The following is a 570,527-nucleotide window of genomic DNA, read 5'->3' as shown; positions in this document are numbered from 1 at the left end:
GCAGTGGTTCCCAAAGTGGGGATCAGGAAGCATGAGCTGGGGGTGATTCTAAAATGTAATTTTAAAATTATAACACTGTATTATCTATTTTTTTATTGAAAGTATGCAGATGACCTAATTTTATTCAGTTATTTTGGGGGTCCCAGACTGAAAGATTTGGGATTCCCTGCCCTATTCTTTTAACATCCATTGAATCTGTTGTAATGCCATGAGTATTTATACCTGATAGTCCTGGTTCAGATTATGTGGTTTAGTCCTGTTCAAGATGATGTTTAAGCCTGATGTGACCTACAATAAGTGACACAGGTTGGTCTGGATTTAGTGCTGTTTTATGTGTGACAGAGCAATATTGTTTTATTTACTTGGATAGAGATTTCTCTTTAATAGATTTCGATTGAATAGTGCCATTGCAAGTTGTTTGTGGATATTGGATATAAATAATGCAATTGTTGTAGTCAGGCCCCCAGAAAAAAGGAGAAAGTATCTTGGCAGGTAATGTAATGAATAAGGGAAGTCCAATGCATCTATAAACCAAAAATAAAAGATCTAGATTTTATAATGATCCAGCTACATTATATATACATACATTTAACGTAAAATAATTAAACGGGAAAAGGTGACGTGATGAACAGCATCAACATTTCCTTTTTTTTGGTCTAGAGAAGTGAAAAATCAAGCCTATGTTCATTTTCAGCACATGGAGAGATCCCAACATCCATTAGAGCCACATTTTGAAACATATACGGAGTGGAGGGCCACAGACGACATGACAATGAAGTGAATCATTTGAAATGTTGCATTTGATGTAGTTTTGACGAGCCTCCACACCTGTAATAAGGCTTGGAACATACATACTTCTGTATCACATCAAATTGGCTGTTATTTAGGTTTATGATAGCAGAAATTGTACACTAAAAACTTCTACTTCTGGTTGTTTGGACCATTTTAGCAGGAAGCCTGATGGCAAACAAATATTAGCATTTGGCCCACGGGCCATAGTTTGGACACCCCTGCATTAGAGAGACCCCAAAAAACAATGTTAAGCCTGATGGGAAGAAGTTGATAGCACTTAGTTAGTTTCACATTATACCAGTTGACCTTTAATTGTGTGTATTTGTTATTATTTCTTCACATCATTATTAGTTTATCTACTTGCTCCGGAGTTTAAACAGATGTGATATTATTTGGATCTTATTTGGACTCATACAAGTACCTGGGTGTTCATCTGAACCACAAACTGGACTGGACTCATAACACAGACGCACTGTACAGGAAGAGCCAGAGTCGGCTCTACCTCCTGAGGAGACTCAGGTCTTTTGGAGTGACAGGGCCACTCCTGAAGACCTTCTACGACTCTGTGGTGGCATCAGCTCCTGTACGGTGTGGCCTGCTGGAGCAGCAGCATCACAGAGAGGGAGAGGAAGAAGCTGGACAAAGTCATCAAGAAGTCCAGCTCCGTCCTGGGCTGCGCTCTGGACTCGGTGCAGGAGGTGGGGGACAGGAGGGTCCTGGCTAGATTCACATCTATGCTGGACCATGAGTCTCACCCTCTGCAGGACACTCTGTCCGCTCTGGAGAGCAGCTTCAGTGAGAGACTGATCCACCCTCGCTGTGTGAAGGAAAGGTTTCACAGGTCTTTCCTTCCTGCTGCTGTCAGACTTTATAACAAACACTGTTAGTCCTGAACACGTGCAATACTGATTTAACCATGTGCAATACTGTTCAAGTGCCATTATTGTCCTACTCACACGCAATAATGTCACATTCATGTGCATATAACTGATGTAAATAGAATGTTTATTTTACCATTATTATTGGTATTATTTTGTCTTACGCTAGCTGTTTATTTCCCCCCTCCATTCCTTATTAAGAAATGAGAGGTTCTGTCTATAAGAGTTCTTCTATTAAAGGTCCCATAACATCCAAAATTGACTTTTCAGAGCTTTTAACCTTCTTACATTGCTATGTGTGCTTCATATATGTACCCAGAGTGTTTTTTTGATTGATTCCCGCAGTTTTTAGCTATATTACAGACTATCTCCTTTCCGCGAATCTCCAAACTGACGGGCGGTGGGGCAAGACCGCGTCATAACCACAGGCACGCGTCATCATTACCAAATTGGGGCCCCAAACCGCAACATTGCATTGGTCCAACACAAAGTTAGAAGCGGTTTTGCCAAATATAGGTCAATGCACACGCAGCATTATGCAGTAGATGTATTATAACATAAGTAATAGTTCTAGAAATAGCAGTAGACTTTTGTTAGAGTAATAGTAAAAGCATTTGTAGCAGTAGCAGCCTTGATGAGCTCTGGAGGTGCTCCCAGAGCAGTGATTAGTACCGTTTAGCCTCTGTAATTTGTGTAATTCTCGTTTGCTCTGACTCTGCCTGGTGTAAGAGCCCTCGGGAGAGCGCAGTAAGTGGCTGCCTGCCAAAGTCCTCCACAGTCACTTCATCCTGAGCACAGCAAAGATAAAAACGCCACTCACCTTTGGCTATATTACTGTTTTCATTTCATAGCAGGATGACAGCTCAGTTATACTCTGCCTAATATAAGGAAAGCATCAATTCAAAACATTATGTCATGGCTGTGTAAAGACAGAAATGCACAAACAGCAGCTCACTCCTAAGCCAGGTGCAAGTGAGACTGGATAATGGCATGTCTCATTCAGCCGGTGATCCATTTCAAATATTTGTCAGACTGAAGGCATCATTACAGAGCACAGCAGGAGAGCCATGTAATAATGTGTGTATGTATTGCTCCACTGCACACAAGTCTGCACAGGTCTGTCAGAATAACACTGGTCATCACAGTGTACTGGGATGATGCCTTCAGATACACTTTATATTCTGTTAATTAGTTGAGCTTTTAATTGTAACGCACACACACACACACACACACCTAAAATCAAAACTGGGACTAAACCTGGATTAGACCAGGACTAGAATAGGACCAAACCAAGTCTACATCAGGCCTAAATTGAGATTAAATATGTGCTCTCAAAACACTCTTAAAGACCTAATCTTTCACTGACTTAAAGTGTATATGACAGGTTAGAGTACACATTTCACTAAAGCATAGTGAACATGATTATATTTGAGATTTTACAAAGACTTTATAATTAAAAAGTTAATTTCTGGATGGACATGAGCATCAGATGTGACATATGTAGAGATAATTCCACAAGTGTTACCTAGCAACCATACTCTAAACAAGGGTAATAATCCATATAAAATACTCAATAGTTGATTTAACAATAAATCATATCTAACACCTCTAATTTGTTGAATAGTCCTTCAAACTGTCACAAAATTATCAGTAGTGTGTAAATTGTCTCTGTATTTTAAATGTTCAACTACCTGTATTTTTTTAACTTCTACGACTATGATAGATATTAAACAAAAGGAATATCCTAAACCAAACCATAATTAGAAAAAGTATGAGAAAAATGAGAACATCATACAGAGTTCGGCCCGCCTCGCCCACAGATGAACGTGTGAATGGGTGAGTGGTTCCTTGAGTGCATTGAAGGCCCTATATAAATATTACCATTTGAAACACACATCATATACATAATAATAACATAATATGCTTCATTATGACAGAATTATGGCTGGTGGACAAAAGTAGTTTTTACAGGTACACAAATCTGTTTCTCTTTATGAGGGTCTGCCACCTGCTTTTCTGCATGGAGCTGCTCCTAACAACTGAACTGTAACTTGACCTGAGACAAATGTTTTTGTCTCAACGGAGTCAATTAATGCCATACTGTGGAACATGCAGGCAGAGAGAGATGACCCTGCTCACTGGAAGAATACATATTTTTCTATGTATTTTGGAGCAATAAAAGCAGCCGTAATTAAATAAATGCTAGAAAAAAACATTTAATGTCAAACTAGGGGCCAAGTAACATCATGGACATGGACACAAGCAGGTAGACATAGTGCATCTGCATCTTTAAAGCATGACTAATCCACAATATTGGATATTTTGGGTGTACAGTGGCTTTATGGTGATCTTCTTCTGCTCTCCTATCCTGATTACGTTGGGTTAATTGTATTCATATTCATAGATTCGAATTAAGGCCAGGAAAGACTAATACCATCTGAAGTTTAGTTACTGTGCACGTTTCTTGTTCTGTGTTCAGCTTATAGACCAAACACAGGCTGAATGTGCTGAGTGACAGAACGACAGACCCACAAGGAGCCCATACCCTGACCACCACATGCAACCCAGCCCTGGAGCTGCCTTATTAGGGGTTGCAACCATTTGCACTCAGTGGTTGGAGGCGCTGACAGCTGAGTGTAATACTCTCTGTGAAACCTCTGCTGCTGCACACATGCTGAAAGAATGGTGTTACTGTGAAGAGGCTGCCAGCTCCACAGACCTGTGCATATTTGGCTCTGTGAACCACTGCCAGCACAAGTAATTCACACTGTTCTCTCAGCTAAGGGCCAACGATCCCCTCCTGAAAACTTTCTACAGCTTGTAAAGGCGGGCCTCATTTTCACTGGTGGGCTGGACTGTGTTATGTTGGTGAAAGCACATCCACAAGGAGCAGGCAGGGGTGAGGGAGAATATAACGTAAACGATAAAGTGGAATTAAATTTCCCACATAACTATAATCAGTAGGAGAAAAAAGGCTTACTGGCCTTGTGAAAGAGTTAACGTATTATTTGTATGTATACATCATATACATCAGGATGTTTTGATTGCATATTGACATATGGTTGGTGGTTTAAATATGTAAAAAAGAAAGACAAGAAAAACGCCTGTGAGTCTGGTCTGAACAGTTATTTCTTAGCGAAGGCCGCCCTCTGCTGGTGATCTTACAAAATACAATCACTTTTTCTTGGCGCATCAGAAAATGAGGTAGAATAACAGATTTCTCATATTATTCCATGACAAGCTTGTATTTATCTCCTCATAGAGGTAGAACATCTGGCCCTGGGGCTGCAGCTCATGTGTTTTTGCGTAGCACACTGAAGCTGTCCAGCAAGAACACGTGGGTTCTATTCCACTTTACTGGCTGTTTGTTTGGTGGATTCTTTCTGCCGAAGAGCGGCTCAGAGTGCCCACAGCCCTGTTTCCTCATGCACATTTCCAGATGGATTCACTGGAGCATTGTCTTTCAAGTGTGTATAGTGAATCAAAAGAAAATCTATATCTAATATAATACTTTGTCAACAGATATGTGGCTTACTATAATTTAATACATCCACGGGCTTTCTGAACAAATAAAGTGCTTAACCTACCTATATCTATGTATAAAATAATGAGAAAAACACAACTGAGAAAAAAAAAGACTTTTACTAGAAAATGATAACGGACAAGGTCAATTTAGTTGTTTTTTTGACAAACATCAGGCAAAACAATTGTAGAAACTAAAAAGTGGTACTCAAAAACATCACACAGAAAGTGCATATTTCCACATGAAAGAAAATTATATTAGTCAAGGAAAAAGTGTGATTCTTTCACTGTTTCCTCCATTATCAGATCTGACCGTGAAGGCGTTTAGTGCGCGACAGTGACAGGGCTCACACAGCCTTACGGTGGTACTCTGGTGGGGCCACCTCATAATCACTGGCATTGAACAGTGAAGCAGAGTTCTTCACCAGGTATCTGAAAGACAAAGGACAGGACAGTCAGCAGATTTAATTCACAATCACTGGGCAGAGACATAAGACAAGTACAGACTTCAGAAAGTCCTGGAGGTAACTAAGGAGCAGAGCGAGGCTTTTCTCATCCAGCGGCGTGTAGGCCAACATGGCTCCGATTCTCACTGAAAATCAAGGACAATACAATTAAAAAGGAGACATTTGATACTTTTGTTTTTCAATTGTTTTACTTTAAATAATGTGTTTATGGTGGAGACAACATGCACTTGTGCAGCAAGTTTCTTTCACTTTACATTTTAATGGTAGAAATCAGGTGTCTGACGCCCTCTGTTGGCAGGAGCTCTTTGTAGTTTCACTTGCTTGAATAAAAAGTTGCGTTTTTGTCTATTCAGAATAAGAGAACCTCACCAAACTGGATAACTTAACGTGAATATTTTTGAGAAGTCATTCTTATTATAACATATTAAAGGCACCAACTCTACATCACCACAGAGATGAGTTATTAGTAGTCAGCTTATTCAACAGATCAAGAGGGTCTTTACCGAAGAGTCGGAGTAGATGTGGCGCGCCGTAGATTTGTGACATGGATGTGTCTGGGTGGTTGGCCAAAATGTCCGCATACTGAGGTCGCTCAAACTTGTACAGGAGCTGCGTACCCAGCATCACATTGAAATATTCACGGATTCCAGCCACAACCTCGTTCACAGCAAACTCCCTAAAAAATAAAAATACACAGCTTAAAGTGGCTTCCCGATTCGACATTTAAAGGCCAGACGGACATGCTATGCTTTAATTGGCTTTTAAACATGTTTTTGGTCACGTAGACATTCGTATTTTCACATTTTCAAACTTTAAAAAACTGTTTCCAATGCAGTATTTAAGCGTTGGAGCGCCCTCTGCTTTCAACACTGGGAATGGACAATGAAAAAATAAATGAACCTTGTAAAACAGGATTAATGAAACGACACCAGTCAAGTTTTTGATAAGGAAAAGTTATAACATGGTTAAAAGCTCAAAAAATGTGTATGATATCTGTCCTAGAAATTACTTGCTGTCAGTGTTTCCTCTTGATTTCTTATAGTTTGCATAATCTTCAAGAATGCCGTCAACATTCTTTTTGGCTGGTAGATGGAAAAGCTGTAAAATTACAATATAAAAATATTAAAATCTGATTTGGTCACTGCTTGACATTCATATTCGAGTCATTCACCTGTTTTTGACGCGTTATCAAATCCCAGTCGTCAACGAGCCATGGTTTCAGTTCTTCTGGGATTTTCACTTTTACCTCAACACGATTTATAAATGTCTCCTCCTGTAGACACACAGTTTAATATTCAATGCATTTTCCAAGATCATCTGGGGAACTGAATGTGGGCGGAGAACCTACGCTCTCGACTGTGGGGTCGACGCGTGCCCTCTTCTTTCGTGGAGGGTGAGTTGGGTCGCCTCCTGAGCTGGTTCCTTCTCCGGCTCCAGGAGCTAACCAAACATAGATTAGTCACAGAACAACAACACGGATAATTTCACAGCCATTTAACTTTCATGTGCTCTGCATTAGGAACGGTAGCGACAAAAACATAATAACGCTTACTTTTCTGTTTGTTCTTTTTGGCTTTCCTGCAGTGGAAAAAAAAAGTTGAATTACTATTAACCCTTTGGAAACACTTTGTGATACATTTAGACATTTACAATTCAGAAAGATTAAGCACAGGAATTTACACATTTGGAAAAACAGTAAAAGTAGGAAATTTTTTTAAATGTGTTTGTAGATAATACAATAAATATTGTTTGGAGGATATGCAAAATTGTAAAAACAAGTTTATAGTTTATAACACTAATAAATGCTAAAGAAAGAAAAGTGGAGTGGATTAAAAATAGATATAATATTTCTGCTTTTTTATGATTCATTGTACAGCTAATTCACATTTGTCTGACAATAAAACCTCAACTAATACATTCAACAGTTAACGCATTTCTGTTGGCTTGACATAGTTTTTAATATTGTTTTCGATATACTTCAAAAAAAAAAAAGATATCTATATTGTCCACCCTTGAAACCACAAAAATGTATTAAAATGTAAAATAACGCTTCGTCGCTCTATGGTCGGCCATGAAACGTACGGTACAACTACGTGTATATTAAGCAAAACAAGTATGAGAGAAGTCAAAACGCACACTTCATTTTTCTGCGGGGGGGCAGGGATTTTCTTATTTGGTGCAGCTCCCCTCATTCTTCCCTCTACATAATGGTCTCTGTGAAAAAAAGAGCAACACAAAACCATATCAACAGTGTCCTTTTCATAGCAGTGAAATGAAACGTGTCGCACTAACTGATTTGCCCTCTGAAGCTCTTTTTGTTTCTGCAGGTTACTGTCCACATACTTCAGAACACGGCTTTCAGGAACCCATTCGTCCCAGCTAAAAATGAAGGTCAAGACAGAGTCAATAATCAACAAAGCAGACGCAAGTTTGGCATGTAGTGTATATGCGAGTGGACCGGTACCTACTTTTTGTTCCACCCGCTGTAATGAATAAAATATTTGATCTGCTTATCCTTGACGTTTATTTTCACACACTGCGGGGAAAATAATCGTCACAATCAATGATTAGACAAATGTATGCATCACATGTATAGACCAAGCGCAAGTGTTTCTCATACATTCTGCTGAGACTATGGCGGCGCACGCAAACCTTATTTGAATACATTTCTTTATATTTATATCTGTTCTTCTTAACAGTACAGTAGGGCTGCAACAAGTTAATCAATTATTGAAATTAAAATGTCTTTAACTGGTCTATACATAGGTTCCAAATTATTCTATGAGCTGAGGAAATACATTGAGATGTAACTGAGGCGTAATTCCATTAAAATGATGTGTAAATTGTGTAAATTCAAGTGTATATCATGAAAACACGCCGTTGTCAATAATTGTGCATCAGGATCAGCTTCATCTGGGTCAAATCTAGAAAAATATTTTCATCACGTCACTTTTGCGTTCTAAACCAACTAATTGATTAATTGAAAGAATAATCAATTAATTGTTAAGCAAAGTGATCGTTAGTTGCAGCCCTACAGTAGTTATTTTTAAAATGATGTTACGGATGTTCAACAAGCAAAAAAGAATAACTAATAATAATAATAATAATAAATATAGACGCAAGCGGCAATGATCGGCCCTCGCCACGCCACCGCAAGAGGAGGGGGCGCTAACGCGCCCCAATTGTCCTTTTATTACGCCTACTGCTGAATCTGTGACGCTGTCACATCTTCTCCCCTTTGTTTTACCATCAAAAAGCAATTTTATTTTGAATTCTTGGCAAAATGTGCGGCTTTGCCGCACAGACACCTTGACTCTTAGAATAAAAATGTGGATAACTTTTGATGGTCCACCCCTGAAGATGAGTCTCACCAAATTTCAGGTTAATAGGGCTGACGCCCTAAGAGGAGTTTGTGAAAGTCTAAAGCGTAAACATGTTCTGGCGATTTCCCCATTGGAATAACATGGAAGGTTTCGGTCATCGTTACGGCAAAGCCATAACAATTATGACATGGGTCTCATTGACTTTTTTGATGGGGATGCCAAAATTGAGTTGTGTGTCAAATTTCATATAATTTCGCAAAACTAAATATTTAACCTCCATATAAAATCTGTAGGGGGCGCTGTGGCTCCAAATTAATTTATTTCACTTCAAGTAGGTTTAGGGCAAAGAGTTTAACAACTGATTCTAAATTTGACGCAATTCGGACTTTATCGGCGCAAACGGCAGAAATGTTAAATTTGGGAGATTTCTGAAATTCTTGCTACAGTTTGCGGCTTCGCCGCACAGAGACCGTGACAGGTATCAATGTAATTTGGATAACTTTTGATGTCCCACTCCTCAGTAGCATTTTCACCAAATTTCAGCTTTTTAGGGCCAACGCCCTGGGAGGAGTTCGTAAAAGTACGACGTTTGGAAAAACTCCGAAGTCATGTTTAGCCATTTTTGAAGCAATATGGCCGACATTTGGTTGGGCGGACGGCGTTGCCGTAATAATATTTTTTACTTCTCTTGTCACCATCTACCTCTGCGCCAAATTTCATGATTCTACGATCAGATTTTTTTTGGGTCATTTCCCATCTCTCAATGCATTTTTGGTACATTTGGGGGCGCTGACGCGCCAATTTTTTTTTATTTTAGAAAAGGGAGCTAGCCAGAATGTAGAGGCACGATTTTTAGAGGTGTGAACATTTTTGTGACTTTTCGTCAATGTTCACTGGGTGAAAAATAGGGGGGTTGGTCCCGAGAAGAAGAAGAAAGAAGAATATTCCGATGCGAAAACAATGTTTCCCATTTTTCAAATATCATAAACTATACATTTTCGTAACGCGCTCGCGCTTTCCTACCTCATGGTGTGGGTCCCTGGTCACTGACGGGTACTTTCGTTAATTTTGAGTGGGCTCCGCCCACTTTGTGTTTTTGGACCTCTATACAGTAATAATGTTCAATTTTTGCATTACATGCTTATATGCACGGAACATGCAAGAGATGGGGAACGTATTCGTGAGCTACTTAGGGCAAATGAGTGCTTTATATGGGGATGACGACCGGGCCTAACTAATACAAAATTATTGTCCAGCTCGTTAACTTTTAGGGGCAAAATTTGTTGGGGTGCTACTAACTATTATTTATGAAGTCGACTTGTCAGCAGTCATTGTTTCAATTAGTGGTCAAACGATTTATATTGTAAATGCAGAGTTTTAAAAATTGTTTATGGTTTTTTGGGACATTTTGTTTTAATAACGCCACTGTCTTTGTTATTAAAAGGTCTTTTGTCATGTGATTTAGAGTCTGTAGTCCAGATAATGATTGCCATCATCAAAATAAGATCATGATCATTGTTGACTAGTCACGATTATTCCAATAAACCGTTGCAGTCTTGAAAATTAGACTATGGGGGGCCACCACCTCCTCTATGAGTAAGAGACCCTGAAGCATTGAACCTACCTTAGCTTCGTAGAGCAATGGCCCATGAAAACACAGCACTCTTTCACCTGAAATAGAACATTTTCACAGAATCAGAGCAAACCACAACATTGCAGTGACATTAACTACGTGGTTGCACATCAAGAGTCGTTCTAAAAGCCATTCATTGACTGCCATTCGCCCCAATGCAACTGATTATTATACACAGGTAAATAATGTATCACGAAGAGGGCTCTGCATCAGTCGAAGCTAGCTGTCCTTGTACACACAATGAGGCCAAGCTGCTGTTGCTAACGACGATCAACACAACAACGCCCCGTTAAGTGCAATATACATAAACATATTCATTCGGAGCAGGACTTCAGTAGTGATTAAAAATACTATGGAAGAATAGGCTGATTTTGTACACAAAGAAACAATAAGCTGTGGACTCTCGGCTCTCAATGGCGGATCGTTTGTCTCGAGAAGAAGGCAGCTGCCAAACGCACGGTTCAGCGCGCGCACGGGCCATTTTAACGACACGGTTGGAAAATTACCTTCTTGAAATTTAGGTTTCGGGTCCTGTTTCGGCGCCATTCACAGATTACACTATCAAAATAATGAAAAAATCGCCTGATCCCATTACAGTCTGAAACGGCGCCGCTCACTATAAACGTCATCGCCGACGCGCTGACGCAAGCGCGACGCGACAACGTACATTAGCCTCCCCCGGCCCGCCCATCCATGGGCCCGCCCCCCCTCCAAAAAGGAAAAACCTCGTCACAATAAAAGGCAAATCAATAAAATATATATACAGTCATAAATAAATACCTCCATGGAAGTTCACCTGCAATGTTTGCAGTGTATAGATCTGAGGAATGGACTGATAATAAAAAATGTAGAACTGAAAGTTAAGTTTGAGTGTAATGAGAAGTTCTGTTGTGCACAAGTAGCAAGGTGAAGTTTTAAGAACAGGGCTAGAATTGTCAAGGGTTATAAATTTACTTATAAGTGATAATATTGAATTAATATTTTGAGTGTAAGAAACCAGGTCATTTTTCAACATTGAAAGAAATATCAATGTACGATCTGAGTAAGAATGGCTCAAATATAAATCAGAGGTAAAGCAAAGGATATTCATCCCTTATGAATTAACCAATTGGAACAGACACATTTTTAAATATTAATTATATAATTACAAAAGAAAATCACATACATAGACAGCAATGCATATTCACAAATCAAATATATGCTGAAAATATATAGTAAATAAATAAATCTTGTAAGCACAACTCAAATAACACCCTAAGTGTTCAAAATGGATGAATGGCTTGGAGTTTGACGTCCATGTCTTCTTTGAGGCAGCAGGAAATATACTGAGATAACAATGGGATTTGCATCACAAAGTAAAGCAGATGTGTTTGCCCGTTAGCCTGCACATGCAAAACTGACACTGGTTTCAAGAGCTGGAGCAACTGTGAATTCACCCTTTAACTGGAGCAAGTGCTACAGTCCCAACTCCCTCTTGTTCATTGGGCTTGACAGTCTTATTGGAAAAAGTTACATTGAAAGGGGCATTAAAGCCAAATGCCATTATGAAAACTTATCATTTAAATTTTTGCTTCAGTAAGCACACACTTTGGAAAAAATAACAATCTTTTGCATACCTAGTGGATAATATATCTAAGGCAGAAGGAATGCGTTTAAAAGCATCTACCCAATTACTTGTATCATAAATATGAGAAAAATAACTTAAAAATCAAGACTGACGGAAAAATCTACAGTAACATGACAATAGTTGAATCAGTCACATGATAATAGTTGAATAAGTCACAAATTATATTATTAAGTGAATGATTTAGTTTGCTTCACATTCTTCATGTAACATGACGCTTTCTTTGAACAACTGTGTGCAGATTATAACATACTAAAATAATGCCATTGACATGAAACAAAACAGTAAAAACTGAGTAGAAAAGGTAGAATAATTATAGGGTCACATGGGGAGGTGTGAAAAAGTCTTCAGTGTTCACAGAAAAATATCAACTGAAGTAACTTACAGGACAACAAGCGTCCTAGGTTTATATACACGATAAGTCCGATTGAAAATAGATTTACTCTCTGTACATAGCACTGTATTCTTTCTTCCTCTTTATTTACAAAGACCTCCGGAGTTCATTCAGTCCTGTGAGTTCTAGTCCAGAGAGATCACGTCTGACATGGATCCATAAATAGCTGCTACTGCAGCAGCAGCTTCCACAGAAGAGCGTGACAGTCCGGACATGTCCCTGTCCCTGTCTCGCTCTTTGTCCCTTTCCCTCAGGCTGCTGGAGGACACCAGGCTGGAGCTGCTGCCGCTGTTACTGCTTCCGTTTGTCACTCCTAGAGAGCTGCTCCCAGAGCCCGGCTGCTCGCGCATCATCTGAGTCGAGCTGTAAGGCAGGAAGCGGCTCAGCAACAGCTCGTGCTCCTCTGAGGTGGACGCAGACGCAGCTGCTGCGGCCATCACCATGTTGTAATGCTACAGAACAGAAACAGGTTTGTCACATCTAACTTTAATAACAGCTCACTTTGACAGAAAGTGCGGACAGAACGTACCTGATTGTCACCTTGAAGGAAGGAGAAGAAATTTAATTCTGTGGGGAAAAGAAAAACATCAGATTAGATCAGATATTTCATTTCCCACTACTACACACATCGTTTGAATACTATTAGGCTAATTTCATCACTTCATCCACATTTAATCTCCACTCTTATTTATTATTCCACCTTTTCAACTCGTTCTGCATCAGGATAAGTTGGAGAAATTGGAAGCACCTGTAGATCTAAAACCTAAAGATGAACTAGAGCCTGGTACATTGTCCAAATAAATCAGAATCGGGTTTATTGCCATTTGTTAATGAACAAAATTCACAAACATAAGAACTTGTCCAGGTGATCCGGTGCAACACAAACAACAAAAAATTTAACACTGAATACAAAAATGGCATGATAAGTACATAATAATATAAAGTTATGTAGTGCAATAAGAAATGAACAGTGCAGTGAGTGGAAAGTGCTTGGACAGTGTTCATGAGTTCAAAGGCAGAGGGAAAGAAACTGTTCTTATGACGGGAGGTTCTGGTCTGGATGGACCGTAGCCTCCTGCCTGAGGGGAGTGGCTCGAATAGTCCGTGTCCAGGGTGAGAAGGGTCGGCTGTGATCCGACCTGCACGTCCCAGAGCCCTGGAACGTACAGGTTCTGCAGAGATGGTAGTTCGCGGCTGATCACCTTCTCAGCAGAGCGTACAATGCGCTGTAGTCTCTTTTTGTCCCTGGCTGTGGCTCCAGCGTACCACACGGTGATGGAGGAGGTGAGGATGGACTCAATGATGGCCGTGTAGAACTGCACCATCATCTCCACTGTCAGATTGGCTTCCTCAGCTGCCGCAGGAAGTATATCCTCTGCTAGGCCTTCTCAGTGAGGGAGCTGATGGTGAGCCCCCACTTGAGGTCCTGGGTGATGGTGGTGCAGAGAAAGCGGAGGCAGTCCACAGTGGAGATAGGGGAGTCTGAGATGGTGAGGGGGGGGGCTTTGACTTTCCTGAAGTTCACAATCATCTAAACTGTCTTCTCGGCGTTGAACTCCAGGTTGTTACCGCTGCACGGACATCAGCCGGTCCACCTCCCTCCTGTAGACAGACTCATCTCCGTCCGAGATGAGCCCGATGAGGGTGGTGTTGTCTTAAAACTTAATTAGTTTTACGGAGTCGTGGCTGGAGATGCAGCAGTTTGTCTACAGGGAGAAGAGTAGGGGAGAAAGTACACAGCCCTGTGGAGCTCCTGTGCTGATAGTCCGTGTGTCGGAGACATTCTTCTCCAGCCGCACGCACTGCGTCCGATCAGTCAGGAAGTCAGTGATCCACCTGCAGGTGGAGTCAGGCACGTTGAGCTCGGAGAGCTTGTCCTGGAGTAGAGCAGGGAGGATGGTGTTGAATGCAGAGCTGAAGTCCACAAACAGGATCCTGGCATAGGTTCCCGGGGAGTCCAGATGCTGCAGGGTGAGTGGAGTGCCAGGTTGATAGCGTCGTCCACAGACCTGTTGGCTCTGTAGGCGAACTGCAGGGAGGGGGTGTGGGACTAGAGGTGGGGGAGGACCAGGCGCTTAAATGACTTCATGACTACAGACGTCAGCGCCACAGGTCTGTAGTCATTATGTCCAGTCATCCGGGGCTTCTTGGGGACAGGAAATAAGTGAAACTGTGGCTCAGTGGTTAGTTAGTGATCAATAATAGTTTCTTCAATAGTTTCATACTTTCATTTCACTTGAATATTTTAATAGTAGGAATATCAAGTTTAACCGTTTTTTTCCAATCATTGCGGTTATTTATGGCCACAATAGGTTATCCGTGGGTTTTTTGGAATCTGTGGTTAACCACAGAAATGTCTCCAGGCGCAACACGAGTCACGGCGGCGTGCGCAACTCACGTGTCTTTGAGACAGAGCCCGGCGCTGAACCACCGGTCCGTTACACACTAGTGCGAGCAGGCTTTTAGATAGAGACCAGTCTTCCCGTATTTTGGACGGGGTATTTTAAAATGTGGACGTGCATTTTCGAGTGCAGGGACGGCCATATTATTAATAAATCTTAGACAAAAAGGGAATAATATCATTAAATCGGGCCAGGAAGCATTTGACAATAGTCCACCATTACAGTTTACTGTTTACAAGTGAAAATTGACATGCTGCGCGCTGATTAGTCGACAAAATTTGTGTGCTTGGCTCTGATTGGCTGCCAAGCCGTGGTCCGGAGAATGCCGAAGCTACTTGTTTTTTTGCCTAGTCGCCCCCGTACCCCCGGACAAAATTATTTGGACAGGGTTTTCAAATCCTATTTAAAAGCCTGAGTGCGAGTGAATAGTCTGTGCTACAGTCAGCGTGAGTAGGTTTTTTTAATGCTGCTGCTTACACGAGGCAGATCGGAAGCAACCGCTCAGCGCAAGCTGAGAGTGGAGCCACGGAACGCACGATCGCTCGCTAATAAATGAAATAATGCTTAAAAGAGCTACCATGAGGGGCCAATAAGCGCGCATGCGCACACGCACACACAGCTCTATTAAAGAGTAGAGACGTTAAGTGTTAACTAAATTTTCCTCTCACGGGAATATTTGCAAGTTTAAACATAAAAAATACAATATAAATGTGTATTTTCTTTTTACTGATAATCTTGAATAATCGTGAAATCTTATTTCTCCGCATAATAATCGTGACTCTAAAATGTATATTGTGACATGCCTACGTAATAGATAAACAGAATAGACTCAAACATGTATCTCAGTCCACATGGGCACGTACCGGGCAGGTCGTTGGCTGTGTGGTAGTAGTGGCGGTAGTCCTGGATGAGTGGGGGAGGGGGAGGGATATAGCTGTTCTCCACCGGGGGCATGCTGGGAGCCCTGCTCACTGGAGAGCCCTGATGCAGGTTCAAAACTCTAGAGAGAAAAACACACAATCAGACACAGAAAGAATGATTGAGTCTGTCACATATTGACCAGACTTACCCCTTGCTGATGGGCGGAGACACGGGCGACAGGGAAGGACAGGGCCTTTTCAGAGGCGGCTCGTCCTCTTCTTCTGACGAGCTATCCAGCGTCAAGTCAATAACATCCACTTTCTTTTTGTTGTCATTCGACCTCCTCTGCTCATGGGCTTCTGTCCGTGACAAATCTGCACAAATAACAGCACAATGTCAATATGGTGTGTACAGTGTAAATGACACGATGATTTACAGATCTTACCTGTTGCCCCGCCGTTGAAACTAGCCGATACTTCCTGCACCTCTCTCTTAGACCTCATTGGACACCAGTTTCCATCTTCTTTGAACTGGATCTCATCACAGTCTGAGCAACTACTCAATATTTCCATAAACAATCTGTATAAATGATTATGAGGTTTAACTTTAGTATTTGTCATGTTACATTTTGGTAGAACTCTTTGTTTATTTACTTCATATTAGGAGTGCAACTTTTCAGGTATCTCACAATTTGGTTTGATTCACAATTCAGGACTATATCACAATTCTAAAAATAGATCGCACGAATTCTTCTGCTGCAGTACCAATGGACTGGCCACTGGGGCCGCTAACGACATGTTGAGGCTAGCAATACCTTATCCAGATAATATAATAGATCCATGGCTCTTACCCATCAATAATAAGGTGTTCATATGGAGCCTTCTTGTCACACACTGGGCATACCCATGTGGGCTTTTTCTCATTCATCTGGATGTAAAGAGTGGCATCAAAGCACTGCAAGTGCGAACATGTCATTGACCGGCAAGGGATGGTCAGTCGCATCTTTCCCAACTGAGGAGAATGAAATATTATTCAATACAGTAACAACACACAAACATTAGCAGTAACCTTAGCATTAGCAAACAACGTGAAAAGATGGAAGGACATTGTTGGGACTAAGGGAAGTGTAATTCTATAAAACAAATTTAGGCCAATTGCTATACTGTCCCAATATTCCCAACCATTTATTCAATCCAGTTATTTCAAAATGTTTTGATTTTTGTTTGAATATCTATATTGAATGTTGATTGATGCTGGTCTCTGCCCTCTAACTGAGTCCAAGATGTTAATTTAATGCAAGAAAAGTGAGTAAAATATTGTATTTACGGGACATAGCAGTGACACTCGAAGACTGGTGGTGGCAATCTCACTCTCTGGATCAGCGGTCAGTTTCTCTTTGACTTAGGGGGGAAAACAGCAGTTTAAAATATTATTTTAGGTACAGAGCTCCTATATTAACATTTACGGTTAGAAACATCCTCAGATACAATGAGTAGCTTCTATCATTATACAATAACAGGGTTAGAACATAAATATTAGAGATGAAAAAAGACTTACTGAGAGCTCTTGAGTGGTCGGGGTTTCTAATCCCTTTGGCCCGTAGCCTTTGCAGCAGCACTGCAGATGACTGCTGCCTCACCAGATAAACAGCCATAGAAAAACTCTGAACAAAACACAAATGAAAGTCAGCACAAAAGTGATGTGGACCCTCTCTGTAGTGAAAACTCACCCTCCCGATCTCCGATGTCCACGACACCACTATAGAGTTGGGAACAGTGGTGGACAGCCGCACCAGAGATGTAATGTTAATTGGGCGACTGGGTCTTTTTGGTTCAACACCATTTTTGGTTGGAGGAAGATATCCCTAGAAACGCAGATTATGGTTATGTAGACATGTAGAGAGGAAAAGGCATGAGGCATAAGGACTACACGCTTCACTTACTGGGAGGTTACAGGGCTTTCCATTGACTTTGACACAGAGATTGGGGGGAAAGTGATCCTCTTGTGGACAGCTTGTTTCTGATAAGCAAAACCTGAACATTCAAGGGTCATGAGGTCAGATATACAAAAATGATCGCAGCAACTACTACCGGTACATACTCGTACTACGTGAGAGAATAGCCAAGATTTGTACTCAGGTAAGGGTAATGTTACATTAAAATATTATTACTCAAGTAGAAGTACCAAGTAGTGACTCAAATAAATACTCAAGTAAGAGTAAACAAGTATAGGATGTATAGGAAAAGTTTGGATGTAAAAGGAATTTTAAAGCTGGATTTATGATTTATAAGTGAATGTTATTGTAAAAAATATGAAATATTGCACATATATCATTATATTTCTATGCATAATAAGACACACTAAAATCAGAAAGGTATAAGTGCAAATATTTGAATACTTTAATATTCAATTTCTCACAGCGGGAAATGTAACCAAAATGTTTACTTCAAACTAAATATTACTTAAGAAGAAGTAAAATGTTGGTGTCTGAAAACAACTCTGAAAAGTACTGAGTAACATTTAAATGCAAGTATTAATCTCTGTATGTTCTGCTTAATGCATAAACGTATTCATGTTTCAATGTTTCAATGAAATGTGATAATTTATGTGCTGCACCCACCTTAACTGCACTTGAACCACAAAGTCACATTTGGTCCCAGATATGTCCCTAAATAATAAAGAAGCAGGTACATTTAGTCCATCCCAAATCGGTTACATGCTTTTGTTTACAATGGCATAAGTGTTTTACTTACATGGAGCTGCTGATCTGTTGAACTTGCTGTGGAGTCAGTGCAAAAGCATAACATGCCTCCTGGAAACGCTGACTACTGTCTGAAGCTAAAAAAGTAGGTTTCATAAAGGAACAGAGGAAAACTCAGATTCAGTGTCATATGAGGTTTCACTAAGACTACAGATGTCAGTCTGATATCCAAGTAACTATTTATTAGTCAAATATTAAGAAAATCTTCTTTTTCAAAAAACAGCCTTCAATCAATGAGAATCAAGAAAGAGGTCATTCACACTAGAGATCTGCGAGCTGGTAGAAATAAACACGAGCTGTAAGTGGACTGATTCAAGACTTACCCAAACTGGTCGGTTTAATCAGCTCATCCAACAGGTCGTAGAAAGGCAGCCTCTGGAGCTTGACGTCTGGGTGAACTGGGTGCAGAGCAGAAGGCAGGTGCGGCAGGCCCAGCTCATGCTTAGGTCCAAGCAAAGACACTGGAAGCAGAGGAGACGGCGAGCCCAGCTGAGCCAGGCCGGCAGACAGACTGGCCGCAGAGTGGACTCCAGGCAGCACCAGGTCCACTGGAGAAACCATTTTAGTGGGAAACCTCCGTCTGTATAGCTCCTTAATCTTCATCTGTACAGCAGGACTGCAGCCGGCCTTGAGTAAGTGAAGGGCTTTGGTCAAAAGTTCATGTTTGCGTCCGTGCTTATTTCGGCCTGCGTATCCCAACAGCACCTGGAGCTCCGAAACTCGAAGGCTCATTACCATTTGCTGAGAAATGAGAGAAGCTCCAATTTAAAAAAGGCCAAACTAAATGTGTATTATTGCTCTAACAATATTCCTTTTGGTTATTCACAGTTTTCTATTGTTATAATGTAGTAAAACTGTATCCTTACTGTAAACACACATACACATTTGGATATGCACTTATTATCATAACATCTAGCAGTAAAAACAAACAACAAAATTAGCCTATTTTTTAAGTAAAACAAATAGAAAATCAGAACATGTGGACTGGCTTAGTCTTTAATTGGCTCATACTGAGATTAGTAGAGTAACAAAAGGACCAATTGAAGACAAGAGGTGGAATACTCCGTGTTTGACAGAACGCTCGGTCTTAATGCTTAAACAGATCAAATAGTTCAACAAGCTACATTCAATTCTTATGCAAAGTCCACACGTTTATGATCGAGCAAAAAAACATAATAATCATTAATTTGGTCATTTCTTACAGCGGATAACCTAAATGCGCCAGATTTCCAGTGATTAGCCAGAGCCCATTTGACGCACACCAGTCTCAGATTAAATACAAAAAAGTGTCAGTGGGCTAATAGTTAATGGACATTAAGTGGAGGACAAAAATATAAATGTGGTACTTGTATTTTACCTTAAGTTTCGCTTAGCATATCAGATGCTCCTGAAGAGACTAACGGATCGTCTCAACAATAACAAAGCTAGTGCTAACAAGCTCGCTGTCGGCTAACACCATGCCTGGGCTTTATTTTATCAGTTAATATCGGGAGAATTGGTCCATTTTCTTTTTTCATAACTCCTTAATGTTTAGATGCAATGGCCACAGGGACTGAAATCCCAATAGCACTTCACAGGACGCATATTTTTCAAGCTAATGTGAGGCATCGCATTACCTTCAGTTCCGTACTCTCCGCCATCTTGTTACATTGATGCGCATGCGCAAAAGCCATCCTCAAGGGACGCCCCAGCAGTTCTCTAAAAGTACAACAGGGGGCGCCATCCCCATGCGTAAGTCTTACCTGTCTCAAAAAGCCCTATCCTTAACTGTTCACAAAACCTTATTGCGATACATTTGCTACAAACGAAAAAACACGAAAATAAAATAATAAACAATGAAAATAGGCTACTTAAACAACTCAGATAAAATAAAAGACAGATTAAAATAAAACGAAGCCTCGGCCCGGACGAAATGCGGAATATTTAGAGATCCCATGAATGTCTCTTAATTCTTCAACTTCAATTCCTTTGTGCAACACGTCATCATCTTCACCCCCCCCCCTCCCCCATCTAGTGTGTAACACATTAGTCTAAACCTAAAACGTTTTTTGCCTATAGAACAAGTTATATAAAAATAATAAGTTGAAATAAAAACATACTAACAATCTTTAATAATAGTAAATCACAACAAGACTTTCATTAGTTAAAACAATTTATTCTTTAGAGATTCAAACAAATCGATCATTAAGAACGCTAGTGATATGCTCATCTCTTCTTTACAATTAGCTGGTGGACCTGTGTTGTAGCCTCAAAGGAGAGGCATTGGTTTGCTATTTCGGTTGAGTCGATTTTGGAGGAGGTAAACGTCACGTAGTAGAGTTCATTTAGTCTTTTTTCTGTAATAACCTTTTATAAAGTGCATTCAATATTTTCCCCTCAAGTCTTCGCAATTTTCTTGCCAGAGACAACAAATACAACTAGAGAGAGAATGTGTTTATGTGTGAGTGTATTTGTGAGTGATAAAGAGAGAGAGAGAGAGAGCAGCTGTCACAACTGAAAATCAAACAACAGACTAAGGCCTATAGGCCCAGTGTTACACCGTACATACTGTATATCGTCATTGCACTTTGCCACAAATAATAAATATTGATGATAATTTAGTGTATTAAAACAGAAATAACACTGTAAGTGAAGAATAATGTGGTCACACAAAAGGTCACAGGTAGGCCTGTTACAGTCCGTTTTAGGGGTCTCTCCGGGCGGACGTGCGTACTGCTGTGCGTCACGGCGGCATCAGAGGAGACTTGAATGTGCAGGAGCCAGCGCAGTGTCGTGGGGTCAACATCTTACACGAGAAATGATGTAACGCGTCGTGAGCTTCTAAGGCAAACAATGGCAATTAATAATGCACTTGAATTCAACAGTGGAAATAAATATGCCACAGTCACTTGAGTTGCCGTCAGGCGTGGTGCATTTGTGGTTCATGGTTTTCTCATGAATAGGCTAATTTAGGATCAACCACTGAGCCATGAAACATGCAACAATAGATACGAAATTGCTGGGGAAGAAACTAAAGAAGACTGTATGTGCTCGCTGTGGTATGTGCCACTTTTTAACTTTAAACACAACGGAAACACATAATAGACTAAATATAAATTAGGACACTACCGATTGAAAAAAAAGTCTGGTTTGGGCCTACATGAGTGAAGTGGCTTAAGTGATTCTGAAGGATCGTGTCTTACCTCTAACGATATGCAACTGTTGCACCATCTCCTCCCGATACGACAGCTCCCTCTTCATCTGGTCCTGGAAGTTATCTGCACAACACCAAGCTGTGTCAATTAAGGACAAATGATTCAGTAGCTTTTGTAAAGGAAAAATTTGAAAAAACAAAAAAACAAACACGAATAAATTAAAATAGCCTAGTTGTCTGTTAATAGTGGGCCAAAAGGCGGAGCTGTTCACTAACTCGACTAACTAACAGTCTACAGCAGTGTTACGTGGGGCCTGTCCATGAATAGCTCACAAAATGCAGTTTGTCTAAAACTATCTACACGGCCCGTGGGTTGTTAGGGACTGATTCAATTTGAGAAAAAAAATATTACTACTGACTATAGACTATGCTTTTGTTTGAAGGCCTCTTAGAAAAGTGCACAACAGGTTAATGACATTGACACATCATCATCATTATCACTATTATCACTATTATTATTATTATTATTATTATTATCACAAGAGGGAAAATCAAGGTAAATATCAATCAAAATTAAACTTAAATCCAACAACCCTGCAGAAAAGAAGTTTTGTTCATAGACAGAATAAATAGCAGCTATGGAGAGTTAGAGCTATTCGTACTGGTGGCGGGTTTGTACCTTTCAGATTTTGAAATTCCCTTTCCAATTTTTTCCTCAGTTCCACCTGCTCCAACAGTTGCTTCTGTAGTTCCTCTGAAAAAGAGCAAACTTACTATTTTTGTTTTGTAAAACAACAGGCTGCATTAAAGATGATTGTAAAAATATACACACCATCTTACCTTTTGCCAGACTCTGCATGTCTCTCTGTGTAGCCACTGCTCTGTCCGTCTCTTCTCCTAAAAAAAAAAAAAAAAAAGTGTCTTCGTCATATTTCTGTCTAATATACATTAAAACTATAATGAAGCGCCCCGACTGCTCACCTTCGTCCTGCTCCCGCTGCGCCTCGTCCCCGCTATGTTCATGAAAATATTTGGTCTCTATCTCCTCCACCGTGGAGGACGGCTCCTCTTTACTGGTGCTTTCATCTAACAATAGTGCAAACACTGATATTTTACTTTGAATGTGAAGCTTTTAATAAGTGGCAATAATACTAATAATAACAATAATAATAATAATAATAATAATAATAATAATAATAATAATGACAATAATAATAATAATAATGTCTCACCAAGTGCACTGGAAATCAGTGGAGCGCTGTGATAAGTTTTTGCCTGATACGGGCTGCTCCTTTGTTGCGGCTCTGCTCTGTCCGCTGAGTAAACCTGCGGGACAAAGAGAGCTTCAGTGCCTTGGCCACATAACACCAGTCCAATTATTTCACCAGGAGGCCACATCCGTGGGCCTTAAATCTGGAAGTGTTTTTGGACAGTGGATGCCCTTACCTCTGCGGATGCGGCGAGCACGTGACTCTCCGGGTGTAAGTGCTTGCTGTGAGCCTCTGTTCTCGCGGCCTCGTGCGGAATCATGTCTTGCTTGTGTTCGGGGACATTGGATCCCGGGGACGTGTTGGGACACACCGATGGCACGAGTAGGGGTTCTTCATGGTCTGCACCTTTGTGCGTCTCCACGTCCACATCAGCTTCTCCTTCACTTTCCACACACGGAGACGCAGATCTAAAGCTTGAGCTCTCACTCAAAAAGTCTGGGGACATGTACCCCGGACGGCACGCGCCTCGGGGCCCATACAGCCTTGCGATGCAGTCTGTGTCTTTGATGACAGGTCGGAATGCAGACACGTAGCTGAGTTTTCGGGGCGCAAGTGGGGTTACAGAGCCCTCAGTGGATCTTGCCTCGTCACCGGACTTTTCGTCCTCGTTGCGCAAAGATTGCGTACTCGAGCACCTGTCATTTTCAACGTGCGCACTGTCCTTGGACGTGTTAGTGCTGCGGTCACTACAGTGCTCCACGTCAACTTCTACATCGACGTGTCTGGGTGGATGTCCGTGGGGTGGCGGGTAGGGTGGCAGGGGCCAGAAGACGGGGAATGGCGGGTATGTGTCCTTGGTTGCCCCGTGCCACAGAACCCCGGGGAGCGCAGGCCGCTCCAGACCCTCGTCCTTTTTGGGGCACAGGCCAAAAGTGGGAAAACCATAAGGGGACGGGAAGAGTGGTGGTGGAATCTTTTGCAACATTCCGAAACCTTTGCTGGGCACGGGAATGACTGGATAGCTCCGTGCGCCTGAGCCTCCCCGGGTCTCATCGCAGTTCAAGATTTTGGTCGGAATCTCTGGCGATCCCCGGGGCACGTTGTGGTTTTTTAACGAGGACTGGGAGCAGCTGGACGGAAGGGTTCTCTTCCTGCTACCGCCATTAAACATGGCTTTGACGTCCTCCCAGGCGTGTGCGACATCTGTGGGAGAGGTCTTGTCAGACAACTTTAGATGTCTTCGCCATGAGTTGAAGTTGGCTGCGTCTGGCTGGGTGTACTTGGCATCGGGCGTGCGGTGAGAGTGAAAGATAAACTTGTTTGGGGAGAAGTACATGTTGCAGTAGCAGCACTTAATGCACTTGGCTCTAGAGCTGTTGTACCGCGCGGGGATGAAACTGCCCCTGCTGCCCCACGCGCACTCGTGGGATACGTCAAACGCAAAGTTTTCTGGGAGTTTTGGAGGAGAGTGCGCGCCCAGAAAGGACTTGCACAGACGCTCGGCCTCTCGCTTCGTGATCATGCCGCAGCGCCGGGACGAAATGGGCATTGCTCCCGCTCTGCGTAGGATCTCCAGCTGAACGGGCGTGCACTGCACGCACGTGATGCCCAGGGCCACGCGGCGATTGTGTATTTCGTTATAACTGTAGTTTTTAAGCAACGTGTTGGAGATTTGTGCCAGACACAATCGCTCCTGTCCATCTATGACCAAAGACACGATGGGTATTCCGTACAGCACCGTCTCGCCCACTTGGTTTGGTTTCAGGCCGGTGACGGGGAACGAAGCTTCTTTTGAGCCTGACTCTGCGCTGTCCCGTACAATGGAGTCCATCCTGAGGCCCAATGCTGTGTGCGATACTTCTGTTAATTTTATGGGCTGTATAGACAATGGCACATTAAAATAGCAAATCATTTTTCGAAATCTTTTTTGTTCAGTAAATTTAGCCAAATGTCCAAATATTTAAAAACCAAAATATCATACGTCCAACCAAGTTTGGTAAGATTATTTAAAAATAACAAAAGAATCTACAAAGTATTGTGATATACCAAATTAAAGGTTATGTTCAATAATAAGATTATTGTGCAATTATAATAATAACACAATACAATTGCTCTGTCTGGTCAAATAAAATAAATAAATAAATAAGGTATTGAATTACATGTCTAACGCAAGGCTTTTTCCCTGGGCATGTGTACTGTCTTTAGCACAAAGCATGAAGTATGCGCTGTGTTAGGACTCACCTTGAACGCGATGCGGTTCCTCTCCGTTTGAACAGTGCGGTCACACTGTGTGCAGCGCTGGACGAGGTGTAGATGTCCGCACAGCAGCACCTCCCGCAGACCTGTCCTCGCACGCGTCTCTGTGTGTCTGTCCGCTGGTGTGCGCACCATGTGATGTGTTTATGCAGCGGCAACAGGGTTAGATCCACATGGCAGGCACATGGCACAGCCCACTCTCACTGTCATCAAGTGACGCGAAAAACTTGAAGCTCTCCACTCCGCCCGCCCGCAGCAGCAGCCTGAGGTCTGAGCACTGCTGCGGCTCAGCTTTGCTTTTCAAACAACGTTCATTATGGCCATTGTATCCATGCCGCGCGGAGCCTAATCAATTCTCTTACGCTTATTGACAGCGTGCGTGTCGTGGGATTTGGCAATGTGCTGGAGCAGCGGGGAGTCTCACACTTTGTTGTGCGCGTGGATGAATGGTCGGTGATGAATGTGCCACACAGGTCCATGTCACGTGCTAAGTTCCCACGGATTTCCACGCTTCCTACACTCACCCTGACAAAGATCAGCTGCTCCAAAGGTGAGCGTCTGACGTGACCTCACTGCCCTTTACCTAGCGCGCACGCGTTCAGAAGAAGGGGGAGTAGATCCCTCAGCTTCATTGCAGATTATTATTGTGATTTCTCCCAAATTGATTATCTTAAATTATAGATTTAAATTTTCCACATCGCTCTGTTCCGGATCTGAAATCACCACTGCCCCTGTGTCCACCACACGTATAAAACGGCTTAATTAAAAGCCACTAATCGAACTAAAGTTACACGGTTGCCATAAACAATACGCCTGAGGCCATATGGACACAATCCTGGGCCTGTTTAGATAAAGGTTACTGTTGAATCGCAGACGGAGCCGGTTAAAAGTGTGTCTGTGTTAATCACAGCGCGCCTCAAAGTCTGATAATCACCTGAACGCTCCGTTCACAGAAAAGTGGCGACTCGAGGGAAATCTTACCTGACTATTTAATTGTTTTGAGGCTATGATAGTCTTTTTAATCTAAGATTCATTTTTGCATTCTTGAATAATTACATAGGGGTTGATTAATAAGGTTGACATTTATGCAGGGAGCGATGCAGGCTTAACAAGTGGATATAGGCCGTGTTCGGTTGTAAATAAGGAAAAAGGGGGGTGGCGTTATTTTGGGGGTCAAGAACGCTGACAAAATTAAATTTGTTAACAAAATGAAAATAATAATATTTATGCTAAGAGCAGCCCTGGAGTTGTCAACTCACATTAGGAATTCAGATTCCTTGGCTGTCTTGAGATTTACAAATTTGACAAGAAAAGTAATAATAATTTAGAATCTTTACATCTGTTCTTTTCCCGATTGATCAGTGACCACAGAGTTGTAAAAAGGAGGAGTACACTTTATGCATCACTATCATTTGATGTGCTAAAGGCTGCTGATGTGTAAACAAGACAAGTCACCTCCTGAAGAGTGTGAAACAGGCAGGGCACAGCTGCTGTCAGTGGGCCGGAGGTCCTGGAGGTCCGGAGCCCCTGGGAAATGGAACAAAGGTGCTAAAAGCCAGTGACAATGTGGAAGGGTTACTCCGCAGCCGCAGCAGTGCATGCATTCATAAATCCACTCATACACACAGAAAGCAACAAACAACCAGCTCCAAATCTGCTCTGTATAATTTTTTGATACAAATAAAATCATTTTGTAATTTTTCATTAACATTTTGTCGGTGACAGAAATATACTGTGAATAATTGTTTAAAATAAATCAGATCATAATTGGGGTCTTTTCATGGCCATTGGTTTTGTCTGTGTGTATGTATAATTTATTCAAGTAAAAATGATCTAACTAAAACAATAATGATTTTTAAATTATTATTATCAATAATGTTATGTATCTTGAATACTTTTTTTGTGTTAAGAAGACAAAGGAATACATCATAGATCTAGAGACTAAGTAGGTTTAAGATTTAATGAAAATAGATAATTCTGCCTTTAAATGATGTGGAGTGCAGTGTGCCTCATAAAGAGATGATCAGATCTGTCTTTATCTGCTGCAGTGCTGTAATGAGGAGTCAAGTGCGGAGGGGAAATTAGTCTAATGCTACAGTGGTGTGTGGCCTGGGGCAGCAGCGAGAGGCATCAGCACCAAGAGGTGATGTGAGCCAGGCTTTTGTGTGGCCAAACACATAACAACTATTAGGAGATGACAGTGCTGCACCGGATTCCAGCTGTGGAGCTCACATTTCCATACAGATAGTACATGTGGGGGAAGGGCGGGGGTGTCGTGCTCGCAACAGTCTCTGAGAAGCTGTCCATGGTCCTGAAACAGCACTGCACTTATATGGTAGACTTATAAGAACAGTGCTGTTTCAAGACCACCGGTTTTCTTTTAGATTAGAGTATTACTGAAACCATCCCACACCTCCCATTTCCTTTTTGGAATCCCAGAAGTAATATATTAGTTTGTATGATGCCTGTGTGTGAAACATGAGATTCAAATTAAACTTGATGCATAAGGGTATTAATGAGGAGCTGTCCATGGTGTCCTTTGTTGAGACCCCACCACACGTTCATTCCACTTTATGTTGTATAGAGTAAATTAAAACTCAACTTTAATATTAGATTTGAAATAGTTGTGTTTTTGAGGAGCTGTCCAATGTGTTGAGTCTTCCCTGTGCTATGGTAGTCTTTTAAAGGACAAACATAATTAGACATGAGGCAAGAGACTGTAGCTTCAAGTCTCAATGTGGAGCTGTCTAAGGTGCTGAAATCACATCACACTTCCCATTTCACTTTATGGGGTACAGATTTAGGGTAAAGTTAAAGTCAATAGTGATATTAGATTTGCTATATTTGTGTCTTGTCTTGTCCACGGTGCTGAAACAGCCCAACACCTCCAAATTACACATCAGGTTGGATAATAATAATAATAATAATGATAATGATAATGATAATAATAATAATAATAATAATAATAATAATAATAATAATAATAATGTTAATCTTGATAAAAACATTTAAATAACAGATTTTTGGATCTTAAATGGAAACCGTATGAAACTTGCTCTACACCAAACACGAGAGCTAGGGTTAAAGACTTTGCGATTTTAATCCAGATCAAATGCAATGGCGCAAAGGTGGCAAAGAGCCTTCACTTAAAACCTTTAAAAAAACAATTTAGATATACTCAAATATTATGGCCAAATTGTTAAAACATACTACAACAACACAAAACAATTGAGAGATGTGATTAAATAATTAAAGAATCACATTGTTTTCCTCAAGTTAGTGAAATATGGGGCAAGCAATTATTGTACCTTGGAGGGCTGATGCAATTATGCATGAAGAGACAAAGGATAGAGAATGTTTCAAGATTTTTTCTCTATTTCAACACAAAAACATATTTTTATTTCTTCAACTCAGAAAAATGATGCACTGACAAAACATTATAGTGTTTGGATACACACAGGCAGATTTGACATTGGAATCATCAGTGAAAAGATGCTTATACCTTAAGACATACCAGATCTGTTAATATGTGCAGCAGATTAACCCATTTCAAATGGTTGATGGTAATGTATGTAACACCAGCATTTATATGAGTAATATTTCCGACGTGTGTCCAAAATGTACATTTACTGAATGTAGATGAACACTGGTTCATTGTAAGTGGTAATGTGGGAAAATTGCCGGTGCTGGGAGGAAATAAAGAGAAGGGGGAAATGTTTCAAAGCAAATTGTTGTTAATGGTTGGTTTATACAGATAAAATATTAAACTATTTATTAAAGATGAGCCTACTAAATGCTAAAAATGTGTTTCTATTTGTTGAAAGAAAGAACATTGTTATCAGTGGATGCAGCAGATGTTCTCGGGCCTAATCCAAGAGAGAGAGACGTATGTACTGAAGGGGGAAAACAGGGATTGATTGAAGATGTTTAGAAGACTTTCATTTGATTTTTCAATGATTCTGTTATGTGTAAAAGATAAAATAAACTAAAGAAATCTAAAGTGTAACATCTAATAAATGTGGGAGCAAACAGGGTACTCTCTGTTTAAGCCACTATCACACAAGTGATAGTGGCTTAAACATGGTCCCTCATCTGCCTGAAGAGTGGGTCCTGCTCGACTCCGACGGTCCCTCATCTGCCTGAAGAGTGGGTCCAGTTCGCCTCAGTCGGTCCCTCATCTGCCTGAAGAGTGGGTCCAGCTCGACTCAGACGGTCCCTCATCTGCCTGAAGAGTGGGTCCAGTTCGCCTCAGTCGGTCCCTCATCTGCCTGAAGAGTGGGTCCAGCTCCAGTCTCCTCGTGTCCGTCTGTCCGTCTGTGAGAGTCGGATCTCTCCTTCACTGGAACTCCTCCAGGTTTCTACGCTTTTTTCCCAAAGAGGTTTTTTTTGTAGTTTTTCCTGGCCGAGAAGGAGAGTCTAAGGACAGAGGACCCTGGGACATCGTCCCTCGCCACCACAGACATTGTCTGACTTCATCGCCACCACAGACATTGTTGATTCATTTCTCCCTGTGGCCCTCAGAGGCAACTGTTGTTGTGATTTTGGGCCTTACAAAAATAAATTGATTTGATTTGATTTGATTTGACAAGTGCAATCAAGATGTTTATATGTATTGCTGGTATTATTATTGCTAATTTAACTAATTCGATTTTATTATGAACATGACTTGCTCCAGTGTGTGCAGATTGGAATGCTGCCGTGACCCAGAAACCAGTTGTTCTGCAGAGTGTGAAGTATGTCCAGGAGGGGCCAGGTTAATAATAGTCCTGGTGAATTTAGTGGACAGCTACATTTGTTGGAGCCAAGACAATGGTGTAAATAAAGCCAGAACATCTGTAAACAAAGGTACAGATGTTAGCCAACACAACAAGTTAGTTAAAGGCCCCCCAAAGACAACAGTCAACACCTTTTCCAATGCCTCTGAAAAAATAATAAAAAATGGGCTTTCTTCTTCGGCTCCTTTGACCCGCAAGCCAATTCCATTGTATTATCGAACAAATCTTGTTGTCTATATATATATATATATATATATATATATAGATAGATAGATAGATATATTTTATTGTTGCCAACTTTGGCTGATGTTTGTACTGTATATTACAGTATCAACAGAAAACATGTGACTAGATTGTCCCTCTCTTGAAGCTGAAGTATCTACACAAGGAAGTAGGTTTTTAAATTCATGTAACTATCCTAGCTCTCACAAACCCTTTGGCACATCGTTAATGTTCTCATGCATTCATTTTAGGCACATGCACGATTAAAGAACAGCTTTTTTCAAACGGTGAAGTGAAACTGGGGTAAATTACACATTTTGAGAAGCCATATTCCAAAGCTGGGCTACATTGACAGCATTCTTGTAGACCAAATATATATCTTCATATATCATATATAAAATGTCTTGTCTCGTTGAGTGAGAATAGTTTCTCGTTCCATGACTAATACCAGTGAATGAAAGGACAGTGGATGTATTTAAGTGTGGAACCAAACAGGATATTTGAAAACCGTAAGAGGCTTTGAGGCAGTCTTAGTAATTAAACCTGGTGAGAGGAGCACGTTTAGAGCTCACAGTTACATACGCATTTCAAATATTATTCATTACCCCTTAAATAAAGGCCTGGTTCAGAAATCTCATTAAGTTTGGGATAATTGTGTGTGTTTAATTATAAGCTGAAGCAGGAGGGAGCAGAAAGGAAGCAACATTTTTGGAGAAAGTCACTGCACATGACCTAGATAACAAAAAGAGGAGCAGCCCAGCTCAGAATAGCCCTGACGACTTCACTGTGGACTGGGTAAGAGCAGTGTCTAAGATAATTTTATAGATTAAAATACTGGATCTGCGATGTGAAAAGAAGCTATACTGGTGTGTGAAAAGAAAAGGAAAGAGTAAAGATGTAACAACAATATCCAAATGTATATTATCTAAAATGTCAGTAATTTCTTCATATTAAAGTGAGACTTCTCATGAGTCTGAAATGGTTGGCACGTTCTATTATTTCCCCCCGCCACTACAGTTGCTTTTGTAGTTATAGCAAAGTGTTTAGTTTGTTTCTTTGTTCATTCAATGACTAGTAGCACATATTTTCAGGCTCATAGGGATACACTCTTCAGAGATAAGAGAAGAGAAGCTTAATTTGTCCCACAAGGGGAAATTTGAATGTTGCAACGCACAGTTCAAAAACAGCAGCAGGAGAATTGAAACATACAAACATCAATCCAGATGAATTAACCATTCAAGGTACCACTTTATAATAACTATTCCTTAATTAGCTTTAACCATGAACAAAGACTTTCATAATTCACTTCATTCATAATTACCAAATAATAACATATAGTTTATAAAGAATGATACAGTTTTAATCAAGCAGTTTAATCAAACTATTTGTGTATTAATGAATTAAGTCTTTGTGCTGTACAACACATACAAAATACAAAGCAATAAGTGGCTCTGAATATGACCAAGTACAGTGCAGTATATGGAAAGAATTGATATTAGGTAAAGAGCGACTGTTGTTGAGTATCACATGTGAACACTCCAAAGTGCATTTGATGAGGAAAATTATTATTTAAAACTCTAGATATGAATTTACATTGGTGCAAATGTCAAAAAGGCTGTGTGTGATGTCATTACTAGTAGCTGAAAGTAAATCTAATATACAAAAAGGTTCTGCGTGTGTGTGTCTGCGTATGTTTGTGTGTGTGTTTGTGTGTGTGTGTGTGTGTGTGTGTGTGTGTGTGAGCGAATGGGGGAGAAAGCAAGCCAGACAGAAGTAGCATGTAGATTTCAGTCCAAAATTCCTGGGGCAGACCTTTTTAAACAAATGCATTAGTTCATTTAAACAGCGCGGCACAGCGACACTCCACGGCCCTCCCTCGGTGCAGTGCGGCCCGCTGGCTCCAACCTGCAGGCAGCCACCGGAGCTGTCTGCCACTCCCTGCTTCATTAGCAAACAAAATATAAGGTTTCCAGTCCATTAGCAATGACTTTAGGAGTGAAAGCACATAAGACGGGACTCACCTCATCAACAATGCATCGCAGTAACGGCTGACGATGAATGAGGGAGAGAGACCGCAGCCGCCTGTGTGGAGAGGGAAAATCATTAATGCAATAAAATGTGGTCCGATTAATCAAACGCCTCAAAGTCTTATGGAAATATTACAGACAGAGAATTTCTATTACATCTAATGGAATCTAATCTAATGCCGGCAGTTAAAGGCTCGCGCGTCTATTTATTGGGAAACATAATTTAGGAAGTTTACAGGGAGGAAGCGGAGTGAGACGCACACCGAACTGGCTTTTCTCTGCGCCAACTCATAAAGACACACATTATAAACCGCAGCAGAAATAACACCGGGCGATATGTAATTAGTACGTCACAATCAAAAGGAGCCCCTCGGATGGGATCGGAGGGGGAAATTATTGTGGCAATCTGTGTCCATGTGCCGACAATACCAATATGCAAAAATGCGCTGATGTTAACAACAGCAGAGAACACTATGTTAATTTCACTAACCTCTGTTTCTGCAAATGTGGGAGAAACATGCAATCTTTTGGTAAATGACTGAGTAAATGAGAAAAGTGTCTTTAACTTGAGTCTGTGAAAATATTCCCCTGTCGCACGTCTCCAGATAGAGTTCGTTTTCAATTAAAATCTCATTTGGTGCAAAAGTACAGATGAAATCATGTTGTGAATCCACTCAGAGGAATGTTAGAGCAACATACTTATGGAACTGGTTCACTAAAAGAGGCAAAACTATTACAAAACAAAGGTCTAGAATATACTAGACCACAATCTGACCATAAATAAATGACTAAACAAGTCTTTTTCACATTACGGTACTCTTTTTCAGTCAATCACACTCAGCTTTTTTGTTGAAACCCAAACACCTTGCACCTTGCATTGATCACAGGCTGTTTAAATCCATCTAGTATTTTAATTTGACTTTTCAGACCATTATTGTACTAGTTGTAAATGTTTCAAGTTCTTAACTGTGTTTTGTACTCAGATGTGAACTCAATGGGACTTCTTGATCAAATTAAATAAATAAATAAATCTAAAGAAGGATCCTATGGTAACTGTGTAACTGTCTTTCCCAGTGTGATGCCACTGAAAAGTATCAATATACTTTTGCCAGGTTTCGGATGACATCACAACAAAATAAATCATGTTCACTGGAGATGAGCTAACCTTTGTTAATCTGCAGATTTCGGTTCCAAAATAACCACTTCCAGGGCCTTTTCAGTAATATAAATGATCAGATTCAACATTAGTGTCTTATGGATCTTACATCAACACATCAATGTGGACCTAGAATAATAGTTTCCTTGTGTCCTGCCACCATCTTTAGACCTAAATACATGAAATGTCAGTATACAATGCTATATATAAAAACAATGATTTCCTTTCAGCTCCACTAACACCACCGCCTTCTTTGGACTTGTTACACGGCCGGCACTGTCCACAGTAAATTACTCTCCTATTTTGCTAAGCCTTCACTGACAAAGCCTTAAAGCTGTTATTGATTCATTCTCTCAATTAAATAAAGCTGTGCTCTTTGGTCGTGTAAATACCCAGAGACCTCATCCAGCACAATATCCATTCTTCTTACAACGCCAAAATTATCAGTCTGCACGCAAAATTAATTTGCCCAGCATTGCTGAAATAACTATAATTGCAAACTACAGCGAGAGAGAAATTGGATTGGGCTTTAATATACATTTCCAGGTGTATTCTCCATTTGTTCAAGTCAATAACATTTTTCATTAAGACGTAATAAAAAGAACTGCTCCAGCTCTTTGCCGTTCCCATTCAAAGATGAATCAGAGGCACACTTTGCAACTGCTACTTTCTCATTGGTTTAAGACGTGAGATTAATATTCGGCAATCAGCTATAAAAATGTAATTTACATATTTATAGCCACTTGAGCCGAAGCTCACAATAGGTAAACTGTCTTAACATGATTGTCTGTAAATGGCGCATTTTCACATAAGAACATCAACAGCTGAGTGAGAACAGAACATTCTACTCTACATTATTATTATTTTTATTGGCTTCCATCAAATAATGTCTGAAAAATACCACTTAAAGTTTCCTTTCCGAATTTATTTGAGTCTGTTTACGTGTATGAAAAAGGACAGGACAGAGAGTTTTTAATCTGGTAAAATAAAGGTAACATAAGTGTGTGGTTGTGGTGAGTGTTTGCAGACTGATTGTGGACACAAGTGTTTAGAGTGTTTGTAGAGATGTTTAGCTGTGTAGCTGCGTCTGGTTGTGTATGCTGGTGTCTGTTCTCAGCGTATCTCTGTTGGAATTAGTGGTTGGCTGAAAGCCCGCGGCGCTCAGATTTAGTCGTGACCCTGAACAAACTCTCTCCCAGAGGTTGGCCAATGTTATCAGCACATTTCACAAGTTTGCAGAGGCAACGGACAGCCCCAACCTCAAACCTCATCTCCGACATAATGGAAAGCAGAAATCATAGAGCTCAAATCCAGAGAAATAAGGACAGAGAAAAGAGCTAAGGGAACGGCACTCAGCCCTCACAAGAGAAATGAAAAGGTTAGCAATTATAGAATTAGCCCCATAGCTACAGGTCACTTCTTTTATCTGTTCTATTGTCCTTTTGTATTTTGTCTTTGCCCAGGTGAGCAAGGTCTTAAACCTGCAAACATCAAAGTCGGTCAGAGCGTGTTTGTTGGTGGCTGTGTGCACATTAGAGCACATGATATCAGATACAGAGTGTGAGCAGTAGAAGTCATTACCTCCTGACACAAAATCTAATGAATCACAACATGGGGTGGAAGAATTAAGGACTTTTTCTAATCAATGACAAGATGCAATGGCAGCCTCTCTTTCACAGCTCTGCCACAGGCAGGCCTGTCCTCCAGCACATAGCATGTACGCTCGTGCATGCTCACGTGTACGCTCGTGCACGCTCACGTGTACGCTCGTGCACACTCACGTGTACGCTCGTATACACACACTCACTCGTGCACACTCATACTCACTGTTGGGACTGGAGCTTGTGAACAGTCTGCTGGGACAATACTCTCTATGCTGGATGCCGGGCAGAGCAGTGAAGCGCTGGACTGTGCACAGTTCAGAGCTGTGTGGGCTCTCTGGGTTCAGACAGATGCACAGAGCTGTAGAAATGACAGCTCAGGCCTGAGGATGTGTGCTGCCATGCGCCTTGCTCCTGTCTGCCTCTCTCTACCACAGCCTACAGCCTGCAGGTGACGTGTCTGTGGCGCCATATGGAGCAGGGAAAATTAACAACGAAAGGAAATTCTCCACAGCAGCGGGAGGTCCTGCTAGTCTCTCCTCCAAACAAAATTTAAAGACGTAGAGGAACAAGAGAGGGGGAGTGATAAAATTAATGGGGTTCAACATTTTAACAAAACACCGTCGGCAATGTTTGCTTAGACAAACACAAATTCCCTTCACAGTTTTTCCACATTCTGCTCCAGTATTATAAATCAGCGACCAGCTTAAGTAGTTTGACATGTTCTATAAATGTACATTAACCCAGTCACTGCCAGAGCCATGTTGGTGAGGGCAGGTGAGTGGCCCTCAGCCTAAGGGTCTTTTCACAGCATCAGCCCCCACAGAGCATCTCCTGGTTTGGGTCATTGATTACAAAGAGCCCCCTGGTTTTGTCTGACAGATGTGAATCCATGCTATTTAATTTGGAGAGTTACTCTCACAGGGACCACCATTAGCCATCCAATCTGACCACAAATAGTGTTCCATTAAGCAGCGAGTTGGAGGAGCTCTACTGTGGAGTCTCCTGACAGTGAGGAGCAGAAGCACATCGAGCTGAATGTTAAATGCTGGTTTGTTTAAACAAAAGGGAGATGTGACTTTGTTTTAGAGAAACATAAAGGCTCCCCTTGGCGGTGCTCTTCAGGCGCATTACAGCTCAAACTGTCCTTGTTTAGTGTCTAAAGAGGGTGGGGTTGGTACTTAAAATGTTAATAAGTGCAATTCAGTTTTAATTTAACAGCCTTCTGCATTCCTAATTACTCCACTAGCTGTGAATAAATGAGGAAGGGAACTCATCTCTGCCCTGATTCCAACACAAACACATGGCTCCATTTCCAATATGGACAACTGTGAGGAAGTGGGAGGATGGCTTTGTTTGTGGCTTCTGCTATTATTTTCTCACTAGGCCTTCAGTTCTTACGAGTTCTTCTTTCTAGTAGTTTTATTGATAAAGACGGCACTTTAAAAGTACAACTTTGAAAGAAAACAGTGCAAACACAAAATTTTATAAATTGGTTGCTTCCTTTTAAAACATTCAACAATAGGCGGACACTTCCCTTCAGAGGCTGTGCATAAATTACTTTATGTAATCATACAATGTAGATTAGCATGATAATGGTGAGTGTTAATAGATGCAGGAGGCAGGAGTGACAGCGCTCTGAGATGAGACATGCTTGGGGCAGTGGCTTGTGCTCAGACGGCGATGGGGAATCTCCGCTGAGTCTCTTTATTACCACACATGTGAGTGACACGTCTCCACGCGCCCCAAGGCTGCTGCAGTATTTCCACAAGTCTATAGGCCCCTGCACCCATGGGATACACTTTAATTGTGAACAAAATGCTCCTCCATTAGACAGAGTGGAAAACATCTTCTGCTGCAAGGGCCCGGCCAAGAGAAACAGGCAGGAAGACGCTGCTGCTTCAGGAGATGCACAGTAAATAATTCAGCCTAACACCGGCTAATATTTCAAGCTGTCTGAAAACAAAAAAGCAGTAGTTAAAGACATCCGTGCCGATAAAGGACAGGTGTCAATTCTGGTTGTTTTAGAATATATTTTGTTTCAGTCTTAATAAAAGATTTACATTATGCAGGAGTTGAATGAGTTAAACAACCAAATGATCTGTGTAAACTGAAGGGTCTCAAGTTCTCTGTGAGTTGTTGAAATGCCGAGCTCAAGATCTGGATGGATCTCTGAGCGCCTGCCAGGTTGCCAGTTGATGGATGGGTCAAATGCAGGGAATGAAATTCACTTAAGAGGAATGATCAGAACATACCATAACCATAAAATACATAAAACTGCAACAGGGTGGATTACTGTCTCACCACAAGAGGGTCCCGAGTTATAGTCCTGATCTTCCTTTGTAGGAAGATAGCATGTTTCTCCACATTGGTGGGTTTTCTCTGGGTGCTTTCTTTGATAGGTTGTCCTAGCAACCCTAAAGGATGGGGCAAATGCACAGAATATATTTTCCTTTCAGGTACAAAAAACATTTTTTTATACAAAGCTAAATTGTATTGCTTTTGCATTGCGTTGTCAAAGTCAGCAAAATGTCTCATGACACCTATCCAAATATCAATTAAGATACTGACTTAAACAAGCATAATGTACTTGTGTATGTGTAATGCATAATGTATCTATCTATTTTATCGTATCTATTTTCTTAAGAATTGGGACTTCGCTGTTGTGGAATATCCAAGGCAAATTTCCCTCAGGAGACAATAAAGTTTATTCTTATTTTATCTTGTCTTTGCAATTGAATGTTCGATTCTGCAGCTTTGGGCAAAATTATTTGTTCAATTCATTTACGTAACAGAGAGGTTCACTAGGTCACATCTTTCTGACAAAGAGGTACAACCAAACACAAATTCAGATTCAGGAAACTTTATCACCAGCTCTTTTGTAACATCCACAGGTTGACCTCTCACATGAGCATGCACCCCACAACAGCATCCTGGTTCCTCTGGAGTCTACCGTTGAACCAGGCCTCTCAACCAGGAACCTCCACACTCACCCTTTGATGGCTCCGGTTTTACAAAGCTACATTCATGAGCAGATCTGGGGTCAGCATCAGCGCAGGCTGCCTCTGAGTGAGAATTAATTAAAGCGTGCCGTGTGCTGACTGACGGGCAGCTTTTGTTGTGTGGCGCACTGGAGGAGGCAGTGTCCCCAGAGCACAGCGGCCTCTGGAGGTCCTGCCATTGTTTCGCTGCGGGGCTGCAGTCTGATCAGCAGCGGCATATCAATGAAGCTGCTGTCATGTTTGTGCAAATGGTAATTACAACATTCACATTTCTGAGCATTAGAACAATGCCATCTTGGGCAGAGAAAGTACAGAGCAAGAACGTCCAGAGATTTGGGACATGTTCTGCACGAAACAAATAAACTTGGCTGCTCAAATTATCAAAATAAAGTTGACAAAAGTTAACAAGACGCTTCTTTCAAACCAGACTCTTCTATGTGCTGTATATAACCAACCGAGAGTAGGACCATTGATTTAAAGTGGGTTTAAGCAGAGTTTAACCTGCTCCTTCAGTCCTCTCACTGCGTCCGCCGAGACTCTCACCACCGTTTAGTGACACATCGCAGTTTAAAGGTGCAACACAGAGTCAGGGAACAGGGGACAAAATAGTCAAGCCAACTCAGAGTTTTAACTAGCCTGGTTCCCTCTGGCCCACACTCATTACTTGCTCAGTCCATTTGTCCTTGTAGCTTTTCACACAGACGCGCTTCTGTTCACAACTCACCACAGCCGCAGCCATTAGGTGTAAATGGAGGTGTGGAGGCTGGCTCTCTGCTGGGCACATGTTCAACCTGGACACGAAGGCCAGCACATCCATTAAACTGAAGCTTCAACACTGTAAGCGTCCATCTCAGTACCATCACCGCAAAGTCTTGGAGAGCCGGCTAGGTCAGCAAACCCAGTCGATATGCTTTTTTTATTCCCCATACAAAAACCTTGCTTGTATCAAATATATATACTTTTCAACTTCAAAATAAAACACAGAAAACTGGAACACTCAAGGGGACATATTATGTAATGTTATGTTAAGATTTTAACCATGTTTTAACAGTGTTCCCTCATTATTAGTTCTATCCTGCAAGGTTTATGTGCTCAGAAAATGTCTGTTTTCACTTACCCTCTATCGCTGCCCATTGTTCTCTACGGTACTTACTTGTGATTATGGTTATGTAGTTTTGAACAAGAAATCAATAGGCCTGTTTATATTCTATGTCTGTTTTGGATCAAAATTGCTGTTCACATAGAACAAAATGCAAACTGATGTTATGGTTTAATACTAAATACTCAAGAGCAAACCATGCATAATGTATCCTTCGAGGGTCCATCCAAACTTGTTCGTTTGGTCCTGGTTCAAGCCCAGTTTAGATCTGAAATAGACTTAGGTGGGTCTGGTAATAGTCTTGGTTTAATCCAGAATGTTTTCCAGATTTAATCATACTTTAGTGTGAACAGCCTATAGCTCTCCAAGAATTTATGGAATGTACATAAACATTAGTCCAGTTTAGCAAACCAAGTTGAACCTGATGTTTAATCAATGAATGTATCAAGTAAAAGGTACTGCAAATATCTTCACTCAAGTCACTCAAGTGATTTTTCAACAGTTACTTTTACAGCAAACCACATTTTTTCTTAACAATCTGTAATGTGTGGCTGTTTGGTTGATAACACTCAGATTTTATTTTTGTCAACATATTTGTAAAATCCCAAAGTTGCACAGAGATCAGCAGCCTCAAGATGAAAGCAGAAGATGAAGGCAAGGCAAGGCAAGTTTATCTGTAGAGCACATTTCATACACAAGGCAATTCACAACAGGAAAAAAATTACAGACCACATACATAGCATTCCAGACACTCTTTCCAATAGTTATTTGACATTGCCAGCATGGCAGGTGTCCCCGGGATGGACACATCACTTTTAGATTGATTCTTTCCCATGCACACGTCTGTGCTGAGCGTATGTATCGTTTATGACGACTCTCTCGTCAACGCCTCCACCTTATGTGTGGCGCTTTGTATCTTTAACGACGGACCCAGTCTCGTTTGCCCCTTCCCTAGATTTAGCTTTCACTAAACTAATTGTCCCAGACAAAACTCAAACAAAGCTTGAAGGCACAAGTAGCACTGTCTTTTTCATTTTGTCAAAGTAGCTGTCAGGAGCATTATGGTGGTGTTTTTAAGTGTCTTTTAGGCTGCTAAATGTTTTGTCAAATAGTAGAAAGGAAATTACGCCCCCTATCTGTTCTTGGACCCATCCCAGGTGTGTAATAAGTCAAATGCCCCCTCGTCCTTGTTCACTCTCCTCAGATCATGTTTGCGGATCTCAATGGCCTCCCTTATCCAGCAGTTGTATTCAGCACCGCACAGTCCTTATTTTTCCCATCTGTGATATTGGATGGGTCTTGGAGTTGGACCGAATTCTTTTGAAAAAACAAAAAAAATGTGTATGTCGACAACAGAATATATACCAAAGAGTAACTAAAATGTGCAAACTTAGTCAACAGAGCTATGTGTGTGATTTGTACTTTACATCTGTTTTATAAAATGTAATTTTTATTGCATCAAGTATTCATTACAAATGCATCAAGGAAGGTTCATTAAAGTTAGTGCATAATTAAGTGTATCTGAATGATTAGAATGATTTTGTAATGTGACTCCAGCTCACATACACATTTATTCTTACCCCCTGCTATGCTAAGCCAACATGACTACAAATCAAGACTGCTCATTTCTAAAAGCTACATTTTATCTTCCCGTACAAAATGTGTTTGCCGTCAATTTTTTTTTAACCACAAGGTCTGTAGCAGTGTAGTTTTTTCCATGAACAGAAATTTTCACATTCAAAATGTGTAGTTGGAGATGTAATCGCTAACTTAGATTCGGGAGCAGGACCACGCCTCAACCTCTTACCTCCCCAGCAACCACACCTCCACTCTTTAACCACGCCTCTTATTACCCAGAAGGCCTATATATGCAAAGGCCAATCCCAGCATCTCTTGTTGTCTCTGCTCTCTCGACCCCACCCTCCCACCCCATGTCTCTATCATCGTCACCTTAACACATAACCATCCATGGAGGGGGGGTTCTGAATCGGCTGGGCTGATTACCCGAGACAGAGCCCCCATCCTGAGTCTCTACCCAGCCATCTCATCGATCTCCCTCTCTCATCTCATCGCTCTCGCTCCCGCTCTCGCTCTCGCTCTATTGCTCTCTCTCCCGATATCGCTCTAGCGTTCTCTCTCTCTCTCGATATCTCTCTCTCTCTCGCTCTCTCTCTCTCTCTCGCTCTCTCGATATCTCTCTCTCGCTCTCTCTCTCTCGCTCTCTCTCTCTCTCGCTCTCTCGATATCTCTCTCTCGCTCTCTCTCTCTCGCTCTCGATATCTCTCTCTCTCTCGCTCTCTCGATATCTCTCTCTCTCGATATCTCTCTCTCTCGCTCTCTCGATATCTCTCTCTCTCTCTCTCATCTCATCGAGCTCTCTCTCTCTCATCTCATCGAGCTCTCTCTCATCTCATCGAGCTCTCTCTCATCTCATCGAGCTCTGTCTCACCTCATCGAGCTCTCATCGATCTCTCATCGACCCATCATGACTTATCAATAAACATTCTTTCGTATTTCATTGTTGTGGCATGGTCCTTGCTAGTGAACATCTGTTAGAAAATGTGACGAAGAAGATTTCGGCCAGCGCAATGTCAAGTCCATTTTATTTAGAAAGCACACTAAAATTACTTTGGCCCAAGGTTTTGACAATTTGCTTAACATTAGACCCTGAACTAAAAAAAAACATCTTTAAAAGCCTTAGGGAGCATGCAGACAGAAGACAGTAGACTGAGGCAGATTGGAGCGGGGCATAGCTGGTGGAGTCCGGGTCAACGTAGCCGTTAAGCTAACAGCAAGGACACTCAATTACCACAACTGCTCTCTGCACTGACCCCTCAATTAGTGTGTAACTGTAACAATCTGCCAGCGAGCACACCCATTCATCAGCCACTGACCGAAGCAGAAAGCACACCCTCAGAACACTGCACCAGGGTCGAATTAGAGCTGCCCTTTGGAACTAGCCTCCTCGATACTAGCTTTGGCCCTATAGACTCTGTGATGGGTGCAGTCCCAATACAAATGCAATGCCACAGCCAATCAGCATCATAGGCTGGGAGATTATATGGGAGGTGAACGTATTTCCTTCTATGTTTATGTCTTGGGTGCCAAAAAAGTAACCGTGTCTAACATAACAACTACAATTCTGTGACAAAAATGAACACAATGGTGTTAAGTACCGCTCATAGTCGCGTGGATACCATACATGTCTGCTATGTTGAAAGGGCCGCAGTATTGCAAGCTTGACTCCCGCTCTCAACAATTTACTGCATGTCATTCCCCAGTCTTATCACCATTTTACACTGTACTGTCCTGTCAAATAAATCCTACGGGCCGAAAAATCCAAACAGAATGGCAGGACAATGAGTTTGGGCTAAAAATAAGGTCAAACAATGCATTCGTGCAAGTTTATTTGTCATATGCGTTAGTAAAAAGTTGCCTGAAATTAAGCTAAACAAAATGTTGGTTCTGGCAAAAAGAAAAAAAAAGAAAAGAAAAAAGGCATTACCAACGACATACTGTGTGAATAGATGAATAGGACAATGATTTTGCCATTTGCAATTGCAGTTTGCCACCACCATATGTAAGTGAGGAGAGAATGAACAAAGAAGCAGCACTTTGCGACAAAAAGAGACCGTTGTTCATTGTCGGCAGCTTATTTAGTATTTTATTTTGTGTAAACCCGAAAGTAAGAGCCAAAAGCAGCACTCTGATTGGCCACACTTGGGCGGTCCTGATAAGTTTCATTTTGCCCACACCTGAAAATGTTTAGCGTGAGATCGACAGGCGGATCGGTGCAGCGGCTGCAGTGATGCAGTCGCTGCATCGGACCGTTGTGGTAAAGAGGGAGCTGAGCCGAAAGGCAAAGCTCTCTATTTACCGGTCGGTCTACGTTCCTACCCTCACCTATGGTCATGAGCTTTGGGTAGTGACCGAAAGAACAAGATCGCGGATACAAGCGGTCGAAATGAGTTTCCTCCGCCGGGTGGCTGGGCGCTCCCTTAGAGATAAGGTGAGGAGCTCGGCCACACGGGGGGAGCTCGGAGTAGAGCCGCTGCTCCTCCACGTCGAGAGGAGCCAGCTGAGGTGGCTCGGGCATCTGTTCCGGATGCCTCCTGGGCGCCTCCCTCGGGAGGTGTTTCAGGCATGTCCCACCGGGAAGAGGCCCCGGGGAAGACCCAGGACACGCTGGAGAGACTATGTCTCTCGGCTGGCCTGGGAACGCCTCGGGATCCCCCCGGAGGAGTTAGAGGAAGTGTCTGGGGAGAAGGAAGTCTGGGAGTCCCTGCTCAGACTGCTGCCCCCGCGACCCGGCCCCGGATAAAGCGGCAGAAGATGGATGGATGGATGGATGAAAATGTAGTAGTAGTTAGTAATGTGCCAAAAGGTTTGCGAGAGTGGGGACGAGTTTGGCATATTTAAATACGTACTTGATGTGAAAATCAGTATTAATTGAATAGAGATTGATTGATTCATCGATTTATTTATTTATTTAAGGGTAGCCCCTTGAGATTTGTCCATCTCTTTTAAGAGGGGGTCCTAATGATTGACAAAAATAATAATTACTAAAATATTTTCGAACCTTAAACACAACAGCATATTGCAAACATGTTCTATCCTCAAAATATCTGTTATAAACTTATTTGCAGAAAGAGCACCCGCACAAATGGGACACAACACAATCATCCATAAAAAGCACATTAATCAAATACATAATATGTAAAAAGAAAAATACATAAAGCCAGCACTATGGCCTAGTGAACAGTTTAGCAGGTTAAAAGGAAGCTGAATGTGGCCCTCTTAGTGAGTGTGGGGGGCCTTGAACCTGTGACCTGGTAACAAACTGTAGTGAGTGTAGAGTGTGTGAGCTGTCTGTGGAAATCAGTGATTTTTTTCTCAGATCACAGTTGAGACAAAAACAGACTTCTATTCGAGACCCTCTTCTGCCTGATGCCATCGAAAACGTGCCACATTCAATACATTATAGCTGTATTAAACCGTGCAAACCTTGTTAAAGGTGTACTTGTATCACCTGCTTTTCTCCTTGAGGATGCTAATGCTTTGCCTGCAATGTTCCACAGTATGGCTTTAAACATATCTAGTTCCATGAGGTCAAGTTGTTGATGCCACCAAATTACCGGTAAAATCTGTGAAATGTTGACCTTGCTCACAGTAAAAATGCATGATAAAAACACCTGTGATTGACTAAATGCAAAATAGATAAGTTTAAGATAAGATAATATAATATAAGATCAGTTGCCATTCTGCCTACACTCCTTGCCCACCAGAAAAGTTAGATATTGCACCTTTAATTGTACTTGACCAACAATGTCCAGAAACAATGCAGTAAGTAATCTTGGCGTTGGAGTAAGTAAGTCCCAGATAAGGTCTTGGCAATTAATGGTGGCTGCAGTCATAGCCCAGCGTTCCCCACAGTGCCAGTCTGTCCTGTCCATGTGCTGTCACCACGGCCCACTGCAGCGCACTCGACTTACGCCTCATGCTGTGGTTCCCATTGCACCGCACTCCACACGCCCCGCACTGATGATTTAATTATGACCCAGGCCCATGCACTTGCTCAGGTTGGGTTTCCAGACAGGGTGAAGCCAGCGGGGCAGACTCTGGTTTCCAGCAGCACACAGCTACAAACACTCACTCCTCAGGTCTGGAGCGGGTGGGGTCTTTGGCCCTGAAGCCTGGATTACTCGTGACAGGTAAAGCTGACCAGGCCACCGTCCACTTCACTCATATGCTCCTGTCTGTCTTTGATTAATGTTGCTGCAGTATAATGATATGGCATTATTTAACTGTGAGGAATAGAGACTCTTCAAAACCATTGGTGACGCTTGTCTAAAATGGTCGTCTCAAGACAATAATTGCAAATTGTAGAAATTTAACAAATGTATTTATAACTAATCCCTCAGTCATACAGTTGACAGAATTACATTTTCTTTTGGCTATGGAAAACATGTTTGAAATATAGATATTAAAAAAGCAAATTTAACTGTGAGGAATATTCTTCACTGTTATGGGTAATTTTACAGTTCTTTCACATTTACCTGATACTTAATAACTAATTACTCCTGCTATTTAACCAAAATGTATTATATTTTATTGGAATTGGAATACATATTGAGGTTATACATTTTTTACTCATTACACCTACAGTAGAGGCTAGATGTTACAATTTAGGCTTAAACCATCTTAAAACTGATTAACGTGGTTAAAAGCAGCATCGCAAAATCCAGTTTGCAGTGCTTTTTTAAATTTTTTATATTTGAGACGTTTCCACACTGAGGTTCAGAATGGAGGGAGTGGACTGACTGATCTGTGTGATCTGTGGGCCCCAGGACACTGACCCCTGAAACTCTCCTCTGCATCTTATTTACATCAGCAGTGGCCGGGCCCCACGTTGACATTAAGTATTGACAATGTTTCTAAAGAGAAGCTCAGCAGTGTTTCAACAAACCACATCTCTTCCACATTATTCCTGAGACAAATAGAGAAGAAAAGCTCAAGTTGCTCAAGTTTCCATTTGTTCAACCTAAAGAGTTTAAGAGTAAATATGTTAAAGAGTGCGGCTATAAGCTATAAAATAACCCAGTGTATTATACATCATTTGAAAGTTAACAAATGATAGATGATATGCATGGAAGAAATGTAAGTAGTGTTCAGGCAATACTACTGTATTTACAATATATGTCAAATATAGATTTATTTGATATAAGAAATAATTGTTGATTTCAAATGCATATAGCAAAGATGCATTAGTTGACACAGTAGACACTCCAAATTCATTACAGTTATTGCCCTACTGGTCAACAACAACTATGTGAAACTTTATAGCTCTGGGTCAAAGTATATTGAAATGGTGCATATCATAATATAGTTGTGCTTATAAATGTGTAATAGTGCACTAATGTACCCAAAAGTGCAAACACATTTATTCAAACATGTCAAATGAAGTGGGAAAGTTTCCACTGACTAAAAATTCAATTCTGCCAAAAAATTATGAAATAGGACTTGGTGACTTACCACCTTACCTCTCCATTTCTCCTCTAGGTGGTAAAATTGAAATGCTGATTAGAATATGATTTACCTGCATGCCCCATTGTGCACAGCTTCCCCTGCGCTCTCTAGAGGCTTTACCTGGAAGTGTATCTTTGTGAAGCTTAGATTCTAGTGCTGTTTTATGACAAATCGTAACACTTTGGATGTAATTCATAAGAAAAAAGTGCCAAAGTTAATAAATAAGTTAGCTTCAGAGTTAGCTTTTTTAGGGCCTATACAACGCAAGGTCAGAAATAACTGAGAATGGGCTCATTTTAAGAAGAAAAGTGGGAGAACCTAGAGATACCCTGGACTCCTGTCTTATTTGATAAGAATTTTAGTTTGCTGTTTTTTTAAACAGGGAGAACTTGAGTGAAAATGTGGATGAACCACATATTTACTGAAACAGAAATCCAATTTAAAAATTATAGCAAAAACTAAATTAAGATTTGTTGTCAAAGTGAACGCTGCCAGAAACAGGCATTTGTGAGCTGACAGCAGCTGCACTGGGGACTAACTCCAAACCAGCAGCTGTGATTGGATTTCAACACTCACATAATGTTTACAGCAAATGACAGACATGTTTCTTTTACAACTCTAAATAACACATACCCTTTGTGAGGGCCCTTGGAGCAATGCTATTTTAATTACAAAGACAAGTGCATTGGAAACAGTGAAAAGTGTGGATTCGGACTGACACCACCAAAGCAGAGCACAGCCATTCCTCTGAAAGCAATCTACTGTAGCACCTCTGCGAACAAACTGAATCAATTCTACTGGATTAGTTAATAGTTGGGGACAAAACACTAACAAATCAGGAGTTGATGCTGAGAAGACTGCCATAAACACAGTGCTATGGATTTTGTGCACATCTTGATTGTGCGAGGAGCGGCGGTTGTTGCATTATTGACTTTGTGTATGGCGGGCAGCAGCAGTTAGACCCTCTGCTCCCTCTAATTATGGCGTCATAAACAGCACAGAGCATTAGCAGGACCCACTCGCGGCTTTGTAAAGGGTTCAGGCCAGTCAGTATCAATCACTGACAACTGAGAAAGTCAATACGTCTCCACAGGCAATGTAACAGCAGGAAGAATCACCCAGCAGAGACATTTATCAGATCAAAGGTGACAGAACTGTTCTTAATCCATTTGATAAAAAGTTTTAAAAGGGTTATATTTAAGATCCACAATGAAACATGAGTGGACAATTAAAGAGGCAATGGAAACGGCTATAAATGGACATGGATCGATAGATTTGAGGTTTGTTAATAAAGCAGCGCGAATAAAATGGAGGACAAATGCGTGGTTAGCCAAAGGTGGGTTGGTGGGTTAGCCAAACCATGCCCACAAAAATGTTTATGTAATAGCATTCATCTATTTATACTTTTGGATGATTAAAATTAATGTACAGTATGAACTCATTATAAGGGTCCTCCACCTGCTTGTCTCCTTGAAAACATTCCAAAGTATGGCATTAAACAAATCCTTCTCCATGTAGATAGCAGATAACGCCCCAGTCCAAGTTAAAGGTCAGATCTGTGGAGAGGTGAGTCCGCTTACAGTAATAACGCATGTTTGTTCTCGGTATTTTTGAGAAATAAAACATTTAATGAAATATAAAGAAATTTTCCCAGCAAACCCATGACATATTTACGTGGTGTACAGTACCTTCCACCAGAAAAGTTACACAGTGCACCTTAAAAGGGACAAATTGAATAGCTTATTGATTGAACGTAACAGTATATTAGCAAAGAGATAACGGGAGAGGCCGGTGGATTTGTTTGGGAAGATGGATCCTGGTGAAGAAGGTTGAGGGGGCTGATGGCTTTGAATGCTGCAGATAATGAAATAGCAGGAAGAAGGAAGGGAAAGAGAGTGCAGTGTTTCCCAGAGGAGACTATGATGGCCCTCCATAGTCCAAACAATGCTGCTAAAACACACTTGTAGTACTACTAAATTAGTCGAGAGTAAAAGGTGGAAGGCTTTGATTGGCTGACAGCAATGGACAGATGCCAAGAGCTACAAAGAGGTAAGAAATAAACTTCTGAATGTATACTTCAGAAAGAAAGTGACAGTTTTAGTCCACTAGCATTATGGACACGTTTACTGTTAAAGCACAAATACAAATACATTTCATTTCTTATTCCTTGAGCATCAACTTCTCATATTCAGCGATGCAGTGGCCATTAGACTCTTGCTACTTTTACTTGTGTGAACGCTTGAGTACTCCAGGCTGTGTACGTACAACAGCAACGCGCATTCACGATATGATGGCCACCATGAAGCCATTTGGATTTTCCACAGTGAGGGCAATAAAATGTAATTACAACATGTTTTACTATCAACTTCAGACAGAGGCGCAACAGCCGAGGCAATTTCACGCCGCCTGTAAAAACTCAAGGAAGGCCGAGTCATGGATGAGCGACAGAGAAGACTGGCCCTAATAGCTCCACAGAGGGACAACACTTCTACAATTCACACATCAAACACAGCAGATAAATATTTATACTTCATGCAGTCCTTGGGGAGAAAGCCTTATTCCACCAAGTGTCAATATCTGATCCTCGTAGCTCGTAATCATTTTTCTTTCAAAGCCTGGATGGTGATATGACATCGATACTGGCTGTCTCACTCCATTGTGGCCAGTGCAGTTAGAACGGATGTCACTCGTCCATCAGAAACGTCGATCGATTCTTTAGGTTGTATAGGGTGGGCTGAGTTTGACCCCTCCGCTGCTGGGGACACTAGGGACCCAAGCCTTTTAATTGTCTAATCTAGGCCAGGGAGCGTACAAGTCCAGGACAGAGGAGCCGTGATCCCACCAAAGTCTACAATCAGTCAGAATTAAGACCTAAACCCCCGGCGTGGTGAAAGGGGAAGTGAAGAGCGGGCGGCAAAAATCGATACGGAACTGCTCATTTTGGAGGGACATTTGTGTCACAGTCAATAGGAGTTAATAGGCTGGGCTGTGGCGTGGAGGTGGTGGGCGGGGCGGGATGAGTGGGGGGGCTGACAGCTTAATACATACTGAATGACACTGGGGGGAAAAGGGGCGGAGGCCTGATGGGCCCAGGCTAAAGTTAATTATAAAACAGAGCTAGTGGTCTTATATACAGCAGCGAGGAGTTAGCCACGCTCTAATGTGACAAGACTTTAGGTTTCTGTGTGGACCGGGTCACCGCACAAGACGCCATGAGAACAAACAAGATCCCCACCACACAGTCAACATTTTCTCTTTTGATACTTTTCGATTGTCTAACACAAACAACCACGTCTCACAACAAAAAGGTTTGGTCAATATGGAAGAATGGCACAATCTTCAAACAATGAATGTACAGGTCTAACAAATACAGAGGGTTAGAGAGTTTAATTAACTTGAATACCGGTACATGAGTGTCATCTCATACAAGTCTACTGTGCAAGTGACACCAATGAGCAATTTTATAGAGAGCACCTCACCACAAACAGGTTTACTTTAAACCATCTCAGATCCCTAATCCATTGCATACATACATATGAGAAGATCTGCGTAACCAAATCTTAGCATGTGAAGGAGAGAGAAAACTGACTGAAGTCAATTGGTCATACAGCATGAACCATTGGAGTGACCAGTCACTTTTGCCGTTCCACTTGAATGCATTCACATTTCCTCTGACTCTGTTCTGACACATCCTCAGCCTGTGCCCCATGGCCTTTTGTGTCAGTCATTGCCCTCTGAACTCACAGAGGATGGTTCAGTTAAAAAGGAGGCCTCAGATCCGGATGGAGGAGCAGCTGCTGCTGGAGCTTTGCAGCAGAGACATGTTTCCAGCTACAGCAGCCCTGGATCTGACAAGCATTGGCTTTTAATAACTTCATTAATTGGGGCCAGAGGTCACACTGTTTAGTGTCATACAGAGGGATTCCCCTAATTAGCGATCATTGAGACCTCATCTGATTGTTGTCATCTCTTAATTTCCCACTAATTAATAATTAACTCCAGTATACAAAAAGTTCACACTACATTTTTATTACCTGATTGACAGAAAAGGGCCAAGTTGAAGATTAACCCAGTGATTCAAATAATGACGTGCTGAAAAGCCAGAATACAGTTTGAAATGTAGAAAATAGACTTTTCAGAAGTGAAGGACTCTTCTCTAAGAGAGACGGCTGGTGAAGAGCAGCTGAAGAAGAAGGTCCTGGCTTCAATTGACATTTCAATAAGTGGAACAGAACGTTTGCAATCCACCCAACTTTTGTGAAGCGATTACTGCGTCGTGCCGGAGGCGGTGCATGCTGCTGCTCCCTGGAGTCCCCACGGCTCAAACAGTAATTGACTAAATTGTAGAACACATCGGGGCCATTTACAAATTTGCCAAAAATGAATCGTTTAAAATGAAATGAGGGTGACTCAAATTAGCAGGCAGTCTGATTGAGATGTGGCTGTGGGAATTAAGAAGGTGATTCTGAGCCCAGTGCACAGAGAGGAGCAGCTGTGAAGAGGCCAGACTTAATCTCACTGTTTCACACAATGTTCAACAAAACTACAGCGTATTTACAAATCCCAACATTTACAGTATATTTAAAGGGGGCTTATAGTAAAATAAAGTTGCACTCACAACTAAATGGCAAATGACATCAAAGCATTTCTGTTGTCACTTCACTGTCTTTGGGCTCAAAAGATCTTTCAGCAAGTGTTTTTGAATTAGATTTGACATTACGCTGTGTTCGTTTGTGTCTGTGTCATTATCTGTGCAAATGTCCTGAATATTAAGAGCACTAACGGAGGCAGTGCCTGGCAGCAGCTCGGCTTTCATTTTAACTGCTCTTTTAGTTAAAGTTCCATGTTCAATAAAAACTCAATTGTAAAAATCAAGTAAGATTTTGTATGCAACACCCCTTGTCTGCATGTAAGGGTTTAAAAAGTATTTAGCCTCTGTGCTTGTATGCAAAGAAGGGAAAAGAGGCCTGTGTCATTTCTAACCAAAATCATTTATTGCATAATTTCTCACAATCATATTAAAAACACAATTAGACAACATTTCTTGTTTTATTCCATACCATACAGAGAGCAGAAGGCAACTGATGATGATTGGTCAGGGCTTGAGAGGGCGGGGCTTAATGTTAGTGTGTCGAGAGAGCTAGAAGCATTTTCTAATGCCCAAGTACAGCCGGTACGTTTTTTGGCAAGGGGGAAAAATTACAACCTGGTGGCAATCCTGGATAAATCATTGAAAAAAAAAGGTAAGAGGTATATACTGTAGCAACTTGATATAATGTCAGTTACTTCTGGCTTAAACACCCGATTCAAAATCCATTCCTTTTCCAGGAATTGCAGCTGCATTTTATAAAGTTTTTACATCACTGGATCTTTACATACAAATACTGTCCATTTCAGTGATACTTTGAGAATGTCCACAAATGTGATCAGGCCATGTCATGACAGCAATCGGAAACACGCTGGAACAGTTCTCAACAGATATAACTCAGGATAACATCATTAATTTGTTCCATGCAGACTCAAGCTCGCTGAATGTCCATCCAGACCCAAACCCCTGACTCCCTACATAGTCACTATTTAGTGGAATATTTAGAGCCACCATTCACGTGATTTGAACACTTGGCTACATCTTCCTTGCCGGGCAATGATCATGTGACTCTGGTGGCTGGGTATAAAAAAATAGCTAAACTCTGATTTATGTAATAAACACTTAATTGAAATGCAACTGAAACACACATTTTTACTGTGATAGTAGTTTGCTTATCAAATTTTGAGTGCACTACATTTCAGTCTCTAGACATTCAGACACCAGTAAAATGTCCTAACCGCTATATAGTGCCCTAGTGTGAACATTCAGACACAGCCTTGGAAAGTATAGTCCTCGAAAAGGGGAGTTAGAGAATTGTACTCTTAACAAGCTTTAGTGAACAAAGGAAATGTCCCTTGTCTCCACCTTTAAATCTCAAACACACTCAAAGCCACAGGCCATGTCTCAGCAATGTCCAATTCATTTTTCTTTAATAAGAAAAATGTTAGTTATTGATCTACAATTTGTTCAGCCCCGCAGCCTGCCACTCCCATCACCTGAGCTGTCAGAAACACTAAAACAGTGCTCTCCGCAGCGTGCAGTCTTTTCAGTAGTAGCAGCAGCAGGTTTACACTGTCGCGGAATGTCCAGAGATAAGCAGGTCCATGTTCCACCATAGCACAATGTCCCTTCAGAAGACAATAGGAGATTCCCTGTGATCACAAACAGTATTCATAATGCTATCAAACTTCTTAATGTGGTGTGGATCGGGACAGTGACGTGTTTTCTGGTGACTTTTGCTCAACATCTGCTTTTAATTACTCAATTAGCACCATCACCTAGTCTCCCTGACATTGATCCAAATGGTGGATCATCGCCGGAAGTCACTCTTTTCAAACCAAGCATTGAGAGCAGACATGAAAAATGCATATCAGAAAATGTATATGGATACTTGCTAATTGAACCAATTAAGGAAAGTGGTTTGAATGAGAGGGGCCCTGTGTGGCCCCGGGGCCGAGGCAGTGACACGGCTGATGGACGACCTCACAAAGCTGGATCCCAGTCATTTCTCAGACCCTTTTTGTCTCAGCTATGTTCTGAGCAGTTAATGCTATGGTGTTGCTGTCATTTTAGTGCTAAAAGTTAAAGTTATGTTTTAGCAAATAAGGACCTAGTGAAAGAACTGAAATCTGATATCTGAGAGAAACACTAAAGTGATATATTTAAAAAAAGCATTCTGTAAACACAGTGTAAAATATGGTGAAAATTCATCATATTGTAGTTATCTACCTTAACCTAAAGTTAAACCAGTGCGACACCCACACAGAAAGAGTGATGTGGCCCCTGTGGTTGTGATTTTTGCAAACTGTGGGTGCATAAATAAACATAGGCTAAAATACTCAGAGGACACTGACTGGACTGGCTGGGGGGGCAGCTGTTATTAAAAGGCCTATTTATCACTGTCACGGCTCGGGTCCCATCCCAGTGCCCCCCGGCGCTGTCACAGGGCCACACTGCCCCCCACCCACACCCCTCCAAACACCTCTGTACACACTATAGTACATGTACACACTGTCTGCTGCAGGTGAAAGTAAAAGCACTCCTCTAAAAACCTTAATAAAACACCGGAGACAGTCAAGAGGTAAAGAGAGGTAAAACAGCTTCTCAATTTGACCCATGTTCTTAGATTTCTTCAGTTCATTTTCTGCTCTGTTACTTCATCGATTGCATCCACAATTATCCACTTTCCTAAATCGCTGCTTGCTACATTCCCGTTTGTTGGACAATAAGTACAGGAGGCGGGAGAGGTGGAGGTATCACTCAGCCAGAGGGGACAGGCCGCTGCTTCAGCTTCTCATTACTAGACAAACACGCAGAAAACACTCCTCCAGAGCTCTTTATGTATGAATGTATGAATGTTAACATAAAGATACTAGACATTTGTAATGGGTAAATGGTCCTCTGAATTTAACCCATTCTTCAATGCCATAAGGGTACAACACTTGACCACCCTCTAAATCTTGACTCTGAAACCGAACCAAGATACAGTATATCGCAATCAAATCGGAATGATTGATTTTGAAAGGTCACAAATTTCAAAGACTGCAAAATCAGAATCCAATTTATTGCCATTGTCAGGGAACAAACTAGAAACTAGCTTCAGCGTTAAGAAGCAACATAAATAATAATAATAATAATAATAATAAATATAGCCGCAAGCGGCAATGATCGGCCCTCGCCACGCCGCCGCCACGCCGCAAGAGGAGGGGGCGCTAACGCGCCCCAAATGTCCTTTTATTACGCCTACTGCTGAATCTGTGACGCTGTCACATCTTCTCCCCTTTGTTTCACCATCAAAAAGCAATTTTATTTTGAATTCTTGGAAAAATGTGCGGCTTTGCCGCACAGACACCGTGACTTTTTGAATAAAAATGTGGATAACTTTTGATGGTCCACCCCTGAAGATGAGTCTCACCAAATTTCAGGTTAATAGGGCTAACGCCCTGGGAGGAATTTGTGAAAATCTAAAGTGTAAACATGTTCTGGCGATTTCCCCAATGGAATAACATGGAAGGTTTCGGTCATCGCTACGGCAAAGCCATAACAATTATGACATGGGTCTCATTGACTTTTTGATGGGGATGCCAAAATTGAGTTGTGTGTCAAATTTCATATAATTTCGCAAAACTAAACATTTAACCTCCATATGAAATCTGTAGGGGGCGCTGTGGCTCCAAATTAATTTATTTCACTTCAAGTAGGTTTAGGGCAAAGAGTTTAACAACTGATTCTAATTTGACGCAATTCGGACTTTATCTGCGCTAACGGCAGAAATGTAAAATTTGGGAGATTTCTGAAATTATTGCTACAGTTTGCGGCTTCGCCGCACAGAGACCGTGACAGGTATCAATGTAATTTGAATAACTTTTGATGTCCCACTCCTCAGTAGCATTTTCACCAAATTTCAGCTTTTTAGGGCCAACGCCCTGGGAGGAGTTCGTAAAAGTACGACGTTTGGAAAAACTCCGAAGTCATGTTTAGCCATTTTTGAAGCAATATGGCCGACATTTGGTTGGGCGGACGGTGTTGCCGTAGTAATATTTTTTACTTCTCTTGTCACCATCTACCTCTGCGCCAAATTTCATGATTCTACGATCAGATTTTTTTTGGGTCATTTCCCATCTCTCAATGCATTTTTGGTACATTTGGGGGCACTGACGCGCACATTTTTTTATTTTAGAAAAGGGAAATAGCCAGAATGTAGAGAGGCACGATTTTTAGAGGTGTGCAAATTTTTGTGACTTTTCGTCAATGTTCACTGGGTGAAAAATAGGGGGGTTGGTCCCGAGAAGAAAGAAGAAAGAAAGAAAGAATTAAAGCCGCAAGCGGCATCCAACGGCCCTCGCGGGCCGCCGGCCTTCCGACTCTGCTCTCTGCATTTTACAGAGATGGCGCTAACGTAATTGTCTAAGAACTAAGACAGCGACACATTGTACATGTACAATGCTGTGCTTAACCAGTGCAAATGAACACAAATGTGGGTCGAATGTGCGGCTCCAGCGCACAGAGACCGTGACACTTGGAATAAAAATATGGATAACTTTTGATGCTCCGCTTGTGTAGATGATTTTCCCAAAATATGAGCTTGATCGAGCTATTGCCCACAGAGGAGTTCATTAAAGTGTGAAGCATAGGGCCACTCTGAAGGCCAAATAGTCCAAATTCTGCGAAAAGTTTGCGGCTCAGCTGCACAGAGACCGTAAATGTTATCCATAAAATTTGAATAACTTTAGATGCCCCACTTGTCTAGAGGACGTACAGCGATTTTGAGATTGGTGGGCCAAACGCACTAGGAGGAGTTTGTTAAAGTGTGAAGCGTAAATGTGAACATTTCAAGGATTTGGCGTTTTTCCCATTTGTGACAGTATATTTGCAGCTCCACGGCACAGAGACCGTACCACTTAAAATCAAAATATGGATAACTTTTGATGCCCCGTTTGTGTAGATGATTTTCCCCAAATATGAGTTTGATCGGACAATCGCCCTAGGAGGAGTTTGTCAAAGTGTGAAGCGTAAAAATGTGGTGATTTGAGCGATTTTGCGATTTTCCCATAAGGATAACATGGGATGTTTCTGTCATCGCTACGGTTACGCCGAACAAAATATGACTTTGGCTCTCATACTTGTATGATCAGGATGGCAAATTAGAATTTAGTGCAAAATGTCATGTCATTTGGAAAAACTCTATTGTTTATAGGCCACTCTGAAGGCCAAATAGTCAGAATTCTGGGAAACGTTTGCGGCTCCGTCGCACAGAGACCGTAAAAGTTATCCTTAAAATTTGGATAACTTTAGATGCACCACTTGTCTAGAGGACGTACACCGATTTTGAGGTCGGTGGGCAAAACGCACTAGGAGGGGTTCGTTAAAGTGTAAAACATAAAAATGTGGTAATTTGAGAGATTTTGTGGTTTTCCCATAGGGATAACATGGGAGGTTTCTGTCATCGCTACGACTACGTCGTAAAAATTAAGGCATTTTTGTGATTGGCTTTTGTGATCGGGACGGCAAAATAGAATTTTGGGTAAAGTTTAGAAAATTTTGGTAAAACTAATTTTTGACCTTCAATGTTAATTTAAAGGTCACTCTGTAGGGGGCGCTATCGCGCCCATTTCAATTTTGTCATCATAAACTGGTCCAAACAAGAAAGTTTAACAATTGATTCAAATTTGGTCCTAATCGGACTGGTTTTGATCAAATGGGAGCAATTTTTAGATCGGCAATATTCCAAAATAAGTTGTCCAACTTTGCGGCTGCGCCGCACACAGACCGTAAGAGGTATCTCAAAAAATTGGATAACTTTAGATGCCCCACTTGTCCAGAGGACGTACGCCGATTTTGAAGTTGGTGGGCAAAACGCCCTAGGAGGAGTTCGTCAAAGTTTGACGTGAACAAAATGGCTAACACAGCGTGTTTTCATTTTCAAAGGAAGATGGCGGGCATAGGGTAAGTCTGGGGGCGTGGCTACAATAATATTTTTTTTTGTCATCACGAGAGGAATGCGTGTTCCGAATTTCGTAGCTTTACGACAAAGTTGACCTAGGGGCGTCTCCCATAGGCGCAATGTATTTTGACTTTTGTCGGTGGCGCTGTCGCGCCATTTTTTAACGAAAAAAAAAATGGCCCAGAAAAAACAAAATTTTTCGCCGATTCTGAATTTTGGGCAAAGTTTGGTGAGTTTTTGAGCATGTTCAGGGGGTCAAATTAGAGCTCAAAGCGCAGATGAAGAACAAAAAAAAAATAATAATAATATTTTTAGCAAAAACAATATAGCCGTTTCCACTATAACAACAAATTATACATCGTTTGAAAGCTCTGAGCCTTCCCGATGCCGCCATGGGGTGGAATCATCATTACGAGCGCTTACGCGCTCGTCACTCCCTATTCCGTCGGGATGCCCCGCCCACTCCCCATAGACTTCCATTGATTTGAGCAGATACAAGCATGGCCCATGCCTGCGGCATGGATTCTCGCGTACGGGACGATGCCAGGAGTGATTTTGGAGGAATGCAGCGCTTCGCGCTGCTGTTGTCAACGATCATTGTTGACTATTTCTGTCATAGCAGGAGTAAGTATGCATGATCCATGCCTTCGGCATGGGCTAGTTCACTGTACTTGCCAGGGGCGACGGGGTACCAAACATGCGGGCTGTGCCCGCATGTTTGGTCAGACAGTTGCAACGCTGCCTTTGGCAGCGTTGCGGGAGCAATAGGCCCTCCGCCCTGCTGGGGCTCGGGCCTAATAATATTCCGATGCGAAAACAATGTTTCCCATTTTTCAAATATCATAAACTATACATTTTCGGAAAGCGCTCGCGCTTTCCTACCTCATGGTGTGGGTCCCTGGTCACTGACGGGTACTTTCGTTAATTTTGAGTGGGCTCCGCCCACTTTGTGTTTTTGGCACTCTATACAGTAATAATGTTCAATTTTTGCATTACATGCTTATATGCACGGAACATGCAAGAGTTGGGGAACGTATTCGTGAGCTACTTAGCGCAAATGAGTGCTTTATAAGGGTAAAGTAATACCAATGTAAAGTGCTCGTTTAGCTTCGCCCGTTTACAACGGTAATGTTCCATTTTCCTACTACTAATTAGTATGCACGGGGCGTGCGTGAGTGGAGGAGTGCGTTAGTGAGTGTTTGGAAGTGGGCGAGCGTTTCGCGCTCGATTTCGTGCGCACTACGTGCGCACTTTCGCAGCCGTGCTTCGCACGGCCTTACGCGATTAATAGGCCTCTTGCCAGCTTGTGACGCTCGGGCCTAATAATAATAATAGGCTGTAATAATAGGCTGTGACTTTCCTGAAGTCCACGATCATCTCCACTGTCTTCTGGGCGTTGAGCTCCAGGCTGTTACCGCTGCACCAGGACACCAACCACTCCCCGTCCGAGATGAGCCCGATGAGGGTGGGGTCGTTTACAAACTGGATCAGGTTTACGGAGTCGTAGCTGGAGGTGCAGCATTGTGTGTACAGGGAGAAGAGCAGGGGAGAAAGTACACAGCCCTGTGGAGTTCCTGTGCTGCTATCCGAGTGTCTGAGACATTCTTCCCCAGCCGCTTGCACTGCCTCCGATCCGTCAGGATGTCAGTGCTCCACCTGCAGGTGGACTTGTCATCATATCCTGTTTTTAAACCTGCCGTATATATATACGGCAGGTTTAAAAACAGGATATATATATATATATATATATATATATATATATATATATATATATATATATATATATATATATATATATATATATATATATATATATATATATATATATATATATATATATACATATATATATATATTTTAGACAGACATCTATGTTGGGAGATTTACCTTGTGAACAGCCATAACACAAGATGAAGATTATCAAAGTTAGAATCTGCTCATTTAAGTTTCAATACATAAGTTTTTACAGTTTATAAGTTTAGCCATTCATCTCTCTTTAAGTTAGTGCTCCTGAATGGCATTAAATCATAAAATGCAAGGCTTATCCTAATACAGAAAAAATTGCAATTAGCTATTTTCAAGAACGTTCAACCCAATCAAATCAAACCATGCCATCTCCGAACAGAAAGACCCCACACAATCAGAAATGCTGAATCCATAGTCTTTTTGCTGTGCGACGAGAAAGCAACCATTACACCATGCTGCAGATGAGAGATTGTCAGCCTTCAGATTAACATATAAATATCATACAGGATTTAGGAGAAATCTCATAAATCTCCATGTGCAACATCTGAATTCAGCACACTCTTTCCCAGAACCTCATCCTCTCCCCACCATCAAACTCACCCACTCACGATTAATGAAGTGCTTACTTAACCAATTTGAACCTCTAATTCCTATTAATTCACTGTAATAGTCCTCCTTTCTGCCCGAATTAACAGCACTCCGGCAGAAAGTCACAACTCTCGGCAGACCAAAAGACCTCGCCAGCACTTTCCTTTCATAAATATCGAGTATGTATATGAATGTTAAAATGCATAACCCTGGTGTAAGACCCCTATCAGGAGCTCTTTACACCTGTGTTACATTTCTCCTTCAATCAGCAGCTTTCCCTGCGCCGCCGTCCCTCGAGGAGCCGCACCATTACGCGGGGCCCAGCTCATTTGCAGAGAGATTGGAGCTCACTCTGTTTGCATGCAACATCAGGGCCAATGTATTTAATGCAAATCCTGCTCCGGCACAGAGCTCGGAGGAGGTCACTGCTTATTGTGCAAGAGCAGAGCTGACCGTCCAGAAGACACAAGGGAAGGAACAGGCAAAAAATATTACTGTAGTGCTATTTCTACATCTTGTGGGATGCCATATCAAGAGGAGAGTATAGTGGTCATGGTCTAAAAACAAGATGGGCAATAAATTGGTTCAGAAAAGTGTACGTTTTGCTTCTTGTATTATAGTGTGTAAAGTAATTATGTACAGTACATAAATGGACATTTGGAGTGAATGAAAATATAAGCTACCGGTAATTTAATTCTTGTTTCTAATTCTAACCAAAATGAATCTTGTCTTTTAAATCTAATCTTTTACAACATTTATACTAGTTTTACTTTTTGCTTTACCGGACAGGACAGCTCAATGTGAAATGGGGGAACCTCCCGCCACAAGAACAATTTCTTTCCCTCTGCTGTTGGACCCTTGAACACTTCTTAAACACTTGTCACTTTAACTATAATTAAATTAATCACTCACTGCGCTGTTGTTCATTGGCAATGGCAATAAACCTATTCTGAATCTGAGAGAGAAGGGAGGACATGCAGTAAATTGACGGAGCCGGGATTCGAACTCCGGCTGCCCCTGGAGCCACACTATACTAGTTTCACATTGACAGACCATGGCGGTTGGTATTACATTACATTTCCATGCAACATATCATTTTTAACTCAAGTAAAAATCTTGGCAACTTGTACTTTTATTGGAATAATATTTGACCAGGTCTGGTTTATTCATAGTAATGAAAGGCAGGCCTACTTTGTCTAATCTGTCAAGTATTTACTCCAAAAATTGTATAGCATAACATTATTCAAATCAGCAATAGTGTTAATAGAAAACCATGGAAAACACCTAACATTATTGATACAATGTTATATATTAAAAGTCTTATTATGCCACGCCTTCTGAATACGATTTATTTTTTGGGCCAAGCAGAATTAATATAGATCCTCCTTTTTGGAAGATGGCTAATAACTGCACTAAACGTTTGTAAAGGCAATTTATAAAAGGTAGAATTGACAACCTTCAATTTAGCAAGAAATAGCATGCCATGAGTTTAATACTGAGATCATATTATACCGTGACATTTGAATACAGACATGACAGAAAGCACTGATAGCAATGCTACAAAGATGCTTTCTGAGCAAAAATAAACAAATACATAAATGGTTGGTTTCGACTTGGAGACGGAGCGGAGCGGGTGGCGGAGGTGGCTGACTGCGCACCAGCAGGGGGTAAAAGATAGCTTTAGGAAAAGAGGGGGTGGGCAGAGGGGGCATGTTTTTAAATGAGCTGCAACTTTAAATACTGCATAATATAAAATAATAAAAATGTGGAGTTCATTTGGCTCCAGCAGTAAGTTTAGAAAAGACCATTAAAGTCGTTCCATTGTTAATGTCAACAGGGTAAGCATTAAGTATGCACGGAGTAAACACAAAAGGGCATCAGCAGAATGAAGAATAGAGCAGCTGACAGCCAAATGAACACACAATCCACATTTAACTACACATTTAAGAGTGTGATGTTTTAAAACGCAGCTTTGGAATTTCACATTTCAGTCACTTCTGACCGTGAATGATGAGCTTAATGCAGTTGGTGGTATTGCTAGTTCTAGAAAAGAAATGTGGACTCATCTAATGAACACTGCATTTAAACAAGAGGCTGAAGCAACCAAAAACGTTTCCAGATTTACTAGGGTTTTTTCTGTCTGGCAAGTTTCCTTGTCCAGTCAAGCAACTTCACTAATTGCTGAACGAGCCTTTCTGATAGCTCATTGCTTGAACTTAATTGTGTGTATTAACAAGGCAAACAGATGTGGAGAAAACCAATCAGAATCAACACACAGCTCTAGCGTGGTAACAAAAAAAGATGTATATATGATCGGTCTAAACTGTGAAAAGGGCAATCTAATTGAGACTTACAATGTGCACGTTGAAAAAAACTTCCTTTTGGGCTTAAAAATGTCTTATGATGAGAACTGCAATGTGACTGAAATCAGTAGAATTCATCACCAGAAATGAAAAACTAACCCTAACCCACTGTGACAGGTGGAGAGTACAGGTGTCATCGTTGTGCTCGAACACAATCTGAACCACATATTTGTAAGCAGTTTTCTGTCGCAGTTGTCACATTAATATTACAATGTGACATTTTCTAGTGAATCTTGTGACACCAGTGCATTGGCATTGTGATGTGACAAAGGCTTCCTGCTGCGTTCACAGCCCCTCAGACACATCGCCGCTGGCCTTCACCAACCAAAACCATAATAACCTCTCCCGAGTTAGCAGCAGGGGTCGCTCTCATAATTATTACTTCTACCAAGCCTAAAATCCAACTGACATCCAATAAACTGGATTTAATTTTTTAGAAAGTTTGGTTATTCCATCATGTATGCACAACAATTCAAACCAAAGCTCCATGTCACTGCTAACATGAATCAAAACGAAAACATGAAAATAAGGATCGGCAAAGCAGTTAGAGCTCCAAATGTTTTATTTTACGCCACATGAGACGGGAGAAAATTGGGAGCTGCTGTGCGGATCCTTCTTCTCACGTTTTAATGCTTGCTTAATAGCAACTCTATAATTTGCATTATTCTATTTGCAAACAAATACTAAAGACAACAATGGCACAGTAGAGAAGCTCCCATGAACAGACTAGATGTTTGCTGGTTTGAATACTGTCACTCTGGGCAATACACTTTACCCATGGCCCACTTCAGTTAAAGTAATGTGGCTGGTTGAGAGAGGACATAAATCTGAAATAAGAGAAAAAAGCCAACTCACCAAGCAGTGTAACTAAGGCCCTGAAGAAAATGGAGACAAAGATTATATCATAAAAACTATAAAAATGTTTCTTTTGCACTGGTTAACAATTGGGATGGAACAAGAGAGAGAAGCCGTAGCACCAAAATGCAGTGCTACAATGAGAGCAACATTCTAAAATGAAATAAATAAAAAACTGTGAACTGAACTGCATCATGTATTTATTATATATTATGTCAAAAATAAATAATCTCGTTTTGTTCACATAAACCCAATCTCATGCGTCATCTTATCCAGTTCACATAGATAAGAAAAAGGTTTAAATGTTTTAAAATAATGACTTTTATTACATGAAGGGTGCCTTGGCTTCACCTTTTTCTTGTAAATAAGACAGAAATTTCGACATCGCAACTGATTCATATATTATCTAGGCCTAATTAAAAATGGCCGAATATAATAAAATGCTGTAAACACTTAGGAGCAGGCAATTTTGAGCACTGCAGAAGAAAAAACATATGAGCCAATTACAGCTGAAAGGTTGATGAGCAGTGCCACTCAGCCTCTGTCCCTGCTCTGCCGTGGCTTTACTTACCTAGATGGTAAGTAAAGGCAAGTATTTAAAGATTTCACCTTGACACAACTTATTCCCAGTTTCAGTGTGCAATTAAACACAACACAAGCATTCATTCTCCCTTCATTAGGACATCACAAGTTAATTTAAGCACTCCATTCTCGTCAATAAGGGACTGGAGCCAGCTGCCTATTAAAATGCATCAATCTGAGACCAAACACAGATCTATTTGGTTCATTTAGCTGTGCATTTCCAGGTCAGAGATCCATAGAAAGACTATTCCATTACAAACCATGTTCCTATTTTAAAGGAGATCATGTTAAACTGTGTTATAACAGTGTAATTGAAAATCTGCTGCTTGCTACAGTGAAATGCCACTTTGAAGAGGCGGGGTTCGATCAGTTCTGCAGTTTTGAAAAGGGAGTCAACAGACCTGTTACTATTACCATGCCATTTTAGTTTCAATCAGAATGAACACAATATTAATAATGATCCAGACATATGTTTTAAACCTTAATACTAAAAAATATAATTATAGACGTAAACACTGGAAAAAAATGTCTGTGTTTTTCAGCTTTTACTCCAGTTCCCCGGCAAATTCTGAGATGTGACATTTTCATTAAATATAAACATGAAAACATCGATGCTATAATTTTGGTTAAACTTCAATAACACGTAACCTGCTTATGTTTTATTTAACCGAAGGGAGGCATGACAATAGCAGATCATTCCGTTCTGTTTTATTTACTTTGTAGACAGCGTTCCAACAGTTGAAGTTAGTGATCGCAGCCCGGTGCAGTAAGAGAGGTAACACTGATCCCCGTCTGGGCTCAGAGTGCTGCAGGTTTAATGGCTCCGAGGTGACACCCTGAAAACCACCCAAGGCAGTCACACGGCGGGACCCGGTGTGGATTTCAACCCCACTGCGAGTCACTGTGCTTCTGTCTGTACGGCCGGGCCATAGGGTCAAATAGGGAGTCAGACATGCTTCCCTGAGCATTCCCCATGCACTCTCTAAATTGTGAAACAAGAAACACGAGGCGCTCACCTTTTCACCACTGTGTCTAAATGTTCTCTTTAATGCAATTAGAATGATTAAGAGATAGAAGTGCTGTGCTGTTCGCACCATTTTACACATCTATTATGCAGAGTGGCTTCCTCCCCAATTATTGCTAATTTGAACTTCCCAACATAGCACCTTTTCCTATAAGTGAAACTCAAATATCAAAATACACATTTTAACGTTTGACTTACTGTCTAGTAAGAGTTCAATATGGCTTCCCCACTCTCCAGTAAAATCCCTTTTTGGAGTTAGAAATAATATATAATTGATAATTAAAGTCTTCATGGCAAAGGTTTTGGCCCGTAGACTTTATTAGAGAGGACAGCTTAGCGTTATATGGAGAGGAGAGAGAAAGGAAGACATGCATTCAATTGTCAGGATTTGAAATCACAAATGGTGGCACATGTGTGTGCTTCCGTCTCAACCACCGGGCAGCACAATACTGCTTGTTTTCTTACAAACATTTAATGGAAAACATCTAAATTTAAGATGGAGCAGAGGTCAGTTGGATCAAGTGCAGCTCGAGTCAGAGGGCCATTGATTTGCATGTTCGACAAGAAAATTCATCCTCTGGTTTCATTGTTGTTCAAATGAAGAGGCTAGACTCAAAAAGGTTGCTGATAAATGCCATTAGTAGTAAGCGCGGAGAGGGCAAGGAAATCAATAGGGTAGTTTGTCACACTGCCACACGGACAAGACCCTGTGTGGCCCAGGGAGAGAGCATGGTCAGCAAACACATTACCAAAAATCAAAGAACACCAACGCCTGCAGGAGACCCATAGGCAATTTCCATGAATAGTGACCATCTGTTGCATTAGACTAGTCACCAATCCATCCATAAATAGAAGTAAAATGTATAAAAAGATAAGAGCCGTGGTGGTCGAGGAACAGCACACTAAGTGTAGCCGGCCGAGGTGCTGGGAGTTCGAATCCTGACTCTTACAATTTACTGCATGTCCTCCCTATTTCTCATCCCCCATTTCACACTGTATTCTCCTGTCTAATAAAGCCTACAGCCCACAAAATCTTTAAAAAGAGAAGAGCCTCTTCTATTATGTAACGTGGAGAAGCTCCAGCCAAATGTCTCTTAGATCATCATTGTGAATGCCAATCATAGATTAATTAACCCTAGGAAAATGGCAAGTCAAAGCTACCATTATAGAGATATATGGCAATGAATTGTCATTTTCCACTGTCATAATCAAAATTGATTTTTTTCTTTGTGTGTATTAACTGAGCATCCCTGTGAAACGGCTTTTAACATTTCATTGTGCAGTCTGTGAAAAATAAAGGGACTCAGGGATTCACCTCACATGTCTAATGCATAGCCACTTCTTTATATCACAAGCTATATGAAATCAAACTTTTTGTGACATCCTCAACCGAACCTTTTTTGAAGCACTTTAAAAACTAATGTTTTATTATAAGCAGCCAGAGAAAAGGGTATTACATTTGCATTACAGGTAACAGATTGCTTCTAAAATGTCATGTATTTTTTTGAGTAATTACGATTGAATTGTTTGAATGAACAAAAACTGTAATCTTGACATACTTATTCAGAGCTAGAGTCTTACTATTATTAATTCATAATATTTGACCAGACAATAAATGATTATGAATTTAAGTTTTTCACCCCTGCCATTGTGCAAATAAAAAACATGTGTTTCTGTGTGCACATATTAGGAGGTCAAGGGTTGTTGCTCCAAATGTAATACTATGTACCCTATACTGCGCTTTGTAAGACTGAAACAGGAGACGCATGTCAAAGGCCAGTGAAAACAGGAGGAATTCTCAAGTTTCTCATCAAATTTTAATAACAGATAGTTACCTTTCAAACAGGGTCAGTGTTGTATGCCAGTGTAATAACATGCATAACTGACTTGAGAACAGCATCAGCTTTAAACTTTAAATTATTGATCAAAAATAGCAGCAGACCAAGAGATTTTAATAAGAAGCGCCTTCTTGTTCTTTGTAGGCAAAATACACAGTGACAGGCCCGGCTGAGGTCAGGACGGTCTCTGATGCCCCGATCACCATCCAGCAGCCGATACCGTACGCCAAACAGGGAAGACCTGGAGAGAATCAAAAAGTGTAGTCAAATAATCAAATTATAACGTCTGTCAAGCTTGGTCATTGTGCCGTAAAAAAGTCACAACAAAATCACACAAACTTGCAGTGTAAGTTTCCAAATAAGTGACAAGTAAAGTGACATTCCTGAATTGTACTGTTCATTTGACAAATCACTCAGTTTTTCCGATATTAGAATCTAACTTAAGCTTAATCATAACCTTTTATTAAACCAATCCTTACACAGATCCTTACACAGCAATAAAAGCTGTATTCATGGATTTCAGAGTGATGCAAAAACACCACTGCAAACTTATGAATAGCTGATCGCTTTGTGTTTTTTAACCATACATCATTTTTTGTTTATCGCACGATCATCTCAAGTGACTGATACTTGCCCATGTTGATAACTTTGAGAGCGGAGAAGAACCTGTTCTCGAAGTCCAGATTCTGTTGTGGGGCTTTGGAGCAGTGGTACTTTATGAAGGGGAAACAGCCAGTGCGGAGGATGTGATAGTTGCAGCCTTGCACAGTCCAGTTGAAGTTTGACATGCCAAACTGGTCATTGAGCACGGAGCTGTACCGGACACAAAACGATGTCCAAGGAGGAAGTTTGCGCTGCTGCAGATGGCAACTCAGGACCTCCGAAGCGAGGGGACGCGGCACAGTGCGGCCAAATGAGCTCGGAAAGAGGAGAACTTTGAGCAAACAGCCATGGAGGATTCTTAGGAGCTCCTTCATAATATATTAGATTGGGATTGCCCATCTGGACTAGGCTGTACCAGCCATATGATTACAAATGGTCATTTATACAGACCGAATGACATTGAGGACATCAAGAAACATTTGAAGTTGACATTAGCATTAGCTTGGCACAGCTAAAGGGCATGCATGGAACAGAAGAAAGGCGAGTTTACGCGCACGGCTACATGAGACCAGTGAAGATGTTCGTTAGAGAGTTAGATTTAGATCAATAACTTGAAAATGTGGTCGAACAAGTCAGATTGCAGCTGGCGTGAGCGTCTATGGAGCATATGTTTGTATATGTACGTCGAAGCTTTACTCCCGGACAGAAACATGACACTGCACGAGCGTTCCCTTTGAATTAACAAAGTATTCGTGAAACAAAAAATATAGAATATAACTTTAGAAATCTCAAATAATTGGAAGATTGTAGACATTTTTTTCAGAACCACAACAGTCATCATTTAAAACATGCAATATGGCACTAGCCTCTGCGTGGAGTTTGCATGTTTCGCTCTGCTTCTGCGTGGTTTTATTCTGGGAACATCCTGACAGGTTACACCAGTGGCATTGAAGGATGGGTCAAATGTAATTGAGACACATTTTCCAATAGGGGGACAATAAAGTATAGATTAAAGTTTTATTTAACTTGACCACCATATTGCATTATTCAAGCTTGGCTATTATTGTATATGGTAAACAAAAAAAGCATCCCTTCCCTACCACCTATGGATGCACTGAGAAGTGAACATTAGTGAGCATTTAAGTTTGTTAGCAGGTCAATAATAGCCGATTTGAGTGCAAAATGAGTCTGAGTGAAGGTGTAAAACAGTGTATTCACAAGGACTTAAGTGAATAAAAAGATTAAAAGCTCAGAACAGTCAGGATCTAGAATAAAATGTATCACCGTATTCAGTTCACCATGTCCCTACAATAGCAGTGCGACATTACTTTTATTTGATACTCTGATTTACTGATGTAAGCATTAAAAATAAAAAATGTCAGTTTAAAATAATCAAACAATAATAAATAATTAAAATTTGCAGTATGCACACTACATTGAGACAAACCGACAGTGTGCATCCTCCTGTCTGCAGCCCTGAGGCAGCACCCTGCTCTACCACATGAAGGACTCTCACAGAAACTACATTAAGTGTTGTATGCTGTGGATGGAGCAGGTGCAACCACTGATCGAGGAAATACAGGCCAAGGTGGTGATTTAAGTTTCCCTCCCACAAGGCCATGCACATCAAAAGAATTAGACAAACGCACAAAATAGCCTATGCATGTCTTTACTATTGGAGGTGCGAATTTGATTTTCTTTTGGTTTTATTTGTGAATGCGCTCAAAACAAGAGAATTAAAAGGAGAATAGAGGTCTAAGTGTTGTTACTGACCACACCACGCTGCTTGTTCTGCAGAAAATCTTCAATATCCTTAATCAGTTCCTACAAGAAACATTTAACGCTTTATTTTACAGTAATTATTCAGTCTAGAAATGACTTGTCAACCTCCTGTTACTAACATACTGTAGCTGCCAATATGTTGACTGAAGCGCAGCCCTTCTGACACAGACAGCGAGGGATCATTAAGTCATTAGCACACACGCACCTTGAAATTGGTTTCTCCTTGTGTTCTGGAGGATGATATCTCCTGATGGATGACTGACAGGTTGTGAGCAAAGGTCACTAGTGCTCCCTCGGGACTCTCAGACACTGCTCTGCTCAAACAGCCAAAACAAACGAGTTTAGTAATGAGCCCAACGCACCTCATCTGATGCAGGTTCAATATAAGTTTGGACAGAATCACCACAGTCTCTCGGGGTTGGCTTAGAGCTATTACAGGGCTGTGGGAGTAGAGGATCTGTGTGATGAATATGGTGAATAACTTGCAGCTTAAACGCCGCCAGGCTTCAGGGGAACGTTTACCATATAAAACCAGATAAAGCCTTTACCCAGACTCTCTAAAACCCTCTTTTGTCATGTCAGAGGCTCACATAATACAGAATGAAAACATACAAAATTACACTTTTTTTCTTGGGTTTCAGTGTCGTATCCACTGAAAAGTAATCTTAAATTTTAATTACTCTCAGACAATCTTAGATAACCCTCAACTCCAAAAATGTATGTAGTTTTTGTTACTGATAAGGCAAAGGGACCATTAAGTATTTATTGATTAAATATTATGATATTGTAGTTGAGCTCTTTGAAATTATTTGAGAACTTACATCATTCCAATCCGGCGTCGCTCAGAGCTGTCAAAAAGTGCAAACAGTGTGCCTTGTTTCTTCTGGACAGAACAAAACATAATTATCGCCGTAGGAGACCTTCTGAGAATCACCCCTCTATCCCATGTATAATACCTGAGGGTTGAAACCAATGCCTCGGACTTTACACATCTGAAAGAACACACTGCGGTACAGCATGGACAGGTTGGCGTGGAACAGTTTGCTGCTCAGGACAGCGTACCGTTTCTCCATCAAAAATAAATAAATAGGAGAAGCAATTGAAAGCAAAAAGTTTCACTAGACACTGGGCAATTGCCCGTAACACTAAAGACAACAACAGCAAGGCACAGACAAGCACTCACTCGCATCATTCCAGAGTGAATATATGTAAATAAAGAATATTAACTATAATAAATAACTATTCTTGCATTTTTATAGTGTTGTCAGAGGTGGGATATACATAATTAAAAACATATCTGAATATCGCAACTGTTGTTTTGGAGATTAGAATATTGAGTCATGAACAATTGAATATGAATATTGATCATCTATAATTAGAACTATTAAAAAATTAACTCAAAAGTTATATTTCTGCTCTTTTATGGTCAATTCTGTTCATACACGTTTTGTGTTGGACTCAACCAAGGCATATTTTAGCACAATCCTGATGCATTGTCAAAATATTGTCGGAATAATGTTATAAATTCTGAAAAAAATCATGAAAAAATATCTAATCCAATTTAAATACATTTAACAATCTTGCCAATATTTAACTCTAGTCCCTGGCTTTGTATCAGTGCTCACACAGGCGCGTGAAGGCTGATGTTTCGGCTGTCACACTGTGCGTCCAGCCGGCTTTAATTGTGTTTGTAATCTGCTGGCCTCTAATGATGGCCGCTAAAGCCATTACCGCTGCAGTGTGCACCAGGCCACCAGCTAAATGAATGCTTGATAAAATACTACAAGCCGCAGATTAACAAGCGTAAACTGCAGCACAGTGCTAATAAAAATACTCTTTTGTTTAAGGCCTGGCACCGGGCTGATGAGGTGTTCAAGCATGCACACACATGCATAATTAAAATGATATGAATTATTAATGTGTTGATTATTTAGACTCATCTATCAAAATGATAATGAATGCACCACCTAAACACCAATTGAGCTCATTGCATAATTACAGTATTTAGTGGTATTTAACCAAAAGGTTTATAGCTTTCCCAGTACTAATTCTACTGAACTTTAGTTGTCCAGCTCTCCAACCAAGCAGGGAATGAGTTTGACAATCACAAATACTACACATAATGAATTATAACAATTATATTCATGTACATCATTTATAACTTCTAAAACATTAGATCCCCTTGGTAAGAGATTTATAGGCAAGATATAATGCAATAAATTAGTTTTACTTTTTGTTTCAACTGACTAAACTATATTCATTTATTTTGTCTTTTAGTCTGTGAAAAATGTCTGGAAATCAAGTTTTTGTGTCTCATCTTGTCTTGCTTGATTTGCATCTCTTCCAGCTCACAGATAAAATAGAGATTGAGAAATAAAGAAATACCTTAATTAACAGTATGCTATTGATATTTCACAATGGCTGGACGTAAACCCTTTGGCAAATCAGGCCACATTCAATGATTATAGTAACAGTCTAAGATGGGTGAGAAAATTGCTAAAAAGTTGTTGATCAACGGAAAGTTTGTTTGACTTTTAAAAAATGTGGGAGGTCTACCTGCTTACTACGTGCTATGGCAGATTTTGCTCCCCCCAAAAAAGACCGGGCAGTAATAGAATTTTTTGACATTTCATTTTCGGAATGAAATGTCAGAATGAAATTTCAATGTCTTTAGGGGAAGATTAGAATAGAATAATCAGATGACCAAGTAATTGAACGTTTTTGGTGTGTGTCTGCATGCACGAAAGAAATATGATCATAAATGTTGTTTTTGGAAAAGAAAGTCGAATCTTTCTCTTTCATTATTGTTTTTGCCAAATTACTCCTTGTCCAAACCTACATGGGTGTGAACAATCAGATGTAACTTTTCCATGACATTTCAATAATCTGATCTGAATCAGATAATGATCTGATTTTTTGGCCGCATGTTGCGTGGAATCTGGAACTGAAAGATTTACTTAATTCACATGCACTACTTAATAAACCGTAGAAAGACAGAATAAAAAACATACCATTTGGGCAGATTTTTCTGTGTTTGGCATTGGAACATCAATGGAATTTTGACAGCTGAGCATGCCTTGACTGTTGTGCAGTAATATCTGGGTCATGGCCAGGTGGTCGCTGTAGGAGAGATGGAGGTCAAGGGCCCACACCTGCAAAGGGACAAAACAAATATCTCAACAATTACAGAGAAGCAGAGGTCAGAGTTCGTCATGTGCAGGCACTACCGGAGGCAAAGGGGAGCACACATGGTTAAAAGTGTATTCAGACGATGGATAATATCGACATATTTGACAATGATAAAGGTAGAGACAATTTTGTTCTTATTACTTACTGCTAAATTTAAAAAAAAACACCAAGTTGAAAAAAACTAAATCAAAACTATAGTTAAAATATTAGCTTTGCAAAGAACCTTTTATAATAAGAATTTACATCAATACTTAACAAGTGACCTAGGCAAGGCAAGGCAAGTTTAATTGTAGAGCACATTTCATGCACAAGGCAATTCAAAGTGCTATTCTTGTGGAGACCTATTCTTGTGGAGTTTGTTTGTTTGCTTGTTTATTTGGATAGACAAACATTAGCCATTGCTCCAACGTGTCATCAGCTTAAAAAAAACACATTACACCCAGTTAAAACATTTCAGAAAATCAAATTTCAATTGTTCAAATGTAGAGGTTAGTTTGGGTCTTAGGTCAGAAAGTCTCCAAGACTACAACACAAACACAAATGGCGCAAGTACAAAGCTGATCTTTCTTCCAAGCCCATTGCCCTCAGCTACTTGCTTGGCTCAATGCAACGAGACAGTGTTCAGATATGTATAGTAAATGGAGTCATTATAAGTATATTAAGGGGTCAGGTGTGGCCGTAGCCTTCTGCTTAAAGAGGGCTAATTTCTCCAATAATAACCTAATAGCTGTGCCCTCTCTTCAGAAGTGCCACATAAATCACAGAGGAAGGAGTTGTTAATAACTAAGTGGCAGTAGTGCTTTTCTTGTGCGGTTCCTATTTGTCAAAGTAAACGCTGCTGCCACTGAATGCAAATATCCGCCCCTGAAGAGTGTGGCTAGGTGCTCCATCTCCCCCAGTGTGCATGAATATGGCCAGGGTGGCTCCTCATAAAGCTCTAGAGAGATATTTTATCAAATTTGAATGTATCTTGGATGCACTAACATTCATCTATTTTGTACATATTCCAAAATGTCTGTAGTGTTTTCAAACAGCAGCAAAGGGTAGAAATGTTCAGTGTCAATGTTCAGTGTCATCATTTCGCCCCCTTGAGAGAGGTCATTCTGTCTCATTCAAATAAACAAATACGTTTATGTAGTAGTCATTTAACAGACAGGTTCCCAAACTTTTCAGGCCAAAACCCCCCAAAATAGCCATTCAACTGACCGAGGACCATCGCCGTGAAATACAACTGACATGGTTATAATTCCAAGTGTTAAAAACGTGGTTAAAAACTGACAAGCCCCACACCAAGCAGCAGATTTTCCCCAGGATTACTCAAGCATGCATGAACTAATCAAAATACAGATTCGAGTTACTTATAATGAGAGACCACGGTTATCACACACACACACTTTTGGGAATCTCTGCCTAAACAATCGTCTGCTAACTGTAATTTACTTTCGCTAATGGACAATACATGCAGAGGATGTATCTGCTTATTTGTGAATTTCATTTGCTGTTGAAGTTTACATGTTATATTTCAGCAAAAAACAAATGATGATAACATTAAAAATAAAAATGACAAAGGCCTGTATTGAATGTGTATGCATATGACCGGCTGGACATGGTAGCGCTGCTTCATCAGTATGCTCTGTGCTTCCCCCAGGCCCGTCCACAGATATGAGCACTCGGTCCACGGCTAGTCTCTAAAAGCCATCCTCCGCTGTCCCATTGTGGCTCTTAACAAAGCTGTGGGAAATGTAAGCCTGGATTGTACCTGTTTTCTATGGCCGGCCGTTCTCATTAAAGCGCCTGACGCTGCAGCTGGGGCCCCGGTGGTCCACAATGTGACGAGAGACTGAAGGGCAAACATATGTGACCCACTTCTGCACAGCACATAAAGTGAGCTTTTAGCAACAGGTTTGAATCTAAATTGATGTTTAAATGCAGACAGCTTTGCCCATGTCTGTCTGAGCCATGGAGGGAGATGGGCAAGAATGTAATGTTCTGATCTATTCAAGTACAGCGTTTAGTCTGCTCTTAATTATGCGGCAGCTGAAAAGCATTCATGTCTGGGCCAGATTGTGAGTAAAAAATTATTTGAATGATTTGATGGCTCTCATTATATAATTTTTAACAGTTTGGAAGAAGGTCGCTTTCTGTCCTTGCAGCATTTTTTTTCCCAAAAAAGATAATTAACACAAATGAATAGTAGTTCAGCTTTATTTAGTCAATCTCTAAATATGAAAAATACCACAAGGTTTTTAATCACCAAAAATATGACATGAATATATGGTCAGTGATGTCGTTGTCGATAGTCTGTCTGTGGTAGTATTACACAAATACTGTGTTAATCATTTCTGTCGTAAAATGTACGATTAGAATAATACAGTATGTTTAATTTAAAAAGTAGAGGTATTTACTGGTAATGCATACATTTTACTACACTTAAAAGAGCCATATCTTTTCTGAGATGCAGCTGTGTCACATTAGTGGTGTCAATCAAACAGGAAAGAAATGTCCCTTATGTCAATTGATCTATGTTTTGTAGTACATAGACTAATAAGCTATCATAGGACCAACTATACCTTATTTCATTCTTCCCCCCCTGGATCAATATTCTGTCAATGTAGTCACAAGTCGAGAGCAGAGGTTAACCATCATAAACAACCCTATCTTCTCTATCGTCAATCACAGGTGCAGCAGAATGAAATGCTGAAAAATGTGATCTAGTTTTCATGGCATCTTAGTGGAGGTTTTAGTGTCTGTTGGCTGGTGAGAAGCCGAGAGAAGGCGGGGTTAAACACCGACGGGGCATCTTTGTACAGCTGTTAAATCACTTTAGAATGACCTATTGTCTGAAAGATATCGCTCAGTGTTTGGGGGGGGTGAAAGGGCAGGTCTTAAATGGTGGATAAGTGCACTGATACAATGTGCTCTGACACTTTACTAGACAGTCCTGAAACACTGTTTGGCTTCCTCTAGTAGACCTCTGGGGAGCAGTCTGTGCCACTATAGATCCTTTATCCCCAACAACTACTGATATTATCCAGCTGTACTGTCAAAACGGAGCATTGTTAAACTTCATGAGGGGAAAAACCTCGACCAGACGGTACAGTATTACAAATGAGAAAAAATATGTTTTGTATGTGGTTTTATACTTCAGAATTACAAAATATCATATGTCACAATGTCACAACCATTGACTCTTAGTAAGTAAATTATAGGATGCAGTTAACAAATAATTGGCATTATTGTCATTAAAATTAGAGGGTTGTTGTCAATCTGTGTTCATTTTTTTCCTTTCAAATAAAAACCTGTCTACCTACAGACTGCTACAGTGAGGGACCAAATGACCTTGTATTGCACATAAGCACATCATAATGTAGCACTTCACAGCCAGTATCTTGTTGAAGTTTATATGCTTTTGTTGCAACGTTTTAGTCATTGTCTTTGTATCCCCTTAGGGACAAGTTGAAATTGGTTGTCTGTTTTACATTTGTTTGTGAGTCTCACCTTGTGCTGTTTGGAGGCGCAGAGTGTGAAGCTGGCCAGGACGACTGACATGTGTCCTATGATGCCCTTCTGGAGACAGGCCTGTCCCACACGAGCGCAGAGGGACTGGACGGTTTCTGGGCACAGAGATCTTTGTGGAACACAGGAGCCCAGGACCTTCAGACCACAGGGGCTCCGCAGCTGGTCTCCACAGGACAACGTGGAGATTTGTCCCCCTGGCTCCAGCAGCAGGTCCACAGTCACACAGTAGACGCTGTCCGAGGGCGGGTAGGCCTCCACAACACCACCTGCACAGGTATAACAACAATCAGAATCAGAATCAGAAAAGGTTTATTGCCATAGGAACTTGCTTTGGTGATTTGGTGCAACATAAAACAATGAACAATGATAAAACAACCTATATAAAATCAAAAGGGGCATGCATTTAAGAATAACTATTTAAATCTGCTATAGGATAAAAATTAAAATAGGCTTACAATGTACACAAAATACATAACAAAACCAACCATAACCTATAGTTTCATCATCAGATTGTTCCATTATCGGAAATATCTTAACAAAAACGTTGAATCTGCATCAGTCTCTATCAAAACAAAGTCTTAAATATATAATATACACAATTGTGTTAAAATTGTGGTATTATTCAAGCACACAAGCGGGATGAATGCCAATTGATGCAACTACGGTCATTTTGCCCAGGGACACAACGTCAACAGACACTGGAAACTGGATTGAACCATCAACTTTGGAGTCAGTGGATGAACACTATCAACACAAACACTGCTTCCCCGAAAAGGGAAAGGACAGCGCATCAATGAGTCCTAGTGTTTTGTAATAAGCTGAGTAGTGTAGTAGATATTAAAATATTTTAGAAACCTGATACTGAGGAAAAGGCTTGATAGCAATCTAAATACCACAATGCTAATGAAAAACTCTTTGAAAAAACTAAAATTTGTAACTTCAACACAAAATATATGATACAATGTGGTTTTATACTAGTTCTGATAAAGCTTAATGTCACATTCTGTCCTGTTAATGAGACTTCATTTAGTATCTATACTAATCTAGTTTCGATACTAGTTTTAGTAATTGATTAGTATCTGATTCTCTCTGAACAAAATATCTAGAACATTTTCTAAATAATGATAATTTGAATGTATAACTAGGATAACTATACTGTACATGCAGACTATAAACTCAGCAGTAAAAATGCAGTATTCCAGTTACACTGCTGGTGGGTAGATTCTATTGAGGGCTGGTGAGAACAGTCTGACCTTGCCTGAGATAGGTCTGGAGGAAGCCGGTCCAGGTGGAGTGCTGGGAGGTCTTAGTAGGATGAGCGTGTGAGGAGAGCCACTGTGGGATCTCCTTCAAGAACCGGAGAACCACGGGCTCCTGGAGACAAGAACATAGTACAGCTACGGGTAAAGACTAGGTAAATCATTTTGTCTGTTGCAGTTAAATGTGTTGTTTGTTCAGTGTCACAGAAGTCACAACAACAAAATCTGACATATTGACATCTCTATATGTAAGTGGCCTTGAGTTATGTGGACGCCTGGCCAGTTATCCTTGCAGAATGCGGGCTGAGGCTCTGTTGGATCGTCCGTGAGTGACAACCTATTATCAGAGGACCTCAGGAGTCTAATGGGTTTAACTGGGAACACGGAAACAGCACCTGCCCTCAATAACGGCGCGTCGCCCGGGCAGCGCTGGATAGTAAAGCCATCTGTTTGCGGATCAATCGGCGAGGAGCCCGGATCAATTGCACTCTGCTTCTGTAACCAGCAAACGCCACCATGGCCTCGGCACTTCATTACGCTGCTCATTTTTCTCTCCTGTTTTAGAGTTCAAATAGTTTGGTTAATGAGCTGCACTTCACCTTCATCAACAATATTAATGTCTGTTTGTGCACTAAAAACACAGTCTCTATTTCCGGAAAGGTGGATTGAAATTATTCTGTGAAATTGGAAAGTGGTGGATGTTGCCTCTATAATCTAGTCTGATTTGCAATTAATAAATATTTAACTATTTTGACCCATTAAGTTATACTAAATTAAACCAGCTAAGATGAGATAATTGGAACTAAAACAGGAAATCACAACTAAATTATATTTTGTTACCAACACATTTTCAAACAAAATAAATACAAAAATATAATTGCAGATTTGTATAGTACAAAGTACTACATACTACTATAGTTTGTAGTAGTATGTAGTAAGAATACAGCTGACACTAATAATATAAGATTCAGTCAGACTTTAACAAATGTTTGTGTTGTACAATAAAATCTATTGTACAATAAGGTCAGACAGAAAAATGTGTCTAATTGGAAAGTGTTCTTCAGTGAGTGAGTACATTTCAGGCTTGGATAGCAACATAAAAGACTGTATGTTGTTTTGTAGTACTATTTCTTCAGACACATTTTCTTCAATGGCTGCAATTGCAAATTTCAGGTGTCACAAAACAAGTTTAAAGGTAATTGGGAAGTGTCTGTTAAAATGTGTTAATGGAAAAATGTTGTGTGTTGGTTGAATGAAATAGAATGATGAACCTTGTCACTACAAGAAATTATCTGGTCCAATGTTTCTTCATTTGGATAATTACAAATAATTGATGTGATGTGATTGAAGTGTTACCCTAAAATAAAGTGTTACCATAATTATTAATATAATATATATATATATATATATATATATATATATATATGTCAATTTATATTGACATATATATATATGTCAATATTTTTCATATATATGTGTCAATTTCTCCGAACTTTTGGAAATTGCACTGTAAGGACAGACAGAGAAACCAGACGGATTAGTCCAAGTGGAAAGTGTTCTTGGATGGGAGCATTACTTTGTTTAGAGTATAGACCGCTGTGCTTGGCTGGAGCTGGAGCTGGGGCTTCAGATTATGCTGTTGATATTCCAGTCATGACACAGCCATCATCATATTCAAGCACTGGAAGAGGCGAGGTCAACCGCTCCATAGCGATTCCCCCTGCACAAGCCATGAAGCACACAATGGTGCGGCAAAAAGTGTAAAGGAGCGCTTGTCATTTTGAATGGAAGAGCAATCTCACCCCAGGACTTTGCCTATCCGCCGCACAGAAAACAGCAGGGCTCGGAGACAAGAAATAGAGGGGTCTCGCCATAAATTATTTGGACTTAAACTGTGTACAGTGGAGTAAGATGGGATTCATGCTTTGCTTGGTGTCCACATAAAACCAGGCAGTGTGCTCGTAAATAAAAAATATGTTGTCCCCGGCATTTTGATTGCTATTTCAAGCCATCATTACACAAAGAAGCAGTGGGAAAACTCGAGGCAGTCTTGTGAATAGTACATAATGCACCGGCTCAAAAACAAGCAGCTTCAATTCGTGTCAACAATGGCTAATTTGACTTTTTCTAAAATCCTTCTTGGTGGTGTTCTTTTTCACAATGTTTTGCTTGTGGCTGACTTGCGCACAAGGCCGTCTCCTGTGTACCACAAGCTCTTGACCTCGAGTGATTCACAAGGACAGAATCAAAGCACTTGTCAAAGCGTTGGGTTTAATTAGCACCAGGCAAGCACAACAGTTAAGCCTCACATGAACAATACTTAGAGGGACAACATCTGTCAAATACCTTCTTTATTTTCCTCTTGTACAGATTATCAAATGACCCATTTCCAGGACTGGTTTAAGCTGAAATAGGTGGTGCCGAGGGTGTAGCGGTACACAGCGTGATAAAGAAAAGTCCATCTGTTGACACTATTAGGAGTAATTTTGACCCTCTTGTGCCTAATGATCCGTGCGGCTGTGTGAAGGGTTGCCGCGGGCGATGACTGCAGATCTACATGTCTTTAACCTCTCTCTGTGTAAATGCTCAAAGAGGCCCCGGGGCATTGTGGCTCCGGGTTGGGGCCCCATGCGCAGAATGGAGAACTCTCTGTATTTGGAGTGATATTCTCTTTCTCCGCCTTTTACTCGTTCTTTTGTAAGTGCAGGCATTATTTTCAGAACACATGGCGTTTATGTGAAGCACACTCACGCTGAGCATATTAAAACAAGCAATAATTAACAAAGTGTGTGTCGGTTTGAGAAATATGTCTTAAAATAATGTACTTAAAATAAGTACATTTAAGTAATAATACAAATATTAAACCTACAGAGAAATAATGCATTGAGATAAAATAACGCATTTGTATCTTATTACTAATACATGGCATTATAATTTTCATAAGCATCTGAGTTATCGCTTCCAAACAGAGTGAATTGAGGTGATCTATTCTCTTCATGGAGAGCCATAGCTAAAGCCATTAGGACTTGTTTTTCTGCAACTATGGTATTAATGAGAATTATAGCTCAAAATACACTTTAATGTTTAGACATCCTTCTAGACATTCTGCCATGAAAGCAGATATTAGAGACACCATTAAAAATGCATATCTTTGAATGTAATTAACAGCTTAGCTTCATAATTAGTCAATAGATAGAACACTTGTCGTGAGCAGTGTGAGAGCAGAGAGCAAACACAGAGGCACAAAGACTCTGGGAGAGATCTGTGCTTTGATTAAAAGAGTAGAGTAGAATAAAGGCCAGTTAAAGTGTTGTGTCCATATGGCCCCTAGGCCCCGAGGCTGCCGCCCACACCGGGGCCCAGGCTCTCGTCCCTCTCCACGGGACCCCAGCTGCTCAAACAAACCCCATTTATGTCCCTGCTTTGCCACAATTACAGGCCTTGGCCGGGGTTCAGCCACTCGCCGCCATAATTAACACTACGCATCCCGACAACTCCAAGACCACGCAGACCTACGTATAAAGAAGAAGGAACGGAACGCACACTTGGTGACGCTTCACAAGAAAAAGAGGGAAAAAAATGTCTGGCTTTGTGTTCCAAGTCCAAAGTCATTAGCCTCTAATTGGTTTACCGAGAGCGCCCAGTTAAAATGGGAAAATGCAGTAATTAACAAATGACAGGAAATCAAAACCTACAGAGTAAAAAAGGGATATTCTCTAAACCCGATTACACTTCCCATAAACTGATTGAGAATTAAATATCTAAAACATTAAATTGTCCTCATTTGAACAAAAGTTGATACTGAACTGATAAAAATTTGGTTTTATGTTTAATTTAAGACACCGAAACACCATGCAGCATATTGACAAATGTCTTCATGAGGCATGTGCACTGTGCATGAGGCCACTCTCTGTATTGATTTTTGTTGTGGTGAGTTTCAGGATGGTCTTGTGACCCCGTAGTGACCTCATTTGACCCACAGTGACCCCTGAGTTCATTTTAGCATTAACTTAGGTTGGTTGGTTTTAAATCTCAGAATGAACATATTAGTGAGTGGATAATTGAATGTATAAATAAATGCATGTAATTTTAATAATGTGAATCAGCTTATCACTACTCGATCACTTTATATTTAACCAAACCCATTTAGAGCTGTTACTACCCAGCTCAGTGTAATGGGGATGTCAAGATTAATCAATTTCATTTAATTAACTCTGATTATGTTCTGTAAGGCACTTTGTGTACAAATTGTGCTTCACAAATATAATTTGCCTTGCCGTAATCAATTTCACAAACTAAGCATAGGATTTCTAAATAGTTTAAGTAATAATAGCAACATATTTGATTTTTTTCATTTATTGTGACTACAAAAAAATCCAACACCTCTTTTCGAAAATCGCCCCACTACTTTTGATATTAATCCTTCATGGCAGTACATTATATTCTAATTTCACCTGAATCCCTTTGCTCCTCCAGGCGTCAGGGCCGTAGCGCTGGTACTGGCTCAGGGCCCATGAAAAGCTCTTCATATGACTCACATCACACAGAGCGGTTCCTTCTACTTCACTGTCCATTTTAAACAGCCATCGTGTCACATTCAAGTTCTGCACCATGAGCTCTGCCAGACACTCGTGGAGCTGCAAACCAAATGAAATGCATTAGTCCGTTTGTACAAATTATAAAAGTGCATCTCACCAATAAAAGCCCTTTTGAGACTTTTTTGAAGAGCTGAACAATATTATTGCAATTGAATCAAAATCACAATTTGAAAGTCCGCAATTAACACATTGCAATGGCTTAACTTAGTTTCAACCCCTTTTCAAATATCTTCAGAAATGCATGTGATTCTTGTTTTAGTTTTGTCTTCTCCCAGATGTTAATTCTACTGGATGTGTCTAAAATGTGCACCGTAAACTTAATATTGATTTAAAAACATATATCACAATACTAAAAAAAAAACAATCTCAATTAGAATATTTCCCAAAATTGTGCAGCTCTACTTTTTTTGTTTTAACATAACTTTAAAACACTGTTCATTTCTGAAGTGTTTTGCAGTAATGAAGTGGTTTTAATTTATATTTTTTATACATTTTTTGGGCTATCCTCCTGTTTTATGCACCCAGATTTTGGTAGATCCCTTCTTTCACCCATCCATTTCACCTAGAATAAATACATTCATTTACATAAATATTGCTCTAGTGTTGTAAGTACTTCCTTTATTCCTTATTCCCTCCTCCTATTTTTTAAACAATAATTACTTAAAATGTACACTTTTATTTGAGTTTTTTTGTCTTTCATTAGATTTATTCCAGCAAAGTTCCCAATTTCAGAAATATTTATATCAACCTTTTTATTATTTGTAATTTGTCATTTTTATTCACGTTCAACAAATATGCAACTTGACATTCAAACAGTCATGTCTACCGTACAATTCTGACCTGTCCCCCAGCTCAATTTTATACTATAGGGATTTTAAAATGTTGAGATGCAATGTGAATACGACCGATTGAGTCAATATCAACAGAGGTCAGAGATTTGCTCTGGAGACCTGTGATAAACATCTGAACCTGGTCGAGTGAGTAGACGTCCTCTGCACCGGGGGGAATTTCAACACCAGCCTCTCTAAAGATCCTCCTCGCCCCAGACTTTGTCCCATACAGCTGTGCAACTGCCGGCTCAGGGCCCATCAGCGGGACGCCCAGTTCATCTGCTACGGCCAGGTCGTCGACGTGTGCCACTCCGGGTACAATGTAGGCGCGCTTGCCCTGGATGAGGTGTCTGATCCTCGTCAGAGTGCGGGGGCTGTACTTGAGCAGTGACGACAGGCACATGCTGTGGCTCTGACGGGAAACACAGACATGTCAGGACAAGGCTGCGCAATTTGAAGAAAATGTATTCAGATTTATGTTACCAAATCAGAATTCAGTTCACGATGCACATTTTGAAACACATAGAGGCACTAAAGTATCGATACTCGGGTTGAAACGATTAATCGACTAATCATGACCAAAGGACAATAAAAAAAAAAAAAATGATCTAGACTATGAAGACTCTAAAACAGACAAATCTAAAAAAATTAAAATGTCAAAAACAAATAAACATATCAGGATTTTTTTCAATGAAATTTATTCGTAAATATATTTATCTATTTAAAATCTTTAATTATTGCTAATTGCTAAAATTGTACAGTAAGTTGCAACTCGATACTGAAATAAATTCACTAAATGTTTTATCTTTAATCAAACTAGTAAAGGGCCACATGGTAATATTAAACAATCTAAATATATGTAATGTTTAATATTGCTATTTGTTGGCTAAAACAAATAAAAAATTTAACTGTGCTACTGTGTCAACACTACCAAGAGCATTACTACCGGTATTCTAGGAAAGACTGGAAAAAAGAATCCCATATATTTCTGAACATTCTTGCATTGCAGTCTAAAGTCTGAACTACAGGACAATAATCAAGTGATATCTTTTCACAAAAAAAAAAACACTATGGAACATTTTGCTATTTGCAGAGGACATCCTGTTACCAAAAAACAATTGCAGCCTTTCATTTTGTGATTCCGTCAATTCAAATTGCGATTTCGATTTGATTACAATGAACTGTGCCGCCCTACACGAGAACACACTTTGCCTCTGATTTATCACTGTGTACACACCAGATCGGAGATTGTAGCTGCCAGCGGGGATCTGACCTCTCCAGGTTGAATTGATAAGATCTGCCTGTGGGACGCTGTTCTATCCTTCACTTCTCTAATGTGCGCTACAATGAGCTCCTTGGGAATACAACTAATTACTCCACATCTGTATTTATTTGATCCACATGGAATTATCCTTCTGTCACTGCTACAATACGCTGCCAGCCACAGGAGCAGCAATTCATCTCGGCAACACGTCTGGCACACTTTTAACAACCGAACAGCAGGAAAATCTATATCCATAAATGAGAGGGAGCGTGTCAAGTTGTGCTATCAATTTACAGCGAAAGGAAAAACCACTTTAACATAAATGGTTAGTGAGAGTTGAGGAGAAGAGGCAATAACAATACTATACATGAATTAATTGTAATGTAGGCTTATGTAGAATCAGGTACTTGCACAGACCGACAAAATAATTTACTCTACTACCCCCTAGAGGCCATTTTACATATTACATCTTTGTGCTTTGACGAGACAGAACATGTTTTCACTGAATTTAATATAAGTGATAGCTCAAATGATATTAATAACTCAACTGGAAAGTAGTCAACAGCCTCCGGAGTAAGGATTATGAAGCGTCTTTTGGACAATGAGTTCTCAGGGGCCCCGGCTGTGCCCTCCTCTTGTGGTCTGTTACGTTTTAACAGACTGGAGTAATACTGCGTTACGTCTTCATTCAGGCGCAGTGGACACACGTAGATTACATCAATAATTTCATCTAAAAATATGTCAATTATGAAATACAGATCAGAATGAGCACTTCACACAGGTTTATGCATACAAAGACTAGTTACACACAATCCACATTTGAATCGAACATAGATATCACTTCTACTGATCAAAAAACATCGCAAACTAAATACAGTTACATCAATATGTTTATGACAATACTACAAGCATAAAGTATCATTTGTTTATGCAATTTTGTATTCCGCTTGCACCATAGTCTCCTTATTAATAGGAAACACTGAGAATGCTTTAAAAGACATTAGTTACATGTATTACTTGTGTTCGCACCTCTTATTTCACACAGTCTTCCTAGCTGAATGTTCTGGAGCACATCAAAGTCCCTCAGGCTGCGTCTCTGATTCTCGGAGTATCCTGAAGGAACAAAGTCATGAAAAACATATATTTTTAATGGTTGAAAATATCTATGGAGAATCTGGGCTGCCCCAACACACACACACAAACTAACTTAATAGCATTTAGACTAATTCCACTGGGGCAGCTAATGGTTCATTTAGTCCAATAACTAGCAGGTGGCAGCACATTGCAAAGTCCACTACTGAGCTCCAGCGACATCCTCAACATCCTTTCCGAGTGTGCCAGGATTTGGGCCTGACGGAGAATCCTCAGCTGAATCAAGGTAATTAAATGATTGGATTCATGCTAATTAACAACAATGGGGTTCAACTTTCTAATTATCCTTGTTCACACAGCACTCTCTGTAGCCACCCCGAGTGCAAATAAAGCATTCCATCTGCTAGTAATTAGGCTTAATAATTTTAGACAATCGTTCAATGATTTACAATGCCTGATTACAGTCTAAATGTGCGCGCAGCGGTGAAATTAGAATAAGAACGGATCATAGCGTGAGATCCCTGTCTGGAGAACGAGAGTACGGTGCTATAAAAAAAAAAGGCCTCTGAGTCTCTTCTAAATATTCAACATAATCGCTTTTCATTTGCCTAATCTACAAATTAGACGGATATTGGGGTGTAATTGTTGTGTTGCCGGTTTTGGGACAGTCGTCACGCTGAGAAACTCATTTGAAGGATGCGGATCGGGGCAGAGGACCACAGTTCCCGCCCCACTAGAGAACGGGGCAAAGTCTGGATGAGACCTACCTAATGACGGGACGTGGATAATGGTTCTCTTGGAGGCCTGGATGTGGTTCCAGTTGGCTGCCAGATGCTGTGAGGAAGAAGGGGAGTGATCAGAGTCAGAAGATACAAATTATCTCTCTCTTTCTCTCTCTTTCTCTCTCTCTCGCTTTCTCTCTCTCAGGGCGAACAGCAGCGAACCAAGCATAACATATCACTTTAATTAAATTAGGCTATTACTTTACAAAACATCTTCTCACAATCAGATCTATCACAAAGGTACATGAGGCTACAGGCAGGGAAGATTAGCAGGCTTAATTGACTTGGTGTGAATGTTTGAACAGAAGACAAAGATATAGAGCATGTAAACAGGTGCAGACCAAATTAACTGGTGGTCACGGATTAGAAGAATGACAACAAGAAATGACTGCGCACACACACATCTACACACCTAAAAATTGTGTGCGCTATGTAGGTTGTTAATCTAATATAATTGTAAGAGACCAACAACCAGTGATGAAAGCTTATTGACCAAAACAAACACTTAAGAAAATCAAACCATCATCCTATTTATTTCAGGGGCTTTCTAGTCAACAAAATAAACTTTGCCTAAATATTTCAGATCCTAAATTGCCTTCACAATAAAGAATGAATCGGCTTTTACATTTTAAAATGTCACTGTGATCAGCAGATGGCATTTGTTTTTTCATATGGGACGTGAAAGACAAACTGTGACACTACACCCAGGTTTAGACAGTTGGAAGGTGGAAAGTTAGAGAACTACAGAGGATTTCACCTGTGCTCTGCAGCGTTGATTCTCTAACTGGCTGAACCTTCTTGCTTGCAGGGCCTTTCTTACTCGACACATCTGAGCGCGCATGAGCCAGGATAAAGAGATGGAACCAACTGCCCACTTGCGTCTGCAGTAACGAAGGTAGGCAGAGCGGGCAGTGAAGCGCCTCCAGCAGGACTGAATGTGAACAGCAGCAGCCTCGGTGCCTCCTTCTCCTTTGAAGCGTTGACCTGGACGTGACAGCACTTTCAGAACATCGTCCTGATTGTGCAGCGCAGAGAGGAGGCTGCTGATCGGCAGAGTTCCTCTCCACTCACTGTCCCAGCTGTAGGCCAACTCTACGAGCTGCTCCCCCTTTACAACAGCCACAGGCACAGCATACGCTTGCAGCAGCTGGCACAGGTGCTTCAGAGCGTGGTCCACACGGCTCCTGCACAGGCTGAAGCTCTTCATGAAGACACAGAAATCATTTTCCGATGCTTTGATATGACCCAGTTTAATTGTAAAAGTCAGTTTACTGGTATTTTCAGGAGGTTCCTCTGACAAGACCTAAAAAAACAAAACAAACATTTTAAATCAGTTTCAATTGAAAATAGAATATGAAAGCAACAACGGGCCTAACTTTTGAGACACTCTCCCTGTCCGTGTGTGCTGTGCTTTTGGAGGTGATGGAGGGAGGAGGGGTCTTGGCTGCAGACGGAGACGGGATAGGCTCGGTTTCACATTGTAGTGGCCTGGGGCACCTGAATTCAAAGTTTTTTATTCCTGGAGAGACAAACACAAATGAAGCATAATAGTGACATTAAATTAAGAAAAACTACAATAGTAAAACGTATGCTCAAACAGACCGATCTTGGAGCTTTTCAAATCTTCTCCAAAGGGAAGTGAAGCTTCCTTGTGTCTGCCTGACTGGTGTCCTCCTGGGCAAGTTTTAAGACCATGTAAGAACCTGTGTTGTAAGAAAGGGCACAAAGTGGATGTACCTGCTTTTGCATCTTCACTGGTCTGAATTCTCCCCACTGGAAAAGACAGGCTGCAGAGTTTGGACTGAAAACATAATTAAAAAGGACGTCATGCATATCAAGAACAAGGTGTGATATCTCCACAAGAAAACAACTGTTTAAAATGTTAAGACAAAAAGAAGTGTTAAAAGTGTTGCCAAATACAAAGTAATAATGTACTATTTATGCTAGACATATGGGTTAACAATGCAATTCAATATCCATCTTTAAATAAAATGTTTCAACATTGTATTACATTTGTATTACAGAGATGTAAGCACAAATAATAACAGTACAAAAGTACTGTATATGTTTAAATCCAGTCTTCAAAGCTTAAATCAAACTCCCTGTTTTTGTAGAACATAGTTGTATTAAACCCTGTGCACATGCTCCATCCTCCTCAGCCCACTGAGCTCTCTGACAGACCACAGGTAGGGCCAGGTGCTACCAATCTCCCCTCAAAGGCACACATCTGTCTCAAGCAGCTTTAGAAAAGGTGGTAGCCTTTGTAAAATCGCTAGAATGCAGAAGCTCATTGTCTGGCGTGGGCATAGAATGGTACTGGCCTGAGCGGCGGGCACAGAGCCAGTGCGGAGCTCCGGCTGTCTTATTGGCATGCTGGAGCAGGTAGTGCTTCTGTCCAGAGACAGCTGTAAACCAGCAGCCCATAGCACAGCAATCAGGCACCACTTTCTTTACAAGAATGCTGATGTGCCGCAATCTGCTACTTTCTGCTTCTGTGGCCAGCTCTTCCATCTCTCCTAGATCTGGGTGACAGTCCTGCCTTTGTTTTTCATGTAACAAAATCACAAAACAACGCTGGAAAGAAAGTGTGGAAAAAAATTGCTGAAATTGATGCCGACCTTTCCAAAGATCAATGTGTTACTTTTGACAGGTACAAGCTGTCATCACTAAGCTGAATGACCTTTATGTCACCTCATACTTTTCATTAACTCCTCTCAGTGTGACACAAGGAGACGCTGCCAGTTTAACAAGTTTTCACAAGCCACAATACTTCCCAATCACATTTGTAATGATAAATCTTTCAGTTACTATGAACAAAAGCTGGGGACGTGACTGCCTGCCTGCTGCTGCAATACCACATTATGTATTAGTACAGTGATTGTAGGAGCAGGATAACTTGTGGTTTAAAAAAACAAACAATAATAACATAATAGTACAATACATGTGTTCATTGCATTGCATAATGTATGTCACACCCAGTACCTTTGCATACAGTGAACGGGCCTGGCAAATCTTTTGAGGGCGCAGGTCTGGAAAACACTTTAGTTGTGGTTCCCTGCGTGACATGTCTCTTGGTTAATATATTAAAAATAAACTATAATACTCACAAAGAGACAAGAAAGCATATTTTAGACAATGACTGCTTACCATTTAGGAAGGAGGCCTCTGGTCTTTGAGGAGTCTTCAGTGTTTGGAGGAACCAGCAGCTCATCTTCAGCTCGTTTCTGTTGACAACTGCATGATTAGTCTTCCAAACTTTTGTGCAATCATTTAAAAAAAATAAAAACACACAGTTACCTTAATTTCATGTTCTGTATTATGAATTGCTGTCTCCAATTCTTCAAGGTTTAATGTTTTTCCCAACTCAGTGTCATTGAGTTTTTGGAGGTCCCGTTTAAGTTGACGTAAATCATCTTGAACCTGTGAAAAACGAATATAAACACAAGCACTTTTCCTTAAAATGTGTCATTACAGAGTTAGCTTTGCTAGCACTGACTAATGATAACTTGTAAGATGGTATTCTCAGCACCTGTACTAAAGCTGTCCCCGCATTATCCTCGGTTCTATATCTTAGAGACATTTTATAATAAAGATATTGAAAAACGGAAAATAGGCTACTACTATCAAATCAGGACCAGCTGTAGCATTTTATCAGAAGTTTGCCCTTCAACCTCACGTCCGCGGAGTTTGTCAACTTTAGTTACCATGGCAGCGAAAGTTATAAAAAGTTTTTTTTTTTTTGCCTTTTATGTGATTCTTCTGCAATTTTACATTAGATTGATAGTTTGTCTGCATCTGATAAGCGCAACTAAATAAAAGATAGCTATTAACATGACTGCGAAGAGTTAATTGTTTGTTAAATCTACGCAAACAATGCTCAAAGTGCTAGAGAGACTGTGCTCTGCTGCCGTGGCGGCCATCTTGTAATGGTGAAAGTAGCAAAATTCTTAAAAAAATAAATAAAAATACATTAAGGGTTTAAACTGACATATAGCCAGTGGTATGTCTGAATAATGAAAAGGAATATTCACCCTAAAAATGCACCGTGGTATATTTTAAGATCTAAATTACGTTTGTGTGTCAATATCAAATTTGACAAAACATTTTAAATACCTAAAACGGTCATGTTATAGCTACAAACCACCCCAGATGTACATAACATGCATGTGCATCATTTGCGAGAAAAAGACACTTTCTATATAAGAATGAAAAAATAATTGCAAATTATTCCGAGAGATTTTAATAAGGAACAGATCAAAAAGATAAGATGATAGTAGTTGGCTTTTTCAAAATGAAATAAATACAATTCTAGAGGATTTTGATTATTTATTATTTAAATGCGAATGTGTTTACTCCTCCTTGAACCGACACCTTAACGTGGTGGAGGGGTTTGAGTGCCCGAATGATCCCGGGAGCTATGTTGTCGGGGGCTTCATGCCCCTTGTAGGGTCTCCCAAGGCAAACAGGTCCTAGGTGACGGGTCAGACAAAGATCGGTTCAGAAGCCTCTTATGACGACGACACAATCAAGGCAGTTCACGTCGCCCGGATCGGCGTCACCGGGGCCCCATCCTGGAGCCAGGCCTGGGATGGGTGCTCCATGGCGAGCGCCTGGTGGCCGGGTCTTACCCCACGGGGCCCGGCCGGGCACAGCCCGAAAGAGCGACGTGGGGCCGCCCTCCCGTGGGCCCACCACCCGCAGGAGGATCCATAAGGGGCCGGTGCAGAGAGATCTGGGCGGCAGTCGACGGCAGGGGCCTCGGCGACCAGATCTCCAGACACAGAGACTAACTCTGGGGACATGGAATGTCACCTCGCTGGGGGGGAAAGAGCCTGAGCTTGTGCGGGAGGTTGAGCGATACCGACTAGATATAGTCGGCCTCACCTCCACGCACAGTTTGGGCTCTGGAACCCATCTCCTCGAGAGGGGCTGGACGCTCCACTTCTCTGGTGTTGCCCGCGGGGAGAGGCGGCGGGCTGGTGTGGGCTTGCTGATAGCCCCTCAGCTCAGCCGCCACGTGTTGGAGTTTACCCCGGTGAACGAGAGGGTCGCGTCCCTCCGCCTTCGGGTGGGGGACAGGTCTCTCACTGTTGTGGCGGCCTACGGGCCGAACAGCAGTGCAGAGTACCCGGCCTTCTTGGAGTCCTTGGGAGGGGTACTGGACAGTGCACCGACCGGGGACTCCGTTGTTCTACTGGGGGACTTCAACGCCCACGTGGGCAATGACAGTGACACCTGGAGAGGGGTGATCGGGAAGAACGGCTTCCCCGATCTGAACCCGAGCGGTGTTCAGTTATTGGACTTCTGTGCTAGCCACGGATTGTCCATAACGAACACCATGTTCAAGCACAAGGGTGTCCATCAGTGCACGTGGCACCAGGACACCCTAGGCCGGAGGTCAATGATCGACTTAGTTGTCGTGTCATCAGACCTCCGGCCGCGTGTCTTGGACACTCGGGTGAAGAGAGGGGCAGAGTTGTCAACCGATCACCACCTGGTGGTGAGTTGGATCCGCTGGCGGAGGAGGAAGCCGGACAGACTTGGCAGACCCAAGCGCATTGTGAGGGTCTGTTGGGAACGTCTAGTGGAGCCCTCTGTCAGTAGGGTATTCAACTCGCACCTCCGGGAGAGCTTCTCCCATGTCCCGGGGGAGGCTGGGGACATTGAGTCCGAGTGGACCATGTTCTCCGCCTCCATTGTTGATGCGGCTGCTCGGAGCTGTGGTCGCAAGGTCTCCGGTGCCTGTCGTGGCGGCAACCCCCGAACCCGGTGGTGGACACCGGAAGTAAGGGATGCCGTCAGACTAAAGAAGGAGGCCTATCAGGCCACTCTGGCTTGTAGGTCTCCGGAGGTCATCGACGGGTATCGGCAGGCCAAGCGAGCCGCGGCTCGCGCTGTCGCAGAGGCAAAAACCCGGGCCTGGGAGGAGTTCGGGGAGGCCATGGAGGAGGACTATCGGTCGGCACCAAAGAAATTCTGGCAAACCGTCCGGCGCCTCAGAAAGGGGAAGCAGTGTCTCACAAACACCGTTTACGGTGCGGGTGGAGGCCTGCTGACCTCGACTGGGGATGTCATCGGACGGTGGAAGGAATACTTTGAGGATCTCCTTAATCCCTCAGTCACGTCTTCTGAAGAGGAAGTAGAGACCGGGGACTCGGAGGCTGGCTCATCCATCACCCAAGCTGAAGTCACTGAGGTTGTCCGCAAACTCCTCGGTGGCAGGGCTCCGGGGGTGGATGAGATCCGCCCTGAGTACCTAAAGTATCTGGATGTTGTAGGACTGTCTTGGTTGACACGTCTCTGCAACATCGCGTGGCGTTCGGGGACCGTGCCTCTGGACTGGCAGACCGGGGTGGTGGTCCCTCTGTTCAAGAAGGGGGACCGGAGGGTGTGTTCCAACTACAGAGGGATCACACTCCTCAGCCTCCCGGGTAAGGTCTATTCCAAGGTACTGGAGAGGAGAATCCGACCGATAGTCGAACCTCGGATTCAGGAGGAGCAGAGTGGTTTTCGTCCCGGTCGTGGAACACTGGACCAGCTCTATACCCTCCATCGGGTGCTCGAGGGTTCATGGGAGTTTGCCCAACCAGTCCACATGTGCTTTGTGGATCTGGAGAAGGCTTTTGACCGTGTCCCTCGGGGTGTCCTTTGGGGGGTGCTCCGGGAGTACGGGGTCCGGGGCCCTTTGCTCAGGGCTGTCCGGTCCCTGTATGACCGGAGCAGGAGCTGTGTTCGCATTGCCGGCAGTAAGTCAGACCTGTTCCCAGTGCATGTTGGACTCCGCCAGGGCTGCCCTGTGTCACCGGTTCTGTTCATAATTTTTATGGACAGAATTTCTAGGCGCAGTCAGGGGTCGGAGGGTGTCCGGTTTGGGGACCACAGGATCTCATCTCTGCTGTTTGCAGACGATGTTGTCCTGATGGCTCCATCAAACCCGGACCTGCAACATGCACTGGGACGGTTTGCAGCCGAGTGTGAAGCGGCTGGGATGAGAATCAGCACCTCCAAATCCGAGGCCATGGTTCTCGACCGGAAAAAGGTGGCTTGCCCTCTCCAGGTGGGTGGGGTGTCCTTGCCCCAAGTGGAGGAGTTCAAGTATCTCGGGGTCTTGTTCACGAGTGAGGGAAGGATGGAGCGTGAGATCGACAGGCGGATCGGTGCAGCGGCTGCAGTGATGCAGTCGCTGCATCGGACCGTTGTGGTAAAGAGGGAGCTGAGCCGAAAGGCAAAGCTCTCTATTTACCGGTCGGTCTACGTTCCTACCCTCACCTATGGTCATGAGCTTTGGGTAGTGACCGAAAGAACAAGATCGCGGATACAAGCGGTCGAAATGAGTTTCCTCCGCCGGGTGGCTGGGCGCTCCCTTAGAGATAAGGTGAGGAGCTCGGCCACACGGGGGGAGCTCGGAGTAGAGCCGCTGCTCCTCCACGTCGAGAGGAGCCAGCTGAGGTGGCTCGGGCATCTGTTCCGGATGCCTCCTGGGCGCCTCCCTCGGGAGGTGTTTCAGGCATGTCCCACCGGGAAGAGGCCCCGGGGAAGACCCAGGACACGCTGGAGAGACTATGTCTCTCGGCTGGCCTGGGAACGCCTCGGGATCCCCCCGGAGGAGTTAGAGGAAGTGTCTGGGGAGAAGGAAGTCTGGGAGTCCCTGCTCAGACTGCTGCCCCCGCGACCCGGCCCCGGATAAAGCGGCAGAAGATGGATGGATGGATGGATGTGTTTATGTTTTGTTTTTGGTTTTTTTACCTGCAAAGGTAGATTTACTCTCAAGGGATTCAATTTTCAAATCCATCCATCTTCCATCTTCTGCCGCTTTATCCGGGGCCGGGTCGCGGGGGCAGCAGTCTGAGCATGGACTCCCAGACTTCCTCTCCCCAGACACTTCCTCTAACTCCTCCGGGGGGATCCCGAGGCGTTCCCAGGCCAGCCGAGAGACATAGTCTCTCCAGCGTGTCCTGGGTCTTCCCCGGGGCCTCTTCCCGGTGGGACATGCCTGAAACACCTCCCGAGGGAGGTGTTTCAGGGAGGTGTTTCAGAGCCCAGGAGGCATTTGGAACAGATGCCCGAGCCACCTCAGCTGGCTCCTCTCGACGTGGAGGAGCAGCGGCTCTACTCCGAGCTCCCCCCGTGTGGCCGAGCTCCTCACCTTATATCTAAGGGAGCGCCCAGCCACACGGCGGAGGAAACTCATTTCGACCGCTTGTATCCGCGATCTTGTTCTTTCGGTCACTACCCAAAGCTCATGACCATAGGTGAGGGTAGGAACGTAGACCGACCGGTAAATAGAGAGCTTTGCCTTTCGGCTCAGCTCCCTCTTTACCACAACGGTCCGATGCAGCGACTGCATCACTGCAGCCGCTGCACCGATCCGCCTGTCAATCTCACACTCCATCCTTCCCTCACTCGTGAACAAGACCCCGAGATACTTGAACTCCTCCACTTGGGGCAAGGACACCCCACCCACCTGGAGAGGGCAAGCCACCTTTTTCCGGTCGAGAACCATGGCCTCGGATTTGGAGGTGCTGATTCTCATCCCAGCCACTTCACACTCGGCTGCAAACCGTCCCAGTGCATGTTGCAGGTCCGGGTTTGATGGAGCCATCAGGACAACATCGTCTGCAAACAGCAGAGATGGAATCCTGTGGTCCCCAAACCGGACACCCTCCGACCCCTGACTGCGCCTAGAAATTCTGTCCATAAAAATTATGAACAGAACCGGTGACAAAGGGCAGCCCTGGCGGAGTCCAACATGCACTGGGAACAGGTCTGACTTACTGCCGGCAATGCGAACACAGCTCCTGCTCCGGTCATACAGGGACCGGACAGCCCTGAGCAAAGGGCCCCGGACCCCGTACTCCCGGAGCACCCCCCAAAGGACACCCCGAGGGACACGGTCGAAAGTCTTCTCCAGATCCACACAGCACATGTGGACTGGTTGGGCAAACTCCCATGAGCCCTCGAGCACCCGATGGAGGGTATAGAGCTGGTCCAGTGTTCCATGACCAGGACGAAAACCACTCTGCTCCTCCTGAATCCGAGGTTCGAATATCGGTCGGATTCTCCTCTCCAGTACCTTGGTATAGACCTTACCCGGGAGGCTGAGGAGTGTGATCCCTCTGTAGTTGGAACACACCCTCCGGTCCCCCTTCTTGAACAGAGGGACCACCACCCTGGTCTGCCAGTCCAGAGGCACGGTCCGCGAACGCCACGCAATGTTGCAGAGACGTGTCAACCAAGACAGTCCTACAACATCCAGATACTCAGCAGGCCTCCACCCGCACCGTAAACGGTGTTGGTGAGACACTGCTTCCCCCTCCTGAGGCGCCGGACGGTTTGCCAGAATTTCTTTGGTGCCGACCGATAGTCCTCCTCCATGGCCTCCCCAAACTCCTCCCAGGCCCGGGTTTTTGCCTCTGCGACAGCACGAGCCGTGGCTCGCTTGGCCTGCCGATACCCGTCGATGACCTCCGGAGACCTACAAGCCAGAGTGGCCTGATAGGCCTCCTTCTTCAGTCTGACGGCATCCCTTACTTCCGGTGTCCACCACCGGGTTCGGGGGTTGCCACCACGACAGGCACCGGAGACCTTGCGACCACAACTCCGAGCAGCCACATCAACAATGGAGGCGGAGAACATGGTCCACTCGGACTCAATGTCCCCAACCTCCCCCGGGACATGGGAGAAGCTCTCCCGGAGGTGCGAGTTGAATACCCTACTGACAGAGGGCTCCACTAGACGTTCCCAACAGACCCTCACAATGCACCTGGGTCTGCCAAGTCTGTCCGGCTTCCTCCTCCGCCAGCGGATTCCAACTCATCACCAGGTGGTGATCGGTTGACAACTCTGCCCCTCTCTTCACCCGAGTGTCCAAGACACGCAACCGGAGGTCAGATGACACGACAACAAAGTCGATCATTGACCTCCGGCCTAGGGTGTCCTGGTGCCACGTGCACTGATGGACACCCTTGTGCTTGAACATGGTGTTTGTTATGGACAATCCGTAGCTAGCACAGAAGTCCAATAACTGAACACCGCTCGGGTTCAGATCGGGGAAGCCGTTCTTCCCGATCACCCCTCTCCAGGTGTCACTGTCATTGCCCACGTGGGCGTTGACGTCCCCCAGTAGAACAACGGAGTCCCCGGTCGGTGCACTGTCCAGTACCCCTCCCAAGGACTCTAAGAAGGCCGGGTACTCTGCACTGCTGTTCGGCCCGTAGGCCGCCACAACAGTGAGAGACCTGTCCCCCACCCAAGGCGGAGGGACGCGACCCTCTCGTTCACTGGGGTAAACTCCAACACGTGGCGGCTGAGCTGAGGGGCTATAAGCAAGCCCATACCAGCCCGCCGCCTCTCCCTGCGGGCAACACCAGAGAAGTGGAGCGTCCAGCCCCTCTCGAGGAGATGGGTTCCAGAGCCCAAACTGTGCGTGGAGGTGAGGCCGACTATATCTAGTCGGTATCGCTCAACCTCCCGCACAAGCTCAGGCTCTTTCCCCCCCAGTGAGGTGACATTCCATGTCCCCAGAGTTAGTCTCTGTGTCTGGAGATCTGGTCGCCGAGGCCCCTGCCGTCGACTTCCGCCCAGATCTCTCTGCACCGGCCCCTTATGGATCCTCCTGCGGGTGGTGGGCCCACGGGAGGGCGGCCCCACGTCGCTCTTTCGGGCTGTGCCCGGCCGGGCCCCGTGGGGTAAGACCCGGCCACCAGGCGCTCACCATGGAGCACCCATCCCAGGCCTGGCTCCTGGATGGGGCCCCGGTGACGCCGATCCGGGCGACGTAAACTGCCATGTTCTTATAGTCATAATAAGAGGGTTCTGAACCGATCTTTGTCTGACCCGTAACCTAGGACCTGTTTGCCTTGGGAAACCCTACCAGGGGCATGAAGCCCCCGACAACATAGCTCCCGGGATCATTCGGGCACTCAAACCCCTCCACCACGTTAAGGTGTCGGTTCATTAATGATATTTTGTTTGGCGCTTTCATCAATGACAGCCTCATTGACCACGGTGTAAATAGTATTATTTTGTCCACTCCGAACTTTATTTTCCGGGGGAATAAGTTTAGACTTTTCCTTAAATATCGTCGTCTTGTTAAGTCCAAAAGTGCATGTGTAATTAAAAAAATAATTAATTCATCCAAATAAAATAAACAACTGTTAGCATGAGTTCTAGTCAGAACATGGCTGCTGGAAGTGGATGTTGGTTGCCATCGTGAATGTCTCTCTAGCGTTCTATTTAGGGCTTTTTAATATGTTTATTTAAAATATATTCAAACTTACAACGCAAAACACAAATACACACAAAAAGACATGTTTACCACCCGAATTTTTATGCGTTAACAAGTCTACAAACATGGTCTATTTCTGCATGTTTTCCACATACCGGAAATGACGTAGTACTATGTCGAGTTGAAAGGTCATCGATGCTAACGCTAGGCGGCTAACATCTGCTACCGACTTTCTTCCAGATGTCATAAAACCTCAGGATGTCAGACACAGAAGAAAATACCGCGATGTCTGATCCGTGTGTCCTCATCACCAGCTCCGATGACACTTTTAAAGAAGATGAATTAATAAAGCGTATGTATTTCTCGTGTGCATCTTCAGAGGAGGCTTGTAATCTCAGCTAAAATGTTCAGTCAGGTTCTTTCAAGCTTATTTTTTTGGGTCAGATTGATTTAGATGCTGATTTTATAACCGAATAACAAGGTTCTCTCTAAATCGCATTTGTGGTCTTACAATAAACAGCTGCGGTGTATATTTATGGAGCACACGGGACTGCAACGATTAATTGGAATAAACGTGACTATCGATTTAACATAATCGCTATTTAAATAGTCGTTAATTGTTATCTGGACTCTACCGACTGCATCCCTAAAATATGATATGACAAAAGAGGTATTAATTATAAAATGGCAACAAATTAATAAACGATTTGTGCATTTTAAAATCTCGATGTGCTATAGAAATAATTACTTTACTCATTTTAAAAATAAATTGCTTGCTTGTCTACCGCTACTAGTTGCAGCCCTAGAATCACATGACCTATACAAGTGAAAATTTGCCTGTAACGTTATGAATTTTCTTTCTTTTTTTAGAGATTCTGAACTCAAATACTTTACCCGAGCCCACAAAAACGGACAAAGGAGTGGTCTGGTACCCTTGGACCATCAACAACAAATATTACACAGCAGAAGTGTCCCTGTGTGCTGTCCCTAACACTTTTCATATGTCATTAGAGATTTTCCAGGCTACGCAGGCGTTCATCGCTTATTTTGACAGTTCGAAGGTAATTTTGGATGCATGCGATTTATGAACACGTTGTACTTTACATGTTATATCTACCTTTTTCCATTTTACAGAAAGATGGACTTGACAAGTTGAAACCCTGGATATCGGTGGTAGAGGAAATAGCTCCAGAGGTTCTAATTCTAGTTTGTGATAAAGTCTGTGAAAGTGGTAAGTTCTGAAATGCAGTAGGATACAGATTCATGCAGATTGTGATTAATCTCGCAATATCATTTTCACATTTTTACTTTAGGTGTTACGCGGCATGAAGCACAACAGTGGTGTTTGTCTCATTCATTTGAACTGATAGAGCTTAACCCTCAGGATCTGCCAGATGAGGAGGGTAAGACTGCCTTTTATAACAATTTAAAGCTATCAAAATATATGTTAATACATTTTAAAGTTCTCTTTTGTTATTTTTAAAGATGATTTCCCAGAATCCACAGGGGTCAAGCGTATTGTTCAAGCACTTAACGCTAATGTGTGGTCCAACGTAGAAATGAAGAATGGTGAGCGTTGATTTTTATATTACTTATTTTAGGTACATCAACATTACTACACACTATATCATAGTATTGATGTACCTTAGCAATATTGACTCACGCAATAATCGATATTGTAACTAACTAAAGCTATCGCAATAACATCAAAATTGCATTCAAAGTGAAAATGTTATACATTATTTTTCTTAATTAACCTCGACTTGGTCTTTTATTTTGTCTCTGTTTTGTTTATTTTGACGCAGTTTGACTAATACATTTTTATTTTAATATATAACTGAAATTATTGTCAAACTCTACATTGAAATATTGAAATTATGTCATTATCACAGAACTTAACCGTCATGTCAGTAATTTCCAATATTGAGCAGCCCTCATCAACATGATCTGTTGTTGCAGGAAACAGCCAGGGTCTTGGTCTGATGAGCAGTTTAGTGGCTGTGGCAGGGAGGCACAACGCCACACGGAGCAGTGCAGAACCTTCTGTCAGTTTATTCTTTATCTCTAAACTGTTTCATTGAGTTCTTGAGCTTTGAACACTAAATATCCCCTAATTCTGATATTAGCGCTCAAATTTACCAATAGAGGGTGATGTAGATGTCGAGGCGCACAAGGAAAAGGAAAGTGAAAAACCTACTGCACAGGAGGAAAATGTTGTTGGTAAGTGAACCTGGAATCTTTTGACTTGAATAATCTGAACTTTTCATCGGTCCGGCTGCTGTCTTTGCACTGTATATGTTTTTTTACACAGATGCAATGACTGACTTGGACATCCAGGAACTTGCCGATCTCACCGCGGGAAATCCAGATGTGGATAACTTTGAGCGACTCTTCACTAAACTCAAAGAGATGAAGGGTAAAAACAAAACGTGCATGGACCAGAGAAGTCATTAAAATAAGAGATCCTATAAAAAGCCAACATTTTAATGATAAACTTCAACGCACACGTTCAGCAATGATTTATTTTCTTTCGCTTGCAGACAAGGCTTCATCGTTACCTCATGACCAGCGCAAGGTTCATGCAGAGAGAGTGAGTGGAATATTTTAACGGATACTGCATTGTATTCAACCTACTGCTAACAATTTTTACCAAGGTGGTGATTTGTGTTTCCTTTCCAAATGTGTTTTATGTAGGTGGCAAAGGCGTTTTGGATGGCCATTGGAGGTGACAACGACGAAATAGACAGTTTATCCTCAGGAGAAGAAAGCTAAAATGTGGCTCGTCTTCGTCCTGAGATTGGGTCTGGTCCAGGTTCTGCGCATTACTGCTTTAGCCCCAGTTAAGTCCAGCTGATGACAACATACACAAAAACAAATCATCAAATGTATCTATCAAATAACATAACCCTTTTTAATTGTACGTATAAAAAGAATGGCTATTTCCCCCCATATGAAGGAGTCTTGTTAAAATAATCACAAGAGACTTTATTTCTCAATTGAAACAGTAAAACTGAAAACAATGTTTCTTCTCTCCATCTGTAATATAACCAACAATGCACTGGAAATAACAATTTGGCTGTTTGTAGTTCATTAACGTGTAAAGTAACACTTAGGGGTTGGTGATAAAGACAAAAAATGAATATCTCAATATTTTTTGGGAGTATACCAATATTCAGACAATATTGTTTATCCAACAGAAATGTGTTAAATATATGGTTAAACTTATTAGTTGAGATTCAATTATCAGGCAGATGTGAAATGACATTTTTAACATTTTGTTTATATAGTTGATGGAAGTTTATGTAAAATGATGACATATTAAATGTTGTGAACACAAACTATTCACATCCTGGTTAAATGGTTTTTAGTATTATTTGGCTTAACAACAAAATCAGCATATTGTCTTTATTTTATTTGATAAATTGAGCTACTTAATTAAACCACTTCAAAAGAGATTATTTTTCACTTACACTTTCCTGGAATTTGAAATTACAGTAAAATGTATGTTTTCTGTTCTTATGTGTCATGACCTTTTCAAATCCAACACTATTTAATTAATAAATATTATAAAACCCCTGTTTGTCAGGTAATGATTTAGTTTTGGCGTCTGTCACACTTACAGTAAATGTTCAAGTATAAACTTTAACAATTAAGACAAAATATATACAGGTGTAACTTAAATTATTCTCACATTTGTTTTGCTATTGATGTTATAGACACAATAATAAAGATGCTGAATAGATATTTTTAGTGAAGGCATAAAGTAGAGATTACAGTTTATCATATTAACATCTTAGCCAAATTGTATGATTTCAACAATACATTTTTATTTATTTAAGTGTTCTCAACTCACGTGCACGGTTATCAAGACACTGGCCTCATCCTTCATCCTTCTTACACCCTGCTCAGCTCTGACATGGTATTATAGACATTCAAAAATAAAAATCTATATTAAATAATCACTAATAACAATCAATGGCAAAGCAGATAATATGATGCCATCAAGTGGTAGCATGAAGTTACTGCACCCCTTATCTCAGTTCATTTTTGGCGTGAGCCTTTTGATCATTTAAAACCATTGTGCTTTGTTTATATTAACAATCATGACTTTTTCTTTGTGTGCTTTTAGTGTTTTAGTATTTTTATTATATTTTACTCGGGTAAAACTGCTCCAGCGAGTCTAAAATTAGATTGTTAACAGTTTGCCATTGGGCCTATGCAGTTAAAGACATACTGTGTACTCGAAAAGACACACTTCACAAAGTAACAACTTTCATTTTACAATTTAGGTAAATCCTTTCTGTCAGTCACCCTGGCTCCAAAACTAATGATTGTGAAATTAGTTTGGGAGCAATAATGAGCCCCCCACTAAGACCCACTGTATCCATATGCATGAAATTAGTTGTGTTAATACATGCTATGAATCGTGGGTAATGCAGTGTATAATTTAGAGTGCACGGTTCCCGCTGCAGCTCAGCCCTGTGGCGGTGTGCGTGTAAATGGCCATGTATGGACAATTAAGCATTGCTCCTAAACATTAAAAGTTGCTTATTTGAGAGAGCTGCAGGCAGTGGTGCTCACTCTTTCCATCGTCCCCTAGTCTTGCCATTAGGATATGCAGTTTCAAACTTTCAAGTCTCAGAATCTCATCATTTAAAAATACGATTGTCAGCTCTGCTCTGCGAACACAATCCAAATGACCAAATGGAGGACCTCAGAGGAACCCGTAAAGAACGTCAAAAGAACCAGGGTGGAGGAACCGGAGACTGCTCATTATAAAGGTACGACTGGTGTGTTTGAATGTATATTTTATAAGGTTGTCTTTTTTACTTTACACCATTCTTTTAATCACTTACATTAAATTACAAAGTGGAAATCAGGGGAATGATTCAAATGATTTAACTTGCTTTGATAATTGTTCTATTTTTTTCTTGATGTAGTTACACTTTTTAGCCACCAGAGGAGGCAATGCCACTTCTGTCACACGAGCGTTCAAAAACACTTATAGATGCATGTTTTTATCAATAAAAAACGTTCAATGTTGTTCTGTAGAACATTTCAGGAGTAGTGGCCACATCTAGATGACCATTGGAGCAAACAAAAAGCTCTGAGATGTCAATGTGTCTATATTGAAAGGAATATAGTTGTTTGTGTACAAGTGAATCAATGTGTACAAAATCTATAGTTTATTTACTTTGTTGTCCATGCGCTGCACTGTACATATTCATAGTCAGAGCCACTTATAATACATAATAGTGTTTTACTGCTTTATATTTGTGCTCTACATGCACAGTTTGTGTTAGAATTAAGTCTATTTTTAATCATTATACATCTTTGTTTTTATTCCATGTTTCTATTCTCCTGTGTTGCAACAGTGCAATTTTTCCAGACATATAAATATATATTATATTAAAATTAAATGTATATTTCCTTTATGTAGGTCTACACTCACAATCATGTGTGCATGTGCAGCTTGTTTTATGAAGACAAAAGCATCAGCAGAGAGAATATGAAAAATTCTAAACGTTAACAGTTTTCACTTTTTCCATTAAAGTTAGAGGGGTGTTTGGCAGGTTTTGGTCTTCCTACTCTTTTTAAATATCAACTTTTTATGATATCCATAATTTATCCATATTTTCCACTTAGTTGCGCAAATTAGACAAATAAACAAACAAGCAGGTGACAGACTCCCACTGGAGAATGTTCATATTGCACACTGAAAAATACTGTTTTACTCAATTAGGTCTAGACTTAAACTTTAAAGAAGTCATTCATTCATTCTTCAAGTGAAAAAGCTTTGTCATAATGTACCAGCTTACCTTTTGCTCGTATGTCTATCTATTCTATGAGATCAAATTAAGTTCTAGGTTCCATCAAAGAACGGACATCTAACACATCTTAGCGTCTTGTCTCAGCGAGCCTTCAGCCTCTCGTCATCTCTTTTTCATTCCGAACAAGGAATGACAAGTTCCTGGCATTTCAACAAAAGAGTCTTGTGTGATACTCCGCCGTGTAAGACAGACACTTTGACATGAAAACAAATGAAATGCAAAGAAGCGGCTTGTTTTGTAAAAGGTCCTATATTCTGCCATATCGACTTTATGTTTCTCAAACACTCAAACTCACGTTGGCTCAAAGCACTCACTTCCATTCCTTGATCTCATCAGGTGGTAATTCAGCCGTGTTCCTTGATGTTTTTAAAGTTTGACTAACTTCGTATAACTCATTATTTCATTGCTCACTTTCCTTCACTGTACAGCTAAAAATGCTTTTCCACATCCAAATCCACTGTATTTAAATAGCACATTTTATAAACATACAACAGTTTCCAATGTGTTGTTCACATAAGATAAGATAATCCTTTATTGTCCACATATGGGGAAATTTCATTGTTGCGACGCAGGTAGATACAGAGGTAGATACAGAGGAAAAGAACAGATAACTTATAGGAAGTTTGAAAAACACTCTCAATAGAAGATCTCTTAATGATCCCCAAATAGTTAAAAACAAGTAATAGAGTAAAATATAAAATAAGATAAAATGATAAAATAAAATAATTAAATAATTAAATAATAAAAGCCTGATTTCAACTGCTTCACTTCACTTTATGTTCTCACAGAAATCAGGGCTCAATAATGTGTTTACTTTGTTTTTAAGTGAGAAAAAGGGCATTCATTATTCATTCTAAAGCAAGTGTGCAAGATCAAATGAGGTAATACAAAAATGGCAAGATAAATTGTTTCAAAGTTTTTTATTATTTTATTGCTCAGCATCGTGACGTTTCCTTGGCAGACTTTCACCAGACTTGAGCAATATGAAGCAAATGAAAAAAGGTTTCCCCTTATTAATTTATTTGTATTCCTTATTTTATGTCATAAAACATGATTGACCCATGACAATTTGTCCAAACATATTTTACAGGACATAAATAATGTAATAGAACAATAGAATGGAACAATTTAATACTATAATCAAATCTATTATCTCAGCATGTAGAGAGGTCTGCAATGCAATGAAGGAAATGATTGGTGGATGTTGGAAAAGGGAATTAGATCGATTTACAATATGTACAGATCGCCTGCATACACCTAAACACACAGATTCATAAGTGTAACAACTACTATTTAAATGTCCACCATAAAGCTTATAAACTCCCATTGCGAATCAGTTTGTATGTTACATTACCTCTGGTTCTGTTCTGATTTTTTTTTTAAATAAATCAAAACTAATAGTAGCATGATGAGCGACATGCGGCCCCAGGCCACCGCGCCCCGGCTCCAGCCAGTCCCAGACAACGGTCCAGCAGTGCAGTGGTCAGTCAGGCTAAGACACAACAACTACTGCAACGAAATGAGCCAAAACCTCATTAACTGTTTAATTTGCGCCAATAATGGTAGGATTTTGTAATGTCAGCAGCCAATAGAGTCACAATATATTGTATTGTATAAAGTGTTTTTTCATGACTAGTGCATATCCAGTTAAGACAAATTCAGTTTTCTATATTGATCATGGTAACACTCCCTGGTCGTAGCTTCGCATGCAGACCAAAGGAGTTTTTGTTTGTGCTTACAACATTGCTTGGCAACAATAGGCCCTGTTCAGTACTTTATACGTAATAAATGTAACAAGAGGCTGTTGATTCTGCTGCTGCGGTGTAGGATTATGGCAAATTTAAGTGCATTTGGCAGGTTCTCGTGTTTCTCTAATTGGTGGGACAGTCCCTTGTTTATCATAGTTTTACATCAGTGAAGTTTCTGTTTGTGAAGAAAAATCTGAAAATAAAAGTTAAAAATGACAGGAAGTAGTGCTCTGTCTATGTCATCAATAAGCCAAGGACAACAGCGTACTAGCAAAATTTTTTGAAGAATAATGAAATTAAATTTAAAAAATGTATCCCGTATTATTTTTGCAAATCATAACTATTGTGTATTTTAGATTAATTTTGTGGAATTACCTCTACCTCTGCCACATCTGCTGCTCAAGTCAAACCAAGAATTAACAGTTTAAACCTGCACATAACTGCCAAACTGAGGAAAAACAGGCACTTTTTTTAGTCAAATCTTAAATATAATCTTATGTTCATTACGTTATAGTGAAATGTATAGTCTAACCTGTCATATGCACTTTAGGTAGCTAAATACAGTACATGTTTTTCTTTCATGTCCCATTTAAAGCTGTTTTTTGTATTCAGTCTTTGTCTTGCATAAACATTGAACTATGGAAGTTTATGGCCACTGAGCCTGAAAAATAGCTGTATATTGTGTTGTCCTAAACATACCACAATAGACGCACTCAACAGAAGAGTCCAGCAGAAATAACAACACGTTTTATTTGTATAGCTCTTTTTGTGACACTCAAAGACTCTTGACACAACACTCATTTTTGTTTGTTGCATGTGTGCTCTGGGCGGTGACAAGGAGACAAGACACAGCATGTCCACTGCTCTCAAAGAACGCAGGCCAATACGAGGATTACATTCAGTTTGAGAGGCGCCTGCCATTACCTCGGCTCTGACTGTCCCCCAGGGCACTTATTACTGCATGTGTATTCATTGCTATAATTGCTTTGTATAGTATTTTCCCCAGAATTTAAAAGAGCAGAATAATTATCGCAATGAAAGCAGCAGTGTGAGTAAACGTAAGTGTAGCTACAGAGATCCCGCCTTGCTAACTATACTTAAGAAAAATAAATACAGAAATAAATGAAGTATAGACTGGAGGCAAAGTGAAAGAACAAAAACATTTTCAAAGATAAACTGGCTGCAGATCAAAATACTAGAATTTTAAGTCTTAATAACAAGAAATGTGCAACAATTTGGAATATCCAGGGTAGAAATTTCAATTAGTTTTTCTACAACAGAGGATGGAAAAATAAAATGTCCATCTTAAATATTTGTCCAGAAAAACCTTAAACTTGTGGAATCAAAAACCTTAATTATAACTTCCTATTACATATACAAATAAGATAAAATACAATAGTAAATGTCTTTAAACCCACCTTTGTCACTCACATGTGTCTGAGGGTTTTTCATTTGCCAAAACCATCTTGATTTGTCATATTTTGTGAGTTTAATCCCAGTTTCTCTATTGAAATTGCCTTATGTTCCACTTTTATTTCCAGTTGCCTCCATTTCAGAAAAAAAAAAGTTTTTATTTACATTTTTTACAGGGTCTGATATATCAATAAGTATTGCATTAAATGTATACATCTTGCATTTATTCAGTTACTGTGATCTTTTTGTTGCCTCTTCACAGATCTGACCTGTAACATTGGCATCACATACTTGTATCATTGATGTTAATGCCATACTGTGGAACATTCCCGGCCAAGTTTTAACATCTCCTTGGAGACAAGCAGTTTTTCTCCACCAGAAAAGTTACCATACATAGTGCTGTTTTAAGTTGGTTGCCCTCCCAATTGCAACTATTCGTTGGTTTCATCTTTCTGTTTTATGCAACGTTGTGTGGACTTTTTCCCAATCAAAATATGTTTTTTTCCCCTTTTTTAAATTATTATTATATTCTTAATCGCTTTGGCATCTGTCCTAATTGCTCATAATTCTGAAAACCATGGATGGTAACTGAAGAATATCGGGCCTCTTTCAGGGATCGTTTAATTACATCTGCGTCACCCCAAAATAAACAGATCCACCTTCATACGAATGTTTGATGTTTTGTGCTGACTCAAGCAGCTTAATTCTATGTACACTTTTGTGGGTGTATAAGTTTCCTGAACAGCTCTTTGTTGTCTGTTGTCTTCCCATAATCTCTGAAGGACATGAAGAGGCACTGATGATGAGCCGTCAGAACTGCGCCTGAGGGAGTGTGTGTGTATATGTGTGTGTCGTGTGTTTGTCTGAGGCGTTCGTGAACCTCGGTCGGTGGAAAGACTCTAAAATAAATCCTCTGTATGTCAGCCTGTAATTACACTGAGGAGGGCGGGTTTTGGTTTGGGGAACAAAATACTGTTCTCTCCGCAGTGAGCTACTTCAGCGGTGAAGAGGACAAGGCCTGTGCGCCATATTGGCTTTTTGCTCATGAAAAGAAGTTGTGCTTTGTTTTTCTATCATGCGTATTTGAGTAATTCAGCAAATTCAGTCCATCTCTTTCTCCAGAGCTCAGAACGCTTTGTTCCACCAGCTGATGTCATATCGTCCTGCTCCTGGAAGTGCTCCTCCATGTTTCTAAAGTCCATACATCTTCACCTGATCATTGCAGTTCACCACACTAAGGCGTGTCTTGTGTATAACTTGCAGCTTCACGGATTTTATTCTAATTTTAACGGCTTTGCTTGGAAACATGGATTGGATTACCCTCACATGTGTTTCATAATCTGAGTTGTAAAATGACGGAATACAGAAAAAAAACGAAACTGGAATGAGTAAATAACCATTACAATGCCAGTCACCACTTTCGCCTGTAATAATTCAGATGTGGGTAGTTACATTTGCTTGAGTAACTTTTTGAAGACATTGTAGTTCTCTGAATAGTTTTTAGACTGTATAATTTTACTCCAACTTCCTACTGTGGGTAAATCTACAAGTGACAAAAGCTTTATGTTGACAATTATTACATGATTTGAACATTTGTGTTTCTTGCACTGCTCCATTAGATATGATACATTTTGTTCTTTGTATGAAAAGATCAGATTTTCAGTATTCGTTATTTTTTATCCTTTCAATTACATAAACTTCAAATAAATGTTATTTTACATCCAGCAATTACCCATACAGTTAAAACACAGACACAGACAAAAGTTGCTGTTGTTTATGGCAACTATGGTTTTTGAGTCAAAGATCAGGGGACTTTTTGTTTGCATGTGATTGCATGTCACTTCATAGAATACACGTTTGCTCAAGTGACTTTTAGTTTCCTGAAATGCAATGTTGTATGTAATAGTGTTTTAAAGTCTGACGAGATGCGGTATAAACTCTCAAACTTTTTTTTAACTTGGCCTAGAGTGAGCAGAACCTGAAGGAGTTCCACAGTTCAGTTTGTTTTGTCCAGTCATGAGGAATGAGGACTAAGAATAAGAAGATTAAATTGAGCTTTTTCCACTAAGATACCAGTGTCGGCAAATCCTTCATTACAAAGCAAAGGCAAATGTAGCTAAACTCACACAGCAATTGAGAAATTAAAGTAGTGTTGAAAAATGTTGACAATAGAGCAACAGAATTCTCCTGCCACATTCCAGAGGTCTGTGTCTTTCTGCCAACACTGTGTTGGAGCAGAGGTCTTCCTAAACCAGTCCAAATGCCTGGCTTTTCCTCTGCAGTGGTCAGGGACGTTCTACAAAACATATTAGGAAAAGCTTTGGAGCTCAATATGATAGATAACTTTCTCCTTTTCATTTACAACCAATCAGCCATAAAAGCATCTTAGAAACTTGGAGGTCCTTCAATAGCAACAATCTAAAGTTATGGTGAATCATGTACTGTAGTAACATGGTCATAGGTGGGTAGAATATAGAAGTGTATACTCAAAATAAGCAAAATAGAGCAAAAATAACTACGGTAAAGTTCAAAGTACCAGTAGTGGTCCTAGAAATACATTTTTAGGTATCTACTTCACTCAAGTACGGAACTTTTACTTTTGTACTTTGTTACTTTCCCCCACTGGCGCTGTTTACACTCTCAAATGTGTTACTCATGTAGGAGTAAAAAGGAGTAAAAAATTTACTCAGTACAAGCACCTCTGATTATGTCAACATAGTACACAGCGCCACTTGCAGGCACCACGATGCTACTACATCAACTGTTTGGGTTTTTTTCAACCTTTTTCCCCCTAAAAAGTTTTAAAGAAGCCAAGTGTCAAAGAATGTATTTTGTACAAAGTTGGCAGAGGCTAGTGCCCCCTCCTCACAACCCCAACCCAGTCATTATGAAGGAAGCTGGTAAACCACATCCACCCTGGCTGCTGCGTTTAAGATTCCAGCGCGCTTGTAACACTCCCTCATTTTTGAGCACATTCCAGTAGATCTGAGGTGGTATGGTTCTGCAGTGGTCAATGTCAAGCCTGTAGGAGACATCAGGAGGACGTTTAAAGGGGGACGCATCAGGGGGACATCTATACTCAGACTCTGATCCTCTCCGCAGCAAAGGCTCTCGGGACCTCAAGGACAACTGGCTAATAAAATCCAGATGACTCAATTATGAAACGTTGCTTGTGAAAATAAAATACTTTGACTAGTCAGCATGACACACAGCGATCAAAAGTCAGTCTAACTTTACATAATCAAAGCAAACCAATAACTTTTTTAAATGCAAATACTTTATTATGAATGTGTGATTGCTATTTGTTGTTTGACTGGATATTAATAGTATATAAAAACTATACATCAAATCCAGGTGTATTCATCGTTACTGTGTCATTTCTCAGGTCGGTATTGAAAGATTTATTGTCTTAATACATTTATATATATAATATATATAAGCCAAAGTGCATTTTCCATTTTTTCCTCTAGTCCATATACACATTGCACCATACATAAATAATGACATTGTAAAAATGACTCCATATTTACAAGTACAATATATATTTCATATAATATATAAAACTTTATATTAAATCTAGGTAGCAGATATTTGGACAGTCTAGTTGTTATCTGTGATTGTTGAGGAGGATCTCGAGCCAGCAGGGGCAGGAGGTGATGAACTGTCTGGAGTAGCAGGGGCCCCAGCCTTTAGCAAAACTGATCCTCACACTGTTGGGATCATAGGGCCCATCCAGGTCTGTGTCCGTGCTGTGGCGGAGCAGACACGAGCGCTCATAGTCAAACACTTTAATGGAGTATCCAGGCATGACCTTCCGCACCACCAGAGTCCTGCTGCTCGGTACATCCAGCGTGGGCGAGTTGACAAAGATAGGGTGGTGGCTGCGGTTGTAGGCCCACACTCCATCGGGCTCCTTGCTCAAGAGGATGCCATAGCCGATTTTCCCTCGTGTCCGCTGCACGGTGCTGCTGCGCTGCTCCAGGCTGAGCTGGCCCAGGCAGAAGCCTGTGCCTTGAGGTAGATCATAGAAGATGTTGACGGAGTGCTCATAAACGGTGTAGAGGCGGCCCACTCGAGTGCGGTGTTCCCAATAGGCCACGTTACACCAGTGGACCTGCTTCGGCGCATCCGGGGACAAACTGGCATCTGCAACACAGACAACCACATTCATTAATTTAGGTGTTAAGGAACTTAAGGAAGTGTTATTTTTTAACTAGCTCAAAGAAAAACTGTATTCAAATGTTAACGTGAGCTCATGAGCTCAACGTGGCAAGAGGCTGAAAATACACAATTATGTTGTGGCCCTCTGCTCTCACAGAGTTGGAAAATGAATGAACAGATGTTGCAATATTGTGAAGCACTAACATTTTTAGACTAATTCGTTCTGCCTGTGCCACCAAGGGGCACTGCGAGAAGTAGTAAACCATTTCTAAGTGTAATGCATATTGTATTCAAGTTTCTCTGAACTACAGTCTTTCGGAAGCTTTCAGCTGCTGAAGCTGCTCGTGCAGCTGGTTATGAAGAGCCTCTTTGGACTAAATCAGTTTGCAGTGACAAGCCTTAGCCCTGCAGCATGACTTACAGTTCCCTGAGGCTTTAGGCCTCTGTGTGCACGCTTCACATTGTATGTAGAACATGGACTGTGTAAGAACCACGGGCCTGGTGCACATACAGCAGAGAAGTCTCAAGGCAGGCACAACTGCGACAAGCGGGAGGCCTCTCCTCTTTTCCTCTTCTTCCCTCATTCCACAGAAAATGGAGGGGGTCTCCGCCCCTCCCCCGTTCCGCACCCCCGCTGTGGGCCCGGGGACAGCATTCAGCTCTCTGACAACTTAGCACAAGCCTGTGACCTGCTGACCCTCCAGCCTTCATGCTATCAGCTCCCATTAACTCACACACGCACTGATGCCATTATTTTGCTTCACAGAGTCTATTGGCACAGAGGATTTAAGCCAGGCCCACGGCCCCATTCCTTTCAGTCTGTGAGCTCTCAAAGCTTAATGACCAGCCGGCCTATTAACAACCGCCTTTAAAGTGGAGACGCACAGTTCAACGCAACAAACCCAGCCTCACCTTTAGCTAACTCAGGCTTTCTGCTGTGAGTTTAGGCTCAGATTAACCAAATACAGAGCAGACCTGACGTCAAGTGTTGTGGAGGGGGAAGGGGATGGGGGAGGGGCCTGGGTTCATCTCTCCATTCTATGTGCCATTAGCGAATTCCACAGCACTCCTCCACTGAGCTCTGCTTTACTGCTGCGGCCCCACACAACTCAGCACTGCGTTGTTTATGGCCTATTGTCTCAGATCACATGAAGCCCTCACATCAGCGTGAACTCACTTTGACAGGATAAATGGCTTTGAATACAGAGAAGTAAGAAGTTCAATACTATAGCAGCCTGAGCGTAGGAGCAGGAAGACAACATGGGGACAAAGGTGAGACATGAACCTAGACTGAGACAATGAGCAGGTCTGGGCCAGGCCTTTTCCTGAAAAGGTCTACGTGTGACTCTGCGCGGCTCCTTCTCTGGACTTCCCTTCACTGCTCGGACTCATTGTGCTCAGAGAACTCACAGTCTCAACAACTATCCCCAAAAAACAGTTTGACAGAACCACTATTGCCACGCCAACTTTTTACAAACTTCACTGAAAACCTTCTTAACTATTTATTATGTGTAAAGAGATTAATATTTTGTTAATGAGAAAAGAAGCTAAGCAGCCGTTCTGACTGAAACTGATCGCACACCCTTAAGTAGATTTAGTTTTAAAGTCTAAAACACAATCAGAAAATGTTAGGAGAGATTCCGGGGCAAAACACATCCTTAATTTTACACCCATTTCTTCTTTACACCATTTTATTTCCTGGTTCTGATGCAACTTTGCTTTTTACAACATCTATCTGTGCATGCTCTCATCAAACAGTTCATATGCTGAGATAAATTAAGATGCAAACCTTGATCAATCTAGTCAAACTCTATTTTAGGATGATGTACATGTGAGGGCTTCATTGGGTGTACTCAGTTTAGATCTAGGAATCGGCAAAGTCTGGAAGTAATTACCAAAGTCGTGCTCTACTTAACCTCACCACCTCTAACAGCTCCGTTTACCCATTAGAATGAAAAGTGCATGTTATTGCTGTTATTTTATTCTCAATAGGCTGTGCTTTTAGTGTCAGTCAGAGACACCATCAGGCTCCTCGTGAGGGTACAAGAAGCCACCACAGAGCTTCACCAACCCAGGAGTCTGTTCAGCTTAGTGACCGGAGAGGTTTCACATAGGATTTAGTGTTTAGTGTTAGACTGTCAGAAAACAGGGTCATAAATAATTGTTCAGAAATGAGTCAAAAGTTGAAAATTAACAGTCCATCATCGCTACAGGTAGAAGTATGTGGGGTTGTCAAACAATTAATAACAAGATTCTAATAGTTCTGTTAATACGTTTGAAGTATTATGAGAATACAGTACGGTAACATAGAGACGCTATCATTCGTTTGCGTCAATAATTACATTTTATAGTAGGGATGGGACAAGATCTCACTAGATAAAACAGCCACAAGATTGTACACACATGAGGAAAAAGTTGAGATTTTTTGTTAATATTTGGCTCGGACATAAAAACACTCTGTAAGTTATAGCTCTTGAAAAGCTGACGTTCCAAAAGCAGTGCTACAACATAAATTCTTAACTGGATTGCACTATTTATTAATTATAAATTGTGTCAAAATGTTGTCTCGTTCTCCTGTCCCATCTCATCTTCTGGAAATTATGCCTGGTCTCACCCCTATTTAAGTATACAATTATGATTTCACACACAATCGTGCATCTTAATGTTAAATAAAAAGATGGCTGAGTATTGAAATTCGTGTTGAGTATCGAGCTTTATCCTTTTACTGTAGAGAATTGTTTTAAATAGATCAGAATGCAATGTGTCGTGCATGGACAATAACAACAATTTTGTGGTCCAAAAGCATAAACTACTCTCCATAATATTGGACATGCAGAACTATGCAAGTATTTGTGCTGAAAATATACTTTAAGTCCCTGATGTTAAGAAATTATATGTGTTTAGTTAAATTTTCAAAGTGTTCAGAGTTTCCATCGTTTGCACCTACAGTCTGCAGGTACACACGGATGAGAAACTTCTACCACTTTAAATAGAAACATTTTAAATAGAAGTGGATAATTACCAACACACAAGCTCATTTATTGGCCGCGTAACTCCACATGGGAATCAAGCCTTGAGCAGAAGTTCATATTTACATATACAAAAGGAAATGTCTACCTTCATGTGCACTATGGAACTTTTCTGCAGTGTAGCATTAAACGTATCTGAGCTGCATTTATTTAACTACAGCTGTTGTTACGGCACAAAAATACATTGATTTGTAATGTGAGCGGGTTCGCAGCCTGTAACCTGTAACCTGCTGGTGTCTACATTTTCAGAGTCACAACTGACCATTGAAAAAAAGCCCAAAACAAGCACCTTCAGCTGAACAAGCACTAATGAGATTGTATATCTATTAATAGCACATTTAATATCAATAACAGCTTTAAATATGAATGAATGGTTAACAGTCTGTATTTCAGTCATTACTGGTGCTAATATCACGAAACAGAACTGAGGAAAAGGCTAAAAACCGCCTCTTTAATGACGTAGAAGTGCCCCAAAAACACAACCCGCGACTGTCAAAATTGGCAAGCAACTTTCCAAAAAAGAAGCCTAAAGTCGCTATAAAGAAGCTGACTTGGCAAAGATATATACCATTAATGCCATACTGTGGAAAATTCAAGACAAAGCAATAACATCTCCATAGAGACAGGAGAGACGCAAGTGGGCTTAAAGTGGTGTTTATATTTCTTATCCGGTCTTCTGCAATAAAGTATGATCATTAACTACACATTGGTTGAACAATAACATCCCATGTCATTTGAATCTATGTGTTCATTGCATTTAAAAGCACTGGTTGTATGTGCAGTGTTTGAGTAGGTTTCAGAGCTCTTTAAGTGAGAGCCCAGCACATTCCTGAGCCCCCTCCCCTTCATGGTGCCTCCCTGCTTCCTCCTCGCTTTCACAAACATTGGCTTGTGGTCCAGAAAGTGGGTTGTAATTATTCTATTATGGTGGCCATCTAGTTTCTTGTTGTTTCTTATCCTGTATACCTTTGTGCCGATCACATACTGTATATTCTACGAATCATTTTCTTTAGTTTTTCGTTTCTAAGGCTTTTCTAATGTCTTCTGCATCAAAGATTATTTTTTACGGCCTAGTCTGTTACATTTTGAACTGGTCTGAGGTAAAAAAGTGTTTGGAGTTTTGGTTTAATGTCATCTATTTGTACCTTCAGACCTACAGTAGCTGAAAATAAAAGCTTCAGTAAAGTAGTTATCATCACAGTTAACAAAGGAAAGAGGTCAGCCTAATTTGATCAACCCTGCATTGCACCAATTCATTATTTGTCAAAATTGTGTGAAATTATGTAGTTTTTGTATCTTTTACTACCGTGTAGATAAATTATTAAAGTACTTTTATTTTATTTTTAAAAAATGTACACAGTAGATTAGGGTAGATAACTAGTTTTACAGATATTGTGAGAAGAAACGTAAAAATTCTACAATTATTGACACTACAGCCAATAATGCCTCCTTCCAGTCGTCCTTTATAGTTAGAATATTAGTCCTTTTTCCCCTTTGGTTTCTCTGCTGTGCTTTCTTTGAGCTTTAGAAGTTATAATTGTGATGTTGCACTATGTTGCTATTACCTACCTGGAGCAGAAAAACTTTTGATTTATAACTTGGAAATATAACAACACTGTCCGGGTTGCTAAATGAAATTAATTTGATGCATATTTCGAGTCATTACTGTAAATAAACCGTATTTCAGTCTTAACCACTGGAACAGACACTCATAAGAAAACATCTCTCCCATTTCTCAGATGTATGAAATCAAAGTGTCTGAATGACAAAGTTAATGTTAATTACATTTTAATTTACATTTTTTGGAATTACAGGTTTTCTTAATTTCTCTATATTTTTTGTTCTATTATATTGTGACCTAAATGATCACTTTAACTGAATAAACTTAACATCCTGACCAGAGGATGTCCAAAATAAGCCTCAGCTCCTCCTGAAAAATGAGTGTGCTTTATGAATGAGGCGCAGGTTTGTGGGCGAGGGCTTTGACAGGAATAGGACCTGTCAGGAGGACTTCTGTTTCAATCACAACACAAGACAACAGTTCGACAGGCGCACTTCCTCAGCTCAAAACAGCCTCATTAAAAATGCACGACTTGGCGTTTTCGGCTGTCAACATCTGCAGAAATTATGAGTATTTCAAGGCTGATGGGAATTCCACTCAGATTGGTATGAATAGCACAGACTTGAACTTCTGACCCGAAGTTTTATTTTGTTGAAGGGAATACTAGGGAAGGTATTGAATTGCTGCTTTTTAAAAGGTGCTGTACCTGGTTTTTAAAACGTGAAAAACAAATTAAAAAAGGTTTGCAGTGAAAACAATTCCTCATTGTCCTCTCGCATTCCAAGCATCCTAATTATTCATGAGTGAGTTTTATAAGCACTTTTCACAACTGTCAGAGGCCAGAGCGAAGTTTGGGCATCACGGTAATGCTATAACAACTGGCATGCTAACAGCGCACTTCCTTGTTTCTCAGGCGATAAAGATAAGATATTCCGTTATTGTCCACACATGGGGAAATTTCATTGATAGATAGACAGATAACCGATTATATGAAGTTTAAATTTTTTTTTAAAAAAACAGCCTGTAATTAGATGTAGACAACACAGCTGTCTCATTTTGACCCAAAGAGCTGCTTTTATGATTTAACAAACATGTGTACAGCCACAAAAGAGCTGCAAATACTTGTCAATGCATCATGAAGAAATCTGGACAAAGTGTGAATAACTAAAAACAGACAATATTTTAAAAAATGTCAATATTATTTTAGTAATTCTAATGTATATGTGAAATATTGTAGGTTCCACGCATTAGAAAGCAGTGCCTAAAGTTGTAGAATTTGCTGTTTAACACAGACCTGTTTATGGTTAATCACTGGGCCCACATGAAACAAAAACAAGCAAAAAGTTCAAAGTTAGCATAAATTTAAAAAAAGTTAAATTAATTATTCACAATAGCTTTAGAAAGTGGTGCCGCTATTCAACTCCAAAGACGTGACTATTATCATTTTAAGGCCTAGGAGTAATATGGTAAATTTGTGGAGCCAGTCGCTAACAAATACTGATACATTTGTGGATTATGAGTTTGGACATTTTTCCCATAGTTATGTCCATGGATTTCAGAGTGATACAAATCTAGTGCGACTGCCATGGCATTTACTGATGAAAAAAAAACAACGTTTTATCAGTCACAATAAATCTGTGCCGTCTGTAGAAGGCAGTGTTGTTTGAAGAAGATGAAAGCAGCACATGATCCCTTATCTGTGGAGCTGCGTCTGAACATGGCAGACTGCTGGACCATGACTGTCTGGAGGCCCCCAGTCCCACGCTGTCCCACGAACGCTGTCACACCAGAGTCCCACACTGTTCCACGCTTTGCAAAGTTCTAAGGCTCAGCACATCAGGCCACCACACACTAGTACCACTTCCACACGTTCCCATGCTCTTTCTTGGTTGACTGAAGACATGCCCTGTGCATCGATAGGTCAACTAAAAAGGGGCGCGACGTGGCACTGGTAAAAGATGTCAAAATGTTTAGGATGTAACTACTACAACGACTTCAAAACAGCATTTTTATAGGTAAAAGGCAGTTTAAAATGTCATAAAAAATTCTGGTTTCTACTGTGGTCCAAAGAATTCCTTCTGATCTTAATAAAATAACTACTAAAATTGCACACTATCGACCCATAAAACCACTAAAGGTGTAGAGCCCCATTACAATTAATGACAGTCAATGACCTTAAAGGTCCCATAACATGCAAAATCGACTTTTCAGAGCTTTTAACCTTCTTACATTGCTATTAGTGCTTCATATATGTACCCAGTACTCTGGGTACATACCCATATGTACCCAGAGTGTTTTTTGATTGATTCCCGCAGTTTTTAGCTATATTACAGACTATCTCCTTTCAACGAATCTCCAAACTGACGGGCGGTGGATGCAAGACCGCGTCATAACCACAGGCACGCGTCATCATCCCCCCTCACCCCCGCCCCCTTCCCCCCGCCGCCGCGCTGCTCCGGCTCCCGTGTCTCCCCATACAATCCCCAGAGTTTTTCTGCTTCGAGTTAAGACGAAACACGGCTCAAAGAGGCCCAAAACTTCATTAATGATATCGCACTCTTTACTATTATCACAATGGTGAAGGTTTATGTGGCAGTTGATGCAGCAACCGGGAAAATAAACGGAGAGAAGTTCTATCCGATACCGAAAAACCAGGAAATAAGAGCGCGATGGACATAAGACTTTTATGTATATGTATATATATATATATATATATATATATATATATATATATATATATATAGATCTATAGATATATCTGTTCTGCGCACACTGTAGAATTAACACCAGTTTTATTTAGTCTCAAAGTAGAACTCTTTCTCACTCACTCGCGCGGAGAGGCGCACCGCGGAGCTAACAGGGCACACAAGCTCTCTGAGACTACGTCACGGGTGGGCGGGACACACATGCTCTCTCTGAAACTACGTCACGGGTGGGCGGGGCACACACGCGCTCTGAGACTACGTCACGGGTTGGTCGGGGGAGCCAGATCGCTCTTCACAAGGGTGGGGGCGAATATCAAACCAAGCCGTTTGCATTTCCGGGTTGGTGAGGGGGTCCAAGGTCTGGGTGATATTTTTTAACTATTATGTTAAGGGTGTTGCACAACCCTTATTCTGATCAATTATACACTTAGGATAGACTACAAAACGTGAAAAAAAGCATGTTATGGCACCTTTAAAGGAAACATATTATGCACTTTTATGAGTTTTAAACCTTTCTACAGTGGTGTTTCGTTACATGCATGTTTCAGTAATCCTGTATTGTCCTGCTTGAAACTGAATTTCTCTTGGAAATTATTAAGTACATCATCTATCTATTTAAAGTACATTGCAAAAAGTAAAGTACACAAGTGCTGGGCGATATCAAAATATGATGGCAAATTGAGATCTCAAGTAAATGTATAGATACTTTTCCTAAGCCTAAACTATAAAATAGTACAAAATTAACAGTAATAAAAAGTCAAATTAAATGCCATAAGATTTTTTTCTGAAGAAATAAACTGATTAATTTATCTGTAAAAATAGAATATATATATATATATATATATATATATATATATATATATATATATATATATATCAGATTATCAGTAATCTCCACCTTATCACAGACAAGGCCAGTGCCTAACTATGACTATTGTTCCTGGAGCCACACAAAACTAACCGTTTGGCATTCCACAGATTCATAGATTTCTGTTTGTTTCTATAAGCAAGCGCTGACCTGGGCTCAAGAACAGGCTTGTGAAGGAGCAGATCGCAGCAGTTCTTGAATCTCTGCTACAGAAGTTCAATGTTTGCCTACGGCACACAATGGCTCTAAATGTGCTATTACATCTTTATTGAAAACAGTTATTTGACAATTCTTGCTGAGAAACAGGGAAACCGTTCAAGTATTTGCACTCTTTATCAATGGCTCTAGTGTACATTTGTGTATTACTTAAGGGAAAGTAGAGACCATCCTCTCAGGACATGACTGCGACACAGCGCTCACAACAAGAGCCACACTGAACTGGAAACGACCCCACTGGACTGGACTCGCTGTGGACATGACAAATGACACAAGTCCCTCAGGTCCCCAGATTCTCTGCCCCTTTAACATTCCACTGTCCCCTCTGTCAAAGGCCCGATTCACGACTGCTTTTTAAAACAGGATGTTTGTCTGAGGCCTCCTTCCCCTCAAATAAACAATCCACACAACCTGATTCGGAGCGGGTGGAAGCACTCCGCTCGCATTATTTCCACATCCGTATCCTGGCTCGTCCCAACTCCCTGTGCGCCCCCCAGTGAGTCTGCAGGAACCTGGGGACCTCCTGCCTACATGAGGCTGGATTAGGGTATCCGCATGACAAAATAATTATCTGCAAAACTAAATTGCACTGAGGGAAAAATACGCTATGCATTTTGGAATATGGCTTAATGGCTACAATCCAGTCCAGTCGACCGAGGCAGGATTGATAAACTAGGTCAACCAAAGGCAAAAAAGGCTGTATCCTCAACAACACGGTGCCTATAAATCCAAGAGCAAAATATTTTACAATTGCTAGTAGTCGACTCAAGAAGCAATTGTTTTTATTTTACTTTAAGACTTTTTAAACACCAGATAAAGTCTATGTTTATAAATAAAGTGTATTATGGGTGAAAATCAGAAATGTTTTTTCTTTTTTTATATTTTCATTTAATGCCACTGTGTTTGTTTAAAAAAAAAAGGTAACAAATAAAAGATGCAAACTACTCAATTTGATTAAAGATTTAGTATTTAATTATGTAAACTTTCTGATCTGGGGGATTTTCAGAGTAAGAACAAAAAAATAATAATAATAGTTTACAACCCTTAGTTTCAGATTAGTTCGATACTTTAAAATGTTTCAAAATGTATCATCCAATTTCTTTCCTTTGTGAAGCAGCTTAATAAATAGGTGAATTATGATGCAAACATGGTCTCTTCCTGTCTGTGACCTGCACTCAAAACACTTTCACTGTGGTAATGACAGATCCCTGCGGCCCGATGGAAACGTGCTATATTTGTGAGTGCTGATGATCACATGAGGACAACACAGGGCTGTCCTGGTGTCACACACAGTGGGAATGACATGATGAGGTGGTCGTAGCTGCCCTGGGATGCTCATTCAGGAAGTACAGACAGCTGCTTCAAACCCACCACGAGGAAACAGGTGCAGGGCAGACTTTCACGCAGCTGCCGGTCGCACTGCCTCCAAGAGCATCATACACAAATGTTGTATATGTTCTACTCTAATCTAAGTGCCCGGTTAATCTCCAAGCTACCGGTAGATGTATTTATTTTCAACCAAGTAAATGCCATTGAGATCGAGATCAATTTTGTGTGGGTGACGTAGCCAAGTTACAAGGACATTTTACGTAGAGACACAGGAATTAAAATAATTGTACAAAAACAACAAAGCTACATTTAGAGTCACAAATAATGTTCATAGGAGTTTTGCCAGAGGTGGGCAGTGTATAAATATTTAGAAAGTATTGTGAATGTTGTTTAGGATATACCAGTATGCGGAAATTTGAACATTAGTTTAAAGTAAAAAATGCTACAAAAATAAATAAAATTGTTAAATTCAAATTATTATCTATTTTGAAAAATGTTTTGTATCAATTAGTATCTGTCTCAAAAGAAATACATACACATGTTTTGGCATGGGGTCCACTGACTCACTTCTGACTCTTGTCAGAGAGAGAATAATATCCCTCTGTTAACCTTACAGCAGCAATGCATCAATGTGTATCCTGCGGTAATAACAGATGAAGGGCCTCTGAATGTGCTTGGAGCTAAACTTCATCATTAGTAGAACAAGCTCATGGACTAAACAAACCAGTTCCGTTGTTTCTCAGTGATTGTGTGACACACATCACATCTCGGGGATTTCTGTGGTCTTAGGCGGTGAGAAAGGTTGACTTCAACTATCTTCCCCGTGTCCCCTACATGTGCTTCTAGTGAGGAACAACACACAACACACAACACACACACAGTCGGACATTAAGGTGCCTTTATCGTGATGGCCTCTGGCTCTGAGTCTTGTGATTTCAACCAGTCATTATTATTGCCAGTCATCGATAAGTGAATGCTTCGCCAAGTGAAAATAAAACTAAAGGTAAGCTACTGTCACAGCACATAAATGTAGATTACTCATTCCTCATGCCTCTGGGGCAGCCTTTTGGATTTTTTTTTTAAAATCTACATTTTCTAGATCCTCAATCACAATTCATGCCGTTAATATTTGTATGTAGCCATTAAGACGCCACTATAAAGCCGTTTACTTCATTGTGAAGTGCATGACAGAAACTAAACAGTAGCCATAATGAGTCTGTGGTGGAATTAGTGGTGGCCTTTATTTGAAATCCTTTTTAAATAATAAAAAATCATCTCTTTTTGTAGCATTTTACTAAACACGATACTCAATATTAAAATGTTCATTATCTTCAAACAATATTCACGGTATTATCTAAATTTCAATATATTGCCCACCTCTAGTTTGAGTTATTGAATCACACTATGACAAAATCATCAAAGTAGCATATCGTCACAGATTTTTTTCCCTCTTTCGTATTTGGTTAGGGTTAGGGTCTTAATTGTGTGTTTTAAGTTGATGGCAAAAACAACCAAGTAGAACAAGACCCACATGGTCCTGATATCGAGCCCTGACATCAAACTTGTACCAAAGTTAACTTGTGCACAGAGTAACAGAGCTGATAGTGATCTGACAGATACCAGAGCAATAGAGATCCTCACACATCCCCAGAGGAATTGTGGTCGACTAAACCCGCAGGTGTTGACTCCAGAAGTGTGTCGCCGTGCTACAGTCACAGTGATGACAATGATGAAGCAGCTGAGGTTCATTCAGGCACATAAAGTAGAGCCAGCCCACTGCACTGTTCATGGCAGCAGCAGCTCCACACAAACACCAGTGAGTGAGTGGCCACACTGCTCTTGCACGACTTAGAGTAGCTTGGATCTGATTACAGTTTGATCCCACTCAAATATTTGTGAAAGAAAAACAGGAGGAGGGCCCGCACACGCCTCAGAAACAGCTCCCCTCACAAAGGACGCTTTCTCTGTCAAACTCCCTGTAGTAATGCTCTTTAATAAGGAGAATAAAACACATACATGAAGAGAGCGCTGTCAGAAGAAGACAACCACACAAGCTGGAGGAAAACTAAAGGGCTCTAACCTGAGCAAGGAGCTTAAATGACCTGTTTCCCTTATAAATGCTCAATCTCCCATAAAAAGTATACTTTGATCTAATCATCACAAGTATTTGATGATAATGAAAATACTGATGATTTGACACATTACAAATTAAAAATGTAAAATGTATGAGTAATGTTTTAAATCAGGGGTGCCCGCATCCAGCCCTCCCCCCAGACGTTTTAATCCAGCCCGCCGATCATAAACCACTTACGCTTAATGCGTCCCACGTGTGGGGTCAGTTTGTACTCCAAACCCACAAGTAAAAAATGACTCTAAAATAAAATGAAAAATTAATAGGACTTTTAGATTGATTCCGCCGGGACATTTTTGCTTTATTACAAGTCCCTAAAACTCCTTTTTAGTGAATTTACCTTCAGCTTTTAAAAGAGAATTGTCATAACTAAAAAAGGTAATATGTCCATATTCCTGCTCCTGATATATATATATATATATATATATATATATATATATATATATATATATATATATATATATGAATATGGACTCAGTCTTTCACCTGCTGCAGATTTGTGCAACAGTGTCAACATATAACTATTACTACGCTAAATAAAGCAATTTATTTCTTATAGTTTTTATAGTTTTATTTTTTACGTTATGTTCGGCCCGCGACCCAGCCTGGGCGGCCCAAAATGAGTTTGAGACCTGTGTCTTAAATGCATTTGTAGAGAAGACCCTTGTTTTTCAACCAGTGCACAAAGGAGCACTTATGTGCCTTAATGTATTCCCAGATGTGCTTTGATTTTTTTTTTTGTAATTGAGTAAACAGATTCATACATAGATGGAAAACAATAATATACCATTTTGCAGTGTCCCGAGCAAACCATAAAAGAAAGCAAAACCATCTCTATTGCCAAATTTAAAGAACCCGACCTTTCCATGGCCAATATTTGCCACATTATATACTACTTTTTTGGGTTATGTTTAAGTAGGCTGTGTGCCACGGAATATTTTCCGGCAAAAAAGTGTACCGCAATTGAAAAAAGGTTGAACAACAAGTAGCTTTGCTTCAGGTTTTTGGAGCAGAATGAGTATTCATATATAATTAACTGCTTTGCTTTTCCATTAATAATACATTTAAATTACAACGAAGTCTGATTTATTGCACATCCCTAATTCCTAATATCTGAACATACACGACAATGGAAAAATCTCCAAATTGACAAATATTGAGTGAAAACATTCACAGCTCCCACTCCCACAGAGCAAACAGGACTCTGGTGCACTCACTGCATCTACCCTGGCCTCATCACTGATCAACACAAACAAACCTGAGCCCCTTATTGGGACCAGCTGGAGGACACACCCACCTGAGAATTCCCCCGGTGAGCTGTTGGGCGAACTGGCCGGCTCGCTCTCCGAGTACGACACAGTGGAGTCCGAGCGATCTGTGGACAGAGACTCGTGTGAGGAGGACAACTGAGGAACTTACTGCAGATGCATGTACTCTGCAACATTAGCCACAACAAAAACATAACATATTTAAAAGTAACTTAAGTTCTGATTAAATGATTAGAACAAGCAAGCTGAAGGTTTATGGACAGAAAAATACTTGTTTTTATGTTGAAAGAAAGTGTTTATTCAGAAGACACAGACTCACCAAACTGTTTTACTTCAATATGCGTAAATTAAACTAAATATGTTGATGTTTTTGAGGTGAAGCCATTAGAATATAGTTTAACATTGTGGCATGGTTCACACATTGTTATTATACTGCAGATGTGTACTTCTAACCATTGCACTTTTTTAAACCTTTTTTATTCCTATAATTTATTTACTTTACTTTCTTGTCTATTTAGGTTCTATACTCTCTTTGTTTAAGTGCGCTTTACGGCCATCAAGTAACATCGGTTGAGCAGTTTTGTTTTTAGGTTTAAATGTTCTAAAAAGTACATTTAGAACAATTTAACACCTAATAATAAATGAACAAACAAAATCTATATTATTGAATAGAAATATTCTAACAGCAGCAAGAAGGAAATTGAGACTGCGGGTAAATACCATTCAGTCTCATTTCCAGGCATAACCAGATTACTGGCCGAAACCAAAAACTATATTTTCTTTGGGCTTCACTTAACAAGGCTAGATTTAAATCGGAATATAGCGCATTTTTTAGCAAAGCCAGACACCCAAAAGACAACAGCGCAGACCAGAGGAAAACTAGCAAGGAATATTGTTAAAATCTCAATAATATTATTGTTTTCTTTATATTCTGTCACTCTAAACAGTTATATCCAAAATACAATAACATGCAATCAGAAACTCAATTAAAACACATCCATACAATTTTACTGGTGGTTATTGAGATTGAACTAGCCAAAATACAAATTATTTGTCTATTATCGGTATATTAAGTAAACGTTCAAATCATAAAGCTATTAACTTACCCAGTGGCTTGTGGTCTTCTTTAAGGGCAAGTCTTGAATAAGGAGGTGGAGGTGATTCTGCAAAACCACATTTGAGTGTTAGTAAAAGATAAAAGTGCAATAGAATAGGGACATTTTTGTAAATGCATCTGAAAACTAGAAGGCAAGATCTCAACTTTTTTTAAACACATACTTTTATTTTGTGCACACTGGCAGAAAAGCAAAAGTCCCCAAGGAAGTGGGGCCCAGAGGCACGCTGTGACCTCAGCCAGGGAAAGGAGAAGAGAGAGAGAGAGCAGAGAGCTGCGTGGCTCCTTTAAGAGTGACCGCAGTAATTGCCAGGATCTGAACTCAGTCACTCAGATCCACAGAGTCAGCCTGGCGCCAGCACTATGCAAACGTATATTATCACCACTCCTTCACCTAAATAGCATGGGGACCTCCTCAGGACAAAGGCCTTTGAGCACAATGCAAAACTGATCTCATTCCTTAAGTGGTACTGCTGACTAAAGAAAGACACTTTTTGTCTACTTCTGTCAAAAGAGTTTGTACATTTAACGATACAAAACAGAGTCTGGCGTCATGATGCAGATGTTAAATCAGTGCCCTCATGATCATGTTCTGAAATAGGGCTGCAACTAACAATTATTTTGCCATTTATTCTACTGACTCTTTCTAAAAAGCGATTAGCTGTTTGGATTCCAAAAGGCCCGTGACAATGAGATTCATAAAAATCTGACCCAGATGCAGATAAAGTGAAGTTCATCCTGAGTACAATTACAAACATATCATACAATCATCAAATATGTCTTTTTGGTGTAATTACTAATTATTAAACTTCTTCCCTAAGCACATGGCATGTTTTGAAGTATGTTTATAATCTAGATAATAATAATAAATTACTAAATTAGTAGACAAATATCTTGATTAGTTGTGATTAATCATTTGCCTTGTTTCAGCCCCATTCTGGCCTAAAATCAGGGTTTGAGTTCGAAATTGTGGTCTTCCTTTTGAATCCCATGCATGAGCGAATGGCAGCTATGTGTACAGGCCGCACTCTTTTTCACATCTACAGAGCCAACTAAAGTAACTCTCCACTCCACAGTGATAACATTACAATCCTAAAAAGAAAAAGTATTGAATAGCAGTGAGCCTGATCAGCTGATGAGTGGAGTCCTCCTTTTCCTTAGATGTTCCCTGATATAGTTGGACTTCTGACTCTGAAGTGGTGCTCGCTGCCAGCTGGCTCTAGTAAATATGGATGTTATGGAAATTCCAGCCCCAGTGCCAGTGAGGAGACAGAAATACTGACACACACATCTCTACACATGATCCCAGGCTGACAGCGGGTCACCGGGGTCAAGTGACCCGTGTGCTGGGGTGTGCCAAATCACTGCCCCCCCTCACCCCACTGCCAGGCCAAACCAACCATCCTCCTGCAGCCCACTCTGAGCAGGGCGGATTTAGAATTTAGAAAGACCCGAGCTGTGGACCTACTTCTGATTCCTGTAGTTAAACAAATATGACGCACTTCTTGTGTGACCCATGTCAACCAACACAGCAATGTGATTGTGGTAACACTGCTGACTCCAGGGTCTTGGGTTACAGAAAAGATTTTAACAGGAGATCAACTGCAGCCAACTAATACAAATGAAGGCCTACATCAGGAAAAGACCCTCAAGTCATGTTTTTAGACATGAGGTTTGATTGTGAATCGGCTTGTGCGTGTGAATTGTGCATGTACGTGTAAATAAATGTAGCATAAGTCACATTGAAAATCAGCTCCATGTCCTACCTGGGCCACAGAGGCGGCTGTAGTGATAGGGGTTGCAGCACACAGTGGGACTGTCCTGGACGCCGAAGCTCGTGCATTCACACAGTGGTTTGAGCTGGGCCTGGTGCTGGAGGTCTGCCCAGCGGTACAGTTTACACACAAGCAGCGGCGGGGACGCGGCGTGTCCGGCCAGCCGCAGCTCTGTGCGGGACACCAGCACACAGTCGCTCGGCAAGCTTCCCCGAGACTCCACCGCCTCCAGCAGCGTGTCCAGTGCCCGCTCTTTCAGCCGCTTCAGGAGGCAGTGCGTGGCGGTTTTGAGCTCTTGCTCCAGCAAAGCGCGTGGCATCGCTTGCTGCACTTCGTGCGGGCTCCCCCGGGTGAGCTGGCACGAGCCCGGGTCCCCGGAGAGCTCCGAGTGGTCCCTGTCTTTGAACAAGCAGCACGTGACGGTCCGGCTCTCGCTGTCCTGGCCCGGGGAGCCGAGCGCGCCCCCGCCTTGGTCCGCCGTCACCCCCGGGGCGCTTCTGTCCCCCGCGGGCCACACAGGGGAGCTGCTGGGGGTCATCGCTCTGAACTCCGTTTTGGGAATCTTCTCCGGGTTGGTACCGCAAAGCTCGTCACCGTCACCTTTCCCATTGTCCTCCTCTCGGTCTGGGATCAAACGGCTTCTCCAGAGTCGCCGGACAAGACCTGAGCGTTTCGTCCTGAACATACGACAACTTCAAACCTAGAAAGGGCGTTTATTCTCGTGTAATAAGCCTCTTCTAAAACAACTGATGTGGAGACAGTCGGTGCCAAACATGAATGAGAGTGGAATGCCGTGCAGCGCGTGCACAGCCAACGCGCGAGCAGCGGAGACTCCACATGAAGTGGAGTTAAAACAGAACGGTTGAAAAATCAAGCTGTAGCATTGCGATTCACACACAACCAGGCATAAAGAAACGACTTAAAGCGATAAAACATGCCTGTAAAAGCACAGTCCACACAAAAACGAACCAGAAAAAAAAGAAAAAGAAAAATGGAACCACATCCAAACCAAGTGGGCCGGGGCGCAACACGGTCCGAGATTTAAAGCCTGCTCCAAACTACTTTGTTCGGCACGTAGAGCGGATCGAGGTAGGACTTCGGAGGGTTTAATCCTTCAAAAGAGCAGTAAACCCGGCTCGGGGGATCAGTAAGCCCCGGGAAAATATCTGTGTCTCAATCCCGAAACGTCCAGCTTAGTTCTCCACCAAACTACAGCGCACAGCCTCTTCTTTCAGCGTTTTCTCTCTTTTCCTTTTGCCCCTCTTCCTCACACTCACGCGCGCGCACACACGTACACACACTCACGCGCGCGCGGGGCCCCCAAGGAGAGCGGTGGAGCCATTGGCTGACTACCATCATGTGCTAGTCTAGACACTTTGGCGGCTGGGAGCTGCACTGACTGTTGCGCAAACAAGGTTTCGAGTTTCTTAACTCTTAAAGGCGAAAACACCAAACTCAAACCCAACTTTCAGCAAAGCGAGCAGAACATCTACGAGTGGAGTGATCCCGTGCTATACGTGCAATAGACCTATAGGCTGTAGTCCATAGTTTTATGAGGAAAGTTGGTTTGATCTCAAAAATGAATTAACTGCTTGAACAAGAGTTTTCCCGCTTCTTTGTTAAAAAAAAAATCTATGGAGAATAATGTTCATGATTGCACACACAAAAGAAGCCTATGGACTGCAATACCAATGTGCGGAATTGTATGTTTTATAGACTGCTTAATTTGAGGGTTTTGGACAATATCTTATCATGGGATACTTGTTGCAGTCAGTGCTCAGTAATAATGAATGATAAGGAAGAGTTAAAGTGTAACTCCGTGGCTCCGTGGCACGCCTACACAGGAGAACTTGATCCACTCAAGCAAAGGTCCAGTAGTTAACAGTTCTGATTGGCTGAAAGCACTGAAGACCCGCCCCCCACGACAAAGTCCCAACCTACACTACAGTGATGAATGAAACACAGTTATGAAGAGGCCGGCAAATATGATTTAACCAAAAAAAAGAAAGAAAAACATGCGTATAAACTTAAAACTATAAAATATAAATGGAACCAGAGGTAAAGAGAAATCCTGTGTATGGAGTACTATAAACTAGGACTCTAGTCATGACTAGTAAAGGTGCTGGAAAAAACCTTTGCTCAAATGGATGGGAACACACCAGAAAAGGACAGTTAAAATACAATTTTGAGTTAGTATTAAATAAACAAATATGAACATCGGAGAGAGAAAATATTAAGTGTCAAAGGACAGAATATTTATTGGGGATCACAAATTGAATGGTCAGTCCTGTGGTTTGTGTTTTTCTATTCCCTGTACTATATAATGTTGGTCCATTGATCTGAAGGTCAGTGGTTCAAACCCGCCCTCGGCATAGGAAGTTCAGTCCCAGCTCCCACAGGTACGTACATACTGTTGTTGTGTCTTTGGGTAAGACATTTAACCTGCCTCACCTTCAGTGTCTGTGTACACTGTGTGAATGTATGTGTGTGGGAGTGGTTCCATGATGTAAAGTACATTGCCCATTGGAGGTAGAAAGTACTTAGTAAATGAGACAATTTTCCATTTTAAATCACAGAAAATATGCCTTTTTAGACATTTTACTTTTATGTTGATTTAACTAGGTTTGTCCAACGTAATAATACAATAGATATAGCCTATAAGTCAATAAATGAGCCATGGAACATCCACCATAACGGCTGTGTTAATATTCAGATAAATAAATACACATTTGTCACATTAAAGAATGCTCACTAATTAATCTCTCCGAAAACTAACTCAGAATTTGTTGTGGAGTGACGATCTCTATTGGTCCCATTCACAATAATGTATTTAGTAATGGTTGGTCAAGTAGGTTTTTTCATGTTATTACTGACATGACTAACTTTTGGGACTGTTGATGAAGAATTGTCCCATTGGACTTTAGCTCTAATCTCTCAACAGCTCTGGTTGTTATTCCTCACAGGGAGCCCCTCACTTCCCTGTTCAAGGATGCTCATTATGAGACCTAATCTAAAGTCAGGGCCCTGATAACTGCTCTGGCGTCACTTGTGTAAACTGTCCTGACTCCTGGTTAAAAGCCGTAGTTGATAGCAGTATCAGCAGACAGACGCTTTGGGGAGACAAAGTATCCGGCTCCAAGTGACCTCCCAAAATAGATGAGTGCCTCAAGACTGGGGGCCACAAGACGCTCAGCCACAGACCTCAGAAGGGCGAGGGCCAGTGCAGGAAGAGCATGTCATCAGAGCACTGCTGCTAATGCCACACAGATATACACCACAACACCCAATGTCCAGAGAGGTCAGACATGCAGCCGCCTCAGAGGGAGCCATTCACTGCAGCTGATTAAGGACATGGCTGCCTCCAAGACTCTGCTCTTGTGGGCAAAGACCTTCACCACGTCCATTCAAGACACTGCTCAAACCCAACAATTTTCTAGCTGAGAGACAAGATCACTTATTCTCAAAGTGCACATTTGCAGGGAATCCATTTCCTTTGTAAGAAGTCTAGTTGTGAACAAAATGTTGGGAATTGCTGTTAATTAAATTAATTTAATGTTTCACTACTCGTATGACATACAAAAGAAAAAGGAAAATGCAGTATAGTCTAGATATTTGATTTAAAAATGCATAATCTGCAATGCTCATGCACAGCTCATGGAAATTACTCATAATAAAATGTAGAGGTCAGTCATAGGGATAGAAAGAAATCATGTTGCAAGAAACAACTTCGATAGACCTCAGTAAAACAGTTTCATAAGATTTAGCTATGCCCCGAGAATGGGAGTGGTGCTCATTACACCCTTAAAAGAGTAACCAACTAGACGTGAATGAACCGTTTTGATATCTCTGAGGAAACTGTGCATCGCCATCCAGTCTGGCTCTCGGAGCCTGCTCTGAGCTCACATCCAGCAGCCAGGCCCTGCTTTAACCGGGCCCTGCTGACAGAACTCAGCAGGAAGGAGTGCTTTAAACCTTAAAGGTGCACACAATGCAACTTTTTGGGTGGCGATTCTGCCACCTAGTCTCTATGGATATGTTAATGCTTTGTGTAGAATAGTAGAAAAAGATTGAGTTGATTCAGAGTCTAGTCCAGATGACTAGAACTGAATATTTTTCTACAATGGAACACTCCTGGACAAATGAGGAATTACAACGACATCTTTGTGTAGAATATTTTACAGTTTGGCATTGAACATATCCATTTAAAGCAGTCGATGCTTGAGCCTGGTTGGTGGGGTGGGTTATGACTCCTTAAAGATTGTAACTAAACTAAAGAGGTTACTAAAGTCGTCTGCTTCTTCTGAGACTTCTGACTTCACTGTCATTGACTTTATCCACCAGTCACTCAGAGCATGACAAAGGCTGGCCAGCCTGATTATAGAGCTGAGTTTCACAAAAACAGTGAACTACTATCTGAAGATATTGCTAAAATAGCCAATTGTCCGAAGATTTTATTGTCATATGGCCCAGCCCTAGGGTCAAAGAGGGCTTAGGGTCAGAGTTGTTACTGTACTAACAATATTGATATGTGAGCACTTTAGTGACTGCATTATTCAATGTAGAATACGATCCAATACCAACATTAGCTCCCACTTCACTAACCGCTTATCCTTGATTGCTTGGCAAAGTGGTAGCACCTCGGGCAGGCTATAGCGTCGCAGAGTCTTCCTTCATATGTTTACTTTCTAAATAGCCCTATGCTTGGACTTACATCAGTGGAGACAGAATATCTAAGAAAACGAGGAAGGAAATCTGCAGAAAACAAAGGAAAGGGAAAGAAAGTCTTTCTGATAGAGACTGCCCCTCACTGTTCCTGATTACGGCAGAGCAGCGGAGAGCATGGCGCCATCAGAATGAGCAGCCCAGCAGCCACAGGCCAGACAGAGGAAGACTGCAGTGACGCGAAAACAGCTCAGACCAGGGCTTTTTCACTGTTTATGTATTTAAGATGGCTGTTTTTGATTTTGTTAGGCAGGGGAAGAAAGACAAATACCCCATGTATTTGGTACTGAATTTATGCAACATACAACTAAGACTAAAAAAATATGCTGTAATGTTCCCATGATGTAGTCAGAAGTACAGGCAGTGGTATGTGTTTTGATAAGTTAAGTTAAATAGGCAATTGCATTTTTTTTAAACATCTTGTTCTCATTACAACTGAACTCAACTCTTTATGTTTCTAGGCACTATTATTTAGACCTAAGTCACACTCTTCATTAAGTCAAGCTGCAGTTCTGGCCATGGTAACTCTATCTAATCTTCACTGACTTGTAAAAACAGACTACCCAGGCTACCCAGACAGGCTGGGTAGGAGAGACCAGAAAATGAGGAGTGAAGTTTTGAGACAGGAAGAGAATGGCGTCAGTAAAGCAGCAGATAAGAACCAGGGCAGCTCACACAAACAGCGGCAGATCTGCACCAGCCCTTGGCCCCTCACTCTGGCCTTCACTTTGGGCCCCTCTGTACATAAGAAAGTGACATTGCCTGTTTATAATTACATGCTTCTTATTCCATAACCCAGTGGTCCCCATTTAAATCAAATTGAAGAGAGAGAAGAGAATGGTCAGTAGAGCACTAAGGGTTATTGAAAAGTGTCCCTCCCAGAAGCTGGAGCAGGTCGCCTATCCCAGACCTCTCTCTGTTTATAAAACACGATTTGTTTAATACTAAGTCTGTTGTCCCAGCCTGACTTGTCTCTATCTCAATTAGCGCTTTCAAATGTCTTTTATCAAACTGTGGGCCAGGAAGTCTGCAGCATATTTTACTCCTGAGGGCAGATTGGGTGATTTCCTTGTGCATAGACAGGACCCAGTTTGATAGCAATGTCTACAGTGGCTAGAATCAAGCTCCCGCTCACAGATAAGAGGCTGAGAGCAACATAGGGTAACTCCTACAAATACATACTTCTCAAGCCTTGGTCATGCAAAAATATTGACAGATATAGACACTAGACTTTGAATCAGGGAGTGAATAAAAGCTTTGACAACAGGAGACACTCTGGCGTGGTCGTGAGACTGGCTGTTGTTCTGCTCCTCTGAGCTAATGTTCACCGCAGGCTGCTGACCTTTCCTCTGGACAGACAGCAGATCTGTGGAGTGGTGCCACCACCAGTGGCTGGGATGTGCAGTGAATACAGTCTGCAAAGATAAACAAGGCCTTGTTTAGCTAGTTCTTTGTGGCTGCTGAGCCAGCTGATAACTGTGAGGGGGTTGGCGGCACTAGGCCTGGAGAGGCAGACAATGTGGCTGCACAATATTCTCCCTCAGAGCCACCTTTGCCACAGCGCTGTTGCCTTCATCAAAGAGCATCCCACCATCGCAGGTGTGCCTCTTAAGATAGGTGATGCCATAATGGAGGTTTTCCCCGATGTCCATAAACAAAATGTCTCACATTTTGGACACATTGGTCTGTATAAATGCTGAGCTTAGTATGATTTATCACATTTGTAATGATAATAAGTTTGAGGACCCATATTTTGACAATGTTTTCTAAGTGTGGATTGTTAATCTAGCCTCACTGGGGTGTGCTTGCTTGTGGTCCTCCTGCTTCTCCTTGTGCAGACTTGTGTAGACTGTCTACTGGTCTCGGCTCCACCCTTCTGTCCACGCTCTGCTGCTCCCCGCTGCTATCACTCCATCAGGCGCTGTGATAGTGAGGAGCCTGGCGTCTCCACTTGCCCACAGCCTGCTGAAGCAGACATGGAACAATTATAAAGACACTTTCTCTTTGCTTCTCTTCAAAGTACTTATTGAATTATCTTTGCATGTCCAAAATTGAGACAGTACAAACACCCTCAAACATCAAAAACTCTTTCTAATTAAAGAGTATTAATTTAATTGGGTCTCAGAACATGGTGGTCAGACTTGAAAATGGATTTTGGCTTGTGCACACTGCACATGATGCTACTAATGACTACTGCCTACTTTAACAGAAGAATAAGTAGTTATACAGTTACAGCCCAACATAATTCATATTATATTCAAGCCAAATTGTTCTGGAAGGACATTTAGTAAACATGTTGTATCAAGCTTTTAACCACATTTCCCTTCTATTCAACTCTAGATTTAACTCAAAGAAGCAGTATCCATGCTTTGAGTGGCTCAGTGGTTAGAGCTGCTGAACATATGTAGCACAATTTGCCTACTTCAATTAGAGATCAAGCAAGTCACAGAAAGTACGAAACCAATGTGCATTATGAAGAAGTTCTCATCAGAATTTCAAGGTTTTTTGGATGATCAATAATCATGATTATTTAGGTCACAAGAATCATAAAAGTAAATGTGTACTGCTTTATATCTGTCTATTTATGCCACATTAACTTTACTTGTCATTGTCGGTGTAATCCCTCATTCGTCCAGGCGTGTTCCATAGTAGAAAAAGCTTCAGTTGTAGTCATCTGGACTCAGTTAAAAAAAAATAGACGTTTCGACTCTCATCCAAGAGTCATTGTCAAGCTTGACAATGACTCTTGGATGAGAGTCGAAACGTCTATTTTTTTCTAACTGAGTCCAGATGACTACAACTGAAGCTTTTTCTACTGATTTACTTGTCATTCAAAAACGTTTGATACAAAGCTGCTCAATTAGAGTAGAGAAAGTGTTGTTTCTTTTATATATGTGAATTAAATGTGTATGAAGGATTCTACAATTTAATAATAATCATAAGACTAACAATTTATATTGTGACATTCTTAACAAGGACTAACCCCCCCCCAAAAACACCAGAAAAGGCAGCACAGTCCGTAGAAGTTTGACAACCACTTTTTAAATGTGTTCCCTGTTACCCATTTCTTTACCACTTGTTTTAGTTGTTGTGGAGCCAGGGTTTGAGAACTTCTACTTTGCACTTTACAACACATTTCCCAGTAAATATGATAGATCCTCCAGGCATTCCACCGCACCTCAGCAGCAGTTGTGTGAAGAGGGGATGGGTCTGTGGAGATAGGGGCAGCGCACTCAGTCTGGGCCCAGCCACATTCCCACACTATCTGTTCACCAAACTGCATCTGAGCCTCTTATCGCTGGCCCGGCAGGAATTCTCTTAGAGGCACCTTTCCGTCTGCTTCCCTCTCTCACCCCTCACGCTCCCCACTGACTACTCTTTTTTCTTTTCTTCCTGTAGGTTTCTTAAAGTCACAGGGCAAATAAAGCCTCTGATGTTTGTTTTGATACAATCTGCAAAATAAATTAGAAATATCGGTACATCGCAAAACATTTCTTAGATATTTTCTTGCTTTTACAGCGTTGAAAAGACAACTTGGTGGCATAACTACCGTATATTCTGGACTATAAGTCACACCTTTTTTCATAGTTTTGGCCGACTTATACTTATAAACTTATACTTATACTCCGGAGCGACTTATATGTGTTATTAGGCCCGAGCGCCACAAGCTGGCGAGAGGCCTATTAATCTCGTAAGGCCGTGCGAAGCACGGCTGCGAAAGTGCGCACGTAGTGCGCACGAAATCGAGCGCGAAGCGCTCGCCCACTTCCAAACACTCACTAACGCACTCCTTCACTCATGCACGCCCCGTGCATACTAATTAGTAGTAGGAAAATGGAACATTACCGTTGTAAACGGGCGAAGCCCGTGCAAAAAGTGCGCACTAAACGAGCCCTTTACATTGAGATGACGACCGCGAAGCGGTCGTCATCCCCATATAAAGCACTCATTTGCGCTAAGTAGCTCACGAATACGTTCCCCATCTCTTGCATGTTCCGTGCATATAAGCATGTAATGCAAAAATTGAACATTATTACTGTATAGAGGGCCAAAAACACAAAGTGGGCGGAGCCCACTCAAAATTAACGAAAGTACCCGTCAGTGACCAGGGACCCACACCATGAGGTAGGAAAGCGCGAGCGCTTTCCGAAAATGTATAGTTTATGATATTTGAAAAATGGGAAACATTGTTTTCGCATCGGAATATTATTCTTTCTTCTTCTCGGGACCAACCCCCCTATTTTTCACCCAGTGAACATTGACGAAAAGTCACAAAAATGTTCACATCTCTAAAAATCGTGCCTCTCTACATTCTGGCTATTTCCCTTTTCTAAAATAAAAAAAATTGGCGCGTCAGCGCCCCCAAATGTACCAAAAATGCATTGAGAGATGGGAAATGACCCAAAAAAAATCTGATCTTAGAATCATGAAATTTGGCGCAGAGGTAGATGGTGACAAGAGAAGTAAAAAATATTATTACGGCAACGCCGTCCGCCCAACCAAATGTCAGCCATATTGCTTCAAAAATGGCTAAACATGACTTCGGAGTTTTTCCAAACGTCGTACTTTTACGAACTCCTCCCAGGGTGTTGGCTCTAAAAAGCTGAAATTTGGTGAAAATGCTACTGAGGAGTGGGACATCAAAAGTTATCCAAATTACATTGATACCTCTCACGGTAGCTAGAATTTCAGAAATCTCCCATATTTAAAATTTCTGCCGTTTGCGCAGATAAAGTCCGAATTGCGTCAAATTAGAATCAGTTGTTAAACTCTTTGCCCTAAACCTACTTGAAGTGAAATAAATTCATTTGGCGCCACAGCGCCCCCTACAGATTTTATATGGAGGTTAAATGTTTAGTTATGTTTAGCGTAATAAAAGGACAATTGGGGCGCGTAAGCGCCCCCTCCTCTTGCGGCGTGGCGGCGGTGTGGCGGCGGCGTGGCGAGGGCCGATCATTGCCGCTTGCGGCTATATTTATTTGTTATTTTCACACTTGCAGCCGCATTTCATACTCCAGTGCGACTTATGTTTTTTTCTTCTCTATTATGCATTTTTTGGCTGGTGCGACTTATACTCCGGTGCAATTTATAGTCCGGAAAATAGGGTATTGAACTACGCCAACTATGCCATTTTTATTCTGGATTATTGTTTTCAGAAACTGTATTTCCTAATTTGTCAACTGATAGCACTTTTCTGGATTTGACTTAGCTATTGCGGGGGCAGGAATAAAAATAAGTCGACTAGTCACTATGGACATAGTCTTGTAAACATACTGTACTATCTGCCAATCACAGTCAGCTCCTAACCAATAATCTCTTAAACCATTGATGTAAATGCTTTCTCTTGCTTTTGCCCCATTTCCACCGTAGCAGCAGAACCCAGAAGATAGAGAGGCTGACCTCTCTCTTCTCCTCTTTCCCTACAAAATCTCCTCTTATTCTCCTCCTTCAATGTGCTAATACATTTTGGACAAGATTCAGTCTCAACCAATGGACTCTGCAAAGTGAAGTATCACTGACTTGGTGCTTTTGAGCGTGAGAAAATAGACTCCTAAATAGACTTTTGAGCCGTTGAACTCTCCAAACATGATCAGACTGCAGTGATGTGCACTTCATTCAACACAGCAAATCCTGACCACCCAGGGGAGAGGTTGTTCTGGGAGACAGTGCAACAAAGCTTCAGAAAAGCAAAATCTCTGAAAAACGCAGCTGCTTACTGGCCACATTTTTATCCTAATAAGGTATATTTTTCTAAGAGCATTAATGAAAAACAATGTAAACAGAACTGATGAATAACTAAATATCTCACACTAGACTTAGGTTCGACAGATAATGTGGTAAAAGGTCCACGATAGTTTAAGAGTTTAATAGAAAACAATGCAATAGCAACAGAACAACAAAACCAAAGAGAGGACACAGCGTCAGGTCTTGATTAGGTATTAACTCCTTGTCTAGCCAGCCAGAGAGCAAGTATGGATCCCACCCAAATTAATTCTGGTCATTTTCTGTAACTACATACAATTAGGTTTTCTTAAAGTCTATAAAGAGCATTGTGTGATGCCACTATCACTCAGGAAGTAATTTCATATTTGCAACAGCTCCTGTGGTAACCAACAGCCCCCTCTGCTGTTGAACCAAAAAAAAAAATTTTCAAAGGTAACTTTAAAACAGCTAACTCTCTCACTCTTTCCAACAGAGGACTCCAAAGTCCTGTCAAGTCTGCTGAAATGTTCTCTTTATTTGTCCACACTGACACCCCCTCACTCCTCCTCACCTCACATGCTGAAACTGAACTGTTTCTCGGTTCTGTACAGTGTGAAAGATTGAGTCATATCTTCCTGACAGAAGAGGTCAAAGGTTAGCCCCCTCCTCTCTCCCCTGTGTGTTCACTGCCCCCCGCTGTCCTGCCCTTTTGGTGGGCCCCTTTCTCCACACATCCAGCCCTGCATTCCACAGACACCGGAGGAACCTTCAAATGCTGCACAGGCAGAGCCACAGAGACACGCAGCTCATAGGGGCCCAGCTGCCGAAAGTCTTCACTCAGGGACCCAGGCCGACTGAAAGGTTCTGTAGCTCAGAAATGCAGTGTGAAAGCACAACATCATCCTGATGACAGGGAAAAGGTTTAGAAGGTGCACCTCCAATTCAAAGACCTGCATCTCATGGCCTCATGTGAGTCTGCTGTAATAGGGCCAACACTTTCATCTTCTACCGCTTGTTCCAATTAGGGTCGCAGGTGGAGCCTATCCCAGTGACTTTGGCCTTAGGTGGGGTATTTTAATACATAATACCTAATAGATACATTGTTTATATTTTAATTAATCTGCACATTCACTTAATCTCTGGATCAATTCAAGCTAGAGTATCAATCCAGTTTCAATGGCATACCAAAAAGTTTGTTTTTGGTATGCCATTGTATTATTATTGGATTGAAACAGAAATGACTGGTAATGCCCCTCTCTGGCGTTTATCATTGAGTAGATGAGGCTTGTTGGAAACTGACCTCAGTAAAAGACATTTTCCTGACCACTGCATGTCTTTGGATGACTCTGGGCGGCTGCACTGATGCTGGGGGGCTGCACTCTGCTGAAAAATAATAGATTAGCCCATAGGAAGGTGACTGATGTGTGATACTTTGAGAACCATACATCACATTAGTATTTTAATGTCTCTATAAATCAGGTCAATGAAGTTTGATGCACTAGACACAGGTTACACAAGCACAAAGACATGTTTGTGTATTTTGGCTATATTTCACTATCTTCTTCCAATATCTTACAGCTATGGGGAATTTTTTCAGACCAGAATAAACTGTTAATGTGAAATAAGGCACATGGGGTGTGTCCTACAATGTGTGAAATATGCTCTGTGAACTTTTTCTTCACGTGATCAACATCTCTGTTCACATCTGGATGGACTTAACTCAAGAATCCAAAAGATCAACATGGGCATGGGCCGGCTGCAACTTAATTATTTGGAAGACTCAATTAAAAGTATAAAAAAGTAATATATCCAATTCAAAATTCCAGGAGTACACATGTTTATATATAGCTCCTTTAAAATGTTGTAATAAATACATTCTAAATTTCAAATGGAATGGAACATAATATGATTTCAATTAAGGAACTGGGATTAACCACATAATGTAAAAATATGAAAATCAAGATGGATTTGGCAAATAAAAAACAGTCAAATACATGTGAGTGTCATCAGAGGCTGTTTTAATGACATTTACAATAGCAATTTACATGATTTTTGTTTATTTAATACAAGATTATGAAGGACACTTTTTGGATTAAGGTAAAATAATTAATTTTATGTTTCACTGAACACGTACTTAAGGATTTGTTGAATCCAACCATAGTGTTTCATTTTGCCCACTGATATATAAAATATTTTACACAATTTATACCTTATGTAAAGCTCAAATTAAATTTCAAGGCTAGAATTCCCCTTTCAACCCTTTGCAATATATATATAATAATATAGCAATTCAAATGTGTTGCTGATTTCTTTTTGTTATAAATATTTATAATCCTCGAAAATGTTCAATGTTACTTTAACTTGGCTTCCAGTCGCTTCCATTCTGTTGAGCACATACATAGTCATGCACCTGTCGAATCAATACATTTTATCGGCGTTTTCGAGTTTTGCTGTTGCAAGATGAAGAGTTTGCTTTGAAGGAGGAAATCTGCTGCCGGATGTGACGTCTTAATGCGGAAGTAAACAATCCCTGCGCGCACGCCACCGAGCGCAGTGCATGTTCTCCTTTGTGTTCTCTAAAAACAAGCCACTGAACAAATATAATAACCAAACAGTTGTAAATATGGGTGATATTCATATCAATGATTCGTTTGCATCGGCTCTGTTAGTCATTTAAAGGTACACGTGGCTCGCTAAGAGATTTTCCGTAGCTCAGACCTCTGACTTTCCGCTTGAGGAATTGTTACTTCTGTGGGCTTGAAGATGCATAGCCGTCTGCAGGAGCTCAAGAAAGAAGCAGAGACCCTCCTCAAATTAAAAGTGAATCTGCAGGACCAACTCAACAGGCTCAAGGTAAGTTTAACTTGAGTGGCAGAACTATTGTCTGCCAGTGCGAATTAACATATTTACTTCACTGCTGCTATGTCCACAGTTTGAGGAGGGCGCGTTAAAATCTATGATCAACGCGATGTCTGAAGAAGGAGAGTCAGAGGAGCCTACGCAAGAAATTCAGGTAAAGGAACTAATCACATTTCATTAAATCAATTGGTGTGGTTTTACAACATTTACTAGTGGCTAGAGCAGTGGTTCTCAAACTTTTCACACCAAGCATCATCTAATGCACTGCCATCATAAGGGCCACATATGCCAAAGTAGACTAGACTAGACTAGGCTTAAATAATAATGAAGGGATGTCACGTTGATAGCTAATATTAAGTATTTTAAGATGATTACTGTTCTACAACATCTTTAAGATGATTTTATTTTTCATTATAAGACCATAGTTTTGGATGTAGGGGTTGTCAACCAATCCACTTTTGAAAGGTGGGCCTTCCGAGTACCACCTGAACCCGTATTATATCAGTCCTAAATTGGCTGAATCTGATCTGAAATGAGACTAAGCCAAGTCTAAAATAAGACTAAACCATGGAAGTTGGTAATAAATGATGATTAAGCCATAGGAGGACTCCTATGAGTTGTCTCAAACTGCAGAGGGCCCGTGTACCACAATTTGAGAAACACTGGTCTGCATCGACCGATAAAGGGTGCATTCTCACTTGCACTTGTTGGGATCCAGTTTGAGCCCAGTTTAAATCTGAGTTGTTTGTGCAAATCATCTATATTTTCCTTTTGAATGTTCCAAAAAATCCCATAATGGTTCTGTTTCAGGCCTGCATAAATCCAGACGATGAGAGGGAAATAAACCAGACCAAGCTACTGCTGAATGCTGGAGTGGACAATGGCATGGAGGAGGATGATGAGGAGGAGGAGGAGGAGGAAGAAGATGAAGACGAGGACAGTGAGCTGGCCCCTGAGGAAGAAGAGGATGAGGAGGATGATTATTGAGATTCATGTGAAGGACTTCAAATCTGGAAGCCTGTTTTGCCGTTCAGATACTAAAGAATGCTGAATGTTTAATTTATTTCAAGTAACTTAACAAGTGTAAAATGTGTGGCTCTACAACATGAAACAATGTTTAAGATACAAACAATGTTAGGCCAAAGTATGTTTCGCTAAAACTGCATAAGTTAGTGCTGGCACAGAAAATACATCAGGGTGTAAATGTCAGTTGTATATATTATACATGAAAAGAACAAAATAAATGTTGCTTTTTGTATTTGTTCGTGTTGTTAATGTTGACAGGAGCTGAGGGGTAAATGAGTAATGCCATGCAATCAATTTCCGTCTGTGAACTATTCAGCATTTTCAGAGCTGAGTAACAATGCCGTGGGCCTCACAAAAAGAGCAGCTTTCACACTGACAGCAGACTACAACAGGTTATATACAATGGACATATTCATCTTTCTACTTTGTCCACGGCTCATTCACTTCGGCCTGGGCTAAGTCAGAACACACTTCTGTACATGCTCTTCTCTCCCTGCACAGGTAAGTGAGGTTGCTTTACAAATCCAATGCATAATATAATAAGTACCGGTAATTTGCTCCCTACTACAGTAACTACAGCTTATGTTTTTATTCAACATTTTTATATTTGGATGGCAGTAGCCCAGTTGGTACAGAGGTTACTGTAGTTGTGTGTCAATGTTTTAGTGCATTTAAAGGATTTTGAGTGAACCAATAAACTTGAATCTTGAGTATTAACAATATTACGTATAATATTTCAGAATCCACTTTGTGCTGCTATTAACCTAATTTTTGTACAGTGGTTTCCAACATTGTTTTGTTTCGGTTATACCTCAACTTGGGTATTATTAGGCAAAACAAATAATAGTAATATATTGTAGATTATCCCTATTATATATGTATATGTATATATATTTATATATGTATATGTATATGTATATATATGTATATGTATGTATATATATATATATATATATATATATATTGATTATTTTAGTACTAGTAGACTAAAACCTATTGTACATTGAGACTTTTTAGATACATGCAAATGAAGGGTCAGAAATTGTTTATTCTTTTTTGACATTAATATTGCTATATTACTATATTCTTATAAAACATGTGTTTATGGGATTATCAGAATACGTAAAAATCATTTTTTATACCCAACTAGTTGCGATTAGTTAATTAGCAGTCCTACTAAATTCCTCCAAAACATTCTTATGGAGGAGAAATCTACTACAAAGAACATATCATATTTACTTTTGAAACCAAAATTGATTTCAAGGACGTCCAGGTAAGACCTTGTGTTCCCTTGGAGGTCCTCATATCCCTGGTTGGGAGACAATGCTGTGTACACGGTCACTATCAAAGATGAGGTCAAGTTCACACTGTGATGCAGTGTGAACACAGCCATTGCCTATGGGTGAAATGGTCATTTCTATGGATGTGTTTGTCCAAGCAAAATTAGTGCACACCTCACTGATTTTCAAAAGAATCCCCCGCCCCTCTCACAGCCGTCCCAGTGTTTTTGATGCATGTCTGTTTGCTGCACCTGTATGCACAAAGCCACTGTCATGAAGTCTCTAGAAAATGATTGACTTAACTATAACTTGTAGATTTGAATACATAACTATAGTATGAACACGAAGGATGCTCTGGTAATGTGATTCGTCCTAAAGACATGCATGTGTTAGGTAGAATTGGCAACTCTAAATAGGCCCTATGGACAGGTGTTGGAAATTAGCATATTCTGCCAAATACACTTAAAACATTGCATCTGGTTTGTCCAATGTAAATGCTATGTCCTTAAATAAATAAATAAAACAAAAAAATCTTATTTCAAAAGCCACGGTTGATTCGACGAGTGGCCGTGATCCAGGCTGTGTGTGGCAGAAGAAAAAGAGAATAATTCTCACACCAGATTTAGTTCTTCAAATATGATTAATTGCACAACCCAGTTTACTATACCCAGCCTGCTTGTGTTTCCAGATCAGACCGTGTGTGTTCACTGAGCCCCCGGAGGAACATGTCCACCTCTGTGCTCACTCTGGGCCATGTGTTTATGCTGGTGCTGTGTCTGTCTGCGGCTGAGGACTTCGACTGGACAGACAACCAGCATGGCTCCTTCTATTATGGCACTTTTCCAACTGGTACTGGTTCATTTTATCCTATTTTGCACATACTGTCATCTCCATTTGGCTTTAATAACTTCATATCCAAATTCCCATATTCACATTCTTGTACCCTTTGCTTCTTTATCTCTTCTTTACTGTCTTATGGCCATTTCCTGGTTATTTGCGAGTACACATTTTAAAATCAACTTAAAAATATCATTATATTACCCAAAAAGTTTTATTAGCTACTCCCTTGAAGTCAGGAATTATGTATAAGTTGTATGTCAAGTTGTATATCTACATAAGAAATATTAAAAAGGTGAAATTGCAAAGGTCAATCCTGCTCAATTATATCAGTGAGAATTATTCTGTAATAATCAAACAACACCAAACACAAGCATTTTAGGAAAATTAGAAAAAGGTTCAGTTGTAATCATCTGGAAACTGTTTTGGAAACTCATCCAAGAGTCATTCTCAATCTGTGGATCTAGACTAACTAACTTGGATATTAAGCCCCGCCCACCAAGCAAAACCTCTTGATTATAGACTGTCCTTGTTTTGTTTTTGTGAGTAGGCAGAATGAGGGATTACACCAGCTATTTTAGGACTAAACATTTATCCTACCATCAATTACACACGCCTGTAAAATATTGGGTCTGATCCCAACAATTTATCATCTTTATATTTCAGAGATGATTTAAAAAAATGTATAATTGATCAATTTTCATCAGGATTTTCATGGGGAGCCGGCAGTTCTGCCTATCAAACCGAAGGAGCCTGGGACAAAGACGGAAAAGGACTCAGCATTTGGGATGTGTTCGCCCACAAGAAAGGCAAAATCCAACAGAACGAGACTGGGGATACATCTTGTGAAGGCTACTACAAAGTCAAGGTAGTTCTTTAATCAGTCATATTGTTTAGGAAGGAATGGCTCCTTAATAAAACTTTGGTGGTTATTGGGTTTAGAAAAATAGGTTGAGTGGATAATGCGGCTTTCGACAATTTTCTGCAAGGTCTGTCTCTCTTTCATCCCTGTTCCCTCCAGGTTATACTATCCTGTCTGATAAAGCTTATGGGCCAAAATCCTTAAAAAAAGAAAAGTAATAATAATGGTAGATTCTAATAATACGAAATGCCTCTTACTGTCCACTGATCTTGCCGTACAGGATGATGTCAGTCTAATGAATGAGCTTAAGCTGAATCACTACAGATTCTCCATCTCCTGGCCTCGCCTCATCCCCACAGGCATCAAGTGTAAGTTTACATTTTGAAAGCTATTTTTTATGTTTTTTATTGGCATAGTGTCTTCACAGCAAGACAGTCTCTTTGTATGTGGCTTTTCTATGTGAAGCTTAGAGTTGTCAAAACTTTGATAACCAGATACTAACCCATATTTTTATAGCGTTCTTTTGTATCAGAATCTGAATTGTATTTGCTCTCACTGTGTCAGCTTAGGTTTCCTTCATGTTCTTTTCCCCCAGCAACTAAAAATACGCACAACATAGTTCAAAGTTCCCTGGTTGATTACTGCTCCTGACACTTTGCAGAGGAGAAATTTAAAAATGAAGTAAATCTTGATCTTACTTTAACCTTACTATTCACAGCTGATCACATCAATGAGAGAGGAATACAGTATTATGATAATCTATTAGACACACTGCTGGAGAATAACATCACTCCCATCGTCACTTTGTACCACTGGGATCTGCCACAGGTCAGTGCTTTGGTCATCCCGTCAGATGCACTCTTGTCCTCCAACGCATCCTTCTATAACAACTGTCTTTTAGGTCTTGCAGGAGAAATATGGCGGATGGCAAAACATCAGCATAATCAACCATTTTAATGATTTTGCCAATTTGTGTTTTGAAAAATTTGGCAATCGAGTGAAGCACTGGATCACCTTCAACAATCCCTGGGCAAGTTTAAATCTCTGTTCTACACACTTGTGCTTGTGCAGATAGTACTATTCTCATGCTTGTGATTTGATTCAGTCTGTAGCAGTTGAAGGCTACGAGACAGGTGAACATGCCCCTGGGCTAAAGCTGAAAGGCACCGGGGCTTACAGAGCCGCACATCACATTATAAAGGTAACACTAAATAAACTTCAGATGTTAGCTAAGTTTCAATGACTTACGACTTATGACTACGGTAATACATTTGTTTGAAAATTGTTCTTTAGGCACATGCTAAGGTCTGGCACAGTTATGACACACAGTGGAGAGGAAAACAAAAAGGTTGGTTAATGAATATGTAATGAGTACATTTGAGTATGTTATATGTGTAGGTGCCTGTGAAGAGAACAAAACGTTTTTGTGGACAGGTCGGATTGGCATCTCTCTGTCCGGAGACTGGGGAGAGCCAGTGGACATCTCTAACCAGAAGGACATTGAAGCAGCAGAAAGATATGTGCAATTCTACTTAGGATGGTTTGCCACACCAATCTTTCACGGAGACTACCCCCAAGTCATGAAGGACTTTATAGGTAAATCTGTAGCTTATGTGCTCAAGAAGAGCAATCCAAATGCTATAAACATTGTCATTCTTCTTCTGTAGGCAGAAAAAGTGTCCAGCAGGGCCTGGGAACATCTCGCCTCCCAACCTTCTCTCCTCAGGAGAAAAGCTACATAAAGGGCACTTGTGATTTTCTGGGCATTGGCCACTTCACCACACGATACATCACTCAGAAAAACAATCTTCCAGTCCGCGGCAGCAGCAGTTACTTCCTGGATCGAGATCTGGCTGAGCTGGTAGACCCGCGCTGGCCCGACCCTGGCTCTGAGTGGCTGTATGCTGTACCCTGGGGTTTCAGGCGCCTGCTAAACTTTGTCAAGGTTAATATGACTATTGCTCTATAATGATACAACTGTAGCACAGAGCAAAATAACCATTTATGCCTATCATATTTGCATGTTTAGAGTCAATATGGTAACCCCATGATCTATGTGACGGAGAACGGTGTCTCAGAGAAGATGCAGTGCTCAGAGCTTTGTGACGAATGGAGGATACAATACTTCAAAGACTACATCAATGAAATGCTCAAGGGTAAACACTGTGATAATATGAAGGTGAATTTCATTAAAAAGTCTACCATATGCCTTTTTAAAATATTGGTCACAGCTCTCAAAGATGGAGTGAATGTGAAGGGATACACCGCCTGGTCTCTGCTGGATAAGTTTGAGTGGGACGAAGGCTTCACTGAAAGGTTTGGTCTCTATTATGTCGACTTCCGAAACAAAAACAAGGCCCGCTATCCCAAAGCCTCTGTTCAGTTTTACAAACGTATCATCAGCTCCAATGGCTTCCCCAACCAGAGAGAGGTGAGAAAGCACTCACATGTGAGCTATGCTAAATCTGCCTTTATAGACTGTTGTATGACACAATGTAATGTGTGGTGCAGGTGGAGAATTGGAGGAGGAAGGCTGTGGAAACTTGCTCTTCAAGCAACCAGCTCTTAGCTGCAGGTGATTCTATTTCTATTGTTACATCTAGTAAAACCAGCCGGGGTAAACAAACAAAGATTCTGAGTTAGTAGAATAGATTTAAGTAAATCTAATCAGACTTGATCTGAATATGTGCTTTTACAGCATTTCAGTAATTACAATATTTTAGCATTACAATCTTGTATCTGAGACATCTTTTTTGTTTGCCCCTGCAGCTGCAAGAAAGAACATGGAACATACAGAATTGCCAAAGGTTTGGCCTGTGCATGACGAAGTGTAGACTAATGGTACATGTTTTAAAATGTGTTTAATTTAACCAAGTAAACCATTGAAAATTCTTAAATGGTGACCTCTAACAGAGATTAATGCAGAATTATAGTTTAATTTTATACAAGAACCACAAAGATGACACATATTATAAATTACCCAGTGAAGCTTCTTTTGCATTGTGCTGCTTTGTCCAGTTCTCAAAGGGTTAAACTGCACATTTTCTTCTTTTATTAGAGGACCAGCGGAGTACTGCTGCCAATATTCTTAGACTTATACATGGTAAGGAATAACTCAACTTGGAAATGGAAAAAAAACTGTTAACCCTTTGAGTGCTGTGCTCACTGCTTGCTTCCAAAGTGTAATTACTTATGTGAACTTACTACATGATAAAGTTATCTTTTGTGTTTGCAGATCCATTAACAAGCCACATGGAGATGGTGACAGAAATAGTGGTTCCCACTGTTTGTACCTTATCTATTTTGATCAGTGCCGTTTTTCTGATGTTTCTGTTAAGGAGGCGGAGCTAAGGAAAACATTGATTATGAGCCAGGCAGTTAAATTGTCCACATTTGAAGTGATTTAAATGCTTGTTAACAAACTAGCATTAGACACTAATCTTGAGTGACTTGTAAAATGTTTATTAAAATGCTGTGACACAAACATTACCAACTACTGTAATTTGTCCTGCTATATTTGACATTTATTACATTTATAAACATGCTTGTATAGTAATTTATGCAAAATTGACCATACTGCAACACACTAACGTAGAAAAATAAGCAGGATCCTCAGATACTCCATTTACCGTTTCATTTTCATAATCTGTAAAAAATAAATAAATATCAAAACGTTAATTTACAAATCTCTAGCATGTTACTGATGAAACAGAAAATAATAACCCGTTTCAAAGATGACGTGATCCACCAGAGGGCTGTCGCTGAGCTGCAGTAATGTTCTGACCTCACGAGGGCCGTCGCCACTGGAAACTTCAACACCCCACATTACAGGATGCTCTCTGAAAGAAAACACATTACAACCACTGATATCAACTAAAATGTACATTTGAGTTTAAAATAACTCACTTCTGGTAGAAATGACTAATCAGAGTTGGAGTGATAGGCAGCTTGAAGTTGTGGCTTTCATCGTATGGATTTGTTTTGTAATGCTGCAAACATGATCTATGTGTAAGAGAGTACACAATACATTATTATGAGCAAATAAATACATATTTACATCAGTGCCTGGATCCTTATATCTGATCTTACTGTGTCAGAACAAACATGCGATGATATGGCAGACCCAGGAATGTGGTGCAGGTCACTAATATCTCCAGCAGGTGGTGCAATTTCCTCAGTCGGACGACCTGCTCCTGAACATCCACATCTGTGCTCAGGTAATAATGCTGTCAACACAAACCATTATATCATATGTTTTTGCGTGCTATATTTCGTTTTTATATTGTGTTAGCTGATATTAAAGTTCAGCAAATAAAAAAATCCATACCAAATGATTTAAAGTTGTCAACTCTGCACCTGAAAAAATGAAAACACAAATCACACCATGAATGAATAAAGCAGATACAATAGGGTGACACGTAGTAGCAGTTATACACCCTTTAGCCATCACTATGTGGAGTCTATTCTCTGTGGCATTTGCTTGTTCTCCCTGTGATAGTGGAATTTCACTTGGCATTTGTCAAGCTATAAACACAGACAGTGGCCCAAATCTCTGTGCTGTACTCTTTATCGGTGGTGAAAAGTGAACTGGAAATTTGAACTCAAGTAGTACAGTTACATGGCTAAAAACACTACTGCTTCCAAATGTAAAAAGTATAAAATGACTAAAATGTCATTCGTTTACAACATTTTAATAGCATTTCAGATCAGCTTTTTATACACAACTTAAATGTATTTATTTTATTCAAAGTTGAATTATCCTCTTATTTTCTGAGTTTTGGCCAATCAGAGCAGGCCATGTGGTGCTGTTATTTGTGTTTGGAGAGAGAGGGGCAGAGACAGCAGTGAGACGTTCACATTATTGGGATGATTGGCACGTGTACTTTATTGTTCTCAGTAACTCCTGTATTTGAAATGTAGCCAATTGCAATAACATGGCAATGCCCAATAACAAGTTTGAAAATCTACTTAAAATGTAGTTACTTTCCATCCCTCCTCCTCATCAAGGGACTGGGAAAGATTCTGCCAAAAGATACAGTATGCCTCTGCAAGTTTACTTCAGCAAGATTGAAGGACGGGTCAAAGTCCATGCAAGACAAACATAATCTAGCTCATTACCGATGAGATAATTGATGTAGTCCTTCCTCATTTTGTCCAGGCCCATCTCCAGCAGCATTTGCACCGGTGTGAAACCGGACAGTTGAACGTTATCAATCTTCTGGCGGTACGACTTCAAGATGAGTTTACTGAGGCTGCTGTCATTGTCCCTGTGGATCTGAACAAGTCAAACGCAGAACAGAACAAGATTAAAACCCCTCGGACCATGTCACACTCTGTACAAGTCACACTCTATGCTTTTATTCTCAGCATTTTGTAAAGTATGGGTCATTTGATTCAGCTACAATGCTATTTAAAAGAGGAACTGTTTATTTACTGTTATTAACTGTTTATTTACCCATGGTTTGACATCTCCGTATCTTAAAGCATCAATTACAAGCCTCAAACAGTCACCAATGTCCTGATATGACGTCACACCTGGGAAGGAAAAGAAAAGGATATATGTGACAAGATATTTAGTTGGAAGTTCTACAAATTAACTATTTTATGTGTGTCATTATTCCAATCTTCAAACAGATTTATCCCTGGGGAGGTAAATGAAGCGTTAATACAATTTAGTATTGGATAATACTTTCCCTTGTAGAATAATTTGTTTGATTTTAGGTCCTACATTCCAAAAGAAAAAGCTGGACTTACTCTTACTCAGCCTGACCCACAGCTGCTCGATAAAGTCCAGATCTCCTCTCTCCAGCCAAGAGGTGAATGTGGGTGTCTCCTCCTCAGGCTTCAGGTTCTGGGCCTGAAAAAGAAAAAAGATGAAACGTTCTGATTCTAGTCAGGTCTATTTTTCACATGTCATGGAATTCATTAGTGACAAGTGGTAAATGCACAAACTATGCAGTAAATGCACGATTTCACTATATAACATGATCAGTGGTGAAATTAAGTCATTTAAATTGGGTACCTTGGTCGATTTGACCGCCTCGTCTTGAGTTTTTGCTGTATTCTGATTCTGAAGCTCTACATGAAACACAACACGGACATTGTAAATATCCGTTTCAGTTTAATAAAATAAATAATTCGCCATCTGAAAACAGTTACCCTCCAGGTAGGTCTTGGTCAGATCGACTGCTGAAGTCGTTTCCACTGGCTCCAACCATTCAATCTCTCCAGTTCTTAAACCATCTGCAAGACTCTTTAAAAAGATTGATTCCGATTGAGAGGTTTGCAACATGTAACAAAGCTCTACCCATGAAACAACAATTAAAATATAAATAACCCTGACCCATTAAGCAAGGCATCATAAACCATACGTATGATAAAAAAAAAAAAAAAAAAGTAGAACGAACAAAACCAAACCTGAAGAAACTCCAGCTCCTTGAACATTTCAAACATGGGACTTCTCATGTCGCCAATGGCAATTTTGATGTTCTACATAAAAAATATACAGGAATAATGTTCAAACAAACATGCTGTAAGTAATATAATAGCACTGTTACATCTTTTTCATCTGCCTGAATAGACCTAACAAGTGTTGGATGTAATCTTTCCCATGGGTCATTGATTATGTTCTATACGTCCATTTAAACTGAAAAAAGCAAAGATCACAGTCACGTACCAGTGTAGCGGTCGAGGACATGGGCAGTGGAGTTTCCAAAATACTTCCTACATCGTTCCATTTGAAATCCACTGTTACATTGCTCTGGGACTCAATAGTTGTGTTTTCAACAACTGTGGATCCGAACAAGTTATATCTGGCAGTGCCTTTTAGTACCACCTGAAACCAAGCAAGTTCATATTTTAACAAACATCTCTTACTTTTAACGACCGATAAAAAAAATAATACACGATTGGCCCTCACTGAAGACGATTGGTGCTTCTTTCTGTGCTCTTGTTTGACTTCTTCCAACGTCATGACAGATTTCTTGTCCATTGTGGTGCCTGGAATAAAACACAATTTAGGAAAAATCTGAATCAGGTTAAAAAAAAAAAAAAAATTTAAAAAAGAAGTTTTTTCTGTCCCAACTGCAGGACAGGACAGTTATAGTGTGAAAGGAGGAGAGAGAGGGTATAGACAATTGGCAAATGTCAAGGGCAGGACTTGTTGCCATGGTCGAGGAAACTGCTGTTGTGATTTTGGGCATTACAAACATATATTGAATTGAAATAGTGGTAGCAACATGCGCGAGTGTGAGTTCAAATTCCGGCTTTGACAATTTGCTGCATGTCCTCGCTTCTCTCATTCAAACTAAAGCTATCCTGTCTAATAAAGCCTACGGCCCAAATAATCATTTAAAAAAAAAAAACACACAATTTTGTATATACCTTTGCATGTAACAGAGTATAATTTGGTTCCTGTGACTTTGCTTCCGGTGCAAACCATCTCAGCTCCGAGCCAGGTGGTCCCCGCTGGGTCGGACATGTCACAGCGCACCCACAGCGGCGCTAAGACTCGGTCGTCCACAAGAGCTATGCATGGGTTCTGGGCCAAGGTGTAGAAAGAAAGCAGCTGTCTAAAAATAATACAAACATTAGTAGTCATGGAAATAGTGAATGCTTGTGAAGGGTTAGTCACCTTGCTTGGTTAACACTGAGGGGCTGCGGCCCTGGTTCAGTTTTAACAAGACTCGCATCATGTTCGACGTCTCCATCATGGCCGTTCTCAGAGCAGTTTGAGGTGTCTGAGGTGTCTGGTGGCTGCTGTTCCGAGTCACACTCAATTTTGGGAACCTAAAAGTAAAAAACAGAATAGATGACAATAAGAGCTGCAACAATTACAAAGACAGTGGCATTTTCAAATATAAAAGCCAACAAAGAATAAGCAATGAATGATTTTCAACTAAACAAAGACTTCAGTCATCATCTTTATTTGGTTAAAATGCATTTTAAAACATCTTACTGTACTGCTGAAATAATTGTTTAACTAATTACTAGCTAATCAAAAAAAAAGAATTAAACAAATTGCCCGGTACAAAAATAATACGTTTCTATATAATCTTCCATCTTATAAAAGGGAATCCTCAAGCTGCTGGATATGTTACACATAAAAAGAAAGCTACAACCCACTTATTTGCAGTCAAATCAACCATTTTGGATTCAGGGTAATTACATAAAAGAATGATTTAGGAGGCTTGAAATGTAAAAAATAAGATAAAATAAACAACAATTCCCCAAAGCATACCATTTTCTCACAAATATAGATGGCTTGGTTATTAGACGTCAGCATATTTATTGGAGCGATTTCTTCTCCGTGCACCTTCAAAATCTGAACGTCCTCCTAAAACAGAATATCAATTACAGCAATTATGATGAAACGTATATGTTAAAAAAAATGCAAATAAACTACAAAAGGGTCTACCTCAAACTGGTGGTGTGTGTTGTTTTTCTGGTCGTGAATGGACCTACACCGAAAATGTCAACCGCAAATACCATTATGGCCAACCAATTATACAGTTTATGACACTCAAGCGAACGTAAACTCACCAAAGAACGTCAATAAACTTCTTTGCGCCATTGAGGGTCCTGGATCCCATCGTAGCTCCAGAAAACAGTAACATAAACAAACTTTTACTTGATATTTCAGCTGCGCGCGCTATATCCAGACTCCGCCTCCGTTATCGGCAACACGTGACCGGGTCAAATGTCAAAATCACAATTTAAAATAAATGTATAATTATTTATAATGGGGGATAACGCATATAGTGCAAATGAATAGTACTTTCTAGAAATAAATTAAAATTTAAAGATATAAAATGAGACTGGACTCGCACTTTTCCCTCCGCGAGCCAACTGAAAATAGTCCTAATTTTCTGACGCAAATAGAGGTCTTATAAATCTGTATGGAATTCTAACCCTGTATGACTGTTATTTTTATTTGCTGTATACCTATACATATTAGTTTTTGGTGTGACTTATCTTGAATTTAGTAAAAGACGACGTTCTTATTTAGGCGGAAGTGGTGTACGTTTAAGCGGATGCATAAAGCTTTCAGGACGCTGCACACACTTCCTTTTTTCTGTGGCCGCCATAGCGAGAGGAGCGTGGTCCCGGCGAGCCGAAAGCCTAAAACCTGAAAATGGTGAGATAGTTTTATTAGAAGTTACACAGTGAAACTGATTGTGATAGTGCAGCGTGTTGGTTAACTGTGAATTCGGCAGATGTACAGCTCCGAGGTATTTGAACTGTTTAATGAGCTGAAGACTCCTCCGGACTAGCTAGGCGAACACGCGGAGCCATTTTGAAAGCCCTGCCTGTGTGAACTCCATACACGTGTTTATTATAGACGTGTCTTTGCTCTTTACTCTAAAGCCATCTAGGATCAGCTTTAAGTAATCGCTGCATATGCGTTGTGTATAAGTTGTTTTTACCACTCGTGGAGTTTTTATTTTGCCTTAAAGTCAGGTTTCTGCCTTTTCAGTAGGCCGCCATGACAAATCTGAGAATGTTGTAAAATCACGCTAAACTAAACCAAATATGCGGAGCTTACATTTCGGGTCTACTTTTAATTCATTTATATTTATCTGAGCGGTTGTTGATACCTCTGCTTTTTCTTCCAGGCCTGTGCCCGACCCCTGATCTCGGTTTACTCCGAGAAAGGAGAATCTTCTGGCAAGAATGTTGTGATGCCTGCTGTGTTCAAGGCACCCATCCGCCCCGATGTGGTGAATTTTGTGCACACCAACATGCGCAAAAACAGTCGCCAGCCATATGCAGTCAGTGAGCTTGCAGGTATGTCATTCAGATGAATTGCCCATGTAATGTGCATGTTTCTTTTTACGAATTTGAGACTGACTCAGTATGTTTCAGGACACCAGACTAGTGCAGAGTCCTGGGGAACTGGAAGAGCTGTGGCCCGTATCCCCCGTGTGAGAGGAGGTGGTACTCACCGCTCTGGACAGGGAGCTTTTGGAAATGTATCCTTTCTGATTATCATCCCTACTGTAAATGTTCACAATGACACGCTATGATGGTGTAATTTGCGTCTTATTCTGTGTTAGTGACAGAATGCCTTCTGTCAAATGCTAATGCAGACGATTGATGAACACAAACTCTGAGCTTGTCCTAAGACTACCACAAAACGCTCCTTAACTCTAGTTTAGATGTGTCGTGGTGGACGCATGTTTGCTCCCACCAAAACCTGGCGCCGCTGGCACCGCAGAATTAACACCACCCAGAAGCGTTACGCCATCTGCTCTGCTCTGGCTGCTTCTGCCATCCCAGCACTTGTCATGGCCAAAGGTGGGCCCCAGTTTCCATGTAAAACATTATTTCTACTCTTCAAACCTGTAGATGTCAGCCTTGCAGTGATGGTGTAATTTGCGTCTGAGGCTGTGAACAGTGACAGATGCCTACTGTCGTTTTGCTGTCACAAGTTTTTGATGATTAAGAGTTCTGAGCAAGCACTGACCATTGCTGTGTAATTCCTGGACTTTGAACTTTAGTTAATACTGTTAATGTTGTCAGGACATCGTATTGAGGAAATCCCAGAAGTTCCACTTGTGGTTGATGACAAAGTTGAGAGTTATAAGAAGACCAAAGAAGCTGTGTTGCTCCTGAAAAAACTTAAAGCCTGGAATGACATCAAAAAGGTAAACTTGTTGCTATTAGGTGTTCATTTTAAATTGTGATTTTCAGTTCACCCCTAATGTATAATTTTGGTCTGATTTAAGGTGTACGCCTCCCAGCGCATGCGTGCCGGTAAGGGTAAAATGAGGAATCGCAGACGTATCCAGCGTAAAGGGCCGTGCATAATCTACAACCAGGATGCAGGAGTCACAAAAGCCTTCAGAAATATCCCAGGTACCTGCTCGTCTAGCTGAGAGTAAACAACTCAATCATGAACACGGAGTGAATGTTAAAATTGGTCACCCAGGAATCACACTGCAGAACGTGAACAAGCTGAATCTCCTGAGAATCGCTCCTGGAGGTCACGTGGGCCGCTTCTGCATCTGGACAGAAGGCGCCTTCCGCAAACTGGACGAGCTCTACGGCACATGGCGCAAGCCCTCGTCACTCAAGGTGGACTACAAGTGAGTACCAGTCCCGCGGGGATGTTAGAAACCGACATCCACTCTGAAGTCAGACCAACGTTGATTTTTAGGCACTTAAGATTTAAAATTTGGTCGGAAATAAGTGATCTCTTAATGTTCATGCGCAACCTTTATGCATTCCCGAGACATGCAATGATGAGCTTCTACTTCGGTCCGTGTTTTTGAAATATTGTGATACTATCTGAAGTTCTGAGTCATGTTTTTGCTGCTCTAGAAAGACATGGGTTATGTAAAGAGATGCTTAAGTTTTATGTATTGTCTTTCAGCCTGCCTATGCACAAGATGACAAACACAGACTTGAGCAGGATTCTTAAGAGTGAGGAGATCCAGAAAGCACTTCGCGCACCAAAGTAAGCTCTTGTCCCTTTTTCAAAATCGCAAATATCAATCTATGATGAGTTTCCACTTCAGGTCCGTGTTTCTGAACTCTGATTATAAGGAAGTCCTGAGCCATGCACACGCTTGCCTTGATAGAATGCCACTGACGTTTCTTTAACGAGATGTACCATTTTTCTTTGTAGCAAGAAGATCAGTCGCAGAGTGCTGAAGAAGAATCCTCTGAAGAATCTAAGGATAATGCTCAAGCTGAACCCTTACGCCAAGACAGCCAGACGTCATGCCATTCTCCAGCACGACCCTACGGTAAGGCCACGACCTTAGAAGTATTCATGTGTCCATAAACACTGGGTTGACTTTTTTGTTGTTGTAGATCAAGGCAAAGATGCTGAAGCCCAAGAAGAAGAGGGTGATCAAGAAGACGTCGGCCAAACCCAAGGCATAAATCTACAGTGGTTCAGACTAAAAAATTAAACTGGTTTCAAACGTATCCACAAGACTCTTTATTTTACAATAGCAAACTTTTTGTCAATGAGAAAATATCAAGCACACAGGTTAAGCGGCATCTGTCATTTAAAAATGTGAATCTTCAAAAAACATGGCTTGGAGCAGGCCTAACTAAGCCCAGAGGAATTTCACTTGGCTTGTTAACATTAAATCTGATTGCACCTTGAAACAAAAGGACATGACATTTTTGGGTGAGTTTATGGGACCGGTCCATGTGTTGGCGTGGAAGGCTGGTTCAGTCCGATAGTGCTGCACAGCCAACCGGCAAAGTCCACCTGCTGTGCCTCTGAGTCCCTGATGAACTGATGAACCTGAAGGAGAAGCAGATGAATGTGGATGAGTTAAATGTGAAGACTTGCTATTGCTCCTGAAGGAAGTTCAATGTTAACTTCACCGTCAGCTGCTTGAGATCTGCCCTCTCTGCCGGATTCTTGATTAAACTGTAATCGAGGAAAGTTTACAATCGTACATTTCTTAAATGAGACTGCCTTCTAATATTCTAATTCATACAATACCATTTATTCACAAAATCTTGAAATTCAGTGCCAAAAATTCCTGGAAGCTTTGGTGGGTTCTACAAATGGAAAAAGCATAGTTGGTAGAGAATTATAAATCACAAACCATAATTTATCTTTGAGTGAAATAGGCCTCACCTCATTAACTATATAATCCAGAAGCTCAAATATTGCCATTGGAGGTCTACTGTCGTGGCCATATGCTGAAAGACATTTTGTGCAAAGAATGTTGAGAGAAAAGCTTGACATAATCAAGTTGTTCTTTGACAAATACATTTTAATATTGTATCTACCATCAACGGTTCGGTTCAATTACCACGAGCCCCTTTACTTCCTCCGCAAAACACATGACAGCTGTTCCCCACTAGAGGTCGCCAAAGTAGCGTTCTGCCCTCACATAATGGCTTCAATCTACGTGAACATCTGTATCACATCTAATCCAACATATGCTTCAATTATCCATCTTTCCTAATGCTCTTTCAATTATCATTTCATTATCGTGTATTGTTTGTACAACCTCTAAGTATATGAGTCATTTTTGTTTTCATTTTTCAGTCACACTCTCAGTCCAAATATTCCTGTGTTCCTAAAATATTCAGAAAAAATATGCTGCTATTATTTTATCCCAACCAACAGAGGCCCGACTTACAGCCTGGTCTGCCTGGTGGTCGTGGTCTCGGGGAGGACTCGCTGGACGTGGCCTCTCCTTCCATGGAGACCCCAAATATCTGCTCTAGCTCGTTAGTGTCTGGAGGTGGGATGGGGAACCGACCGATGGCCATTTCCACCAGCGACAGCCCCATGCTCCATATGTCTGACTGTACGGAGTAATGAGTGCCCTGCAAACGCTCCGGCTGCACAAGAAGTCACAAAAACACTGATGTATCAATCCGATATTCAAATATACATAAACCTGAGCAACTATCTTAAAAACTACTACTGGTACTACTAAAAAAACAATAAATATTAAACCTGCAACCAGCAGTAATTTTTATAGTCAACTAGTCAGAGATAGATTTTTGATGAGTCAACTTGTCAAGCACTTATTTATATTGTACATCGAGCCTACATTTCTAACCAAATAAAAGTTGAAATATGGCAAAAGAAAGCTTCTAAATAGATAATAAATAGATTTCTTGCAAATAAGACATAGAGTCTCACTAGTTTCACAATAAATCTAGGAAAAAGTAAAGGCTTTTTATTAGAATATTGTAAATATGTCAAATAAATACAACTACAGAAAACTACAAAAAGGAAATGAAGGATAAAGGCTACTTCTCGTGAACATCTTTCTAATTTGGACACAGAAATGTATTTGAATCTAAAGCCTTATACAACAACTGTAATTCATACACTCACAGACATATAAGAGCGTGTGCCAACGAAAGAGTTTGCCATGGAGTCGATGAGCTGCCCGCTGACCCCGAAGTCACACAGTTTGATCTCCCCACGAGAGTTCACCAGAATGTTAGAAGGCTTTACATCTGAGCGAGGGAGGAAAGGAAACGGTCATACCCCGAAAAACTAAACCTGTATAACATTGTACTAACGTCAGGACTCACCTCTGTGCATGATCTTGTGTTTCTCTCTTAGATACGACAGACCTTTAATCACCTGGGGAGATTAAACATAGTATAATCTGTGGCGTTTACAGTTCTGTCAGTGCTTTACAAAGCTCTCACACTGTCCATGTTACCTTTCCTTGTATGACTAGAACAAATCCAAGTGTAATTCCTGATGAATCCAGTTTAACTTAGGACTAAACCCTAAACCTAATTGTGTCATGACATGTTGTAGAGGTCTAATAATCACAGTGGGTTATTGCCAAAGATCATCAAATGTCGGTTTGAGTTGAACTTGTATAGTTTAATCACCTCAGAGTCACGACACATATAGTACATATTGATATTATAGTACACATCTGGTGCTTGTAAGTCATGTAAGTTGCTTTTTCACTCACTGCAATGCTGACTTTGCCCAGGATCTGCTCTGGGATTTTCCCTGCCTTCTTCAGAGACTGGTCCAGGGAGCCTCCGTCCTGTGATAAAAGAGGAACAACAATGACCTTCTCACTCTCTGGTGCGCAGATGAATAATGAGGTAACTGAGGTGTAGTGTACCATGTGCTCCATGCAGATACTGATCTCTCCGTCGCTGTAGAAAGCTCCGTAGAAGCCCACGATGTACGGGGAGTTACACTCGTGCAGAACCTGCAGCTCTCGGATGATCTGGTTCCTGATCGCAGGTTTGATCTCCAGGTGAATCAGCTGAAACAATTCAAGTTCATATTTAGTTTAAGATAGTGCTAATCATCACTTTACTGTGTTTCATATTGTGTGTGTTTCATACTATATGAGATGAAATACAATTCACTGCTCTGTATCCGTATCATATTTCAAAAGATGTAAGCAAAAAGTGTTGAATAACAGTAATTTAAAGATATATGTTGTTCCACCTGCACTTTAGACTTAAGAACTTGTACATCCTAGACATGTGATACTGTGATATCAGAACTAATTTTAGATAGTGCTCATTGATCCAAAGGCCCAGGATTTGTAGAAGATTTGTTTAATTCATACATGTTTGAGTAATCTTGCATTCAGTTTTTAATGTTTAATTATTTTAATATAAAGGATCTTTTGGCCGGTAGGTTTTATTGGACAGTACAGCTGAGCATGAAATGGGCATGAGAGAGAAGGGAGGACATGCAGCGAATTGTTGGAGCCGAGATTCGAACGCAAAACACTGCGGCCGGCTGCAGGTGGAGCCTGGCATATGTGCTGCCACCTTAACCACTAAACCACCAGGGAGCACTCAGATTATCTTCTTCTCTAAAGCTAAAATCACTCAGTTGCACTAGCTCTCTCTTCACTCCGATGTGAAGAGAAGGCGTTTCTTTGTTAGATCTGTCCTTCATCTTCATCTGATATTTTTGATAAAATTGCCTTTAGTGAAAAGCATGTACTTCTACTGCTTTGGCCCGGTCACATGCCCTGACTGACAACAAAGATCTCGCCGAAGAAGGTGATGAAACATTAAAATCCGAGCCCTATGACTGACCTTCCTGGCCATGATAAGTCCTGAGGGTCTGTGGGACACCTTGAAGACCACTCCCCCGTTGCCTGCTCCCAGCTCACAGATCTTCTCGAAGTCGTCGTCCTTCAGTTCGCCCACTTTCTGCTTCTGCGTCAAGAAGGCCTCCAGCCGCTTCCTCTGCTGCTCGTCCAGCTCCAGCTCCTCCAGCTTCTTCTGAAGAGACTCCAGGTTTGCTCTAGGGACAAGCACAGTACAGTCGAAACATGGCCGCGTAGAGCTTGTTTCCTTAACTACGATTGATTCAACTCTGTGTTTTCTCCATATTATGCTAAATTTACAAGTTAATGATATTGCTCATAAGTTGTGTTTCATTCACCCATGTTTGAGAAATCCTTAATTTTCAGTGACAATATTCCTTTATTGTCCCCATGTGGGACAATAAAGGAATATCTTATCTTATCTTAAGAACTAAAACGCTCTGTTCCACCAGTAGATGTCATGAAGTCTAGTCTATACAGCTTCACCTGCATTTTGCAATACCAGCTATTGTTTTTAATCTTATTTTACCTTCTTCACTCTAACTGTAGCACCCTCATTTGGCATTAATGATACCGATATCGGTTGGCGTTGGATCTTTTGAATATGTGGCCAGAGGGAGAAGGAGATAGTATGACAGTTACATGCAAGTTAATTTAATGAAATGACCAAAGAAGAGAAGAATGTGCTGTTAGAAAAACCTTCTATCACTAGAGTTACTAAAGGTGTATAGTAGCTTCCTCTATTCCTCCATAGCACAGAGGAGAGGGAGCGCTTCACACTCAAGGACTCATATCCATGGAAACAAGAAGAGACTGAGAGCTGTGGGCGGCGGGGGCTTTTCACAAGCTGCACAAGAGGAGAGAAAAGAGGAGTGAAAGGAGAAGAGGAAAAGAGAGAAGAGCAAGAAGAAGACACCAGGAGATGAGAAAGAGAGGAGTGCAGGAGCTGGCGAGAGGGTTAAATGAAGAGCGGTTAGATTTAGGAGAAACTTCAGTTGGTGAAAAGTTTTAGCCCTAAGATTCCCTACTACTCTTAGCATGGAAATATCCACACAGCAATTAAATAAACGTCACATTTAAAAAACTAGGATAAACTCAGTATTTAGTTAGACAGACATACTAAAGTGCAATATGGTCCAAACCGCAGAGCACAATGTAGAGGAAAAGAAACCCAAATATGGCCTGCAGAGTGGCTCAAGTGGGTGGTACAGTTGTTGTCTTATAACCAGAAGGAGGCGACCAATGCATTCTGTTATTATGTTCTAAGGTTCAGTTGTAGTCATCTGGACTCTGTAGTCCAGCTGAACCTTTTTCTACAATGGAATACTCCTGGACACATGAGGGATTACACCGACATTATGTCCTAAGGCAAAGACACGGGTGCAGACTGAACAACTTGAAGCGTCCAGAAAAGCACTATGTGATAGACATTATTATTATTACTGAAGAGAATGGGGCAAAGACTTGCCCCTGCTCCATACACAGCTCTATTGTCTCGGTTGTGGATGAGCCGCAGCATAGGAACTCTTTTTTAAAACTCTTTGAGCAATTATTTATCTCTGACTGGTTTCAGCTTGTCAGGAATGTGCTCATCCAAATTCTTAAACAGATGCGTCAAACTGTTTTCTTTATAAACTACTACTAAGCTAATGATGAGAAAACACCATTATAAATGGTTAAAAGCAAATAAAAGTTAATTTGATATAAAATGTCCCATTTAACATTCAATCAGCAAAGCTACAAACCAGTCTGCCAAGGGCTGCCCAGTCCAAAGAATATTCCTTCAAACACAGTACAATACTGGCAGTGTTGCAGAGCAGACAGATGGTGGTGGGTATATCACCAGGACTGCAACAATTATTCTGAATAATTGTGATTAGTTGAGTAAATGAGGCCTGAGTCAGTGAAAAACAAGCAGGTTCTGTTCTGCAGCGAAAGACAGAAAACCTCCACATCAAGAGAAACCACAAAGCACTATGACACTCACCACTTCACAGTGAGTGACCACTGCACCGACTGTACGCCTGTTTAAACTGGGCACAAGAGCAGATTGTCTTGCTAAAAAATATTGTTTAGTATTTGAATCTTTGTTTATCGTTAATATAAATAAATAAATGTCAACAAACAGAGACGTTCCTGTTTAGCGCTGACGAAACTGAAGATAGACTTTACACAAAGCACCAATCATGTGCAAGTTGCAACAGAGCATTAGATCATCAGAGTAAAGGAACTTGATTCAACTGAAAAATGCACTGTTGTTTCATTCCAGTTTAAGATGATTTGTTCTGTCACACCTTTGAACCTGTTTTTTCTGAGTCTGTAAAGTTGGCTTTTACTGGTCTTTGGGTGTTTTGTTTTCAACTGCTTCTTTAATTACTGTACAGAAGGTTTCATACACGTCAAATTAATGTTTAAACATTTTGAATTAATAAATGAACCCTATGAAAAAGAATGGCAAAGTAGAATATATACCGGTACTTAGTGGGTTGGTTATTTGATGCTGTTGACCTGAAAGACTGAAAGACTTTGCAGACAGAATGTTGATTGTTTTTGCACTACATTGCGTAATCAAACATTCTTTAATATCTATAGAACAGAAATATGACGAGCTGATGAAACACTACAAGCCTGAGCTGCTAGTGGCCATCACCAGGGATGCCATTATGTAATGCTCTTCAGAAGTGCTGCTGCCTGTTGCACTGGAGGACACTGCACCACAAATGCACTCATGTATCCGGCGGTGGAAAGAGTAGAAAATGTGTATGTCAAAGTACAGTTACATGCCTAAAAATGCACTCAAAGTACTGCTACAGGTAAAAGTCAGCTACAATGGGGCAGCAGTGACTGTAGTGTCCTTGGGCAAGGCACTGGTGTATGAATGAGAGTGTTTGTTGGAGCCAATGCGGCACCGCGGAGCATACAGAATCATGTATTGTACGTTCATAAACATGCTCCTTTCCGACCAAATAAACAGACCTAGTCAAAATACATGTTACTCGTTAAATTTGAAGGAAACTTTAAATGCATTTTAGGTCATCCTTTTGATAAAACTTGATCAATATCACATTTTTTTATAACATTGTTTTAAACTGTAATTCACTTATAACAATAAGAGCAGGCGATGCAAAGCTGCTTTATGCGTTTGTAATTATAGAAAACAATACAGGCCGGGGAGAGGCAACTGTGCGTTTGGTTTGGACCATTCGAACTTGCGCTGTACTCAGTAACTCCTGATGATTTTAAATGTTACTAATTACAATTAGATAAGACTTAAGACTAGACTTAAACTCCATTTACGAGTTAAAGTATGTTTAAAAATCTACTCAAAAACATACAATTAGCCCACTCAAGTATATATACTTACTATATGGTAACTTGAGTATTTGTATAGTTTCCTTTCCACCCCAGCATGTATCACATCCATTGTCAGTAATTTTATAACATAAGCACCATATTAAGAGGCTGCACAAGGACAATGTTCATGCTCACAAATGTGCTACAAAGATCCAAATGTAGGTGTACTACAGCCCTAGGCAAATACAAATAGATCTTATATTGACCAAAGACGATTATTCACGTTAATAATTATAATAACACATTATGAGTCATAAGCAAATTACAAGCACATTTCCTCACAAATGGGAAGTGCAAAATCAATATCCTTATTTGTAGGAAAAGGCTATGATCATTAGTTATTATTAGGCTATTATAAATGACATAACTGCTCATCACTGTGGCAGATAAAGTGAAGATCATTCTGTTGGGTTTAGGCCTGCAGGAGCCCAGCGCATGGACGTAAACACCGTTAAATGTGCGTTATGGACTCACTCGGACGCTCCCGTGCCGTTGATGGTGTGTCCATCGGGAATGGGGTTGAGCTGGATGGGCTCGGGCTTCCTCCTCTTCTGCATGGCTCAGATGAGGCGTGGACTGGTGCTGAGAGAAAAGAGTAGCACAGGTTTAAGCACAGAGAGGATCTGAGACGCTGTCATGCGCCACAGGTTTAAGCACAGAGAGGATGTTCTGCTGTTGGAGAGATGTGACTGTGATGTGGATGCGCTCGGACATGAAACGTCACAGAAATACAGCGGCTCTTCCGGAGAGTCGATGGCTTTGACCAGCGCGCCCTCTGCTGGCTAAAACCAAACATTGTCATTATGTTTGACGTTCTTAAGTTAGGACCATTTAGGACCACAATACAACTTGGCTTTAAGCTAAGCTTTATACTTTGTTACTGTATTTCAAAGGACAAACATTAAATGGTGGAAAAAATTTGATATTTTCAAATGAAAAGGCAACTAAAAATCAAAATCAAGAAACACAAACGTTAAAATCATTGCTTGTTGTCATAAAGCCTATTTCACTTTCGACTCACTTACAATGGGAAGAATAACCAAAGCCTTTACTCAAGTTAGAGTACGGTTATCCTGTTAAACTACTCAAGTGGTGTCTGAAAACTACTGAATGTAAATGTATTACCTCTGGTATTATAACCTCTACCTTTTTTAACAAGGATGAAGAAGTAGGTTCTTCAATTGGCAGATAAATAATATATTAAATGTAAAATGTCATGCATTCTAAATTATGATTATGTAATTTCAGAGTTCTTGTTATATATATATATATATATACAGAACACACTCACGGTCACACACAAAAGAAAGAAAGACAAGTTTGATAGATTAAACAAATATTTATACATATATACATTATACAATATACATAGTTTAAAGATTATTTTATAAATGTATGCCAAAATTACAAATATTGCCCAAGTGTTAAAAGTAAACTATAAACAAGAGATTGTTTTAAATGAATGTTTTATTAAAAGGACCCATGTTTTGTCTGTGGTGAGAACAATTATTCCAGTTCTCCAAATGTCACCCTCAAAATAATATGCAAAAGATCTCTGACCTCTACATTGAAATTAGATTGAGAGCGGTAAAACTGTTCAGTGGTTTATTGTTGTTTGTTTGAATAGTTTTCCAAAATATACTGTTTACATTAAAGAGTAGATTAAATACTTTGTCATATTTATTTTTTATTATATCTTGAATAACAAATTTAGTATATTTAAGATAAGATAACATAAGATACTCCTTTAGTGTCCCACATGGGGAAATTTCATTGATGCAACGCAGGTAGATACAGAGGTAGATACAGAGGTAGATACAGAGGTAGATACAGAGGTAGATACAGAAGAAAAGAACAGATCACTTATAGGAAGTTTGAAAAACATTCTCAGTAGAAGATCTCCTATAAACAAAAACTCCCATAGACAAAACCTCACATTACCCAACAAGGGATGGAGGGGAAAAGATAATAAAAAACAGTAATGTTGAGGTTCACTGTTCCTGTCAAATAATATATTAATGTAATAAATAAGTCTTTTCAGGTATTTTCCATAAAACAACAGATTTCCCACACATCACCATAGATCTGATGGTTCGGTTATGCTTATGTTGTACTGAGGCGAACTGTGGCCTCCTGTTTGTTCTGATAACTTGCTCGGCGTCTAATGGAGAGGTGAGGGATTATTTCCTCTTCTGAGATGTGGAGAGTTCATCTGGATCAGGTCAAAGCTCTGCCCACTGGGACCACTCACACTCAGCACAAGTGCAACTATACTTTGTGATAAAGTGTAGAAAACAAAGATCCAAAAGTTTGTGTGCCGCGGCAGGGGACATGCTCAGGGTCACATACACTAGAACAGACTGTGTGAGCGTGCAGACAAATGTACCGGACCTGTTCTTCATTCAAATAAGAGTCAAGAGTTTATTTTGTTTTTTCCCTGCAGATTATTAACTTCCAGCTCCCAAGACACTCTGTCCTTCGTTGCCTAGGAAAAACACCACCTGGAGACAGCATAGTTCATCGTGCCAAAACCTTACATGATTTAGTAAATTTGCACTGTTAAACCGTTCTGTTTCAAATAACATTACAGTCAAATGGTTGTAAACATTAGCCAACAGTGTTTACGATATGGTCTCATTTTTTTAGTTGAAAGTCAAACTGAGCTCTAATTGATCACAGGCTCCTGAAAATGTTGTCATTTTACTTGAGTTGTTTAACTATTTATAAACGTTTTTTTCTGTGTTTGCTAATGTATGCATTGTGTTATAGTGGTAACAGTGGACTATCCTCCATAGAAATAGACGCAGCTCAACCCCAATGTCATGGCAAAGTATCAGAAACGACTTGAAATACGTGGCCATACCTGCTCGCCAATGTCTGCTCTCGTCAGCTCTCAGATATAGAATGTTGTTAACTGTTGCCGTAACTACCCGTGCGGTTATTCAAAAGTAACGCATGGCAGTTAGCATTAGAATTCTCATTGACCATGGGATAATTCAAGACATTTTCGATTTTTTTTGTGTGCAAAAAGTGCTGTTTGAAAAAAAAAAAAAATGTGCTTGGATTTTCAAAATGCATTTTCAAAAGCCTGGTTGTTGACTGAGGTTCAGGTTTGACTGCAGATGTTTCACACTGGTCTCTGTTCTGCTCTTCACTCCGAGACTGATAAATGGTCTAGTTAGCAATGTTTGCTGCAGATCAACCCCAGACTTGTTCTGTTGTTGTGTTCTAGGGCAAGACGCTGTACATAAGTCAAACTGTCTATTGGTTGAAGGGCAGATTGGCAGCTGAATGCCTATGTTGATTTGCCCCAAGGCAGCTATGGCAGCAGAAGCAACTACCATCCTGAACTGTGGCTAAATGAATAATGCATAAAAAATGTTTCACAATAAGGGCCAATAAGTTTGTGCTCTGTATGGTGACATGACGAGCTGCCCGGTGGTCACTTAAAGGCGGTATGGACGAGTTTTCGGCGATTTGAGAACGCAGGCGGAAGTGCGCATGCGCACTCCCCTGTGCGGACTGATACAACACACACGTGCGTTTGTTTATTAGCGCAACGGAGGCATCGCATCGCTCGTCTCCCGTAGATTTCTGTCCACTTCTGCGAATCGTCAAGGTGGTATGGACGATTTTTTTCAGCAATTTTTTTTTATCATATTTCCTCTTGGCGTGGATAAATCATTAGTCCTGCCACGTATCAATCATAAAACGCACCTACCGCTCACCTGCAGCAGCGTCAGGCTCGTCCCCACGTTTCCGCGTGCCTAAGCGCATGGATCTATCATAATATAATTCCCTCAGTGTACGGGGCAAGTGAAAGACAGTTCGAGCTGACGCAGAAGTGGACAGAAATCTACGGGAGACGAGCGATGCGATGCCTCCGTTGCGCTAATAAACAAACGCACGTGTGTGTTGTATCAGTCTGCACGGGAGTGCGCATGCGCACTTCCGCCTGCGTTCTCAAATCGCCGAAAAATCGTCCATACCGCCTTTAAAGAATAAAAAGAAACAAACTTTCTCAACAGTTGAAAAAAGGAATAGTGGTTCTTAATCAAAGCTTAAGATTTTTCTATGTGAACTGTCACTAAAAATAGCGGACCTTCATCCCTGGGCATTCCGGTAGCATTATTTGAATCCAATCATCTCTGCAGGAACAGTATGTAATCTTTTTTTCACAGATGAATGAACATGAAGCTTGGAAGAAAAAAATAGACAGTAATTACGATAATTATCCTGTGCATTTATGTTCTCAGAATGTACGTCTGAGAACAGGCCAGGAGCTGTCCATGGTGCTGAAAGCACCTCATCGTGTTAGGCTCATCTCAGTTCCATGTGAAATCTGGGGGAAAATTACATAATGTAGAGTTAAAATTAGTTATGTTTGTGTCCACTGTACAATACTGGGACACACACATTCATATTATATTCTTTCATAAAGACCATTTTATTTTTTCTTGTCTCTGGTTGACATTTAATTGGACTATATAACTATTTCAAAAATGTACAAACAAACATCTGAATAGCGGCAACTGGATGCAAATTATACAGATAGGCTGCATAATAATAATAAGCATAATCATACACTAATGCCTTTTAGGCTATTTGTTTTGCTTTAATGAAGGAATAGAATCGGGAAATGTCACATTACAACTGTCTGGCAGACTATTAAGAGGACACACCTAAGAATATTTTTTAAAAATCAAATAAGCCGCTTGAGCTCAGCGGACGTCGTGCGTGCCCGTGACGTCAATGGAGTTTAAAGTGGGCCGCGCACCAGGAGCAGCAGCGCCCAGACTCACAGAAAGAGAGAGAGAGAGCGACGGGCAAGAGCCGGACAGAGCAGCTGCGCTATCTACACCTCACAGAGCCCACGGTGCGCCGCTCACGCCGCTCACGCCGCTCACGCCGCTCACGCCGCTCACGCCGCTCACGCCGCTCACGCCGCTCACGCCGCTCACGCCGCTCACGCCGCTCACGCCGCACGCCGCACCGGAGCGTCGAAAAAGCACCGGAGCCCCCGTGCCAAACTCTGGATTCCCCCCAAACCTCCGTGTTACCTCCTGACGCGCGTTTGGACCTGTTGTTTTTCCGCAAGAGCCACAACTTTCCCGCGTCCAGCATTGCGCGGTGAGAATTGAAAACTCTACATGAATTCATTTGGTTTCATTTTTGTTGTTGCATGTTATATTTTGCGAATTAACTGTGATGATAAAGAAGATTGTCGTCGGTTCTTTGTTTGTGTGTGCATCTGTGTGAGCCGGTGCACGGCGCTTGTAAGAGCCCATTCTGATGGTGGTGTGACAAATAGTGCTTTCTATTTAATTAGGCTATTGGCGAGTCCGTCCGTAGTGTGTGTTCGCCGTGCCAAAGAGCGCTGTATCATCCAGAGAGAGGAGTGTATAATTTACTACTGTCGGCTCACGGGACTTTTCTACAGTTTTTTGGCGTCCATTCATGGTTCGGCAAATGTTGGAAATGTTCAAACCAATGATTGACTGCGGGCAGACATAGTGCACAATGGATTATTTGTTTATTTCTAATTTGTTGTTTAGACTTTATTGTACTGATTTACATGGTCACATTTCTGCATTTTCTCCCAAGTCTAATTTTCTCCGAAGTTTGTTATCCCTATGTTAGTATAAACAGTTACTTAAATGCAGTAAAGGTGATCCATCCTAAGAGATTCACAAAATAGAATCTTTTAAAATTGTGGGCTGTTCAGCGTTGCTCTCCCTGTGTTCGATGTCAAATGCTCCAGTAGATGGCAGTAGAGTGAAGGCCAGAGGGCACGGGCAGATCAAATTTATATTAGTTTTGGAGACAGTTAGAATTTGCGTAATCACAGTCGGTTATGATGGAAGGAGCAGGATTTGGTTGGTTACACGTAGTACACATTTGTGGTCTGGACAAGCAGCTGCCCCATGTTTAGTGGAGCACACAGGGGGCCCCTCCCTGGTGCAAGGGCCCCGGCTGTGGGTCCACTCTCATTTCATGGCTTCCCCGCATTACACTCATTTGTCATGTCATTTTCAAGTCATTTTTCAAAAATGCTACTGGGCACGACGGGAATGCAGCGGCGTTGACTGATGTTTGCTGCACAACAATTATATTATGTTTATTTTATGACAAAAGTACTTGGCTGTAAATTTGTTTCAATCCCATAGTTTAAAACAGCTATTGGCATTTATATTGCCAGCTGTTTCTTACTGGATTAATATCAATGTAATAGTGAGCAGTAATCATAATCATACATAAAAAAAATCCCCTATAAATCTTTAGTTCTTGTGGTTGGGAGAGTTGGCGTTTTAGAAGCAGCCTGATCAAACAAACGAAGAACATGAGTTGATCAGATTAATTTCTTTTCTTCCAGTTACATTAAAGATTTATATGCACAATTATCATTTGCACATTGCTTAGTTTAAAGTAGAGTGTAATTTAAATGATAATTAAAACATAACTTTTCCTTTAAAAAAGTGCAAAATGTCATGCGAATACATGACTTGGAGCAAAGTAGCGCAGTTTTCACAGTGGCACAGAATGTATACATTAAATTGAAAAGTCCTGCACTTGCGATGAGATTTGCAATTCATGTTTTCAAGTCCACATCCTGGAGCTTTAAAATGTAAACGATGCACTGATAAACTTTTCCATTGATTACAGAGAACAGTCTATTTCCTAATTAATTTCAGTACATTATTGCATTTGGATCACAATTAAAACTGCGATTTCTGTTCGATTGCAAATGAGCTGTGTTAGTTTTTGAGCACGGAAAGTTGTTATAATTGTTTGACCCGTGACCCTCAGACTCTGGGGAAGTTAAACTGGGAGAGCACCACAGTCTCTCCTAATGAGCAACACATCAGGTTCACTCCTACTAAGAAAGTGCTCATTCTCCCAAAGTCTGGTCCGTAATTTTCCTTCTCCTGCTGTGATTTAAGAGCGTTTCCTCAGAAAGAAGCGCGAGGTCACGGCAGAAAACAAGCGGTTCAGCTCCAGTGGCCTCAGCTCGGAGCCAAGGACAGGAGCGAGCGGTCGAGTGCGCAGAATTCTGACAGTCTAATGAGAATGAGCATCACATCTTTGTCCTGCTTTTCTCTAAAGTGAAGGAGCTCTGAAGGGCGTGTGATTGGTGAACGCGTGCGCAGCCGACAGTATGCTGTGGCTTTACAATCTGTACACCTCTCAATGCCGGGCCTAATCAATATGTTTAATTAGAGCTGATTAATGAGAGTGTGGCTGTGGATGGCTTACAGCTCTCGCGGAAAACAAGCACTTCCCGTGGCAAACTGTGATAAAATGCATTACTTTGGTAAATTGTGATTAGACTGTAATTTGTAGAGAATATGCTAATTAATTTTCTTGTGTCTTTTCACTACAAAAGGGTTTCTACAAGGACACGGAATTAGTCACAAGACAATTTGGCTCACCGACACATATTGATGCAGCCAACAAAAATGTCCAGTACTGTATGGATTTAACATAGTATATCGTACTGCTGTTTAACAAAATACAAGCGCTACACCTGGACCAAACCAAAAGAAGGTGTAAACTAGGATTAAACCAAGTACCATATAAACCAGATGAAAACTAGGACTTAGCCAGGATCTAAACTAGGATGTAACCAAGACACATTTCCAGAATGCGATTTATGTTTTGAAAAAAGGATTCTGTTTGAAGTTTACCAAGTCCAAACCAAGTCTAATCCTGGTAAACCTGGTCAAATCATGTAAATATTTAGTCTTGACACTGGACCCGACATTGACATTTAAGAAACACGTGAAACAACAAACAAAGACAATTCATTTTAACGTGCAAGATTTTAGACATGTTAGACCTTTTGTGACACTTTAAGCTGCCAAGTTATTTTGAATATTTTATAACCACCTGGTCACTTGCTGCTGGCACAATACTAAAACAAATCTCTTTTGATTAAAGCTATAAAAATCTACCTCATTTCACCGTTGCATTGTTTTAGAGAAATATACAGAATTTTTTAGACTGCATGTTTTCTGCATGGACTGTGAAGGGAATGAGCACGAGGGCCACGGCTCGAGGGGACTGTGAGGTACCACACAGGCCCACCACATTTGGACAGACTGTGATCTCTGTGAAAGGGACTAACTATTGGAATGGTCCTCCTCTGACAATAAGAGCATGTCCATAAGTGTCACAACTTTAAAAAAAATGTATAAAGGAAAACCAAATCTGTGAGCACTTTCAACTAAGCTTTAAAGTATTACTGTTTATTATATTTGTCTTTGTGGTACCTGTGCTGGTAACGTGCAACAAAAATCAAAACCAGGACTAAAGACTTGATGAAAGACATTAATTAGGCCTTAACAATCACACAGACTTTCTCTTTCTTGCTCATCAAGACATTCATTGTCAGAGAAAGTAGATTTAATTACACGCATTTAGTGCTTCATCATTTTCTTCTGTAGGGTCACTGTTCTCATAATGGTGGGTCAAGTATGAAGTATTGCATGTCCATATGGTGAGTGCATCTCCACTGCAGGGCACCGGCTGTTGTGAGTGAGCGCGGGGATAATGAGAGGACCTGGGCTGGTTCACACTTGGACAAACACAATCGTCGGCTCAGCACTGAACCTGACACTAATTTTGAGCGCTACATGTGAACGCGGCGACATGTCGAACAGCAGCCTCCAGTGGCAGACATTTCATCTAGAGTTTGGTGTTTCTCAAAGTGTTCCCTGTCAGAGCCCTTCAAAAGTATGACTCCGATGACCTTTATTCTGCAAATGAAGCTGTTTTGCCTGGCTCTTGACTGATAGATCTTATTATTTTAACAGAAGTACGTTGAACAGGCTGCAAATACCCCGGAGCTATAGCAACTACATTAAGTAAAGCTAATGAAATCTGTAGAGGCGGAGTTCTGAGAGCGGTGGCATTTACATCTATGTGTCTGGAGGGAGTATCGTATAGAGCCCCTGCAAACAACACCACGCCTCATATCTGTAATATAAACATTGGACTGAGCTGCAGTGCGAGTCATCGAGTCATTTCCAGCGCTTCAGAGTTAAAGTGCAAAGTGTTGCTAAATTTTAGAGGCCAGACTTTTAAAAAAGCACCGTTTGCTGGCATTGAAACTAAGGGGGCATCTGCAATTTAGATTCAGCATCAATTCTATGTTCGCCATCCCAGAGGTCTCCATGTCTGCATCTGATTAAGCCTGCATGCATTTAATTAATAATTGGACAATGCATGGCATTGATGTTGGTCACCCAGGGCCCGACGGGAAGGAACTCAGCTACAGACTGTACAGTAAAACAAGTAAGAGTGCAGATTTCAGCTCCTCTGCCAGATGTTCTGGCAGGACAGGAATCACTAATCAGATTAATTGGGATTTTTTTGAGACCAATGAAACCAATCAATAATTTGTGCTATGTGCAATCTAAAATATGCAATGTTAATTTTTAATCAACCAATTAATGAACCAAAACAGGTGAAGGATAACTTTTAATTTTTGGTTTTATTGAAAACAAAAATTCCTCGTAGTTTTTTGTCTTACAAGATCCAACGTAGTAGTAGTAAATCCCAAATTCACATTGGTAAAATAACTGCTAGTGGCAGCCCTCCTCAGGTGTGTGGGGGATTTACTTGCTAGTGCTCATAATCTTGGGCTTCAGTGTAGCTGATTTTTGGGCTCATTTTTGGGGTCTCAGCCAGTGAAATTCACAGTTGGTCTGATTTCATTCGCTCTCCCGATCTCTAGGACGGGTGGGTTTAGCGTTGGTCTTGAGCAGTGGTGTAGTGGTCGGGGTCTCCCTTTCTCAGGCTGCTTTGATTAATGCACTCTTCAGGCCTTTGCTGTTTGTGTTAATGACAGAATGTCCCTTGTGAGAGAGGGGTGACTTTTTGCAGATACTGCTGTGTTGTGTTCCCTGCACCTGCCACTGCCACTTGTTTTGTGTGAAAAATCCTCTGCCATAAACCCCACATCGCGGACATGACTAGACTGTCATCAGCATAGCGCCGCAGAAATACAGTGTGGAAATGAGCTGATAGCATCGTGGCGTGTTTTCATGCACTGCGGTGATAAGGCTATTATTCACCATTATGGCTGAGGCAGCACAAATCCATTCTCATCGCAGGAACAGGCGTTTCTACTGAGTTTACGCTGAATTACTCACACAGATGACTTGTAGTCTTTATGGCTAATTAATATGTAGCATCAGACAACTTGATCACTTAGAGGATGCAGTGTACAACCATGACTGTGGAACTAGAGGAATAAACTCTGGAATATATAAAATAATCACAAATAAGAGTGTTTTGAACAGAACGGCTAGGTTAAACTTTAAAATTCAGATCAGAGCTAATTACATTTCAGTTCAGTTAATATGACTTACTGTTTCGGTCTCGATCTTGGTCCAGGTTTAGGCCAATCAAAAACAACTCATGTTGTTAAGGTATATTCACGAGAGATAGAGATAAATAAATGTATTTTTAATTGCAACATTTTTGCAATGGGAAAGCGCAATAATCGTGTGACTGAAAAAAATAAATACAATCAGATCAGTGCATTTCTGGCAGTCTAAATATTTAATGCAAAGCACATAAAAGTTATCTTTTATTTTATTCAAATGAAGCAGTCCTATGCCTATTAATCTATGGACTCAAGCGAGCTGTAGCTATAGCTACGCACTCATTATCATCCTCTCTTCAAATAATGTAGTTCTTACAGTGTAATGAGTGAACGCTGATAATTGGTGTTATGAATAGTTCTTTTGTGGTGTCGGTGATGGAGAGAGGGCTCAGGTGCCTACTGTGTGCAGAAGGACCTTATCAGGACAATTAACATGTAAGACTCACATGTTACTCTCTGAGAGGGAATCTCTAAATGATCATGATTATTATTAGTTTAGCTGGTGCAGTTTTTGGAATCATTATCAATCAAACAAATAATCTTGACATTCTTAATATACGATAAACAATTCCCTCGAGAATGAGACAAGATCCTATTTTGACAGAATTAAAAAATGAATTGTTCAATTTAACAAGAAACACTGCCTTTTGGAACTACAGGCTCCTCGAGACGTGAAAATCACTAGCGTTAATCCTTTTCTGTCCTAGCCATTGTTAAAACAATGTGGAAAAAACAAAAGATAAGAGATGCACAATCTACTGTATTTTGTAAGCATCTGAGCATGATATCTTGTCCCATCCCTAATCTTTATTCAACATGAAGAAACAGTTCAACCTTTACTTTATATTTAACCTCAACATAGAATAGTCAGATCACAAAAGTTGCATTCATGATTTCCTTTGCAAACAACATATGCACCCGCTATGGTGTGTTATCATCTGCCAACCATTAACAAAGATCCAAGCTTTTGTCCCATATCACTTAAACCCCAACATTAGGCCCGGGGACGAATCTGCTGTTTAGTAAATTCTGTAAACGTATAGCATCCTCTGTCAGTTCCTTGCAGCAGCTTGGCCTTTGTCCAATACGCTTTGATGGATCTGCGTTCACTGGTGAGGCGTTTGAGGCCTATAGCATAAGCCACATGCGCTTATTCAGCAGTGTGTACCTTGCAGTGATCAATGCACCGCCGTCAGGACAGTGAACACACCACAGATTGAGCCACATCTGGGATTTGGCTCTTGAAGAACTGCCCTCTCAACAAGCTACTCATGAATAAAACATGCCCCACAAATGTCCCATTGCAGCCATTTGCATCCTGGACTCACGGACAATGCCGGGGGTCAGGGTACACTCACTCGATACTTAGAACACTGACACAAGACAGGAAATAATGAGTTAGGTTTTGCTACTTATGTTTTCTGTAAAGCAACAATGATATTTTGAGTTTCCCCAAGGGTTTTTTACTGTGTACCAGACAACAATACACACTATTGTGTCGTTTGACCCAATGAGAGCCTTAGTGGAAAGAAGAAAGTAAAACAGAGAACTGAAATCCCAAAAGGCACAGCAGAGTTTAACTTTCTTGTGGTAAAATAAGGTCCAGATTACACAGGAAACCTCCATATACACTATCTTAGCATTTAGCATTAATGTGGCATATTATGTACCAAAAAAGAAAGATCCTGGATAAAATAATAAAAAGGATCACACATCTGAACAATTATGGTGCAAGTTACATCTTTAGCAAACAAACAGCTGCTGGGATGAAGCTGTTTTTGAAGCGCTTCGTTTTAGATGGAAGAAGCTGAAAATCCTCGATCACAAAGGGTGCGACCCAACATTTACAATAGCTGTGGCCAAGCGCTGGTTCTGCCTTGAGTACAAAAACTGCAGCTGGTGTCTCCAATCACTTTACTGGACCATTTTACAATTTGACAACCCTACTATGGATTATCCTATTTCTAATACTTTTTAACTGTCTTGAGTTTGATATTTTTATTTATTTTTGCAATGAAAGCTTATATATTTGCTAATGGACCCAATTTTCCGTATTGCACATTTATTAAATTGGGCTGTGTTTTTTTTTTTCTTACTTAAATAAGAAAGAGATAATTATTTCCTTAAATTCATTCTATTGACATCGCATGTATTTCACCAGGCTTAGATGTTCCCGTTTCTCATTAAATTTGTATTTACTTTGTTGGATTGTATAGCGCTATTGCCTACATTGTGATGTATGATACAATTATATGAGCACATTACACGCTGCACTGAATAAAGAATAATGTAATATCACAGCTCTAATGAAGCGATGTCATACACCTCCCCTTCTATGTCTTTTATTGTCACTGTCCAAAGACACTCAAATTCATTATTAATTCTGAACAAATCCACCTCACTTTTCTCTTTTTAATATATTCGGTCTAAGTAGGTGTATTTTGCTGGAGTGGATTCAAGGACAGTTTAAGGGTCACAGTGGCAAAGAATAGGCATATTTCTTTCATGCAAATCCGGAGATGGAGGTGAACCCGAGATCAGGTAGTTTTACATGGGCCTGCTGTGCGCATCATTTATTTATAGAATTCAAAATTACATGTCATTTTGGGTTTTGCTCTGAAAGGTCAACAAGTGGTAAAATGAAGCAGCGATCTAAAGCAGGGCTCAGCTAAATGGCTTTTAGCAGGACATGAGGAGTTAAAGAGGGAGAGTGTTGTAGACTCTCCTCCTTGAACCGACACCTTAACGTGGTGGAGGGGTTTGAGTGCCCGAATGATCCCGGGAGCTATGTTGTCGGGGGCTTCATGCCCCTGGTAGGGTCTCCCAAGGCAAACAGGTCCTAGGTGACGGGTCAGACAAAGATCGGTTCAGAAGCCTCTTATGACGACGACACAATCAAGGCAGTTCACGTCGCCCGGATCGGCGTCACCGGGGCCCCATCCTGGAGCCAGGCCTGGGATGGGTGCTCCATGGCGAGCGCCTGGTGGCCGGGTCTTACCCCACGGGGCCCGGCCGGGCACAGCCCGAAAGAGCGACGTGGGGCCGCCCTCCCGTGGGCCCACCACCCGCAGGAGGATCCATAAGGGGCCGGTGCAGAGAGATCTGGGCGGCAGTCGACGGCAGGGGCCTCGGCGACCAGATCTCCAGACAAAGAGACTAACTCTGGGGACATGGAATGTCACCTCGCTGGGGGGGAAAGAGCCTGAGCTTGTGCGGGAGGTTGAGCGATACCGACTAGATATAGTCGGCCTCACCTCCACGCACAGTTTGGGCTCTGGAACCCATCTCCTCGAGAGGGGCTGGACGCTCCACTTCTCTGGTGTTGCCCGCGGGGAGAGGCGGCGGGCTGGTGTGGGCTTGCTGATAGCCCCTCAGCTCAGCCGCCACGTGTTGGAGTTTACCCCGGTGAACGAGAGGGTCGCGTCCCTCCGCCTTCGGGTGGGGGACAGGTCTCTCACTGTTGTGGCGGCCTACGGGCCGAACAGCAGTGCAGAGTACCCGGCCTTCTTGGAGTCCTTGGGAGGGGTACTGGACAGTGCACCGACCGGGGACTCCGTTGTTCTACTGGGGGACTTCAACGCCCACGTGGGCAATGACAGTGACACCTGGAGAGGGGTGATCGGGAAGAACGGCTTCCCCGATCTGAACCCGAGCGGTGTTCAGTTATTGGACTTCTGTGCTAGCCACGGATTGTCCATAACGAACACCATGTTCAAGCACAAGGGTGTCCATCAGTGCACGTGGCACCAGGACACCCTAGGCCGGAGGTCAATGATCGACTTAGTTGTCGTGTCATCAGACCTCCGGCCGCGTGTCTTGGACACTCGGGTGAAGAGAGGGGCAGAGTTGTCAACCGATCACCACCTGGTGGTGAGTTGGATCCGCTGGCGGAGGAGGAAGCCGGACAGACTTGGCAGACCCAAGCGCATTGTGAGGGTCTGTTGGGAACGTCTAGTGGAGCCCTCTGTCAGTAGGGTATTCAACTCGCACCTCCGGGAGAGCTTCTCCCATGTCCCGGGGGAGGCTGGGGACATTGAGTCCGAGTGGACCATGTTCTCCGCCTCCATTGTTGATGCGGCTGCTCGGAGCTGTGGTCGCAAGGTCTCCGGTGCCTGTCGTGGCGGCAACCCCCGAACCCGGTGGTGGACACCGGAAGTAAGGGATGCCGTCAGACTAAAGAAGGAGGCCTATCAGGCCACTCTGGCTTGTGGGTCTCCGGAGGTCATCGACGGGTATTGGCAGGCCAAGCGAGCCGCGGCTCGTGCTGTCGCAGAGGCAAAAACCCGGGCCTGGGAGGAGTTCGGGGAGGCCATGGAGGAGGACTATCGGTCGGCACCAAAGAAATTCTGGCAAACCGTCCGGCGCCTCAGGAAGGGGAAGCAGTGTCTCACAAACACCGTTTACGGTGCGGGTGGAGGCCTGCTGACCTCGACTGGGGATGTCGTCGGACGGTGGAAGGAATACTTTGAGGATCTCCTTAATCCCTCAGTCACGTCTTCTGAAGAGGAAGTAGAGACCGGGGACTCGGAGGCTGGCTCATCCATCACCCAAGCTGAAGTCTCTGAGGTTGTCCGCAAACTCCTCGGTGGCAGGGCTCCGGGGGTGGATGAGATCCGCCCTGAGTACCTAAAGTATCTGGATGTTGTAGGACTGTCTTGGTTGACACGTCTCTGCAACATCGCGTGGCGTTCGGGGACCGTGCCTCTGGACTGGCAGACCGGGGTGGTGGTCCCTCTGTTCAAGAAGGGGGACCGGAGGGTGTGTTCCAACTACAGAGGGATCACACTCCTCAGCCTCCCTGGTAAGGTCTATTCCAAGGTACTGGAGAGGAGAATCCGACCGATAGTCGAACCTCGGATTCAGGAGGAGCAGAGTGGTTTTCGTCCCGGTCGTGGAACACTGGACCAGCTCTATACCCTCCATCGGGTGCTCGAGGGTTCATGGGAGTTTGCCCAACCAGTCCACATGTGCTTTGTGGATCTGGAGAAGGCTTTTGACCGTGTCCCTCGGGGTGTCCTTTGGGGGGTGCTCCGGGAGTACGGGGTCCGGGGCCCTTTGCTCAGGGCTGTCCGGTCCCTGTATGACCGAAGCAGGAGCTGTGTTCGCATTGCCGGCAGTAAGTCAGACCTGTTCCCAGTGCATGTTGGACTCCGCCAGGGCTGCCCTGTGTCACCGGTTCTGTTCATAATTTTTATGGACAGAATTTCTAGGCGCAGTCAGGGGTCGGAGGGGGTCCGGTTTGGGGACCACAGGATCTCATCTCTGCTGTTTGCAGACGATGTTGTCCTGATGGCTCCATCAAACCCGGACCTGCAACATGCACTGGGACGGTTTGCAGCCGAGTGTGAAGCGGCTGGGATGAGAATCAGCACCTCCAAATCCGAGGCCATGGTTCTCGACCGGAAAAAGGTGGCTTGCCCTCTCCAGGTGGGTGGGGTGTCCTTGCCCCAAGTGGAGGAGTTCAAGTATCTCGGGGTCTTGTTCACGAGTGAGGGAAGGATGGAGCGTGAGATCGACAGGCGGATCGGTGCAGCGGCTGCAGTGATGCAGTCGCTGCATCGGACCGTTGTGGTAAAGAGGGAGCTGAGCCGAAAGGCAAAGCTCTCTATTTACCGGTCGGTCTACGTTCCTACCCTCACCTATGGTCATGAGCTTTGGGTAGTGACCGAAAGAACAAGATCGCGGATACAAGCGGTCGAAATGAGTTTCCTCCGCCGGGTGGCTGGGCGCTCCCTTAGAGATAAGGTGAGGAGCTCGGCCACACGGGGGGAGCTCGGAGTAGAGCCGCTGCTCCTCCACGTCGAGAGGAGCCAGCTGAGGTGGCTCGGGCATCTGTTCCGGATGCCTCCTGGGCGCCTCCCTCGGGAGGTGTTTCAGGCATGTCCCACCGGGAAGAGGCCCCGGGGAAGACCCAGGACACGCTGGAGAGACTATGTCTCTCGGCTGGCCTGGGAACGCCTCGGGATCCCCCCGGAGGAGTTAGAGGAAGTGTCTGGAGAGAAGGAAGTCTGGGAGTCCCTGCTCAGACTGCTGCCCCCGCGACCCGGCCCCGGATAAAGCGGCAGAAGATGGATGGATGGATGGAGTGTTGTAGACTGACCTCTGCTTCTGGCGAGGGCTCCAAAAGAACACAAATGGAAGGGAAATGTTCAGTAGCTCAGTTTGGACGAGGTGGTGCTAAATACGGTGGTGTAAAAGTCCTCTCATCCACTGCTGTTACGAAGCTAAAAACAACTTTTCAGCTTGATGTTTAATAGATTATTTTGTGGAATATGGGCATTATGTAAGAATGTCAAGTATATCGTTCATAGTAACAAATGCTACAAAATGAGCAGTTTAAGAATAAAAATGAGAAACATTATGTTGGAAACTTTCAAATAAGGGTATACATTTACATTTCTACAATTGTGTGATTACTTTTACAGACAGCTCACATTTGCCTGGTAATTAAATCTCAACTAATACATTTAAAGACATTTCTTCTAAATCTATTTTTTACTTAAAGGAAATTATAATGTGCTGTGGCTGACTGGGAAGTGTTTTGATTTTTAAGTTCAATTTTTAATGTAATGTTTTGGGATTTTTACCAAGAAGTGCAGCTTGTGTGGCTCATCGGACAGAAGTAAGAGTGAGGCTTAGACGAGAGCTTTCCTGTTGTGTCAGTTGTTCGCCTGGCTCCCACTGACCGTGTTGCCCGGGCCGCAGAACACAGAGGAGCGACTTGTTTGTCCTGAGGGCTGTTACTCCCCTCAAGCTGCCCTGACACTGGATCTGATGATGACCATTCCCAAACGAGTCTTCTTCTTGAGCTGTGCTAAGATATTGTCAGAGCTTTTCTATTATTATTGTATTTAACTGCTCAATGTGCTTGAATTAAATACTCCTCGGGGACAAATAAAGTGGTATTGATTGATTAAATGTAACAATCCCGATAATGATAGTCAAACATGTCTTTAAATGTATTTGTCGATGTTTAATTATTAGACAAATGTGAAACGTCTGTAAAATGATTCGCAAAAGTGCACCAGAGTTTATAACATAACTTTTTACTTTTTAACCAGCTGTATATGGAGCATTTTTACTATAAAGGATATACTTTCCAAATTTGGACATATTGCCCACCTTACCCAAATCAAGTGACACTGTGGCAAGTATGATAAAATCCTCCTATCTTATACTCATTGTTCTGTAAGATTTATTTCAACACAAACCTTTAGATAGTGTGGCTTTAACCTCCGGCTGATGGATATTTAAATAGCCACATAAAGCTGTGTGCAGAATGAGGATGAGGTGGCCTTCAGTGTTGCCACGGTGTCTCCTGGAGCAGTGGAGCTTGGCCCCTCGTGTCTGCTTCACACACCACTTCCTGCGACATTTGGGTGCGCTTTCTCTCTGCTCGCCTTCTCACATCGCGGCCCTGACACAAAATAAATGAAGACACAGAGAAGACACAGAGTTTAGAGTGTGCGCGGTGGTGGCGAGGTATGGAACTATTGGCCTGTAAAATTGCCCTGGCAGCCGTGCTGTTGTTTCAGCATTTCATGGCGCACTGCTCGACTGCTCCACACACTCGGAGTCTTTCTTCACCCTTTTCATTTGTTTTTCTGTCCAGCGCTTACTCGCCCGCGTTTACACCGGCTCTGTGGACTCCATCTGGTCCAGGAGTGTAAGAGTAATAGCCATGTAAATAAGAATGTAACAATAACCCTAATATCGTGGTAGGATATTGTATCGCCAAAAGTCTCACAATGATATAGTGGGCGGTCACAATATATTAAATTAAGAGGTGGGCAATATATAAACAAAAATGTTATGATATTGTGAATGTTGTCTTGAACATGGGCAAAATTTTAATATTGGGTACATCATTTATAGTATACAAACAAAACAATAAGAGATGATTAAAAATACAATTTAAAAAAGTTGATATATCTGCACTTCTGGAATACATTTTACAGTAACATCAACTAATGTCTTTAAAGACAGGTTTTAACACAATTCTGTTGGATTGACATAATATCATCTGACTATTGTTATTGGTATACTAAAAAAAAAAAAAAAAAAATTGTCAACATCGACCACCCCTAATTGACCCTTTGCTAAATTTAACTTCTGACAAAAATAAATAAATGATTTTTATTTATCAATTTTATGTCGTAAGTCTTGGAATATGACAGTAATGAGTCACACTAAAGGTGTTTAAAGCCGTTTTTAAAGAAAAAATAACAATATGCAATATACAAAAGCCTCTTAGAATATCACAATAAATGTTGTACAGTGAGATGCACATTGTGATAATATTGTGGTTTTGGATATTGTTACATCCTTATACCGGTTAAGAATGACATTGCTTGTTGTTTGGGTCAATTCTTTAATGTAAAAAAACAACAACAATATTGTTAATAAAAATATATCATTCTGGGTGATCAACTGTATTTCCATCAGGGATGTTTCTAGCTTTGCTGCCTTTACTAGAGGCGTCTTTTGCGGCTCTAATTGACAATTATTTAATTTAATTGTCATAGACACAAAAAGTCTGTTTATACTTATCATCTTGTTAAATGCATCTAATGCTTATGATAGCAAATTAATTAGTTTATGGGGCTGTCTGCACATTCTGCTCGTGTCAGGAAATGACCATTTTCACTGAAGGTCCTTGGGCAACACTGTTACATGCAATTGTGTGCACAAGTGTTGCAGCTGTTGTTGAATATCAAGTATATATTTATAGTAACAAATGCTACAAAATAAATATTAAATTAAATTAATGATGATAAAATTGATGGTGATATTTCTGCTCTTTTGTGATTCATTTGACAGACATTTATCTAATGAATAAACCTCACATGTTTTAACACATTAATTGATATCATATCCTCTGAATAGTGTTATCAGGATACTTCAGAAAAAGAAAAACAAAATCGAGTTATTGATTTTTGACTTTGTGGCCAACCTTGTTGTTTTATAATTTTGCTCAGGAATTATGGGAATAAAAAAATCAAATACTTACCATAACCTTCATGCTTTGAAGATGTTTTTGCTGAATGCTGGTCACTGACTGAGAGAGACTTGTGAGTCTGTACTAGAGGACAGTGAGGGGCCCCTGCGTTTGTGACACGATGACGCCTCTGGATCATGCTTCGAGCCATCGCAGGGTGTTGTTTTACTAATTAGCTGTTAAGAATTGCCCGTCTGAAACTGCCGAATGCTGACACGTTAACTCTATGCCATTCTCTGTGTTTTTCTGTTTGGATAATGATTAAAAACATAACACAGACATCTTCCGGCCCATAATTTCCCATAATGATTTCTCACACAATTAATGATCGCCACTTTTGCACTAGAACTTCGCCTTTTAAGGATTGGGTAAAGTGCTTTTTTAACCATAAATCTGCTGTTTTTGGAGGTTTTAATGAACTATATTTGCTATCAAATCAAATCAATTTATTTTTGTAAGGCCCAAAATCACAACAACAGTTGCCTCTGAGGGCCACAGGGAGAAATGAATCAACAATGTCTGTGGTGGCGAGGGAGTCAGACAATGTCTGTGGTGGCAAGGGACGATGTCCCAGGGTCCTCTGTCCTTAGACTCTCCTTCTCGGCCAGGAAAAACTACAAAAAAACCTCTTTGGGAAAAAAGCGTATAAACCTGGAGGAGTTCCAGTGAAGGAGAGATCCGACTCTCACAGACGGACAGACGGACACGAGGGAGACTGAAGCTGGACCCACTCTTCAGGCAGATGAGGGACCGACGGAGGCGAACTGGACACACTCTTCAGGCAGATGAGGGACCGACTGAGGCGAAATGGACCCACTCTTCAGGCAGATGAGGGACCGTCTGAGTCGAGCTGGACCCACTCTTCAGGCAGATGAGGGACCGACTGAGGCGAACTGGAGCCACTCTTCAGGCAGATGAGGGACCGTCGGAGTCGAGCTGGACCCACTCTTCAGGCAGATGAGGGACCGTCCACACAGGGCAGGGACCACTTCACCAGGAGAGGGACATCTGGGTCCACAGGTTCTCAGGAGTGAAAGAAAGAAAAAGAAGGCGGTGAACAGTTTGCAAGTGGAATCAAAAAATAAATATTCAGAACAAATTGCTTCCAAAGTGCTTTCCACAACAGACTAACAGACCCAATTAATACACAATAACATACCATACAAAAAGATATGGTTGTGCAATTAATCAAGATTTAATCATCTTAGCTTACAAGAGAACTAATTTAAACAGCACCATTGCACAGCACAATCTCTAAAATATACTCTATTATTCGTATTTCTAGTAAGTTAGAACTAGAACTGCCTAACATACTGTATTAAGGTTGTTAAAAATATTTTTTGGGGGGATATTTTAGTCAATTTGAAATGTTAGTATTGTGACAAGATTACTACATATACCATCTTAACTTGACAGCCCATCTGTGACCGTCTGACATTCAGTTTGTGATTGTGGTTTTGTATATTGGATGAGCGTGTTGACTGGCATTAGTGTGATCCGTCTGAAGCTGTTATTCACTGCTGGCTGCTGCTTCTCTCTTTTGCCTCATCTGAAATTCATAAAGCCATGGTGGGACAGGACTGTTGAATGACGTGATTATTCAATGATTTTTACAATTAATTATCATTATACCAGATTAATAACTCATCATGACTTGACATTTTATTTATTATTTAAATATAATCTAGTATATAAATTAGGTTCCAAGTTGTGTAAGAAGTCAATAGAGGGAGGTCTGACATTATTGTGCTTGTCTCCATGGTTTTCCCAGAACAGTCTGGTAGTGTCACCTGCTTGTGTCCATGGAGATAGATAAGTTTAATGCAATACTGTGGAACCTTCCAGGCAAAGAAATAGTATCTGCATAAACCCACCACCAGAAAAGTTACATGCCCCTTTAACTCCACTTGCTATTCTGTATGTATATTTTGCGTGCACCACTTTATGCTTCTTTTAGTTGTTTAATCACTGCACAAGACGTAACTTTAGAAGACAAAGAATGTATTTTCTTTCAGGCCTAGTGTAGTGTAGTCACATTCTGAAAATGTCAAACACAATTTCCTTTCTTAGGAGAGGCTTGAGAATGAATATAGATTTTGATTCCACAACGATGAATGAAACACTCCCTTAAGTCTAGCATAATTGTATACACTAAATCAAAGATTTTTATTTCATATTATCATGCTGTCTCATACTAGCTCTGACAAAGACCAATACCTTTCAAAAACTATACAGGCCAACTTAGTCCAATTTATTATTATTTCAGAACCGTAACCAGTTCATATGAATATCTAGTTTTCTATTTTAGTATTTAGTTATAGAGCTTTTCATCGAATGGCAACAACTTTTTGTGGCTGGACATGCCTGACGTCCATAAAAATGGCTCGACATTTTTTACATACAATCCAAGATGGAGGCTGCCTGGGCCTTTCGGTGCCCTCTCTTTGTTTTGTCTGTTTTTATTCCTAAATTGTGTCGCTGTATGTTCTCACTTCTTTGTTCATTGTTGTATTGTTTTGTGTTGCATCAATCACCAAGACAAGTTCCTATGTTTTTGAATTTTGTATTTTTGTTCATTGACAATGGCAATACACCTATTCTGATTCTGATTCTGATTCTATAAGAGTTCTTTTATAAGTTATCTGTTTTTTATTATTATACTTCTGTGCCTAATCTGTTTCTGTAACTAATCTGTGTTGCAACATGGAATTTCCCCATTGTGGGACAAATAAAGGTTATCTTATCTTATTTTATCTTAAATACATGATCAAAAACAATGTAAAAAGTGAACAAAAGAGCGGTGGAACAACCTGATGAGCTGCTGAGTGACTACTGGTAAATACATTGATCACACTAGTATCAGCATATTTTTAAATCAATGCTAAGATTAGTATTTAGCATCTTGAAATTTCCATCGGTTTAACATTGGGATAATTGAGATATGACGACGCAATCCCGAGCTCCAGAGATATATATAGAGAGAGAGAGATACCATGTGACAGACTTTGGAGGAAATCTGAATGAATCTTTGTGGGCGCTCTCGGCCGGCAGCGTGTGCCAGCTCACGGTAAGGCAAGGTTATTTAGATGAAAGATGTTGTAGAGATTAGTGAGGCCTGCCCGTGCCGCCGACATCCAGCGTGCCGCACTGTGTGATTTATGAGCGCTGCGATATCAGTGGCCGGCGCATGAATAAACCATGCGCTGAACGAGACGCCTGTTAAACGATGCAGAGAGGTTCCCAGGTGCTTCAGTCTTCAAGAGGAAACTTCTAAAGTCGGGGTTCTATTCTGGACACTTGTTGGTGCTGTGAGCTGAGGAGGCGGGCAGCTCTGTGACACGACATGATCACCGCTCTAGGCCGCAGACATGCTAAGGAAGAAGAACATTTTCAATAGCCTTATGAAACAATCCTCTTTTTATTGTATTGAACAGATTTAGAGAAGATCCATTTGTCACTTATTCTACTGTCTACTGATGTTTTGAGTTTGATCGATTTATGACTTTTGATATTGTGAGTTTATTGTGAGGTTGTGCAAAAAAATCGAAACCCAGATTTAGGGCTGCAACATATCGCAAGATGTTTATATCTCAATAGTTAATACAATAATCACTGTCACAAGAAAATAGATATAAGTAACGCCACTAAACAAGCTACATCTGACTGAAATTAAAATTTAAAAAAAAGTTGAAAGTATTTTTCTTTTTTAATTTGAAATTTTAGTCTTGATTCAGTCTCTATTTAAAACTCTTAGTCATGTTTTTACAAGTAATTTTAAGTAGAATTTTAAAGACTCTTCTTTATTTTAATTGTGTCAAAAAAATTATGTTTAAATATCATAATAATATTGTTATCGCATTACAAAACTTATATCATATTGTGCAGCTCTACCAAGACAGACACATACGATTTTATAGTCTAAATAAGGCGCCTCAAAAATAAATAAAAAATAAACAAAAATAACTGTAATAGAGCCCCCACTTTGAGAAGCTCTGTTCTACTTTATTGTTGGAGGACCCTTTACCATTTCTATTTGATGTTTCTACTCAAGAATCACCCACTTCAACTTTAAACATAATTTAGAGTGTTCCCAGTGTACAATAAGGCATTGTTCCGTTTAAATTTAAAGATAATCACAAGAGACAACACATATTTAAGATGTTTCAAGGGTTTTTCAAAAGCATGGCTATATAACGTGAGGAGTCTTGGTGCTATGGTGACCAGCTCCATCTCCAGGGAAACTGACAACTGCTCAATATTTAAATGTTCTGCATGCTAATATGTGAACATGGCACTCTCTACTCTGTCCTCCCTGTCCATCCTCACACTCACAGTCACGGATCAGAGCCCCCAGAGCAGAATGAATCTCATCTGCAATGGGCTGTGTTCATGTTTCTAAAACATTTTTAAATAGGTGAAATTGCTCAATAGTAAAGGTTTCTTTTTTCTCTTTTAATGGAAATGTCTCATGTGTTCAAAATTGGGTCCACAAATTCACAGTCTTTATCTTGTAGATTAAAGTTCAGTGAAAATGAATTACATTTTATAAAAGGCCAAAATTAGTACAACCAGATCAAAAACGTGCATCTTCATCTTTAACTATAGAAGTTTGACCTGCCTTTGACCTCTAATAAATAAGAAGAATAATGCTGGAAAACGCTTGCACAAGTTGTGAAGATAACTCAAAAGCTTCGGCCTGACTTAGAAGAAGTGATATCTTAAACATTTGAGCTCTTTGACTAAACATTACTACTACTAGGGGTTTACTGTGGGTTGTCCATATCACAGATTAACACAAATCACACTGTTTTTTATGACACTATTTTTTAATGAACGATGAAACGTTAGCTAACTAAAGTAAAAATAATAGGATGATTTCCAATACAAACAACATTGAGCTTTTCAGGAGGCTAACAACAACCAATTTTAATGTTAGGTCTAAAAAGCAGACTCTTATTGGTGGCATCAAAATCCTGAGTTTCCGAGATAACATGCTCATGAAACCCAAGCACCCGAAGACCTCATGAATACACCATATGTCACATGAAATTTTTTTTTTTTGTGTTGACATTGGAGGAATGTTTTAGTGGGCTCTGTGAGGACGTCTGCATTATCCCGACCCCATAAACTGTGAACATCTCACTCGCTGCTCTCTGAAGTGACATTTATGTAGAGAAATAGAATCAGAAAAGAGGGCAGTTTTTACTTGTCGTCCACTTGTCGGACCATTTTATGAAACCAGGAAGACAGACTGTTAAACTCGGAGCCAAAACTACATTTAGAATAAAAAAGGTTTGTAGGATTGATGCTTTTGTTTATTGTGTCTTTGTCTTCTGTAGTTTCAGGCCACTGGTGTCTCAACATCCCTTCTTCAAAGTTACTATGCATAAGTATTGCTATAATAAATATAGTAGTGTTGTTAAGGATTTTTCACTTGGGGATGAAGAGTGTTTTCTTATACTCACAACATTGTGCTGGTTCCGGATATTCTTTGTATTGTACACTTAATTTAACATCACCTTTTGGTGATGTCATGATTAGGCTATTAAACAGCAGTTTGTAAATTACGTATTATTTTAGTTGTATTTGACCCGTGTTGGGGCCGTGTGGGGCTGGGAGAATTTGGAGCAGGGATTGGGGCTGTGTGTGGTGCTCTGGCTCTAATGAGGCCTGACTCCTAATGACTCCCGCCGCCGCACGACAGCCAGCGCCAGAGGTGGCCCTGCTCATCTCCTCTTTGCGCATGGGTACACCTGTAACCTTTAGATCAGTGCAAATTAGATTGCGCCAGGAATCCTTCAGTAGTCATTACAAAACTGATTCAGTGGATGGATGGAACCTCATAAAAATTGCATATAGAACCTCCTGTTGAATTTGGAGCAGCCAGAGTGGGCAGACAAAGACAGGAGCACTCAGAATCCCTCATGTGATTGGGCATTCTCTGACCGCTCCGAGCTAAAAACACTAAACCGAATGATGTTTCCATTGTCTGTTGTTGGGTGTTAACTTGTGAATTATCTGGAACGACGATGTTCTGGCCTGACTCCATGATGGGAGCTGGCTCCTGACCGCTGCCAGGCTGTCATTCTGCCGAGCGCTGGTCATCTTGAGGACAGGCGCCTAATTGCACCGCACTTGAATCAGTCACTCAGTGAAAGCCCATGGATTTCATCATGTATATGTGTTGGGGGTATGTAGAGACATAAATGTCAGAGTGTGTGTGAAGCATGGTGGCCGTGTTGGTGAGGTCCTTATCCTTATATGCACCACATGCACTCTGTCAACAGCCTGTACTGTAGATCCATCACAGTCTCAGAGATGCTCCTTCAGCAGTTTGTCAGCAGGATGAGCCGCCGCGGAGACGAGGCATTTTGTATTTTGTGTAATCAAAAGGACGAGGAACTGGAGAAAAACTCATTTAGGACAGATCCCATCTCTGGGGAGCACTTTGTGTGGAACACATTGATGTGAAAACTGAAACAAACTGGTTTAGTGAATATGAGCAGGAGGAGGCCTGCGCGCCTCAGCGATGAGCATTTTATATGGGTCTGGTTTTGCCGATGTTTTGTTCATATGCTGCTGAAAGAATTCCAACCATCCACAGAGACGGGCCTGGTAAAAGCACATGCCCAAGCAAACAGCTTTCTGCATTTCACAAAGTAAATGTCTTCATTTCAATTCAGTACCTTATCATTGCCAATAAATAATAATCCCATCTATCCTACACGTATTATATTGTCTCATCCAATAATGTTCTAAAAATGTATACATGATGTAATCGTGTAATCCCTCATTCGTCCAGGAGTGTTCTATTGTAGACAAAATTCAGTTGTATAGTCTGGACTCTCATCCAAGAGTCATTCTCAATCTGCAAATAGAGTCTGGGAATCAGGAGGGCTTACACAGAGTAGGATAAAAAAAAAAAACAGACTCAATTCGCAGATTGTGAATGACTCTTGGAAAAGAGTCGGATTGTATTGTTTTTCTAAAAACATTTCCAGATGATACAGCTGATTTCTTTCTACAATATATGATGTAACATTCATTTTAAACTGATGCATAATCCCCTTTTCCTATAGACGACAGTGAAAGTGAAACAAAGATAGAGGTTGTGACCCTGACCTGCAGGGATCATGGTGATGGGCTGCTTACATGCACAGTATTAACATAGCCATAATGCTGTTGCTAATGAGCTGCGATAACTGCTTCTTGTAGGTGCAGTGATGAGCCTCTTGTGTTGTTTGGATAGCTCTTGAGTTAATGTAGCCCCATTAGCTGTGTGGAGGCTGGACTACACCGCCATTTTAAAGCTGAAATTAAGTTTCGTCCTGTAATTTTAAAGATTAATGAACATCTCTGCTTCGCTTTTTCATGCGTTTATAAAATAAAATGTGTTCCTGTGGAATAATTTCACTTTCCATTTACACCGCCTTTTGGCAATAACGGAGCGTTTTCAAAATGTCCAACACTACACGTTACAGCTTATTTGGAAGGAAATTGAATTGTGTGGTGAAGTAAAACTGACCACTTTTGTCTGTTTTGGATGAAACAGCATCAGCATACTGGCTAGTGCAGTCACAGTACATTATTAGACAACACTGAGCTTGTTTCTAGCGTGTTTCTACTGAAGATGCAATTTTGTTTTGTCAATTTTGTAATCATGTTCTAAATGTATTCTTTGTAAAAATCATATTCACAAACATCAAAAGAATAATTGCTAAATCAATCAATCAACCAAAATAGTGGTTAGTTACTTGTTCTAATACAGATAAAACTGTTCAGGAATGGTCCAATTTTGTCCTATTTAGGTGTTATTATTTCTGTATAAATGGGATTGTTGAAAGGATCAATTTGTAGTATCAATTTGTACTTGCTTAACAATTTTTTGATACACTCTGATTATGTAAACATGAATGAAACCAAACCCAACTGCAGGCATGTTTTTGATGAGGGATCGCCATTAAAACATGTTTTAAATCTCCAAAGAGTCAATTTGGCACATTGAGAGGTTTGAGTTTGCATTGACGTATTAGTACGGGGGGAAAAGGGGCTTGTGTGTCATCAGCAGCTCATTATTTTTCTTCTCCCACAGATCAGCAGCCTGTCGTCACCCCGCTCTCAGCACAGCGCCTCCTGTCACTTGCGCAGACACAGCGCAGGAGGAGAGTAGGTGAGTTTAGGCCACGTGCCGGGATAATGGTCTGTCACAGTCTTCTTTGCCCTTACAACCTCTAACAGCCACCACTCACTTTTCAAACCACAAGCCATTGAAAAAGTGAAGTGAACGCCTCCCGGTCTTTAGCGCGGGCTGTAGAATAAGTGCAAGAACAAGTGAAAAGTCTGACACTAGATTCCCAACTACAAAGAATTTAAATTGCTGCAGTTGGTGGGGGGGAACGGTGTGTGATGCATATGAGCAACAGAGCCAGTTCTCAGGATCAATTAAGTATTTATCTATCCATCTATTTATCACCCACTCCGAGTCATGTGCCTAACTTATGTTGTAGTTTATCACACTTTATGAAGCAAATAACTAACCCCTACAGTAGAGATTGATGGATATTTTTGGTAACCATTCACCTGAAAGTGCACCAGGATGAGAAAGACAAAAGCTATTTTTCAGTTCACTTTTCTCCCGTTGTTAGAAAAACCTGCTGGGAAGATTGAACATTGACATATTCTTTGACGCCTTCTTTAGAGTTTTCCATGAGAATATAAAATGATGTCAACATTTAAGGCACTAAGAAGGCATACCAGTTTTAGTAGAGGGTGCTGTATTAGGGGTGGCTGGTATTGGTTAAATTATAACATTGGAACAGTATAAAACTACATTGCTTCATGGGACGTTGTTGTTGACTTTGTTTATGTTCCAGTTTGAGACATAAAATACATCTACTTTTAGCTATAGTTTTAGTTGACAAAAGGTACCGGTTTGTCATTTTATTCATCGTTTTTGTCATTATGATTACATTTTTTTTTTTTTTTGTTGTTTTAGTCAGCAAAAATATATAAGGCATTCAAAAAAATATGATTAAAAATTTAAGTAGATTAAATTAAATGTATTCACCAGTGTTCCAGTTAGTCCGACATAAAAAATAAGGGTGTGAGGAAAAAGTTAGATGTGTAATTAATATCGTAAACTTAAAAACAACACTTACAGCCAAGGCTAATTTGCAATTTCCATCCTTTGAAGGGCTTTTACAAACAAGGTTGACTCACATTTAGAATCAGAATCGGAAAATGGTTTGTTGCCATTGCCAGTGAACAGAATACACAAACTAGGAACTTCCTTTGGCATTAAGATGTAACAATTCATAATAATAAAAGTATATAAATAAAGAATGCATACAATATAACATTTACTAATATTAAAATAAAATTGAACTTGTATACAAAGGCAGATTATCTGATATGTCATCACAAATGTTTTTTAGTCAGTCCAGTTTCAGATCGGGACACAAGGACTTCCAAAGTTTACCACCTTTGACTGTCCAAGGGATAGGTTTCTTAATATGTTTCTTAATTCTTAATTTCCTGACCATAAACAATACAGACTTTTAATGTTTCCCATACAAAAAACGTAAATGTCAAAGAAGAAAAATAACATTTATTGCACAAAAACATCAAACCACCTGCTTCTACTGACAGAGGTTTGGATTTTAGACCTCGATTAAACAGACCGAAGCGTAACTGAAAATTAGAAATTACTTTCATCTCAATCTCGATTAAAATTCCATTAATTACACAGCCCTAGTTAGAATGCACAGACGCTTGCAGTTTGATGTATTAATAAATGTACTTGTTACGTACCTACACCTGTACACCTGTAGTAATAACACTTTACACAGGTCGTCGCTGGGACACCTCGCTGGAGAGGCTGGTATGTAACAGGCGTGTTAATTAATCGTCCTGTTAGGGAAATGAACACGCCTTTAGCCCCTGTCTGCTCCGATGAACTGCTGCTCAGAGGAAGTCAGGCCTCATCGATTTCCCTTCACGTGTTGCTCAACTGCATACAGTTATCAATGCAGCAGATTAGCCCAACATGTGAATGCCAGTGTTATTGAATAGAGTCACTCACAAATATTGAGCGTACTTTCCATAGCACTTTCAGCACAAGCAGGGCAACCGTGATCTATGAAGAGTCACGATGTTAAGAATTCCTCCATCTTTAAATGTCCACCCTGTAACCCTAGCCCTTTAGTGTGTTAGTACTGCATTTGGTGGTGGTTAAGTTACTTCTGTTGTTGCATGTGTCGAGATTGTTTGGTTAATCAATAATCGAGATTTTTTAGGTAATTAATTGTAATAATACATCAAACTTGTGCTTTTTTGTGCTCTTTGACTGTGAAAGATAATCATAATCGTATTTTGATTATTGTAATTATTACCTGGATTATATAAATTCAAAAACACACAACAAAAGGCAAAGACAGTAGCATTATTAAATCAAAATATCCAAAAAGAATAAACAGCTTCAAATGTTCATGATTAATACAATTTTATTCATGCGTATTCTCCATCTAGAAGCCTTCAGTCTCCATGTTTCAACCTTTATTTGGTTGATAATGTATTTTAAAAGTTTCTATCCACTAAAGAAATAATTGTTTGACTAGTGTGGTGGCTGGATCAATGCTCGTTTGGGGCGTAGGGTGTAGACAAAGGATTCACGTTGACAAAGCTCTGCAATCTTTTCAAGGTAGTTTATTTACAGAGAAAGCAGTGTCAAATACAGGACAGCAGAAAACAGCGCCCGGGTCTCCGATGATCAGGGACCCCCCTCTCTGGGCGCACCTCCCTTATATACTGAAGATGCACAAAGACCGATAAACAATATCTGACAGGTATGACCCTATCCATGTACCAACGGATTAGCCAATGAGAGAACAAGATGTAAAGGTATCCTTATTTGGGTAGCACCAGGGGAAAGTTACAGAAATGAAGTCATGCGTGTGTATGCCGATGTTCAAACCTATATCTCCTTTTTCGGCCTATAGCTTCGCCTGGTGTACTCCTAGCAATAAATTACAACAGGCCTCAGTACTCCTAACATCTTGTATAAGAGTTTAAACAAACCGAGTGGGATGGAGGAGAACAGAATGTACAGTTTAGATACTTCACTAGTCTATTACTAAAATAATCGTTAGTTGCTGTCCTACTTTTTTGGGCACTCAAAAACACTTAGAATAATTGTGACAAATTTAGAAGCAAGAGTAAGTAATTTCAACTCAAGAAAGTGCATTTTTATATCGCTGTTTACTTGATCATTCAGAAAGTTGGATTTCACAGAATTTTACCAATCACACTCGACAAATGCTCTGAGCTACTGTAGTCACACCCCTCAACTAATCATTGGAATTTTAATTTTAGTTACAAATTGTCTTTTGCTTTCATACTTTTCACCATCAAACACCCAACAAGTAAATTCCAGACATATTGTGAGCAAAAATTCGGACACAGCGGTTCAGAAATGCGGTTAATGTCATGCCACCATAAATCTTTCTTTCTTACTTTGTTTTGTGTCAAATTTTCATGTTGTCTCCGTTGTTTATCTTTTGTAGCAACAGTGAGGTTGGACCCATGATGGCAGTGAATCCATCACTGCCATGCAGTGGATCAAGCACGCAGCCTCTTCTATACGTCCATACGTCTAATGAAATCAGCCCTAAACAAATCAGCCGGCTGTCAGAGTGGAGGGGCATTTAATCTGAGCCCCTCGCTGCGCTCGTCCTGAAGGTCCCACTCAAGGAGACAGTGTTTACGAAAGTCTCAAAAGCTACACTTCAGACATATTTTATAATGAGTGACTTAGTAGTTGAGTGGTATGATGATATTGGTAGCCTTTCACATTTTTTATCTAGCTTGTTCGGATTGTTCGGCCCAGTATTTGGACATTTTATTGGGCAAATAAATATATTAAAAACTCTCCTAAAAAATTAAGATTTTTGTACGATTGTTGGATTTTGTAAGCATAAAACCAGTATTTTCTTAGGGATACTCAAATAGTGATACTACACTGAAAAGCCTAAAATATCTTGTTTTTTTGTAGTTGGTAACTTTGAAATGTAAAAAATACAGCACAAACTGACACAGAATGCCTATTGTCTCTTACTGTTACATTTTTGATTAAAAATGTACCCCAAGCAATGATCTGTGTCCTGCTGTAAAGCGCCATCTTGTTATTGTCTTGACAGAGTAAAACATGCGGCCGTGCTGTCTCCTGCTGGCCTTTGTGCTGGTCCACGGGGCTTCGGTGTGGGGCCTCAACCCTGACGACCCCAACGTCTGCAGCCACTGGGAGAGGTGAGTGAACATCCTCTACGAAGGCAAGGTCGCCCTCTCACACACACACACACACACACACACACACACACGCTCACAACCAAACTTGGGCTGTGTTTTGTAAAGTCTTTACAAAGCATTATTGATTGTCACTGCTGCGTGGTGGTGCGACCGGCGAGGGGAGGAGCTGCGCCTCAGATGAGATACGCAGGCAAATTGATCAGCGTACTCTCACTCCAATCTATCACCACTGCCAGCCAGACGGAATAATTATTAGTTGCTCTCGCTACTGTCATTTGTGAGAAATACGCCGGAATCATTTTGGTCCCGGATGCAAAGGGGAGGAAAGGAAACGGTGAAGATATATTGTTCAGATTATTGGCTGACCGAGGTGGGGTACTTAGGGAGAGCGGCTCCACCTTGTTGCTGGTAAAATGAAATCCCTGAGGTGCTCCAATATTCCCCGCCTGACACCGATCGCATATATCACTGGTATGATTCACCAGAGCCCCTCTCCAGACCTGCTTGTGCATATCAAAACAATGGTATTGTTACTGTCACCGGAGTGTGCTGATGTTGTTGACTACACTTGTGTCTTGCAGCTACGCAGTGACGGTGCAGGAGTCGTACGCTCACCCCTTTGACCAGATCTACTACACTCGCTGCACGGACATCCTCAACTGGTTCAAATGCACCAAGCACCGGTATGAAGAAGCTCTCTGTTCTATTGCGTTCATTATCCATTCGTTATTCATTATCAAAGGCAGGAAGATGATGGCCTCCTTCCAGATCAGAAAGTTCCACATTGCTCACAAACATTATAATTTACATACAAACATATTAAATTAAATGAAAATTACAAATAGATCCCTAGTTCCATTAAATAGTCTGTCTATGAAGCAGCGTTGGGACAACAGCTCCTCCTCTGGGTGAAGCATTGAAAAAAAATAAAAAATATATTTGAACATAGGAATGATTTAAATTCTGACACAAAGAATTAATATAAAAATACAAGATTAATTTCACTTGATATATATATATATATATATATATATATATATATATATATATATATATATATATATATATATATATATATATATATATATATATATATATATATATAGGTTCCACAATGAAAAATACATTGACATTTGATATTTGTATTGCGGCGCACCTCTTCTGCTCCCTCCATTTGTCCTGCCCTTCAGCGCTCACCCTGACATGTCGCTGTGGCTATATTTTAGGATCAGCTATAAGACGGCTTACCGGCGGGGAGTGCGCACCATGTACCGGCGCCGCTCGCAGTGTTGCCCTGGTTACTTCGAGAGTGGCGACCTGTGCGTCCGTGAGTATCCTTTCTCTACTCTGTCCCCTCATGACATTTCAGCCGATGTCCGCTAGACATTTAGAGAATAGGAGCAAACATTGGGATTGATTGTTGCTGCGGGTGGCTTGTAGTTAAAGTTACAAAAGTCTATGGCACTCACCCGCCTCCGCCTTGGCTCCCAGTCTAGGCTGCTGCTGTATATAATGAAAAAGAGTATGCCTCAACTCTCCCACAAGTGTGTAATTTGTGCCTTTAAAGGTCCTGTATTATGTAGCATTCAGGCTTCAGACACCTTTACATTGACATTTTACACATAATGCAGCGGTGTTTCCCATAGGTTGGGCATTGTATCATAATAATATTCATTTGATCTTGAGGAATCCTGTATTCAGAGGTGGGTACTACTCAGTTACATTAGTAACTTTTTCAAGAAATTTTACTTTTTGATACGATACTTACTTGAGTAACAGTTTTGGGTCTTCTTCCCACTGTGAGCAAGTCTACAAGCGACAAATATTTGTATATACATAACATAACAAGATTACTATTGCAATAACACATCATCATTATCATCATAATGATGATGAACTAACCTGTCTCTGTATTTGCATCGCTCCTTCAGATATGATTTAGTGTTTTCATATTTTTTGTGTCTATCCTTTGAAATACCGGATTTTGTGCTTAAGTCCTTCAAGTCCTTAGTTAAAATGAGACAAAAAAGATCTCCTCCACTGCACTGACGAAGTGAGACGTACAACAAGAAAAGGACTATTTTACACAACTCCTCTCTTTACTGCTCCAGCCAGACTAATGTAATTGAAATGGTATAACAATGAGAGAAATTAACGAGCTGAGATAGTGCAAGTTTAGACACAGTGGATGGCTCCCACATAAAACTACGAGGCTTGAAAATTAAACTGAGCTGATATCGGAAACACAATCCCTCACTGTTGGTAATATTACTTCATTATTGGTCAGCGTTATTCTTGATTCTCAAAGTGAATCTTTAAGGCAAACGAACACACTCGGCAGCAGTATTCTCAGCAGTTCATGTTTTATTCTCTGTAATAGCCGCCAATGGCACATGAATAGTGGATTGCCACATGTCTTGTGCAACACTTGGCTCTGTGGATGTGTAGCGAACTTGGGATTTGATGGATAGACCACTGCAGTGTCAGTTGACTTGGAATGGATAATAAACCAGACACGGAGTTCATAATATCCAGGAGGTCGTATTTATGCATGGCGGGTATTTTAACTTACTGGGCCCTTACAGTAGGACTAATGCAACTAATCACAACTAAACAGGTTTGGTAATCGAGTAGTTGTTATCTTTACTCAACACAAACCCTTCAAAAATGGCCATGCGCTGAGAGAACAAAAAGAATATCTCTTTGCTTACATGTTTTAGTAATCTATGATGGTTGAGGTTCATGTATCACACACATGTTTAAGATTATAAACACTTTTGTGATTATGCCAACCAATCCTGTAATTAGAAACAGTTCAAGTTTTTCTATACTTTGGCAGCTGAGCTATAATTTCACTTCCGAGAGGGACAATAAACTTGAATGAGGTGGTAAAACATACACTGAAATGTACTTCCAAGATATATTTAGAGGCGACACAGTAACGAAATGCAATTCAAAGATTGTTGGATAAGAGCAACAAAAAGGGCAGTGATTCGTTGATTGCGATTTAAAAAAAAGCTAATTAAAAATAAACGCTTAATAAAGGTATGTGGTAATCTTTCAAACAAGGATATAAGGATGTCACAATATCAGAATGTGGTGTTACGATTATTAAGAAACAGCACGATTTTATAATTATTCATGATTATTGGCTCCATGGCTAAACAACATTGAAAGCCTTCATTTACTTTCTTTCACATGTCTAACTTTATGAAATCAAACTTTCTAAAGAAAAAAATAATGATATTATAAACAGCGAGATTAAAAGTAATTCAGTTTAGTCTGATTTTATGGATTGAACTGAAATCAGGGCCGCTGCTAGCCATTTGCTGTGCAGAAATACTCAGTGGTGCCCCCATTCCCCCAGCCCACTTCGAATGTGTGAAAAGTACGTATTGGTTTGATGTTTATAATGCTAAATAAAGGTGACTATTTCTGATTTGTTTAATTTTTTTTTAATATATACTAAATATTGCATGCATCACAATCCTAATTCAGGCCTTAATGTCTTTGCTCCGCCCCTTCTGCAGCGTAACATGAAGTCCTTCTCTTGCTCTTCTACAGAACCGATCGAGGCTCTAGAAAACACTACAGGCTGAAAACTATTGACACTTTCTGTTGCATTTATGAAAACACGATTTAGACATGAAGTTGAATCACCTTGACTTTGCGCTCGCCCTCAATGTCAGCTCCGCGGAGGCGCACCAGCTCGACACATCACACGTCTTGTTTCATCGCGGTTTCTAATTGAATATGATGCCAATTTTCATCATCTAAAGATCGTTTTGCTCCTTGAGGTGTGTATAATGCGTATGCTGATCAGAATTGTTCCCAGCTTTGCCCCTGATCTGTCTGCGTCTGTTTAAACTGTGGTTTGTGTAGCTGCCCCAGGCATCTCAAACCATGCAGAGAGAGAGAGAGAGAGAGAGAGAGAGCTTTATGACACTAGAGTCCAAGGTACTTTTGAATTAATAAAGAACTAAATACAAAGTAGGCCTACTGAAGGCTTCCTGTTTAATTGCAGAAGGAACAGAGCAGCTGCTGCACAAATACTGTGTCATTCAGTCCAAACTGCCCGGTCAGATTGGTGCCCCTCAGATCATTTATGTGCCTAATGGTTCATTGTTGCTGATATTTCAAGATTATTAGGTTAATCCATAATAGGGATTTTTCAGGTCACAATATAATCGTAAGAACCAATTTTAGAAGCAAAATTATGTTTTTTCTGTTCAATATATTGCCCAAAAATAGATCAAAATGTAAAGAACTTTTTTATCTGGCTGTTATTGTCATATTTATTTTGTCTTTCAGAAAGTTCAGTTGTTTAAAGCTGCTCACAAACTTAAGGAATGGAACCATGTTAGACTACAGGAATGTAAGAAAATTACAAATTTCACTTTCGTTTTGACACATTCTCAATAATTGTGAATAATTGCTGAATTTCATTCTTACGATTATATTGTGACCTGAATAATTAGGATTATTTATTAACTGAATAATCTTCATATTTAGGATATAAAGTGACATTTCTGCACTTTTGGGGGTAATTGGTTGCTGGTTTCTAGGACATCCGTTGTGGCAACCCAAACTAAATAAAAAAGGGAAATCATGAAAAGTCACCTTCTTTCTTACCTTCTAATATTTATCAAAATCATTATGTCCTGTTCATTTACCCCCTGGGATTTCCTTAACTGTTATTTTGCTGCTTCCCTTTGCTCTAACCGTGTTGATTGTGCAGCCGTGAGCGCGTGTTTTTTTGAGTAGGGGGCTTACCTGGCGTGCCCCTCCAGGTGAAGTGGGACGCTGACTTGATGGGGGCCGAGAGGGCACTTTTGTTTTCCGCTGGCTTCGCAAACTCCTCCAGCCTCTCTAATCCCCACACTCTCACTCAGGATTAAGAGATTTGTCGTCCCCAGGCTGTTTTGCATGCAGCGACAAAAGGGGGCATTATAGAGTAAATCGACCCAAAATTAACTCCACTCCTTCTATTTCCAGACACTTGCTTGTTTACTGGATGTAATGTATACCTCTTGTGTATCGTTAGCACACTGTGGCAGTTAAATTGAAGGACTATTGTAGTTAATAAGTCAAAAAGGAGGTTTAATGTATGATTTAGCTCCCAGGCATGGACAGGCGCAGAGTTTGCGTGTACCTGGAGCAAATTCAAAATTGAACATTCACTTGTGGCACTTAAGCATTTAAACTGAAATCCAGGTGGAAATAATACCCAAAAATACCATTAGGTCCCCAAGGGTTAACTAAAAACTACACAAATTGCATGCCAATTATTGATTGTAGCCTGGTTGCAAAAGAGACCAAAACAAAACGTGTAATTGTTCTCAACCTGGAGTTAGTGAATGTTGACATTTTGCATATTTATACTATTCAGCTGTGTTAGCTTTAATGTTGTTGTAATATAACTCGTAATGTTGAATTGTAGCTTTGTCTGCTGGGCCCATCCAAAAGTAACAGATACAAACCATACCTTTTTTGTTTTATAGTCTTCCCGTCTCATAACCAGATCTAACTTTAGTAACACCTGTTTTATAACAGTAGTTTTTGACCATAGTGCGTGGACTCAGGCATCTGGCACTCTGGCTTTAGAACTCTTTCTGTGCCACCGTGATTGGTGCATTATTCAGTTGTTGTTTTTGACCTTTTCGACTGCTCCCCTGAGACTCTGTAGTTTACACAGTCAAAGATTTAAGCGTGAAATGTTAAAGTTGAGACAAACATTTTAAAAAGGGGCCCAGAACTAAGAAACACAAGGATTCAAGCTACAATTTGGAATTTTATCTATGCCAGATGCCTTGCAGAGAACCAGCTATATGTTACTGATACAGTTGTTTTTTTGAGCAGGGAGAACCTTCAGCAAATTGTTAGAGCCAGAAATCAATCTCATGATTCATCTGGGTCGGCGCAGAGCCTAGCATATATGCTGCTGCTTTGACCACTGGACCACTGCAGAGCACGATACTCGATTCTGTTGTATTTTTGTTTTCTCTTTTTATTTTGCAATAAAAGCTGTGACTGAAAGAAACTCTGATAGAACCCTACCAGATTCTATCCCAAACAAAGTTACTTCCTGTCTTGTTTTTGCTCCTCCATGCCGCGGTCAGTGCCTGGAGAGGGCATGAGGCCAGTGTGTCTGAAGTTTGTTAAACAGAAAGGAGCCTGAGGCGCACTGTGGTCCACGGAGCTGGGGGTCAGCCAGGTCAGAAGAGCCTGGCCTGGGCCCCAACAATGAAAATATTGATCATCTCTCAATCTCTCAATCATCCTTCGATTAAGCTCCACACAGCAGCAGGTGAATCCCCAGCACTCGGGCCGCAGCTAATCGCAGAAATGCTCCTCAGGCAAAAATGGTAAACTGGAGATCCAAAGATAATTCTAAAGATTGTGAGATCCTGGCAAAGGACTGTCTAATTGCAGAGGACGGATGGAGCGAGCTTGAAGATTTGTGCTGACGAAGGCACCGCATCGACTACCTGTAATCAATGAGTCCACAGGATTCAAAGAGAAAAGGAGACAAATTCAATGTCACTGCCGCCGTGAGTAGATTTGATTTTGTTTCAATCAGCAAATTCTGATCAGCACGAACAGGGACATGCAAATGCGTCACATCCTTTTAAAAGAGCAGAGGGAAAAAATATGGAAATGAAGTTTGGAATACGGTGAGGCTTCTCTTGAGATCTGGACCGGTGTACTGAGGGGATGGCATAATAAAGTAGAAGGTAGGTCTTTCATTTTAATTGAAATTCATGAATCACTGTGCTTAACTCCTGTCTGAGAAATTGTTCGGAAAATGGAGTCTTTCATCGAGATAAAAGGCTAATCTAACTCATTACGCCAAGGTGTTATCAGCACATGGAACAATGGAACTAATTGGCGATTGTCAGCCAGTGTTAATACATTTAATATTCTTACCCGTCTGATAAAATAGTTCTAGCGTAAGTATAGTCCTCATTTTTAAGCATGACTGTTCAGTTTATGGCTCGATTCAATTTATGACACTTGTGGCACATTAGAGCAGAGCGGCAATGTAAGACGGAGTGATTCTATATGGCTTCTTCCCGCACTCCCACCCTGCACGGAATCATTTATTTTAAAATCTTTGAAGCGCTTAAAAAACGCAACAAAGCTGCAAAAAAAAAAATGAAAAAATGAAAAAGATATCAAAGGAGGCTAGTCCCTTTTCTGCCCAGATCTCATCATCTCACTGATCATCAAATGTGCAAGCCTCAAACTTTTCTCTCTATGAAAACTTGGCTAATCCTGAGACCGGAGTCATTTAGGGGAGGACTGCATGGCTGTGCAGTCCAGTGTGTCAGGACAAGTCACACAGGAGTCGTAGTTGGAGCAGAGCATCGTCACCTGAAGTTATGATCGCACTCGCTGGCCCACGATGATAAAACTTACGGAGGGAAATGAGCTGCTGCTTTGACTGGTGATGGTGGGCCGGCCGCGTTGAATGTAATGACTGAAGATGGATCAGAGGTCACCATATTAATGCAGACCCCAGCGCGTGGACCTCAAGTGCTAATTAATGTAGCTCAGAGCTGAAGCAGTGGTGACGAGATCTGGAATGAATTATACAATGAGTGAAAACCATGACGACAGACGACCAATTATATAATTTATTCAATTCTAATGATATAGTTTGGTTTATATTCAGTATATGATGTCACAATCAACGTTTCACTGTTTTCAATCATGTTACAATGTTGTTGGCCCTCAAAAGAGGAATTTGTATCACAGACTTAATCCAAGCATTGAAATTGAAATGGAAGTGTTGCCATAATAACAAACTAGTTTTCTTGACATCCAGACTTAAATAAAAACTGCTAAAAAACAAAGCAAAATTGCCTAAAAATGTAAGTGTCATAACAGCGAAATGAGACTCCCCTGAAAAAAAAAGATTCCAAATCTCAGTGCTCTGTGCTGCAAGTAAAGGTTTATAAATGAATACAATCTTTAAGTACATAGGTCAATAGGTACATTGTTTTGTGGTGGTAGTTGTCCGGCAGAAGCAGTAGCCACTTTAGTTGTAGCAGCACTGATAATAGCATTAGACGTAGGATGGGCAGTGATCAGTTAAGGATGCGGTTGGCCGCCCTTGGACTATCTATGTCCGTGCAACTCCGATTCCCATCAGGCCGCTGTCTCTCTCCTGGTGTCTCCATCCTTCTCCAATAAGATCTCTGTCTCGCCCTGGCCCGCTGACCTTGGAATGCCTCAGATTTATTCATGCTAAGTGCCTGTGTTGTGCTACTACCCGTTCTGCTTTCACAAAACTGGCACAGTAGCAGAAAACTCCATGTAGGTCACTTTATTAGGAGAACCAACTTCCAACTTGTGAAGGTGCTCCCAGGAATACTAATGCCTGTTCGATCAATGGGCCACAGTGTTGCTCAATATGAATAATCGAGAAAACGGCAGTGCTGGACGGTACGTGTTAGAGCAGCTGCCTGTGACAAAATGCTAGCGGATCAAATCAGAGGATTTACTGGCTGTTGGTCTGCAGCCCATGGCTGATAGCTCGCTGTGCAGAGGGAAGCCATGCCACAGAGCTCCTCCACCAGCCTGCTGCATCACATGAGCTGCATTATCAACCCAGGCACATGAGCCAGAGCCATGGTTGAGAGGCAGGCAGTGGGTATTACCTTCAATTTAGTAGGGGCATTTCCATCCATTTATTTATTTATCCACTTATCAATCCACTATCTATCCATCTATAGAACTGGGAGAAATGACAAAAGAATATAATGTTTTTCTTTTTTTACGGTACATCCACTGGGTCACTTAATATGTTTATGAACTCTTCCTGGGCCTAAAATACATCCATCCATCCATTTTCTACCGCTTATTCCCTTTCGGGGTCGCGGGTGACTGGAGCCTATCCCAGTGACTTCGGGCCTTAGGCGGGGTACACCCTGGACAATGGCCAACTTGTCGCAGGGCTGACACAGAGACATAGACATTACAGACAATTATTCACTCTCACATTCTTTCACTAGGGCCAATTTAGAGTCACCAATTTTTACCTAACACATGCATGTCTTTGGACGGTGGGAGGAGCCGGAGAACCCGGAGAGAACCCACGGTAACACGGGGAGAACATGCAGACTCCACCCAGAGAGATCATGTGATGTTGGTCTGGTCCGGGAACCCATGATCTCCTTCTTGGGAGGCAAGAGCGCTAACCGCCTTTGCCACCGTGCACCCATCCTAAAATACAATTGATGCATAATTTAAACAGTAAAGACCGTGATCCTTTGTTCCATTCCTCTTCAGCCACGGAGAAGACTTTGCATTTTGTTAACCTTTTGAAATATGTCAGCAGATGTGTAACAGACTAAACAACAGAACGACAGGACCACTCACAGGAGAACATTACTATTACATCTATCTTAAGAAAAAAGTGCTTTCAAAAACTTACCTTTTTTATTTACATAGTGTTAGTAATATATATATATTTTTTAAATCAATGCCAATTTACTATTAAAGGAAATGTTTTAATTGTCTAGTGTTTGAGTGTTTCCACATTTGATGAGCTATACAAATACTGATTAAGCTGTTTCAGAGACTCATTTATGCTACTATATACTATACTTTAGAGCAAAACATGTGGCTGATTGGGATCATCGAGAATGGAGCCAGTCAAAATCTTCAGACCATATTTTGGATGTATCTTCACCAAAAGCTCCTCCATGCATTTTCAGAAGAAGAAAAATACTGTTAGCCTGCCAAAAAAATGCTGTACCATGTGGACTATACTGTAATGACACTGTACAGTACGTTTTTGATATTAATTGTTATTATAAATTGTGTTTTATATAGTGAGTTTAAGTAAAGTTGTCTATTTATCCCCATCTTGGTGCCAACCACATTGCACCGTTGAGCTCACCTCCAAAATATGTTACATATATCTGAAGTTTATTACACTTCTTGAAAGCTTTACTGCAGCAATCCCTCTCTACAAACAAGTGCAAAAGAAGAGCACTGTCAGTCGCTGAGCATAGGGACTATATACAAAGAACATCCATAAACAACACAACAACATTTTCCAATGATTTGCATTGACCTCTTCGAGTAGATATTTGTAGTAGTCTTCTGTGCTACATGCATAATGCCTAGTGGGTATTGTAACCAACATGTCACTCAGCAGGTCAGCTCTGGTGATTTAGTAGTTCCTTTTGCGGAGTCAAATTGTACGAGGAGAACTTTATTATTTAGATCTTCAACAGTTTGGAATCAGCTGTCTTTGAGTATAAGGCAAATTATAACAGATAGTCTTTTTAAAAAGACTCTAAAACAAAAATGTATGAATGAACTGTATTTAATATTAGGTGGTATTGATTCAAATTGAATTGTACTTAAAGTTATTTTCTTAACATATGATTGCGTTTAATCTGTTCTGATTTTATGTCAAATGAACCCAAGGAAGACTAGCGACCACTTGTGGAAGCTAGATAAATAAATACATAAATCTCAAGGGAAGAGTAACTAGAAATGTTACTCAAGTAAAAGTACTATAGATTACATTTCTATAGTTCTCAAGAGGAATACTTTGAAATTGTAATTCATTACAGAATACTGAAATTCAATTTTTTTAAATTTTTTTTGCATATTATGTATTCAGAGTACTGTATTCAGAATTTAAAACAGCTTTTCGCTTTTGTTTCACAATTTGTTGCTTTTTATGTGATAAGAGGACGTAGGACGAGTACACTTCCTCAAAATTTGTATTCTGAGCATATATTTTTGGTCCGTGTATTTCGTGAAAATGTAAAATGTACCTCTACCCTCTATCTCCCCATTTCACACAACTGTTAGTAACTAGAGTAAATGTAAAGAAGTACTGTCCACTTCAGCCTGGAAGCTGATGCTAAAATGCTTGTTGTTGTGCCTTGTGTGTGCAGCTCTGTGCTCAGAGGAGTGTGTCCACGGCCGCTGCGTCTCTCCCGACACCTGCCAGTGTGAGCCAGGCTGGGGAGGTCTGGACTGCTCCAGTGGTGAGTCCTTTACCCCCACTTCACCCTTAAAGACTCTGACAGTGAATCCTACATCTGTTTGTATGCACATCTATCTCAAAGCTGCTTAGCTGTGTGTCCTCTCTTCTATAGCAAACACAGCCAATGGAACAGGTAAGGCACAATGAATTCATTCTCATTTGCTGGAAGTGGTTTGCCTGATGAATCTAGCGAGTGGATGAATGCCTGGTGCTCCTGTGTCTGCCTGGAGTTCTGTTATAATGGTCCTAATCATGATTAGGCTGGTCCGGCGCTGGTGTAGTGTAGGAGAGAATCGATGTCAAGCGCAGTCATTGTCCTGTGTTTACTGGGAGACTTCCGCAGAGCTAAAGAGGAGTTAGTCCTATCCAGTGTGTAATCTGCCTAATGTTTGCAGGTCAGACTTTCCATAAGCTCTATTCTTCATATTCAAAGGCACTGTACCTGATTTTTACTGTATTAAAATGCGTCCTAATTATTCACTTCAATGACTTTCTGAGCACTTTTCACTACACTCACAGGCCAGAGCAAGTTTTGTTGTCACCTTAGAGCTAAAAAACATTAGCATGCTAACAGTGCACTTCCTTATTTGCAGAGAATAAAACGCTCCATAATTAGATGCAGAGAAACTGTAGTCTCATTTTGACCCAAATAGCATCTTTTTACAGTATATTTGTACTGGAGCAAAACAGACATGAAAAGAATCAGGCAAAGTGTGCTCGGAATTTATCAAGATTCCCAGCTCTTGACCCAGTCTCTGTTCTCTGCTTCTGCACCCCTGACCCAGAGTTTTAGCGGCAGCTGCCAGCATTAAACATTTATGGTCGTTTGCATATTCAGAAATGAGTAATGGGAGCAAAAATAATATCAGCCCTGTTACTGTACAGATCTATGCGTTTTCATTTGCACAAGAGCCATTCCCTGATTAGTGCTGGTATAAATCAGCCGGGCCAGAGAAGGCAGAGTCAGAAGGGACAGAGCTTTGTGCTGTGGGGCTGGGGCCCCCGGGGGACACTGTGGCCCCTGTGGGTGAGCTGTGCAGGTGCTGGACTAATCCACCTTAACAGAACCTAGTTGATGATTGAGAAAAGACATTATTCATAAGTGTAGATATCCATCCCAGGCAGGAGTCCAGGCTTTCTCATTTGGAAGCTTTCATCTGCAGAAATGAGGAATGCGTGCCAATTTTGAAATTAAATCTGCCCTCCTTTCCCGTTGTGTAAATGGTTCAGCTTCTTTGGCTTGTAAATTTGCACAGGCTCACAGATAGGTGCGTCGCATTAATCTTTATCAGATAAAAATCAATGTCATGGTTTATTTGCACTTTGTTTTGATAAAGATGAAGTGCGGTTGAGAAGTAGATGTGCTTTGAGTGCCACCGTGACGATAGTGTAGGATGCTCGGAGGCCTGAAGCAGAGCCCAGTACTTCAGCGCTCTCCTGGAGTTGTTTCAAAGTCCTGCTTTCGAGCGCGGTGCCTCCGGGAAAGCTCCTTGTTGTGAGCTGCAGGTAGAGCGAGTCAGCTGCTGTCCACCGGCCCAAATAGAACTCTTCCTCGCACTCAGCCTGACTCTCACCCTGAGGCACCACAGCTGACCCCAGATCACTCCCCAGCACAGGGGGACGTCCCGAAGCAAGTGCTAAAGGCTCGCAGTAGAGAACAGGAGCGTTGTGTTGTGAGCGTCTGTCTGTGGTAATTTAGAAAGCTGTTGCAATGAATGACTGATGCCTGCTTACTGTTGTGGAAAATGCCTCACTAATCATCGTGACATGACATGACAAGTTTTTCAAGTTTTTTTTTCTTTTCCCTAGCCTCTCCAGCCAGACTGAAACACAGTATTTTCAAATTTCCCATTTTAAACTTTGAATAGGTGCTACCTGAGTAAAAAGTTGAAATGTCTTGAAGTTGTATATTTTAACAACCAAATATTGATCACCTAAAGAGCATCTAGGGCTGGTAACTCTAAACTGATACTATTTAATGCACAGGGACCGTATGCAAATTCATTATACTTTATGATATATTAATTGCACCAGATTTAGCTTAAAACGTTCTAGTATATTATATGTATAACTATATAACTTTTCTAGCCTATTTGTTGTGGCTTTAGATATTTTAAGCCTCTGTAAATACCATTGTGCGTCACTGTCTGTTGGGTAATACAGATATATTTAGTGCAGATGTGGTATTTTGAGAATTCCCTTATAAATATTTGAAACTGAGCAGCACTGAAGTGACAAGGGCCCCTAAGCCAAATATGGCTTCATACTCCTTTTAATGAAGTTGCAAAATCTAAGAATGATCAGTACAAATAACCACATTTTTCCCCCTTTTATGTAAAATGCCTTAACATGCAGGATATTGAGTCTAATTTGTCAAAATTGTCCTAGGGGAGGGCACCCAGACACCTTATTTAACATACGATGGGACTTTTATTTCACCATGACGTGTACGAATCAGCCCTTCAATAATAAGAAATGTTTTGTCCGGAAAGTGTGAGAGACTCAGAAACTCAATTGTGCTTACACTTGACCCTTTATTATTATAGGCACTTTGTAAAATGCCATAAAATACAGGAAATGACTTCTGATTTGCCCAAAATGTCTTACAATTGTCCAACAAAGCACACTTCACTAAGTCCATTTCTTGTGATACTTTTGATCATATTCTCAACATATTACATTCATATTTTGTTAATGTCAGAAACTACAGTTGAAATATACCTTTGCTTGTTTGTTGTACTGAATACAAACAGAGTAGTGCAGTGTTCAGGCCAAGTCAAGTATAAAAGTGCTGGAAAAACTAGCGACTGTACCTTGAAGGTGCTTAAAAATGCTTGAATGTTTTTTTAAAACCCAGTTTAAAGGCAATGTGACTTCTGTAGTGGGGTGTCCTGCTTGATGTTATTGCTTTGCCTGGAACGTTCCAAGGCATGGTATTAACGTGTATTGTATTTACTCAGTTTCAGGCTAAAAACATGCATCCATGGAGATACGTATGTTTAATACCATACTCTGGAACATCTAATTCAATTTAGGGTTGAAACAGGTTAATTGATTACAAAGAAAACAAGCAACAATGACAAGCAAAGCATTAACATATCCCTGGAGACAACTAAGTGTCAGTGCTTCCAACAGAAAATTAATCTGAAAATGGAATTGAAAATATCTCAACTGTTCCCAGCTCTTTGAGCTCCCAAATTGTGCATTTCCTGAATGTGGCAGAACAATGGCTGGACAGACTACTTTTGACCCATCCAATCCATCGTGTGACATGTCTTTTCTTTCTGTGCTTGTTGCAGTGTTTCTGATCAAATACAATGTTTTTCTCCTTTGTATCAATATACCGGTCGTTCTTTTGTTTAGAAAGAAACAACAACTCTAACAAATCCAAACCAAAAGACCAAAACCTCCTGCTCCCTGTCGGATTGTAAATGTAAATGTAAAAATGGATTGCGGCTGAAAATATTTGGCTCAATAACATGGAGTTGATTTCTTTAAAAGAGGGTTTGCAGATAGAGTTGTTCTGGTGGGACGGTCTGTAGTAATTTACTCTCTGATGTGTGCTGCCAAACTGGTGATGTTATTGATCGCTGTTTGCAACAAATACGGTGTATGCAGCTGTGCGGTATAAAGGAAGAGAGCAAATCTAATATTTTTGTAGGATACGATGTGGTTATTGAATAAAAACTTATAAAGTTGTCTCAGCAGAGCATTATGAGTTTCTTGGATTTCAAAGTTTGCAAAGTTAGATATATTCCTTGCGCATCGATTGTTGAATTCTTTAAGCATCGCTGATTTCATTTATGGGATAAACCTGCCAGGAAGGTCAGCACATATCTACGTAATAACTACTTTCATACCTCCACAATGGCACCCATCGCAGGCTGTAAGGTATATTTAGCTCTTGTTTTTAAAGACTTAACGCTCAATGAAGCACTAAGATTGATTTCGTGTGCCTCTGTCAGATAATGACACGTTCCCGGAGTCTGGGAAAAAGAATAGTTCACAATTATTGAACTTTAGGAGCTGGTACTTTCTGCAAATTAGCTCGCTGTTATAGTGGACGCGCCCACATGTGCTCAGGAATGGCGGAGATCAATGTGGCGGTAGAATGTGGAGTTTAGCTTTGTAAATCCCAAAGCATCCTTTTGTTGTATAGGAGAAATCTATCACACTTAATAGGCAAATGTAATGTGTCTGGTCAGGCGTGGCGTGAGGTAACATATTCCTCCCTAATGCATTCAAACAGGATGCTCTTTTGAGGCCGCTGCACGCTCCAATAAGTGATGAATGTGGCCCATTACGCCATAGTCTAATATACACCCAACACAAACTTTACTGTTAATAATTACACTTAATATCACTGACCCAGTGCTTCAAAGCAAAGCTTGTTCCTTTTTCCCTTTATTTGTGATATTTTCATGCTTCATTAGAAACAACTGCACTACTAACAACAGTAAGAGCAAGCACACCAAAATCATTGGCCTCTTTGCCTCATTTTCAGAAATGGGATCAACGGAATATTTTCTCTTTGCAAATAATCAACCCATTTACCCATGTTACTCTATCAAATTATTGTATTCTATTGTATTTTTTCCTTTTCTTTTTTTACGATATGGGATAGGCTAAGCCAACTACATAATCAAAATAATAAATCAATTTATGTTGATTTAAATACAAAAAAGTATTAGAAATATCCCAACTTAATCCCAACTAACTAGATCCAAAACATATATAATTGAATGTGTTTTACGTTCGTCTTAACACATTTTCATTGGATTGGCCTTGATGGGAGAAATTATCAGTATAAACATTTCCAGACTTTAAGGTTTATTGGACAAGAAAATAAGCTGAGTGAAATGGAGATGAAGAGGAGGGACAGACATTTTCTTTTCCTGGACTCGACCTCACAGAGCTGATGTCTGACATGCGTGCTGCTCCCAAACCCCTGGGCTCAGATTAAAACACGGTTGTGATATAATGTGGTATCAGTATTGCTGATTTAGTGGTGCTGATGATGATTTTGCCATAGCAAGAGCTAGAGTTTTCACAATACAAAAATAACAATTCAATTTTGATGATAAGGAATACGCTTGATACGTTATATTGATTTGATTCAACAATGATTACAAAAACACATTTTATTTTGGCAACCCAAAAAAATAGCAGGTTCATTAAAGTTACCACACAATCTGATAAAAATCAAAACCATTCTAAAACTATTCAGGAAAATGTCTAATTAGGTCTTATTTATGTGGTTTCTGGAGTATCGATTAGTTTCTGGGTATTGATTTGTTTGTTTTTGTCAAGAAATTACACATAAATCAATGCTATTCCTTAACAGTCAGAGAACAAAATTCAACTTAGAATATTAAACGACACAGAAACGTCAGTCTTTTGCATGGCTTGCAAGGAAGCGGAAGGCTTAGTCGAGTCAAGCTGTTGTAAGCAACCTGAACGACTTTCCAAATTCACTCTTAGCGTTTCTCCCTCTTACAAGTCTTTTATTAGAATTTCACACATAAAAGGCGGGTCACTCTTCTCATTGGTCAGCTCCACATCAAGCATTTTACTTTTACAACTGTCTCTGGTATTGTCTTTAGAGATAAGAGCCTTGTCAGTGATAACATTTTTGGTCAGTTGACTGGTCAAACAGTTTTTTTGATAATAGTTTCTTCTTTTGTTGACGTTTTGATATAATAATGTTTCTGTCCGTACAATATAAAAAGGTCTTTGCGCATGTGTTTCAGAGTCTGTGTCGTTCAGTTAACAATTATATTATGATCAAAATCAATCGTTGTGGCCCTACTATTTACAGTCTGCTTTCAGAAGTGTCTCTCAGGTGCCTTTAGAAAGAATACAGAAAGCATACAACTTACTGCTGTCACAAATATTAATGTCTCAAGCGCTGAATATTTCTTTTACTCAAAACATTACTCGGAGCGCCTTTTTCCTCTGCGCCCAAATCATAACAGACACTCACCCCAACGTAGCTACTTACAACTGCAGCTAAATAACTCTTGCAGTTTTTGCGGCAGCTCTAAATCCATAAAAATCCCAAAGACTCCCCATAAAGTTTTAAAGAGCAGTCTGAATTGATTCCACTCTTCGTTACAGCAGCATGTAAAGACAGACATTTTCTGGAGAACTATAAATATTCTAAGTGTTCCATTCGGATGGGGTTCAGCGCTGCTTGTATCTGTCAATGAGTGCTGCCTGCTCCGTTTTCATAGATCAAAGCCGCGGGGCAGTGCCGTTCCTCCGGGAGCAGGCGGACAAAGCCGTCTACGGTGCGGCCGCCATGAGACTCTGTTGACTGTGCCGTGTTATTTTCCACTGTCAGATAAGCAGCCAGTGCACTCAACTGTGACTTGTTTCTGTGGCAGGATTGAGATGTCTTTGCAAAGGGGTGGTTCCCTGATAACTCTGAGAATACTCATGCATTTGAACTGTAAGAGGCAGAACTGGGATTTTAAAGACCTGATACGGGAGATTCCATGAGACAATATTACAACAACGTGCCATGTCACTGTCAGTTTTTTATACACTAAACACTGTTGGTTTGTAAATGTAGAGATTTGCACAGCATGTGATTTTCAATACAGAATATAGAGCTAACATTTTGCAAAATTGTAATTTATTTTCAAACATAATTCTAGTTAGCGTTAAATTAAATACAAACATTAATTTACTAAGCCATTGATTTTAAAAATAAATGATAAATTCGAAAGAAATCCAGAATCAGTCCAGACACAACATGTCAGAATCAGAATCAGAAAAGGTTTATTGAGCGTCTGCTTATGATGTCATAAAGCAGACACTATTATGTTCTTGTATTTTAGGATTGTAGGATTTTTGACACGTTTCCACTCCTTGACACTTTCACAGATTTCAACAAGTTATACCTCTTTACAATCGTTTTCACCGTCTTATTGCTGCTGTTGCTTTTGACATTTGTACTTCTTGTACTTTTTTCAGTATTTGCTTATATTTTTTCAACTCCTTAACACTTTCACCAATTTCAACAAGTTATACCTCTTTAGGATCGATTTCACCGTCTTAGGGGAGATATTGCTTTTGACATTTTTACATACCAGAATATTTTTCAGTATTTGCAAAAGTAAATTGCTAATGTTAACACTAATGCTAACACTAATGCTAACGCTAATGCTAAGAATTAGCATTGGCGTCTCTACAGGGAGGAGGGGGTGCAGCCGGGTCACCGAGGCTCTCTCTCTCTCTTTCTCCCTGCTCAGGTCTGCGTTCAGCACGATCTTGCAATTTGTCAGGACAAACAACTATTTGAGTCGCAAACTACGTAATCATCAACTGTGAATTACTGAGCGTCATTGGTATGCCGCAAAACGCAGCAGAAAACATGGAGGGGCGGGAAGGCTGAATATTTTTCAACAAACATTGAACATTTTCAACAACACATGTGTCTCTGACACACATGTGTTACACACATGCAGTACTTTCACACACATGCAGTACCTTTTCCACAAATATTGCACATTACACTTCTTTACACAACTAAACTACATGTTGTTGTTGTTGTTGTTGTTTTATGGCGGTTGGTATCCAAGCGTTACATTGCAGTTCCCAAACATAGGAACTTGTCTTGACGTAACATAAAACAATGAATAATAAAATAATGATAATAGCGACGTCTGTAGAGTCAAATATGGCATGCGTAAATTAAGAATTTACTAATAAAATAAGGTAAAAAATAAACTTGTCTCAGCATGTGCACAGATAATACGGAAATAGTGCAGAACATGAACAGTGCGTGAATAGTATTGGTTGAATAATTACAGGGATAAGAGCAGAGGAGAAAGTACACAGCCCTGTGGAGCTCCTGTGCTGATAGTCCGTGTGTCTGAGACATTCTTCTCCAGCCGCATGCACTGCCTCTGATCCCTCAGGAAGTCAGTGATCCACCTGCAGGTGGAGTCAGGCACGTTGAGCTGGGAGAGCTTGTCCTGGAGCAGAGCAGGGAGGATGGTGTTGAATGCAGAGCTGAAGTATCCTGGCATAGGTTCCCGGGGAGTCCAGATGCTGCAAGATGGACTCTGTAATAGGTTCTGTAATGATAGAAATACTTATATAAATGCTGTTATCATGAGGTGAGAAATGTTATGAATTTTGTTCTGAATTATACAAGGGCATATATCGAGATCTCGATATATGCAGCCAAAGATTAACTTTTACTGATGACTTGAGCATATTTATTTACTATTTGTTTCTCTATTTTACATGATCAATACAGTGTTGGTAGGCTTTATATGTCGTATATGCTAGTATTCTACATAAATTATTCAGTATGAGAGTATCATCTGTTATACAGGCTGAGAAATAGATTTTCAAAGTTAGGGGCCAGGGGGGCCCCCTATCTAAAAAAGTTAGGAGCCCCCCAGCAATTTCAGGGGCCCACAAGCGCAAGATAAATGTGTTGTTTTAAACCTCTTTATTAGCATGTAAAACAAGTACTTTTATCTTTTATTTGATATGAAGGAAGAGCACAAATACTGAATTCCTATAAACCAGAGATCATGATCTTTCAATACTGTTTAATTTAAAGGCGTAATGGATGATTTTTCGCCGATTTGAGAACTGAAGCGGAAGTGCGCCTGCGCACTCCCCCCGTGCGGACATACAAAGGAGCATCGCGGCTAGAAGTGCGTTTGTTTATTAGTGCGACGAATTGCATCGCATCTCTCGTCTCCCGTAGAGTTCCATCTCTTCTGAGTCAGCTCGAACAGTCTTTCTCTGGCTTGATTTTGTCCCGTACACTGAGGGAACTATATTATGATAGATCCATGCGCTTAGACACGCAAAAATGTGCTGCTCTCCTGGGGACGAGCCGACGAGGCTGCAGTAGATGCGTTCTATGATTGATACGTGGCAGGACTAATCGGGAGTCCACGCCACGAGGAAATGAGACTCAGATTTGGGCCAAAAAATCATCCATTACGCCTTTAATATAATAAGGTTTCTAAGATACAAAATAAATACTGTATACAACATTTGACACAAGGAGATCTTATATGTTCTGCAGCAGGAATAAATAAAATCACAGTCTACAAAATAACGCAGCGGCCAATCAGATGCCCGCTTTCATCGAAATTAGGTCACGGCAACCGCTCGGCCAATGAGAAGCGAGACTACAACGACGAAATGGCATGTTTGTCAAAATGAAATGTAAACAATGAAAATGCCCCAAATATGGACAAATTAGGCCGGGGTTATTTTATTACTTGGTTTACGGATCCGGCGCACTTAGATTATTGATTTATACAATATAAATAAAATTAATTATTATTTTTTCTTTTTAATAAAGTACCGCCAACAACGCAAAATAGCATTAAATGAAGGCCGTGGTTGCAGAGGTCAAATGGCCCAGCAGTTTCAGGAACCGCGGCACTGCCATGTAGCCTCATGGCTAACCCTAACCTTAACCCTAACCCTGACCCTGACCCTAACCTTAACCCTAACCTTAACCTTAACCTTAACCTTAACCCTGACCCTAACCCTAACCTTAACCCTAACCCTAACCTTAACCCTAACCCTAACCCTGACCCTAACCCTAACCCTAACCTTAACCCTAACCCTAACCTTAACCCTAACCCTAACCCTAACCCTAACCCTAACCTTAACCTTAACCCGGCACGGGGGCATACCCGGAAGAAAAAATATTTTGAAATTGAAATTATATTTACATTTCGCCCGCCTGTTCAATATATTTCATTTAAAAATCCGTAAACCAAGTAATAGATTAACTATGGCCTTACTAGTTAAATCTTGATTTTTTTCTAGGAATTTCGATACAGGGGCACAGGGGGCCCCCTCCAAATTTAAACCCCGTGCCCGCCGGCAATTTGAGGGGCCATGGGCCCCGGGCCCCCATCTATTTCGCAGCTTGTTATATATGTTGAACGTAGAACAGGCAGTGCCTCCGCTCCACTTAAGCATGTACATTTTATATTTTCCACTGTAAACGGAGAAGAAGAAATTTGATCAAAAGTGTTTATTATGCTTTAAAGTACTTTATGATCCCTCTTCATTCTGACTTACCATCAGCATTGTATTTACAAATGACATTTTTAGCAGTTTCATCCGTTTTTGGGGTTTTGCATCATAATCACAGTTTGTGTGTGGGCTAAAGGGGAAACAGGGTGTTATGAAAGAAGCAGACAAAAAAAAGAATCAACAGTTTTGTCATAAGCGCAGTGAATATGTTTCTACTATTTGTAAAGCCAAAGCATCTTACATCAATTCACTGCAAAATCTTGGCAAAAGATTAAATCTTTATTGCAAAACTCAACTCTTTCTTTACCTAATTAAATTATTAAATATGATATTAGTCAACATTAAGAAGAAGTATTTTTATGTTGCCTTTAACCAGCACTTTGCTGACTCTGGAGATATTTTTGATGGTTCTGCTCCATCTATTGCTGTTACCCCAATACATGAGAATGGGGCTGATGATCAAGTATTTCCCTCAATCCCTTTACACAGTATGAAGTATAAAATATGTTGCTCTCTATGGATCCACTGGAGCTGACATCTAAAAACCTAGGTTGCTCATATTATCAGCTCCACTATAGTAGAGTGTTAAACTTTAATCTCACAATTAAACTTTGCATAAAGGAGCCAGAGAAATGTTATGATTTTTATGATTATTGATGTTTATCTGGTTGAGACAATGCATAATTATGGACATACAAGAGACATGCAAACATATAGCTGTGGGCTTGTATCCATTTGTCCCTGCATTCATACGCCTGTTTGCATAGACACTTCTTGCCCAATAACACTACATTATTTGACTGAAAGTGAACCACCAACCAGCAATACAAAGGTGTTTACAACAAAAGGTTTGAAATGAGCATCACGTGGGAACTTTAACACATGGATCAAGGTCTTATATACTGATAGTGTGGACCTCCTTTGTGTTTAACATGAATCCTTTGCTTATGCTTTAGTAAGTAATGTGCTCTTGAAAAAAGAAAAAGAAAACTCACACAGGCGGCTTGATTTGACATGAGAAAAAGTACATAATCAGATTAGAATATCTACCGGTAACTCATTGTAAGTATTCAGAATTCAAAGTGATACAAATAGACCTGGCCTAAATGAACAGCGTCTGAACCGAGCACCGCATCTGCCGTGACGTATATGTTAGCTATAAATCTGATCTCAAGTCTTCCTCTGTCTGATGGGGCCTGTCAAACAGGCTGACGGCCCTATCACTTCTTCACAAATGAAATATTATGTTTATATTAACCCACATTCCCATTCTTTGATAAAGCTTTGTGTGGATCTTCTTTTTATGCCTGTACTGTACGTAGGCCTCTTTGGTCTCTATGCAGATGTCTGGCATAGAGGAATTTGGTCCCATTCCATTAAGCAGGATTTATTGTCCCCTGGAGTGTGCTGCTCCATTACCTTTGGGAGAAAAGAGTGTGCATGCACCCACATTCGCACAGCCGCACTAAAGAGCCTGATGTATATGAAGGCTGATGCTCGCGATGATAAAATATTTCCATTTGGATCATTTTTGGCGGAGTGCGCGCGTCCCGCTGGTCATTATGTCCACGGTGCTTGTCATTAGTGAGGAAGAGAGTGGAGAGCATCTGAAAGGCTCTGAGTGGAGATGCATAGATGAGTTGATTTAATAAGGACATTAAAAAGTCTTATCTGCTGTCCTTAAGAGAAGGTCAGTGTGTCTGAAATATCTGAAATGCTATGATAACAGTTTGGAGCGATAAAAAGCTTCTGCATACTGATGTCAGCACAGACTTTAGCTTCGTTTTACCTGGCCATATTCTCTTGTAAATACAGTTTGTATAGTCATTTTTGATCAAATTTTTTGGATGACCTTTATTTAAAAGAGTACTATTTTACTTTTCTCCTGGGTTCAGTTCAGTTTCCAGAACCTTTCTTCTTGCCCATGCAGGTAGAGTTGGTGTCCATTCATGACATGGGAGATTCACAACCTGCTTGTCTCCATCGAGATGCAATTGTCATGACAAGAATTAGGGCTGGGCGAAATGACAAGAAAAGAGAAAGATTTTTAAATTTATTTTTTCCTCATTATATTGATCCATCACAATTTTCAATTCTATATTTTGTATATGTCTTATTAATTAAAATATAAATGGATGGTGGTCGAGTGGTGAGTTTGAGTCTCGAAAATTTACAGCATGTCCTCCCTTCTCTCTCATCACCCTTTTCACACTTTCCTCTCCTGTCTAATAAAGCCTACGGGCCAAAAAACAATAAAGACTTTTAGTCATTGCAATTTAACAAAGAAAATTATCAATTTTCTTTGGGAAGTTTTCCTGCACTCTCACTCTTCTTGAGTCCCTTCTACGTCGTGTACCGGTGTATCTTGGTAATGTAGTAATGCAATAATTAGTAGTAAGAATATTGATTATTTTCTCAACATTGCCCACCCAACTGTCCAATCTGATGGACATGTGGACAATATTTTTTAAATTATGGTTATTTTAAAATTATTTTGTCTTTTATTTGTTCACTATTATACTTATTTTATTAATTTACTTTGTGGATCAATATAGTTTGTCTAAATATAAAGTATTTACAACTATATATCTAATTTGAGAAGAAGATGTTTGTTTTTGTGTTGTTTTTGTATGCAGAAGACAATCCAGAAATACGTGGAACCACATAAACCAGCAAGGAGTATTTGAGCAATTTCATATTCTCTTACATATTATCATCTTATGCAAGAATTCTGATCTGACCATATATTTTAGCCCCACATGTTTTTCTCAAAACAGATGATAAAAAAACACAGTGGCACATCAGCATCTCATATGAAGTTTAGCTTCAGTGCCGTGTGTTTTGGTTTTGTAGTTTACAACCAAATCTAACCAACAACATAGGCCAATCCTCCTGCTGTCTCAAATCTGTTGAAGGTCAACAGTTCCTGATGGTTTGTCCCTGCAGAAGTGGAGTGATGCATCAGAGGAGGAAGCAGGCAGAGTAGTGTGGTTCTGAATTGAAAAGGGGAAAGAGCAGGTCTAAAAGTCGGTTACATAAGCCATAGGGGAGACTTTCTTAACACTAGCCTGACCACCCAGAGGTGTCCAGAAATCAAAGGGGTGCAGCATGTATGATGATTGAAATGCAGCTTTCAGCTGATGAATCTGTTTCATAAGTGTGTCAGACAGCAATGACTGACACATGAGTCACATGAGCTAAAGTGACATGGTGCTGTCTTGTACCATGTGTTATATTATCTCATAGCGTACAACAGCACTACAGCTGTGTTCGTAATTAGATTTGAATGATTTGGATGCAAGATAAGGCTCACTGTGAGGACATGCTGTAAGCATCATGTTGCCTCACGCTGATCCATGCTCCTGTGGTGTTGCATTGCAGTGTCCTTGTTCTATTCAGAGCATATTAGCAGTCCTGGTCTGCTCCTCATGCACCTGCTTTCTGCTGTTTAACCCTGGACTTCATCGGAGTGTTGCAGTGATTACAGACCGTCCTGAGGGACATCGATTGTCCTGCTCCTCCTAGGCCAGCCCCACACAATGCTGACGAATGAACTCGTGGCCCTGCCAAGTCCAATTAACTGTCAGTGCCGCATCGACGAGCTCCTCCGTTTGTTGAGAGTGAAGAAAAACAAACTTTTAATCAAATTTGCCTGGGGGCCCTTGGGTATTTGGGGCTGTGTTTTGCATTCCTGTGTGCTGTGAGGACTGTGACTCTCAGAAGGTTACAGTTTCACTCATGTTGTATGTGTCCTGCATTGGAGTTTAAAGCGCCTGAAGGTTCCACTGAGGAGCACCACAGCTCCACTCTGTATTATTCACAACATGACAGAACAGGGACCAGAGCAGCCTCCTCTGAAGCCTGCACACAGAGCCATGTGTTGTTTTGTCATGTGTGATCAGGACATTACTACACGTTTATGGACTGAGTCTGTTCTGTCTGCACTTACACATCCACATATACCCTCTGCTAATTCTACCAAGGTCGAGATAAACAACTCTAGTTTCCCCTTTCTCTGATTAGGCTAATGCGGACATTAAAAGCTCTGAAATTCAATTAAAATGTTGGCTTTTGCAACAGAGGAAATGGGAAAAGGACAGAATGCACAGAGACGCTATCACAGTGCGAGAGGGCACTATTGAGAACAAAGAGGCCGCAGCATCTAAACAGTGACGAAAGGGCATCTGGATGATAAGCATCAAAGAAATGTAGAGGAAATGTAATCATTACCAAAAACAAGAATTGAGGATCCAATCACAGGTCCAGAATGAGCTGCCTAGACTTCTGAGGGAGAATCTCTGAGCCACTGACCTTGTTATTTGCAGAAGTTTAGTCAAAAACATCCTGATAACTAGTGCTTAATCTCAGTAACAGCAACAGAAGAGGGAATCTGCTGCTGAAAACAACACTGTGGGGTGCTGCGGGGTCCAGTTGTCACTCTCTTGCCATGTGTAAAGGTGTGTGAGCTGAGGACGTGAAAAGTAAACCAGACATTCACACAAATACTAAATAGTTAGATTTATGTAACTTTGTGAGCAACACTTAAGGCTTACATTTATAAACTGTTCTTGATTCCCTAAATAAAACCATATCATTTTTAGTAGTGGTTTGCTGATATTGCATTATTATTTTACAGTAATATCATTAAAATGCAACAGAACTCAGGAAATACATTTCTTGACATTTCTTAATGAAACCTGTCTGCTGCATAGACCTAAAGCTCTGTGGTTCTGGTCACAGTTCTTTAGTGCTTCCATGATTTCAATGCAGCATCTCTCTTCTTTAAGTAAGCTACTTCACTAAGGTCAGGTATGATTTGCACTAAATTGTTATTTATTTAGTTAAGCCCAGTGAGAATCAGAATCAAAATCAGGGAAAGGTTTATTGCCATTGTAGTGAACAAAATTCACAAACTAATGAACTTGTTTCGGCATTAAGGTGCAACATACAACAATTAATAAAAATAATGATAAAATTATATCATATCAAATCAAATAAGGCATGCATAAATTAATGCATGTTCACAACATTTACAGATGGTCGGAAGTAGTGCAAAAAGTGAACAGTGCAAGGAATATTTATTGGTTTGAATAGTTGTTAAAGTGGCTGTTGTTGAGTGTTCATGACTCCAGCGGCCTGAGGTTCTGGTCCGGATGGACCGTAGCCTCTTGTCTGAGGAAAGTGGCTCAAATAGTCCATGTTTGGGGTGAGAAGGTTCGGCTGTGATCTGACCTGCTCGTCCCAGAGCCCTGGAGACTTACGTATCACCTTCTCAGCAGAGCACACAATGCGCTGTTTGTCCCTGGCTGTGGCTCCAGCGTACCACACGGTGATGGAGGAGGTGAGGATGGACTCGATGATGGCCGTGTAGAACTGCACCATCCTCTGTTGGGCCTTCTTGATGAGTTCATGGTGGGCTCCCACTTAAGGTCCTGACCGATGGTGGGGCCGAGGAAGAGTAAGTTGAAGGAGTCCACGGTGGCGATGGGGTAGTCTGTGATAGTGAGGGGGGGCTGTGACTCTCCTGAAGTCCACGATCATCTGGGCGTTGAACTCAAGGTTGTTACCGCTGCACCAGGACACCAGCCGGTCCTCCTCCCTCCTTTAGACAGACTCCTTTCTGTCCGAGATGAGCCTGTCGTCCGCAAACTTGATCAGTTTTACAGAGTCGTGGCTGGAGGTGCAGCAGTTTGTGTACAGGGAGAAGAGCAGAGGAGAAAGTACACAGCCCTGTGGAGATCCTGTGCTGATAGTCCGAGTGTCTGAGACATTCTTCCCCAGCCGCATGCACTGCCTCCGGGGCAGCCCACTCATTTCTGTACTTCATCCGATATGAAATTCATGATAATTACTTTTTGATGACCTCAGATATTATGTTTATAAGTTCACCAAAACATATGAACGTAATGAAAATAATGGATTCCACATGCAAATCTAGCACAGGCCAAAGCCCGCTGGTACAAGCTGTTGTTTGAATTATTAAAATGGATAAAATGCTTTTTATATGCTAACAACTTTCTGCAGTTAAACAGTTGTAATGGTATGTCGAAAATATCCAAATCCATTCTCAGAGTTACATTTAATTTGTCTAGCAAAAAGGTTTGATAATCCATCATGAAAGCTGAAAATGTTAACTATCTGATGTCAGATTACAGGTGGTAATCTATGAAGCTCCATTGTGTTTTTAAAGTCTATTCACCTTCACCAGAAATGCTGATTATTTCAGTTCTGACATTTCCTTCATTAATGATAAGACACTTTGACATTATTGGGCCATTGTTTACAACTTGCTTCAAACTGCTTCACTCCTCTGAGCTGCATCAGCCCGAATTAATGCAGCTTCTTTTAATAAATTGTATGCATGGCAATCGGACTGTATTTTCAGTTCTACATACTGTGACAAAATAATTTGGAAACAAGTATTAAAGGACACATATTATGCATTATTTGTATTGTTACAAGCCTTGGAACATGCTCTTGAGTACCTTTAGTTTGAAAAAAATAAAAATGCTTATAACAAACATTCCATTTGGATCTCTGCTGTTCTCTGCTGGGAATTACACACAATTTAAGAAACATGTCAACGCATGTGTACCTGGCCTCTCACTTCCTGGTCCCAGCACCCAGTTTTACTGATCTTGATTGGATGATAAAAATTCATAGAATACTTCTGGCGAGGATTTATGGACTTAAAAACTAGCTTCAAAGATTCTTAGAGCCACATCACAGATCACAAAAACAAGGGATTTTGACGGTCAGGGAGGTGAAGATTTTCTATCCAGGATTCATCAAACTACCGTGAATGAATCTAAAAGCTACTCCAGGTATGTTTTTGATGAGGAAACAATACAAGAACATATTTAAATACATATTTGCATAATATGTGTCCTTTAAGTTTGAAGATGTAGACAATTTCAAACTTGACTAAAATGTATTAATTGAATCCCATGAATAATGTTTTTTTTAAATACATGTGGCCAGATACTCATCATGTCGTACCATCTATTTTATTGTTGACTAAAACTAGACTGAAATGCACTGGTGGAGGGTCTGCCACCTCCTCATCCGTTCTCATCTTCTCATCTATCCCCATGGAAACCAACAATTGATGTCACCAAGCCAAGTTACAAGTTAGATCTGTGGAGAGGCTACCCCCACTCACAAGAATGCATGCAGCATGAAAACCTTGATTATGATGTAATACATTATACATATATATATATATATATATATATATATATATATATATATATATATATATATATATATATATATGTGTGTATATATATGTGTATATGTATATATATGTGTATATATATATATATATATATATGTATATATATATATATATATATATATATGTATATATATGTATATATATATATATATATATATATATATGTGTATATAGAAATAACATAAATCCAGAAACAAGCAGGTGTTCTTTAAAAATAACAATTTGACTTCCGATAAAACAAAAAATAAAAACTAAAACTATAGTTGTTTAAAGAAACACTTCTTTACCATGAAAAGTTGACCAGATGAAGCAGTTTTTAAATGAAATGCAATAACAGGACCTCCAGGAGTTTGGTGCTGTGTCCCATAGTGAATCCTTCATTAAAAGCTCTGTTGAGTTTAGACTGATGAGAGACAGAATTTGCTGACTTCCTTGTTCACTCTGATGAGGCCCTCTGGAGAGACACTCTAAACATCAGCTAGTATTAGGATTCTGGGATTGACTTGTGCTCGGCCGTCCTGTGAATGACAAACTCGCCCTCTGCTCTGAACAAAACCTGGGTTAACGTCTGCAATCGATATCTGCATTGGTCTCCTCCTCTCAAATAAGGTTTTGGATGGAAATTTTTGTCTTTTGTCCTCGAGCAAGTCAACTCAGAGGTAATCAAAACTGACTGATCTATGTTTTTAAATGCAGTTGGCTCACTGGGAGTTGGTAGGTAGGCACTGTACAGATACACATTTCATTCCCTGGTTAATGTTTTAAAAGAGACATATTGTGCTAAATGACCCTTTTCAGTTTCAGTTATGTATATGTAATATTTGTTCTAAAAATATTTACCTTGTCCTCCTAAAGAGGGGGGGGCAAAAAAAAAAAATTACCTGGACTTCTGTACAACTTCTGGTTGATTCACACACTTAATTTCCCTTTGAACATCAAAAAAACACTGTTGTTATTTGGGATTATTACACAATAGATTACAACCTGGAAATCTGACTTAAAAAAAACAGAAACCATCACTTCACAAGACTTGCACTCATGACAACACCAATGATCTGTTTGCATGCCATTTACAAATATTGTCACTCGCATAAAGCATGTTTAAAGGTGTACTATGGATATATGATCATTATTGTGGAAGATTGCAATCAAAACTCAACTTTAAAACTCATAATAATGCCCAAAATGTCCATTTAAATATTCCTCACACTGCCGGGCTGCTGTTGTATACTTTTCTCTTCCCTTTGACTTTGAGAACTGGGGAGAATAATTCATGTGCCTACAACTTTCAGAGAGGAGAATCGCAGCTTCATCTCAAATGAACTCTGGAATTTTTGTTTCTCTCTTTTTAAGCAGAAGTCTCCAAAGGGTCTGTATTATGGCCGAGTAATCTGCACTGGCTGCAGTTAATCAAAGACTGTGTTTTGCTGCCTCTGTCCTCTCATCTTCAGATCTACATGCAGCCGGTGGCTTACTGATAATAACTGTGTATCTCTGGTGTCTACAGCGACAACAAGAATGTTCAGCATGTAATTGTTGCACACATCATTAACAGAAAATCCAAGCTCAAGGCTCAAATTGACCATATTTGACCAGAAAAAACACTATGGCATTTTTGTGTTTTATGAATATTGTGAGAAAACTCATCCCAATTTTATGATTATTTAAGATGAATTTCACTAAATAATGGTCACTTTCTTTCGCAGTATCTAATAGATCACCATTCCTCTAGTAAGTGAACTTTCTGAATGATAAATTAAAGTCAATATGAGATACACAGCCAAGACAAATGTATGTTTAGTATTGATTGAAGGGAATTGATTTTTGCTTCTAAATTTTAAATATTTAGATTATCATGTTTGTGACCTGAAAAGTCCTGACTATCCATTAATCAAATATCGGCAAATACTTGTCCCGACTCTTTTTATTTTCCACATACTTAGGAAGCATTGGTTTCATATTTCAGCAGGAGCGGGTTCAGACCCACAACAATATAAATACTGTATCTCATTACTGCTTGCTATGCACAACATCGAAGAATTCTGTCCTTTGCTGTATAAGTATTTCATAATGGGCAACTTGCAAGTGATGTGGGGAAGTCTTCTTATTTGATGTGGAGTGGTGCAACTCTGTCTGCAGAAATAGATGAGCAACGTTTTCATCCTCATTTTCGGAAGATAAATTTAGAGACAGAAATTAAATATACAGTATGGAGTAACTGAAATGACAAGCAGACTCTGATAGAATGATTGTAGCTGGCGAAACAGATTCAGTTGTAGTCATCTAGACACGGTTTTAGAAAAAACAAGACATTTTGACTCTTATCCAAAAGTCATTCTCAATCTGCGGATCAAGTCTGTGAACTCGAAATGCTGAAAATCTACTACAAAATGCTGCTGTACACTAGCGGTATATTGAAGCTTAAACCTCCATTCCTGTTTAAAGAGGGATTTGCTTTACTGTCTTCAAAAGAGTGGTTTGGGGCTTTAAGATGAAGATAGCCTGCGCTGTGTACTCCTGAATTAGCATGACTTCTGTGTTGATACTGCCTTTTGTGCAGTGGCTATTTAGTCTCACCTGTAATGCTCATAACATTCCTCACTGCATTGGACTGAATTCACTACATTGCTCTGTTTTTAAGTAGGCATTTTGTCCTTAGGATGAACCAGTTTTCATCTTTAAATGCTGCCCAGTTTAAAATAAACAGGGATTTCAGACTTAGGGGATAGAGACTCCGTTCCTTCTTGGTTCTGTTTCCCTTTTGTCCATTTTGTCCTTTTTGGCTCTTTTAACTTGAAACGTAACTTTGACTTTTAACTTGAAATGGCATGATTAAAATTAGATTTGTGATAATATATATGCTTTGAAATATGTTTTCAGTTCACAGCCAGCAATTTAAACATGTCTACAAGCATTAAAATCTGAGAGAAGACCAAACTATATAATATATAATTTTTTGTACATAACACATTGAATATTATTAAAATTGTTGTCTTTATTGTTTGCTAATTTCAATATTTAATGAGTTAATCTTGAAACTTTATTCTATACAAATATATCCTGCATAAAGTTTGACTTTTCTCTCCAGATATCCGTCCGAGTTGGCAGTATTGTGAAGCCTGCACAAACCTTCTCTGAGATTTATGAAGCATGAGGATCATTTGCATAATGTGTGATCGTTAAAAAGTAATTATGGCTGTGTTGCGAGTTGTTCCTCATTGTTGGGTTAATTCAGCAGGTAGGACAGCCTGTTTTTAAGCTAAATGTTTTTATGGTGAGATCCATCCGCTGTTGCCTGTCATAAAGTGTTCAGCTGCCTGGAGGAGGCTTGAACATGGATGTTTTTGCATAGATCTTCCTCCTCTGCTGCTGCATATGGCTCCTTGCTGGTCTGCATTGATCAATATGGTTTAGTGCACTCTGACTCCGCTCTGATTACTTTCTGCAGCAGGTTCAGTCCCTTATTTACAGCCACGCGCCTCATATTTATGAACAACAGTGTTACGGAAACAAAATCTGAAGACTCACGGTATATAGAATATTCATAGACATGGTGTTTGAGGTGTTGGAATCCATACAAATATTAGAGCCACTACTGTATCAGTTCCACCAAACATGCATAGTTAAATAAGATCGCATTGTGTTGTGATACAGACCTAAAATAAATGTATTAAAGGTACACTTGAATGTATTCATCTGAATTAATCACCATTGACTTCACGGTCACAATTATGTTTCCATAAGCAGGCCTCTGTTAAAAAAAAAAGAGGAATTAAAAAACAGGTTTGGACACCCTTGCTCTACAGAAGTAAAAGTGTGATATACTTCTATGTAAATGTGCCCATTCTTGACTAAAAGCTTTCAGCAATATGCCTTTTCTCTTACGCCCCTGTTACCTAGTCAGATATACAGAGTTCACCCCCAAAAAAAGTGCTGGCTCAGAGCCTCCTGGTTCTGGACCCGGTTTAGTCTTGGTTTTGTCCATGAAGACTGTGAAAAAGGCCACGGACATCTACTCTCTATTCCCCGGGGGTGAAAGCGAGTTCTTTGTTGAGTGTGATATATTGCTACAGAAAATATCATGATGAATGATGATATTGAAACTACTTTATACCACTGACACAATCATCTTGCATTTTGATAATCCTAGTAAATCTTGTACATTTAGGATGTTTGATTTAGTAATTTAACTCAATAGAGTTTACTTAATGTCATAAAAATAAAAAAAATTGCCTAATTTTTTGGAGTTAAAACTTGTCAACAAATACTACTGTTCGGTCAAAATCTTGTCCAAGATTGTAGTTTGGTTGTGTGTAGGTGCTACTTTAAGAGCTCTTTATGTCTATGGAAGAAAAAGGCATTTGTAGAACGCAGCCTTTGAAACTACAGCATCCCATATAGTAAATCTATAGAAGCAAGTTAATTCATGTTGTTCGTTGGATCATGTTGTTGTTTCCAGATTAAAGCGTACATGTTGAGAGAGCAAACTGTTTTTATCTCTAGTGTCTCGCTTATGACCAAAAATTACCACAAAGGAAAACACACTCTATTTGTGTATATAACGTTCAGAGGTACACTATGTAACTCGTCTGCTAGGGTCTGCAACCTTCTTGTCTCAATGGAGAAGTTATTGTTTTGCTTGGAAGGTTCTACAGATTGACAAATCCTTTCTTTCGCCATGGAGACAAGCAGGTGACACCACTAGGCCAAGTATTATTATTTTTTGCAATAAAAGTATCTGTAACTGCAAATGCAAGTGCACCATGGCAGTAAAAACAAGCAGAAACTCTTGAAAACATCAAAATGTGACTTTTCTGGTGAGAATGAAAAGTGAACCATGAGTAGTGAATTGCCCCGGGACGGGAGTAAACGTGATCATATTTTGTATGATACAGCCGTGTCTCTCTCCTTTAATCCAGTCACACTGACAACTCCCCCAAACTCCCAACTTTCCCAACTTTACCTTCATAAAAGAGTCTCCGTGCTGTTCCGTCCTCTTTTGCCTCAACAACGGGGTCATTTTTGTAGTTATGTGTATATTTGTTTACTTTTAATCTTCTTTAAAAAAAATATGATTGCTCTGGAGAATGGTCCATGGGAAAATACTCATATTAATTTTGTTCAAATCTGGATGATAAATGCATGTAGAGGCATTTTTTTAATCGATAAACTTCAATTTACGCATTCAAAACAGACCAAATCTCAGACATGAGCATCACCCAGCGACTAGATTTACTTGAGGAGCTCTGAGCTCTGAGTTTGCTGAATTACAGAAAGATGGACGATTTGGACGGGACTAGATGGTGAATTTAAGCTGTTCAGCCGAGATGCTGCGTTCAAGGGAGAGTGGCGCGGTCAGTATCTTTGCTGTTTTTCTATTTCTCCCTTTGTTAAATCCTAAAACGAGGGACACATTAAATCTACAGCTAACAATGCAGCTTCTGTGCAGTCCATTTTGTCATTATTCATTCATAGTATAGGCTAATAGTAATTGCTAATAGCTGTAATTTCTCTACAGTTTTAATACTCAGGCTTAATTATTTGATTTGCAATAGAACAGGCCTATTTCTGTCACTGCTATTGAACGCATGAACATCTACAAAAACTAATGAATTGAAACGTCTGCTTTACATCTGGCAAATTGACTGTTCGTTTGTGTCTCTATGTTGCTGGCCCTTGTCCAGGGTGTGCCCCCTGAGGCAGGCTCCAGTCACCCGCGACCCCTAATGGGAACAAGCGGTAGAACATGCATGAACGATAATTATCATAATCATAATAATAATAGTAATACGTTAGTAATTTGCTTCTTCTGCCTCCATCCCAGCTCTTCAGTTGTGTTTCCTTTAACAATGATGATAAATGTCAAAAAAAGTGAAAACTGTTTCGACCAGCTGTTCCTAGCTTTTTTTTTTACATTTCTAACAGATAATCAGTGCAAAAGCGCAATTATTCCAAACTGTTGCAGATGAGATAGATGGAAAACATTATTTAGAGGTGTTCTGCAGAAGTGGTATGGAGTACGGACAATGTTGTAACATTAATTTAAGTTTTTATAGCCCGAAAATCACAATTGCAGCTGCACAGTTTATTTGGTCAAAAGATAAAGCAATTCAAACCATCTGAAAATCAAACTATAATTGTGGAGTGCCACTCACACGGAGAGTGGCTATGAAATCTGCACTCGCAAGAACAGGCGTCCATGACGATATCAGAGGCGGAAGAAGTACTACATTTTGTTACTAGTACAGATACAGGAGCATGAAATTTTACTAAAATAAAAACATATTTCACACAGATTTTGAGAACTGTTAAAGTGTTAAATGTGATCCTTTTGATAAAGAATTGTGCAGATATTTGGTCCTCAAAGGTTGATTCAGATACATTTCTTATTTTTTTCTTTTGCTTGCTCAAAGCTGGTACTTGAAGTCAAAACTTTTAGCCAGTATGCCAACATGAACATGCTAAAAATAACCCCTAAAACCTTCTCAAAAGTCCTTCACACTTTTCTGTTCAGCTAAAAAATGTAGTGCAATAGGCATTACAGATACCTGCTCCCAAATGTAGTGAAGTGAAAACAAAAAGTATCCATTGTAAAAAGAAAAGTACATGTGGCAATCGGGCGGTACTATAAATGTTTTAAACTACTTTACATTAAATTAAATAAAGAAAATAAAACCAACAACACCACCGGGCTTACACCCGGAAAAGTAACCAAAAGTACACATAGGTTCGTTCTTGATTATCCAGAGGCAGATTCCAGTTTCATGACATAATTTATTTAACAGGCTACTAATTTAATAAATACTTTTACAACACAAGCTCATTCAGTAGAGGTAATCACAGTTTGTATCGCAGTTCGTTATGCGTGGATGTATAGTCTTTTAGGAGTTCAGTGGACCTGGACAACACAGGGCACAGACGTCCATAACAACAGAGGGCAGGGCAAAGCAACGGCTCCAGCGCACACTGCCGCTCCAGAGAGTTTATGTACTCGGTTACATCTGGGAAGAGATCTGGTTTACGCTAACCTGAACACTAGGCACCGACATATCAAGCTCAGGACGTACCACAGTAGCTGCACGGGACCACGCGTTGTGGGGCTATGACAGCGAGACCACAACAATCCCGAGTCAGCAGAGATCACATTGGAGCGTTAATGAAAGTGGCGCCAGGCGACAGGCCAGGGCACTGAACCACAGAAACTATGAGTAAAACTGCTCTCCTGCACTTGTAGGCTGCAAACACAGCACCCACAGGCTCTCTTCCTCGTCTCTGGTGACTTTAACCACGCTTCTCCCTCTTCTGTTCTACCAACATACACCCAGTATGTTACCTGCCCCACCAGGAACAATAGGACATTGGACTTGTTTTTTGCCAACACCAAGGAGGCTTATTCCTCTTCCCCCCTCCCTCCCCTGGGCAGCTCGGACCACAACCTTGTACATCTGAGGCCTGTGTATGAACCCATCGTGCGCAGGCAGCCTGTGGTGTCCCGTGAGGTGAGGATGTGGTCTGCTGAGAGCGAGGAGGCTCTGAGGGACTGCTTCAGCACCACTGTCTGGACTGAGCTTTATGACCCACATGGGGAGGACATCAACACCATCACAGAGTGCATCACGGACTACATCAACTTCTGTTTTGAGAACATTGTTCCCTCACGGACGGTGCGGTGTTTTCCAAACAACAAGCCATGGATTAACCGTGAACTGAAGGCTCTGCTGAAGGAGAAGAAGAGAGCCTTCAGGTCAGGGAACAAGGAGGAGCTGAGGACTGTGCAGAAGGAGATGAGGAGGAAGATCAGGCAGGCTGAGGCCGGCTACAAGAGGAGGATGGAGGAGCAGCTGCAGCAAAAGAACATTCAGGGAGTGTGGAGGAGCCTGAAAACCATCTCGGGCTTCAAAATCCCACCTGCCCAGATAGAGGGGGATCTACAGTGGGTGAATGATTTAAATGCTCACTTCTTGAGGTTTGATCGGTCACCCGCCCCTCCCCCTGCACAGCTGCATGTTCCCTCTTCCACAGCTGGACAATGCCCTGCATCTGTTCCTCTTCGCTTATCTGCCCCGGACCATCAGCTCCCCACTTCGCCTGGACTCACCCATACCCCCAGCACACGGTCCCCCTGCCAACCACTGACTGTCACAGCAGCACAGGTGAGGAGTGAGCTGAAGAGGATTAAAGTGAGGAAGGCAGCAGGACCTGATGGCATCAGCCCCAGGCTCCTTAAGTCCTGCGCAGATGAACTGTGTGGAGTTATGGAGCATGTCTTCAACATGAGCCTGAAGCTGAGGGTGGTACCACAGGTCTGGAAGACCTCCTGTCTGGTACCTGTGCCTAAGACACCGCGCCCCAAAGACCTCAACAGCTTCAGGCCAGTGGCTCTCACGTCCCACTTGATGAAGACACTGGAGCGGCTGGTCCTGGACCACCTCCGCTCTACCGTGAGCTCAGCCATGGACCCGCTGCAGTTTGCATATCGGTCTGGCATCGGAGTGGAGGACGCCGTCATCTCCGTGCTGCACCGCTCTCTCTCTCACCTGGAAAAGCCTGGCAGCTCTGTGAGGATTCTGTTCTTCGATCTTTCCAGCGCCTTCAACACCATCCAGTCGCTGCTCCTGAGGGACAAGCTGGAGACGGCTGGTGTGGAGTATGACCTGGCAGAGTGGATCCTGGACTACCTCACAGACCGACCCCAGTTTGTGAGAGCCCGGAACTGTGTGTCTGACACTCGGACCTGCAGTGTGGGGGCGCCCCAGGGCACTGTCCTCACGCCCTTTCTCTTCACCCTTTACACTGCAGACTTCAGACATGACACGGACAGCTGTGTCCTGCAGAAGTTCTCTGACGACTCTGCCATCATCGGACTCATCACGGACGACGATGACGAGGAGTACAGAGGACTGGCGCAGGACTTTGTGGACTGGTGTCAGCGGAACCACCTCCTCATCAACGCGGGGAAGACCAAGGAGATGGTGGTGGACTTCCGCAGACGCCACCCCACTGCCCCCTTACCAGTGAACATCCAGGGACGGGACATTGAGAGAGTGGACTCATACAAGTACCTGGGTGTTCATCTGAACCACAAACTGGACTGGACTCATAACACAGACGCACTGTACAGGAGGAGCCAGAGTCGGCTCTACCTCCTGAGGAGACTCAGGTCTTTTGGAGTGACAGGGCCACTCCTGAAGACCTTCTACGACTCTGTGGTGGCATCAGCCCTCCTGTACGGTGTGGCCTGCTGGAGCAGCAGCATCACAGAGAGGGAGAGGAAGAAGCTGGACAAAGTCATCAAGAAGTCCAGCTCCGTCCTGGGCTGTGCTCTGGACTCGGTGCAGGAGGTGGGGGACAGGAGGGTCCTGGCTAGATTCACATCTATGCTGGACCATGAGTGTCACCCCCTGCAGGACACTCTCTCCGCTCTGGAGAGCAGCTTCAGTGAGAGACTGATCCACCCTCGATGTGTGAAGGAAAGGTTTCACAGGTCTTTCCTTCCTGCTGCTGTCAGACTTTATAACAAACACTGTTAGTACTGAACACTCGCAATACTGACCTAACCATGTGCAATTCTGTCATATGTGCAATTGCTGTTGGAATTCATGTGCAATTACTGTGAAATTCATGTGCAATCTATGTGCTGTCGTGACACATATTCATGTGCAATTACTGTCGGGATAACATGCAATGGTATTTATGTATTTATATATTTTTATTTGTCAATGGGAGTTTTTATTTATTTATAGGAGATCTTCTACTGAAAGTGATTTTCAGACTTCCTATAAGTGATCTGTTCTTCTATATCTACCTCTGTATCTACCTGCGTTGCACCAATGAAATTTCCCCATGTGGGACAATAAAGGAATATCTTATCTTATCTTATCTTATCTTAACTACATGATCAGATCCTATTAACGAAAGGACAATAGCTACCTGGAGAGCGGAGGTACGTGGAGCAACACCCAGACCCAGGAAGTGCGTAGGTCAGAGGATGAATGACAAAACTGATGCGCTTTTTATTGGTCAACGGCCCTAGTGATTAGCCAATAGGAAGAGCCCCAAGTGGCACAGTCTGCCCGCAGACCATACTGCCACATACAGATAAATAAAATTGTTACTACGATTCGGCTCATTCTTCTTATAACTCTGATTGAGCCGGCACATTGTGTCACTGACTGCAGAGTGCAGCCCCTGTGCCCTCAGCACCTGTAGCACTCACACTGCTGTTTCAGATTATTCAGTTCATATCCTCAGGAACAAAATACCCACAAATTCTATGCTTTACTAATGTTTAATGGACAATGTTTTTACTGCTTCGAGTTGCAAACACAAATTTAGAGCCACAGAAGCAGCAGCCGGTCAATTTGCTGCCATCAACTCTTTAGAATACTGTGCACAATAAATAGTCAAAGTATTAGATGGCAAATTAAATGTGGCATTACTTTGACATAGATGTATGCTATATATGTATACTTGTATGTATTTTGAGTTCTTACAAATACCAATAACCACAATTAGCCAAATAATCTTGACTAATGGAGTAGGAGGATCCAGGCTCATTCCTTGTGCATCTCATATGGATGTGACTGCGTGTGATAAAAGGTGCAGCGTTTGGCAGTAACAGTAAGGAAATGTTTGAGCAAGTCTCCAAATGTAAAATTCCCTGCCTATGGATATATGGCGCTTAAGGCTACATGACTGTTGAACCCAAAATGAATAACAGTTTTTGAAAAGGAAAAACAAATTACAACAGAGCGGTGGCCATGTGTAGGGGGTAGGTGAAAACAGTAATTTTCAGAGCAATGACGCTTTGAATACAGGACCTTAATATTTACGCAAACATGCTTGAAGTAATGAAGTAGTAACAGTATGTAACTTTCTGGAGGTGGCACGTCACCTGTCAGCACAGATTCGAACCTGGGTTTGAATCTGGCTCTCGACATCTAGTCTCATCCTCATTTCACGCTGTAATATCCTGTCAAATAAAGCCTATGGGCTAAAACAAAATAGGAAATAGAAAACAAAAAAGTAAAATCATACTTTATAGCCAAAGGAACAGCATTTCCATAGAAACAAGCAGGTGGAGGTTCCTCCAGGCCAAGTATGAGTCTGGTTTGTGGAGATGCAAGCTCACTCACATAAAGATGCATGTTTTTCTTAGTTTTTAAGTACAATAAAATCATCCTAAATGAAAAACATGCTTTTATTTTAGTCAATATTTTTTGCTAAAAAGTTATTTACTTATTTACTGGGGCTTTAATGATGAAGCATATGGTTAAAAGCCTCTTAATAGTAAAGTTTGATAGCTGAAAATACATTAGCACAACATCAATTTTGATAGAATTTCTGAGCCTGCGGTGAGACTAATTAATATGTGTGTGTCGCGGTAATAAATATGTGTAAATTTGCCCATTAACCTCTCTTTTCACGACTCATTTACATGTGAATGTTTGTCCAGTAAACACAAACACAGCCATAATAACTTTACAGTTGCCAATGAGAGAACAGAGGCCGTGTTTACAATGTTGTGGTAGCACTTCATGTGAACGAAAGAAACAAAGCATCAATATGCACACATTTACAACAGTCACAGCTCAGACAGGCCACTGCAGATCACAACTCTTCACAGATAAGATTTATTTTAATCCTGATTTGTCCATAGTGAATATGGACAGCTGTAGCAGCGTGTGCTGATGTTAGCTGACCAAAATCTTCTCTCTTCTCCACACTGACACAAGTCCTCTCTTGTCACTGGTGTGATCTGTGCTGGAGTTTACTTTTATTCTTGAGTTTGAAGCTGAGTTTTGAGTATTTATATCCAGCGCTGCCTCAGTCAGAGCCATGACTGGTCAGAGCGCACACAAACGTCACTCTGGAGCCACATTCAGCCGCGCTATGTCAGACACACAACTACTGCACAGAAACACGCTAAATATTGGAGAATCAATCTGTCAGTTAATTGTATTAAATGGTTGTAGTCCAGAGAGTCTAAGCTTTCAAACAATATATAACATACTCAGGTGGAATATTGGTGGAATAGTGCCCATATTGTCTGATAATCTCGACAGATATATCAGTCAGGCCCTGGTAAAATCCGTTAACATTATTTTTATTTAGGATGAACAACTTTGTTACGAGGCCATTTTACTTTGACACATTTTACTTTGATACATTTTCCAGTCTCGTCATACTCTTGGTTGTCCTGACGCCCCGATGGCACGGCTTTGACCTCCAGAGCTTCGGAGACCAACCAAGTCCATAGACTGAACTTGCAGTATAATAATGTGATCTGTGATACTCCTCTGCCACTTATAGAGACTGTTTTGTGTTTGCGTAGCTACATGTTGTGAATCGGATCAAATTTTCTGACTTTTGTTTGTAAAACCTGAACACAACCCGCTTTCCTAACCTGTTATTGTGAGAGAAGCAGCAGTGCACATGGATAATTGATGTCATGTAGATTATGCGAACAGGGTTGGTTTAATAAAATCTCTTTCAAGCCGGCAGCAGTGCTCCCGCAGCCCAGTTTCACCCTGTATCTGTCTGCGTTTTATTTGTATGTCGAGCGTTCATTAAACACTCGTCTTCACCGGGAATGAGAGCCCCACTGCGTGCAGAGGGCTAATTGCACTCACACCAACAACAGCCACGCATTTCACTTGTACATCTGCCGCAAGACCGTAAACCAGGCCAATCACAGCTCTAATGAGGTTACCTGGATGGGCCACTACACATAACTACTGCAGCAAATGAGATATTAGGTGCAAGGGGTTAGTAGATTTAGGGTTTTGAAATTATAGTATGTACTTGTAAAAATATATGTTATGTATTGTCAAATAGAATCGCAGAAGACTAGAGCCTGTTCTTGGGTGTGTATCGAAGATTATGATGATGAATATTATTTAAATGTTTATGCTATATATTGCGATCTCTCTGGTTGGAGTCTGCATGTCCGTCCCGTGTTACCGTGGGTTCATATGAAGAGATGCATGTGTTAGGTAAATTGGCACCTCTTAATTGCCACTAGTGAATGAATGAGAGTGAATTGCTGTCTGTGTGTCTATGTCTCTGTGTTACCCCTGCTACGAGCTTGTTCCTGTCCAGAGTCAACCCGCCTAAGGCCCAAAGTCATTGGGATAGACCACAGTTAACCGTCAAGAAGTTTAAGCTTTAGTTGCTCTTAATATCCTGCAATGAGTGTATATAGAATTCCTTTCTCACCCTTCGCGGACGGTCTCATTCATTTGTCTAAGCTCTTTCTTCTAGAGGGTTCTTCAGTATCTATGCTGTCCCTGCACTACACTTTTCTGGACTGAGATGTCTGATGTTTTCCCAGGGATCTGCTGAAGCTTCTCCTCCAGTTTGGGGGTAACTGCCCGAGAGCTCTGATGACCACGAGCACCAGTTCATTTTCAGTCAAATCAGTTAATTTCTTTGATACACATACTGATATAAGGTTTAGATAAAATATTGATCAAAAGCATCAAAAGTCACCAGGTCATGTCCTGGTTCAGTCAAGGATTAGCAACGATTTTGTCCAGTCCCAGGGAAGTTTTAGTCCTGGTTTATTTTGGGCCCTAGTTTGCTCCGAGGTTAGTCCTAAATATAGTCTATATAGTCTATATAGTCTGAGTTCAGACCTGATTTAGTCCAGATTTAATATCCTGCAAGATGTTTAATAAGCAGGCTAATTTTGTCCACTACTGCAGCTTTGGAACAGCTTTTTCAGATAGAAAAGTGGAGCAGGATAGACCGCCATTGCACAGCCATTCAGCTCTCATCTCAAAACATCATCGTTTGTGTTGATAAAATGTACAATTATTACACACACAGACATCGTGCAGTGGTCTAATTTTGACACCTACTGTTGCTTTAAGGTGAAAAACAAAATTGACCCGTTTACAAGAAAAAAAACTAGAGTCATGTTGGTTTTGAGTTAGATTTTGCCTTCAGTTTTCCCCCACCGCTGTAAGCCTCAGGCGGGTTCCGCTCAGTTCTGCAGTTGAGGATTTAGTGGTTAAAGTGCACAGGTTCCAGCGCTGAGAGAGTTGGCTCAGATTTGAGATTAGAGGCCTGTCCCACAAAAAGACTTTTCCAGATCTTTGCTGCTTAAAACTGAAACTCTGATTCTCTAAGTTTAGGGTGATAAAATAGTTTTCCTTCCATTTTATAACTATAAGAACTATTTTATCTACCTTCCTGTCTCATTTTGGTCAAGATGTACTGTAGTTCAAGTGCCCACTATCTGGTTGGTGAGTTTGCCTGGAGAAACCGTCTCTACTCTAGATTAATGGCTCTTCATCTGCCGAAACAGTTCTTCATCTGCTGAAACGGTTCTTCATCTGCCTCGAAGAGCTGTTTCACCTCCTGAGTGGTTCCGGCTCCACAGTCTATCTGCAAATTGAAGCGCGTCTGCCTAACCATCTGTGAGAATCTCCTTCACTGTGGAACTCCTCGAGGTTTCCACTTTTTCCCATAGAGGTTTGGTAGTTTTTCCTTGCAGAGAAGGGTCTAAGGACAGGAGACGTCGGGACATTTGCTTATTTCCCTATGAACATTCTTGAATCTGATTTTCACTGTCGCCCTTCGAGGCAACTGTTATATGCAAAATATGTCAGTGTAATGTGTATTTGGTGTAGTTCTGTCCGCTTGCACCAGCCCCAGTGTCCTCTGCTGTCTCGCTCGGCGCCACATTGGCTTGATATGAGCGTCTGACAGTCTGCCCACATTGCCTGCTGTTGCCCCCCGGCCTCACTCCTTCACCCTCATTACAAGTATTAATGGAGAATAGGAAATCAATATGTGCAAATAAAGTGTGTTTTTTTTTAGTCACCGTGACTTTGTTTCAGAGTGTCCAGTCTTTGTGTTTTCCTTCACCTGGGTCAGTGGATTGGCTCAGTCTGTGGGTTTACAGAGCAGGAGAGAGAGAGCCTTGACTCTGAGAGAGGAGAAAGTGTGAACAGTCTTTGTGTGGAACTGACGAGATGGTTCCTTTGCTCACTTCAACAGGCTTTACAGACATTTGGTGTTTTCCAGACTGGTACCAGAAGTTAATAGAATGTAATAATTCAGTTATCAACCACTTGACATGTGGGCAATAATGACACAATTTATGTTTTTGGTATTATCCTGATAACGATACAATATGTTTGCTATCCACCCTAAATGTGCTAATACTGTAAATGTAGCACCCAAAACATTGAGATATGTCATAAAAAAATAAATGGTTCAATTTACCCAATCAGCAGTATCACTTTGTACCCTTGTTTGAAGATTACACAGCAAGTTTGTTTTATTTTTATTTTCAACCCGCCCTTTTTGCTAACTTGACAGAAGACAGAATGAGATATGATGCTCTCTGAGTGAAGTTCATTCAACCTGGGATTGCTCTTATTGAAACATTCCCAAAAAGGTGGAACATTCTGGAGAGAACATTCAAGCTGTTTGGGCGAAGCATCACAACATCGGAGCAAGCTGAGAAATCAGCTTTTGATCTAGTTGAGAGAAAAGCACATCGGCATCACCATCTTTGTTTTGGTTTATTTCAGTGTTACACTGTTGACGTCGACCACGGGCTGGCTAAATGTTTTTCTTCTGGAACTTTTTCAGTGCCTCCCGTATCAATCACTGTCTTGAACATCAACAACCACATAGAATAATATTTTTCATAAACTACAATTAAAAATATTTCTTTGAAATGTCATCTGGTGATGTACTTTTCTATACTGTCTCCCTGGGCATCAATAACTCCTTTTTCAGTCAATCCATTTTTATTTTTTACAATACCACAGAGAACCACAGCCCATCTTCTGTCAGCAAACATACAGCATTTTGGAGCAGAGGTTAACATTTTTGAGGAACATATTTTTTTTTTCTTCTCTTCTCTCGAAAAAAACAATATAATATTTTTTTTTTCAAAATTCAAAAATGAAAAAAAAAGCCAGGGTTTCTCAGCCAAGTTGTCTTCGGGTCGATATTGGCAAATGTTGCAAGGCTGGTTTTCCTCCCAGAGACAGCAGGGGGCCACTACAGACACATCAAAAGCCCCGAAAGTACACATTACATCACAGGGACTTACGAAGACGAGAAAATGTTACTTAGTTCTTATTTATGCTTGTCTTTCATTTTCATGATTCTATTGGCTTTGGCAGGTTTCTGTTTGAGCTGCACATTGTTATATTATATTAATAATGTGCCTTGTTTTGCTCTTCCAGCTATTTCTTTTGAAGCGTAATGTTGACCTTTTCTTTTTCTTTGTTTTTCAACATGACTCAGCAGCAAACCATGTGGGAGAGTGGGGATTGACACTGACCCTTGCATGTCTTTTTGTCTTTTCACTTTTGCTTGTAAATGTTATCCACTAAATATTGATGAACACCCCGAGTCTGCTTGCCCACCCATAAAAGTCACCGCATGCTACTGTCAAGATGGTTTGGGGGTGGTACCTGCCCTCGACCACATTACGTGAGGTCAAAGCCTAGTTAAGAATGCTCACCGAGTGTTTACTGTTGACCCTTTGCCTATGGCCATAAAAGCAATAATCATCTTGACCATTCCATTGCCAGGCATAACATTTAAATTTGTTTTCATTAAAGGCGAAAGCATTGCATTTGATTCCATTTAGCAATATACCGTAAAATAGCTTTGTGGATCGATTCATGTAGCCTATATTTCTGTGACAGGCATAAGCAAATAATAAATCATAACGGCTTCATGATGTAGGAGACATTTTGAGGACATTGTTTTAAATTTTCATCGCTATAGTAACAGTCCTAATTTGACATAATTCTAAAACCCATAGTTAGTGGTTGATGGTGGTTATTTGTTGATAGTGGCTTATGCATTTGATCCGGCTCTCATTCCAACTTTTCCTCTTTGGTCAAATCCAGAGTGTAGTGAGTCAGCAGTCACACTCGGGGCCAAACTGACCAATCAGAGTGAGAGAGTGAGAGGGAGAAAGAGAGAAAGAGAAGGAGAGAGAGAGAGAGAAAGAGAGGAGTGATCTAAAGTCAACTTGTTCAAATGTTTAAGCTGCTGAAAGTGGTACAGTACAATAAACGCAAAGTCTTTGAGCGCAGATAGTACAGTGTGACCCCCTGCTAGACCCAAAAAATTATCAGTTAAGATTTTTCTAGAATTGGCCCTGAAGTCTGAGAACCTGGGTGTCATTTATAAAGCAGTATGTGGAACTGACTAAACGAGTCTATTGTGATGCAAAAACACAGTGCTGGCTCAGAGTCTTGATCCATCCTCATTTTGGAACCAGAATTCAAATGATCAAATCAGAGCAACGGAAAACAGCCAGGACAAGCTTTTTAATCCCCAAAATATCGCCCTGAAAATCAAAGGAAAAGTGCTTCCTGATTATCCCCTGAAGAGGCAGCAGAGCCCACTTCACATGCTGCTTTGAGGAAACACTGGCCTCGCTCAGTTTTATTTGTTCACCACCTCACAATCAGTAACAGAAAACTGTCACGAGGTGGGATGAAATGTTTAATTCATAATTCAATATGGAGACCCTGATGAAGTTAGGAACAAACAATTAATGTTTGCTTTGATTTTTCTTTTAAAGTATCACTTGTTTTGAGTCCATTCATGTTTTTTTCACTAGTCATTTAGATTACAAAGACCTCATTGACACTGTCTTCTGACGTAACTCCCCAGCGACGGCAGCAGGTGCACAGATGAGATAAAAATGATTTAACGTTGATTAAAATATAACTTTAGTGCTTAGCCGACAGAAGCAGAGGTGATGGAATGACCAAATAGAACAATGGATTGAGTGTTTGAGGTGAAAGATGGTTCTGCTGCTGTGGTGGAGACAGAAAGCAGAGCAAAACAGAGGAGAAATATTAGTTATGAGGAAAAAATAGCAGCTTGTGATTGGCAAAGGCAGTCAGGGTACAGGATATTGGAACGAGTTTAATTTGCTCGTTTGCAGTTTAATTTTAGTGATGATTGATAACTCCCTGAATTGATTGAATACTAATAACTTTAGTTTAATTAAATATAATTTGCATAAAAATAGGGTTGGGCTTTATTCACAAAAATTATACCGCAATATTTTTACTCAGACGAAATTATGGCAAACCAACATACATGGCTCTAAACGTATTAGTATAGGTGTAATCATCAAACAAATGTGAAAATATCTGCTAATAATCAGATATGAATATTTAGAGATATTATGAAACATCACCATATATCTTTATGTGAAAGCTTACGACACATTTTATTTTTTATTTTCAATCAGCTCTTTTTGTAGCATTTTTTTCTTTTGCTATAACATTTACACTTGATATTATCGTTTTGCATATCTCCGAAACAACATTCACAATATTATCTACACTTCGATATATTACTCACCTCTACGTAAAAATAAGTACGTTTTGGAACAAATGGAAACATTTTCTTTTAAAACACATACGCCTTCATGTTAACTGTGTCTGTGCTTGAACAGTTTCTCTGACTGGGCCTGAATAAGTGTTTATAGCTGTGTGTCTCACTATTTGCTGGGCTCAGGGGCGCCAAATTGGGGTTAAAAAGACTCTAAGGTGCACAGAAAAGATCAGACCACTTTTCTGCCAATAGCTGTATTTTAGTTTTGGAGTATTCATTACATTGTATGGGGCCCTCCTTTTATGTTAAATAATATTCCTCTAGTTTGCGTGTGTGACAAATAAAAAACTTTTCAATCATCCCCCTTTCATAATGGTTCAGTCCGCTCCGCTGCTTCGGGCCCTGAGCTGCCGAACCTGCACTAGAGGGAATCGAACGGACAGAGAGGAGAGCGGGACAAATGTGCTTTATGGCGCTTTGTCACTAAAAAAACAGATACATGGAGCGCTCCCTCCCTCCATCTCTCTCTCACCTGGAAAGCAGGGTGGAAGGAGCAGCTCAAACACACAGACAGATCGTGGAGCGGAGAACAGTTCAGTGTTCACCACGCTATCAGCCACCTCAAACCTCATATTCAAAGAGAAATGATCATATATGTCAAATTAAATTAAACGTGCATTGGCAGCAATGTGAGGCGCGACATTGCAGTAGGGAAATGCACAAAGACGAAGTCATCACCTCTCAACCAGACTAAATCCCAAACTATCACCATCATCAAAGCAGCATAGAACTGAGGCTTAGACGTTCTCCTGACAGGAGTTTGTGCACCTCTAGTGTTTCCTCTGCACAGTCCAGTTAAATCGGGATCTCACGAGGTTTGTGTGCCCGTCAGGTCACCCTTCATTCACTCGTATTAGTGCTCACTTTTAATACTTTTTGAGATTTATTTTGGATATCACGGATCCAATTGTTATTGAGGTACGGAACAGGCCAAAAGTTGTCCAGTGCTTTTAGGATTACACATCAATCTTGACATTTGATTGACTGATCGGTGCCTAGGGATAGCGCTAGCCGAGCAACACAGCTACATATTATATATCTTAGTCATTGAAACTAATCTTTGATGCTGATGACACTAACCTTTTCACTAGTCATTTAGATTACAAAGACCTCATTGACACTGTGAATGTAGAACTAAATAAGATAAAAATGGATGGATGTGAATAAATGATCACAAAATCTAAATAAGACAAAAGTAATGATGTTTGGTAATCATAAAAACAATCCAGAATCACAAATAACGAGCCTTTCAATAATAAATAAAGCATAAAACAATACTTAGATCAAAATGCACTTTGTATATTATGTTGGTCATTAGTTTTCCCTTACTTCACGTATTGTGTTGAAGAACGGGGAAACAATTATCAAAACTCAACTAACCAATTATTCATTGCTATATACAAAAAATAAGAGGATTGTAGTTGTTTTTCTAGAACACACTCATGATTTTTCCATTCAGTCCAGTCTCCAGACAAAACCTGATCTAACATTTAACAAACTCAAAAGATGATGTTAACAGTTTTATTTAAAATTCTAGTCTACCACTGTCTAAATGAAACAACTTACGTGAGACAATCCATTTGGAAAGTTGAAAAAAAACGTGTGGGGAGCCCAGTATAAAAAGCTTTCCGGGGGCCCAGAATTTCTAGCGGTGCCCCTGGCTGTGCTACTTGCAAAAACAAAGTTACATCTTTGCACCTTTAGCTCAGATATATCGTGCAGAGTGCATTGGGTACAACATGATCACATGAGCCGTGTGTCCGGTGTGTGCTGCTGCTGCTGCTGCTGCTGCTGCTGCTGCTGCTGCTGCTGCTGCTGCTGCTGCTGCTGCTGCTGCTGCTGCTGCTGCTGCTGCTGCTGCTGCTGCTGCTGCTGCCTCTCTCTCCCTGAGGACAACAGCTCAGAGCGGCTCCACGGAGATGAATTAGGCCCGGTCCAAACCACGCCCACGATCACTGTTATACCAATTCAGCACTCCTGGCCTCACCACTATTGGCATTTCCTCGTGTATATTTAGAAATCCATTTGTCTAGCTCAGGAGGATGTTCTGTCGTTAAATTGTGTGCTTGTCATGGCTGGCTGCCGTGCGCATTAATAAACAGTAAGAATGTGGCAGGATTGTTGCAAACTGTATGTTCTGTCTAAGGGAAGAAGTGGGAGATATAAACAAGCTCTTATTAAAATACAGGCATACATGCGATAAAGACATGATTAATTAGACTATCAAGTATATTGTTCACATTAAAGGTGCATTTAGAGGTGGGCGGTATGTCAAAATGTTGATGACGTTGTGATGTTGTTTTGAAGATATGCAAAATTAGAATATTGAGGGTATAATTTATACATTTTCTAATGCTTGTTCCTATTAGGGGTCGCGGGTGACTGGAGCTTATCCTAGTGACTTTGGGCCTTAGGCGGCGTATACCTTAGACAGGGGCCAGCTCGTCACAGGGTTAACACAGAGACAGAGACAGACAGACAACCATTCACTCACTCATATTCACTCACTAGGGACATTTTAGACTCCTTTCAGAGAGATCATCCAGGAATCGAACCCAGAATATAATTTATTGTAATTTAACAAAAGTTTTACACAATTAATTATAATTGTCTCATAATTAAACCTCAACTAAAATGATTCAATACATGTTTTAAGCATTGACACATCTCTGTTGGATAGACATAATATCGTCTGCCAATTGCTATCGGGATACTCTTGACTTATTTACACAAGTGGATTAGCCAATCAGGGACACAAATGGGACCCTGTGTGTCCATATCAAAACAAATATGGCCAAAAAATAAAGTAAAAAATCACAGGAACTGAAAAGCATAATGGATTTCTGCAGAATCCATGTTGTTAGTCTGAGGTGAGAGAATTTTGGATTTGGTCAAAAATGTTCAATTATGAATTAGTTCTTCCTTTTCCCATGTGATGTTGAAGTTTAGTCTATAACAGACTGCGAGAGGCGAGGATCGTTCTCAAGGTCTATATTTGATGAAAATGGGGAAAAACAGGCAAAACAGTAACATTGTTCGTCTTGCAGCTGAGATTCAACTTTCCACAAGATTTAGCTGTGTTTTATATCGCTGTTTCTTGGGTCTGATAAATGGCATGATGTCAGCTTTAAGATTGTTTATACCAGTCCACAGATAATCAGAAAGTACACAAAAAGTCCATATATAGCCAAAAAACAAAGGAAAAAAAAAATCACAGGAACTGAAAAGCATTATGGATTTCAGCAGAATCCATGAATGTTGTTAGTCTGAGGTGAGAGAATGTTGGATTTGGTCTAAAATGTTAAATTATAAATGAGTTACTTATATAAATAAACATGACTGCATGGCTCTGTCTGAGTTTGGCCTGAGACGCAGTGGTGGTGGTAGTGGTGACCAGAACGTATTCAATATGCGGGAGAATCATCGATCTGGATCCCAGGCAACAGATTTTTTGCAATAAAACCTTTAGTTAAATAGATAAAATAAGTTTAAATGGTGTTGTTTTGATGGACCCCCTCCTCCCATCACCAAAAAGTTACATAATGTACATTTTACTAAAAAAAAAAGAAAAAAAGAAACATGCATGTAATCTTTCAAAAATGATGTGACATTTCTGAAGTTTACTGTCAATTAAAACAAGACATTTACAAGCAGATTCTTAACACATTTCTGAAGTTGTGTTACTCATTCCTCTAACTCGGAGCGCCACAAGACTAGAATTGAACTAGTGTACACTTTTACATCACATCAACGCGTCTCTTTCTATCTAAGCGGCTGCTTCATTGTGTGGAAGGCCTGGTGAATAGCTGCATTCTGAGTTGAGCTTTTATTGAATAACTCCTATTACAAATAGCTCACACTGACTGAATAGCGGGTATTACATAGTCTCACGTCAGCTAAATGGTCTAGAGAACAGCTACATTGTTCCTTTGAAAAAAAATATAATTTTATCATTTAAAGTCTATAAAGCAAAGTGGCTGTAATGCCATCTGCAAGTTGTGCTGGTGTTAATTCTCAGGATAAAGTCTTATTTAAACGTTCAGATCTGTCAGAAAGAGGAACAAAGCCACCGCTGGAGAAAGAGTCTGAAGTGAAGGTGCATTCTTCTCATAAGACAATTAGTCACAGCTTTGTCCTGCCCTACACCCGGATAACTGTTAAAAGTTACATAAAATGTTCAATATGAAGAATGTAGGATTTTTAGTTTTAAATAATTTTGAATATCGAGTAAAGTTACAATTTTTAATCAAAATTCACACGTATGCTTGTAAAACCCAAACGTTTTCTGGTTGAGGGTCCGCGACCTGTTGTGTCTGCGTAAGTTTTCCCTACAACTAAAACATGTACAAAAGTGTGCTCAAAAGAAAACTCCAGCAATTAGACATGTGTCATATTCGTATTTCTGATAGACTCTAAAAATGCTGCCTAATTGTCTAACCCTAACCCTATTGACTTAATGTGATAAAAAAATATTGAGGTTGGCTCCGTGTCTCAGCCTTTTCTTCAGTTCTGTCTCAGATTAGCACGAGAGAGGAGGAACATGGCCCTGTTGGCATGCACCTGCTCTTATTCTGTGCTGTCAACAGTGTGTTAATAATAGTTATGTGACTGTCAGTGGCACAAGCGATGGGCCAGGTGCCAGCATTTCCACTAACAATAATACAGGTCCCAGTTAAGAGCTGGCACCACCGCCTCACTGCAGCAGCAAACTACTGGATCATTTTTATAGACGTCAAGTCCTGCTTCTCAGCATCTGCATGCTCTGAGCCGTGTTTTGAGCTGAATAAATAAGGTATGAAACAGCTGAAGGGTCATTTGAATTCTGGGAGATATTTTGTTTGTTCTGTTTGTGTTTAAAAGAGCTTGTCTTAGGCCATCATTTTTAATTTAGTTTTGAGAAGCTTATGGCAGCTTTCAGCATAGCATCCTTTTCCAGAGAAGTGGAAGAAACTCTGCAGCTCATGCCAACTCTAAGAGAAGTTGAGCGTGAAGCAAGCTGCTCAGAGCACTTGGTTTAATCTGCACAACGGCCTTTGAGGGACTTCAAAGCTGAGTGCTCAGGCCATTCTCTGGACGTCACCTCCTGGAGTTGGCTCCTGCTCTGTTTGTTCCAGTGAGGATTAGACTGCACCTTGTGTGTGAGTTTATCCTCTCCACTCTGGTTATGTGTTGGAGGATGTGGGAGTCCCAGTGGAGCCTAGGTGAGGGGCCATCTGACCTGAGCCCTACAGTAGCTCTGTATGGGCGGTGAGGCCCCCTCCTGGGTCCCAGGAGCCCACTCCTCTGTTTAAAAGGTCTGAGAGTCGCGCCTGCTCTGTGCTGTTTGTTTGCCCGTAGCTCATCACGAACTCTGACTCTGTAATCACAGTTAAATGCTGCCAGAGTGAGAGAGGCTGAAGTTTAAGAAGTGGAGTGTCGGAGAGACAGGAGGATAATGGGCTTTGCTCTGTGTGCTCTGGCTCTCACTGCCAGCCACAGCTACTTTAAAACTTCAGATGGGAGCAATGTTGAGCTGCTCAGCTCTGAGAACTCACAGCTGGATGCTGCTTTGCTGCTGCTGCTGCTGCTGCTGCTGCTGCTTTTCTGACATCACACTCAGATGTTTGGAAATGCTTTGGCTCTCAGGCTGTAGCTGATGTTCTGAAGTGGGCAGACTTGATGTTGTCCAGCCTAGGCCATGCACAGAGGCTTGAGCCAGGCTGAAGCTAAAGTGATTGGTTCTTCATTAGTGGTCCACACCTTGCTCTAATGTGCTGAGGCCGTATGTGAGGCAGTAGCAGGACCTCTGGGAACTATCCATGCCAGACCAGAGGGTGTGCAGCGCATTACAGCAATCAATATGAGATCTGTGAATAGGGTTTCTCTTGTTCAGCCCCGGTCACAGGTCTGTGTGTGGGGAGCCTGATCACCCCCCGTTGTGTACCTGGCAAAAGCTCTGCCTCAGAGTAGCTTCATCAGCCCTTCGCTCGGTTCATCACAGTTCCAGCCAAGTGAGCGCTCCCGCCTTTTCAGTGTGTGTTGAAGACAAGATCGATGGGAGAATATTGTGGATCTCAAGCCGGGCATTTATTAATGTGAGGCAGCTCTGCTTGCAGCGCTGCTGATGGAAGAGTATGCAATCACTTAAATCAGCGGCCCATCTTCTGACGAACAATTACCACAGCAAGAGGAAAGGCTCCCCTTCTTGCTGCATAAAAGCTGCCGTTCATTTAACCTTGAGGATTACCTATTTGTCTGCACTTTATGGGACTTATTGAGTTTTTCTAAACACACCCGTGAAAAGTGGGAATTGCCTGTTTTATATCTTTCCCCTCAGGCACCACTTAGGAATGTCACTGAGCTATTTACATGAACCTCTTTAAAGCACCTATAACTAGCCAATTTTCCTGATTGTCGATAGTACCACACAGCAGGGACAGCTCATTCGACCGTCCACCTTCGCTGAGGAATGGCACAGCAGACTCGTCAGACCTGCTCCATTACACCAAACTGCACTTTCCACATTCAATACTGGGCTTAGACACCCGCTGAAGTCAAACATAGCACGTTCATGATCTGAATGTGCTGACGGCTGGCCATTTGTGCAACTTAATATCCAGCTGAAATGTGTTAAATGAACAAAACGGAATGTTCTTGTATCGGAAATCTTTGCATCTCCTCTGACAGAAGTGTGAGGGGAAAAAAACACATCTCTGGCAGATGAATTTGACTGATGTTGGAGCATTACATTTCTGTCACAGTCTCCACGCTCTTTACTGCTCTCATCAAATTTGATCTTCCCATTTTTCAACTTAATTATGGTTCCAATATGAATAACTTCCATACATACTAAGTTATTTTAACATATGCATAACATCTAATTCTTTACAACTCAAAGGTTCTCTTGAAATACACATATTAAAATGCATACGCGAATGCCACTGTGGAACATGCTGGCAAAGCAATAACATATCTATGGTGACAAGTAATATACAGAGTAGACTTTTAAATGGCTAATGAAAGCGGCTTTGTATTTGGTTATCTTTGGTCATTTGCATCACTGAAATCTACTAATTGTACATAGTAAATGTGGAAATGGAAATAATCTGTTTTTAGTCGCCAAACAAGAATATCTGTAGTAAGCGAAATAAGAAAGTGGTCATTATTATGGTGCTAAATATTTCCCCAATGTTTCAATCAGATTAATTAGATAAAAGGTTTTGTGTTTTGGTGACGACAGATCTTCTGATCAGATAAGTGAGTTTCTTGCTGAATAAAATGCTTCATAATTGCTTGGAAACTGTTTTAAAACTTGAAACTAGTTTTCTTAAACAACATTCCAACAATTAAGGAAATGACAAAGTCAGATCAGTGTAATCCCTCATTCGTCCAGGAGTGGTACATTGTAGAAAAAGAGTCAGTTGTAGTCATCCGGACATCTAAGAGTAATTCACACTGACGAGGACCTGTCAAAATACTGTAGACAACCGGTAAATTGAACCTTGCACACATGTGAAATTAAACAAGCCATGCATTAAGCCACAGTTAAGCACAGGTAAATATCAGCTATCGACATTTGTGCAATAAAATCTGATTTTTTTTTCTTCGTTTGTGAAGTTTGGGTTTTATCCACACTCACACTTTTAGTCAGAGTTCCACGTATTCTTTTATAATTGAGAACCCTGATCTGTTGAGAGGCAAAATTTCTTCCAGGTATTTTTGACCAATAAAAACACCCATGATGAAATAAAAAGCGAAAGCATAGCAAAAAGATCTCCAGGTAGCAGACCCCTGAACAGAAAAGTTACATGGTTAACATTTAAATTGCTTTTTATTCTCTACCATTATAAACATTATAGCAACAGTGACAGAAAAATGGCTGCAATTTTGTACTAATCCATTTGTCAGAAGCATGCAATTGTGTAAATCAAAGTAGAACTTAACAAGACATTATGAGACATTGATACAGATACATACTGTATAATCAGAGTGCTTGGTGCTGATGCTGAATAATGTGTGTATCATGAGCATAAATCATGAGCGTTGTTTATCTATTATTGAATTAGAGCAATGCACGATTATCAATTTGTCAGCAAACATCATCAATGTAAATGTAATTAGTTTGTGTGACTTTGAGGTAAATATTCAGAAGTGCAAAAATATTCTTCATGAATCCTTCTGTATTTTTAGCTTGTGTGTCTGGGCAGTAAATTTGCAGAATATATTTTTTTTCACAGTTGTTGGTCCGTCTGCTCATTCATGTCAAGTCCTTGTGCTGTGACCTTTGCCCTGGTTGTCTGCGCAAACATGTGAGGGGATTGTTTTTTTCTGGGGTCATGTGCTGATTGTCACCTCTACACCTCTGAGTGGTACCTAATAAATCTAAAAGTCTTAGAAATGCCAGATTTCTATTGAGAGCCTTTTCTGTACAGTCTGTTTCTGGCCGACATTGATTCTGCACAGTGACTGGAGAAAAGTGTACATCTTGGCCAGTTACTATGTTTATGTTATTGTGAGAAGGGTCAGGTCTTGGTTTGGTCCTGGTTTGGTCCTGGTTTGGCCCCAATTCAGTTGTGCTGTAGATTGGCTCTGGTCCTCCTCTATTCCTGGTTTAATCCCAGTGTAGTCCCAGTTTTGATGTGACGTGTGTGTGAAGACAGTCGATTACTAGAGCAATTGATCACTGCACAAAATCCAATATTCAAATAAATGTTATATTATTTTTCCCCTTTGCCAGTTCCTTGGGGAGGCAGTTTAAAGTAATGTAATTAAGCCCTAATCTTACTTTACCTACATGTAATTACTGCATAAGGCTCAGTAGCTTAACATTGTCTTGACAACCTGATTGTGGCCTTTGTTAGATTAGGCATGTTCTAATATGAGGACAAGAATCTTTAAGTGTTTCTGTTCTAATGCAACCACCGTTTTAACTTCTTATTTGCCCTTTGTGAACTTTTTTACCGATTATGAGCTGGTTGACATGATCTATACTTACGCCTCTATGAATAATGTTTTCAGAGAATTAATTTCTGTGGGCGTACACTATTAATGATCCGCGTCTGCTCTCTTTAACCTGACAAATGATTTCAGATGTTTTCAAGGGTAAGTCTCATTTGTTCCTAACCTCTTTATGTCTGTGTGACCCTGCAGGTTGTGAGGCGGACTTCTGGGGACCCCACTGCACCAACCGCTGCCAGTGCCAGAACGGGGGCCGCTGCAACCCCATCACCGGTGCGTGCATGTGTATCGACGGCTACCAGGGGTGGCGCTGTGAGGAGCCGTGTGAGCTCGGCTACTACGGTAAAGGCTGTCAGCTCATCTGTCAGTGTCTGAACGGGGCGACGTGTGACCATGAGACCGGGGAATGTCTGTGTACGCCCGGTTACACAGGGGCTTTGTGAGTATATGTCAATGTGTTTTTTGTATTAAGAACTTAAACATACACGTTTTGTATTCAACTATAACATACTGAGATCATAATTTATAATAACCTGTATGATAGAAAACAGGTCCATCTTCAGTTCAATTTCTGCAGAACAGTCCAGTCTCTTCATTGTGGCATTTCACCATAGCAAGCTGCAGATTTTTTATTTAGGTGTGTTTTTATTGCTGAAAAATGGCTATTTGGCATTTTCCAACCCTATATGTGTGACCCGAAGTCTGAATCTTTCAAATAATTAGAAGTGTATGGAGAGCAGAAAACAGAAATTTTCGGATCACTTAAGCCTCAAATGTCACACAATTCAAGATTGCTCAAACATGCTTGAATATATCAATACAACTTTGAGTAAGCTTATGGTGCGTAAACACAGTTATTTTTTAATTAAAAGTTCATAAAAGTGCGATAACCTACAAAATATTTTGGCAAACAGAAAATCATCTGCCAGTTCCAGACTTGGACTTGTGACATGTTTTCTGAGTCTCTTCTGGGGCTCATGGGTCTGGGTTTTCTGAGTCTCTTCTGGGGCTCATGACTCAACATAAACATAAACACTAAACTCTGACTTGCAAGTTTGTGATGTCAGTGACTTGACTTTAGGTTAAGACTTGCACTTCACTCAAACTGCACTACAATGATAATGAGGACTTGAGCGTGACTCAGACTCAAAAAAATATGACTTGACTGGCATCTATGCTTGTTTCTGAATATGAAAATCTCATTTGGAAATGGATTGCACAATTTGCATTTATGTGTGACAAACGTTTATGCTTGTACAGTAGTTTACATTGAGACCATTATGTGTTAATGTTGATCTGAGCACTAATGCGTGTTCCATGGTGTATGAGACAGCTGTGGAGAGCGCTGCCCCTCTGGGAGTCACGGGCCCCAGTGTGAGCGCCGCTGCCCCTGTCAGAATGGAGGGGCCTGCCACCACATCACTGGAGACTGCTCCTGCCCTGTTGGATGGACGGTACTTACACACTTAACTTGGAGGGGCTGGAATTAGTGCTACATAGTTACATTTAAAAGTGAAAATGTTAATAATATATAAATGTATGTATTTATATAAAGGATATTTGTAGGCCTGTAGTCGACTAAAGAAATTATTGATTGAATAAAGACAATCTCATTGATTTGTGCATTGCTTTGTTGATTAAAAGGGGGCTTGGCACTGGCAAAAACTCTCAAAATTATTAGTATCTCCAGCAAAAACAACTTGGCATCTTCATAACTGAAAAGAGAGAACAGATCAAACTGTCCAGTCACTCCCAAAGCTGCAGCTAACACACACTTCTGCTATGATCCATATCAATCCATATAGGCCAAACTGAATAATAAATTAACTAATAAAATGACACCATCCCCTGATTAGACTGGTTGGACACGAGCAGAAGATGTGAGGTGGAGGTTGAATACCAATGAACATTAATACAAAACCACTGGCCTGATGGTAGCATATATTTAAAAACAAAATAAATTAATCTGAACCTTTCATTCATCATTAAACCAATTTTATAATCTTAAAATTAGCTACCAACCTGGAGTGTATGGACGAGGTGAACATGAGAATCTTTTATTACTTAGTTGATGAGACCAAGCATTATATTTGGATTGGTTGAGTAAATAGTATGAAAGAAATGATACCTGGGTAATTTTGTGAAATTGTTCAGTCTGATGGGAATTGTTAATAACTTTTATCTTTACTTTATTTTGAACATCAAGTACTTGTAAGTGTATGTTTTGTTTAGTTTTTTTAGCATTGCTTAAATTGCTAATAGGTGAATTATGTTATTTTTCAGGTGAAAGTCTCTAGTTCTTGTTTTGCCTGGAATGTTCCACAGTAAGGCATTAAACTTAAGTGTGTTCACAATACCAAGGTTTCAAACCCTATTTTTATATTAAGGAATGGACTCGAATTTGATACCACAATGATGACAAGTATTAGACAGTAGACAGTAATTTCCTCCACAAAATAATAGTAGTTTCTTTATGTTACCACCTATGCTTATACTTGTTCTGATTAACTCTAGATCATTTTAAAACTGTTCAGGAAATGCTCAGATTGGTCCTGTTTTTAAGTTTTTATACTTATAAAGTATCTAGTTTTGTTTCCAGTTTTACGATTAATTAGTACTGAATCTGATTTTTGATACTTTTGAATGTTAAACACATCTATCTCCATGGAGACATCACCAGGCTGAGTTACAAGTCAGATCTGTGGAGAGGCAATCACGCTCACAGTGAGAATGTATGTTTTTCAAGGTATTATTTAGCAATATATCGGTCCAGGAGTGTTCCATTGTAGAAAAATATTCAGTTGTAGTCATCTGGACTCCGCTTTAGAAAAAACTAAACGTTTCGACTCTCATCCAAGAGTCATTCTCAATCTGCAAATTTAGACCGGGAACTCAGATATTTATCCTATTCTGTGGTAGGCCCTGCCCACCGGCATCTTGTCCTTAGGGTGAACCAGGGAAGAGAAAGAGAGAGACTGGGACAAAAGGGAGACGAATAGCCCATCAAAGGACTGATAATAAACAAGAGGCTAGTTTAACATGAAACAAAGATGTGTAGTTTAGGTTGAAACCAACAACCTTTGTCATCAGGAGGGCCCGGTGGGCCCGGTGGGCCCGTGGGCAGGGCCTACCACAGAATAGAATAAATATCTGAGTTCCCGGTCTAAATTCGCAGATTGAGAATGACTCTTGGATGAGAGTCGAAACGTTTTGTTTTTTCTAATCTTTTTCTACAATTTAGCAATATAATAAATTGAATATTATAAAATGTAATGTCATATCTTGGAACATTCCAGGTAAAGCAGGTGGCGTACTCTTCTCTAGAAAAGTTACATAGTGCACATTTAAACTTTTATATTTAAAACAAAATAGCAGAAGTTACAAATGTCCTGCACTAGCATGTTTCTTTACCATTAACATTAGTGACAGTGCATAATAGTTTGTAATCAGCCTAGATGAATGTCTTTCTCTTGTGCCCAGGGTTCTGTGTGTGCCCAGCCCTGTCCCATTGGCAAATATGGCATAAACTGCAGCAAGGACTGTTCGTGCCGTAACGGAGGTGTGTGCGACCATGTGACCGGCCAGTGCCAGTGTGCTGCGGGCTTCAGCGGACGCAGGTAGCTCGCTGTGATCACTGCTGTTGTGTTCTCTTTGGAAATGGGCCACACAATGCAAGGCAATGAGTATTTCATGCAAAGGGATGCTTTTACACTTCCACACTGACCTATTCTCTTTGTTGATTCCTAATGAGATACAAACCTGGCTCTTCATTTAAAGGTCCTTTTTCAGGCTTTCTGAAAACCCATTTGGACTTCAGAACAATATCAGCTTCAACTTACAATTACCGAATGTATGGAAAACATCTTTGTTTGGGGGTCCATGACTCATTGTCAGATATTCTTTGAAAAGGGGGCAACAATGAAAAGTGAGGCATGAGAATAGGGCGCATTAGTAGAAAGGCAGTTACCAACGTCATGCCAACAGACAGATAGATGGTCTATGTGTGTAATATATTGAAATGAACAAACCTGGTGACAATGTGCAGGCTTTAAAGTGCTCAAGAATACTGACATGTTTCCCTAAAACAAATTGTTCTCAGAATTAAGGATTAGTTAATCATGCTTGCAATAATTTCGGTGTTGTTTGCTATTAGCATTACAGCATTGTGTATGATGGACAAATTGAGAATAATATAAAAGCTTTAAAAGAAGAGGAAGCCCTCAAATGGCTCACACCCGGAGGAACGACAGGAGTAAATACCCATTAGGAACTTTACGTCTGGACAGTTGGTACGTAATAGGATGTTTATATTTAATCAATCTCGTATTTCTTTGTGGACTGTGAGGTTCTGTGTCCCGGCCCGTCTATTGATCCCTCCATAGGCTGCGAGCTGTTTGGATTCTGCTCATTAATTATAAGTAATGAGCTTATATTAGCGTCTCATTGGAGAGCGCAGCTCCTTTGCCTGCTGGAGGTGCCCAGAGCTCTCGTCTTTATTAGTTCAGCTAAAGCAATCGTGTGCAGGATGAAAAGACTTCCTCCTAAAGACCTTGCCTTTACTTTATAATTTTGCAAAATTGTCCTCATTCATTTTGTCAGTGGAAGATGAGCAAAGCTGGCAGGGATAATATAAGCTTGTGTTTGCCCCCACTCTTGCTTGTAGAGAGGATAATAACACATAGATCTAAAAAAAAAACAAAACACCATGCATTTGATCATGTTATTGGGTTGTTTGTAACCATTTTGTTAGGCCTTTGAGATAGATTTTCCTCTGGAATGCACTAGTCAGTTTGTTTAGAGCCGGGAAATCCATTGTCCATTGTCACTGGTCTCAGTAGAATAGAGAATTATCTGTTCATTTCCCTCTGAGTGCTTAGGGTCTGAAGCTCAACTGACATTTTCAAGTTTTCAACCATGTTATAATGATAGTTATGTCAAAATATATGTGAAGTTACTTTTGTTTAATTGATACCTATTTAAGTAACTCTCTACCTAGACACACCTAGAACTGAACCTGCATGCTTTAAGGCCATACATTTTCCCTGAACAGTAATTATTTCAGCTCATAAATTGACTTCACTAAGCAAACGTCTTAATCAAAGTCATGTTGCTAATTGCGCTACAGATCTATTGTCCCCACTGTTGACTAATACATATATTCTGTGTGACTGTGTGTGCAAGAGTTAGCCCCCGGATAGGCTTTAGTTACCCTCTGACTGACACCTGGGTTTAAACTACTTTCTATTGTCTGATTTTATTGATCTTTATGTTATAGTCATTTTAATTTTACATTTCTCTTACATGACTCCACATGTAAAACAAAAATGCAAATGGGTGTCTATGTATGTGTATGTACATGTTCATATTTGTTATAGGAGCACAAAAAAGCACTAATAGTTGAAATTGAAAGATATGACCGGTCCATAAAACGCTCATCATCAGAAACACAGCGATTGGGGGGATGCATCCATGGACATTATGTGGCCTGATACTTTGGCCGCTACCAAAAAAAAATCTCTCCAGTTTTTAACAATGTGTCTGACATTTTGCCTGTCATTACTGTGTGCTCTCTCAGGTGTCAAGAGGACTGTCCTGTGGGCACCTATGGCCCGCAGTGCAACCAAAAGTGTCAGTGTCAGAACGGAGCCAAGTGCCACCACATCAACGGGGCCTGCATGTGCGAGACAGGCTTTAAAGGGCCTAATTGCCAGGAGAGGTTCTGTCCGCCCGGTCTGTACGGCCTCATCTGTGACAAGTACTGCCCCTGTAACAGCAGCAACACCCTGAGGTGAGTGAAGCCGCCAAACAATTCAACTATTCAAATTCAGAGAAAAAATTGTCCACAGCAAATAACAAAATGTGTAGTTTTGACTTCTATTTTGATTATTAGTGGGTCATTACATATTGCGCTTGATATGCATTGATAGACATTTCATTATCACACATTTTTATTTACAATGATATACATTTTAGACATAATAGATATTATTGCTTGGATTAATATTATTAATCCAAGCAATAATATCTAAGAAAACTCAGCTTAATAAAGGGAAAGCAAAATCATTATCGTCTTTCATTTTTCATTTTCAATTTTAATTGTGCATGATGAGAAAAATAGATCAAACCATTCATAGATATATTAAAACCAACTCAGTGTTGCAGATTTAATATGCAAATAAATCTCCAATTAGAAAAAAGATCTTTCTTTTTCCAATGTTGGAGATATTACTTTTTCTCGCTGTCTTTTCTCCATAAGACACTCATTCTGAAGTCACCTCACAGCTGTGTCATCCACTTCGGCTTTTAATCGTGACCTTGACTTCATTCATAATTTCTCAGCAGCAGCATTCATAGTTAATGCCGTGTTAATGCTCTGATTCCGGCTGGAACTATAGAAGTCAGTACAGCTGAAGGAGACAGAAAGGTCTAGTTATTGGAGCCCTGATGAATGAAGGGCGGGAGGAGCAGACACGACCCTGGTTTGGGAATGAGCTCAGGGGCTGTTGTTTTGCTGTGCGTGACTTTAGCTGCCACCCGCTGTCCGGAGAGTGCACCTGCGCGTCGGGATGGACAGGCCTGTTCTGTAATGAGAGCTGTCCTCCTGGGTTCTACGGAGAGATCTGCTCTGCGCCGTGCAGCTGTGCCAACGGGGCCGACTGCCACCCTGTCACCGGCTCCTGTGTCTGCGCGCCTGGATACATGGTGAGTTCATCCATGAGAACATATTATAATCTATCATGCTATCATTTTAACGGCGCTTGTCTCAATGAAGGTCTAATTATGCAATGCACAATATTGGACAAAAGGGATGTTATTACTTTCACTACAATGATTTCAGTCATTTAAAAACAAAAATGTTCATGCCTTATTTTACTTCTCAAACTCTGCCAAAATAAAACTTAACAGAGACAAAAGCAAGACTAGTCCAGGATAATTTAGGACTTAAAGTGGCACAATAATTAGATTGCCTATGATCCTGAATACAATTTTTTTTTATTATTTGCGAAGAGTGAGTCTGGTCTTCCAAGTTAAACTCAAATAGTACCGTGCAATCAGATTATTCTATTTGCGTGCATTGTTTTTAGTTTCTGTGACATTTTTTACCTGTGTTTTTTCTCTCTCATAAATAGCCATGTTTATTTTGATGGACGATACATGTGCTTTTTTGGCTAATCATGTTTGGACATTAAATTGCTTGGGACATTTGCTAATTTCCTATAAATATTGTTTAATCTGCTATTCACTGTTGCCCTTCAAGGCAACTGCTGTTGTGATTTTGGGCGTTACAAAAATAGATTGAATTGAATCTGAACGGATGTGAAAACGGTGAACAAACTGATATAGATCTGTAGTTAAATACTGAGAAATATCATTCTGGATTTTCCAGACAAGTATAATAATATTGAGGAACGTATTAGACATACACATCATGGTGAGAAAAAAAGTCACAACCTGGACTCAACCAAACAAATACAGTAGGTACGAGCCTCCTACTGGATAACTACTGGCTTCTCATTTCTGAAACGACCACGTTGAAAGACAAATTCCATCGTCATGGAAAATATGTAAGTGTGAAGGGTCAAATCATTGGCATTGAGGAGAGAAAACGTCTAAGAAGAAGCAGAAACCGATCTACTCCAGATCTGAACCCCAGTGAGAGTGTTTGGGACGAGCTGGAAAAGACTTTGTGCAGTGGTCACTCTCTCCATCATCAATACAAGATCAACTGTTGAAAAATAATGCAAGACTGGATGGAAATAAATATTTTAATATTACAGAAGTTTATGCTACATGCTGTCTCCTCTGAGGTTTGACCCTGCGATCCACTGATCCACTGGTAGATTGTCCACACCAGGCAGTAAAGGCTCGTAGTGCGGGCAAGATGTTACCTTCATTATCATACAGGGTGTGACCTGGACACACCCTGCAAAACAGTGGCAGTGCACAAAAAATACAAATATATTTCACTTTGATATGAAAAAATAAAATAAGCGTTTTGTTTGTTATTGTTGAAATATTCAGTTTGTTGCAATATTGATTATTATGATACAGACACATGATACATATTTCAGGCCACTTAGAATGCTCCAAAATATTTTCCAAGCAACCAGGCCAAGTTACAGGTCAGGGATCTCATTTATAAAACGTCCGTGTGTACAGAATGGGGACCAAACATCATGTACATTTTGAAAAAGACGTACGTGGGAACTCACAAGGTGCTTGCTCATTTTGTTTCATTTAAGCAGAAGTTTATCTAAAGCAGCTTCTAGTCTTCAAAACGCTGCTGTCATACGCACTAGACATAAATGTTTAATACAGACTCTCCTTAACTGGTTTATTTGCACATGTATTAGGGAGCGCATGTGAGTGCATGAAGCTGCATGTGTTTGAGTGAGCGTTAGGGCTGCATGTCCTTAGTCGTTTAGGTGATGAATTGGTTGATGATGTCTTAGTTTTTAAGATATAGATTCCTTTCTAATAATTTAAGCAAATATACAATGTAACTATATTTTTGGCATGTCCCCCATTGTACAGACAATACAACATATGTAAAGCTAAAACAAACTACATGTAATGCAGTCATTCAATGTATGCAGTTATTATCATTGGCACTGAGCAGGTTCATTCACATGATACACATGCTGTAAACACACCGGATCCTAAACTCTCACAAACAAACTCTCATTCACACCAGTATACAGCACTGGTTGGTGAAGGAATGTTTTTTTCAAAGGCGGTATTACAAACTGATAGATATTGTTAAATTATCTCACACAATAATACATATTGCAAGAAACTAAATATATTGTAACAATACTTTTCTCAAACTGACAGAAGTGTACTTCAAAAAATGATTAGTAAAATGTAATTTTTAAAAAAAAAAAAAAATATATATATATATATATATATATATATATATATATATTAAGACAATAACATTAATTGCATGTGTGTGTCACTTAAGTATATCAAACTATTGTAATTATTGAATATAACATTTTTTCTCACATCATGCAGTCCTAAAGGCGATATACTTTATTTATCACCAATATTGAACATGATCTTCTCTCCAAAATACATTTTGCACATGTTTCTCAGTGCAGTAGTTTAATCACTGAAGCCATTAGCAGCTGTCAGCCTTTAATTATTCTGTTTGTGCATTTTTTATGTATGTGTCACTTTAATAATCAATGTAACCTTGTTCGTGATATTTGGAAGGTTGATCCTGCCCAACAGACTTTGCTAGGCCTGTTTCCTTTTATTAGTGACCGTAGTAAAACGTTTTCATCACTGCGCCGGTGAGCCTTTTGTGCGCGCTATAAGGGAAGGTATGACACGTTATTATCGCATTCTACGGATGTGTTCTGCTGCTCTGCTCCACGGCACTGAGCACATTAATCTCCTGTATTTCCTTTGCCGACTATTTTACTCATGCGCCAGGCTTAGTTAAAATCTATTCCCGCGCCATCCAGAGGAAATTGAATCTTCGACCTAAATACTTATGTTTCCATTTTAGCCGTGCCAATAACCCACATTGTCCCCCTTTAACAACTGTCAAATTAGTCGAACAACTTCAATCAGTTTTCCCATTGTATTTGTGTCGAGCAATCTGAAGTCACAGGGCAGCAGAGAGGTTGCAGTTCTGCCAACATAACGTTTGAGTGGAAATTGGCTATGTCTTGCGGCGGGCCACTGTGGTGAATTGACTGTGTTTTAATTTGCTCCACCTGTTCTGCGCCGGCTGCTGGGAAGGCCTGCCAGATCCATTAAAGGGAGCTGGAGGGCAGTCAGATGGGAGCAGACACGCCGCGCTCCCACGATTGGTGTTTGTTTCTCTTGCCGAAGACAAGGCGAACCTCGCAGTACTTTTTAGACTCTTCAAGGGGACACTGGATGGATAAATATTTATTCTATATTAAATTACTTTTTATTGTTATTTATAAATAGATAAATACAAAGGAACTTACTCATTTATGAATCAACTTTGTAATCAAATTTCTTTATTCACACCTAAAAACATATATTTTTTTATGTTTAAGGTAGGTTGACAATGCCATTTTATGCTTCTTTATTTTGAATGAAGGACTGAATTTATTAAAACGTGAAAAAATAATGTCATGTCGCAAATGATAACATCGCAAGAGCCACAGTCAAAAGGAAAATTGCTCTGTTCATAGACTCTTAATGAACATTTAATGAGGTATCATCTTTGCACCCGTTTAAACCTCGGATGAACCCTCAGTCAGTTGGTCTCAGGACAAGTTCACATGTTCAAAAATGTCCTCTTCGCTGTGACCTTTGCCTCAGACACAACCTAAGTGACACTGAAAACGATGGTCAATGCAATGTCAACTAAACAAAAGCAAAAGCCACAATCTTGTGCTGTTTAAAGGTTGAAATTGCGAATAAAATTGTCATCATTTTTTGCAGAGTTTACTCATTATTTAAAACACCTTCATGTAACTTTGTAGCTACAAATTCAAGTAAATAAAAGCATGTTGTTTTTGTTTTTTATGTTTCTGTGAGTGGGCGTGCATCCATGCAAAACTGACTCTTATATGGCTTATAATAATCCACAGTGTGGCATAAAAGGTCATATGGCATATATCTATAAAGAATGTTTCAAAATATGGTTTTAACTTTCTATTTCCATGGAATTTGTTTGTTTACAGTGTCACTTTTGGGAAAACACATTGGCAAAAGTACTGAGTCTTCTTTAAAATCGCAATACCAATTAAAAACCTTATTATAGTTGTAGGATCTTACTATGTTCATCCCAAAGTGAAGAGCTTAAAAGTCAATATCCAACAAAACATATAAATGAGATGAAGATCTAATGTGGCCCTTTAACCAAAGACAAGAGTTAAAGTGTTTGTCGTGTGCAATATGTGCACTCAGCAGAAACAAACTGGTCCAATGAAGTTGATCCAAGAGCAATAAACACGTTTCGGTTACTGTGCCTTCAAGCTCTGAGTTCAGCTTAGGACTCTTGATCCTGCCGTTATTTCCATCTCGTTAAACATGTACGACCACAGTTAATTCTATGTCTACAAGAGTGGTAGCTCCTGCTCTGAAATGAAAGCAAACCAACAAACGCAATTGACAATCCTCCTCCTTTATTTAGCATGATTAGAAATGATTCTTATTTCATTTTAGCCTTCATGGAGTTATTACTTGAATCTCCACCTCAATTGTCCTTTTATTTATTTGGCTATAAGAGCCAATTATTCCAATCTAGTAAGAGTTAATTTCATATTAAGTAAGAGTAAAGAGTATTCAACATTCTGTCCTGAGTAAATAATTAGGGATAATATCTAGTTTATGTTTTAGTTTTTGCAGACTGACATACAGTCTATTTGTGCCAATTCTGGTAAATCCAAGATACAAATAAAAACCTATCAGTGTAATAATTATATTAAGAAAAACAGGATACTGATAAGAAAGTACTCTTATACACATTCCTTCACTTTATCCTTAACATTAACTGTGGCTTAAGATCAGGAACTTGTATTACATTAGATACTTTCTTTCTTCTTCATACAGAAAAGTCTCTCTTAACAAATCCCTTCCCCTCAATCACAGCGATGTTTAGTTCCTGCCCTCACCTGCCTGCGTGTTGTCACAGTGCTGGCACGTGACCATTAACTCACAGCGGGCCTCTCCAAATATCTGTGACGAACGTGATTGGTGCACGGGGCCTTTCCACAGGGGACCTCTGATAGGGTTAAGCCTCCTACTGTCGCCCTGTTCTGTCCGTCTCATTGGGGGGGCCAAACAAGCGCAGTGTGGGGCTGCCAGTGCTCCTACACGCTTGATTTATCCCCTATAATTGGACATACTCTTTTTGACTGCGACAAAGTGATTACATGTTACCTTGTTCTCCTCCTGTCCCTCACAATCACAACATTTCGACACTATAGCTGAATTATATGAAATACTTGTGTGTGCATTGTGGACATCGGATCCTGTTGATGGTGAAAACACATTTGCTTTCATCTCTTCGGGCTCTATCCTCATCGAGTAGCTCACAGGTCCGTTGTGAATCTTGAATTTTAAATGGCGAGTCACTCTTCCAGCAGATAGATGAAGTGTTGAAGAGTGATTGGTAATTAGCGCTGCCATTTGCATGTAGTCTCGACGGAAAGCGGCTTGATCAATGCTGTGTTGGCTGCAGAAAATAGCGCTCAATTGACATTAAGATCCTAATAGGCATGAGCGCAGTGGCCTGGCCTATGCTCTGTCAGCTGAGGTCTTATGCCGCTCCCGTGGACTGACAGGCTGTGTATTAATAATGATATCTCTCAAACACACTTCTTCCCAACTCGCCTCACAAGGAATTTGAATCAGTCGACTAATGAGAGGGTTGTCTATCCCCAACCAATACCGGGCCGACCAGGAAAGTCTACCCAAGTCGAGAGTCCGAGCTAGTCATTGACGCAACCCGATTCATTTGATTAAATATCTCGGATGATAACCCCACCTCCTACAAGCTCCACGGCCGAGATTATACCTCCACTTAAAAACTGTAGCCCGAGTGCTATTGTGGGCAATCTTGAATCTGTCATTTTCTCCAGAACAAAGGTTGTTACGAGCGATTGATAAAAGTTTTATTTGGAGACGAGCGCTTTCATGTGGTGCACGGGGAGGAGAGAGCCTTTAAGAAGTGCGGAGCCGCCGGCGTCCACTGCCACTGCTTCTGTCTGCCACGTTTAAAGCCAGTTCAAAATGATAATGAGAGAGTTGGTCCCCAGTGCAGAGAGGAGCGGACCGGAGCCAGCGCTATGGCTGGAACCACTAATTGGAACTCTAAATCATTGTGTCACCTGTCAGTCAGCGCCCAGCTTTGAAAGGAGAAGAGTCGGCGGGGGGGCCAGGGAGCGGCTGTGATGTGCATTGGAGGTCTGGAGTCAGGAAGAGGAAAGCTGAGGACCTCTACCGCGCTGTCTTTAAAATGAGTCATCGCTAAAGTGGTAATGAGAGGGCAGAGGAGATCAGCTTCATACACTTACAGGACTAATACGTATGTCCATGTGATCTTTCTAACATATACTATATACACGTGGATCCAGCTAACTAATGCATGTTATTTCATTTGAACTAGGAGAGAAGACATTAAAACTAACTTAAAGTGTTCATTAATCATACATTTATGCACTCAGCTATTTCATAGTCATAGAAAAATATAGCATTCTATATGTAGCATTCTGTTATTTGACTATATGGCCAAATATTGTATGTAATTATTTGCCACAAATTGATATTCATCTCAACAAAATGTTTAATTACGTACCTACAACCTTCAAAATAACTAACATAAATCCTACATTTACATCTAAAAACCTTGATGGAAGTTGTTCTTTACGTTGTTCAAATCATTTTTTGAAATTAATCATTGACTGACTAATTGACTAATGATATCTTACACCTGCACTGACGTAGATCCTACATTTAGCATGCCAGCGCCTTTCACCTTGTTAATGTAAGAGTCGTCCTCACAGCCTCCAAACGGTCTCATGTCTCCTGCCCCCTCCTCTCTCCCTGGTGGACTGAAGAGCCATCTCCAGCAGCTCTCACATTTCTCCCTCACACGTCGCTTCTCACCTCTCCGAGACGCCGCCTGTCATCTCCGGACAGGGCCATGTGTCCAGAAAACTATAACGCTGTCAATACGCTTTTACAACAACGCCCCGGGCCACCGTACAAAGCCCACGAGCCCACAGGAGGAGCTGCTTAAATTAAATAAATCAGACGAATATGATTAATAATCTAGTCCAGCCTGACAGAGGGCAGATTAAGCAGTGAGGAGCAAGAGGCGCGCAGCTGGAAACGGAGAGAGTATAGAGCGTCAACTGATGAAAGACAGACCCCCGAGATCCACAGAGGAGAGGCTCAAGAGAACATAAGACTGGCTTAAAGATACACTAACTTTTCTGTTGGAGGGTCTGCCACCTGTTCGTCTCCATGGATATGTTATTGCGGCTTGGTGAGATCACTTTCAGTAATCCATGTATCTGAGAGTATTTTGACAATTAATCGAATAACTTCTGGATAGATACGTTTAATGTGAATAATTCCAGGCAAAGCAATGACATCTCTATGGAGACAAGGAGGGGAAGATAGAATGAATGGAGGACAAGAAACAGGCAGTGGACACTATTTTTTCGTCTTATCATTTAAAAATGTGTTTATCGAGTCAGGTAGAAGTGGGAGATATTATAATGATTTATAATAATACAAATGTTGTGTTAAAAATGACCTGAAAAATAAAAATAAATGTCAAGGGTATAAAGTAATAGTTCTGCACTTTTCTGGTTAATTTTATGGTCCAGTCATGTTTTGTGCTATACTTAAACATCAACCAAGACACATTTACAAGCACAATAGCTCACATTCCTGATGCTGTGTCTAAATATTGTCTGAATATCCTCATCGAGAGACAAAAGAATATTAAGATTATTTTTTGCCATCAAACATATTTGCTCTTACCAACACCCATATATATATATATATATATATATATATATATATATATATACACCAGTCTAGGCTCGCAGGCGGGTCAAGTGTCTTGCCCAACAACAACGACAACACTATGCACGGCCCAGAATTGGAATTGACCTATTGATTGTTGACACAACCTAAATCCTTTCTATTGTATAACATATTTTCATTGCAATCTGTGTTCAATTTCATTTGTATTTATTCATCATATGTATTTTTTACAACGCCAATGCTGACATGATGGATACATACGGGCTATTTTATGAATGACATACATGGTGGTCTCACGGTATTGCCCTTAGGTTTAAACACATCTGTCGTCCCCTTGCTCAGTACAGCCCAGCACACGGCACATCTCAAAAACACAGCCAACTACAAGGGGCAGGCGGCCATGTTGAGTGTTGTTTTGATCTTGTTTCTATGTAGAGCCTTAAGTGTGTTCTCTGTTTTGCATTTGTGCCATCCTCAGGGAGAAGACTGCTCCACGCTGTGTCCGCCCGGTCTGTTCGGCCCCAGCTGCACCTCCACCTGCTCCTGTCACAACCACGCCTCCTGCTCCCCCACCAACGGCTCCTGTATCTGCAGAGAAGGTACGGCTCACGCCACCGATATCAGGACTAGGGTTGTCCGAAGCAATCCATACTCAGAACTAGATACGTATTTGAACAATTTACATCTACTTTATATCTGCCTTCCAAGATCTGATGAAATATGGGCATTGGCAAGTTGGTGTGGCCTACTTTGTTACTTGCTCCTGCCCAACACTGAAGTTAGGATATGGATTAATTTAGGTAAAGGTTTGGGTGAAGATTAAAATTGGGCAAGCAGTCATATTTTAAGTCAATGAAATGTCCACATAAAGCTGTGTGTCTCTGTGTGTGTGTTTCTGGGTGCTTAGGCTGGCGAGGCGTGGAATGCTCCCTGCTCTGCTCCAGTGGCTTTTGGGGCCTGGGCTGTAACCAAACGTGTCTGTGTGTGAACGGAGCGGCGTGTGACCCTGTGGATGGCACATGTACCTGCTCCCCGGGCTGGCGGGGCGAGCACTGCCAGGAGTCCTGCCCTGTGAGTGCACACTGCCCTGCTGGCACATATACTCTGCTGCTCAATCACTTTATGTGATAAAATGTAAATATATGATTATATTTGTGTGTTAAAAGTTATCTGCATCATTAGCCTGGGGGGAGGGAAAGGCATGTTTTTCTAATAACATGTGTGAAGATGTTGTAGAAGCAGCCGTGAGGAATGTTCCTCCCATCCTGGGGACCAGATGGGTAGAACATTCACCAAGGTTTTTATCTCTAAAGATAATACCAAAGAGTCGTAAAAGACAAGTGCCTTAATGTGAAGCTGACCAATGAGAAATGTGACCCGCCTCCTTTTTATGTGTGATTTTAATAAAATGACTTGTAAGAGGGAGGAACGCTGAGAGTGATTTTGGAAAGTCGTTCAGGTTGCTTACAACATCTTGACTCGGCTAAGCCTTCCTCTCCCTTGCAAGCCACACAAAAGACTGACGTTTCTGTGTCGTTTAATATTCTAAGTTGAATTATGTTCTCTGACTGTTAAGTAATAGCATTGATTCATGTGTAATTTCTTGACATTTTAAAACATTGCTCCAGTCCAAATCATTTTTGCAGAGTGGTTTGAATGTCAACTACAGTCTAAAAATAGGCCTTTGGCAAAAAAAAAATTGTCAGGAACTAAAAAGCACCTGTTAACCATTTAACTGTCTGAACAACTAGTTCATTTAAAAGTGGTTGCAGCAGTTTCTAAGCACTTTTCAACTTTCAGGGGCCAGAGCGAAGCCTCACAGTAAAGCTAACAAACATTATGCAGCACAATCTGTTTTATGCTCATTGAAATTAGATGCTGACAGCACACAGCAGTCTCATTTTTACCTGGAAAATTACTTTTGCAATTGCTGTACTGGAGCAAAACAGATTTTATTGTATTACATGACATACAGTAAAATGAGATTCTCGTTTGACCCTTTGCTTTCCTCAGGATGGAACATATGGTTTGGAGTGTCGTGAGCGTTGTGACTGTGGCCACGCAGACGGCTGTGACCCTGTCAGTGGATACTGCCGCTGCTATCCCGGCTGGACAGGTAAGCCTCAACGTCTAAATATACCAATGTTTTCTATCAGACTCCGGTCTGGGTTAGGTCCAGGACCCACAAGAATTAGAAAGTGTTTAAAATCAATGCGCCCTGTTACACTGACCGCCGAACACTGCGGTCGCGAGTCCGGGAGCCGCGTGGGTCTGTGGAAAGTCTATCTTTACCAGAGACTACAGCGGACAGGTGCAGCTTCCAGGTCATTAGAAAGTGTTCTTGCATGAAACCGACTGCAGTGGACCGGAGGTGGTGCAACAAGCAATCTGCAAGTGACCCGCGCAGGGCCCGAACCGCACCAGCACTGGAGTCAGTGCACTGCTGCTGTGTTAACATGAGGTTTTCACATCGTCTGAGTGTGTTGGTAATTAAATGATGCCTTTGTTTTCCTGCTGAGTGAGGGATGCTGGAATTGAGCTAAATCAATTTATTTAGTGGAGCGCACTACTCATGCTTACTCTGTATCTTTATTATGTGTTCACTGCTCTGACATGACACATCCTATTACTCGAAAATCATGTCGTATTTGCTTTAATATTAATTAAAACTTCACTGTTTCCTCTCCACTTAGGGCTGGTTGCCATTAGTTAGAATACAGTGAAAACACAATTTACATATCCCTATCCACCAAAGTTCAAACTATGGACAAAGGTGAACAAATGAACCTAAAACACACACTAATCTGAGGACAGGCCTGTGCAATCAGTTATACAGGAGGGAGACAATTCTAATGGTATTTTGGGTTATAAACTCACACAGAAACAAAGCCTCCTCTGCAATTTTATTATAATCTAATGTAATAGTTTAATAGGTTTTTTGCTTCAAAATATGTGCAACATAACACAAGGCTTTATAATCATATAATAGCATCTAAATTAGGGACAATAAAAAGTCTATATTTTTGGAGAATGTGAACATAGCCCTGCATGTCTTGTCCAGGAGCAGTTTTAGCTTCAGCTGTGTCAGGCAGTGCACTTGCCTGACCTGCCAAGACCACATGCTTTGAAAATAATTTACAAAGAAGTTTTGATCTGGAATCCAACCCAGTCGCTCCAATTTCCAAAGGGAGTGATTGACAGGCGGATTAACCAATCAGACAAACACATTGTCCGTTCGTATCCAAACAAACATGGTGGCTTACGAGGAAAAAATCAAAATAACACAGACTGAGCAACGTTGTCGACTTCTGCTGAGTCAACAAGCAACGCACTAAATCTGAGGTAAATGAAGTTATATATTTTGTTCTGAATGTTCCGAAAATATTTGAGAGACATGTGACACAAATTAGCGGCGGTGATTGGACCGGTTCATGCTTGGAGAGTTTTTTTTAAGCCTCCTAATGGTCCGATTCCAGACCCTGAACAGAATGTAGGAGGGACTGGCTGGCCAGGCCAGCAGTGCACAGCGCACAGACCAGTGAACAGCGCCCCTAGAGGTATGGTCAGGTCCATGGTCCCTGCGGCCACAGGACAGACCACTCTTTTGAGTACAGTACTTCCCCTGCTGGAGGCTCGAGTCTCGATTCTTGAGCAGACGGAAGTTTTGCTATTTAATGAATCTCGTCAATAAATGAGTCAATAAATGCACATCACAGTAACGGAGCAGGTTCTGAGCATTCTGAAAAACAGCACCATGCTTTAAAATAATCCTACACTGACCCAAACAAAGCACAATGCATCAGCTCCACGGTGGTCTGCTGTTCGCATTGAAGCGCTCCTCCTCGAGCCGGGTAAAAAAGTAAATGTGGCGTGCAAAACCCAGCGAGAAGATGCAGTCCAAACGAATACTATTTAATCTGCCATAACCCTCTTCCATGTAGTACAATAAGCACGCACTGTGTGTCGGTGCCTTAAAACAAAAGACATGAGAATCAACTGTGAGCTGAGGCCAGGCGCTTTTCAAGATGCCCCTTTTTTCATAATATTGGGCATTAATATAGACACTCATACTGTCACTGTTATTTTTTGTTGCTATTACAACCTCATTGTACATGCATTATTATGAGCCTGTGGGCCATACCGCACACCGCAAACCATGGTTACCGCAAGGGAAATGGTTTAACTGCCACAGCCCTATCTCCACTTTCTCCGGCGCTTCCGCTCTTCAACCTTTCCACCTCCTTTGCTCCTCTTTCTACCCTTCCTATCCTGTATCCATTTCCCCCATTTTCTTCTCAACAACTTCTGCCCCCTCTCTTCACTCATTCTTCTATTCCTCCTCTGTTCTTTGTCTTCCTCTCTCTCCTCTCCATGCTTTGATCCGCTCGTCTCTCACGCTCATCTGCTCCTTCTGTCCTCTAACTTTACTTTGCTCCTTCTCTTTTCGGCATGTTCTCTTCCTCTACTCCATCTCCACACTCATCCTCCTCTGCTCCTTCTGTGCTCTCACTTTCCTCTGCTCCTTCTCTCCTCTCTCACTCATGTTCTCTGGGTTTCCCTCCTCGGCTTCCTCTCAACTTTCTTTGCATCCGCTCTCCCTCCTGTGCTCCCTCTCCTCACTCATCCACCTTTTCGTCCTCTTTCTCTTCTTTGTAACAGTTTGGCTTTATTATGTATAGAGCTGAACCAAGCGGCTCTGAAAGGTGCATGCTCTGAATCTCTGCGGTCAGGGCCATCTGTCTGCTGTAATTGAGTCACCAGGGGGGGCCGGGCGAGCTGGGCCTCACAAACATACATTGACTTTAAAAAGAACATTATTCTCCCACATCTCCCACTGTAACATTACACGCTGCAAGTTTTTATTCGTTTAAAAAGGTGCACTGTAACTTTTCTAGTGGAAGAAGTGATTGTTTTGCCAGAAATGTGTTCACCTCACCTTGTTCTCCTTTAATAAATAGTTTACTTTGGTCTTTAATGGAAAACTCAAAAGCCATTTTACATTGCAGAATCCTGTGAGCCTGCAATTATTTAAATGTGTCTGCATTTTTCTCCAGCATGTTCATACTTTCTTGAATTAAAACATTAACACTTAGACAGACAGACAGGCCATTATTGAGTAGAAGCTGAGTAGACAATGGGAGCTTTCTAATGGGAAAGTTCAGAGTTTCATAAATGTATTAATCCAATCCATATGTGCTTTCTAAAAGGGAAAAGAAAAAATATATTGACGTTATGCAATGTTTTTGTACATATTTGACTATTATTAAAATATAAATAAAATATGAAAATTAATTATTAGAATAACAGAAGTGAATACAAATAACCCAAAAATGTAAAATCTTTAAATTAATACAATCACAAGAGAGTTATGGAGAATTTCTAACCACAAATCCTGAGCTCTCCACCAGTGATTCATGAATATTTTTAGACTACTGCACCATCCTCTTGACAGTGTGGCAGGAAAAGATAGAGTTCTTTTCCAAGCTCCGCTTCACCAAAAGCTCAGTCGGAAAGCCCTCTTTGGAACACATGTATTCAGACGTTATTCTTTCACTACGCATATGCAGTGGAGGTACGCTCATTCTGTAGCCACGGCTGCCCTGGTGGTAGTCTGCATCATCTATCCTTCCCATCACTACTAATCACACCTAGATCACATATGGGCAAAGTAGGTGACATTTTTAACAGAACGCATTGGGAGTCAGAGCTGCAAACAAACCGATCTGATCATAGAGTGCATCGGATTTGTCTTTTTGACCAAGCTAATGAATACAAATGCTAAATTAATTGTAGAACTATATTTCAACATGGATTAATTTCTGGGCCTTGCTATGGAATTTAAATCTAAATATATTTGTCAATTATTAGCCACAGCAGTTGGACTCAAAACAAACCATAGTCAACCTTCCCTAGAGTCTAAGCCCTGGAGAAGATGGCTATTCGCTCCAGCTCAAATTCCTGCTGTAAACAGTGTCACACCAGGACCAGAAGCTGTTAGTGCCTTCAGCCTTTTTTGCTGTCACCACTGTGTTGTGTTCTCTCCTCGCCTGCGCTCCACGAACTGTCAGCGCCCTAAAGCCGAGCGTGGACGTGTCGAGAGCGCCTCACGTGACCTCACAGCAGTTACTCTTCTGTCGTAAGCCTGACATCACCCAGTGCTTTGACTACATATAGGCCTCCCATGAAAGCAGGTGCTAAATAGAGCCCTTTTCTCAAGCTGTCTGAATGTGTAGAGTGAATGTTTACATGCGCAGAGACAGACAGTCTGAAGGGGAAGGCGGGTGCTCCTCTGCTTTTGCTACAAATTGGACGAAGGGACCGTGGCACTCCTCTGTGAAAAGGCGGCTTTTGAAAAGACCCCGGTTGTGGCGCAATCGCTCTTTCTTCTCCGTCCAGCCGCCTTGTGTTTGTCACCAATCGAGTGGAGAGAGTGCGCTGTGTCCACCCTCCCGTCTCCCAGTGAAGCCTTTTTTCTGCCTGGACCAGCAGAACCTCAAACGCGCTTGCACCAGCCTTGCCCTCGTTTTGAAGTCGCTGCCTTGTCCCTCTGACTAAATCACGTTGGCTGTGGCCCCTCCTCGCCCGCCAGACTGCTGCTCTCCTTCTCCCTGCGCCTCTCCGTGCTCCGAAGCCTCCCTGGTTACTGTATAACTTTAGTCCCTGGGGTTTCACACAGGTTTAATTCAAAGGTAGTGCTCTAATGTGGCTTTAATGGGCACGCTATTCTCAGATATTCAAAGGAAATTTCAAATGAGGCTTCAAACTAAAGGCTTCTGCTTGAAGGTTCAGGGTAGAGAATATGTGTGTGGATGAGCTCATGTGCTGATCTTCTGTTCACTTTATTTCTTATTCATCGTGTGTGGAGGGACATGTGACTTGCCTGGGACTGGGGGTGTCACAACTTAAAATTTAGTGTTCAAATTATTACAAGAACAAATATCGTAATTGTAATATTTGACAATTATTGACACCAAAACTTGACATTTTGATTACACTGACATCATGTACTTAACCTACTGTTGTTTCTATTTTCATTGTAATTAGTATTTTTAAAGGTTAAGGAGTCATTTCCCTTTAACTTTATGGTCCGTCATAGTGGAAATTTGAATTTGGTCATTACAGCACCAACAATAACATGTTACACTCAATAAATAAGTATTAAAGTATTATAAATGTTCACAGTATATTGTCAAAGAGGAACTAAATTAAACTTTCTGTATCTTCTCCTTTTACAGAACCTAATTTTATTTTTATTTTTTATTTTGCAAGCACTTTTATGACAATTTTGTTAAAAGAGAACGCCCCAAAGTTCATTAGCATTCGTTTTTCTCTTCTGGGGGTAAAAAAAAGTCGTCTTAACGTGACATAGAGAATCCTGAGACGTGCCATGAACCCCTATTGAGCCAATGTTCTCTATCGCTCGCATACAAAAACAACTTTAAATCAAAATAGGATGTCGATAGTCGTGCGATTGGGCCGTGCCATGTTTTCAGGTTTGGCCAGTGCACCCTGAGCCTCGTGCTCGTCTCGGCTGTGCACCAGAGCAGCCTTCCTGAAAGAGAATGGCAGACAAGCTGTGGTTCTCAGGAGACCAGACCCTGTTAATCAACACAGTGCACTGGCAGCGCGCCCTGCTCAGATAAAAAATAAAGCGCATTTGGAGGGAAGTGTGCGAGAGGTCGGGCTGATCTAAAACTGCAGGAGAGGAGCGCTTCTTCGAGAGGAGGAGAAGAGACGGGGGTTTCTGTGCAGTGTCTGAAACCATTCGCATGAATCAGTGCATATTGTTATTTATGAATGCACTTGTCATAATATTAAGAATCTTTTGTGAAATGAGAGCTGTGAACCAGCTTTAAACCTTGTAGCTCGGTAGGTTTGCACTTATACCTCTGCGTATGGCATTATGGTATTGATTTTACGGTGTCCTTGAGCAAGACACTTTTCTGGTGCGACTGACTGTTGTGCGATTGTGCATTAGTCAGCAAAGCCACTTGTGTAGAATGGCAGCTGCATTAAAAAAATGACATCAACATTGGAGAAAAACATTGTTATCAGGATTAATTTATGTTTTTGCTATGTTTATAATTTATTGTTAATTAAGCAAAAAGTACATTTTTTGCTCATTATCTTCTTTTTTTGCATATTGACTATTATTTGATTTAGTTTAGTAATTGTTATGTAAAGCATTTGTGTAACTAATTTGCATACATTTATCACGTATAGAGAGACTGCAGGATTGTTTCATAACTACTTTACTGCTCATATGAGTGAATAAATCAGATCAAACATGTTTCATCTTGTTTTATAGGCAAATCGCCACTACAATTATTATTACATTATTATTTTATGTATGGTATATGTCTTGTATATTCTAGATAACAGTGGTAGAACGTAACAACAAATACTGTACTTAGGTATCTGTATTTTCCTTTAGTACTTTTTTACTTTTAAATTTGACAGAAGGTATCAATCTGTACTTTCTATTCCACAACATTTGAGTAGAGCTGAGGGTTATTTTTAACATGTTCATGTTTCTGTTGAAAAAATCAACTATTTAATCTTTAAAATCAAGAAAACAGCTTTTGATACATCTCAAAATCCGTCTGAAATACATTTACTTTTAAAACAGGTACTTCACTACTTTTATTTGAGTAATGATTTGCTCCTGTATCTATTATTTTACTAAAGTGGGACAATTTAGTACTTTCTCCAACAATGACAGATTTTTAAAAGAAACAAATGACTTCATAAATACGCTGTTGTTCCCTCTTTATCTTGATTGATCAAGTTAACGGACTGCAAAAGAATCTCGCTAAAAACATGCTTTTGTTTTTGTGCTCAAAGTGTCATGAATACTTCACTAAATGAGTTCTGTACTGCATATATTCTAGTCCACTATAAAGGCTGTACTTGAGGTTAGACAGTGACTGAGCCCCTGTGTACCTAAAGTGAATGCTGCTTTACTATGTGTTTTTACAGATGGCGTGTTCTTAGAGTATGTCCATCTGTGATCCCTTGCGCTCTCGGGGCATTCTGAATCTGCTTACTTATATATTTGGGATGTGCCTGCAGGGATCCACTGCGACAGCGTGTGCCCACAAGGCTTCTGGGGCCCCAACTGTTCCATGAGCTGCTCGTGCCAGAACGGAGGCTCCTGCTCCCCAGAGGACGGCACCTGCGTGTGTGCACCTGGATACAGGGGCACCTCCTGCAAGAGAAGTGAGCTCACAGCACTTTACAGCACTGTACCTGCACCGATGCACTGATATCTTCACATGTTACTAATGATGACGACAGTGCATGGTTATGTACACGGGTTAGTGCAACGTGAATTCAGAATATTAAGCTATTTTTAGTTGTTTTGACTTTTAGACTTTCTAGTGTGAGAGCAGAATTTTGGGAAAAATCTGTAGTAAACAAGAAGGAGTAAACATAAAAAATTAGAACTCAGCGAGCTCTAAATTTGACTGAAGCCCCCGAGAAAAATATTGAAAGCATTTTATCACTTTAAAAATCGATTTACATGGGACCAATCAATCTTTATTTTTATTGCACTTTAAAAACAATCCAGTTAAAAAGAGTACAGTACACATTAATGATCAGAAAACACAGAAATGAACTAGAAACACATGCCCAAAACACAAATGTACCAACACACTGTACAGTATAATAGTTTATAACATTTCAGAAAAGACTTGTTTCATGAGCTGACTCCCCTTTTTATATGGATCCACTGACAATGACAGAAAGCTTGGAACATTACCACATGGAAAGATGAAACTTGGATACATTATAAACCGACGCACCGACGACTAACAACATCATAGTCAACATATGCAATAAGGGAAACTTTTTTTTGACAAATTTCAAAGACACTGGACTAAATAGACCTTTATTTTGGACTTAATATGCTTAACCACATTTTGTTTCTCTCTGGTCCTGCCTGGTTTTGTTTTTGTTGTTTTATGAAGGAAAAAAATGAACAAAAGAACTCAAAATAGATCACTACTTGCACATTTAACTTTTGATGTGTTTTATGTTATATTTTTCAATGTATTTCACACTGTTTTCGCTCAAAGATCTGCTTGAATAGTTTAATAAGTGTGCGTTCATATAATTGCACGTTCACCTCATCAAAATGACAGTAAACTAATCCTGGACTACATCAGCGTTAAACAAGGACTAGAACAGGACCAAACCAACCCCCCTAAGATACTTACACCAAATGTTTACCTTTTCTCTGGAACACATGAATAAAAGTTAAACACAGTGAAGTTGCCCTGATGGCGCTGACCTTGCTGAGGTCTGTGGAGATGCGCTGGAGGACGCCCCGGCAGCGAAGGCGCCTCCCCCGTCTGTCTGAAGTGCAGGACGGCAGACTCTTCATCAGACGAACCCTTAATCACCACATCTCTGCTGCTCCTCGGGCCTCCTCCAGAGACACGCAGCACACGGTGGACAGGCCGCAAAGAACACACACACACACACACACACACACAGACACACAGACACGTATGCAGACAGACAGGCAGAAGGAGGGACGGACAAGTTCAACCTCGCAGTGGGAAAAGCCCCTGTCTGCAGTATTTTGCATTAGAGACACTGATATCCCCCGTAAAGAAACTCGCACTTACATAAAACTTGACTGTACGGTTCCGAATGCTGAACAAACTGCTCCACAAATTGTATGAGAAAAGTATATAAATATAAACAAGTCTGAACAAAATATATGGGAAATCTCTTCAATCCTTCTATGATAATGGTTTCTTTTATCATTTTCATCATAATTTTTGTATCTTTCTCTGTCTCTCTCTCTCTGTCTATCTCGCTTTCATTAATCTTTGCCTTTCTATCTGTGTTTCTTCCTCTATCTCTGCCCGTCTGTGTACGTTGTTTCTCAGTTTTCCTTCTTGTTACTCTCTCTGTTCTTTTCTCTCTTTTTCTGCCTGTCTTTTTGTCATTCTTTCTCCTTTCTCTCCTCTCTTTTTGCCCCCCCCCCGCTCTACCTGTCTGTTCTCTCTCTTCCTTCCTGTTTCCGGCAGCTTTTTTCTCTCGTTCTCTGTCCGTCTATCTTTCATAATCTCTTTCTTGTCTTTCCCATTGTTTGCCTATCTGTCTGCTTCCCCCTGCCTTCTTGTTTCTCACTCTTTCTTACAATTCTGTCTATTCCTCTCTGGCGTTGTCTCTCTCTCTCTCTCTCTCTTTCACGCTCTCTGTGTCCGTTTGTTTCTCTTTCTCTTTCTGTGTCTTCCTGTGTGCATATATCTCTGCATCCCTCTTTTCTTTTCTAGTTTGCTTCTTTCTCTCTCTCTGTCTCCCTCTTTCCACTTGTCTGTTTGTCTGTGCAGGTCTTTCTTTCTCTCTCTCTCTCTCTCTAAAATACGATAAACGATAAAACTGCCTCTGACACTATGACCCCAAAGCAGGAGAATCCTTAATCCTAAATGTAAAAGATGCAATAAATAAGCAGTAGAATGAAACACCTTAGCAGCTTATTTAAAAATTCCCCACCAGTGCAAGAAATGTAAACATAAATATTGAGCCCCAAAGATATTGTTCCATCTATCATTTCTTGAACGATGAGTTGATGTAGAAATGATTGGGCTCTCTCTCGCTCGCTCTCAGTGTTGATCATTTCTGCAGTGGAAAATGCACACTCACATTCCTGTAAACAGTGATTTGTATACACAGTGCCCTGCTGTTTGTTTGAGTGCCGGAGCCGATGATTACTGCTCCAAATTCAGTTTACACACCACAGCTCTCAGGTGGAAAACACTGTGCCAAGTGCCCTTTTGTCTTTAAATCTGACCAGTAAAAAGTTTTTTATCAACCTCTTGTAATTCAAGTTTCTCTTGCATTTTTAGTGACAGAAATGTCTGCTATAGTAATAAGTAGAGTATGGTAATAAAATAGTGAGTAAAAATCCACAAGCTATTTTTTCTTATATATTTTTCGTTAATATTATGTTAACACTTGTTGGCAGTATTGTTGTTATCAAGTGAATCTATACCCATATATTAATCAATATTTACTAGGATCCATTCTTATTTGTGTAACTGTTCTTCATTGTTCATTACACAACATTCTATTTTTATTTAATTTTTCCTTATTTTGCATCGGTGGCCATATGAGCAAATGTTTCACAATCAGGTTATTTTTAGGAACAGTTAATTTGGTTAAGGTTAGGGCTTTAGGACTTTTGCCCCTGGATGAAGTGCTGAACATTTAGGACGTTCCATAAAACAACATGTTGAATTAGTCTTAGTTTAATTATGCATAAAATCTGGAAAAGTAAAATAACTTGTAGTGCTGAAATAAGTATGAAGTGCAAGCTTTTCTTTTCCATTGAAATGCATAAAAGTGTGGTGTTGTGACACTGTTGACACTGATGAATTGGCTCCTCTTGCATGTCCCATGTCCTGCAGTAACTAACGAAGACAGGCTTGTTTCTGTTCTCTTGCTTCTGCTGCCTCTTCTACTTCGACTTCTCTTTCCTGATCACACTTTGATCATTCTTCCTCTCTTGGTACTTGTCCTGCTCCTTTCGTGTCCACGTCTTCTCAGCTCTGGGACTAAAGACTTGCTTCTCGTGTCTGAGATCTGGTTTGTTTGTGCCGCAGTCTGCTCCCCGGGGTTCTACGGCCACCGCTGCAGTCAGTCATGTCCCCAGTGCGTCCACAGCACCGGCCCGTGTCATCACGTCACAGGACACTGCGAGTGCCTGTCGGGGTTCACTGGATCTTTGTGTAATCAAGGCAAGTCCCCAGACGACCCCAACCGTCTGCGCTTCTTCATTTATCTGGATACATATCACCACTAGGGCTGCGCAATTAAAATCGAAATAACTTCCCAAACCTCATTTGTGATCTGGCACATGCATACACTGCACACAGGACACAGATGATTCAAAACAGATTATATTATTAAAGAAAAATTCCCTCTTCACCCTCTGCGGATGGTCTCGTCCCTTTGTCTAACCTCGGGTCCTCCACCAGAGGCCAATAATCAATAGTCTGGCAGTGCTGATGCTATGCGCTTGCCTTCCATGAATAATGAATAATAAATGAAATAAATAGTGTTTATATTGCCTTTTTACAATTTTAAAAGTGCTACAGTCAAATAAAATCACACAAATACGCTTTTTGGAATAAAAATGCTCGAGATGACTTGATGTGGCTGGTCACTAGGGAGGGCATCCGGATTAAATATACATTGCATTGACTCACACTGGTCGTTATGCATTTTCAAATCATCATTTGTCAGTTCCAGCTTCATAATGTGCCCAGATATGCAAATGTACTGTACTTTAAATCACAGAGACTACAGGGGTCTTTTGAATTCTCTTTCAAACTCCGAGCCCTGTCGTACAAATAAAACTTTAATTGGTTTGTCGAAACGAAGAGAAGAGGGGAATGGAGAGGCTGCTAATTTGTCTGGCGAGTAATTACGGCAGGGTGCAGCAGCGGGACGGAGGCGGCCGCGCTCTGAGCTCGGCTGGACTCCGCCGCACAACGTGACCAAAGGCACATGAGCGAGCGGGATCCCAGGGCCGCGGGGAGGCTCGGGTGCACTGGGAGAGAGCAAAGTTTAACACACTACAGTCTAATTCACTGCCTTTATGCTAAAAATAAACACATGTATTGTTTTAAAATGACTAGACGCACATCAGAAATGACATTACAATACATATTTTGTTGAATATATATGTACAGATATCACTCTTTTGGAATCCACATATGCAATATACTACATTAGAGGTTGGCAATATTGACAAAATTATCAGACAATATTTTCACAATGCATCTAGAAAAGGAGGAGTATAAATGGACTATAAAATTAACCAAAAAAGAGCAGAAATATCACTTTATACTCTCGTTTGGAAGATTACACTTGTATCTTTTTGAGCTAATTTAAATATCACACGATGTACAATGTACTCAATATTCAAATTTTACATCTCCAAACAGCAATTGCAATATATAAATGTTTTGATACATCTCATACCTCTACACTACATTTAATAATGTTACTGAATCATCAACTAGGTAACAAAAAGCACAACCTAAAACATGCACAATAGGGAAAACCCTTTCGCTAAGGTGGTTCTGACCAAGTTCAGTTCAGTTCAAGATCTAGCAATGGGATGGGTCAAATGCAGAGAATACATTTACCTCACAAGAGATTCATAAAGTATACCAACATAATTTAACCTTAACTAACAATTAACAATCATGTAATTAGGCCCGAGAGCTACAAGCTGGTGACGGGCCTATTACAAGTTACACTCTGTTTCAGCTAGTGACACATAATGTAAAATAAAGTGTGAAAAAAGGACATTAAGTACATAAGTAAATTATTTCACCACATTTTCCAAACTAGGCATCGGATTAATTGGGAATTAATAATGAATTTGAAGAAAAGTGGGCGTCTCTTTATCCATAAATCACTGCTGGAGAACTGCAGTTAGTTGGGTGTCGGGAACAGTGCGCAGAGGCAGGAAGAGGCGCTCACATGTAATAATTAAACAGAGGAGATGAAATGAACCTGCGCCTATCTGATCTCTTCTCCGCAGGGCTATTCTCCGAGCCGCATCCTAACACCTGCCCTCCATTTGTCCCTCCATCCGCCTCCAAAAGCACAATGGAGGTTTCACTGGAGATGACATGTTTTATTGAAGAGTTGCGTAGAGCAGTGAAATATTCATTTCATCTAATATGCATGGAGCGGTGTGTGTACATGGTCTATTTTAATTTTGTGGCACATCAGTCATTCTTCTGGCGTGAAAGGAAATGGGGCAGTTCTGTTGACGCGTGTCTAATAAGCGTTTAATGTCCACTCAATACAGTATCATATGGAAGCTTTATGGCTGGAACTCATTGAGCGTTTGGGGATCAGCAGTGGAGAAATTGTAGTTGTTCACTCTGAAAACACGTGCTACAAGTGTTCTTTCTGGTGTCGATCCAGAACATCATAATCTTGGAGTGCGCTCTCTTTTGTCTCGGTTTGGCCCTGGTTTGAGCCCGGTTTAGTCTTGTTGTAGACTTGCATTGGTCATGTTCTAGTCCTGGATGAGTCATGGTCTTTAGTTCAAGGTTTAGTTCCAGTTTAGTCATAATTTGAATACGTTGCGTGCTTGTCCGTGGAGTAGTTGCAGGCCACAGCAGCAGAGCTCACCTCACAAGAAGGTTCCAGGTTCATTTCCCAGATTGTGTGGGAGTTTGCATGCTCTCCTTGCACCTGAGTGCTTTTGTTTTCCCATAAGCCTAAATCACACACAACAGGCGATATAATTCAATAATGGATGGGTCAAATGCAGAGACCAGATTTGCCTGCAAGTAGAGGTGGGCAATGTCTCGAGTGTGTCGTTTATAGTAAAAAAAAAAAAAGCTAGAAAAAGAGCTGAAAAAACTAAAAAGGTTAAAGAAAAAGTTATTTCCCATTTTTCTGAGATTTGAATCTCAACTAATGCATGTTTTAACACTGTGTGATTGACACAGAACAGTCTGACGCCATAGAAGATATCGAGATACACATTTTTGTCAAGTTGTCCAACCCTGACTGCAACGGCAATAAAACCGCCTTCTTCCTCAATTTTAGGGCTCGATAACTTATCAAAAACGAATTAATTACAGACTTCGCCCAAAGACTTTCTGCTTCACACCACATGCGTTTACTGACAGAGGATCGGCTGTAGACCTCTGAAATAAAAAGACCCAAGAACATCATTAACGATTAGAAATGACGCCATCCAGATCTCTGTTTGAAATCAATTAATTCCACGGCTCCATCTTTAACCCCAAATTAATCCCTGCTTTCTCTCATTCTGCGCTCCAGTGTGTCCCGCGGGCAGGTACGGCCGAGTGTGCGCTGAAATCTGCCTCTGCACCAACAATGGCACGTGTAACCCCATCGACGGCTCCTGCCAGTGCTTCCCCGGCTGGATCGGCGAGGACTGTTCTCAGGGTTTGCTCTCTCTTACACGTTTTACCTCATCTTTGTTTGCTTTCACCACTAACTCCTGCCTTCCAATTACCTCGGCACACATTCGTCATCTTCATGACCTCCGCTGCCTGATACCTCCAGCTGATGTAAAAGGCATAGCTGGCTTAAATGATTGTTGTAATACATTATGCTGTTTGATTTATGGCACTCCGGGCCAAAGATCGTTCGCCGAGCTTTGAGCTGTCAAAACCAAGGAAATTGATGTGTGCTATTCGTTGCATTAACTACTTTAAGTAAAATAACTCATGATCAGAAATATGTCATATTAGTGATATTCTGCTTAGGGTGATTAGGTCTGACACGTGTGGGTAACAAAGGTGAACAAGGGAAAAGGTCAGATAAAGTTTGCTGTCTGCTTTTTCAAATGGCCCTATTTGTGTTCAGACTAAAATATACCTATAAACCTGAAGACGGGACACTGTAAAATGTTACTAAAAACAATGATAAAACAAAATCAAACATTTAAATAAGCTGTGATATTTTGTTATTCAATGGTAGATAACATCTAATAACCTCTTAATAACCTCTTAAGACATGTTTCATATTCATTTTGATCCATTATTTTCATGAACTGGGAAAGATCACAGTTTTATTATGTCCACTGTACATTATTTTTAAGTTAAGTTATGCAAAGTTTCAGACGACGTCATAACAAGCCCTGTTAAGTTTTTGGCACAGGCAAAATGACTAGTGTTTTATACAATGTGTAAATTGTGGGATGTAGTAGTTTAACCAGAGCAAGAGGATGGACATAAGATAAATGATCATTTAATGTTGTTTTTTGGCAGGACCATAATAGATTCTGACTCCTGCCCTCCATTAAATTGTACAATCTGAAAGCAACCAATTGTACTATACATACTTGTTGATTACAATGATCACATTTTTAAATGACTGTAGCCTTAAATTCATATTTTCTCATAATCCCACGTGGATGGAAATGTGATGTGCTGTGGAGTGTGTCGGGACAATATGGGCTAAGTGTGGTGTGTTTGTGGCCCCTGCAGCCTGTCCCTCCGGTCACTGGGGCCCCGACTGTCTGAACTCGTGTAACTGTCACAACGGAGCCCAGTGCAGTGCCTATGGCGGCGAGTGCAGGTGCAGCCCGGGCTGGACGGGACTCTACTGCACACAGCGTGAGTCTGGATGCACACTGACATCTAGTGGCTGCTGCTCAAAATGGGACAGAATATATATCAGTCGCGTTATTATTTTTGACAAAAGCCATAATATATACCCGCCAAAAACGTAATAATGTGTTATAACATTATTGATAAAGTTTTTAGTTTTGGGGACAGTACGTTTCAAGAATCAGGAGATTTATAGGTATTTACAGTTTGAAAACACATAGTTGTCTTGTAATTCTTGTTGCCCTCATGTTGGAAAGGAACATAACAAGAAATCACCTTTTCTGGCAAACTGCTAGTCCCTGTGGAAATTCTTTTGCTTTGCCTAGAATTTTCTATGCATGGCATTTTAATGTATGATACTCATTTCCATGGAGACAAGAACGTGATGCTAAGTTGCAGGTCAGATCTGTGGGGAGCTGAGTCCATTCACACTAAGAATAGATGTTTTTCAGCATTTTGAGCAATAAAAATGCTTGTATTTGAATATACAAGAGAGATAAGGTAAATGTCATACTGTGGAACATGCATAGAAATAACATCTCAGGTAGTAAGCAGGTCGTAGGCTCGTGTCAGAAAACTTTTTACAACAATATATTTTCTTTGAGTTCTTCTCCCATATGTCAGAAGAGCACACTTTACGTTAGTCATTACAGATTCCAGTCATTCTTGCAGGGACAGTATAGACATCATCTCCAACTCCACTAATTCAAATTCCATCATCTGTCTACCTTGAGCGATGTAGTTCATTGTCACATGCATAGAAATGTCATTTTCTAGATGCTATTTGCCTGTCAATCCATTGCCATTGTTTTGTGCTGAAACCTTTGATTTCCATCCAATCATTCTTTTTGACCCTCCCAACATTTCCTGCAGAGACAATCATTGATTTTCATGACCTTGACTATGTCTGTTTCTGTGTAGCTCATCTCTTTCTCTTTCTTCATATTTTCACCCAGGCTGTCCCTCTGGCTTCTACGGCCGCGACTGTGCCGAGGTGTGCCGGTGCCAAAATGGAGCGGACTGCGACCACATCAACGGGCAGTGTGCATGTCGAACTGGTTTTGTCGGTACCAACTGCGAGCAGAGTTGAGTATAAGCCCGGCAAATTTCAGTTTTGGAGTGACTGCGTGTGCTCATAAACGCCTGGCTGGGCTGGCTAAGTGCTTTCATTTGATGGGGGTGGTAATGCAGGCTCTCCTCCTTTGCAGAGTGCCCGGCGGGGACATTTGGATATGGGTGCCAGCAGCTCTGCGAGTGCCTGAATAACGCGACCTGCGACTATGTGACGGGAACGTGCTACTGCAGCTCCGGGTATAAAGGAATCCGCTGTGACCAAGGTGATTCAATTCGATTCACTTTCCTTACGCCAGCACAGAATCACAGTCACAGTCGCCTCAAAGGACTTTACAGACTTGGATATAGAACATTCATATAAAGATGGCTTTCAACAGTAACCGCCCACTTCGAGGTTCTGGAAGTACTTTTCCATTCATTTTTCACATAATCATTTTTGGGTACTTGACTTTTTTTTTGTAAATGAGTTTTTTGTGTTTCAACTCAAAGAGTATATTGTAAAAGCAGCATTTTGTGATAAAATAAAGCTGCTTCACGCTGTCTGCATTTAAGAATAAAGTCTTTTATTTCTCTTCAAGCAGGAAGTAAGAACCAAAAAAGCAGCTCTCTGACTGGCTGCACTTGGGTGGTCCACCCCAGTTTCACTTCACCACTTGAAAAAAGCTCTTCTAAAACTGTGCATGCACCTGAAGTGAATCCATGTGGATATTTATGATGTACCAAAGGGCTTGTGAGAGCGAGAGAGTGGTGGATCAGCGATAACTGATGACCACAAGACCTATAATTTTATTTAATATCTGTTAATGTTATTATGTGCTTTTTGGACTGAAACCAGCTACATTAGTCACCACTTATTTGGTTGGCGCGTCTTTTTCGAAAAGTGTATGAATGGGAAATGTACTTCCAAAGCCTTGGCGGCTTCAAATTGGGTTGGACTGTTGAGCTCCATAACCCACACAGCCAACAAGCGAGAAGTGTTTTGCCCAAGAACACAACGGCAATTAGCGTTGATTAAACTGCCAACCTTAACTAAGCACAAATTACATGGTTCATAGTTGTATCTCTATTAGTAGTTTACCACGTTTTACAGACATCCTTCAGCGTTAAATCAGACATGTAATTAACATTGTAGGCACTTGAGGAGCAATCAGCGTTTGACCTCGCCCTTTTCACACCGTGACCTTGTTATGCCTGCAGCAGCTTTGATGATGGAGGAGCAGAACCCGTACACAAAAATCAGCCCAGCGCGCAGCTCGGAGCGCCAGTCCGCGGGTGCTGTCATGGGCGTCATCTTCCTCCTGCTCATCGTCATGGCGCTGCTCAGTCTCTTTGTGTGGTACCGGCAGAGGCAGAGGGACAAAGGCCAAGAGATCCAGCCCAGCGTCTCCTACTCTCAGGCCATGCACATCACCAACACCGACTATTCTTTGTCCGGTACGACTGCTCAAATATGTATGAAATCTGCAGCATTAGCACCTGGTTATGACTACAAATAGGGCTAAACAAGACAGCACTTCAGCGATATGAACACTTTAGCGAGGTGATATGAACACTTCGGTGATATGAACACTTCAGCGAGGTGATATGAACACTTCAGCGAGGTGATATGAACACTTCAGCGAGGTGATATGAACACTTCGGTGATATGAACACTTCAGCGAGGTGATATGAACACTTCAGCGAGGTGATATGAACACTTCAGCGAGGTGATATGAACACTTCGGTGATATGAACACTTCAGCGAGGTGATATGAACACTTCGGTGATATGAACACTTCAGCGAGGTGATATGAACACTTTGGTGATACGAACACTTCGGTGATATGAACACCTCAGCGAGGTGATATGAACACTTTGGTGATACGAACACTTCGGTGATATGAACACTTCAGCGAGGTGATATGAACACTTCGGTGATATGAACACTTTAGCGAGGTGATATGAACACTTCGGTGATATGAACACTTCAGCGAGGTGATATGAACACTTCGGTGATATGAACACCTCAGCGAGGTGATATGAACACTTCGGTGATATGAACACTTCAGCGAGGTGATATGAACACTTTGGTGATATGAACACTTTAGCGAGGTGATATGAACACTTCGGTGATATGAACACTTCAGCGAGGTGATATGAACACTTTGGTGATATGAACACTTCGGTGATATGAACACTTTAGCGAGGTGATATGAACACTTCGGTGATATGAACACTTCAGCGAGGTGATATGAACACTTCGGTGATATGAACACTTTAGCGAGGTGATATGAACACTTTGGTGATATGAACACTTTAGCGAGGTGATATGAACACTTCGGTGATATGAACACTTCAGCGAGGTGATATGAACACTTTGGTGATATGAACACTTTAGCGAGGTGATATGAACACTTCGGTGATATGAACACTTCAGCGAGGTGATATGAACACTTTGGTGATATGAACACTTTAGCGAGGTGATATGAACACTTCGGTGATATGAACACCTCAGCGAGGTGATATGAACACTTTGGTGATATGAACACTTTAGCGAGGTGATATGAACACTTCGGTGATATGAACACTTCAGCGAGGTGATATGAACACTTTGGTGATATGAACAGGCAACTCTGGATTTTGAAGCATTTCTGAGCCAAAGCCAGAATTACATGGATTTTAGAACATGATTAAGAGGCCTAAACAACAGGGTTAGAAGGTTTTGTACATGCTGAGGTGTGTAGAATAAGTAAAACGTTATTTAAAAAAAAAATATATATATATATATATATATATAACTCAAGTTGAAGTAAAATATAGTGGTTCAGAGTAAAAAGGGAAAAGAGAAACTATTGCTTGAGTATTGAGCAAATGTTTGGATGTAAAATGTATTAAAGTCTGATTTATGAGTTGATGAAATCGAGCCGACAAAACATGAAATAAATAATATATCTGAAGGAGCGATGCAAGAAACACAAATTTATATTGTCAACAAAAAGTTTTTGTCCCTTGTCAACAAAAGTTAGTGTCATTTGTAGACTCACAGTGAGAAGAGGAACCAAAGAATACTGTTGAATCAAGGCCGTGGTTGCAGAGCCGCGGCGCGGTCAAATGGCCCAGCAGTTTCAGGAGCCGCGGCACTGCCATATAGCCTCATGGCTAACCCTAACCCTAACCCTAACCCTAACCTTAACCCTGACCCTAAACTTAACCCTAACCTTAACCTTAACCTTAACCCTGACCCTAACCCTAACCCTAATCCTAACCCTGACCCTAACCTTAACCTTAACCTTAACCTTAACCCTAACCCTAACCCTAACCTTAACCCTGACCCTAACCTTAACCCTGACCCTGACCCTAACCCTAACCCTAACCTTAACCCTGACCCTAACCTTAACCCTGACCCTGACCCTAACCCTAACCCTAACCCTAACCCTAACCCTAACCCTAACCCTAACCTTAACCTTAACCCTTACCCTAACCTTAACCCTGACCCTGACCCTAACCTTAACACTAACCCTGACCCTAACCCTGACCCTGACCCTGATCCGGTGCGGTCAAATAGCCCAGCAGTTTCAGGAGCCGCGGCACAAAAAACCCATGCAGTTTCGCCCGCGCGCCGCGGCTCTGTAGACACTCCCTTCAATCAAATACATCTTTACTAGAAATAAACATATGGTGTCAGAAAGTACCATTTCCCTCCATTACCAAGTTTAAAAGTAAATGTAACTATAGATAGATTCTAGAATACTTAATACTAATTTCAATACTACAATGATTATAGACGTGTTTTAATATACAAGCCTATTATTCAGTAACACAAACACAAAAAATAATCTGCATAAGCATGAACAAAGACTGAGTTCATAATGAACAAATAGTTAGGGTATTAAACAAGTAATTTAATAAACTTCAATCTTTCTTTCTAGTGTCTAGTTTTGATTCTAGTTTTAGCATCCATGAAATTCTAGCTAGTTTCCGGCTTCCAGTGACAGTGAAAAGATATCAAAATAATTTGGATAACTTTTGATGTCCCAACAACACCAACGCCCGAGGAGGAGTTTGTAAAAGTACAACATTTGGAAAAATCCAGAGTTATGCTTAGTACATTTTGATCCAATATGGGCGACACTACGTAGACGTAATCATATTTTTTACTTCCCTTGTCACTATCTATCTCTGCCCCAAAGTTCACTCTCTCGGTGCATTTTTTGTACATTTGTAAAAAAATAATAATAATGTTAGAAACCAGAATGTAGAGAGGCCCGATTTTTAGACGTGTGCAAATTTTCTTGACTTTTTGTCGATGTTCACTGGGTGAAAAATAGGGGGGTTGGTCCCAAGAAGAAGGGACAAGAAGAAGAAGAATGTTCCGATGCAAAAACAATGTTTCCCATTTTTCAAGATTATGCTCAAATACTCTTTATGGTTTCTATTTTGTGACCACAATTTACGATTCAAACAAGAAGAGATGAAATAGTTTGCTTTAGTGCACATGCCTAAATAATGATCCTGGAGGGTTCACAACAATATTAAAGTGTATACACAAAAGCAACATTGAACAATGTTTTCAGTATTGTTGGGTTGTTAAGGAGACACTCTTAACATTCATCACATATTTAATATCCTGTATGATTACCCATATGTTCTATGAGCAGTCTTCACATCTATGTTTAATATATTATAATGGTCTGCGTGTAGTTTTCTATTATCTCTGAGGTAGAATAAAAGGAACTGAACTGAGCTCATTATTACAGTCTGATCAGCCAGAGCAATTCAGAGTCTCTTGATGGAGCAGTTTTCAACTTCAAGAAGTACAAAACTAATATATCTTGACTTGAAACTCCAAGTAACTTTTTAGCAAAAAAAAAAATTAACCCAAATTGCACTGAACAATTATAAAACATCTTTACTGTGAGTGGATTTGCTTGTCTCCCAAATTGGAGGAACCCTGGTCCAGTGGGTGAATTCATACTTAACTCACACAAAACAAAACTAGAACTTAACACAGAACTAATCCCAAACTAGCACAGTACTGCACTCAAACCAGGACCTTTATGATAGGCTGGGGTTTGATTTGGGATGGCTGCCCAGGTTAAATAGCTGAGGTGTGCTGTGATGACCCTGTGTTTCAGAGTGTGGCAGCACTGTGGCCATGCGCCCCAGCCCCTCAGAGGTCATCCCCGGGCAGAACGACAGCGAGGCTCCGTGCTTCTCTAACCCCAGCTACCACACTGTGGCTCAGTGCAACGTGGTGTCCACCATCTCCAGTGGTCTGGACGGCACCCTAACCCTGAAGGTCACTCCAAGTGTAAAGATCATGTCGTTTAGGAAAGCATCAGAAAGCAAAGCTAATAAAGACATTCACTAATTGTTGTACTACACTATCCACTGAAAAGCAAAAATGGACATTAGACATAATTTCTTGACTTTGCCAAACAAATACGATACAATAGATACACAGCCTAACATTTAGTAGGAGCACCTTTAGCTTTGATTACAACACACACTCACTGTGGCATAGTTTCAATAAGCTTATAAATAGTTAAACATTTTTATTCCATCCAGTGTTACATTATTTTCTTTATCTTGTATTGATGATGTCAGAGAGTGACCACTGCACAGAGCCTTCTCCAGCTCGTCCCAAACTCTCTCACCGGGGTTCACATCTGCTGTATATTAGTTTCTGCTTCTCTTTAGATGTTTTCTCTGCTCAATGCCAATGATTTGACCCTTCTCAAACGCACTGACACCTTTTCCATGACCACGGGATATGTCTTTCCACATAGTTTTTTTCAGAAATGAGAAGCCGCTCACTGCATCAGTTGGGTTTAAATACTGTGTTGCAGCTGAAAGATCATCACCTGCAGCAGTTATCCAGCAGGAGGCTCGCATTTATTTATTTAGTTGAATCCAAGTCCACTTTTTTGGACAGCCAGTATATTAACTGTGTATTATGTAACTTTTCTGGTAGAGGGTCTGTCGCCTGCTTGTTTCCATACATATTTAATTGCTTTGCCTTAAAATGGCATTAAACGCGTTGCAACTATTTATCGACTATTGTCATATTTTAATCATCTTAATTGTTAGCCTCTAAAACACATACAAAAAGACCTTGAATAAACAATTACTGATTTGTATTAATCATACTTTTTATTCGTATATTCTCCATCTAGAACCCTGCTGACGCCACAACAACTTTTATTTGATTGATAATGTATTTAAAAAGTCTCAATGTACAAAAGAAACAATCGTCTGACGAACTAAAACCAATCAACAGTAACAGCCCTACTTCATACACAAACAGTAGAAAACAAACGTTCATACTAGTCTAAATAAATGCGATTGAATGCTGTACTCTCTCCACACTCCAGACTAATGTCCTGTCCTCACGTGTCTCTCTCCACAGTCGAGCACTCTGAAAGGCAGGAGTGGATCTGAATGGAGAGCCTACTGCAACCTCAGCGACATAGGTCAGTGTCTGCTCTCTTTAGGGACACTGCGCTCTCATCCATGCACCACATTAGAAACACAGCTCCAAGGTCAGCGGCTTATAGGCTGGTGGACATAAGCCTCCGTGAATGAAGATGAAGCCAGCCATTCTTGTTAGACACAACCTTTGCACTGAATTTGATAAGATATTCGAGCGGAGCAGTGGAAGCGGCGTGCCTGGGTGAATAGGGGCCACCAAAAGCTCATTAGCTTCAACTAGTGGACAAATCTCTCTATGATGGTGTGCACGAGGTCAAACGCTGCGCTGCGTCTGCCGAGGCTGACAGTAAATTTAGTCTAATAAAATATTTACTCAGGAGAGTGCTGCGCGTATGAGAAAAGTGTGTGGTCTGGTCAGTCATACTAATTCTACTCAAAATGTCCTCTCTGTTAATACAAGTGCAAAGATATGCAAAGTCCACCAATGACACACACAAGCAATGCAGGTGAAGTGTTTTCATAATATGCACACTAAGACTGGTTAGAGCATGATTTGAACTGCCAACCTTCCAGTTACAAGACAACTGCTGAGAATATTGTAAAAAAAAACACAGATGAGATAACCACTAAACCACTAAACGGCATGATATAATATTTGTTTTTTTCCATCCCTCTGAAACCCATGGATAGAGCAAGAAACGCCATTTTACGTACTGGTAACAAAGATAGCATTCTTTTAAATGAGATGTAAAGCCCAAGCTATAAGACACCTTTTGACTCGAGCTGCCCTTCCTGTTACAACAAGCCACAATACTGGGAATGAGTTGAAAAGTTTTACCCTAGTTTGCTACTTACAGTAACATTTAGGAACAAGTGTGGAACAAAAATGTCAGAAAAACAAACAAGAAATAGAGCTGAGCGATATTATAAACAATCCTCTGTTTAATGCAGCTTTATGTTCAAACCTAGACACTTTCCTCACCCACTCCTCCTACTCATAAACTTCTGTCCTGCTTTGAGCAAATGACAGATGGATCTAACCAATTGCAGTGAAGTGTGTACTCTAAGAAGAGGATTATGACTTTCTTTTACCCCTTAATGACAGATGATACTAATTGCATGAAATGTGATCAAATCTAAATTGTAGAAAAAAGATTGAACGTAGTTTCATTCATCTGGACACTGTTTTAGAAAAACATTCTCAATCAACGGATTTGGTCTGAGAACTCAAGTGTTTCACCTACTCTGAGTAATCCCTGCCCTCCGAGCGGAACATCCTGATGATAGCTCGCTCATGGCTTCAAAATGCTGCTGTACAATCCCGGAAGATGGAACCTTAAACCTCCATTCCTGTCTCTTTTAAAACATAAACAAAATGTTCTCCTCTTTCAAACTGTCTCTTCACCTGCTTAGAATCTTGACCTGACTGTTTTCAAAAGAAGTGGTTTGTTGGTTTAAGATGAAGATACACAGCGGTCTGGGGTCCTGAAATTGCTCTTCACGACTTTTCTCACTGCATTGGATTGAATTCACTACATTGGTCTGTTTTTGTGTCGGCGTCTTGTCCTTAGGAAGAACCAGTTTTCGTCTCATGTTGCCCGGTTTGAAATAAACAGGGATTTTGTGCTATCTAAAATCCTTTTTCGTTTTTCAGACAGTCCAGACAAATACGGGACAGAGACTCTTGGTCTCTTGACTTCTTGGTTCTGTTTCCATTTTGTCTTGCTTTTTGTCTCTTTTCACTTTGTTAAGAGCCTAAGTGGGGTAACCATAGGCTGAGAGAGCATTCTGGACATGTTTATCCTCCTTCCTCTCACCCTCTGAGCTGGTGGATACTTCAATCAAGAAACAAGAGCCGGAAGCGTTCTCAGAACACATCAATGCTGTGGAGCCGAATATCAGGTTTACAAGGAAAGACGCTAAGGTTGAACTGCTTGGCCTTTCTTGATTGTTCCTATATCAGAAGAGAGGACAGGAACTCCAGATTGAAGTATATAGGAAACCTACACAAACAGATCAGTACCTGCTCTTTGACTCTAACCATCACCTACAACATAAGCTGGGGGGAAAGTACTTTAAAACACAGAGCCCAAGAAGTGCCCTAATCTGTAGCTTGAGACTCTTTGTTGAGAGTCGAAACGTCTTGTTTCTCTCAGTGTCCAGATGACTACATTATGACTACTGTATTTTTGGGGAGTATTGCCCGCCCCTAATAGCAGCTTACTTCAGAGATTTGAAAATAAACTAGGTCTGAAGATTGTTGGGATTTGTGCTCATTAGATTGGGCAGTTTGTGAGTGTCTATAACAGTTACCACAGACGAATTCCTCCCACATGTGACATCTTGTGCTTCCTGGTGTGAAGCAACATCCATGTACACATCAAACACTATGCCGTCTCACACTCTGCTCTGCCGTCTGGAAAAGGCCCCGCGGCGTCGATATGATTATGAACATGCAACATTGCACACAATCATATTTATAACTAAATGTTTCATGTGTTGCAGATGTGCAACAGGGGGATACCACCATACAGAGGGGGGCCAGGAAAGGTACAGTATATTTCATATTAATGTGAGAACACAACTAATTTCATCAGAAGGCAGACTGAAGTTGTTACTAGTTATTGCACTGAATAATACTTAGCTGTTGTAGACATAATCACGCTTAGCCTGTTTGACATTCAGTGGTAGTGTTAAAATACATAAATTATCAAAACACAGCTTCTCAAAGTGTTTCACATTAGTCCTTCATTAAACATGCATAAGTAAAGGAACATTTAAGTTTTAAATCGCACACAAGCTGGAGCTGACTGGCACAGCCTCTCCAGTCACCACCAACTTCTACATTTACACAGTTCACACACATTCATTCTGCCAGTAATAATGACATTTACTGGATAACTGCCTCTCCTAGTCGCTGTAAGCTACTGTAGCTTAGCATGGGACAAGATTATCATGACAAAAATAATTGTGAGTAATGTTAATGCCATAATAAATATGATTAGTTTAACATGTTGTGTATATTAATCATAATTTGAATATGAATATGTTCCATGTAGGGTATTGTCCTTTCTTATAAGTGAAAATGAAAAGATGTATGCACAATCTGGTGGTATAATGGTGATTATCTTTGTTGGCAAATATACGCGATTATACATTTGCCACAAACGATTATTGTCTTCCCTTTTTATCGTGATGAACTATGTTATTGTTTTTCGTCCCATCCCTACTGCGGCCACAGATGTCCAGGGGCTGATTGGCAGCCACACAAAGCGCTGGCCTCAGTGGTGTGACAAATTGTTTCAAATAAATTTTGCAAAAATCGTCTTTATTTATATATACATTTATTATAGAACATTTTATAAACGCAAACTCTTTCCAAAGTGCTGCACGAACACTAAACAACAAGAAACTACAACAGGTAAATTAAGCTCAATTTGATCTTACTAGTCCCAAAACAATAAATTCAGTCAAATCAAAGCAAATCATGAGACCATAAAATAGCAATAATAACACTTACGAAAAAAAAGAATACATGAAAACAACAAAAACTTAACTTAAAACACTGAGAAGCCTATATGATGGATGCAATATGCTTCATTTTAACAAGAAAGAACAAAACCTTTAAAAATACATGCAATATGTCATATCAATCCGTATTTTCCGGCTCTGACACTTTGCTGAGTGTCTTCTCTACTCTCATCCGCATTTCACGTTACACTATTCTGTCTAATACAAGAGCCTGTCTGAGTGGATTGAACCAGCAAGCTTTTGGTTAGTGGACACTTTCATTATATTCAGCAAGTGCATGTAACAGCTTAGCATTCACTCTCTGAGATTTCACCCAAACACTTGACCGGACCACTGAATCCAAGTTATATAGCGCGCTACACTTCCTTATCACCCAATTTAACTTTTACGAACAGTCTTTTCATAATATTGACAATAGAAGTCTTTCACAGTATGTTCTGGTGCTGGCTTTGTATCAATTTGACTGCTGAGTTCCTGCTTCAGTTGAAATTCTATTCCTGTGCTAAATCCCATGCTCATATCTTTGTGATTTATGTGTAAAGTGGGTGCTCCCTGGACCAGAGCACCGAGGGCTCAGGTTTTGTTCCAGCAGTAATTGCTCTCTGTGGCCGCGTGCCCGATCCGTCATTTACTCTCCCACACTGAGCGCCCAGCCGGTGGCGAGGGGCATGCCGGGGTCTGCTGCCCGCTCTAATGAGCCTCTTATCAGGAAGATGAGACCAGCCCCTAAATCCCCCTCCTTTGGCTCTGAACATCTCACACCTTCATTAGTCACCTGTTGGACACAAAAGAAATACAACTAGACCCTTTTTTTCTCTTGGACAGTCTTTCATGTTTCTGTGAACAGGCCATTTTGTGCAGATTTATGGAAATGTCCCTTTAGTTTCATCCCAGAGTGAATTGGCACAGGTGAGGATGAGCTCCAAGGTTATAATCCCCAATATGATTTTAATCAAGGGAATACTCTAATCCTAAACACAGAATTTTGTATTTCTATTAGATTTGTCACCATTTGTAGGCCTGGATTATGACCAAACTGACAGTGCATTCATGTTTCAACGGCGTGCACATATTACACATTTCATGTCATGTCATGTCATTTGTAAATGAAGTTGCAATGCACCTACACCCCTGCAGACCCGGGCTTGCCTTTCAGAGGTATTATACACAAAAATGTAAGGTGAAACATTGTCATGACTCTCCATACATGTATAATGTGACTAATGCTGCATTCATGTGGTCAGCAATATGTTTTTCCAAATAAAGAAAATGCACATAAATGGTAGCACAACTTGGAAAATCAACTTCACCTGTTGTGTGGAGCTGGACAAAAATCTACAGATTTGTCAGTTTATCTTAAATATTTGCGTTCTTTGACTAAACTGCTACATTTAGGGGTTTCCTGTCAGTTGTCAATCTTTTATTTGGAAATGGATTTGAAACACACTACTACCTTGTAAAACACACATATATTTGTATGTAATTGTATTGTGCAATGTGTGTGGATTTATAAAGGTAGTAATTAAATACTTTCGTCTGTGTGCAGATTACATTAAAGGCTCGTGTTCTCTAAACTCGGATAACCCCTACGCCACCATCAGAGACCCCCCAGGACTCTGTAAACTCTCAGAGAGCAGCTACGTGGAGGTGAAGTCCCCGTCCCACAGAGAGGTGCCCTTTGGAGGGACAGCCACGCTCCTGGGCAGTGCCACCAGGACTGTGTATGAAGTGGGTGAGTGAGCCTGTGGCCTGGATGGACCGTCATCTTTATTGGTTGTACCAGTAAAAGGATGTAACGGCATCCAATTCTAGTGTTACCATTATTGTTTGTTGGCACTATGACCAAACTACATTCACAAGAATAGCTTTATGAAACCAAACTTTGTCTTATAAACAGTCAGATGAAAATACTTTACGTGTAGTTTTACTTTTTGGAACATAGATTTAACTGATATTGTAATCGATTACTCACAGTTATAATTTTTTAGTTCTTATGATTACATGTGACTTGAGTAATCGCAATCATTCAAGGTTTAATCAATTCATAGTTTGATCCCACTGAAACCTGTCTGAACGCCTCTCTTACACTCCTGTATTTCTCCGCTCATGTTGTCATGACAGAACCGGCAGTGAGTGTTCTCCAGGGACCTAATGGGATGGCCACGGGTTTCTCCCAGAGCCCTTACGACCTGCCGCGGTCCGGAGCCCTCCAGAGCCACCTCAAGAGCCACTATGACATTCTGCCTCTGCACCACAGCTCTGCCACAGACCCCCCTCCTTCCCTGGCCCCCGAGAGCCCCAGCTCACTGCTCTAGACCTCCTCCAGCCCAGCAGTGAAGCCCTCTCCCCTCCCCCTGACGCCGGCGCGTCCTCATGATCGTGAGGAGCAGGAGGACCAGGACACATACCAGCGACCGTTACTGTTGGCTAAACCTGCTGCCCGCTGAGCCCCAGTGCGGAGCTCCTCCACTGGACCCCAGACTCCTCGCCGAGCAGGCAAAGGGTCGCACACGAGCTGGGAGTTTCCTGTGTTATAGGCTCTCAGTGCAAGGGCCGTCAACTGTTTCTAATGTTCTCAAACAGACTTCATTTTCTCCATAGGGTATGAAGAAAGGTAGATTTATAATATATTCAGAGATTATCATTAATCCATGGGAGGAGGAGCAGATTTTTAAATATCTGAAGGGAAGAAAACCGGATCAAATGCTGATATTGCATCAACAATCCACCTACAAAACTCAAAAACTGCAAGTCAAGACTGTCCCACACTCCAAAAATACAATGTTTTCAATGTTTTTTCTGCTCTCTAAAATGTCTAGGTTTATGATTAATGGATGTTAAGAAAGGAATTGTATTCACTTTTGTGTTTTATTAAGAGTTTGTTTATGAATTTATATAAGTGATGGTGAATTTTATTGATGTGACCCTAGAATAAAAGATAAGCATGAGCAGATAAAGGAAACCCACTGTAGATAACTCACAGATTATTACGTGAAATGGTCAGTGTCATTTTGTGCAGCCTCTTTTAGTTTAATAAGTCTTTTCTCTCTTCTTGAGTCCAAATGTTATTATTAATAATATGGTTTCATCTGTGCAGCTCAAAGAAAATGGTATGTACAAAGTAAGATATAATATTTATGTTTTGATAATGATTATTTCAGCTAATGTTCATAAACTGTGAATTACATTTCATTCTCAGTAGAAGCAATAACATGTTGACAATCGTCTGTTAACATTAGAAAGTCCACTGTCTGTTAAATTTTCTGTTGTACTCCTCGCTGTCATGACAATGTGCCTTCTTTTGGCACATACGTATATTTCACATTAAAATAAAATCTATAAGCATCTTCATCTCAGTAGATTATACTTTCCTGGCCTCTAAAGTGACTACATGAGTGAAGAGAACTAATAGTAAAATAAAAACTGTTCAATTTAATTATTAAACATCAATACGGGTAATTGAATGTCCAGAATGCTTGTGAGAATTCAGTTTTAGCAAACCCAGATCAATTAAACTATTACACTAACTGTTATTTTAGATGAAAATACAAGGGATTTTATGAAAAGTCTCCATTGTTAACTGTGAAATGAATGTGTCAGGGGAAAAAAAACGTGTGGAGATGTGTGCTCATTCATTTCTGCTGCTTACTTTGTTTTGTGAAATAGCCAATCCTTAAATTTTGAATAATCACTGTTTAGTCACAATGTACTTACTGATCACAGTGTAACAGGCTCGATGTAATGATGTATCAGATTTTACAATAATATAAATCATCTAAAGCCATTTTTTTCCACGTACTGGTTGTTTTGTGCCACATGATGGTGCTGTCACTGACCTTGTTTGCAGAGGTGGGTATACTCGGTTACATTCACTAGAAATGGGTACTTTTGGTACAGAGTAGTTTTGGACTGCATACTTTTACTTCCTACTTGACAAATGTTTTGTTTGAAGTAACAGTACTTTTACTTGAGTAAAAGTTGTGGATCTTCTTCCCACTGTGAGTAAGTCTATAAGTGACACAAGTTTTATGTTTACAATATTAAATTATTTGAACATTTCTTGCACTGCTCCTTCACTGAAGATTAGTTTCTCGTTTCTGTGTCCATCCATTGAAAATGCCAGATGTTGTACATTGTATTGTTTCATCCTTCCAAATACTTTCACTTCAAATTATAAATCACTGCATGCTGACAGTTACTCTTACTTGAGTACATTTTTGGCTACTCTACCCACCTCTGCTTATCTGATCTCTTGGTCCTGTCCGCCTCAGTCAACCATGCATTTGTCTGTGGGATGTGACACCCGATGGACATGACCACCCAGCTCCAGAGCAATTCTACTGCTCCAGCCACCTCCAGGAACCTCCAGAGCCTGACGGGGCCTGACGGAGCCCGATGGAGTCCGATGGAGCCTGATGGAGCCTGATGGAACCTGATGGAACCTGATGGAGCCCGATGGAGTCCGATGGAGCCTGATGGAGCCTGATGGAGCCTGATGGAACCTGATGGAGCCCGATAGAGCCTGATGGAGCCTGATGGAACATGATGGAGCCTGATGGAACCTGATGGAACCTGATGGAGCCCGATAGAGCCTGATGGAGCCTGATGGAACCTGATGGAACCTGATGGAACCTGATGGAACCTGATGGAGCCCGATAGAGCCTGATGGAGCCTGATGGAACCTGATGGAACCTGATGGAACCTGATGGAGCCCGATGGAGCCTGATGGAGCCTGATGGAACCTGATGGAACCTGATGGAACCTGATGGAGCAGAGGACATTTCATCAGAGGCCAGGTGATGTTTGCTTCCTGGTCTCTGACAGAGGAAATACATGATCTGTGAGAGTGAAGTGTTAAAGGTTATACTAAAGCAACTTTTTTGAACATTTGTCATATCGTTTCCTCATCAAAAACATGCCTAGAGTTTTGTTTGATCCCTGCATGTGCTGTCACCTTCTCCAGATCTGAAAATGGTCTGTTTTAACTTGTGACATCATTAAGTGGTTGCCTAATCCGGGGTCATTTCACATTCTGATACTTATGGTGCTTGAATTGCCTTCACTAAAATACATTTCAATTTTGAACGTATTGTTTTCTTTTTTGTTTCTTATTAAACTACTTAAATCCCTGGGGAAAATGGGAATTTTGCTATTTGCTAAAATCAGGACTGAACTACTTTTCTTTGTTTTCCATAGATATAAGTCATGTTTCAGAAAGTAGTCCAAAATGTCTAAATGATGTACAGGTTATTTAAAGATTGTATAAGGCAAGGCAAGTTTATTTGTAGAGCACATTTCATACACAAGGCAATTCAAAGTGCTTCACACAGCAAAAATGCATTAAAATCACAAAGAAATTACAGAAACAGAAATACAATAAAATTAACTAAATTAAAAATAATAATAATAAAAAAAACACCTAGCCACAAAGGGTAACGTGTTTTCGGAGTCCAACTCCCTTTTAAATCAGTCCAACTGATTGTCTAAACTAATTAAATCACATAAAAGAGAAGAGTGCAAATAAAAATCCTTTCAGTCATATGCGCAGCTAAACAAAACTGTTTTTAGCTTAGATTTGAACATTGTCAGAGTAGAAGCCTGTCTCACATCTTCAGGAAGACTGTTCCAGATTTTAGCTGCATAAAACTGAAATGCATATTCCCCATGTTTAGTCCTGACTCTGGCACCAGCAGGAGGCCGGTCCATGTTTAGTCCTGACTCTGGCACCAGCAGGAGGCCGGTCCATGTTTAGTCCTGACTCTGGCACCAGCAGGAGGCCGGTCCATGTTTAGTCCTGACTCTGGCACCAGCAGGAGGCCGGTCCATGTTTAGTCCTGACTCTGGCACCAGCAGGAGGCCGGTCCATGTTTAGTCCTGACTCTGGCACCAGCAGGAGGCCGGTCCATGTTTAGTCCTGACTCTGGCACCAGCAGGAGGCCGGTCCATGTTTAGTCCTGACTCTGGCACCAGCAGGAGGCCGGTCCATGTTTAGTCCTGACTCTGGCACCAGCAGGAGGCCGGTCCATGTTTAGTCCTGACTCTGGCACCAGCAGGAGGCCGGTCCATGTTTAGTCCTGACTCTGGGCACCAGTAAGAGTATACATTTCCTAGAGTAGACTTGAGTAGTCTATTGTACTTATTCAGAGACGTACAGTCCTCTACAGGGCTCAACAGGACAATCCATGAATTTTGATTAGCTCAATTCTTATTACAGACTATGCCAATCTAATATTGTTCAAAACAGAACAATAGCAGAAGCTAGGAGCTTGACCACTAGAGGGGGCACTGGTGTTTAGTGAAAGATGGAACATGGAGACATTCTTCAAAGAACATTATGTTGAATTAACTTTTCATGGGGTCTATGTGACTGCCAATTCCTCTGATTTGTCCAGTTTAATCAACAACACTTCTTTAGACATTGTTGTGAAATATGTGTGAATCCCGGTTTTCAAAATGTCTAGCCTTCAATAGGATTAGATGTAAAGGTAAATTAGGAGCGCTAAAAGGTTGAAATTAGGGCGTTGAATAATAATTATGGATCCCAACTTAACACATAAATATGACAAATGTAAAATGTGTAAATGTATGTATAAATGAAAATAAACAGTTACAGTATATCAAGGACGTAGGGACCTACCACACCAGAAAGTTTTTTAAAAGATATTTACAAAACACATGTGAACATCAGAGGGAGGGGCAATCAAAATGTTTTGTATATATGATGTTGTTATATTTCAGGGTTATATTTTAAAATGTAGACTTCTAATTTATTCTTTGTATTCCCCCTTCCAATTCCAATTGTTTATAGATGTTTTCTTTTTCATCTCCTGTGCTGTGTGACACACTTAAGCCAGCAGAGGGCGGTGGAGTCCATACCATGTATTGTTCGAGGATAATTGAATCCTTACAAGAGATATAAGTAGATGCAGTCTCTGCAGAGCAAGCGGAACATGATAGATCACTGTCTAGTTGAATTTGGGCAGCATCAGAATAAAAGTCAAACTGTTCTTTTAAACAACAGCATATTCAGCACAAACTCAATGAACCTGTGGAGATTTGAGCCGGAGTTTAGCCCAGTCTCCGCAGGATGGATGTTATTGCTCCATCTGTGCAGCGGGGTACATTCCAGTGCTGTGTCGTGTGCGCTCAGACGCTGCGCTCGTGCCCGTCTCTGTGACGTAGGTTGTAATGTGTCACGTGACCAGCGTAGCTCTGGATAAAGGCGCTGCTCGCTGTGGATGTGGATGTAACAGTGACACGGTTGAGACGCCCTGAAGATGGAGACGATTATTATTGTTTTGTCGCACACGCACCGTCAGTAAAAGGACGCAGCAGAGAAGCGCACATTCACGGACAAAGCTGAGGGCGACGCGCCTCAACACCGTCTCACTAGAGATTCAGAGACGTGAGTACACTGACTAAATATTTCGCATTTACCTTTTATTGTTTGATTATTATTTTCATCCAGGCCTGTCATTTTCTATTTAAGTGTCTGTTTTGGTCTTTGCTATGACCGGAACAGGCAATTGTCTAATTGCATAGACCTAATTAGAAGATGACCGGGTTCATAGGCCTAATATATTACAGCATAATCTGGGCACAAATAGGCTTGTTTGTATAGGTTACATATGTCTATATGGCATTATTATGTTACATTTAATGTGGTCTCTTTTAAAGGGTATTTGATATCAGCCCTTGGCTGTGGTTAATAACTGCGGTGTTATTGGTCAGAGCTGGTCATATGGACGTAAGCTTATCTCAGCCCTGATGCTCTGTAAGATGGCCTCTAGTGTTTATGAAAGCATCAACATTATGCATAAAGCTGTTTTATATCCCATGTCTCAGAGGCCATAGTGCTTCATTCCCGTGCCTGGCTCAGTGTTGTTGTTTGGGTCTGTTGGACATTCTTGTGTGTGTCTGGGCGTGTGTGGTTTCCCCACAGTCACGCAGGGGCTCCCCTGTCAAACGCGAGGAATGCCAATCGCTGGTGAGGACTTGACGCCTAAAGGGATCCAGATGTGAGGAAACCTACACACTATCCCTCCCCCACAGCCTCCTGGCCTGGACTCAGAGTCCCCCGAGTCCAACACGGCTCAGGGCAAAGCTGCGTGTATCTGGAAGAATCAGAATGTGAAATACAACTTCCTACTTTCAATTATTCAAACAATGAGTTGATATTCATGTTCACCTCAGTTCTGCCATAGTTTTAAATCTCCAATTCGGAGGTGTTAATGTGCTTGCCAGTGGTGGAAGTGGCCACATTGGATGGCAAGAGGAAATCCTGCTGTGACCTTATTTGGATTATGATGAAGAAACGTGTGAATGAAAAGAAAAGACTTGCAGAATAGCCTCTGGTCCTGTCTTGATGGGAGACTCTCAAAGATCCTGCTGACAGTGGCACTGAAGCATGATTCAGATATAGAGGACACAGTAGACCTCACTTCAGAGATAAAACAATGTCCAAACACGACAGCTGTGTTTCAGTTCTTTAGTGAGGTATTTTATTTTGTCAGTGTATTGTTTGTTTCTAATGAGCTCCACCATTGGCCTGAAGCTGAAATGAGCTCCAACTAAATCTCGTTTAGATTAAGTAGGATGAGATAAATGTGCTGTGTAATGATGAGGCCCGTTAGTTTCACTGTGTTTAACCACACTCCTTCTCACTTCACGTCTTCATCCGAGAAATTCTGCTGCCTCCACGATTGCTGAGGTTTTAAATGTAGTTGTCATGGTGATGCTGGTACCATTTTAGGCCCGTACTTCCTGTTGAGGAGGATGAGCAGATGCAGAGACGTGGTGGGATTACTAGACATTTTTGCTGCATTTGTGTGGTCAGATGTCCATCAGATCACATGTCCATCAGGTCACATTAGCTCTTACAGGGAATTCAGTGAATCACAGTATCCTTTGGGGACCTACATTCTACGATGGTGAAGCCTTCTTTATCCCACTGGACTATAGACATTACACTGGTCAGGCCGAGGCTCGTGGTCCAAAATCCTTGCTGTATCAGAGAGAGTGTGAAGGAGCTGAAGGTGCTCGCAGCTGCAGTGTTCTGTGATAAAGCCTCTACAGCTGCTCTGGCTCTGGTTCTCTGTTTTTCCACAACACAGGCCTGCAGGGAGGGCAGTAAACAGCACCTCAGAGTTCTAAAAGATACTTCCTCCCTTTTTTTTCTCTTACAAAAGCTTGTGTTTCGTTTTACATAACTTCCCCGGCATTAGCGAGGTCACTGCGCTGCAGCCCTCCATATTTTACAGTGAAGTATGTGCTCTTAACTTAATCCAGATGTGCACAATGTAGTCTTATTTTTAAACGCTAATGTATGGATAGAGCAAAGCACAGAGGTGAGTAGATAAGAGCCAAAAAATGACAGTTACATTCTAAAACAATATAACTCAAGTAGATGTGAAATATGCCGTTGTAACTCAATATTAAGGAGGAGACATATAATAATAAAACTAAAATAATATGTAAAAGTATTAATTGAGGCTTGATCAAATCTGCCCGAAGGATTTAAAGTTTTTGAACAGTAGAATTAAGAATGCTTTATGCTTTGTATGTCATATGGAGAGTATGAAGCTCGATTAATGTTGTGCCGTGGGTTCCAGTACAGGCTTTACTGGCAGATGACAAACAGTTGAGTCGTGTGGAGGAAGTTAAGAATCCATGGGTAAAATCTGTACTTACAACATGAAAGGAGCAAATCAAAACATAACTAAGATGCTAGAATCTTAAACTGGTTGCCTTATGATCCATGTTTTGCACCAAACAGCACAGATTTGAGATTTAAAGTCTGGATAACAAAAGGTATACATGTTTTTCTAATCAGATAATAAAAGAAAATCACGTGAAAAGCTTTGATATGTCATTATGAGTTATTATAACCAAGAAATTAAAGCAACCACTGGAATACTTTGATTGAAATATTTGTTAAAGCTTATAAATCAGAGCTTTCAATGGGAGTAATATCTAAATTACATAAGTGTATTGATGATTCACGCAGCCACTCTTTTAATACATAAAAAATTATGTGAAAGAGAGGGTAAATTTAATTTGACTGACGGAGAATGGGAAATGATATGTTCTTCTCAGGGGAGAACCACAAAATCACAGGCTTGGAGGGAATTTGGTTGGGAAAATGTGTCATGTTTTTTCAAAACACCATGTCAAGAAAACTCTTAACTGAGGCAAACCACTATCACGTGTTTTGGGATTGTCCTAAAAATATTGGACTGAAATTAACAATGCATTGCAGACTATTTCGACACCATCATCACTCTCAATTTTAGAACTATGTACTTGGGCCTCAAAACTCCTGCTATGGACACAATAAATGGATACCTTTGGAATGCACTTTTGGCAGCAAGAAAAAAGGCCATCACAAAGAAATGGCTGACACTAACATCATCACCGATCAAGGACTGGACTGAAATCGTGACTGACATCAGACAAATGGAAGGACTTAATTCAATATTTTAATTTAAATGTGCCGTGATTTTGTTTGTATTTATGTTTAGTTGATATCTACTTGTCTTCTTATTTTGATTACGCTTCCCTGTGTGTGTGTGTGTGTTTATTTATTTGTCTATTTGTTTTTTCTAATTATTCATTTATTTATTCATTCATTTATTCATTTATTACATATTGCCTACCGCTAAATGATGCCTAATGATAACCTTTTGTCAAAATATCTGAAAGTGTTTTAAAATGGCATACAATGAACTAACTGGAGCTTGTGATGTGTGCAGCTGGGTGGTAATGGGCCATGATGGAGGATAAAGGGCCCCGTGTAGCCGACTACTTTGTGGTGGCTGGCCTCTCTGACTCGCCCACACCTCTGGAGGAGGGCTTGCACTGGGATGACGTGTCCCCCCGGTCAGTGCAGTCCAAAGCCCCCATCACAGATGTGGCGGTGGTCATCCGGTCGCTGGGTGAGGAGGTGCCGCCGGGCTTCACCTGTGTGGAGACCACCCCCTCCGGCCTGTCGGCAGAGCTGAATGGGGCCAGCCTCAGGGGCCCGCAGATCTTCTTGTGCTTTAAGCGTGGACGAGATAAGCCGCCGCTGACAGATCTCGGGTAAATAATCCTCAGTGACCCTCCACTAGAGCCACTAATCACTGCGGCTCTAATCTGCAGCACGTCTCTGCTCCAACAATGCAGCCAAACTGTTCGCTTTCCTTTTGTTCAATATTCTGTGTATATTAATCAACTGAGTGATATTTTATTATTTACAATTTACATCAAACACTTAACATGGCAATGATAATATTATAGTTGCATTATTGAGTTTCGCCCAACAAAATTTTCTTCTTTGAATTTCATTTAAAAATAGCCATTTTGTCAAAAGCTAAATTAGAGCTGACACATTTTTACAAGGGCTTATATTTAAAGTAGATCATTACTTTAGTTTATTCCCCATTTAACCTGCCTGCCAGTGGTAGCTTCCATGTATATTATAGAGCTCAGATTGTGTAGTCACACCTCATAATTTTCAGTTAATAATGTTTAACCAATGGTGATTTTAAGATGCTAAATACTAAACTTAGCGTCTGTTCAAAAGTATTCTGACATAACAGAGTAATAAGTGTATTTAACTGGAAGTTTTACCCAGCAGAAATTGCGTCGTTCCGCCTCATATTTGTTTAGTTTTATGAAACACAATCATGTTTATTATTGCTGCCAAAAACATGTCAATTCTTTTAAATTAAGAAAAGCTTTTTGGCATTTGATCTGGAGCTCTTTGTATTATACAGTTTTGTCTAAATGTAGATAAACTCGTGTGTTGCGTCTGTCAGGATTCTGTACGAGTGGAAAGAGAAGCTGAAGCCCGGCTGTCACATCATTCAGACCACTCCCTCCGGTCGCCCCGCCAACATCAGCAGCTCCTCTTCTCAGCGCATCTACATCACGTACCGCCGGGCCCCCAAGAGCCAGCCCCACACCTCCCTGGCCCTCACCGATGTGTGCATCATCGTCCCGGGCAAAGGAGAGAGCCCCCCACACACCTTCTGCAAAGTGGACAAGAACCTCAACAGCAGCATGGTGCGCCCCGATCTAAACCATGATTATTATCATATTCATTACTGTGTATTTATATCATCTACAACAGGAAATACAGTATAAATAATTAAACAGTCAGTAACGAGGAGGGTTTTCCTTTCCAGTGGGGATCTTCCGTCTACCTTTGTTATAAGAAGTCATTGGCCAAAGCAAACACAATTGCATACAAAGCAGGTAAAGTGATCATTTTGCAATATGAATATACTGACAAATACACTACATGAAATTAAATATACATTATTTTTGCTTTCATGTTTAATTAATGATAATCCAGAATCAGAGAAGTGTTTTGAGTCACACTTGAGGCTCTGCGGGGGAATTGTTTAGCTTCTTATTGTTTCATAGTTTGATTCTCTGAACTTCTATCCATCTTTTTAATCCATCTTTCTGTCTGGGCAGGTCTGCTGTGCCGTTACCCTGAGGAGGACTACGAGTCGTTCCCTCTGCCTGAGTCCGTGCCCATGTTCTGTCTGCCCATGGGGGCCACTATCGAGTGCTGGCCCGCTCACACCAAACACTCCCTGCCTGTGTTCTCCACCTTCGTCCTTACTGGAGCGTCTGCAGAAAAGGTCAGTGGCAATGCATTCTGTTATTATTGCACAGATATTCTCAGGAGTGTTATTTTTCATTATCTATTATTTTTCCACCGGGAGAGGAGGATATCTTATGTCACAAGCCTATGCGTGCTTAGAGAGGCATACAGTACATGTGTATTGTATTGTTATAGTCCTTAGACATAGTATATTTCAGTATTTTTCCGGCCCTTAGAGCTCAGTGGAAAGGGTTGTACAACAATTTGGAAAAACCAAAAGCGTTTTTCTAATCATTTCAGTAATAACAATTAGGGCTGGGCAATATTGACAAAAAAGGAGCACCGCGATATTTATGGTCAGACAATATTATGTCAATCCAACAGAAATGTGTTCAAACATTAGTTGAGGTTTACTTATCAGGCAAATGTGAAATGTTTATTTTTTATTTCTATTCAGCTCTTTTTGTAGCATTTTTTACAATACATGATACACTAAAAATAACATTCACAACCTCTACTAACAGGTATTGTTTGTAACTATTGTTTGAGTCCACAGACCTTCTTGTTCTACATTTTGTCTGCACAGAAATCCAGGAATTACTTGTTCTTGCTTCCCACGTTTTACGTTATAAAATGTGAAATACGAACGTTAAGAGCTCCCAAAAGTAATTCTGTGTTCCTGACTGATGAGTTTATTAATTCAAATGCAGATGTGTTTCTCGGAATACCAGACCATGTTAATCCATTCTCAGCTCTGACAAGAATCCTAAAGTGGCCTTGTCTTAGCGCAGAATACTAAAGAGCATTTTCCTTTCAAAGCGCTGTGGCGTGAAGGAGATTTCTCTGCTCATCTGTTTAATAATGGATCGTACAGAAAATAGACTTTGCCTGACTTTGCAATCTGTCTGCTGCAACCTATTATCATAACCAAGTTTGGATATTGTCACAAAATTATTTTACAATCAACCCAATAATTATTATGTTGCAGTGAAATGACAAATATCAAACAATAACAATTATATCAGATTTGTATGTAAGTTGACTTGTTTACATATGCACCAAAAATCTGATTATTATCTGAAATCTGGAGTTATCAGATGATTGAAATGTCATGTAAACAGTGACAGATTTCTTCAGATTGTTCACACATTTTTGACAAGGCAAAGTATGCAACAACAAAAAGAGCAAATTTATGTGGCAAAGACAAAAATGAAAGAGAAATAATGAATTGTTCCTCAGTTGCTCTAAAAATCCATTGACTAATTTGTTAAGGCAGGTTTTCTTTGTGCATGAAAACACCACAAATCTGATCTAATTATTGGGTTATCTGATTGGGTTATCTGATTATTCCATGTAAATCCAGTGACTATTAGACGAATGAAAGTGAATTAAGATCATTGTTCTAATTGTGAGTGGATTCACGCTGTTGCAGGTGTACGGAGCAGCCATCCAGTTCTACGAGCCTTACCCGGAGGAGTATCTGACCGAGCGGCAGCGTTCTCAGCTGGGTCTGTCCTGCTCCGGCCTTGGACCTGACGGGAGCAGCCTGTACAGCAACAAGAGCATCTGCCTGCTGTCCCACTGGCCCTTCTTCCAGTCCTTCAGGAGCTTCCTCACATTCCTCTACAGATACTCCATCTCTGGACCTCACGCTCTGCCCATCGAGAAGTCAGTGCTCCTACACTCATCTCCTTATTACAAAAACAGTGGTGGAGAGTAATATTATTTGATACTTGCTACATTTAGTTTACTTAAGGTACTTTAACTTCAGGAGAAAAGTGGGAATAACTTTTATTGACCTATAACTAAACTTGGACTAAGCGTGCTAGAATAGGACCAAATCCTGTCTTTATATTAGTTACATTCCACATTGAAAATACCTTGAAGTAAAAAGATGAAGTACTATGTTAACATATTTTTTATACTATAATTGGTTACAAATGTTCACCAGTTCATAGCAATTAAAATACCATTGTTGGGGCTAATGTGGCTACTCACTTTACATGTCTTATTGATCCCATAATCACTTTTTAATGAGGAAAGTTCCTTCTAAACTTCTGAAACAAAGAAATAAATATATACCCTTGCGTTAATGAGCGTTTATAATTTGATTCCTTGTATTTTCTCCACAGGCACATCGCTCATTTTATGCTAAACGTGCCATTTCCCTCAATTCAGAGACCTCGCATTCTGGTTCAGGTGGGATTCACCAACATAAATCATCAGGTTAATTTCAATCCCGGGGTTGAAAAGTCGTAACATTTCGTGTCTTTTCCGCAGCTTTCGCCCCACGACAGTCTGATCCTGAGCCAGCCCGTCTCCTCCCCGCTGCCTCTCAGGTGCGCTCCAGTCTTTTCTCTGCCTTTGCTTGTTCTTTGCTCTTTCTGACCGGTGTTTGTGTGACAGTGGAGGGAGCCTGTCCACTCTGCTGCTGAATCTGGGGCCAAAGAACGCAGCGACTCTGCTGGTACTGGCCGTCACGGAGCACAAGATCCTCGTGCACTCCCTGCGCCCGGCTGTTCTCACTAGTGTGACCGAAGCCCTGGTCTCGGTGAGTCTGCGATCTCAGATTTTCATCGATAGTACACTTAATTCTTAAATATTCACTATCCAGAAACCTTTATTTGGTTAATGTACAATAGAAATATTTGTTTGACCTGTCGCTGACTTGTTGACTATGTTGACTTATGCAGAATGTTACTTTATTGTCTGTTAAATGCAAAAGTGTAGTGACTTGAAGCATAGTCCGTCTCTTCTGGTTAGACCTTAGTTATTTTATTACGTGGTTTACGGATTCGCCACACTTAGATTATTGATTTATACAATATAAATAAAATAAATGATTGGCAATTTTTTTTTTATAAAGTACCGCCGACAAAGCAAAATAGCATTAAATTAAATGTAAAAAGCGGTATTAAGTCAAAAGACAAGAGCACGTGAAGCAAAGCCCGTCTCCCTGCCTGCTGCGCGCCTTCATATCGCAAATACACATTTGAAACCCGTTTACCACATTTTTTTCAGCGCGTTTTGCCGTGACTGGGTGGATGGGGGAGGATGCACACTTAAGCGTCAGTTCTGTCTGTCTAAAACACGCTAAATCTACTGTTAAACGCTCCTGCGCGCCGCGTCTCCCCCCCCTCTCCTCCCGTGGTGCGTTTTGGGAAAACCCGGAAGAAAACATCTTTTAAAATTGAAATTATATTTATGTTTCGTCCGCCTGTGCAATATATTTCATTTCAAAATCCGTAAACCAAGTAATAAAATAACTGCGTCCTTAAGACAGAACAAATGTATTTCTAAACACACACATGCTTCTGGACTATATCTCCCCAGAAATCCTATAGGGCCTGAGTAGTTTACCTTACGTAATGCTCAGTCCATGTGAAACGCAGAGACCCTCTCTTCAAATAGGCAGAGTTTGCTTATATTTGGCTCCCGGCACTATATTTCACAACACACACGGTATGCTTTTCTTTCTTTTTTTTATCCTAACGCGTGTCATTGTGTGTGGCAGCTGATCTTCCCGTTCCACTGGCCCTGTCCCTACATCCCCTTGTGTCCCCTGGCTCTGGCCGATGTGCTGAGCGCCCCGTGTCCGTTCATCGTGGGCGTGGACTCTCGGTACTTCGACCTGTACGTGCCCCCGGCGGACATCAGCTGCGTGGACCTGGACACCAACACCATCTCACAGTAAGCACCTCCCCTCAGTCCCAGGAGAGGCTAAAACAATCCACGCCGCAATTACTTTCGACCTCGTCTTCGCAATCACCGTGAATGATCGTTTTGGGCGTTAGACGTGAAGCTGTAAAATCATTCTCCCATGATTTCAACCTCAGCAAACCTCAGCGGAGAGCATACTTTACTTACATTGCACAATCCAGTTATAGAACGAGTCGGATTGAGAGAAGGAGAGTCATTTAATCATAATGAAAAATGCACAGTAAATTATGAAAGATAAAGAAAACAGTACATAAATAATTGTATCGGGATGTCAAGATGAAGAAAACCTGTTCATTAATAATTGTGATGATTTGGCTCACAATATAAGAGCAAAAAAAGAGATAACCATGACTATTTTAGAAACCAAATTAAGTCATGTCAGTTCAATAGTATTGATTATAGTATTTAAAATGTACAATGCTTTTTTATCGGACTGTTTAAACTTTATTTCAACAATCAGAAAGTTTGTTTTCATAGAGCCAGTCGCATGCGGGCAAAATGGTAATGTAAATTGTCAAAATGAAGGATTTCAATCTTGAATTATCATAAAGTTGTGATCTTTCAACCCACAATAATCTTTACACCAAATTTTGATATCGTGACATCCGTAATTGAAGTAATGTTAGTTAGATATTAAGTAATATAATGAAGTACCAGTGTGTGTTCTTTCACTTCCATCCCGAGCCCCTGCCTGAGCCCCGAGCATCCCGCTGTAACAAATGGACAGTTTTATCCCCAACAAAAAGAAAAAGTGCGTCTCTGGCCTCGCTCTTATGTAACCCTTTTTTCACTGCTCTTAGTGCTCTGAGTTCACTGCTGTCCCACATTCATCTAAAGCATGTTTTACTGACATTAGCCAGTGCAAATGTCAGTAAATGTTCTCTTTTATTATCTTTTCCTCATGTTTTGTTTTGACTTTGGGTAACTGAATCCATGTGGTGTGCTCGCAGAAAGGACGACAAGAAGGCGGTGACTTGGAAGCTGTTGCCGCGGAGAGCGTGCAAGCACCTCCTGAACAGCCTGAACAAGCTGTACCAGCAGCTCCTTCAGGGTGAGGCGCCGCACTCTCAGCAACCATCGCCCTGCTCGCTGTGCGGTCACCATTACCAGACAACTCAAGATAATATGACGTGTTTGCAGCATCACAGACCGCACTGAGGCCAAAGCTAAACACTGAGTCATTTGAGCTGGATGTAAATCACTCTTCCCAAACCTGTTCAAATATCTAGCAAAGGAGAAAGTACGGGAACACTATCTTAATCTTAATAGCCCTAAAAAGCATGAACAAAGATTTAATTCTTAATGAACCAATAGTTTATTAAGAATTATTAATATACAGGCTCATTAAAACTACTTAATAAACACCCTAAGACCTAACTCCTAACCCTTATCCCTTAATTAAATCGTTTCTAAGTCTGACTCATTCCTAAAAAACAATTTGTTCCTGTTTTATTAAGCCTAATTAAGATGTAGTTATAACAAAGTGGTACAGAACGTACAAATAACTGCTCTCAAAAGTAGTGGAATAAGCAAAAGTAAAAGTTGTAAAGGAAAAACAACTGAACATTGTAGATAAATACGTTTGTTTCCACCACTGCACCGGGGTATACACTGTACTTTCCTCATACTGTGCACTTGTACAGTACATTGTAACACGAGCCGGGAGCAGAGGTGACTTGCCAGATGCTTTTTTGCTGGCTGCTACAGAATGCTAAATGTGGTTTTCTAACAGATGGATTCCATTTCCCCAATTTTACACCCTGTGGCCACAGTTCAAATGGTGGAATAATAACCAACACTTTCTTCATAATTTACGATAGAGAAAGAAAAGTGCTCTGCTGTTTTCTTTTGTTTTTAGTCCAGACGTGGGAATATGTGTCTTTATAATATTTGTGGGAGGACAGGGTGAATGGGAGGAGGGCTGATGATGTAAGAGGTTTCTGTCTGTATTATTCAGCGTTTTGACACAGGGCTGTTGTTGTTCAGGGGGTCAGCTGAACCGGGACGACCTGCAGACGGAGCACACCATGACAGAGTGTGAGCTGGAGGGCGGCAAGAGTCTCCAAACGCTGGAGCTGGAAATCCAAGAGGCCTTCCTGCGCTTCATGGCGGCCATTTTGAGGGGCTACCGCGCGTACCTGCTGCCCATCACCCAGGCACCCTCGGAGAAGACCACTGACGCCAGCTCTCTCTTCGACTTACAGGGTAGAGTGTGTTCTTTTTGTGGTTTTAATATGGTTGGTGGTATGATTCCCCGCACGCTTGTGTTGTTTTCCTTGGGCAAGACGCTTCACAATCGTTGCTTGCATTTTTTGTTGGCGAACGGGATGTAATTTTTCATTCTAATACATTGTTTTCATTATATACTGTGGAAAATAATTAGTTTAATCAGACTTTGAATTTTAGCTGCTGATGAATTTCTTTAACCATGATGAATTTTGCAGTATATATTTTCTATGATTTTTTTCTCAATTTATTCACTATTATATTATTCTTTTATGCCTTTTATGCCTTGCTCTGCTAAACTTACTGTGAATTGGGAATTGAGGGTTTGATAATCTATGCATTGAATATGAAATGTTTTCATTCAGAATTTTCAAAAACACAAAGAAAACATAAGCTGCTATATTTAGTGACTGAAATTCAAAATTGAATGTTTTTTCAGGGTTAAAAATTCTGACCAATTATCTTCCATATAAGGACAATATGGCAAAAATGTATCAGGATTTCCACTCCAGTGCTGTTTTACACTCACAAATCTAATCTTTTCATTCTTAGTCCAAACTTTACTTTGAACAACATACTTTTACTGCCCCAGTGTCTTGATTTTCACAGAGACCTGGTTAACAGCAGAAATGCCAGACTCTATTGTAGGTTTGGACAATTTTCATCTGCTGCGGGCGGACAGAACGAGAGAATCCGGGAAGAAAAGAGGTGGAGGTCTGGCGGTGTATGTGAACACGAGCTGGTCCAAACCCGAACACTGCACAGTGAAGGAGCAGCTATGTAACAGGGATATTGAACTATTGGCTATTGGCATGAGGCCATATTATCTGCCCCGGGAGTTCTCACATGTGATTTTGATCGCAGTCTATGTGGCCCCGTCTGCCAATGCTGAAGATGCTTGTGAAGCACTGCTCTCCTGCACTTGTAGGCTGCAAACACAGCATCCACAGGCTCTCTTCCTCATCTCTGGTGACTTTAACCACACTTCTCCCTCTTCTGTTCTACCAACATACACCCAGTATGTTACCTGCCCCACCAGAGAGAATAGAACATTGGACTTGTTTTTTGCCAACACCAAGGAGGCTTATTCTTCTTCCCCCCTCCCTCCCCTGGGCAGCTCGGACCACAACCTTGTACATCTGAGGCCTGTGTATGAACCCATCGTGCGCAGGCAGCCTGTGGTGTCCCGTGAGGTGAGGATGTGGTCTGCTGAGAGCGAGGAGGCTCTGAGGGACTGCTTCAGCACCACTGTCTGGACTGAGCTTTATGACCCACATGGGGAGGACATCAACACCATCACAGAGTGCATCACGGACTACATCAACTTCTGTTTTGAGAACATTGTTCCCTCCCGGACGGTGCGGTGTTTTCCAAACAACAAGCCATGGATTAACCGTGAACTGAAGGCTCTGCTGAAGGAGAAGAAGAGAGCCTTCAGGTCAGGGAACAAGGAGGAGCTGAGGACTGTGCAGAAGGAGCTGAGGAGGAAGATCAGGCAGGCTGAGGCCGGCTACAAGAGGAGGATGGAGGAGCAGCTGCAGCAAAAGAACATTCAGGAAGTGTGGAGGAGCCTGAAAACCATCTCGGGCTTCAAAATCCCCCCTGCCCAGACAGAGGGGGATCTACAGTGGGTGAATGATTTAAATGCTCACTTCTTGAGGTTTGATCGGTCACCCGCCCCTCCCCCTGCACAGCTGCATGCTCCCTCTTCCACAGCTGGACAATGCTCTGCATCTGTTCCTCTTCGCTTATCTGCCCCGGACCATCAGCTCCCCACTTCGCCTAGACTCACCCATCCCCCCAGCACACGGTCCCCCTGCCAACCACTGACTGTCACAGCAGCACAGGTGAGGAGTGAGCTGAAGAGGATTAAAGTGAGGAAGGCAGCAGGACCTGATGGCATCAGCCCCAGGCTCCTTAAGTCCTGCGCAGATGAACTGTGTGGAGTTATGGAGCATGTCTTCAACATGAGCCTGAAGCTGAGGGTGGTACCACAGGTCTGGAAGACCTCCTGTCTGGTACCTGTGCCTAAGACACCGCGCCCCAACGACCTCAACAGCTTCAGGCCAGTGGCTCTCACGTCCCACCTGATGAAGACACTGGAGCGGCTAGTCCTGGACCACCTCCGCTCCACCGTGAGCTCAGCCATGGACCCGCTGCAGTTTGCATATCGGTCTGGCATCGGAGTGGAGAACGCCGTCATCTCCCTGCTGCACTGCTCTCTCTCTCACCTGGAAAAGCCTGGCAGCTCTGTGAGGATTCTGTTCTTCGATCTTTCCAGCGCCTTCAACACCATCCAGTCGCTGCTCCTGAGGGACAAGCTGGAGACGGCTGGTGTGGAGTATGACCTGGCAGAGTGCATCCTGGACTACCTCACAGACCGACCCCAGTTTGTAAGAGCCCGGAACTGTGTGTCTGACACTCGGACCTGCAGTGTGGGGGCGCCCCAGGGCACTGTCCTCGCGCCCTTTCTCTTCACCCTTTACACTGCAGACTTCAGACATGACACGGACAGCTGTGTCCTGCAGAAGTTCTCTGACGACTCTGCCATCATCGGACTCATCACGGACGACGATGACGAGGAGTACAGAGGACTGGCGCAGGACTTTGTGGACTGGTGTCAGCGGAACTACCTCCTCATCAACGCGGGGAAGACCAAGGAGATGGTGGTGGATTTCCGCAGACGCCACCCCACTGCTCCCTCACCAGTGAACATCCAGGGACGGGACATTGAGAGAGTGGACTCATACAAGTACCTGGGTGTTCATCTGAACCACAAACTGGACTGGACTCATAACACAGACGCACTGTACAGGAAGAGCCAGAGTCGGCTCTACCTCCTGAGGAGACTCAGGTCTTTTGGAGTGACAGGGCCACTCCTGAAGACCTTCTATGACTCTGTGGTGGCATCAGCTCCTGTACGGTGTGGCCTGCTGGAGCAGCAGCATCACAGAGAGGGAGAGGAAGAGGCTGGACAGAGTCATCAAGAAGTCCAGCTCCGTCCTGGGCTGTGCTCTGGACTCGGTGCAGGAGGTGGGGGACAGGAGGGTCTGGCTAGATTCACATCTATGCTGGACCATGAGTGTCACCCCCTGCAGGACACTCTCTCCGCTCTGGAGAGCAGCTTCAGTGAGAGACTGATCCACCCTCGATGTGTGAAGGAAAGGTTCCGTAGGTCTTTCCTTCCTGCTGCTGTCAGACTTTATAACAAAAACTGTTAGTACTGAACACTCGCAATACTGACCTAACCTAATACTGATGTGCAATTCTGTCATATGTGCAATTGCTGTGAAATTCATGTGCAATCTATGTGCTGTCGTGACACATGTTCAATTACTGTTGGGATCACATGCAATGGTATTTATTTATCTATTTGTCTATGGGAGTTTTTATTTATTTACAGGAGATCTTCTACTGAAAGTGTTTTTCAGACTTCCTATAAGTGATCTGTTCTTCTATATCTACCTCTGTATCTACCTGCGTTGCACCAATGAAATTTCCCCATGTGGGACAATAAAGGAATATCTTATCTTATCTTATGATGGACATTAGAGAGGTCAATTAAAAAGCCACTGAACCTCTGATGATCTGCATTTGATTCAATCACGATTAGCAACTGAAGTCAATGACTTTCACAGCCTTATCAGATAGTACTTTCAAATAGCCAGAAAATCTATCTGATGAATAACTTGGAAGACCAAATGGACCTTTTTGAAGTTGCACAGCTTTAATTAAATCCCCAGACCACCAGAGTTAGGGGAGGGTTTATTTCAGGAAGAGGAGAGCATCAAACATATCTTAAGCCCGTGACGCGCTTCACTACTTTGTTAAACATAATAGCATTGACCTAAATAAATTGCATTGAAATATATAAATGGGAAACAAACATTTGTGCTATTTAAAGCTGTCTAAATCACGAACATAGAGACGTTAGGCTAGAGAAAGCAGCAGCAGCAGCAGCAGCAGCAGCAGGATTAATGACACAATGTAAGCGCATCTATCTGCTCTTATGTAACAAGTGCTTTTATCCAACACTCCATTTCCTGTAAATGTGGCGCTCTGATTGCCCGAGGTTGCTGAGTCATGAGCGTCGTTACAAAAGGCTTTTTTGTCTTTCTGCCGCAGGTTTCTTGAAAAGCCGCGATCGCTCCCATCAGAGATTCTACTCATTAATGATGAAGACGCAGATGTTCAGTCGGTTCATCGAGGAGTGCTCGTTCGTTAGTGACAAAGACGCCAGCCTGGCCTTCTTCGACGAGTGTGTAGATAAGGTCAGGACTCACACTAACCCAGGGTTTACAGCGTTGCTCGGCATCACGGGGAGAATGAAACCTTTGCGGCATGATGTAAAATATTTGTAAAAAGTTTGGATTCATTGATAAGATTTCATGCTTATTTCTGGGTTTCTGGGCGAATAATATTTAATACAGATGGGGGCAGCTAAAATGAACAGTACATATTGAATAATGCAGATGTTCCTTGTAATATAGCAACTTCTATTTAGGGTTTAGTCACTAATAGAGATGATCAGGTTTAACAATGTGAAAATACAATATGTTCATAGGTCCACGGGATATGTTGAGGTGGTTAAAGCATGTTGTAGCTTAAAGTGCATGTGACAGGCTAGACTAAACATGTCACTATAAATTTAGTGAACATGATTATATTTAAGATGTTACAAGAATGTTGCCAATTTTACCTCAGACAATTTGAAAATTATGGTGATATTTATAATACTTCCTGTTGCAGATGTGACAGAGGTCATTCCTAGCAAGCATATTGTAAACAAGGGTCAGATTTGACATGGTATTCTTTGATTCCATCTGAAAACACTTTTTTTACTAACTGTCAGGAAAAGGTTTTAGTTGCATCTAAATTGTCTGTATTTCTGATGGAAAGTCACTTATTGAGAGAGAAGGATTCAGTTTTAGAATTCAGCTCTACTTCCTGTAATATTAAACTTTTAGGTTTCAGGTCTTCACAAATTGCAACTGAACTAATGATAACTATTTAGCACAGGGACTATCTCACCAAACAAAACATCAATTGAGAGCATAAGAGCCCATCATATGCACTTTAAATTGCGGGAAGAGAGTGGATTTATATTAACGGCTATAGAGATGATTGATGATTGTGAGGTTGGTTGTCTGACCAGTGATAAATTGGGACTAAACCCAAAACTAAACAGGGCAAAACCAAGTCCACATCAGGTCTAAAAATGTGGACCGAATAACAAAAAGCGTGAATGCACCGAATTTCATTATTTCTACTTTTTCTTAATTGACTTGAAAGATCTTACACGCTTTGCCTTGCTAATCTTTCCCTATTCTACTCTTCTTTTACTGCTAACTTTTGTGGATTATTAGTTATTCACCAATGGAAGCAAGGTAAGCCCTGACAAACACTAAGATAATGTATGTTTTTTTTGTCTCAAGAGCAAAATTCACCCTTGCAACACACTTCTCAAAAGACAAAACATCCTGCTCCGCTTCCACTCTTGTGCAATAGGAAGCATCTCTTACATCCTGCCCAAGTGTCCACACTCGGACTCTTGATGTGGTTTTTGAAGAAAAGGGGAAATATTGGTCCAAGATGCGTCACTTGAGCTTGCAAAACGTGTGCCAACAAAAATCATGAACGTTTTGATGACCTCAGTGGAGCTGTAGCAACTCACTGCCCCGTTTGTGTAGTGACATTAGCTACTGGGGGAAAAGGTTGAGTCATCCTTTTATAATTTAACAGTTATGGCTCTTTTGACCCCTGGTTTGATCTTTGTTCAGCTTTAATTTGAACGCTGTTGTTATTAATTAAAGGGATACACACTGTTTTAATGGAATTTAGTTCATGAAAAGTATATTGTAATTGTATATTGCAACACAGTTAACAATTAGAGAAGTGGTTCTCAAACTTTTCACATCAAGTACTTAGAGATGTATTTGGCCTTCCGAGTGCTACCAGTTCTAAACCGGGTCTAAAGCAAGACAATTCTGGGTCTAAATCAAGTTTAAAATATGACATCAATAATGCATCATTACTGTTGTCGTTCTAATCAATTGCTAACCCAGAGGAAAATAAAAATGTGGATAAAATTGACTTTTAATTAAGAAAATACCCATACCACCAGAGGTAACTCACACTGAAATAACCACCTCCGCAGCATCTACATAAAATGAAAGTATTGAAGTAAAAGTTAAAACTGGCTAAAGTTAAAACTACAATCTACTTCTAGTATCAGCATATCGCTCAATGGATGATGTAACAATTTATTTTGGGACTCAACGTTTTATCGTGTGTACATTTTCTTTGCAATAGTGGTGAGAATTGTGTTATTTATTTATTTGTGTTATACCGTGAGATTAGAGCTGAAGAAGGTTGAATAAGTAAGTTTTATGGCTAATTACCGTATTGTTTCATTCATTTTTTATTAGTTGCAGCTCATGCCTTTTAATGAAACGGTACTTTTAAAAAACATCTACGGGGATTATCCTGCCGCTGGTTATTTATATTGTAATATTTTCTGATATATCATGCTTAAAGATGCGTTTTTGTGACTTCGCTGTGGGCCTCAGTTCTCGGAAAGGCCTGTGTTTATTCTGCTATTGACCTGCAGATCATGACTGATGGACGGCCTGAAGTCAGACCTTTATTGAACGTGTCTTCTTGTTCTGATGTAGATGGACAGTGAGCACCCAGAGGACACGAGGCTCATCGATCTGGACGAGTCTCACTACAGTGAACACACCGTCTACATTAACCCGCCGGAGCTGCCCCCACTGCCAGAGGGACAGGAGCACCCTCTCCACTACAGGTACAACACACTACCGGAGAGTCTGAGAATACACAGTTTGTCTATGTATTTTTAGTTAAAACCTCAATAAATCAGACTTGGATATCAATAAATCGTTATCTAAAAACCTAAAAAAGCGTGTCTGTAAGAACTACTTTAAATGGAGCTGCATGTTAAGAGAGCAAAAAAGTATTCTGTCAACTGGAGAATTGCTATTGAATCTGCCTGAACGACTGATGTATTATACAAACATCTTTTAAAACTAAAAACATGAGAAAATTGATTTAATCTTTAAGAGAAATGTGCAGTTTGAATAATAAGGCTGTGTCCTCTTGGTTCTGTAGTTACTCTGGTTTCCCGGTGCTGGAGGTGGATCTGCTGCAGCCGCTGGAGGGACCGACTCCTCCGTCAGTGGGAGCCTGCAGTCGCCACATCAGCCCAGCGAGTCCTACTGCCATCTTCAGACGCTCCAAACAGGTCAGTCCAACTCAGGTCAAACTGAGGTCAAACTCAGGTCAAACTCAGGTCAAACTTAGGCTAAACTCAGGATAAACTCAGGTCAAACTCAGGTCAAACTCAGGATAAACTCAGGTCAAACTCAAGTCAAATTCAAGTCCAACTCAGGTCAAACTCAGGTCAAACTCAGGTTAAACTCAGGATAAACTTAGATCAAAGTCAAGTCAAATTCAAGTCCAACTCAGGTCAAACTCAGGTCAAACTTAGGCTAAACTCAGGATAAACTCAGGTCAACCTCAGGTTAAACTCAGGATAAACTTAGATCAAAGTCAAGTCAAATTCAAGTCCAACTCAGGTCAAACTCAGGCCAAACTCAGGTCAAACTCAGGCCAAACTCAGGATAAACTCAGGTCAAACTCAGGTCAAACTCAGGATAAACTCAGGTCAAACTCAAGTCAAATTCAAGTCCAACTCAGGTCAAACTCAGGTCAAACTTAGGCTAAACTCAGGATAAACTCAGGTCAAACTCAGGTTAAACTCAGGATAAACTTAGATCAAAGTCAAGTCAAATTCAAGTCCAACTCAGGTCAAACTCAGGCCAAACTCAGGTCAAACTCAGGCCAAACTCAGGATAAACTCAGGTCAAACTCAGGTCAAAATCAAGTCAAATTCAAGTCCAACTCAGGTCAAACTCAGATCAAACTCAGGCCAAACTCAGGTCAAACTCAGGCCAAACTCAGGATAAACTCAGGTCAAACTCAGGTCAAAATCAAGTCAAATTCAAGTCCAACTCAGGTCAAACTCAGATCAAACTCAAGCCAAACTCAGGATAAACTCAGGTCAAACTCAGGTCAAAATCAAGTCAAATTCAAGTCCAACTCAGGTCAAACGCAGGTCAAACTCAAGCCAAACTCAGGTCAAACTTAGGTCAAAATCAAGTCAAATTCAAGTCCAACTCAGGTCAAATGCAGGTCAAACTCAAGTCCAACTCAGGTCAAACGCAGGTCAAACTCAAGCCAAACTCAGGTCAAACTCAGGTCAAATTCAGGCTAAACTCAGGCTAAACTTAGGTCAAGCTCAGGCTAAACTCAGGCAAAACTCAGGTCAAACTCAGGCCAAACTCAGACAAACTCAGGTCAAACTCAGGCTAAACTCAGGTCAAACTCAGGTCCAACTCAAGTCAAACTCAGGCTAAACTCAGGTCAAACTCAGGTCCAACTCAAGTCAAACTCAGGTCAAACTCAGGTCCAACTCAAGTCAAACTCAGGTCAAACTCAGGTCCAACTCAAGTCAAACTCAGGCTGAACTCAGGTCAAAATCAGGTCAAACTCAGGTCAAACTTAGGATAAACTCAGGTCAAACTCAGACTAAACTCAGCCAGGAGGTGAAAAAGTAGTTCATGAAACATTTCCCACAATGCACCTGTGTCTAGCAATGGTCACTACACAGGTCAGTATAGACCACAATGCATTTTGATAGTGTGAAACACTACTCAGGCAGCAAAAGAATGAAAGTAGAAGTGTTGTTAACCTATAATGATCCCACAATGGGGACATTTCAGTGTTGCAAAGCACAGTTAAAGAACAGCAAGAGAAAGACTCATGTCATGAAAACCAAGATAAAATATAGCCACAAGCAGCAATCATCATTCTGCACCACGCCGCCGCCTGAAACGCATGAGGAGGTCTGAATGAGGCGCTATAGAGTCTACAAAAAGAGTGTGTAACTATATAGTAAATGAGAGGTTAGGGACTAGTGTTGGCATTTAAACGCATCTATTGACTCTTATGTCCGTTTCACTTCTCAGGAGATCAAACTGGCTCAGAGAATGGCGAAAACACACTCGTCCATGCCTCAGATGTGGTCCAAGTGCCTGCTGCGCCACTGTTACGGCCTGTGGTACATCTGCCTGCCGGGGTTTGTGAGCAGCAGCGCGTCTAAGGTGCGAGCTCTGCGCACAGCCTACGATCTGCTGAGGAAGATGCAGGACAGGAACCTACAGGCCCCAGACGAGGTACAGTCTTCTCTCTTCTGTGTCTGTGGATGAAGCTGGGCAGTGTGTGACTGTGTTGCTGTATGCAGGTGTGTTACCGCGTGCTGCTGCAGCTCTGTGGACAGTACAGTCAGCCGGTCCTGGCAGTGCGAGTGCTGTTTGACATGAAGAAAGCCGGGCTCCAGCCCAACGCCATCACCTACGGCTACTACAACAAAGTGAGCGCTCGGAGAAGTGATTTGAACTGAAATAATGTGAGCTGTCTCCTTAACTGTGTGAGTGTGTGTTCAGGCTGTTTTGGAGAGCACTTGGCCCTCCAGCACCAGAGGGGGCTACTTCATGTGGAGAAAGCTCCGAAATGTTGTCTTTGGTGTAGTCCAGTTCAAACAGGCCATGAAGAAACAACCCAGTCTACGCAAAGACCCTCAACTTTCAGGTTCAAACTTTTATGTTCTCTGCCAAGAAAAACTACTAGTCAAATTTTTACACTTTTTACTTTTTTTTTTTTTACACTTATTGTTTAGACTATACAATATTATCTGTCCCTCGTTTTATTGTTGTTTTATTGTCCTTTTGGTGTTTTGTGCATCACTTTAGAAACGGTTTCTGTTTGTAAAATATGCCATATAAACAAAGTAGATTAGTTTAGTTTTAGTTTAATAGTGTTTATCATTGACTTATGCGATTCAGTGTAGTAAATAATGCGCTGTTTTACATCTTTTACATCTTTGCTGATATGGTCTTACCGCAGTGTCTTACCAGTCCTTCTGTGTTTCCAGACGGCAGTGACCTGGACACAGTGAGCCACGGCAGTGTGGACAGTGCCAATGACTCCGCTGAACGCATCTCCATCGACACAGACTTCACTAAAATCGACTCCAGTGACGATGGCTTCAGCACAGGTCATTCAACGCATTTAGTATTGTTATGATATAATACTTTAGCTGTATTTATAAAAACTACTCTGTATCCTGAGCAAGTTTTCTGACTACTCCTTCTTTGTGACCTTTTAGTATAAGTCAAAGTATTTTATAGATACTATATATAGAACAAACATAAAACAAAATTGAACAAAAGATAACAAAGCAAATGTAGTAAGGTTTAAAGCAACTGACATAGAAACACACATTTTCAAAATATCTGAAAGTCCTCATTGAACTGCCTTTTGTGTTGTAGGTGGGCAGTCGGATCAAGGCTATGACTCTCTGTCCAAAGAAGAGGAGCGTCTGTGTGTGCGGGACAGTGACGGTGCTCTGACAGAGGACAGGGGGCCGCGGCAGCCTGGTGAGCTTTGTTTCCATCTGCATCTAAAATACAAGATCTACAAGAGCCATTACTAGTTGCAGACAGCACATGTTTAGCTACAAAAGATATTTTGTAGGAGATTAAACATGTTTGCATTATACAGGTTACAGATTGCAAATAACTGATTTTTTACCACTTTGTTTTGTCATGTTTCAAGAGCAATATTATCTGAGTTTACGTATACCTAAATATTTCAATTGATATTTTCCCTATAGGTAACGGTGGCAGACCTGTGTGCGCTGACACTGCTGTGAATGCGCTGTCATCCAAACTAGAGCGGCCCAGGTCTCTGGAGCTTTGTGGCGGACTGGAGTTCACCGTCAGGGTTTCTGCGCCTCAGCTTGGCTCAGTAAAGCCAATCAGCACAGACAGACTGTACCAGGTCCAGGAGGAAGTGGAGGTGGACAAGGCCAAAGAAAGTGTTCCGGATGTGGAAAGTGAGAGCTCAGAGGACCTCCAGGGGTTAAGGACCTCCACGACGACATTGTGTGAGCCGAGTACAAGCACTAAAGAGGAGAATGAGCCCTCCACCAGCACCATCTCCCTGGGCCAGTCTCCCCACGTTTCCCCCAGACCCTCCATGCTGCATCGCTCTGCCTCAAACCTGCCACTGCCACCCAAGACCAAAGAGAGGCTCAGGCAGTCCCCGTCTCTTCCTTTGGGGGAGCTGAGAGAAAGGCCCTCCCCTCTGAAGTCCCCCTCGTCGCCCACTCCGTCCACGGCCTCCTCCTTCTCCATGGACTCTCTGTTCACGCCCACTCTGGACATCTTCAAGAGCAGCGTGATATCCGCGGGGAAAGGTGTGGCGGAGAAGGCGAGCCGATTCTACTCACGCCTGTCGTCTCAGACCTCATTATCACAGGTTTGTTTACGGCTATTGAGGGATAGAGCAGTTCCTCTCAAAGTCCTTTACTCCTGGTTCAGTCCAGTCTTTAGTTCTGGCCTACTACTGCTTTGTGTGTATACTTAGATATAATTTGTTTTCAACCAGGTTTAGACTTGATTCAGAAGACTAGGTTTATAATTGGTTTAGTTTAGTTCTAGTTCAAACCTTAGAGTGCATTCACATTTGCCATTATTTGGTCTTAAATATAGCAAATTTTAGTCGTGATTGGTTTGGTCCTGTTATAGTCCTTAACTAGCCCTGGTCTATTCCAGGTTTGGTTTCAGTTTTAGGCCTGGTTTAGGCAAACTTTTGGTGCAGTGGATGGGTACGTTTGAACTAACCCTTAGTTTTGTTGTAGTTCTGGTTTAGTCAAAGTTTAAACATGTTTCAGACTTTGGGTTTAGATTTAGTCCTTTCTAAGATCCCGTTAAGACCATTTTTTACGCCGTAGGTGGTGGCAGAGTTTTTACATAATTTTCCTACATTTCCCAATCCCCAGGACGTGAATGTGGATCGGCTGAGTGTCTCCTCCCTGACCTCAGGAGACGCAGACTGCTCCTCTCTGCTGGACACTGAGCTGTGTCTGGACCCAGAGGGGTTCACGTCCCCTCAGCACCTAACCTCCCGTGGGCACAGGCGCAGCCCCAGCACCCCGGACCGCGTCTTCAGGCACAACTCCTTCTCTGGTCAGTGGAATGATTTGTTTTATTTTTGTGACTGTATTTATCCAACCACACAGCAAAATCACCATAAAAACTAAATATTGTCTTGTATTCAAATATGTGACTTATGGTACATTTTGAATTTGATACAGTTAAATACCAATGTCACCACATCTTAGATCAGTAGTTCTTAGTATTTAGTATTTGTACATTTTGTCTGTCCATAACTGTGAAATATTTTGATCGATTTTTGCAATGGCATCATAATCCTATCCTTGGGAGTAGCATAAAACCTATTTTTTATTCAATTTCTTCTAGGTGGTTTAGCTCTTGCCGCCAAGTCTCACACTCCAGATTCCTCTCCTGAAACCAGCCGCTTCCATGCCTCCCCCAGCTTCTCCATAGAGGTTTGAAAACACTGTCTGTCATTGCATTTGAAGTCCACCCTTTTGCTCTCCTAAACGCACTTGCTCATCGTGGTTCTCAGGTGCTGATGTCGAGCTGCAGCCGCTGTAAAACCTGCGATGGCCTGGTGTATGACGAGGAGATCATGGCCGGGTGGACAGCCAACGACTCAAACCTCAACAGCTCGTGTCCTTTCTGCGGCACGGCCTTCCTGCCCTTCCTCAGTGTCGAGATCAAGGACCTGAGGCCACACAATAGGTACATTTTTGTATTTTAATGTACTTTTACGTCGATATTTTGTTCTTAAATGTTCCTTCATACTCAATCATTGTTAAACTTCCGGTATGAGGTGTAGGGAATCCTTATCTTAATAATAGGGCTGTCATTATTTCAGTAGTCGACTAGTAAGCAATTATTTTTTCAATTAGTCAACTCGTCCAATTATTATTTCCATTAAATCATTTTTAACCAAATAAAGGTTGAAATAGGGTGACTGGAGGCTTCTAGATTTAGAAGAAGAAAATTTACAAATAGTAGTAGTAAATCTGAAATATTTTATTCTTTTTTGACATTTTTACTTAAATGTCTTTGTTAAAAAAACATTTCAGAGTCTGTATAGTAGATAGATATAGATAATAATTACCATTATCAAAATACAATTGCAATTATTTCATATGATTATTTTCTTGATAAATATCTGCTTACAATACAAACGCTGCTACGCTGCACAACTACTTCCACAGTGTGAATCGATAATTGATATTGCAAACGATCTTAAATGTTTAATATATAGCTGTTATTTTAAACACATACTATCGCAAATTAACATAATGAATATTATGTTCTGTGTGCCTGTATCCCTTTAGTTGTACAGTTGATTAATCGGTTGATGGTGTTTTAACCGTGCAAAGTTTGTATCAGTTAATGTATTGATTTATTGGGATTATAAGGAGGACGACAGTAACTTGAAATATAATTGTCATTATCAAGTAGAAAATTGGGATTTGGGAGTGAAATGTGACGACACGCCCCAGTTTCTAATCAATTTTGACTCATCCCCTGTGTTCAAATCTATCTTTATTAGCCCATTAATGTAAACCCTGCATCTTTTCTTCCACAGCTCCCTTTCTAAACCGAGCGACATTGTTCTGGAGGAGGATAAACCCACATCCTTCAACCCTCAAAGTGTGCCCTGTTCTGCCGCTCAACCGTCCTTGGTGACCGTGCCGTACCTGAGTTCACTGGTTCTGTGGAAAGAGCTGGAGAGTCTGCTGGTGAACGACGGGGAACAGGCTCTCTCCTCCCCGGGTGTTGTGGACCACCACCCCATCGTCTTCTGGAACCTTCTGTGGTACTTCAGGAGGCTAGAGCTGCCCAGTAACCTGCCCGCTCTCGTCCTGGGCTCGCAACACTGTGTCCATGACGATCAGGTAGAGACACCGCTTCGTATGAAAATCATATCTGTAATTCCAGTGGAAAAGAAAGAGAATATTATCAGGGATTCATGAGAAAAAATATAAATGAGGAGCGCTGCGTGGGTACTGAAAGTCCAGAACAAGGTCAAATTAAAACAGGTGCTCAATTGGAGAGGGGTGATTTGTTGCAAAAAGAGAAACTTGTCTATGTGGGTATGAATTTGAGGCAGAAAAAAACTATGCGTAGAAAATTCCCACAGACAAAAGATCCAAGGCACTCTGTTTAGAGAAATAATTAAAAAGCCTTTATTCAAACGTGCTAATTTTAACCTAAAAGCCGTGTTTGAATAAAGGCTTTTTAGTTATTTCTCTAAACAGAGTGCCTTGGATCTTTTGTCTGTGGAAATTTTCTACTCATAGTTTTTTCCTGCCACAAATTCATACCCACATAGACAACTTTCTCTTTTTGCAAAAATGATCAGGGATTAGATTCTAAAATGTGCTAATCGCAACATCCAAACTGGGGCTAAACTGGGACGAAACCTAAGGGTTCATAGTTGTTATTTGGTGCTAAATTTTAGTCCTGATGTAGACTTGGTTTGGTCCTGATCTAGTCCTTGTGTAGTTCTGATCTTGTCCAGCTTTAGTTTTTGGTATTAGGAAAAAAACAATGATGTAGTGAATTTGCTGGTGTGAAAATAGCCTAAAGACTAGACCAGGACTAAACCAGGTCTAAGCCAGGTCTGGAACAGACAAGTGACAACACAATTTAAGGCACATTTTTTGAGAGACTATTAATGGGATTTGGATTGTCAAAATCCATATAAAAACAGACATAGCATTTTATGAAGATACATAGAAGAAATATGTTTAGAAAATAATGATGCAGAGTAGTGTCTATGTAACTGTAGAATGCTCTAGACTGTATCTATTTGTACTCCTCAGGTTCCCCAGAGCTTTTTGGCGGAGGACAGTAAGCAGGTGCTTGTGAGGATTATGTGGGACAACCTGGCCCTTCATCAGGACACACTGCAGCCCTGTTATGTCCTCTGGAACACACACTGTGAGTTACAGCTGGGATGCCACAATGTAAAAGAAAACTAAATATTTAATGGGGGCTTTTACAATTGTTTTCTTCCTGAATGTAACGAAAAAAATGTAACGTCCAACTTTATGGGCTTATGGGTCTGGCCCGGGTGTCGAACCCTCAACCTTCTGGCTGTGAGGCGAGAGTGCTAGCCAGTGATGACATATAGTACACAAGTTTATAGTTTTTGCAGTATACTTTACAATTAAAATTAGATATTGCAAAGTCTTCAAACTCAGGATTATACTGTGACATCTGTTTTCAGAATGAATTGGAACCGGTAGAGCTAACTTAAGCATGATGTAATTGTTCTGTGTGTTTTAGGCGCTAACTCCCTGGTGCGCTCGGGTGTGTGTGGAGAAGGCCAGCTCTTCACCGTGGAACTGCTGCAGGGAATCGTCCGTAGTATTAAGAAGAGCGATTTGTTCCAACCAATGAGCCAGATTCTACAACTACTGGGCCCTGAGCTGGGCTTCCGCCGCCAGAGGTGAGAGAGCCAGCTTATCATTGCCACTTAGCAGCAAAGTATGGCTTACTTCAGTGTTATTGAACATAAAAATATGTGCCACAAAGTACCACATATTATGCAGTCATTTGTCATGAAATAAACAACATATTATAATATCATTCAAATTATATAAAAAAAATAATTGTAATGTAATCCAGTTCAAACATAGACCTTTCAAAATCAATTATTTGGAATTTCAACAACACTAAATGTGTTGAGTCAGCTCTTGTTTACTATCACAAAGATATACTCTGGGGTCAGAACATTTCAGAAACAAGAACACAATTTTACCCATCCATTTTTATTCAACTAGACTGAATCAGGTGAAACAATTGGTGGACAACAATGGAATTGTGAATACAAACTAATTCCACTTCTTCTGTTGTAACAGGAGCTTGTACAGAGATCTACTGTTCCTCGGTCTGGTGTCGTTAGGAAGAAACAACATAAACATCAGTAAGTTCACATGCTTCAAGTTGTGTGCCTGTATTAGACGCTGGAGATATACTGTTGTATAAATAATGGGTAATGTAGAATTTCTTGTTTTGTAGATATGTGAAATCACAATATCAGGTTTAGTTTATAATATTTATTCTCACAAAATAATAATTCACGACACTCATTCCAGCAAACTGCAGTGTTATGATAGCAGGCATGTTTGATAGCACATTTTTGGATGGATTGCTAAAATATCATCTGATCTATCTTCTTCTTATCGTGATAGTCAAAAAACCCTTGTCAGAACGCAGATCTCACCCTTCTGACCTCCCTATCCCTTGGTTGTCTCCTTCTGCAGATGCTTTCGACAGAGAGTACAAACTGGCTTATGACCGGCTCACACCGGGTCAGGTGAGGCTGACGCACAACTGTGACCGGCCCCCAGGAGCGGGGGTCATGGAGTGCAGGAAGACTTTTGGAGAGCCCGGGCTGTAAAACTCAGGACCTGCTCGAGCGCTAAAGCACAACACGACCAATGGACAAGTGCAGCCACTGCCACACGCACGTACACTGAGCCACGCTGGGCCATGCGACTGTAAATACATAAAAAAAAAAACTTTGCATTGGAGTAAAATGATTCCATGTTTGTACAGGTACTAAACAGTCTATTTTAAGACTGTGCTTTTGTCAAAGTTGTAGCAGGTATGTGCAAAAAGTGCATTCCTGCCTGGTACTGACGACCCTGTGAAGACTGTTGTTGAACTTGTGTTTTCATGACGCACTTTGCTCTCAAAGCTTTTCTGTTTCATGTTATGCACCCAATGCTGAAGTGACTTTAATAAGCAGCTGCAATACAGACTGTAGATGAAATACATTTATGTAAACACAGGAATTCTTCAACCCCCTTTTCTGTCAGACGGGACACATAGATTTGTTTTTAACTTCAAAGAGTTGATTTAGTTGTTCCCATTTGAAAGCAATATATTTACTGAAGAGTTTGAATTCTGTAATACACACAGTTTTGAGGGACCACCAAGGAGATTTCCTTTGACGAAGTACAATCAACCAAATCCTAACTGTATTTATTGTTTTAAATAAAGGAGACACTATTTTGGTAAAACAAATGATTTATTAATGCTGTAGTGGTCTGTACAGAGTATTCCATCAACTAAGTTAGAACTTGTCTGTTTTCTTTTCTGTGATATCAGTTTTGGATGTGTTCACTCTTATCCACTAAGCACTCAAAACACAACATTTAGCCTCTTATTAAAGTGAAAAGTTGACATTTCATGTATTTTGCACTGAAAATATGAAAGGGTTCACATGTACGCCCTGATTCAGAGTCACTCGTAGTGATGTTGACTTGGTGTTTGGTCTTGTTCTGATTCAGGTTTTCTGTGTAACTGGAGGTTCAATGGACTTGATGCTGGATGAAACTGGAGTTGTCACACTTCAGTGACAGTGGACCACTTTGTGACTAACATGATATCTACATGTTTACAATATTTGTTGTATCTGCAGTAATATTTATCACTTGTAACACACATACTTATTTGTAAAAGTTTTTCATTAAAGACAAAATCCATTTCCCCCTGTTTGAAATAATTATTGCAAAACAATAATCATATTTATTCTATTAATGAGTTTCAGAACTTGCCATAGAAAGGAACATTTAAAACTACAGTAAATATTGTTTGAAAGGTGAAAAGTCCTCAAAATGTTAGCTCTATCAGGAAATTAAATTCTTTGAATAAGGTTTTAAATCATATATTCAATTTAAATAAATAAAATATATTACAATATATATTTATATCACATATAAAGTCCCAAATATACTTGCTACTTGTAATCATTGTGGAGTCTATAAATGTAACCTCTACAAATTATCTTGAGAATGTGGACTCCACACATACTCTTGTTTGCTGTTGTACTGAAAAGGTCTTGTGTCTGAACAGTATTTGGCTGTCGGTTCGGGGCCTCAGATGGACACAGGGCAGATGATGATGCGGTCCTCCAGCATCACACTGAGCACCAGGAAGATGAAGTAGAGCAGGAACATGGTGAAGCCCAGGAACTTATTCATCTTCCACTTGCACCACGCAATGGAGATGATGACAAACAGAAGCATGATGAACAGCAGCACAATGGCACAGAAAAGCCCGTTACTGCTCACAGCCACCGGCGCAAATCCATGAATAAACGAGTACATCAGCCACGGGACGGGAAGTCTGCAACAGATATACTATAGTTATAATACAACCATTGAAATATGAAATATTAGCTGCTGATTACACAATGTAAGGTTCATGTCTTGTATGGCTGAATCAAAAGTCAACCAAAATATACTTGACATTTTTAAAGCAGAGAGAATGAAATATAAGACCTAAATAAATCTGTCTGTACACGTGTTTTGGGAAATCGATTCCTCCTGATTTGAAGAATGTTGTGCAAAATTGATTTGAATTACTGCTATGACAACGGAGAAATTCCTTCAAATCAGGGAGGAATTTCTATGCCTGAAAACCATAATTAGTAACAATAACTTTTGACCCCTAAAAACATTTTGTGAATGAATTTGATTCCTTGTGTTTCAAAGGCAATGGAGATATTTTTGCTGCCATTACAGGCAAGTGGCGCCATCAGATCAAGTTACAGGTCAGATCTATGGAAAACTATAGTTAGAGTGATGTTTCCATACTGACCCCACAGTGATGTCGAAGATGTTGCTGCCCACAGAACTGGACACAGCCATGTCGCCCAGGCCTTTCCGAGCCACAATGACACTGGTGATAAGGTCAGGGATGGAGGTGCCCGCGGCCAAGATGGTCAGCCCCATAATCTCCTCTGAGATACCGATAGTTTCACCCACCTACACCGGGCAAACAGCAGAGGAAAAACTGGCTTTATTGTTGGACAACGGAATATATTGATATTTTTATTGACAAAGCTGAAAATAAAAACATTCGTAAATGCAATTTACCATCCTTATCACATTAAAGAAAAGTATAGAATAAAAATAATATATATATTGTTTTAACTAACTCCCTAGTAAGAAAGAAATATTATAACAGGAACTATTTCAACCCAAACACCTTCAATCCATGTAGGAGCACATTTTCCCTGCACGGCTAACGTTTATTGAGCTTTACAAAAAAACATAGAAATATACATTTCCAACATTCGTGTATTGAGTTTACTCAGTCAGAGTGTCTTTTATATCTTCCCCTCCTAAACAATAAAGAAGATACAGTAGTTAGTGTCTACCAGAAACGCTATTTGGGCCTTTGGGATTATGTACAGCATATACATCTTGTAATAACAGAAAAACTATATATGTAATTGTAAATGTAAGAAATGAAAATTATTAGATCTATTGTAGAGTTTGTTCCATTGAGTCAGAACTTAAACAGGAAGCAAAAGGCAGAAATTTACCTGGGAATAATTGATTAAACCCACATAATTCACCTTCAATTGATCATATATATGTGTGTGTATATACATATATATATATATATATACACATATATACACATATATACACACATACACACACATACACACATACATACATACATACATACATATATATATAGAGTTTTGTTTACCTCAAACATCAGTACATTTGTATTACCTGATGGGCCCACCACACCATAAGGTAAGAGAAGATGGCAATCCACATGATAGACCCCAGAAATGTCATCACAAAGAACCTTCTGGATTTCTGCACAATAAATAAGGTAAAAATAACACATCACACTTAGTGACTGTTTTGCCGTGAATCTGCTGCTCACCTGGTTTCGAACATCAGGCACAGTGAGCCACAGGGGGAGCACTATGGGCAGCAGGAACAGGTATGTGGCCTGTTTGCGCCTCGTGTCGGGCCACTCCAAAGACAGAGGCTCCTCTTCTTCCTCCTCCTCCTCCTCATCCTCACTCGACTCGCTGTCCTCCTCACTCTCACTCTCGCTCTCCACACTGTCGCTGGAGTTGTCCGAGTCCTCAGAGCCGCTGTCTGCAGGAACATCGTCCTGCAGGAGAAACAGAGCGCTCTGTCAAGGCTCCAGAGACGTCCAGCGCTGGGGAGCGAACAGTGACCTCCACTGATATTGGCACTCGAGGCCTGTAACGTAACTTTGTGTGGTCAACACCCAACCTAAAATATGTAGTTATCCAGCGTGACGGTTGTTATATTTCCTGTCAATCTGAAACCCAAAGATATCAACCAACATCACTGTGGAGATAAATGCTACTCTTGCATTCTTCAGTTATTGACAGAAAAGTTTTGCTCAACCATTATGAGATGTTCAGAGTCAACAATGGTCAGTAAATAGCGTTAGTTATTACATCAAATTTTATTAACAGATGCCCGTCCTGCTATTTTTCCTGGAATGGCACGGATGGCACCGTCATGGTATCGGTGCATTCTTTTCCTGAAATGAAAGACCCAAATCTTTTGCTACATTGTTTCATAACACATTCAGTTCATTTAAAGCTGCACTGTGTGACCTTTCCGATAAAGGGAACAATGGAGATTATTGTTTAAATTTGCTTATTATGTATCCATCTCCATGAAGACGAGCGAGAATCTCAGGTTACTCTGTCAACAATAAATGTTTTCAAGGTATGTTTTTAGCAAGAAAGACACCTGCGATCAAATAAATTCAAGATAAATCAGTTTAAATTGCACACGGCGACTTTAATTTTGTTTTTAACCCCTGATGTTTGAATTGTGGCGCACATCTTCATCACAAAGTTCTAAAAGACTGCACAGTATTTTGTGGTTCATGTCGATATGAGTGGAGGGCACTGTAGCCGAGTCTGAGCCTTACATATAAAGGGACCAAAGACTGACTCCTGCTCTTGCTGTAAACCACCAGGGCGAGTCGGGAGAGTACCTTCTTGTCGTCAGCCGCCTCCTTCTTCTCTGTGTCTGGAGCTTTGGGCGGCTCTGGTTCTTTGCTCTGCTCAGGCTTCTGATCACCATCTCAGAAAAGCACACAATTGTAAAGGGCTTAATACAGAGTGAAAAAATACTGCTTACAGATGGCATCATAAAATATTGTATTCAAGATGTTTTCAATTCAAATAAGATCAAGCAGGAGGATGAATGGTAATGTGATGTTTTAGTATGTTTAGCAGGATAAAGGATTTAGTCACAGGCAAAAATACAAGTTCAAGAATTGTTTAACTGTTACATTTACTGTGCACAAACCTAAAATATTGAATCTTTTTTCAACTTCAACTTTTACAGTTGAAAAGTCATGGTAGCAACATTTGATGCTATATTAAAGATGTACCAGAGGAGTGACTACAATCAGAGGCGGATCATGTTACACATTACCTTTTACAGATTTTACTTTTTGGAGTAACTTCCTGACACTATACTGTTACTCGTATTGTTCTCAAATCGGCGAAAAATCCTCCATTATTCCTTTAAAATACCCAGCAGGCATGTAAACAAATAGGCAAAGTGTGTATTAAATGAAAGTCCCATAAATTAGGAGTTACGCCCACAACAGTTACTCTTAAATTGTTCTTACTTCAGTAATAATTTCCCCAAGTACTTTGTTACTCGGACTTGAGTAATTTCTTGTAGCTCTACTTTGTACTTTTATTGGAGTAATATTATTTTGAACTAACTTACTTCACTTTACTTTAGTACATGTTTTGGATAATCTACCCACCTCTGACAACAATCCCATTTCGTATTTCGAAGTTTTTTATCAACCAAAAAATGTTTGTCAAAAATGAAAAACTATATGCCGTAAATATGACCAATTAGACACATAAAGTCTGCCTAAAAGCAGATAAACACAATGATAGCTCAGACAAATTTCACCGTACAAAAGCATGGGAGAAGTTCACATTCCTGCAATTATTTCTTGTGTTTTAAATTTAAATAACTGACTTTCAAATTACCTTCTTTTTTGTCTTGGTGTTTGCTTTCTGCTTTCTTGTTGGCCATATTATTCAAAATCTCTGCCTTATCCTTAAATTTACCTTCAAAAACAAGAGGAAAAGTTGGGATTTGGTGACAAAATAATACATGCTACACTGTGAAAAGTTTTTAGATTAGTAAGAGAAAATTAATACTTTGGTCCTCATAGTGACAGTTGCACCTGTGCAGTGGCAGAGAAAGGTATTTATGATCTGCTTAATATCAATCTGGTCTTAGTGCAGGCCTTATATGGGACACGTGCACATACTAATCTATGAGACATTAAGAAGGACAGAGGCCTCACTAGCTCTAGCCTTATATCACGCAGGACCTACCTTCTCCCAGAGGATCCAAAGTGTGGATCATGAGCTGGAAAATGGTGTTTCTCATTGTGCTGTTGTGTAAAGATGCAGAGCTCCCTCCACGCTGAAGAGCAGGCTTTAACTGTGAGAAAATAGAACAGAAATAGTATGTACATAATAAAGGATGTTAGAAATGAAAATCATCATTACCTTTAAGCGGTTCTTGTCCTCTAGTACAAGAGGCCCCTGCTCCGCAGCATCACCATTTAACTGGAATATAGAATGTTATTGTTTTTTTCTTTTTTGCTTTGATGAATTCTAAATTCTGAGAACACATGGTAATGACATGGTAATGCATTCTGTCAGTGTTGAAGTCACATATGACATGGTTTCAGATTTAAGCTCATGTATGGCTGCCCACATTAAATAAATAGGGATCATATAAATAAACATGAATAATTTTCAAGAGCACAGGTTCCCTTGATTATTTTGAACAGTATAACAAATAACATAAATAAAGTGTTCAATTTAACATTTTAGTCACGTGTTTTTTTTTACCTTTTCTGGCTCCTCCACAGCGATAATACTGATAATATTCTTGTGTTTGAGCAGCAGTCCCTTGACAAACCTCTCGATCTGCACATTGTATTTCATAAAGGTCACGTACAGACAGTAGCCCACCACCAACATCACGCTCTCCCACCACATTATCACATTGTCCAAAAAGAAGATGATGAGCATGATCAGGTCTAAGATGTAGAAGGACACGTCTCTGAAGAGGGGCCACCAGGTCAAGTGGAGCATCTCTCGGGAAAACAGTGCACACATTCCAATCACAAATAAAATGTTGAAGACAGCTGAGCCTACAATGGTTCCAATACCCACATTACTGTGAGCAATAAAAACTCCGATGAGTGAGGTGAAGAGCTCTGGAGCGGAGCCCCCAGCTGCCATGAACGTGGCACCGGCCACATCATCAGAAATGGCCAACTTATCAGTGATAACTCCCAGAGCAGGGACAAAGAACTCATCACAGACGATGGCCAGTGAGACAAACATGTACATCATCCCCAGGATGTGGAAGGCGACCCATCCTCTGCGCCGTTCTTCGATGGTGAAGATGTCCTCTGGGTACTCGCCCTTTATGTGAGGAGCATCTCCAGGAGGTGCGGGACTGGTGGGGGCTTCAGGGGGGGCCGGGAGGGGGGTGGGGGTCACAGGAGGCGGCTCTGGGGCCACAAAGATACAGTGGACTAGAGTCTTGTTAGTAGTTGGTGGTGTTGCTGCAGGAGACTGTGTGATGGTTGCCGTCTGCTCAGTTTGTTCAGCCTCAGTCAAATGTGAAATGGGATCCTCCGTTGAGTTCTCCTCAGGCCCTTCTGCGGACCCCTGTTCAAAGTCCGGTCCTGTCTGTGGTAGTGGGACGGGCGGGTGAAGCCTGGCACTGATGGTCAGCTGGTAGAGAGTGCACAGACAGACCCCCGAGAGGAGGAAGAGCACGCGGCTGAGCTGGAGACGCTTCCTCCGGCTGCAGAACATGTCTGTGGAGACCTACAGCAGACCGTCCAAAACACGACACACGCAGGGGGCAAAGGCAGCTCTGTGCTCAGGTGAAACAGGGACAGTCTGGGCAGTCATGTCACACTGGCCTTAGCTGTGAACGGACTCAAAACACATTTAAACACACGTTAATAATACAACCACGACATACAAATGACAGATAATTTGAGACATATACTCACCACAAAGATAAGTAAAAGACTGCATATTTACACCAGTGTTTCCACAGTCCATAGAATGTAGGCCACAGCAGTCTTGACAATGGATCAGCAGAACTCCTAATAGCCTATCTGAGAGTGCTAAGAGGATTATAGGTATAGTTCTACTCTCCCTTTATCATGATACCGGCTCAATAATATCTCATTTAAAGGCTATCACACAGAAAACAGCAATGAAATAACACAGAGGACAATGTTAGAAATAAAATGTATTCATACAAATTGTAATTTACACATACATTATAAAAGCTGTAATTATCATACATTCAAGGCAAATTTTATTTTTGTTTAGGGCACTTCATATCATATTCTGACAAAGCAAATTGGTCAAAAACACAGTTTTTGTCGATATCCAAATCACAAATATTATGGGAAGATACGGAATTAGATTTATCATAATCAAAAATACATTGGAACTATACAAAATACAAAAATAGAAGTAATTATAGAAAGTGCATGATACAGATTTAAGTGCTGAACTGTTGGCTGTTTTACAACTAAGAATGTCGAGATAATTCGTTTAATCATAATTGTATTCTTCGTTGTATTTCATTGTCACAATTTCAGAAGTATTTAATTTAAATCTATAAGCACTTTTTTAATCTGGCTGTTTATGTCACATCCCGTTAACTTTACTTTATCAAACAGAACGTTCAGAAAGCTGGCCACACACATGAGGAATGGGGATCTATTAGACAATGCAAATTAAAGTGATAATAGGATTTCCCAGTTGTTGTGTCATGTTTTCAATAATTGTGAATAATTGTCAAATTGATTTCAATTTGACAATTATTGTTTTATTGTATTTCTTCTCACAATCATCGTAACACTAAAATTATATTGTGACATCCCTATTTACAACAAGTTTATGGTTACAGTACAGTGGTGTAAACTTATCATGAAGCAAACAAAAGTACTTTCACTGATAATCTAGAATATGGCTTTGTCATATAAAAATATGAAGAAATATTATTGTATATTAGCTATCTTTCAGTAAATGTTTTCTGTTTTATGCATGTACCGGTACATGTGAAAAATAGGGCATTGTTATTTTGTTTGAGTGCTCACAAATGTTACATTAGGCTTCAATATTCACAGCATCATTTTTCCACTGAACCTTTCTATAAGTGTACAAAAAGATATTGGCCAAAGTTCTGTGTAACAATGCCAGAATTTAAGTGATTTGGTAAGAGAGAAAATTGTCTTGAAATACATGTTTGAAGATGGAGACAGCTCTGAGCCAGGTTTTAGAAAACGTGCTAAATCCAATATGAAACAGTGTAATTTCAAGCATTTAGCCCCTGACAATATGCCCTAAAAATGTCATGGTCTTTAAGCATCACACTGAATAGAAATGTGAGGCAGTAAAGCAGAACCAAGGCGAATCCCAGCAACCTTTTGATCTTAAGCTTGAAAGAGGCAAAAGAAATGATTAAAATAAGGAGCGCTATGAAAAATAATGAGACAAAACAGGTAAGTCCAGTATTGCTGATGTCCAAGTGGGCCCACCCACGGACAGCAGAGACGAACAGCCAAGACAAAGGGAGTCTGACAAAAAAAGAAAAGGATTAGCCAATTAAACTTCAAAATTTAGTTTTGCCAAAGAAATTCAATAAGGTATAATGGTTGAATAATGTTGAATAAAAGTACAAATAGAGCCTACGTATTTTGTAAAAGGCTGTACAATTTTAGACAATTTTTTTTTTTTTCTGTAGTATAAGTAAGTATGTATTGCAATTAGGACATTCAATTACCTAAATAATTGTAATCTTTAAATTGTAATTAAACATTGAATGCAATTTATCTGCTCTACAACTTATTTCCAAACTGTAAGATGCAGCCAGATAGATCAATATATAGTCCAACAGTCTCTATAAAACTTTTTTTTTGCCCACTGTTTCTACTTTTCTGTGTCGCTACTATAAGATGCAAATAATCTTTCATTAAAACCTAAAAATATGTAGGATTTCAGCAAAAAAACAGAAAAAAACTGCTCATTTCAGATTGTTCATGTTATACATTTGTTCCATTAACATATTCTTACCCCAGAGTGATTTCATAGATGTTACTCCCTAAAGCGACGGAGGTGGCCATGTCGCCCAGACCTCTGCGAGCCACGATCAGAGCCGTGATGAGGACAGGAAGGTTCACTTGTGCACACAGCTGCTCCACCACACGCTCTGGGACAAAAATGGTCTCTGCCACCTAAGAAATGGAGACGATATATGGGGATGTTATTGCTCCGTCTTGAATATTCCACAGTACGTAAAGATATCTATATTTGCGGAGACAAGCACGAGGGCGAGGCCAAGAGACGAACAAGCTCATAGTCAGAAAGCATTTATAATGATCGAGGTATTTCATTTGGTTCAGCTATTTAGGGCCAACATCGGCTTGATTTTGTCTTGTTAGTTGGTTAATTCATTGTTCTTTCAAAGGCCAACCACAGAAACTTGAGTAATGTGTTTAACTAAGTGTCAAGAAATTAATAGTGACATTGTTTAAGAAGTATTTATTTGTATTTTTTCAATTTTTTCTTTACTCAATTTGTTGAAATAAATAATACAAGTTAGAGGTGGGCAATATATTGAAATTTAGATCTTATCGTGAATGTTGTTTTGTAGCTATGCAAAATTTGAATATTGAGTATATTATAGTTAAAAAATGGTGCAAAAAGTTGATTAAACATTGAAGAAATAATATAATAATTATGTTTGCACTTATTTGATTAACTTGCAGATATTTCACATGTGCCTGATAATTTATCCTCAACCTCAACAAGTTTAAAGACCTTTGTTTTTACACATTTCAGTTGGATTGACTTGACATAATATAATCTGACTATTGTTTTTGGAATACTCTAAAAAACAGAGATAGATATTCCTTTTTATTAATATTACTCACCCCTATTACAAATGAAGCCTGCGTAAATTCAGCCTGGAAGACCTAACTCCATCCATCTACATCAAGGCCACCTGCTCCCCATCTCCAATCAACACACCTCCTCGCTCCCAATCAGCACACAGCCGGTCCCACATTAACCCCCGCGCAGTTGGCTCGGCCGCTCCTGACCGTACTGCGACCCACCACCTCCCCCTCTTCTCCTCTGCATCTCTCATCCTCTCTATCCTCTCTATCCTCTCTTACCTACCACCACCAGTCCCCAGACCCGGGGGAGACATCTAAACACGATCATATTACAGAGCGCCCGTAATCGCAATGTCTTCCGCCGGGGTCTGAGGGCCAAATAACTTTCGTAATAAAGCCTGCTAAACTGTCCTCTCTGTGTCTGCCTGAGTCTCTCCAGGGTGAAATACTGTTATGAGGCGCTGACCTTATGTGCCCACCACACTATCAGGTACAACGAGACCTTCATCCACAACAGTGACCCCAGTAATGTGATAACAGCAAACTTTCGGGATTCCTACAAACAACAAAAACATATTAAAAGTGAACATTGATATTTCATGTTTATAGCTTAAACTTCTGCATATTTATGGAAACAGGTTAATTAAATTATGTTCACACAAATGGACATGGACTGGAATGAAGCTGTTTAAATAAGGCAAAAACTGCAGGTTATTAGCAACACACGCATCGCTTAATATTGAAGGCAATGATTCAGATTAGATAAGATAAGATAACCTTTATTTGTCCCACAATCTAGCGAAGGTGTATGGATTTTAAACCACAGAGGAACAATTTTTGGGGATCGGGGGGCACTGCCTCATGATAACAACAGATGGAACAGAGCATATTGAGCTGGCAAAACTGCTTGGGTTTATTAAAACATGTTTGAATGAAAAAACTAGTTATAAGGTGATAAAAATGATATGTAAACAGCAAAAACATCTGCTTTCTGATGATGGTCTCACTGATTACTCATGTTAGATTTTGAGGTTTGCATGTCATTTTAATAATCTTATAGGTTCAGAAATACAATAATAATAACATTTTGCATGCAAACATAGGGTGACTTGTGTTTGCACCTGTTTGCGGACGTCAGGCAGGGTGATCCACAGCGGGAGCAGAGCAGGCAGCCGCAGCAAGTAAACCACTCTGCCACATCGCGTCCCAGGCCACTTCAGGGACAGAGGAAGATTCTCCTCTCCCACCTCCACTCTGGACTCACCGGGGTCTTCCTGGTGAGAGTTAGAATGTCTGACGTCTTTATGGCTGCCGTTGTGGTTTCGGGAGGCTTCTGACCCGTCTCCAGCTGTTTCCTGCTAATAATTAATGGGATTTGAACAACTTTACTTTCATGTACCTTTATCATGCATTTTGATACCCAATTGGAAAATAAGTGTTGCCCTATTTCCAGATTTCTTTTTGAATGTCGGTATAATAATCAGCTGAACTTTTCAGAATAGATTTGTATTATTATGACATGAAACGACTATTGTAACATAATAACAAGTACCTATTTCAAACACAAACTGATGGAGCTAAAACTGTTACATTTTGGCATATGTGAATGCAAAAAGCTAATAAAAGTGTAAGTGGAAATTATAATAGGCGTTTTGGAGATATGCAAGATTAGAAAATTGAGCATATCTTTTCAAATTAAAATTATTAAAAAAAGACAAAAATATCTACTGTAATCAGCCAAACAAGGGTATTAAGTGATATTTATGCCCTTCTGAGGTTAAATTTACAGTCCATTCATGCTTTGTGCAAGAGTTGAATCTTGAAGACATTTACTGGTATATTTTTTGCATATTCTTGATGCGTTGTTAAAATTTTGTCTGAATATCATTATCTAGATTATGCATTCAATCAGTTGAAAGATATATTACATGTATTTTAGACAAATGATCATAGTACGCTCACCTTCCCATGTTCATTCATGGCAATAACAGTGCCTCTGTGTTTGTGCAGCAGTCCCTTGACAAATCTCTCTATCTGCACATTGTACTTCATGAAGACCACATATAGACAGTAGCCCACCACCAGCATCACACTCTCAAACCACACGATCACACTGTCCAAAAAGAAGATGATGAACATGACCAGGTTTAGTATGTAGAAGGTCACGTCTCTGAAGAGGGGCCACCAGCTCAAGTGGAGCATCTCTCGGGAAAACAGTGCACACATTCCAATCACAAATAAAATGTTGAAGACAGCTGAGCCCATGATAGTGTCGATCCCCGGTTTTGCCCCTGTCAGGAACACTCCGATTAAGAAAGTAAAGAATCTAGGAGTGGAACAAGCTGCTGCCATGATGGTTGCTCCTGCCACACTGCTAGATAAGCCAAAAGCATCTGTAATAACTCCAAGTGCAGGGACAAAGAACTCTTCTGAAAGTATAACAAGCGACACAAACATGTATATTATTCCAGTGATATGTAAAAACACCCAGCCTCTCCTCCGCTCCTCAAGTGAGAACAGATCCAGAGGGAATCTCTCCATAGCTTTTGGTGTTTGTGTTGTTGGAGGTGCCAAAGTTGAAGTGTCACCAGTTTTAAAAGTCATGTGTAAAACTGTTGTGGGCTGAGGAGCACTTGTCGTAGAATCTTCCAGCTGTGTGTCCAGGTCACGTAGGAAATTGGTTTCTCGTGTTGTTTGGGCAGTGGTCTCAGCAGATGGGGGGTGTAGTTCTTGTATTGATGTGTCGTCTTCATTTGGACTTTTGTTTGGATTCTCTGTGATCACTTCATTGGGTCCAGCCCCAAGGACACACAAGAACAGGGCATAAAAGAAAAAGCACTTTGGTTTCCACTTCATCCCGTTTGCTTGTGAAGTGCACATAGTAAATCCACAACTTCTTACACCACAAAGTCCCTAAAGAATGAGCATAACAAAGAATTATATAACAACCAACTTTACAATAGTAGGGTATAGCACATAACTACCAGATGAATGCTTGTAAATTAAAATACGTGTTATTATTCTGCACAGTATTTCTCAAAAATCACAAAAGACTACAATATAAGGCTAAAAGAGAAGGTACATTGTTGTTATCTGCACATTTACAGTATCTTCATCATTTTACTGAAAAAGATGGACAAGGCAGCAACCGGTTTTGGGGTTGGAAAAACGTCTTCCACGCATTTCGATCGACAAAGGAAGTATTTATACGACTCTTTTGGTTTTGAATACTAAATATCAAACTTTGCTCAGAACATGTTGAAAACTCCTACCTTTAGGCGTGTAGTACTTTGCAGATGTGAAGTTGAACAGCTCGCCTCTGCCCCCCGTGGTGAAAAAGAAAAATAGCGTTGTTTTTAAACAGAAACACGAAACAAAACCGATGTAAACTAATCCGATTTAATCCAAACTAAACTAATTATAAACATCAATATTTTTATGTGAAAATATTTAGCCTAATCAACATTTTGAAAGAAATATTGGGGCTCCTCGGAACTTGATAATTCGGAACTATGTACAGGAACAAAATGTTGCTACACGGACAATTATTCCGGCGTTCATACAGACAAGAACTGGGAACTGGATAAACAAAGGTCCACAGGCATGTAAATGTGATTTAGTTGTTTATTAGTATACCGTACAGCTTTGATATTTTCTATGTATACAAATTAAACCATTCTTCATTAAAATTTACTTTGTTAAGAGTTACAACATCCCGCAACACCAAATTTGATTAAATCTCTTCAGTAGCCTATGTAATTACTCGTGAATATGTTTTGTTTTCTCCCTTAGCGCGCAAGTTGGCGTTTTGTTGTATATATTGCTGAATTAGCCGTGACCTCAAATCACCCAGGAACATGCCCACCGTGGTACTGATGGACGTGTCTCTGTCTATGACACGGCCCGTGGCGCAGGAGGGAACTGAAGAGCACCAGAGGAAGACCTTAGCCGTGCACGGACTCAATATGCTTTTTGAACATATGGCATCCAACTATCGCCTGGAGTTTACAGCACTCATGGCTTTTTCTTCTCTCTGGGAACTCCTGGTGCCTTTTACCAGAGATTACAATACATTACAGGTAGGCACACAGGATAACCAACCATCATATTAGAAAATGCTTTGAAATGTTTAATTATTCCATATGGTTTTCTTTGTAGGATGCTCTGTGCAATTTGGAAGATTATGATAAGACTTGTTTTGAGTCAGCACTTCGTGGAGTAAGCGACCTTGTTCAGCAAGAGTGGGGCAGTGCTTGTCCTTGTCAGGTTTGTTGAGCGATCACAAACAGCATAAAATATCTCTATTGAATTTGTTATTACTTCATCAGCACTCACAGTAGCTTCATCCATAACAAAACAGTTTTAGCCACACCATCTTGAGAATGCTCGATCTCATCAGATCTTGGAGGCTAAGCAAGGTTGGATCTGATCATAATGGTACTCTGTAGGGAGACCGCGGGGGGTACTAGTGAATTTAGTGCATACTGTTGTTGAGTCCTTGGGGAAGACACTTCACCCACCTTAAATTTAATATTGAATGCAAGACAGTAAAATTACTCAAGCATCCATCAGTCGTTATTAAAGCAGCACAGTGGTACAGTGGTTAGAACTCTCGCTTCAAAGAAAGAGACTAGACACAACATGCACAACATTCTCATTTCCCCCATCAACCCAAAACGTGCACAATAGGTCAATCCTCCAGCTGAGGTCCAGACCAAGCCTAGTTCAGGAGATGGATCTCCATCTCACTGCTCCTGACAGGTCACCCCAGCGGCTTTGAAGAATGGGTCAAATTCGGGCTACAATAAAATGTTGATGTTGCATTCAATTTTAAGCTGTACTATAAAGCATATGGAATTATGTGTCAAAAGCAGTGTCTTTTACTCATTTTTGTTGACGTGCCCATTTTCATACTCCTTGTGTCCTGCAGATGGTGCTGGTGACTGACGGTTCTCTGGGGATTGGAAAAGGCTCTCTTCGCCATTCCCTCCAATCCTTGAAATATCGTGGAGATGACAAGAAGTTCCCCCTACCATTCCCTTTTCCAACTAAACTCTTTATTATGTGTGTTGCTAATGCAGAGGAGGTAACATTATATTTCATTCTGTTCTATATTTTTACTCTTTGCACAAATCTATCCAACTAGTGAACATATGTGTATAATTGCAGTTGCAAATGACAGATGCCATGGAGAACTTGGAGGATCTTCTACATCTGAGTGGAGGAGATGGGCAGATATTTACTGTAGATGGGCAGCTTTGTATGAAGAGTGTCCAGGCCATGTTTGGGTATGGCAAGTCAAAATTAATATTGCATTTTGGTTCATAGTGCATAGGATTTAAAAAAAATCAGTGTACAAATCTTTCACATGACATAACAGATATCATAACTTTGCTCAGCCCATTAATCATATATTAGCAAAATGATTGAATAGTAAACTTGCCACTATTTAGAGATGATGTCTTGTTATGTGTTGTATTTGTTGATGAAATATTTGTGTCTTTTTTGTTTTTGGTTTACATTTACAGAAAGCTGATAGACTACGCATACTCTCCGTTCCATGCAGTTCTTCACTGTGGGAACCTGTCCTCAGATGTTCAGGTGTTCCCTCGCCCTGAGCCAATCATAGTGGATGAAGAAGTGGAACCCATGCCACGGACTGTCAGCTCAGGTACCGTTTTGAATTAGAATAAGAATTTTACATCAAAGATAAATGCACATTTTAGTTTAATATTTACTATATTTTTTTAAGATCTGGAGATAGTGGGATTTGTTGAAATTGCTGATATTGCCAGTCCTCCTGTTATGTCCAGACATCTGGTTCTGCCTATTGCTGTCAGCAAAGGTAAGAGTCAAGACGTATTCTGCGATAAACAGCACAAAAGTGTCATTTAGTTTAACTTTGTGCATCTATGTGGTCACTGCTTGGATGTGGACACATTATAATAACATGTTACACATTATGGTTAAGTTCTACACACCAATATATTCATTACCACATTTTAGAGCATAATATTCCACATAATTAGCTTAATAATACCTATGCCTTCTTTTGCAGTTTATAAGAATTGTTGTAAACCAGAGTGAGCCAACATACTGTTAGTCTGTAGGGAAAAAAATATGCTGTTGTCGATTTTACAGCTTAGCCACTGTTTGATGGTTAGACAAGTAGGGAACTAAATGTATAATAAGAAAGTATAAAAATAATATTGTGACTTTTTTGACCACTTCCCTAATAGTTTCCTTTGGGGACAAAACGTACTGTTTTGTCTAGATTCATTAAATGTCATTATTTTACACAAAAACTGACAAAAAAGACTCAAAGGTTTTAACAAGAGAAACAAGCTACTGCACCAGACACAACCTCATTCATTCCCATATCTTTCTCGTTTGTTTATTGTATGTATTTTGGGTCTGCGTAAACAATGGGGACAAAAAAGCTAGCTTTCTAAATAATTCTAAAGGGGCAAAAAATCTAAGTTTACTGACCCCATCTTATTGTCATGAAGCAGATGTGGATGAAGTGAGCACAGGAGCTACAGAGGAGCTGGAGGAAGAGGCCTCAACGAGTCAAATGGCAGGCAAGAGCCCAAACTTCTGTGTGCTCCTTCACGGCAGTCTGAAGGTGGAGGGCATGGTGGCTTTGGTCCAACTTGGGTATGTTGTCATGTATTATGCAGTTTTCTCATTGTTTTGTCATGCCTAACTGTGGTGTGTGTTTTAGGCCTGAATGGTTTGGCATGCTGTACTCCCAGGCAGACAGTAAAAAGAAGTCCAACTTGATGATGTCCCTGTTTGAGCCCGGTCCGGAGCCGCTGCCCTGGCTGGGCAAGTTTTCTCACTTGGGACCGATCTCAGGTAATTACTACAAAGTATGGCAAACTGTCTGTAGTTGAAGTACCAAAGAGGAGTATGGCAACGCATGCTCTTATTTTAATGTGTATATTAGAGGGGGGAATAAAATGTATCATCGTTATTATTGTATGTGCAATTTTTAAGATATGAAAAAAAATAATATTGGGAATATAATTAATAATACAAAAACACTTAATATAAAATGCTGCAAAAAGAGCTGATTGGTAAAAAACTATTATTTAAAAAAAAAAAATTGGTATTTCTGCACTTTTGTAGGTAATTTTATTGTCCTGTCCCCTTTGTCTGAACCTCAACCAGTACAGTTAAAGACATATTTTAGCAAATTTCTGGTGGATGACAAAATATCATCTGATTGGTGTTCATATACTTGTATATAAAAATATCCATGTATACATTTTTGACAATATTGCCCACTCCTATTACCGTATATATTGTTTTCTTGTTATAGGAAGTGGCTTATTGTTGTAACATTTAAAACCTTTCTTTTTGAATAACAGAAGCACCTGAGAATCCATACGGAGAGGATGACAGCAAAAGCCCGTTTCCGGTGCAGCCCCCGGTTAAACGCAGTTACGCTCAAAATGTCACTGTGTGGATCAAAGCCAGTGGACTTCAGGTAGAGTCACAACACATGGGTGTCGCTGTGAATACTTTGAATTACCCTTACTGCAATATATTTGTTTTTGGTACCCTATTTAGACGGATGTGCAGAAGATCTTGAGGAATGCCCGAAAATTACCAGATAAAACTCAAACTTTCTATAAGGTAAGTGTTTATGGTTATTCTAAAGGCATTCTCTTGATGAGTTGAAAATAAAACGTTGTATCTGCTTTGTAAGGAGTTGAATCGGCTGAGAAAAGCTGCCCTGGCGTTTGGTTTTTGTGAGCTGCTTAAGGGAGTGGCAGATCTGTTGGACCGCGAGTGCACCCTTTTGCCAGACTCTGCGCATCCCGACGCCGCCTTCCAGCTCTCACATGCCGCCAAGCAGCTCAAACTGGCCAGCACCGGAGACTCTCAGTACGCCGCCTTCAACCACAACATCGCCCCTATGCACACAGACTTCTCCAGCTGAATAACAATGTGTGAGAGGAGATTGGAACTTTCATGTATTTAAAGTAATATGTTATGAAACGCTCAACTTACTGTTGGCCCTGTGTAAAATTATACGTGTATATATATTTTTATGTCTTGTAAATTTTTTTCAAAACAGTTGATACGTTTTTACAAAAATAAATGTCTTTGTTACAAAAATGCTTTTAGAAGCTGACTTGCACATCAAATGATACATCCATGCATCAAACACTGTACCACTGACGATCAATATATTGTACCACTGACGATCAAACTCATCGGACAAGTCTATGTTTAGAGCCTTTGAAATCAGCAAGCATTTTTGACAGGATCCTTTAAACAAAGCATATTTAGCTAGATAAATACTTTAATAATCCTCACAAGTGGGAGATTTGGGTATTTAAGATACTAATCACACAGTATGATCAATGTGCTTTCCTCTTTTTGACAGTAAAGCGCTTTCTCCTCTGCTTGTATAGATGCTTAAAATTTATGAAAAGACCTGCAGACAAGAGAAATGCATAGATAAATATCAACAATTAATTACACATGTACATAAATCAGAACATTTTAAAATCATACTTGTATGTAACTTACCGAAAAACATGAGAATTAGATAAATGTGCAGGAAACGGGAAAAGCTGATGGAAGTACCAATGGATTTTGGCAATGGTATACTGAAGAGTTTGGTCTCATCAAAGATCGGGATGGACTGTGTCACAGCAACAGCTGAAGACAACTGAGATTTAGTCAAAAGGTACACTTACATAGATACACACTTATAAAAACTATTGCATAAAATCTGACCTTCCGCCAACACGCCTAAAGGATACAGCGGGATCCAGACTGTGTATCGCAGCCAGCTCAGGGGCTTCCACTCTGTGTTGAGACAGGCCAGCATATAGAACGGATACCTGCAATAAGACGGTCAAAAGCAATAAAGTGAAGTATGCCTTTTTGTCATTGTCAAAACATCTCTATTGATCAAAGTGTAGGCTGTGTCACAGGCAGTTCAACACGGTTGTTGTAATTACTCCAGTAATTACTGCCAGACAAACTCCACTACTGCCAGACAAAAAGACAACAAAAAAAGCTCTTTGACTAACAGTTCCGATTTCATACCGGAAGATCTCAATTGCGCTCCACAGTAAGAAGACAAAAAACACAACCGGTTTGTTATGCATTTCCTCCAAGCTGCCAAAAATGATAAAGAGGATGAAGTTTCTTCCAACCACCTACAATGTAAATGATACACATTTAGCCATGTTTGCGAGGCACACTCAATTGTAAGGCGATGGCACTGAAGTAGGACAACGGCTGCTAACCTGAATGAGGGTAGGGACGACACCCGTTTTAACCACGCCGAAAGCTGCGTTCAGGACTTCCACTGATGCCAGAATCTGACAGAAGAACATCACATCTGCCATGGAGTAAAACGTGTCGTACAGAGAATCTAAACGGGACAGAGGTATATCAGCCACAAACACAAAGCCAACAGTGGGATCCTACGCCATTTTAATCATGTTACCTTGTCCAATTAAGAACACACGCATAGTCATGTTGGCAAATATCCATGAAAAGCCCAGAAACTGCACAAGATTATATATAAAAAGAAATCCTGTTTTAACGTCTGGCAGCCCTAGGAAAGAAAAGAATAAAACTAAAATGATGTGTTACATATCACCATTGCTTTATCAACTTTCTGTACACACAGTTGCTTTGTTGTTTTGACCTTGGCCTGTTCTTCTTTGGTCTCTTCTCCTGTAATAATATACAATGTTAAAAACTTGCTTAGAATGATTACAAAATATTATTACATCTTCCTTGTGAAGTTGTAAGAAAATAGCAAAACATTTTCCTTTAGATTTCCAGTCTTCATTGAGACATACCAGTACTAAACTGGCCGAAAGCTCTGGGTTAGTGGGCACATGTTCTGCCACAGCCACAGTTTTAGTTGGTTATCACATATAACATTTTGGTGGAAAATGATCATTAACTTTGTCTCCATAGAAAATGTGGAACATTCTTGGCAAAGCAATAGAATCTCCATGGAGACAAGCAAGTGACAAACCCTCCACCAGAAAAGTTAAACAGTGCACCTTTAAATGCACAAATCAACACTAAAGACAAGACATTTTTACCCTCTCCTGAATCTCCATTTCAGCATCAGACTCGTCCAGCCAGCGGTCACAGTCTGGAGCCAGAAACACAGGCCTCCGCTCCTGAGCAGTGAGACGACTCCACCAGCCATGCTGCTGCTTCTGCACTGTGATGTTCACCTGCCTCTGTGTCAACTTATGCTTCACCTTAACACAGCACAAACATGAGATCATTGGATCAGGGGTTCTTAACCTTTTTGACCCCACAGCCAGACCTGTTCTGTGCAAAGTCACCTGGGACCCCCAGGGTGAAGAATAGGTGCATTAGATAAAAACAATATAAAGACACTAAATATATATGAAAATATGACAGGAAAGCAGACGTGCAAGTTGTAGTGAGTTAGCATGCGTTCACACTGTCCTGGTTAAGTCCTGTTTTAGGCCCGAGTCACGATGTGGTGAACGTGCGAGTGTGAACACTTGAAGCACTATTTTGTTTCTTTGTGTATGTTTCTTCTTAAAGAGTGTTTGCTTTGTCTTGTTATTTGTGCTGATTGTAGACACAAAACCTGTACAGAGAAAGCAGGGGTAAAGTAGCTTTCTTTATCAGGTTTTGTCTCCTCTTCTAATCTACTGCTTTTATGTTTCCAACAACACAATCAAGAAAACTCACGTTTAACCCATTCAGGGACAAGTTGACTGTTTGATGGGACACTGGGATATGGATAAAGTGAATCAAAGTTTATAGATAATAAATGCTATTACACAATATAATTTTTAAATGTAGCTCATAAAATTTTACAACCCAATAAGACAGAAGCCAAAAAGTTACTATTTCTTGTTTCGCAAGGGATATGCAAGCATTTTATTGCTCAATGATGCTACCTTATTTGAGGTATTGAATAAAAGTGACTATTTGTTGAGTCAGGGTTCAACCAGTCATCACGGAACAAATAGAATGAATGAATGTACTGTATGTAAGGGTTCATTCACACAATCGTTTCATTTCTTAATTCATTCAGGTTTAGTCCCAGTTAGTCTCAATTTGAATGTGGAGTTTGTGTAAGTGTGAACTAACTCTCTCTTTTGTATTCAATTGAAGTAGCATCAATGTGACGTTCTCTAAATAAGTGGGGCAACAGATATAGGTCTAAAGGGCTGTGCAGGACAACCAAAAGGATTTGTAACTGTGTAATGTGCTCTATGTCCAAACCTACCTCTGGCTTCACGGGACATAATAATTCCAAGCTGAACTCATACTCGTTTTGTCCTTTTGCACCATGTCCCTGGCCTTGACAAAGAGAGACTGTTATCAGGAAGAACATGACACGTGATTTCATAATGACCAATGCAGCTCACCTCGAAATACGAGCACATTCTCACTTGCATGGACTTCAATATTCTGCAACAAAGAATAGACCTTTCTTAACACTTTCTCGCAACAATTCTAAAAACCACAAGTTCAATGAAAATAATAAAAATAAATAAATGCAGGATGAATATCCGTAATTCACGTGTACAATACAAATCAATGCAGACAGAGAGATCTTATGGTCTCACTTGTGTGTCTGTCAGCTCCACTCGCAGGTAAACCTCTTCGTGTCTCTGAGCCCAGTAAACGAGCGGCGTGAGCGGCATAATTTAATATAATACTTAAATATTATGAAGCTGAATCTTGTCTTTCTGTTCGCCGAACAGGCCACGGTATAAAAGTAAAAAACGGAATACTCGACAGTCTGCTGAACCATGGCACGCACGCGCTCGCATTAAATGCGTAGAATTACGTCTTACGTGCTCGTGCCCGGCATGGAAGGAAGCGTTCTGATTGGCTGCTTTCCTTATTTACGGAAGTACTGGGTGAAAGTGGTTAAAAAGAAGCCGACGTCGAAGCAGAAAAGAAAATGCATGCAGATGAGTCCTCTTCATGTACACAAACGAGTTTGAATACATCTAGTGGAGTTTTTAATGTCCTCGTCGGTGTGACTGGGAGTGTTGCGGCCTTGAAACTTCCTCTGTTGGTGTCTGAGCTTCTCCAGCTGTCAGGGGTAATTTAAAACAGACACAGCGTTTCTTTCCCATGTGCCCTATGGCGGTGTAGTAGTATTATCTAAGGTATGTAAGTAATAGTACGCTCCATGAGTCGTGATAGTAATAGTAGCGGTTTTGATCTTACCACTAGGTGTAGCTGTGGTTTGCATCTTCCCATTTAGAAAAAAAATAAAATAACTGTGGCCTCTTAATTTTGAATCCTTTTGAAACCCATGGATAATTACAGTATTATCAGGCGTAATCAAGTTTTTTAGTCTAATTTTAGTCTACATTAGCTACATTTTTGTTATCCTTTTGAAAATGGATATGTCAATGCTTTTCTTATTATGAATTAAAACAAATCTGCTCCTAATCCAAGAGAATCTTGGTCAGTCATTTAATACACCAGATCATGTTACAGTATTTGACTGGTATGTTATAATGAGCTGATGCATCCCTTTGTAAAAGAAAAAGAAAAAAAAAGAGGTTATTAAAAGATTTCTCTGTAGGTGGATGTAAGAGTGGTTACCACAGAACACGCCAAGCACTTTTACAACCCTGCGGATGTTCAAGTGAAAATCTACAGTGATTCAGACGAATGGGAGGTAAAGCATTTTCTGATGATTAAAACAAATTCTGTTTGTGAACTATAATAACATTTAATAATTAATTTACAGCAATCTTACAAATAATATGCATATATTTGGAATTTGTGATGTACTCTGTGTACTGTTTCCTGTTTGTGTTTACAGAACAGGATAGAGATGGTAAAAAAATTAAAAATGCTGAAATGTAGGGCTGCTTGACTTGTTTCTGTTGTAGCTGTGGACACACCGGTCTGACCCTGTGTTACATATTGAGCTGAGGCGCTGGGCGCACCTGTTCATCATCGCTCCTTTGGACGCCAATACGCTTGCAAAAATTGCCAATGGAATTTGTGACAATTTGCTGGTATGACTGTGTAAATACATTTTTACAATGGGTATTCAATTCAAGCTTAACTTTAACACTCCCCATAGACCTGTGTGGTGAGAGCATGGGACATGAGTCGCCCTTTGCTCTTCTGCCCTGCCATGAACACAGCCATGTGGAATCACCCCATCACTGCTGAGCATGTATCCAAGCTTGAGACATTTGGATACAGAGAAATCTCTTGTATCTCCAAGAAGCTAGTGTGTGGAGATGAAGGTCAGTTCAATGTCTTGCTACAGTCTATTGTAACTACACTATCTCTGTAGACCAGCTGATAAAGAACAAGAGTGGGCACAGGCTACTGGTTCTGTGAACATTTTCATTTCAAAGACAAAAAGTTCTAAAGCTTCATGCGGCTATTGAGTTATGGTGCTCTATAATCATAAAACATATAGCTGTATTTAATATTGATCCCTATTTGTTAGTACAAAGCTGGATAACCCATAAATCCTTAAAACTCTTAATAATATGTATTTTGTTTTAATTCCATGAGAAAATTATGAGAAAAAGATAATTTTACTTCCAGAAACAGAAGTCCCCACCCAATAACGAGTATTAATTTGTTTACCATTACTCGTTTGCCTACAGAAAGAACAGTCGCACTTCTAATAACAGTAGGCCAATAGATAACCATAATGGTAGATTACATTAGCTTTTTAGTGATCATTTTTTGCAGCCTTGACACTTAACACTTCTTTGACTTTGACACAGGCAGACTATTTTGAGTGACAAAGAAAAGTACTAACTTCTATCCTAATGTGCATGCCACATGCTAATTCAACCACAAGGAGTCACAAGGGAAATTGTATCGCTATATTAGGCTAAAATCAATCAGGAAGTAGAAGGACAAAAAAGAGGAAGGCTCTGACATGTCTACACTCACATGAAATAAAGTTGGCATATGTTGTTGTCACTCATGTTTTACTCTGTTGCAGGTAAAGGGGCCATGGCAGAGGTGCCAACTATTGTCTCTGCAATCAAACAGTACATTCTTCATCAACCAGATGAGCCCAAAGATACATGACACTGTGACAAACATAAGAGGTCTGTGCAGAATTGCACACACACAGACTCGATAATAACTTAATAAAGGTGCATTCTACACCGCCACGTTCCCAGGATGAACATGGCTGACATTACTGTTCAGTTTGTGACAATACAACAGATCAGGCCAAACAGGCTTAAAGTATTAGATTTTATTACAACCACTACTGGTAATTAATCTTGTTCCCCACTGGTGTACACAAAAATAGATTTTGAAGTTAAATCTGAACAACAATGGATAAATTAGAAAACAGTAAATATATTGCTATCACTTGGCTATATTTAAACTTCCTACGAGTTATCTGTCCTTTCCTCTGTATCTACCTGCGTTGCAACAATGAAATTTCCCCATGTGTGGACAATAAAGGATTATCTTATCTTATCTTATAAAAACATTGGCTTTGGAAAGGTAAAAACTGCCAAATTCCCCTGAGTTGGAAAACCGGTTTAGTTTCTTCTGTTTTTTTCCTGGGCTGCTCCTCAAGCACCTTTTCTGAATTTGTTTCTATAAATACATAACTCCCATGGAAACTGGAAGTCTGTTCATTTCTTGTTTAATTCAGAGCCTTGAGTTTGTCACTGTCATAGGAATGGGCCGTCTTAGTATAGACACACACATGGTTTAGATTCAATGACCCTTAAAGCACCTATATGTACAACCAGATCAGCTCTAAGGATTTATGATTTGGGCCTTTTTATCTGCGGCAGCGGAGCACCACTGCAACCCGGGCACAGGGTCTCGCACATCTTATCTTATCTTATTGATGGTGGACGCATTATTCAGAGCTCTGTTCAAACATTCAGCATCAGAGGTCAAAAGTGAGGAAAGCCATGTTGCTCATTCGACATGTTTATGATTGTCCCTCTCTAATCCTCGCCTGGTCTGTGTTTCTTTGTAGCTAACCAGACCGTTTTTGGACACATACATCCTCCTGTATCAGGATACTGTGGGATAGGGCTATGTAATGCTGGAATTTTAATTTATATAGAGATTCAGTCATTTCTAATAGTCAGTGATCAGCTTTGGTCTTTTTAAGAGGTCTACATTCAACCCTCAGTCTGTACAAGCATGTAGTTTGGAGCATAGTTCAGTTTTTTTTGTTAAATGGGAAAAATTCAAGTTGTAGATTGTTCATGTTCATGTTCACAAGATTATTGATTTTTAAGAAGACAATCATCAATGAACAGAAGTTGTTTTTTTGTCTTATCACCCAGACCATATTCTTTTTTGGCCCGTAGGCTTTATTAGACAGTTAACACAGTGTGAAATAGGGGGTGAGAGAGAAGGGAGGACACGCGGTAAATTGTCGGAGTCGGGATTCAAACTCATGACACTGCAGCCGGCTGCACTAGGACCCTGGCATAAGTGTGCTGTGCATTAACCACTCCACCACCGGGCAGCGCCACCCCTATCATATTCATGATTATATGCTGTGTAATGAATTTATTTTATGTGTGCCAGGGTTTGCAAGTTTGCAAGCCAAATAAAGATGGTTTCCCTCCTACCTTTTGTTTGTCTTTACCATCATTTATGATCATAAATGTGTTCTCCTACCACGTAATTTAAATGCATGAGAGCATCCACCACCCAGGACAGTTAATGCTTGCTGCCCAACTCTTTACTGACTGATTTCATTTCTTAAAAACTATTGCTAGTAAATTAGACTGTATAAACAGACTTATATAGGGCTATCAAGCTAATTTCTTATCTAATCCTTATTGTCACTTGTCCCCTGTTTTATAGCTGTTATAGAGGCTTGTTCTTGTCCTTTCAACCCTTTGGTCAATCATTGAATATTTTCTTGTTATAAAAACTGCACTTCAACCACAGTATTCAACTCACAGCACTGCTCTATATACTCTGCCTGCAACACGGAATCACATATAGTTATTTATCGGTCCTAAAATCCAGAAGGCAGGGGATATTTGACTACCAAAAGAGCAGCCAGTGTTTCTGTTGTGGAGGAACACATGTGACTGGCTCTGTGTATGAGCTATAACCTGGCACGCTGCTATTGGCTGCCTGAGCCTTTTTGGCAGTGAGCTCACAGGAGTGTTTCATAAGCCAGAAGAGTAGCCCTGAGCGCTGAGGAGTCACACGCTGTCAAACCAAACAAACTACTCTGTGTAACTCACAAATAACCTTCTTCTAATCTTCTACACATTACTTGAAAATAGACAAGATTTCCAACCAGTTCAAGTGAAGAATTTGTAAATGTTTATAAACTATCAAATGATAAGAGTAGTGTGATTACTTAGTGAATTGAACTATAACATAAGTAGATCAACGTTTTGTTAAGAAAAATGGATCCAAAACGGCTTAGTAATCAGGGGTGGGCCAACAAATGTACTCAGTAAGAGTAAGGTTACTGCAAAATAATATTACTCAAGTAAAGTATTTGTAAATGTATTTACTCAAGTGTAAATGTATGACTAAAGGTCTTCAGTGAATGTAATTGTCAACATAGACAATAGAAAGCTTTTGTCATTTGTAGATTCACTCACAGTGGGAAGAGGAACCAAAACTTTTACTTTAGAGCAGAGGTGGCAAGAGCTATCTTAGAAGAGCTCATTAAAGTTAATTTTGCATAATATATGCCCTTTTAGTACAATATTGCATTTTAAAATATATGATACAAAAGACTCTAAACTTTACAAGTACACATGATTATAATATTAGTATCAAATTTACTTAAACTGGTTGTGTTGACTTGAGATTAATAATGCTGGTGCAAGTGTTTATTTTTGCCTATCTGTTAAGCAGACATACAGGGAAAAGCTGATGCAAGCACTGCCTCCAGAGCTGGCCTCAGGGAGAACACAAGTTTCATCAGAAAGCTTCCCCATAGATCCGCCTGTGTCACAAGCACTCAGCGGTCGTACTCTCACTCACAATGTGGTAAACAAGTCCACTGATCACTGGGGACTGTTTTTATCTGCAGGGGCAGCACTAGAGGGAGGATATGAATGGCACCCCCTTAGAAATCATGATTTTTGCCTCTTTTTCATTGGACCTACAATCTCATTTATCTTGTATGTTCAAATATCAGCCACATAGTGTTCAAAATGTGTGCACTCAAAGGATCTTAACACTATGTTATGTGGGAGTAGCAATATAGTAGTATAAATGCAGCGCATGGCATAGTGGAAGGAATGTGGAATATTTATTTAGATTTTTTAAATTATGGTTCTGTAACATATAGGTCGTTATATCTATTATTTCATACGCATCGTGTAATCTTTATAAAGGACATAAGTGCATGAACGGCCTACATAGCCCAGACAGTTGAAAAGAGAAACTAAATCCTTTGACATCTAGGGTCTGGTTAAAACAGGCTGACACTCTAAAACAGACCAGGTCTGTTAGGTGGGATAGTGTTGGGGTATAATTGACCCTATTGGTATCAAGCATGCGTTTCCAGCAAATGAACCATGCTGGATTACTCAAAGGTCTACCTGCGCGATATAACCATCCAGTGTCTCATGCTCTTACAGATGGAGGCGTTTAGTGGTGGGGACAATAGAGGTGTGTGAGGACAGACAGGACACACCCCTGGGGTGCACAGCAGGATATGAAAGGCTACAGCAGATAGGGCATTTTCAAAATTTGAGATTAACAATGATGCTTTTGTCCATCCATCCATCTTCTTCCGCTTATCTGGGGCCGGGTTGCGGGGGCAGCAGTCTAAGCAGGGACTCCCAGGCTTCCCCAGACACTTCTTCCAACTCCTCCGGGGGATCCCAAGGCGTTCCCTGGCCAGCCGAGAGACATAGTCCCTCCCTTAAAGATAGGGTGAGGAGCTCAGTCACACGGGGGGAGCTCAGAGTAGAGCCACTGCTCCTCCATGTTGAGAGGAGCCAGCTGAGGTGGCTTCGGATGCCTCCTCCTGGGCACCTCCCTGGGGATGTGTTTCGGGCATGTCCAGCTGGGAAGAGGCCCCGCGGAAGACCCAGGACACTCCATTTGACCATGGAACATGTTGACCATTAATCTATACCAAAGCCTGTGTTTTTGACACTTAACTTTATTTTACCTGTTCAACTCTTCTCTCAGTAATTCATATCATGGACATTTCAGTACTAACTCTTATACCCCTGGTGACTTCACCAATTTATATTGGGCCCCAAATATGAGATCATTGGCTCCTACTTCTTTGCTACAGTTTCTATTATGACCGCTGGTTCACCTCTTAGAGCTACAGCAGCATCTTCTGCTCAAACTGCTTGAGCCAGCAGTCTAGGGCTATCAAGTCTAGAGCTACTACAACTCATCCTACCGAGATAGGATTAATTGGGGCCGCCAAGCAGTATTTTCTCCTTGGATTATAAATTGCTATAAAATTAGTACTGCAAGAAATGTTGATTAAGATAACAAATGATAAACCTAATAACTCCACTGTTGACCTTAACCTTGTTGAATGTTATACTTCTCCCCATAAGTTTGCACTTTATTTTTTTCATTACAGCATTTTGACTTTGTCACGTTATCACTCAGACCAGCTCCTCTGGTTCTGATGATGAGATGGCGCTGCATCACCACTTCAAACCTTTTTATATTTTTCCTAATCTTGTCTTCTTGCTTAAAGTCTTTCCAATGTTTGAATTTTCTCCATGGCTCACTACACTCGTGTGAGTCTATGCTGCTTCTATATAAACACTCTTAGTTGGCAAACTTATATTAGACATCATACTGATGCTGTTGCTAAGGCACAGATCTCACAAAGACCAAAACAGGATCATTAAAATGTACTTTTTCTGACATTGAAGAAACCTTTAAGGCCAGTGCTTAATGTAACCAATAAATGAATAAATAATGAATAATAAATTAGAATGTATAATTCATAAAATTGCTAACATAAAGTGGATTAAATGTGGTTATAAGTTTTGTGTTCTTTTTTGTTTAATATATCCAGACGGTGCTCCGCACATCAGATTCTGTGCCAGGTGCATAGGATAAGGGCGTACGTGACGCTGAACTGTGATGGGGAAAGAAATCCCGCACACTGTCAAACTTGCAAAATAAAAGTTTAATGGTGAAGAGGCAACGTTTCGGCGTCTAGGCCTTCGTCAGGCAAAAATGGTTTAATATATCCAACATAAACTTTAAGCAACTTGACTTTCTCATTTAGGTCGGTGTAATCCCTCATTCGTCCAGGCGTGTTCCATAGTAGAAAAAGCTTCAGTTGTAGTCATCTGGACTCAGTTTGAAAAAATAGACGTTTCGACTCTCATCCAAGAGTCATTGTCAATAAAAGAATTTAGATCGAGAACTCCGATATTAATACTGTTCTGTGGTAAGACCCGCCCATTGGGCGGAGCCTTCCTGAAGTAGCAAGAGTTGTTTCTTTCAACAGAAACTCCCCCTTGTATCTACCGAGCTAGCCTATTCAGAATTTTAATGGGCTATTAGACAAAGACAAAGAGGATTCTAATAGCCCATTAAAATTCTGAATAGGCTAGCTCGGTAGATACAAGGGGGAGTTTCTGTTGAAAGAAACAACTCTTGCTACTTCAGGAAGGCTCCGCCCAATGGGCGGGTCTTAGCACAGAACAGTATTAATATCGGAGTTCTCGATCTAAATTCTTTTATTGACAATGACTCTTGGATGAGAGTCGAAACGTCTATTTTTTCTAACTGAGTCCAGATGACTACAACTGAAGCTTTTTCTACTATTTCTCATTTAGGGTTTGGTTAGCCAGGTAGTCTTTATTTATGTAATGACTAATGGGGATTCAATAAATTAATGAATAAATAAATAAACTCACACATGACAACATGAATTCAATATCCTTCAAAATCCAAAGAAATAACAATGAAATTAATTTAAAAGTCAAAGTCATGATGTTTATTTCCGTTGCACCAGATTTAAGGAAAAGGCCTAACACCCATCTTCCAATAGGATGCAGCAAATTATCCCTGAGTAAAACTCTGAAAATGGTCAAATTATAAACTAGATTAATGTTGCATTGCCAATATTTCAGGGAGCAGCATTGTGTTGATTTACTACTCCACATTTGCATATCCAGTTTTTCCTGAAGCGCTGAATGCATGTGGGTTTAGTCAATATAGGCTATCATTTTAACAAACATTGATGCAGTCAGACTCTGGTGGTTTGCCCCCGGGCCTTGTGGCGGAGGTGAACCCCTGGGTGCCCCCTGTGTTGGGGGCCCTGTGCTGTAATGCCATGGAAACTGGAGGTTGAGCAGATGATAGTGGGACATGAGGGAACACAAACTGAAGACTCTCTTGGGAGAGAACACATATGGTTGTCAAACTGTAAAAACGTAACTTTAAAATAATTGGGAAAGAAAGATCACTTCATGTATGATGTACAATATTATTTCATTTTTAAAATGATTTCATCCATCCATTTTCTACCGCTTGTTCCCTTTCGGGGTCGCAGGTTTTTAAATTATGAATTATTGTAAATGAATAGCCCAACAATGGGTTTTATTTGTATTGTGCACTACACATATAATATGTCACAGTCCTAATGTGGGACAATAAATCTCAGTGTAAAATGGATGAGTCATTGAGTTATCTAATTATGAGTTATTTAATTATTTAATATGTCGGTGTAATCCCTCATTCGTCCAGGCGTGTTCCATAGTAGAAAAAGCTTCAGTTGTAGTCAACTGGACTCAGTTAGAAAAAATAGACGTTTCGACTCTCATCCAAGAGTCATTGTCAATAAAAGAATTTAGATCGAGAACTCCGATATTAATACTGTTCTGTGGTAAGACCCGCCCATTGGGCGGAGCCTTCCTGAAGTAGAAAGAGTTGTTTGTTTCAACAGAAACTCCCCCCTTGTATCTACCGAGCTAGCATATTCAGAATTTTAATGGGCTATTAGAATCCTCTTTGTCTTTGTGAGACCCTGGCTCAACCACCCTGAGTACCTGATTAGCATCTAAATGACCTTGTCCTGGTCCTCTACCTTTCCAGGGGTTCAGTAACCCATTATAAATAACAGGAAGATTAAACCTTAGCCCTCCATTTCTGTTTAAAGAAGGTCTTTCTTTTTTAACAAAAATAGCTTCCTTGACTCCTCTTTCAAACCATCTTTTCTCCCTGCTTAAAACCTTCACCTCACCGTCTTCAAACGAGTGATTAGAGGCTTCAAGATGGAGATGCACGGCACTCTGAGGTCCTGAACTTGTATTTCTTCTGTGCTGATAAAGCCTCTTGTGTAGAGGCTGTTTAGTCTCACCTATGTACCGTTCTTTACAGCTTTCTTCACTGCATTGGATCGAATAAACTACATTGCTCTGTTTTTGAGTCGGCAACTTGTCCTTAGGGTGAACCAGTTTTTGTCTTAAAGTGTTTCCTGGTTTAAAATAAACAGGGACTTCGTGTTGTCTAAAAATTCTCTGCAGTTTTTCCGACAGGCCAGACACATAAGGGATAGAAACACCCTTCCTTCTCTGTTCAGTTTCCCTTTTGTCCTGCTTCTTGGTTCTCTTCACTCTGTTGAGAGCCCAAGCGGGGTAACCACAGGCTGAGAGGGCATTTCGGACATGTTTTTCCTCTTTCTTCTTGCCCTCTGAGCTGGTGGGCACACCTTGAGCTCTGTGTTGTAAGGTTCTGATCACACCCAGCTTGTGCTGTAGTGGGTGGTTGGAACCAAAGAGCAGATACTGGTCTGTGTGTGTAGGTTTCCTATATACTTCTATTTGGAGTTTCCCGTCCTCTCCTCTGATCGTGGAACAATCAAGAAAGGCCAAGCGATTCTCCTTAGCGTCTTCTCTTGTAAACCTGATATGTGGGTCCACAGCATTGATGTGATCAGAGAAGGTTTCCAGCTCTTGTTTCTTGATTGTTACAAAAGTATCATCGACATAGCGGAGCCACAGTTTTGGGGCTATGCCTGAGAATGAGAATTCATTATTTAACTTGTAATCATAGCATTATCACAAACAAACAAACAGACACTATCTAGTGTTTGTTTGTGTGTTTGTTTACAATAATGTTTCAATATTAAGTAAATATGCACATTTTGTTGTGGTATGGTCAAATTATTTCCATAATACGGTACAGTATAGAATGGACGTATTGCAAGGGGTATATAATAAGTACATTAATATATATTATTTGTATTCTGTAATTGTGGGTGTTGTGTGGGTCTCTTAAAATAGAGAAAAGAGTGTGATTTCTATATTCACTTGTGTGTTCAAACACAATTGTTTTGTTTGGCTGGATTCTCTTCTCACGTCACTGGAGAGTATATTTCAGATCATCCTGGTCAATAACTGCTGCAGGGTAGAAAGAGACAATGCAGAGATGTAGAGAATAGAGCAAATACACTATTTACCATGGTCTTACTCTTAGGTCCCTGCCCCACACCAGGACAACATAGCCAGGTCTGTTCAGTACTTAAATCATACGTGTACAACATTACCAATTCATCTTCACCTTTGACTAGATAAGTATGGATTGTGCATTGTACGTCTTTACCTGGCATGACACTGTGACAGGCACCTTTGCAATGCCCACAGACTGCAGGGATGTTTCAGTGACCTTGTGAGAGTGCGCTCCGCGGGTGTTTAGTCATCTACAGAAGAATGAGGAAAAGAAAGAAGGCCGTTTGGCCCCAGAGCGTGAGTTTGGTGGGGATGGATCACATATCACATGTGCGCGCAGGCCCCGCCCCCACCGGTCACAGACCAACCATCCTCCTCCTCACCCTTTTGTCTGCCCTCGTCCACACACGGCTTCTCCGGCGCGGACAGAGCGGGAAAGGAAATGGGGTCTTTTTGGGGAGCTTTCGAGGACAGCGCGGCGGAGTCATGTTTCTACGGGACAGAGGACAGGCGAGCGCGCCCTCTCCAAAGTTGACTTTTCTGGAGTTTGTGCGTCGGTGTCTTGACGTCAGCGCAGCCGCGGGTGAGTGTTGGTCCGAGGGCGAGGTGTTTTGACTAAAGGCACTCGCGTCTGCTCTGGAGGATACTCGCATACTCGTATACTCGTATACTCGTATACTCGTATACTCGCATACTCGCAAGTGTAGTCTCTGTTCCAGGCTTCGGCCGCTCGTTTGTCCCCGAGTGGCAATGACATCGGCGCGTTAACTTTAAAAGGTGTTATAAACATAGTGATATCCGCCAACACTCGTCACACAGGAAGTATTTATGATACTCGCGCAGTCCGATAAGCGAACACGTCCTCGTCAGATATTAAACACATAGTGCCCGGCAGGAAACTTCTTCTTTTGGAAATGGCTGACATCAACGTTTTTGGGTCGGTCACGTCTTAGTGTGGCACTGTGTGGTCTGGATGTCCTGACCACTGCGCATCGTCCAGGAGGAGAGCGCGTGTGGCGGCATTTCAAAGGTGTGTCTGTGTGTGTTTCTGTCTGTGTGTTTTTCTGTGTGTGTGTGTTTCTGTCGGTGTGTGTGTGTTTTTCTGTGTTTGTGTGTTTGTGTTTCTCTGTGTGTGTGTTTGTCTGAGGAGGTTTTGCAGTGGTGTTGTGTACTGTACGCACTCTGGTTTAGTGGTTGTGGTTTTTTTTATCACGTGATGAATGCTCTTAGACTTGTTTTGTGCAAGTGGAAGTGTAGAAGCTCCACTGGTGTTACATTTGTGCTGCCTGTCTGCTATGCAAAGCGTTTTACAGGTGTTCTTCTGTAAGATGATGTGAATTGTTGACTAAGGCTGTAAATGTTTTTCCTCTTTCAGATAAAAATATATGACCTCGTCTCTTTGACTGTCAATGATGAGCAGCCATTCGGTGGAAACCCTTGTTGAGCCGATGTTTGGGAGAAGAATGCCCTCATACAGTCAAAATGTGGCTCCTGCCACTGGACTGTCCCAGCCTCAGAATATGTCGAGCTTCATGGGAAAACAGTACAGTGGAGCATACTTCTCTTTTAGACCTCCGGGAAAAGACATTGTAGCATTCCCTGTTCCTGATAGACAAAGCCCTGTGACTCATGTCTCTAGCGTGGACAAACAGCACATTTATAGGCAAGACAGCCGTTCAAATGAGAGCCATCTTGGATATGCAAACTCTAGCACAAAACAGGGCTTTACGCGATACACGAAAAGTCCAGTGATTTGCAGCCCTAAGAACACTGCCTCAGTTATTGTGAGAAGAGGCCATGCTGGAGGTGACAGTGCCCCCACTGACAGACCGGTGTATCTGGGTGTTCCCCAGGCAGTTTACAGACACAGCCCCTGCTGCAATGACCTGTGCTGTGCGATGGGGCATGGGTCTCCTAATCGAGCGTATGATCACACCTGGAAAACTAGAGAACCTTCAGACCCACTGCTGCAGCACAGGCCGGGACACACTGACGCTGTGGGGGTGTCAATGTTCAGCCCTGGACAGACTCGTACTCTGCCGGCTGTGGTCAATCAAACCTACAGCCCCATGAAAGTGAAGGAAGTGAGCCACAGTTTACAGTGCTCTCCCAGAGCCTACCCCAGCCTGTACCCCTCCCAGACGGCATACGAGCCTATGATTTATCACAACAATTCTCCTATTTCCAAATATGGACAAGCGTTACAGCACCCAGTTTTTTACTATCCCCCTGCTAATATGGAGGTAGAGAAAAGGACAGAAAGTAAAAACACTGACTTCATACACAAAGAGGAAGTCCCAGTAGTCCTAAAACATCCCTTACAGCCCCCAGGGGACCAGTACGTGTTACCCCCATCACTGCATGGGGAAATTTCCCTTCCTAGAAGGGAAGCCATGCAAAATCCTGCCTTTTTACAAGGATTTGAATACCCAGCTTATCTTGTCCCTAGGTTAAACGTAAATACTAGTCCAATTCACAACAATAGGCATCCACACACAGTGAACTGTGATTTAACTAACACTAGCTCTAACCATGTGCATCGCCCGTTTGCCACTTTAGCCTCCGGTTATCGAGACAGATTTAGCCAACACTCTGAACATTCCTCTGTACATGTGGCACAAACCAGTCCTACCACATGTATTAGAAAGTCAGCAGGCGCACCTTCTAGCACGCAATCACTTAACCGATATGAGGCCCTGAAAAATAGTGTGTACAATGGACCACCAGGAGGAGTAATACATGGGCCTCCTTCCAGACACGCACCAGCTCACTTAGATCTGGATGTGCGGTCCTCTAGACATCCCGCCTATCATGTTCGGTCGTACCCTAAACACCCTCTAATGTCCCCTACACTCAAATCCAATTCAAATCCATCAGGAGGGCAGAAAATCCTTTACTGCCCTCCTCTTCCATCTTTCACAAAAACATCTCCCAATCCTCAGCCTTCCTACTTACATAAAGGGCCACTGAAAAGAGCGTTGTCCGTATCGTCCCCTATAAAAATCCATGACGACGATGACGATGTGTATGTGGTGGAAAATGAGAAGAAGCGACAAAAGACTGAACGAGGAAATGCTGATGTTAAAAGTGTTGACGTCGCCTCTCGAATGCCGGTTATTAATAATGTCTTTAGCCTGGCTCCTTACCAAACGTACCTCCAGATGTCAAGATTGTTTTTGGACACTCTACACCAGGGTAGTTCAATTCAAGGCAGAACCGAACAGTCGAATGAAAATGTGAAACAGCCTTTTGCAATTTCTGAAGATTTTGTCTCAAAAAGTCCACCTGTGAGAGAAGACGTGGCCACAAAACATGTGAAACGGAGAGATGTTAGATCAGATTCTCCAAAAGCAATGGTGATTAAAAACCAAGAGAACCTACGTCAAATTCAACAGAGGACACAGCGTCCATCATTTGAGGTAAAGGTAAAACGAGAACATCCAGATGGGCCTCCGCATACATGTGCTGCAATGCCCGAGTTGGTTCCTCTGGATCTGAAACTTAGGCCAAATCGAGCGGATACTGACCCTAAAACGTGCAAAAAAGAAAGCGATGAAACGACGGACCAAAGCAGCTGCTCAGAAACGTCAGAGTATTCCGAGCAACTTGTGATCATTAAAAAAGAGCCGGAGGAAATCGATCAGCCTGAGGGCGGGCCCGTGTTGGAAATTAAGAAATGTGATTCAGATCTTCATTCCAGTAGGGACGATAATAGGACTTCTGGAGGTGAATGCGGCCAACGTGAAGCTACTCCCACCCGCAGCCCTCCTCCAGCTCTCTCCGCTCCTCCACATCTCGAAGCGAGATTCAACTTCCTCAACATTCCTCCCGAGTGCCTCAAGCTCTCCAACTACAACATAATTTTCCCTGAAGGCCACCTCCTCCGCTCCGTCCAAAAGCCAGCCAAGTCCCCCGAAGAGCAAAACACCCAGCCAACTGTGCCCGATGTTCCACTTCAGATGCCCGTTCGCAAACATTTTTTTGAGCTGCACCAATCGCTCACCAAGCTCATCTCCAAATCCGTTGCCGCGACATCTGAAGACACACTCAGAGCATGGTTGTCTCAGATGGAGCTCAACCACATAACGCCCAGCAAAAACCAGAAAGTAAGTTGTCTGTTGGGGTCCAAAGGCCAAAATGCGTGCCTGAATGAGGAGATGAAGAGCTCGCTACAGCAGGTCTACCAGCGGCTCACCGAGTACAGTCAGGAGCGGTGCCCTTTCCCGTTTGTGATGCGTGCCGGCGCCATCTTCCTGCCAATGCTGGTGGTGAAGGAGGTGCTGTTCCCTTCAGTACACAACGGGCTGATCGACCAGGTGCTGCAGGAGCACAAGGTGGTGCTACGGCCCACCACGCTGTCGGAGGAGAAGGCCCTCATCCAGATGAACAAGCGCGCCTGCTCCTCTCGGCTCCGCAGGCTCATGTCCTACAAGCACCTGCCGGACGTCTACACCGACGTGGTCAACCTGCTGTACTACACCTGTGTCTGTAAACAACTCGGTAAGTCAAATAGTAGTATGTAGAGGGGGGGATGTACTGAAAAGTGTAGAATATCACAGTGGTTGTTTTGGAGTAATATAATATTTACGTAATGAATATCTATTTTTTTTGGGAGTATCCCGATAACATTGATATTATGTCAACAGAAATGTGATGTTAAAACATGTCTTAAAATGTGTGAGTTGAGGTTTAGTCAACCACAAAAGTACAGAAATATAACTTGTTAGCCTTTGTGGAAAGTTTACAACATAACTTTCTCATTTTTATTCTTAATCAGCTCTTTTTGTTGCATTTTTACATTCTTCTCAATAATTCATATCATTAATGTAGCTTTGAAGATATTAAAAATTTGATCTAAATTCCTCACAATTGCCACACATTTAAAATGTTGCAATTACATGCTGATTACAAATAAATGTTGAACAAATGTGCAGTGTAATGTTTCACATAAGGGTAAAAAGTGTTAAGATAAGACAAAGATAAGATAATTTTTTATTGCCTCCCATGGGAAAGATTTTGTCCCACTGGTCACACTTGATCACCACTGAACACAAAATAAGAGACAGAAAAAGATACGAGCGATACAACATCAGGAGCCTGTCAGTCACTACATTGCACTTAAATTAATCTGTTTTAATTGCACATACCCTCGACTTATGTTATGTCATTTGATAAATATTGAGATGCTCATTTTGGTCAATATTTCCCACGTGTTGTAAATGTGCAAAATAGAGTCTAAATCTTTTGTTTAATCTGTCCCTTTGAACCGGATGTCTACATCAGTGTGACCATGCAAATGCTAGTGATTAGATTGGATAGTTTGTGAACTCTGATCCCGTCTCAGGCTCAAGATACTTGCAACCCTGATGGGAAATATATAGAACAACAAAGTGAAACTTTGATCTCTAGAGGAGACTGAGACTCACACTCAGACAGAACCTCATTTTGAAATACCAGACATATTTTAGTTGTAACATCAATTTAGGTTTATCTTGACAGCTTGTGTAAGAGAGATACTTGCGAAACTACTACGATGCCTGAAACGAAGCTTAACCAATGTGCGGAAAGAAAACATAGTGCCAGTTTATGCCACACTGTATTTCACTTTGTTTTGAGAGATTTATGGGAACATCTCTTTAAAATGGTAGATAATACAGTTTTATTTGAAAACATGTATTTTGTTCCAGAGTCACCCTCATGTGAAGTCCAAAGCAGAGTCCAGGTACATAGAGCTTCTCTTCTGTCTTATGACCCACTGAACTAATCAAGCATGATTTACTGCTGACTCTGAACCTGAGCTCCCCTCATTTCTTCACATTCGGTTTGAATCTTCTGAGATCATGTTACAAAGGCAGGCTGTGTATGCGAGAAAGTTGTTGATCTTGGTGTATTCTGTTAGTGCTTCCTTCTTGTGCTGCTGACCCATTAAAGGAAGAGGCTTGACCTATAGATCATGTGATTCTGGTCAGACGGCCACTGTTCCGGACATGATTTCAACATTTTCCCTCACCCATTCTATTTCCGTCTTTTCTTCAGATTGTTATAAACTCACTTTGGTGGCGGTGGAAGCATTTAATTTTTCATGCCATGGCACATGATTGATGTGGTTTAGAAAGTATAAAACTGTTGGATTAGACAAACGTTTAAGGGTGCATTATGTGACACCTGCTTGTTTCCATGGAGATGTTGCTTTAATCGGACTTTTCCACAGTATAGCGTTAATATTAATAATAATAATACTAATGATGCATTGGATTTAAATAGCACAGGGCTGAGCAAATTACAGGTCACATCTGTGGAGAGGCAAGTCAGCTTACAGCAAGAACGCGTGTTTTTAAAAAATATTTTTGCGCAATAACATAAACCTGTCAATGAATAAATACAAGATGCATAAGTTCAGAATTAGAAAAGGTGTATTGCCACTTTCAAAGAACAGAATTTACAAACAGGAACTCGCTTTGGTAATACGTGAAACAAAAAAAAATATGATAAAATTATAAAATAACCTACATAAAATCAAAAAGAAAACCAATTTAAATCTGCTAAAGGATAAGAATAAGAATAGGCTTACTATTTACACGACATTTACAGTTGAATGCCATAGTGTGATCCTTTAGAAGACGAGGGATGAAGGAACTATTTTAAAACGACCGTTGTCTAGAAACAAAACGTTAAATGCAGCCACACCATACTGTCATGTCGGCTGCAGGGTTTCTACCATGAAATATTCCTCAGACTGTTCACACTAAAAAAAACTAACCTCCACTTAAGAAACTTGATTTTCCAGTCTGATTTTTCTGAATGGCATGGCTCATTTCTGCCCTCACTGTCTTTCAGGATTAGAATTGGATCATTCGGTCGACGCTGAGGCCGATGAGTCTTGTGCAGGACCAAGCAGCAGCCGGAGTTCACCCGTCCCACCATCACCCCACGACGACTCTGAGGAGCTTCAATCCACGTCCCTTTTAAAGCGGAGGAGTCGCATTAAGAGAAGCTCCAGACGCATGTTTCTCGATTGCTCGTCAGATGAGGGAGAACAAAACGGAAGTCCCGAGTCCGCACTTGATCCGGACCAACAACCGGCTGTATCTGACGGATCGGGCGCTTCATGGATGTGTCCTTTATTGTCCGAGGAGCTGCCTGCGGATGTAATGGGGGGGAAGTCAAACATGCAACCCAATTTCAAGCCTTCCCTTGCAAGACAATTTCAGGAAAAATCCAAAAAGCGCTCGGGGGTCATCCTCCGCTTGAGACGCACTTCTGACAGAAAAAGAATGAGCTACCGGCCGGTTTTAGATTCGGAGAAATTGCATTTAGAAACGAGGCAATCTGGAACCGATTCGGCCCAGGAGCCGAGCGGCCAGCTCGTGAGGAGGACGGCCGAGGTCGCCAGATGGAAACGGACCTCCTTCTCGAACTCTTTACGCCCTCTGAACGCCTACTCCAAGAGAAAACTGCGCTCCCTGTTGACAATCAAGTACTGCCCTTACCTGTCGGCTTGCCACAGCGCCGACTACAAGAGGCGCTGGGTGTTGCGCTCGGCTGTTCAGAGAGCGAGGAGAGCCATGAAGATCTACTATCCGGATCTGGTGGGGAAGAAGATTCAGCATCTGTACGAGGAGGATGACAAGTCTGAAGTGTGGTACAAAGGAGAGGTGCTCCAGATTCACAAGGCCCACCACGACCCTGTGAAAACCGTGTTCGAAGTGCGTTATGACAGCGAGCCCGAGTGGAAGTACTACCTGGAGCTGCTCATAGACTACAAAAAGGGCTGGCTCAAAATTGAGGACTAGGTTGCGTGGAGACGAGGGCTGTACGTATATAAAAGTGTTGCATTCAAATCATAAGCCAAATTTTGCTAAAACAACATTTGAGAGTTTTAATATAACATTTTGGCAGAGTTACTTTAAAAGGAAACGTGTGAATGCCATCTTCAGCTTGTCAGACTGTCAACATTAAAACCTAAAATCAGGACAAATACGAGGCTAAATTAAACCATTTTAATTCATTAGAGACTTCCACACTCAAGAAACTTCCTGTTCTAATCTTAATCAAACAATATTTTACTACTTTTCCCATCAGGTGCCACCAAAGATAATATTAGGCATTTTAAGTACTACCAGAACCAAACCTGGACTATATCGAACCCAAAATAGGTGGCACAAATCGTCTTAAATGAGACTAAACAAATGGATAAGGAAGGTTTAAATAACGATTAATCCTTTATATTTATATGACATGATGCAATATACTGGACAGCCCTAGTCCTTAATCAAAATGCATTGCCGCACTGAATTTCTTAGTCGTTTAGAATGAAGTTGTACATACGTTTGTTTATTTGACGAGATTATTTGTGGTAGAGTGTATGCAAGTTACTGCTCGTTTACGACAATCTGCGGTTTAATAATGCCAAATTGAAAAGAAAATGTGGATTACAGACAAATCCAGAAGATTCTTTGTGACATTTTAAACTGTGCCTTTTGTTAACCAACCAAAATGTCTACAGTGTGCCTTTTAACAATGAAATGTGTATATTGTGTGTGCGTGATGAGTAAACCTCAGTCTTGTATGGTGAGGTCATTTATTTACTGTCTACGTAAGAGATTTTCTGAAACACCAGCCTATTTCACTGTGACTGAAATGTTTTATACTGTTATGCACATTTCACGTTTTTTTTTTTATACTGTGTTGGTTGTTGTACCGAAGGTTTTTTTCCTGTCTAAAGCTGCTGAAGTCCAACGTGTGTCCTCAGGTTTGTGTGTTTTGTCTGTGAACCTTTACAACCTCGACGGAAAAGGCTATTTACATTTTTTATACTGTTTTGTAAACCTGTGGAGAGAATGGGACTTTGAATAAATGTTTTTCACACATTTTCTGTCCAAATGCTGTTGGGCCGCCCTCTAGTGTTCAAAAGAGAAAACAACCTTTATCTTCACTCAGGTGTTTAATCAGAATTGAGATCTTTAGCTTTCATCAGTTGGACTATTGACTAGGATGAACAAATGCACTCTAATAAGACACAAATCCCAAAATGATATTTCTTATAACATTTATTCAAATAAACAATACAGTTATAATTTGCTAGGATAAAATAATACGTTTTAACACATAAGAAGCATTTGGGAAAGAGCTCCCAAACAGAGAAGAATGTGGTAAAGATGGTGGACACTCGAGCTGCCAGGTGCAGACCTGCATCAGTGGCTACTTTTTTTACAACGTCAAACTTTTACAACCGTTCATAAGCCACAATCCTGACAACAGAGTACCACTTACAACCTGGAGGGGCACTGACATTTCAGTGTCATCCTCACTATTGAAAAATACATTTTTTAATGCAAAAGCATAACAGCGTTATAAAACAGTCCTAGAACCTTTAGAAGTTTGCCCCAATTTCCTTATCTGAAGGACCTTACAAGTCTGTCCATGTAGCTCCTTAAAGCAGGTGTGGGTCTCGCTGCAGGCCCGTCTGACAGAAAGCCACTCTAACGCAGCACTTATGTGCTGTCCTTACATTCTACTACTATCGCCACCTCAAGGTGCAAGCTGGGCTTCAGTTGGCATTCTCAAGCCACATTGGGGAAAAATAAGATAATATAATAAAAAAAGGAGTGAATGTCACTCAGTTTGGCTCTTGCAAATAATAGTTATATATTGAATGTTAAACAACTTTAAAAACAACTAAGATGGATACAGGGAAAGGATTAGAATAGCGTTAGCTGGAGTCCTTTTCTCCAATTGTACAATGCATTATTGTGACTTAACAAACTAAACTGAGAATTTCCTGATTTGGCAACAAGGGGAGTTCTCCTCACTGGCATTTTTGGGACAGGGCAGTGCTAGAATCTGGTATTACACACCACCCCACCTCCACTTTTTTAAATGTATTTTTCTACCAAGGAACCCTCAACTAAAATGGCAAAAATTACATCTTTCAAAATAAATATTTCAAATGATGCAATTGCGTGCCGCCCTTGCTCTTTGACGCCATGCTTAAGGACTATTTACAAATTGAAAAATAACTATTTTGTTCTTTTGTGGTTTCTTCTCACCCTGAAATGTCTTTGCCCCTTCATCAACCTCAACATTCAGGCACCCAATCAGAGCCAACACACTGCAGACATGGCCAGGACGATTAAAGCTGTTGAAAACATGTCACACTAATGGGAAAACTAAGTCAAAATCAAAAACAAAGATTCACAAGCAAAAATAAAAAGGAGATCAGAAAGGTGTTACAATACAAGCCAAACTGATTTATTTGGAGATGTTACCCTGCTTTCTCATGACTCCACTCTGCAAAACAATACTGTGGTACACTTTCTTTTATTATTCTACCTTTTTATTTAAATACAGCAAGGAAAGTAAGTATTTGCACCCTGGAATTTTGCAAGTTCGCTTAGGATGGAGGGGTCTGAAATTTTCTGAAGGTGCATTTCCACTGTGAAAGATTTAATCTTTAAAAAAAATATATATATATTTCCGGATTTTTGGAAATATTCTGTGTCTCACAGAAGAAATGCACCTATGATGACAATTTCAAAGAGGGAGAACTTTCAAAATCGCAGGGTGATTCAATATTTTCCTCAGTGTAGAATTTACTTTGAAGATTTTGTTAAACAAATCCAGGAAAACAATGCAAAAGTGGTTGGTTTGTCAGAGGAGAGGCAGAAGGCCTGTGCTGCCTGGTTAATTGCATCAGCGCTCTAGTTTGTCAAGATAATCAAGAGTCTGTTGCATGGGGACGTGTCCTCAATCCTCAATGTACTCCCACAGGTCCTTCTCATATCCTTCATGGACATGCTGCAGCAGAACTCTCCGTCTGCTCTCGCAGTATCTGCACACCAACATAAGGTTCATTTACATTAGCTCCTCTGTCCTCCACAGAGGGTCAAACATCAACACTAACCTGTACTTATCTTGCACTTTCTGCTTGATGTCCTGCAGAGAATCCTGGGAGATGTCGCGCTCTAAATATCCAGACAGCACCTCAGTGGCATTCTCCAAATCGGCTTGGTTGTTCTGAGAAACAATAGGTACATCAAATATCAAATCATAAATTGTGACCAATTCAACCATCCTCATCTCCCAAAGTGTTAAACCGGTTAATGGTCAAATTTATGCGGACATCACTTTAAAAACAGGCATCAACCAGAATGCTTCGTGGGTTCAGCAATAAAAATTATAAAAAAATGATACAAGATTTACTCAACAATTTGAACAAAATATAATCAGTTTAAGTGGACTCAAGAATTACCTCAAAAATAATGGACTGGTTGTTCTTCTTGAGGTAGAAGGCAAAGACATAGGTGAACATGAGTGTAGAGCGGCATTGACACAGCACATCCACGGCCTTCTTCAGGAACTGCACCTCGATCCACGACATGTTGTGCTGCTGCATCTCCTCCATCTTCTGCTTGACCTGAGCGTACAGCTTGTGCTCGAAGCGCAGGCTTTGCATGTGGTTCATGTAGCGATTACAGTAGAAGAGGTACCTCTGAAGAGCCGCCCGGGAGCGCTGCAAACATCCAGAGTCATGTTCTCAACTTGGACTTTTAAAATGTTAAAAAGCAGGTTTACAGACTGTTGCGACATGATGTGGAGCACACTTATGATTGATGATTTTAGATCCAAGGCACATTAAAATGACATATTCCATCAATGTTTTAGCGTTTCAGTGAAAAACCATTTGCAGGTAAATAATGAGGCTACATTTAGAACAAAATATTATTAAAGTTCATTTGTAGCTCTAGTGAACAAACACTGTCAGCCTTTGTAACTTTTTACAGACCTCCTGAGCATCTCTGGCTGCCTTGGCATCATCTTCATTGTATCTGTTGCAGTTGTACCAGGCGGATCCATGCGGCTCCCAAGGGCCCAGACAAACCCAGCAGAACTCAGCCTTGCAGTTCTGGTTTCGACACACCATGTGATTGCATCCGCCGTCTTTCTCAATGGTAACATGGCATTTTGGACACTCCTGGAAAACATTTTGATATACACCATTAAAAAAATACACTTCTTGAAGGCATTTACAAATAAGCCTTCGTCAAAACACATTTGAAATTATATTTATACCTTAGTATTTGCTGCAATCCAGTTGGATGTTTCACTGTCATCATCACATTTCTTGATCCATTTTCTCAGCCACTAAAAGATGTACACCCTCAAATTATTTCCATTAATAGTAACAAACAGACTTATTTTCTGCTGCCCTTACCTTACACTTGACCGGATCGTGCCAGTTCTCTCCACAATTGAAACTGTAAACGTTGTAAAAGTTGTAATTAAAGTACAAGATTTCCTGTGATTTTCAGAAGACATTTAAAAGGTTATGGACTCACCAGAATTGCCGGCCACACTTGCAGCGGACGGGCTTGGCATCTGGGTATTGGACTTTGACAACATGGTGGCAGTCCGGAGCGGGGCACCACTTCAAAAGTCGATTGCACTACAAGAAAGACAGAGAGAACTATTACACTGTAGCTATGTCAACACTGAGCGCAGGAGTAGAACTGCACAAAACGTCTAAAGTGAATCAAAATCACTACTCGAATTGGTGCGATAATCAAATCGCACCAAAAAAAGACAAATCCATCCGTCTGAAATGCATAGGATTCTTGAATAGTAGTTTATATTTCAGTTTATATTTAATTCTTCCCCCAAATGTTACTGCTCACGGCGTGTTAAAAATGCAGTGAAATTGAAAACAAACTCCAAATCCTGCAAAGAAAAATTGCAATTGGATTTATTTTAATTGCCTTATTTAGTAGAAACACATGAATCTCACAAACAGACCAAGTCATGTTTGCAGCTTTACCCTTTAATGGCGAGTAAAGACAGAAAGACTAAAAACTTACCTCTACAAAACTATTTGTGATTAAATGCTGGTATTTCAACTTCACTTTTGAATCTGTTATGAGGCGCCTAGGAAAAATAAAAACATGTTAAGTTCAGAGTGTTCAGTGTGAATGCAGGCTGGTGGGTTCCATACAGTATGTAGGCTAAGACAATTATGATCAGCTTTAGAGTCAGATTAGCTACGGTTCCGAAGGACACTATAAACCCACTTTAAATGACCCAATCACATAGTTTAGTGGATCACCGCTTGATTTAAACAATACTCCAATCACAAAAAAAAGATCGCACGAAAATAGTCATAAAAGCATTCTGTCATTACATTCAATGCCCCTTGTAATTACTGAAAACTACAATACATGTCGAAGCCTGCAACAGTAGAACGTTCCAGTTGGCGGTTCTCTTTGATTCTACGGTCAATAAAAAAACAGCTCAAAGCCAACAAAATGCTGTCCTTTTACGCTTTAGGAGGGCTACTAGATCTCATACCAAAGGAGCTTGCGAGATAAAATTGCCACAAGACTGAGCACACAAGATGATAACGATCTGGTCAGATTTTGTTTACCATATTTGGCTGGGACAAAAAGGCTCAAATGCTTGTTACACATCTTAAGAAGCAGTAAAGTTGACATGGCTAAAATTTGACTGGAAAGTTCACTATAAATTACATCAACATTTTGTTTCGTCTTCTCATGTCTCATCATGTGGAAATTGTGTCAGGTCCCACCCATTTTGCCAATGTGTAAATGTATACACTGAACACTTTTAAGATAAGATAAGATAAGATAAGATAATCCTTTATTGTCCCACATGGGGAAATTTCATTGGTGCAACGCAGGTAGATACAGAGGTAGATACAGAAGAACAGATCACTTATAGGAAGTCTGAAAAAACACTTTCAGTAGAAGATCTCCTATAAATAAATAAAAACTCCCATAGACAAATAAATACATAAATACTTTGGAACTTACATTACTGTGTTGTCATCGACCAATATGTCACAACTATGAGCGGGACATGAAATGGTCTGGAAAACAAGGAGACAACGATCATTAGAGACATTCGATACAAAATTAATGACAACTGATTTGAGACTCTTTACCTGGCCCATTCCTTCTTCTATAATTTTGGTAGTTAGGTAATCTCCCCAACACTGCATACAGAATTTGTGTCCACACTCCAGGCCTGTGAAATACTGGGAGCAGAAATGTTCAATGCTTTATTATCATTCAGACATTTTCTGAATGTGTGTTCTGGACTTTGTGTTTCCAATATAGGCCAAAACCTACTGAGTTGGGGAAGTTGAGATAGCAGATTTGACAGGGCATGTCTTGTGCGGACGATCTCGTGTTGATTGGAGGACGGATCCGGGGCTTTTTACTAGGGTTAATGACATGACACTCGGAGAAAAGTTTATCCAGGTTACCGTCGAAATACCTGTAGAAAGAGCCACGGCGAAACATTTTATCTTAGACAGTTAAAAGGTGAGCCAGCAGAGAATCCAGTAAACCAACGTGTGATGCTCACCTTTCCATAAGCTTTTCTTTGTCCCAATTAAAGTGACTGAGCAGGATTCGAGTTATTGTTGCTGGATTCTGATGGAGACAACAGCAACAAAAACAAGTGTTCAATGCAAAGGGGAAACCATCTTTAACATATTGGAATTCAAAATGGCACTGTGATAGTGTTACAGTATCTAACACAAGAACATGTTGCCTTCCATTCAAATTTGGACCTTGACTCATACTATGAGCCAAGAGGGAAGATTAAAATGATGCAGTAAAGTTTATTAAATCTCACTCTTTCACTTTTCTCATTTTATGAAATGTATAATGTATTAGCAGAGGCAGTGTCCTGAGAGCAGTCTGTCAGGCTTCAATCTACCTACAGCCTCACCGACAAAAACAGAAGTCTCTACATTGTGTCGGTATTTAAGCTTTTACTTTGCTTGTGGCATATTTGTTTCCATCTGATAAGTCATCTCACAATAATCGTAACATTTTCACTAAGTGACATCATATGCAAGGCATGCTTCTTTTTAAAAAAAGTTTTGGCCCAAAGGGTTTATATCTTTCATAACAGTATAGTGTGAGATGAGAGCAGGAAAGACATTCAATGATTTGTTAGAGCCAGAAATCAAACTCTTGACTCTGAGGACTTCACAGGGCCTGGCATATGTGCTGCTGCTTTTACTTGTTCACAGAGCATAATTCCATTGCCACAAAATCATCTATAAAAGATTTCCATCAATGCAGCTGGGGAAACCATTCTAGTGTTCTCTTGAGCCAAAGACTGAAACTGGAAACCCACCTGGAATTATAACAATGTAAATGCAGAACAGAATCACATAATTTTGGCCAAGGGAATAAAGGACACCAGCAATATAATGATCTACCCTCTGTTCACGATGGCTTCAGTCCAGGATTTGTAAACTTCAGGTTTTGCATGTTTATTTGCATTTGCATTTGCTGCTCTGCAGTTTAGAGAACTTGTGTTATAAGTGGCAAAATAACAACTGACACCGTGTGACGGTAGTGACTCAATTGTTGGCGAAGATTAGATTTTCAGGTCAAGGTAGAAAAACTTGGTTTAGTTGTGGATCACTCGGTCTAAACCTAGGTGAGCAATAAAGGTAGTTATGGGTGTCAGCTTTGTGATATAGACAACATTTTGAGGGCTTTAACATTATAATTTGAATGGTATAATCGCTATGGCAACGGTCCTAATTTTTCATCATTCTGAAATCGATGCAAGCTTTCCTCTTCATAAAAGATTTTTGGATTGTTAAACCCTCACCACTATGACAATGGGTGCATGCTGCAGCTAGTTTATTAGAATATTCCACAACGAAAATACTAAACATCATGGGGGAAAAGTAGAACTATTATTGTTGCAATTACAGAAGATATGTCACTTCAGAAAACTCTAAATTACTTACAAATGGCAGATTTACAAAATAGATAAGTATTATATGTACAGTATCAGTGTAGAGAATACAAATATGCGCAAAATAAAGTTATCTTGAATAAAAAAAGCGGAGCCTACAAATCTGTTCTGGATGTCAGGACCATAAAGAGGCCCAGTGAAAGGAAATGGAGGTTGAGCTCAGAAATGATAAGAGTCCACTTGAGCTCAGTGGCAGAAGTAGAAGTTGTACCACTCAAAAAGACAATAAATTAATTTAAATTTCTTGATTATGTCAGAAGTTGGCTCAAGCAGTCAGTCATCTATGGTTAAATCTTGATGACCAAGCCTTTCGGACCAAATATAGCCTACACTTTTGACTTGCTAAAGTTCACATTCTATGAACAAACACCACTCATAATATTTTAGACAACCAATACGATGACAGCACTGGCTACTTTGATAATCAAACAATACTATGATCAAATGTGTAGCAAAACGGTTTCAAGTAAGCTAAAAATGCTAACCAGCGTGCTAACTGTAGCATAACGTTAGCTAAAGCTGCTCCCAACTTTTCACCAGGATTAGGCTACTTCCTGGATGAAACACAAAAAAAAAATCACACTTTCACCGGGTGATTGTGTAATAGAAAGTAATTACTGTTCAACACTTACACATTGTACCCATTCCAGTGTATAACGTCGTTAATGTTGGTGTTAAGTTTTAAGCAAATTATGTATTGCAGCAAGGCTAACGCGGCTAAATGCTAAGCTATGCTACGCTACACGGCCTTCTCTGGTTTTCCGAAGCTGGCCCGCGGTGTTTCCTAAAGATGACAAGCCAAAACACCCACCTGGATGACCTCGTTGACCTCCCGGATACACTCGACCATATGCTGGAGGATTTGTTCGGCTGTCAGGACCTCAAAGCGGTAGTCCTCCTCCTCTTCCTCGCCAGGCCCGTGTCCTCCGCCGCCTGTCTCGGCGCATTCGTCCCGCTCTCCTCCTGCCACCACGGGGTCGACCAACTCTACCTCGCCGAGATCCAGGGTGTCGTCCTCGGGCTCCTCTTCGACGCTGTCCTCGCTACATTCCTCTTCTTCGTCGTCGTACTCATAGTTATAACCCTCGTCTGAGTCCATTCCTGGGGTGATTATCAGCCCGTGACAAACGCACCCAAAGCCTGAAACGTTAAGAACAATACGAACACCAAATGATCCAAGGCTATTTTTCAGCTGCAGCGAAAATAACAACAAAACGTCGCCGCTGCTGAGCCAACAAAGAGACGCAGCGTCACGTACTGACGCTACCTCACGTCATAGAAACTAAAACTCAAAAATAATCCAAATACAATTAATATTTTTTTTTTATACTGAGACTATGGGGACACAATCAATCTATATTTAAATAATTTTATTGAATCCAATTTAGGGAGAATACATTTAACTTTATCACCCCTTAACCAGAGATCGATATCTCTTTTTCAAAGGTGACCTGGGGCAAAGGACAAATGCCTCTGCTGATCAAAAAAGAGAAGTATAATTTGATGACATATATATTCAACTTGTTGTGACTATGGGGGTCACTAATGGCAAAAAACTGCACAAGTAATAACGGGAGATATGCATTTCCTAGTACTTAGTAGTACACTATAAAATACACAGATAATTATTTAACATTTTGTTAATAGTAAATTTCAAAATTAATTCTGAAATGGCTTAGTAATAGCAATTGGACAGTTGACTTCCTGTTAAAAATGCAGAATCGATAAGCCCCGCTTTTTCATTATTTTCACCGTGGCAGTTTTCATTTACTTGGTTTTATTGCTGAAAAATATCCGCACAGCATTATAACATAACTAAAACTTACGTGTGCATAGTCCAGAGTCTACATAAAAATTAAGCGGCAATAATCCGCCCTCACCACGCCGCCGCCCCGCAACGCGCCTCAATCTTCCTCCTTTTATTTCACCTACTGCCGAATCCGTGGCGCTATTGCACCTTCTCTTCTCCTTTGTTTTAGAATTTGTATTTTGTTTTACAAATATTAACTAATGTTCATATTTGTAAAACATTAGCATGTTTTGCTTCCGATATGCAATTTAATTTAAATCAGTAGGGGGCGCTATCGCACCAAATGGAATGGTTTTACTTCTTGGTGATCGGTAAAAAGCATGTTTATTATTGTGTTAATTATCTATGTAAGAGATAGTTAAGTGATCTACCAGCTTTAGCTTATGTTGCTATGTTTTTATCTCTGCAGGGCTTCTTCATCTTTGTCATTAAATATATTACCTGACATTGAGGTGTGTATCTATGTAAGAGATAGTTAAGTGATCTACCAGCTTTAGCTTATGTTGCTATGTTTGTATCTCTGCAGGGCTTCTTCATCTTTGTCATTAAATATATTACCTGACATTGAGGTTTGTATTTCTTCACTATTGGTAAAAACAGACATTTTCTAAGCACAAAAGCCCCTGATCCGCATGAGTTTATTGTACTGTATCTGTATTTCCTTGTTCGCTGTATCAGGTGACTGTGGTGCACGTGACTCAGTCACCTACAGCAGCTATGCAAACTGTTTTCAGGCTCATACTGAGCTGTGCCATGGAAGTCGACAGGTGCAAGTTGATCCTGCTTTTTTTTACCAGCCTTTGTAGCCAAACTGCGTCTGGAGTTTGGCCACTACCCCAAAGTTTTAGCAGTTCACCTGAGCGCTTCTCGCTACAACCAGAAGCTTTTTACTTTGCTCATGGACAAGACTCTGCTGCCAAAGGGGGCTGCTCTGTCCTGGATGAGGCGTTCAAGAGATACTTCGGTCTCATCTTTCCAGAATATATTGGCAAACGTAAGTAGCCTAATTGTTAAACAGTACTTCAGACAGTAGTTATTTTTAATCTCCTGCTGAACTTTGCTTTGGCACTCTGAAAGTTCCCCATTGTGTTTATGTATTTCTTATTTTATAAGGGTGTTGTATTGAATATACTAATATATGTGTATCGCACGTCAGATGATTGCTCTGTTCTGACATGAATGAGTGCTCTGTGCCAGTTGTTGTCATGTTGCACTGTTGTAACACCAAAGGGATTTGTAGAGGCAGCAGTTTTAGTCCAACCTTCTCTAAAACAGACGTGACATGAGTGAATAGAGGCTAGCTTTGTTTTCTACACAAGGAAATGCTCAAAAATACGTATTTCATTATTAGAATACTATGTTGTCTTATGGTTTTGCCCACACAGAAAATCTCTCTCCAAGGACAACCCAAGACCTTTCATTTACTGTAGTGATCAGTGTGGACCAGGACGACTGCCAAGGTTACCCAGCCCAAGACTCTTCAGAGCGCTGTTAGTATCACATTTAAACATTATTGAAACATCATTTAAACATAGCTCTAAACAATAATCTTTTAATATTTTTTTGTTTCAGACAATCTTACAGTCACGGCAGAACACGGTGCTCTGAATGCAGAATCGGTCTGGGGAGCATTAAGAGGTGAATTAATCAAAACAAAGAAAAAACAACAGTGACCATTGCTTATGTCCAGGACGAAAATGTCAAAGGAATTTGAAAAAAATGTCTACGTTGAACATAATTAACACACTGTCTGTTTAATCACAGGTCTGGAAAGTTTCAGTCAGCTCGTCTATCAAGACAATTCAGGCACTGTAAGGCTTCATTGAACTCACTATTGTGTTACATTACCACTGAACTCAAATCTGCAACACAATATGAAATAAAGAAAGAAATTGTAGCTATAAGAATGTTTTCCAATCAGGTTCTAACTAAGTGCAAAAGTATATTATATAAGTAAAAGCTTTGACATGAAATGGGATGATCAGATGAACTCATGGCCTTTCTCTCTTTTTATTTTTACAGTATTATGTCAATAAGACGGTCATTGAAGACTTCCCTCGGTTTCCATTTCGTGGTATTTTGTTGGACACCTCACGCCATTATTTGCCATTACAAACAATATTAAAAACTCTGGTAACATTCAGTTTTACAGTTAATTCTATTTCTTACAAATGAGGCTTTTGTGTATTATTAATGCCATGATTATTGTCTATTAGGATGGAATGGCCTATAGTAAATTTAATGTGTTTCACTGGCATATTGTGGATGATCCCTCCTTTCCTTACCAAAGCCCAACCTTTCCTGACCTGTCCAGCAAGGTACTGAATTTATGACTCCCCGTATTAATCATGCTTTGCTCTCAAGTGTTTAGCCATGTCTTTATCTTAATACAGGGGGCTTACCATCCCTCGACCCACATCTACACTCAGACAGACGTGCAGAGGGTCATCTCGTATGCACGACTGCGCGGGATCAGAGTTCTCCCCGAGTTCGACTCTCCTGGGCACACCAGGTCATGGGGGAAAGGTAAAGTCTACCCACGTTTACAGTAACGCAACACAGCACAAGCCCTTGAATGATTGTTCTGTTCCTTTTTAGGGCAGCCTGATCTGTTAACCCCCTGCTACAGTGGGAGTTCTCCTAATGGACAGTTTGGTCCAGTCAATCCCTCCATGGCCTCCACCTATCAGTTCATGTCCACTCTTTTCAAGGAAGTGTCCCTGGTGTTTCCTGACTCCTTCATCCACTTGGGAGGTGATGAAGTGGACTTTACCTGCTGGTAGGTTGAACTCAGAACAAACTACAGGCCACTAGAAATCTATTAAAACTTGTTCGGATTTTCTTTCAGACTTTCTTTCAGATTTTCTTTCAGATACATGTTTTTTTTAAACCTTGAATGACAAAATCGGGCTATCAATTTGTTTTATTTTTTTCAGGAGGTCAAACCCAGATGTTAAGGCATTCATGAAGGAAATGGGATTTGGGTCAGACTTTACCAGATTAGAGGCATTTTACATGGAGAGGTACTACAAAACATGTCAAACATGAAACATTCTAAAAAGACATGATTGCAATGTTTTTTGTTATTTTTTTTTAGAATTGTAAATATGACCAGGGCCCTGAACAGAACTGCAATTGTGTGGCAAGATGTGTTTGACTACCATGAGAAAGTAAGTATTTTTATTGACGCAGTAATTGAAATGGTTTCTGTAGGATGTTTAATATTGCTTCAAATGCAGCGGGTGTGACAGATGTAGCAGAAGATGTCAGACTAGAGCGCTGTAAATAGATGATGTGTTTTAGCGCAGTTTCCTCTCCGTGGTGGAGGTGTGGCGACAGCCCTGTTACATGTGTAAAGTGCGCAGAGCCACCAAAGCCGGACTCAGGGTGATTCTGGCTGCGCCCTGGTACCTGGACCAGCCGGGGCCCACACACAACTGGGCCCCCTTCTACAACGTGCGGCCCCTCAACTTTAAGGGTTAGAGCGAGTGCTGTGCTGTGCTTATCTGTATGTTTTACTTTATTCGATACATTTTATTACGTCAAAACATAATTTAATCATTATCATGTAATTTCCTGTGTACTTCTTCCCCTTGATTCTAGGAGCAATGTTGCTCGGGCATGATGCCAATTAGGAAGGATTTAATTTAAATTAACTGTGTGTAAGATTTTAATTTCAGGCTCTGGAATTAGCCTCTCATTTGGGTTGTCTAAATCCAATCCAAATCTTAACCTAAATCCAACATCTTCATCCAATCATTATTTAGTTTTTATTTATAGGGACGGTGTACAGTAAACACTGACCAAAGGGAGATTCTAAATTATAGTCGCAGGGAAGGTTCACGTAACAATTAACAGACTCTTAAAAAGTAGTTAGATACACATATCTTTATTGCCTGACCAGCCTGACCCGCCAGCCCCGTCCACATTCTGTTCGAATGCATAAGGGTCTGGATTTGGACCATTGGGTGCAATGACACAAAAACATTCACCAAGACAATACTGCCACTGAAGTATAGACTGTCAAATGTCAATTTATTGACATATATTCAAAATGTCTAAAATCTGCCCTAGTATAATGCAGAGTACTGACAAGAGGCCTCTTTACATCCAATACAGCATAAGGAGAGCACAGAGCACCACCAGCAAAGAGGAAATAGTAGGAAAGATATATGCTCAAATGAAAATCTTGTAGTGTTTATATTATAGAGTAAGGATCGGCATCATTGTGGTAACACAAAATTTGAGACCAAATTCATAGTTTCAAGTATGTTTGTATTCAGGACAGCACATTGAAAAGGTTCCAGTAACTAAAGCTTTTCAAATATAAATCCATTTTTTACTCTATGTGCATGCACTACTCCCTGCTTACCAATAGATGGTGGTACATGCTTATGGTTATGCATAGTATTTGCTTTACCACATCACAATTAAAGGGGCAATGTGATGTCACCATAATGTTAGAAAGAGCCTGTCAATCAAGCAGTTTACAGTTAATTTACATGACCCAACTCTACGGCCTTGATTTCTTCTGACTGCCAGTGTGTGACATGCACGTGCACATAGCCCACATGAGCTGTTTGTGACCCGCTCAGATCCCTCGGGACACTGTGCTGCACATCTGGAAGGGCGTGCCAGCCGATTACCACAACGAGCTGGCCCGGATCACCAAAGCGGGCATGAGGGTGATCCTGGCCGCTCCTTGGTACATCAACCACATCAACTATGGGCAGGACTGGCGAACGTACTACCTCGTGCAGCCTCTCAACTTCACTGGTGTGTGCATTTCCAGCAAACTTCTATTTTCTTAACTCTTATCTTCAAAAAAAGCTTATTTCCTCACTGGTGGTGCTTGACTTAAGTTATGTTTAGATTGTGGCTACCTTAGACAAGGTCAATCCAAATTCACTGATTGGATGATCTTATTTGATTTCCTATTTGTATCCACTTAGATGCTCTGATGAGTTAATATTGTGTGAAGAATAAACTGAACATGACGGTAAAATAACTTGACTGGTGTTGTTATATCCGACAGTCAAAACAAACTTATCTTTGTGTCCTCAATAAATGGCTGCAAATGGCCTCCTAGTTTAAGTAAGCTGCTTTGAATGTAGTCATAAAAGTTTTAATAGCGAAATGTTACATAATTCATTCAATGTTAATATGTCTGTTGCTTGTAAAAGTGTTTAAAATGGACTCTTCACAGGCACAGAGCAGCAGAAGAAGCTGGTGATTGGTGGAGAGGTGTGCATGTGGGGAGAGTATGTGGATGCCACTAACCTCACTCCTCGACTTTGGTAAGAGACAAAAGAAACAACCCTTCATCAAGGCTGTCACAATAATGATTACATAAACTCGGTGTTAAATTAAAACAGTAATATGGGGGGCTTAATAGTTATTGTGTGTAGTGTACCTTTTCTTTACACTTGTGGGGGGCTTTTTTGTGATACAATTACATTTATGGCTGATTATATAGCTTTATTAGAGAACTACTATATTTTTTTCAGGGCGGGGAATTACGGGGTGGAATTACTTTGTCCTTCATGATCTGATACGATGCATGAGAATACATAAATAAATCTATAAATATTGGCAATGCATGTGATAACGGATATATATCAATATACAATATATGAGTTAACGAGAACAAATGCATATTTACAGCATTTCTTCATTTCTGTTTCAAGTAATTTAGCGTCACAATATATTTATGTGTCAATATTTTATTTCATTGTGTCCTTTATTTATAGCAGCTCATGTTTTATTTCTGCTTTAGGGTTATTTGTGTCAGTGGAATGTAGGAGTTTCAATATTATTGTGTCATGATATTTTCTTTATCGCACATTGAAACTAGTTATTGTGACAGGCCTAAATTTCATACAGTCGTTGTCATTTATAGAGTCACAATGTTGTTCCTCAGGCCCAGAGGGAGCGCGGCTGCAGAAAGGCTGTGGAGCGATGAGAAACAGACCACCAGTGTGGACCGGGCCTTCCCTCGGCTCCAGGACTTCCGCTGCAAGCTACTCAGGTAAGCTAAGTTTCCGTATCGCATACCATTATGTACAAGTACAAACCATTAACGTAATAATGGCCAATAGCTTTATCATTTTGTTCCAATGAAAATTACAAAATAACTTGTCAATTATGTAGTTAGAGTTACTCACAGTACATATGTTTTTTGTTATATTTACAAATTTACTTATTTTTCAAAAAACACTTTTTTGGGTATCTTTTTTGCTGTAAATGTTCCACAGTATGCCATCTCCATGGAGACAAGCAGGTAAGCAAAATAAACCCCTGTAATTGAGAAAAGTTGAGCTGGATAATTTTAATAAAATGTTCACGTTTATATAGCAGTTTTCCACCATGAGTACGCTTTACATGAAAGAACTCATTCACACACAGAGTACAACACCGGGGACAAGGTTAATTGTCTTGCCCAAGGACACAATGGCAGGATTCATCTCTGGGAGTAGCAATCATAACCCCAACTTGTGGGCCTGTAGATGTGACAGAAATGATCTTTAAGCCCGAGCCCCAGCAGGGCGTATTGATTTCTCAAGTTCTACATTTTGAATTGGTAAATACAAATTTTGCACCAAACTCAGTGATGTCATCTCCTACAAAAAAAATCAATGACACCTCTTCTATAGACTATCGCTTACACTGGGCCGCAGAGTTGTGTTAATTTGCTATGCCAATGCACTGAAGCATCTTCTTCAAATGAGACATCACTGCATGGTTGCAAGAGTAGACAACTGATAACGGCTGGTATTGAGGTTGCCTTTGGGAGTTCGAAATTCAACATACAATGAAGCCCGGCGAGATCGGAGTAGCCCGCTTGCTGCTTTAATTAGGCCTGAGCACCAGCAGTGCATATGGCTCGGCAAATGGTCTGCCACTGAGCTTTACCCAAAACACTAACTCTTGACATGATCAGAAAGGTCAATAAACCTAGTCCGTGTCCAAAGAAAAGAGTTTCTTACCCTGATCGGTCGGTGAAGACTCTTGATACCACTACTCACAAAAGCAGCAAAGACAATTGAAGCAGACTTTTCATGACAGATGAACGCATTCGACTGAAGTCGACTGAAGTCGACCGAAGTCGACTGAACTTGACTGAACTCTTCTTCCTTGGTGTTTTATGGCTTCTTCTTTTTCTTTTGTGTTTTATGGCTTGTTCTTTTTCTTTGCGTTTTATTGCGGTTTGTATCCAAGTGTTACATTAGAGACACCTTCTGAACGCGCCTTTAAAGTGACGTTCTAGAATCTTGGCTTTCATGAGAATGAATACTGAACAGTTATGGGTGTCATAACAACCGTTGTCACAACAACCATAACCGTTGTTACGGCCCATAGGACAACTTAAAAACTTATTATTTCATTCATATTAAATCAATATTAGACTAAATGTCTGACTTCAACCGGATTTAACTCCATTTCCTCGCTTCAAAGTTTTCGATACATTTGACACTGAAGCGCCTCGTCCAGAAGGGCAGCCGTGAACTCGCTCAGACTTTTGGACTACAAAATCCAACTGCCGTATTTCTGCCACTTCCGTATTTTGGTTTGGCAGAAGTAACAAAAATTCACCTGGTGAAGACGCGATATATACATTGTCACAAGAGCAAAGAACAAAAAACACTGATACTGCGTTAAGGCCGTTCTCAGGGTCTTGCACTACAGTGATAGTATAAAGCCTAGCGGCCTGCATGAATGTGTGGAATTATGGAACATACCAGGCAGACCAAAATATGCCTGACATTCCACCTGAAAATGTACAAAGTGCACCTTTTAACCGGACTAGTGTTTTTCAAAAGAACCAGTTAATAAGGTAATAAAATATTGTAACAAATGACATTATTGAGTTAGTGGCTTTATTACATTCTAAATGGGCAAACATGTACAATGATTGAAATGATTGGCCATTATTACACTAATGGTTGTTAGTCATTCTAGTTGTAGCCAGAGTGAATCTGTCATCTGTGCTGTTTGTGCTGCAGGCGTGGGATCCAGGCAGAGCCTCTGTTCGTGGGACACTGCAGACACGAGTACCAGGGGATCTAACCAGAAGAGCTCTTCAAATCACTTCAGTCATGTGCTTTTCTAGAGATACTTTTTAAATTACAAGTTGAAACTTTGTTTTTAAATCAAGAACGCTTTGTATTGACAAAAGTAGATGTAGTATAGTCAGAATTTAGTAAAGTACAAGCACTGCCGCGGTATCTTGTCTAGATGGTATGAAGCATTTTAAGCATTTTATTTGAAATGATTTTGTATAACTGTAATCTCAGGGAATTTAAGTGCATATTTTTGGTTGGTTGGTTGGTTTGTTTGTAATTTTTTTGAAATATTTTGTAAAATTGTCCTTTTTAAAGCACTTTTAGCATAAATTAATTAAATTAATATTTATTTAAATTCATTTGCATTTACGGGGTTCTGGTTATATTGTTTGGTTCTGTTTAGGAATGTCAAGATTATTTAGGTCACAATATAATCATAAAGACTATGGTAATCGTGTCAATTTTCTGTGATTTTATTTTAATTTTTTATTTGTAGAAAAATGAGCATTTTGGAACAAATTTAGGTATTTTTTAAAAGAAATGTGACTATATAAGTGCTTTTTCTTGCTGTTTATATCTAATCATTCAGAAAGTTTGATTTCATAAAGCGGGTCATATATTGAGGAGCGGTAATTGTGTTAGAAAACAAGAACATTTTATCATTGTTTTGATCATCGTGTTAATGATCGTGAATAATCGTTAAATTGCTATTTTTATTCTCACAATAATAATGACTCCAAAATGTGAAATCGTGACAGCCCTCTGTCATGATGTAGTGTTCTGATGGTTCCACAGGCGAGGTTGTTTTGTGATGGAAATATGTAATTATGATGGTCAGATTTGCAGTGCTGCGTCTCTGTGTGGAGGCAGCAGATGGCAGAGTTAATCCGACAGTGTTGTGCTGACGCCTCAGTCTTCTGTCTCCGATCTGGGGATCAAAGCCAACTCTACACGGATTACCCAAAACTCACTCAGCAGGAACTGTTGGTGATTTTGGAGACTTTTCTGACCCCGAGGCCCAACTAACTTCTGCAGTTCTCCAACTAGGATTCATAGGGCCATTAGAACCATTTTCCTTCCAATATTTAGGGTTAATAGGGTTAAGGGTTCTTTCCACATAGTTTACTTAAAGTTAAATGACTAATTAAGGTCCTATTGCTTAATGTATTGCCCATTCATAATTTTTGATCATTCACACTGATTTTTGCAACTTGGAAAACTACAAATACATCTTAAAGTAGCTTATTGACTATTTTAATTTGAAAAATATTTTTTTATATAAACTTGGCTGCTGATAATATTTATCACAAAGTATTTTTTTCAGATCCAAATATATAAGGCTAAAAAGACATGAAGCTGTCTCTTTATATTTGCCCATTTTGTATCTTGTGTTTAACTTTGGTTTTGAAATAAAAGTTTTTACTTTTAAACTGCACTTGTTTGCGTCTCCCTTTATAAATACAACATTGTGTTAACTCTGATGTCTTTCTTCACAATTGTTTGGGCTGTGGGGCTCTTCTGTGTCTGTGTTAAGAGGCTTGTATGATAGCTGTAAAAGTTAATCCAACTCTTTGACAATAGCTGACGTTATAGAGATTATATCAAGAAAGCCGCTTAGTTTCTTTTGCACGTGTGAAACGTTCAAGGACACGGCCCTGGATCAAAACCACGCAATTGATGACGTCTGCTCAGCAGACAGTATTAATGGGATCAACTGGGAGCTTTGATAACAACTTTGGAAGTAAAGTTTACAAATCATTCATACAACTACACTCAGACAATGCAATTCAGTTCAAGTGAAGGTCCTGTTGAAAACATGATCAGACAGTGTTGGGAAGTAGCTAAATACATGTACCAAAATATAAGACAAATTTTGAGTAAATGTATTCAAGTAGGCTACAGTTACTGTTTCATTTGGTGGTTCTCAGAATACAGCTACTTTCTTAAGGCATCGCGGTACTCAAACTGCACAACATTAGTATGAAACATTTTAAAAACAAAATGCTCTTGTGGTGTGCACACATACGTAAAGCGGTTTTAAACCTCTGACACTTTATTATTTTATTTTTTATTTTTTTAAACACTATAATAGAACGCTCAATTTAAACATTTCTATGTTATCAGAATCCATACATCTTCATCCGCTGGGGCAATGTCGCAGGGGCAGCAGTCCACGCAGGGACCCGAGATACTCCTCCACTTGGGGGGCAAGTCGCCTTTTTCCGGTTGAGAACCATGACCTCAGATTTTGGAGGTTCTCATCCCAGCTGCTTCACACTTGGCTGCAAACCGTCCCAGTGCATGTTGCAGGTCCGGGTTTCATGGAGCCATCAGGACATCGTCTGCAAACAGCAGAGATGGAATCTTGTAGTCCCCAAACCGGACACCCTCCGACCCCTGACTGCGCCTAGAAATTCTGTCCATAAAAATTATGAACAGAACCGGTGACAAAGGTCAGCCCTGAGGAGTCCAACATGCACTGGGAAGAGGTCTGACTTACTGCCGGCAATGCGAACACAGCTCCTGCTCCGGTCATACCGGGACCGGACAGCCCTGAGCAAAGGGCCCCAGACCCCGTACTCCCGGAGCACCCCCCAAAGGACACCCCGAGGGACACGGTTCCTTCCTGATTTGAAAGATTTTTTTTGAGAATCTTTCCACATTCAAAATATATAATATTTTCATTTGACTTGTGTTATTGCTATGACAACAGAGGGCTGTTGTCCTTCAAATCGGAACGAAACGCTCATGCCTGAAACCCATGAATAGAACTCTGACTGGACCATGTACCTGCACACATAACAATTTCCATTTTAATGCGGGTATTCAGGATTTTGCAACTAAAAACATTCTTCCCAAAACTGCACATATGTGTGGAGAAGTTCCCTGGTTGAATGGGGTCTTTCTGTGTGGAGTTTGCATGTTCTTACAGAGTCTACTTTCCTCAATGTTCTTTGTTGTCCCCTCATCAGCAAAACAAATGTCCAACATAGGCCCAAACCAGAATTCTGGCTTAAGAACCCGTTGCCCCTGACAGGTTGTTCTGCTGCAGGAAACTCCCTACAAAGCCAAAGAAATCTGCTTTTATTTAACAACACACTATAATTACGTCTTTCCAGATTAACCTTGCAAAAAAAAAAAAAAGTGTTTTTAGTGACATTGTAGCAGGTATGTTTGGAGGAGAGAGTGTGTTATGCGATCTGATTTCCTATTCAGATTATCAGAGTGCTGAGGTCAGGGAGAACGTGGGCTTATCCCTGACAGAGGAGGTAGGACTGTTTGAGATTTACCTTCAAACGACTTATAAACAATTACAGGAAAACGCAGTCAGAACTAATTTTAGCGTTTAAAGAGCTTAAAGTAACCAATTTGTCATATGCCAGCAAAACGGCAGCTTTTATTTTAGTTCAGGATTTAAAGGCAAGCTCAGAGATCCAAAATGCTTGTTCGTAATCCTTTAATGCAGCACTTACTAAAACAACAAAAGGCCCCGGTTTTCAATACAAACCCGATTAAAGCTGCAGACATCAATTGAATTAGTCTGCTGCTTCTGTATTCAGTGTCATTAACTGAAAAGGGTTTGTAACAAATGTTTAAGTGCATTATTGGTTTGAAGTAGACACTAATCAGAGCAGAAGTGTGTGCAAAATGCTGGAGACAATCTGTACTTTCCCTTCTGTTTTTTCTACTATGTGACAGTTTAAAGGGGGGAAATGTATTCTACGTGTTTTCGAGTACTGTTTGCTTCTTTCGACCAGTGCTTCCATCAGATAATTTGACAAACTTGTTGTTGATGGTTTGAGGGACAGTCCATGTAATGTTCAACGTTCTCGTCTCATGGGGACTGCAGGTGAAAACCCTTTTATCATCAGATAAAAGGACAGCTGGACTGACTGATTGATTTATTCTTATAAACAGTAAAGATTAAGAGGATGACAGAACAGCATTTGCTTACACAGCGCCTGTTGCTAATCCTCAGACGCACGAAAGCGCACTGCTCACTCCAGGGAACGGTCCAGGCTTCTCAGGACAGCACCAGAAGACACCTGAAGTCTGCCAGCAACAAGTTCTTCTGACTCTGCATCTGAAACTAAAGACAAAGCTATAAGGGGGCAATTCAAAACAGATCCAAGCGGACATGGGAGACCACAACAACCAAATGTTTCCACTGGGAAACTGCCAGGACTTCTCAAGACTGAACCTAAGCAGGACTCAGACAGGTGAGTGACTCTTAATTCTTTATTTTTCTTTATTTTTCTTTATTTTGTACTTAAAATGGGGATTGAAATCTAAGCATGTATACTGTGAAATGTATAGATCTCACTGGGAATTGTACATGTGATTTGCACAGCTCCAGTCTTGTTGGCGAAGGCCCCTGGCATGTTGTGCCAAGTGTGCTCTGACTCCAGCAGCGGGAAACACTACGGCATCTACGCGTGCAACGGCTGCAGCGGCTTCTTCAAGCGCAGCGTTCGTAGAAAACTCATCTACAGGTTTGTTTTGTGGCATTTGCTGAAAGGAGAATCAGGAGTAGTAGAGTCCCGATAAATGCTCCTGAACTGTGTGTCAACTTTCTATCTATTGGGTGACACATTTGTTCTGACTTTTACACAGGTGCCATGCAGGAACAGGGCGATGCCTCGTGGATAAAGCTCATCGGAACCAATGCCAGGCGTGTAGACTGAAGAAATGTCTCCAGGCTGGAATGAACAAAGATGGTGGGTCCTAAAAATAGATTCACAAGTGTAGTCCAATTAGGGGTGAGTTATAGTGACAAAAAAATAAAAATAAAAACATTTGAGTATTCCGATAACAATAGTCAGACGATGTTATGTCGGTCCAACAGAAATGTGTTCAAACATATCTTTAAATGCATTAGGTGAGGTTTAATTAATCGGATAAAGGAAATAAAAATCAACTTATAAATGTCAAAAGTTGAAAGTTTACAACCCAACATATTTTATTTTTAATTAGCTTTTTTTGTAGATTTTTTTCAAAACTATAATCGATATACTTGAAATTGTATGATATATATATATATATATCATATATATCATATATAATATGATTTTGATAATATTGTGCATGTTGATTTGAAGATACAATTTCAAGTATATCGATTATAGTTTTGAAAAAAATCTTCAAAACAACATGCACAATATTATCAAAATCATATTACCCACCTCTAAGCCTTAATTTCTAAAGGTATTCTGCTTCAAACTATTTACCGGTAACAAACTTATATATCTAAACCCTCACGTATTCTTGTGTGTTTGAAAAATAGAAATAAGGAGCGCTGCGTGGGTACTTAAATGTCCAAAAAACAGTAAAATCATTCTTGTGTTATCTTGTCAGCTGTTCAGAACGAGCGCCAGCCTCGCAGTTTAGCTCAGGTCAGTTTGGACCCCGTCACCGTGGAAACCAAACGGGAACACATCACCGCCACTCGGGGACTCACGTCCCCCGTCATCTGTCACCCAAGCACCCCGACCAGCACCCAACACAGCCCGACACCCAGCCTCCAGCACACAGGCCACCGCTTCATGGTTAGTCTGCTGACGGCAGAGACCTGCACCAAACTGGAGCAAGAGGACGGTAAGGATCAGTGCTAAAGACACATGAGAAAGAACGGACGGAGGATTTAATATGTTGCATTAAGGGCATCAACACAGGATTTTCATTCCGGTTTCACAATTTTATGCATCTTGTCCGACTCCTACCCCTTGTTTAAACTGGAAATGTTTTGTTAGACATTTAGTAGTAGTAGTACTAGTATTAGCAGTTTATTTTTTCTTCATTTATTCATTCCTTCAGACATAATATAAACAGGACTTATTACAGGACATTATTTTTGAATTGTGATGAACGAAGGGGTTTAGGCTGAAACGTAACACTTATTATTTGCTTAACCCTCAAATAAAAACAATTCACAAGGTGAATAGGGGCAGGTAAAATCTTGAGGACAGAATTAAACATACTGTAGATATTTTGTTTGTTATCTTTCAACGTTGATATTTGAGCCTTACTCAAATTACAGATGTAACTTGGGGCTTATTTTCCTGAGAACCCCTGATTAACATGACCCCCAATTCAAACCAATGCTGGTTCTGAACTCTTCATTTCAAAACCCACATTTTTAATACAGTTTTTACAAAGGAACTCTCTTATTAGCTCTTTCCCATCTCTTTATCTCTCATATCATGGGTAGATAGGCTTAAAGAAGTTGCATAATTGTGATTCCTTCTATTTAGCGGAGGAAAATATTGACGTGACCACCCATGACGCTGAGAGAGACGCCTGCCCCTCTGTCCGCCTGTCTCCATACCCGCTGGGCCCAGAGAACGTCTACGAGACATCGGCCCGGCTGCTGTTCATGTCCGTCAAGTGGGCTAAAAACCTTCCTGTCTTCTCTCTGCTGCCGTTTCGAGACCAGGTAAAACTCCTGTCTGGGTTTTTATCCATGGTCAATGCTCTGGGGGGGACAGTCTTCTGAGTTTAGGTACAGACAGTTATAATTTAGGTTAGAAAATGGAGGATGATTAAAGTTTGTGTTATGAACTAAACACATTTTAACAGTATTTCTTTGTTAATGTCGAATGTATTGTATGTTTCCTTTCACAAAAAAAGGAAATCATGATATATTGATAGAGCAGTCCACAATATTGATACTTTAGCACATTCTTAGCAACAGAGGCTTACACATTGCAGTAGTTAAGAGAGCAACGTCATCACTACTGTCCCTCCGAAGATGACTATTGGCGGATACTGTAAATCTCTAAAGTGCGGCCCATCCTGATGTGCTGCTGCTTCATGTTCAGGTGATTCTGCTGGAGGAAGCCTGGAGTCAACTGTTCCTCCTCTGCGCGCTTCAGTGGTCTCTGCCGCTGGAGTCGTGCCCTCTCTTTTCTCCTCACGAGTCTTCCCCTGCGCATCCGAGCAGAAGCGCTTTCCCGGTCGCCGAGCTGCGGCTGCTGGATGATACGTTTCGCCGCTTCAGGGCTCTGGCTGTGGACGCCACGGAGTTTGCGTGTCTCAAAGCCATTGTGCTCTTCAAACCAGGTGAGGAGGTGTTTGAGGTGTGGCTGTAAAGAGCCTCGTTTAATTCTTTCATTTAATCATTTATATATAATTATGATCTAAGATTTTTGCACATTCATTTGTAGAGCGCAGTTTGTACACAAGTGATTAAAAGTACTTAACATAATAAAAACTGTAGTAAATTCACAGATTGTTAATTGTTAATTGCGCTAATTTCTCATTCTGAAACCAATTGAGAGCAGAAAAGTTACATAGTGCACCTTTAAAGCAGCCTTTTGTTAAAATGTGCTCTTTTTCTCCCAGACACTCACAGCCTCAAAGATCCAGAACAAGTGGAGAGCCTTCAGGACCAATCCCTGGTTTTACTGGGCAAGCACATCCACTCTGTGTACCCAAACCAGAGCGGCAGGTACAGATGTTGTGATGTTATGCGTGTTACCCGTGGGAATTTACCCTGAATGAACGCTTTCTTGTTTCCATCCTCAAAGGTTTGGGCGGTTGCTGCTTCTGCTTCCCTCGCTTCACTTTGTCAGCTCTCAGCAGATTGAGCAGCTTTTCTTCTTCAGGACGATTGGAAGTACGCCCATGGAAAAACTACTGTGTGACATGTTCAAAAACGAATGTCTGCGTTAAACTGAAGCTGACTAGAGACGTTTGAAATGGTTATCCCAGTTTTCTTGTTTAATGATTTTGTATTAAATTATGCATCATTGATTTGTTTTATGTTTTTTTGTGGGTATTCAGTATTCATCTGTACTATATGTAGATCATTATTCTACAGTCTGTTCATTGTAAATTACAAGACTGATCGAAAACTGCTTAATATTGTTAAGGAATCCGAACCATTGCAAACGCCTTGTTTCTTGTTTGAAACTTGGCTACATGACATTTTTAAACCCTACATGTATGAGTCTAATTTATAATTTATAATAATTTAATTTAATAAGTACATTAGATATTGGGTTGGTGAAAATAAGAAAGTAGGTATTCAATGCCAGACAATACAAGATTACTTAAATGCGCATGAATCAATCGAAATACAGCTCTGAGGGGAACACTATTATAACATGGTTAAAAGCTCATAAAAGTTGATTTTACATAATGTGTCCACTTAGGAGATACTTGGCATTTAATTTATTTATTGATTGGTTATATTTGAGTTTGTATAAGATTACAAGCTTAACTTACTTACTTCGGTCAGGTTTATCATGCACTTACTATAATGCTGCTGAAGAAGTAGCCATGTGGTTCACAGCTGATTGGTGGAAAACATTGCGCTGCAGAAAAAAGGTAACGCACAAAAACTACCTATTTTTAACGTTTATTGTATACTTTTAAGGTAACGAATACTGTTATCTGAAGCACGGAGGGGCTCCTTTATAACTTCAACTTTCACATAAAAATTAAAATCACAAATTTGGAGGGGAAAAAGCTAAAACCCTGTTTTTTTCTGTTTGGTCCTGCCTACTTGTGGCGGTTTTTCGGGTGGCGAGTCACATTTAGCTATGTTTAGGATCAAGTTCATTCCTACTCTCATGCCTAAGTAAATACCTATTACAATTTTAGTAGGTATTCCGTATCCATAGCAACATTGGCACTTCTTTGGCTTTATGACATCAGCACTCTTTGGCTTTTGCCTGACCAGCCATTCCCAACACGTTTTGACAGACTACTTTACAAAACCTGAGGGTCTGGGATCCAAACCAGTCGCGCCATTGTGTAGCCCTATCTTGTTCAATGTTATGATTAAGGACATCTTTGACGACGTGGATAGGTCTGTTGGGAGGAGCCTTTATGCTGACGATGGCGCTCTATGGGTGAGAGGGAGGAATCTCCGGTTTTACGAGGCGAAACTGCAAAGGGCAATACAGCAGGTGGAGCAGTGGACCCTGAAGTGGGGGTTTAAACTGTCCGTACGGAAGTCTCAAGTGATCTGTTTCTTCAATGGGCATAGGGACGTCTCCCTTCGACTGCATGGGCAGGTGCTCGAACAGGTCAGGGAGGTGAGGTTCTTGGGGGTCACCTTTGACGAGAGGCTTAGTTGGCGTCGGCACATTGATGAGGTCAGTGGTAAATGCAAAAGGGTGAATAACTTGCTTCGTTGTCTATCCGGCCAGGACTGGGGGGCCAGCAGAAGGTCGCTCCTGGGTATTTATCGGGCCGTCATGAGGGCGGCTATTGATTATGGCTGTATAGCCTACATGTCTGCGGCTGAGACTAACTTAAAGAAGCTTGATGTGGAGCAAGCCCAGGCCTTGCGCATCTGCTGTAGGGCTTTTAGGACCTCCCCTGTCTCGGCGCTGCAGGTTGAGTTGGGGGAATTGCCGTTACGGCTCCGGAGGCTAGAACTTCTGTTGGCTTACTGGGTGAATGTGCAAGGTCATACGAGCTCTCACCCGGTGAGGGACTTTCTCAGGGTTGATGGGGGGCAGAGTGAGGCTGGCGGTATGATTTTCAGCCAGGTAGGAAATGCGAAGGCGCGGCTTGCGGGGGTTGGTGATCTGCGTGTGAGCCCGTCGGTGGCTTTGTCTGCTATAGCTCCGTGGAAGTTTGTCCCGGCTCCTGTTGATGTTAGCTTGCATGGCAAGCTTAGAGGAGTCGCTGGGAGGGCACCGCAGTTTGCCGTTCAAGCGCTCATCGATAAGCACTCAGGTGATGTGTTTATTTATACCGACGGGTCTAGGGATCCTGAGAGTGGGCGTACTGGCGCCGCTTATTTTGTGCCTGACCTGGGGCTAGCGGTCAAGAAGAGGTTGACAGATCGCCTTTCTGTTTTCACGTCGGAACTTATAGTGATACGGTTGGCGTTGGAATGGGCGGAATCTGCTTTGCAGTGTTGCGGCATTGTGGTGGCCTCTCACAGCCTTTCTGCATTGCAAAGCATTAAATCTGGGAAATCGGATTGCAGACAGGATGTGTTGAATGGCATCTTCTGTCTGATGCTCTCCCTGTCCAGGAAGGATGTGAGGGTTTCCTTCATTTGGGTCCCTGCGCATGTGGGGGTGGATGGTAACGAAATGGCTGATGCACTGGCTAAACGTTCCCTTCGGCGGCCATCAATTGATGTGGCGGTTGAGTTAAGCAAATCTGAAATCAAGCCTTTTATCAAGAGTCATGTGGTCGGCCTTTGGCAGGAATTTTGGAGCCACTGTGTTACTGGACGGCATCTCTATCACATACAGGGTAGTGTGAGTCCTTGCGGGTCTATGGGCAGGAACGCGTGGGAGGAAAGGGCCTTCGCCCGCATGAGGATTGGCCATACTGGACTCAATTGGTCACTGAGTAGGATAGGCAAACATCCGACCGGTCTGTGTGGTCACTGTCGGGTGCCAGAGACTGTCGAGCATGTGCTGATTTGCTGTAAGGCTTATGATAGGGAAAGGGCCGGGTTGGCCTTGTGGTTTCGGAATAATGGGCGGGAGTTCAATCTGCGGAACGTTCTGGCGATCCAGTCACAGGGTTTGTGTCAGGCTGTGGTTGCTTACTTATGTAGCACAGGGCTGGGTAAACGTTTATAGAGGTGGGGGGTGTTGGAGACTGAGCCGAGGATGAGGAGCAAGAGGATGTTCTAACGCGCTTGGACTTCATGGGCCTAGAAACGCCAAAGTGATGGAAGAAGGACTTCTAAAGGATAAAACGACAAAGACGTCCCATGACCTCATGAGCTTTGTAAAACAACAAAGACGTCCCATGATCTCATGGGCTTTGTACTTCCAAAGCACCGAACGTCAAAGAGGGCGAGGAAGGTGAAGAAGAGTCTCCCTGGAATAAGGCCGGTTGGTCTCTGAAACAACAACTATTCTAGTCACAAAAACACATCATGACCTCATGGGCTTTGTAACGCCAAAGCAATGGGAGGAGTACTTTTACGGACTACGACAGAGTCTGAGGACTACGAAACGTCTGAGGAATAAAGTCTGGCGGTAATGCAACACTCGGATGCCAACCGCCATAAAACAACAACAACAACAACAACAATTTCCAAAGCGAGTGATTGACAGGCCGATTAACCAATCAGACAAATGCATTGTCTGTTCGTGTACAAACAAACATGGTGAATTACGAGAAAAGGATATAAATAACACAGACTAGAGAAACGTTGCCGACTTCAACTGAGTCAACAAGACTACGCAACTCTGTAAATCTAAGGTAAATAAAGTTATATATTTTGTTCTGATTGTTCTGAAAATATTTTAGAGACGTCTTCCGCATTTGAGAGACACGAGACACAAAAGGGGCTTCCACACCGCCGAAGCGTCCAGTTTACATTCAAAGTCTATAGTAAACGCACGTCGAGCATGTAGTGCGTTATCCGCGGCGCGATTTCTTCATTTTTGCGGCGCGATTGGTGCGTTTTCTTACGCTCTCGACGCTTTGAGCGCGCGTACGAGGCGGCCGATACGGCTTACGCGACGCGTTCAGATACGCAGACCTGAGCATATTATGTTCAGGTCTCTGCAGCTGAAGCGTAGCAGCCGCCGCAGCAGCCAATCAGAGCTGACGCTCCAGTGACGTACGTACGTACGTACGTACGTATTTCCCCTCGCATTTCCGGTATTCCCCGTGGAATTCCCCAAGAAGCACCACTTTTTCCTTGCTCGTCAACAATGGCAGACAAAAGACTGATTGTGGCCGTGTGGGAGAAAGGAGCTGTACGATGTATTCACGGTGAAATACAGAGACAGAACTAAGCCCGGCGCCTCCGAATGAGGGTTTTGAAAACCAAAAACGTGAAAACAACGCTCTCGATATCCGCCATTTTACACAATGAAAGGCCACACCGACAACAACTCCACTGCTCATGCGACAACACCTCTACTGCGCATGTGCGCAGACAGCTTGAGGGCGCCGTACGCGCGCTTGTGTACAGTGGCCGGGGCGTCGAGAGCGCGCGTCCGGAGCGTAAACCTTTCTAATGTACACGCGCTCAAATTCTTCGTCGGGCGCGTTTAGGCGTCTGCGGTCTGTACGCAGCTTAAGTCTTCCGCATTTGAGAGACACGTGAGACAAATTAGCAGCGATGGTTGGAGTGGTAAATGCTGGAAAGTTTTTTTTGACGCCCTCCATTGGTCCGATTCCAGACCAGATGCATTCGAACAGAATGTGGGCGGGGCTGGCACCTTTGGCTTTATTACATCACCACTCTTTGGCTTTATGACATCACCAGTCTTTTCTTATAAATACAAGTCAGGGCCAGTTCAACTTCATTACAATTCAGCGATCGAACAGAAAAGCAGCGACCAAACCAGAGAGCATTGAACAATGGCGAAAAGCAGGTACGAATATACTCTTGAAGACGACAAAGGACTTTACAATGAGGACTTCGACCTGATGGAGGCGCTTGGTTTAAAGCCCAAGGAGGTGGACCAAACCTCTGAAACTTGTCTAACTGTAGACCAGCTGGAGAAGGAGCAGTTTCAGCTATTGGGCTTTGCTGTGAAAAAGGATAAAACAGAGGAGTCTGAACGCCAACAAAGGCTTTTGGAAGAGGACCAGCGGAACATGAAACTACTGATGTTACGACTGGAATTGGCGTCTAAAGCTTCAGAGGCCCAAACAAAGGAGGAGAATCTTTTGAAAGAGCTAGAGGAGGTGAAGAAGCTCCGAGAAACAGAGAGGAGGGAGTTTTCTACAGACCTCAAAATTACTCAAGAGAAGATCACCAGGCTCAAACATGAAAATGAGCTGAGCTCCAAACAGCACAAGGAGAAGTCGACGTTACTGCACAAAATGAAGCAGATAATGGACACTCAGAAGACGGAACTGGACAAACGGGCCATCGAAAAACAGGAGGTCCAAACCCAACTGGACAAAGTGAAAAAAGAAAACAATCGTCTGAAACTTGCAAATGAGCTCTATGTCAATGGGTACAGAGAGAAGAAGTGGAAGTTATCGGACCAAAGGAAGATAATAGCCGCTTATAACCAACGGGCCAGAAAAAAACAGGAGGTCCAAACGGAACTGGACAAAGAGACAGAGGAAAACACTCGTCAGATAATAGACATTCATAAGATTGAACTAATCCTGATCCTGACCCTGATCCTGACCCTGACCTTTCAAACGGGCCGAAGAAACACAGAAGGTCCAAACTGAACTGGACAAAGTTAAAGAGGAGAAAGGAATCATGATGAAACAGATTGCTGATATTAAAGACGGGGACAAACGAGTGACAGCTGAACTGGAGGAGGAGAAGGCCGATGCCTCTGAACTTATCACTTTTTTCTAAGAATGAATAAAGAATTTTGTTTGCAAAAATGTATGCAGCCTAATACTTTTCTTTCTTCTTCCACTAAATCCGGCTTTCTCAAAGGGAGTGCGTAGCGTGAGTTTAGGGGGGCCGTGCTAAAGTTTAATGGACTTTTTAGAATAAAGCCAAATGAACAAATGCAAATATCGATTCATGGAATAAGCGTAAAAAATATTGTTTTTGATAGAAAATTAAATTGTAAGAAATTCGTTAAAAACGTGCTTTAAAAATGGTTCCCCCTCTCTCTCTCTCTCAGAGCGCCTGTGATGAGCTATGAGGATCAATTATATTTGCTTTGAAATATGAACAGATGAAGGCGCATAACCTGCTTCCTACAACTGTGATTGTAAGAGAAGAAGAGAGGAACAGACAGGAGCAGAGAGCAGGACAGACAGAGTCCTTTTAGAAGATCACACCAGTCAGACAGTTTTATCAGTATTTAGCCAGTAGCCAGTGGCCTACATCCGCCAGCAGAGGGCAATGACGAGCACAGACCAGCGGCACAACAACATAAAAGGAAAAACCCGGAAGTGCCCGAACGTTTCTGGATCTATAGATGTATTCTATTTCATTTTGATTTATCATATTATTTACACTTTCATAATTATTCAGCACTTAGACGAAATATGCGCCATTGATCTGCACACAACGATGCTTCTGTTAAAGGAAATAAACGGTTGAAACTAAACTCACCAGGCTAGCTTTAGCTTTAGCTCTGGGCTAAAAACAGAGATGTTCGGGTCTGCAGGGTACGGGTACGAGCCTCTGCAGCAGAGGGAGACCACCACGAAGGACACCCCGGGTCTGTTTGTGTCGGACCCCCACAGAGGACTGTCCTTTGACCACGTCCCCAGTGTCTCTCAGCAGGACTTCAGGGGTAAAAGATCGTGTTGATTTGTGTTCAGACTCGTGATCTCATGGCCTGACATCACCAGCTCTTTTGTTATTGTGTATATATATATATATATATATATATATATATATATATATATATATATATATATATATATATATATATATATATATATATATATATTACAGTATTATAGATCTTTCAAAAGTTATTAAAGTTAAATCAAAGTGGAAAATAATGCAATTTAAATGGGGAAGTTGGAATTTGCCAAAGAATATCATAAAATATAAAAGAAAATATGTCTATGTCTCTGTGTTGGCCCTGCGACAAGTTGGCCACTGTCCAGGGTGTACCCCGCCTAAGGCCCAAAGTCACTGGGATAGGCTCCAGTCACCCGCGACCCCGAAAGGGAACAAGCGGTAGAAAATGGATGGATGGATGGATGGATAAAAGAAAATAATTCCCCCCCCCCCAAATGATAACCACTCAACTAGCTACATGTGAGTGATATTAGAGTCTGGTTATAAAACATGAACAATTGTGTTTTTTATGCACGCAAAGTCTTGAAGCCTTCATCCCCTCTAAATATATATTTTGTGATGCTCAAGGGTAGAAAACATGTTTCTGTCCCTTGTTATAGAGAAGTGATAGAGAAGCAAACTAACTGACATTTAAACACTTGAAAAGGGTTTAATAAACTGGATTCTACATTTAATCTAATTCTTTTAACCTGTGCTTATTATCACCCTTTCTGTAGACACTTCCCAGGGCTGGCTCTCTCGCATTTGTCACCTCATAGTAATTTTCTTGGTCCACATTGTGACCTTTATAACCTTTCCAATATCAGGATGGTTTGTCTTTAAGGTTAGATTACGCTTATATCATGCTATCCTCAGTCTATAAAATATGAATTAACGCTAAATGAAATGTGTTTTCCCTCACAGACCGTGCTCAACTATGAAAAAATTGTGGTGTTTCGTCTGGGTCGTATTTGTTCCCCTAAAGGTCCAGGTGTCGTCTTAGTGCTTCCTCTCATCGACCAATGGCAGAGAGTCGACCTCCGCACCAGAGCCTTCAACATTCCTCCCTGTCAGGTACAATCTCCTGCTGCTACTGCTGTGGACTAAAGTCACACGTTTGTAGTCCATTTGTGTTTGCAGAACTGGTGTCACGTTTGCGTTGTCCTCTGAAATGACTGAAGTTACTCTTGGCTAGAGGTGTCTGTGTGTTCTTCCAGGTTAGGACATTAGATGGTGGTCTGTTGTTGGTTGGAGCAGATATCCAGTTCAGGATTTGGAACCCGGTCCTGTCCGTTGTGGCTGTGCAGGACCTGAATGCCTCCACACGGATGACAGCTCACAAGGCTCTGAGTTACAGTCTGTCAAGGAGGACAGTCAGAGAGATCCAGTGTGAGCGGGTCAAACTGGGTGAATATCTGGGGGTGAGCTCACTTATTCTGTGTAAACATTTAATGTGTGTGGTTCCTTTTAATCACAGCATACATTTTCCTTGTATAAAGATGGACATTAATGAGATGACAAAGCCCTGGGGGCTTGAGGTGGACCGGGTTGAACTTGTAATTGGCTCTACCTCTAAAACAGAGGAAGCCCCACAGGCGCCCTTCATTGTGCCTCCATCCGTCCCTGGAATGGAAGGCCTCGCTGGGCCCATTCAGCAGCTGGCCATGCACTTTTTCAGTCAAAGTCAGCCTCAGCCAAAACTAGGTATTTTCACATGACATGTATATAAGGCACTATATATGAGTTACATTATATGTAACACGGGTCTTTTTTTTTTCTTTTTTTTTTTTTAGAGGACACTGTCACTGTGACAGTGACAGATGAACTGGCACCTGGCCCCTCTCCTCACTCTGTGGAGGAGCTGCTCAATGCTGTCAGACTTCTTCTCTCTGAGAGTCTGGTGAGTCGAGTTCAAGCCTGCTTCCAGTTCTACATCAGCTCTGCAGACAAGCAGCAGCATAGTTACTATGTGGATTTAAGACGAGGTCAGACGTTTTGCCCACTATTTGTTAATGTCATAACTAAATGTGATAGTAACTCTGATGTTTGTGCTGCAGGGAGCGGCGCCGCGGGGACAGGGTCGTCTCCAGACCCTGACGTCACTCTCAGTCTGACAGACACCGACCTTCAGGCTCTTTTTGAAGGAACACTAAGGCCATTTGCTGCCTACAGCAGTGGCAGACTTCGGATTCAGGGCGACGTGAAAACTGCCATGAAATTAGAGGAAGTCATTCAACTACTTAGAAAATAATGTATTTCATTATTTATTATGTTTTTAATTTATAAATGTGTGACTTTGTAAAAGACGAATAGTATATCAGATTATTATTTGAAACAGTTTATGCAGGTTTATAACATTTCAATAAATCTTTTTAAAACATTCTCATCTTTTTTCTCTTCTCCAGCATGTTTAATATGTCAAAATAAATCTAAAGTAAACGTAACTTCAGTAGAGCGTTCCTGTCTGTTTGCCTTGAGCGCTGCCAAGGGGGAGTCAACCTCCTCCAGGACATGTCCCTGAATCAGTGCTGCTCAGCTCACTGTGTCCTCAATATGGCCCGGTGGAGTGTCTGGCGTTGTCCACTGATGAGGGAAGGGGCTCCCATGGGGTCCCGCTGCAGCAGCAGTTTGCCTGTGATTCGACAGACGTACACAGAGAGCAGCGGCATCCGGCCCTTCAGTGAGATCCCCGGGCTGTGGAAGAACGGAGCGGCTAATCTCTACAACTTCTGGAAACAAGACGGCTTCAAAAACCTTCATCGTATCATGGTGCAAAACTTCAACACGTTTGGGCCCATTTACAGGTATGAAGGCTATCACAAGCCGTGCCGTGCTTATCTCAATGTTCTTTCTCTCCCAAAATATTTTTATTGAACTTTTTCAAGAACACAACACACATACAGAACAGTACTCACTGAAATAAAAAATCTCAAACATTTCCTGTTTGCCCTTCAGTATATTTTACTTTCCAATGGGAGGGCAATTGCTTCATCCACTCACAGGCTGTAGGTCAATGCATTTTCTTCCAATAAAAGATACAATGTTTTATCATTCAAAAAACTAATTTCTATAAACATTTTCCACTTCTGCATAGGTTTCTCAGATATTAATCTCCTAGAACAGTGTCATTTTCCACAATACCACATCCAATAAATATATTCCTCTACATTCTGTACATGTTTAACATAAGTTTGAAATGTCACTCTTATACCTGTGGAGATCTATTGCTGCTACATATATTCTTATTAACCATTTGAACTGAATAAATCGGGCGTAAATCAATATGCAAGGACTATGCCATCCTCCAGTCCCCAAATCTCAAAGCTGATGTAACTGGTGACTTGTTATGTCTATAGAAGGATTTATTTTACAAACAAGGATACTTTATAGGCCAAGGCTAAACTTTGTAAATTGGGCGTGCACGGGGGCTGAGTTAACATGTTTCTGTTCTGTCTGTCAGAGAAAAAATCGGCTACTACGACAGTGTAAACATCATAAACCCTGAGGACGCAGCCATTCTTTTCAAAGCTGAGGGTCATTATCCGAAAAGACTTAAAGTGGAGCCGTGGACTGCATACAGAGACTACAGGAACCGCAAATATGGAGTTCTTCTCAAGTGTGTGGTATTGGTCAAAACAGTTTTTTAAATGCCTCAGTCAGAGTTAAGACATGTTACGCTTAATGTTTTTTCTGCATGTACTATATATATATTTTTTAAAATTATTATTTTACTGTGAGAGTCGAATGGGCAGATGTATCTAGACTCAGGCTGATTCTACACATACAGCATGCGCTGGTTTGATAGTATTTCTCTCCAGGAGTGGGGAGGACTGGCGTTCGAACCGTGTCATCCTGAACAAAGAGGTGATCGCTCCAAAAGTCCAGGGAAACTTTGTCCCGTTGCTCGAGGAGGTGGGCCAGGATTTTGTTGCCAGAGTTCACAAAAAGATCAAGCGAAGTGGTCAGAACAAATGGACCACGGACTTGTCCCAGGAGCTCTTCAAATACGCGTTGGAATGTAAGGCTGTCCTAGAATGGATACGTTCACTTCACACTGCAGGTCAAAGTCTCTTTTCCCCCTCAAATGTGACCATGATCAGATTTATTTCATGATGCTGTTGCTCATTATATGATTTCTGGAGTTATCAGATGATTGAAATGTCATTTACTGTATTTTCCGGACTATAAGTCGCACCTTTTGTCATAGTTTTGGCCGGGTTTTTTGGCCTTATACTTATATATATACTTTTATACTTATACTTATAGTCCGGAGCGACTTATATGTGATATTTTATTTGTTAATTTCATACTCCAGTGCAACTTATATATGTTTTTTTCTTCTCTATTATGATTTTTTGGCTGGTGCAACTTAAACACCGTAAAATACGGTAAATAGTTACATCCGACATGATTGGATTTCTTTCTCATTCTTCACACTTGTGCAGGTGACGAGAACAAAGTTTTAAATGTAAACGAAAGTGGTAAGGACGGAAAAGCACTAAAACAAAAAAAACTTTATCCTACTTTGACATGACAGATAAAGATGCAATTTTTTTGGATAATTATGTTGGCAAATGATGCTTGTTCACCAATATAATATAGCCAAAATAGTTAGTCTGTGCCATAACGAGACATGAGCACAACTCCTTATTTTGACCTGTCTTCTTCTGCACATAGACCACACAAAAACAAATTAGAGTACCCCTCCAACAACAAACTCAGAACGAAGGATGAAGTGTGAACATTGACACGCCCGGTGCCGGTTTGGCTCTGATTTCTGGTCCGTTGTTCCTCCCACAGCGGTGAGTTCGGTGTTGTACGGCGAGCGCCTGGGTCTGATGCTGGACTACATAGATCCTGACGCGCAGCACTTTATCAACTGCATCACGGTCATGTTCAAGACCACGTCCCCCATGCTGTACGTGCCCCCGGAGCTGCTGAGGAGACTGGGCTCCAAAGTGTGGCGGGACCATGTGGACGCCTGGGACGGTATCTTCAACCAAGGTCTGCTTCTGGACTCACTTATATGATAAACTGTATTGGTAGTTTTAATGTCACGTTGGCTATGTTTACATTGCACCCCAACATCTGATTATTATGTCATTTCTGGACCTTGACGTTTTTTTTAGATGACATGCAAACCTCAAAATCTGATGTGCGTAATCAGAGAGAAATCAGATGACCAGAAGACATTTTATAACAGATTTTGTGATTATGTCTCCTGCTATGTTTACATGCACCTCAGAATCTTGATCGTGTGTTTTATTTATGGAGTTATCAGATTATTAACAATGATAATATGCAATGATAATGATAATGATAAATATGCACACACAAAAAAAGGGCAAACTAATGTGACAAAATTAAGAGAAAATGTCAAAGAATGAAAGTTATTGAGTTATGAGTTATTTTAAAAATTCATTCTCTTCCAAATACAACAGTTACTCCAAATATCCATTGATTAACTGACACATGTCACCAGGTGTGATTATTCCAGGTATGATCTTTACTGGTCGTGTAAATGTAAATGTACCGTAAATGTACCATGTGTCAGAGGGAGGGCGGAGTCATTAGGCGACATGCTATGGTCCTCTGCTTTCCTCTTTTGTCAAGGATTTTTTGTAGGACAGGATAGGTTTTTATTGGACAGGACAGTGTAGCGTGAAATGGGGATGAGAACTGGAAGGAGCCGTAATCAAAGCTCATGTCGCTGCGGCCGGGTGCATACAGAGCTTGGCATATGTGCTATCCACTCAGCCACCACGCAGCATGGTTATACGCAATCTCCAATGTTGAAGCAGATTTTTATCTTTTGGGAGTTGCTGCTGCAGTTGTTGCACGGTGATAGGACCAGCATGACCTCTGCCCTGTTTTGTACTGGCTAATGTCCAGTGGGTGGGAAATAATCATTTTGTCTGCCACCCATGCTACTTAAAGGGGCACTATGTAACTTCTCTGGTGGGTTACGTTCAGTAGCGGACCTTTAAATATTCTACTTCTTTGGAATGTTGCAATGCCATTCAAAACCTCTCACTCACATGCTGTACTGTACAAAAACACATAATAATTGTTGAAAATAAATTGAATGGAGAAGAAGAGGCCCTTCTTACGAGTAACAGTTTACACTTTGCCCTACAGCGGACCGGTGCATCCACAACATCTACCGACAGCTGCGCCAGGACGCTGGTCAGTCAACGAAGTATCCTGGAGTCCTGGCCAGCCTGCTCCTGTTGGATAAGCTGTCTATTGAGGATATCAAGGCCAGCATCACTGAGCTAATGGCTGGAGGAGTAGACACGGTCAGCAGGGATGCGTGAAATGAACCTTGTCATATAGATTCTTTTAATGTTTATCAAAAAATATAAATCAATTCTGTAATGGAGGCAAAAGTGAAGTGGAATTTGATGGGATTTCAGAAAAAATGGGATAACATACACAAAATATGAAAAACCAAAGTGTTTTAATTTAATCTACAGATAGATTACAGACATTCACTTTCCAAAAAATAATCCTGATGTTTCTACACTAGAAAACCATTAACAATTGGATCTGAGGTCAGTTAATCATTGATAATATATTATTGTCTACTCCATTTTGCCTCAATCACAGATTTTTGAACATTCTGATGACAGTGTTTTAAAGGGTCTATTGAAAAGTATGAATAATTATGACTTGTTTTTGCAAGCAGACGTCCATTACCCTTCTGTGGACGCTGTATGAGTTGGCACGGCACCCAAACCTCCAGGAGGAGCTGAGGGCGGAGGTGATCAAGGCTCGAGCGGAAAGCCAAGGAAACATGCAAGAAATGCTCAAGCATATTCCTCTGGTCAAAGGAGCGCTCAAAGAGACACTAAGGTAAATATTATATACATTCAGTCATTGTTTTCCTCTCTATTTGGTATAATTATGGTTTCTGTTGCTTGACCTCACAGTTAACAAAAGGTGCAATCTCATTACACTTGGAGGTGGAAATTAGTTTATTAATCCTCAGAGTTGTTACTGCAGCTTCCAATTATTTCAGAAAAATATCTTTCCCTAGTTCTACATAAAATGAGGTTGTACATGTACAACTTAAACTGGTCTTTTTGAACCTGGAGCTTTGACTTGTGCCATTTCCGTTGGGCCCGGTCGCACTCCCTTTTCTGTGCCCTGACCGAATCATCATTTCTCCATGGTGCCTTCTGCTTAACTAAAAAAAAAAAGTTAGCCTTCATAGGCATCCAGAACATTGAAAACACTAGATGTAACAGAGTTAAAAAAAAAATAATTTACATTAGAACATAGTACAGTATAATAGTAACATTCTAACATTTTCCTAGTTTATCATTTCCATAAACTGTGAACCTGTGCCATCATTTATCATCATTTATGTGTCTCCTCCAAAAAACTGCAGGACCAGCCGGTGGTCAAAGAAGACACAGAAATGATTAGACAGAGCAGCATCGACCACATTGAGGTTTGAAATATTAACCCCCTTTAATTAGAAGATTCAGAGTGTGCCCTCTGCTGTGGGTGGGGCCTCTCACATGCTGAGTAAGACTGAAGGTTTCAAGGACAGCATCAATCTCTTTAGCGTTTATGTCACAAATGTTATCCACATGAACGTTGAAATCACCTGTAATGACCAAACCATCAAAGTCTGTGCAGACAACTGAAATAATGTCATACTGAAAGTAAAATCATCGACGAAACTTTGGCAGTGCTGGGGAGGCTTTTATAAAACAATGAAGAGAATGGATGGAGACTGTTTTAGCTCAATTTTAAAGGATACATAATCAAATGATGAAAACAACCTGTGGGTAATTACACCTCTACCCTTTTTGTTTTCTCGTGTTGCAGATTCAAACTTAAAGTTGGATGCAGCAGATTCTATTAGAACTAAGAAGAAATAAAACTATGAATTAAGAATGATTTAATAATAAAAATGATGAACCATAAAAAAGGAATACATGCTCAATACATTTTACTATTCCTAAAGCTAGTATAAAACCATAAGAGCAAAAACATAAAATGGCAATAATTACGGTAAACACATTAAAATATGTGTTAAAAAAAAAAAACACATACAAGCACACAGTTCATGCAATATTAAATGCAAGAGAATAAAAGTGGGTCTTAAAATGAGATTTAAAAAACACAGGGAGAAGATATTTCCCATCTTCCACCGCAAAACAACTTTGATTTAAGTAGCTTTGATTCTTACTGATTCTGTAGGTTACATCCAGTTGCCGTCAGCCTACAAAGATACATAGCCGACGACATCATTATTCAGAACTACCACATCCCAGCGGGGGTAAGTGTCAGTGAATAGAAAGACTCTATACAGTATCTTGTGTCTTGACGTGTTGTGTGCACGTGTCTAGACTCTGGTGCAGCTGGGACTCTTCGCCATGGGCCGGGACCCTAAGGTGTTCTTCCGCCCTGAGCTGTACCTGCCCTCTCGCTGGCTCCGCACTGAGACGCAGTACTTCCGGAGTCTGGGCTTCGGGTTTGGCCCCCGACAGTGTTTGGGACGCAGGATCGCAGAGACTGAGATGCAGATCTTCCTCATCCATGTGAGTGACGATGTTCAAATGTCATGGTCCAGTACGATCAACCATACCATCAAATTATGATACTCAGTGGATTGTTATGAGAGGATTTGCACAATCGAGGAAACTCCTGTCATCTAAAAACATCCTGGCAGCTCTGTTGTGCAATCAATATTGTCACAGAAGACAGCAAAGGATCAAGCCACATTTGCATTTTTTACATATTTCTTTTCTACTGTTATCATTCAGAATTGTATTACTATTATATTGGGTCTTTCTTCTTTATTTTTATTATATTTTTAACCCACAAATTATTTTCGTACTAATCATTCTGATGGATCTTATTGCAAAGTTGATAAGATGAACTTTGACGAATAAAAACCTGTTTAAAAAGACTTATTTTTTGTTTTTGTTTAATATTCGAAAAAAAAGAAGAAAAAAAATATTGTTAGATTATTATAATTATTAGATATACATTGGGACATTTACTTTTGTCAATACCACTGTAACCACTCAAATTCAAATTCATGATTCACTCAAACTACATCTAAATGACATGGTGCAGTGCAGTCACGTGGCTATAGTTACGTCTCTTTAAAGCAGCTACATTATGTCGTCAAATCTACCATGACCCTCCTTTACCTTTTCCTTTCAGATGCTGGAGAACTTCAAAGTGGAGAAGCAACGACACCTTGAGGCACAAAGCACATTTGAACTCATCCTTGTACCAGACAAGCCAATTATCTTCACACTGAAGCCGCTACAAAACACTCCACACGTATAAGTATTTATTAAACTTATTATTACTAGTATTAAAGAAATATATGTTGTAATAAACTCCATGTACACAGTTAAGTTATATAAAAAAGTTGAGTTGTAAATTGCTGTCGAAAGAGTTGTGCGATGACCCCTCCCCCAAGGACCACAGATGGAAATGAACTGTTAAATATCTGCTTTGATGTTTAATGTATTTGTACATTGACTTGATAAATAAATTAAATCTAATGTATAGTATTTAGACCTACTTCAAATGCCACTTGTTATTGTGAAAAGTTTTTTTCTTTCTCCAAAAAGCTACTAATTTATTAGGCAATTTCTTTTTAAAGGAATATGACATCTTTATTGGAGTGTTAATAAAGTAATAAAGACTTTTTATATCCACATTTGACAACATTGACGTCAATAAAAGCAATTTATTATATCAACAAGTGCGGCAATTAAAATGGTCAAAAAATCAGTTGGCAAATATGGACTAAAGGTGTGTTCACAGTTGCACACATCTAAACTAGACCAGAACGAGAATAGGACCAAGTCTTGATTTAAACCAGGACTAAATTAGGAATGCATTAATTTATCAATCAATTCATTTAGAGCACGTTCCCTTCGATGTGATGTGTCTTTACTGTTGGACTGTTGTGGGCGTCTGATCAAGTCCATGTTTGTGTTCATTGAGCTGGATCAGCATTTGTTGTTTCTGTTTCCCCCACAGCTTTGAGTTTTCTTCAAGCTGCAACATAAATATCACGCAAAGAACTTTAAAAATGTACTTGGAAAATATATTGATCTCTACCTGTTGCTCCAGAATGTGGCGTCTTGTCTCTGTTCTTTCCAGTTCAGCCAATAAATCAATTCTTTCTCTCATTGTTGCAGTCGCTTTTCTCTGATTTACAACAGAAAGACCAGTTAGAGCAGTGCAATAGACATATATTGTTTGACTTTGTAGACATAAAGTTAATTTAAACCGGACCTGGCAAATTAATATATATTATAGATAAAGGCAGAAAGGTCCAGAAATGTGTTTAGGCATCTTCAACCTGAAAATGTAATGCTATGTTAAATACAGATTTGTTGGTGTTGTACTCTTTCTCCCCTGTAATGTCAGTATTTTCAAAAGAAGCCTATATAATAAGAGTAATAAAAGTAATAAGAGTAATAAGAGTTCACTTTCCTGGTTAAAGAATGCTCTTTATCCAACCATACGACTAAATCTGCAGATAAACTATGGTATTTGTCCTCCCTCATTTGTTGATACAGTACCGCTGCTTGGGGTTGTGGAGGTGGTGCTTTGTGCGGTGGAGATGGTGTGGGAGGTTGTGGAGCCCTGAACATCTGCTGTCTCAGTCCAGCGCTCTCTGCTGCAGGCGCCATCTCTGCCTCACACAAATAAAAACACAAACACAGCAGTGAGACGGAGCTCGCTTTGGCTAAGAATTGGCCGACTGGACCCACCGTTTCCCTTTCTCTGTGCCAAACCGACATTTGTTTTTGGTTTGTTTTTCACTGAGACGTGATAACTTTGCTGTGCTCTTTCCATTCTCTCGATCACCTGAAACACAGAGGTGTGGATTAGCTCAATATGACAAGAAAGACATTTGGATGGTCACAATTGTAGACATTGTAATTACATTTTAGCCATTTTTGTCATTTAGTCCATCAAAATATCTATGGTTTACCAAATATTTTATTATAATCTTTTAATTATAGAATATTTCTGTGGACCACAGCAGGACTGAGAAGGCATGGAGAGAGTTACCCAGAGTTTGGGAGTGAGTTGAGATTTGTGATTTTTTACTATTAAGAAGCTTTTTGCTATAATTGAATTAATGTAGACTCATTTGAGTACAGTTTGGGTCAAATATTTGGTCAAATTAGAGATACTTTATAGTTTTGAGAGACTTTCTCTGGGCCACGCCCCCTTTTTGGTCAATTAATCAATGCACAGGGCATGTCTTCCTTCAACTATAGCCCGAGTAAATACATAAATTGTAAGATGTTACCAGTTTTATAAAATCACTTATATCGGTTATATATCTTCTCTTGTTGTGTGTGTGCATATAGTTATTTGTTTTTGTTTATATCTTTGTAGCATTAGTACATATTTAAATTATATATTGCTTTTTAACAATTCAACAGCTGCTAAATTGAAAGTACACACTGATAACCTCAGTACTGGTTGGGGAGGGCATCTGACAGAAAAACATCTTAAATCATGATGTAAAAAGTGCATATAACCTTGCCCTGGTGGCGCACGGTGGCCTCCAGCTCTCTCATCCTCCTCTGCTCCTGCTGTCCAAATCCAGGCTGCCGCTGGAGAACCGCCTTGAGCTTCAGCAGTTCCTTCTCACTGTCATTCTTCTGAACAGAGAAAGTATCTTCACGTTCTTAAGTTTCCAAACCAACTCTTCTCATGTTTGTCAGTAAAGTGACATATGGTGATGACATATTTGAATGTTTTGCAATAGAAATTAAAAGGCAAAGCAATGACACGAGGAAAAGCAGGAGACAGACCGTTTAGAAATGTTACATAGTGCAGCTCAAAGGCGTTCTGAAAATATAATTGAGGTTGTTCATAATGTATGATTGTGATTGAATCATGCCTCTGATCTTTACCCTGATGAGCTGGTTCTGCAGCTGCAGGATCCTGTCGCTCTGAGCCGCGCTCTGGCTGCGCTCACAGGACAATCTGCACGAGAGCGAGGCTGTGGACACATCAAACACATGTGATAGAATCTGAATGAATCCTTTGGAGCTGTCAGAACATTATCTTCTTTAGACTTCTACTAAGGAAAGCTTTTCATTTTGATGATACTTGAAAAAAGCAGCACGCGGGAGGCTTGCTCTGCCGAGGTCGCTCAGTGTCCTTCAGTAGATTAGCCAGCTCGGCCCACATGCCATATCACGGACCATGAACCCAACTTATGAACCCCTTATCATTAACGTCACAGTCTGCAGCAAGGATTTATAAACATTACTAAGCTAAAATCATTGCACAGAAGAAGCCCTTGTAACAGCTCACCAGTATTTATCATTTTGCTACTATTAGACAGAATAATGGAAGTTTTAACCTCATGTTATTTATTATGATATTTGAGGCTAAATAGAATACTTTTTTGCTGGGTTTTATAGGACATCACAGCTGATTCCAACACATTTTAATTCAGATATTAATTCAGCTTTTTGTAATATAGTCAATTTTAGGGCCTTTTCACTAATATAATTGATTAGGTTTATAATTATTAAAATAACGATTTGTGAATACTATAAGAATACCATATACACCTTGCCTCTGAGTGTAGGACATCATTGCATTCCTTTTCTCCAAACACAATAGTATGAATCTCAATTATAAGTTTAAAGTTAAACGTTCAGTTGTTATGACAGTGTCGATGGAATAAATGTCTTTGCAGCCAAATGTTTATTTAGTGTTATGCATGTAAAAGTGTGTTTATGAACCTATAAACCTTGTCCAACTACTGTTTCTGGAGCCTGTTTTACCAATGCGGTCGGCCATCTCAGCCTTGGTCATCACGTCCAAATCTGTGTCCCTGAGTAGATCCAGCCCCGGGTCCTCATGCTCGGCCAAGTGCGTGCGCAGGCGGCTGTTCTCGGTCTGCAGCGCCACAAGCTGTGTGCGCAGGGAGATCATGTCCGCAGCCATCCGCCCCATGGCATCACGGTACCTCTGCACCTCCTGGACACAGCATGGGGTACAGTGACAAAACTGTCCAGGTGGGGTCAAAGAAAATACATATGGGAGTTAGTTGTTGTAGGCTGAAGTAGGAAACTAACATTCAGAGTTGGGAAGTTTGATCCTAATTAGGACCTAATCAAACTTCTTTCAAAACCACTTTACTGTAGATTTAAGAGATTGAGATGTCATGATCGTGGCTGTTGTGCGCAGTTTCACCACTAGAGGTCTCCCCAACACTGCCCCCGGATGGATACCGTTTTTGACCAGGGTGGTGTGGTCTGACCATCAATTTGCAGGAAATGTCTCTTGTGAGTGCGGGTTTTTAACATCCAACACGAGTAAATGAGGATCTGCATTATAGAAATTAAAATGGTGGCCTAAATAAACAAAATGTGATGAACCCAGACAGTGACAGGTCTATGGATGAAAAAAAAACAGAACCAAAACCAACACAAAAAAAACTCACTAAATGGGTACATAAACTAAAACACCAGATTTAAAGACTGCACTTTGGCAATTAAAAGGATGCCCTCTTTACAGTCTGGTTGTGCCTGTGCTGCTGTCCTCCAGAGTGTGTGTGGGAGGGGCTTTTGGGCTCCACTCTCCGCTGCTGCTGAGGCTCCCAAGGGACTCAGGGTGAAATTGAGCATCTAATAGAAAGGGCAGGGCCGTGACAATCACGATGGAGATGAGATGTGAGGGTCCCCCAAGCACAATGGCCTACATCTTAAACCTTCCTCTGTCCTCGATATAGAACAGATCTTTATCAGACTGTGTACTATTCTATAATGTTTTCATTGGCTTCAGTTAAATGTCTTGCTTCCGTTTTCTCTTCATGATTAAGTAATATGTTAATAATGACTTGTCTCTCTGGGAAACACAGCACATGTCCATGGTACCACAGACTGGCGTGTTGAGGCTGCAAAACTGTCTGCTGAACTGTCTGAGTTCAAGAGCATGTTGTCCTGGAGACTCTTTCTCCAAATTTCTCAAATATAAATAAATACTACAATGTAGAGTTAAACTTTGTCCCAGTATAGGAAAATATGTCATCTTCATTTGACGCATCCTTTAATGCAGCAGTGCAGCGCCCGGGAGACTACCTTAGAGAGAGAGTTGTCTGACCAATTGGAATCCCCTAAACTGCCATTGGTGTGGAATGGAAGCCAACTTTCCTCTTAATTTGCCTCAGGGCAGCTGTGACTACTATCTTGTCACCAATCACTGAGGGATTAATCAATAATGCAATGTAAGTGATCTGAGATTCACTGTTGTAGTTTTGACAACATTATACATTTTAATAGTTCTGAGCCAAAGGGCACAGTGTTTTCACCTGGACAGCGAGCGCAGCATGACGAGCATTCACAGGTGCATCGCAGAGATCCTCCTCACTCACACGCACAGGCAGTCTGCACAGGAAAATCACACATCAGCGACTCTATTTGAATTCACTGCTCATGAGAGAGAGTTCTGTCTAACCGTCTGCTGCTGGTGTCTTGCAGGTCTGACTGTGCAGGTGCAGGCTCCTGTTGAGAGTCACTTTGAAGGTAATGTGGCAGAATCTGTGCCAGGGCATCATGAGAAGGCAGACTGAACCTGCCGTTCTTGAGATAAGAACATACATAGTGTATAGGTACCATTTAAAGGCTATAACAATGATGCATAGTATTTACTGCAAAAGCTGTAGATTACATTGGTATTGCTGAATTGAATAAATAAGTTAAATGACAGCAAAACTTAGCTGAACAGAACAGGGTCTGTGTTCGTTAGCTGCCGCAAGAAAACAGAACATTTTGGCATAAGAGCTGCTATTCAATATATTATTAGACTCTAATTAGACTTTTTGTGATGAGACCTTTGATTCAGTTCTCTTTCATTATCATAAACTTCACTTTACCCTTTTCACTCCCTCCTGGAGGCGCCCATCGCACAAATCCAAACTCCAGTCTTTTTATTTCAGTGTGATTGTGACCCTTGTCTCTACTCCTCTCCCTGTCTCATGTTACTCTTTCACTCTCAAGCACAAGCAGTTTTTTTGTACACGTTTATTCCCACTCGACACCACGAGAGCCCTTCGTCCACAGCCCTCAAACCCTCCGGAGTACAATGCCACGTAAACCGTTTCGGCTGAGTGGTTGCCAAGCAGGGTGTTTCAGCCACATGGAATAAATCATTATCTCTTGTCTTTATGTAGCGACACAGTGTCCTACCTGTGGAGCTCCAGGGCTGCCCACGGCTCTGGTCTTTGCAGAAGCCTTCATAAAAGCTGGATGTTAAAAAAACAACAACCTTCTGATCAATCTGAGCTGCTCCCATGGCACCGGCCTTAGCAACAGAATATCATGTTTCAAACACATCAGCAGAAGGAGGAAACGTGGTCAGTCTTTGTCACCGAGGAATCTATTTTTTCAATCTTTTGTGTCTTTCTTTTGCTGGCAGAGAGGCCCAGATCTTTTCCTAAAGGCAGAAAGCGGCATGATTATGGTGAAAGGGTCTGCGCCACATCGAGTACCTCATTAGCTGAGCAGAAGGAAAGCTCTTTTTATATTAGCAAAAAAGGAGACATTAACCTGTACTCACATGAAAATTACACAGCAAAACCTATGATTTGAAGTCCCACTGCTTGTCTCTGTGGAGGTGATACTGCTTTGCTTGCATGTTCCACAGTATGGCATTAAAATGATCTACAGTATCATGCATTTATTCAATTACAGGCATTTAGTTATTTAAAGTGTTTTCTTATTTTAGTTAAATTACAGGTCAATGGAGTATGTTTATTTATTCATTAATTAATGTATTTGGATCCAATTTCAAGTGACGGTTTACTCAACTGGTATATAATTGGACTAAAAGCCTAAAATTTCAATTGAAACCAGTCAAAAATACTCAAACGTACTCTGAATTCAAGCCACTTTTACCCATGTTGACGTTCCCCGTGTATGATGTGAAAGGAGATATATCCACCTACAAGACCTTCTGTGTTCTTTTGTTTCATACTGTGTTTATTATATCATGAAAAACACAAATTGGGCACAATCTCTTCTGATATTACAGGGAACACACTAACACGAGATTATGATGCAGATAAATGCTCTGAGAAGGAGAAAATGATCCAAATGACTGAATCTGTATTCTAGTGGTCTCCTGATATTTAATGTTGATGAACTTTGGTTACGCCTTCAGTGTGTGTGTGTGTGTGTGTGTGTGTGTGTGTGCATGTTCATCTAGTTTTGTGGGGACTCAAACCTAATCAAGGAAAGAATATTGTATGTTTAAACTTTAGATCATCATGACTTGTGTCAGTCCTTTGGTTAGTGTAGGGTTTGATCATGTTACTCTACGTATAAATATCGATGTTCATCACATTCAATCATGTACAATCATTTTATTCGGACCATTTGCTTTGTGGGGACAAGAGAGTAGGTCCCCATGGTGCATCCTTATTATAAAGTCCACCAATGAAATTAATGTATGGATAGGTTGGTTAGGGTTTAGGTGAATGTTAAAGGAGACATATGCTATTTTCAGGTACCTATTATTAAACCATGACATAAGCAGGTAAGCATTTCACATTTTGGTAATTGTAAACAGGCATATTGATCTGAAACAGCTTGGTAATAGAAACGGGTCCCTTGACTTTCTGTTCAAAACGGCAGAAAAGCACCTCCTCGTCATGATGACATTTCACCGTATCAAGCAGCGGATTGTCATTTGTATGTTTGCAAATAATCACAAGTATAGGGATGTGGGCGGGGATGGGGAGTAAGTTAAAAAATAACATTTTCTGAGCACTCAGGACAATACAGGATTAGTCAAATGTGCATGAATCAATCAAAATACAAGTTTGAGGAAATTAATGACAAGGAAACGCCGATGTTAAGAGGTTGAAAGCTCATTCAAGTTGATTTGGCATAATATTGCGTTAGCACCTAGTGAATATGTGTCAGGACCAGTCTGCAAAAGAGGAATTTATGTCAGCCCACCCCTAAAATAAGATGTGGGGACTAAAATCTATACGCTCAGTTCATGGGGACAAACATGTGCGTGTATGTGTGAGATCGGCCCCTCCTTGTGTGATCTTTTCTCTTGTCTCTTCCCCCTCGTCCTGCCGTGTTGTTTCCCGCTGTGTCCCAGGTGGATAGTGCTGCCTCAAGAGATACGTGTCACGCTACTGGACATCTGCGCAGTGTGTGGTCACAAAAGAACGTCCTAACCTAAAATGATTTTGTGTGATTTGGGGTTTTGGCATTTGATAAATACAGTGCTGAGCCTGGGACTTAATTATGTGGGGGTTTAAAAAAAATAAACTGTTAAATCAGTAAGCATGGGACGAGACACAATTTTCACAAGACGCGACAAGACAAGAAACGAGAACGAGACGAGAACGAGACGAGAACGAGACGAGAACGAGACGAGAACGAGACGAGAACGAGACGAGAACGAGACAAGGACGAGACAAGACGAGAACGAGATGAGAACGAGACAAGGACGAGACGAGACGAGAACGAGACTGGACACGATACGAGAACGATACAAGAACGAGAAGAGAACGAGATGAGAACGAGAAGCGCCGAGAACGAGAAGCTACGAGAACAACGAGTTTGCATAATATTTTGTGAATTTTATCTTGTAAATATAAATGTAAATATATAACTACCATGAACATTAATACTGACAATTATTTGTCCTGCTTTAATCTCAATGAAAAACTATAAACTAGAGGATTATAGGATGCTGTGCTCACTCCAAACAGAGGAAAACGCCTCTGACTGAAGTGAGCACATCTGAAACTGGCCTGACATTTAATCAGGTCTGCACCGTCAGGACACACCCCATTCCCGTAAACAGAATGCTTTTACTCCTGTGAGCATGGAGCTCTGAGCTGTGAGAGCGGGGTCAAGGGCAGAGGGGGGCTTAGACTGAAGGACGAGTCCCGGGCCCCTCCCTAGAGGCCCCTGAGATCAAAGCCCAGGATTATCATCACATCAGCTTCTGTCACATATAGTCAAACCTATGAGCCATGACTCCAGAGGATCGGGTCATTTAGACCGCCATAGACCAAGGATAAGACACTAGAAGGAGAATAAAGAGAAAACAGATGCAGCATCGCTATTAGCAACATTACACTAAAAGATTAAGCATGATCTAACCTCTCTATCATCTCATCAGTTATCATAATACGTTTTGTATATAATATATCTAGAAATAGGCTTCTAATTTGTCTGATATTGTCTGAATCAACACAACTGCAGTTGTTTTTGACAAGGAGGTGTTAAAATGGTTAAAAGTTGAGAGAGTCCTCGTTCTTCCAATGTGACCATGGAATGCCAGTGGTCTCTCTTCTTTGTCAAGCTCTCAACACTTAAATGTTGTCCAGTTTCTGAATTTGTTGTATCTGAATCTTCTTTACAAGTGTTCTCTGTCGGCTGAAACTTTGCCATACTGTGTTAAGAAAGATAATATAACGTTTTAGAGGATCTTCAAACATAAACCTTACCTAATACATGCAACATTTATATGTTACCAACAGTGGTGTGTTGGTGCGCTCCTGTGGCCAATCAGAGTCCGCCCTGGGGCCCCGTAGCACCAGTCTCCAGGTAACACTCACACAGCCACACTTCCACTGTGTCACTGACTGCTCCCATCAGCCACATGACCTTTACCCAATGCAATACACCAACTGCATAATGACTTGCACAGGCTGGCATTTACCGAACACGAATCCCAGCTCAACACCAAAATGTTAATGTTGCCCCGAACAAAATGGTCTCCAGGGAGAAGAAAGACATCCACTGTAACGGCAAAAGCTCAAAAAATGGGCCCAGACTTTCCACCGGACTAACTATGATCTTAAAAGCTGAAGCTGTTTAAACTGTTAGACCTGCATGCGTCAAATGTCCTCTAGTGACATAATTTGAATGATCTCAGCTATTGTTTTTAGTGTTATTATTATGCTTCACTCCTTTGTCTTTACTTTATCAATCTTAAAGGAAATTTAAAAGGTGAAACGTTGGTGGACTAATAGGCTAAAAACCAGAAGAATACTTTATATATGACAATCGACATATATACAGACAAGCAAAATGTTGTTTATTTTTTATTATAACCCATTAAATCGGTCTACATGAGTCCTCGTGGCTGTGGGGTTTTGATAGTCTTTTGAATAATTATTTTTCGTGCACCTTTTAAACATGCTGTCTTTAACCTAACAGCTCTTCTGTCTAATCTGTGAAAAGGCCATAGAGATGGATGAGGGAGAGAGAGCACGTGTCTGGAGACTCATACATCAGCAGTTTGTCACATCTGTCCCTGCTGCACACCAGCCTCATGTTATATTACAGCCTCATCGCATTATGGATCCCCTGGTCCCAGAGTCCTCAGGATGAATACGAACATAACAAGAGCGCAAGAGGAAATGGCATGCAATAACAATACAATATGTCTTAGAATGTGAGAATAAAACTAGCCCTAACAGTGTTATGGAATTTAATATTTGCAGAGTTTCGGCAAAGAGGATGTCTTGAGATCTGAAGGTTGTTGATTTGAATCCCGCTCCTGGCATAAACATCATTGGGGGAGCGGTCACAGCCAGTGCCCCCCCCCCCCCCCGGTAAGTGGTTGACATCCCACCCCATGTTTACTTCTTTCACTCACTCTCTCACTCAATTAATCAATCAATCAAAATGTATTTGAATAGCATAATTCATACAAAATATGTTGTTACGGTTGTATTTTTTACTTTTCATCCAGTGATACCAAAAATCTGGCCACTTTAGTGCTCAATGGGCTCAACAATAACTCTCAGAAAGATATTCCTTTATTGTCCCACATGGGGAAATTTCATTGGTGCAACGCAGGAAGATACAGAGGTAGATACAGAAGAACAGAACAGATCACTTATAGGAAGTCTGAAAAACACTTTCAGTAGAAGATCTCCTATAAATAAATAAAAACTCCCATAGACAAATAAATAAATAAATAAATACATAAATACCATTGCATGTGATTACGACAGTAATTGCACATGAATATGTGTCACGACAGCACATAGATTGCACATGAATTTCACAGTAATTGCACATGAATTGCACATGAATTGCACATGAATTCCAACAGCAATTGCACATGAATTCCAACAGCAATTGCACATATGACAGAATTGCACATCAGTATTAGGTTAGGTCAGTATTGCGAGTGTTCAGTACTAACAGTTTTTGTTATAAAGTCTGACAGCAGCAGGAAGGAAAGACCTACGAAACCTTTCCTTCACACAGCGAGGGTGGATCAGTCTCTCACTGAAGCTGCTCTCCAGAGCGGACAGAGTGTCCTGCAGGGGGTGACACTCATGGTCCAGCATAGATGTGAATCTAGCCAGGACCCTCCTGTCCCCCACCTCCTGCACCGAAAGAACTGTGACACGGTTTTTGGTCCTGGATTACAAAATATGTCACTTCCTCCCCACATCTGGCCAATCAGGTCAATAAAAAATGGTTTGTTACTGGTTATAATAAAACCGCATTTGATTTTTCACTCAAGATAAATAGGTTGATGAAAATGAGAGCAGAAAAAAGATCAAACGAGCACTTTATTATTATTATTTATTATCATTATCATTTATCATTATCATCATCATCATCATCATTATTATTCTGAAACTTGTTTGTCTGGGGCTGATGTCCTGTGATTCTCGGATAAATTTGCCCACACAAATACAAGTACTTCATAGTATTCATGCGCATCATCTTCACTGTCCATCAGCTTGTGAACTAAAGCCATTATCAGGGGTGCAAGTAAGGGTTAGACGCGTGTTTGCTGCTTATTGACCCAGAGACCCGCATCAGCCAGGCATAATGATACAGAGGCCATCAGTTAAGAGTCCAAATGAAGAGGTTAAGCGCTCAGCCTATATGTGGGACAATGGGCCGATCTTTAATGGGGCAGTTCCTTCTCCCCGGCTCTGAGAGATGAGCAGGAGATATGGACGTTTGACTGGAGCCGGGACGAGACAATGGCTGACAGATTATTTATGAAACGGGACATTCAGAGAGTCATGTGATCAGGTGCGTGTTCGCTCTGCTGCTGCCCGGAGTAGATGCAGGCTGTTTTATAGAGCGCAGGAAATAACCTAAAGTAAAAGGCCAACACGAGCATTGAGGGCGGGGACAGTGAGCTTATCATGCAGCTGCAGAGGAATGAGAGGCAATAAATAAACGCTGTATATAACTTTAATGTTCTATTTTTCAAGCGAGTCTCTTCCACAGTGCCTCAATAAAAAGCAAGTTCTCATGTGAACGGCGGAAACAAACAAATGTGTGGGATTTTGTTTAGTATTGTCTTTATTTTAAGCTAATATAAAAGAGTCGGGCTCCAGATTATAGCTAAATCTGGTACATTATTATTATATAATTTATATTTTTGACCACTTGCATTACCTCACTAAACAACAGCTACAACATTTGGCCTGCTAACACTTCAGTTTACAATTTCTTTACAATATCATGAAAATGTACAGATTTCCTAGCATGAAATATACAAAGAGAGATAATTTCAGCAGAGTCCAGGTCAATTTGAGGGCAGGATGATATGGCCTAAAGAGTAATCAAATAAATCAATAATTAAAGAAAGACTGAATATTTGTACTAACTGGTTTAAGGATGTTTAAGTTTTATTTCCACTCCTTTTTTCAGTCATTATTCATGTTTTTAAACTCTGCAGATTCTCCACAGTCTGTGTTACTGCTTCTCCAGGTGTTGGCATTTGCAATCTCAATCTGCTTTACTTCGTTACGGTGAGAAAAATCTGCTGCATTATACTGCGATATTCAGCATTTCATTTTGCCCTGAAAGTAAACAATGATAAATATATCGTAAACTATATGATATGGCCTAAACCTAGTCAATTACCATATTATAATGATCAAACCACACACAAAGCTGCATATTAACATACGGTGTCTGTATGTTGTGATGTTGTCTGTAAGCCACCAATGCAACAATGTGAGTTAATGCAAACAGCAGCACAAGCCCCTTTCTTGTCCTTCAGAGCATCCATACTCCAAAGGGCTGTAAGTGTTAATACTAATCATGTGCGCAGGGCCCCTCATGGACCTTGGCTCAGGGCGACCTCAGTGCCTTTCTCTGACCAGCACTGATGTGATTGTGAGAGAACTCAAGGCCAGAGCTCCATTTACCTGAGTCTGGAGCACAGCTTGAATCATGGAAATCTGATTGCTTTATACATTATACATTTAGCATAGCAGGCTTTGGCTTTGAAGACATGTAGTTGTTTAGATCCTAAAATACTCTGTTTTGGATCTGCTTTTACCGGCCATAATATATAAATTGATCACAAGAATTGTACCCCATTGGCCCATTATTTCATCTCTCAACAAACTGAGTTGAGCTGTGGGTCCATCTGAGCAATTGACTAAACTAAATCATCACATAATTTCAATTCAGGGGCAGTTTTATGAATAATATGGGAGCAAGAAACCCACAGTATTCTGAAGGTATCTGATTTAGTGCCTGGTTGTTAAGAATGTTTATTCAAAACATTGGACTATCCATGTTTTTCTTCTTGGCTTTCCTAAAATTAAATAATATCATATAGGCCATAGGCTGTAACTCAGAATGTGGCTAGAAAATGAATTTCGCTCCACCACATCAAGACTACTTTTCAAAAGTGGTTTTCCAATCTCAAAGATGTACTTGAGCTGGGGGAAAAAGTTCTCCGCATGATTTCTGCCAGTATTTGAGAAAATAGGTGTCGAAGTTGCCAGTTTACCCAAATATGTGACAAATTGGGCTGTACACCCATCTTCATACCTTCTTATTTTTTTCATTCTTTGATTGATTACTTCAGAAATTCAGATTCTCAGAGACATAACTACTTTCTTGAGGGCTGTAAAGTGGTGAGACTCTGGGTGCTTTAGTTTATGTGCAAATGTAAGTTAAAAAAACAGTTTTAACAATTTTGCATGTTATCGTTACGCACTTGAAAACTCTTACTCCACATTTAGTATTCAACTGAACGCTTCAACAATTACAAATTCTCTAGTCTTGATTCATACTACACTATAAAAACAATCTAAAAGTAGTATTTTAACCCTTTCAACACCAGTTGCCCATTTGAAGAAAGAAAACATAGGCTATTGGTAAAGGTTTTATTCTATAGAACGGATATAATTGTATGTAATGTATTTACAATATGAACAATATGAATAATTACAATCATAAAAGCAGTATTTACATCGTGATAAACAGGCTAATTAACATGTGTATCTTTCGATCTAGTATAAGGCAAACTTTCTGCAGAATAGGATATACATACAAACAGAGGAATGATATAAGTATGATTGATGTCAAAATGTGTAAGTACAACATTAACATGAGGCCATGACATTGGACTGGTTTGATTTTTACCTTTTGAGGACAAATATATATCTTGGCAAATTGACAGTAAACAAAGATCAACCTCCTCGGATACATTTACCATGTTAGACAATGTCAATTTATCACTAGCACCTACACACCAAGCTAGTAAGTTATAAAGTTCAATTGGCACAATCTTTCTGGCAGAGGAAACATTTAGATCCTCTGATGTAGGAGGCCAATTTACATCCATACTAGGGGCACTTTTGACCGCTTGTTTCATCCATACTAGGGGCACTTTTGACCGCTTGTTTCAGTGATACTAGGGGCACTTTTGACCGCTTGTTTCATCCATACTAGGGGCACTTTTGACCGCTTGTTTCAGTGATACTAGGGGCACTCTTGACCGCTTGTTTCATCCATACTAGGGGCACTTTTGACCGCTTGTTTCAGTGATACTAGGGGCACTCTTGACCGCTTGTTTCATCCATACTAGGGGCACTCTTGACTGCTTGTTTCATCCATACTAGGGGCACTCTTGACCGCTTGTTTCAGTGATACTAGGGGCACTCTTGACCGCTTGTTTCATCCATACTAGGGGCACTCTTGACCGCTTGTTTCAGTGATACTAGGGGCACTCTTGACCGCTTGTTTCATCCATACTAGGGGCACTCTTGACCGCTTGTTTCATCCATACTAGGGGCACTCTTGACCGCTTGTTTCATCCATACTAGGGGCACTCTTGACCGCTTGTTTCAGTGATACTAGGGGCACTCTTGACCGCTTATTTCATCCATACTAGGGGCACTCTTGACCGCTTGTTTCAGTGATACTAGGGGCACTCTTGACCGCTTGTTTCAGTGATACACCTGCACTGTAAACTGTCCTTGAGAGCTCTCGCAGTGCTGCATCTTTACCACTTTCTGGCACCATTTTTCCATCACTACATGACATCTCAGAAACTGACATATTAGTTTCAGTTGAAAAATCCTGGTGGAGAAGTCCTGTCGTCTCCGTGGAAACCATTTCACTCAGGTTTCTTCTTGGTGGTTTGTGAATATTCAGCTGTGGTAAGTCTCGCTGTAATCTCTTCTTCAGAAGATCGGATCTGTAAAAATTAGACAAGGAATAGAAATTCATAAGTATTGATAGATTACTATTTTATTTGTGTTTTAGTTTTAGAATTATTATTTTATTTGTGTTTTAGTATCCTATGTTTGTTGTTTATTTTGTGTTGTGTTTTAACAGGGTAACCACTTTTCTCACTGGGTTTTCCCTGTATAAATAAACAAAATGAATGGAAATATGTAGACTCCTGTAGCTAACAGGATTGGTTTGATCTTGAATGAAATTTCATGAATAAACATAGCTGTGATGTTTATCTGATCTTCTATTGTTTTCTTTCATAAACAATAAGAATAATTTAATTACCGGTAACTTCCATGACCAGGGTGTCTTTTGATGAATTTCTGGAACAGGGACAAGAGCTTCTTCATTCTGAGGATTTCCTGATTTTCAATCAGTCGTGTCCGGATGACAGTGTCACAGAATACTGTATATGCATCGCCGTACTCCCAGACTTTAGGTCACCTGTATAAAGCAAGGAAATGCAGTGATTGGTCAGTGATTGAAATATACTAGCTCACTACAAACAGAAATTTGCTTTGATTCAAACGTCTTTAAAATTATCGTGTAGTCATTACAATAATTTTCAATTAAATTATGAATTTATCTAAATATATGGAAATATATATATTTTATTTGATTACCAAAATGTTACCTTTCATCACTTGTCTTCTTTGTCAGAAAGCTTGTGTATTCTTTGTAACACCTCTTGTGATAGAGGTGCCTTCAATGGCAACACAATCTTTACCTCTGGTACACATCAGGATGGATTCATCTGCTCTTGATTCAGCTGCTTTGACCAAACTTCCTAGTAAAGGAGAAGTAAAAGAATTTCAATCAAGGGTGAGGACAATCAGTAAACAATCGCAAAAGTTGTATTGCCTTTTTATTCAACTCACATCATCATACAGTCTTACGTACATTACATCTACACCTACATGTAATAAACTAGGCACATATTCCTATAGAGATCTGTTCTTTTCTTCTGTATCTACCTGTGGATCTTCCTGCGTTGCATCAATGAAATGTCCCCATGTGGGACAATAAAGGATTATCTTATCTTATCTATGTATATTTTGGCCAACTTATTTCACTGTGATTAGTCCTATTTACCACGAGCAAGAGAAAACACACATGCAAGAATCAATATATAATCTACTCACCAGCAGTTAAAGTTTCAGCTTGGACCAATTTATCTTTCTTTGTCTTGTGAGCCTCTTTGATACAGCGATCAACCTTCTGCAAATGATGCAAACTGCAGGAAGTACATCCCTTGACTTTTTAGATGATTTTGTCTTTACATCTGTGGTAGATCTCAGTCGTTTGGGAGAAGGTGGCAGAGTTGATGTGGTAGATTCACCTTCTCACCCTCGCCATGCTGCCCACATACCGACTGTTTTGCTTTTCTATAGCATGTAGGGTGAAACGTCTATAGCATGTAGGGTGAAAAGTCTATAGCATGTAGGGTGAGACGTCTATAGCATGTAGGGTGAAAAGTCTATAGCATGTAGGGTGAAACGTCTATAGCATGTAGGGTGAAACGTCTATAGCATGTAGGGTGAGACGTCTATAGCATGAAGGGTGAAAAGTCTATAGCATGTAGGGTGAAACGTCTATAGCATGTAGGGTGAAACGTCTATAGCATGTAGGGTGAAATGTCTATAGCATGTAGGGTGAAACGTCTAGAGCATGTAGGGTGAAACGTCTATAGCATGTAGGGTGAAAGCCTGGCTTGTTACTTTCCAGAAAATGAGAAAGATTTCCGTCCGAAGAAGCCACAGAAGACGTAGGATAGTTTTGTTTGGCGAAGTCATCATTGTGTACACAAACAGCTGCCGCTAACGCGCGGTCTATTCCATCGATTTCTATTCACTTCCGAGCACAAGTCACCAGCTTCCTCCAGCGGACAACAGTCTGTGGCTGTGTTTGTTCTTTTTCTACCGATGAAATGTGTGTGATGCACGTGTTATCCATATTTTCATAGTGTTTTCTATCGGCTCGAGAGACAACATGACGCTCCACGGGAGCAGCCATATTTTATGTTGTTGTTGTAACTCTCACCTGATTGGCTGATTCAGAGGCGGAATGATTCAGGCGTAGGGATATTGCGCTATCAGGCTGAGAATATAGTTCCGCATTTAAGTTATCGCCGTAAAAAAACTGGCGCGATCCGAGTGGAGAACTTTTGGTCATGAGCTAATGGTACAATGATAATTTTATATTTGAAGTATTTTTTTAGTCTTGTGACAGGTGTAGCGAACTTGAACGATACAGGCTACAGCCTATGGCCTAATACTGTTGCAAATTTATATTACTTGTGCGAGTTTACACCAAGTGCTACATTTTCCAACCTAAAATCAACCTTAAACATAAATGTATATTATAGGCTAATACTTCACCTTCTGACCACGAACTTAAAGCATACAATATTGTAGATACTACTTTTTCCTTTGAAAATGCCTTGAGAAGCGCATGTGACAATCATTACTGTAATGTTCCAAAGAACTAAGATACAAAAGTGCACAAACAGTTATTTCTTCCTGTTTTCTGCACTGGAATGGTTTATGTAGCTGTTACTGCAACAAAACAATAAATGTAAACAAAGGAGCTTTTAATTTGATATATATTGTGACAACCAACGATGTTATTGTGAGACAATATGATATAAAACATGTTTTGGTTATTATAACATCCGTACTGGTGTGCAAAGGGATTTGTGAGGGATTTACACTCTACTCTCTCCTTGTCCGTCTCCTCCAGACTCCACTTCTTCCTCTCAGTAATAGACATCTCCAGTTATCACCCAAAAGTCTCACACTAACCACTAGGTGTCACTGTGTCCTCGTATCGCCTCGCGCTTCAGTAATGGGATTCCTCTATCTGCCTGAAATGCTCTGAAGCAATTATGATGTGCAGCTGCTCCTGTCTCCACTGTGGCCTCTGCCTTCACTGCAATGTGCGGCAGGACGGGAAATGCACAAATACAATACAGTCAGTACAACGAGGTCGAATGGCTGCAAACATCAACTGTCTGTGAGCATAACTCTTTCTATGCATTTTGATTCAGTCATATTGTAGAGTTGTCAAATGCTAAAATTGGAAAGTGAAAAAAGAGAAGAATACAATATTTAACCTGTTGATTTGTATTACGTAGCTGCTCATTGTCCCAGTATTTATCTAACAACAACAGAAATTCTGCAAATGAAGCATGATGTAGCCTTGTCTGCATCTGTTACAGTAAACTGCATGTACAGAATATTGTGAATAATGTGCATTTCCTCATTTAAAGATACAGGATTTAAAAATATATATTCATAAAGGCTTTATGATTTAAAAATGTCTCTGTTTTTAAGCCTTGTTTCCAGCCAGAGTGAAACAATGGATAGGCCTGCAGACTGTAGACAGTTAAATAGATAAATAGTCATGCCCTTGGACAAATTCAAATGTCTACACAAAAAGAGCTGACTGCTGCTTCAATCCACGCCACAAAATGTACAAAAAAACAAATCCAATTCTTCTCAGATTGGCCGCTGCACAAAATCAATACAGAATAAAGAGCTGTGATGAATCTGAAATCTGTACTGAGTGGATATCGATCAGTCAGAGTCAAACAGCACATACATTACGGTTTAAAATGTATACGGCACTACTTCCATCACTGGACTGCATGGTGATAGTCTCCATTCATCATCTGTTGTATTTATTATGATCAGCTGAGAGGGCCGAGGTGGAAAAATGGTTGCTAGCTCTGGTTTAAAAATGCTACAAGTACAATTAGTTTAATAGAAAAAAAGATGAGTGGTTTGCATCTGGTGAGCTCCTGGTGTGCAGCTGTTTGCATATTCATTTGGCTTTGTGCCAGGTATCGCCTCCCTCAAGCAATTACTTTTGATATCTGAAATATTGTTTGGAAGCGTCAAGATTCTAGATATATAATGAAGTTGAGATGTTTTAGGTAAGCAAAGGACAGCTTCCTGGGAGTCCAAATCAAAAATATACATTCATATTTTTACCCTAACCCTTAAACCTATAAAATATATATATATACATATAGAAAAGGGTCTCATTTATTCTAAGTTTGTCAAATACGCATCTTTTCAATTTATTCAAAATGTAATCTTTTCCATTTTTCTAATGTCAACCACTTTGTCCGTTTAGTCCTGGATTGATAAGTATGTAACATGTACTACAAATAACATTTTATATTCAATGTAGACCCCCTGAAGTGCTTATATACCCCAGGGAGTCTGTACATCTGATTTGGAAACGCTGCTGTACAGGATAAGGCTTCTTAAAAGTGCTCTTGTCAAGACCCATTTCCTGGCATTTATGCACTACTTCTGCACTTACTACATTATTTCTGGTGTAATAATGCTCTAATGACATTGTGTAATTTCAGTGACATTTGCACAACTGAAACGATTTGAAATTCAAGTCATTTGTAACAGGTTCTGCAGCGAGGAGCGTGGCGGCGCTTTGTGGGAGGGGCTTTCATATGAGAGTGTTAGACTGCACTTAAAACTGCATCGTTCTGATCTCAGTGATATGCAAACACAATTTATAGTGCATCCGTGTGTTTATCTGCAGAGGAGCAGAGACAGGTCCATGATGTCTGGACCTGTCTCTCCTCATCTGCGCTGAAGCTAGAGTCCAGACTCCATCTAACAGCATTAAGAGCGGATGTACAGTGTCGTCCACATTCTGGTCTCTTCGACGTGACAGTCCTGCTCATCTCACCGTCTCATGGGTTTGAATTCACACAGAGAGCTAAACAGGACAATATCAGCTGTAACAGGAAGGTTTTAGCAATATATATTCATGGGGTTCAATGTGATGAAATTGTATGATCGTTACCATAGCAAAATAAAAAACAATATTTTTCAAAAGTCTGCAAAATGGCGTCGAACAGGAAACTGAAAACCATGAATTTGCACATGTATTTCATATTCATGTGTGTCAGCTTCTTGTTTATGCATGGTTTCTCAGAATTGTGAGAAACTGGGACTGTGGCCATAGTGATTAACAGCAAAATATTATATATTTGAATGGGGAAATGTTCTCGAAATGTTGCAGATACAAATAGTTGACATTAAGGACCTTTGCCTGTCCAAAAGATATAATATTTTGTTTTGAACTGTTCTTTTCTATGGATTTTCATCACTCTGAAACCCACTCATAACAAAATAGATTACTGCAGTCTGAAGAATAATCTCATAAACTCATAGTAGAAAGGGGAAGTATTAAAATCTATATGTATTAGTGTGGTATTATTACATAACTGCAGTTTTTTTATAATGTCTGGGTTTGGCAGAGTATTGTAGCATTCTAAAGCAATATTGTGCCAGATATCTAAAGATCAATAGTAATTAAATAGAATGGACAATATAATCAAGGGGTTTAATCAGAATCCATTACAGACCCAGTTGTTTGGAGGCTATATACTGTCCATAGTAATGTTGTCAAGACAATAGCTCATCTAAAATCTGAATATAGTTTCAGTAATAGAGTTCAAGCTAGAGGACACAACAAAAAAAACATCCATTAGTCTGAAAATAACATGTCTATCTCATGTGTATGCGCTGCTCCTCCTGCGCCTCTGCGTTTGACCTGAAGGACTCTGGGCTGGTTTGAGGAGGAGGAGGCAGGGGACATAAAGACCCAGAGCAATGCACAGTCACATTCCTGCATTTCCCTCATTTACACGTGTTTACCGACATGGACTGGGACACCTGAGCTCCCACATGAGAGGAATATATACATTACTGATTTTTTTTTTTCTTTTGTTTTATTTGAGCCGCTTGAAATGGTGGATGTTGGTGGGTTTTAGAGTCTAAGGCAGTGTTGTTACACAAATATGGGGCAAGACCGTATTCAGTTTAAAATCCAAACCCTAACCCTCAAAGAAAACCCAATTAAGGTCATAAAAAAAAAAAAAAAAAATCTGATCAACAATTAGCATTTTACCTGCTCTATTGAAATTAAATACTCAACCTGTTGTGACAATACCAATACTTTATTGAATATTTTACAGGTTCACCTATCACCAATAAATCCTCAGATATTTAGACATGCTAAAATTAAATGTTGTTTTTGCTGCAAATAATTGTAATGTTTATTTGTTTATACTTTAAGTTTACATATTTTCTCTTTGTCATCAGAAAGCTAAATGAACTTGTTATTTTGGGTTGCCCTACGACTAAAACCAATTGCCATAAACCTAAAAAGACATCCATGTCTTTAAGAAATATGAATATACAATAAATAAACACAAAATACTCAACACAATCAGCATTTGTAGCTTGTATTTGAATCCACAGACAGTTCGTTGCAGTCTTTCAGTTGCTGTAGCAGTGGCGAGTGAAGGCCTGTGGAGCTGTCCGTGGTGCTGAACAGAACAAAAGCTTCAAAGCCAAAGCTCCTCCACCCCTCCACGGATCGGGAGGGGGGCGCACGGGCTGGGGAGAGCTGGGGAGGGGCCCAGAGCACTTGATTCAATTAGAGGGCCTCTGAGCGGTCCCTTGGGACGGTGTGTAGAGGAGAAGGGCCAGACTAACAGAGATGTTCAGGACAAAGCCAGGCCGCAGCTCAACCTCGCTCATTACACACCAGAAAGAACATGATAGTCACACTGTTATCACACTACTGTTGAATGTATAATTTTTAGTCCACTGTGTCCACAATCATTGCCTCCTTTGCGTTACTGCTTGGACAGAACTTTGATCTCATTTATGACTTTATTTAGCTCCAGTGTAGTGCTGAAATTGTCGTTTTATAGAGTAGACCTCATGTGAATTTGGTGGTACTCAAAAGGCCAACATTTTAGATGATTCTTGTTGTGTCCATGGGCAAGACTCGTCACACGCCTTGTCTATGCATGAAAGTGGTGTGTTAGTGACTGGTGGTCGAAGAAGTTTCAGATTGGCAGCTACATTTCTTTCATACAAACCCAGAGCAGTTGTGACTATTCATCGGTTTCAGCCTCATGTAATATTTTGAGGTCTTTAGCCCATTCAAAAGATATGAATCAGTTTTTAATTGAAGATTTTTATTGCAATGGTGATCAATAATTTTCATTGCTTTCATAGATCGAATGAAAAATGCAATGTTAAGTGACGTGAGTGTCACCAATCACAATACATTAAACATTTATTAATATCATTTTTAGTAGAAAATGTTTCTACTTTTCCAGAAAATGCTGCTACTCTGTTCATTATTGGTGTCAGCAATGTGTTTGGTGATCGGCCCCCCACAGTGCAGTCTGACACACTCCTGCTGAGCCCAGGGACCAGCCACTATTTCACCGTCTCTGCCTTCAAAGAGATCCAGATAATTACGCCGCTCCATCAGACAAGTTCAGGGTAACTTTCCTGTCAAGTTGAGAGGAGGAATCATTATTTAGACTCTTTTCATAAATAAAGTGACAATGCAATCATATTATAAATTATTCCTGCTTTGTTTGTTTGTTTGTTTGTTTGTTGCAGCTTTCCAGTCACCTCCCTGAACCAGAAGTATACACAAACAAATATTCAATTTCAATTAAATTTATTTTTGTGACGCCCAAAATCACAACAACGGTTGCCTCTGAGGGCGACAGTAAAAAACAAATTAAGCAATGTCAAAACGAATTAAGCAATGTTTTAGTAAGTAAGTAATATTTTTTGATAAACTAATAAAGCAGACTGTCTGGGACACAAAACACCTGCAATGGGAATCATAGATGGATACCTTTGGAATGTACTTTTGGCAACAGCTAAAAAAGCAATCACAAAGAAATAGATGACACAGGTGCTGCCCGGTGGTCGAGTGGTTAAGGCGGCAGCACATATGCCACATGTGGTGCATGTCCTCCCTTTTCTCATCCCCATTTCATGTTCATAATATGGAAAGAAAAACATCATGTTTCCAGTGGACGTGTTTGAGTGACATTGGTACAGATGACAAATGCTGAATGTTTTCTACCGTAGCTACATTTGTTTTGTTTCAGCTTTTCTCTCTCTGTGACTGATTGTGTTTCTTACTAAAATAAAATAATCAAAACAATAATAATTCAATTAAAACAATAATAGCTTAGATAAACTTTTCTTGCTACTTTATGCTTAAAATGTTGTAAGATTGTCTCAAAATAAATCAATGTCTTTTATTAACTTCTCTGGATTAATAACTTATAATAAGAACTTCAGGATTAATAAAACGATTTATTCTCCTCCTATCTCCTATTTGAAGAGCGAGAACAAAACATTTATTAGGAAAGTCACCGTGTGGTACGCTGGAGCCACAACCAGGGACAGGTCGGGTCACAGCCGACTCTTCTCACCCTGAACACGGACTATTTGAGCCACTTTCCTCAGACAGGAGGCTACGGTCCATCCGGACCAGAACCTCAGGCCGTTGGAGTCATGAACACTCAACAACAGCCACTTTAACAACTATTCAAACCAATAAATATTCATTGCACTGTTCACTTTTTGCACTACTTCCGACCATCTGTAAATGTTGTGAACATACTGAGACCAAGTTTATTTTTTATTTTAACAGTAAATTCTTAATTTATGCATGCTTTATTTGATTTGATATGCTTTGCTATTATTATTATTATTATTATTATTATTATTCATTGTTGTATGTTGTATGTTAAACCTTAACGCTGAAAGAAGTTCCTATATTTGTGAATTTTGTTCACTGACAATGGTAATAAACCTTTTCTGATTCTGGAGTAATCCACTCCTTATATACTGGTCATTGGAGATAGAGAAAAGAAGAAGATGGAAAGGTTGAGGAGGCTGATGGATCTGTTGCTATGCTAGGAGGAGAGTGTTTTTGATTGAGGTAAATAAAGTCTTCCTGGTGGAGTTTGTACTTCAGTTTCATTTCATCAACACATATTCTGACCTATGGGAACATGCCATTTTGTTTGGAATAGAAATATGCTCTTTAGGTTTTCATCTACTTATTTTCACATTCAACAGGTCTAGACTTAAAAGCAGAGAAATGCAAAATATCAGTTCAACATGTTCTTAATTACAGCGTCTAAAATGTGTGGGCGAGCAAACCCATTTCTGAGCGAACTGCGAGAGGAAAACAGCTGGAGACGGAGCATCGTCCCCTATACAAACCACTGCCAAGGTCACTGTGCCTTTGTTCACTTTGCACCGTTTCTCCTGCAGCCACAGAACTGCTCGCCTCCCCCCTCCTCCCCCTCCTCCTCCTCCTCCCCCGCACACACCCCTCCCTCCCCCATAATGTGGCTTGACACCCTTCTCGTCACCCATGGGAGGGGCTCTCGTGTGTCCCATTATATTTATGCTAATCACAGCAAATCTAGGAGGAAGTCAGGGGGCATTTTCCTGCTGTTAGGGATAATTAAAATGGATATATTATTATTGTATGCATTATGGATGAAGTTGTATACCATTTTACGTGCTGATTCATGTGGCTGTAGTATCTGTGTATATATGTTTGCATGTGTGCTACTTCTGTTCTGTTATAACGCTTTAATCCATGTTTTCAGCTGCTACATTGCTGATTTGATGAGGTGATGAACGGCTGAAAACGTGCCTTTGGAGCTAAGACAAAGGCAAACAGTTCTGCTGCTGTGGGGGAGAAAGGGGAAGTGGTGTTTTGCAGCACTTATAGTTGAAATGGAAAGATGTAGAGAGTGTGTATTTATATGAGTGACTTGAGGTGATTGGTTGAGAGGCAAACACATGGAGTTCAACAGTCCCGCCCATTTCAAAGCCTGTGCCGGTTCCCAAAGAAAAAATCCTTATTGACTTTCAGAAATGTTTAAATATTAGTCATCAGTTAACTAATGTCCGGTTATTTTCAGTCCAAAAACACATTTAAAAATTAAGATTGTGCTAAATGTTTATAACATTTACGAAACAGGTTTTACATTTAAATCATAGGCGTTAAGCTAAGATAAAGAACTTCACCATATAGTTTGGGTAAAGTTCTTTTGCAAGTGGTTTGCAAAACAGCGACAGATATAAAAAAAAGTCTGGTTGAATATAATCCTACATTTTCATCACAGTCATAAAGTAGATTATACATTTACAGGTTATTTCTTTTCCCTCCCAATTTTGTTTTTTGTGCTGCAGAATTTGAGGTGTTCTTTGCCATCAACCAAAAGCATTTAGTAACTCTAATAGTCCAACTTTCATCTTTCATACTCACAAATATAAACCTCACGGCCTCATCTTTTCAAGTCCTCCCCTGGAACACATAACATATGGCTCACTGGAGAGGCACTCTTCTCGTGTAACAATAATCCTGTGCAGACACGCAGGGCACAGGGGCACGGTCTTTCAGAGCGCTTCCATAAAATGACATTATCCCTGAACGCCGAGATCACCTGACAGCGTAATAAAACTCAATTAGCCGTAACAGAGCAGAAGCAATCATGGACGCTAATGTACAAATGATTTTACCATGGTAGTTCATCCAGTTATAGATCCGTCTCTAATAAACATTCAGTTTTGTGAATTGAACAAGATAATGTTGCTTTCTGCAGTTTATGAAGCACATTTTAATTGAGGATGTCAAACAAACACTTAAGATATTACATTTATTGGTTCTAAATGGCTTATTGTGTGTTTTGTGTACTTTTGACTATTCATATTTGGAATAGTCAAAAGTTCTCAAAATGGTAGCCGGGAATATTTTGCAATAGAAACAAATGAAGTTGGAGTGCAGCAAGAATTCTATGATATCTTTAGGTTTTGCTATTTCTGTAAATAACCCGTAATGGGTAATTACTGTTATTTACTCAAAGCAAAAATATAATATTTTTCATGTTTTCTAAATCTGCCCTAATGAAATAATTGAAAGAAAATGTATCAGTAGAAGGGCGTGGCATTACTCAGACACAGAGGCATTACTGTCATTAAGCCACAAGGTTAAAGGTGGTATGGACGATTTTTTTCAGCAAATTTTTTATCATATTTCCTCTTGGCGTGGATAAATCATTAGTCCTGCCACGTATCAATCATAAAACACACCTACCGCTCACCTGCAGCCACGTCAGGCTGGTCCCCACGTTTCCGCGTGCCTAAGCGCATGGATATGTCATAATATAATTCCCTCAGTGTACGGGGCAAAATGAAGACGGAGAAAGACAGTTCGAGCTGACGCAGAAGTGGACAGAAATCTACGGGAGACGAGCGATGCGCTCCATTGCGCTAATAAACAAACGCACGTGTGTGTTGTATCAGTCCGCACGGGGCAGTGCGCATGCGCACTTCCGCCTGCGTTCTCAAATCGCCGAAAAATCGTCCATACCGCCTTTAAAGCTGCACCTGATTTTCAAAAAGCCTTAACTCTCACAAACCTTTTATAAACATGCATTCATTTTCAGGTGAGTGTACGACTTTAGAACAGCCTTTTCATATGGCGTTGTGAAGCTGGGGTGGACCACCAAATCGCAGCCAATCAGATTGCTGCTTTTGGCACTTACTTCTTAGAAATAAAATACTTCATTATTAGCTACAGACAGAACTTTATGCTCTCATTTTTCTCACAAAGTTCTGCTTTTTCAAGAGAATACACATCATGTACTAATTTAACATGGCACAATGCAATCCCTGACAAAAAATGTCACAAAAACTGAAATATTATATATTATATAAAATTGTAGTTTTGATATTTTTATCGAAAACAGCAAATTAGCCAGATATAGGCCTCAGCCCTTCATTTGAAATTACAACATAAAATGCTCACATGTTGTGATGTCTGTGATTGTGATTGTGATTGTGATTGTGAGTCTAAATTTAGTTTAATTGACTGAGATGCAGGTGTATCAACAGTTGGGGTCAACAGAGTGGTGGTCTCGGCAGGCAGTGTGGAAGCCTGTGACTGTCGCTGTCCGGAGGAGAGGCAGATGGTGAATGCACTGAAGTGTGTAGTTGTAAAAATAAGCTCTGGTGGTATATCTTGGCTTAGGAGCGCATGGTTCAGCAGCAGAATGATAACTTGTGCCAATAAAGCAGAACATGGCTGGACCGCGGCAGAGCTGGAGTCGGTGCAGCCTCAGGCGACAGATGTTTCTCTGGGACTCATAAGCTGCTCGGCATCAACCTCTGAATTATTAATAACAGCATCTTCCTATAAACTGTCCAGAACCCCACAATCTGACCATGTGCAAGCTAATGTATACCATGCAGTCTGTTGCAATGGCTCGCAATCTTTGGAACTGTGACTACTCAAGCGGCTTCTTCTAGTGCAACATAGTCTAAAGTCTGGTGTTTAGGACAAGAGAGTATTTAGACTTTGTACATGTGTGAGGGACTGTGTACATTTTAAACTTGAATTCTGAAAGCCTTCCACTAAGGTAATAATTTCCTGTTGCAGAACCCAGAAATGTGTAAATATGTCAGGGCGGTGTCTTTGTCTAATTTAGCACATCCTTAATGAAACTTAAACATAAAACAACAAAATCAAACATGAAACAGGCAAACACACTCACAAAATGTTTCATGTCATTGAGGGAGGGGAGAAGCGTTCTGTAGACTGTGAGTAATCCAGACCCGAAGATAGTATGAGGGTTTTCACCTTAAAATGATTCTGTGTTCTGTCCAATGTGGCATCAAATGGTGTTCAGTTTGAATTTAGTTTGATCAAATCATGTCTATTTCACTGAGTTTGTTCTTAAAAAGACAAACACATGTGATTGTTTTAGCTGATTTTCATAAAGTTTGCCAATTTACATCTCCAGTCAGACTTTTCTCAGCTCTGCTCAATCTTCTAACATTTATAAACAGTTCTAGTGTATTTAATGTATATGAGATTTGCCCATAATTTATCAAACAAATCAAACAAATCTCAAAAATGAGGTTTGTCCTATGTACGGTTACTATAGCAACTTAAGTGCATGTGCCAAAGTATCTGGGCATACACACTTTGAAAATAACGTGGCAATTACAGTCTCACAGCGCCTATAACTGGAATGGAGAAAAAGGTACTCTTGTGTTACTTTGTATTTTGCGTCTCCAAGAAGTGTTTAATTCCCCTTTTTAGCTTTTACGGTGGCAACGTGCTCTATATAAATATTCACAGTCACTAGTGCGCTGTTTCATTCCAATGGCTGAGATATATATCATGTTTTAGGTCGATGGGGGAAACCTGAGGACCTGGAGGAAACCCACCCACAGGGAGAACAGGCAGCGAGTTAAGCAACCCAGTCGCTTGATTTATCTTATGTTTGTTTTTTACCCAAAGGCACAGCCCTAAATTAGGCGCAATAGTCTAGTATAATACAAGATGACTTCTTGTATAATTTATTTAAATGTGTCCATATTTGGCCCAAAGCTTTCACTCACAGAAGTCCACAGGGGCGTGTGGTTTTGAAATGTCATTGGCTGAGGGTCTTTAGCACACAAAGGTCAGGCCGACACTGGCTCGTGGGCTTCTATTGATTCCTGATCTACACTCATCATGCATGACAATCAGGCACAACTGAAACTCTAATGACCAAACAGGGATGTGTCTGGAATTAGAATATAGTCCTCTCTTAATAATATTCCACACACACTCTGCCAAAGATCAGGAAATCCTTGGTGGGTTTGCTCAGGGCTTGCATCCTGTCAATGTATGCAGGGAATTATCGGACCAGCGGAAATTCAAAATAGACACTGCTACATCAATATTTTCAGGTACATGTATGTGAATGAATTTGTGACACAGGGGGTTGTGTTTGCCCACCAAATTGAGGGTAACCGGTTAATCTGACTCAAATTTAAACGAGTTACTAAATGGTGGTGGTCGCCTTGATTTTTCAATGGGATTCCTCCACAACCTCAGAAAAAGAGGTTGTAGCACATGAAATAGACACATCCATGGCAATTTTAGCTGTGGTTTTTAATCAAAATGAATGTAGGGCTTTAAGATGAATCACAATCAAACCAAAATCGCCTTTTGAATGGACACAATTTGCGTTTTTTAAGTACCATAAATACAGCAGCATAAAGATTGTCTTATTCTGCATTAAATTACTGCAGCTAACTCTGTTATTTTGATCTGTACATACATTTTGTTCTGAAGTACATTTAATTAGTTTGTCAGTTCAGTCTATTTCAGTCTTTAATTTTCCTGGATGTGGATGGATGTTTCATATGTGCTCGCTTCTGTTGTTAAAACATCAATGGCAATCACAACATTGATCATTTTCCCCAATCGTGCAGCCCTAATGTAAACTACGGACAAATTGATCCTCAGTCATTGTATCCCCTTATAAAGAACAGCATATGTGTATGGTACATAGTGTATACATGAGCAGAGAGCTGGTATGAAGAGGCCTGTCTCCTCCTGAGCACAGATGGTGCAGAGCGGGACGCACCGACCTGTTCTGTTCACACACAAGAGCCCTTACACTCAAAACCCTGCTCAAAGTACTGCCAACAGCACTCGGAAATAACTCAAATTATATTGCTTATTTAGAGTCGCCACAGAAAATCAGCCATGCACAAACTGGCAGATATTTCCTGAATTCCCACTGAACCGGACTTCGACTGGCTCTGGTCCGATTTGAAGCTGTTCGCCACAGTTATTTTTAATGGCCGAGTCTGTTTCCATTGCTCCTGGTCCAGAGGCTGAGGTCTGCATCACCCAAACAACAAATGTTAAATAGCACTTTGAGGTTCCATTCTAATGTAAAGTGCGTTATAAATCAAATGTATTATTATTATTATTATTATTATTATTATTATTATTATTATGTTTTCTAAGTAAACAATTCTTCTTGAATTATACTTTTTTGTTCATCATGTCTGCAATTCATTAAAAAACAGTTAGTTATTTTGGCACTGTGAGACGTGTGAAACTACCCCGTTTATCGTCAGCATTTTTACATTTATTTCACTTCTCTGCACCCACGCCACATTCTAACCTCTCTTTCTGTAATGCATAGTGTTTGTCATTGTTCTCCTTGTTATTTTTGTGTATACTGTCATGGAAAGTGTCTTTAAAGGAGAAACGTGTTGTAATTGATGCATGAATGTTGACGGAGTAATCCTGTATTGTCCTGCAACCGTGGATTGCTTTGTATCCTGGAATTTGACTTACCCTCTGTCCCTGCCCACATCCCTGTACTTAGCTGCCATTATTTCAAATAGTAATAGTAGTGTAGTAGAAGTAGTGTAGTAGTGTTCAAGTACAACTGATATAAAATGTCACGTATCCACTTCACATAAAAAGTAATGAAATGTCACTATGAGTAGGCGGAGCTTATCTGTTCTGCAGTCATAGTGTTTCTATTACTGAGCTGTTTTGGATCAATATTGTTCTTTACATTTAACAAATGTAAAGTGTACTTCCTATGTTGTACTTTAATATCACATACTTCACAAACATGTCACTAAAAAAGCATTATATCTCTTAACGTTGAATCGTATCTGGACCAGCAGACGTGTCAGTCAAAGCTGTGAGACTCTCAAAGCCGAGCAGGACCATTAGTGCAGGAAGGATCGATGGCTCTTGTGGGGGTTTGAAACACACAGAAGCATCTAAAGCCACAGGAAACCGCAGAGGTAGGCAAAATCCACAGGCTGCCTACATGTTTGCTCTGAGAGAATCCACAGAGCCCAGCACAAGACGAATACGAGGACAAGATGTGAAGAGTGGGAGAAGAATGAGTCAGTATAAATATTTTACACACTTGTATTGATCAGTATTCAGCAGCAGTAAGATATTGAGGCGTCCTGAGCGAGCGCACAGGGCGTGGAGACGGATGGCAGAATGCAGACAGGAAGACGCATGGTGAACTGAGCAGAGGCCGGAGAGAATCAATGTGGAAAATGCAGGCTGTGGTCAGAATGGTCAAATCTAGTCAGATATTGCCCATTATTCTTTTCCATTTATAATCATTTTGAGGTGCCGCGGTGCAGTAGGATAAGTGCCCAAGTGCCAGTAAAACATCTGAGTGCATCTTAGGGTTGTCAATACTACTACTTCTAACTAGCATCTGATATTGATATTGAAGAAATGACAATACAGTTCCTGAATGGTTTTAATAAGTAGAAATATTATTATTTATTATTATTATTAGATATTATTTTGTGTTAAACATCCAGTGATGCACTGATGGTGCGTTTCCTGGACTTAATCATAATCCAGGGGTTCTCTATCCTATCCCTCCCCATTTCATACTGCAGCTGTCCCATCTAATAGAGGAATACATGCAAAACTTTAAATAATAAAATAATTTAATCGTTTGAAAAAAATTCTTACTGTGGTATTGAAATCCGAATAGAATATCCAGCCTTTGCCTCCGGTTTCCGGGGTTTCTGGGTGCTCCGATTTCCTCTGGGTGCTCCGGTTTCCTCTGGGTGCTCCGGTTTCCTCTGGGTGCTCCGGTTTCCTTCGGGTGCTCCAGTTTCCCTAAACCACTAAAAACATTAGGCTCCTCCCCTGAAAAAGAGACGCTCAGTGAAAAAATATTGACCTGACATGATTTGCAATTCTGTGAACAATAATATGTGGTATACAATGTTTTAATCTGCAGTGAGTGGTACTGAATCAAGGTGAAGAGTGGGGAGAGAGAGACATTCAGCAAATTGTTGAAGCTGGGAATCAATCGAGCAACACTCAATTTTACACTCAATCAATTCAAAGTGATTGGAAAAAAATGATAATAATCTCTTTACAGCTGGTTTGTCTAAATCACTTTGAGTTGAAGGTCAAAGCCATCTTTAATGTGCTTTAGACTTGATTTATCAGTGGAAGAAGAAAACAAGTTGTATTTATAATATCATGGGAAACATTCACTTGTGCCTACAGCTACAGCCCACGGCACCCTCCCTGTCCCTGCACATGGGGCATAAATGAAAACATAATGTGATGTCGCCCTGTCACTCACACACATGGATTCCCGATCAGCGAAAACCCATTTGGCCGAATGAATGAATAAAGCATGGAGCCCCTCGCGGTAATGGCTTCTGCCTGTTACTGGAAAATGTGTCCTTCCTGGTGGTGACGCAGGTGACAGGAAGTAACAGGCTCAGGGGGGAGGGACAAAGAAGTGAATTACTGAAGAAACTTTTAATTAAATACAAAAGAGAAATCCAAGCCAACTTTATGGCACATTTTGTGGTAAATATAAAATATATACAAATAAGTGGTAAATATGTGTTCAAATATAACTAACAGATAAAATGGCAATGGAAAATATTCACATAAGACTAAAAATAAATGATTATTAATAGTGAATAAAAAAAACACAATAGATCTTCTATTGAGAGTGTTTTTCAAACTTCCTATAAGTGATCTGTTCTTTTCCTCTTTATCTACCTCTGTATCTACCTCTGTATCTACCTGCGTTGCAACAATGAAATTTCCCATGTGTGGACAATAAAGGATTATCTTATCTTACATACATACATCCATACATACATAGACCGGACAAGTGTATGATGTTAAGTTGTTGTTTTATATATCATAAACTTAACATAGAAAGTCACATACGCATGCTTTATAAAGAAGACCCCTGACCTGTAACTTGGCTCGGTGGCATCACCTTATCTTCTTTATGGAGAGAAATAATATATAATGCACCTTAACATTACATTCTGAAACATTATGTCAAAAATTGTGAATGAAGAGGACGCCCCTTCAAGATCTTCACAGCTCTGTGTAATCCCACACTATAATACACAATATGATAGAGACTACACATCCTTCCACACTGAGGCAGCTTCTTACGGTGCAGGTCACGTGTCAGCCGTCTATTGTGCCTCTAATGGATGTCAGTGTCCTGGTGCATTAGTGCATCAGGACCAGCTGCCCCACACATCGATCCCATCCTTCCCCGAGGAGGAACAGCCGACGAGGCTTCTCCTGTAGTGATAAATACTACAGCCATAACTCTTACCTCTTGCGTAAAAACACAATCCATTCAGCAGCAGTCACTAAATCTGGTTTTATGTGCAGAAGGTAAATAAAGAGATGTGACCGCCTGTGACTCATATGTGAGGATATTTGAACGCATCGCTCTATCACCCACAGGACACCAGCAGCACAGATCAAATTCTCCCTTTATTAACTTACAGGCTTTTTCATCTCACTGCTGGGCTGTGAAAGTATTGGAAATTGTATCTTTTTTCCTGATTTGATTTTTAATACATTATTTGATATAATAAATGCTTAATTGTCTGGCTTATAATACGCTCAGGGAGTCTCCACTGCATTCTCCTATTACGTAAATATTCAATCGCTTTGGTTCAAACGAATAACTAACTCTTCATCTTGGACATTAGATTCTATGGACTACTCCCTCCTTCAGTGCATCATGGTAAAATCATTACTATGTTAATCGCACTTGCAGCACAGCTATCATCAAACACATTTTAGTTTGTTTGTTTGACCCATATGTTTTTATTTGTTGTTGAGACTTCCATTCTTTCTTAACGGTTACAGTGAATGAACAGCCACTGGGAGCTTGTTGCATCTGAAAGTCTAAATAGTGTAAAAAAGACATTTTGAACAAGCTTGTGCCCCTTGTGGCTGGAGAAAGTATTTATACCAGGTCTTGACTATTAACATCAAGCAGGTCTTTCAGTGCTACACTGAATCTATTCATAAAATACTTTTCCATTTTTAAAAGCTCAAAATCACCTAGAAAATAGACTGAATACTAATTTAGGAACATTTTCATGTTTCTTTTCTTTTTTTAATTTTTTTTTATCATTTTATAAAAAAAGACACAATAAAAATCTGTTATTATTTTTATTTTATTATCTTACAGAATCAGGAGAGTGCCCAGATTGAAATGAATGTGTGACCTTTACTGGCCTGGAGACATATTTCCTTCTCCGAGTGGTGGTTGGTAAATCGGGCATGTTTTAAGGAGCCTCTTGCACTAACAGTAATTACACGTAACCGCTCTCCTGCGGACGCTCCATTAACAACAGACACAAATCAATGTTTATGACCACCATAAAAACTACAAACCAGGACGAGTCCAGCCTCAGAATATCCACATTCTCTCACTTTAACTCAACCTGAGAAAGCTACATTGTTGAACATGTGTATAAGAAATATGTATGTAAATGTATGGTATGTGTTGCACAATACATCACAATAAAATCTAAATTGCATTTTGAGTTTTGAGTTTTGAAATATCACATCGTAAAGAGCAAGAAACCGCAAAGAACAAAATATTTTAAATCAATTATAATAGTTAATATTTCAGTAACAGTAACACTTTAATTCAACCTGAAATAGTTGGATATTTAATCATAGTCAGTGTAATTCCTCATTCGTCCAGAAGTGATGCATTGTACAAAAAAGTTTAGTAGAAAAAGTTGGACAGGTTTGGACAACTTTTCAAAATCAAAAAGACTTGATACTGCTCTAATAGGCTTCTCTTCTAAAATATTGATGTGAATGTACTGGTGGTAGTTTCAACAAAAAATACTTTCATTTTAGGACTTATGTCTGCAGAAGGTAAAGAACATAGATTATTTATGACTATATTCCTCAGTGAGAGCCTCTCTTTTGATGGATCCAGCCGGAAGCTCATCACTGAAGGAAAGAAACAAAGCAGAGGTTCAGGGGCAGGAGGAGGGGCAAGAGGAGAGGATGAGAAGACTAGAGGAGAGACAGGGGCGGGAGGATGACAGGGTAAAGAGAAGGGGGAAAGAAGAGAGGATGAGAAGACTAGAGGAGAGGCAGGGGCGGGAGGAAGACAGGGGTAAGAGCAGGGGAAGGAGGTTTGAAGGAACAGAAGAGACAGAAAAATGATTAGGGGAAGGAGCTGGAATGAGGGAGGCAAGGGCAAAAGGGGCACAGGTAGAAGGAGAGACATGAGGATAGAATTGAGGGTGAGAGGCAAAAGGAGCGAGAGACACAGGGAGAGATGGGAGGAGAGGAAAGAGAAGAGAACTACTATATGTTTCCAGGACATAAAACGGCAACAATGGAAACGATTGATGGATACCTGTGGAATGTACATATGACTGCAGCAAAAGAAACAGGACTGGACTGGGCTAAAATAACTTTAAGAAATGGAAAATGTACTTTAACTTTGAACTTGAACATTGACAAATGTATTGACTTTTACATTTTTGGTTTATTCTTTGGGCTACTCTTGTTTCGATTTTTCTTCGTCTCTGATCTTGTTCTGTTTGTTTTTTATAATAAAATGGAAAAAGAAAGAACACTCAAAAGACAAGAGACAGGTGCAGAGAGAGAGGAGCAGGAGGAGAGAATGAGAGGAAGGGCGGAAATGGCAGAGAGGCAGATGCTGGAGCAGAGGCAGAGGTAATGTTTGTGTGGATGAGCGAGCACATTGGGAGGCATGAAACCGATATGTGCGAATGACCCTGAGCCTGTGGTTGTGCACAAACATGACTCTGCAGACTGTGAACTCAGGATGAACTGGCGAAACACACCCTTTTTGCACAGTGTGGGCTCCGGCTCAATAACAGCACCAGCCTGGGGCCTTCAGCTCTCCCAGCACTGCACAAAGAGACGGGGAACCTATAATGTAGTCACGAATGGTCATCTGAGCATTTAAAACACCTCAGCAACAGTTCCAATCCTTCACACTCCAGACGGTTTACCCCCCCTCAAAGTGTCACATGGTCCAATCGGCTTGCTTCGCCGCAGAGGGGAGGGTCCGTGCAAGCGAAAAGAGCTGATATGGAGAAAGAAAGAAAGGCTGTGGCTTCAAACGTGTGAAAATCAGTATTCTGCGCACGCACACACATCGCTCACGCTGGTCCAAATGTCTATAATTATTCTGTCATTTGTCCGAGTCCAGAGGCAGAGCAACAGCATGTCCTGCCGTTGCGACTCAGCGAGCACTACAAGACAAAGCATGTTCATTCAAAAATACATCTAGCGACAACAAGTCAACGCATACGGCCTTTTAATGATCACTGAGCTGTGTTATTCGACCGGGACTTTGGAGATGTGGATCAATAATGCTTATTCATCAGTAAAATGGGAAAGCATGTAATCAAGAACAAAATAATATGCCTTACAATGCTATTGCCTCATCTATAATGAAATATTGACCTGCAATGCTGCTATAAGGTTGTAAGTAATTAACCATGAACAGCAATTCAAACATCACATTTGCTTTGGGATTTTTATCCTTCCAGAAATTGTGCAAAACTCTGTATCCCTCAATGTTGTGTTTTCCCCTAAAGAGCATAATGTAAAAGCATCACTTTTAATTAAGTAATCTTTGTAACACCCAAAATCACTAAAGCAGTTTCTTCGAAGGGCAACAAAATGATGCCGCTGTGCACTGTCTGCAGCTAATAACATAGTTTAATTTCTCATAAGCTCCAAAAGCAGCGCTCTGACTGGCTGTGCTGGGGTGGACCACCTTAGCTCCACTTCCATCCATCCATTTTCTTCCGCTTTATCTGGGGCTGGGGGAATATTTGGATAGATTTGAACACCTATTGTACTTCCTCCTTCCGGAGTTTGAAGATCTATGATAATGAAATCCTTCTTTAGTTGTTTAAACAGCATTTTAAAGCATGCTCTAATACCCATTATAAAACTTATATCTGAGGCAGCGCCCACACTACATTACCCAGTGCACCTAGCTGTTTGCTGGAAGAGGATGTTGACCTCTTGTGGGCTGGAGATCAGTGGAGAGCGTCTCCCTTTGGTGCTGTAATGTGTGAGTTCAGCAGCTCACAGCTTGTCTCCTACTCCTCACCCACCAACACACAAAGAATTATCATTAGCTTTTTTACAAACTACATCGCAGTGTTGTAGGTCTGATATTACAATTGAGATGTGGGAGGTAAATGTCTGTGCTTAATTTGCTGATTCTGTTGTGGAGTTAGTTGATAATGAACCTTGTGAACTTTCCTTTATGATATTTCTTTTGAAAGCGTAATCGAATCGAAAGGTACTGACTGCAAAACGCGGATTTTAATGGTCATTTGTGAGACTGACACAACAGAAACACATTTACTTTTTACATTACTTTATGCAACTGTCCAGTTCTAATATGTGTTTCAATTCAGTACATTTTTTTAAATCCACAAATCACAACAGCAGTCGCCTCGAAGGGTGACAGTGAAAACAGATTCAGCGATGTAATTGTAAACAAGAAAACAAAACTCTTTGGGAAAAAGTAGAAACTTTGGAGAGAACCACTGTGTAGGAGAGATCCTTCTCCCCACGGAGGGCTGCAGATGGTCCAGGACTGATCCACTTCCATTTGCAGATAGACTGTGGAGCCAGAACCACTCAGGGGGAGCTGTTCATCTGGAGTGGAGAGCATTCCTCCAGGCTGATAAGCTTCCGGATCTACAGGTCAGCAGCAGAGGATAGTGCTCAAGCTGCCATACTTCCCCCAGCATAGTTGCTCCTAGGGCAGTGTAGCTGGGAAACTATAGGTTTATTTCTGTTCTTAACTGGCCTGACCATAAGCGTCTTCAAAGAGGAACGTTTTAAGCCTGATCTTAAATGAAGAGAGTGCGTCGGCCTCTTTAACATGGGCAGGAGCTGATTCCATAACACAGGAGCTTGGTAAATGTCAAACGCTTGACCTACTACTGGGCTTTTAGAGACTCTGGGACCACCAGAAGTCAAGCAAAGTAAAATAGACTAAAATGGCTGGAATGTTGATTAAGTCTGAGGTCTGTCCATTATACCTCTGGTCATGTGAGGAGCTCCAGTCAGCCGAGCTTGACCCCTAATCCACGAGTGAGTGGGTTAAGAAGAAAAAATAAATCCTTTTTGTTCTATGGGGAATAAATATATATCAAAATAAGTATGTGATTAATTAGAAGTGAATGAATACTAGTAAATGTAGACAGATTCGGTATTTCATCACCAGTCTCTTAATTTTTACGTTTCTTCAATATAATAGGTTTATAATAGGTTAAACAATCTACATAAATATAGAAAAAAGAAAGTGTAATTGTTTAATATATTGTGAGCAGGAGTGATATTGTTCAACCTTTGCTGTCGGTCGTGGTTTGTCCTCAAAGGGAAGGCGTCTATCAACATTCATGTAGCCATAACATTATGCCATTAAAGTTTCAGAGCCTGCTGTCTGCACATGTGGGAGCGGAGGAGTGAGAGTGTGTGAGGGGTGAGAGTGGGGGAGGTGGGCTGACGGGAAGAAAGAGGTGAATGTGCAGATGGGCAGAGCGATGTCTGCTTTCAGAGGCTCATGTTCCTTTGCAGATGGAGACGTGCCACAGACATCATTCATTTAGACCAGGGTTATATGTTTTTACAGTGAGTGCACTCTCAGTCGGCCATTTTGGATCAGAGCAGTGTGCATTCAATATTAAAACCAGACTAAAATTAGAGCTGGCACATAAATCCTTGAGCTAAAAATATGATGTTATATTGTCCAAGGACACAACATCAGTGGGAGCAGGTGTGTGAGCAAATGTACAACCGAGATACCGACACTAGTCAAGGATTTCACATCACTATGACTAAAATATATCTAAAAGAAGTTTTAGCCAACATGTTCTGAGTGGCACAGTAAGAGTAGTGGTTAGAGCGTTTGCCTCACAGCAAAAAGATCCTGATGTGCTGTGGTCTCAATATAGGGGCAGGACTCTTCTTATTCTTAGAGGAATTCATTATTTTGAAGGAAGGTTGAAAAATATATCACATTATACATTTATTTTTCTAGAAGTTGGTGCAATCCCTCATTTGAGTGTTCCATTATATATATATATATATATATATATATATATATATATATATATATATATATATATATATATAAAAAAAAACTTTTAGAAAAACAAAACAAGAGTCATTCTCAATCTGTGAATCGAGTCTGGGAACTCATGTTTTATATTCTGCTCTGTGTAAGCCCTGCCCACTGGGCGGGCCCTCCTGATAATAGGAGTAATTGGTTTCACTTGAAATGACCCTCTTGGTTTAACTAACAGCCCTGTAATGGGCTATCTACATCCTATTTGGCTCCCTCCTCACTGAGTACCTGATTACCATCAGAATGCCAGAATGGTTTCAAGACATTATTATACAACCGCAAGGTTGAATCGTCTACATTTTTAACAGAAGAGACTTCAAAAATATGAGCAATCGCTCAATTGTATATTTGCAGTTCTAATGATTGTTGTAGTAGTCAAGGTTACTTTATTAATCCTTCATGAGGGATATTTATATTCAATGCCGTTAAGGCGACCTGTCAGGACCCGGCTGCAGATCTTTGTGCTCGGCTTGGTAAGGACAGCAGCTGGAGGATTTTAGTTTTTGTTATTTTCTGAATTTGTTACTACAGCTGACATATTGATTTTATTGTGACTGACCTTTTCTCTTACAAAGATAAACTTAAAAAAAGATTAACATGCACTTTAATCTGTGAGATGATGAACATTATTGCATATAATAGATAGCTATAGTTAGATGTACATTTTATTAAGTCTTATGGAAATTTCAAAGCAGCCAGCTCCCTTCATATAGACAATAATTAATCAGTCCTTGGATCAATCGATAAATAAAACACAAAACTAATAAAAACATATTAACAGGATCAAAGTGCTCTTGTGCTATGGGCCAGTGAGTCGTGGAGTCTGATGGACGTTTGTGGGCTCCTCCCAGCTCTCCTCTGTGGTGCTAATCCACACATTTGTTGAACATGTCACTGTTTGCTTTTGTTGAATTTTGAGTCGTTCTTTATGTATCTGATCTTTGTTTGTCTGTGGATGTTGTTGCTGGTCTCGGCCCCTCCCCCCGCACTGTAGAGGGAGCTCTTTCTCTCTGCCTCAAAGCCCAGTGCAGATCAAACATTCATGAGTGTACACGCCTCCATCGCCGCCATTCCATTTCAAGTGTTCATCTGAAGCTGCCCTGCACTCTGCCAGCACTTCCCTCACAGCGGGGCGGCATGGGGGGGCACAGGGGCACGCTGAGGTTTGGAGGATCTGCGGGTTGGAGGCAAAGGGCACTGTTCTATTTGAAAAGAAAAGATATTATCAAATACAAAACCAATTCATCAAAAGTGATACTTTGTTGACTTTCTTTATCTGCGATACTTTCTTTTAGCGAATGTTCTGAAAGATCAACAATGGCACCTCAACCACAATTGCTTACTCGATAAAATTGGCAAACTGTATGAATTTTAGCATGATTTTTATGATTTACAGACTAAAATTGACTTTCCTTTATCAAATTTGCCTTGAAAGCTTTACATTGGCACATGACATTAACCAGAATTATTTACACATATAATTCTAACTTGGTAAACAATGTAATGCTCTTTTTTATTTTTTCAAGCAAAAACATTTAAAGATTACATTTTTTTTCTTGTTGAAATTATCGTGAATTTTTATGACATACTTTTTGAAGTAGATATGGCCTATAGCCCTGAGACTTTTATGCAGGAACGCAGATTAGCAGATGAACAGAAAATAAAGATTTAAATATTTGATTGTCATTGAAATCTAAAACAGATTTCATGTGGGTTTTCCATCAATAATTTCAGGCTTCGAAGTTGTAATTTTAGAAGGATAAATCTGAGACTCTTGTCAATACAATACAACATTTTAAGCAAATCTCTGAAAATTAAATCTTGGCGGATAACTAAGCAGAGAATATAGAGATCAAATTGAATGCTTTATAATATTGTGGCCTCAAAATGTGCTAATTTTCCCTGATCATAAAAGTGCACATATTTCCTCATGTTAGCTCATTATTCAGTCGTTTCATATTCTGCGGGAATCCATTTTGCCTCGGCCTTGGCAGCTCTCTTGTGCGATGGGGCGGAGTCTGCGGTTCCTAAGCAACAGGTCACTTCACGCATATGTTTTTTTTAATGTTTTCTCTGATTCTCTGAGCTCAAAGCGCACACAGTCACAGAATAATGACTTTAATACAATATATCAGCCTCTTGTGCAGCCCCCGCATTCCCCTGCAGCTGCTGCCGTCTCCACACGCACCAGGGCCATCTTCTCTTTGTTCTGATCAAACACTGTACATTTTATACAAAGACTGGATACAATTAAGCCATGTAATAAAGCAAATAAAGTGGAATATTATTGGAAATATTAGTAGTAATGAGGCTCCTCAGTAAACTACATGTAAGGCATAAGCACTAGTTATTTGTTTTAAAAGCGTTAAAAGGTATTTGAGAACACTTCAAATATCTGGTGTTTTTAATAGTGTATGCATGTTACTAAGGAAGAATTACCAACATATTTGTGTAGAAATGTAATAAAGTTTGAATTTGATCATGACATGACCAATTGTTAACGCATAGCTATTAAAATAAATTATTCGCTACAAAAAATGTCAACATTATTGGGTTCATTAATAATTGTGATTATTCAGGCCACAATCGTAGCATATACATACGGTTTATATTAATGTAAAGTAAAACATTTGATTTTATGAAGCTGCGCACAAACTTGAAGAACTATAATGTGAAGGGGAATGAAAGAAAACAAAAGATTTCACTGTGGTTTGGTCACGTTCTCAGAAATTGTGAATAATCATAAAACGTTGATGGTTTTTCTCACAATATCACAACAAGACTTTTTTTTTTCACAGGTGAAGATGAAATATGAATTCGATGATGACTTCACCAGTTGTCAACAATCAAGCCATGAAACAAAGTGATTTGCTCGAAGAGATTTTTTTTTTAATTGGTTGCTCGCAGTGTGTAAATATAGACCTGGTGCTGAAATCCTCAGTCAACAAAACACAATGTGCTGAAGGACATCCTGCCTTGTCCATTGAGACTGATCTGGTCAATAATTCAGAAGACAGGAATCTTCTTGTGTGTGTGATGAGCGAGAGGTGTGTGCGTGCGTGTGTGTGTGTGTGGGTGTGCGTGCGTGCGTGTGTGTGTGCGTGCATGTGTGTGTGTGTGTGTGTGTGTGTGGGTGTGTAGTTGTGTGTGTATATCAGTGTGGAGGGGTTGGAGGAGAGCACTGCGCCGCTCGCACTGACCCAGGCCAATAAGATGTCAGTAGAGACTCTGACTTATACCTGTCAATCACCTCTGCACAGAGCAATAGTCAACAGAAGCAGAGCTAGACATGGGATTATCTGTGGTCAGAGAAATACATTCAGTGGATAAGCAATGAACCTTTGTGGACCTCGCACAGAACCATCTAGATCTAGTTTAGCTTCTGCTATCTGTCAAACTGCCAATCTCACTCAGTTTGTTATATATATAAACTGAGAGAGAGATTTCTGTGACCGTGCTCGCTCCGTGCAGACAGGGTGTGGGGCCGGTGTTATAATATGCACTAGTTGCCTGTTGCTCATGTTGCTAATGTCTAAAAAGCTAAAGGCAACAAGAGACCAGTCATTTGGCTCATTGCTCAGTTGGAGTCATTTCTCTGTGAAGCTGCAGTAGACGTTTATCTGTTTAATCAAAGAGCGATGGTGTGTGGTCGGGGAGTCCAGTTTATCAGAGTGAAAAATGACACAGATTATTACAGAGAAAACACATTAGCACGCTGGGGTAAAATGAATGGAGGAACACACTTTACAATAAGCTGCTCATCAATCATTCAACTGTCTGCTCCCCGTGGCCCAGTTGTTTCCTCCATCACGGCCGGCACACAAAGGATATGAAAGACAAACATGTGAACCTAAACATTGGCAATAATCGTGTAAGGTTAGGCCTGATTATAACTACGGATCAACATAATCAGAGTTAAATTGTCCCCTGTTCCTTTAATTATTAGTAGATATGTTTTGGTGTATGCAGGAATGGTATAAAATGTCATAAACCTTAAACAGTGTTATTGTAATGTGAATGAGCCCTTTACATTGGGGTTCTATATTGTAAGGTTGAAATAATGTGTTTGTGTCCTCAGTATTGCAGCTCAAAGCTCAAATGCAGCTCAAAGCATTTTTTTCCCAGACTTGTTGCAGAGTTAGTATCAAATCCAAGTAACAGTCTCCTCTGAGGTTTGAATTTGCAACCTATTGATCCAAAGACGTCTAATTTGTCACAAAGAGCGGGTTTTACAAATAATTTACATGTAATCAGAAAATGTCCTAATTTACAACAGAAATGTGGGATATCCAAGTTTGAGGTTGTAGCTTGAACAAGAGAGAGTGAGTTGGATATGTCATGCTACAAACATATCATAGAATACTTAGAGTTGAGTATGCAACAGAAACAATGAAGGAAATGGGGACAGAGCGCCAACTAATTACAGCTGTGTGTTCCCAAACTCTCAAAGCGTCCTAAGATTGTAAGGTTGTAATGATACCACCTGAAGAGAAAGACAAGTTATTGTGTTCAGAAAGTGCATGGACTTGGTCAAGCAATCCCGTTCAAGAACAAAGCCTGGCTCATAATTTAAACATAGCAAATGAGCAGCAGCCAATCAGAGAGATACTGCAGAACTTAAACTGCCAATCAAAAGCAAGGAATTCCATAAAGCCTGACCTATATTAGATAAAAGAGGGACTCAATAGTTCAGACAGGTCAGGCACAGACACTCCAGTGGACTCACCAGTGGTCAATATTATTTTTGATTAACTGGTAAATGATTGTTCAGGTCACATTGTAACCATAAGAATAACTAAAAATACATCTTTAACTGTCACTATTTTCAAACTAAATTTGTCATTTGAATTCAAGCTATACTCCTAACATAAATATAAGGTTATTTTTATCTGGCGGTTTATGTCACATTAACTTTATAATTCAGGAAGCTTGATTTCAGAAAGCTGGTCACATACTAGAATCTATTACACCATGAATTAAAGTGAATTAATGACATCACTGTTGTCAATAATCGTCAACAGTCTTTAAATCCAGATGTTTCTTCTCACAACAATCGTTGCACATTTGTTCACATTTGGGCCGATGCCGTGCAATGTTGTCATGAAAGAACATATGGAAACGTATTGTCACCATTTGTCAGCCGCCATCAGAGATAACAGATGATGACACCTTCATAATCCCTCATAACACGGCTTCACCATGAGACGACTGCACCTTGGGAGGAGGAGACGAGAAGACGCTGACCCAGGAGAGTTACTATGCTGTTCCCGTATGCACAAGCCCCTCTGCCACTCCCCCGCCGCTCCCTCGCCGCTCACCAGGCTCATGCAAATCACAGTCTGTTCTGTAATAATGTTCCAGGTCATGCGTATAAGTGTTGATGAAAATGAGTTGGTGAGAGAAACGGAGGGGGCGTGATTCAAAGTGTTACAGTAACTCAACAAAGCAAAGTGCACTGATACATTCTGTGCCCAGATTTAATGTTCTGATCCAGGAGCATGTTTGCATATGAATAGCTGAGTCTACGGACTGGAACATTTTGTGTGTGAAAGTAGAAATGTTGCTATTGATAATTTTCCATGTAATTATTTACTGTCCCTGTTCGAATATAAGGTTGCTTCATTTTTCTATCATAACAAGGGTAGTTTGTCTGAATATAAGGAATGGAAAACAACCTGAAAATGAAAATCAACATTTTGACTGAACTCATGTATTTAATTGAAAAATACAAAAAAAACAAAAAAACATACCGATAATTATTTAAATTCTCTGTAACACATTGTACACATTATTTTTTTCTTCTCCTTCTTTTGTTTTTTTTGCAAATAGTACAAATAAACGTAACTAAAAACGAACACAAAGACAAATCAAACAAAGATTCATGGCACAAGATGTCAATCAAACATTGACCGATGTTATTTTGTCCACAGTCTGTAAAGTAAGTATTTCATTAATAATTTATGAACTAATCTATTTATTTTCCAGTTTTTGTTTCTTCATCAAGTGCAGTCTGAGTCATCCAAATCTTGGTTATGACTATTTCTATTCATTGTGCCCACGACAGGAGTTTTGAGGCCTAATAGTTCTGAAATAAAGGGTGGTGATGTGAAAAACATTTTTAAAGGGCAGTCCCAAAACACATGATAGTTAGAAGTATTTTATTCCTCATTCAGGCTGTCCGTCTAGACTTTGGAGAAATGTGGAGCACAGCCAGAACTTCTTTTTTCATCTGATCTTCCTCCTTTGCTCACCCACGACACACAGGTCAGTCACATAATAACATGATAAATTAAGCTTTCTTTTTCTAACGTCACATTTTGTTTACACATGCTTATTAATGGTTTAGTGCATTCCAGATAGTGTCAGATGTGCCAGTGTCTTTGCTGAGGAGCATATGTGGGACATGGGCAGGGTGGTGGGCCCATTGAAAGACCCCCTAGGTTCAAAGCACGTCCTGTGACTGTGGTGAACACATTAGGATCAACATCTCTTGTCAAAGTCTGACAAATGTTTTCAGAGTTACAAATTCCACTGCCATCGTGACATGAGGACTGCACGTCTGATGATTAACCCCTTCTCTTTATTGTCATTTGTAAATTTGACTTCAAGCTTAGTCACAAATGGTCTGACCCCTGTGTTTATTGTTCAAACAAATCTCCTGAAATGAATGTTTGATTAATCGTTCTTTTGCTGAGCCTTAAACACAAACAAAAATATATGAATTATGACTGATGTCTGATTAAAAAGGCAGTGATCTGAGCGGAGCAGGCTCATTCCAGCAGAGATGTGTGAAGTCTGGCTCCCGCGTGATTCCCCCGAGACCGCTCTTCAGAATGTGCAAGAAATGTCTTAATATTCAATGCTAAATGGTTGTGTATTTTTTTTCTCCCTAAAAAGAAAATGTCATTTTGTCTGCAATTATGTTTGGCATGCTGGATGAGATTTGTATACATAATTAAAATGTCATTCATGAAATTGTAATTTTCCATCTGAGGCAGGACATTTGTAACAGCCAATTTATATTCACAAGACGCTTCACAGTCTGGGAGCAAGTGTGTTTACAATGATATCTACACGCAGAAACAGGGAAAGAGTGAAGTTGTCTGCATGGACAGGCCCAAAACAAGTATTAGATTGGGCTGTTGTCTTGCTTCATTGAGTAGACGATAATGCATGACAACACATCCACGTGCAAAACAACATCAGCAGAATAAGTGTTATGTCGCAACCAGGGCTGTTTGTTGAGGTCCCTGTGTAAAAAAGCATTTTGTGGCCCTTTTTAGCTTGCCTGACCAGCCAGTCCCTCCTACATTCTGTTCGGACATAAAGGGCATCAGATATTTTCTCCAAACTTGGGATGGTCCAACAACTGCAGCTATTACGTGTCGCGTGTCGCTCAAATGCATTAGACACGTCCTCTGAATATTTTGTGAAGAGAGTAGTGCTTCGGGTGTCGATTCTGCATAAATCCGATCCGTTCCTCAATCTTCTGTGTTATTTTCAGACCAAAAAGTCCTTGTCAAAGCGAGTTTGCTACAATAGAGTGATTCATAAAACCTATAGTGAGCCAAGGACATGCCTCAATTAGTTTTATCTCTGGACTGAAACAGAAAATACTAACTATATATGGTATTCATTCAGTTTTTTGTTTTGAATTGGTATTTGGCCGGGCAACACTGCTAATTTACATCACTCTGAAACCCATGGAAAGGCAAGTTTAAACATTCATCTTTTAGGGCCCCTTCACACCAAGCAAGCTCCTTTATCTGTTCTGCGTTTATTGCACCATAAAGATGACAATACCTTATCTTAATCAAATGCATCCAGCAGAAAACAATAATTAATACCACCAAGGCGTGCTCTGAATATCATGTCATGTTGGTCAATCTGCTTGTCTAAACCGAACAATGACCAAAAAAACATCACAAAAAAGGTCAATTTGGTCTGTGCTCTACAAAATAAAATGTAAATTAATGAATTAATTAGTTGCACCTTTAAGTCTGAGATGTGTTGTGCAGTAAAATGTGTGAATAAATCGTATACATTTAAATAAAGCCTGGAGGACAGAAATGGGGTGTAATACCTTCAAAGACCGTTTGGGAACAGGCATTATAAAATAGCCCTGATGACATTCCAAAATTGTGTAAGATATACAAGGTTGACTTCTACCATGTAACGTTTGGATTTACACCCAAAATCCCACAAAATAATTAACTTTTCTTCAGTGTATAAAGGCAGGAGGTGTGAAAATGCGGCGCACATGAGACGCGGGTGTTGCAGCTGTGGGTGATGATAAGCACCTCTGTCAGGTCGACCCAAACCCACACAATCCAGTCTGAGCACACACAAATCCAATTAGGCTGTAATGGAGTGTTACAAGGCCCATTGATTATGACTATGGCAGTGAAATATCCAGAGTAATTAGTGCGGCTGGTGTTCAGGGCATTTACTACTGTCACATAATAATGTACAATTTACAGGATTTGCATTGATGGATGGTTTTGTGGGGGAGTTGTGCGTGGTTGATTCAAAAGTGACAGATCTTACAGGTCCAGAGTGTGATGAAAACTATGGGTAGTCCTTCTCTAATTTACCAAAAAAACTGTGGCCTCTCAAATTGGATAGACAGACTTGAATTAATTAAGCAGTCAATAGATAAATATATATTGAAACACTAATCATTGCATTCAATTAGAATCATGGCTGTATAAATCAGATCGTTATTCAAACAGGAAATATTTTAATGCTTTTGTATTAGAACTACCAGTGTTGTGCCTGAACGCGTTCATTGAACGAAAGTTCATGAACGCGTTCATAATTTTGGTGAACGTGAACTGAACGCACTGTATTACTGCCGACGAACAAAACTGTGAACGCGTTCTTTCTGGTGTCTGTGAACGGAACGTTCATTGGCTCGAGCCTTCCAGAATGGAATGGATCGAGACATTGTTCTTGCGTTAGACATTGTTCTAGAGTTACCTTTGACCTCTGACCTTTGACGAGTAAAACACACCTGACAGCATGATAAACAGGAAGTCAGCCATGTTGAATCAAAGTGGCACCGCCACGCTTGACTTTTTTTTTTTTTTCAAAATCGTACTTGTCCTAGGTTTTTTGTCTGATCGAGCTCAAAACAACACCTTTTGCATCTAAAGACATTGAAATTTAATACATATTGAAAAGAATGTTGATATTCTTTACGGTCTCCGCATAACACGCCCTCAAAAAAGGCTTAATTTCCTTTTTTTTCAAGGACAAGTCACGCCTATTGGAATTGATCTACGAAGCTCATATTTCACTCACTAATGCGTTTTTATGATCTGATTGGAAATAATTAATAGCCATGTAACAAATTTACTCTATAGCACCCCCTACCCATTGTGTGAAAAACTCAACATTGTCTGATTTGTTTGAAACTTATAGATTATATTCTCCTCAAGACGCCATTTTGTGTATTGTGTATTTTCACTATTGGCCAGCAGAGGCGCAATGAATGCCTTCACTTCCTCTTCCTCTTTTATTTTGATGGGACATTTCCTCTCGTGCCGCGTTAGAATTAATATTCTTTAGACTTTATTCTTTTGACTTTATTCTTTAGACTTTATTCTTTAGACTTTATTCTTTCTGCCTCAACTCGGGTATTTTTGACCCCCTGAACATCAATGAAAAGTCCCGGGTCACTGAGGCTCTCTCTCTTTCTCCCTGCTCAGGTCTGCGTTCAGCACAATCTTGCAATTTGTCACGACAAACTACTATTTGAATCGCAAACGACGCAATCATCAACGGTGAATTACTGAGCTTCGTTTGGTATGCCGCAAAACGCTGCAGAAAACATGGAGGCGCGGGAAGGCGGTCGCGCGGGAAGGCGAGAGCCATCATCGCCGCTACCGCGGCTTTAATTCTTTTTAATTTCGTTCAATAAAGTGTTAGATTTCTAAAGACTTCCAGGCGAAAAACACACCGTTAAGTTCCCCAAAAAGAGCTTATGTCTGGAAAAGTGTGAGGGCTCCAATGTTGTAGAGGCTGATAGCGCGACAGAGATTTCAGGTGTCGCACCGCACCGCACATGCGCATCAAAACAAAAAGCAGCATGGACGCGACAGTAACAGAGCAGCAGGAGTCGCCCTACGACCAGTTACGTGAGTTTTATGATAAGGTCGGTGAGAATGGGAACAATCTGCATTTCTGTGCAAACTTTGCCTCTGGGGAAGTCTGTCCCTTCAATGTGAATGTAAATCCGGGTTTGGTAAGGATTCAAAATTGGATATGAAGATGAGATCTGACACATAGTTTCAGCATTAAACTAATAAAATAATTGCTGCCTGTGGTTGTATGTGGGCTGTGGAAATAATTTAGAAACATTATAGCATAATATTGAAAAAAATAACTGAACTAGTTTATTTTTTGGAGCTGTGAACTTAATTAAAATGTTGAATTATGAACTATGAACTGAACTAGTAGTTCATTTTCAAATTTGTGAACTATGAACTAGTTCATGTAGAAAGTGAACTTTCCCAACACTGAGAACTACCACGTATAGAATTTTAAAAATGTATTTATTTAAACCACAAAAAAACAGATTAGTAATAGGGTTAGGTCCATTGACTTCCTGTTTAAAACTGCAGAATTGATGTCTTCATAGTGACATCACCGTAACAAGCAGCAGATTTTCATTTACATTACGTAATATTTTAACCTTAGATGTGTCACTCAGAGTATTCATTTTTCAAACAATAGGAATTAATTCAGGAATGTGGGCGGAGGTATCTTGTAGGTGAAATAGGTAGATAAATAAAATAGGTATTCACAGAAGTGGAATGGAAAAGTAGTCTTCCCAGTTTATAATTAAACTCTATGACTCTGTATCCTCTGTAGCAGTGGCGTGTGGTCAGAGCAATCAAGGCAAGCAGTGACTGACCATTAAAATCTAAAATTACAGTTTGTCACAACTGTATCTAAATTGTTCCAAAATATGTCCAAATAAGCCTGTTTTACCTCCCTACCTCACTACTGCTGAAGTCACGATGTCCTTCAGTGGCCTCTACAGCCCACAGAGCAGTACTGCAGGAAGCTTGATTCTTCTCCCACAGCTGCTCAGTCTGTGGCCGTGTTCAGAGGGCCGTTCATGCTCCGCTCTCAAACATGAGCTTTTACAACCGCAGCATGTCTTGGAGGCCTGCGCACGGACAACACAGCCTCAAACCACGCCAGATAAACCTGTGTGGGAATCTTTGATGTTTGGCCCTAACTGAGCATGTGCAGAGGAAAAGTGAAGCAACAGCAGCACCAAGTTTAAACAAGTGACTTAAAAACTATCTTTTTGAGACATGGCTCTGTTCATGATAAAGCGTTAGTTAGAAATACAGTATACAGTATTTTTATAACATAGAGTTCTAGTTTATGTAAAAAACTTGATTGGTGAAGTGAGACTATTGAATCCATCCAGTAGTTGCCCTTCACATGAGGGACCAGGGTTCGATATTGGCTTTTGCATGTTTTTCTTTTCTCTTTTGCATGCAAATATTATCCATGAATATTGATGAAGTCTGCTTGCCCATCCATAAAAGTCATTGCACACAACACACGCTGTCATTTGGTTGTGTTGCAGAGATTTACAACATTGCCCTTAATGCAAGGTCAGAACAACCATCCTCCAAAGGTTAAGAGGTTGTATACTAGTAAATTACAATAGTACATTTCAACCATCATGTTTAGATGGCACATATACTGAGGTCACCACGATGGTATACTAGATTAAATCCTCACACTCTTTCTCACTTAAGGCATGACAAACCAACCACTTTATTTAAAGAAAAACAAAAAAGTTGTGCCACAAATCCACTGTTCCTTTCCCTCTGAGTCATTGGTTTTGCAAGTTGCAGCAATTTTATAACGTTTGACTCCAGTCAGATAGAGAGCGGTCAAAGTCCTCTGAAGACAAGTTGGCGAAATCTTCACAACAAACTTTAGAATGAGCATGATCTGGCTCTGAAACCAGGGCGGTCTGATAAGGCTAACAAGGTAAGTCACTGGTTGGTGTTATTGTGGTCTCAAACCCATTCATACTTCAGGTAAATGTAATTGTATTGTGTAAATGTTGGGTTGTATCAAAGCAAAAGGTGCATTGCGAAAACATTTATTGTGGGTGATCTGCTCACATGTTTGTCTCCATGCAGATTTGCCTGGAATGTTCCAAAGTATGACATTAGTATTTATTTAATTATATAATCACTTCTAATTGTTTTTATTGTTCTGAAATACCATGAGAAACCTGCATTCTTGCTGTGAGCTAGCTCGCCTCTCCACTGTTCTGACCTGTAACTTGGCCTGGTGGTGCCACAGTCTTGTCTCCATGGAAATGTAAGGTTGATGCTATAATGCATAATGTTCTAGGCAACACAATAACATCTTAAAGAAGACCTATTGCTTTTGTCTGTTAGTTCTATCTACGACCCGTGGATTGTTATGTTATATTTTATATATTACATTTTAAATTACAATATTGATCTAAAACAACTTAATAAATAGCTAGTCGGTTTACTTACAGATACTGATTTGCACTGGCCCCTTTACGGCGTGTCGCCCTTTGAGAGCTGCAGGTCATTTTTCCCACAATAGACACATGAGACCTGCTTATCTTCTTGGAGATGTTAATCTTTTTACAGAATGTTCCAGAACATTGCGTTGAACGTATCTATGTAGACAGAGACAAGTAGGTGATGCAACCGGGCCAAGTTACAGGTCAGATCTGTGGAGAAACAAACTGCTCACAGTAAGCTTTACATTAAGTAAATGCAAGAGCTATGGTGTACAGTCAACTTTTCCAGGCAAAGCAGTAAATTCCCACCAGAAAAGTTACACAGTGCACCTCTAAAACAAAATTGAGTGATGAAAGTAGTGAGTTAACCCGGCTGTACACAGAGCCCAGTGAAGTGTCATGACTTCAGCAGATGTGGCCGTCACAGTCGTCGTGTTGTCGCTCGTCTTCTCGTCTTCAAAGCCAATGAAATTGGAGCTACACTGCTGTCACTGGTGCTCTGCTCGGGGCCTGTGAAAGTGGGACAAACTCACACAGTGAAATCTTTTATAGTTTATAGAAGTATGGTTGTAGATATGGATTTATAACAAATTTAGAAAAATCTGCGACAGGGCTGTGAGCAAGCCCCTTTGTCAGTGGGACACACTAAACTAATGATAATCTGTCATAATGAGAAGAGACGTCAGAAAGTGTTTTTGTATGTTTGCTTGGTGTGTATCCATGGGTTTCAGAGTGATGTCATAGCAAGTAATAGTCCTCAAAATAGTCCTAAAATATCACCCTTTTGTGGGTTTCAACTTCCTGTTTGGACTTTTAACAATTCAAAAGATAAAATTTTGTTTCAAATTGCTATTGCAATGGTGCTAATATTTTGTCAAAAAACACATGGATAAACAAGAAACTGATATCCATTATTAGTTGAAATCCCTTTCCCCTTAGATCTTTCCCCTTTTGTAATTAGTTGTGCCAGATTTGGTTGTGCCAGATTTCCCTATTGACGAATTCAATTTTGCCACGAAATATCTAAAGCTGAGATGTTTATTCTGACCATTTATTCTGTGAATGCATTCATTAACTTTTGAGATTATAACAAAAATCTTCATTTTGACAACATTTTAGCTGCCCCCCATCTGTATTAAATATTATTGGTCTATGGAATGTTGTCATCTGAAACCCGGCAATATGTAATTATTATTATTATTATTATTATATATTATATATTATAGATTTTAATTACTATGGTGATGGACCGTTGCCATAGCTTAACCCATGAATATATCTCAAGGAGAGATTCACTGTTTTTTAAGAACCCTAAAACCCTAAATTCTGATGCACAAATTTGGAACCTTATCATTATTTGTTTGGGATTGGCTCCATAAACCTGCCATATTAATCTTGCATCAAAGTCCTTTTAACCGACCATGTCTTGCTAAATGAAAATGGCACAATGTTCTGAAGCTATTTTGAATCTACACATATTTGCCAATTCTAAACTATAGGGATTCCTGAATGTTGTAATGTTACATGAATGCAACCTATTGTGATGGTGAATAAATTACACTTCTACAGCAACAAGGGAACTCCCATTATATGAACTGATAAGATATGTGTAGATGTTTAGTGCTTCTTTGGCAAATTACACTTGCTCCAATGAACAATATAAATTATGAAATACTTCTATCAGATAAACATATTTATGATAGACTGTACAGTTAAATTGGACATCCCTCAACTTTATATATCGTAAGAATTCTTGCTTTCATATGAAAACGGTAACAATAAAAGTATCATGCATAAAAGTCCTGTATCTGTTAATAAATGTCATATCTAAGACACCAAAATAATGACTCAAGTGAGAGTATGAAAAAAATGGAAAAACTAACAATTGCGTACAGAGCAAAGGTTGGTCAATTGGATGGTAGAAAAATGTAATGATGCACAGATTCTGATATTTCCAAAGAAAAGACATAAAACAAATCATATCTGAAGGAAAAGTGTAAGGGTTTTACCGAAGTAAGAATACTTTAGCTTCAAACTAAATATTACTCTTGTAGAAGTAAAACTTTGGCGTCAGAAAACTACTCTGAAAGTGACTTAGTAATTATAACTGAATACTTCCCACCTCTTCCCCCAATACAAACAGATCATATTTATGGTAATAAGGGTTTTACAAGTGTTGTGCAGTGTAACCAGTGTAAAAGCGTAACCAGCTCCTGCTCTCAGCCCCCAAAGTGCACATAATCCACTAAGCCACAGGTGGCCACAGGATTGAGAGAGTTCCACATTTTTTTGCCAGGGTTCACACACACACTGTTCTGCTCTCGCGCTGCGCTCAGGCTGCTGCGCAGAACAGGCCTGAGAGGGTGGAGGCTCCGGAGGGGACAGACAGGGCACCTGGACAGGGAGGAGGAAACTCTGCCACTGCCACTAGACCAAACACAGGGAACAAGGACGCCGCTGGAACCTGTTAGTGCCAAAGACAGCAGACGAAAGAGACGGCACAATGGATGCTCTGAAGGACTACGAGTATCCTGACCTGGAGCCTCTGCCAACCAAAGCTCAGCACGAGTAAGTACTTAAATACTTCTACATCAGCATTCACAAGTGTATGTTCAAATGCGGCCTTGGCTTTATCGCCCCGTTTTCAGAGCATAGTTCAGACAGTATTATCAGTGTCTTTGCGCAAAAAAGAAAAAGGAGGATTCTCGATATTAGCTGTCAACTTGGCAGACTTCCCCAGAGCAGTGAATGAATGGGGTCATGTTTGGGTTTCAAACTACCCCAGAGCTGTGTCAAATAAAAGCTGTGGTTTAAAGGTGCGCTATGTAACCTTTCTGGTTTGCTACTTGCTTGTCTGTTATTTCTTTGCTTGCAGTGTTCACTAAATGGCTTTAATTTGTGTATTAAATTACTTTTGTTGCTCAAATATATTTAGAAAACATGTATTCTTACAGTGAGCAGGCTCGCCTCTCCGCAGATCTGACCTGTAACTTGGCCTGTTGGCAAAACCTGCTTGTCTTCATGGAGATAGATAGGTTTGGGGCCCTACTGCGGAACGTCTAGGCCAGTGATTTTCAAACATTTCCCACCAAGTACCACCAAAGAAAATAATTAGCAGTCCAAGTGCCACCAGATCCAAACCAGGTCTGTAATGGGACTATTACAGTCTCAACTTGGGTTAATTTAGGTCTGCAAAAGGACTCAATCGTTGCTAAAGTATTTCTAACCAATAACTAACCCAAAGCTGAGAAAAATATGGATAAAACAGACTTTAAAATGAAGCAAACAGTAAAAATTCAGAGGAGCCTAAGTACCACCAAAAGCAGCCGGTACACGTACCATAGCTTGAGAAACACTGATCTAAGATGTTAGCATAAATACTATAACTAAACTAAAATATTATGTGTGCAGAATGTATAGACAACAATTAAAATCAGGTTTTATCTGTGCAAGTGCTTCATAATAGTTCTTTATTTCAATTTTTGTACCCCTTAACTCTGATATTAGGCTGTCAATCTGTTTACTTCAATAACATATTGTCAATTACTGTTATATTTTCTTGTCTTAATAACATGTAGATGTCCAGAATAGATCAAAATATTCTAAAAGCTATAGCAAATTAACCATGTTTTATTTAAATATTACACTTTCTTTAGCCTTCCAAGTGATCCCTGGTGAGTGGTTGGTTCACATACCCCTGCTTGGGAAACACTGCACTCCCCAAAAGGAAAAAAGTAACTCCCAGCTTGGATTGTGAAAGCAGCATTCTTGTATTGTGGGGCTTGAGCAGATCTGAACACTGCCTCATGATCAGGCATTACTGCTCTTCAGCGCGCGGAATGTGAACAGCCGTTTGTTGTTTCCCCGTGTTACGCTGATGCCAATCCGTTTAAATGCACAAATCTCCACAGCAGGATTTTTCCAGCTCGAATCGCGGCTGACAGCGACCTGTGGAGGTGTGGAAAAAATGGGGTCAAGAACAATAACTTATCATTGGTCTCTCCTCTTGTTCTAGAGTACTCCTGCCCTGCAATCCTATGGCGGATGACAAGCTCTACCACATATGCATCACAGCGATATCTGTAAGTTCACAGTCAACTCGGTCCCTGCTCACTCACGTCACACAACTATGGGCCTGAGGCGGACAGGAATCTGTAATCGGGGGCAAGAAACAAGCATTTACACAGACAATTATTCATATTTTTTATCAGACAGGAACGTCCAAATGCTGGTGTCATTACATGTCTTGCAGATATGGCAGACAGTAAGGTTGAATTGTGACCAAACAGTTTAGAAAATTGAAGACAGAATTGACCAAAAAATCCCCAAACATATCTTTGGTTGGAGGAAGGATGGAGAACCATTAGTATATTGACACGGAAACCAACGTAAGCCCCATTCAAACATGCAGCATGACCTGGGAGTTTCCCCAGCATTTGACCAGAGCAGGGTCATGTGTGAACAAAGCCAGAACTCCCAGGGTTTTTTATCTGGGAATTTCCTTGGTAAAGACCCAATTAAATGAACAGGACTAATGCAGGGAACCTTATGTGTGAACAAAGCCAGATAATTGCCAGTACAACGGCTCGTTTCTTTGGTTACGAGCTTGGTTTCCTAGAATATACCATGCAGATAGTTCAGTTCTCTTAAAATGTAAATGATGCAGCACATTGCTATGGTGATATGATGCTTATAGACAAATGCCAGGTTAATGTTCTGGGACTGAAGCGTGTGTGAATGGGGATCAGAGCTGCACCTGGCAATTTTCTGAGATCTATGTGTGAATGGGCCTATAGATGATATTTTGTATACTTAACAAACAGAATTAAATAAGAATAATTCTGATGTCAGTTGAAGTAGAGTTAGTGATAATTATGGGTACAGTATATTAAAGGAGTACTATCTACATTTTCTGGTCAGGTGTCAGCCACCTGCTTGTCTCCTTGAAAATGGAGATGGAAGTGTAATGCCATACTGTGTAACATGTAACATGGGAGCGTACCTATATTCCCTGGTACCTATTTTCCCCGGTACCCATTCCCCGATACCTATGTTCCCCTTTTTCGATGAACGGGGGAACTACACTAATCCTAACATAGGCTACTGGTTCAGGTTCCACAGGCCCAAACGTTGTGCATGAATGTATGGATTTACTGCATAAAATACAGCACCATGTAACCCTAAAACTAACCCTAAAACTATTATTTCCAAGACCTCGACTCTAAGTAACGTAGTGCACCTTTAATTTACCATCCATGTGATTTAAAAGGTCAGGGGTGATTGCTTCTGTGTAGTACGATTATTTTATAGTCGACAAGTCAAACAATTATTTCTATCGATTTATGCTAACACATTCTAACACACGCTAACATATGCTAACACATCCTAAAATGCTCATGTGTATCCCTGTGATTGCAGGTGGTGATAATGCTCATACTTGCCATTTTAGCACAGAAAAACAGATCTGCCAACAAACACAAAGGGCTCGCAAGTTTACTAAGGTGAGTGTAACAGAAGTGTGTATCCTGACGCCTACCTGTGTCTACAATATTGTGATGTCATTTATAAACAGGCAATATCCAACCCAAAACTGCCCATGTGACTATGTCCAGAATTCAAATGAAATATCCACTCTAGAAAACGCTTGTGAAATGTGTTTTAATAGATGAAAGAAGTGCTTTGTTTGCTCACACGGGGCTACTAAATACTTTCTGCTTGATTTCTCAGTCCGGTCAACTTCCTGGACCATACGCAGCACAAGGGGCTGGTAGTGGCGGTGTTTGGAGTTCTCCTGTGCCGACTGTTTGGGCTGCTCATGTCTGAGGATCCTCTCCCATTCATCACAGAAACAGTGCAAAAACGTGAGAGCACCCTCCCAAACGCACCCTTCAATCCAACGGTACAATGTTGCTTATGTAACTGGATCATTGGGCTCAGAATGTGGACATAAGCTCCACAGAAGCATACACACATACACATTTTCTTGTGTAATTGCATAGTATTACACAAGAAAAATAAAGTCTGTCTTTTGTCAGATTTCTACTTACTGCAAATTCCTCAGTGAACGGAACTTTTCTAGTAATAATCAACAATAATGCACTGCCATATGGAAAGGAACCATTCTTTCAAAATAGGCTTATTTGAGCATATTCATGCAACAACGCTGTTAAACCTTCAAGTTAGTGGGCAAAAGTCTGTGGCCTGTTGCTAGAAGAGGTTTAGTTTAAGTTTGGGGTAAGTTCTGGTTTAATTTGAGCAACAGTGACTCCACATGTCAACTCAATGAATCAAATCCTTTATAGATGTAGGTAGAGACCCACAACAATTATAACATTGTAAGGCACAGTGGAACACAATTGGTCAGAGATTATTATTATGAGCATTAATAAATTCATGTTTGAATCAGTTTGTTTTGGCTGAGAAGGCTACACTTCTTCTTTGAGGGACTCATCACAAACTCTTCTTGCAGAGGCTTGTCACTGCTGAACGGAATGGACAGTGCTTTCTTTTCTATATCTTTAGCTTTTCACCTAACCTGGTCTGTGAGAACCATGGATTAACTTTTAAAAAACAGCTCAAGGTTTTTTTTTTAACTCAGAAGTCACACCATGATTAGGTTGAACTAAATTCTAGCCTCTAACTGCCAAAGTAGCTTTGGTCCTTTTTTCTCATCAAAATAAAAGCTTTCAATATTATTTTCAAGAACAAAAGCCAAATAGACAATAGACTCTGTGCCATTTAACAGAAAACATCATGCTCAGAAATGATTGGACCTATTTGCCCTCATGTACATTTTACATTTGCAACTATTGTGCTATATTTTGTGTATATTGTTTTATATACTGATTAAGGTTACTGCGTTATTATTGTGCGTGTGTGGTTCCAATTGTCCATTGAACAGTTCTGGTGGTCCTGTTTTGCAGAGAACTGGGTGATCCTGGGAGTGTTCTACTACCCGGCTCTGTACTACCCGCTTCTGGCATGTGGCACTTTGCACAATAAAGTGGGCTATGTCCTCGGCAGCCTGCTCTCATGGACCCATTTCGTAGTTCTGGTGTGGCAGAAGATAGACTGCCCCAAAACGCCGCAGGTGACAGCAACAGTTTTGGGGATTGTTTTATTGGACAAAAGCAAACGCATTTTTGGCAAACAGTCCAATACACACAAGATTTAAATCCCTGTTTTCCACATTGAGCTTTCAGTCCACAGAATTGCAGTCAAAACAATTAGTTCCAGTGTCTGCTGTTCTTAATCAGCAGGATTTGTAAACGCTGTTGTCTGGAGTGGAATCTTAATGAAGCTGTAATAGAATCTTGTTTTCCCTTTGCCACAGAGGTCTCAATCTCAGTGGGTTCTTAAATAAAGGCTAATAAATAAATAAATACATGGATAAAAAAGCTATTTTCTTAATACAATCCAAATAACAGTTAAAAAAAAGTCTAAGTTAAGCCAATCGTGAATTGGAATCTACATAAGAGACATAATAAGCTTCCTGTGCACTGTGGGTGAACTTTGTGACTGATGTTTCTCTTTCTTTCTACAGATCCACAAATACTTCTCTCTTTTCTCCAGTTTTCCACAAATAGCCTGCTTGGCATTCCTCAGTTTCCAGTATCCGCTGATGCTCTTCAAGGGCCTCCAAGGCACAGACAAGGACAATGCAACTGAAGTAAGTTCTGTTACAGTGGTTCAAAGTCTTTTATGCCGTGTTTACCAGGGCTTATTTTAAGGCTGCAATGATTTCAACAAGACCGTAATAGGTCTGATGCAACAGTGGATCAAAACTGTTATGTTCAGTGTTGAGAAGTGACTAAATGCGTGTACCAAAAATACATATTCAGATTTATAAATTACTCTTTTATTTCATGGTATTCAGAAGACGGTAACTTTTCTTAAATCAAAAGAATAGAAGTAGTTTTTGTTTGTTGCTTGTCTAAGAATACATTGCAATATTAAATGGCACAATTTATGGTTTGAAATGCACAAAATGATGGGGGAAATAGAACACACAGCTCTTGTAGTGAGCGCATATGCAATTATTTATTCTCTAATCAGTAATAAAAATGTTTTTTTAAATGCATATCAAACTGAAGCTTTTTTTTTAAATTCTTTGTCCATGTTTAAAAAAAAAAAAGCGATTTAATGTCAAGTTTTCCGAATGCAGTCCTCTGGTTTTGTTGTTTCTTCTTAGCTTATATCAGTTTGTTAGATATGGGAATAATTATCTCTCTCACCTGTTTCATGTTTTGTGAAAATATCATCTAAATATATTGCAAATTTGAGTCGATATCGCCTATTTACAACAACGATAATTATATTGTCTTTTGCACTTAAAATGACCAACATTCAGATAAACACTGCAGTAAATATTCAGTGCATCTTACATAATTCACTTTGATAATCTACCTTCTGTGTTGGGTAAATACAACACCCGACAGCTTCAAATACCCATCCATTTTGATTAGTCCTGCTCAGAGCCCCACAGCCCCGGCGCAGTCTGTGGACTCATGCGGCACATGAGCCGTAATCATATTTAAGCAGATTTGACGTAACTGGTTTATGTCGTGTTCTTGATCAGATTATGAAAAGGTCGCCTTGTTTTTTTTCCACGAATCAACAACCTCCAGTTCATTTGCCGCTAATCTTTCTTTGGTGTGACAAAGCTCGAGCCTCACACCACCAGAATGACAAAAATAAATCACCACTTTACACCTGATGCCATTCCTGTACCCGGAATTAAACTTTATGAGTTTTGCTCTCCACAAATATAAGTACCTTTTATTAAACATTTATTTCAGTTTTAGCTAGAGCAGGGATGTCCAAAACTTTTTTCACCAGGGGCCACAGAATGTGACACAGATGAAGCAGAGGGCCGATCGAGGGCCATATAGTGGTGGTAAATACAGGGAAAAGTTCAGATTTGCTGCATTAAACAGCTTTTTATTCAGGCCTGAAACCTACTGTATATGTTGTGGTGGTTTACGTAAAATAATCTGGGCCTATCAAGCATTAAAGCTGAGGGCCAACAAAAATGTGTCTGAGGGCCCCCACAAACACTCAGGCAGTGTCAGATCAACATTGATGAAGGTCCTATGGTTGATTTCATTTCACACAAAAATAGGAATCGGTTCATTTTGGTATATATTCATGAAAACTTAAATAAAAACAGGTCAGGAATGAGTACCGATACTAACGGAGGGCTGGGTTGTTGATTCTGGGGAGCTTGGGCAAGAAGCCTTACAGGATAGAGGGCAAGAACTGCATGTAAATCAACACAATGTTTGTCTCGCCTACAAACAGGACCTGAACAGCAGCTACTATAAGGACTACGTCAAGGAAATACTAAAGAAGAAGAAGGCCAATAAAATCAGGTGAATTCATCCTCTCCTCCATATTTCCACTGGCTTTGGATTTTACATCAGACAAAGGCAGTTGTTCCTCAGCGTTTCACTCCAAGTACCACCAAAGTTAATATTTGAATTCCAGAGTACGACCAGATCTAAACCTGGACTTGATCAGGCCTAAACTAGGGCTATAAACCAGTTCTAAAATCAGACGAAAAACATGTTTAGTTTGAAGTAATGATCAAAGTTGACTATATGTCTCTAAACGAAACAACCACACATACCGCAGTTTGACAAACACCAGACGAGGAATTGAAAAAAAATATTATATCACTATTATAGGACTTTATTTAGGTTTGTTAAAATATGGAAACATCTGCCAAATATAGATATTCAAATCAAATATCAAATCTGATTATAACAAAATAACTGATTATAACAAAATAAGATACATGTAAATGGATTTATTCTTACCCTCATGAATAAATGGATTTTTAGTTTTTTGTTGTTTTATTTATTTTCCTTGCATGCCAGCGCATCCAGTGAGACGCCTGGACTCGTACAGAGAATCGTGGATGCTGTCAAGTCGTACATCTACACTCCACAAGATGGTAAATATGGCAGTGAAGCTTCATTTGTGCATCTAAACTGTAATGACGTGATAAATCTGTTCCAACAGCGTTCCGTTTCCCTCCCAAGTTGGCCATTTCCTGCGTCGTGGCCTTTATCACTCTGTACCAGGTGTGTCTTTACTCTTTAGTCATCTGCCACTTCCATTAGTTAAAGGTGCATTATAAAAGTGACACAACCAGGAGAGAAGGGGAAGGAGAAGGAGAGCAGAGTAGGAGAAAAGGAGAAGAAGAAGGAGAAGGGGAGAAGGAGAGTAGGAGAAAAGGAGAAGGAGAGAAGGAGAAGAAGAAGGAGAATGAGAAGGAGAGAAGGAGAAGAAGAAGGAGAATGAGAATGAGAGAAGGAGAAGGAGGAGTGAGGGAGAGAAGGAGAAGGAGACGAAGAGAAAAGGAGAGACGGAGAAGGAGAGAAGGTGGAGGGGAGAAGGAGAAATGGAGAAGGGGAAAGAGAAAGCGATGGAGAGCTGAGAAGGGGAAGGGGAGAAGGAAAGATGAAAAGGAGAAGAAAAAAGGGAAAGAGAGAAGGAGAAAAGTAGAAGGAGAGATGGGGAGAAGGAGACAAGGAGAAGGAGAGAGAAGGGGAGAAAGAGACAAGGAGAAGGAGAGAGAAGGGGAGAAGGGGAGAAGGAGACAAGGAGAAGGAGAGATGGGGAGAAAGAGACAAGGAGAAGGAGAGAGAAGGAGACAAGGAGAAGTAGAGAGGAGAAGGAGATAAGGGAAGGAGAAGGGGAAAAGGAGAAGGGGAGAATGAGAAGGAAAGAAGGAGAAGGAGTGTAAGATCTGAAAAGAGGTGTAAGAATTCAGGCTTTTCAATATTTGTTTGGGCTATCAAATAATCTTTAATGAAATACATTTGGTGGTAGAAGTGTCACTTTTGTTAAACAATAGTACAGCAAACACATATTTCACACCGATTTGAAAACTATTAACGCTTTTAATGTGGTGATCTTGGCCAATAAACTGTCATCAAAAGCACTTTTATAGTTTTAATACTTTTCAGTTAGATTGAAAAATGTAGTAGAAAGTACAATTGCCTGATCTCAAATGTGGAGACGTAAAAGTTAAATGTACATACGGTACTTTTACTTTCATGCCATTTGAAAAGTTACACCTTTAAACTACTGCAAACGAACGATGTGTTTTTGCGGTGAAGGTGGCTCTGCTGCTGATTCTCTCCGTGGTGCCGACGCTGCAGATAGCCCGGATGGGAGTGGATTTGGACATTGCCAAAGTTTTGTCTGGTTTCAAAGTGGAGCTGTCTCCAGACAAATACGAGGTGATGCGGCTGGTGATCTTTTACATGTGGTGTGTTGAAGGTGAGTGTCTGGTTATGTGGTAAAGTGCCTTCACGGACTGACTGGGACTCTGTTGACAGTGTGCTACATCTCTGCTCTCACCCTGTCCGCTCTGGTGAACCTGGCCATGCTCATGCGCTCCATGGTTCTCCACAGGTACTTTCATTCATTATAACAGTATAATGGCCACTTACCTTTTTGAATTGGACTTTCTCTTATCATGTTAAAGGTGCACTGTGTAACTTCTGGTGGAGGGAACACTGCCTGCTGGTCTTCATGGAGATGTTATTGTTTTGTCTGGAATGTTCCACAGTATGGCATTAAACCTACCCATCTGTTTGTTCAATTACAGGTGTTTTATTGTTAAAAAATATAAACTTTTATTTTAAACATGCATTAATATTGTGAGCGGAGTTCCCTCTCCACAGATCTGACCTGTAACTCGCCCAGTAATGCAGTAATGTGCAATTACTGTCGTACTCACAAGCAATTAAGGCCATATTCATGTGCATACAACTGATGTAAATAAGAGTGTTTTGCTTCCTTACCATTAGTATTAGTATTATTTAGTCTTATGCTAGCTACTTTTTTTTACTTTACTTTATTTTATTATTATTTTATTTTATCTTATCAATAAAGGATTATCTTATCTTATGTCTCCATGGAGATGTTGAAGGCCATAATGTGGAAAATTTTAGCTAACCTTTATTTAATCAGGAGAGTCCCACTGAGATTAAAATCCTCCTTTCCGATGGAGTTTGTGGTATTGCAGACAGTATAATAACATCTCCAAGCGGGTGGCGGACCCTCTACCAGAAAAGTTACATAGTGAAACTTTAAACTGCTGTGGCCATGTGCTTTCCCTGGTGGATCAGTGAAGTTTAAATCTACTCTGTGGCTTTAGGTCCAACCTGAAGATGCTTTACAGAGGAGACATCTACAGCGTGTACAACCGTCAGCGCAGGATCCGCCCGTCGCGGCCGGCTCTCGTGTGCTGGATGGGCTACACCAGCTTCACTGCGGCTCACACTGTCGTCGGTATGTGGACCAAACAGGATCATACCTTAGTGTTTCACAACCAGGTTTTAAAGGTGTAATGGCCAATTTTTTTGGCCCAAATCTGAGTCTTATTTCCTCGTGGCGTGGACTGCCGATTAGTTCTGCCACGTATCAATCATAGAACGCACCCATCGCTCACCTGCAGCCTCGTGTGGCTCGTCCCTAGGAGAGCAGCACGTTTCCGCATGTCTAAGCGCATGGATAGTTCCCTCAGTGTATGGGACATAATTAGGACGGACAAAGACTGTTCGAGCTGGCTCTGAAGAGACAGAAATCTACGGGAGACGAGCGATGCGATGCGATCCGTTGTGCTAATAAACAAACGCACATGTGTGTTGTATCAGTCCGCACGGGGGAGTGCGCATGCGCATCCGAAAAATCGTCCATTACGCCTTTAAGAGATCAGGCTGAATATTAGTTGAATATAAAATGTTTTCCACAGAAAAACCTGGATGTCAATATAAATAAAACAAAACTCAACTCAATAGAAATAATTATGATTCATATGATAATGATTTATTCTATCACCTCTTATGATGTCAAGATTATTCGGTTTGTTGATAATTGGGATTAGTCAAATAATTATAATTGTGCAAATTTTAGTAAAGTAATAGGAATAACTGAATTACTTTAATAACAGTGAGTAAAGTGCTTGAATGTGGTGGTTTCTGCTGTCAACAAGCGAAGCACTAAACTCGCCGTAGTCGGACCGTCCCATGTCTTTTAACGCCCCCTTATGGTCCGATTCCAGGCTCTTCTGCCTTTGAACAGAATGTAGAAGGGACTGGCTGGTCAGGCAAGCCTCATACTAGCGCAATGGTATAATCTATTAGACATTAGGAAAGAAAATGAGTCACTGTTGTATGGTCATCAATAATGGTAAAGAAAGAAGAAGAAGATGATTTTGTCCTTTCAATTTTTAGATTTTGTGACATCTCTAGTGACTTGTGAGTTCAGAGATTTGAAGGTTTAATAAACACACACCTCTTTTCTAATCCGACCCATTTCATAATATTGTCTACGTTTGTTCCTCTGGTTGGTTAACCTCCGAATCCAGACTAAACTTCTTCGTGTAGAGTAAGAAACAGATGTACAAATCAAGCTCTGGACACATCTTGAGTCTCGGGTGAGCTGAGCTAAACTGTGCGCTTGTGCGTCCCAGCTGTGCTCATTCAGACGCTGGTGTTCTTCCTCTCACTCCTGGTGGCTGTCTTCCTCGTCATCATCCCCATTCTGCACGGCCAGAACCTGTTCCTCTTCCAGGCCCTGTGGAGCATGTGGTCAGTACATCCTCAGCTTTGCTTTGATCACATGTACCGGGCATGTTGTAAATATAAATTGGAGAATGGATTTCCCCCCTCAGGCCCTTCTGGCTGATGCTCATACTGGTGGTGCTGGTTCAACATATCTGTGCCAGGTTTTGCTTCATCAAAAAGACTGCTGGCACACGGGACTTAGACAACAGGTGATGATGGATCTTTAGTGCTTTCATTCACGTGGGATCACATCAGATCCTTTAGCAGGCGTGCGTAACTCACCATGACATTGATCTTCCAGGCCTAATCTGTTCCTGATGACATACATGCTGTTTCCGGTCAGCGTCCTGGTCGGGGTGCTGCTGGCCGCCTGGCGCCTGCTCATCACCGCGCTCTTCAATATCGTTCATTTGGGACGCATGGACATTAGTTTGCTGAACCGCAATGTGGAGGCGTTTGACCCAGGTAACCAGGATCCATGGGGAAACTGGGTGTGAGGAGAACTTTGTGTCACCTTTAAATATTGTACAGTTCAAATATATGTCTGGTCTCATCTTCAAGTGAGTATATTGTTATATATTGTTAGCTGTAAAGGTATAGTGAAAGTGTCACATCTAAAAGTGTTCAAGGCCTGTCTAGAATGACTGAAACAGCTTTTGAAGGGAACATGGCCATTATGCCCATGTAATGGTGTTCAGGTTACTCAGAATTGTATTTTCATTGATTCATGTGTGTCTGAGTAATCATGTATTGTCCTGCATTTGAGGCTTGAGTGCTCAAAAATTATCTGTTTTCACCTACCCCCATTCCTGTCCTCAGTTCTGTACGATTAGTCAAAATGTCGACTCCCCGTCATATAAAATTCAAAATTCACATGTAGCAATTTTCAACAGTAAAACTATGTAAATGACATTCTGCTTGTGGTGAAATGTCAATATGAGGCTGATCAGTTCTGCAGTTTTCAACAGGTCAATGGACCCGTTTCTATTTCAAAGCTGATATAGATAAATATTGCTGTTTACAATGAACAATGTAAAACAATGTATAGTTTAAAACTAAACACAACATCTAACAAAGCCTAATATTCCTTACTTGACAAAAAGGTCTGCTCATTTCATATTCCCAGAACAGAGCCAAGAAGCCATTTCGCTTGGGTAAAAAGCCTTCACCTCATTTAATCCCCTGTTTGTGAGGTCCCCCTGTCACGTGGGGAGGAGGCCGCGTGAACCTGGATGTCTGATATGCGCATTCTCTTTTAAAACTGTAATTGCTCAGTGGTCTGAAACGTGCTGAAAGCAGGTGGTGACAGATTGCCGGCCATTATGTGTGATTGCCTCAAAGCCAGGCCTGGACGTGTTTATTGCTCTGTGAGTGATGCCCCTCCCTGTGTCCCCAGCCTACCGCTGCTACGCTCATTATCTGAAGATCGAGGTGAGCCAGTCTCACCCGGTGATGAAGGCCTTCTGCGGGCTGCTGCTGCAGACCGGGGGCCCGGACAGCGCCGCCCCGAGGCCCCGGGACGCAGAGGAAGGTCAGTGATATACATAAGACTCATGCTGCCGTTATAATGTACAGACCTTACCAGATCACTGACTAACGCGCACGAGGAGAAAAATAAGCTTGGCATTTGTGATGGATGAGTTATCGGGCATGTCTTTATCTCAATCTTTAACACTTTAAACTCATAAAAAAACAAAAAACAACTGTAGGCTCACCACGGCTGAGACTGCGCAGCTGAAATGTTACAGTTTACGCACAGACAACATCCTTCTGAAACAGATGATCAGTGCCAGTTGTCTGATTTAAATTCATGGTGCTCAAGGGGATCCCACATTTACCAGGGCATGCTCAGCTCATTCAGGCAGTCCACTTCTGACTTACTGTATCTTGAATCTACTGTGCACAGCCTCCACTCAGCTTGTCTTTTGCTCTTGTTCCCGTGCAATGTCCGCAGGGATCCAGCTGGTCCAAAAGGATAAGAAAGTGCACAAAGTGTCCAGTGCCAAGCGTGCGCGCGGCCGCTGGCAGCTTCTCTACACTCTGGTTAACAACCCCGCACTGGTGGGCACCAGGAAACACTTCCAGCGCCAGAGCGCGGACAGCTTTGTGAACGGCAGCCTCAAGAAGAGCACCAAGGAAGGGAGCAAGAAAGAGACATCGGGCAAAGAAGCAGAGAGCACAGCCTGCAACTAACCACACTTCAGATGAAAACAGAAAATGGAACAAATCCTAATATGAAACACCAAGCACACATAACGCTTTTGTTTACAGGCCTGTATTTAAATCTCCTTTCATTGTGTTATTCATAGCCAGTCCTTCTGTATTGATGGTTTCTTTAGAAAAAAACAAAAAAACGTAATATCATTCTCAAGTTGTGTTACCAGCCACAGGCACAATATTTATAGGCCCGTGGTGTTTCTGTGAATAAACCTGTGGAAAAGATTTTCTCTTGTTTACCATTAAGTTGGAATAACCCATGTAGCTCCTTTGAAGAATAAAGTTACCTTTGTTTTTACAGTGGAAATAAAACTGAAATTATGACATCGGTGTGAGTGGCTGGTGGTGAGGCTTTGAGAACAAAGAGTTCTTTAAGGGCCCGCGTTTGTGCTTTTCAGACGCAGCGTGGCAGGATCGAGGGAAAAACATCTCCCTAGACTTAAAATAAACATAGCAAACATTTTTGATTTCACCTTTTATTAATTCACTTACATAAAATAATATCAAAACGTCGGAACCTTTTTGTTACAACAGTTCACAAAATGTCACACGTGTAAATACAAGACGAGGAAGCCTAAAGTGGCTCTGGATGCGCTTTTGTCAAAGGTTTTGTAGAAACTTACCGTTTGTAAAAAAATAAGAAATAATATAAAAGGTAGAGATAAATAAATAAAGAAAAAAAGTATCCCAATTCACGTGGCTGTACATCACAGGTCAACAAGTTATCTATGCTGTGTGGACTACACTAAACACAATTTACGCGTGACATGCCATGGATACGTGTTTTAAAAATTAAAAAAGCACCCGTCAATAATATATTCAGTACTAAAAAAAGCCTTCACGTAACATCACATCAGCTGCAAAATGAAGAATCGTATTTTTGTAATTTTTTTTTTCAAGCACACCACGTTGTTTATAGAGAATGAGAGCGATTTTGGAAAACCAGTGCCAAAAACACAGGAGCGCGCGCGTCACCGCCTCGGACACTGAGGTGAGCTGCTGCGCAAAACTGGCAGTGCGTGAAAGTCCCTGTCATTGTGGCTATAAAATATGGCACTATTGTCTGGTTTTGTGCTCGGAATAAGTCATCGATGAATCTTCTTTACGCGCAGCTCATGTGCGTTCTTTTTAATGCACATGCACGATGCCTTCTGGGTAATATCATGATCCTGTGCTTGTTTTGTAAACGTCAACTCTACACAGCATGTCACGTACATATAATCACAATCTCTGACGCAGTGCTTTCTGAGGTAAGAATGAAAGAGTCACCCATGATCTACAGCGCCATTGTTTGTTTGTTACCTGTTGGATTTAAAGCGGCTTAGAAATGAAACTTTATACAGTCGGGGGTTTGGAGGTCTCAGCGGCTTGGCTCCTTGTAGTTGCCGTTAATTTCCTCGGAGATCGTGACGGCCTCTGCGCCAAGCGGCAGGCGGTCACTGTATTCCGAGCCCACCTCGAACTCCTCCGGGTTGGTTTTGGATGAGGATCCCGGGATGGACTCGGTGACCACGCTGTCCTCTGCTTCCCCCTCCCGGTCCGCATCCTCCGGCTCGCCCTCTTCCTCGTCGCCTATCTCACTGGGGTTAAAGTTCTTCTCCGAGCCCACAAAGGAAGCCCGGGAATCAAAGTCCGTGGCCATTTGCTTCTCCATCTGATCCGGGTTCTGCGCCTTCATGATGAGCTTGTATGTTTTTCCTTGGTATTTGTACAAGAGGTGGCAGCAGGTGGCCCCCAGCAGAGGAACAGTGGCCAGAGCGAGGAGGAAAATACTGACAACCACAATAATGAGCAGGGAGGGGATCTTCTTCCTGGTGGTGAAGACCACTTGCACCTGGCAGTCCTGCCCTCCATAGGTGAGACACAGTGTGTAATTAGTGCCAGGATGTAGATGATGGAAGCGGTAGGAGTTCACCCGATCATCTATTTTGGACCACTGCACTATAGAGTGTCCATTTCCTGTGTCCACGCAGAGGTAGAGCATGTCCAGAGGGGACTTTGTGCCTGAAGACTCGAACACTCTGATTGGCTCTTTGTTGACAGTGTCCAGGTGGTCGCCGGGGCTCAGGTGCAGATTGGTTTTGCTGTTGGGAAGCTGCAGTGGGTTCAGCTGAACTTTGGCTTCTGTCTCTGACACCTCCAGAGCAATGACCCCAAAGTCAAAGGTGTACTGTTTGAGGTCGTCCAGGGTCATGTTGAAGGCATGATTTGAGATGTACTCACTGCCGTCTTTCACTCCACACTTGCTGCCAAGTGCAGGCTCTTTGGGTTTTCCTCCAGCCTGCTCCATCCCATGTTTATCAGAGGTGGCATCATCACTCTTTGTCCTCTCATCATTTTTAGACCAGTTGATCACATTGTTCTTGGAGAGCTTGGGGGTTATGGGCTTGCTGACTGAAGGGAGATTATCCGTAGAGTCAGGGGCTGGTTTATTGATGTACTTTTGAGAGGCCAGAGCCACTCGGACACTGCTCTGAGCCCTGCCCATATCGTTGGTGGCTGAGCAGCTGTAGTTTCCCTCCACTCTTTTGCTCATACGAGGGATGTTGAGGGTGCCATTTTGAAAGACATGGAACTGGCTGTTGGTCGCCTTATCATTGATGGGCTTGTCATTATTGACTCCGTTTGACGGCAGAGGGAACAGGTAATTCTGGCTGGCAGTGGTCAGCTCCCACACCAGCTGTGGCAGAGGGATTCCCTGAGCCTCACAGGTTAAGACTACAGAGGCCCCCTCACTGAGCTCTGTGCTTTCCAAGTCAGGCTGGTACGTGATGGTGACAATGGGGGCTTTGCAGCTGAGTTTAGGCATATTAGTGACCATTGTGCCGTTCAGATGTGCGGGACTGTCACAGACTATATTGTTAGGCTCAGGAACTGTAATCCTGGTGGTTGTGATCCAGTCCCTGAGCCATTCCACGGCGCAGGAGCAGGAGAAAGGGTTGTTGAAGATCTGCAGGTGGGCCAGGGAGGACAGAGTGCTGAATGTGCCCTGAACAATAGTGGTGAATTTGTTATTGTTGATGCGCAGCGACCTCAGGTCTGCCAGAGTAGAGAAGGCGTCCTTTGGCAGACTGACCATTTCATTGTGGTTCATCTTGAGCAGCTGCAGCGCGGTCAAGTTCTGCAGGTCCTCCCAGGGAAAGTTGATGATTTTGTTGTAGCTGATGTCCAGGTTTCTCAGCTGCACCAGCGGGGCCAGTGTGTCCCTCTCTATGGTCACAATCACATTATTGGCGAGCCACAGGGAGTTGACCTGGGTCACGTTGACAAAGCTTTTACTCTTGAGCAGCTTGATTTTGTTGGCGGAAAGACTCAGTGTGGTGATGTTGGGGGGTAAAGCCGTGGGCACCTCCAGGAGCTCTTTGTATGCACAGTTGGCCAGATTCTGCGCCGCTTTATCCACACACGTGCAGGGCTGAGGGCAGCACTGCGCCACCGCAATCACCAGCGCCCACACAGCAAGCAACCGCACAATGCGCATGGACATTTTCTCCATCTATGAAGGCCAGAAATATTTGGTTAGGACAATATATAAAAATAGAATAAAGTGCAAGAACCCACGGCAAATGTCAGGTGATAAAGTACCATTTTGAAACTGAAACTTTTCTCAACATAGCTACAATAGATGTTTAACTGAATTATTTAAAAGGGCGTCTTTAAAAACAATTGTTATTTTATTCAGCCTCATATTTGCCCTTGTGCTCTCAGTCTCAGATTACAGGAGCATCTTACCTGTCAGAGCAACTTCAAATGCGTCTCAAGTGGCAGTGGACAATCTTCTTGACGACTTTACATCCGACTTCACTCACTGTTCGAATAAACCCCCTTCACGAGACTTTGGCTTTGGTTACAGCGCAGTGAAGAACACATTTTCCCGCGGAGATGCTGCGGTCCACAGTGCGCTCTCTCTGACGCTTCCGCCGCGAGTGCCGGAGCCAGTGCGCGTTCACGGCGCGGCGAGCGAACGCGCGGCCCCTCCCATCCATCTCCTCCAGACTGTTAAAGATACAGAGGCTCGGGCCCCTCAAACACAATCTATAATTTACGAGATTATGTTTATAATTTATGAGTCGACCCCGAGCTCATCTTTGACCTGATTCAGTGCGCGTGCAGCCTTGAACGTCCTAAATCAATAAATAAAAGAAAACTTGTTGCAGTTGCATTATAATGGTGCAACAGAAATACTTTTGCTTTCATTAAACTGGCCTTGACTGCACTGTACCATGAACGCAGATATTAGTAAACGTATATTTTCTGTGTGTATATTTCTTGTGTCTGCAAAATATTGTGTTAATCTCTCAAACGAGCCGTGAGGTTGTCTCAAATGTTGAAAAATGAATAAAAATAATATAGCTGCCTTATGCTGCCATCTAAAGGTCTGATAGGCCCCTACTTCATCAAGTGTTGTAGTACATTGCCCTCTGGTGGTGCTTTCAGAAAGTACACTGAAGTGGCCTTTATGTTCATTGCGAAAGTAGCCTACTAATGTATGGCTAAAATAATAGTACATTTCTGCAGAATTAAAGCTTTGTCTAGAAAACAGTGGAGCAAGTGGAATAAAGCCTAAAGAGAGACACTTTTTTCAACATTCAATTTTGCACTGAATGAGAAAAGCCATTTTATCCTTGATACAAAAAGAAAGGAAATGTCGACATGAATGTGAATTATAGGCCAATCTCAAGCTTGAATATGGCACTGGACATACGTAGTATATCTCATAAATATCATATATGGAACCATTACTGCCAAATTCAATTCACAATGATCTGCAGTCCCTGTGTAGGTGAATACACAACGAATAAAAAGTACACATTTCATTACACTTACAACATTGGCTCATTAAAATACACCTAAAAACTTCTCAATTCACAACATTTTCAGACAGATAAACAAATTTAAAACTAAAGCCTAAAATGTAACCTTGCCATCATTGATTAGCTAGGATGGGCTTTATCAAGTTTTGAGTGAAATTATGAATATCTACAGACAATTTCAGACCGTTTGGAAGTTAATTCAACTGTCTGATAGTTAAAAAAGAAAAGGCAGATTGTGCAAAGGCAGATCATCTTTTAGGAATGGTGCAGTTTCTGCTAGATCAAAGGAGCATCCTGCTTTTGATAGCGACTTCCGTTTGAAATGGCAGTAAACAATCTACTGAACAGCTTTTTCAGAAACTGTCCACCTGAAAGTTCCCTACAGTGAGTTGAATCTTCTTCATTAAAGTGATCTTGATAAGGCAAACATTTCCTCCCTAGTGTGCACATTTATAGTCCAGAGGCGCAGGGTGGGTCCAGGCTAAAAACATGTATTTCTGTTGTCCATCTAGCAAATAAATCTAGACTTGTCAATACTACTCAAATTAAGATTAATATTCTGTAATTCAATTAATTTAAAGAAGACGTGGTATAATATTCTTTAAATGAGATATTCCAATTTTGCAGCGCTGTTCCACTGAAATAGTCTTTATGATGGCTAAATTGCAGTGTGGCGCCATTTAAATTTAGTGCATCTGACAATTAAGAGACTGGAGGGCTTTTACCATTGGAATTGCCATGAGGGGGAATTAGACTTGCATATAACAGCATGCTCCATTAAGCTTTTCATTTGGCTCTTTGGAAAAGATTTGTGTTTATGTTTGTCCCTTTTTTGGATTAAGAAAATTATAGTTTAAAACATATCTCTAATAAATACCAGACTTGTATTAACAGCAAAAATATCGATGACTTAAAAGGTAAGATACGCTTCCCGACTCCAGCATTTCCGTGGTGAAGTGGACCTTAACCTCCTCCTTCTATCTTGCATCACAAAAACATTCCAACCTGTCAAACACACATGGCTCAAATGAGGAGCTACAGGCCGTGGTGTTTATGTGTCTGTCGGTGGCAGAGTTTCCTCAGTTTCAAAGTTATTCAAATTATATTATAGGATATCACTTGACAGTTTGAAACAATGTTTTTAAAAATCTAAGTCTTTAACAGCAATATCTATAAATACTTTTTGGCGAGCCATCTATCTGTCTCTATTTTGCGTCATATGTTCCATATTATGGCAGTTAAATTATTGGGTTTTTATTGTTACATTCTTACAATGAGCCTGACCTGTAACCTGCGGCTTGTCTCCATGGAATTTAATGGCAAAGCAATAAAACCACCATTGAGGACAAGCAGTAAAGCTACTTAGTGCACCTGTAATTGTCTCTGGACATGTAACTTGTGCATTGTTCCGAGAAAAATAGTAATAAAGATGTAATACATCTGGTAATACAGTGGAAAAACTATAGCGGGCTCAATATTGCAGAAAGCATTTGGCCAATGTTGGTCCATTAAAATCACATCATGTTCCAGTTCACCTTTATTCTGTTTACAAACTCTGCTCTATAGCTGCACATATGAACAGGTTTCACTTTTTAGTATTACTTTGTTTAGAGGGATAGTACTTGTAGTAAATATGCATTATACTTTTACCCCAGTAAAGTGGTCATTTGTGAAGAAAGTTGAAAACAAAACTTTTAAAATTACAGGGAGTTCTAAACAGGAATCTTTGTATCATTGTCATCAATAGGCAAAACTCCATTTAAAATGGTGGGACTGTCTTATGCCCAACCAGGAAGTAAAAAACTTCCCCAAAATGCTCAAATAATTAAAAACAAGGTAAAATATTTCTCTATTATGTGAACTCATAGTCGAACCTCGGATTCAGGAGGAGCAGAGTGGTTTTCGTCCCGGTCGTGGAACACTGGACCAGCTCTATACTTTCCATCGGGTGCTCGAGGGCTCATGGGAGTTTGCCCAACCAGTCCACATGTGCTTTGTGGATCTGGAGAAGGCTTTCGACCGTGTCCCTCGGGGTGTCCTTTGGGGGGTGCTCCGGGAGTACGGGGTCCGGGGCCCTTTGCTCAGGGCTGTCAGGTCCCTGTATGACCGGAGCAGGAGCTGTGTTCGCATTGAGCAGTAAGTCAGACCTGTTCCCAGGGCATGTTGGACTCCGCCAGGGCTGCCCTTTGTCACCGGTTCTGTGCATAATTTTTATGGACAGAATTTCTAGGCGCAGTCAGGGGTCGGAGGGTGTCCGGTTTGGGGACTACAGGATCCCATCTCTGCTGTTTGCAGACGATGTTGTCCTGATGGCTCCATCAAACCCGGACCTGCAACATGCACTGGGACGGTTTGCAGCCGAGTGTGAAGCGGCTGGGATGAGAATCAGCACCTCCAAATCCGAGGCCATGGTTCTCGACCGGAAAAAGGTGGCTTGTCCTCTCCAGGTGGGTGGGGAGTCCTTGCCCCAAGTGGAGGAGTTCAAGTATCTCGGGGTCTTGTTCACGAGTGAGGGAAGGATGGAGCGTGAGATCGACAGGCGGATCGGTGCAGCGGCTGCAGTGATGCAGTCGCTGCATCGGACCGTTGTGGTAAAGAGGGAGCTGAGCCGAAAGGCAAAGCTCTCTATTTACCGGTCGGTCTACGTTCCTACCCTCACCTATGGTCATGAGCTTTGGGTAGTGACCGAAAGAACAAGATCGCAGATACAAGCGGTCGAAATGAGTTTCGTCCGCCGTGTGGCTGGGCGCTCCCTTAGAGATAAGGTGAGGAGCTCGGCCACACGGGGGGAGCTCGGAGTAGAGCCGCTGCTCCTCCACGTCGAGAGGAGCCAGCTGAGGTGGCTCGGGCATCTGTTCCGGATGCCTCCTTGGCGCCTCCCTTGGGAGGTGTTTCAGGCATGTCCCACCGGGAAGAGGCCCCGGGGAAGACCCAGGACACGCTGGAGAGACTATGTCTCTCGGCTGGCCTGGGAACGCCTCGGGATCCCCCCGGAGGAGTTGGAGGAAGTGTCTGGGGAGCAGGAAGTCTGGGAGTCCCTGCTCAGACTGCTGCCCCCGCGACCCGGCCCCGGATAAAGCGGCAGAAGATGGATGGATGGATAATTATGTGAACTGTTTAATTAATTTGTATAGTGTCACTGCACTGTAAGTAGTACTGTCCCTTTAAAATACTTAATTTGACCACTTTTTATATGTGATCTCTGCAGACAAAAACAGAGCGTGTGGATTTAGGTGGAGCCGCATTGGAACAAATGCATCAATCTGATTGACTCACTTGTTATTCTTTACCATATGTTTCCTCGACTACAGAATGTTTGACAAAACTGCCCACTATGTCTGTGCCATGGAATATCTCCTCATGTTAGCGCTCAACAATAACACAACATAAACAGAGAGCGCAGACAGAGATGGAGAAAAACAGATCAATATGTCTGTTTGAGAATATCATGCCACACCAGCATTTTACGGTAAATGTTATGGATTCGTAAAAAGGAATATCCAAAAAGCAACATCACAGCTTCAACTCACAGGCTTCACACCACAAGATTTTTTAACACAATTTAATTCAAGATGGAAAGACTAAACAATTGTGACGTCGTACTTTGGCAATCATAAAAAGAATTGTAGAAGAATGCCCCCTTTTCTGTGTGTCCGAGGGGAGTGACTGGTTCAGAGGAAAAGGAGTGGATACATTTTGTGCACATCCCAATAGTTAAAGTCGAGCTCAAGGACAGGTCAGATTAATAAGAATGTGCTGTACTACTCTAAAGTTGACCAGTTTGTCAAATTAGTTTAAGACTTCCCCCAAAGACGTGATTGTTGTCAGTTGAAAGGACTTTGAGCCAAAAGATTATTATGGCAAGTTTGTGGTTCCAAGTCCTGACAAATAATGATTTGGTTTAACATTTGTGCATCATCAACAGTAAAAAAGTATAACATATCAAAATTGTATATTGTGAATTGTAAGTCACGAGAAGATGTTTTAAACAGAACTATGGAGACAAGAAATAATGAAAATACATTTTATTTATAGCAATCAATCAAGTAATCTCAACAAATATAAATAAATAAGGAATGTACAATAAAAACGATTAAAAAACAGTATAGGCCTAATGTTATCCATACATTGTCCTTCTGTAATATTAGACTAAAATAAAGAGTTGCAGTGGGTCACTTTGTATCAGGTTGTGTAAGCATTTTCATCAAAATTCCAATTGTATAACAACAAAACAACGATTCTATTTGTATGTTATTTCGGCACAAATTAAGTGGAAGGCCCCTGTGGGGGTTGCGAAATGATTTCAGGGTATCTCCAGATTATTAAAAATATATACAACAGTCTTAAACAAGGTTTGACACCATTCAAATGCAGTGGTAAATGTAGATTATTATTTGTCGACGTACCAAAGGAATTTATCTAGGTCCATATCCTCATCCTGACGTTAGACATGAGGCTACTTTGGGGGTCGCGAATGTCAACGGTTGTTATTTTGGGGGTCGTGACTAAAGAAAGGTTCCCACAAGGCTAAGGCACTGTAATAGTATATAGTTGTAATAGTGTGCTCAAAACAATGAAAAATGTATTGAGGCACGCCTACATGCTTCAGTTTTTCCAGTTATTCTATCCAGGGTGGAAAAGAGAGCTAACATTTCAAACACACGCAGAACCTCAGGGAAAACGGGCCAGTCTGACAAATTATTAAAGGTGCCATAACATGCTTTTTTTCACGTTTCGCAGTCTATCCTAAGTGTATAATTGATAATAATAAGTGTGTGCCCCACAGCTGTGTGCTGTTAGCTCCGCGGTGCGCCGCTCCGCGCGAGTGATGGTGACGCGTGCCTGTGGTTATGACGCGGTCTTCCACCCACCGCCCGTCAGTTTGGAGATTCGTTGAAAGGAGATAGTCTGTAATATAGCTAAACACTGCGGGAATCAATCAAAAAATACTCTGGGTACATATATGAAGCACAAATAGCAATGTAAGAAGGTTAAAAGCTCTGAAAAGTCGATTTTGCATGTTATGGGAACAGATAACTTAGAAAAAGAAAAAAAAAAACTCTTATAATCTTAGTAATAATAATAATAATAATAACATTCTTATTTACAACTGTTGTGTGGACAGAAACTATTATTATAAAAGTTATCTTATCTTCTGATGAAGTACCAGTATGCTAAAATAGAAAATATTTGATTGGCCCAAAACAACACATTGTTTCTTTCTCTTTTTGAATAAATAAAGGTCCATAGAAAATATAACCTACAGAGTTAGATGTTTTAAGAGCAGTCCTAGTGTAAGCCACACCACCCGCGGCACAGGCTGTAATGCATTATTCAGGCTGGGTGGGTCAAGCCGGGCCAAGTTCTGGCCTTTAAGAATATACTGTTTCACCATTTTGTTGTAGCCCTGCTCTCGGGACACGCACTGGTAGTTGCCATAGTGCTCTGGAGCTATGGAAGGGATGAGGTGGAGGCAGTTGGACTTCAGCTGCAGACAGGGGCTGAGGCGGTCCTTGTGCTCCCAGCTGTAGTCTGCATGGTACGAGTCTATGGGGCAGGACAGGTAAAAGGGCACGTCCAGAGGCACTGAGTGAACAAATAGTAAAGACTGAGCTTCTCGCTGGCTCTGCAGCTGGGCGTCTGGAAAAGAAAAACAAACACATCTTTTAGAAATCCTATGTTATGCTTTTTTGTTCTGAGAAGAGTAGGTTTCACTATAGGGAGTATATTTGTCAGCGGTCTCATTCTATTAATTTCAATGCTTGAAATTGTCTTTCCTGAATCAGGAATCACTCACTATCGAATGGGAAAAAACAGTACTGCTAAAAGCCATTTTATGTCCTTTTTCCACTCTCTCTCAAAGCAGGAACAATAGCAGATCATCCAGAGAAAAAACATTTCCCTACACATTTTAACCTTGATAATTACATCAAGTGCTATGGAAACACTAAGGCAGCAGCTCTGTTCTAAAGCACCAAAAGTCTAGCTTCACATTGTGATCTGATATGACTCTGATATTACTTTAGGGCATAGCACAAAGATCTAATATCTACCTCGTGTTGGACACACATTGGGATTTCCCGTCATTAGATTCTGAATGTTCCCACTACAAGAGAAAAAAGTTTTTATTAAATGCATTGAGTGTTATTGTAAAAATTCCCTTTCAGAAACTTACGGAGTGACCGCCGTGCACTGAACTGCAGCCACTGACCAGGCGCAGTACGGATCCTGAGCCAAAACACAGTCTTCACAAGAGGTGCGGTGCTCACACTTCTGCAGATCCACAGTCATAATCACGTCTGAAAATCCCACCACCAGTTTTCTCTGCGCGGACACACACACACACACACACACACGCACACACACACACACACACACACACACACACACACACACGCACACACACACACACGCACGCACACACACACACGCACACACACACACACACACACGCACACACACACACACACAAACACGCACGCACGCACACACACACACACGCACACACACACACACACACAAACACGCACGCACGCACACACACACACACACACACACACACACAAGCACGCACACACACACACACACACACACACATACGATGACTATCAAATCAAAGGCATGCCATATTCGTGATAACGTCGAGTCCTCACAAACATAGCTTTTGGATTTTGTCTTGTCATACCTTCTTAGAGTCCAGTTTGAACGACAGGATGGCTGAGCGATTCAATAACTGTGTTTCCGAGATGACCACCGGCTTAAGGCCCGCCTCCAAGACTTTATGGATCTTCCCAGAATCTGTAGAAAACATGGAGCGCACCCTATTACCTCCAGCAAGTACACGTCTGAGTATTTTTAGCTTATTGTTCCATCGATACACTACACAGGAAGCAGGTCAACTGAACAGGGACACACTTCACAATAGGCCAAAATGCTGTTTAACTGAACACAGCCAAATAAGGACGTACCAGTGGCCAGAAGCAGAACGTTGTACAGATTGCCGTCAGCTGCTTGGACCTGATCCACTGCGATCTTGGTGTAGTTGTAGCTGCTTACGTAAAATGGGGATTCAGGGTGCAGAGATCCGTGGATCCAGTCTGCCATCTCGGGATAGTGCTTCACCACTCTGACAGTGGCCAGTGGAAGGGTCTTGCTGTTTTTAACGCACTGCGGGATAAAAAAAAAGAGGAGGAAGATGTTACACTTGAGTTATTACGTAGAGGATGGAGACGCTGGAGGACGAGTAAGCAAATCCAAGCAGCACTGCGATTACTGAGTAGATGACATATAGTTAGTAATGCTCATCGAAAACCCACCTCAGACTAAATTGTTTACAGGGAAAATGCGCTGCACCGACAACACCAATTTTCTACAGTGAGCAATGTCTAGCTCAATATAATACGTGTCATTTACTGTACTAAGTGAAGGGCTGAAAGAACAAGAATTGTGATTATATTAGTTTACCAAAGTGTATTTTTAGAAGCAATATTCAGTTTAAACATGTGAGAGAAGACTGAAAAGACTGTAAAATTAATACAAGAATAAAATACATTTCAGAACATGTTTGAAGGAGTTTAATCTACAGAACTGGGCTATTTTGTTCTCTGCAGATTACATTATACTGCTAGTTCTTTTTAAATGTAGCTATATTAGAGAAAAAAGTATGTATAAAATTTGACAGTACTTCCGCTTTTGAGAAGGGACTACTGGACTATGGAAGACGCATTTTCCAGCAAACATTTAAATAAGTAAAAATGAGAAGTTCCATAAGCAGAAATAACTGTGGTGTTAAAATAAGCATCAGTGCTTACACTTCCTGGCCGTGGGGTTGGAATTTCTTCGTTATAACCATTGAAGAGGGATTTCTCAAAAACTTCGTCAATCGTCCCAATAGTGAAGATGCAAACGGCTGTGGCGTTCCTGTGGCAAATCATGAACAATTTAGGCTTGTAGAGCTTGGTTACTGCGATAAAGTGATACCACATACCGTATATTCCGGAGTATAAGTCGCACCTTTTTTCATAGTTTTGGCCGGGGTGTGACTTATACTTATATACTTAGACTCATACTTATACTCCGGAGTGACTTATATGTGATATCATTTGTTTTTTTCACACTTGCAACTGCATTTCATACTCCAGTGCAACTTATATATGTTTTTTTCCTCTCGACTTATATGCGACTTATACTCAGGTGCAACTTATAGTCCGGAAAATACGGTGGATAGATCATCATTTTGTTAATTGAAAAGTGCAATAATGAACTAAAACGACTTAAAAATAAACAGAAATGCAAGTAAGCTGATAAATGTTGATAGTGCATATTATGACTGACTTTAAAGACTATAAATTGCATTCAGTCAGACAACAAACTTGACAACTTCATACTTCCCAACCCGCCCGATTTAGTCGGGAGTCTCCTGTCTCCAGATCTAAATCTCCCAATTTGAAGATATTTCAATCGAAAAATCAAAGATCTTGTTTGCGCTCTGAATGATGGGCTTGTTTCCATCCCAGAATGCAAATCGCAAAGTTAAAGTGGTGGTGCTGAAACTAGTGGCGCCGACAATGACAAACCGAGGAAAAAAATGAAATACAGGTTCAACACTGTATGGTCTGTCCAATACAGAAACATATTGAGGAGCAAGTCATGTGTCTTTGTTTGTATTTGTTTTTATCTCTTAATTCTGATTAAGCTGCTTTTTTATGCCTTATCTCCCCCCTGGGATGATAGACAAGTTGGGAGGTATGCAACTTGTTTGTGTTGTTTGTGTCGCCTGGCACTGCTAATTAAGGAAGAGAAAGTGCCCAACCAGCTGCTTCTAAAAATAGCGTAGACTCTCGTGTAGCTCCAGTTCTCGTCATGCTGCACATAAACGTCTTGGAGACGGTTGAAGTAAAGCTTCTCCTCCCGAATGCCGCACACGAGACGGGCTTTGAGGAAAGTGGTCCACATGTTTTGAAAGAATTGCTTGGATCCTCCTTCGTCCACCTGGAAAAACACCAGACATAACAAACACATAAAAAAATAACACATGTACCGCCAGAAACATTCACGCCCGAACTGAGCCACAGAAAGACCAACAAGTGATTCCATCTTCAGTGCTTGAAAAGGGGACGGACAGTTTAGCACTTCATCTTTCATAACTTCAGGTCACATTTCAGTGCATCATTAAATCTCCTCTTGGCTTTTATCTCTTCCTCTTCCTACTCATACCGTATCCAAGGTCGACATTCCTAGAACGAATCTCAATATTTCAAGGTTTTGCTACTTACTGCCTCTACCTCCCCTGTCATTTCTCAAAACTGTCCAAACCCCATCTGCTTTGCCTCGAACGTTGCACACGTTATGGCATTAAACATACCTGTCCTCATAGAGAGAAGCAGGTGCACACAGCGGGAAGGCGTGTTTTTAGAGGGTTTTTGTTACTGCAATAAAACTTCGACAAATGACTCAAAATAAGTTGTGAGACATTCCGGGTAAAGCAAAAACATCCCAACCAATCATTCACCCTATTGTATCAGTATTGCAAATATACAAGGAGACTGTTGAAGGTTTTTTAGCTCAACGACTTCATTTAACAAGACTGCTGTAGTGTAAAATGTAGAGCAAGAGGATAGAGACATTAGGCAAACGTTGCTGGGCGCTCGGTGGTGTCATGTTTTCAGGCGTTGCAGTATTTAATGTGTGAATGAGCCAATGTCTCGTTGTTAAGGTGTGGCACTGCAGCTCAAATGACACCCTTCATCATGCCACTGACCTTACACACTCGGGCGACCATCGATATCCAGCGGTCAGCCTCAGGGTCGGTGTCCGGGTTCTTTTCCCGGAAAAACACGTATATCTTCTCATTGTCGCTATCGTTCTTTCGTTCCACCCAGGAGGCCGCGATATATGTCGGCTCTATGGCAAGGACAAAGCATGGATGTCATATGGCCAGCAGAAAGGCTCAGCCAATTAGAAAGTGTACACTATTTCTATACATTTAGTCGTTTAATCACAATATCAGAAGGCTCATGCTGCTTTTGTTTGTGAACATTTACAATATAGCAAATTGTAGGCTGCTAGATACAGGCTTTGTTACATAAAAAACAAAGGAAACTGCTATGATCATGACTCTTTGCTCCATTTCAATGAAGACAAAATGACAAGATTAAAGTTGTTAGGACATTTGCAGTCTTAATGCTTTGAAATATGACAATAATGACCAACTGAACTAATCCCTGAACTAAATATGGCAAAAATCATCATTAAAATTTAAATTTGACTTGTCACAAAGTCTGAAATGATTTAGATGATTCAATGTTCTGTCCGAAGTCAATAGTTTATTATTGCGTCGTTATAGAACCTGCTATATCCACAGTTTAAACCATTCTTATTCAGAAATACAAGAGACTTCTGCCTTATTTGGTATTTCATATTTTAGCACTACTCTCAAGGTTTACGCTCTTGTACTGTTTAAAATGTGTACTATGTGGACAAACCATTAACTTTTAACAGAAATATTGCGTTCGATGTCTGTTCAGCCACAAAATCCTTGCAACAAATATGAAAAACAAATACTGTAAATGCACTGATAAAACCTGGCGGTGACATTTTGATGAATGTTACATCCCTAATCAATTGTTTTAAAAAATATATCAATGTTTAAAATGTACCTAAGGCCCATTTGTGGTCCATCCAAACACGAGTTCTTGTGCCAGCTTTCCTTCTGAACTGCAGAGAGCTCCCATCATGAACCAATGGAGCGGCAGCATAAAGGTCTCCCTCTGTGAGTATACAAAGAATATCACATGAAAGTAATAGTTTGTTCTATTATTTAACAGGGAGCAGCTGGTGTACTCCACAGCCACACATGATTCGCTACAATTATGTAATTGCTTTGTCACACTTTCAGCCTGTTTTTGTTACGATAAGATGCAGCAGCTCACATACCTACTGTGAGCGATAGTGAATTCTGGGAATAAACTACTGGAGAAATGCCTGATCCATCGGCGCTCACAGTCAAATTGTTTCCCGGTAGCTGAGAAGAAAACCGAAGACGTCACGCTGCAGCGATCAGTTGTTTTTGTCACTTTTTTGCACGTTTATGTCGCTCACCAGTGTCCAGCATTGTGGATTGTGTCCGTTTGTCCCGCACACAAACGTGACGTTTTTTAAGTCCTCAATGACTGTGATCACGTTTTGACATGAATCCTACACATAAGACACAAACACGGATGTCACAATATGAAATTTGACTGTTCCCATCAATGTGACTTCAAAGATTGTTCACAAATCGCTGTGTAATCCCTCATAATTCAGTTGCAGTCATCTGGACACTGTTTTTGATTGACAGATGAACAGGACAGGCTGTTATCAGGAGGCTCCGCCCGGTGGGAAGGGCCTACAGTCCACAGACTAGATCCACAGATTGAGAATGACTATATGTGTCCAGATGACTACAACTGAATCAGTTTCTATGAAAGATTATTCATAATTATTTACAGCACGAACAAATATTGAAATACATTTTCTTGCAGTCGCACTGTCCAATTCACATTTCTTCTAATATGCAATGGAATAAAACATTCTGAATTATAAAGTAAAGTTAATGTAGGGCTGTTATAAATCAAATTTAATTAAGCGCAAAATTCAGACATTTCAAATTGAGGTGTCTAGCCAACCCTCGTCAGTATAAGGCACACTTTATGTATTGAATGAATAAAATGTTGGTCTTGTTGAGTTAATGTGACAAAAACAGACAAATAAAAAATGACTTTACATTTAAGTTTATGCATTGGGAATATTAATATTGAACTGAACTTACTTAAATTGACGTTGATTATTGTTACAAGTATTGTTTTGTAGTTATGATTGTATTGTGACCTTTACAATCTCAATAATTGATCAACTGAATAGTCTTAGATGTCCTTAAGCACAAATACTGCATTGACCGAATAGTTTAATTCATAGTTTAAAATATGGAAGACCATTTCTAAGATAGCTTTGGACTAAATGGTGGAAGCTTTTCTAAGAGACAGGATTCTGCTTTTCTGTGTTGCTGACATCAAAATCAATACAACATTGATCGTCATAAAATGTTGCTTCAGCACCTGATATGTTCTTCTGAATCAAACGTTTTACTGTGTGACTGTTTTGTACAACGCTCACCTCTTTGCATTCCGGTGGTGGAGTGGTTATCACGTCATATTTCTGTACAGAGACAAGAGTCATAACACAAATATGAAACTACAAAAATAGTAGTGTGGGCTGTAAAGAGAAGCATAAAAATAACAACAATACTGTCTTTTCCAGTTTGACCCTGTTGAACAAAAGCCATTCCACATAATGTGTTCTCCTGACACGACTTACCACAAACTCATTAGCAATAAATGGAGATTAATGCCTTGAGGCCAGAAGTCATTTGTTGTAGCAGCACATTGTTGTAGGCTATATATCGTAAAACAGTGGTATATTATTATTAGTTGTAGTGTTTTATCCATTAGTCGCAATGGAGCATGAAATGAATTTGAGACAGACGTTTTATAGCACTTGTAGCCTAATAGAAGAAGTTTCTCCTTCTTTATAATTAAACAAATACCGTCCTGAATGCTAACAAAACATACTGTATACAATAATAATAACTCTATTCTTCTTCTTCTTCTTCTATGGTGTTTTATGGGAGCTGGTATCCAAGTGATACATTACCGCCAGACTTTATTCTAAAGAACTAATAACTATTATCAGTTATTAGTTCTCTGTTCTGATTAAAGTAAACTGTATTAATCGATTACCACATTGTTATCTATGTAATTTCCTTTTGCCCGTTCTCTCAGATTGTGGCGCCCTGATTAAACCACATATCAGCTGTTTGTGAAGGAGCTGTCAGCAGTTAGCACACAGTTTAGCCTATAGTGCAGGATTTACCCAGCTGCTTGGTCATGTGTCTCACACAACAGGCGCCCAATGGCTCTAACCTCAGCATCTATACCCACATAAGATAAGATAATCCTTTATTGTGCACACATGGGGAAATTTCATATTTACTACATGTTCAACCAACACTAAAACTGGACTCGTTTTTAGCACCGGTTCATTTATAAAGCTATTTATTACACTCACTTATGCCTTAAGCTTCCACATTGGCTAAATGTCAAAAGCAGCCTTCCTGTCTCAACAAACATTTAGTAAGACCTTAATGTTAGTCAGTTTTACCTCTATGATTTGATAGTTATTTGTGTTTAGCCTTAACACAAACTCTGTTCCCCCAACGTACATGTCTCCATTATCCTGGCTGTAGAAAAACACTGTGTGGTTTTGAAGCTTTTCATAGTCAAACGTGATCTTCACTGCATCTGGAGTTTGGAAACATACACAGTCAAAAGACAGTTAATTAATCAGCACCAGAACCGCTCTCATCCAAAAGAGTGCACACCATAGAGCCTCTTTCTAATTTAGAGTAGGATTACTTCATTAGAAGCTTAGCCATAGATGATCCAAAAGCCTTCAACTCTTAACACATGTAAACAAGTTGTCAAATATAGCTTTTGGTTACAAGTCTTGGCCAATAAGTTCATAATAAAGGTTTGGACTTGGCATTCTTAAGACCTTCAGAAGTCCTACAATGTTGCATGTCCTACTTACTTTTGGTTACAAGCCTTGGTGCATTCTTTGATCCAAGAGTAGGTGCGTCTTGTTGTAGAAGGTTAAGAACAAGATTAAACTCTCCAGCGAGACAAATGCAGAGAAATAACCACTCCATGGTCAGGGTTTGTGTCCAGGATTTTGCGGTCACCCTCCACCCAGAGCACATCCTCCCAGGGGGAACAACGAAGACGACATCAATTCTGGCGACACAACAAAGCATTCAGGACAAATCTAAACTGTTAATCTTATTTGGTCGTCGCGCGTTTCTTGGTGTCTTTAATGCGTGTTCTCTCCTCGAGCGCTGGAGCGTAAACGCGCTGGAGCGTTTGTGTTCTGCGAAGTGCAGTGGGATTGCCCGCTCAGGACTCCTCTATTAAGGCTGGCACGTAGTACGAAGGTTATTTTGCACCGTTTACTGAATCTTGAGTGGCCATAGCAATGCACAATTCAAAAGAAAATATTGTATTTTTTAACGGTTTCTCTAAATGAAAGTCCTCAAAATAATAATTATAATCTGAGACCCATGAATAATAATGTGTAGCAAGAACTTTCATTATGTAACTGAAAACAACATATATACATGCTATGTATTAATCTATTTATGAGATTTTTGATTTATTTGTTTCCCTTCCCATCACGGTATAATTTCGTACTCAATGTCGTAGTCAAACAAAAAATAGATAAACCAACGAATAAATCAATAAATACATACATTAATTAATTATGTATTATTATTATTATTATTTTTATTAATAATAATAATAATAATAATAATAATAATATGTTGGCCAAATGATACAAACACACAAAAGAACAAAAAGTGAATATCCATATCATTTATCAATAACATTTGTATAATTCATATTCTTTTTTTCATTTGTATCATTCATATCATTTGTATGGGAAAGACGAGCCGCGTGACGCACATACCCACACGCAAAACCATTTCAACCAATCAGAAGCGCGCGCACGTGACCCCTACTTCCTGGTTTTGCCTCAGCTCAATCTTCTCCAGAGCCATGGTAAACATTTAATAATAATCGATAAGTATGCCTGTTTTGTTATCTGCAGCCTGTAAGTTAGATACCTGTGAGTTAGATACGTGCCTCATGAAAGTATCTTACGTCGCAGTTTATACCGTTTGTCAGTGTGTTAATACAATTTGGCTAGCTTGCTAAGCTAACATTGCTAGGAAGGCTCTCCATTGAATGTTATTTCTGACTCTGTTTGTGGATTATAGCGGTTCAGATTCTGCGGTGATTTGGATTGCCCTGATTGGGTTCTTGCAGAAATTAGCACACTAGCTAAATTGGTAAGTAACAATATTAATATAACCACGTAATAACATGCTCACTTTGATGTCTCATTGTCTTGCTATTTCTTTTCCAAACTGTAGTCAAGTGTCAAGATGAAACTACTGTGTGCTCAAGTCTTAAAGGATTTGCTTGGAGAAGGCATTGATGTAGGTAATTTTATTCAATCATATTTTATTCCCTATTATTGTGTCTTTTACGTTAATAATCTAAAAGCAAACTGGATTATGCATTCCCATACGAAAATAACACTTTGTTGTTCAGTGTATTGTCCTAAACATATCATGTGGTGAATATAGGAATTAGGCCAGAGCTTCTCAAACTTTTTCTGGCGTTCCCCCCTTGCGAGATAAAAAAAAAACGAACCACAGCCGGGACAGTGCAGAATTTGTGCTTAACTGCACAGTAAATACGTTGTTTCAAAGAGAAGACTGTGATTGCTTCTTCTTCTTTTGGCGTTTTATGGCGGTTGGCATCCGAGTGTTGCATTACCGCCAGACTTTATTCCCCAGACTTTGTCGTAGTTCTAAAAGTTCTTCTTCCAGTGCTTTAACTTCCAGTCAAAATTGTTGTTGTTGTTGTTGTTGTTGTTGTTGTTGTTGTTTTATGGCGGTTGGCATCCAATTGTTGCATTACCGCCAGACTTTATTCCTCAGACTTTTCGTAGTCCTCAGACTCTGTCGTAGTCCGTAAAAGTACTCCTTCCATTGCTTTGGTGTTACAAAGCCCATGAGGTCATGACATGTCTTTGTGACTAGAATAGTTGTTGTTGTTTCAGAGACAGTCTGAGGAATAAAGTCTGGCGGTAATGCAACACTTGGATGCCAACCGCCATAAAACAACAACACCAACAACAACAACCGGCTTTATTCCAGGGAGACTCTTCTTCATCTTCCTCTCCTTCTTTGACGTTCGGTGCTTCCACCGTACAGCTTTATTCTTCAGGCTTCATTCTATAGGCTTTAATATTTCCACTGATGTCGCTGCTTGGTAGCCGTGCGTCTACGAGACTGGGCGAGGACAGGAGACCACCCCCACCCCCATCTCGTCACTCTGATCCCTCTGACTCCCCAAAAGCAGACCCCCATCACTCCGACTCCCATTTAGCGCCTTTAGCCTGTTTTCTATATCTGCCCAATCAAGCTCCTTTGTTCCAAGGAATCTCCCTGCAGCTTTAGCAATGATCCTGATCCTTTCAGTTCTGCTTTGAGTCTGAGCAGCACAGTTTACAACATCCACCATAAAGAGTACAAAATCCTCTCTATCCACAACCAGGGTATTCTCATTAATTCTGGAACCTGCACACTTGGGACCTCCACTCTTGAAACCTTCACACTTCTTGGGAGCCACGCTGGCCTTTCTCATTTCGCCCTGGCTGGGAGCAGCGCTGGCTCCTCTTTCTGTATTTACTCTAAACTCGTTACTTGAAACTTTCTTGACTGCATCTGCATAGGATATACCTTGAGAGACCTTCATTTTCTGCACCTCAGCAGCTCTTTTGCTAAACCTGCATCCCCCGTAGGCAGAGCTATGTTCTTCCCCACAGTTACAGCACTTCAGTTTTGCTCCCACGTCACACTTCCCATACTCGTGATCTCCTGCACATTTACCACATCTTTGCCTCCCTCTACAGACCGCTGCAATATGCCCAAAGCGCTGGCACTTAAAGCAACGCAGGGGCGGTGGAACATATGGCCTAACGTCATGGCACATGAACCCAATGAACACCTTACTAGGCAGGCACCTCCCTTCAAGTGTTACCATTACCGACAAGCTGTCACATCTTACCCCAGACCGGGTCACCTTCAACCGCCTAGCGTCCACCACCGTAGCTCCAGTCAAATTCTCCTTAACTTCATCCACAGACGTCGCCGTAGGGACACCTACGATAACTCCTCTGACCGTGTTTCTTTCAGCATCAGACACAAGAATGTCCTTTCCACCCAGACGTTTAGTTCCAATCGCCTTCCGTTGCTGAGCAGCGTCCTTGCACACGACCAGCAGCGAGCCATCTCTAAGGACACTCGCACGCGCACTCTTGATCACTCCCACAGCTACAGTTAGGCTCTTTGACAATGCCACTGAATTCCACTCCTTAAAGGATGCACTATCCTGTGCAAGCTTTATGATCACCTTACAGTCTCTGCTCTCACTCCGGATATCAACAGCTTCAGCCTCATCCTGCTGCTCATTCCCAGAACCCTCGGACGAGCTAAGGGACTTTTTACGTTTCCGGGCACGTGCAGCCAGAAAAGGCTGCTCCTCCACGCCGTCCAGAACGTCTTCGACCACCGATACACTCTCCTCCGCCATCTCCCGTCTCTCCAGACCGGAGACTAGCTCTTCTTCTTCTTCTTCTTCTTACTTTAACCTCGTTGCCAGACTTTATTCCTCAGACGTTTCGTAGTCCTCAGACTTTGGTGTTACAAAGCCCATGAGGTCATTGTTGTTGTTGTTTTGTTGTTGTTGTACATTACCACCAGACTTTATTCTTTAAACTTCTTCCTTTATCCTTTAGACTTCATTCTTCAGTTCAAAGCCCACGAGTTCAAAGCACAACAACAACAACAACAACAACTATTCTACGACAAGTCACAAAGACATATCATGACCTCATGGGCTTTGTAACACCAAAGCAATGGAAGGAGTACTTTTACGGACTACGACGGAGTCTGAGACGTCTCATGAAAGTCTGAGCTCAACACCCGGTCTGGAGAGACGGGAGATGGCGGAGGAGAGTGGATCGGGGATGGAAGACGTTCTGGACGGCGTGGAGGAGCAGCCTTTTCTGCCTGCACGTGCCCGGAAACGTAAAAAGTCCCTTAGCTCGTCCGAGGGTTCTGGGAATGAGCAGCAGGATGAGGCTGAAGCTATTGATATCCGGGGTGAGAGCAGAGACTGTAAGGTGATCATAAAGCTTGCACAGGATAGTGCATCCTTTAAGGAGTGGAATTCAGTGGCATTGTCAAAGAGCCTAACTGTAGCTGTGGGAGTGATCAAGAGTGCGAGTGTCCTTAGAGATGGCTCGCTGCTGGTCGTGTGCAAGGACGCGGCTCAGCAACGGAAGGCGATTGGAGCTAAACGTCTGGGTGGAAAGGACATTCTTGTGTCTGATGCTGAAAGAAACACGGTCAGAGGAGTTATCGTAGGTGTCCCTACGGCGACGTCTGTGGATGAAGTTAAGGAGAATTTGACTGGAGTTACGGTGGTGGACGCTAGGCGTTTGAAGGTGACCCGGTTTGGGGTAAGATGTGACAGCTTGTCGGTAATGGTAACACTTGAAGGGAGGTGCCTGCCTAGTAAGGTGTTCATTGGGTACATGTGCTATAGCGTCAGGCCATATGTTCCGCCGCCCCTGCGTTGCTTTAAGTGCCAGCGCTTTGGGCATATTGCAGCGGTCTGTAGAGGGAAGCAAAGATGTGGTAAATGTGCAGGAGACCACGAGTATGGGAAGTGTGACGTGGGTGCAAAACTGAAGTGCTGTAACTGTGGGGAAGAACATAGCTCTGCCTTCGGGGGATGCAGGTTTAGCAAAAGAGCTGCTGAGGTGCAGAAAATAAAGGTCTCTCAAGGTATATCCTATGCAGATGCAGTCAAGAAAGTTTCAAGTAACGAGTTTAGAGTAAATACAGAGAGAGGAGCCAGCGTTGCTCCCAGCCAGGGCGAAATGAGAAAGGCCAGCGTGGCTCCCAAGAAGTGTGAAGGTTTCAAGAGTGGAGGTCCCAAGTGTGCAGGTTCCAGAATTAATGAGAATACCCTGGTTGTGGATAGAGAGGATTTTGTACTCTTTATGGTGGATGTTGTAAACTGTGCTGCTCAGACTCAAAGCAGAACTGAAAGGATCAGGATCATTGCTAAAGCTGCAGGGAGATTCCTTGGAACAAAGGAGCTTGATTGGGCAGATATAGAAAACAGGCTAAAGGCGCTAAATGGGAGTCGGAGTGATGGGGGTCTGCTTGTGGGGAGTCAGAGTGATCAGAGTGACGAGATGGGGGTGGGGGTGGTCTCCTGTCCTCGCCCAGTCTCGTAGACGCACGGCTACCAAGCAGCGACATCAGTGGACATATTAAAGCCTATAGAATGAAGCCTAACGCTGTACGGTGGAAGCACCGAACGTCAAAGAAGGAGAGGAAGATGAAGAAGAGTCTCCCTGGAATAAAGCCGGTTGGTCTCTGAAACAACAACTATTCTAGTCACAAAGACATATCATGACCTCATGGGCTTTGTAACACCAAAGCAATGGAAGGAGTACTTTTACGGACTACGACAGAGTCTGAGGACTACGACAAAGTCTGAGGAATAAAGTCTGGCGGTAATGCAACACTTGGATGCCAACCGCCATAAAACAACAACAACAACAACAACAACAACAATAAAGTCTGGCGGTAATGCAACAATTGGATGCCAACCGCCATAAAACAACAACAACAACAACAACCTCTTGGGCTTTGTCAAAGCACTGGAAGTCAAAGCACTGGAAGAAGAACTTTAAGGACTGCGACAAAGTCTAAGGATTACAGTCTGGCGGTAATGCAACACTCGGATGCCAACTGCCATAAAACAACAACAACAACAACAACAACTCTAAAGAATAAAGGCTAGTCTACCAACCGCCATAAAACACCAAAGAAGAAGTAGTCTAAAGAAGAAGGGGTGGGAACCAGGACAGAAGCGCATGCAATGGACCGGAGGAGGCACGGAGGAGGGACGGAAGATGGACAAAGCAGGAACGGAGGAGAGATTGAGGAGGGACGGAGGAGAGACGAAGGAGGGACGGAGGAGAGACGGAGGAGAGACGAAGGAGGGACGGAGGAGAGACCGAGGAGAGACCGAAGAGGGACGGAGAAGGGACGGAGGAGAGATGGAAGAGGGACAGAGGAGAAACAGAGGAGATACAGAGGAGATGTGGAGCCACTCGTCCGCTGCTCTCTCATATATGGACGTTTTTCTGTTTTTCAAGACGCGTCTGACACGCATAATGTGCGCACATTTATCCGAATGTCTCCCGCCCCCCCTAGCATTGCTCTACGCCCTTCCGCAAACGGATACTACCCCCAATTTGAGAGGCTCTGAAGTAGCGAATTTGTGTCCTTTATAAATTGCATGTGAAAAAATATGACTACAATTATAATATATGTAACATCTTTCTTTCTCCACAGTATGACAAAGTTACAAAACTTACTGCAGATGCAAAATTCGGTAAATTAGCTTTTTTTTAAAAGCACTTTATGATTCAGATATTACCACAATTGCACCTGTTTTGAAGTTTGTATGTCTTCCTCCAGAAAGTGGAGACATTAAAGCCGGTGTGGCAGTGCTCAGCTTCATCCTCTCCAATGCAGCGAAACACGATGTAGACTGTGAATCTCTGTCCAGTGAATTGCAGCAGCTTGGTTTACCTAAAGGTGAGATCTGGATTTGCATTTATGCATTTATTAGTAAAAGCTATATAACACAATCCAGAACAACAAAACTGGTACGCCATGCAATTTATTCTTCTTTCAACACCTATTTTAGCTTTGTAACCTTGTCAATACAGTTGATTATGTTGGAAGGTGGTTAACATAAAATATTAAAATTATTTCAATCTGAAGTTGTAATTATATGCTTACATTTGTCTCATGTTGTATTATCTGTTGTGTCAGAGCACACAACAGGCCTGTGCAAATCGTATGAAGACAAACACTCTGCGCTTCGAGAGAAACTAAAAGAGATGAGCCTGAGATGTAAGTATTTATTTTCAGAATGAAAACACTTTTTGGTCAGTGACTGATGAAGAACATTGCTTGGTCATGGTCTGCAGCGGGACGTCTTGAAGCCATCTCATGGCGTGTCGACTACACCTTAAGCTCCAGTGAACTGAAAGATGTCAATGAACCGAGTGTTCAGCTGAAACTGCAGGTGCAAGGAGCCGAGTCAGGGGAGTCTGAGACCACTGTGGTGTCTGTTTCTGCTGACAAGTTCAGAGTCCTGCTTTGTGGTCAGTGTATTATATATCTTGCAATATAGTATCTGTGGATTTAATATGACTTTATTGTGGTTATTCTCTATTCTGTATGTATTATTACAGAGCTTAAACAAGCCCAGAGTCTGATGAATTCGCTGCAATGAAGGATAGAAAACGACAACAAAACTTGAACTACGCCCAGAGGCCCAAATCTTATACTTCCTACTGTACTTTTTGTTGTGTGTTATGAAATAACTGTAAATAATTATTTTTCCATGGATATCACTGTAATTGCACAAACATTTTAAGCTGATTTATATTAATGGATTTATTACATTTAATAAATATTTGAGCTTTTTTATTAAGTTTGTTGCATTGAAATATTTATTCACGGTCCTTGTGTACGTCATTGGGCTACTGCACATCAATAAAGCATCAATAATGATCAACTGATTAAAACATACTGACAGTCAAATAAAGGGGAAAACACCAAGGATAGAACATCTCGCGAGACTTCAGAAGTCACGCTCTTACGTAGTAAAACCTCTTTGGTAACAAACCAACGTGGGCGAGTCAGAGTTCAGAGTTCTTGACGCGGGGTCATATTTGTGGTAAGTTTACTGAACTATTGCATGCAAATTCATGCACATTTCATGACGGAAGTGAAATAAAAAATAGGTTCACTCAACGTAGCACCAGTTTGCTTGTGTTATTCTCGAGTCTAAACACGGTCAGGTGGAGGGTGCATCACTCTTGCATCCACAGAGCAGTTTTATATTTATTTAGTCTGGCGACCTATTGCATGCACGTATCCTACTCTTCAAAAGCAGGAGAAGTTTACTTTGGTTTGACATGGAACAGATAATTTTGTAACTTGCAAGCTTAGAAATGGCCAAACTAGAATCTCATTCACAACATTCACAATCTGTATTATCGTGCTATTCTTAAATGTAGATTATTTTCTCATCAACGCTGTTTTTTTGTTGCAGTTACATCACCGTTCAGTCAGTATGCCTGAGGGCCCCGAGCTGCACCTGGCCAGCCTTTACGTAAACCGGGCGTGTGAGGGCGTGGTGTTCACCGGAGCTGTGAGAAAATCTGAAGTCAGCAAGAGCCTCGACGTGCCCTTCAACTGTGACGCCTACAGCATCACTGCCACCTCCAGAGGGAAGGAAGTGATGCTGACTCTGGTACCCATGGGTGCTGCTGACGGAAAAGGGAAAGGGGTGACAGCAGAGGCAGCCGCACCCATGGACATTGTCTTTCGCTTTGGCATGTCTGGCCTGTTCAAGATGACCGCAGAGGACGAGCTGCCCAAACATTCGCACTTGCGCTTCTACACCAAAGAGAAGCCGTGCAGGGTCCTGAGTTTCGTGGACACCCGTCGCTTTGGCACCTGGCACCCGAACGGGACCTGGCAGGCTGACAGAGGGCCGTGTATTATATTCGAGTATCAAAGCTTTAGGTCAGGAAATACTCACTACACACATTTAAAACACAATCAGTCTTATAATTTGTATTCTATGTGATAATTGTTCGGTGTTTGCTTCTCCACACAAAAAACGACAGCGTTATACTTTGCTTAAATGCATTGTTTTGTCATAGCAACAGCTAAAAAAAACTACATTGACCATAATCCTTCGCTCGATTTCAGTGCACACACCTGTGTAATATACCGTATTTTCTGAACTATAAGTCACACCGGAGTATAAGTCGCACCAGGCAAAAAATGCATAACAGAGAAGATAAAAACATATATAAGTTGCTCTGGAGTATGAAATGGGTTGCAAGTGTGAAAATAACAATTAATATCACATATAAGTCGCTCAGGAGTATAAGTATATAAGTATAAATATAAGTATAAGTCGTACCCCGGCCAAAACTATGAAAAAAAGTGCGACTTATAGTCCGGAAAATACGGGTAACAGTAATGGTTCGCACTAAGGGTTGTCATGGCATTCTACAAGGAAAACGATCTACAATTCCCTTAGCCTCTCCACGAGTAAATACTGTGATGTAAATACTGTGATGTAAATACTGTGATGTAAATACTGTGATAATATCGTAGATCTGCTTGGTTATCGTCACGTTACCGAGCCAACTGCACAATGTCACAACTGGTTACACTCCCTGGTTTTGTCTTCCCAGGGAGAACGTCATGTCGCGGCTGTCGGACCACGCCTTCGACAGACCCATCTGCGAAGTGCTGCTCAATCAGAAGTATTTCAACGGCATCGGGAACTACCTGAGAGCGGAGATTCTGTACAGGTAATGAATCACCAGCCATCAACACTAAAGCTCTCACTGTCGCCCTTTCTACCAACTTATTACTGTTCAGGGTGTGTGACATTTGCGTCCACTTGCATCTTAACTATTTAGTCAGTTCGATGATTTGAGTACGACTTATAGAAGACAATTCAAATGCGTAATGGGCCTGATTTCAATGACACATACACTTAAAGCTCAACAGTGGCCGCCAACCAGCAGCAAATCACGGCGAAACTTACAATTTAATTTCAAATTTCTGTTTTTTGTTTATTTGTTGTAACATCCCAAACAAAATCTGCTACATTATTTAATTATTTAGCCAAATTTTAAGTTTTAAATGGACTGAAAACTTCCACTGGGCCTTTTAAACTAAGGATTTGATTTTTTTTTTTTAAGTCTATGGGAAAAAAGATTGAGAAATTTACTTTGTCGAGTTTCAAAATAGAGCTTCAAGGAGCGAAAGGCCATAAACAGAACCGTTTTCATTGTCTACATATCTCTGGACACAGTAGTCCTTGACTCCTGTTTTTCTCCGAGTCCTCGAGGCGCCTTTGTTTTGTCTGAAGGCGTGCCTTTTGTTTCCTGTGTGAACAAGGACGCACAGAGAATCGTTTTGTATCACAATCCACTAACCTTCGCTCAGAGGCCTTGGGATAATTTATAGACTGATACGGCGACTGCTCCAAAGTAATAAAGCACATTGTTATGTTTCTTCTTACACTTTCATTAGGCTGAACATTCCGCCGTTCGAGTGCGCCCGGACAGTTCTCCAAGGGCTGGACTCGGACGACGTGTGTGAACCCCAGCAGCCGGTGAGATCCGGGCAAAAAAGCTACCGACTCACCACCGCCTTTTTACGTATAATATATCATATGTAACTTTGTGTACTTTGAAAGACGGCCGACGTGAAGAAGCACGTGAAACAAGAGGCGCCAGACCTGCTCCGACTGTGTCACACGGTTCCTCTGGAAGTTTTGAGTCTAGGTTTGTTTGAACTTGAGTGAACTCATGTTTACGGCAACCTAGTAGATTCAATATTTATAATACGTGGGCAGAAATGTGAATACACAGTCGGTGGAGGAGACAGAGGAGTTCCCAGAGTGTCAGCAAATAAATAAAACTGCGGTCGTATTTGTGTTTATCTGACAATATTGATGACTCTTATTTTCTTTTTTCAGGTGGAAAAGGCTATGACCCCGAAAAAGCCGACTACTCTGGTTTCAAGGCGTGGCTGCAGTGTTACTATGTCGACGGAATGAAATCTCTTCGGGATGGCAATGGGAGAACAATATGGTTTAGTGTAAGTTCAACATCAATTAAAATAATAATTGTGTGGATAATAATTGTATCTGTTTGTGTATTTACTTTGCAGGGAAATCCAGGTCCTATGGCGCCTAAAGGTTTGTAAATACTGTATTACTATAGAGCACTTAAATGCTTAAGTCATCAACATTCAAGAATAAAGTCAAAATAATGTACAATACAATACGTTTTCAAGGATTAGCTCACAACAGATCAAAAGTCTTTTTTTTGGGCCTTTGAATTCCAACAAAAGACCGTTTTCTATAGTCTATAAATTGTATGAGTTTCACAAACGGTTTTATTTGTGGTAAAGTATTGTAACGAGCGGCGCCTGAAAAAGTCACGAGAAACAGGTTTGCTCATGTCAGGCTTTAATGTTTTACGACAACAATCTCAAGAACAGTCAGGAACAACTCAACTTCCCCGTCCGACCACTGAGACCACACCCACAAAACTTCCCAACAACCATTGCGGAAAAGTTAGAACGCTACAGTATGAAATATATCTGTAGATAAAATTAAAAACTACTGCAAGCTCAACATTTATGTCTGTGTTTGCCCAGTAAAACCTTTAAAACTGGATTTTAACGTCATCAAAAATGCCAAGTGTCTGTTATAATCTCCTTTTAAATAAACAAATAATATAAAACACATAAGTGAAATGTCTTTAATCCAGGCCACTCACATGTATCAGTGTTTTTGTTTTTATTTGGTCACATTAGATTTTCATATTTTGTGATATTCCTCCATTGAAATCACATTATCGTCCACTTCACGTTCTAGAATTTAGACGTTTCTTGCATTTATTAATCACTGATGTTTTTACTGCTCAAAAACAAAAGCAGGCGTTGTACCCTCTCCTACCAGAAAAGTTACACAGTGCACCTTTCAAGTATATCATTATTTTCCATTAGGTGCTAAATCACCCAAGGCGAAAAAAAGAGTGAAGAAAGAAGAAGACCACGACTACACAGAGCAGAAAAAGGTAAATGTGTTTCAGCCGAGCCCGTGTTGGGACAGGAACGACGTGGACTCAACTCAGACTGACTTCCCTTTCAGCCGGCCAGGAGTCGTTCTGGAAACACAACTACGAAGAAGGCGATCAAAAAGGAAACTGGGACCAAACAAAAACAAGTAAAGAAAGAAGAGGAAGCAGAATCTGGCTTGGGGAGGAAGGTTGAAACGGTCCGGAAAACGAGTGCTGCGCCGGTCAAAAAGAGCAGGAAGAGGAACAGCGCTGCAGCTCCGGCAGCAGGTGCAGAGCGTTGAACCAGGAACGTTCAAAAACAACTTAACTTCACATCATTGTTACTGACAGAAGCTCTTATTTCAGACGTGCAGACGGAGACCAGAAGATCCTGCAGACTGAGACGCTAATGATCACGAGGCCGTTTTGCATCAGGTTTATACGTTTTTACTAAAGATTCTAAAAACAACATGTGGTCATTACTTTGATAACACAATCACCCGTTGTACATGTACATCATTTAAAGTCAGACAAATGAGTAGAAGTGGGCAATATATTGACTTTTCGATGATGTTATGTGATGTGAATGTTGTTTTAAGATATTTGCCAATCCAGTATATCATTTATAGTAAAAATGAGCTGAAAATGGCAACAAAAAACTTCCATATAAGAGTATAAGGTAATATTTCTGAACTTTTGAGATCAATTTTACAGATAGTTCATATTTGTCTGATATGTAAACCTCAACTAATAAGTTTAAAGACATGTTTTAACACATTTCTATTGGATTGACATAATATTTCATCATATCAAACACTGAAATTTTTATTTTTGTCAATATCGCCCACCGCTAAATACAGTTTTTAGCCAAGAACCGTCCCTTTTATTGGAGAAAAATGCATTCATCAAATTTCATTCATTCTGTAGTAAACTAGAACAACATGAAAATCACCGCAAGACTAGAAGAAGTGACACGATTTGAAAAGGTTCGAATTGAAGACGGATTCCCTGAGTCGTTAGTTGCGCCGGTCGGCTCTGATCTCTGCGCTCCAAGAGGTCACAGCTGAGAAGAAAACAATGTTATTAATGTTTATGCATGAGCCACTGTACAGTCATGAAGTTAGTCTGGATTACTCACTGCCAGGCCTCTTTGACGGGAAGAGACGTGCAGATCGTGGCGGTCACTGTGCTTCCGTGTGACTCGTACAGACGCAGCACTAGTGTCCGGCTCTGCTCCTCGGCCTGGACCAGAGAGGGCGATACAGAAACCATGCGTCACCATCATCACGGCCAAAAGGATTGCGATAAATAATGACGTCGCGATTAGGGATGTCAAGATTATTCGGTTAAACTACAGTCTACTAATCGCGACTATTATTAGAAGCTAAGTCAATCTGTTCTCCAAAAAAAGGACCGCTAAATGTCTTAAGGCTTTTCATGTGCAATAACTTTACTTTTGTGTACAGAAAGTTTGATTTTGTAAACACTGGTCACATCTAGAGTAGGGGTGTGTCAAAATATAGAAGTATAGACATATCTTGATACTAAATTTGGTGATACAGTATCGATATCGTGGGCTGCTGTATCGATATATCGGCATAAGTCATTTTTGTTATAGTTCCTGTAATATTTTGTGACCGCACTACAAATGTTGCTTGTTTAAAGAAAGGAAACTTGTTTACGCAAACCATTTGACATTTTGACTGTTTTGATGATTAAAATGGATGCATTCAATTTTGAGTTTGTGCTGGTTGTGGTTTAACAAAGAAAAATGTTGTTAGAATGTATCGGTTTCGTTAAAAAACAGTGATATATTGTAGAATATCATGCGCTATATATCGATTATCGCATGTATCGCAAAATTGTGAGGGACCCTGTGATTCCCGGCCCTAATCTAGAGGAACACTGATGTATTAGCATGAGAGAAAACTTACGGATTTCACTTTTTGTTTTGTCAATAATCGTATCACTAAACTTCGATATTGTGACGTCCCTGATCACGATAATAATGAAGTTATAAAGACATTAGTCATTTCTTGAATAACGTGGTGTTTGAACAACCATTACAGAATTGCACTTAGTTATTTTCTCAAGTGATTACGACACTGATCTAGTAGTTTTTTGTCAGCACAATCTTGTATCGTTTAATGGCGATTATCTTTGTTGTACCGCGACCTCTTTCCATCACGGTTAGCGACATTATTGTTAATCGTTCCTTGCCTAATACAGAGCAGAGGAAATGTGACGTATTTGGACAGTTACAGGTGTAAATTCACTATCAAACACGTGTCATTTAGGTTAGGTCAGGATATACTTCAATAACCTGTGACACTTTTATTTAGACATACGTTTAGTGTTGTATTCTTTCAGACTTGTACCTGTTTGATGGTCTCCAGGACGACGGCTGCGGAGCTGACGGAGAAAGTTCTCCAGGGACCGGTCTGAGGCGAGCACTGCAGGGGCCTCAGAGGACAGTTCATGTTGTACGCGCACTGTATCACTGACGACTCCTGGAAACTCCCTGGAATCATATCGTCTAATGAGGTTAAAACAGACCTGGGTATTTGTGGCCCCAGGGGCAAGATGCGGCCCCTGGCAAGAGTTTAGTTTCTATTTTTTAACCGTCTTAGCTGTGTAATGTGTCTGCACTTGTGTACTTAATAAAGATGACATGAAATGAAGGAAATAATAGATTCAATGGCCTAAATTTGACAGAAAATTGATTATCGGCCCTCCGCCACTCGCCTGGAGACGAATATGGAGGAAAAATGATTGCCGACCCCTGAGTTAAAGGCTCCAGTAACAATTGACCTAAATCCGTAGGTTGGGTTCATGTTTTTGGGCAGGTCAGAATTTAATGTTAGAATTTAGCATGTTCTTGGAAATGATTGCGATTTTGGATATGGAACGTCAAGTCCTGCAATATTTATGTTATTGCCATGTTTTAATATACTTTTTGACACAATGATTTCAGTTATATTAAAGCAAATATGTTCATACCTTAATGCATGAGTCAAAATAAAAATTGAGCCTAAATTAGACGCAATAAGTCTAAATCTAGAATGAAAATCTGCCATTTTCATCATTTTCTTTTTAAAAACAGCACATTTCTGTCACACTGAGGACCTTGGTGTTATTGTAATGTATTTAGTTTGTTACAATATAAAGATTGCGTTAGCCAGTATTGCAGTATCAATACTTTGGCGCCATATTGTGCAGCCGTAGTAGACCTGGTTTATGGTTCATATCTCTGTGATTACCTGTGAAAACCTGCCACAAAATCCAACATCTTCTTTGTCAGCACATATTAACAAATGTCAAATAACTTTCAGAAAAAATAAGGCTTAAATAACTTTAAGCCTTTAGATTAATATGGAAAGTTTGTGGAACCAATAACTTCCGCGTTTGTGGATCGTATGTTTAGGTATTCCTTTCAAAAACACAGAATCTCCCACAGTTTCACAGATCTGAAACTATGGCAACAACAAATAACAGAACACGAGTGCAACAGGTTTGTACCAGGCCCACAATTACAGGGCATTAAATGTAAACTAGATCAAAACAGCAGACTTTTGACATTACATTTCTCCAGATCTGTCCCACGCTCTCCATTTTAAACATTTTACAAGCAGTTTAAAACGTTGTGATTTCACATAACGCCAACGTAAACAGAACTAACCAGCGTGTGGCATGATGGCGTAGGTGAACTGGTGTGAGCCCATGTCGGCGTGAGCGTCTGGGGCCTTGGGTGCTCTCAGCCTGAGGAAAACAAACATTTACATAAAGACTCGGCACACGTTTTCTTCAGTAAATGTTTGCAGCGGATGTAAATAAAGCGGGCGCGCTCACAGCGATAGCGTCATGGTGTTCTTGAAGACGGAGTGGCCATACTTGCAGTCGTTCAAAAGGGCCACTCCGAAGTTGTGCTCGGACAGATCAGCCCATTTGTGACCCCAAACCTGACAAAGAAGTAAATACAATCAGGAAACAAATGAATGACATGCACCTATTCAATATTTGACTCCATTTACAAAAAATACTCTTTTTATATTCTACAAATTCTAATTGTGCACATGGATACCTGTTTTAGCCAATGTGTAGTTTATTTTATATTTAATTTAGGTACTTAACCCTGTTGTATATTTATTATGTGAGTATTTCTATCCCACGTATGTATACTATATATATTCTAATTTATAATTTAAATTTATAATTTCATTTAAATAGGTCAATATACTTTTTGGTCATTTGATCAATTTGTTTATGGAAAAATAGTCAGTACACAATAATAAGTCAGTGCAAAGTATACCGTATGTTCCGCACTATAAGGCGCACCGGACTATAAGGCGCATTAATAGAAACAAAACATGTACCATACAAAATCGCTTCGAGGTCAGAAAGCACAACCAAAATTAATCAATATATAAAGAGCGCTGGATTATAAGGCATACTGTTGTTTTTTGAGAAAATTAAGTGCACCTTATAGTGCGGAAAATACGGTAATTAGAGTTCGAGAGAGAGAGAATTGTCCCACTTTGCTCCTGGTTTGGGCTCAGTTTATTCCTGACGTAGCCTTTCTTTGGTCCTGCTCTTATCGTGGTTCAGTTCTGGTCTAGTTCAGATTTAGTCCCGGTTCAGTCTCAGTTTTGGTGCGTGTGAAAATGTGACATAAAAGAATCTCCAGCGCTGCGGCCGGTTCAGCACCTCGAACCTGGCCCAGTCCCATGAGGTGTTGCGGTGCGTGGGCCGCTGCAAGTGTCCGAACTGGATCTCATACGTGGCACTGGGGCTGTGAACACGGACCGGGAACTCCACCTTCAGGAACTTGTGCGACTCCTCCCACACGACCTGCAGCGAGGTTCACAGAGCGGCTCCTCGTCACAAATCCAGTTCAGATCTGTATTTAACTCTATTCTGGTCAAGGAAGTACTACGTAGAATGCTGAAGAAGCTTGTGTTCATGGTAAATTACTACTTTTGTCTGTGTTTGTTATATAATTACAGAGAGTGAATCAGTTTGAAGTTATAATATGAAGTAAATGGATTTCAAATGCAAAAAGTGCACAGGAATCTAAAAAAAAAAAAGATAATAAAGTGGTTTTCACATAACTATGACTTCCACAAAAGTAAATATACATTATTAAACCACGGGAATAAAACATAAATCCACAACTATAACCACAAAGAGAGTGTGTTGGGGCAGAGGCTGTACCTGAGTGTTGAACTTGAGGTAGGGGCACATGGCGTCCAGGACGATGTCTTGAGTGATGGTGGTCTTCTCGCTGACCCTCAGGCTGAAGCGGACTGTGGCCCTCAGTGGATCTGAGCTCAGCACATGAGCCGCCTGCACCACTTCCACCACCGGCTTCCTGGATCAATAATATGTCATTTAATACAATGTGGGTAAGAATCAATAGGAAATAATGTAATAATAATGCACATGAATAATCTGGCCAGACAATAATGTAATTACAAACACATTGTAATTATCTATTAGAAAATAACTTTGTAACTAACTATATTGGTTCATGTACATGTATTTATCTATTTTTTGTGAGTATTTTTGGACATTATGAATATGTCCACTGCAGGGCTGACTGATGTTGATAGGTTAAATTCTCCATTACATTAATTAGTTTTGCTCTAGTTTATTGTGTCCATACTTTATATTTTCTAGTTCAAGTCCATTCCTTTTCCAACACTTTATTTTATGTATGACCTTTATTTAATCATATTTTTTATTTCTTTATTTTAAGTTGCACCACATCGCTGTAATAAGTTCATAGCTCACTCACAAACGTAATAACACTTTTTCTGATTAAAGGCTGCGTTTTGTCTTGGTTTGGTCCAGTTCTAGGTCTGATGTAAACTTGGTTTGGTCCAGTTTAGTCCCGATGTAGACTTGGTTTGGTCCAGTTTAGTTCCGATGTAGACTTGGTTTGGTCCAGTTTAGTCCCAATGTAGACTTGGTTTGGTCCAGTTTAGTCCCAATGTAGACTTGGTTTGGTCCAGTTTAGTCCTGATGTAGATTTTGATTGGTCCAGTTTAGTCCTGATGTAGACTTGGTTTGGTCCAGTTTAGTCCTGATGTAGACTTGGTTTGGTCCAGTTTAGTCCCGATGTAGACTTGGTTTGGTCCAGTTTAGTCCCGATGTAGACTTGGTTTGGTCCAGTTTAGTCCTGATGTAGACTTTGATTGGTCCAGTTTAGTCCTGATGTAGACTTGGTTTGGTCCAGTTTAGTCCTGACGTAGACTTGGTTTGGTCCAGTTTAGTCCCAATGGAGACTTGGTTTGGTCCAGTTTAGTCCTGACGTAGACTTGGTTTGGTCCAGTTTAGTCCTGATGTAGACTTGGTTTGGTCCAGTTTAGTCCTGATGTAGACTTGGTTTGGTCCAGCTTAGTCCTGACGTAGACTTGGTTTGGTCCAGTTTAGTCCTGATGTAGACTTGGTTTGGTCCAGTTTAGTCCTGATGTAGACTTGGTTTGGTGCAGTTTAGTCCTGATGTAGACTTGGTTTGGTCCAGCTTAGTCCTGATGTAGACTTGGTTTGGTCCAGTTCTAGGTCTGACGTAGACTTGGTTTGGTCCAGTTTAGTCCTGATGTAGACTTGGTTTGGTCCAGTTCTTGGTCTGACGTAGACTTGGTTTGGTCCAGTTTAGTCTTGATGTAGACTTGGTTTGGTTCAGTTCTAGGTCTGATGTAGACTTGGTTTGGTGCAGTTTAATCCTGATGTAGACTTGGTTTGGTCCAGCTTAGTCCTGATGTAGACTTGGTTTGGTCCAGCTTAGTCCTGATGTAGACTAGGTTTGGTCCAGTTTAGTCCTGATGTAGACTTGGTTTGGTCCAGCTTAGTCCTGATGTAGACTAGGTTTGGTCCAGTTTAGTCCTGATGTAGACTTGGTTTGGTCCAGCTTAGTCCTGATGTAGACTAGGTTTGGTCCAGTTCTAGGTCTGATGTAGACTTGGTTTAGTCGGGTTCTAGGTCTGGTTTAGTCATGGTTCTTGTCCAGATTTAGTTCCGGGCTTGTATGCAGCCTTTTATGAGAATAGATAATATCACTGACCATTAAAATGTAATTGATCGCCACAAAAGCAAAAGCGAGAGTAGACCTGGTCTGCAGATGGTAGTCCATGACGTCCCAGGCGTCCCAGTACAGAGGCACGTCATCGAACAGGACAAACTGGTTCCCTTTGTGTCCGTCCAGAAGCGCTTCTCTGGACAGAACAGAGCTGACATCAAAGGGGCACCGAACATACTCTGTTTAAATTTAGAATGAAAGTACCTGCCGGACGTGACGAGACACAGCGACGCCAAGGTGCCATCTTTGTTCACCACAGATCTCAAAATGCCATTCTCCATCAGAACGGTCCCATCAGCCTGAAGCGTAAAAACACACTTTGAATGTTCAGTGAAATTAAACTCATATAAAGATAAGATAAGACAGCCTTTATTTGTCCACACAATGGGGAAATTTCGGTGTTGCACGCAAGTAGATACAGATGTAAAAGAACAAATAAACTTCTAGGAAGCTTTAAAAAAAAAAAAAAAAAAAACTCTTAATAGAAAAACTCTTATAAACAAAACTTTTGAAGACAGAACCTCTCATATTCTTAATAAGGAACAGAAAGAAAAAAATAAAATAAAATAACCTAAGACAAACATAATAATGATAATAGCTGCAAAAGTAAACACTCTTATTTACAGCAGTTATATGCACATGAATATGACATTATTGCGTATAACAGTATTGCACATGGTTAAGTCAGTATGGCACATGGGTATGACAGTATTGCACATGAATATGACATTACTGCGTATCAGTATGACAGTATTGCACATGGTTAAGTCAGTATTGCACATGGTTAAGTCAGTATTGCACATGGTTAAGTCAGTATTGCACATGTGTATGACAGTATTGCACATGAATATGACAGTATTGCACATGAATATGACATTACTGCATATGAGTATGACAGTATTGCACATGGTTAAGTCAGTATTGCACATGGTTAAGTCAGTATTGCACATGGGTATGACAGTATACATGTGTTCAGGGCTAACAGTGTTTGTTGTCAAGTCTATATTAGGGACATTATACTGTATTTATTATACCGACTTTCAATAACTTGCCCTTTCAAATAAACGATTTACGAAGAAAAACAGGAAATTCAAAAATTCTATCAAATTATAACCTTTTGTTTACACATTTTACACAACCTCCAGAGTTCTTAGAGATTTCGGTTGGTTTGCAGTAGCATGCCGTAGAACTATAATTCCGCATGTTCTTCCCGTTTTCAATAAAAGCAATAAAAGCCAGTGTGGGGAGGCTTTACCTGCGGCGTGACGGAGACCGGAGTCAGAGGTTCTGCTGGTCGGACGAGGGCTAAACCAACACTCGGGACCTGCACCAGAGCTGAACGAACACGGCATGTCAACGGCAGAACAACAACGCTTATATAACGGGTGGGAAAATACAGATATATCGTGATGTACGGTGTTTTTTTCCCACGCTCACCTAATACAGAGTCGCCCTCTCTGTGAACCCGGATGACCTCGTGACGCTCCCAGGGCAGAGAGTTGAACACGGCCGGAGAACTGCCGCCTGAGCCTAGCGCGCTCAAAGCATTTTTGAGCAGCCGAGAGCCAGAGTTACGGATATCTGCACGAGGGAGAATGAAATCGATTTGAAAAATGTACAGACGGTTAAAAAACACGGCCATATTTGATGTTTATGGTGTAAAAAATTGTGTTAAAAATTGTGATTTCACACGCCGATTAATTATAAATGATGTTAAATCTGCTCCGTGCAAAAAAAAAGTGTAACGCAAAACACAATATTCAACGTTACAGATCACAATTTAAACATATAAAAGCTACCTTTAAAACAATATTTTAATAATGAGGACAAACATAAGGTATTGTGGAAAAATGTGCAATTGTAAACATACTTTTTCATTCTTTAAAGCACCCGTGTTGTATAAAAGGCTTGCTAATAAAATATGTTTATTACTATGTCACTTCACACTATTTTCTAATCTATGAGGAACATTAACAAGCGACTTATGACTTACAAACGTACAAAAAGGTCAATAATACCTTCATAATATCTAAGGGCGTCTTCTACCACCAGCTCGATGCAGCTGCCGGGAATCACATCGTGAAACTGGTTCAGAAGCAACAACCTACCAAGAAAAACAGGATACATTTGCGGTTTTCTTTTGATTTCAGATGACTTTGATGTTGGTTCTCATGTGTGTAGACCTCCAGAGCTCCCGCAGCTTCTCCGCAGGGTACGCGAAGCTCTCGTCTCGACACGCGGCCAAACTGCTGGCCACTTCCACGTCATGGAGCAGACTTTCACACTCACGGTTTCCGCGCTTGATCTGCACGACACGCAGCACAGAACGCTAAAGAAGAGGGTCTCGAGTGGAGGTTTCTGTTGCACGAGTCGGTCACTGGCTTATTCTAAAAGCCAAATTCTAGGTCTCATACAGTAACAGCCATTTAATAGACACGCGTTTGACTTTTATTTTATTTTCTTTAATAAATTCTGTCCTAAAAGAGAAAAAAACTGCACAGAAACTAAAATACATTTACATGCAAATAATAATTGTAATGTAATGAGTAGTTGTATTTTACTGTGCATTCAATGGAAAATATTAATACTAGGGCTGGGACGAATTACTCGATTAATCGCTACCAAGCGGTTATTTAAATAATTTTCACCTTTATTCATTTAATAATCGTTACTGGTCTATACAGGCCCCAAAACATGCCGTGAACAGAGAAAAGAACTTTAGTGACTCGAATTAAGATGCAAATTGACTGTACTTGATGAAAACACAAGTGCTCCACCACCTCATCCTCCTCAAACGTCTTCACTTCATCGTCATCTGGGTCAAATTTTGTGAAAACGTCTTTGAATAATCGCCAGACTAGTCCATTAGCAAAATGATCGTTAGCTGCAAGTATTATAATTTTGGTTCATTTGTGACTAAGAATGCGTACACACTTGTCATTATTTAGTCCTAAATTGAGCCCATTTAATCCATATTTGGTTTAATCCTGTTCTAATACTTGTTTGGTCCTGATCTAGTCCAGGTTTATTTTCAGGTTTAGTCTTGGTTTGGCCCCAATTTTGATGTGGTGACTGTGCGAATGTGCAAATACATCACGCATTTGACCAGACCTCCCTCCATCCCAGTCCAGCTTTGGAGCCAAGAGAGACAATGCTTCTTTTCCCCGCCCTAAACCATGACACGCCCAATAGAATCTTACGATGTGCGTTTTGGGAGACAATACTTGGTCGGTTCCTCTTCTGGACTTTACCTGGGCCTCTGTGGTGTAGGTGCCGTTGTGCAGCTCCAGAAACAGCTCCCCGCTCCACGTGCAGAGGAGCTCGGACTCTGACCTCAGCGCAGAGAAGAGAGCGTCGGGAGTGGACATCCGCACCCTGTGAATCAGTCGCACACATCACATCCTGTTTAGAGTCAGCATCCTCCCGGTGATGGCGCTTACGAGATAACCAAGTACGCACAGACCTCGAATGGCGTCATAATGGTGTAATATTTAGTTTGGTTTCATTATAATAGTGGTCTGTTTTTTAGTTTGTTTTAAAAGGAATTGAGTTGCCCCGTAGGCTTTGTTAGACAGGACAGTGCAGCGTGAAATGAGGTGAGAACAAGGAGGACATTCAGCAAAGTTGTCTGAGCTGGAAATAGGGTCGTCAAATGAATCAAAAATCTGATATCAAAACTAGTATCGACACTCATTTGAACAAGTATCGATACTAAAACAAGAACACACGAACAAGACAAAACTGACCTTACTTGAACAGTTTTAGAATCGAAAATACTAGAATCAAAACTACTAGAAGTAGTAGAATAAAACAAAGTATATGTTTTATTATCCTTGGTATTGAGCCTATTCCTGAGTATCAAAATCAAGATTTAAATTGTAGTATTGTATCACTACTAATACTCAGTTGGATCTCTCTTGAATAGTTAGGAAAATAAAAGACTTTAGCTACTGTATATCAGAACTAGTACATGGTAATAGTAAAGAAAGTACTATTGTGTTAATATATTTATCTGAGCATTATCATGATGGTATCCAAATCAAAATGAACGGGGACATTTTTGTATCTTGAAAATACTACATCCCAATAAAAGGGCAGACACTAAAATAGCCACTGGTAGAAACTGACCTAAACCGTAATATAAATGATCAGATTCAATGATAAAAGGTGGTGTGATGTGGAGCCTTCTGTCGTTATAAAGCCCATGACTTTGTGAGTCTTTCGGTGTTCATCCATCCCAACTATTTAACTCTTTTTACTCTTTTATATCGTTTCATCCCTGACGGATATGCGGACACATTTCCAGTGATGGAAAGATGGAAGCTGACCTGGGAAGTCCATCTGTGTCCTGGACCCGCCGCAGTCTGTCCAACATGAGCTGAGTGGGACCGCCGCCGCCGTCGCCGAACCCAAACAACACAGCGCTGTGATTGGCCCGGCCTTTATCCTTGTTGTTTTTCACCGTTTTTGTCAGCTAGGCAAAAAGAAAATCAGATCAAGCTTATTTATCTGGCAAATGAACATTACTTTATTGTTCAGACAGCTTGATTTCAACAAGTTTGACCAATTAACTGGAGGTAATTAAGTCGTGGGTGTCATTAAACTTGGAAATGTTTCTTCTCACAATAATCATAACTGTAAAATTTGACATTGTGACATCCCGACGCCCGACTAGAAACAGAAAACTCACGTCTTCAACTTTGCCTTTCATTTCATAGGAGTTTCCGGGGGGGAAATGAGTGAGAACTTTAGAGCCGTCAAGACCTTCCCAGAAAAAGGTGTTGTGCTTGAAAAGGAAAGAAAAAACAAACATACAACTTTAAAATAAGCGCGACAATATCGGCGACGCCTTTGAACACACTGAAGAGCGGGTGACTCACAGGGAAAGTGTTGACCAGGTTCCAACTGAGCTTCTGCGTCAGAAAGTTGGAAATGCCACTGCCCTGCATGATCTGAGGAAGCTGCGCCGAGTAACCGAACGTGTCAGGAAGCCAAAACTGGAGAAAAAGCATAGAACTGTCAACAGAGACAAGGTTACGTGAATATATCAGGATCTGACTGTTAAAGGCAGTGAATAACTGTGTGGAAAGTGAGCTTCTGGTCAGAAAACACGTAATCACATAATCTGCATGTACACTTCCCATTCACCTTTAAATGAAAAATAAAAAGTAGACAAGAAGATGTTAAACAAACCTCTTTGCAGTAAATCCCAAACTCCTGGTTAAAGAAGCGCTGCCCTTCTAAAAACTGTCGGACCATGGACTCTCCTGAAGGCAGGTTACCGTCCTGAGGTACCAAAGTGTCAGAGGAAGTTCCATCAGATGCAGCAGAACATGTCAGTATACGTGAGTTTCAATTTGCCTTTTATTGGAGACAGACATTCCAGACATAGGATAGTTACCATTTCTACCCAGGTTCCTCCCACAGGTATGAACTGTCCCTTCTTCACAAACTGTTGGATCTCGGAGAACAGGCCCGGGTACCAGCTCTTCACCCACTGGAACTGCTGGGCCTGGACACAAGATGAACCTGATTATAACCCCATAATAACCCCACTATAATCCCATTATAACCCCAATACAACCCCATTATAACCCCACTACAACCCCATAATAACCCCACTACAACCCCATAATAACCCCATAATAACCCCTCTACAACCCCATTATAACCCCACTATAACCCGATAACCCCACTATAACCCCACTATAACCCGATAACCCCACTATAACCCCACTACAACCCCATAATAACCCCACTATAACCCGATAACCCCACTATAACCCCTCTACAACCCCATTATAACCCCACTATAACCCGATAACCCCACTATAACCCCACTATAACCCGATAACCCCACTATAACCCCACTATAACCCGATAACCCCACTATAACCTCACTACAACCCCATTATAACCCCACTATAACCAGATAATCACCCCACTAAAACCCCACTACAACCCCATAATAACCTCACTACAACCCCATTATAACCCCACTATAACCCCACTATAACCCCACTATAACCCCACTATAACCCCACTATAACCCGATAACCCCACTACAACCCCATAATAACCTCACTACAACCCGATAATAACCCCACTATAACCCGATAATAACCCCACTATAACCAGATAATCACCCCACTATAACCCCACTACAACCCCATTATAACCTCACTATAACCCGATAATAACCCCACTATAACCCGATAATAACCCCACTATAACTCGATAATAACCCCACTATAACTCGATAATAACCCCACTATAACCCGATAACCCCATAATAACCCCACTATAACCCCATTATAACCCCACTATAACCCGATAATAACCCCACTATAACCCGATAACCCCATAATAACCCCACTATAACCCCACTATAACCTCACTACAACCCCATTATAACCCCACTATAACCTGATAATAACCCCACTATAACCCCACTATAACCAGATAATAACCCCATAATAACCCCACTATAACCCCATTATAACCCCACTATAACCCCACAACAACCCCATAATAACCCCATAATAACCCCATTATAACCCATTGAGTTGCAGCACAACCGATCATTTCAAATATGTTACCAACAACTGACCTGGGAGCAAGTGAAGACAAACGTTGGGTTTTTCTCCATCAGGCGGACCACCGTGGCCCAGCTGCGTCCACACTTACGAATGGTCTCTTCGTACGGCCAGAGCCAAGCTGCAAACACAAACATACCGGGACAGAGTTATACAACCCGAGTTATAGATATATAATTCCATTTTACAACAAGTAACATTGGATTACAAGAGCAGTTTTTGTCCACATTGCACAGGGAAATTGTATTTGGTTCATTGTCGCCCTCTATTGGCAATAAAGGGTGCATCACGTGGGTTTGAAGCCCTGACTGCTGAGATCCGAGGTGATAAAAGAAGCTCTTCAACGATCCGGATGGGTTCAGTGATGGTGTGAGTACTAGCTGCACACATCTGATGATATAAATGTTCATCAGTTCAGGGCTTACGTGAACATGTGAATGAAATAAAACTAACTTTAACTCCAGGTAGAAGTGGGAGAGAAACTGAACATTCACAACTATTTAATGTTGTTTTCAAGAGTATTATTATATTACATATTAGAACATTGACTATTATTGTACTATATGTTGAAAGGAACACAAACTTGCAGTGTAATCTTTCAAATAAGGATATAAAGTTACATTTCTGCACTTTTGTGGCTAGTTGTATGGTCCATTCTCTGTTTGTGCAATACTTGAACCCAGACATTGATATAAACAAGTGTATTTTAGCATATTTCGGATGGATTTCTAAACTATTGTCTGATAACAGTCGGGAAAATGAGAAATTCAACACGTAACCACATTAAAACACGACATGAGTGACACCTGAGTCGATGTGGCAGTGGCCTATTGCGTGCGCCGTGTGTTGGCTCTGCCCGTTGCGCTGGTTGAAGAAGGCGGTGGCCAGACTGCGAGCTCTGGGGAAGGTGCCGGGGTCCGAGGGGTCGCACAGGTTCACCATCTCATTGACGGTGTAGAGCGCCTGAAAGCTGCGCTGGTCCTCGTCGCCGAGCTCCTGCGCACACACAACACCGCGGCTGTGACTTCGACCAACATGGCGAGAAACGCAACGATCTCGGGGGTTTTGTGATGGGGAAATGCAGAGTCCAGAGCAACTTGATTGAGGGAACGTTCACGTTTCAAAAGGGGTGCCAAAACAAAACGCTTTCATTTGTAATTGTGTAAACCTGTGCCTCTTCGCGCCTCGTTCGGTGGTTCAATGGTTTTATTTAGTCATATTTACTGCACTGAGACGTAAAGTTTTCTCTCATTTACAGCAGAATAATGCGTTTCAGGACATTGATTACCGTATTTTCCGGACTATAAGTCGCTTTTTTCATTTTTTCATAGTTTTGGCCGGGGTGCGACTTATACTTATACTCCGGACCGACTTATATGTGATATTATTTGTTATTTTCACACTTGCAACTGCATTTCATACTCCAGTGCAACTTATATATGCATTTTTTGGCTGGTGCAACTTATAGTCACCTCTTAAACTGTGATAAAATGTGAATATATGATTATATTTCTGTGATGTATTTTATCTGCATAATAGTGATATTTTATCTGCATCATTAGTCTAAGAGAAGAACGGGTGTGTGACAAACTGCATTTGTGAAGGGGTCGTAAAGATGGGCCAAAGGATGTTTACCCTAGGGGGGGTGATAATCCAGAGGAGTCTGGGTAATGTTTACCCAAGGCTTGATCTCTACGGAAAAATACCAAGTGCCTTGATGTGAGGCTGACCAATGAGAAATGTGACCCGCCTATTCCAGAATATCTAATAAAACCAACCAGCATGGGAAAAAACGGGGTGAGACGCGGGGGTGAGACGCAGGAGGGTCAGCCAGGCTCCTTACAACGGCTTGGCTGACACAGTCCCCGCGTTTTCTCCCATGCATGCCACACAAATGTCTGATGTTTCTGTGTCGTTTCATATTCTAGGTTGAATTGTGTTCTCGATGTGTTACGGAATAGCATCGGTGTATGTCTAATTCCATGACATAAACAAGGGTAAAAAGGGGTATTTCTGCCCTTTTGTGGTTCATTTTAAGGTCCAGTCACATAAACGAAGACATTTATAGACACTTTTTAGCACATTCCTGATGCTATTGTCTGAATATCGACACATTTTTGTCACCATCACCCACCACTTCTCATAAATAGAATAAGGTTTGTATTCTGTACCTTGACAATGTCCACCATCATCTCAAAGTCGGTGAGCAGCTCCTGGACGTTGCGGTGGAAAACGATCAGCTCGGCCTTCTGGACTGAAAACATCCTCTTTGGGTCAGGGGCTGCGATCATAGACCCCTGTCCCGCTCCAAACAGGCCATTGCAGGCCACTTCGATGTACAGGAGGAGGCTTCGGGGGGAAACACGGGCAAATGAGTTCAAAACAGAGGCCAAAGCGGAGTCATTATCCTCATCACGATCCTGTTGTCAGAGCCGGACTCACCTGTGCGGCTCGTCCTCCTGCAGCGACTCAGAGATGACATAACTAGTCTTTTCACCTTCTTTTGTCAAGCCCTAAACAATCACACGCAACAGAGTGAAATACTGTATAAAGTATACAAGAAATACAATATCAGGAAGAAAGGAACCACTTTATAACTATACCTTAATGGGTCTTAATAAAGCATGAACAAAGACTCAATTCATACTGAACTACTTGTTTATTAAGAATAATTCAGACTTAGTAACTACTTAATTAAGAGGTTATGGTTAGGAGTCAGATAATAGGGTATTAATAAAGTACAAACGAATTATTAATTATTCTGTGTGTACATGTTATGACTTTATTTGGTGTATTTAAACCAGTTGTAAATGTAAATTATAGTTTTACACCGATTGAGTGGCTGTTGTGAAGGAAAGTTTAAAAATGTGTTTAAAAAGACAGGAAGTGACATCAACATCCCAAGTCTTTGCATAATTGACACAAAAGAAACAACTATTTTGACCCACATCAATTCAACAAAATAAAAGTTCTCTCATATGTTTTTATTTGTCATACAAAACAAAAACAATTAGATGGGTTTTGGCCCAGTGGTTGCTGGGTAATTTCTTAATGTGGTGCCATCAATTACAAACAGGAAGTAAAATTATAAACCTAAAAACAACATGCATTATAGTTCCATGAGTAGTCCAACCTGTCAGAGGCACTTTATTACAATATTTGTTCATTGGGAATCAAGTCTTTGTTCATGCTTTATTAAGGCTATTAAAAGTGTAGTTATTATTCCAACAACACTTACTACTCTAAGCCAGATGGTTCTGACTAAACACAACAGCTTTATATATTCTCACGTTTACAAAAGGACAACACTTGCCATCGAGGGAGAAACTTTACATCCGTCCACACAGCGTCCACGTTGCCATGACGTTGAGCTGACATTACCTGCACCGGCTGTCCGTCCCTCCAGACCAGGGCTTCTCCATCGCTCTCCCACAGCAGGTGCACCTCTTTAGAGCTCCAGGACGACGGGACGTTCAGGGCGACTCTGAACCAGCACGTGGACCACCTCGACACAAAGACCCACGTCACACATCACACGACACCACCTGCGTGTGGAAAAGGGCAGTGGCTTTACTTACGTCGGTCCAAAGCTTTCTCCAGCTTTATGAGGAGCAAAGTTCTGCTTGATGGCTTCTGTGAAGGGGATGCGTTTTGGAGATAGGAAGGATTCCAACTTCTCCACAGGACAGGATTCTCCATGGAGACTGTAGCAAGAGGTGGGGGGGGGGGGGGACAATGTGCTTATGGTGCATTTTCAGTGTTTTCATCTCTATTCTTTAGGTTATGATGTGTCTAAGCTAAACCAACACTTTTGATGGTGCCCATGTCAATTTAGCATCTGTTTCCACGTGTTGTAGCTTAGATTGTCAAGTATTTTTTGTTTTGTTTTTATAGTTGGGGGATCATATTTGCAAACGTATTGGAGATTTGCACAATTAGAATATCTAGTCGTCCATAAAAATGCCTGGAGTAATCTCACAATCAGCCCTTTTGTTCAAGGTCCATTCACGTTTTAGTGCTGGACTCGAACCCTGACCTTTGCACAGTCCTAACGTAAAGTAACCTAAATGTATGCAAAGTTGGAAACTAGTCACTTGCAGAAGTTAAGTTTCAGATTGTGCAGCCCACATGTGCTGTAGCTGTGATTGTTTCTGGTGCTCGGTTGTTGTTATCACACTTACCGTCCTCTCAGATTGCAGTCTGTAAAGTAAATGTCCGAGATGAACTTCTCCGCTCTCTCGAGGAGCGTGCGTCTGTTCTTGAGCACAGGCTGGTGATACATCCCCAAACTCATCTCACTTCAGTCAAACCGACACGACATCAGCTGGTCCCTGCAGCCACCGGAACCAGGAAGTGAACTCATCTGCTACTGCACTGCGGCGAAGCAGACGCTAGAGGGCGGTGTTCATAGAGCGCATGGATATTATATTATCGATAGAGCATCACCAAATGGTCAACAAGCCCTTCACATAACATTTATCTAAAATACAGTGCTCCTCACTGTTAACTACTAGAAGTAATACTTGTATAAAATAATACTAATGCTATGTAACATTTTTATGGAAACCATTGTTGGATGGAGTGAAGTCAAAGTCAAAACATTGCAAGAAGCTGTATTAATTTCAACAGTTACTATTCATATTTAATACAAGATTAAAAATAAATATGTAAATAAACTTACATAGTCTGCAAAGTTAAAAACTTCATAAAATATATATAAAATCATATATTTTCACCACTATTTCCCCTTTGCGTTCATTGTATCAAACCACCAATTGTATATTATATTTCACTTTCACAGTTTTAGAATAAAGCAATTGTTTATCTTTTACTTTAAGTCAAATATTTTCATATAGTGTGTGTGTGTGTGTGTGTGTAAATATATATTGTGTAACAATAAAGGTTAATAAACAAAAATATTCACAATAAACTTTGCTGTCAAAGCTTATAAATGCATATTCTTCTCTTCTGCTCCTCAGCTGAACCTACAGCCGCCCCAGCCTCTCCAGCTCTTTCCACTGGGGGGATATTTCTTCACATCATGGTTTAAACTGCCCATATCCATTGCACTTCACTGAAACTTGGCCCAAACTGGTAGATGAAAAAAATTGCTCGTAAGATCTATTATTGGAGAAAATGTCTATACTTTATTTCAGTAGTTCACATTTTATTTATTCCTTTAAAGGAGCACTTTGTAAGTTTCATAGGTGGAGAGTCCAAAACCATCTTTTTTCCATGGAGATATTGTTGTTTTGCCAAAATGTTCCATACGCTGTTGTAAAATCTTTGCAATCTCCATGGAGACAAGCGTCGCAAAGCTAACCAAGTCCATTTTGCAAGATGGATTAGTTTACTGTGTGCACCAATTTCATTTTCATGAGACAAGCAGGTGACGGACGCTCCACAAGAAAAGTTACAGTGTGCACCTATAAAATTCACAGTTCCCCATGGCAACAGTGCCATGGGGATTATCTGTACAGTGGTGTGCAGATCATTTCACAGACGGGAGATAAGAGCCTATTTACCCTACATATTACACAGTATTCTCATAGGAAATATATAAAAGGGAAAATCACAAACGTTCACTTGAATAGATCCCCCAGATTGCCATATTGCAACAAATATTATTAACCTATAATAGTTGTGATGACATCTGAAATCCAGCAATAGTGATGCTTAGTCCAGTGAATGCAACTGGAGGAGGTCTTGTGATCGCAGCTCAGAAGGATCAGCACTCTGCCCACATCGAGCCTCCAGCAGCACAATGCCCTTTTCATCCCGCTTCAGGATGCAGTCATTGTTTATGTGGAGGAAGCAAGTTCCCTTTGATTAACACGGAGCAGCTCTAAGTACAGGCTGGAGAGGAGTCTGTGGCCCGGTCAGCTTGGATCGTCCCGTGTTTGGACTGTGGATGTCTGCGGGACAGAGGGTCATGGCCCAGCCTGACCTCGCGGTTCTCTGCAGTGCCAGGCGGTTGCACTTGGCCCGCCGCTGAAGTGGTAAACTAAATCACCAAGGACGTCATTCCCCAGAATAATCTTCAATCCACTTAGTCCCTTTCATTTTTGTAATACGTAAAAATGTCTCATTAACAATACAATTGTACTTCTCGCAGCAGTTTTCAGATGCAATACCTTTATACCTAAAGGTATTGCAATATTACAATATTTTTTCATAAGTATGGCAGCTTGAGGACTATCTTCTGCTTCTGACTACTTTTCCTATAAACAATATTCAATATTTAGTTCCCCTGTGTCTGTTCATTGCTGTTCACATGTTTTTCTCCTTCTTCTCTGGGAGTGATGCTGTTTCAGACCTGATGCTGACCTGTAGACCTGGATGCTCCTCAATTGCCTGGAGGAACGCTCTCTACTCTAGATGAACCTCCCTCTCTCCTCCTGAGTGGTTCTGGCTCCACATTCTACCTGCAAATGGAAGCAAAATGAAGGATCTCTCCTTCACAGTGGTTCTCCTGAGGTTTTTACTTTCTCCCAAAAGGTTTTGTAGTTTTCCTTCCTGAGAAGGAGGGTCTAAAGACAGTGGATTTTTTGAGATTTGCTGATTTCCTATGAACATTGATTAATCTTTTTCGCTGTTGCCCTTTCTGGCAACTGCTGTACATCATCTAGAGAACTGGCGCTTCAAAAGTTATACAAAATGTGTTGATACCTTATACAGTGTAAGTGTGGTGCAGCCACAAAGTTGTACAACAAATATTGAAATATAGAAAATTGCTCCCATTTGTGCATAACATGCCCAAATTTCAAGCAGTTGTTAGACTTTCTTGCCTGGACCTGCTCATTATGAAACATTTGTCAAGAATTTAAAAGAACATTGCCTTTTGTATCCGATGCAAAACGTTATATATATCCAGTAAGTTCAATGTTTTTTCTAAGTGTTGCAAAAAAACGAGACCACTGTGTGTTGTTTGCATCTAATAATAAAGTATTTTAGAGCTAAAAGCAGAGCTTTGATTGGCTGTACTTGGGTGGTCCACCCCATTTTCACTTTGCGCTGAACTATACACAAGCCCAAAAATGTATGCTTGTGTTTATTAATAATGTACCAAAGGGTTTGTGAGAGCCAGAGAAGAGCGATGCCAGCGATGATGGTGACGAAGATAAACACGTTTGTTCTTCATGGACTGATGGATGGAGCAGGACGAGGACCTCAAGTGAAGACTACACAGTTGTATCGCAGTGCGCTCTCTCCCCACTGCTGTAGTCGATGCTTTTCCTCTTGGCCCTTTTGCCACGAGATCTACAAAAAATATATACGTTAAAAAAATAAAAATAATAATAAATATACATCTACACTGGTGACATGTCTCCTGCCTGCTTGTCTCCATGGACTATTTGTCTCCCTGGACTGTTTCATAGCATGCCATTAAACTTCTATATTTAGCATTTATTCAATTATAGCTGTTTTGTTAATAATAACCTGGGAAAAACAAGTCGTCGTAGTACGAATTTGACCTGATGGCATCTCCTGCTTGTCTCCATGGAGATAGATATCTTTTACAGAGCATGGATTGAGTCGGTTCTTAGATTCGGGATCATCCGCAGGTTTGGAAATGTACTGGTCAAATGAAAAGACAAATATTGATTCTGGTTAGGACCGCAAAAGAACGGGTAAAAAGAATAAAAAGAATGGGCGCTCCTGTCTCTCTTGTCCCGCAGGAGCAGCTTTATGGACAGGCAATGAGGAGACAGACCTACTGAGCTCAGGAAGGAGGGACAGAGGTGTGATGTGTGGGAACGTCTGTATGTGGAGAGTTGATATTGCCTCTTACTGTTCTCCTGTCTGTCGGCAAAATCATATAACCTCTCAGCAATAACAAGCAGGTGGCTGACCCTAACGTCACCAGAAACATTACACAGCACAACTTTAAGTCTTTTACAAAACATTTCATCCTGTAGCCAAATCAACCGCTTTTTACCTTCAGGAGCTGTCAAAAATGAACAGCTCCCTCACTCACAGGCCTGAGGAACAATGGAGGAGCGGGAATCGAACCAGCATCCATCTTTTGAGCCCCACAATAATACAAGCTCACGGTTACTACAAAGCCCCTTGTGACATGTTTTACACTACAAGACACGTTTTGCACTATGTTTAGTCAAGCACTTGTTTAGTAAAAGCCTCCACGGCCTCACTTCTGTGTCATACCTTTTCCAAATCTTCTAAAACAACAATTCTAAATCTTTTTCAGTCGCAAATCCCCAAATTACAATTGTTGGCATTCACGACGAGTAATAAAGTATCTTATGTCTAATGTTTGATTTTATTTCAGGATATAGGCCTATATATGTTAATTTGATGAGCCAACACTCTACGCTCTCACTCAACTTTTCCCCAATTTTCCCTGGAGACCCTGAAAATCATGTTTCCACTAAGTTGAGAACCACTGTTGTAAAACATAGTCTTGTTATATATATTTCCAAGAAAATGCCCTTACTCACGATGCAATTTGCAGCATCCAGATAAGGCTCTGTGTTTATGGAAAACCACAGTCGTCCGCACCAAGCCAAGATTCACACAACTAATGTAGCTAAAAGAAGCTGAACAGAAGATTTCTATTTTCAACTCAAGCCAGATGTGGTTCATTTCAGGTGAGGTCAGCTGAAAACATTGTCTATACATTCATTTTATTTACACAAAAATAAGATTATAAACTTAAAAACATGAATAATGGTGTTAAATGTTGGCATGGGTGTGGGATGAATGGAACTCTCATCCACTGTGGCACTGCCCAGAAACACAGACATTTTGTTTAAAAATCAGAGATTATGTATGTAAATTATTTAAAATCAGCTTTTCTTTAGAACCAGAAGTGGGTCTTCTGGGAAAACAAATAGAGGGAGCAACCACAAAAAAAATTCAATATTTACTAGACCTAGCCTTCCTTCCAGCTAAACGGCTAATCCTAATAAACTGGAAAGTGAAGAAACCAAATTGTTTCGATATAGTTAACAGGCAGAAGGACTTTTTGGAACTTGTTTCTATGGAACAAACAGCTTCTGTTCTGCAAGATCTGGGCAGTGACCACTCAGACTCTCTGAGTCAAATCATGGCACTCTTGAAAGAAAATTAAACTGATGAGGGTATTATATCCTGATATAACACTGACAATGACGAGCCATTCTGTTCACTCTTGTTTAGAGTATTTTTATTTAGTTATTGATTTGTGTTATATGCGTGTGTGCATGTGGGGTGTTTTACGAACGAATACAAACTTTTATTCATGTATTCTTTTTTTTTTTTTTTTTTTTTCTTGTTGTTGTTTCTGTTTATTGTCTTTGTTGTACTGTATATGTAAAATAAAATAAAACAAAATATAAGAAAAAAAACAACAACAACACAAAAATAAGATTGACAATGTCACTTCTTGGTTGATAATAAATAATGATACGTCAAACTTATATGCACTTTTTGGACACTCAAAGTTGCTTTAAAAAACTGGATAAAGAATAAAACTTACCCTTTTCTCTTTACAAGGCACAAGCATAAGACTATAAAGGTAAGTCCCAGAGCCGAACCCACGAACACAGGGATGTACAGACCTGCAGGGGACATAAAGTCATTTTGAAAAGTCTAGGAGACAATATTAAAGGTGCTTATTGGTTTGAAATGTGATCATTGCTGATTGTGTTATTTGTATATTAGACTTTTCAAACTCTAAACCATTACTAGTGAAATATACAAGCCTTTTCCAGAAAACTAAATGCTAACATAAATAATCAGACAATAGTTTGTAATAGTTTTAGGAAAAATAGTTGTTAATGTAGAAATAAATGTATGTCACGTACCTGGTTCCATCCAGAAGTGTGGGTCTGAGGCAGAGAGAAGCAGAGGAACATTGAGAAGACATTACTACAGTTCATCATTCACACTCTACTCATTAGAGACTTGGGTCAGAACAGAAATGCAACTGCTCATTTATCTTTATTTTTCATTTTCTCCAAATGTCTGCAATTGAGACATTTGCAACTACAATACAACAGTAGAGAAGAGTATGTTTAGAGGCAGGAATGCTTTGTAACTCATAAGCTGTAGCAACGTGGTACAGTCGGATCTGTATAATTACTCACAGAACTGGCAGACAATGGTACATATAGTCTGCTCCTATGTTTGTGTTCAGTCTGTACGCAGCAGCAGGACATTATGTGCACTCATACTAGTTAAGCATGTCATTATTATTATTCCTGAGCACAGATAGAAGCAGCTTATGGATTAATATTTTGTCTTTTGGTCAAGAAATGAAAGTCTGTAGTTATTCTTCTCAGTCCTCCCACTCCATGGGCTGGAGCCAGGGATGGGGGTGACCCTCACTTGGGGGTTTCCTGGGAATGATTGTTGGGGCGTGTTTTCCATTGTTCATCACATGTTTTCTTTTCTTCCCTGCTGCAGAGGTCTTCTTCTGACCCGAGAGTGCTTTATTCAGAGACTGGTCCAACTCCCAGGCCTCGTCTGTGGGCCTTTCACTCAGAATCTGTCTGATAGTTAGAAGAGCCAGGTCAGACCTGCATTCCAAGTAACTCCACAGGTTTAGCTCAGGAAACACTTCGTCTTCGAGAGCCTGGACCAGTCGATTCTCAGCATGAGCCTGGTGCAGCCGACTCACCACTTGGTGCTCCAAAGACACATAGCACAACGCATTTTGTTTTGGCCTCCTCTTTCCCACAGAGCGGCTTTGGCTCTTCCATTGAGAAGAATTTAACATGTGTTTTTTGGCTTTAGGTCCTTTCTGAGCCTGCAGCTCTTTCCAGTTGGCACCTGGAGGCTTTGAGACACTGGCAAGAAGCTGGTGGAGGCCTTCATCTGCATCTGCCAGGTCAGCCAGGTCTCCCACCATCAGCTTCTGGACAATGTGCTCCCTCATGAAGCGAGGGGTGATGAGGGGGGCTTGCAGTCCTCTGCCTGCAGCAGACAAAGCTGTTAAACAGTCATCAAGAAGGATATGTGGTTTCCACACCCAGAGCTGACAGACTCCACAAGCTTGTGTCAGCTTAGTGGCACCCAAAGAAGCGACATGATTTCATGAAGCTGGGTCCACAGAAAGGTGCCATTAGAAAAGCCAAATGATGGAAAGAAAGCTCAGCAGCAAAAACAAGGACATGCACTTCACCCTCATAGGCCTCGTAGGATCGAAATGCATGCAGCAAATGCACAGAAGACAACATATCAGTATGTCTGAGATGACAGACAAAGCACAAAGTCCCCACAGAGCTCCACCACAAACAGTTGAGCGAGTACAGAGATGTCAGGGTGACAGCCATGCACGAGCGGCACGCTCCAAACCTGTGATTTGACTATTTTAAAGCAGGGTGCAGGGGTCACGGTTTGACCTGGGGCGAGGCCCTACTTACCCTCTTTAAAGGACACCAGCACCACACGACTGTCTACCAGCTGCGTTGTCCTGAAGTTCCCATTCATAGGCAACGGGTTCAAGTCCTGAGCATGAGACATGAAGAGCGATGTGGCCAGGGACTCAAACTGAAACATAAAGACACAATTACAGTTTTACGTCAACAACCTGTATTAACATTATTGAATAACCCATAATCCACCTGAGAGCGAGAGATGGTCACAGGATTTCTGAACACAGTCCACAGTACACTCGGGTAACACGGAGGGGTGGTCAGAGAGCCATCATAGCGATAATACTCATCCAGACGTGCAGGAAACAGATCTTTAACGTTAAAACCAGAGATCTGCACTTTCTGACCTGAAGGAAAACACAATTAACAAAATAAGTAATAAGTATCGAACACGAATATGAGATAAAGTCCACGCACCTTTGTATTTGATACCTTTGAGGAATTTCAGGAACTGATCAAAGGCTGGATTGAATTCACCAATCTGTAAAAGAAACACGTGACAAAATATGGTCTTTAGATCTTGCTCTTCTGCAGGTTCTCAGTACGTTTCTTTCAACCTGACCAATAATTGACTGTAAACACTGCGGAGAACCTCATATACACATGTACCACACTTAAAGAGCCATGGGTCTAAAGGCTTTAGTACAGAAGGGCCTTGCACACAGGGATTCAAGCTGCTTAATCAGAACATCATGTCAGAATGAGTAGTTTCCATAATGACCTCAATGTAAACTCTGCTTTAATGAAAACATAAATATTGGGCTGCATCGAACAGCTTGAGTTCTTGTTTCTCACCTCAATAAAGACCCCCAGCACAGCCAGTCCATCGGATTTATCCGCAGCCACAGACAAGTTTTGATACTTGTCTGAATTGAAGTGCACCACATGCATCTGTATGAAAGCAAAGCATCTTATCATCAGAACAACCTCAGGCATTTGTTTCACCACCTGTTTAGTTTTCTTTATGCAAAAGCTTGACATGCTGTTGATGCTTTGATACATGTAGTGATATGCATCACACTCCGTAGGAGAGGAAATGTCCCATCATCCAGCAGCAGCAGCAGGAAAACATGTCATCAAGAACTGTGGTTTGACCCTCTAGAGACGCTGGAGAAGAGCCCTGTTTCTGACGTGTCCGTGGAGACGCAGGTCAGACCACAGGCGGCTCTCATGTTGTTTCTACAGCTGCACCAGAGACACTGAAGGAGTCCTTCTTCCATGTCAAGACATTACATTTGTACAATTACAACTTTATTGAATTTCATTTGAGTATCAAGGAAGAAGCAGCAAATAAAGTGTGTAAAAAGTGCTTACAGAGCTGTGCTTACAGAGCTGTGCCAGCAGACGGCCACGCCTTTCAGAGGTGGTGGAGACCAGTGTATAACAGTATATAACAGTATCTTACTTGAATCCCAAAACCACAACACTCAGAGACGTGCGGTCTCGCTGTCAGCTCAGACAAAGGAATTGCCATTCTAAATAAACAACTCCAATATACAATACTATCCTCAGATTGTTTTTATACAATAATATCAAAGTCAATTTTATTGAGTCATATTCCCATTTTATAACTTTCTCAACATGTCACTATCAATGTAGAGTTATTGTTCTAGGCAAGCGTTTGACTGAAGAAGAAGAGCGCGTCGTAAGCAAGTCTCTGTGTCTAAATGTCTGTCTCGTCTGTCAGAGTCAGAGCTACACTCAATAAAAAGCAGAGGCAGCTCTTTGACCAGTGTCAGCCTGAAAACATCCCTCTCTTTTTGAAAACTGGTGATGAAACAATCATCATAAACAACGAGCAATGAGGCTCTTGCAGAAGAACGTTGTCTTTAATTAAAAATAAGCCTTGAGTGGTTTATAAATGAATGTATGACTTACTTCTCCTGCATATTGTTTATTGTTGACCATGTGTTCAGATCCCAGGGGTCGACTGGCAGAGCCCCAGTGGAAGTGGACCTGAGCCGCAGAGAAGTGATGAGGCAGATTTGAGATGTGCATCCGAAGAGGTAATGAGATTTGTACTGTGAAAAGGAGTTTATTTCAGTCAAAGATCATTTTTTGGGGGTAAATTGTAATTATAGGCCTCTATTGTTTATGTTAAAATATATCAAAAGCCATTTTATTGTTTCTTAATAAGACATAGATAATAATTATAGAAGAAAAACATCTTCACGCAGTTTTTATCCAAGTGCCCAGTCCTATGTTCACAAGAATCCAAAAAAGTGAATAAACTCCTTGAGCAGAATAATTTAAAACTGCAATTTGCCATCGATGTCAAAATCATAGGAGAGCAGCGCACATCAGAGCAACAAACTTTGGGCAGGAAACCCTGTGTCAGCATTTGCAGCAGTGACGTCCAGATGGTCACACACACATAAGCACCAGTCTGAGCTTCAAAAGTCACCTACAATCACAAATGTCTTATTATCCGTGCAGTGTTATTTGTGCTCGTCACTCTTGCTGCACAGAGACGTATATTAGTTTCAAACCCGTCGACTAATCTTTCCCCAGATTACCCAGACTAGTAGGACTTTACCTTTTGGGTCACAATGAGGGCTCTGTAATAAGAGAGTGTTTGGGAATAATTGCTGTGGTAAACTGAGGGATGATCCACTAGTCATTTTCAGAAAGTCGACCTATAATTTAAATCCCAAGTGAAAAAACACATATTCATATTTCTGTCAGGCTATTCTTCTGTTCATGTTCGCTTTGATTTGCCGGCCTTTCAATGGCTGCTCTCTCTGAATAAAAAAGGATGAGCTTTATGCGCTTGAGTATATTGTTCTGTTGGTTTATGTTGATGGAAAATAACAGGTTCTTGGACGTGTTTAGAGAAGGAAAACATTGTACTAAAGTATCTCTTGCACAAAAGTGTAAAATAGAGCTAGAAGGATTAATCAACGAATTGTGACTAGTTGTATTTTGATCATCATCTGGACTAGATACAAGCTCTGAAACATACACAAAAAGACCTTTTTAAAACTAAGACAGTGGCCTTATTAAAACTAAATGGCAAAAAGAATAAACTATTTCAGATTTTCCTCAGTAATAAAATGTAAACGTAAATATTCTCAATCCCAAAACCTTTATTTAGTTGGTAATATAAAGTCTCAACGCACAATATTAATAACCCTTTGACTAGTCGAAAAAACAATAGCTTTTTTTTTATCAACATAAAGACCGTCTCATTGTGGTAAAACTCCAGTGTTGAACTATTGTTATTTCCAAATTAATGATACAGGTATAAACCTATGGAAAATATGCATGCAGCTACAATTTTGGCAGAAAGTTATTCAGTGAAATACAAATCTCGCCTCACCAGAATGTCCATTGTTGCCCAGAGTCAGCTGCTCATTCGGGGACAGGTTGTAGTTCTTCAGGACGATAGGGCCGAGCGAAGGGTCAAAGCGGAACAGGTCAGATCTGATGTGGATGGGCGACTGGAACGCTCCTCCACAGTATGGGAAGTGTTCGGACCAATGCTGCTCCCCCTCTGGTCCTTTACAGACAAATGCAAAGAGGTTTGAGAAAGTTACCATGTCAGACTTTTTATTAAATTGTGAAAAAAAGAGTCCATCAATATGAGGGAATACATTGTGAAACCTGTTTCTGTCATACCATCCAGTCTAATAGAGAATTTGCCTATGAACCTGCTTTAATAAAGTTACATTTACACATTGAATAAAAAGAGTGACAGAAGCATATCCCATCAAGAGTTACACTTTGTAGTTAGAGAAAAGGCTGTAATAGATGGAAGAAAAACATTTGCAGAGACTCACCAGAGTAGGTCCAAGCTGAAACAAAAAACAAAAAATATTGTCATCACCATTTTATTTTTGAATAACTTGAATACTCACAAAGTTTTGAGTAAAAACCTGATAAAACCGTAACTTTTGACAAATATGATGTTTACCATGCTGCAGAGACGCTGTGCTCAGGAGCATTACAGAAGTGAAGCCCCGCTGCAGCTGCATGTCTCCGGTGTGAGGATCCGTGAGCCGGGTGTGAGGACTACAGCTGTGAACCCGCTTATATTCAGCCGCGCTGTTTAAGGAGTGACGTGCTTTTTACGTCAACAAAACGTGCCTCCGGTGCCAATATATGTATATATACATACATAAAAAAGTATGTATCATCAGTTACAAGAAAAAACGCAGCCTAATTTGGAACAAGCTCATCGCTATAACTTTGCATCCTGAACTCTCGTTCATGTGCCTAGCGCCCCCTGCTGTTCCCTGGAAATGCACATAGTGAATAATATAACAACAACAACAACAAAAGTGCACTATAACTGTTCCAGGAAGGATAGGCTGGAATGCTCGGAATGTTCCACATTATGGTATTAAATTAATCAGTCATATATATATATATATATTCTTTGACCATCTGTCACCGTCCTCTGGCTTTTGTGACCATTTTTTGTCTTTATAAACAAAAAACAAAAGTATAATTAAAAAAGACAAGATGAATTTCATCAATGGAATTAATCCTTAATTTATTTCATTACCAATATCTTACTGCTCAAAAATATGCTTGTCTCCATGGTGATAAATATGCTTTGCTGCCCTAGGAGCAACTATGCTGGGGGAAGTATGGCAGCTTGAGGACTATCTTCTGCTTCTGACTACTTTTCCTATAAACAATATTCAATATTTAGTTCCCCTGTGTCTGTTCATTGCTGTTCACATGTTTTTCTCCTTCTTCTCTGGGAGTGATGCTGTTTCAGACCTGATGCTGACCTGTAGACCTGGATGCTCCTCAATTGCCTGGAGGAACGCTCTCTACTCTAGATGAACCTCCCTCTCTCCTCCTGAGTGGTTCTGGCTCCACATTCTATCTGCAAATGGAAGCAAAATGAAGGATCTCTCCTTCACAGTGGTTCTCCTGAGGTTTTTACTTTCTCCCAAAAGGTTTTGTAGTTTTCCTTCCTGAGAAGGAGGGTCTAAAGACAGTGGATTTTTTGAGATTTGCTGATTTCCTATGAACATTGATTAATCTTTTTCGCTGTTGCCCTTTCTGGCAACTGCTGTACATCATCTAGAGAAGTGGCGCTTAAAAAGTTATACAAAATGTGTTGATATCTTATACGATGTAAGTGTGGTGCAGCCACAAAGTTGTACAACAAATTTTGAAATATAGAAAATTGCTCCCATTTGTGCAAAACATGCCCAAATTTTAACCAGTTGTCAGACTTTCTTGTCTGGAATTAAAAAAAAACATTGCCTTTTGTATCAGATGCAACACTTTATACATAGCCAGTAAATACAGTAAATGTTGTGTTTTTCCTTATAGTGCTGCTAATCTAATAATAAAGTATTTTATGTCCCAGAAATAAGAGCTAAAAGCAGAGCTTTGATTGGCTGTACTTGGGTGGTCCACCCCAGTTTCACTTTGCTCTAAACTATACACAAGCCCGAAAATGTATACTTGTGATTATTAATAATGTACAAAAGGGTTTGTGAGAGCCAGAGAAGAGTTACACTTCTGGGGTGTCCAGGATGTCCCGGGGACCCCAGGACATTGTAAGATGTTGACTTACAGCAAATGTTACCAACTGTCTCTTTCGTGGGGCCTTTGTATCCTTTGTTTTCTTGTACCTGCACCATTTGCCTCTCTGCCTGTTAACCTGCATTTCAGAAATGTAAATGTTTCTATTGAAGTAGGTCATGTGACCACCTGTTTGACCTGTAAACTATAAGATGAACGTGAATCCCTTGGCGGGGACAAGATCAGTGTCGGGCCCGAGAGAAACGTGTGGACGAATCGGTTCTGCACAAGAGTGACCCATGAATCCACACGAGGGAGATATTAATTCTGATTGTACAATAAAATCAAACAGTTACTGTTGAGAAAAGACAACTCTGTTCTATTGTTTACTTTATTTCTTGATGATCGTTAGAAGAGAAATGCCACAACATTCCTGGGAATGATTGGGCGTGTTTTCCATTGTTCATCAAAGGGTTTCTTTTCTTCACTGCTGCAGAGGTCTTCTTCTGACCCGAGAGTGCTTTATGCAGCTTGCAGTCCTCTGCCTGCAGCAGACAAAGCTGTTAAACAGTCATCAAGAAGGATATGTGGTTTCCACACCCAGAGCTGACAGACTCCACAAGCTTGTGTCAGCTTAGTGGCACCCAAAGAAGCGACATGATTTCATGAAGCTGGGTCCACAGAAAGGTGCCATTAGAAAAGCCAAATGATGGAAAGAAAGCTCAGCAGCAAAAACAAGGACATGCACTTCACCCTCATAGGCCTCGTAGGATCGAAATGCATGCAGCAAATGCACAGAAGACAACATATCAGTATGTCTGAGATGACAGACAAAGCACAAAGTCCCCACAGAGCTCCACCACAAACAGTTGAGAGAGTACAGAGATGTCAGGGTGACAGCCATGCACGAGCGGCACGCTCCAAACCTGTGATTTGACTATTTTAAAGCAGGGTGCAGGGGTCACGGTTTGACCTGGGGCGAGGCCCTACTTACCCTCTTTAAAGGACACCAGCACCACACGACTGTCTACCAGCTGCGTTGTCCTGAAGTTCCCATTCATAGGCAACGGGTTCAAGTCCTGAGCATGAGACATGAAGAGCGATGTGGCCAGGGACTCAAACTGAAACATAAAGACACAATTACAGTTTTACGTCAACAACCTGTATTAACATTATTGAATAACCCATAATCCACCTGAGAGCGAGAGATGGTCACAGGATTTCTGAACACAGTCCACAGTACACTCGGGTAACACGGAGGGGTGGTCAGAGAGCCATCATAGCGATAATACTCATCCAGACGTGCAGGAAACAGATCTTTAACGTTAAAACCAGAGATCTGCACTTTCTGACCTGAAGGAAAACACAATTAACAAAATAAGTAATAAGTATCGAACACGAATATGAGATAAAGTCCACGCACCTTTGTATTTGATACCTTTGAGGAATTTCAGGAACTGATCAAAGGCTGGATTGAATTCACCAATCTGTAAAAGAAACACGTGACAAAATATGGTCTTTAGATCTTGCTCTTCTGCAGGTTCTCAGTAAGTTTCTTTCAACCTGACCAATAATTGATTGTAAACACTGCGGAGAACCTCATATACACATGTACCACACTTAAAGAGCCATGGGTCTAAAGGCTTTAGTACAGAAGGGCCTTGCACACAGGGATTCAAGCTGCTTAATCAGAACATCATGTCAGAATGAGTAGTTTCCATAATGACCTCAATGTAAACTCTGCTTTAATGAAAACATAAATATTGGGCTGCATCGAACAGCTTGAGTTCTTGTTTCTCACCTCAATAAAGACCCCCAGCACAGCCAGTCCATCGGATTTATCCGCAGCCACAGACAAGTTTTGATACTTGTCTGAATTGAAGTGCACCACATGCATCTGTATGAAAGCAAAGCATCTTATCATCAGAACAACCTCAGGCATTTGTTTCACCACCTGTTTAGTTTTCTTTATGCAAAAGCTTGACATGCTGTTGATGCTTTGATACATGTAGTGATATGCATCACACTCAGTAGGAGAGGAAATGTCCCATCATCCAGCAGCAGCAGCAGGAAAACATGTCATCAAGAACTGTGGCTTGACCCTCTAGAGACGCTGGAGAATGTTGTGGAAAAAATATAATCTAGCCCTTTACTTTTTAACTTTCAATCCTATTTCTAATCAGATTTAGTTCTAACAGCCTGACAACCCCTTTTGGCCTGGAAATTTACATGTCCGGACCTCCTGGAGTGGCTTGGAAGTCCCACGTTATGTTTCACACTAGGCAAGACATGTGAATTGAATTAATGCAAATGTTATGTACTGTCTCCTTCCTGAAACCACTGTTTCTTTGATGTCCCATTTGCTCCTTCTGTGTGTGTGTGGTCATGTGACCATCTGTGATTTAAGGCAGGGGACAGACGTGGGACGGGAGGATTTGGGAGACACACAGTTTGGGAAGCAGGGAAGAGACAGACGCGTGGACTCGGCCTACGATGAGAATGGCCGAGTCCACGCGAGTTTCTTTCTGATTCAGCCACAAGATTAAACAGTTTACTTTTGAAACGAGACAACTTGCTTCTTTGTCTTATCGAGAGATTTTTGCCACGACAAGAAGAGCCCTGTTTCTGACGTGTCCGTGGAGACGCAGGTCAGACCACAGGCGGCTCTCATGTTGTTTCTACAGCTGCACCAGAGACACTGAAGGAGTCCTTCTTCCATGTCAAGACATTACATTTGTACAATTACAACTTTATTGAATTTCATTTGAGTATCAAGGAAGAAGCAGCAAATAAAGTGTGTAAAAAGTGCTTACAGAGCTGTGCCAGCAGACGGCCACGCCTTTCAGAGGTGGTGGAGACCAGTGTATAACAGTATATAACAGTATCTTACTTGAATCCCAAAACCACAACACTCAGAGACGTGCGGTCTCGCTGTCAGCTCAGACAAAGGAATTGCCATTCTAAATAAACAACTCCAATATACAATACTATCCTCAGATTGTTTTTATACAATAATATCAAAGTCAATTTTATTGAGTCATATTCCCATTTTATAACTTTCTCAACATGTCACTATCAATGTAGAGTTATTGTTCTAGGCAAGCGTTTGACTGAAGAAGAAGAGCGCGTCGTAAGCAAGTCTCTGTGTCTAAATGTCTGTCTCGTCTGTCAGAGTCAGAGCTACACTCAACCAAAAGCAGAGGCAGCTCTTTGACCAGTGTCAGCCTGAAAACATCCCTCTCTTTTTGAAAACTGGTGATGAAACAATCATCATAAACAACGAGCAATGAGGCTCTTGCAGAAGAATGTTGTCTTTAATTAAAAATAAGCCTTGAGTGGTTTATAAATGAATGTATGACTTACTTCTCCTGCATATTGTTTATTGTTGACCATGTGTTCAGATCCCAGGGGTCGACTGGCAGAGCCCCAGTGGAAGTGGACCTGAGCCGCAGAGAAGTGATGAGGCAGATTTGAGATGTGCATCCGAAGAGGTAATGAGATTTGTACTGTGAAAAGGAGTTTATTTTAGGCTGATATCGTGTGTGTGTGTGTGTGTGTGCGTGCGTGTGTGTGTGTGTGTGTGTGTGTGTGTGTGCGTGCGTGCGTGTGTGTGTGTGTGTGCGTGCTTGTGGACTGAAAACATAAGAAAACACTTAAATAAATAGCATAAAACAAACATTTCTGTAAAAAACTTTCAGGAAGGGCTGTGCAATTTTTTTTTTTAAATCTTTATAAACAAAAATAACAAAACAGAACAAACGGAGACCAAAAAAGAAAACAGACACAACAAACCACACAAGTGGACATAAACTAAACATAAATACCCAGTGCCCTAAGTGCCCAGTCCTATGTTCACGAGAATCCAAAAAAGTGAATTAACTCTTAATCCTTAAGCTTCAAAAGTCGGCCGTGGCTTCAGTGCCGCGGCGCGGTTAAATAGCCCAGCAGTTTCGGGAGCCGCGGCACGGCCATATAGCCTCATAGCTAGCCCTAACCCTGACCCTAACCTTAACCTCAACCCTAACCTTAACCCTAACCCCAAGACCTAACCCGGCGCGGTCAAATAGCCCAGCAGTTTCAGGAGCCGCGGCAAAAAATAACATGGCAGTTTCGCGGCTCTGTAGACACTCCTTCAAAAGTCACCTACAATCACAAATGTCTTATTATCCGTGCAGTGTTATTTGTGCTCGTCACTCTTGCTGCACAGAGACGTATATTAGTTTCAAACCCGTCGACTAATCTTTCCCCAGATTACCCAGACTAGTAGGACTTTACCTTTTGGGTCACAATGAGGGCTCTGTAATAAGAGAGTGTTTGGGAATAATTGCTGTGGTAAACTGAGGGATGATCCACTAGTCATTTTCAGAAAGTCGACCTATAATTTAAATCCCAAGTGAAAAAACACATACATCTTTTTTTAAAATCAGCATAAAGACCGTCTGATTGTGGTAAAAGTAACATATTTATTTTCACTCCAGTGTTGAACTATTGTTATTTCCAAATTAATGATACAGGTATAAACCTATGGAAAATATGCATGCAGCTACAATTTTGGCAGAAAGTTATTCAGTGAAATACAAATCTCGCCTCACCAGAATGTCCATTGTTGCCCAGTCAGCTGCTCATTCGGGGACAGGTTGTATTTCTTCAGGACGATAGGGCCGAGCGAAGGGTCAAAGCGGAGCAGGTCAGATCTGATGTGGATGGGCGACTGGAACGCTCCTCCACAGTATGGTAAGTGTTCGGACCAATGCTGCTCCCCCTCTGGTCCTTTACAGACAAATGCAAAGAGGTTTGAGAAAGTTACCATTTAAGTGATATGACTTAAAGCTGCACAGGAAATCAAGTTCAAATTTAATTTGAATACATTTTCTTTATTAAATTACTTCAATTGTTTTAAATTAGAGCTGACAATGTGCTAAAGAAGGAGCTGAGTTGAAAGGCAAAGCTCTCGATTTACCACACAATCTATGTTCCTACCCTCATCTATGGTCATGAGCTTGGGGTAATGACCGAAAGGACAAGATCGCGGATATAAGGGGTCAAAATAAGTTTCCTCAGTCACAGAGCTCAGTCACACGGGAGGAGCTCAGAGTAGAGCCGCTGCTCCTCCATGTGGAGGAGTGGAGCTAGCGGAGGTGGCTCAGGCATCTGTTCTAGAGCCTCGCTGGGGAGGTGATCTGGGCATGTCCCACCGGGAAGAGGCCCTGAGGAAGACCCAGGACACAGGGGCATGTCTGGACCTCCCTGCTCAGACTGCTGCCTCCGCGACCCGGCTCAGAAGAAAGCGGAAGAAAATGGATGAAAGATTTTTTTTTAATTACTTTTTCATACAATCAATATGAGGGAATACATTGTGAAACCTGTTTCTGTCATACCATCCAGTCTAATAGAGAATTTGCCTATGAACCTGCTTTAATAAAGTTACATTTACACATTGAATAAAAAGAGTGACAGAAGCACATCCCATCAAGAGTTACACTTTGTAGTTAGAAAAAAGGCTGTAATAGATGGAAGAAAAACATTTGCAGAGACTCACCAGAGTAGGTCCAAGCTGAAACAAAAAACAAAAGATTTGTCATCACCATTTTATTTTTGAATAACTTGAATACTCACAAAGTTTTGAGTAAAAACCTGATAAAACCGTAACTTTTGACAAATATGATGTTTACCATGCTGCAGAGACGCTGTGCTCAGGAGCATTACAGAAGTGAAGCCCCGCTGCAGCTGCATGTCTCCGGTGTGAGGATCCGTGAGCCGGGTGTGAGGACTACAGCTGTGAACCCGCTTATATTCAGCCGCGCTGTTTAAGGAGTGACGTGCTTTTTACGTCAACAAAACGTGCCTCCGGTGCCAATATATGTATATATACATACATAAAAAAGTATGTATCATCAGTTACAAGAAAAAACGCAGCCTAATTTGGAACAAGCTCATCGCTATAACTTTGCATCCTGATCCTCGTGAACAAAAACAACAACCAAAAGCAGAGGCAGCTCTTTGACCAGTGTCAGCCTGAAAACATCCCTCTCTTTTTGAAAACTGGTGATGAAACAATAGTCATAAACAACGAGCAATGAGGCTCTTGCAGAAGAATGTTGTCTTTAATTAAAAATAAACCTTGAGTGGTTTATAAATGAATGTATGACTTACTTCTCCTGCACATTGTTTATTGTTGACCATGTGTTCAGATCCCAGGGGTCGACTGGCAGAGCCCCAGTGGAAGTGGACCTGAGCCGCAGAGAAGTGATGAGGCAGATTTGAGATGTGCATCCGAAGAGGTAATGAGATTTGTACTGTGAAAGACCATTTTTTGAGGGGAAATTGTAATAATTATAGGTCTAAATTGTTTATGTTAAAAAATATATATATTAAAAGCCATTTTATTGTTTATTAATAAGACATAGATAATAATGATAAATATAGCCGCAAGCGGCAATGATCGGCCCTCGCTACGCCGCCGCCACGCCGCAAGAGGAGGGGGCGCTAACGCGCCCCAATTGTCCTTTTATTACGCCTACTGCTGAATCTGTGACGCTGTCACATCTTCTCCCCTTTGTTTTACCATCAAAAAGCAATTTTATTTTGAATTCTTGGCAAAATGTGCGGCTTTGCCGCACAGACACCGTGACTCTTTGAATAAAAATGTGGATACCTTTTGATGGTCCACCACTGAAGATGCGTCTCACCAAATTTCAGGTTAATAGGGCTAACGCCCTGGGAGGAGTTTGTGAAACTCTAAAGTGTAAACATGTTCTGGCGATTTCCCCATTGGAATAACATGGGAGGTTTTGGTCATCGCTACGGCAACGCCATAACAATTATGACATGGGTCTCACTGACTTTTTTGATGGGGATGCCAAAATTGAGTTGTGTGTCAAATTTCAGATAATTTCGCAAAACTAAACATTCAACCTCCATATAAAATCTGTAGGGGGCGCTGTGGCGCCAAATAAATTTATTTCACTTCAAGTAGGTTTAGGGCAAAGAGTTTAACAACTGATTCTAATTTGACGCAATTCGGACTTTATCTGCGCAAACGGCAGAAATTTTACATATGGGAGATTTCTGAAATTCTAGCTACAGTTTGCGGCTTCGCCGCACAGAGACCGTGAGAGGTATCAATGTAATTTGGATAACTTTTGATGTCCCACTCCTCAGTAGCATTTTCACCAAATTTCAGCTTTTTAGGGCCAACGCCCTGGGAGGAGTTCGTAAAAGTACGACGTTTGGAAAAACTCCGAAGTCATGTTTAGCCATTTTTGAAACAATATGGCCGACATTTGGTTGGGCAGACGGCGTTGCCGTAATAATATTTTTTACTTCTCTTGTCACCGTCTACCTCTGCGCCAAATTTCATGATTCTACGATCAGATTTTTTTTGGGTCATTTCCCATCCCTCAATGCATTTTTGGTACATTTGGGGGCGCTGACGTGCCAATTTTTTTTATTTTAGAAAAGGGAAATAGCCAGAATGTAGAGAGGCACGATTTTTAGAGGTGTGCAAATTTTTGTGACTTTTCGTCAATGTTCACTGGGTGAAAAATGGGGGGGTTGGTCCCGAGAAGAAGAAGAAAGAATATTAAAGCCGCAAGCGGCATCCAACGGCCCTCGCGGGCCGCCGGCCTTCCGACTCTGCGCTTTCGACTTGATAAAGATGGCGCCCTTATTGTGTGTTGAACAAAAAGAACTTGACAGACGGCGACACAATTGACATGGCCAATCCAGTGCAAATGAACACAAGTGTCAGTCAAATTTGCTGCTCCGCCGCACAGAGACCGTAGCACTTAGAATATAAATATGGATAACTTTTGATGCCCCGCTTGCGTAGATGATATTTCCCAAAGTTAAACTTGATCGCGCTATTGCCCACGGAGGAGTTTGTTAAAGTGTGAAGCGTAAATGTGAACATTTAATAGATTTAGCGTTTTTCCCATTTGTGACAGTATATTTGCAGCTCCACGGCACAGAGACCGTACCACTTAAAATCAAAATATGACTAACTTTTGATGCTTCCCTTGTGTAGATGATTTCCCCCAAATATGAGCTTGATCGGGCAATCGCCCTAGGAGGAGTTTGTTAAAGTGTGAAGAGTAAAAATGTGGTCATTTTAGAGATTTCGCTGTTTTCCCATTTCTGACATATATTTGCGGGTCCGCCACACAGAGACCGTAGCACTTAGAATAAAAATATGGATAGCTTTTGATGCCCCGCTTGTATAGATGATTTTCCCTAAATATGAGTTTAATCGGACAATCGCCCTAGGAGGAGTTTGTTAAAGCGTGAAGCGTAAAAATGTGGTGATTTGAGGGATTTCGCGATTTTCCCATAAGGATAACATGGGATATTTCTGTCATGGCTACGGTTACGCCGTACAAAATATGACTTTGTCTCTCATACTTTTATGATCAGGATGGCAAATTAGAATTTTGTGCAAAATATCATGTCATTTGGAAAAACTCTATTGTTTATAGGCCACTCTGAAGGCCAAATAGTCAGAATTCTGGGAAACGTTTGAGGCTCCGTCGCACAGAGACCTTAAAAGCTATCCTTAAAATTTGGATAACTTTAGATGCCCCACTTGTCTAGAGGACGTACACCGATTTTGAGGTCGGTGGGCAAAACGCACTAGGAGGAGTTCGTCAAAGTTTGAAACAGAAAAATGTGGATATTCGAGAGATTTAGCGGTTTTCCCATAGGGATAACATGGGAGATTTATGTCATCGCTACGACTACGCCGTAAAAATTAAGGCATTTGTCTGATTGGCTTTTTTGATCGAGACGCCAAAATAGAATTTTGGGTAAAGTTTAGAAAATTTTGGTAAAACTAATTTTTGACCTTCAATGTTAATTTAAAGGTCACTCTGTAGGGGGCGCTATCGCGCCCATTTCAATTTTGTCAGCCTAAACTGGTCCAAACTAGAAAGTTTAACAACTGATTCAAATTTGGTCCTAATCGGACTGGTTTTGATCAAATGGGAGCAATTTTTAGATCTGCAATATTCCAAAATAAGTTGTCCAACTTTGCGGCTGCGCCGCACACAGACCGTAAAAGGTATCTCAAAAAATTGGATAACTTTAGATGCCCCACTTGTCCAGAGGACGTACGCTGATTTTGAAGTTGGTGGGCAAAACGCCCTAGGAGGAGTTCGTCAAAGTTTGACGTGAACAAAATGGCTAACACAGCGTGTTTTCATTTTCAAAGGAAGATGGCGGCCATAGGGTAAGTCTGGGGGCGTGGCTACAATGATTTTTTTTTGTTTGTCCTCACGAGAGGAATGCGTGTCCCGAATTTCGTAGCTTTACGTCAAAGTTGACCTCGGGGCGTCTCCCATAGGCGCAATGTATTTTGACTTTTGTCGGTGGCGCTGTCGCGCCATTTTTTAACGAAAAAAAAAATGGCCCAGAAAAAATTAAATTTTTCGCCGATTCTGAATTTTGGGCAAAGTTTGGTGAGTTTTTGAGCATGTTCAGGGGGTCAAATTAGAGTTCAAAGCGATGAAGAACAAGAAAAATTAAAGCCGCAAGCGGCATCCAACGGCCCTCGCGGGCCGCCGGCCTTCCGACTCTGCGCTTTCGACTTGATAAAGATGGCGCCCTTATTGTGTTGAATTAAAAAAGAAGTTGACAGACGGAGACACATTGGACATGACCAATCCAGTGCAAATGAACACAAGTGTCAGTCAAATGTGCTGCTCCGCCGCACAGAGACCGTAGCACTTAGAATATAAATATGGATAACTTTTGATGCCCCGCTTGTGTAGATGATATTTCCCAAAGTAAAACTTGATTGAGCTATTGCCCACGGAGGAGTTTGTTAAAGTGTGAAGCATAAATTTGAACATTTCATAGATTTAGCGTTTTTCCCATTTGTGACAGTATATTTGCAGCTCCACGGCACAGAGACCGTAGCACTTAGAATCCAAATATGACTAACTTTTGATGCTTCCCTTGTGTAGATGATTTCCCCCAAATATGAACTTGATCGAGCTATCGCCCTAGGAGGAGTTTGTTAAAGTGTGAAGCGTAAAAATGTGGTCATTTTAGAGATTTCGCTGTTTTCCCATTTCTGACATATATTTGCGGGTCCGCCACACAGAGACCGTAGCACTTAGAATAAAAATATGGATAGCTTTTGATGCCCCGCTTGCATAGATGATTTTCCCTAAATATGAGTTTGATCGGACAATCGCCCTAGGAGGAGTTTGTTAAAGTGTGAAGCGTAAAAATGTGGTGATTTGAGGGATTTCGCGATTTTCCCATAAGGATAACATGGGATATTTCTGTCATGGCTACGGTTACGCTGTACAAAATATGACTTTGTCTCTCATACTTTTATGATCAGGATGGCAAATTAGAATTTTGTGCAAAATATCATGTCATTTGGAAAAACTCTATTGTTTATAGGCCACTCTGAAGGCCAAATAGTCAGAATTCTGGGAAACGTTTGAGGCTCCGTCGCACAGAGACCTTAAAAGCTATCCTTAAAATTTGGATAACTTTAGATGCCCCACTTGTCTAGAGGACGTACACCGATTTTGAGGTCGGTGGGCAAAACGCACTAGGAGGAGTTCGTCAAAGTTTGAAACAGAAAAATGTGGATATTCGAGAGATTTAGCGGTTTTCCCATAGGGATAACATGGGAGATTTATGTCATCGCTACGACTACGCCGTAAAAATTAAGGCATTTGTCTGATTGGCTTTTTTGATCGGGACGCCAAAATAGAATTTTGGGTAAAGTTTAGAAAATTTTGGTAAAACAAATTTTTGACCTTCAATGTTAATTTAAAGGTCACTCTGTAGGGGGCGCTATCGCGCCCATTTCAATTTTGTCAGCCTAAACTGGTCCAAACTAGAAAGTTTAACAACTGATTCAAATTTGGTCCTAATCGGACTGGTTTTGATCAAATTGGAGCAATTTTTAGATCTGCAATATTCCAAAATAAGTTGTCCAACTTTGCGGCTGCGCCGCACACAGACCGTAAAAGGTATCTCAAAAAATTGGATAACTTTAGATGCCCCACTTGTCCAGAGAACGTACGCCGATTTTGAAGTTGGTGGGCAAAACGCCCTAGGAGGAGTTCGTCAAAGTTTGACGTGAACAAAATGGCTAACACAGCGTGTTTTCATTTTCAAAGGAAGATGGCGGCCATAGGGTAAGTCTGGGGGCGTGGCTACAATGATTTTTTTTGTTTGTCCTCACGAGAGGAATGCGTGTCCCGAATTTCGTAGCTTTACGTCAAAGTTGACCTCGGGGCGTCTCCCATAGGCGCAATGTATTTTGACTTTTGTCGGTGGCGCTGTCGCGCCATTTTTTAACAAAAAAAAAAATGGCCCAGAAAAAATTAAATTTTTCGCCGATTCTGAATTTTGGGCAAAGTTTGGTGAGTTTTTGAGCATGTTCAGGGGGTCAAATTAGAGTTCAAAGCGATGAAGAACAAGAAAAATAATAAATATAGCCGCAAGCGGCAATGATCGGCCCTCGCCACGCCGCCGCCACGCCGCCGCCACGCCGCCGCCACGCCGCCGCCACGCCGCAAGAGGAGCCCCAATTGTCCTTTTATTACGCCTACTGCTGAATCTGTGACGCTGTCACATCTTCTCCCCTTTGTTTTACCATCAAAAAGCTATTTTATTTTGAATTCTTGGCAAAATGTGCGGCTTTGCCGCACAGACACCGTGACTCTTTGAATGAAAATGTGGATAACTTTTGATGGTCTTGAAGATGAGTCTCACCAAATTTCAGGTTAATAGGGCTGACGCCCTGGGAGGAGTTTGTGAAAGTCTAAAGTGTAAACATGAAAGGTTTCGGTCATCGTTACGGCAACGCCATAACAATTATGACATGAGTCATTGACTTTTTTGATGGGGATGCTAAAATTGAGTTGTGTGTCAAATTTCATATAATTTCGCAAAACTAAACATTTAACCTCCATATAAAATCTGTAGGGGGCGCTGTGGCGCCAAATGAATTTATTTCACTTCAAGTAGGTTTAGGGCAAAGAGTTTAACAACTGATTCTAATTTGACGCAATTCGGACTTTATCTGCGCAAACGGCAGAAATTTTAAATATGGGAGATTTCTGAAATTCTAGCTACAGTTTGCGGCTTCGCCGCTCAGAGACCGTGAGAGGTATCAATGTAATTTGGATAACTTTTGATGTCCCACTCCTCAGTAGCATTTTCACCAAATTTCAGCTTTTTAGGGCCAACGCCCTGGGAGGAGTTCGTAAAAGTACGACGTTTGGAAAAACTCCGAAGTCATGTTTAGCCATTTTTGAAGCAATATGGCCGACATTTGGTTGGGCGGACGGCATTGCCGTAATAATATTTTTTACTTCTCTTGTCACCATCTACCTCTGCGCCAAATTTCATGATTCTACGATCAGATTTTTTTTGGGTCATTTCCCATCTCTCAATGCATTTTTGGTACATTTGGTGGCGCTGACGCGCCAATTTTTTTTATTTTAGAAAAGGGAAATAGCCAGAATGTAGAGAGGCACGATTTTTAGAGGTGTGCAAATTTTTGTGACTTTTCGTCAATGTTCACTGGGTGAAAAATAGGGGGGTTGGTCCCGAGAAGAAGAAAGAAAGAAAGAAAGAAAGAAAGAATAATATTCCGATGCGAAAACAATGTTTCCCATTTTTCAAATATCATAAACTATACATTTTCGGAAAGCGCTCGCGCTTTCCTACCTCATGGTGTGGGTCCCTGGTCACTGACGGGTACTTTCGATAATTTTGAGTGGGCTCCGCCCACTTTGTGTTTTTGGCCCTCTATACAGTAATAATGTTCAATTTTTGCATTACATGCTTATATGCACGGAACATGCAAGAGATGGGGAACGTATTCGTGAGCTACTTAGCGCAAATGAGTCGTCATCCCAATGTAAAGTGCTCGTTTAGTGCGCACTTTTGCACGGGCTTCGCCCGTTTACAACGGTAATGTTCCATTTTCCTACTACTAATTAGTATGCACGGGGCGTGCATGAGTGAAGGAGTGCGTTAGTGAGTGTTTGGAAGTGGGCGAGCGCTTCGCGCTCGATTTCGTGCGCACTACGTGCGCACTTTTGCAGCCGTGCTTCGCACGGCCTTACGAGATTAATAGGCCTCTCGCCAGCTTGTGGCGCTCGGGCCTAATAATAATAATATTTTTAGCAAAAACAATATAGCCGTTTCCACTATAACAACAAATGATACATCGTTTGAAAGCTCTAAGCCTTCCCGATGCCGCCATGGGGTGGAATCATCATTACGAGCGCTTACGCGCTCGTCACTCCCTATTCCGCCGGGATGCCCCGCCCACTCCCCATAGACTTCCATTGATTTGAGCAGATACAAGCATGGCCCATGCCTGCGGCATGGACTCTCGCGTACGGGACGATGCCAGGAGGGTTTTTGGAGGAATGCAGCGCTTCGCGCTGCTGTTGTCAACAATTAGTGAATGGGCTACGCCCATTCACTAATTGTTGACTATTTCTGTCATAGCAGGAGTAAGTATGCATAATCCATGCCTTCGGCATGGGCTAGTTCACTGTACTTGCCAGGGGCGACGGGGTACCAAACATGCGGGCTGCGCCCGCATGTTTGGTCAGACAGTTGCAACGCTGCCTTCGGCAGCGTTGCGGGAGCAATAGGCCCTCCGCCCTGCTGGGGCTCGGGCCTAAATATTCCGATGCGAAAACAATGTTTCCCATTTTTCAAATATCATAAACTATACATTTTCGGAAAGCGCTCGCGCTTTACTACCTCATGGTGTGGGTCCCTGGTCACTGACGGGTACTTTCGATAATTTTGAGTGCTTATATGCACGGAGCATGCAAGAGATGGGGAACGTATTCGTGAGCTACTTAGCGCAAATGAGTGCTTTATATGGGGATGACGACCGCGAAGCGGTCGTCATCCCAATGTAAAGTGCTCGTTTAGTGCAAACTTTTGCACGGGCTTTGCCCGTTTACAACGGTAATGTCCCATTTTCCTACAACTAATTAGCATGCACGGGGCGTGCATGAGTGGAGGAGTGCGTTAGTGAGTGTTTGGAAGTGGGCGAGCGCTTCGCGCTCGATTTCGTGCGCACTACGTGCGCACTTTCGCAGCCGTGCTTCGCACGGCCTTACGAGACTAATAGGCCTCTCGCCAGCTTGTGGCGCTCGGGCCTAATAATAATGATAATAATTAAACTGCGCTGCGATAAAAGCCTTCGCCCCCCCTTGCGACCGTAGGATACGAGTCACCGCAAAGAGCACACCTCTAATCCCCCCGCCTACATCACCCCTCCCTCACAAACAGTACCAACTTTATACCACTTTATTCAACATTTTCACGACCGCACGGTTCGAGATACAGTTATGGCCCCACTGGCTTTTATGTTCAGTTTGATGTGGAGAATAAGTGTGTCAAATTATAATTGTTAACTGTTGTTCCAGGCAGCGCGTGACAAGTGAGTTTACACTACGTTTGCTTTCCCACACATCCTCTTGACTTTACACAGCAAACACGATAAAACAATATACTGTATTATGCTTTAATCTTCCCTATACATCTCCAGTGTCTGTTTAGTCCGAGGAACCACTCAATCCTCTTCTGCAATTTACACAGCAAACAAGATTACACTTTAATACATTATATTGTAAAACAGGTTTGACATAATTGCCCATAATTAATCATGATTAATTATATTCAAAAGTGTGAATAATCATGACTAATTATATTTCAAAAGTGTGAATAATCATGATTATTTATATTTCAAAAATGTGATTAATCATGATCAATTATATTTCAAAAGTGTAATTATGATTAATTATATTCCAAAAGTGTGATTAATCAAGGTTAATTATATTTCAAAAGTGCTTTTAAAATGCTTTTAAACCAAAACGCATGTAAGTCTATTGTTAGTATCCGCGCTGCAGAGACTCCATTTCCCATGTGCCCCTTTTGTTTGTCATGTGCTCCCATGGTTGTTTCTGTGTCTCCGTCCCTCACCTGCTGTCTGTTACTTCCTGGATTTCCCAGTCACCTCCCACCACACCTGCTGTCAGTCTTCTCGTTACCTTAATTAGTTTCTCCTGCCACTTGTTTCCCACCAATCACCTGCTTCTCTGTCTTCTATGCCACTTTATTCAACATTTTCACGACCGCACGGTTCGAGATACAGTATTGTCCCCGCTGGCTTTTATGGTCAGTTTGATGTGGAGAATAAGTGTGTCAAATTTTAATTGTTAACTGTTGTTCCAGGCAGCGTGTGACAAGTGAGTTTACACTACGTTTGCTTTCCCACACATCCTCTTGACTTTACACAGCAAACATGATAAAACAATATACTGTATTATGCTTTAATCTTCCCTATACATCTCCAGTGTCTGTTTAATCTGAGGAACCTCCCAATCCTCCTCTGCAATTTACACAGCAAACAAGATTATACTTTAATACATTATATTGTAAAACAGGTTTGACATAATTGCCCTTAATTAATCATGATTAATTAAATTTCAAAAGTGAATAATCAAGATTAATATTTCAAAAGTGCTTCTAAAATGCTTGTAAACCAAAACGCATGTAAGTCTATAATATCCGTGCTGCAGAGACTCCATTTCCCATGTGCCCCTTGTGTTTGTCATGTGCTCCCATGGTTGTTTCTGTGTCTCCGCCCCTCACCTGCTGTCTGTTACTTCCTGGATTTCCCAGTCACCTCCCACCACACCTGCTGTCGGTCTTCTCGTTACCTTAGTTTCTCCTGCCACTTGTTTGTTTCCCACCAATCACCTGCTTCTCTGTATTTAAGTTCTGTCTCCCCTTTGTTCTGTGTCCGTTAGTCACTTGATGTCTGTCCTGCTTGTACTCCTGCCCTGTGCCTGCCTGGTTTGTCTGTCTACCTGAGCAAGTTTGTACTTTTCAGTTCTGGCCTTTTGGAAATTTGGATATTGTGCTTTTTTTTTACTTTTGGAGCCTTTGTGCCTACCTTTTTGGATTTTGAACTTTTTGTTAAATAAATTCTTATTTGCCTTATCCGGACTGCTTTTGGGTTTTTGCCTCCTCCATCATAACATCTATGGCAGTATTTGTCAGGTATTTCACCCTGCAGAGACTGCACAGAAAGGACCGCTTTATTACTTGGGTTATTTGGCGCTCAGACTTCGGCAGAAGACATAGCGATAATTGTATTAGATGTCTCCCTACAGGGCTTGGAGACTAGTGGTGGTAGATATGGGGAGAGGGTAGAGGATGATTTAGAATGAGAGGGATGCAGAGGAGGGGAGGTGGAGGGTCAAAGTACGATCTGAAGCAACCGAGCATATCCCATCAGGGGTTACACTTTGTAGTTAGAGAAAAGGCTGTAATAGATGGAAGAAGTTGCAGTGATTCACCAGAGTAGGTCCAAGCTGAAACAAAAAAACCTATTAAACCTATATGAGAGTAAAGAGTTAGGCAGGCCTCCAGCAGGAGCCTGGGGAGATGGTTAGAACACACGCTGGTTAGATTGCCAGTCGGCAATAAAGCCACTGCAAAGTCCAGGAAGAGTCTGGTGCACTTACCCACTGATCATGAGTGAGTTTTAACACTAAAAACTTTGGTCGAGTTTTGTCTGGGACAATTAGTTTTGCGAAAGCTAAATCGAGGGATGGGGCAGACGAGACTGGGTCCGTTGTGAAAGATACAAAAGCACCACACAAGGTGGAGGCGTTGACGAGAGGGTCATCGTAAAAGATAAATACTCAGCAAAGACGTGTGCAGAGGCAGATAGTGCACTGACGTCTAGGGACGGTTAAACATGGGACAGAATCAATCTAAGTACTATGTCCTTCTGCTGTGATACATTTTTGTCTTTATAAATGAAAACAATTGTATTTATAAAGACATGCATTTCATCAATCTTTAATTTATTTAACCATGGCTTACTGCTCAAAAATATGCTTGTCTCCATGGTGATAAGTATGTTTAATGGTATACTTTGGAACATTCGAGACAAAGCAATAAAGACAAGAAAAGCCAGTTGTGGATGCTCCATCAGAAAAGTTGCATGCAAATATTGGTACTCAACACATTTTTAAGGCTTTTCCTTAGGTCCCTTTCTTTGTTTGGTATCAAATACACTCCACTAGCAGACTGGACCTGTCAGGTGTTTCATTTGTCCTTAGACCTTTTTTAGGCTCAAGCCCCAGCAGGGCGTAGGGCTTTGACCAAACATGCGCGCGCAGCGATGCCCCTGGTACAACCAGTGAAAATGCCCATGTATAGGTCATGCATACTTACTCCTGCTATGGCTTCCTATAAGTGATCTGTTCTTCTGTATCTACCTCTGTATCTACCTGCGTTGCACCAATGAAATTTCCCCATGTGGGACAATAAAGGAATATCTTATCTTATCTTATCTTACAAAACTAGTCAACAATGACTGAATTGGCAATCAAGTCACAAGTGCAGAGTATAAAGCCCGGCAGCCCATGAGGGCCTTTGGATGCCGCTTGCGGCTTTAATAATATATTTGATGCCTTTATACCAGTATTGAATATCGGTATAATAAAGATTCCCCCAAAGGACTTATTGTATTATATTTATAAAAGATATATGTTATGGCCCATCCCTACACTGTGGGTCTGTTTGAAAGACACAGTGGTTATAGTGTATATAGTAGATCATAATCTTGTTTAAAAATCAATAGGATCAGTGGTGTCATGGTGCAGAGGAGTTCACGACTTTATGGTTGCCCTGGAGTAGGGCTGCAACTTACGATTATTTTACTGATTGATTAGTCTAACGTTATGCTTTTGATTCATCAATTAGTTATCAAGAATGCAGAAGGCCCAAGAATATGATTTTTTTTTCTCAACTTTACAGAGTTAAGCATAGTTAACAACGCTTGAGGAGATCCGGATCATAATATTTACAGACAAAAAAGGTTTTTGATCAAGAACACTAAATTTACATGTTTCCTGTGTCTTCTTGAAGTAATTCTTTGAACAATTAACAATTAACAACTCTTCTCTCGGCACACAACATTTTCTGTAGACTGTTTAGGCCAGACAACGATTATACAATTACTAAATTCGATTAGCTTGATAATCGATTAGTTGCGATTAATCAATTGTTGCAGCCCGACCCCTGAGAGTGCACTGTACTGGGACATCACTCTGAGCAGAGGTACGTAAGGCCCAAAAGAAAAGACCAAGCGCCCCTTATGTTCCATAGGGCTAAGATGTGGCCTGGGCTGTGACGAACTTTGTGTCAGAATGGTCCACCCTATCACTCACTGGCAGCAGGTGTCATAAAAGCTGTGTGGAGCCGTTTAGTTTCGATTAGGTGTCAGCGCCATCAGTGGGTCCAAAGGTTTTCCCCGGTCCTCACTATACTGTGCATTGTCTCTGTCTCCAGCTCGACACCGCTGTGCAATGAAGCTCCTGCTGTTTTTAGGAACCGCTGTGACACTGGTTCACTCTGGACACTTGATTCCAGGTAAAACACCTTCTTTAATCAAATAATAACTTTATAGGGGGGTATTTCATTCAAAAGGCACCTGCACATAGGCCTGGCCGTTGTGTTTGTATTGTAGAATTGTAAATGAGCTTGTTTTCAAAAGTGAACGCATTGTGTGACATTTTCAACTCTACCAAGTCTAAAAATACACATGTTTATGTTTTTGTATAAGTTTACTTCCCCAGTAATTGTCCTCCATTAGAGATTAGGGTCAGTTTGTCTGTTGTGTAAACTGTTGCTCAAAAAGGGCCGACGAGGCAGAAATAGTCATTTTCTTTGAGGCTGTGTTTAAGTTAATGACGAGGGAAGTAAAGTCTTTTGTGCGCTCTTCTCTGTAAAAGGGCGGGAGGGCAGAGATGTACCATAAACTATATTTTTTATTACCACCATAAAAACAGGGAGTGGGTCTGTGTGGGTTAAACATTAGTCTCGGCCTCACAGCTTTTGTTTCACACTTTAAACAGCACATATTTGGAATTAGACTGACAATGATTTTCAAAGGATAGTCCACAAAGATTGGAAAAACAAAATGAAATCCGAAGGAGTGGTGCGAGAAACGCAAAAGTTCAAATGATTTAACATAGCCAATAAAGGTTTTATTTATCTATTTACTTCAGGGACAGTACAGTACATTACAAAAAAATCTGTAAATATGCCAGAAATGGCCAAAAGGCAATTTTTCATCTGTAGTCCCACAATAACTGTTATAGTCAGCCTAAAGCAAAATATGTAAATGAGAACTACATACACTATTTGTAAGACCAACAGACACATAAACGAGCAAAAACACACCCATTAGAAAACAAACTGGCACTCCCAATGTGAAAACACTGTTATATAAAATACATTGGGCTCTCAACAGAGTGAAGAGAACCAAAAAGCAGGACAAAAGGGAAACTGAACAGAGAAGGAAGGGTGTTTCTATCCCTTATGTGTCTGGCCTGTCGGAAAAACTGCAGAGAATTTTTAGACAACACGAAGTCCCTGTTTATTTTAAACCAGGAAACACTTTAAGACAAAAACTGGTTCATCCTAAGGACAAGTTGCCGACTCAAAAACAGCAATGTAGTTTATTCGATCCAATGCAGTGAAGAAAGCTGTAAAGAACGTTACATAGGTGAGACAAAACAGCCTCTACACAAGAGGCTCTATCAGCACAGAAGAAATACAAGTTCAGGACCACAGAGCGCCGTGCATCTCCATCTTGAAGCCTCTAATCACTCGTTTGAAGACGGTGAGGTGAAGGTTTTAAGCAGGGAGAAAAGATGGTTTGAAAGAGGAGTCAAGGAAGCTATTTTTGTTAAAAAAGAAAGACCTTCTTTAAACAGAAATGGAGGGCTAAGATTCAATCTTCCTGGTATCTATAATGGTATACTGAACCCCTGGAAAGGTAGAGGACCAGGACCAGGTCATTTAGATGCTAATCAGGTACTCAGGGTGGTTGAGCCAGGGTCTCACAAAGACAGAGGATTCTAATAGCCCATTAAGATTCTGAATAGGCTAGCTCGGTAGATACAAGGGGGAGTTTCTGTTGAAACAAACAACTCTTTCTACTTCAGGAAGGCTCCGCCCAATGGGCGGGTCTTACCACAGAACAGTATTAATATCGGAGTTCTCGATCTAAATTCTTTTATTGACAATGACTCTTGGATGAGAGTCGAAACGTCTATTTTTTCTAACTGAGTCCAGATGACTACAACTGAAGCTTTTTCTACTATGGAACACGCCTGGACGAATGAGGGATTACACCGACACTGTTATATAACCCAAGTAGGAGTAAATGTTTGGTATCTGCAACTCGGAAAGGTACAATTTTATTCATAACGTTACCCAAGTAAATGTACTCACCTCTACTTACAACACGAATGGTATTTTTTAGGTTAAGATAAAGCTTGCTAACAACGATCTTCTAAAATTTTGTGGGCAATCAAAATGTCTTGTATAACAATGCAATAATGGCTGTTGAGAGAGGCTGACGAGGCTGGTGATTTTGCTGCTGTGGAATGAGTTGAATGTTTGTATTTCAGATTTCTGTTTCCTGCCCAAAGACGAGGGCACAGGCGCAACCTTCATGTACGCGGTGCATTATGATAAAGTGTCGGACCTGTGCCAGCCGTTTCTGTACAAAGGCGAAGGAGGAAACGCCAACCGCTTCAAAGATGAGGCAGAGTGCATCCGAAACTGCTCTGCCAACGCTGAGAACATCTACCCCATGGATCGTAAGTGTCTGTGGGCTTTAGCAATACAATCAGAATCAGAAGAACGTTGATTGCAATTGTGTGACAAAAATACAAAAACTAGGAACAGGAAAAAAATGAATAAATGAATATCACTAACAGAAATAGTTTGATCTTTCTTTTAATATTGAAAGGAACTTGTTCTTTTCAATTTAACTTTTCAAGCTATTTATCAATAGAATACTTTAGCAGTTGTATGGATTTTAATCAATAAATACAATTACTGGGTAGGCCAATATTTTTTGCAAATCATTGGTGCTAGGTAGCTAGCTAGCTATCTTTAAAAAACAGAGGCAACATTTAAGTAGGTTATACCAGCATCCCAAAGAAAAGACAACTTCAGACAATGTATCATAAACATACAATATGCAGAGTATCTAGTGTTTTACATTTTAGAAAGTAGCAGAAAAAGGCACAGATCCCAGACCATCTCCTGAACAAATGTAATTAGTATGATTATTTCAAGAGATTCAAGTTATTTCACAAAAAAGAAGAGCCCTCTACACAATTAATAATTAATGTAATAGTTATTAAGTGAATAGAAAAACAGGAACATAGAAATGCCCATAAGAGAATGTGGATGTTAGCAGTGTTATCGAGACTGCTCTTGTCAAGGTGACAAATGACATCCGCCTGAACACTGACACAGGCAAAGCCTCAGTCTTAATTTTGTTAGATATGAGCGCTGCTTTTGACACTGTCGATCATGAGATCCTCTTACAGAGACTAGAGGACTGGGTGGGCATCACTGGCACTGCCCTAAACTGGTTAAGGTCCTATCTGGAAGACAGGAAGTACTTTGTTGAAATTGGTAACTGTCTCAGTCCACATGCCCCTGACCTGGGACCGCTTCTGTTCAACCTCTACATGCTGCTCGTCCTTTTTTTTCCTTTGGATTCTAATGCATTTTTTCCTGTTGTGAAGCACTTTTAATTGCCTTGTGTGTAAATTGTGCTCTACAAATAACATTGCCTTGCTTAACAAGCCACACAATGTCGCCAGGTAAAATAGCTATTTGTGACACTTTCTTTTGTGTTGTGCACAGTGACCAAAGCCTGCCACCTCCCGAAGAGCAAAGGAGGCTGCGGTGGGAAAATTCTGAGTTACTACTATGACTCGGTTCACGACCACTGCAAGAAGTTCCACTATACAGGTTGTTTTGGAAATGGAAACCGCTTCATCAACATGGAGAGCTGCAACGCCACCTGTGATGGCATCCACGGTGAGGACACTTGTTTGGTACATTTGGGTTGAAAATTGTATTATACTGTAAGTCATTATTTAGTATTAGTATCTCTCGAACCCATATTACCAATATAAAATATGTTGTTCTCATCACCAAAGTAAACAAAGAGGGGGCCTGTATATTATTCTCTTTGTTGCATTTCTTGCAATAATGACAAAACTTTTTTTTTTTTTTTTTTTTAGATGACCGAGAAGAGGAGGAGGACATTGAGTCGGACACCCCCGTTGGTGAGCACAAACGGCATCTAATTTAACAGAGGGCCAGTGTTGAATTCCAAAATGTACTTGAGTTAATGACATAAAAGTAAACGGCTATTTTTCTTTGAATGAAAATTGTGTAAGAAGAATCATACTACTTTATTCTCTCTCCAGCGATCATCTGTGGAGTCCTGCTGGCTCTTATTGTCTGCTCCATCGTCATAACCGTCATCGTTTTAACTGTCAAGTCAAAGTAAGTCCGACCAAAACATCTGAACTACTTAGTATGAAGCAGCCAGCTGAAAATGTTTTGCCCATTTTAGGAAAAAGGAAGCAAAGAAGGGAGAGGGGAGAATGCAACAGGACGTGCCTCTGCAGGACGCCACAGTGGAGATGTCGTGAAGCGCCATGTGACAACAATCATGTGACTGCACACAGAGACGGACAGAGCACAAGACCTATACATCTCCAGCCATGTTTGCTCTGGTCACTAGTGCTGAATGCAGATCATGTGACTGCTGTTCATCATAAAAAGGGCTCATAGGTTTACACTGGACTGTTATGTGTCAGAACATGAAGACTTGACTAAGATCCTTTTTTTGTTTTTTAAAAGGAAATATGGAACATTAACCATCACAATTAGGCCTAGTGAACAGTAATGTAAGTTTTGAAGCTGGTTATTGTGTTAGCTCGTGCATTAGTTTATTTTGCTGTATCAAAACAAAAGAAAAGTTTTCATATCTATGACTGTTCAAAGCTTCTGTGAACTGTTTGATACAATGTTTCAATAAAGATGTGAACTTGTTTAACAAATTGCATTCTGTTTGAAGTCAGGCACATATCGTGGATCTATTATATTATCAGGGCACATACTCACACAAGCAGGGTGGGTAAAGAAGAGTCTTGCACAAATGCAATGAATAGCTAATTCAATTTAAATTATTTTTGTAATGCCCAAAATAACAACAGCCATTGCCTCGAGGGGCGTTTAAGTCAGAGTAATGAAACCAGGAAAGTCCAAATATTTACTGAAGCTCATCAAGCCAAGGCAAAGATATCTTCAATTATGTGTGCCTACTCCTTATAATAGATAATCCTAAGAAATTTGATTATGTCTGACAGTGTAAAGTCTAATTTCTGATCATAAGTTTATGTCTTATCGGTCTAGGCCTATTTTCGAGCAATAAACCAGTGCCAAAGCTCCGTCTAAAGAATAAAGACAAGGCGAGGACAGAGACTTCCAAACTGCGCATGCGTCAAACTCATAAAAAGTAAAATATAAAACGTCCATACAACGGACCAACTTCAAATGTCAAAAACTATTGATTTAATTATTTTGATCGTGAAATGTCAGATGGTTGAATGCGAAGTTGTCTTATTTAGAAGATATATTAACTAGAAAATAGATTACATAGTCTTATTTTTTTTTCCCGGCCCCGGTTTAGCCTACGTCACTTCCGCACGTCCTCTCTGCGTTTGTTTACTGCGAAGACTTGACATCTTTCCCCCCAAAAAAGACCCGCTTTCACGTGAAATTAGGTTATTTGGTGGAAACGAAACATTGCAGTGAGGTTTATTAGACTGTAAATTGTCGCCGGTGAAGGTAAACGCGCCGCTGTTTGTCGGGTTTGGTTCACATTAGCACGCTAGTCCGGTGAATGAAGCTCGTTTCCTCGTCGCGCTCGTTGCTGCTGCAGACTTGAAGCGTGAGCGATGGAGTGTCCTCACCTGAGCTTTACCCCGAGCTCAGTCCCGGACCCGGGCGTGTTTCCCCAGGGCGCCCCGTCGTCCTGGAGCTGCCAAGGTGAGATACGGAGGTCCCTTTAGCGGGGGGTTGGGGTGGGCTATAATGACGCCTTTCCACGTGATCCGCTGCTTTCTGTTGCTTAAACGTGCGGTTTATTTACAGTGTGCACATCTGACCAGAGCGCATGGATGTGTCTGACCTGTCTGCGAGTCCACTGTGGAAGGTGAGAGGCTCTGAACTGTGAAGGATAATAATATGTACTTGAAAACGCTCTGTCGTGGGGTAACACCATTTCATTGAAGTATTTACATACAAAACATAAAGGATACAATACGATTTGGATTTCCAGTGCAGAAATGTCACTTCATTTGCTTTTTATAAGGAGGAATACACTGGAAAATACTCTTCTCTAGCCCCACAAAACGTATAATTTGTGGTATGTATGTACTATATCTGTAAATATATATACTTGCATGAAAACATATTGTGGGGGATTTTGTCCAAATGTGTAAGTATAACTACACGTATAATGTCAAGGACAATTATAAATGTCTTCAGACCGGGCTCTGATGTCACTCGCATGAAGCTGAATAGTTTTCATTTGCCAAAGCTACATTGGCTTTATAATATTCTGAGATTAATCCCAGTTTCTCCTTTTCAAATCACATTAAAGTCACACTTTTGCCTCCAGTTGCTTGAATGTCGATTTGTTTACTCACTTTTAAATGGTTTATAGTGTCAGAACTGGTGCTTAGCTTTGAGTTGATATAAAAGTATAATGATGGTAAAAATCTTCCAAATGTGTGGCGCGCACAGATATGTGAACGGACATGCACTGAAACACTTCGAGGAAAGCTCCAGCTCCAGTCAGGAGAAAGGTGAAGAAAGCAACCAGCATTGTGTTTGCATGGACTGTACCAACTATAGCATCTTTTGGTAAGATTTACCTTTCAGTTTAATCTAAAGTTTATTCCAAATAATAGACAAACAAAATGAAACAAAATGAAGACACACTACAACATTAGTTGGCAAGTACTTGTAATGTCAATGTTTTGTTTTAGTTACAGATGTGATGAGTTTGTTGTCAATGACACAGCGCTCGGACTTGTGCAGAAGGTTAGAGAGCATTTGCAGAGTTTAGAAAAGTAAGTTATACTTTACGGAAGTACATTGTACATTGTTTTTTACTAAAGATGTTCTTTTAGTCCAGGAACTGTCTTGGATGGCGAGAGAAAACGTAAAATTCAAGAAAGTGTTGGTCCAGACAACAAAATACTTAAAATTGTAAGTGGTCTTTTATTGTTTATTTACAGATCAATAATTGTAATATTCAACATGTATTCTTAAGACAAAGAAAGTGCCATTATTATTATTAGGCCCGAGCGCCACAAGCTGGCGAGAGGCCTATTAATCTCGTAAGGCCGTGCGAAGCACGGCTGCAAAAGTGCGCACGTAGTGCGCACGAAATCGAGCGCGAAGCGCTCGCCCACTTCCAAACACTCACTAACGCACTCCTTCACTCATGCACGCCCCATGCATACTAATTAGTAGTGGGAAAATGGAACATTACCGTTGTAAACGGGCGAAGCCCGTGCAAAAGTGCGCACTAAACGAGCACTTTACATTGAGATGACGACCGCGAAGCGGTCGTCATCCCCATATAAAGCACTCATTTGCGCTAAGTAGCTCACGAATACGTTCCCCATCTCTTGCATGTTCCGTGCATATAAACATGTAATGCAAAAATTGAACATTATTACTGTATAGAGGGCCAAAAACACAAAGTGGGCGGAGCCCACTCAAAATTAACGAAAGTACCCGTCAGTGACCAGGAACCCACACCATGAGGTAGGAAAGCGCGAGCGCTTTCCAAAAATGTATAGTTTATGATATTTGGAAAATGGGAAACATTGTTTTCGTATCGGAATATTATTCTTTCTTTCTTTCTTTCTTCTTCTCGGGACCAACCCCCCTATTTTTCACCCAGTGAACATTGACGAAAAGTCACAAAAATTTGAACACCTCTAAAAATCGTGCCTCTCTACATTCTGGCTATTTCCCTTTTCTAAAATAAAAAAAATTGGCGCGTCAGCGCCCCCAAATGTACCAAAAATGCATTGAGAGATGGGAAATGACCCAAAAAAAATCTGATCGTAGAATCATGAAATTTGGCGCAGAGGTAGATGGTGACAAGAGAAGTAAAAAATATTATTACGGCAACGCCGTCCGCCCAACCAAATGTCGGCCATATTGCTTCAAAAATGGCTAAACATGACTTCGGAGTTTTTCCAAACGTCGTACTTTTACGAACTCCTCCCAGGGCGTTGGCCCTAAAAAGCTGAAATTTGGTGAAAATGCTACTGAGGAGTGGGACATCAAAAGTTATCCAAATTACATTGATACCTGTCACGGTCTCTGTGCGGCGAAGCCGCAAACTGTAGCAAGAATTTCAGAAATCTCCCAAATTTAACATTTCTGCCGTTTGCGCAGATAAAGTCCGAATTGCGTCAAATTAGAATCAGTTGTTAAACTCTTTGCCCTAAACCTACTTGAAGTGAAATAAATTAATTTGGAGCCACAGCGCCCCCTACAGATTTTATATGGAGGTTAAATATTTAGTTTTGCGAAATTATATGAAATTTGACACACAACTCAATTTTGGCATCCCCATCAAAAAAGTCAACGAGACCCATGTCATAATTGTTATGGCGTTGCCGTAACGATGACCGAAACCTTCCATGTTATTCCAATGGGGAAATCGCCAGAACATGTTTACACTTTAGACTTTCACAAACTCCTCTTAGGGCGTTAGACATATTAACCTGAAATTTGGTGAGACTCATCTTCAGGGGTGGACCATCAAAAGTTATCCACATTTTTATTCAAAGAGTCACGGTGTCTGTGCGGCAAAGCCACACATTTTGCCAAGAATTCAAAATAAAATTGCTTTTTGATGGTAAAACAAAGGGGAGAAGATGTGACAGCGTCACAGATTCAGCAGTAGGCGTAATAAAAGGACAATTGGGGCGCGTTAGCGCCCCCTCCTCTTGCGGCGTGGCGGCGGCGCAGCGAGGGCCGATCATTGCCGCTTGCGGCTATATTTATTATTATTATTATTAGGCCCGAGCGCCACAAGCTGGCGAGAGGCCTATTAATCTCGTAAGGCCGTGTGAAGCACGGCTGCGAAAGTGCGCACGTAGTGCGCACGAAATCGAGCGCAAAGCGCTCGCCCACTTCCAAACACTCACTAACGCACTCCTCCACTCATGCACGCCCCGTGCATACTAATTAGTAGTAGGAAAATGGAACATTACCGTTGTAAACGGGCGAAGCCCGTGCAAAAGTGCACACTAAACGAGCACTTTACATTGCGGTCGTCATCCCTATATAAAGCACCCATTTGCTTTAAGTAGCACACAAATACGTTCCCCATCTCTTGCATGTTCCGTGCATATAAGCATGTAATGCAAAAATTGAACATTATTACTGTATAGAGGGCCAAAAACACAAAGTGGGCGGAGCCCACTCAAAATTAACAAAAGTACCCGTCAGTGACCAGGGACCCACACCATGAGGTAGGAAAGCGCGAGCTAAAATGTATAGTTTATGATATTTGAAAAATGGGAAACATTGTTTTCGCATCGGAATATTATTCTTTCTTTCCTTCTTCTTCTTCTTCTCGGGACCAACCCCCCTATTTTTCACCCAGTGAACATTGACGAAAAGTCACAAAAATTTGCACACCTCTAAAAATCGTGCCTCTCTACATTCTGGCTATTTCCCTTTTCTAAAATAAAAAAAATTGGCGCGTCAGCGCCCCCAAATGTACCAAAAATGCATTGAGAGATAGGAAATGACCCAAAAAAAATCTGATCGTAGAATCATGAAATTTGGTGACAAGAGAAGTAAAAAATATTATTACGGCAACGCCGTCCACCCAACCATATGTCGGCCATATTGGTTCAAAAATGGTTAAGCATGACTTCGGAGTTTTTCCAAACGTCGTACTTTTACGAACTCCTCCCAGGGCGTTGGCCCTAACAAGCTGAAATTTGGTGAAAATGCTACTGAGGAGTGGGACATCAAAAGTTATCCAAATTACATTGATACCTGTCACGGTCTCTGTGCGGCGAAGCCGCAAACTGTAGCTAGAATTTCAGAAATCTCCCAAATTTAACATTTCTGCCGTTTGCGCAGATAAAGTCCGAATTGCGTCAAATTAGAATCAGTTGTTAAACTCTTTGCCCTAAACCTACTTGAAGTGAAATAAATTAATTTGGAGCCACAGCGCCCCCTACAGATTTTCTATGGAGGTTAAATGTTTAGTTTTGCGAAATTAAATGAAATTTGACACACAACTCAATTTTAGAATCCCCATCAAAAATGTAAATGAGACCCATGTCATAATTGTTATGGCGTTGCCGTAACGATGACCGAAACCTTCCATGTTATTCCAATGGGGAAATCGCCAGAACATGTTTACACTTTAGACTTTCACAAACTCCTCTTAGGGCGTCAGCCCTATTAACCTGAAATTTGGTGAGACTCATCTTCAGGGGTGGACCATCAAAAGTTATCCACATTTTTATTCAAAGAGTCACAGTGTCTGTGCGGCAAAGCCGCACATTTTGCCAAGAATTCAAAATAAAATAGCTTTTTGATGGTAAAACAAAGGGGAGAAGATGTGACAGCGTCACAGATTCAGCAGTAGGCGTAATAAAAGGACAATTGGGGCGCGTTAGCACCCCCTCCTTATGCGGCGTGGCGGCGGCGTAGCGAGGGCCGATCATTGCCGCTTGCGGCTATATTTATTATTATTATTATTAAATTCCATCAGTCTATCATGCTTCACGGTACCTGTTGTGGTATTGTATATTCAGTACCTCTCATCTGTCTGTCAGGATGGGGTCACTCTGGCAGCTACAGGTTTGAGGAACCTTGGAAACACTTGCTTCATGAATGCTGTCCTGCAGTCGCTCAGGTGAGAGCAGCTTCTAAAAAGTTGATCTTGTTGTGAATTCTTGGACAGAGAGGGAAAGTTTGTTGTTGAGGACTGACACTGACACATAGGGGAGCCTTCAGTGTATTTTCCTTCAGAAGATTTGATCCAAAATCCGTGCCAGTTCTGAAGGGGCATAAGGGCCTCAAAGCCCTTTGTTAGGCTGGTCTGGGGCCCATGCAGGGATTACACAGGGTACTCAGAAAGAACCTTGCTGCTTTTTGTATTGTGGGAATTGATATCGTTTGAGGAGAGGAGATTGATTGCTTTTAATCCCTTTTTTAGCTGTCACACATGATTGTACAATTACTGTTATATTATTCATCCAACAGCAATATTGAGCAGTTCAGTTGTTACTTCAAGGCTTTGCCAGCAGCAGCTCAGCTCAGCGGTAAAGCAGCAGGAAGGATGTACCACACCCGGAGCCAAGGGGACACCAGTGTGTAAGCACCTTCTCTGGTTACTGCCTAATCAAGCCACAGTTCCAATGACAAACACGGGCTCGGAGCACCATGAACCATGGTGCTCCATGGAGCACAGAACTAAATGATATATGCTCTTGCTACACAGATCTTTGGTGGAGGAGGTCAGGAAAACATTTTGCTCACTATGGCAGGGAAACCAGACCGCCTTCAGTCCAGACTCTCTGTTCTACACCATCTGGAAGCTCATGCCAAGCTTCAGGTAACGCTGCACCACTCTTAAAGAACGAATATGGTCCCAAAGTACAGCGTCTGAAATTGTTTGTGTTTAGGGGCTATCAGCAGCAGGATGCACATGAGTTCATGCGATACCTCCTGGACCACCTCCACAGAGAGCTGCAGAACAGTAAGAACGGAGACGTGCACCTGTCTGAGGATGAGGTCCAGCTGTCGACCGGAGATAAGGGCACCCTGTAAGTGTTTTTAGAAAACACACCTCACGGGATATTATCCTCAAAATGATAAGTGTATTCAGTATGTGGTGTATTGTGCTTTCAGAAATGGAAATGCCAGTGTTGTCACAAGTATTTTTGGGGGTGTTCTTCAGAATGAAGTCAACTGTTTGATATGTGGAACAGAATCCCGCAAGTTTGACCCATTTCTTGGTAAAAAATAAATAAAAAATTCCTGTGATATTTTATTTTTTACCCCTGTTAATGGGGTCAGGATAGAAATTAGATTGTTTGTATCTTGGACCTTATTTATCTTAGTCTTACCTAAATTGAAAAAACCTGCTTATGTAACTGATTGTTTTCCTCTGGTTCAGATCTGTCTCTGGATATTCCCCGTCAGTTCAGACAGAAGAGGAGTAAGGACCAGGAGCCAGGTCCCACCTGCACATTGCATGGTTAGTTATGTTACAGTCTACGATTAATACGTTATACACAACGTAGTTTGAGAAGGGTTTACTCTTATTTAGGCCCGAGCCCCAGGCTATTGCATTCAACATTGTTGCGGATCTAAACAAGACAATTTTGCAGATCCCACCCCTGGCAATATAAGCAGGTAAAGAGCTCATGGGCTATGCATACTTACTCTTGCACGCATTCGGCCCTATCTCTGCCCCTGACAATAAGCAGGAAACGAGCAGTATGCAAGAACCTATGCCACAGGCATAGACCATACTTATAACTGCTAAATGCATGGAAGTCTGTAAGGAGGGAGCAGCAAGCCCGATGGGAAGGTGAATGAAGCTTACGCTTGTCAGAACAAACCTTCTCTGTTCACCGTGGCCCGTATCAGTCTGTAACTACCTCAGGGTTTCATCCTAGGCCGAATTCTCTTTGACATTTATTTGTTGCCATTAGGATTGCTCTTGAGAAAATACAATATCTCGTTCCCTGGCTTTGCTTATGTCGTGCACATTTACATTTCCCTGCAATCATACCTTATCGTTTGAGCCCCTGAGTCATGGCCTCGCAGACATTAAATACTGGATGACTTTTAATCTACCTTTTAAATGAGAAGAAAACTGAAATAGTTGTGTTTGGTGATTCAGATGTATTAGGAGGGGTGGATGGTGTCTTTGTGTCACAGGGCCCTCTGCTCACAGGAATATAGCGTCACCAACACATGACTCCGGTCCTGGCATCACTGGCCTCCAGTTATCCACAGAATCCAATTTTAAAAATTGCTCATGGTTTTTAAGTTTCTAAATCAGTGGTGTCCAAACTAGCCCGGGTGCCAAATGCGGCCCTCAGACCAATTTTTGTTGGACCTCAGGCTTCTTCCTACATTGGCCCACAAAAAGTAGTACTTTTTACTGTAAAATTAGAAACATTCTGCTAAAATAACTTAAATAACACACATTTTGATGAGATACAGACCTAGTATAAATGTTCCAAGCCTTATTAAAGGTGTTTAGGTTAATCAAAACTACTGTTTTTTTTCCGGACTATAAGTCGCACCGGAGTAGAAGTCGCACCAGCCAAAAAATGCAAATGCATAATAGAGAAGAAACGTATATAAGTTGCACTGGAATATGAAATACGGTTGCAAGTGTGAAAATAACAAATTATATCACATATAAGTCGCGGAGTATAAGTATATAAGTATAAGTCGCACCCCGGCCAAAACTATGAAAAAAGTTTAAATGAAAAAAATACGGGTACATCAAATGAAATTGTTCCAATGATTCATGTGATTGATGTGCCCAGGTCAAAAAACGTGGAGTCACTGATTTTGCTCACGTCAAACTTTAACAAACTCCTCCAAGGGCGTTTACCAGTGGCCTCAAAATTGCATCTAGACAAGTGGGGCAACAAAAGTTATCCAAATTATTTTGTTTATTCTTTACTGTGTACGTGCAGCGCTGCCACAAACTTGTCCCACAAATTTAAGACATTTTACATTTTAAATAATTGCTCCCATTTGCACATTGCAAGCCCGATCAGACTCGTGTCCTATTTCTTATGGTGTAGCTGTAGTGAAGAAACCTTAAATATTTGGCCCAAATGCTATGGTTTTGGGCAGCATAGCCCTTCCAATGTGCTGTTACTCACCACAAAGCCGTAAGATTACAAACACCAGATAGACTGAGGGCGAGTGCCAATATTACAGAGTTGAGCAGCAGGGACAGTATGTGGCCTGGCTTGATGCTGACTGTGGCTTGAATTTTCATTTGTTTTTCAGACTGCTTACAGAGCTTCACTGATTTAGAAGAACTTGATGAAACTGAATTGTACTACTGCCTGAAGTGCAAAAAACGACAGAAATCAACCAAGAAGTTCTGGATTAAGAAGCTGCCAAAAGTAAATTTGATCAAACTACAGTTATAATAGTAGTGCTAATGTGGCATAAAGTAATAAGCACAAAGGTGTGTTGTAGGTTTTGTGTTTGCATCTGAAACGGTTCCACTGGACAACCTTCATGAGAAACAAAGTGGACACCTACGTGAAGTTTCCCATGAATAGTTTGGACATGAGAGACTACCTTCTGGAGGTGAGCCAAGAGCAGCCTTTAGTCATGAGAAAAAGTGAGCTAAAAACTTCTAACTCATACTTGTGTTGTGTTTTAGCCTGAGGCGGCAGCTCATGACGGTTGTCTCTATGATCTGGCAGCAATCGCAGTGCATCATGGGTCTGGGTGAGTGGTTTGCTGTAATTAACTAAAAGATGGACTATACTGTTACATTCATGTTTGTTCAAAAATACTTAAATCATGCATTCTTACTCTGGATACACCGATCCAGCTTTTTTAGTTTCGATAGTGATACTTGCGTTTGAGTATCTGCCAATATGTGATATCAGCCAATACCAGTGGTGGAAAGTAATTGAGTACAAATGTTAAAGTACTGTAATCAAGTCAAAACCTTCTCTACTATATTATAGTAGCTTTTACAGACAATACTTTTTACTTGACTACATTGAGAGCACATATCAGGCCTTTCCATTCGTTTTTTTAACAGGACTAAAAGGTTAAAGTATGTTTATCTGTGCTTTCACTAAAATGTAGTCCTTCTTCCACCACTGACCGATACTGTGTGGTGACTTTCTTCAAAACTAGTTGAACATGCCATCAAAAATGGCCCTAAAACCATTATAATAGGCTAATAATATGACTGAGTGTACTGGTAGTGCCAGCTTCTGATCTCCATGGCGATAAGAAACTTTAATGCCATACAGTAGAAAATGGAGACAAGGAGCTGGCTTACTGGCTTAAATATTTAGCTTTTTGTACGGGCGGCGCTTAAGTTTTTTAATTATTATTTTAATTACATATTTTGATTATCTGCATTGTTGGTTATGCTAGCAAACAATCCAGTTAGGTTGTCTGAGTTTAGAACTTTGTGACAGAACATTTAGAAAGTCCGTTAATGACACTTCACCAGAAAAGTTTCAATGTACTTGCTTTGAAGTAAAATATCTACGCTACATTTCATTATTGGAGAGTCTGCAACACTGTATGACCACTAGATGGAGCTATTACACTGTGAGGTGGACTTATCCTTGGGTAGTGACCATATGATGTATTCGTCTGTCCACAGAGTTGGCTCGGGACATTACACGGCCTACGGCTGCCATGAAGGACGCTGGTACCACTTCAACGACAGCACCGTGACTCTGGCCAACGAGGAGGCCGTGATGAAGGCCAAGGCCTACATTCTCTTCTACGTCGAGCGCACGGGACCGGCGGCCTCGGACCACACGGCGGAGAGAGGGCCGTCCGCGGAGGAGGAGAGGGAAAGCAACTCAGACCACCCCTGTGAAGGCGCGTCCGCCCCGGGGCACGGCGACACGTTCGGCCCCTCAATGCACTGTGTATGATGGTCTCGCTCACACAGACGTTATTTTTTTACATTTAGCACATTATTCTGTACTTTGTATAACTGCACTGGGTTTTAACCGTCTTCATTACTGTTCAGTTATGAACTAGACAGCAAACTTCCTGGAATTTCCCCATTGTGTGGACAAATAAAGGCTTATCTTGAACTTTGTTGTTTAAATGAAGCTTCACCCTGGAATGTTGGTCCAGGACTTAGTGTAATAAACCTGTAGCTATGAATCTTAATTAAAGTCCACCTTGGATAAATAAGCACCGTGTTTGTGTTGGGATTTGAAGAAAAAAATACATAATGTCACAAATTTGTATCGTTCTGTGAAAATATTTGGCCTTCTGAGTATCACCAGATCCAAACCAAGTCTATAACAGGATTGATATAGGTTTAAACAGAGCTAAAATTGTTGTCCCATTACCAGGAAATGGGTTGTACAGTGGTATTTTCAAGCAATTTCACAACACTCAAATACATCAGAGCAATTCACACTTGACACCTGAGAATAAACGAGGAAACAAACCAACTAAACATTGAGACTGGGCAATAGGTCAACAAAATTAATATCACTTTTGATTTTCTCACAATACATGTAGAGATGGGAGATATAAACAAAGAGTTTATCATATTGCAATTGTTTCGGAAATATGAAACCATTTTGTATCAAGATAATCATTATTTTTACCCGTTTTACTTAAAATGAGCTAAAAAAAAGGCACAAACGTCTAGTGTAATCTAATAAAGTGATATTTCTGCACCTTTGTACTTAATTTTATGGTCCATTGAAAATTTTGTGCAATATCAACCTAAATCGAGACATTGACAGACATTTCAGCAACTTCAAGAGAAAATGACTGAATC

General features: G+C 40.8%; 36 protein-coding genes, 1 long non-coding RNA gene and 4 other non-coding genes across 66 annotated transcripts; 22 read left to right on the top strand and 19 right to left on the bottom strand.

The window, feature by feature from the left end:
• Positions 1-5,293: 5,293 nt before the first annotated feature.
• Positions 5,294-11,278, bottom strand: morf4l1 (mortality factor 4 like 1). 3 transcript variants are annotated; one of them, XR_011924518.1, is made up of 13 exons: positions 11,122-11,278; positions 10,607-10,653; positions 8,128-8,195; positions 7,952-8,038; positions 7,796-7,873; positions 7,212-7,237; positions 7,008-7,099; positions 6,831-6,932; positions 6,669-6,757; positions 6,163-6,335; positions 5,914-6,004; positions 5,700-5,784; positions 5,294-5,624 (listed from the first exon to the last, which is right to left on the bottom strand). XR_011924518.1 is itself a non-coding variant. In XM_072435321.1 (12 exons), exons 1-12 carry the CDS (start codon positions 11,159-11,161, stop codon positions 5,540-5,542), a joined length of 972 nt encoding a protein of 323 aa, XP_072291422.1. In that variant the 5' UTR covers positions 11,162-11,278; the 3' UTR covers positions 5,294-5,539. The 3 variants fall into 3 exon arrangements, 2 of the variants coding, with proteins under 2 accessions (XP_072291422.1, XP_072291421.1); XM_072435321.1 differs by lacking the exon at positions 5,914-6,004; XM_072435320.1 differs by lacking the exon at positions 5,914-6,004 and having other exon boundaries at positions 7,796-8,038.
• A 451-nt stretch (positions 11,279-11,729) lies between these two features.
• On the bottom strand, positions 11,730-20,339 carry pias1b (protein inhibitor of activated STAT, 1b). 2 transcript variants are annotated; one of them, XM_072434720.1, is made up of 14 exons: positions 20,274-20,336; positions 18,981-19,398; positions 18,650-18,734; positions 18,517-18,564; positions 17,839-17,929; positions 17,626-17,760; positions 17,454-17,559; positions 17,223-17,296; positions 16,747-16,907; positions 16,342-16,475; positions 16,105-16,270; positions 15,899-16,035; positions 13,163-13,200; positions 11,730-13,085 (listed from the first exon to the last, which is right to left on the bottom strand). In XM_072434720.1, exons 1-14 carry the CDS (start codon positions 20,328-20,330, stop codon positions 12,759-12,761), a joined length of 1,977 nt encoding a protein of 658 aa, XP_072290821.1. In that variant the 5' UTR covers positions 20,331-20,336; the 3' UTR covers positions 11,730-12,758. The 2 variants fall into 2 exon arrangements, with proteins under 2 accessions (XP_072290821.1, XP_072290819.1); XM_072434718.1 differs by having other exon boundaries at positions 17,454-17,760; positions 20,274-20,339.
• Positions 20,340-20,791: 452 nt separating this feature from the next.
• On the bottom strand, positions 20,792-25,501 carry skor1b (SKI family transcriptional corepressor 1b). 6 transcript variants are annotated; one of them, XR_011924529.1, is made up of 8 exons: positions 25,243-25,501; positions 23,237-24,846; positions 23,023-23,116; positions 22,772-22,876; positions 22,623-22,687; positions 22,470-22,544; positions 21,840-21,914; positions 20,792-21,477 (listed from the first exon to the last, which is right to left on the bottom strand). XR_011924529.1 is itself a non-coding variant. In XM_072435654.1 (8 exons), exons 2-8 carry the CDS (start codon positions 24,830-24,832, stop codon positions 21,380-21,382), a joined length of 2,115 nt encoding a protein of 704 aa, XP_072291755.1. In that variant the 5' UTR covers positions 24,833-24,846; positions 25,243-25,501; the 3' UTR covers positions 20,792-21,379. The 6 variants fall into 6 exon arrangements, 4 of the variants coding, with proteins under 4 accessions (XP_072291755.1, XP_072291756.1, XP_072291757.1 ...); XR_011924530.1 differs by having other exon boundaries at positions 20,792-21,474; XM_072435654.1 differs by having other exon boundaries at positions 21,840-21,929; positions 22,631-22,687.
• Positions 25,502-65,650: 40,149 nt separating this feature from the next.
• cunh15orf61 (chromosome unknown C15orf61 homolog) lies at positions 65,651-66,962 on the bottom strand. The gene is made up of 2 exons (XM_072434903.1): positions 66,328-66,962; positions 65,651-65,934 (listed from the first exon to the last, which is right to left on the bottom strand). The coding sequence occupies exons 1-2, from the start codon at positions 66,668-66,670 to the stop codon at positions 65,807-65,809; spliced, it is 471 nt and encodes a 156-aa protein (XP_072291004.1). The 5' UTR covers positions 66,671-66,962; the 3' UTR covers positions 65,651-65,806.
• A 750-nt stretch (positions 66,963-67,712) lies between these two features.
• iqch (IQ motif containing H) lies at positions 67,713-88,347 on the bottom strand. The gene is made up of 21 exons (XM_072435844.1): positions 88,141-88,347; positions 87,909-88,031; positions 87,759-87,835; positions 87,594-87,666; positions 86,349-86,412; positions 86,214-86,285; positions 85,988-86,130; positions 85,369-85,914; positions 84,597-84,663; positions 83,767-83,850; positions 83,286-83,467; positions 81,613-81,885; positions 80,500-80,682; positions 76,040-76,160; positions 74,766-75,052; positions 71,090-71,230; positions 69,888-69,899; positions 69,035-69,145; positions 68,900-68,961; positions 68,284-68,392; positions 67,713-68,120 (listed from the first exon to the last, which is right to left on the bottom strand). The coding sequence occupies exons 1-21, from the start codon at positions 88,189-88,191 to the stop codon at positions 68,052-68,054; spliced, it is 2,850 nt and encodes a 949-aa protein (XP_072291945.1). The 5' UTR covers positions 88,192-88,347; the 3' UTR covers positions 67,713-68,051.
• Positions 88,348-96,008: 7,661 nt separating this feature from the next.
• On the top strand, positions 96,009-99,413 carry aagab (alpha and gamma adaptin binding protein). Its single transcript, XM_072435689.1, has 10 exons — positions 96,009-96,190; positions 96,709-96,899; positions 96,973-97,069; positions 97,152-97,241; positions 97,324-97,407; positions 97,798-97,883; positions 97,965-98,058; positions 98,150-98,254; positions 98,379-98,428; positions 98,533-99,413. The coding sequence occupies exons 1-10, from the start codon at positions 96,097-96,099 to the stop codon at positions 98,608-98,610; spliced, it is 969 nt and encodes a 322-aa protein (XP_072291790.1). The 5' UTR covers positions 96,009-96,096; the 3' UTR covers positions 98,611-99,413.
• An 8,676-nt stretch (positions 99,414-108,089) lies between these two features.
• Positions 108,090-126,315, bottom strand: smad6b (SMAD family member 6b). The gene is made up of 4 exons (XM_072434600.1): positions 124,979-126,315; positions 123,205-123,261; positions 122,128-122,205; positions 108,090-108,976 (listed from the first exon to the last, which is right to left on the bottom strand). The coding sequence occupies exons 1-4, from the start codon at positions 125,670-125,672 to the stop codon at positions 108,438-108,440; spliced, it is 1,368 nt and encodes a 455-aa protein (XP_072290701.1). The 5' UTR covers positions 125,673-126,315; the 3' UTR covers positions 108,090-108,437.
• An 11,609-nt stretch (positions 126,316-137,924) lies between these two features.
• On the top strand, positions 137,925-139,529 carry snapc5 (small nuclear RNA activating complex, polypeptide 5). Its single transcript, XM_072434605.1, has 3 exons — positions 137,925-138,265; positions 138,345-138,425; positions 139,082-139,529. Exons 1-3 carry the CDS (start codon positions 138,176-138,178, stop codon positions 139,256-139,258), a joined length of 348 nt encoding a protein of 115 aa, XP_072290706.1. The 5' UTR covers positions 137,925-138,175; the 3' UTR covers positions 139,259-139,529.
• Positions 139,530-139,647: 118 nt separating this feature from the next.
• lctlb (lactase-like b) lies at positions 139,648-145,765 on the top strand. 4 transcript variants are annotated; one of them, XR_011924501.1, is made up of 16 exons: positions 139,648-139,798; positions 141,266-141,426; positions 142,122-142,282; positions 142,557-142,644; positions 142,995-143,104; positions 143,178-143,306; positions 143,382-143,477; positions 143,570-143,624; positions 143,711-143,872; positions 143,944-144,221; positions 144,306-144,432; positions 144,508-144,707; positions 144,788-144,851; positions 145,046-145,117; positions 145,335-145,379; positions 145,512-145,765. XR_011924501.1 is itself a non-coding variant. In XM_072434597.1 (15 exons), exons 2-15 carry the CDS (start codon positions 141,303-141,305, stop codon positions 145,625-145,627), a joined length of 1,755 nt encoding a protein of 584 aa, XP_072290698.1. In that variant the 5' UTR covers positions 139,648-139,798; positions 141,266-141,302; the 3' UTR covers positions 145,628-145,765. The 4 variants fall into 4 exon arrangements, 3 of the variants coding, with proteins under 3 accessions (XP_072290698.1, XP_072290700.1, XP_072290699.1); XM_072434597.1 differs by lacking the exon at positions 145,046-145,117; XM_072434599.1 differs by lacking the exon at positions 145,335-145,379.
• On the bottom strand, positions 145,718-150,956 carry zwilch (zwilch kinetochore protein). The gene is made up of 18 exons (XM_072434596.1): positions 150,818-150,956; positions 150,693-150,735; positions 150,516-150,611; positions 149,910-150,064; positions 149,660-149,847; positions 149,196-149,275; positions 148,953-149,111; positions 148,694-148,765; positions 148,436-148,529; positions 148,299-148,354; positions 148,031-148,133; positions 147,732-147,811; positions 147,395-147,551; positions 146,604-146,632; positions 146,366-146,502; positions 146,183-146,278; positions 146,000-146,115; positions 145,718-145,922 (listed from the first exon to the last, which is right to left on the bottom strand). The coding sequence occupies exons 1-18, from the start codon at positions 150,889-150,891 to the stop codon at positions 145,834-145,836; spliced, it is 1,824 nt and encodes a 607-aa protein (XP_072290697.1). The 5' UTR covers positions 150,892-150,956; the 3' UTR covers positions 145,718-145,833.
• A 302-nt stretch (positions 150,957-151,258) lies between these two features.
• Positions 151,259-283,994, top strand: rpl4 (ribosomal protein L4). Of its 2 annotated transcripts, XM_072434604.1 has the most exons (11): positions 151,259-151,412; positions 151,891-152,062; positions 152,141-152,247; positions 152,434-152,572; positions 152,798-152,922; positions 153,004-153,133; positions 153,207-153,363; positions 153,651-153,734; positions 153,906-154,026; positions 154,094-154,175; positions 283,972-283,994. In XM_072434604.1, exons 1-10 carry the CDS (start codon positions 151,410-151,412, stop codon positions 154,163-154,165), a joined length of 1,110 nt encoding a protein of 369 aa, XP_072290705.1. In that variant the 5' UTR covers positions 151,259-151,409; the 3' UTR covers positions 154,166-154,175; positions 283,972-283,994. The 2 variants fall into 2 exon arrangements, with proteins under 2 accessions (XP_072290705.1, XP_072290704.1); XM_072434603.1 differs by lacking the exon at positions 283,972-283,994 and having other exon boundaries at positions 154,094-154,210.
• Positions 152,294-152,391, top strand: LOC140349856 (small nucleolar RNA SNORD16). Its single transcript, XR_011924767.1, has one exon. It is a non-coding gene; the product is annotated as a small nucleolar RNA SNORD16 (small nucleolar RNA).
• LOC140349855 (small nucleolar RNA SNORD16) lies at positions 152,634-152,732 on the top strand. The gene has a single exon (XR_011924766.1). It is a non-coding gene; the product is annotated as a small nucleolar RNA SNORD16 (small nucleolar RNA).
• On the top strand, positions 153,512-153,581 carry LOC140349854 (small nucleolar RNA SNORD18). The gene has a single exon (XR_011924765.1). It is a non-coding gene; the product is annotated as a small nucleolar RNA SNORD18 (small nucleolar RNA).
• On the top strand, positions 153,771-153,837 carry LOC140349853 (small nucleolar RNA SNORD18). Its single transcript, XR_011924764.1, has one exon. It is a non-coding gene; the product is annotated as a small nucleolar RNA SNORD18 (small nucleolar RNA).
• On the bottom strand, positions 154,200-161,861 carry map2k1 (mitogen-activated protein kinase kinase 1). Its single transcript, XM_072434602.1, has 11 exons — positions 161,644-161,861; positions 157,802-158,012; positions 156,862-157,008; positions 156,703-156,780; positions 156,305-156,356; positions 156,102-156,226; positions 155,392-155,596; positions 154,881-154,945; positions 154,743-154,801; positions 154,622-154,667; positions 154,200-154,538 (listed from the first exon to the last, which is right to left on the bottom strand). The coding sequence occupies exons 1-11, from the start codon at positions 161,724-161,726 to the stop codon at positions 154,425-154,427; spliced, it is 1,185 nt and encodes a 394-aa protein (XP_072290703.1). The 5' UTR covers positions 161,727-161,861; the 3' UTR covers positions 154,200-154,424.
• megf11 (multiple EGF-like-domains 11) lies at positions 166,180-294,465 on the top strand. Its single transcript, XM_072434606.1, has 26 exons — positions 166,180-166,299; positions 188,650-188,727; positions 192,752-192,860; positions 193,442-193,543; positions 194,087-194,187; positions 203,783-203,875; positions 248,666-248,912; positions 249,807-249,927; positions 251,954-252,090; positions 254,049-254,261; positions 255,001-255,175; positions 263,445-263,565; positions 263,874-264,037; positions 264,980-265,082; positions 272,039-272,185; positions 275,587-275,721; positions 278,801-278,929; positions 279,976-280,104; positions 281,055-281,183; positions 281,307-281,435; positions 282,370-282,606; positions 286,287-286,450; positions 287,561-287,624; positions 290,089-290,133; positions 292,661-292,846; positions 293,236-294,465. Exons 3-26 carry the CDS (start codon positions 192,760-192,762, stop codon positions 293,427-293,429), a joined length of 3,366 nt encoding a protein of 1,121 aa, XP_072290707.1. The 5' UTR covers positions 166,180-166,299; positions 188,650-188,727; positions 192,752-192,759; the 3' UTR covers positions 293,430-294,465.
• A 3,842-nt stretch (positions 294,466-298,307) lies between these two features.
• dennd4a (DENN/MADD domain containing 4A) lies at positions 298,308-327,187 on the top strand. 3 transcript variants are annotated; one of them, XM_072435612.1, is made up of 30 exons: positions 298,308-298,497; positions 301,850-302,193; positions 302,913-303,159; positions 303,282-303,351; positions 303,577-303,746; positions 305,142-305,377; positions 305,842-305,908; positions 305,990-306,048; positions 306,116-306,260; positions 307,224-307,399; positions 308,380-308,480; positions 309,416-309,634; positions 313,781-313,926; positions 315,022-315,042; positions 316,330-316,463; positions 316,787-316,919; positions 318,706-318,912; positions 318,981-319,109; positions 319,183-319,327; positions 319,671-319,793; positions 320,068-320,175; positions 320,412-321,058; positions 321,582-321,768; positions 322,063-322,151; positions 322,232-322,407; positions 323,270-323,579; positions 324,510-324,627; positions 324,976-325,138; positions 325,551-325,615; positions 325,956-327,187. In XM_072435612.1, exons 2-30 carry the CDS (start codon positions 301,883-301,885, stop codon positions 326,090-326,092), a joined length of 4,839 nt encoding a protein of 1,612 aa, XP_072291713.1. In that variant the 5' UTR covers positions 298,308-298,497; positions 301,850-301,882; the 3' UTR covers positions 326,093-327,187. The 3 variants fall into 3 exon arrangements, with proteins under 3 accessions (XP_072291713.1, XP_072291712.1, XP_072291714.1); XM_072435611.1 differs by having other exon boundaries at positions 298,315-298,519; positions 301,866-302,193; XM_072435613.1 differs by lacking the exon at positions 315,022-315,042 and having other exon boundaries at positions 298,315-298,519; positions 301,866-302,193.
• Positions 326,707-333,812, bottom strand: LOC140349325 (sodium/potassium/calcium exchanger 1-like). 5 transcript variants are annotated; one of them, XM_072435615.1, is made up of 10 exons: positions 333,580-333,811; positions 332,396-333,491; positions 332,048-332,107; positions 331,871-331,979; positions 331,517-331,597; positions 330,427-330,581; positions 329,389-329,625; positions 329,229-329,318; positions 328,300-328,466; positions 326,707-327,825 (listed from the first exon to the last, which is right to left on the bottom strand). In XM_072435615.1, the coding sequence occupies exons 2-10, from the start codon at positions 333,374-333,376 to the stop codon at positions 327,576-327,578; spliced, it is 2,130 nt and encodes a 709-aa protein (XP_072291716.1). In that variant the 5' UTR covers positions 333,377-333,491; positions 333,580-333,811; the 3' UTR covers positions 326,707-327,575. The 5 variants fall into 5 exon arrangements, with proteins under 5 accessions (XP_072291716.1, XP_072291715.1, XP_072291717.1 ...); XM_072435614.1 differs by having other exon boundaries at positions 332,396-333,502; positions 333,580-333,810; XM_072435616.1 differs by having other exon boundaries at positions 330,493-330,581; positions 332,396-333,502; positions 333,580-333,804.
• Positions 333,813-334,178: 366 nt separating this feature from the next.
• On the bottom strand, positions 334,179-339,384 carry LOC140349482 (sodium/potassium/calcium exchanger 2-like). Of its 2 annotated transcripts, none has more exons than XM_072435831.1 (5): positions 338,446-339,384; positions 337,605-337,841; positions 336,950-337,039; positions 335,660-335,820; positions 334,179-335,163 (listed from the first exon to the last, which is right to left on the bottom strand). In XM_072435831.1, the coding sequence occupies exons 1-5, from the start codon at positions 339,361-339,363 to the stop codon at positions 334,902-334,904; spliced, it is 1,668 nt and encodes a 555-aa protein (XP_072291932.1). In that variant the 5' UTR covers positions 339,364-339,384; the 3' UTR covers positions 334,179-334,901. The 2 variants fall into 2 exon arrangements, with proteins under 2 accessions (XP_072291932.1, XP_072291934.1); XM_072435833.1 differs by having other exon boundaries at positions 337,605-337,838.
• Positions 339,385-340,255: 871 nt separating this feature from the next.
• On the top strand, positions 340,256-344,610 carry ints14 (integrator complex subunit 14). Of its 2 annotated transcripts, none has more exons than XM_072435369.1 (11): positions 340,256-340,562; positions 340,642-340,749; positions 341,414-341,569; positions 341,653-341,771; positions 342,012-342,154; positions 342,236-342,328; positions 342,996-343,140; positions 343,208-343,341; positions 343,857-343,975; positions 344,059-344,124; positions 344,198-344,610. In XM_072435369.1, the coding sequence occupies exons 1-11, from the start codon at positions 340,341-340,343 to the stop codon at positions 344,429-344,431; spliced, it is 1,539 nt and encodes a 512-aa protein (XP_072291470.1). In that variant the 5' UTR covers positions 340,256-340,340; the 3' UTR covers positions 344,432-344,610. The 2 variants fall into 2 exon arrangements, with proteins under 2 accessions (XP_072291470.1, XP_072291469.1); XM_072435368.1 differs by having other exon boundaries at positions 342,993-343,140.
• A 219-nt stretch (positions 344,611-344,829) lies between these two features.
• hacd3 (3-hydroxyacyl-CoA dehydratase 3) lies at positions 344,830-348,293 on the bottom strand. Its single transcript, XM_072434844.1, has 11 exons — positions 348,090-348,293; positions 347,889-347,931; positions 347,747-347,820; positions 346,572-346,736; positions 346,143-346,185; positions 345,959-346,069; positions 345,756-345,883; positions 345,553-345,665; positions 345,238-345,344; positions 345,028-345,159; positions 344,830-344,932 (listed from the first exon to the last, which is right to left on the bottom strand). Exons 1-11 carry the CDS (start codon positions 348,165-348,167, stop codon positions 344,856-344,858), a joined length of 1,071 nt encoding a protein of 356 aa, XP_072290945.1. The 5' UTR covers positions 348,168-348,293; the 3' UTR covers positions 344,830-344,855.
• A 74-nt stretch (positions 348,294-348,367) lies between these two features.
• On the top strand, positions 348,368-352,078 carry ppcdc (phosphopantothenoylcysteine decarboxylase). 2 transcript variants are annotated; one of them, XM_072435829.1, is made up of 5 exons: positions 348,368-348,574; positions 349,067-349,162; positions 349,380-349,508; positions 349,577-349,672; positions 350,465-352,078. In XM_072435829.1, exons 1-5 carry the CDS (start codon positions 348,431-348,433, stop codon positions 350,606-350,608), a joined length of 609 nt encoding a protein of 202 aa, XP_072291930.1. In that variant the 5' UTR covers positions 348,368-348,430; the 3' UTR covers positions 350,609-352,078. The 2 variants fall into 2 exon arrangements, with proteins under 2 accessions (XP_072291930.1, XP_072291929.1); XM_072435828.1 differs by having other exon boundaries at positions 348,370-348,574; positions 349,577-349,745.
• Positions 352,079-359,316: 7,238 nt separating this feature from the next.
• Positions 359,317-367,695, top strand: cunh15orf39 (chromosome unknown C15orf39 homolog). The gene is made up of 3 exons (XM_072434869.1): positions 359,317-359,457; positions 360,250-363,374; positions 365,712-367,695. The coding sequence occupies exons 2-3, from the start codon at positions 360,284-360,286 to the stop codon at positions 366,665-366,667; spliced, it is 4,047 nt and encodes a 1,348-aa protein (XP_072290970.1). The 5' UTR covers positions 359,317-359,457; positions 360,250-360,283; the 3' UTR covers positions 366,668-367,695.
• A 211-nt stretch (positions 367,696-367,906) lies between these two features.
• arih1 (ariadne ubiquitin-conjugating enzyme E2 binding protein homolog 1 (Drosophila)) lies at positions 367,907-375,934 on the bottom strand. Its single transcript, XM_072435798.1, has 14 exons — positions 375,484-375,934; positions 373,254-373,321; positions 373,016-373,163; positions 372,829-372,921; positions 372,698-372,753; positions 371,729-371,795; positions 371,213-371,319; positions 371,089-371,131; positions 370,947-371,018; positions 370,660-370,848; positions 370,126-370,386; positions 369,778-369,890; positions 369,463-369,705; positions 367,907-369,221 (listed from the first exon to the last, which is right to left on the bottom strand). The coding sequence occupies exons 1-13, from the start codon at positions 375,769-375,771 to the stop codon at positions 369,621-369,623; spliced, it is 1,590 nt and encodes a 529-aa protein (XP_072291899.1). The 5' UTR covers positions 375,772-375,934; the 3' UTR covers positions 367,907-369,221; positions 369,463-369,620.
• Positions 375,935-377,199: 1,265 nt separating this feature from the next.
• On the top strand, positions 377,200-384,669 carry hexa (hexosaminidase A (alpha polypeptide)). 3 transcript variants are annotated; one of them, XM_072435794.1, is made up of 14 exons: positions 377,200-377,476; positions 377,868-377,972; positions 378,055-378,120; positions 378,247-378,293; positions 378,505-378,615; positions 378,699-378,800; positions 378,876-379,008; positions 379,081-379,261; positions 379,419-379,505; positions 379,580-379,652; positions 381,078-381,258; positions 381,689-381,779; positions 382,403-382,510; positions 384,486-384,669. In XM_072435794.1, exons 1-14 carry the CDS (start codon positions 377,200-377,202, stop codon positions 384,547-384,549), a joined length of 1,626 nt encoding a protein of 541 aa, XP_072291895.1. In that variant the 3' UTR covers positions 384,550-384,669. The 3 variants fall into 3 exon arrangements, with proteins under 3 accessions (XP_072291895.1, XP_072291896.1, XP_072291897.1); XM_072435795.1 differs by lacking the exons at positions 381,078-381,258; positions 381,689-381,779; positions 382,403-382,510; positions 384,486-384,669 and adding an exon at positions 379,786-380,000; XM_072435796.1 differs by lacking the exons at positions 381,078-381,258; positions 381,689-381,779; positions 382,403-382,510; positions 384,486-384,669 and adding an exon at positions 379,786-380,000 and having other exon boundaries at positions 377,200-377,480; positions 377,884-377,972.
• Positions 384,670-388,577: 3,908 nt separating this feature from the next.
• LOC140349457 (photoreceptor-specific nuclear receptor-like) lies at positions 388,578-392,286 on the top strand. Its single transcript, XM_072435797.1, has 8 exons — positions 388,578-388,765; positions 388,897-389,038; positions 389,160-389,263; positions 389,901-390,140; positions 390,797-390,978; positions 391,364-391,604; positions 391,887-391,992; positions 392,072-392,286. The coding sequence occupies exons 1-8, from the start codon at positions 388,684-388,686 to the stop codon at positions 392,214-392,216; spliced, it is 1,242 nt and encodes a 413-aa protein (XP_072291898.1). The 5' UTR covers positions 388,578-388,683; the 3' UTR covers positions 392,217-392,286.
• A 6,231-nt stretch (positions 392,287-398,517) lies between these two features.
• Positions 398,518-401,507, top strand: stoml1 (stomatin (EPB72)-like 1). The gene is made up of 7 exons (XM_072434986.1): positions 398,518-398,707; positions 399,441-399,547; positions 399,628-399,777; positions 399,921-400,124; positions 400,203-400,407; positions 400,497-400,688; positions 400,761-401,507. Exons 1-7 carry the CDS (start codon positions 398,563-398,565, stop codon positions 400,952-400,954), a joined length of 1,197 nt encoding a protein of 398 aa, XP_072291087.1. The 5' UTR covers positions 398,518-398,562; the 3' UTR covers positions 400,955-401,507.
• cyp11a1.2 (cytochrome P450 family 11 subfamily A member 1, tandem duplicate 2) lies at positions 401,226-408,185 on the top strand. 2 transcript variants are annotated; one of them, XM_072434984.1, is made up of 9 exons: positions 401,226-401,507; positions 402,164-402,319; positions 402,522-402,721; positions 403,504-403,707; positions 404,842-405,002; positions 405,392-405,558; positions 406,918-406,996; positions 407,067-407,258; positions 407,890-408,185. In XM_072434984.1, exons 1-9 carry the CDS (start codon positions 401,257-401,259, stop codon positions 408,016-408,018), a joined length of 1,539 nt encoding a protein of 512 aa, XP_072291085.1. In that variant the 5' UTR covers positions 401,226-401,256; the 3' UTR covers positions 408,019-408,185. The 2 variants fall into 2 exon arrangements, with proteins under 2 accessions (XP_072291085.1, XP_072291086.1); XM_072434985.1 differs by having other exon boundaries at positions 401,242-401,507; positions 402,509-402,721.
• An 848-nt stretch (positions 408,186-409,033) lies between these two features.
• ccdc33 (coiled-coil domain containing 33) lies at positions 409,034-411,706 on the bottom strand. Its single transcript, XM_072435663.1, has 6 exons — positions 411,510-411,706; positions 410,625-410,713; positions 410,247-410,369; positions 409,464-409,560; positions 409,272-409,384; positions 409,034-409,048 (listed from the first exon to the last, which is right to left on the bottom strand). The coding sequence occupies exons 1-6, from the start codon at positions 411,679-411,681 to the stop codon at positions 409,034-409,036; spliced, it is 609 nt and encodes a 202-aa protein (XP_072291764.1). The 5' UTR covers positions 411,682-411,706.
• Positions 411,707-423,512: 11,806 nt separating this feature from the next.
• LOC140348558 (uncharacterized) lies at positions 423,513-424,625 on the bottom strand. The gene is made up of 3 exons (XR_011924498.1): positions 424,364-424,625; positions 423,856-424,008; positions 423,513-423,665 (listed from the first exon to the last, which is right to left on the bottom strand). It is a non-coding gene; the product is annotated as an uncharacterized lncRNA (long non-coding RNA).
• Positions 424,626-458,801: 34,176 nt separating this feature from the next.
• On the top strand, positions 458,802-475,373 carry stra6 (signaling receptor and transporter of retinol STRA6). Its single transcript, XM_072435412.1, has 18 exons — positions 458,802-458,919; positions 461,773-462,004; positions 463,452-463,518; positions 464,855-464,937; positions 465,164-465,297; positions 466,360-466,526; positions 466,980-467,105; positions 468,737-468,807; positions 469,315-469,391; positions 469,460-469,521; positions 470,563-470,725; positions 470,785-470,860; positions 471,609-471,742; positions 472,926-473,043; positions 473,127-473,228; positions 473,321-473,484; positions 474,416-474,550; positions 474,974-475,373. The coding sequence occupies exons 2-18, from the start codon at positions 461,940-461,942 to the stop codon at positions 475,210-475,212; spliced, it is 1,983 nt and encodes a 660-aa protein (XP_072291513.1). The 5' UTR covers positions 458,802-458,919; positions 461,773-461,939; the 3' UTR covers positions 475,213-475,373.
• Positions 475,374-475,755: 382 nt separating this feature from the next.
• On the bottom strand, positions 475,756-478,987 carry islr2 (immunoglobulin superfamily containing leucine-rich repeat 2). The gene is made up of 2 exons (XM_072434620.1): positions 478,969-478,987; positions 475,756-478,732 (listed from the first exon to the last, which is right to left on the bottom strand). The coding sequence occupies exon 2, from the start codon at positions 478,730-478,732 to the stop codon at positions 476,597-476,599; it is 2,136 nt and encodes a 711-aa protein (XP_072290721.1). The 5' UTR covers positions 478,969-478,987; the 3' UTR covers positions 475,756-476,596.
• A 6,262-nt stretch (positions 478,988-485,249) lies between these two features.
• Positions 485,250-493,927, bottom strand: sema7a (semaphorin 7A (JohnMiltonHagen blood group)). The gene is made up of 14 exons (XM_072435763.1): positions 493,677-493,927; positions 493,248-493,387; positions 492,204-492,245; positions 491,136-491,246; positions 490,986-491,073; positions 490,709-490,819; positions 489,811-489,953; positions 488,863-489,041; positions 487,862-487,970; positions 487,019-487,217; positions 486,736-486,848; positions 486,226-486,374; positions 486,104-486,156; positions 485,250-485,690 (listed from the first exon to the last, which is right to left on the bottom strand). Exons 1-14 carry the CDS (start codon positions 493,897-493,899, stop codon positions 485,311-485,313), a joined length of 2,040 nt encoding a protein of 679 aa, XP_072291864.1. The 5' UTR covers positions 493,900-493,927; the 3' UTR covers positions 485,250-485,310.
• Positions 493,928-494,669: 742 nt separating this feature from the next.
• On the top strand, positions 494,670-501,304 carry commd4 (COMM domain containing 4). The gene is made up of 8 exons (XM_072434935.1): positions 494,670-494,701; positions 494,920-494,991; positions 495,076-495,141; positions 500,152-500,191; positions 500,278-500,397; positions 500,638-500,718; positions 500,796-500,972; positions 501,063-501,304. Exons 1-8 carry the CDS (start codon positions 494,699-494,701, stop codon positions 501,101-501,103), a joined length of 600 nt encoding a protein of 199 aa, XP_072291036.1. The 5' UTR covers positions 494,670-494,698; the 3' UTR covers positions 501,104-501,304.
• Positions 501,305-501,441: 137 nt separating this feature from the next.
• On the top strand, positions 501,442-505,918 carry neil1 (nei-like DNA glycosylase 1). 2 transcript variants are annotated; one of them, XM_072434824.1, is made up of 10 exons: positions 501,442-501,550; positions 501,929-502,404; positions 503,088-503,207; positions 503,938-504,019; positions 504,104-504,191; positions 504,386-504,507; positions 504,580-504,607; positions 505,423-505,493; positions 505,568-505,763; positions 505,842-505,918. In XM_072434824.1, the coding sequence occupies exons 2-10, from the start codon at positions 501,950-501,952 to the stop codon at positions 505,883-505,885; spliced, it is 1,206 nt and encodes a 401-aa protein (XP_072290925.1). In that variant the 5' UTR covers positions 501,442-501,550; positions 501,929-501,949; the 3' UTR covers positions 505,886-505,918. The 2 variants fall into 2 exon arrangements, with proteins under 2 accessions (XP_072290925.1, XP_072290924.1); XM_072434823.1 differs by having other exon boundaries at positions 504,386-504,607.
• Positions 505,912-523,502, bottom strand: man2c1 (mannosidase, alpha, class 2C, member 1). Its single transcript, XM_072434822.1, has 26 exons — positions 523,331-523,502; positions 522,728-522,853; positions 522,531-522,654; positions 521,592-521,662; positions 521,321-521,498; positions 519,956-520,145; positions 519,164-519,270; positions 517,955-518,065; positions 517,747-517,839; positions 517,434-517,550; positions 517,244-517,339; positions 516,882-517,027; positions 515,805-515,928; positions 514,737-514,858; positions 514,572-514,657; positions 513,991-514,134; positions 513,809-513,888; positions 512,758-512,852; positions 512,585-512,689; positions 510,687-510,843; positions 510,180-510,323; positions 509,325-509,434; positions 509,155-509,234; positions 507,854-507,996; positions 506,614-506,717; positions 505,912-506,538 (listed from the first exon to the last, which is right to left on the bottom strand). Exons 1-26 carry the CDS (start codon positions 523,441-523,443, stop codon positions 506,424-506,426), a joined length of 3,081 nt encoding a protein of 1,026 aa, XP_072290923.1. The 5' UTR covers positions 523,444-523,502; the 3' UTR covers positions 505,912-506,423.
• Positions 523,503-529,039: 5,537 nt separating this feature from the next.
• On the bottom strand, positions 529,040-534,538 carry LOC140349550 (carbonic anhydrase 12-like). The gene is made up of 9 exons (XM_072435928.1): positions 534,441-534,538; positions 534,307-534,321; positions 533,847-534,026; positions 532,406-532,548; positions 531,323-531,418; positions 530,945-531,008; positions 530,717-530,874; positions 530,516-530,642; positions 529,040-530,066 (listed from the first exon to the last, which is right to left on the bottom strand). Exons 1-9 carry the CDS (start codon positions 534,499-534,501, stop codon positions 529,429-529,431), a joined length of 1,482 nt encoding a protein of 493 aa, XP_072292029.1. The 5' UTR covers positions 534,502-534,538; the 3' UTR covers positions 529,040-529,428.
• Positions 534,539-536,383: 1,845 nt separating this feature from the next.
• LOC140349357 (carbonic anhydrase 12-like) lies at positions 536,384-541,747 on the bottom strand. The gene is given in 10 exon segments (XM_072435660.1): positions 536,384-536,559; positions 537,009-537,135; positions 537,210-537,367; positions 537,438-537,501; positions 537,816-537,911; positions 539,378-539,520; positions 540,607-540,629; positions 540,631-540,784; positions 541,554-541,568; positions 541,687-541,747. Coding segments are annotated over 10 exon segments (864 nt in total). The 3' UTR covers positions 536,384-536,536.
• A 12,557-nt stretch (positions 541,748-554,304) lies between these two features.
• On the top strand, positions 554,305-558,596 carry LOC140348929 (BPTI/Kunitz domain-containing protein). The gene is made up of 6 exons (XM_072435093.1): positions 554,305-554,464; positions 556,513-556,704; positions 557,768-557,944; positions 558,151-558,195; positions 558,340-558,418; positions 558,489-558,596. The coding sequence occupies exons 1-6, from the start codon at positions 554,401-554,403 to the stop codon at positions 558,565-558,567; spliced, it is 636 nt and encodes a 211-aa protein (XP_072291194.1). The 5' UTR covers positions 554,305-554,400; the 3' UTR covers positions 558,568-558,596.
• A 1,117-nt stretch (positions 558,597-559,713) lies between these two features.
• On the top strand, positions 559,714-569,927 carry usp3 (ubiquitin specific peptidase 3). Its single transcript, XM_072435092.1, has 15 exons — positions 559,714-559,969; positions 560,075-560,135; positions 560,729-560,848; positions 560,974-561,057; positions 561,118-561,196; positions 564,814-564,893; positions 565,244-565,354; positions 565,482-565,595; positions 565,666-565,806; positions 565,892-565,998; positions 566,160-566,240; positions 568,025-568,143; positions 568,220-568,333; positions 568,410-568,477; positions 569,379-569,927. The coding sequence occupies exons 1-15, from the start codon at positions 559,879-559,881 to the stop codon at positions 569,656-569,658; spliced, it is 1,650 nt and encodes a 549-aa protein (XP_072291193.1). The 5' UTR covers positions 559,714-559,878; the 3' UTR covers positions 569,659-569,927.
• The last annotated feature ends 600 nt before the right edge of the window (positions 569,928-570,527 follow it).

This window comes from Eucyclogobius newberryi, unplaced genomic scaffold (assembly GCF_026437365.1).
Source record: "Eucyclogobius newberryi isolate DKJ021-1_F unplaced genomic scaffold, fEucNew1.0.hap1 SCAF_7, whole genome shotgun sequence".
Lineage (NCBI taxonomy): Eukaryota > Metazoa > Chordata > Actinopteri > Gobiiformes > Gobiidae > Eucyclogobius > Eucyclogobius newberryi.
The sequence above is the reverse complement of the archived record's forward strand: the minus strand, read 5'-3'. Positions and strand labels throughout refer to the sequence as shown.

What these genes read in the sequence shown, in the direction of transcription:
- stoml1 (XM_072434986.1), top strand. Translation starts at nt 398,563, where the DNA reads ATGTTCGGGTCTGCAGGGTACGGGTACGAGCCTCTGCAGCAGAGGGAG. An exon ending in TCAACATTCCTCCCTGTCAG is followed by an intron (nt 399,778 to 399,920) that starts GTACAATCTCCT and finishes GTGTTCTTCCAG; the next exon opens with GTTAGGACATTAGATGGTGG. An exon ending in CTATGTGGATTTAAGACGAG is followed by an intron (nt 400,689 to 400,760) that starts GTCAGACGTTTT and finishes TTTGTGCTGCAG; the next exon opens with GGAGCGGCGCCGCGGGGACA.
- man2c1 (XM_072434822.1), bottom strand. Translation starts at nt 523,443, where the DNA reads ATGAGTTTGGGGATGTATCACCAGCCTGTGCTCAAGAACAGACGCACG. An exon ending in CGCCCTTAGATATTATGAAG is followed by an intron (nt 514,135 to 514,571) that starts GTATTATTGACC and finishes TCCCTCGTGCAG; the next exon opens with ATATCCGTAACTCTGGCTCT. An exon ending in CGCCATCATGCCACACGCTG is followed by an intron (nt 507,997 to 509,154) that starts GTTAGTTCTGTT and finishes ATATGATTCCAG; the next exon opens with GGAGTTTCCAGGAGTCGTCA.
- iqch (XM_072435844.1), bottom strand. Translation starts at nt 88,191, where the DNA reads ATGTCTCTAAGATATAGAACCGAGGATAATGCGGGGACAGCTTTAGTA. An exon ending in AGGCTGTTGACTACTTTCCA is followed by an intron (nt 81,886 to 83,285) that starts GTTGAGTTATTA and finishes GTTTCCCGTCAG; the next exon opens with AGCCACAGCATGTGCCTGTC. An exon ending in GCGCCTCCAAACAGCACAAG is followed by an intron (nt 71,231 to 74,765) that starts GTGAGACTCACA and finishes GTCCCTTTGCAG; the next exon opens with GTGTGGGCCCTTGACCTCCA.
- snapc5 (XM_072434605.1), top strand. Translation starts at nt 138,176, where the DNA reads ATGCATAGCCGTCTGCAGGAGCTCAAGAAAGAAGCAGAGACCCTCCTC. An exon ending in ACCAACTCAACAGGCTCAAG is followed by an intron (nt 138,266 to 138,344) that starts GTAAGTTTAACT and finishes CTATGTCCACAG; the next exon opens with TTTGAGGAGGGCGCGTTAAA. An exon ending in AGCCTACGCAAGAAATTCAG is followed by an intron (nt 138,426 to 139,081) that starts GTAAAGGAACTA and finishes GTTCTGTTTCAG; the next exon opens with GCCTGCATAAATCCAGACGA.
- skor1b (XM_072435654.1), bottom strand. Translation starts at nt 24,832, where the DNA reads ATGGACTCCATTGTACGGGACAGCGCAGAGTCAGGCTCAAAAGAAGCT. An exon ending in ACTGATTTCCAGTGCACTTG is followed by an intron (nt 22,877 to 23,022) that starts GTGAGACATTAT and finishes CACTATTGTTAG; the next exon opens with ATGAAAGCACCAGTAAAGAG. An exon ending in GCAGCGGGAGCAGGACGAAG is followed by an intron (nt 22,688 to 22,771) that starts GTGAGCAGTCGG and finishes TTTTTTTTTTAG; the next exon opens with GAGAAGAGACGGACAGAGCA.
- neil1 (XM_072434823.1), top strand. Translation starts at nt 501,950, where the DNA reads ATGCCTGAGGGCCCCGAGCTGCACCTGGCCAGCCTTTACGTAAACCGG. An exon ending in ACTACACAGAGCAGAAAAAG is followed by an intron (nt 505,494 to 505,567) that starts GTAAATGTGTTT and finishes CTTCCCTTTCAG; the next exon opens with CCGGCCAGGAGTCGTTCTGG. An exon ending in CGCTGCAGCTCCGGCAGCAG is followed by an intron (nt 505,764 to 505,841) that starts GTGCAGAGCGTT and finishes CTCTTATTTCAG; the next exon opens with ACGTGCAGACGGAGACCAGA.
- megf11 (XM_072434606.1), top strand. Translation starts at nt 192,760, where the DNA reads ATGCGGCCGTGCTGTCTCCTGCTGGCCTTTGTGCTGGTCCACGGGGCT. An exon ending in AGGTCTGGACTGCTCCAGTG is followed by an intron (nt 203,876 to 248,665) that starts GTGAGTCCTTTA and finishes GTGACCCTGCAG; the next exon opens with GTTGTGAGGCGGACTTCTGG. An exon ending in AACAGCAGCAACACCCTGAG is followed by an intron (nt 254,262 to 255,000) that starts GTGAGTGAAGCC and finishes GCGTGACTTTAG; the next exon opens with CTGCCACCCGCTGTCCGGAG.
- dennd4a (XM_072435612.1), top strand. Translation starts at nt 301,883, where the DNA reads ATGATGGAGGATAAAGGGCCCCGTGTAGCCGACTACTTTGTGGTGGCT. An exon ending in TGACCGAAGCCCTGGTCTCG is followed by an intron (nt 306,261 to 307,223) that starts GTGAGTCTGCGA and finishes TGTGTGTGGCAG; the next exon opens with CTGATCTTCCCGTTCCACTG. An exon ending in TGTCCTCTGGAACACACACT is followed by an intron (nt 324,628 to 324,975) that starts GTGAGTTACAGC and finishes TGTGTGTTTTAG; the next exon opens with GCGCTAACTCCCTGGTGCGC.
- zwilch (XM_072434596.1), bottom strand. Translation starts at nt 150,891, where the DNA reads ATGTTACTGTTTTCTGGAGCTACGATGGGATCCAGGACCCTCAATGGC. An exon ending in AGAAGCACCAATCGTCTTCA is followed by an intron (nt 149,112 to 149,195) that starts GTGAGGGCCAAT and finishes GCTTGGTTTCAG; the next exon opens with GTGGTACTAAAAGGCACTGC. An exon ending in GACCAAGACCTACCTGGAGG is followed by an intron (nt 148,355 to 148,435) that starts GTAACTGTTTTC and finishes TGTTTCATGTAG; the next exon opens with AGCTTCAGAATCAGAATACA.
- cunh15orf61 (XM_072434903.1), bottom strand. Translation starts at nt 66,670, where the DNA reads ATGAAGGAGCTCCTAAGAATCCTCCATGGCTGTTTGCTCAAAGTTCTC. An exon ending in TCTCAAAGTTATCAACATGG is followed by an intron (nt 65,935 to 66,327) that starts GCAAGTATCAGT and finishes GATTCTCTCCAG; the next exon opens with GTCTTCCCTGTTTGGCGTAC.
- commd4 (XM_072434935.1), top strand. An exon ending in TTAGCACACTAGCTAAATTG is followed by an intron (nt 494,992 to 495,075) that starts GTAAGTAACAAT and finishes TCCAAACTGTAG; the next exon opens with TCAAGTGTCAAGATGAAACT. An exon ending in TACTGCAGATGCAAAATTCG is followed by an intron (nt 500,192 to 500,277) that starts GTAAATTAGCTT and finishes GTCTTCCTCCAG; the next exon opens with AAAGTGGAGACATTAAAGCC.
- sema7a (XM_072435763.1), bottom strand. Translation starts at nt 493,899, where the DNA reads ATGCTTTGTTGTGTCGCCAGAATTGATGTCGTCTTCGTTGTTCCCCCT. An exon ending in ACCAAGGCTTGTAACCAAAA is followed by an intron (nt 493,388 to 493,676) that starts GTAAGTAGGACA and finishes TCCAAACTCCAG; the next exon opens with ATGCAGTGAAGATCACGTTT. An exon ending in CGTTCTGCTTCTGGCCACTG is followed by an intron (nt 486,849 to 487,018) that starts GTACGTCCTTAT and finishes TGTTTTCTACAG; the next exon opens with ATTCTGGGAAGATCCATAAA.
- usp3 (XM_072435092.1), top strand. Translation starts at nt 559,879, where the DNA reads ATGGAGTGTCCTCACCTGAGCTTTACCCCGAGCTCAGTCCCGGACCCG. An exon ending in ACCGGAGATAAGGGCACCCT is followed by an intron (nt 565,807 to 565,891) that starts GTAAGTGTTTTT and finishes TTGTGCTTTCAG; the next exon opens with AAATGGAAATGCCAGTGTTG. An exon ending in GCAGTGCATCATGGGTCTGG is followed by an intron (nt 568,478 to 569,378) that starts GTGAGTGGTTTG and finishes GTCTGTCCACAG; the next exon opens with AGTTGGCTCGGGACATTACA.
- ppcdc (XM_072435828.1), top strand. Translation starts at nt 348,431, where the DNA reads ATGCATGCAGATGAGTCCTCTTCATGTACACAAACGAGTTTGAATACA. An exon ending in AGCTTCTCCAGCTGTCAGGG is followed by an intron (nt 348,575 to 349,066) that starts GTAATTTAAAAC and finishes ATTTCTCTGTAG; the next exon opens with GTGGATGTAAGAGTGGTTAC. An exon ending in GAATTTGTGACAATTTGCTG is followed by an intron (nt 349,509 to 349,576) that starts GTATGACTGTGT and finishes CACTCCCCATAG; the next exon opens with ACCTGTGTGGTGAGAGCATG.
- islr2 (XM_072434620.1), bottom strand. Translation starts at nt 478,732, where the DNA reads ATGGAGAAAATGTCCATGCGCATTGTGCGGTTGCTTGCTGTGTGGGCG.
- cunh15orf39 (XM_072434869.1), top strand. Translation starts at nt 360,284, where the DNA reads ATGATGAGCAGCCATTCGGTGGAAACCCTTGTTGAGCCGATGTTTGGG. An exon ending in CTGTGTCTGTAAACAACTCG is followed by an intron (nt 363,375 to 365,711) that starts GTAAGTCAAATA and finishes ACTGTCTTTCAG; the next exon opens with GATTAGAATTGGATCATTCG.
- LOC140349550 (XM_072435928.1), bottom strand. Translation starts at nt 534,501, where the DNA reads ATGCAGCTGCAGCGGGGCTTCACTTCTGTAATGCTCCTGAGCACAGCG. An exon ending in GGGCAACAATGGACATTCTG is followed by an intron (nt 532,549 to 533,846) that starts GTGAGGCGAGAT and finishes TCCTTTTCACAG; the next exon opens with TACAAATCTCATTACCTCTT. An exon ending in CAAAGGTATCAAATACAAAG is followed by an intron (nt 530,875 to 530,944) that starts GTGCGTGGACTT and finishes GTTTTCCTTCAG; the next exon opens with GTCAGAAAGTGCAGATCTCT.
- lctlb (XM_072434597.1), top strand. Translation starts at nt 141,303, where the DNA reads ATGTCCACCTCTGTGCTCACTCTGGGCCATGTGTTTATGCTGGTGCTG. An exon ending in CATCAATGAAATGCTCAAGG is followed by an intron (nt 144,433 to 144,507) that starts GTAAACACTGTG and finishes TATTGGTCACAG; the next exon opens with CTCTCAAAGATGGAGTGAAT. An exon ending in GCTTCCCCAACCAGAGAGAG is followed by an intron (nt 144,708 to 144,787) that starts GTGAGAAAGCAC and finishes TGTGTGGTGCAG; the next exon opens with GTGGAGAATTGGAGGAGGAA.
- smad6b (XM_072434600.1), bottom strand. Translation starts at nt 125,672, where the DNA reads ATGTTCAGGACGAAACGCTCAGGTCTTGTCCGGCGACTCTGGAGAAGC. An exon ending in CAGCCGCCTCTGTGGCCCAG is followed by an intron (nt 123,262 to 124,978) that starts GTAGGACATGGA and finishes GTGGTTTTGCAG; the next exon opens with AATCACCTCCACCTCCTTAT. An exon ending in CTCACCGGGGGAATTCTCAG is followed by an intron (nt 108,977 to 122,127) that starts GTGGGTGTGTCC and finishes TCTGTGTTGCAG; the next exon opens with ATGCCAGTTTGTCCCCGGAT.
- map2k1 (XM_072434602.1), bottom strand. Translation starts at nt 161,726, where the DNA reads ATGCAGAAGAGGAGGAAGCCCGAGCCCATCCAGCTCAACCCCATTCCC. An exon ending in GTATCTGCATGGAGCACATG is followed by an intron (nt 156,781 to 156,861) that starts GTACACTACACC and finishes CTTTTATCACAG; the next exon opens with GACGGAGGCTCCCTGGACCA. An exon ending in TGGATTATATAGTTAATGAG is followed by an intron (nt 154,802 to 154,880) that starts GTGAGGCCTATT and finishes TTCCATTTGTAG; the next exon opens with AACCCACCAAAGCTTCCAGG.
- LOC140349457 (XM_072435797.1), top strand. Translation starts at nt 388,684, where the DNA reads ATGGGAGACCACAACAACCAAATGTTTCCACTGGGAAACTGCCAGGAC. An exon ending in CCTAAGCAGGACTCAGACAG is followed by an intron (nt 388,766 to 388,896) that starts GTGAGTGACTCT and finishes TGATTTGCACAG; the next exon opens with CTCCAGTCTTGTTGGCGAAG. An exon ending in CATTGTGCTCTTCAAACCAG is followed by an intron (nt 391,605 to 391,886) that starts GTGAGGAGGTGT and finishes TTTTTCTCCCAG; the next exon opens with ACACTCACAGCCTCAAAGAT.
- stra6 (XM_072435412.1), top strand. Translation starts at nt 461,940, where the DNA reads ATGGATGCTCTGAAGGACTACGAGTATCCTGACCTGGAGCCTCTGCCA. An exon ending in AAGAAGGCCAATAAAATCAG is followed by an intron (nt 468,808 to 469,314) that starts GTGAATTCATCC and finishes CTTGCATGCCAG; the next exon opens with CGCATCCAGTGAGACGCCTG. An exon ending in GCCCCGGGACGCAGAGGAAG is followed by an intron (nt 474,551 to 474,973) that starts GTCAGTGATATA and finishes CAATGTCCGCAG; the next exon opens with GGATCCAGCTGGTCCAAAAG.
- pias1b (XM_072434718.1), bottom strand. Translation starts at nt 20,330, where the DNA reads ATGGCTTTTGCGCATGCGCATCAATGTAACAAGATGGCGGAGAGTACG. An exon ending in GATTAAACCGACCAGTTTGG is followed by an intron (nt 18,735 to 18,980) that starts GTAAGTCTTGAA and finishes CTACTTTTTTAG; the next exon opens with CTTCAGACAGTAGTCAGCGT. An exon ending in TCCTTCAAGGTGACAATCAG is followed by an intron (nt 13,086 to 13,162) that starts GTACGTTCTGTC and finishes TCTGTTCTGTAG; the next exon opens with CATTACAACATGGTGATGGC.
- LOC140349482 (XM_072435831.1), bottom strand. Translation starts at nt 339,363, where the DNA reads ATGTGCACTTCACAAGCAAACGGGATGAAGTGGAAACCAAAGTGCTTT. An exon ending in CCATGAATGAACATGGGAAG is followed by an intron (nt 337,842 to 338,445) that starts GTGAGCGTACTA and finishes ATTAATTATTAG; the next exon opens with CAGGAAACAGCTGGAGACGG. An exon ending in TGCCTGACGTCCGCAAACAG is followed by an intron (nt 337,040 to 337,604) that starts GTGCAAACACAA and finishes TGTTGTTTGTAG; the next exon opens with GAATCCCGAAAGTTTGCTGT.
- ints14 (XM_072435368.1), top strand. Translation starts at nt 340,341, where the DNA reads ATGCCCACCGTGGTACTGATGGACGTGTCTCTGTCTATGACACGGCCC. An exon ending in GAGATTACAATACATTACAG is followed by an intron (nt 340,563 to 340,641) that starts GTAGGCACACAG and finishes TTTTCTTTGTAG; the next exon opens with GATGCTCTGTGCAATTTGGA. An exon ending in GCCACGGACTGTCAGCTCAG is followed by an intron (nt 342,155 to 342,235) that starts GTACCGTTTTGA and finishes TATTTTTTTAAG; the next exon opens with ATCTGGAGATAGTGGGATTT.
- LOC140348929 (XM_072435093.1), top strand. Translation starts at nt 554,401, where the DNA reads ATGAAGCTCCTGCTGTTTTTAGGAACCGCTGTGACACTGGTTCACTCT. An exon ending in CTCTGGACACTTGATTCCAG is followed by an intron (nt 554,465 to 556,512) that starts GTAAAACACCTT and finishes TTTGTATTTCAG; the next exon opens with ATTTCTGTTTCCTGCCCAAA. An exon ending in CACCTGTGATGGCATCCACG is followed by an intron (nt 557,945 to 558,150) that starts GTGAGGACACTT and finishes TTTTTTTTTTAG; the next exon opens with ATGACCGAGAAGAGGAGGAG.
- arih1 (XM_072435798.1), bottom strand. Translation starts at nt 375,771, where the DNA reads ATGGACTCAGACGAGGGTTATAACTATGAGTACGACGACGAAGAAGAG. An exon ending in AAAGAAAAGCTTATGGAAAG is followed by an intron (nt 373,164 to 373,253) that starts GTGAGCATCACA and finishes CTCTTTCTACAG; the next exon opens with GTATTTCGACGGTAACCTGG. An exon ending in TCACAAATAGTTTTGTAGAG is followed by an intron (nt 371,320 to 371,728) that starts GTAAGTTTTTAG and finishes TCTTTCTTGTAG; the next exon opens with TGCAATCGACTTTTGAAGTG.
- aagab (XM_072435689.1), top strand. Translation starts at nt 96,097, where the DNA reads ATGTCAGACACAGAAGAAAATACCGCGATGTCTGATCCGTGTGTCCTC. An exon ending in CTTATTTTGACAGTTCGAAG is followed by an intron (nt 96,900 to 96,972) that starts GTAATTTTGGAT and finishes TCCATTTTACAG; the next exon opens with AAAGATGGACTTGACAAGTT. An exon ending in GCAAGGTTCATGCAGAGAGA is followed by an intron (nt 98,429 to 98,532) that starts GTGAGTGGAATA and finishes TGTTTTATGTAG; the next exon opens with GTGGCAAAGGCGTTTTGGAT.
- hacd3 (XM_072434844.1), bottom strand. Translation starts at nt 348,167, where the DNA reads ATGCCGCTCACGCCGCTCGTTTACTGGGCTCAGAGACACGAAGAGGTT. An exon ending in GTCAAAACAACAAAGCAACT is followed by an intron (nt 346,070 to 346,142) that starts GTGTGTACAGAA and finishes TTTCTTTCCTAG; the next exon opens with GGCTGCCAGACGTTAAAACA. An exon ending in AGCGCAATTGAGATCTTCCG is followed by an intron (nt 345,345 to 345,552) that starts GTATGAAATCGG and finishes GTCTTATTGCAG; the next exon opens with GTATCCGTTCTATATGCTGG.
- LOC140349325 (XM_072435615.1), bottom strand. Translation starts at nt 333,376, where the DNA reads ATGTTCTGCAGCCGGAGGAAGCGTCTCCAGCTCAGCCGCGTGCTCTTC. An exon ending in TGCCTGATGTTCGAAACCAG is followed by an intron (nt 329,319 to 329,388) that starts GTGAGCAGCAGA and finishes TTTATTGTGCAG; the next exon opens with AAATCCAGAAGGTTCTTTGT. An exon ending in TGGTGTGGTGGGCCCATCAG is followed by an intron (nt 328,467 to 329,228) that starts GTAATACAAATG and finishes TGCCCGGTGTAG; the next exon opens with GTGGGTGAAACTATCGGTAT.
- hexa (XM_072435794.1), top strand. Translation starts at nt 377,200, where the DNA reads ATGCAAACTGTTTTCAGGCTCATACTGAGCTGTGCCATGGAAGTCGAC. An exon ending in TCCAGAATATATTGGCAAAC is followed by an intron (nt 377,477 to 377,867) that starts GTAAGTAGCCTA and finishes TTGCCCACACAG; the next exon opens with AAAATCTCTCTCCAAGGACA. An exon ending in CCAAGACTCTTCAGAGCGCT is followed by an intron (nt 377,973 to 378,054) that starts GTTAGTATCACA and finishes TTTTTGTTTCAG; the next exon opens with ACAATCTTACAGTCACGGCA.
- ccdc33 (XM_072435663.1), bottom strand. Translation starts at nt 411,681, where the DNA reads ATGGGGCGGATGGCTGCGGACATGATCTCCCTGCGCACACAGCTTGTG. An exon ending in TGAGATGGCCGACCGCATTG is followed by an intron (nt 410,714 to 411,509) that starts GTAAAACAGGCT and finishes ATGTGTCCACAG; the next exon opens with CCTCGCTCTCGTGCAGATTG. An exon ending in CCGTGCGCCACCAGGGCAAG is followed by an intron (nt 409,561 to 410,246) that starts GTTATATGCACT and finishes TCTGTGTTTCAG; the next exon opens with GTGATCGAGAGAATGGAAAG.
- morf4l1 (XM_072435320.1), bottom strand. Translation starts at nt 11,161, where the DNA reads ATGGCGCCGAAACAGGACCCGAAACCTAAATTTCAAGAAG. An exon ending in TGATAACGCGTCAAAAACAG is followed by an intron (nt 6,758 to 6,830) that starts GTGAATGACTCG and finishes GTAATTTTACAG; the next exon opens with CTTTTCCATCTACCAGCCAA. An exon ending in AGAGGAAACACTGACAGCAA is followed by an intron (nt 6,336 to 6,668) that starts GTAATTTCTAGG and finishes TTTATTTTTTAG; the next exon opens with GGAGTTTGCTGTGAACGAGG.
- rpl4 (XM_072434604.1), top strand. An exon ending in TGCAGTCAGTGAGCTTGCAG is followed by an intron (nt 152,063 to 152,140) that starts GTATGTCATTCA and finishes AGTATGTTTCAG; the next exon opens with GACACCAGACTAGTGCAGAG. An exon ending in TCACTCAAGGTGGACTACAA is followed by an intron (nt 153,364 to 153,650) that starts GTGAGTACCAGT and finishes ATTGTCTTTCAG; the next exon opens with CCTGCCTATGCACAAGATGA.
- cyp11a1.2 (XM_072434984.1), top strand. Translation starts at nt 401,257, where the DNA reads ATGGCCCGGTGGAGTGTCTGGCGTTGTCCACTGATGAGGGAAGGGGCT. An exon ending in TGGCTGGAGGAGTAGACACG is followed by an intron (nt 405,003 to 405,391) that starts GTCAGCAGGGAT and finishes TTTTGCAAGCAG; the next exon opens with ACGTCCATTACCCTTCTGTG. An exon ending in TGCAGATCTTCCTCATCCAT is followed by an intron (nt 407,259 to 407,889) that starts GTGAGTGACGAT and finishes TTTTCCTTTCAG; the next exon opens with ATGCTGGAGAACTTCAAAGT.